The 541,153-nt window shown below is 45.0% G+C and overlaps 2 protein-coding genes and 1 long non-coding RNA gene across 16 annotated transcripts; 1 reads left to right on the top strand and 2 right to left on the bottom strand.

Moving 5' to 3' along the window:
• Window positions 1-15,145: 15,145 nt before the first annotated feature.
• On the bottom strand, window positions 15,146-23,896 carry LOC119707964. Its single transcript, XR_005258906.1, has 3 exons — window positions 23,539-23,896; window positions 17,260-17,506; window positions 15,146-16,182 (listed from the first exon to the last, which is right to left on the bottom strand). It is a non-coding gene; the product is annotated as an uncharacterized LOC119707964 (long non-coding RNA).
• A 146-nt stretch (window positions 23,897-24,042) lies between these two features.
• ETNK1 (ethanolamine kinase 1) lies at window positions 24,043-48,345 on the top strand. Its single transcript, XM_038153655.1, has 9 exons — window positions 24,043-24,059; window positions 24,566-24,804; window positions 34,864-35,123; window positions 35,843-35,983; window positions 36,686-36,828; window positions 42,881-42,964; window positions 44,359-44,519; window positions 46,469-46,542; window positions 47,966-48,345. Exons 2-9 carry the CDS (start codon window positions 24,649-24,651, stop codon window positions 48,036-48,038), a joined length of 1,092 nt encoding a protein of 363 aa, XP_038009583.1. The 5' UTR covers window positions 24,043-24,059; window positions 24,566-24,648; the 3' UTR covers window positions 48,039-48,345.
• Window positions 48,346-258,922: 210,577 nt separating this feature from the next.
• On the bottom strand, window positions 258,923-540,680 carry SOX5 (SRY-box transcription factor 5). Of its 14 annotated transcripts, none has more exons than XM_038155106.1 (16): window positions 539,458-539,824; window positions 536,981-537,150; window positions 502,815-503,046; window positions 471,512-471,722; window positions 414,474-414,560; window positions 400,388-400,560; window positions 397,967-398,035; window positions 354,685-354,808; window positions 342,901-342,986; window positions 313,904-314,050; window positions 292,173-292,350; window positions 287,343-287,488; window positions 273,164-273,272; window positions 272,124-272,297; window positions 265,798-266,014; window positions 258,923-262,408 (listed from the first exon to the last, which is right to left on the bottom strand). In XM_038155106.1, the coding sequence occupies exons 3-16, from the start codon at window positions 503,043-503,045 to the stop codon at window positions 262,105-262,107; spliced, it is 2,256 nt and encodes a 751-aa protein (XP_038011034.1). In that variant the 5' UTR covers window position 503,046; window positions 536,981-537,150; window positions 539,458-539,824; the 3' UTR covers window positions 258,923-262,104. The 14 variants fall into 14 exon arrangements, with proteins under 14 accessions (XP_038011034.1, XP_038011033.1, XP_038011029.1 ...); XM_038155105.1 differs by lacking the exon at window positions 536,981-537,150 and adding an exon at window positions 528,636-528,701; XM_038155101.1 differs by lacking the exons at window positions 536,981-537,150; window positions 539,458-539,824 and adding an exon at window positions 540,271-540,680 and having other exon boundaries at window positions 502,920-503,046.
• Window positions 540,681-541,153: the final 473 nt, after the last annotated feature.

Here is a 541,153-nt window from a genome sequence, read left to right as displayed (position 1 = left end):
TGGGCTTCACCTCATGGCTACTGCTGAGCTCCTTGTGCTTCACTCGCTTCATGGCCATTGCTGAGCTCCTTGGGCTTCACTCCATGGCCACTGCTCCTTGTTCTCTCCCTGGGCACCCCTGACAAGTCTGGCACCCATTGGCACCCATTTGAGATGGTGACATGCAGTGATGGGATCCCCTCTCCGTCTCCTCCGGAATAAACAGGCCCAGCTCCCGGTCCTTCCTCCTTAGTGATGCCCCAGACCCTCATCATTTCCGTGCTGCTCTCCAGCAGCTCCTGCAGCAGCCCCTGCTGTCCTGGGGAGCCCAGGCTGCACAGAGCCCTGCAGGGGAGCCCGAGCAGAGGGGCAGGATGGCTCCAGCCCTGCAGGGGAGCCAAGCAGAGGGGCAGGATGGCTCCAGCCCTGCAGGACTGCCCGAGCAGAGGGGCAGGATGGCTCCAGCCCTGCAGGACTGCCCGAGCAGAGGGGCAGGATGGCTCCAGCCCTGCAGGACTGCCCGAGCAGAGGGGCAGGATGGCTCCAGCCCTGCAGGACTGCCCGAGCAGAGGGGCAGGATGGCTCCAGCCCTGCAGGACTGCCCGAGCAGAGGGGCAGGATGGCTCCAGCCCTGCAGGACTGCCCGAGCAGAGGGGCAGGATGGCTCCAGCCCTGCAGGGGAGCCCGAGCAGAGGGGCAGGATGGCTCCAGCCCTGCAGGACTGCCCGAGCAGAGGGGCAGGATGGCTCCAGCCCTGCAGGACTGCCCGAGCAGAGGGGCAGGATGGCTCCAGCCCTGCAGGACTGCCCGAGCAGAGGGGCAGGATGGCTCCAGCCCTGCAGGGGAGCCGAGCAGAGGGGCAGGATGGCTCCAGCCCTGCAGGGGAGCCCGAGCAGAGGGGCAGGATGGCTCCAGCCCTGCAGGGGAGCCCGAGCAGAGGGGCAGGATGGCTCCAGCCCTGCAGGGGAGCCCGAGCAGAGGGGCAGGATGGCTCCAGCCCTGCAGGGGAGCCCGAGCAGAGGGGCAGGATGGCTCCAGCCCTGCAGGACTGCCCGAGCAGAGGGGCAGGATGGCTCCAGCCCTGCAGGACTGCCCGAGCAGAGGGGCAGGATGGCTCCAGCCCTGCAGGGGAGCCCGAGCAGAGGGGCAGGATGGCTCCAGCCCTGCAGGGGAGCCCGAGCAGAGGGGCAGGATGGCTCCAGCCCTGCAGGGGAGCCCGAGCAGAGGGGCAGGATTGCTCCAGCCCTGCAGGACTGCCCGAGCAGAGGGGCAGGATTGCTCCAGCCCTGCAGGACTGCCCGAGCAGAGGGGCAGGATTGCTCCAGCCCTGCAGGACTGCCCGAGCAGAGGGGCAGGATGGCTCCAGCCCTGCCTCCCACACTCCGGAGCCCCCGGGCACCCCCGGCGCTCCCGGCCAGCACACACCGATTGCCGTGCTCAGCTTGTGGAGCGGGGCACTCCCAGGCCCTGCCCCGCGGAGCCGCTCCCCAGCAGATGCCCCCGCCCGCCCCGTGCTGGTATTTGGGGCGGTCCCTCGCAGGAGCGGCCCTACCGAGCCCGGCTTTACCGAGCCCGGCCCCGCCGAGCCCCCGGGCCCGCCCCCGGCTCCAAGATGGTGCCCGCGGCCTCGGGGCGCGCCGAGCCATCGATGGGCCCGCGGCGGGCGCTGCCTGAGCGCCGAGCCATCGATGGCGGCGCGGAGCGCGCTCCGCCCGGACGGGGCCGCACCCCGCACCCCCGGCATGCATCCCCCATCCCGCACCCCGAAACCCGCACCCCGCACCCCCGGCATGCATCCCCCATCCCGCGCCCCGAAACCCGCACCCCACACCCCCGGCATGCATCCCCCATCCCGCACCCCGAAACCCGCACCCCGCACCCCCGGCATGCATCCCCCATCCCGCGCCCCGAAACCCGCACCCCGCACCCCCGGCATGCATCCCGCACCCCGAAACCCGCACCCGGCACCCCCGGCATGCATCCCCCATCCCGCACCCCGAAACCCGCACCCCGCACCCCCGGCATGCATCCCCCATCCCGCACCCCGCACCCCGCAAACCGCACCCCGCACCCCCGGCATGCATCCCCCATCCCGCGCCCCGAAACCCGCACCCCGCACCCCCGGCATGCATCCCCCATCCCGCGCCCCGAAACCCGCACCCCGCACCCCCGGCATGCATCCCCCATCCCGCGCCCCGAAACCCGCACCCTGCATCCCCCCATCCCCAGCCCGCACCCCCTGTCCTGCGTTCTGCACCCTGCATCCTCCTATCCCGCACCCAGCATTCTCCCATCCCGCATCCCCCCATCTGCATCCCGCATCCCGTCCCCCGCCTTGTGCCCGCTGCAGCAGCCTTCGCGTGCTGTGCCTGCCGGGGAAAGCAGCCGGTGCCCCCGGGATGCTCTGCCTGTCCCGGGATGCTCTGCCTGCCCCTGGAGGCAGCCGGTGCCCCCGGGATGCTCTGCCTGTCCCGGAAAGCAGCCGGTGCCGCCGGGATGCTCTGCCTGTCCCGGGATGCTCTGCCTGTCCCGGGAAGGAGCCGGTGCTCCCCGGGATGCTCTGCCTGTCCCGGGATGCTCTGCCTGCCCGGGAAAGCAGCCGGTGCCGCCGGGATGCTCTGCCTGCCCCATGAAGGAGTTGCTCCCATGAAGGAGCTGCTCCCATGAGCACCAGTTCAAAGGGAGCCGGGAGCACGCGTGCATCCCCGGACACTCGATGGGAGTCTCCTGTAAAGGCTTTAAAAACAGCATCCCGACCCCCCGGCCCGTGGGTTCGCTTTGTTTTCCTAATCAAAACACAAACATTTACAGTATTTGCAGGATTATGGATAGATTAAAGGGGGTTATCAGAAATAGGATTTGATAGGGCTCCTGCGGCCCGGCTGTAACTTTGTGATGCCTGAACAAGGTCTTTGTTGGGGCACTGGCCCTGTGGGAGCTGCAGGGAGCGGCAGCGGGGCCGGGGCTGGCTCGGTGTGCGGGGCTGGGGTCCGGGCTGCGAGACCCCGCGGGGCTGCACAAAGCAGCACAAAGAGCACAAAGCAGCCCTTGTGCTCTGCTTAAGCACCCCTGGGTGCTGGGCCAAAGAGCAGCTCTGCTGGGATTATTCCCCTTCTTTCTAATCTTACAAAAAGACTAAATAATGTTGTGGGCTGGAGTGTGATACAGCAAACACATCATGTGACGGGGCTGCAGCGGCGTGTGGCGCAGGGATGGAGTGTGGGGAGCTGGGGCCCTGCAGCCGGTGCCCAGCGCAGCACCTTGGCTCCTGGGCTCGTTCGGGAGCTGCCCTTGGAACAACCCCTGCTGTTGCTAACATTTGGGGGGGGGATAGAATATAAGAAAATAGTGTAGAAAGTAACCTCACCCCTAAGGAGTTGCAGCTGGGCCGGTTACCAGGAACAGGCCTGACTTTGCCAGGCACAGCTGTGACCAGTGAGAAGAAGAGTGCTGTGAGAGTGGGCTGGCTGGCTGAGGAGGCAACTGGAGTCAGTGGGCTGCCGTGTGAGGAGGAAAGAGTCAGTGCTCTGAGGAACGACCCACGAGCAAACACCGAGGCGGTATGAAGCTTTTGTGAGAAGGAGACCACAGTATGGAACTTTTGCATTAAAATGACAACAAATGTTCATCACATCCAAGTAAATTGTAAGCAGGCTAAACGCCTGTTTTTGACTCACGCATTCCTGTTTGCATGGAGTTCTGCAGTGAGGCAGCAGGAGGGGCCTGGGGGTGCTGGCTGGCAGCAGCTGAGCGTGGCCAGCTGTGCTGGGGGCACGGGGCCGTGCCATCCTCACTGGTCAGCGCTGTGTGGCCCGGAGCAGGGACTGTCCCCTGCGCCTGGCTGGCCAGGGCTCTCCAGAAACCTGGCTCTCCGCTCTGGGCCCCCCGGCACAAGGGAGGCCTGGGGGGCTGGAGTGTGTCACAGGAGGGAGCAGCTGGGGAGGGGCTGCAGCAGAGTCCCGAGAGGGGCAGCTGGGGGAGCTGGGGGTGCTCAGCCTGGGGAAAAGGAGGCTCAGGGGACCCTGTGGCTCTGCAGAGCTCCTGGCAGCAGGGACAGCCAGGGGGGTCAGGCTGTGCCCCAGGGAACAGGGACAGGACAGGGAATGGCCTCAGGCTGGGCCAGGGGAGGTTCAGGCTGGGCATTTCTTCATGGAAAGGGTTGTCAAGCACTGGAATGGGAAGTGATGGAGTCCCCGTCCCTGCAGGTGCTCAAGAGGTGCCTGGATGTGGCACTCAGTACTCTAGTCCAGTCGACAAGGTGGTGATGGGCCCAAGGTTTGACTCAGTCTTGGAGGTTTTTTTCAGCCTGAATGACTCTGTGATTCTGAAACTACTCCTAACGCAGGTTGGGAAGGCAGGAATGGAGAATGTGACCCCCTTCCCTCGGAATTATTACAGCTTTAAATTAGGGGCTTTGGGGGAGAGGCCGGGCTTTTTTGCCGGTGTGTGCAGGGTAGCAGGGCAGAGAAGCGGGGTGCACGGACGGGCAGGGCACGGCTCGGTTCGGCTCGGCTCAGCCCGGCTCAGCTCGGCCCAGCTCAGCCCGGCCCGGCCCGGCCCGGCCCGCCTGCAGCTCCGGCCGCCGCCGCCAGGGGCGCTGCGGGCTCGGCTGCGCTGCCTCCCCGCGCCGCCAGGCGGCGCTGTGCCGGGGGCTCCGCCGCGAGGGGACGGACGGACGGACGGACGGGCGGACGGACGGACGTGGCTGCAGCGGGACCCTCGGGGCGGCGGCCGGAGCGGCGGGCCGGGCTCACCGGGGCAGAAGGCAAGAGGCGGCAGAAGCTGGGCAGCTGTGGCAGGAGCTGCGGGGGGCCCGCGGGCAGCGGTGCGTGGGTACGGTGTAACAAAACCCGGACACCCGGGAGAGAAGCGGCGAGGCTGGGCAGCGGCAGCGGCTCCCGAGCACGGCCGGGAGAGGCTCCATAGAGGGGGAAAGGGCCCGGGGTTCTCCCTGAGCAGATGGTGAGGGGTCCTTCTTAGTGAGGCAGGTGTAAATCAGGTTCCAGGGCAGCAGCCGCTCCCGCAGGGAGAAGGCAGCAGGAGCCCAGCGGGGGCGGCAGCGTCTGCCCACGGCGGCCGCAGCCCAGCCCGCTTCCCCGGGCATGCCGAGAGAGGGGGAGAGCCGGAGCCGCTCCGAGCCCGGGATCCGCACCCAGCCCGAATTCCCAGTCCGAATTCCCAGTCCGAATCCCCAGCCCTGCTCCCGGCCAGGGAGCCGCGCCCAGCCCGAATCTCCAGCCCGGGGGCTGCGCCCAGCCCTGCTCCCCAGCCCGAAGCCCGCAGTCTGTCCGTCTGTCCCCCCCGCAGAATCCCCCAGCTAAGTTCACAGCCAGCCGCCCCCTCTCCCGTGGCGATTCTTTGGTCTCTCTGGACTGTCATCGATCGTTGTGGTTTCTTAGCGACGGATGGAACAAAATTCCGTGAGAGAAGGAAACGAAAGGACAAGTCCTAAACGCCGACATCAGGACAGCTGCGGAGAGCGAAGACCAGGAAGGGAATCAGGAGCGCAAGACGTGCTGCGGATGTTAAGGGTTTAGTTTAGACCAGAAATGAACTTTTGGAGTGGAATCTCCTGTCTCACCTGCTTAGATGGTGTTTGGCTTGCATAATCGGGCAGTTATGCAGCACATGGACTGAGAAGTGTGAGGCAGCAGTTTATCAAATACACAGAGTAGGTGTTTTAGGGCAGCAAATTCAGCCAGGATTAAATAATCCACCAGAACTGTGTGTGGTGTGGGTGGTGGGTCCTCAGCACTGCTTCACCCCAAAAATGGGGCCACTGATCCACCACACTACTTGCGAACACAACCATTCTTAACTTCCCTGTTACAGTAAAAAACTACCAGCAGATGGGACTGCAATAAACCCCAGCATTCCCTGTTCGTGTTAGGTACAGCATTGTTTGGCCGTTTTTCATTTCTGGTGCACTGTTGTGGAGCCCAAGAAAGAGGGAATGTAAAATAAATTCTGGACTTCAAACAAGTAAAAACAACATTAAAGTAAACTTTGTTATGTGTTCTTTCTTTCTGACAAAACTTGTGTTTATTTGCTGCTTTTGCTAACTGGCTTCTCGGATGTTGCCTAGCGAACACCTCCCGTTCTCCGGGATGATGAAATACAGGGATTAATGCAGTGCACATTTCTTTCTCGAAAGATTTCTGAGGATCCAGCTTTTTCAACAGGGGATTCTGTCAGTAGAAGGACTAGAAATCAGAAAACACCTATTTTGGAGAGCCAGTCCCAATCTGGTTTTCAGGTACTTGGAAAGATGCCTTCGGTATGATTTAATGCAGTGAGAAGCCTGCTGGTGAATGAGGCCTGCCTTGGGGCTGAGGAATTTCTGCACTGGCAGAATGAGACTGGCTTTCCATAAATTAGCATGTTGCTTCCCACCTTTCCTGCCCGTGGCATTCCAGTTCTCTAGGGCCAGCAGGGACTTGGGACAGGTAGCAGGGACACTACTGAAAGTATACTCAGAGCCCTAGGATTTATAACTGACTTGGGGCCTCCGAAACAGCATCGAACTCCCATTGGTTTTAGGCAAGCATGATGGATGTACTGGAAACTAAAGCTATAGGATGTACATGCTCAGTAATTGCATGCCAGGACTCCACAGAAAATACTAAAAGGTGTTTTTTCATGATAAGGAAAAAATGGGACGTGATACCTGACTTTGCATTTCAGTATCTAGATTGTTTCTTGCTGAGGCTTTTCCCTTCTGCTTAGAAGTGATGTTTTAGTAAGTCATGACAGTGGAAGTCCTGTTTCAGCTACTACATGCCTAAAGAACAGCATTGTCTTACTCGAGCAGGTATTGTTATGTATTACATGTTGCTGTAACTCAATTAAACGGGAGTTTACTGTTGCTGTAAAGTTTAAGTTGCTGTAACTTAATTAAACTCAATTAAATGTTGCTAATTACAACATTAAAGGTACCTTGTGTGGAACAGTGAGTGTCAGAAAAATAGAGTTCTTTGTGGGTGATTTTGCCACTTAAAGGCAAGATCCGTGTGTCCCTTCTTTTTCAGTTTCAAGTAAGAGAGGGAGTTTGTGATAGATATGCGTGTTGAACCCTTAGTTTGGAAACTGACACTTCAGAGATAAGGTTTTCCTTATCTCTGAAGGTAGCTTCAGTCTGCTGACCCACGCCATCAGGGCAGGTGTCAGTTATATTGGTTTACCACCCTTCAAGATGCAGATTAGAAGGTGGAGGTCTAGGTTTTCCTCAGCAGCACCTGGGGTGTGGTGTCTTTTCTGCACAGGGAAAAGTGTTTCTGGATTATATTGCCTTGAGATGATTTAAACAGGAACGAAGGAAAAACTTTTTGGAGGGGTTTTAGTTTGTTGAAACACAGAAAAAATGCCTTTTACCTCAGGCCCACAGAAGATACTGGCCCTGCCTCTGCTGCAGTTACTGTCATAAGTGCTCTCTGAAAGAGGAATCTCTCAGCTACCGTCAGCACAGGAAATTGCAGGGTCAGATTTTGGTTTCTGGAAAAATCCCTGTATTTCTCTGTAAAACTAACCACACATTTCAAATCAATCCAGCTTAAATCTGATGGACACCAATCCAAAAATATTTTTAATAATGCTCATAGAGGTTCTGTATCCAGAGTCACGGATCCTTAGCAAAGAACCTCTGCATCCCAGGAAAAATCCCAAACTTCCTTCTGCTCTGTGTCCACTGCAATGATTTGGGTGGGCAAATCCTGGGATAGGATTTGGGCAAAATCCCAGTCCCTTCTGCTTGTAATTACCTGTGAGCATGGGACACTGCAGCCCCAGTCCCTGTCACTAGAGTGAAAGTGTGAAATCCTCCCTCAGTGAAACCAGCGAGGTGAAAATGTCTCCCTGCAACGAGGAGATGGGGCTTATTGTGAGCCAGGCTTCTGATTCACCCTGCAGCAGCTCTCTGTAGTTAGGCTGTTCAAAAACAAGGGCGGAGCAATGTGGATGTGTGTTTCCATGCCCTGGAACAAAATCCTGCCACCGCAAGGCTCTCTGCTATAACAGTGGGGAGGGAAGCGTGGAAGCCTGAGCAGGACCGGTTCCTGCTGGGAATAAATATCTGCTTCATGGTGACTCTCAATTGCCATTACCCTCACACTGCCAACTCTGCCACTAAACTTCCTAGTTCCACGCCTATGTGTCCTTTGAATACCCCATAATATGTATGAAAAAAGCTTATCCAATGAACTCTAATTCCAGTAATATTCAAAGTAATATTCCCATGAAGATCTAGTGGATTAACTAAAACCTAGTTGTCCTTTAAGGAAAAAAAGAAGCCAAGAATTATTCTCAAGGCTTACATTCAAGAGGGTAAAAATAAAGCCCATATGTCATAGTCCTAAATTATATTTCTGGGTTTTTTTATGTACACTTGTTTCCTGTATATCAAAGGAAATGATTTCCTTTGGAAATGGGATCTCAGCACTTCGTATTCTTCTGAACGTGACACCTTTCCAGCATGCCAGTGTACTCATGTCAATCTTCTGTGGACCTCAGCAGGTGGGGTTTGGTCCATATCAAGCAGTTTGTGAAAATAGAGAGCCATTCAAATCATAACAATTATAATTCTGTTTGATGGTACTATTGCTGTCTGAGGGTCTCGATTTCCATCTAGCCTTGAAAGCAGTTGGATAAAATAAATATTCACTAACACAGGAATGAATGCACTTGCCTACAGGGGAATCAAGCCACCGGATCTGGTGCCATGCTCTCAGGCAGTGATCTGATCTCATTTCTCTTTCTCCCAGCTCTGTGAGGGAAATGGGATTGCACATGACCTGGTGCTTTTCCTGAGTGGCAATGGCACAGCTGGGATATCAGCTCCCAGAGACTGAATCAGAGCCATGTGCACGTGCTCAAGCACAGAGCTTGAGTTACACTGCAGTAATAATAGCCACTGAGTCCTTCCATGTACAGTGGCCTGGTTGATTAGCCAACACCTAGTAAATTATTTAATTGAATGCAGTTGTCAGCAGCAGCAGTTATAGCCTTAAAAAAATAAATAGTCCTTCAGTGATACTTTCAGGATTTCTGCCTTTTTTGCTTTTAGGAGTCGAGGCAATGAGATATTTAATTGTGCCAGTAATAGATATTACACTTCCACAGTTATTAAAACAGATGTATTTGCTGGTTATGGTACCTTCCATTATGTTATTTTATGTTGGTATTTTCCTTTTTCCTGCCTAAATGTAATAAATAGATCATTAATTCAGGTGCCACACCAAACCATGGGCATATTAATGAATGTCTGCATTTCTATACTGAAATTGCTGTCACGATCAGAGGTGACGATCCTGCAGTTTTGAGGTGGTGTAATGCTTGTTAAAGCCACTGTCCCTGTCATCAGCAGCTGTGGCACAGGCAGGAAGAGCTGCTCCTCAGGTGTGCTGCTCCTCAGGTCACTCTGTGCTGCCAAGGAGGTTATTTTAACTGTAGTAACTGCATAAACTGTCCTTAGAGCAGTCTTCAGGATACTTCACACGATATGCAAATTATTCTCTGGTGCATTAAAGATGTTAAATTGGAATATAATCAAAACAATAAATCTCTGAATTCTAAAACATGGAGTGAGTGCAGCTCCTAATAACCACGTGATGCTTTTGCTTCGTGTGTTCCATTTGAAATGGAATGGTGATGTGAGTTATTACATGTTCAAGTACTAAATACATCAAAAATAAACCCCATTAACCAGCAAACCGCTGAGTTTTGGTTTTGGAAGCCTCACATGGAATGCCTCACATCCATCCACAAAGGTGGAATTCAAGCTTGTGTCTGCACAGTGATACCTGTCTGTTGTCAAAACATGACACAGAGGGGTTTGTGTTGTGCCAAGCCAAAGGAGGCTGAAGAGGTTCAGGATCTGAATTCTGAGTCTTATCCATGGCTGACGGGTTAATGGAGCAAGAGGAATAATTCTAACAAAGCAAACATTCACTTTAGACCTGTCTTTGTTCCTGCATGCATTCCTACCCACTGGGTGGGATGTTTCCAGAAGGAAACAGCCATTCACAGACAAAGCAGAAAAGTTCAAGAACTGCAGGATAGCCCCACAAACCTTTTAAAAACTCTGAATTCGTATATTGCTGGGGATTCATGTAAGTGAATTATGTACAGTGGAAAGAAGATAGAAGGATTATTCCTTATTATCCAACAGGAATTATCCAGTTCAATTCTTGATTACTAGCCATTTGAACAAACTCTGTTTACCATCCTAATTCTCAAGCAGAAGCTCCTGCCCAGTGCAAGCTGGCCAAAGGAGAAACCCGTCATTGGTGCTGTTCGTTGGGTGCTGCCCTAATTCACTCCAGGCAGAGCTGTCTCCAGTGCTGCACCTGACCCTGCTAACAGAAATTTATGGGGCTTTTGAAATGCAAGGACAGTGTCTTCAGACTGCCTTCAAAGCACAGAAACTCTCATTTGTCAGGCCTGTGCTGCCTTTCTCTGCTTTTATGTATGGGAGAATTATGATCATCACCTTGGAATTATTTCTTGATGGCAGCTGAGGGAGATGCTGCTTTGATTTTCTTAGCCAAGATTATTATGAACAGCATGACTTGAGAAATACTTGCTAAATAAATTGCTTAATTATACAGAATTCTGCAAAATGACTGTGCATCCTCCTAGCACCAAAGCACCTGGCAGCTGGGAAAATTCTACCAAAATTAAAATTAAACTAATATTAAACCAAAATAAGGAGACACACTACTGTATTTTAAGAAATAACAAAAAAATCCCTCTCTACAGTGGCTACATGAGAATTTTCATGTACACAAGTATGTGACTGCCATTCTGTAAGAGCTGTACCCTACAATTTAGGCTCTTGGAGTAAGAAAGGTCTCCACTATCTTGCTGTTATTAATATCAGGACTAAGAACAGACCATCCTTTGCTAATTTTAGCAGTCTGAAGAAGGCAAGGAGGAATAAAAATATTCCAGTACATCCATCCTCAGTTTTGAACACGTTCACTATGCTTGTGCCATAATTTTACACTCCCAGTCTTGAGATATCTCACAGATGACTTTTCAGTAGTATGAAAACCTACTGGGCTTCCTGCTCGTATTGCTGTGGGTGCTGAACCCTCCAGTGAAGAAATGTATGTGATCAGTTTGCAAAGGACAACCATTCCAAGGATTTGTTACAAAGCATAGCAGTGATCTGTGGAGGCCGAATTCTAAACCCAACAAATTAACTGCTAGTACGTGGAGTTTCCTATTTTATCTGTGCCTTTCCTTTCCAGTGATTTTCCATTTATGCCAGAGATTATCTCAAAGCGCTATGCTAAGTTTCAGTGCCTCCAATCATAGATTAATCACTTCATCAGCCTTCACTTAATTTTGGAGGATTGTTTTGAAATTAAGTCAGATCTAATATTATTTTAACCTCGTTTTTGTTTGCATGTGTGGGGAAACAGCTTGATAGCACAGATCTGCAAGTTTAAAACAGCACAAACTGTCTCAGATAACATTTGAGACGTTTTTCTTGAATACCTGCCATGCACAATCTTGCTTAACAAACACGTGCCCGCAGGGCTTGGTTTGGTCCTTAGCAGTGTCTGAGGTCAGGAAGGTGTGAACTGTGCCGGCAGATGAGCTGTGCCGCAGACAGCCCTGAGTTCCTGCGTGCTCACGGATGTGGGCTGGCGGCTGGAGCAGTGGCGCTGCCGATGGCCCAAGAGCGGAGCTCAGGCCTGGGAAGCTGTGCGGGAAGTCTGCCTTGTTACCCGGGGAGAGCTCCCAGGGACACGCTGTGGAGGGCCGGACAGCACGCAGAGTCTGCGCACGGCCATCCCACTGCCGGGAATCCCTGCGCAGGTGGGAGCAGGGCAGAGAGCTGAAGGCACAGTGCCCTTGGCAGCCATGTACCAGGGCGGGGAACCAGCAGAGAGGTGTGCAAGGGATGATGACTCTCCCTGCCATTTGAGATACTTGCCCGTCCTTGGTAATGCACATCTTCCAAGGATTTTGCTCAGGGATTGTTAGATAAGCAGCATAAAAATGGTTTCCATGGACACTTTTTGTTATCTGCTTGCAGCAGAGGAGTAGCAGCTCAGTCTTTCAGAGGCAGGCTGTGCAGCTCTGATCTTTCCCAGCCTCTGGCTGAGGCTGTGCTATCAGAGCAGGCTGTTGGAGAAGCTGTATTTCAGTCTCTCTGCGATACTGAGTGGTTCGCAGAGGAAAGGGAGCCTTCCCCCCACAAGCCAGATATGTGTCACTTTCATTTTCTGTTCGTGCTGGTAGACATGCTTTTTTCACACAGCCACTGAAAATGACTTTGTTATGTACTAAAATGCAATCCTCACTCACAGCTTTGTTAACTGGCAGCATCTAAATCGTGATGAACAAAATCAGGTTGTTGACATTGGTGCAGCTAAAAAGTAATCTGGAAAAAGAATAATTCTGTCATAACCAGATGGTCAGATGCACAGAAGTATCAAAACTCTTGGCTGGGGGTGGGCTGGTTTCATGCTGGGTTATGCTTCTCTGCATAACTCTCCTCATTCCGAATTGCAATAACTGAAAATATTGGGATGCTGAATTTAAAGTACAGCTCTAGCATTCCTGGGAATGTCTGGTATTCCCTACAGACCTTACACCACCCAGCATGAAGAAGCCTGCTATTTTTGACTCAGTCTCAAAGAGGACAGAGTGATTAGGATTTAATTATGCTTGTTGTTTGGTTGGGGTTTTGGTTTTTTGTTTTGTTTTGTTGTTTTGGGGTTTTTTGTGTGTGTGTTTTTGTGGTGGTTGTTGTTGTTGCTGTTGTTGTTTTTTAATTGAGACATTTCTTGTCCCCACTGTTCATATTTGAAGTCTGTTTTAGGACCTCTGTGCCCAGTTAGAAATTTCCAGCAAGAACTGCAGTATCAGTTTATGCCTGATTTATTTCTTGCACGCCAATGTTGTTTTATAGCCCAAATGCACATTTTGCCTTCAGGACACATCTGTGCATTGTGATGAACGGTTCTGTCCATACAGCTCTGCTGGTACTGGGTGGAACTAGCCAAGCTCCTCTTCCAGGAGGATGGGGGTCTCCATTTACTTTAGTACGCTATTCCCCTTTATCCATACTTGTTTTCTATTTCTGGTTTGGTTTGTAATGTATGAGGTTTAGTTGGACTTGGTGTTTCATGTGAGGTCTCCACAGTGTTTGTGCTACAGTCCCCCTACTTCTTTACCTCTGGATTTGCAGGCAGTCCCTGCTGTGAGTACCTTTTCCAACACATCCTGGGATTCCCTCGGCCTGTTGGACAAGTGCACCACATAGTGAGACAGACAAGGCATGAAAGCAGAGCAATGCCCAGGCACAGTGCAGGTACAGAGGCACAGAGGCACAGGAATAACACCTGATCTGCAGGTACAGAGGCACAGGAATAACACCTGATCTGCAGTCACAGACACAGAGGCACAGGAATAACACCTGATCTGCAGTCACAGAGGCACAGGAATAACACCTGATCTGCAGCTCAGACACAGAGGCACAGGAATAACACCTGATCTGCAGTCACAGACACAGAGGCACAGGAATAACACCTGATCTGCAGTCACAGACACAGAGGCACAGGAATAACACCTGATCTGCAGTCACAGACACAGAGGCACAGGAATAACACCTGATCTGCAGGTACAGGCACAGAGGCACAGGAATAACACCTGATCTGCAGGTACAGGCACAAGAATAACACCTGATCTGCAGGTACAGGCACAGAGGCACAGGAATAACACCTGATCTGCAGCTCAGACACAGAGGCACAGGAATAACACCTGATCTGCAGTCACAGACACAGAGGCACAGGAATAACACCTGATCTGCGTGTGCTGCACACACGCAGTGCCAGCCGTGGCCAGCCCTGCCTGTGATGGAAAGCACAGGGAATTGGCCCTCGGGGCCCTGGGCTGGCCCAGCAGCCCCTGCAGGGCTGGGAGCTCATTAAGGCAGCAGACTGGCCTGGTGGCAGGACGCTTTCCCTCAGATCTCCACGCCAATGCTCAGCAGCACTTGCTCCGAATACTCAATGTAGGAAAAGCTTCCAATGCTTACACAACCCCAAACCAGGAAATTTCAAACGTACTGAAGATGGCTGAAGGAATACTTTAGCATTCTTTTGGATATATCCACAATGCAATATATGGCTGTCACTGCAAATTCCTGCAGAGTGTGCTTGCAGCCCTGGTGGCTTTGCACCACAGACACAAAAAGTAATCTAATGCCAATGATATCAGCAACCCGCTCTTCCATTTCCAGCTGTATCCAAGAGGCTTCCAGAAACAGGTGAACATATTTTAATATTCCCTAAAAATATACAGTGTGCAATAAAAAAGTTTGGAAGAAAATACTACCTCCTGACTTTTGACAATTTAATTTATACCATATGAGAATGACATTTAATCACTCTTATCTTAATTATCCTAAACTTGGTATGTGCAATAACTGCATGTATTACCATCCGCTCTAAAACTATTCAGCCACAAAATTTACCTAAAGTGCCTGAAGCACTATTTTCTATGCGCCTATCTCAGCTAAAAAATGCCTTTCTTGTATTTATTCCAAATTCATTTCACAGGAATTTTATTGCATGAATTCCCTGTTTTGCTGATAAGGGTCATAGAAGTAATGACTGGTTTTTGGAAAAGGTTTCCATAGACTATACCTGTGGAAACAGCTTATCTTATTTTTTAAATGCCTGCACTGCTTTCACTCACCCTGTGCTCCCATGGAACAGCTTTTCCCCATGTAAAACCAGGATTACCTTTGGGCTGTTGGAGAAGAGGGCCACACACATGAGAAGCGCTTCTCCATGGCTGCTTCTGTGCCTGTTTCAGCTGCTCCTTGACCTTCAAGCCCAAGGCTCTCTATCATTCAGCTTTTCTGTCACCCCCCCACACCACTAAGGTGTTTCCCAAAAAGGTATTCAAAAAACCCAAACTTGTACTAATTACATTTCATTTTGTAACCTTTTTCTGATCTTGGTTATGGTTTCAGCAACTGCATCACAAGTGCTTTGCTCTTGTATTTGTGTTCTACTCTGTGATCCTTCCCATACAAAATTCAGATCTTGCAATGCTCTTTTTACCACGTAAAACCTCTTATTTGTGATCTTTTCTATGCAAGAGAACAAGAGAAGACTCACTTTTTTCTTTTTTTTGTTATTTCTTTTTGTTTTGTTTTGTTTTTTTTTGGTTTTTTTTTTGTTTTTTTAATAAAAAAACATCCAGTGAATTATGAGGATCAAATGTGAAGAACTAACTGAGGAAAGAATGCTGAAAAACACCACAAAGATAAAAAGGGCAAATTAAAATACAACAGAGAGGAGCAGATGCCCAGAATATTTCTGGAAGCAGTTAAGGAGTTTGCTTTATAGAAGAGTAAGCAAGGGAGATGTTACTGTAGGGAAAATAGCTTTGGCCAGAGGTTCAGGCTTAGGCATCAACTTTGGAGGTAGAAAGGTTTTCCTTCTTGGCGGAGGAAACGTAAATCCCTGACTGGCACCAGGAGAACCACCAATAAGCTGTGACCTGAAATTCGTCAAGGGGATTTTAAAGGTGATTTTTTTTTTTTAAGTAGATTCTGAAGGTTCAGATATTTGGTTTGTTCTACTTCCTTCATCACACTGTGGTGCTGCCTTGTAATAAAGGTCTGATTGAGGTTATGTCAGAGCTGGTTTGGGGACACTTGAGGAAGCACACAGAAATTGACCTTGAACCAATGACTTTATGCAACCTAGCAAAGCAAAGGAAGACAAAGATTTACCGAACTGAAGTGATTGTCCCAGAGCTGCTCTCTCAGGAATTCCACTGGTCCACCACGGAGGGTCCATGAACAGCACTGCAGGTTTTTATGTAAACTCATAAATCTGGGCAATGAATCCATCAGATGACAGCATCGGTCAGTGAACCCTCCTAACATTCCTTCAGCACTCCTGCTGTTGGGTACCTGCGGGTTATTACCACTTGGAGCTTCCTGCTCCAAAGACGGGGGGAACAAACACTTGTAAAGGTAAGCAGGGAGTTCAGTGTTCACTGAGTGCTTTGGAAGCTCTTTTGTCACAGAGTCATCATAAAAAGATCAGGGGACAGCTTTCAGCCTTTCTCTTAGTAATTCATTTTGGTAACATGATCAATAACTGCATATTAATGGCTTCCCACTGTTGCTTTCCACTGTAAGTAGTTGCCGGTGGGGGCCAGAAAGATTATTTCCTGAAAAAAAAAAAAGGAGAAAAAGCGGAGGAAAGATGATTATCAGGAATGCTGTTAGAATGTAAAACACTTCTAGAGAAACTAAAAACAAATCTCTCAAGTTCCCTACTTTTTTGCATTATAATGACTTGTAGCAGACATTCAGAAAAGCTGCTGACTGGCTGCTTTGCTCCCTGTAAGCATTCCTTTAATGGTGAAGATTAAATAAATACATTGCTACAAAGCATGAGCAACTGATTTTTAAAAATTATTATTGCGAAGAAGAGGGAGCTGGATTAGAAAAAGTCATTCCTCTGCGGAGGAATACCTCCAAAATAATCTTTCAGTGAAAACCAAAAAGCACAAAACAACAAAAGAAAACCAAACAACGCAAAACCAGAGTCTTAATTAGCAGAGCTAGCTGATGTGCTGTTCTTTAAAAGTTAAATATGTACATCAGTTGGAGACAGGATATCAAATATCAGTAGGGAGAGCAGCAGGAAACTTTTTCCGCTGGATGAAAGGGATAAAAAGAAGAAAAACAAGTCTCAGTTGCAGGAACAGCTGACTAAGCGCCTGACATACTCGAAATACAGCCAATGGTAACAAATACCAGGGAAATCAGTATCTTCCAACCAAAAATCCTCCCCACTTAGAAACTTCAAATCTAGATAGAAATGGACTATCAGAATGACACCGGAGCCACAGACACGCAGATCACCAAAATGCTGCAGCTGCGACTGCTTGCACAAGATTTTCTGCGCTCTGGGTGCGCTCAGCCTTCAAGGAGTGCGGGCAGGGAGGCCCAGCTGACACAGAAATGCAAAATTCCAGAGAGCCAGAAAGCATCAGAGGCAGGCTCCACACCTCTGCTGCCTGGGGGAAGGGGGAGGGCTGGGGAGAGCCGGAATGAATATTCCTTGCTTTTCACATGTTAAAAGCTCGGTGGATTCACAAAACCACAAGCCTTGCTAGTGTGCCACATCCTCCAAGTGCAGACTGCAGAGTTGGATCTGCTACACAATCCAAAACATTTTAAGGGAAGAGGAGCAAGAACCAGAATCCAGGAAAGCCAGTAAAGATTCTGTGTTTGCTTACACTGCAGTGAGACTTCAGTTCTCTTTCGAGATGTTTTGAGAAAACTTAAACTCTGAGTTACACTAGCACTGGGAACTCCTAGTAAGACACAATGTTCTTGTGGCAATTCTTGTACACCTTTCTCCTTGATTACCCTCCTGATTGCTTCATGCTGGTGTCCAAGCTGCAGGAGCCAGGGAAGCAAATCTCCTCCCCAGCAGTACTCTGTGCTTCCTGTGGCTGTAGAACTCTGGAGAACTCTGGAGCCCTGTGGAAGGGAAGATAGAGAACGGGGCAAAATTTGGCCCTTTACCTTTGGTATAGTCACAATAATTTTGTTATATTTTATTTCTTTTTTTATCATAATATTGTTTTACTTTTCCAAGAGGAATACATAGCTTTATTGTCCTTAAACCTGAAATGCAATGTAACTAATGTTCCAAGATCTCCCTTAAGAAAAATATAAATGAAGCTGACTAATTTAGTAACTTTCTATGCTTAGTGACAGTTGCAAACAGACAAGTCTGTAAAAGATATTTACAACCTATGATTAAATATCAGGCTGTTCTGAGCTGTTCTTCTCTTGTGCCCACGATACTTCTTTTGCCAGCCCCTGAGAACCAATGCCTTGAGGTAAATAAAATCTCTAAGGTGAATAATGAAATAATCCTGGAAACAGTAATAATAATCTGTAGGGCTTTCAAAAGCAGCCGGAGATGATGACCTACAGATTGTAGGCTCCACTTGTTCAGTAATTCCCAATTATAGGATTTAAAACTATCCTTGGTATTTCATGACCTGGTGAAATTCTAAAGTTGCTCCTTCTTGAATCATTAATGAAGGGCAGACACAAAATCTGGTCACATTGGCCTTAGTTCTGTAGGAAATGGGCTTTGAACAAGGTTGGAAGCCAGACCTAGAGAGAAGGAGCACACAGGGGCACCGAAAGAGCATCCAGCTGGGAGTCTGCTGGACACATGGGCCTCAGCACGCGAGCTGGATGCTAATGAAAATGATATTGTGGTGCTGGCCCAGAGTCCTCCTGGTCATCTGTCAGTTTAATGGAAAGGAGCTGTTCATAAGCACAAGAATGCAGTGCAACTTTGCATCATTTCTGGTTTTTTAGTCCTTGACTTCTTGAAACTACCAAGAAAGTTGCTGGGAATGGTGTTTTTGTGAGGAAGACATATAAGCCAGTTTAGTAATTTCTTCTCTCATTAATACAGAATTGCTACAATTTCCTGCTCTTTCCCTTCTGTCTCTCATCTCCCCTCTTTGACACCATTTTTTTGCCTTTCACAGAATCACAAAATGGTTGGGGTTGGAAGGCACCTCTGGAGTTCCTCTGGTCCAACCTCTCTCCTCACCTGGGGCAGGTTGTAGAGGATCAAGCCCAGGTGAGTTTTGAGTATCTCCTCATAAGGACACCCCACGGTCTCTCTGGGCAGCCTGTCCAGTGCCCTGCCACCTTCAAAGACAAGTTTTCCCTTTTCTTCAGACAGATCTTCCCGTGTTTGTTTGTGCCCACTGCCCCTTTTCCTGTCACAGAGCACCAGACATTCTGCCCTTGAGAAGCACTGCCGGGGTCCCCTCGGAGCCATCCCTTCTCCAGGCTGAACTGGTCTGGCTCTCCCAGCCTTTCTTGGGAGCTCCAGACCCCAATGGTCTCCGCAGCCCTCCGCTGGGCTGTCCCAAGCATTTTCCAGCCTTTCTTCTCCTGGGGAGCCCAGAGCTGGTCACAGAGGTGGCCTCACCAAGGCTGAGGAAAGGAGGAGCCCCCTCGACCTGCTGGCACTGCTCCTCTCAACGCACCCCAGGATGCCAGTGGCCTTCTTGGCCACAGGGTCACAGTGCTGGCTGATGACAGCCTTCGGCCCACCAGGATTCCCTGGTGCTTCCCTGCAGAGCTGCCTTCCAGCAGGCCATCCCAGCCTGTGCTGGGGCTGGGGCTCTTCTCCCGCTGCAGGGATGGTGGAACTCTGCCCCTGTGGAACTCTGCTGTGCCCAGCTGTCCAAGTTTTACAGACAGGCAGCTCAGCTCAGGTGGACCAGCCACTCCTCCCAGCCTTGTATCACCAGCAGACGTGCCGATGGTTGTCGGAACCCAGCACACCTCTCTGGGTGCCCTGGATGGCCCGAGCCCCTGGCAGGGGGCTCTGAGACCCTGGCATGCAGCCAAAGACACCTGGGGTTTTGATCTTAGCCCATGGAGCAAGTTACCAACTTTGTATGAAGAATTACAAGTTGCAAAAGTTTAAGTAGCACAATAGTAGTTGTCACTGGGTGAAAAATGGAATTTTGGGGATTTTTAGAATGGAGGTTCGAGGTCCCAAGATGGAGGGAATTGGGCGTGCCCTGTCCTTCTTCTCTTCTTCTTCCTAGCCTCCATGATTTGGGTGATGTTGGCACTTTCAGATTGGTTCAGAATAGAAGCTGGCTGTCTAACATAGGTGATAGGTATTGGAACATAGTACAAATACAGTACACGTAGTTTTTAGTATAAAAGACAGCACCAGCCTCATGGGTGGGCAGTGTGCCCCTGGCTGACCGACCTGCTGAGCAGATCTCGGCAGGCCAGACAGAAAATGTTTTAGATAAGAAATAATAAACAACCTTGTGAACCAGAGCCGAAGAACTCCGGCTCTTCCTTCGACCATTGGGCTGGGAAAAAGGACTCTTGGGGTCACTCTGACCGCAGGGAACCCGAGAGATGGTCACCCAGGTCCCTGGGGAGGGAGTTGAACAGGCTGGCCCTTGGGGACACTAGCTACAGCTTCCAGCTGGACTCTGGTCACCAGCATCCCCGATCTGCCTCTCAGCCAGCGCCCTGCCCATGAGGTTTCTCTCTCCTTTCTCACTGACTCAGGCTGAATGTAAAGTGGCAGACATTTATGTGTGATAAACATGCTCTCGGTCCCTCAAGATAATTCCCTACGCCGTTTTTAATTGTTTTAATTTAGATCAGCTATCTCCTCTCTGCCCCCCTTTGTACTGTAAAATTGATTAGAGATTTCACTAGAGAATACACAGTGACATTCTGATAGTACCTTAGAAAGAGGAAGAAGTATTCTAGGCTTCCTTTACAGCTTGCATCACATTTAAATACATAGTTGGTACTGTCCTTTTCACAGACTGTTTTAAATTGCTGATGTTTGTAACTTTCCACTGTAGGAGGACGTTTGATTAGTCAATAAAATGTTAGAAAAGCATAAATTTGTAGAACAAAAGCCATTCAACTCCTCCTCCTGTATTGTTGCAGGAGATTCATTCTTGAATGCAAGAGATTTTAAATCTGCTGAAGTAGACTCTTTTGGGAACTTATGCAATATGTGTACTTGTTGCCCTTGAGAAAAACACCAGGATAGGGTAAATCATTGGACTCATGTAGAGTTCAAGTTTAGTCAAGGATCAGTCAGCTTGTAACTACCTTTCAAATACAGCTTAATCTATTAAAATGAATACAGGCATTGGCCTTAATTATGATTTTGTGTTGCTGTGTTTAATCCCTATTTTTGGTACAGGTATTTTTTGACTAGTGTAACTAAAATGAAGATTTTTTTCTTCTTTCCCATAAATCAGTGGCTCTATTGTTTTACAAATAGCCCTAAACAAACATACAGCACGGAGGAAATGGAGAAACTGCAGAATTCCTTTCTAAGCTGTTTGTTTTGATTCAGCACCTGCTGAGGTGCAGCATGTCTCTGTTCCTCCCGAGCTGGGCAGGTTTTATCAGGTTTGTCTCGCTGCTGTTGAGTTGAATGAGCAGGCCGGGTGCAGGGGCTTGTTTAGTTTGCTGAGGTGTCCAGCAGGGGTGCGGCTGGGTCACTGCTCACACACAGCTCACGACCGGGGACAGCACAGAGGGAAGGAACACTCACCTGGAGAGGCCCTGGAGGTAACCAAGGCCATTCACAGATGGCCAGGCTTCCTCCAGAAACTTCTGAGACTTGCCTGTGAAACCCTGAGCAGCTCAGCTGGAAACCTGTGCCCTGTAACCACACACACCACCCCCACGCTGGACAAAGGATGCTCAGGACCTAGGTTATCATGAGCAACCTGTCACATCAGTGCCAGCCTACCGGAAAATCAAGCTGTGAAACTGCAATGAGCCTTGAGGCTTTTTACTCTGTCTCATGTAGCTTTTGAAAAAGCTATAACCTATTATTGCGTCAAGCGACTTGCACCAGAGAGGACTTTTCACCATTTCAACAACATACCCAGCAGGATCCATCTTTAAGAAATTTCTAAACTGTGAAGATTTTTATAAAATCAACTATTTCAAGGTCATCTTCCCCGAGATTAAAAAAAAAAAAAAAGTGTTTACAGAGTACAATAAACATGACAGAATGATCAACTTTGTGTGTCAAGAGTTGTTGCTAGGATGCTGTTGGATGCTGCTGGATGGATGCTCGGCCACCAGGCACTTCAAAAATTAATAAAATAAATAAATAAATAAATATGTAAGAGCTGACTTACAGTTTTATCCCATGTGTACAGAGATGTGATTCATCCTGACACAAACAATACACGTGGGACACTGAACAGAAATGATATGCCTGAATGCACTGAAGAAACCCTGTGATCAAAGGACAGGACTGGAAGCCAGAAAATTCTGCCCAAGTCCACTGTCTGGTCTCATGGCACACTGAAACCTTCTGATGACTGAGTTTTTACTTGTGAGATTAGGACAATATCAAGCATTTTGAAACAGCAAAATGCTGTTAAAATTCACTGTGGCTAGAAGGGGTCCTGTTTCTAATCACTTTCATGCAGTGAGTCCTTCTGAAGCAATTACTGAATTACTGGCTCTGGAAAGCAGCCAGGTGAACTGCACCTGGGAAGTTAAAACTGGTTCTGATCCTGATGTTGCTCTTTATGCCTTTTTTTTTTTAAAAGCATTTATAAAGTGTCCAGCACTGACATAAAGGCAAGGTGAAAAGTGCAGGAATAAATTAAATGGCACAGCCACGTTCCTGAATAGCAGAAAAGGAAAGGAGAATGGCAGAACAAGGAGGATAAGCAGGTCAGACTGGTAGAGCACAGGCCTGGGAGAGAAGCAAAACATCCTGTTTTCTTCAGTTCCTTGTAGTGCACATCTCTGACCAGCCTTGCAATGAGTTTGGTTTGGTGTGGTGCACCTGCAAACATACCAAGCATTAAGAGAAAACACATTTCTTTGGGGTTTGCTCTGGACACAGCAGATATTTGTGGGAAACAAAAGGTTAAAAGGGGAGGAAACCAGGTGAGTGGCTAACTGTAACTTTTATAGATTAAAATAGCAGGGATTAAGAAAAACAGGATTTTTTAAAAAATAAAACCCCAGGAATTGAGAATTCCAAATGCACTATGAGGACAAACCAAAAGGATGTGTCTTCATACCATGACCAGAAAGATGAGAGTGCTACTGCCTAAGCGTTCAAGGTTCTTTCACGTCCTTTGTAAATACTTAGTAGACAGAAGTTCAGCTCTCATCATTCCCGAACAATCTAAGCACCATAACTGCTCCTGCTTCCCCCTGTTCTGTTAAAAATACACTCACAAACAACTTATGGAAATCTAATCAGGCTTGGGTAAATTCACAAGGCTTCTCAGAGTTAACAACTGAAACATTCTGGTGGGTGTATTTATTATTCTCAGCATTAGCAAGATGGAATCTCTGTTTAGACCAGTTCTTGTTGAAATTAACATTTGGAAGCTGGAGCATTCAACCTTTTTATTTCAACAAAATATCTATTTGGCCTTAATCTATAAATAAATCTTAGTTTATCATCTACCAAACTGCCTAAGCAGAAGCAGAGGCTGCTATGAATCACATGCTTGATCTGGTAGAGTGATATCATGCCTCTATGGCACTATTGACTTATAGGGCTAAACAGTGTATGAAGGTGAATGTGTTAAAGGAAACTATTTTTCTAAAGCATTTGAATTTCAAAATATCCTTACTTTCAAAGAAGAAAAAGTGAAATGGGCTAATGGAAGAAATAGGTGAAATTTTATGGCATTTGAAATTTGATTCAGACCCTGATGTTCTTTCCCCTTCAATGCTTGATAGAAAAATCCTATTAATGTAGAATAACATACACCCTTAAATATTAAATTTTAATTTAAAATACAGCAGAAGGAAAAAATTATTTATTGAGCTCTCCCAGACAGATTCCTGGCTGTGAAGACTTTGAGTACTTGGTCTGAATCAAAGTTTAGATGGAAAAGAATACAAAGATTAAAGATGCGCTGACCTGGGTCTGTTTCAGAGTAACAGCTCTTCAGGGCTCCTCAGAGCCCGACCATCTCTGCGCTTACCTGGTTCTTGTGCCTTCGTCCAGCTCAATTCACTTGTTCTTACAGAAGAACTTCTTAGTTGGTGTTTCCTCCGTGGGAAACTCACAGAATGTGAAAGGAGGCAGGTACTCGTAGGGCTATTAGGTGGAGCATCAAAATATTTCTAAAAAAGATGGGATTTTTTTAATCTTTTTTTTTCCCCACCACACAAGCTGTGGTGTAGTCTGAGGTCTTTTTTTAAATTATTATTATTATTTTTCAAGCCAAAAATAACTTCGAGGCAACAAGATTTCTAGCATAAAATCAATGAGGGGAAAAAAATGAAAGAACATAGCTGCCGTGTATGAGGAGCGGATCAAGGCGCTGAGCAGGTGCGCGCCCTGAGGGGAGACGCGGTGAGGGCTTCCGAATTCCAGGGGGACCAAATTAAAGACAAAAGATCTACCGCAGCAGGTGACTCCGAGCCCGTGAGGGTCAGCTCGCCAGGTAGCTGCCCGCGTTCCTTCACGGCCGCTGTCCCGCAGCAGCCCCGGGCACGTTCGGTAAATCCCTCCGGGGCCGGGTGATGCGAGGGGACGGCGGGGCTCCGGAGGGGACGGGCCGGTGCCTGAGGGGACGGCGGGGCTCCGGAGGGGACAGCGGGGCTCCGGAGGGGACGGCGGGACCCTGGAGAGGACGGCGGGACCCTGGAGGGGACGGGCCGGTGCCGGAGGGGACAGCGGGGCTCCGGAGGGGATAGCGGGGCTCCGGAGGGGACGGGCCGGTGCCTGAGGGGACGGCGGGACCCCGGAGGGGACGGGCCGGTGCCTGAGGGGACGGCGGAGCTCCGGAGGGGACGGGCCGGTGCCGGAGGGGACGGGCCGGTGCCGGAGGGGACAGCGGGGCTCCGGAGGGGACGGGCCGGTGCCTGAGGGGACGGCGGGACCCCGGAGGGGACGCGGGGGGCCAGGCTCCGCCCGGCTCCGCCCGCTCTCCCAGGCTGCTCCGCGCCGCAGCCGGGGAGGTGGAGCCGCTTTATCGGGAGCCCAAGTGGAAATTTCCCCGTCAGTTGCCGGCTCCGCTGCGGAGGGAGCACCAGCGAGGGCCGCCTACTCTCCTGTCCCCGTGTCGCGCCGCGTCCTGCCCGCTGTCATGTCCAACTACATCCACGTCCCGCCCGGCTCGCCGGAGGTGCCCAAGCTGGACATCACGGTCAGCGAGCGGGAGGGGCCCGGCTATCGCCAGGGCGCCCTGCAGCTCCTGCGCCGGCTGCGCCCGCACTGGAGACCCGAGGAGGTGACGCTGCAGGTACGGGGCTGCGCTGGGCGCGGGGCTGCGGCAGCCCGGGCCGGCTGGGAGGGGAGCAGCGGGCGAGGCAGGGGCGAGGGCGGGCGGCCATTGTGCGGGGGAGCTGCCGCCTTGTTTCCTCCCCTCCCTCCTTCCCCCGCTCGCCGCCGCAGCCCCCTGCGCGGAGCCCCATTTGCTGGGCGGCCCGGCGGCGGGGCGGGGCGGCGCGCAGCATCCCCGGCTCCCTCCTTCCCTCCCTTCTTCCGTCCGCCCCGCCGCCCGCTTGCGTCCTCCTCCTGCCGTGCCCTCCCCGCCGGAGCTCGGTTGCCGGGCAGAGCTCCGGAGCCGGGCCGAGGGAGGCAGCGGGAGCCGCTGCGGGGAGGGAGGGGAGCGGGAGCCGCCCCTGGCGTCACCCGCGCCGTGTGTGTGCCGGCTGGGCGTGCTGGTGAGCGGGGCCCGGGCCGCCGGAGCGGGCCACTCCGCCGCCCGCGGCGCTCCCACGGGCGGTGGAGCCTTGTCGGGTGCTCCCTGCAATAAAAAAACGTCGTAAGTGTCTGTCTTGTGCTCGCAGCCGGGCTGGGGTTCAGCTGCTGGCAGCAGCGCCGCTGAGGGCCGTGCTCGCTGCTCCTGGCAGAAGCACCGCTGCTGTCTCTGCTGCTCTCTGGGTGAGCAGGCACTGGGACTTATGACGAGTCATCTGCGGGAGGATTGGCTGCTTTTGTGCTTCTAGAATATACTTAACATGGCCCCTGGACTTAAAAACTCTAGCTAATTTGCCTGGCGGAAGTAGCGGTTCAGCCTGTGGTTAGCATTTTATTATGTGCTCAGCTGTGTTATTCTGCAGTGGTTATTACGTGGAGGTGTCTCATTTCAATGAAGTTCCTCTTTGGAGAGCTGCTGAACTAATTTGTATAGGAAAGCTGAGCACGTTGAGGTAATGGCATATAATTTGACTGAAATGTTCTGATGTCTTGAAAGAAAAATGGAACTTGACACATGACAGTCCCGTTAGCATGAAAATAAACCTGATGAGCTTTTTCTAAATAATCTGTTTGAGGTAGTGGCCATGAGTTATGCACAGTCCCCACATCTCGAGGTGCAATGAAAATAGCTTTTTACAACATGTACAGCTAAACGAGGCTGTTAAAGTTTACAGAATATCTTGAGTTGGAAGGGGTCCATATGCATAATCCAAATTGCTGCGCCTTGCACGGCTGCATAAAGTTATAAATAGTTTTATTTTTATGGTTCTCTGATGACTGCAGTTCTCAGCAAAAAAAAATTATGTCTTTCATTTGGGATTGTTGAAAAATGAAACCGAAACATTATCTTGTTAAGCAGGGATGACGATCCTTTGGGTAAAGGGGTAGTTGCTTTAAGAAAAAAAATGTTGCTTCCTTCTGCCACTGCCTTTGCAAGAAACAATTCAGAGAGTAAAAACCACCAGTACCATTGGTGTGGAATAGGCTCTCTGTTGGCTGGTCACACGGAGGTGAAGTAGGAGATCACTGTCTGTGGTTAGAGGTTTCTGTCTTAACAATGCCTTGAGTTTAGTCTTAACCAAGTCACTGTAAGAACACAGCTTCTCAGCTCGGTGTTTTCCTTTGAGCAGTGGAAGAGCATTCTGTTCCCGAAGCCCTTCGATGGCCTTTATTTTAGCTCTCCAGCTGCTGCTGGGGCCGCAGGGTGTGCGGGAGCAGGGGTGCCGTGCTTTGGAGCCGGCTCCAGCCGGGGCAGCTGCGTGGGGCCCGCGGAGCACGAAAGCGCTTGGCTCCTTCTGTCCTGCACAGAGGATGCCCTGGAGCCCTCCCTTTAGAGGATGTGTTTAGGCGGGGGATGAGGATGGGTGGGACTCCCGGGGTGCATGGGAAATGTGTCTGACTGATCTGAAACAGCAAAGTGGTTAATAGAATAGGTTAATGACAGCACAGTGAGAGGTTTAATGAAGTACTGCTTCTTCAGGTGAACTCTGCATTTGCTACCTTTGCTCTTAGTAATTCTTGGGTCGGAACACTTAGTAAGCAGTTGAAGAGTCCAGAGTTTGATGTGAAAAAGTTAATTAACTTCTCTTGCAAAAATTTACTGTTGTGTGTTAATTTGTTTAGTCAGCTAAACAACTTTGAAACTGTAGTTAGTATAGGTTAATGCTTAATCCTTGCTTTCCCTAAGATTTATAAGTACCTGAAATCAGGATTATATTTTAACATGTAAGGGTTTTTTTGCACCACAGCATAAAACACAAATGTAGGCTGGAAGATGAAAATGGAATAATTTAAGCACGGAAGATATGAATTTTTATTGTGTTGCTTATCAGCAAGGCTATGACGTCAGAAGCATCGCCTGTTACTTTTTGAAGTGGAAGCAGCTATACTGTAATGTATCTCCTTTATATGAAGTTATAGGTGAATTTTGTCCCTACAGGGCAGTACAAATGCTCAGGTTATCCCACATTGCTAGGGAGAAACAGAATTTTTCTGCCTGAACACTCATCTTCATGGATGTCGTGCAGTTGTCAGCTGAAAATGTCCTGGGAACTTTATGGAATTGGGTGCTTGATTTTCTGACTCCTGAACTTTGAGGTTTGCTTTCTCTGCTTTTTGCAGTAGACACTTTTGGTTCTGGAATGGCTGCTTTTTAGTAATAGCAATGTTGAGTAGTTCTGGTTGGAAGGAATCTTTGGAGGTCTCTCCCAGACTTCTGCTGAGAAACTCACTGCTTGCTAAATTCAGAAACCAGCTGTTGTGAACATGAGAAACAGGTTTTTCAAAAATTTTGCTTAAAAATGCTGTTCTAGCTCAAAACAGGCCTTCTGAGTTATTAAGCTGCCTGAATTTTGACATTCCAATTTTTATACTCTGCATGATTCTTGATGAAATATAAAAACTTAATTATTTGTACTCATTTAAAGAGGTTGTATTACCCTTCCTACATAAAAATACACTCACGGATTGGATTTTGTTGCCCACCTTACAAATTCCTTATTTTCTCTCTTCTGTGGAGATTCAAGGAAGATCAATGTTTGCTTACTGGATGGGAGAATTAGTTACCACTTCAGTAGGGCTGATTCAGCATTCTTTTATCCCATGACTGTCTGCTTGTAAGTCTGGTGGCAAAGCAGGATTCAGTAGGATAATACACGATTTCTTCTCTGCAGTGTAATGTTACAGTGCAGGAAAAACCTGCACTGTATCCGTGTTTCTTACCATTCTGAAATAATATTCAGTGTTGAGAATAAAGACTGCCTGTTTTTACTGGTGAAAGGGCTTAATACCAGTACTGTTAATTTATACCATTATTTGTGTAGACCACAATGATATATGTGGGAAGAAACGTGCTGAGGAATCATTCAAACATCTAAAATCATGAAAATGTTAGGCTGGCAACAGTGCTCCTGTCCTGGATGAAACCTGAGGAGAGGTGGAAAGAATTTGTTTTGCAAAAGGGATTAAATTTTTCATAAAGACACTCCATAACCTCCCCATGCAAATCCTGCAAGCAACTATCATCTCCAAATAAGTTGGATTAATTTGCTTCTTTTAATTCTCTGAAATATTTGAGCCTTCCTTGTTTTTTTGCTACTGTGGTTTTTTTGGTTTTGTTTTTTTTTTTCCTCCTAGATTTACATTTTTTTGCACTTATCAACACTTTGCATGATTTTGCTACTGCAACACTTTATAATTTGCAAAGATTTGTTCCTGCAGCTATGAAATATGAATGGGATGGACCCAAGGCTTACCAAAAAATTGTACTTTTGCCAGTGAAGCAACCACCCACCCACTTCTATGTTTACCAGCTTAGCTTTTGTCTTTTTTTCTTTGATTTTTCATCCTGACTTGCACTCAGTAGCTTTTCTTCAGGCAGTATTTTCTGGCTGCTGGTCTAATTTATTTGCTTGTGTTGATCTTGACATTCTTTTTATAACAAACTGTCATTTGGTTCAGATTTCTGAACTTGTTGGAATATTTTTTAGTTTATTTAAACAGACTGAGCGTGGGTTTAAAAGCATTGAAATAATTGACAATGTTAGTGTCTGGGAAACAAAGTAAACTCACTTTATTTTGTATCTCAGTGCTGTTAACATTTTTCAAGTGAAATGTTTATTTCTCGGCTGGTTTTGGCACATCACCCTCCTGAGCAGTTGAGAAAGAGTTGCCACATGAAGAGGAAGGACTGCATCCACAGAGAAGTGCTGATAGCTCCAAATGGAGAAGTGAAGAGTGAGGAGAAGAATAAGGAAAGTTGGAGCTGCAGACGGGGCTGCAGTACTGATGTTTTGTGGAAAAAGTGTAATCTGAGGTGTGCCTTGAGCGCAGTGTCGCAGGGGCAAGTGCCAGCAGGATTGGATGTCCTTGGAGGCTGGGCTGGTTTCTCCAGTCTGTGTCAGCTTCTGGTGAAGGTTGATAGTCTCAGGCCCCGTTTCTAAAGGTGTGTGTGCTGTCTGTGCGGGGCAGGAGCCGTGGTGGCGTTTTGTGTGAGTGACGTGGCATGTGTGCCTGAGCAATTCAGCGTGCGTGGTAGGGGGTGCTTAGTGATGACTGAGGCTGGGATTGTGGGGAAGCAGTGTTTGCTTAGGCACAGCTTGGAGGAGCCCATGTAAAGGGGGAATTTATGCTGCAGCCTTGTAACATTGGAAAGGAATGGTACAAGACAGTTTAGTTCCTGTCCCTCTGCCCCTCCCTCCCCAGCCCCCAGGCATTTCACCTCAAAATCTTCTGGGAGAGGAACAGCAAATTAATTCTTTGATTTATAATAAAGTCCTAGGTTCCTTTCCTATTAGCTTTTTTTTAACTATTATTATTATTTAAAAATCTGTAGCTGTTTTAGTCAGTATCACAAAATTTGCAAAGCAAATTCATCACTTTCAAAGTGTTAACTAGTTACCTGATGTTGACTGTTCTCAGGTAGAAGAATATTCTTCAGAAGCAAGGTGAAAAATAAGTAACTTAGTATTTTTTTCCCTGGCATTAAGAAACACCCAAAACAAACAAAAAAAAAAAAACAAAACAACCCAAACCAAACCAGTTCCCCCCCCAAAAAAACAAAACCAAAAACTTTCACATATGGTCATGCATTCCAGTCAAAAGCAGCCCTCAGCCCCGAAGAACCCTCCCCACCGTGCAGCTGCAGCGTGTGTGGTTTGTGGGCCAGAAGAGCTGTGAGGGTCCAGCAGCACGATCTGTGATGAGCGCTGCTGTCTCCCTGCTGCTGCCCTGCACAGCACCCCGGGAGCTCAGCCTCTGCTGAACTTGGCCCAGAGCAGTGCTGCAGACTTGCTCGCTTCCTGTGGTTTTGGTGTTCTTAACTCCTGATCATCTGACCCCCTAAATCCTGCAGACAGCCGCTTTCACCTGCTGAGAGAAATGACCTGGAGGATGTGGCTGCAGAGCACGGAGACCTCTGGATGAGGCTGCTCATGCGAGAACTTACCCAAGGCATTTTCCAGCAGTTGTACTTTGTCCTTCCTTTATGAACAGCTGCAGAAAGGCAGCTACAATAGCTACAGAGAGAGAAATAACGAGCCTTGTTCCAAGGAATTCAGTTCTTGACCTGTATACCTGTGGAAGTGCCTGTGTAGACTATACTTTTCCAGGAAAAAGATCAACTTAGATTTACAATACAAAGCTGAAGGTTTGTGAGCATTAAAGAAGCATGTTATTGAAGTCTGTTCCTTTCTGGGGATCTTAAAGTCAGTCTGGGGTTCAGCAGCAGAATCTGGGGAATTCCTGCTTCTTTGTGCTGCAGTTTCACATCACTGTTGTGTTTTCATGGCGCTGCAGTTCTGTTTCCTGTGTTCTCTTCCTGTGGATGTCATAACTCAGTCTAGAAGGGAAAAGTCAGCCCTTCTGAGTCATAAGTGCTTTCTACTTGGCCCCATGACACTTTTATTTCTGTCTATTTGTTCTCGTTACATGTGATTGCAGTTTCATTCTCATTCTTCTGAACACTTGGAACAAAGGGATTAGAGACAAGCTTTTCATGGAACACCTGCTTATTAGACGGAAGCAGATGCATCATATGCCCTTCCCAGGAATCTAATAACCTAATAACAGTGCTTTTAGGGTAAGCTGTCTCAAGGTGCTTCGTGTCTTGCTTGTACCATGTGCTGCTCCCTGAGACTTGAGTAGCTTAAGCTTATTTGTAGCTTTCTCACCTTCAGTCTGCATTTCATTAAACAGTTTTCTTTGTTTTTCTAGAAAGCCTTGGATTCAAGCTAGATCTGCTTGTGGGCAGTATAAATATAATTTCCAGAAGTGTTTCTAAGTTTAGTTTTACCTTTGTAGCACCTCATGTGAAAGTATGTATTAAGCTGTGATAAGCACATATCACAGTAATTAACTTTTTGTGGATTACAGGCGTGTCAGAATCTTGCTGCTGGAGGTTTTTTCTGTGTTGCATTGTGTTCTTAACCTCTGTTGTCTCTGTATTTTTTAATTGATTCCCAGAATCCTCTACGTTCATTGCATTCTGTGATTCTTCCATCTTCTTCCACGTGGCCTGGATACTTTACTGATTACCTTATCCACATCATCAGAGTCTGTTCTCTGCTTTTCATGCTCAACTGATGCTTTTGCTATAGAACTCCTGTGTTGCTCTTCTTCATTTCAGGTTATGTTTTGGGCGAGGCCTTCTAAGCTGATTCTTTAACTGATAAAGGCATTCTGAATAAAAGAGTAAAGTGACTATTATGCTCTTTTACTGGTGGTAGCAAACACTAGATGTTTTCTTATGATGGAATATGGAAATAGTCTACTTTGAATGATGTTATTAGAAAAGTAAGTGAACCCTTCTGCCTTTTTAAGAAGCAAGAGCTAAAGTGCTCCTGGGTGCATATAATTATTTGTAGCAGCATGTTACAAATAGATGCTAATCAGCAGAGTTCCTAAATTAACAGCTGAGGGAGTCCAATTTCCTTGTTGCAGATTTCTTTTTATTAGTGCTAATGAAACTTGTTTTAAGGGGATAATAGACCTGTGACAGAAGGTGTAATGTGCCTGTAGTTTCTGTTCAACAGCATAACAACTCTAATTCTTACTGTTTCTTTGCACCAGCACTACTAGCATATTTTTTTCTAGTATCACTATTTCTGATTACCTCAGAGCTGTGTCTTTTTCGTAGTACTTTTTTTTCTTTAAACTACATTTTGGAAGCTTTTATCTAAGAATGGCAGACAAGAGACTTTTTGATTTGAACAGCTCAACATGAATCACTTCTGCAAAGTGCTCTTCATACTTTTTAAACTGATTAATTTTGGGTTAATATTAAAAGGTGTAAGAATCAGTACTTGTATGTTGATTTGCCATCTTTAGGTGCTTGTGTCCTGCTCTTGGCTCCCCAGGAGAAGGAAGACACATGCTTTTTGGAGAAAGTCCAGCAAAGACTGGACTGGACATGAAGATTACAGAGGGCCCTGGAGAATCTTTCATATTTGGCCTGGAAAAAAGGAGCCTTGCAGGGATCTTAGATGTATGAAAACCTGGGGAGGGGGAATTGAATAGGCCTTCAGACTCCTCTCAGAGCCCAGTGACAGACAAGGCAGTGGGCACAAAATAAAATGTATGAAGTTTCATCTCAACAAAAGAAAACACTTTTTTACCATGAGGGTGGTCAAACACTGGAGTGTGCTGCCAGACAGGTTACAAAGTCTCCAGCATTCCTGGAGATTCCCTGGGCACAGTCCTGGGCAGCTGGCTCTGCCTGGCCCTGCTTGAGCAGGGAGGTTTGGAGGATCCCGGGAGGTCCCTTCCTCATGTGGGCAGTTCTGTGACAGTGTACATATGACTGTGAAGGTTATGAATGGGAGCATTTACAGTCTAAGGGTGTAATTTGTGATTGACAAGCGTCTGAAGTGCCCTGCAGTACTGCCTGTTCACTTCTGTGAAGCACTGCTCCAGCCCAGGATCTCTGGTGTCAGGCGGGACAGTTTTCTTAGTTGCAGTGCTTAATGTTGTAACAGTTCCTGTGAACACTGTTCAGGATTCTTCATTATTCATCTTCAGTTGTTAAAGTCATAGCCAATAGTAAGATGTGCCCATAAATTGTAAATTTGGAGTCAGTCAGAGAAGCCTTGGAAGCAGCTTTTTTTGGCTTTATGGTTACCCTGTCTAGATGGAAGTTATATAATTTGCTGTACCTACTTCTTCAAGATTGAGTGTTTGTAACTATTCAAGAAAATAGAGTACCTTTGTATCTTCTGCATCTTTCCTCAGGAGCTTGGAAAATTCCTCTAATTTGTGATGACAACTGAAACTTCCCCACTACTTTTCTGCATTTATTGGTGAATCTGTTGACCTCATCAAGTTAGGGGTGCTGGGGAAAGCAAGGCATGTGAGCTAAAACACATCTACTGTGAAAGTCTTGTCTTTTCCTAAACAGGGAGACTTGACCCAACTTCAGATTTTTTTTTTTCCTTTAGTAATTAAAAAAAAAAATTGCTCCTAATTCTCAATTTTTCTAAACCCCTGAGGTTTGGAAATAATCTGTCACTTGTGTTTGAGTGATACTACTTTGCAAAGTAAAGGCTATATCTTGAAGGGGGAGGGGGAATAGAAATCAAACTTCCTGAATTTTGTTTTACTGTTTTATAAAACAGACAAAAACTCCCTGATCACCTTTGTCCCCCCAGCCCATAACAAAAGCCCACCCAAACTGTCCAGGGTTGTAAAGAATGATGATCCCTGTAGGTATGTTTGCTGTTGCTGGTGTGTGTTTTTAGCAAAAGCAGTTTTTCATTAAATACCATGGCTTAGAATAATGTGTGGCACACAACAGATCACTGCATTTGTCAGTATTTTTGTTCTGGGCTTGAGGCAGAAGTCATATCAGAGGGTGCATGACTGGGCATGAGTGAATAAGGAAATCAAACTGTTGTTGTTGAACACTTAGTATTCTGGTCCTGATCAATAGGTTTCTTTTCTTCAGCTGGCTTTCTGACCTCATTGCTATTAAGAATTAAAAACTGTTTGTTATCCAACTTGAAGCTGCCTTTTGCTGCCTGCTTGTTTTACTGTGAGGATGTTTTGTGGGAGAGTTGAATTAAGAATTAGGGTTTTGAGGGCACAGAGTGGAAGAAGAGACATGACTGTAAATGCAAAAAAACTCCCACATTTATATTCAAGTGTTTTCTTCATGATATTCTTCTGTCCTTAAGATTTTATTTCCTAGTGCTCTAGTCTAGTAAACATGTGTGTTTTGGGAGCTAAGGGATAACTGAGCATTCCCTTCCTGCTGGTTGGGGTTGCAGAGCTGAGTTGCTCAGTGATGGGATCACCAGTAGCTCAGCATTCCCCTCCTGCCTGTTGGGGTTGCAGAGCTGAGTTGCTCAGTGATGGGATCACCAGTAGCTCAGCATTCCCCTCCTGCCTGTTGGGGTTGCAGAGCTGAGTTGCTCAGTGATGGGATCACCAGTAGCTCAGCATTCCCCTCCTGCCTGTTGGGGACACAGAGCCGAGTTGCTCAGTGATGGGATCACCAGTAGCTCAGCATTCCCCTCCTGCCTGTTGGGGACACAGAGCTGAGTTGCTCAGTGATGGGATCACCAGTAGCTCAGCATTCCCCTCCTGCTGGTTGGGGACACAGAGCCGAGCTGCTCAGTGATGGGATCACCAGTAGCTCAGCATTCCCCTCCTGCTGGTTGGGGATGCAGAGCTGAGTTGCTCAGTGATGGGATCACCAGTAGCTCAGCATTCCCCTCCTGCTGGTTGGGGATGCAGAGCTGAGTTGCTCAGTGATGGGATCACCAGTAGCTCAGCATTCCCCTCCTGCCTGTTGGGGACACAGAGCTGAGTTGCTCAGTGATGGGATCACCAGTAGCTCAGCATTCCCCTCCTGCCTGTTGGGGACACAGAGCTGAGTTGCTCAGTGATGGGATCACCAGTAGCTCAGCATTCCCCTCCTGCCTGTTGGGGATGCAGAGCTGAGTTGCTCAGTGATGGGATCACCAGTAGCTCAGCATTCCCCTCCTGCTGGTTGGGGATGCAGAGCTGAGTTGCTCACTGATGGGATCACCAGTAGCTCAGCATTCCCCTCCTGCCTGTTGGGGTTGCAGAGCTGAGTTGCTCAGTGCTCTGCTGTGCTTTGCAGCTGTTCACCGACGGGATCACCAATAAGTTGATTGGCTGCTACGTGGGTGACACGACGGACGACGTGGTGCTGGTGCGGATCTACGGGAACAAGACGGAGCTGCTGGTGGACCGGGACGAGGAGGTGAAGAGCTTCCGAGTGCTGCAGGCCCACGGCTGTGCCCCCCAGCTCTACTGCACCTTCAACAACGGCCTGTGCTACGAGTTCATGCAGGGAGAGGCCCTGGACCCAGAGCACGTCTGCAATCCTGACATCTTCAGGTAAGCTTTTAACACTCAGTAAAATCTCATTTCATTGTGCGTTTAGGAAGTTCTGCCTGGCCTGAAGGACTTTGAGTTTGGGCAGAAAATGTGTATTTCTGTAAGCCTGTGCTAAGCTGATGTTCACACTGCCTTAGTTCTGTATTTCAGTGCTGATCCCTGATGCCTCCACAGAACACTGTACCCATTAAAGGTCTGGTTACTGTGTTTAACACTTGCACATCGCCATTACGGAGGTCATTGAGTGCAGTGGAGCTGTAGGGGGCTGGACTTGGTTAAAGTACTTCCAACTGTTTCCAAGACATTCCTTTTGTGAATAGATACCAGAAAGTTCCACTGAGAATTAAACTGATTTTTAAAAATCCACTGATTTTTAAGTTGTTAGCAGTGAGCAGAAAGTGCTGATGTCGTAAGATTTTAGTTTTTCATGTGTGCACTGAAATGTATTTGCCTAAAAATAGCAGCTAATTTAAATCAATACTTGGAAAAATAAGCAAGAGTAGACTGTAAATATAGGTGAAGTTTGTGTGCTGTAACTGAACTCCAGTCCTTCCCCCTTCCCTTCACACAGGTGGCGATCCTAATGAACTTCTAAGTCTTGACATGTGCTGCCCTATGGCTGTGCTTTTCTTATTTAAACCCTCTTTGAATTCCTGAGCTGTATTTTTTAGAATTTTTCAGTTAAATCTAACATTAATTTAATTTTAATTTTTTTTTAGACTCATTGCTAGACAACTTGCTAAAATCCATACTATTCATGCACACAATGGATGGATCCCTAAATCAAATTTGTGGCTGAAAATGGGGAAATACTTCTCTCTCATACCCACAGAATTTGCAGATGAGGAAGTAAATAAAAGGTGGGTATTTCATCGTGTTCTTTCCAGGCTTCACATTCCTTCTGCTGGAATTTGTGTTTATACAGTATCATCAGACTTTGTGTTGCTCAGAAGGCAGACTCCAGCTTAAAAATACTCTTCGTGTGACTTTGGAATCGTGGAGGCCCTTCTTGCTGCAGAGTAATTAAAGAATGCTCTAGCAAAGTGGTTTTGCTTTTACAACATCAAATTCTTAAAAAACTGAGAAAACATGAATAGGTAGCTGAAAATGTAGAGGACAGAATGGCCATTTAAGTGTATACTGTGTCTAGACTAAAACTGAGAGCTGATTTCCTCAGTATAGATGCATATGGTACCTAACACTGTTGTGTATTCTTCTCGGAGGGAGTTCTGGAATGTGAATGAAAAGTGAATGAAATTCATGCAGTAATTCTTCCCATCTTTGCACCTTTAAAATGTGTGGGGGTGTATTCATGTTCTGCTCCTGATTCTTGCACTACTGTTGTGTTTACAGCACAGGTAATCTTCAGAACATTGTTTTCTGGGGAGGACAGAGAAAAACGATTGTCGTGATTTGACTGCTGTGGTGCCTAGGGAAAGAATGCCCTGATTTGGGAGAGGGTCTGTTGGCAGGAAGAATGTAGAGAAAAGTACTTCATTACAAATGCTTGCTGTGGAGCACAGAGTGCTAAATGTTAACTCTGTTTCCTTATACCTGGAAAGGTTCTTAAGGGACATTCCGAGTCCTCAAGTTCTTCAGGAAGAAATGGCCTGGATGAAGGAGAGACTGTCAAACTTAGGATCACCAGTGGTGCTCTGCCACAACGACCTGTTGTGTAAGAATATTATTTACAACAAGAAAAGAGGTAGGTGTGGGTGGTGAGGGGCTTTATCTGTGCTGTAATTGCTGTGCTGCATCATGGTGGTGGTTTAATCACTTGTTGAGGTGAGCTCAGTTTGAGCTGTTGAGACCCAGTGTAATGGCAGCGATACCTGTGCTTAATGAGCTAATTCTCATCTGTATGCTGCTGTACAGAGGAAGAAAATCAGTGTTCCTTGCTTTTCTTTAATGACCTCATGAATTTGTTAATCCCCAGCTTGCCTGTATGCCTGGCTTCAAAGTACAGAACTGAATGCTAATTGTATTCTGGTTGTATAAAGCTTTTAGGAAGAAAAGAAAATGATGCAAGTATAGAAAATAACATGAAAATTGTCTCCTGTAACATTTTGTTCTGGTTTGCGATTGTGGGGAACACCCTTTCATGATGAAATATCTTGGTGATACTGACTACTACATTCAGTAGCTCCGTTTGTTTTCTGCATGAGGTACACAGACATCTTGAAAGATTTCTTTTGTAAATGCTGCTTTGTTGAAACAGTTGTAGCAGCACACATCTTGGCAGAAATGAATTACAGTTTTGTTTCTATTGCTATACATTTAACTTGTAGTTCATGTTACTGAGATCTGTTAAAGCTTCCATATAAACACACAGCTTATTGATTTTAGTGTTGGGGCTCGCTTACTAAGTGGATCAATCAGGAATCAAACAAGGCAAACTTGTGACACTAAAATGGCCACTGGGCAGTAAAAATACACAGTTTTCCTCCCATTTCAAATACCTGAGCTCAGCTGAATGTGACTAATCAGATTACAAGGTTTTCTCTTGAAATAAGGATGATGCATTCCTTCTAGGTAGCTGCATATGTTTGTGCCAGTTGAGTAAGATTGTTGGTATGTAAGTTACGTGCCTTAACTCCTAATGAAAAAGAAGAGTGGTGCTGGTTCTAGTATGAAAGCTGGCTGTATATGCTAGCACATTTCTGCAGCAGGTGTGAATGCTGCATCATGTCTGCATCACCCTGTGAACTGAGGAAATCATCTCCTTTGGTGATTTGTGTACAGGCTTCCCTCTGAGTAATACCACCCTTGAAGGGAATTGCTCCAGGTTATATATGCCTGTATGTGTATATGCACCCTAACAATGCAATTAACATAAGCTTTAAATTCTGTGAATTCAGTACCAAGCTTGAGAGTTTTTACTGAGTTTCAGTGATGGACTATAGCTCTGCTTAAAAAGAGAAAGGGGGGAAAGCATGAAAGGTGTGCATAATACCAGACTTGTGGTCTTACACACTTGGAGTTGTGATACCGTAGTACCAAAACTAAATCTGTTTTTACCATGTGGGTTTTTTTAGTGCTGAAATTACCTTGGCTTTTAGCATTCCAGAGCAGACCCACTGAGATAAAAGTAATTTTTGTAGTCACTTTTCATAGCAGAACCATGCAACAAAAAGAAAAAGATCTGAGGAATTCCTTTAAAAGCTTCCCTGTTGTGGTCGATAGGCTGAAGCTCCCAGTTGAAAAAACAAATGCTTTTATTTTTTAAAGCAGAATGGGGAAAAAACAATGCCAGTAGTGCATCCCTTGTGAGCAATCCTACAGTAACAAGCGTGTGAGTGTTTAGAGTTTGGAGACTTGGTGGGGAGAGGGAGGTTTGTAAAGTACTTGGGCCTCAAGCAAGCTGTAAACAGCTGGGGGAAACACTTGGAAATGTGAAGTAAATATATTATTAAACTTATGTTTGAACACTGTACATGTACTGTGTTGTAAAACTTGTGCAATCTGGGTACAGCAGGGACCATTCTCATAGTAACCAAACCTCAATGCCATCTGTAGAAAGGATGGTTGTCATTTGGAAGCTGTTTTTTATAGCACACTTTTTACAGAGCATCAGCAGGAAGCTCAGCTTTAACTGTAAAGAAACATGTATAACTGAAGTTGTGTTTAGCAGAGCAAAAGCTTTTCTTGGTATAAGAAAAAGTTTGCAAGAGCACAAAATATAATCTTTTAAAAGATGAGCTTCACTAGGCATGGCATCAAATTGTCTGAAGGTAGTTAAGATTTTTGGTGACTGCAATACTCTGACTAAATTCACTCTTCCATCTAGAAAAGCCTCTGTGTGACCAAAAGACCTTGGTGACCCTAAACTGAAAACAAGAGAAAATTGATTTCTAGATTAACTACCTTATTTTTTTCTTTATTCCTCACTAAAATTTGTGCAAAACTGGTGATATTGTGTGGCTTTTCAGAAGCTGTCACAAAGGAAACCTAATTTATTTGTTTTAGTAATACTGTATTTATAATTTTGGTTTTGAATGCTTAATTTGCACATTTCCTAGTTGGGGGGATGTGTTAAGCTACAGACTATCAGGACATACTGGGGCTTGTGCCCCATGCAGTATGAATAATTATGGCTTGTTCATGAGCTTTGCCCTAGACTTGTCCTCTGCATTCAATTCACATGAAGTTTTCAGACTTGAAAGAAAAATCATAGTCATGCCACATACTGCTTCTAAGAAAAATCAGTCTCCTGTCCTAATTTATGAGCCTGGAAGAGCATGTTGAGTGTTAACTTCCTTTAATGGAGTCTCACTCGTCTGATTTGAATTTGTTCCTGCTGTGGCTGAGAGAACTCTGCCTCTTGCTGTTTTGTTAATGTCCATTCTCAGTCACTCAGGATATGGAAATCTGCAAGTGGTACTTTACATAACTGGTAATTATCACTGTCATCTACCCTTTGAATGATACAGTTCAGCACTTTGCATTACTTTTTATTGCAGTTTTGACATCAAGAATATTCAAAATATGCTTGCTTGAAGCTTGGTGCTGCTTATTTATAGACCTTGTGTTCTGATGCTCCTAAATTAGTTTGGTTTTTTTCTCCAGCATGACCTGGGAATTTCCGAAAATACCTGATATTTTAAGAGTATTCAAATACTTGCTATTCAACAAGATCCAGCACCAGAGTGTTTTTGTTTCCATATGTGCTCTTTTTGCATGTATGGAAATCAGCTGGCAGGGAGTTGTGTGTAGGTAGATGGATAGTTTTGTTCTGTTTATTCCCTCTGCCTACCCAATGTTTTCCATGATCCTTGGTAGGAGTGTGTGGGTGCTCAGTGCTTCTGAAGATGGAGGCATTTTTAAGGCTTCTGGTTTTGATCTAAAAACCTGTTTTGTTTTGCAGAGCTCTTTTGGGTGTTTGTAGCTAAAATTATCCTTTGGGTGGGTGAGCTGTTTGTGAATTTCCAGGCGTGTTCCTAGCACAGATCCTTGTCTCTGAAGCTGTTTTGCAGGGGCTCAGTGGGCAGGATGGGACAGAAGTCAGGGTACATCCTTCAGCTCTGGTAGCTACAGCCAAGACTTGGGCAGGGAAAGTGCTTTCCCTGTGAAACCATGGAAAAGGAAAAGCAGCTGGGAAGAGAGGTGTCCTCACCCTCGTACCTGCCAGACCCCTGAGGAGATCCAGCAGATGCTTTGTTGATTGATCTCGATCTGTGTAAAAGTGCTTTTCTGGGACATGGAGTACAGTGAATTCTGTTCTGGGTCTTCCTGTGGGTTTTGTGGGCTCTGTTGCATGTTGTCTGCCCTAGGAAATATCTGGAAAAAAGAAATCAGCTTGAAATGTTCCCCACTCTTGACATGCCTGTTTCTGTCAATAGCAGTAGCTTCTCCAGAGAGCTTCTTTTCAAATGTTCTCATTTCAATGAGAACAAATACACTTAGACAGTGTCTCTTGCTCTCAGGAGTATTGACGGGATATACAATTTGTATGTCATATAGAACCCTTGAAACAACAGCTCCCTGCTAAGCCAGTCATGTAAGCCAGAGCTTTTAGAAGTGGCTTTCTCGTATGAACTGCAGTAAATCTGAAAATACACTGATTATTAAACAATGACTGCAGACACTCTTCTGCTTTTTCTAAAGCGGGGTAGACGTGTGTCTGTGTGTGTGTATGCACTTACAAGTATGTCCATGTTGCACATTTTCGAAGCAAAAACTTCAAAGCTTTTGCTTTCAGTTCCACAGAAAGAACTGTGCCTATTTATTTTGAGCCATTGGGCAAAAATTAATTTGAAAGGTTGAGTTGCACAGTAGTAGGAGTCTGAAATAGATCAGTATGAATGCAAAGCTTTTTTGCTTTGAACTTTTGCCTTATCAAACAGGAGTTTGCCAGGTTTTCTCCATCTGCTACCCAAGGGCTGGATATGTCCTTGTTCCTGCTTTGTGGGGACAGTGCCTAGTAACAGCCCGACCCATATCTTGTTAGCTTCAATTTCTGCTTCTATGTAATGTTCTTTATGTCTGGAAGTAAGTTGTTTAAATGTAATTAAAAATTCATGATGGCATCTAGGGATGTTCTAGGTGCAATCTGCTAATGAAAAATTTAAAATAATTATGTCCATATTTTACGAGCAGATTTTCACCTGCTGTGTTTGGATTTTAGGTAAGGAAGGAAGAAAAAAACCTCTCAATACAAGTGATATTTAATATTTGGGGTACAGAAGGGGGTCAGGAGACCACTTGTGTTGCAGAACATTAGCCAGGGTTGGGATTTTAACTGGTGTGTGGCTTTAGAGGTGTCTGCTGTGAAAAGCAGCACTGGAGAGCCAGTGGGAAGAGCAAGGCTGGGAATCTGCCAGTCAGAGCAGAAGTGCAGCAGTGACAGTCAGATCTTGCCTGCAGCTGCTGTAAGATTTGCTGCTTCAAAGCTCTAGAGAGCTTCAATTCTTCCACTGCCAGCAGAGTTTCCTGGAAGGAGCTTGCCACTTTGCAGGGCTGTTGTTTTGTTAGAACCTAAAAGACTTCACACCATAGCCTTGGTAAGCAAGCCTCTCTTCCAGTGGAAGTAAGGGTGAGCTCAGACTTGGAGGATTTGTGACTAAGTGATTATATTTGTGTTGCAGAGTTCAATTTCCATTTTAAGCACCTAGACAAAAAGATTTGTCCATCTGGCAAACATACTTGTGTTAGGAGTTCAAGAATGGCAAAGATGAACTGCATAGCACAGAAGAAGTTTGTTAGAAGTGTTCTTTGCTAACTTGGTCAGGACATTGGTGAAACTATTTTACTTGAGATGTACAATATTCCTAAATCTTAAGGAGGCAGTGTAGTAGGCACTTAAAATCCTTAGTGTAGGAAATACATACATAATGTACTAATTTCAACATTGTTCTTGATTTTCTTTTTAGCCTGGAGTTTTAAGTCATGTTAAAAGATTTTTCTTATAATAGAATGTTTTTGTAAATTAAATGATGCAGGTAGTGATAAAAAAGAGTATAGAGAGGGAGAAGGGCGCAATGGTGAAAATGACTTATTTCAGTATAGCAGTGAGAAATGTAAGGTTTTACTTTTTAATGCTCTAGTGCAAACAGATCTTCTGTTAACCCATGGCTTAATTTTCTGGTTTTTTAGTAATTTTGCTGGCTTCCCTTAAAATACAAGAGCTCTAGTTTTACCTGCTCAGTCTCATTTAGATTTTGACTGTTCTGTGTGCTGTAGATGCTCTTGAGCAGCTCCAATGCATTTTCCCCAGCCTCAGTGCAGGTGGTTTCTTGAGGCTAGTTGAATCCAGCTAAAACAGCAACAGTTTAGAGTATTCGTGCTTTGTAAGAGTGGTAGAGGAAACAGGAAGTATCAGCATGTTGCAATGTGTCAGTCCTCTGGGGCTGCCCATTTGTGTGATAAATAAACAGGACTGTTATTTTTTAAGCAGGGAGAAATTGATCTGCTATTTGTGCATAAAGTTTAAAGAAAGAATGTCCTGCTGTACTTCTCATTTTGAGAGTAAGGGAGGCCCTCGTGTGGTAGAATTTAAAATTGAAATTCTCCTACTCAGACTTGAAGCAGAGGCAATTGTGAGATCTAAATTTAAGAGCTTTGCTGAATGAATATTTACCCTTAAATATCTCATGTTGTAGAAGTCACAGCCTTATCCTGGAATGTCTGAGTGCACACAACTAGGTACAGATGGGTTTGTGGGTTTTTTCCCCCCAAAATCTTCAAAGGACACCAAAGGATCAGGGCTGGTACTTGGTTTGATGTGGACTCTGATGTTGCTGCTGTTGTCTCTCACACAGGTGATGTGCAGTTCATAGACTATGAGTACTCGGGGTACAACTACCTGGCTTATGACATTGGAAATCACTTCAATGAATTTGCAGGTAAGAATTGGGTTTCTGAGGCAGGAGTTGGCTGGTTTCACTAAAAACCCCAACAAACTCAGTCTGGTTTTCGTGTGTGTATCTGGTTACATGCTTACAGCTGTCAGCTCAGGATGGGTTGCTGTCTCATTTTGCAGACCAGTTGTGCCCTTCCTTTGCAGGTCTTCTCACCCAGAGCTGGAAACATCATGTCCTAAATTCTGGTAGTTAGACAAGTTCAGAACACTCAGCTGTCACCCTGTCCTCCTGTGAGGTGGCACAGCAGGGTGGCACAGCCCGCTGTGGTGAAATACTGTGGATGTCACCCTGGAGGTGCATGTGCTGACAGTATTCTGTGGGATTCCACAGTGCCAAAAGGCAGGATTCTGTGTTTGCTGGTGGTTTTGAATGTGTGCACCGAGTACTTGGCCTGTCCTAAAATGAGAAGTAAAGGCCAAGATTATGTCAGAGGGAAAAGGTGGGATTTTAGGAATATGGTTGCTTTAGATTAATTTATTAAGTAGTTCAAATTTTTTACAGCAAACTCCCCTTCCTCCATAAGGGAGAAATGACCTCGAGTGTGTGCTGTACTATTTGAGAGCATGGGCCAGCAGGGAAAACCTGCATAATGATCAGAGCAGATGGAAAGCATGCTGTGGTGAAGAGAAGAGCCTTAATCTACCAGTTGCTTCAAAACAATGTTTAGATAACTTAAAAACAAAAAATCAGAATGTGTGCTTGGTAATTTGAGTTGTATAGTTGGTAATTTAGACATTAGGAAAGCAAGTTAAATTAATGAGAATTCCTGAATTCACTGGGAGTGATAATGGAAGTGAGCTGTGATCCAGGTTTGAGGCTCCTGGCAGACTCCCTATAGCCTGTGACTAAGCACCTCCAGTATAGGAAGAAAAATAGGATAAAAATGAGTTTTGGGCTCCTCATTCTAGCAGTGCCCTGTGGAGGAGAGAGGCAGCCTCACAGTAAGCTTTCTTCAGACATGGGCTCAGTGATAACTGGACGTGCACCTGGATTTGGCTTGGGATATTGTGGCATACAAGTCTCTTTTCCTACAAAATATGTAATATTTGATCTATTTGTGAGAGGTTTTGTTTCATAAAGCAAATGCTTTTTCTCAAAACCCAAGGTGTTGAATCCCAACATACAAGCAGACTGTCTGGCTGAAAACATAAGTTTGTAATGTGGAACACTCTGATTTGTATGTGGGAAATTCTTGGCAGCATGTAATTTAAGGTGAGGTCAAAGTAGAAATGTGTTTATTTGTTCACATCAATCTGTGCCTGTGTGTTGGGGTGGGAAGGGGCACAGTAATGGACTACTGGTGGTAGTACTAAAGGGTTTCTCGTGGTCTTTTTATGCAGCATAGGGTTCTGATAGTGTTCTTGTCTTTTCCCTAGGAGTAAATGAGGTAGACTACAGCCTTTACCCCAACAGAAAATTACAGGAGCAATGGCTGAGATCTTACCTTGAGGCCTACAAAGAATATAAGGGATTTGGCACAGAAGTCAGTGAAAAAGAAGTTGAAGTTCTGTATGTCCAAGTCAATCAGTTTGCACTGGTAAGTAACAAACACTTGATTAGAATATTTTAAAGGATGCAGAGAAACCTGACACTCTGTGGGCAAAGGTAGTTGCTATTTTCTTGAATTTGAGTGTAGTGGCATGTAAGGAAGACTTCCATGAGAAATAAAACTTTGCTGTTCTATGGAAACTTGCTTCTCTGTTGCCTATTCTCTGGGAATAGTCCTAGTGAAGGAGGCACTGCACATTCAGAAAACAAGGAGATGAGCTTTGAGTGAGGATTTCTGTTGGCTGTTTATCGGCCTGGCAAGTTTGAGTTGGCCACAGCTTTTGTGGGTCTTTGTTGAGCTTTGCTTGTCATGGTGAGAAGACAAAGAACAAGGTAGTGCTTCATGAAGACATACAGGCTTTAAAAGCCTTTTTTGAAATAAGATGATGACATTCTGTTAAACTGGAATATATGGATTTGATTTATTTTTTCTTTTGCAGATAAGTAGGTCACTCTAGCGTCTCTTGCTGATGTTGTTTTGCCTAGATGATATGGCAGGAAATGTTACAGCAGAAGTGCTTGTATGTTTTTTCTTTTGAAGAATAACATTCCCAGCTATTTGTAGGAGGAGTAAGGCTAAAGTAGCCACTTTGGCCTTATTTTAGTCCTCTGTCCTACTAATTCAAGCACACCTCTGTGGCTGTAATACCCTGAGTTTTCTGGCCAAAGCTACTGGCTGCAGCGAGGAAGTAGAGCTAACAGCAAGCTGATTATTAAACAAGCTTTAAAACCAACGGCTTGTGTGCTGCTATTCTTTTAAAATGTTAGTTGTTACTGTCAAATTCAGCTGGCCCATTCGTTTAGGATACTTAGAGCTGCAGTTTAGCAGGCTGGGGGTCTGTTTGAAAATAAACAGCACCCTTTTGTCAGTTTAAACAGTGGCCATAGTAATGTTTAGGAGGATGTAGTTGTGTTCACAGAACAGGCAGGGCTTGCCTGTGGAATACCTGTGATGCACAAACACCCTGTGGCTCTTGTGTCAGTTCACGTGGGGAGCTTAGGTAAGGGAAAACTTGACAGAAAGTTCATGGATGTTGATGTAGAGTGATGAACTGCAGCTCTCTGGCCAGGTTACCTGAACCAGAGGTACAGGATTCACATGGACACAGATCAGTTGCTGTTTTGAGGTGTTTTCAGCTGTGTCCATGGATGTCCACTAAATTCCTGGTCAAGTGTTCCATGCAAGCTTCAGGAAGCCATTTAGGTAATTAGTGTGAGCAGTCATTTACTGAAGTTCAAAGTCTGTCCAGAAGTGTCTTCCACAGGACACTGTCAAGCTTACAGCCATCACATGTTCATTTTGGGGTGTATTAACATCATGTCATTGATATGATCCATCCTTTCAATCTGAAAGTGAACAGAGGCCTCCAGACTACTTCTCTGGACTCCTAATGGAAGTAAGTCTGGACCAGATGAGAAATTTGTGTAAATGCTGATGAGGTAGAGCTTTTCTTAGAGCATTACATCTCTCTTTGTCCAAGCCAGCAGTGAAAGTGAGTGTAATTATACAGGTCCAAGGGTGTAATTGAAAATTCAAAAGGAATTTCCTGTTTGCACTGGAGTTCAATAGCAATTTACAGCAGTACAGGTGGTGGTTACACTTCTGTGCATTTTTTTAGCATGGTGTACATTGTGGTACAACGATCTACTTAATAGGTGACATAGTTTTGAAAAGGAACATTGTTTCTCTTGAAAAGCAGCAATCAGTTGCTGCTTTCACCATGGGGGAGGGAGTTAGACTCCAGTGGATTTCCTTGTTGCTTGTGAGTAATTTATTCTGTAATACTGCTTATAAATCTCTTTGGTAAAGAGAGATCAAATAACTACAAAAAGATTGGGGTTTGAGTGTTCTCTTATAGATGAAGTTTTGTCTCTGTGGCAATATGTTTATGTGCTAGTTTTAAGGTTAATTTTTTGCTGCTAATTTTTTTCTTTCAGGCCTCGCACTTCTTTTGGGGATTGTGGGCTCTAATTCAAGCCAAATATTCCACCATTGATTTTGATTTTCTAGGGTAAGTGTGCTTGCTGTGTACTGCCATGGAATACTAGAGGGTGGAAGGGACTTGTGGGGCTGTTTAGTCCAACACTCCAGGTGTCAGAAACTGAGATCTGAGCAACGCACCTGACCTCTGTGGTCACACAATAAAACTCCTTATTTTTAAGGGAAAACAAGGCGGTAAAAGCTGTCTGCCAGCGTTTTTTGTTGCTGAAAGTTCTGTAAATTATGTGCCCCTGGGCTAAACACATGATTTACAAGGCAAGGAACATAATGGTTTTGGGCATCAGGTGTTTTCTGCTGGGGAGACAAAGGCATAAAAGGCAAGGTGGTCAGTGAGGTGTGATATCTGTACATGCAAGACCTCCATTTCTAACAGTGAGAGTCAAGGATATAGTGCAAAAGAGCTTGATTACTACTGCATGGAATATTGATCCTGGAAGTTGCTATTCTTGTTTTAGAGAGTCTGCACCACCGATGAATGTTAAGTTCTGTTTCAGGTAGATGCCTTTGGCCCTTTTAAAATGGTCTTTCATGGACACAAGCAGAGGAATTAGTTTCTCCACTGGGGACCGAGTAAGGCTGTGGTCTTTGCAGGGCAGCCAGGACGAGGGAAGAGATGAGAATCTTGACTCCATGTTTCAGAAGGCTGATTTATTATATTATCATATATGTTTTATTAAAAATGCTAAACTAAAACTATGCTAAAAGAATAGAGAGAAAGGAATCATCAGAAGGCTGGACAAGAATAGAATGGAATGAATAACAACATCTTGTGACTCCCAGAGAGTCTGACACAGCTGCATCTTTGATTGGTTATTAAGTAGAAACACCTCCCATGGACCAATCCCAGGTGTGCCTGTTGCATTCCACAGCAGCAGAGAGTTACTGTTTTTCTTTCCTGAGGCCTCTCAGGAGAAAAAATCCTGGCAAAAGGATTTTTCCTGAAATGTGTGGGTGACATGAGGTGATAACGTTATTGACTTTCCCTGTCAGAAGGTGTCACCCGAGGATGTTTTGCAGCAAGCCAGCGTTCTGGGCTGTTGAGTGCCGTCTTTGCGGCCCGTGCCGCGGTCACCGCGGTCGCTGCTGGAGGGGCACAGTGCCGGTGATGGCCCCTGCCCCCTCAGCTCTGTGCCCTCAAACCCCCGGCACCTGCCGCGGCAGCGCGCTGCTCGGGCAGCCAGGGAACCTGACCCTCTGCGCTTCCCAGTCCTGCAGCAGCATCTCTTCTGCCAGCTGGGATGGGGGTGGCAGAGAAGAAGTTCTCTAATATCATTGCTCTGTTCCTAATTTCTTCCTCTGGCAGCTGCTAACAGTCAGTTTTGGAAACGGCGCTGGGGTCGGTGGAGTTTTGCCGAGTCCTACTTAGCGTGGCTGTTGTCATGTGAAGGGTTAGCTGTTCCTAACCTGCAATGTCTCTCTCTCCCTTTGACCAGGTATGCAATTGTTCGGTTTAACCAGTATTTCAAAATGAAACTGGAGGTCATGACGTTAACTCTTCCTGAGTAATGAAGAGGAGGACTCTTGCCAAGTGGATAGACAACCCCTGAATCTTTTCTGAGAACAGATACTGGAAAAAAAGCTAAACATTTGTTGAAGTGCTGTAATGCTCACTTGGTGGTTCTTGCTTTATAAATAATGCCTCTAGACAGTCCTTCAATGTTAAATTTATTATGAAGAACATACGTACTGCTGTTGATATAAAACGGATTAGAAACTTGCTAAATCTATAAAAAGTTGTAGAAATGGCAATTTAATCCTTCTTTGTAATTTAACATATGTTGTATGTGAATTATTTATTATACGTTTAACATGATTCCGTTGCTGCTTTCATCAATTTGTGTTAAAGTTGGGTGCAGACAGTGAAGTTGTTCCAAAGGATTCGTTTAACAACTTATTTTACTGAAGTTGCATTCACTGATGCTGAAGAAGACATGTCAGAGACAACTGTTCTTTTAGAGGCCTACGAGCAGGAGAAGTGACAGTAGACTTGTGAGATCTCTGGTGTGGTATAGCTAGGGAGAAGGGTTAGGATGATCTTTATTTCCCCCCCTTTTTTCAAAAGGTAGCTTTCCATACAATGGTACTTTTCTTTTGCACAGAATCAAGCAGCTTGTTGAAATGCTAAATAACATTTTGATTTTTTTTTTTGGTCTGGATTGGCTGTAGAAATGTTCAAGTTCTGAGGCCACAAGATTCTCTGAGGACATTGTACCAGCCGCTGGTGTTGGGCGGAGAGCCTGCCGTCCCCACCTTCCCTGGGAAAGCTGCTTCTTTATTACGTGTACTCTTAGAATCAAAACACCACTATTCCAATTCTCTCTTCCTTTTTGCAACTTGATTCTGGATTTGAGCTCTGCTGTCTGTATCTGTTGTGCTCCAGTGGCAGAACAGACTGTTGGACCCCAGACAGGAGAGCAGAGGTCCTGTGGCACTGGGAGCAAGACACAGGTTCACAGCTCCTCTATGATGACAACTTCCTGCTTTGTCCTCTTCTAACCTTGGACTCTTAAGTCTTAAATGCCTGGCCCTGTAGTTGTGCAAATTCTGGTATGTCTGGTGGTTCTTTTATTTTTTTTTTTTTTCTGTCAGCACATTGCTTTTCAAAGCCTCCAGTGTGAAGGACATTATGGGAAAGTGTATGACTTTGGCAGTGAGGCTTTGATCATCTCACACACTTTATTTCTTAAAGCTATTATACCAAGAATGGTCTGGATTACAAAATGTTAACTGAAAAGAAACTGTTTACCTAACGGAACAATGCATAAGTTTGTGTGGAAAAGAGGCTTTAACTGTGAAAGGGAGGGTGGGGCTGGGGGCAGGAGACGGGAAGGAACCCACAGCAGAAAGCTCCAGCCCAGCAGTGCGGTTTGGGGCTAGGCAGGCATGAGCTCGACTCTGATCATACTCTGAAAAACTTTGCACTTTGGTCACATAAGTGCCCACGTGTACAAAGTCTGTGCGTGTGCACGAGCACATGCAAACACAAACTTAGTGGGGAGTCTGTTGTACAGACTCCAGCAAAGATATTTATTCAAAATTGCTTTATGGCACATGGCAGTGTGTGTGTGTGTGTAGCAGGTACACACGTACATACACATGTGCTTCACAAAAGCTTGGAGTGATTCAGGACAAAGACAACTCATGTGAATGAAAAATCTTCACCAATAAAGACCATTTCCAATGGTATTCTGTTGTTTTACAAAAGCACCGTTTAGGATTTGCTTTTCCTCTTGTTTATATTAATCTATGAATGTTTTCATTTTATTTTTATTCAGTCAGAACCTTAAAAATCTTTATAAAAATGGGAGAGCTGGGATTTTTTTTGTAACTTGAAATGAGGTAACCTTTTTCATTAGCTGGAGGCTACTATACTGGACAAACTCTCTTTGATTTGAAACAAATAGCCTAAATAGACATTTATAATTTACTTTGTAGCAGTTATCAAGGATGTTGCTAGAGCTCATGAAAGCACTGAAGTCCTTAATCTTCTGTACTTTCTCCCTATGGACTTTACTGACATTTGATGAATAATACCCTGCTGTCTTGTATTTCCTTTAAGTTCAGCACGATGTCCTTGGAACTAAGATTGCTAAAGATTTTTGAACTCTTTGTTACTATTTTCTTCCAAGCAATGGCTTTATTTCTGACAATGTTGCTTTGTATTTATGAAATATTTTGAAAGAAGGCTGTGAAGTTCATTTGGTCTTGGGAAATCCAACAGCTGACAGATCCTAAGTTTCCCAATGGCTGGCAAAACACATTCCCTTTTCAGGTACCGGTACTACTTAGGTTTGGAGTTACTGTGATTTTTGTCGGTAGTGTTTTGTTTGTTTAGCTCAAGTAGCAATAACTGCAGGAGTGGAAGTTTGCTTCCGCAGAACCAAAGCTTTTCCTGAGTGCAGCTCAGTCTCATCCTTGTGGAGTGAACCCTGTGAAAGCACTTTGAGGCAGGTAGCAAACAGTCCCAGCTTTTCCTGAGCCACTTTGAAGGAGCACAAGGACTGTCACAGGTTACAGGGGTTGACTTTGCAGTACTGGTCAAGGCTTTAAGCTTGCACGTTGGAATTCACTTCAGCACTGCTCTGCATCAGCTCTCTCTCTCGAGAAGTGCAGGTTACATCCATTTGTGATCAGCTCTGAGCAAATACTGTGAAGCATCTCCCAAAATGAAATGCCGGTTGCCTTGAGCCTTGTTCCACATCCGTCTGAGCCAGTAGCACTCGGATATCCTTGTTTCCTGAGGAATATCTACAGATGCATTCAGTTGGAAGCAGTAATTTGCATTGCAGATGGTAAGGTAGCTTGAAACTGTGAATACAGGGCATTCTGAATGTAAGTTAGGTACTAGAACTTGTTTCACTTAATTTATCTTGGTCTCTGTAATAGCAACATGAAGATACTGGAAGGAGGACAAAAAAATGATTGAGCTCTAGAAACATCCTGTAGTAGTTTTGACTGTGACTTGCCAAGAAGATACTCTGTTGCCTTTGTTAAGCTAAGGGCACGAATGCCAAAATTAATAATTCTTGCTGTAGTTAAAGCTATATTGTAAATATAAAGAGGATCATTAATCTGGGCATTCTTGCAGAAATAGCATCAAGTCAATAGACTGTAGTGGCCTGGTTGCTTTTGTAAAGCAGAATAGTGTGATTTTTTTTCCTTCTCATTTCTGCAGTCAGATCTGGCTAATCCAGACCTAATTTCGTAGGTCACTCGAGCACTATAAAGGTTTCTGAATGGTCACTAGTCTCCCGTCACATAATTTCAAATACCTTCATTGACACTCGTTGATTTGCTTTTCACAAGGATGTGAAATTTGCATTAACCAGGTCTGACTGTACATGTATATACAACAGTGTAAATAACCATCTGTAAATTAGTGTGAATTGTACTCTATCTTGCATTTATGGACTTGTGTATTGCATTGTACTCTCTCCTATTTTGTAGAAATCTTGTTGTAAAGAAGAAATCTAACTCTGTGTGCGGACTTCTTTTGTTGAATTGATTTATAACGCAGCATAATGCTTTCATGTTAAGGTATCCATTTATAGCCTTGGACACCCAGTGTCTTTTTTCCCCCATTAGCTTTTTTGAAATCTTGCTCTTGGGAATGATTCTGGGAATGAAGAGATTTACACAGTACTTAAAAGAAGAGAGAATCTGTTCTAATAATAGGGCAAACCATGTGTCAGAGGTATCTGCAGTGCCAGTGGGATAGGGAAAGCTGTTAAAATTGTTTCTTTAAACTTCTAAACATTTCCTATACATTCTTGAATGCTGTTGACTTCTAAACTAAGGGTGTTGGATTGAAGCACTCCTGAAGTGTGTGCTCCCATGGGGACACTGATTGAGGCAGCTGTGATAGAGTGCCTCAAATGCTTTTGGTGGATATAGCCTTCTAACAGGATTAGTTGCTAACTTGTAAATGTTTATACTGAATGCCCAAATCACTCATAGAGTTCTGTGAATTAATTTACCTCAACACTAGAACTATTGGTACCCCTTTAGAGTATTTAAAACTTATAGCTGAGATATTTTCCCTGTGTGTTCCTTCTCCCTCCTCCTTGTGCCCACAGTCCTACTTCTTTTAGCATAAACATGAATCTAAAATCTTCCTTTCCATCTTATCACTGTTTCCTTTTGGACTAAAATTACATTCTGCTTTGTCAGTGCATGACTTCTCATCAGAATTTCTTTTGTGTAAGAAGTCCCTTTCTGAAGAGGCCTTTAACCTTGGAAACACAGACATAATGAAGGTTAGTTTTCCCTGACTGTGTTTCATCACTGTTGCCTTTCATTGTCTGTTATGAACTCCATGAACTTCAAGCTCTTAGGTTATTCTTCTCACTGGTGTGTTGAATACCTCAGCTGGAAAATTCTGGTTTGCAGATCTTGCTCTCCATCTGACAAATTGACCTTGATGCAGTTTGTACAACCTCTCAGCCTTACCTGTGGTGACACTTGAGGTTACAAAGGTCCTGGGAAGTGAGTTTATCCAAGAAGTGCTAGTCAAGAGGAGGGATGGGCTTGATAAATGTAAGTAAAAGGAAATCACTCACTTGGACTCTCAAGTTTTTGCTGTAGCAAGGTATTGAATATGCTTGTTTACTCTCATGGTTTAAGGACAAGAGCAAATTATAAAGGGTAAAGTTTGTTTCAGAATGAAGCTCAGATTTTTTAAAGCCTTTGGTAGGTAACTGAAGCTTCCAAATACTCTTTTGTTACTCATACCGAAAGAAATCTTAAAATTAGGTGACTTTTTGATTAAATAGAGCTTTGTTCCAAACCTCAGTGACGCTGTGATCCCTTGTTTGGGGCAGTCCCTGTTCTAGTTAGCAGAGCAGGCTGAGCGTGTCTCACGTGTCTGTTCCAGGTGCTTGTGTGTTCCTTGTTTTCATGGCTTTTTGTTATTTGTTGTGTGTTCAGATTGCTAAAGTGTTGCGCTTGGCAACCATCTGCTGTCATCTTCCCCACCCAGCAGGTTGCAATCATGGTAGTGGAGCAGAAAGCATTTTTTCAGACCTTAAAGGAAATGCAAGGCTGATGTGGAGCAGTCTTGCAGGTGATTTTTCCTCCCTCTTTATGACTGTGAGTGGCAAGCTGATTGTTTTCAATAGCTGTGAAAGACAGGAAAAACCAAGCCCTTTGAGCTTGTGCAGGGTAGATGTTCTGTTAGCCAGACACAGGATCTTTAGGAAAGGGGCTCTCAACAGGGAGAAATCACACCATTCCAGATGGAATGTCTTGGATTAAACCAGAGTTTGTGGCTTGGAGACCTTCGGTGGGAAGGAAAATGTGTGAAATGTTTGCACAGGCTGGTTGTAAGGAGGTGCTCCATCCAAGTGGTGTGCTGAGACGCTCGATAAGGCATTGTTTGATTTCTAAAATGTTTTTCTTTTTAAGTGACTTTTACAGTTGGTCTGATCTGTAGAGATTGTGTAGGAAACCAGTCAACCTGGGGAGAGGGAAGAGACTGTTCAAAAAGTCATTTATAAGAAAGGAAGCACCTTTGTAGCTGATTAGTTTGCAGTACATTGCGGTTTGGGCTTTCCTGTGTATTGAATAGTGTGGATGGTGCTCTGCACGGAATTCTTTCATCAAGGGTTTTATTACTGTTGGGAAATGTCAGAAAACTGACTGGCATGACCCTGAAGACCACTGGGACCTTAGATGGCCAGACTTGACCAGATGACCAAATTTTTGGTTCAAGGTTTCACTGTCTGTTTCTGAGCCTTCTGAAGTTGTCAGGCTGTTATCACAGTTCCCTGGGCTGTGGAATTTAGTTCATGGACGTCCCCAGTGTCTTTGATCTGGTGTTTGTTGAGAGATGACACAGAGGGAAACTTCATGGAAATCAGAAGGAAAGGAAAACAAATTACTTGAAATCTAGCAAACGAACTTGATACTAAATGCTGACATAGCTTCAGGTGCTGCACCAGCCTATTTTTGTGGCATTGCAACTGTGTTTTTCCTCTATTAAGTGGTTTTGGGTTTTTTCCCCACATAGAGACCCGTGCAAAATGCAAGATGAAAGAGACCCTGGAAGAGAAACGTAAAAAATATCGTATAAAATGGAGCATGAACTGGAGAAAAAGTATGTGTTTCTGAATTTTTGGTAGTAGTAATTCCTAAGTGTTATCAGAAAGTAAGTGTCCAGGCTTCAGTGTGTGCGAGAGTGTTTATTTTGTAGCAAGCTTCCATTTGCCGTTTTGTATCGCAGTGTGGTAGTGAATGCTGCTGTTTGTGCACAAGTGCTTTGGGTCTCTCAGCACGGAGGATGTACCCCATCTTGAGGTGTGGCTTCAAGTTAGAGCCGCTGGTTCTGAGCCTCTTCACTGAAACCCTCTGAACCCTTGCAGACACAGGGCCACAGCAAATGAGGAGTATGTTCCTTTTGGTGTCATTTTCTTTGTTACTGCGGATTTTTCAGTGTTCCTTTAAACACAAGTCCACTCGTGTCCTGTGAGTAAACTGAGCTCAGTTTATGAAAGAGCCTTTGTCATCCCCCAGAAGAGTCCCCATGCCTCTTGTATGTTGTGGTGTTTAGGTGCATCATTTATTCATTGGAGTGAATTGTATTTCTTTTGAGCTAAATGTGATTGAAACTATTCTAAGGCCTTCTACCACTGATTAAATGAAGTAATGTACCTTTCAAAGAGATTTATATTGTGTAAATAATTTCAAACTGCAACAATAAAGTTGGTTTCTAATGGCGCTGTTGGTATATATTGTGATGACTTTGCTTTCCCCAGGTTCGAGAACTCTTGGTACAGAACAGTCAGGAGTTCTTAAGGGGTTTGACTTGTGTCCAAATGCATACCTCTCCATGGGATTGACAATGCAGCTAAAAATAGACATTTTGAGCCAGAATTTGGCTTGCACCAAGTGAACTGTTAACAGTTTTTCATGTTAGATAGCTTGGTTGTTGTCTGCTGAAGTTTAACGTGGGAGACAGGAATTGGATCATGGCTGTCAGGAGGGATCGCTGCCACTGAGGAAAAGGAGGAAAGCATGCAAAGTCAGGGCTGCACTGGAGTTTAATTTGTGCCTCATAAGTGCAGATTTACCTCTGGGGTAGGTTTTTATAGGCTGATCCATGATGCTGGAAATAAGCTCTGCATCCAGTGCCAGTGGCACTGGGTGGATGCTTGCTTGTGGATCGGCTGGAATGTGCTCAAGGCCAGGCTGGATGGGGCTCTGAGCAGCCTGGGATGGTAGAAAGTGTTCCTGCCCATGGCGGGGTTGGAACTGGACGGTCTTCTGGGATTCCTTCAACCCCCCTTTGATTTCAGTTCAATAGGAAGTAGACTGTGGCTGGGTGTCCGGGGTTACCTCCCGCTGAATTGCTGCTGAGAGCGCGGGATGGGTGTTCCTCGGGCACCCCCTGCTCAACCCTCAGAGTGCCACAGCGAGGGCTAAGCTGTGGCTAACCTGTTCACTGTTGTGGTTGCAGTGGACAGGAGATCTGTGTTGGTGAATTAATCCAAGGCAACCTGCAATCTTTCTTTTCTTCTCTAAATAAAAATCCTTCATTCACAGTTTGGCCAGAGCACTCAGCGTAAGCGCAGACTGAGATGGAAGTTGTCCATGGGAAGTAATGAAGAGGATTTTTTGAGGCCAGCCCAGAAAATACGGTCCTGAGTAAGTTATTAATTCTTCCTTAGATAAAGAGCAAAGTACAGACATAAACAGGAGGGAAAACAATGCCATGTGTAGTGGACTCTGATGCCTAGCATACTTGAATGTCAGCTGTATAAAGTATGCACTCCCAGGAGTTTTCCTGGGTGAATTCAAAATAGCACATTTAACCCTAATAACAATACAAAGCAGATTTGGCCTATTTAGGATGTATATAGGATTATAGGTTAATATATTTGATGTGAATACATTGTTAATAGATACAGTAATTAGATGTATGTATGTTTCCTTCCCATTCCTTGTTAATATTCCCTACAACCAACTGGCAGTTTACCCTTACCCAGTCTCTTGCTGTGCTGTTTAGAATAAAGCTGCTCATATAGTTTTTAGATTTTTAGGAGTGTGAAAGGATCAATATATAAAATTTTTGAAGTAATGATAATTGCCTGAGAGGCCAAAGGTGATGTCTACTTGAAACTATTTTCTGGCTGACCAGGTGTTCTGCCAATTGATGGGGGTGATTTAAAGGACACAGACACCAATGGAAAGAATGGTCTTATTTTACTGTGAATTTTAAGGCAACACAAAAGTAAAATGATACGTCTAATAAAACTACATGCTTGGCTTTAGCAGCAAGCAAAAGTAAGAAAGGCGTAATGCACCTAATCATTACTGCACAAGAGAAAGGGTAGCGATTGAGAGAGACAGATACATCACCAATTGCCTAAACACTCCACCATCACGCAGAGCCCACGGTCCCTGGGGAGGACCTGCAGAACCCTTCCTGGCAATTGGGAAATTCCTACACAGTGCTTCCACCCAGAGGTGAGGCCTCCAAAGTCACCCCAAAAGTGGGTCCAGCGTTCATAGGCCCAATCAGCAAGTCCAAGTGGTCTGTGATAAATATTTTATCACAGAAACTCCTGGGTCTGATGGCACACTTCCCAACCAGCAGGGACCAGGGCTTGGCCAGGGCCCCGCCTTGGCTGGGAGGGTTTCCCATAAAATACCCTACAACCAAGTCTGTGTTCATGTCAGTTGGGAAAGGTTCTCGAAATGCTACGTTTCTTGCAGATAACTGCACAAGGTTATGTGAAAGTTTCCAAAGCAGTGGTTTGGTGTTAAACGGATAGCTTCGGCATCTCAGTCATGTATTTTTAGCTAAATAATACTGGTGGTGTCAGCCACATATTGCCCAGGGTCCATCTTGTCAGTCAGCTCTGGCTGAGGCTGCAGCTCGGGCCTCAGCACATCCCCAGGGCGAGATAGAAGCGTGGCTTTTACTGCTCACCCTTCTTTCCTTGGGTACTTTTTCCTTGTGCTGTGGGAAATAAAGCAGCGTGACAGACTCCAGCACTTACCCGCAGGTGGCAATGGAGCTGCAGGCTGTGTCTCATTGTTGGAGAAGCTTTTTGGAGACAGCTCTTTGCTGTAGTGCAGCATGTCATACATTGAGTTAAACAGGAAAAAGGGTCTTCTTTTATCTCTCAATGAGTTGCAGCCAAGATCTGTAATTGCCTTGCTCCTAATGTTGCATAACTGTTAGCAAGACTCAAGCCAAGCATTAATGAATTTCATCAGAACTTCATTTTTTAATGAGCATCATTAATCATTAGTCATGCATGCTACAACCTACACTTTTCTGAAGTGGGGCTTTGCCAATCCTGTTGCACTGTAACAACAGCAGCACGTCCTCCCCAGATTTTATCAGTGAAGTAACAAGAAAAGACTGCGGAGAGAGGGGGATGCACAAAGCTTTTATTTGACCTTTAAATACTTCAGCTACTCTCCGAAAGTTGTGCTGGAGCTTGAGCTTGTGAGCAGCTGCTGCTCCTCTTTTCTCTGGGCTGTGGGGACAGTGTGAGAGCTCGGAAGTTGCTCTGAGCTGCGGCATTGATCCGGCCTCTGCACGTGGATTCACTGGGCTCCCCTGGCCCCCAGCACAGAATTCAGTGAAGCTTTGATGGTAAAACTTGAAAATAAGTTTGGAAAAGTGATGTTTAGAGGTCTACTGGCTGGTCTTTACTCTGCTGGGTTGTGCAACAGGTTGTGTTGAGGAGCTGCAGCAGGAGCAGGGGGTTCCTGGCTGTCCCAGCACGCCTGTCCAGATTTAGCAATTCTGGTAATGAGCAAGTGGCAGTGTCTTATCTGCACCAGCTCTCCAGCTCCTTGATGCTTCTTCTGCATAAAGCAGAGCTGAGTGATTCACCCACCTCTGCAAGTTCAGCTGCCATGCAGGTGCCAGACTGGCAGAGCTGCACAGGAGACAAAAGCTTCTCCTTGGAGTGTGTCCTGGGCACTCGCAGCCCCTGCCAGGCACCACAGGACAGGAGCAAACGGCCCCAGTGAGCCAGGACAGGCTCAGCTTGGACTGCAGGAAGAGGTTCTTCACCAGAGGGTTGTCCAGCACTGGCATGGGCTGCCAAGGGAAATGCTCTGGAAGTGACTCCATGAGGCGCTTGTGGTTTATGGAGAAGGAGGAGCTCAGCCAAAAGGGAGCTCCGTGGTCTGGGAGGTTTTTTCCCACCCTGATGGTTCTGTGACTGTGTCTGACCCAAAAGGTGCAGTCTCTCACTGCAGTTGCTGACTAGAAGCAAGAGTTCAGAAACAGATTAAACCAAAGAAAGCTATTTTCTGTATCTTATGCACTAGACCAAGAAAATGTTTTACTCTGATCTTGACCTATGAGAATACCAATGTTTGTGGTTAAAACAGGGGTTGTCTGAGGTAGAGCTGTATCAGTAAGAAAGAGTAAAATCATGGAACCACAGAATCTCTGAGGCTGGAAAAGACCCCCAAGACTGATGAGTCCAAACTTTGACCAACCACCACCTTGTCAACCAAACTAGAGCACTGGGTGCCAAGCCATTTCTGAATACACCACAGATAACAATAGTACCAATAGTATCAAGGGATATTCATCTATTGAAACAGGGGATCTTCATTTGCAGGGATCAGAAAGAGGAATGTGTCTCCCTGATGGGAAGAGGAGCTACCGCCGTGGAGGAGAAGGGCAAGGAAAGATTTATGGGACAGGCAGTGGAAAAGAGGGATTAATGAAAAGATGCACTGCCATGGGAAACAGTGGAGGGTTTAAAAACAGGGACATGAACTGGAAGGGAGCAGCCAGGATGAGGGGGAGGAGATGCTGAAGAGGGTGGCAAGCACATGCCAGCTCTGGTTCCAGGAGCTGCTTTGTGCCTCGCTCTCAGCTGAGCCTTTCCCAGAGGGAGCAGGGCTTCTTGTCTCCCACTCTAACCAGTGCCCCTCATGGGTACCTTCAGTGGAGTTTAAGAAACCAGCTGGCTGCCAAATGCAATCTCCTTGCCACGGGAAACGATCTGAAATTGCAAAACGTTATCCCACTGTCACATTGTTCTGCAGAGAAACACAAGGCGTACAATAAATTAATGTCTTCAAATAATTCAATATTTTACTTAAATATATAATATTAAAGTCATGGATGGCAGATAAAATCTCTGTCTTGCATTTCCTAGCTGTTGGCTGTATTTTTTAAAAATAGAACTGTAGAAGGACAAGCATCATCTGTGTTACAAATGAGCTGATGTGCTTCTTACTTTGTGTGTAAGTATGCGCACAGGGAGAGAGAAAGTCTTCCACCCACGGATATAAAGGTAGAAGAAGCTCAGATTCCCATTTTGCATGTAGAGAAAAACATAATAGAAACACCAATTGCAAACCCAGTTCTGCACAATTAGTTTTGTAGCACGAGCAGGAATTAAACACTGATATTATATTGATCAGGTTTTAATTTCGTTCCTGATGAAATGGTGCTTGCCAAGAATGAAATGTTTCTGCAGAAATGTTCTGTTTGCTGACAATATCCTGAGGTCTTGGGCAGTGGAGGAGGGACCAGGGAAGCTCTGGATCAGGAATGAAAGCAGGTATCCCTCTTGCATCTCTGTCTCCCTGCCACCAGGGCAGTCATTCTAGATCTGCTCTTTTTCTACTCCTAAAACGAAGGTGAAAAGCTCAGTCTCATTAGATTTAGTACCAAAATTTTGAGTTAGAAAGAATTTTGTGAACCCATGTCCAGGACAGTGTTTTTAATCCAATCATCCACTTTCAACAACTGTTGACAGTGTTGATAATAAATTCCTGATTTTTGGCATAATTTGATTCAGTTAAAAAATCTTGGCTATCTTCAGATTACTCACCATGTTCAAATAATTGATGTGTGGACTCCCATAGATTGTAAATGTAGTGGATATTTCAAAAACACTTATTCTGTTCTTTTCTGTGACTCAGGTTAGATAATTTTCCCCTTCTTCTCCTGGGCACAAAGTAACTTGTGCCTTCAGTAAAGTTTTGATTTAAAGACATCCTGAAATTATGAGTTTATCGTGTTGATAATTACCATGTTTCTACTGTCACCAGTAAAAAGTTGATTCATTTTTCCTCTGAACTTGTCTGCTTTAAACTCCTTTTTTAAACCCTGTCTCTAAAGAACCCCCAGTAACTTTTATCCTCATTTTCCCTCATCACTTTTCAGTCTTTGACGGGCAAAACAACAGAGGGCTCTAGCTGACTTCTCCTTTCCTCAGTGTCTGTTCCCACTCTCCCAGTTCCAGGCAGGGCTGCCCCTTCCTGCACTCCTCTCTCTCATTTCTGGCTTGTTTCTCCCAGCTTTCCCTCGCTGCTCAGCTGTTCCTCCGTTAAATCCCCAGTCCTGTCCTGACGAGGCGGGGCTGTTAGTGGGGACAGGGTCTGGCTTTCCCTGTCTCCAGTCAGCTGATGTTTGAGTCACAGGTGCCCCAGAGAGAGCCCCGTCTCGCTGGGATGGCCCTGCTCACTCTGCTGCACTCCTCAGCACCTGGGAACCTTCCAGAAGTGTTTGTGCGTTTATTTCAGGGTCACAGGGCAGAGTATCAAGTAGCACTGGCCCATGAACTAATCCCTTTCACCATGTAGTTGACTCCCAGTGATAATTCACCACTGACACCTATTTTTGGAGATCTGTGAGTTAGCCAGCTCTTAATTAGAGCTCAGCAAAACAATTCTTCTGTAAAAAAGAATTCTGTTTGTCAAAGTCCAAATGTTTTGCAAGAACGTGTCAATTTTGACAAACATTTTTAACAAGGAAAAGTCAAAACATTTCATTTTTACTTTCTTGATTTATTTTAATAATATCAAAACATTTTTTTGATATAAGATAAAATTGTTTTGACTTTATCATGTTTTCATTTCATTTTCTTTCTATATTAAAGTATCTTTAACATGTTTCATATTAAATACACCAGCTAACAGATCATATTTCACGTAAGAGATGCTCAAATGAGATGGATAAACATTATCCAAATGAATTATTGGAAATATGTTCACTGTTCTAAATTAAACTGAAAGCAAATTTTAATCCATTACTGAATTTCGAAGTCACGAGATTTTGCTCTGATTTGGAAACCTTTTCAGCTCCTCTCCACAGCCCTGAATTTTCCACAAGGTAAGTTTGCAATGTTGATCTATTTAACACCCACTCTGTAAATGATAAGCAGTAACAGTGGTTTTGTTACAATAATAACATTGCTCCACCTACTAAAGCGAGCTCATTTTGTCTCTTCACTATTGGAATAATATAAATGTTAAAGTTTTGTTTGTTCTTTTTCTTAATTTCTAGCAATTCAAGTGGTGTTCTTGCAGCGCTCCACCTCGCAGGGTGTGGTTTAAGAGCTGGGGTGTCACAGTGCTGCGCTTGGGATGCGAGCAGGAGAGAGCAGCAGAGCCTGGGGGCTCGCCCTGCTCTCCCCTGCCAGGCCTGGCTCCTGTCCCAAACTGGCCGGGATCCGCACGCAGACAGCACGCCGGGCTCCTGGCAGCAGTTCAGGATAGATTGCTGGGCACCGTCCTGTCTCTCACTGCACTGGCCGGCTCTCTTACAGCTCCTTCATTCCAGCCTCGGCGTTCCCCCGTCCCTCCTGGTCCCCATTCCCTCCTCCTGCCCCTGGCAAAGCAGCAATCCCTCTGCTGAGCGCCTGGGGCTGAGCCGCCCCGCTCTGAACCAGGTGCCCCAGAGCCCCCGGTGCCCTTCCTGCTGCAGCCACAGGCACGGCTGGAAGAGCTCCCATGGAGCAGCTTCCTGCCCCGGGATCCTGCTGCTGGGGAGAAGCGCAGGGGGACAAGGGGCAGTCCAGAACTGCCGCTGGGAGCCGGTGGCATTGGAAATGACCGAGTGGAGTTGGGAGCTGGCTGAAGGTTTTGCCCTTGCAGAGCAGCTGAAGGCATCTGCTCACTAACAAATGTGTGAAGGGAACGCTCGTGTCAAGCTGTGGTGCCAGAGCGCCTGCTTTAAAACCAGTGAGGCACAAGCAAGCCCCAGGCGAAGCCTTTGGTGCTGAGCCAGGCTGGGGAATGGGCAGTGGGGCAGCCCTGGGAGGAGGAGCTGGGGGTGCTGCAGGGTGAGAGGAGCTGTGCCCTGGCTGTGCCCCGGTGCCCCAAACCCTGTGCTGGGCTGAGCCTGGGGGTTCTGCCCCTCGGTGAGCCCCCCTGCAGGGCTGGGCCAGCACTGGAGCTGCGGGAGGAGCCCAGAGGAGGCTCCAGGATGATGCCAGGGATGGAGCAGCTCTGCTGGGAGGAAAGGCTGGCACAGCTGGGGGTGCTCACCTGGGCAGGAGAAGCTTTGGGGTGACCTTGGTGGCCCTGCAGGGCCTGAGGGGAGCCTACAGGATGGGAGGGATTCTGTTCACAAGGGCCTGGAGAGACAGGACAAGGGGAATGGCTTCACACTGCCAGAGAGTGGGTTTGGATGGGATACTGGGATTAAATTCCTCCCTGTGAGGGTAGGCAGGCCCTGGCACAGGTGCCAGAGCAGCTGTGGCTGCCCCTGGATCCCTGGCAGTGCCCCAGGCCAGGCTGGATGGGCTCTGAGCAGCCTGGGGCAGTGGAAGGTGTCCCTGCCATGGCAGGGGTGGAACAGGATGACCTTTAAGATCCTTTCCAACACAAACCATTCCGTGACTCCCAGCAAGTGCCTAAACCTGATGGGGTGGGGGCAGCCAGCAGCTCTGTAACCCAACTAAAGGTGGGCAATGTAGGAAAAGTAAGAAATTATAGCAGAAGTAATGGAAAAAATGGTCATGCAAGTCCTCCCCCACCTTGTGTGTAGAAAAACAACAGTTTGGTCAAAGTGGAAAATTTGATGAAATGGACATTCCTAGGGAAAATGTCTGTTTTCAATTCTGTATCATGCACCAAGACTGAAATCTGTTACTGTTTTGGTTTTCTCAGCAAAAAAAAATTTTTTAGCAAGTGTTTTATTTGTTTTTTCTTTAAAAAGAAAAAATTTATTTCCAAAGTTCAGTTAAACTTTAAAACTCTTTAATAATAGCCACTAAGTATCCAGCCTGGTGAAATATTTGGCTAAAACATTGTGCATGCTATTTTCAGCTTCAGTATTTCAGCTTGCACGCATCCAAATCTTTATGGTTTGAAATTTTGGACAAAAGAATACTCAAGGAAAAGAATTTTGTTGCCTACCCTGTCAGTATTTTTTATTAAAAGTAACAAACTTTTGCCTCAGCTGTGGAACTGCTTTCCCTGTGCAGCAGTAACATTATACCCCAAAATATACTTTCTTTATTGTATAGTGGTGATGTTGCTGGCAGTGACTAATCTCTCTAGAACTCCAAGTCCTCTCTCCATCTGCAAAGCTGAGATGTCACCTCTGAAGGATAAATAATCTTAACCCAAGCTGCTTTTGAAATAAAAGGCTTACAGTGTTCCTAAAATTTTTGCAGGCTTAGATACTTAGATCTAAAGCACCATTTTAACTCATTAAGTGACTCCTTAATTAAATTAACAACTCCCCCCTTTCCTAATCAGTAGATTGTCTGTCTCTCACTCTGAGTCATGTTCCAAGTGACAAAAATTGCTGCATTTTCTGTCACTGGCACCGCAGAGCAGCAGCAGCAATGACTGACCTAGATGCCCTTTTGCTTCAGGAAGAGAAGTTTACTAAACTTTATTTATATCCCCCCTCCAAATTCAACAAATCACATTTCTGACAGAGAACCCAACTTTTCTTCAAGGACCTTTAATGCCAGTGGTGCATAAGGAAGATGCTTTGCTTACAGCACTCAGACAGTAAAGAGCACTGATAGAACAGGAAAAGAGATGGGATTTGGATTCAGGCGCTTCCAGACTCTGAGACAGGGGCTGAATTTTTGTGTTTAAGGCAGCATAGTCAGGGCTGGTAGCAGAACACATGACTTAGTGACAAACTGTGCAGTTTACAAATGCACAGTACCATTTCTCTGGCTCCTCTGTCTAGAGAGGACACAGGCTCTGCTTTTCAAACTACATTTCACAGAACTAGATAAAGAGATGCCTCACAAGATTTCCTGCTTACTTTGTGTCCCACAGCAATACCTAACAAATTCAAACAAAGCAAGGAGGGAAAGAGAATTAGGAAAACATTCAACCTAAGCAAAACCAGCAGCCATGTAGCGAGAGATACTGAAGAAATGTAAGCAGAGAAGTGCAAGCAGGAGCATTAAACATACAAACCTCTCTGTTGCTCAGTTTGTGCTTTATCTTCCCTGTAACATGACCAGGGATGTGCAATTTTCTTCTTTTATTCAGGACAAGCTCATCAGGAGAATGCTGTTCAACAGCAAGGCTTTCCCAGCACCGTTCTGTTCCCTGCTGCAGCAGAGAGGGCCCAGCAGGCAGCCCGTGGAGACCACAGGTACCTGTCAGTTGTAGTTCTAGAAACAGTGCTCCTGCTGCCTTCCAGCCTGTTGAACCTGTCCAAGGACAGCAAAAAATGTGTGAAACAGGAATACAGAATTAATTCCAAATAGAAAGTCTGCCCGGTGTTCCCTAAGGTGTCAGGGCAGTGTAGGAGCAGAACTGATATTTTCAGATGGACATTTTCAGAGGAGAGGAGTTACAAATCACAGAACCACAGAATGGTCTGGGCTGGCTGAGACCTTTGGGCTCATCTCATTCCAGCCCCCTGCCCTGGGCAGGGACACCTCCCACTAAACCAGGCTGCTCAGAGCCCCATCCAGCCTGGCCTTGAACACTCCCAGGGATGAGGCATCCACACCTGTCTGGGGAAACTCTTTCAATACCTCCCTACACTCTGAGTAAGGAATTTCTTCCTAACATCTAACATAAACCTCCCCTCTTTTTGTTCAAAACTCTTCCCCATGCCCTATCGCCACCTGCCCTCGTGAAAAGTTGCTCAGAGGACATTTTCAGCTCAGTCCATCCGAAATGTTGATGACAGCTGTATGTAAGACCCTGCACTTGTGGAATGTGATGGAGAGCAGGGTGGGCACAGCAGCTTGTGGCAGACAGGCTGCCCTTGCATACCCTGGGTGCTGTGCACAAGCACAGGGCTTTTCCAGCCTGGGCTCACTGTGCTGTCTCCTCAGTGAATGGATTTCCCACCCTTCAATGAGAAGACTGATTGCGTGTGCCTGAGGTAGTTGGAAACCTGGTTTCATCTGTAGCTTCCTTGGTTCATGTCTCTAACTTTCTCAGACTTTCACCATTTGGACTGGAATCTTCCATGCCAGCCGTGCACCCAAAGGTGATTGTATAAAGATCACTGTGATCAAAGAAAAGAGGAGGGTTTTATGTTTCCTTGTTTGTTTTTGAGAAAGCCCAGATTACTTCTGCATTTTTTCATGGGTAGCTCAGCTCTCTGGAGAAGAGCACTGCATTTTGCTTCTCTGGATTTAGCTTATTCACAGTTGCTCACTGCTGAAGCTTGTTCAGTGAGATGATGAGTTCAATGTGCTCTAGGAGAAAATAGGACTGAAACCTGAGGCAGACTGGTTGCCACCCCCAGCCGTCTGCAGGATTTGGACAGGAATCTTCCTTCTACTTAATTTAGGATGTGACCCTGATCAAGCTTTTCAAACTAGTATTTTATTCCACTCTATAATATAATCTTCCTCATGGAGTAGAAAAATCTGTATAGCTGAGCTATAAAAGGCACAGGGCACACCCAACCCAGGGGGAGAGTAGGTGCAGACAGGAAGTTTTCCCAACAGACCCTGCAGGGTACAGCCAGCCATCCAGCTGGCTCCAGGGACCCTCCAGTGACAGCAGGCTGGGCAGCTAATTTGGGAACACTGGGGTGGCAGCAGTGTGTCAGAGCAGACAACATTCTCTGCTTCCTATGAAAATCAAAAAAGGAGTGCAGGAAGGGGTCTAAATGTCATAAAACTTCCCCCTCCCCATTGCTCAGGGATTTTCTGAGCTGGAGACTTGTGCCTTTGTGTTCCACAGCCCATAATAGATTTTCCTCCATGAATTTGTCAAACTACATTTTCAACCATATTATACTTTTGGCTTGCAGAATTATCTGTGTTTGAGCTTAATTATGTGCCACATGGAAAAGTGCTTCCTCCACTCATTCCAGTTCTGTTGCAAGATAATTCATTTCATGTGCTTAGGACTTAGATACTGAGAAGGAGCCACAAATCTCCCCCTCCTGCCCTTCACTGCAGCCACCAGCACATGGAAGATCAAGTTCCCTCTCCTCCAGGCTGGAGGTGCCAGGGTGCCTCTGCTCCCCACACAAGTGTTGCTCTGAGCAGGGATCCAGCTGTTGCTGCATTATTTCTATAAACGCTGCGTCATTTTCACGGGTAACAACAGGGCCTCGAGGTAGACACAAGCACAGAGATTGTCCTTTCTGTCCTCTCTGCCCTTTCCCCCCATGGCTCCCTGTGCCTTATTTGCCTTTCCAGCCCTGCTGAAGCAGGGCTCGCTGTCCCGCTGGGGCTGTGCACGGAGACACCGAGCCCTTCCTGAGTGACAGCTGCTGACTCCCTGCCCGAGCGCAGCTCTTGCTTCTCGTGGTGTCCGTGTCTTTTCCTGGCTACCTTATCACCTCCTCACCCAATCATTTCTCCCAGGGGTGGACCTTTGGCTGCCTGACACGCTGCCCATGCCAAAAGGCTGCGCTGGCTCGTGTCACGGTCCCGGCCTGGGAGCTGCTCTGGGATGTTTGAGGCTCCACTTGGCTCCTGCTGCCTGTCAGAGGTTTCTGCTCTGTTTGCACTCTCAGCTTTGAAATGTGTCTCAGATGTTTCATAAACCCACTCAGTACCAGTGAGCTCTTCCTGATGCTGCCTCCCTCCCAGCTCTCCTCCTGCTCTGCTGAGAAGTTTCCCAGCTTTGTGTGTTGTCCCCTTTGGGAAGCACGGCTGTTTGTTTTGTGTGTGGTTAGGCTGGAGCCGTTTCCTCTTCAGAGGCACAAACCAGCAAGCCGACTTGCGCTCCTTGATTGGCTGGTTAAGCTTAGCCAAGGCTCAAAACTCAGTCCTGGACAGAACTGAAGGTGACATTTTCCTTTCCAGCTGCTTCCCTGAGTTTAAAATGCCACACGCTTGTGAAGGAGAGTCCCAAAATAGAGCTCCTTATTCTAACCCTGGGCAAGACACTTTACCAACACAGGGAAAAAATGCATTATTAACAAAACTCCCCTTTCCATCCTTCAGGGTAAACAGGGTGTGTGCCCTCAGGGTGCTCGGGCAGAGGGAACAAAAGCCCTTGAGCCACGTGTGAATGAAATGTTGTGTCTGAACTCCCTGTTTCTGTTAGTCTGCCCAAAGAAAGAATCATGGCACTGTAAATTCACAGTACCATGTACTCCAGTCATCTTAGCCCATGGCACGATGGCTCAGAGGAAGGCACTGGGGAAGTGCTGAAGATATCTCTTCCAGGATGTTTGTTGTTACTACTGCCATCACATCTCCTTGTGATAGGACAATGACTATTTTGTGCTGTGGTCTCCTTTCAGAACAAGAAAAAACCAGTACTCATGGAGTTGTTTTTATTTTGGGCAACAAAAGCTTGGACATTGTGCTACTTTTGCTGGAGGAACAGTGTACAAGTTACTGAGCCTCTTACAGTTCTTTAACCGGTGTGCAAAACCATACTCCCTGAAAAAAATAAAATATTGGTAACAATTAATTCACTGCAGCTGGCAACATTAAAAATCCTACTCCGTGTATTAAGTTGATGGTGTGCCGCTGCTATTGCTGGTTTCCCACATTCCAAAACAATATAACAATCTGTCTTCATGTTAAGCACAATAATGGTGTGAGGTTGCCATGACTAGGAGTGATTGTTAATCAGATCTCCTTATTATACATAATTACCTCACTGTCTAAGCTAACAGCCACACAAAGTAGCTTAATTTTTGTTATATTTAATTCAAATCTGACAATATTGCAAACTCTCAGAACACTGCAACAAAAGGACTTGGTATTCATAAAGTAATTTGTTGCTAATTTTGTCCAGTACCTTAAAAGGTTGCTGGAGCTAGGGGACCACAAAAGAATACACTGCTCTAACTGGGATTTTTATCACTTTCTAAATGACACAGTGAATGTTAGGGAAAAGCTTTGTGATAGTGCCTGAATGGGTATTGATGGTTGCTGTAGTGCTAAACGAAGCATTGGCACCAAAATAGAGCCAAAGAACAAATCGTCAGTGACTTTTTCAATTTTACTCTTTCAGGGAGAAACACTCACATCAAGACTTGCAGGACCTGAATTAGCTGAAGGAAGCCTGCAGCAGACAAGCCCAGTTGTGTGCCCATGTTCTCTCACCCATCGCTGCAGCAGCGCAATGAGCAGGGGGCTCTGCAAAAGCACAAGAACAATTTTATTCAGATCCCAGCTGCTCTTTTTACAAACCTGACAAGACCTGAAGGCTGGAAAACTGCTGGAAGGAGGAAAAAAAAAAACAAAACAAGAAAACAAAAAAAAACCCCAAAAAAACCCCACCAAAAACCCAGCTCAAAAAACTACATGGGAAGAGGGAACTGCACGGTCCTTGTGCCCACTTTTGTACACCCGACCCACTTTTGTACACCCAGCTCTGCTGCTGATATTAAAAAGCTGCTCTTCCTCATTGTGCATGCGGACAAGCTCTCCCAGCTGCTCATGCAGGTGGGACAAACAGCTCCCTCTGCTATCTGCTGTCCAAACCAGACCGAGTGCAGTGCATGTTAAACATTGTGTGCGATGCCTTGGCTGGTAGTAGGGGAGAGAACTGGGCGCCTCCCTGAATACTACATAATTTTTTTATTATTTCTCCATTTCAGGTTAGTACACTTTGGGTCGGAGAAATGTGACTGCTCTCTTTATTTGCCCTGTGGTTTAGGCACTCACAGACACCTAACACCTAGAATCTGGTGAAAACCAGATTTTATTGGTGCGTGCACCAGTGTTTGTGGGACAGATTCCCAGGCTGGCCAAGTTCAGCTCTGTGGAACATCAACAGCTCAGGAAGTGCAGAGAGTAGGTGGATCTAGATTCTCTTCAAGCAGAGAGGGTACAGGGACTTATAAATACCATCAGCTGGTGGGGGTGGACTGGACTGAGGAGCAGCCTGGAAATTCCTGACCCTCTACGCCCCTTGGCTGGCAGGGCTGAGCTCAGTTCCTGCTCAAACAGCAGCAGCTGTGCTCCAAAAATCTGGGGAGCGTGGGATCAGAGTGGAGATGAGCTCAGTGGTGGGATGTGGGCTCCACCCTGCTTTCTCCTTGCTGGCTGATAGCTGCCATGTGCATGATGCAAGGTCACTGCCCCTGCCGTCAGCTGAGCACCAGCACTGACCTCCTGGGATTATTAATTCTCCTTACTCCATTTGCTTTTTTTTTGCTTGAAGTTTTCCTATAGCCATCCAAAATTTTAATTCTCTCAGTATTTCTTAGGCTACCCTTGGGTCCTATTATCAGCCAAAAAAAAAAAAAAGGTAGCTAAGAATAATTTTGCTTACACTACTAGGGTAGAGATCAGTCATTGGCAGCAAAGATGTTTGTAGTTCTACTAATAAAAAATTACTTAAAAAAAAAAAAAAGAAGCAACCAGTCAGATCTCATACAAAATGAGAGTTCATCCTCTACATCCCCTGTCTATCCAGGATTGTTTCCTGGCAGACCTTCGAGGGGACATCACACCTCACTATGACATATTTAGAGGGCATATAGGGAAGGGAAGAGCCAAAAAATATCCAACAGTCCCTATACACTACACTTTCTCAGGAAAGAAGCAGCCCAGAGTGATGCATCTGAAGGAGTCCAAGGAAAACACTGATGCCATGCCTGCACTGTGACAGCAGCAGGCTGGGAGATGGAAATGATTACGCTCAAGCAGCAGAAGAGCTGCTGCCCCTGCTCTGTGCAACAGGACCTTTTGGAGAACCCTGGAACACACCCAGCAGGAATGCATGGAAATAATGTGTGGAGAGAAAGGGAAACACCTTCCTGGCACAGCTGTGACCAGGGAAAGGGGATTTAGAAATCTCTTGCTTTATGGGGTCACCTGTTTTAACTGGAGTCAGTTAACCAATGTTCTAAAAACAGGAATTAAGGGGATGCGTCAGTAAAAGTGAATGAGCAGTTTGGGCAGGCCGATGAAACTTCCATGATTAAACCACTAGAGTTGCTTCTGTAGCATGCAGCAGCTCAGAAGTGATGTGCCTCACTTTTAGGGGACGCACAGGCAATTGAAAACCTGTGTACATGATACCCCGTGTAAGGTAACCATGTACCTGTGTACACATGAACCGACCGTGTTAATGAAGAAACACTCAGCCTTGCTTACTGGGGTCAGCACAGGTCAGAGCACAGTGTCTGACCTGTCCTTTCACACCTCCCCCTGCGCTGTGAGGAAACCAGAGCACCTGGGGAGGCCCAGAGTGTGTGGAGATTGGGGTGGCTGTGCCCAGCTCATCCCTAACGGGCTCCAGCTGGGCAGCACAGGTGAGCAGCACTGAGGGGAACGAGCCATGGAGTGCCCAGGGCCCTGAGCAGAGGGCACACAGGTGCAGGGCATTGACAGCAGGGGAGAAAAGGCTGGGCTGCAGGACAGTTAATGAGCAGAGGGCACACAGGTGTGCTGCATTGACAGCAGGGGATAAAAGGCTGGGCTGCAGGACAGTTAATGAGCAGAGGGCACACAGGTGTGCTGCATTAACAGCAGGGGTATAAAAGGCTGGAGGACAATTAAGAGCAGATGCTGCAGCCTTCTGGAGTGGAGTGGAGTTACTGTGTGTGGAGAGGTGCCTGAAGCCTTCAGAAAAGGTAAAGTGTTACTGCGTGTGGGGTGAGGCCTTCTGAAGGGGTTTGGTGTTACTGCGTGTGGGGTGAGGCCTTCTGGAGAGGTTTGGTGTTACTGCGTGTGGGGTGAGGCCTTCTGGAGAGGTTTGGTGTTACTGCGTGTGGGGTGAGGCCTTCTGAAAAGGTAAAGTGTTACTGCGTGTGGGGTGAGGCCTTCTGAAGAGGTTTGGTTTTGCTGCGTGTGGGGTGAGGCCTTCTGAAGAGGTTTGGTGTTACTGGGTTTGGGTTGGAGCCTTCTGAAGGGGTTTGGTGTTACTGCGTGTGGGGTGAGCTTCCTGAAACTGTGTGGGGACACTCTGTGTATCGTGGCCATCTCAACTGTCACATGTGCTGTGACACAGCTGCACCTTGAATCGTGTCTTTCGTTTGGCTCCCTCACAGCAAGGAAGGCCTTGAGGCGCTGGGGTGTGTCCAGGGAATGGTGACGGAGACTGGGGCAGAGCTGGTTTTATGAGGAGAATCTGAGGGAGCTGGGGGTGCTTATTCTGGAGAAAAGGAGCCTCAGAAGGGGCCCTTGTGGGTCTCTACAACTCCTTGAAAGGAGGCTGTAAAAACAAGGAGAGCAGGGGAGGGGAATCAGTCTCTTCTGTGAAGTAACAGGTGGAAATGATGAGAGATAATGGCCTCAAATTGCACCAGGGGAGTTTTAGACTGGACATAAGGAAAAAAGTTCTGTACTGAAATTTTGGTGAATTATTGAAACCAGCTGCCCAGAGAAGTTTTCAGAAGACATTTGGATGTGGCACTTAGGATTGTGGTGTGGTGGCGAATGAGGGTGGTGCTGGGTTAGAGGTTGGTCGGTGACCTTAGAGGTCTTTCCAACATAAGTTACTCTGTGATTTCTGAGATCAGCCTGCCTGAGAAACAAGGTGTGCAGCCATAAGAAGTGTCTTTCTCTGGTTTTGCATTTTTAAATAACTTTCTACACAGTATTCTTTCTTGTTCAAGCAGTGAAAGGAGTCAGGGCTGTGAGGCAGAGGATGAGAGTGCAACATCCTGCCCACAGCCATGGAGTGGCACTGCAGGGAGGGGAAATGGAGCTCTGAGGAATGGTGGATGTTTGTCTTTTCTGGTTTCCTAGCGAGTTTGTCATTGCAGGAATCTGTAACCAGCAAGTTGATCCACTAAGTAAAACGAAAATGAGTCAAAGCTCTCTGAGGGAGCTGCTGGGTGCCTGTCCATGGTGCTGTGGCTGGTGGGGGGCTACCCCGGTGCTACCAGCCCTGTGCTGAAGGTGTGGGGAGCTGCACGCTGCTGGGGCGGGCACTGTGCCTGCTGAGGGCTGAGACAAGCCTCACCGAGGCAGGGAACGGCACCCTGGGTGTGCTGTGCCCAGCTGGGAGCTCTGCCTTCACCTGGGGCACAGCAGCTGCCGGGCAGAGTGCTGCTGGGGCTGAGGGGCTGGGCGCAGCTCCTGCTGCTGTGTGCTGGGCTCGGGGTGACCCCCCTGGTGGGCTTAGTGTGACCCCCCCCTGCTGCAGGCTGGGCTCACTGTGTCACACTCCTGCTGCTGTGTGCTGGGCTCAGTGTGGCACCCCTGGTGGGCTCAGTGTGGCACCCCTGGTGGGCTCAGTGTGGGACCCCTGCTGCAGGCTGGGCTCAGTGTGACACCCCTGCTGGGCTCAGTGTGGCCCCCCTGCTGCTGTGTGCTGGGCTCGGTGTGACACCCCTGGTGGGCTCAGTGTGGCACCCCTGCTGCAGGCTGGGCTCAGTGTGGCACCCCTGCTGCGGGCAGGAGTGCCATGGGGCGAGGCCGGGCTGGGCAGCCTTGGCACCAGCTCATGCCACGGCCTGTGCCCAGAGGAGCGTGTGTGGCAGGAGGCTCGGGGAGGTCTTTGCGCTCCACATTTACAGTGATTTACCATGTGGGGAGGGAGGGGACCTGCTGCTGCTGCTGCAGCACGCCAGGGCTCCTGTGCCACCAGCCCTGTCCCTCCCCGTGCCCATGGCTTGGTCCTGAGGCCGCTCTGCTCGCCTGCTGTGCTGCTTGCAGGCAGCAAACACATCCAACAGGTTGGTGGGGTGCTTTCTTAGCCGCTCATTCATGCTGTAAATTCAAAGTGCTCGGTGAAAATGTGGAGCTGCTGTTTGGCTGGAATAAATCCTGGTTACAAGGGAGTGCTTTGTCTGCTTGTAAGAGGTAAAAAAGGAAAGTCCCAGGTGCTAACTCCACTATAACATGTTGTGTCTCCACATCATTCAGGTGTCACTTTCCCAACCTCCTTCCCAGGTGAAATTGTGAGGTTGTGATGGGGCTGCTGGGATGTGGGACGTGAGGCTGCTCTGGGGCAAGGTACAAAAGGGCCACAGTCAGACACAGAGCAGTAAAGGACTCTTAATGGATTCACTCTGTAAAAGTGAAGCTGGGCAGTTGTGTAAGAAAAGGTGCTCGGATGAAATGAGAGCTGCCTAATGGAATCAATACAAAAATATCTGATCCTGATTTTCCAGCTACTATGACAGGAAACTGTGGGAGGAGGGAGGGATCCTCTTGCAGATGGGAAACCCTCTGACTCCCTCAGTTATCCCCCACTTAAAAGCTATCAATTTAGAGCTGTCCTGTGTACTGCCCCGTGAATTGAACAAGCCTTTTCAGTCTTTAATTAGGGTGACAAACTCTTTGAACATCACAGCATTCATCTGCTCATGTGTGGAAAGCCTGGTATAACAAAAGAATTTAATCAAACTACAAGCCTAATAAAGACTACATTGCCTGAACTAAATGATGTTATTGCTGCTGCAGCTCATAGTTTTACATTTAAAAAAGCAGGTCAGAGTGTTCATTCATCTTGATTAGCAATGCCAACCTAATTACTTCTGGAGGAAACAGTAATTAGCTGGAGTCTCACCTCATTAATCATGACATTCTTCTAGCAGACTATTTTTATCTCATAAATGGCTTGGATTGGAACAAGGTGTATATTTGAATTCTAGTTAATTGTACACAGCTTGCTGCATAACATTTCACATTTTTATCATTTAACTGCTTCCTTCCTGTAAACCTCTCAGCTCTTTCAGCAGGCTGCTCTTGTTGAATAAGAGGTGAATGGCCCACAGAAGATAAGTCAGCCTCAATTATGGGTGGAAGGAGATGAAGGTGTGCTCCAGCAGCGGGGGCAGTCCCTGCTTGCACAGGAGAGGAAAGGCGTCTCTTCTCAGGCAGAAATCAGGGCACAGCTTCTATTGCACTGGCACTTAGGAGAAGCCTGGGCCAAGATTTTCAATGGGAAAAATGATTAAATACATCCTCATTATTCAAGCCAAATTCCTGGGGAAGTCTCCATGTGGGCACCTTGAAGCCAGTGCACCTAAGCTCCCAATCCCTTCTGCGCTATTGATTGTTAAATGTTTAAAAATGTGTGTTTTAGGAACTTGGTTTTGCATTTATTGAAACCAGTGAGGAAGCAAGCACTTCTTTATGTTTTTTTTGTGTGTGGGAGGTTGGTTTTTGAAAAGTTGCTTTAAAAATCTTAATTTTACAAATCATGATTATTTTTCTGAACTTTAAGGATTGGGAAAGAGCTTGGAAGCCACAGTTCCAGATTCAGTTTACCAATAAAACTCTTAGAGCCTAATTTTCTAGGGAGGATGAGCGTGGGTGCGTTAGTCTGGGAACATCAGCTGTTTTAGAGGTATAATATAAATGATCTTTGTATATATGCCTGTAAGACATATGCCAGGTGTGTCCCTGTTACTGGTCTGCTGTGAAGAAAGCTCTCCTGCACGAGGCCATGTTTTATATGTGTTTTTTAAGGTTAAATGAAGGCCTTTTTTCCCTTACTTACAATCTATCTTTTTAAGCAAAGCAGTGTGTTAACCTGAAACAATGGGAGAAGATTTACTAGGAAACATAGGAATAACAAAAGTTATTCCTACATTTTTAACTAGCAAATATTGTCAAGTTTATACTTGGCATTGCTTGTACGCAATGTTTTACGTTTCCAAGGCACACAAGTGTTAGCATCATTTTTTATTTGCTTTGAGTGAGTGGTCAGCTGTATTTTAGGAGTTGATCTGTGCTCTGTGAGTAGCTTTCCTCTTCCAGAATCAGGTACACTTACATTACTACAAGTGGAAACTAGTAGCTATTTTTGAGTGCTTCCTGCAAGAATATTTAGTTAAAACTGCCCCATGGGTTAAGCTGTAACCCAGCAACCACTGGGGCACTTTTGGAACCTGCAAGAAGACAGCAAATATTCTTGTTGATTTTTGAGAAATTAATATTCTCATTTTAATAATTAAAGTACTCTGCATTTTTATGCAATTGTGTTTTAAAAAGTTTTCTTGAAGTCCTCTTTCCTCTCTTTCAATTACAAAAGAAAATGGAAAACACATGAGGAGAAAATCAAGTGTTCCTAAAATTGAGCAAACACCTCTCCCTCCATCCCTTGACCTTGAAAAAAGACATTTTTTCACAGGAAAGAATTTGATGTAAGAGAAAATTTTAATTCCAAAGAGATGTCAAATTACAATTGGGTCCACGGAGTGATAAAGCAAAAAGCTGCTTCACTTGTCTGGCAGAAGCAGCCCTGCTTTTTTGTGGATGTGAAGGCGCTGCAGAAAAAGGGCACATTTGACTCATGCATATGCTCCGTGTAAGTGACTTTTTGATATCCAAGTGACTAATTTACGAGTCTGTTTCAATAACTGGTATTGTTTCTGATGGTTAACTTTATTATTAGGATCCAATATGTTTGAGGCAGATATCTTTGATCACAGGTCCCAGTTACAGTGTTATGCTAGAGGCACTGCTTGTCAAGTGTTAGAAATGTAGGAGTTTTCCTAATGAGTATGTACTTGTAAATTAATAAAACCTTAATAAATATTTAATGGAAGTTGTAGGCTTGTTTGCCTGCCTATTAGTAGTGTAGATATCACTGATGTCTCATCATTTCAGTCATGGATCACTTCTAGAGGATTCCTCAAATCTGGAGAAAATTACTTTTCCACTTCTAATAGGCTAGAGGAAGCTCATACTAAGCTTTTGATATTTAAGTAGTACTTCTGACATCTCAAATGAATTTATGAAAAATTAATTAAGCCACTTTTGTACTTCTGATAGAGGCTGGCATTACCTGCCCAGCTTTGAGGAGGAACTGAAAGCTAAGTTATTTAAGGACAACTCTCTCAAAAAAATGGCGTTCATGTGTGCAGGGCTCAGAATAGCCAACCTTGTCTCTTGCTACAGGTCAAATGTCAGTATACCTTAAACTTGAGCCCTGTGAGCCAAGAGCAGGAGACCAAGGTTCTTGTTATCAGGGCTGGTTTTCCAGCCACGAGAAGCAGACTCAAACTTTACTCTTGCCCTCTCTACAGCAGAAATTTAACCAAGGACCCTTCAGTGCAAGGCTCAGGCTGATGTGGTACCAAGTGGAACACAATTTGTCATCCTGGCATCCCCAGTGGAGGGAGCTGAGCCTGCTGGGTGCCATTTCCCTGGGGAGTGAAGGGTGCCCAGGTGTTTGGCTCTTGGCCCTGCATGCTCTGTGGCTCAGGAAATGCCCTTTTGCTCTCTGCAGCCTGCAAAGTTGAATTTCTGTGCCTTTGTGGGGCCTGTGGGAAGGACACAGCCCTGGAGGGGTGGGATGGAGCAGGTGCTGCTCTGGTGGCTCTGACAGCTCCTGTTTGCCCCTTGCTGCTGCAGAGCTGCAAGGAGCCCTTGAGCAGCCTCCAGGTTCTTATTTCAGCTTCCTGTAATTGATATCCAGGTTCACTTCTGCAAGGCCTGCTGCACAAAACTCCCACCGTGCCAGAAATGTGCCAGTCACAGGTGCAGGGGCTGGTTTTGGGGGTGTTGGGTCACACATTACAAGCCTTGTGTCTGTCCAGTCCTGTCACTGCATTTAAACCCTGGGATCCCGGTCCCAGGGATTGCCAGGGTTTCATCCCGTGTTTGCCTTGAAAGGGGAAAAATGTTAAACACTAAAATTCAATTGCAAACTCCATAAAGTTATTCCAAATTGCTATTGCTTGGTAACCAAAAGACCAAAACCAGTTTCTGGACATTGAGAAAGACAGAATGAGCCTGCACTTTAAATATGAGTGAGGGACTTGAGCGGCATAACTTCTGTCGCTGTCTGTGCCCTTAGATAGCTCTGTCCTCTAGATAATCCTAAAACTGATTACACTGCCACTGAGATATTCCTGCAGGCCTTTGCTCTCACCCATTGCCATAGCTGAACAGAAACCAGAGCAAATTTCTGAGCAATTATATATATATTCATAACTATATTTTAGTTTTTCTAGTAGCATAAGGTGGATACAAATGGCACTGTGGGCCACTGGTTTGTGGGAAAAAGAAAAGAATAAACCCCAATGGAGAGGCATGGTGACCATGCATTACAAACATGGATGTCCTCCAGGGGTAGCCATGCACTGACATGAAGATGATCAGACTTTCAGTGGAAGGCACCCTTCTGGAAAAGACAAGTTGTGTGGTATTTCTGCTTGCTGAAGACTAACTCGTGTCTCCTAATTTTATATTGGTTTGAAGTTATCTAACACACATCAGAAAATACATGTAGTAAACCAGATATTTAAAAGTTTCTAACACATTTAAAAATAAAATCTAAGGTACAACCCTGTAACTGGAGGATTAAATCCTGCCCTAGCCAGTAAAAATAGATTAAAAGCATGGGAAACTATTTTAAGCACAGTGTTGGCTGTACTAGACAATTTTAGTTAGTTCTGTGTCTCGGTCTTCTCAGGGATTAGGATAGTCCAGAAGGCTGCAGTCAGTATGCCAAAAAATGGTTTTGGCAGGGGGAATAAAATATTAAAAAAAAATATAGAAAGCCAATGTTTATTTATAAAATGGGACAGTAAACCTGTACCTGAAGTCCGTTGTGTGATAAAGATAAGCCTTGGAAACTGGTCCCTGATAAAAAACAGAAGAGGCTGTCAGTGACAGCATGCAGTCCTGTTGTATGCAGTGGAAATTCTGCCACTTTCATCTTTTGGCCAGGATTTTTTCACGTGGAGTGGGCCCCCAGCTGGCACAGGCTGCTGCAGCTCCGTAGTTCCGTGGAACTGTAACGTGGTTTTAACAATGTGGGATGGACCCAGTCTGAGGCTTTGCACCTTGTGCAGTCCTTCATATCAATATGAGCAAGCTGGATCGTTCAGACTTTGCAGGACAAAGGAAATAATTCAATCCCCTTGTTGCTATAATCACTTTTACTTTCAATGGAAAAAATACCAGCCTAAGCTTCAAATGCCTGTTAGACTTATTTTTCCCTTTTCATCCTGTTGGATTGCTTACATGTGAGATTAAAGTCTCCTAATTAGTGAGGAATTTGCAGGTGATCTCTGGTCCATGCTGTTGCAGCAGCCTGGTCGGGAGAGGACCCTCACAGTGTGCGCTTTTAGGGACTGTGGTCTCATCACCATGGTCTTTAACAGAGGTGCAAAGAGTTTGTAAGGGCAGAAAAACCCATGGATGCTGAGTTCAGGTTTATCCTGCTGAGACATCAGCCACAAGTAACTGAATTTAACATAATTGCCTCCAGAACAAACAGCGGCCTGAAGAGAGGAATGTTTCAATTCAGATTTGTGGAGTCCCAAAGAACTATTGCCATCCCTTTCTGGTGGTGCACCTCTGTCCTGGCGACTGATGGAACTGCTTCATGTCAAGCAGAATATGTGGAGGGCGTGTTGTTACACCAAAAGCTGTCAGGGAAATTCCTGCTGACCTTTTCTCTTTCTAATAATATGTCTTGGCTCAGCTTTTCCTCTGTGGAGTCATGAATATTTTCAGTTTTTCCAGGAAATGCAAAAGGCTTCTGCTGCTCTTGTTCTGTCTCAGATGCAAAATTTTCAATATGTCTTCTCTTGTTCTGACCTAGGAGCACCTCGGAGCCTCTGCCATACATTTGAATTTTGTCTTGATTTGGTTATTCTCTTCATTTGTAGACAGTGTACTGTAATTATTCTTTGCCCCAGGGGTGTGTTTGTGCTCAGTCACTGAAGCTGAGTGGCCCTTCCTCAAGCGTATTTTCTGTGCAGACATAATTTGCTCACTTAAATTATTAGTGTGTTTATGCTCCTTGTGTTTGATCTTGATTATAAAAAAGTGCTCATTGTGGGCCTGGGTTGTAGATAATGCCTGGCATTGATTAAGCAGCTTAATTTAAAGAGTAATCTTAGACTGATGTGTTAAGGGGTGTGAGGGGGGTGTGGGTTGGAGCGCTGTAAGCGCACAGCTTTCCCCTGGGGTTTGGAGTGCCAAGGGATGCGCAGAGGTTGGGCACCCTCGAGCTGTGTGGTTCAGCTGCTGAACCAAACAGTGCTTCAGTTGTTCGGTGGTTGCTGCTGTGTGTGCCCACGTTTGCTCTGTGAAAGCACTTGGTGAGGAGTGAGTGGGACAGGGATCCGAAGGAAAACACCCTTGAATCAAGACCCTGGGCAGCCCTAAGGGGCCTTGAAATGTTCTGCAAGCTCTGCTGTGACCCCCGTGGTGGCTTCATGGCCAGCAGCTTTGCTTTCTGCTGCTGCAGGGAGGGCTGGCTGCTCCTGCCCTCTCCTGCTGCTGCCTCTGAAATAGCCTTTTATTCTGGCTGAGTTACTTTTGTGTCTGGTCAGCAATTCTCACTCCTAGGGGTCAGACAGCCTGCTGAGGGGAGATGGAAAATATCTGGGAGCAGGTGAGAGAGGCCAGCAGCACTTCTGGGTGGAACCTTCTCCTCCAGCACTGGTGTGAGCTCCAGGTAACTTCACCCCAAGCAGGGCTGGGCCAGGCCAGCAGGGGCTCACCTGCTCAGGGCTGGAGGTGCCTTGGGTTTGGGCACTGCCAAAGGAAGCTCGGGTCACCGAGGTCCTGCAGGAGAGTTTAAATTAACCTCAGACAGCTCTGCTGAGCTCAGAAACACGTGTGAGCCTGGCTCCTCTGTGCACGGTGCTGCCTCTCACAGCCTGGGCTCTTGGCAGGACTGCTGCAGCAGGAAACAGGAGGAGCAAAATGAGGGTGAGTCTTGGCAGGTACGGGTTCGTGCATCCTGGTGCACATCTGATACCACACAATGCTTGTGTGCAAGGCACGTGTGATTTTCAGGTTTCAATTTGAGTCTGGATGGCATTCAATAATCTCATTTTATTCCCATTTAAAATCCACCTTAATTAAAATGTACAGGGTATTCCCACAATGAGTATTGTTCCTAAACTGTGTCTCTTTCAAATTCCCAGTATAAACAATCCTGTAAATAGGTAATTAAAGCCATCTGCTTCTTGGTAGCCTAGTTACCTTTGCAGCATCATTTACATTTCTCTCCCCTTTAACTCAGGGAATTAAACTGCCATAAATTCTTACTTTAGTAGATAAACCACTACGAAATAATGCTTATGGCACACAGTTCTTCAAGGAAAGATACATTCTATTGAATTTCTCTTCCAAATAAACTGTCTTCCCAGCCACAAAAAATTGTGCTCTCAGATGGTGGACATACCCACAAACTGCAACCCAGCACAAGATATTTAAAATAATGTGGTTACAGCCTGTGCTCTTGTATTCCTTCTTTCTCTATGAACATGGTCCTTTCTATCAAGTCATCATTCTGGTGTTTATGAACCTTTTTTGAGCTAAAGATCTGGCTCTTGCTTTAGGCCAGAAGAGTAAACTGAAAGTCAAACTTTAGAATCCCTTTTGGAGGTAAGGACAGAGTTCTGCCTTGTGGCCCCCTCTTTGAGGTGACAGGAGAAGCTCTTGTGGCAGTGTCACTGGTGCTGCTGTGGCTGTGGAGAGAAGATTTGAGTGCACTGAGGTCACTGCAAAGGCCAGACTGCAGTGCCCAAGGTACCTGCTGGGATTCACAGCTTCTGAGAGAGCTGCAAATTACTTTTTCCCAGGAGCAGAGGAGGAAAGATGTCATCTGAGTCTTCTCCAAGTTATTCTGAGCTCTTGGGAGCTTGCGCGCATTATTTCTGTGAGAGGAGAAACACTCTTCACTTCTACTTTCTCCCTTCTAAAAACAGCAAGTTCACTGCTGATTTACTGACACTTGTAAGTTCTGAACTGACATTGTAAAGTCTGGGGCAAAATACTGCAATATTCCACCTGACTGGTATGTTTTAAAAGCAGAATCTGCTTAAAAGGGAGTAGAAGGCCTCCTGCCATCCCAAATGGCAACTGTAAAACCTGCTACATAGTTCTCATGGCATTGGTGGCACTTTCTGAAAGAACCCTTCACAATTTCCAAGCACAAAGTCAAGGTGTTTGAGCTCTTTAGCCCCTTGAATTCTTTTGGGCATCAAAGCAAGCAACGCTGTTGCAAAATTTCCTATTAAGAGGGTTTTCTCTGGATGTGGGACATAAAAAAAACAGACAAAAGAACCCACAAGAGAGTAGCCAGGTTGTGTCTGTGACCTTGGGTTTTAAAGAAATCTCAAGCTGGGGCTTGCTGGTGGAGGGAGCTGATTGTGCAGAGATCTAGCAAATACCTTACTGCCACTTGGACTTTATTCAGCAGCTCCTTAAGGCACCTAAAACTGTGTGAACACCTTTGGGACAAGAACCTAGTACTGCTGGTTATGGTGATTTTCTGAGCATGGTGACAGGACCAGGCAGGCTGGATATGTACAGTCTTAGTCCCACGTTATTAAAACATCCTCTTAAATGAACAGAAATTGGAAAAGTCAGCCTAATTATGGGATTGCTTATTTAATAGAAATAGCCTTTTAATGGGTTTATAAGCTTGCATCACTGGGAGCTGAGACACATGTAGAACATTATTGCATAACTGGACCATTAATCCAGCATTGTACACAAATACACTACATTTGTCTTTTTCAGTTGTGAACAGTTGAAGGTTGAATTGTATTTTGTTTGCTCTGCAGGTAACACAAAAGGGGCTTTTGGACTGGCATTTTAAGGGCTTGTTCAGAGATTCTGAGTGTGGCGGTGTTTCTGTCCCACACACAGTTTCTGCAATCATGTTCTGGCAGGTACATGGCGTTTGGTTTAAGGAAAGCTGGTTTCAGTTCCAGGGGCTGTGGTTCAGGTCAGGAATAGGTGCAGGAGGAAAAGCCCACCAAGCTGAAAAAATGGAAATGCTTTTGACCTTGAACCGTGGCAGAGGGAGTGACTTGAGAGGCTGGAGTGTGTCCCAGGAGAGCAGGCACATTGTGCCTTTGCACGGGCAGGAATTGCTGCTGGGGTGGAGCGAGAGGGGAGCTGGCCCTGGGCAGGAGCCCCCTGTGCAGGACGGCTGCTGGGGACAGGCAGCAGTCACCAAGGTACAGCCTGAGGAAAATCATCCTGGGGGTTTTCTCTCCCTGCAATGTTCGGATCCAAATCCTAGACCTGAAATCTGAGCAAGAGATGAAGTTCTTGCTGTCAGTGCAGATCAGGTGTTTGCAGGAGGGAGGGAGTCTGGGGCTCCCCTTGCTCCCAGTGCCTGAAGGGGCCAGGGAGCCACAGAGGGGCTCTGCATCGGAAACTGCAGCGACAGGACAGGGACTGATGGCTCCAAACGGAGAGAGGTTAGACACACAGAAGCAATCCTTTACTGCAGGCGTGCTGAGCCCTGGCACAGGCTGCCCAGCCCGGCTGCGGCTGCCCCTGCATCCCTGAGTGCCCAAGGCCGGGCTGGGTGGGGCTCTGAGCTGCCTGGCGTTGGAACCGGGTGGTCTTTGAGTCCCTTCCCACCCAAGCCATTCTGCAGTTCTGTGGTTTTTGCCAGGGAAGGTGGGACTCTAGGAAAGAGCAGGTAGTTTCAGCGGAGGACAGACGATGGACGTGTATTCCAGGAAATACTGCTCCTGATGAATAGGGAGGAATTAATGTGCATTCATACATACACTTATATATTTTAATTTTTGTCAGGGCTTGTAGCAACTTCTTGTCATATTTGAAGCTGAGATGCCACTGGAAATGCAACCGGAGTTTGGTTACCTCAGGGATATTGGCTGAAGTGAGGCCATTTGGGTTTTTGCCTTTTTTCTTTAATGTGTTCTTTGTGTTCTCCACACATACATTTGCAGCTCTATAGCCTATTGAGTTAGTGGCTAATTTCCCCAGTAATTTTCCATGCCTGTTCCCTGGGCATAAAGACAAACAAAATCCAGAGCTCCAAGGCCCCTGTGCGATCTTGGTTGTCCCTGGCTGGCAGGGCTGGGAACCACTCTTGGAGATGGATTTCATGGACAAAGTACAGCCAGTGCCAAGTGGGCTCCAGAGAAGGGGCTGGACTGGGGGGGAATGCCATCCCCACTCATCCTGCTCACTGGTGCTTTTTTTGTCAAATGTATTAATTTGCTAGATGTATAAAAACTGTATTCACCCGGTGTGGGTGAGTTTTGTGGACATCTTTCCATAACTGGCCCTGAAAGCCCTCAATGCAGATCCACTTTTATATCACCCAAAATAATAATAATTTCAGAAATAGAAATAATTTAACCTGAAATTATCTTGAGTTTCATTTCTGGGCTGGTAAAGGCAACAGAAGAAATTAGTTATTCAAACACCGTGAAGATGAAAATTCCTTTACAAATCCAGTCTGTTTCCTCCCCAAGAGCATTGCTGAGATGGCTAGTCAGCCTCCAACTGCCATGAATTAGCACAGCTCCATGCTTTCCAGTGAAGCCACTTTTAATTTGCATCTGCAGAAGATCTGGCTTCCTTGACTCGATGATGCTACTAACTTCCTTTGTGTGATGCTTATTTCAAGATTCTGTTGTTTTTATAGCTAGCCAAAGAATTTGTTTTCTTAATGATATCCACAAAAATACAGGAGCCAAGTTCTTTGTTACCTCACTGCAAACCACAGCCCTTGCATTGCTGTCAGTGAATTTTATCTGTTGTCCAGCTGTGCAGCTGAAAAGAATTTGATCCTATTTGTCTGTAGGGTTTCCAGGGTGCACTTCTGCAAATATTTTTGCTTTCTATCCAGTGAGCATTTCCACATCAGTTTAGTAACCTTGACTACAGTGGAGCTGTGCCTGTTTACACTCATTTGTACTAAATCTGTGCAAAGGTTCTTGGTATTGCTTTATAAAAATAAATTATTAGGGTTTTTTAAACTAGATAGGGGATAAATTGAGGTATTTTAAGTGGGAGCTCTGGCTTCTTTGAGGGAATTGTGTGATTAAACTCACTGGCATAATTGTATCATCTTCTGTAGGTAAGAGAAAGAGACACTTTTTCCAACAATATTCGACATAATTTTCCACCAAGGAGACTGTAGCAGTTTGCCAGGGTTGTCACATGCCTTGATGTCTTTGAATTTCTTCCTTGGAAGCTGCTGAAATCCTTCATGCAACTGCTCCACTTGGGCACAGTCCAGGAAGAGCTTTCTGCAGCTGCTTTGGTTTATGATGTATTGGCTCCCAGAATGTGAGCTCACAGGAGAGCACAAAGGCTAAATGCAGGTTCCCAGGGAGCAGCCTGGGCTCCAGGAGCCCTGTGCCCTGCTCCTGTGCTCGTGTCCCTCAGGTACCCCCAGAGCCCTGGTGACAGCAACACAAATGCCGTGCTGCATTTATGGGACCAAGGAGAAGCAAGCAGTAAAAGCCCTTCTTTTCTTCTGTATCTGTTGTAGGGGGGGAGAAGCCCATTCCACATATCCTCCCTCACAAGCTAGAAATGAAGTGCTAAAGCTAAAATCTTGGCACTTAGGAAAACAGGAAGGAGAGAGGCTGAGGTCCAACACAGTGAGATATAAATCTTTGATGCTGCAAGGCTACCCTTGCTATTGCTTTTGGTCATATTTGTATGCTTTGAATTTTACTCTCTTGAGCAAATTCAGAGCATTCAAACTTATCAATGTGTTCTTATGGGGGATAAGCTCCTTCCTTCATTTTGATAAGGAAAACAGTGTCTTATTCCTAAGGCAGAAGGGTCAGGTAAAGAAACATGATTGAGGTGAACGAGGTTTCTGTAGGTCGGAGTGGGCTCCCTGTTGCTGTAGCTGTGGTAGGGTGGCAAGATGCCTCCAGCACCCTACTGGCGAAGCAGCAGGAGTTTACCGCCGGCTCCAGCGTCCTCCACCCTTCAGGGGCTGCCCCCCAGCTCTGCCTCAGCTCTGCAGTGGATATTGGGGTGAGCCTGGGTGTTCTCCCTTTGCTCTCCGCCCTTCCCCTCCTCTGCAGTGCTGTGCCACCGCTGGCTAAAAAGCTCAGTGCTGCGAGATGTTTGTGCTTGCTCCTCACTGCGCCTTTTGTGCTCCCTGGTGTCACAATGGGATGGGCAGTGCTTGGCCCAGGGGCTGGATGGATTGCTTGGCACTGCCCACACCGCTGTTTCTGTGTGTGAGACATTGACAACTGTTTTGTTTCATTTTTTCTGATTAAAAAACCCAACCTGTCCATGCTGTGTTCTGGTAGTGTTGCAGCATTTCCTCCCATGTGTGGACATTCAGGAATGGGAGATGTCATGATCACAGAGTTCCAGGCTTCCAGCCCAGCCCGGCTAAGTGTTTAGGCGTTCCTTCTGCAGAAATGAATGATCCCTGTTAATTAAGAGGGTTCTTAAGTGCTTTCCTGAAATGTCTTGCAGGATCAAATACACTTTCTTCCCAGAGCTCTGTTAGGTTACTTTTTTTTTCATTTATTCTGTCATTTATGATTTAAGAACAGTGCTTGAAAAACAGCTGCTGTGAAGACTTAAAGATCTCTATAATTCACATGTTCTAAACTCAGCAATCCTAGCATGCTTATGTTCTTTTACAAAGCAGGGGGAGGAAGGGACATGCAAAATCTTTAGGATGTTATTTAAAAAAAAGACTTCAAAGAAGAGGGAAAGATTTATCCTTTCATAGCTCAAGCAAAGTATGCCAGAGTTATGCAGATAATCAAGCATCTTCTCCTCACTTTAGGAGTGCAGAATGGGATTTGCCTCTTTCAGTTACATCTAAACACTTTATAACTTGAGAAGCTGCAGTTGTGTTTTTAGATACATCTCAGGAATGCTTAGGAGAGCTAGCCTTAATTACTGTATACACATTCTGTGTGAGCTGTTGTGCTCTTTAGTTATAATAAAATGGTTTTTTCTGACTGAATGCAGGAGGATTTTGTATGGGATCTCTCTCTGGTTTAGTCTGGCTTCTTCACTCTGGCAGGGAAGAGCCCACAAACACGTTCCATGTCCTGCATTCCTGAGTGCCACCTGCAGCAGCCTGGCAAGGACTGGGCAGCTCAGGCTCAGAAAAAGGGTGTGACGGGAGGAGGAACAGAGTGGCTGGTGGCTGTGGCCAGGGAGAACAGCAGGGTTGAACAAGTCTTTTTTAACTATTCATCCTGAAACAGACAGCAGTAAAATGTACCATAATCCTAGTCTTGACTGCTGAAGTCAATGGGCATTTTGCCTTTTTTCTAAGGTCTAGTTTTTTCTCCTTTCTGTGTGCTTGTCAGACAATATTTTCTATGAGACAAATATAGCTGTGGTCCCAGTCTGAATATATAGCTTGTACAATGCTAAATACTTTAAGTTTCCTCAATTTTTGGTCACTGAAGTCTAGATATTGAAATTTGAACTTTGCTGAAGGTATTCTTCCTCATTTGCTGTACCTTGGATAGGCTTCATTTTTCTCTGCTTTATGGCTGTGACCAATGGACATTTGAATATAACAGGTGAAAGAACAGCAAAGCCATTTACCAGCTAAAGCATCCCCTACCCACACTGTGAACTTGTCCCAGTGAGAGGCAACCAGGGACAAGGAAAAAAGACATCTTGTTCCTGAAACTTCCATCCCTTTGGGTTTTAGTATTTGCACTCTTTATCTAAATAAAAGATTTTACTTTTTGGTAAAATCTCGCTGTGAATTTCTGATTCTAATTTGCAGTATTTGCAATATTTCTAATTTGCAATATTTCTTTTTTCTTCCTGACTGAAGCAGTTCAGCTCCTCTTGCCACAGTTATTTTTCTCTGTTTACAGGGTTGAATTCTTGTCTTGTAACTAATATCTCCCAAGCCCATATGGTAATAAATATGTGCTAGCTCTTCCTTTTCCCCCTATTTTTCTTTACAAGATAAGGCCATCCCTGTCATCTTTTTGCAAACTCTGCTCAAAGCACACTCTGTGCTCAAGTGTGATTATTAAAAAAAGCCCCAACATTTATGAGAAACAACACAAAGTATGGAGGACAAGCACAGGTTCTGAACATGTGAATTGGAGTCTTTTTCCCAGTTTCCATGCTGAGGCACTATTGCCTCTTAGACAGGTTAACTGTTTTTATCGTGACTTCACATTTGGTAGAAAGGCTTCAGACTTGTGAACTGCTCAGGGTCTTATACTGATTTGTATACTTATTTACACAAATATTTCAGTGTGTGGAGGCAGCATGCCCCACTCACAAAGTTTTACCTTCTTATGTACTTTCCTTACACTTAAAACCAATGCAGATTGTTACTGAACTTCATTGCTGCAGGATGAAAGCATTTTTTTCCTATGGTCTTTTAAATAATTTTAAGCCTAGATTATTTGAATTGGAGACCTGTTTTTTTAAATTTACTCAGTACTTATTCACATTATCAGTGCTCAGACCTTTTCTTGTTGAGTTAAGCCCAGCCCATTGGGTGGTTAATTTCAGCTGTTAGCTGTTAGCATTTTTTCCCCACTCACTTTTTGTTTTGCATGTTGCACCTTCAGCCTCCAGCTAAAGGATTCCAATACAAACCAAAAGCCATTTTTAAGATTGGATTGCTAATATTTCTCTGCACAGAGAGTCTTGGGAGCAGATATTTTGGACCTGATCTACATTTTCAATTAACTCGGAACAGTTCTGTGCCAGTTGTGCCGAAAGGACTCTAAATTACAAGGCTAAAAACCTGACCGGATACCTCTCCTTGGCACTTGGTAGCTTTATTTGCTGAAGTGATCAATTTTTGCTTTCACACCAACACTGCTTTTCTTCCCTGTGTTCAGAATAGCTCTGGAGCACTTGTGGGGCTGCTGTGACTGAGGGAGGCTGCTGTTTCCAGCCAGGTATTTGCAGTATTCCCTTGCCACAGTGCTTGCTGACAGGACTGCTTTGGGGCTGGAATTTCTGCCTTTCCTTGGTGTGACTGGTTGCCAGAAAATGAGCGCCATATGCTGTATTTAGTTTAATAAAGTCTTTGGTGTGCTATCCGTGTCATTATTCCTTCCGCAGCAGATTTGTAATGTACAATTATATTAGGAAAGAAATGGAGAGAACTGGAGAGTCCGTGGGGATGGCAGAGCTGCTGCTCAGGAGCAACCAGCAGAGAAAGCCCCTGGGGGAGGTTAGCACGCCCTGGCTTTTTGCCCTTTCAGCTTTCTTTAGGTGACAATAGAGAACAAATCTTGTGCATTCTGACTACTTGGAGACCCAGGAAAAAATCCATTAGCAAGGGATAGGACTGGAGCAGATAAAAAACTGATTTTAGCTGAAACTAGGTGTAGTCACTAGTGGGCTTTTTCTTCTTGGCCTGACTCTAGAGGTGGAGTCCTGTACATGACATTTGCTGGTGTTAAAGGTAAAACCCCCTTGTTTCTTGTTTGTCTTAATAATGGATAATGTTCAGTTCCCTGGCTTGCAAAAATGTTATGCAAAACATTTCCTGTTTTCTAACTAGCTCTAGTTCGGAGCTTGGAGAAAGCTTTTGGCACTCCTCACCAGAGGAATTCAAACAGCTTCCCAGCATGCTTTTATGACCTGTTTAATACACAGGGACTTGGAAGCAAAAGTGGATGTAAACCAGGTTTTAGGGAACAGGCTTTACATATTTTTTTTTTCTGCTTAGTTTGCCTGAATTTCAACAATTGATTTGCTTTCCAGAGTTTGTCACTGCCTAAGTCTTGCATTAACTACTGATGGTGGTAGCAAACTCTCCATTTGATTTCAAGCTATTATTTTCAGCTATCTTCAGTCTGATTTCAGAAAATTAGAGACATCCACTTCCAAGACTTTTCAAAAATAAGGCACTGAAGGAATTGGAGCTCTGCAATGTGTATATGTGATACCTTGTAAGCTCTTGAGTTTGTTCTCTATCACAATAAAGCTATTTTTGTGATAGGGTAATTGCAGTCCTGCTTGAACAAGAAGTACAGAAAATCTCAGCCTCATGAGGAACCAAGATTTGCAGTATTTCTGTGTTGATTTTTTGGAGGGAGTAGATGCTGGGCCCATGCTTTGTTAAACTTGTAGATGCATATTTAGGAATGAAGAAACCTTCATGCCTGGTCCTGGGCAGCAGTCCATTCCTCACTGGCTTGTACATGTCAGGGCAGGAATTTAGCAATTCCAGTGGCGTTTGCAGGAACTCCCAAAGAGCCAATTGTTGGGCAGTGCTGCCCATTACAGACTACATTTCTTCTTGCTAGCTTGCGAGTGATGGATGCAGAAACCACAGGGCTTTGCTTGCTCTGGTTTCAACATCTGTGTGTGTGTAGCACTCGTGGCTGTGCCCTCTGCAGAATAACAAGGTGTTTGCTTTTCCTTGCTTTGCTCTCTGGGTGCTTTGCCACACCAAGCCAGGCATGAGGTCCACCCCACGTAAGAGCTGTTGATGTGACTCACTGAGGTGCCTCCAGCTGTGGTGAACCAGAGGTGAGTAGTGAGGCTACACACATCGTTCACAAGGCCAGAGAAGGTAAGCTATTAAAAGCTTTCTAGGATAAGTATGGCTCCCAGGCAGAAATTAGGATGTGGAAACAGCCAGATCATTCTGGGCTGAGAATGAAGCCAAAGGTAGCATGAGCTGCAGCAGTGAGTGCAGAACAGGTTCTGCAGCTGTGCTCCAGCTGATCACAGGATTCCCTTTGTGTCATCTCCTAAATTTATAACGCGGCTGACCTGCCAAGCCCAAGTGACCAGCTGGAACTGATGCATGCATCCCGACAGTGGTTTACAAAAGAGAAGGCTCCCCAGCATTGTGGTGGGCCAGAGGGATGGGTGTGTAGTGGACAGGGGAACACTGCAGGGAGGGAAGGGCTGTGGCAGTGAGTCTCTTCCAGCTCCCTCCTGTGCCATCCCTTCTGCCACTGCAAGGGCCCTGGGCTTCATTTGCCTACCAGTCAGAGGTTAGGGACAGCTCAAAAGGGGCCTGGCATGTTCCACCTTACCCTTTACTGCTGCTGAATTTGGCCCCTTGGACCCTGCTGAAGAGTTTTGCTCTGTGGGATGTCTGCTGCTGCTCCAGTAGCCAGGTCCCCTGCGTGGCACGTGCTGTGTGACAGAGCTCTGTGCCCTGTGCTGGCTCAAACAGGGAGTGGAGGCACTGCCTCTCACCGCCTCTGCTAGATCAATGCTAAAATATGCGGTGGCAGCCCTTCCCAGGCTTGCGTGCACACCGAGGACACAGTCTTGTGACCTCTCTGGGGCAGGCTGCTGCCATTCCATCCCATTTTACTCTACATTAGCTTTGTTTGTGATTTTAGTGGTGTATTATTGGGCTGGGACTCTCATCAAACTGCCAGCTCCCGAATCAGCCTGTACTTTCACTCCAAGCCCAGCAAAGGCAGGGAACTGCTCCCAGGCCTTGAGAACACAGATGATTCCCCTGAGCCCTGCCAGCCTGGTGGCAGAGGTTCCCATGGACAGCCAGGGAGTGACCTCGGGCACCAGGCCAAATCCAGCTTTGAGAGGCTGGTGCTGAAGTGGCAAATGTGATTGTGGAGGATCAATGAAGCGAGCAGAGAGAACCAAAGTTCTTAGGACTGGTACGGGCTGAAGTTTTGAGCCAATTGCAAAAATAATTCATGAAAATGTGGCAAAGAGGGGTTGTCATTCTTGGCAATAACTTCCAGCGCTGTGTGGGCAGCTGTAAACAAATCTGGGAAGTTAGAGCAGATAGATGTTCTTTGAGAGCAATGTAGCCACGAGGGATGCACTAGAAATCTTAATCCATGTCAGAAATCATAATCCATGCCTTTGCCAGGTAAGGAATCTCTGGGATCTCTATGACTATGAATGCTGTATGAGAAAAATCATAAATCAGCTGTGTTGGTGTAAAAACACTGCATTACAGGTGATGAGAGCCTTTAAATTACAGAGCACAGACTTTTTTGCCCTTTGAACCTGAAGCAGTGGTATCCATAGCGCATTTAGTGTCTTCCTGTTGTAAAATTCTCACAGTGGAGTGCGAGGGGGGATTGCTTGGTTTTTTTTTTTGCCTTCCAGTAGCCCCCCTCAGTCCCTCCCCAAAAACTTTGCATTACTGAATGCTAAAAGACCTGGGGTTTACCATGAACAACGCTGTGTAAGATTTGTTATAAAGTTACAGGAACAGGCAATATTTCAAAGCCCTCTGGGATTTAAATATTAAAAGCTCTTACCTTGTGCAGATTCCTGCTAAGAATACTGGGATATGCCTCTATGCTGGAATATGCATTATGTTTTAATCTTTGATGGTGTATTTTTGGTTAGTAGAATGCTGATATTTTCAGAGGTCATTGTAAGTCTGCTGTGAAAGTGTTGTGCTGGAATTTAAATCTGGATTTGGGGACTGGTGGTCAAGTGACTGTCAGGCAGCTGCCTGACTTCAGGCCCCTTGGAAACCCCACTCTTTTTACCTTTTATTTTTCATACAGCTCCCTATATATGGGTAAGATTTACTTAATTTCAGCTTCCTAGCATCCCGTTGAAGGAGTCATCTGGGTTCTCTCTGTAGTTAATGGAAAGAGATGAGCACCTCCAGACAGTGCCTTATCTCAGGAAGGTGAGAGAAATCTGCTTTTGGAGATGTGTATCCATTCCTGTGGACAGCAGAGGGATCCTGGAGAGGTAGCTCAGACTAGGTGCCTATCTTTAGGTGCCTGAAGTTCGGCAGGAGGTTTGCTCCTTGTCCTGGGTGGTTTGAATCAGCCTTTGCAGCTGTGGACTGACAGCAAGGGAAGCAGTTCCTCTAACACAATGCCCTGTCATGCCAGGGAAGCTTTGGCTGTTTCCAAAGTGGCTGGAGGCCAAGAGCAGCAGCTCCCAGCAGGAGTGGAGGATGTTCCCATGGCTGGGCTCTGCTTTGTGGGGATGTCTGCTCTGTCCCACCGTGCAGCCCTGACCTGGGGCTCCTCCCCCTGCCCCACAGCATTGCCTGGCAATCCAAGTTCTGCCTCTCTGGAGGGAGGTTCTGGGGAGTGAGGAGAGGCTGTCAGAGACCCACAGAGGGGAACAGCACAAGCAGGAGTGCTCTGAGAGGGCAGGAGCTGCCTTGCCAGCCCAGACTTTCCAAAGCCTTCTGACTGCAGGGGCCACTTCTTGTGGGAACGAGAGCCTCCCCAGCCCACTGACAGCACTCTCCCTGCTCCAGGGAAAGGGAGAGATGACTTCATGGAGACTGGGATGGGAGACTGCTCTGACGGCAGGCTGGCAGTGGCACTCTGATCAGCTCTCCTTGGGCACACCCAGCCCTGGCTCTCAAGGGCTCCCCGATCCGAGCCCAGCTGTGCTGCGCATGCCATGGGTGAGCCTGCCAGCCTGAGAGCTGCTGCTCACACCATTCCTGCTCCAGCGCAGGAGTAAACACTGGCCTTTCTTAAGCATATAGTCAGACCAGCACACTTAGGAGGGTAAGTGTGTGGGAATGTAAGGACTGCTCCTCCATGTGCATCTGTTACCCTGCGCTCTGATGGCTGGGAAATTGTCATCTCTGTGTCCCACAATAACACCCTTCATCTTTTCATGTGCTCTCCTCATCATCAGGGCCTCTGTAAGCCAACAAAGCTCCTGGAAACAGATAGAGTTTCTCTAAAGCTTCCAGGTGTCATTTTGTAGTCACAGGAAATAGAAAAATAATTGAAAACCAGGAGTTTATAAAGAACTGCTCCTTCGTTTTTATTGACATGAAAGCAAGAGTAGCTGCCTTGCAGAACATGGAAACAACAGAGACCTTCCATCCTGCAGCATCCAATAATGCTTTTTTGCTCCTCTGTACGTGACTTTAGTAGATCCCAAAAAGAGAAATTTATGAGGTGTGGGTTTTGTGGGAGCATCTGAAAAAGGTAAAAGAATACTTTAAAGTGGAAGACTTTAGGAAGGCTAGGTCTCAGACCTTTAAAACCTGAATTTCCCAAACCAATATAACATGAAAGCCCATCTTCACACTAAATTAATGTTGATTATAAAGATACCAAAGTGTGCATTAGGAGATGAGTAAATTTGTCAGTAACTGTAACATCAGACCAATAAATATCCAACATGACTGGCAAAAGGAATATATAAAAATGTCTTCCTCTATTCAAAATTTCAGGATTACATTAGTGATAGCCTACTTGCCAAGATCACTTTTTTTTGTTATTACCTTATTGATGTTGATGTCGGCACGATGTGATGCATTTCTTTCCTGTACACGCTCTCTGTGCTTCGAGGAGATACCACAGCATTTACAGGAAAGCTGAAAGCAGTGGCAATGGGTGAAAGTACCACAAGATGTCACTGCTGACCTGGCAAAACGCTGCTGCTGCCAAGCTGCGAGACAGCATGCTATTAATTTATAATAAAAGGTATCTGACAGCTTTATTCTGATGAATTATGGGAATCCAAAGCACAATTCCAAGTCTTTGGTTTATAAATTGTCATTGATTTTAATGTTCTTTGTAAAGTTGTGGCACGCAACAAATTTTCCTGCCAAAAGCTGTTAAATAAATAGTCATCCTTTGCTCTGAACAGTACATTGAACTTGTTAGAGTGATGAGCAGAATGAATTGATGGTTGTCCATAAACCAGTTATGACAGAACGCAGAGCAGCAATTCCAGCAATTATTGAATGCATTTATTAGAGCTGTTTTTTTAAAAGTACTCCACTGAACAGAGAGGGACGGGCACAGGTAATGCAGGAGCAATTTTTGCTCTCTGCCTGAAACACATGGCTGGGGCTGCCCCAGCATTTCTGAGCAGCACGTTTGCCTCCCCCTGAAATGATTTGATTTCCCAGCATAGGAAATATGGGACTATGAGAATATATTTCACACCCTCTGGAAATAGTTATTATAAAGACAAGTTAATTTTCCTTTCTAAAAATTAACTATTAAGTTTTCTGTTTCCTTGAAAAATTTACAAAATGGTTTTAATAGTTGCAATTCATTTTAAACTCAATTTTTTATATTTTTGGTAGCATTATCTGTAGAGCCAAAGCTGTGAAAAATTTACTTTTTCTCATGTAGTGTCCTTTGTTAAACCTGACAACCACACATAATTACCTTTGAGAGGGAAAATAACCCAAACCAACAAATTGCAAACAAGCACATTTCCAAACCTTTGCCCTTTTTCTACATCTGAAGTGAGATCAAATCCCTCTAGCAATTTAAACAGGTAGCAAAGTGTTGGAGGAGTTTGGCCAGGGAAGGACTGAAAGACTAGTTTGAAAACAAGAATCAGGTTGCTTATATGATACTGTTAACCAAAAATAGAAAGTGGAGGTGCTAGAAATCTTACAAGTAAGCTTGGTAAAGTTTGCAGCACCATTTTGTAGAGGCAGGGACAGATCCACAGATTATATAAATTGATTTAGCTCAAAGTTTTGGGGGGGGGGGGGGGGGGGAATTTGTTTTACAGCAGCTGAACACGGGGAGCTGACTGTGTTTTGTCAGTTCACTGAAGCTGCGTGTATGCACAACTGCTATGCTTGATTAAAGGAATGGTACCCTTAAACTTTGGTATTTACATATCCCCATTTTCTAAAATCTTGGCAAGATTTCAGTTCATGTGAGTAAAATCAGAAGAAGCAAAGTTCTTGCCTGATATTTTTGCTTTTTGCAAAAGCATAACCGAACAAGGAATTTTCTGGATGGATTTTACTTATTTGTGGAACTGTCATTTCCAGATATGGTACATCAGCCTTAAATTTGAATATATTTTGTCCAAGGGGCTGCCACAATGTGAGTAATGTGTACTTTTTTTTTTTTTAAAGAAAGTTTTAAAAGAAAATGATGGAAAGTTGGGAACAGAAATAAAGAAACAATTAGAAAGTTTTTGCAAAGCTGGCTCCTACCGACAGCTTGTCTGGAAACATTACGGTCTGACATCTAAACACTGTGTTTACTAACATTTCAAAATGCAGCCTATAATCTGTGTGCACTTGTTATTTTATTAATGCTTTTTATTGCAAGTTACAGACAAACACAAATGTTTGAATACAGTGTGGCTTGTAGGTACGGACAGATGTTGACACACTTAAAGAGCTTTTAGCTGCATGGATTCAAAGAATATTTAGATTTTAGTTCTGCAAAGCTACAGCAGTGGGGGGCAAAGATTTGTCAGTGTACATTTCTGTGTGTTTTTAGCCCATGGGAGGTTTGGGTAAGTGTGGATGAAAACTGAAGGCTGGTGAGGGTGGTGTTAAAGAGTTGTTTGCCCTTTCCTGGGGGGATCCCAGTCCTGGCAGGCACTGGGCACTGGAAGGGGTGCAGGGCCAGGGAGCAGGAGATGCTTTGGGGAAAGAGGGGGTTTGCACTGGCACTGAGTGCCCTGCCAGCAATTCCAGGGTTTGACACTGAGGGAGGGATTGTGCAAACCCTCTCTGAGATCCCTGTAAGAAATCACAGCTGATCGTCCCCACTTAACGTCTGAAAACTACACAAACAGCACCTTACCTCCTCAGCCACCTCAATGAGGTTAGCAGAACAAACAAGCCCCACAAACAGGCAGGTTGAGAGTGATTCTGGAGTCTCTGAGGAGAGCTGGGGCGTGTTGGATCTCATTTCAGAGCGCAGCTTTGGGATGGAGCAGCCAGGGCACACCGGTGTAAACTGTTCTTGCTCCTTGCAAACTGCAGGAGCTGGGCTAATTCACCCCAGCCCGAGCTCTGGTTCCCCCAAACGTAGTCACAGCTCTCTGTGAGTCTTTCAAGCTCGGGAAAAAAGGAGATAGCAATCTTTCTGTACATGCTTTCCCCTTGCATTTGGAAAAAAAGCAAAGGGAAAGAAAAAGATATGAAAGGATCCCTTAGCTTCCCCAAATGCTCTGAAAAAAATGGTTCACACAATTTTTATGGGACCTCTGAGGACCTTGAATTTTTAAGTAATCTTTTTTGATGATTTTAGACAGACCATTAAGCTGAGGATAAAAGTCCCTCTGTTCAATATCTGGATACATTAAGCATTAGGCTTAAAATTTACAGCTTTCATTTTGACAAGAAAAATGGCATGTTTGGTCTCAAGTGCTACCTTGAACTGTTTTTCAACATTAAGACAGGTTGTCAGGCTGAGGGGAGGAGGTCTGGGCACCAGTGGCAGCAGCTCTTGCTGCGTGCACATGCAGGGATAGAGATGCAGCACTGCTGCCTGTCAAGAGCTGCAACCTGAGAACGCTTTGGCTTTTTAAAGTAAAAGGAAAATTATGCTGATCCAGGGGAAGGCAGAAAGCAAATGGGGTGTCATTTCTGACTGTAAAATAAGTGGTACATTCAAATATTTGAAAGAATCAAAACCAGGGGAGGATGGAAAATCAAGAATCATATTTCCAAGAAAGCTTTAGGGATTAGAGTAATGAGGAGTTTGACTTCCAGCTTCCCTGGTGCTGGTATTCCAGAATGACTTGCTCTTCTCAACATCTGAGCATCTTTTACCAAGCAGCAACCACTTTGAATTTTGTCCTATGTCTGAAAGAGATAGAAAAGCAGACATGTTTATTGGCAGTGTCCTCAGCTGGCACGATCCAGCAAGATGCCATGAGGAGCCTGATAGGGAGACTTTCGCTATGCTAATTCAAGGCACAGCCCCAAACAGCTGCTCTCTGTAGTGTTTTGTGCGGGGAGAAAACCAGCCCAGGCCATTCAGCAGACAGGCTGTCTGCAGGCATTTCTGCTTTTGGGATTTGCCAAGGTTAGCAGTTACTTTTGGTTTGGTGGATTATTAGGACCTTAAATAATCTAATTAGATGGAAGGGGCAGGGGGGCAGTGACCCCCACGTGCAGGATCATGTGCTGGTGTCTGGAAAGGTGTAGAACTGCCTCAGTCAAGGACAGTGCCCATCTCACCAACCAGGTTTGCTGGACAACATCACAGTTCTGTGACTCAGGCAAGCTTTGAAGAAATGTGCAAAAATTTGCTTAATGGTAGTGGGTGAAGAGAACTCTAGGAAGAGGTTAGCCTTTTGCTGCTTGACTGAAGTCAGTGAGTTTAAGAGAACAACAATTAATCCATTAATTGGTCATCTTCCAAATTAGAGTAGAGCTGGAAAATAAAACAACTGTAGAAAAATGCCTCTGGGCTTTTCCCATGCGAGCAGAGTCAGGAACTGCTGCCAGCATTTCTGTCCTGGTAATGGTCACAAATCTTAGGGCAAAAAAAGCTTTGATAACCAGTCAAAGGAAGATCTGAAGCACCTATAAAACTGCATCCTCTCCAGCTGCAGGAGGCAACACATGATCAGGCCCTGCAGAAGCAAGAGGCATGTGACTGGTTTGCTGGCATTAGTTTGCATTTATTGTCCCTGTTATTGGTAACTTCAGGCATCTTGTGATTTATCTGATACTTGAAAAGAAGGACAGCAAACAAAAGGAGTTGTTGTTGTTTATTTGTTTCTAGTTTTTTTCCTTGGAAGCAGTAAAATATTAACTCAGTGCAAGTACACTGGGCTGTTGTCTTCACACAGTCAAGAGAGAGATGACCTGCCACCACAAATACCGCTCACATGTTTTTCAGAGACATTAAATAGGAAAATATCATCTCTCAAGTCACAAGAGAGCTGAGAAAGTGAGCTGTAACAGGGTCAATTAAACAGGCTTAATTACGATGGATCTTGTGAGCACTTGCCACCCCTTGGGCTGAGGCTTCCAGCCTGATCCAGCATCACACATTGGGTCAGGAGTGCTCAGAAATACTCCCATGCAAAAGCTGCAGTTTGATGATCAATAATTCAAAGTGAAGAACACTCTTGCTGTCTCTCTCATTGCAAAAACATGACTGCAAATACCTAAATGATTTAGAGTCAGTGGTCTTGAGGAACTGCTGCCTGGGATGGATGAAGTTCTCTCAGAGCTGTCACTGGCTTGCTTTTGAGACACAAAAACTCCCAGGAAAAGGAACCAGGGTGTTTGGCCCTGTTGTCTTTCCTTTAAGGCCCGGAAAAATTATGGGGGAAGTAACCAACAAAATTCTTTGTAAGCAGAGAGAAGTTAACAAGATGAATAGCCACTAAATGGATTTGTCAAGAGAAAAGTCATGTCAAGGTGATCTAACTTCCTTTCATGAGAGGCTATCATACCCTGTGGAAAAAGGAAAAGCAGCAGAGGACACATTTTCACTTTCTTTAGGCTTTTGTCAGTGTCCTGTAACGTTTTGATAAATAACCTAATACTGGTGAAATTACTGTGGATGGGGCCCAATCTCAGTTAGGAACCTGAATGTGGAGAATTATCAGGGGTTTGCTGTCAAAGTGAAAGGGTGGGTTTAAGGTGTTCTGCAGGAGTCTGTCCTGGGCGCAGAGCTGGTCAGTACTTCAGATGCAATTTGGGTGACAAAAGAGAGCACACAGTGAATTCCCATGTGCCATGGTGCTAGGAGAGACTGAGAGCACACAGAAGACCTAGATTAGAGCAAAAAGTACCCCTTGTTAAGATAAATGCAACGTGATAGGAAGGCTTACAGGTGTCACACTCGGGCTCATATGCCCAGAAGCTCAAGCTGGGGGTAAAGCCTTTGACAGAAGCTCTGTGGAGCAGGACCTGAGAGAGACAGGAGAGCAAAAGCCAAATGTAAGAGAACAATGTCATGCTCTTGTGAAGAAGGCACATATCATTTTGGAAAGGATCAACAGCAGTATAACCTGCATGGCCCATGACACTGTTCTGCTTTTTTGGCATCTCTAATACCTCAGCTGTAAGGCTGTGTCTGCTGTTGTGTAGTGCAGGTCAAGAAAGATGTGGACTGGCTGGAGAAAACACAGAGAAGAACAGGGATAGTGACCAGAGGCCCAGGAAATGTGACCTGTGAAGGGAAAGTCAATTAATTTCCGACTGGGGAATATGTGGCAATGATGTGCAGCTACAGAAAAGCAGAGGGACAATGCAGGAGAGGCTGTGGGACTCCATCACTGGGTCTCAGAGAAAACATGACCATCAGCATTGATATAGGAAGATTTGAGAAACCAGCACATTCCCTGGCACAGGCTGGGACCACCGCGTTGGGTGGGAGCTTCCCACAGACTGGATCTCAGTCATGCCTTGTTTTTTTGAACGCTAATTTTTAGAAAACATTTGGATTGACTCATTTGAGGCTGGATGTCCTAGTTCACACAGGTAAAGCAGCAGTCATCACTGTGTAACACAGAAATTAAGGGAGAGTTTATTTAATATACACGTGTGCAGGGACTGACAATAATATTTCATTTCTAGAAAGAAATCTTTGGGTCTGACAGAAGTATAGCTGAAAGTTCAGTTTGGAAATTTGACTTCATATACCTAAAATTGTAGAGTGGAAAATAATGCTGAGCAGTGTTGATATTATTTGCTCTGCAATACCGACCACAGGTGTCTGACTTATGCTTTGACTATGAGCAAAGACAGAAAAATGAGGATCCCAAATCTAAAGAGGGTAATATTTTAAAAAATCCTTCTAAATTCTGTTTTCAAAAGTGATCCAGGCACTTAAGAATCTTCACTCCACTGAATTTCAACTCCCTTTTGAAAGCCTGATGGAGATGGGTTTTCATCTTTGGATGGATTTCAAGCAGTGGGAATAGCTCCTGCAGTCACTTTCACTGCAAGAGTTGTGGGAATGTTTGTATTTGCCATCCAATTCCAAACTCACATTTGCAGGAGAATAAACCCAGAGAGAGCGTGGGGCAGCACATGAGCCTGACTGAGGGCTCTAAATCACCAAAACCAGTGGTGTAAAACAAAAAGTCTGGGCAATCCATACTGTCCCTCTACCTGTGTTCTGCTGTTTGACAGTTTCACTCCAGCCGCTGCAGGAAAGTGGTCCTGGCACAGAGATGCAGGGGAGAGGCTGGGAGAGACACTCAGCTCCTCAGGGGTGTTTCACAGGGCAGGTGAGTCTGCAGAGGAAGCCAAGGAAACAGCAGCAGAAGTGGTAAACTCTGAAAAAAGTGAGGTAGGCAGGACATGAAAATGCTAAGAGCCAAAGGATCAGGATTTTTAACCGTGGATCTCCATCACAAAATCTTCTCCCCGCTGAAAAGGGCAGAGAAGGGCAAGTGGTTCTGAGTGAGATCAACATGGAAGGCAACAGCAGAAATACAGTGACTGGCAGCAAGGAAGTGGGAAGATGAGATTTTACCTAGAGTGGATGGTATTTACATGGAACAGAAATTCCAGCAATTTAAAAAGCAGGAACAGGGACCTTGGGAAAAGAAGGGGAGTTTTTGGGGAAGTCAGAAGAAGAGGAACTGGGGGCTGAAAAATTAGTATTAGAAATATGTAAATCAGAATGATTGACCCGATTCAGTGGATTGGTGAATTCCTATCTGCCTTCACTGGGATTTAAATGTCTTTGTGTGTGTTTGTAAGTGCCCTTCCTGCATGCTATCACTGTTGTGTCCGCATGTGAAGAACTGAACTGCTGTGAGTTTTCTAAAATCTGATCAGCACCAAATTACTGGAGCTAGAAAATAAACACCTGTCTCACTTCAGAGACATGCCAGCATGTCAGACTCTTGTTACAGCAAGCAGCACAGAGCCCTGCAGCTTTGTAGGAGATGTGTTTGCAGAATGGATCTTCAGAGCCCTGCACATCCTTCTGGAACTTGAGTTTGGGGTCTGAGCAGAGCATTGGCTTTTCTTCACAGCTTTATTTCTTTTTCCTGATTCCATTGAGTGCAACCTATTTGTGCTTTGGACAAAAAGCTGGGATTAGCTAGAGGAGTTTTAGTTGGCTGGCCATCAGTTCTAAATAGTAAAGAAAAACTGTCTTCAAAGCAAAGTGCATTTCAATAAAAAAAGATGAAGAAAGGGACACAAAGACTTGACTAAGGTCATGAACTAAGAGAGAGAGAGAGAAAAGTAGATGTGTCAACAATAATTTATTTTTAGTTTCTACCAAAATCCAAAGTATAGGAAAGTTAAGGATTTGTAAGCTATGCCCTTAATTATTCAGAAAGCATTGTTGCACTGGCTGTGCAGTTTAGAGCAGCATGAGATGATGCAGGTCTCCCTCTGAGTGATTGTCTTAACTGCAGGTGATTGTATGGAAAACACACAACCATACCTGTTGGAACTAAATAAGCCTTATGATGTACTTCTCAGGAAATGGGAAATAATGTTTGTTTTATCTGTGTGTGAGCTGAGGAAATGGTGTATTGCCCATGGTGGCCCAGCAATGGGGGCAAGAGTCCTGCATGGGAATGAATGATGGTGGTTGCTCTGCAATCCCCTTCCAGTCACTAGGCAGCTCTGCCGCTCACAAATGCTGTGCAGTGCCTTCAAACAAGTCCCACTTTTGAATATTTTAATGGGACTTTCAAAGAAATTTGCACGAGTTAAACATTCATAACCCAAAGAAATTAGGAGACTCTGGCAACTTTGAAATTCCAGCTCTCACTCCTGAAGATAGCAGCTGTGCCATTCTTTTAAAATGCTGAAGGACAGTTTGTGGGTCTGGGCACCACAGCAGGCTCTCAGAACCACATCTCTATTTCTGCCCACTAGAGGAGAATCAGGGCTCTTTGGCATCTTCGGAGGTGACCTTTCATTGACCCAACATGTTCCTAATTGCTTCAGTACTTGCACTGCAGCTTTGCTTTCCTTTTTTATTGGTCTTGCTCCTTTAGCATTGCCCGTCTCATTGCTGGAGTCACGTGGGAATCCCTCTGCTGCTGCAAACAGTGACAGGAAGATAACAGCTTGTACTGCAGGGGACACATTTGATGATTCAGAGTCTCTTCTAGGCCGGGCTTCAGTGGCTGCAGAGCAGACTGGCACAGCTGCGTTAATTCTGTGTACAGGGGCTCACGTTCATGTGATCAGAAGCTGGAGATCCCAGCTGCCCTGTCAGCACATGGATGTGTTTGTGCATATATCTATGTTTGCTTGGCTCAGTAAGGCTATCAGTGCTCCTTTTTGTCTTAGGTTCTGAGCAGCAGTAATAGAGAAAGCTCAGATAAGGCAGAGCCTTTCCTTGCTGGGCCAGCAGCCCTGCTCCTGGAAGGATGATTTGCCTGAAGAAAGGCACAGGAGAAAAGAAGTTGTTCCTGTAGCAGCAACAGAAGAGAGATGAGCAAAGGGGTGATAATCCTGCAATCCAGAAAAGGTTCCTGGGTAGCCTTTTTAAAGGAATTTTAAGGAATTAATCACTGGTAAGCTGGCACACGTGCTGGGTGAGGGCACATGCTGTCATAAACGTGTTCCTGGAAGAAAGCTCCACTGGGGAAATGGTGTGGAACAGGAGGGAGCCACAGCTATGGACAGCCCAAAGGAGGCACAAAGGCTGCGCTGGGGGAAGGAGCAGCAAGCCTACCTGCAGAAGCTCCACATTTGTGTGCTTCTCCTTTTCTGTGCGTGTGGCTGCTTTTTATGACACATTTATGACTCACCCTTCTTGGGCACTGGCGTCTCCAGTGATGCTCCAAAATCTTGTTTATGGGAAATGGCCTTCTAGGGTCTGTGTTCCACATTCATACCCTCCCTGCAGTAACTGTTGCTAAACCAGGCCTCCTGCCCAGGAGCTCCAACTCCAGACAGGGAGATAACAAGTTTTGCAGGTGGCTCACAGGTCAGCCCTGGCATCCTATTGCTTGTGTTTCATCTCTCCATTTGGCATAACTTCCTTTTCTGTTTTTCTTTTTCCTGTAAAATATTTAAGGGAGTTTCTCTCTTCAAGCAGGGTGAGCACTATAATGTCTTTTCTGTTCATGGACCAGTGAGCACTCCAGCTTGTCAGTATTCAAATTACCATCCAACTCTTTAGTACCTGTCTAATTAAAACAACTTACTTGCTGATCTCTTCATGCTAAAGCAAATGAAATCCTAATAGGAAAAGCAATATATCACTTAGATCAAAAGAAAATTAGTAACTATAACATAACCACCTCTCTTCTATTTTTTTTCCTTTTTTCCTGAAGTGGGGGAGGAGAATGGCAGGCGATTCCTGTTTTCAGATAAAAACATATGTTCTGTCACAACCTTCTTATTGATTCCCTGTACTAGCAAAATCCCTGCATTTTACTGTAGTGAGATGGAAATTTCCATAGCTGAGGAGAAGCCTAATTCCAGGGATGGAGCACGGGGAGGGGAGCAGAGATGGCAAATTGAGGGAAAGGAGCACAGTGGGGAAAGGGAAGGTACCCCCTGAAAGTTTTGGGCTGAACTTAGAGCTTTTGCAATTGCTTTGCTGACTAAAGGAGGATGCTCTGTGGAATTCCCCGGTCCTTTTGTTTGGTTCCATTAAACTGCCCAAGTGTCCTTGGGGAAGGGGCTGTCTCAGCCTCTCTGATGCTCTTGGGTTACTGATAAAAATAGAAGAGAGAATACCTCCTTGTTCCCAGCCTATTTGCATAGTTCTTCCTCAGCAGAATGGTCTGTTCTTCTTCCACCCACAAAGGCTCCGTTTGTCTTGGGGTACTGACTTGTTCTATGAGGCCTTCCAATCTTTTCCCTTCTTTTCCTTTTTGTTTCCCCTTTCCCTGACCCTTTCTCTCACTGAGCTGTAGCACACTTGCCTCTGGCTAGGAATATTAATGAGCATTTCTTTTCAAGAGCTTATGCAGATTCCACTCAGTGAATCAGCTGGCAGAGGTGCTGTCCAAGTAACTTACCCGGAATGGTGCCCAGGGGCAGCTCCTGTGAGTGCCTGGCATGTCTCATTCCCCAGCCTGAGAATAAAAGGTCAAGGAGCTGACTTTGTCTGGAGCGTCTTGCATGGCATGGAGGGCTCAGAGAGAGCCCTTCATACAACAAACGTTATTTAAATAACTCCAATGTCTCCAAAAAATGTAAATTTGCAAAAAAAAATGGGGAACTTAGCAGCTCAGGTGGTTCATTATTAACAGCGTGAGTCTTTTCCTTTTGTTGGTTCAATCTGCTCCCAGCCAGAAAAGACACGGAACATTGAAAGTGTCTGAGTGGGGTTCAGCAGCAGGCATGAAATTGATTTAGTTGGCTAAATGAGAGTGCACTTTTTGGTAGAAGACTCTTGACCACCCTGCACACTTTCATTGGAGATAAACAGACTTGGGCAATGAAAATGTAAAAATCCTGAGCAGAGTGGCCCACAAAGGTGTGCCACTCCTGCCTGCTGCAGAGGATGGGCCATTTGAGAGGCGTTCTGGGTGACAGAACAGGAGTGCACACTGCTTTTTGTTTGAATCCAAACTGCTCTTTAGTGACACAAAAACGTGTTTGCCCTCCTCTGCACCCTCCTGTAATCTTGGCCTTGGTGGTGGTGGCTCAGAACGTTGGTTTCTGTGCTGGATGGAGGCCTTTTTCCAGGTGGGTTTTGCCCACCACTCCCAGCCATGGCACTGGGCTACAGCAGTCAGCTTCTGGTTGACACAAAAAGTCTGAAAGAACAGATGCCCAATAACCTGCTGGGAAATCTTTTATAAATGGGGCTAAATCTGGTGCTAAGTGAAGGAGCAGTTTAAATTGCCTCAGGTAATCCTTCTCACTAGGGTTCTTAACCCTGGGAGGAGAGGTTGGCATAACTTAACTGCAAAAAGTGGGAAGAATTTTGCCTGTAGGTGTCCAAACCATCGTGACTTTACCTAAGAAATAGAGAAAAGATAGTTGTTAAAATCAATGTTCTTAAAGGATTTGTAGGGTTCCTTCCATCTTGTGTCCTGGACAGGATGATGACAAAAGGGGTCACCTTTTTTGCAATATTGTGGTATTTTTAACTATTTGTCCCACTGAAAACAGAAAAATAGATAATTTAATACAAGCATGGCTGAAGAAAAGTAAAACTGATCTGTAACTGCTGGAGTTTCTCTCTCACTCACATCCTTCCATCTGCCAGCACGGTCAATTCCTGTAGGAACCCTTGATGCACTCCTGGGCCTGGGGTACAGGGCTCATCAAATTCTGTCAGATTTCAGAGAGCCACAGATGAACCCTGCTCTGCACTGCGGTGACCCAAGGACTGGCGTGCTTGGCGGGCAGTGGAGAACCAGACTTCAGTCCTGTGTCCTGCTGCAGGGTTCCATCAGTGCTGGCCACTTCCCGAAGCATCTGCTGCGAAATCCAGGCTAATGGCACAAACAGGCATGCTCTGGGAACGTATAGAAACCTTCGGACAGGAATGGACCGACACTGGCAAGATTCAAGGTTGAATTTCAGGAAATGTCTATCAATGTGTCAGCTCACACCCTCCCCTGAAGCCAACAAAAATCAAACTTCTAGTGCTCGATGTGTTAATGAGCCCAAATCACCAGCAGGAATCACGGCCTAAGAGCTGAAGGGAGGAAAGGGAACTCTCCACACCTTTGTAGCCCAGTGCTGGAAGCTGTTGCCATCCATTTGGGTGACCACTCCCCAGGCACAGTCACACAAAATTACTTGACCTAAAGCTCTTTGAGCTTCTAGAGTTAACAGGCTTTCTCCTGTTCGTGGCACAAGTCCCCTGTTGCAGTGGTTTGACACTGGCCAAATGCCATGCATCCACGAAAAACTATTCACTCAATTTTTCTGCTACAGCTGAGCAGAGGAGGGGGAAAAAACCAAAAACGAGTCTTTATCATGAGTTGAGATGAAGATAAGGAGAAAACACTCCAAGGGCAAAACCGGCTTAAGCTTAAAGGTGTAAAGTAAATTTATTATTAGCAGAGTCAGAGGAGGATGATGAGGAATAAAATAAACCTTTAAAACACCTTTCCCCCCAGCCCCTCCCTCCTTCCCACCAACAGTGCAGGGACACAGGCTGTGGGAGCTGGGGTCAGTGCTGCACTCCAGATCTTTCTTCAGTTCCCCAGGGAGGGGAGGCTCCTCCGTCTGCTGTGCCCTGGGGTCCTTCCAGAGGTAAACTGACATAAAAACTGATCACACTTAGGAAAAAGATTGCACTATAGCTGTGGTAGAAGATACAAAGGAAAATGTAAGCAAAATGACCAAAAGCATGGTAGGAGCTCAGTGCAGAGTGAAACTTTAGATGTCTTCTGGAGAGAGGGAGATTTGAATACCAATAGTGAGAATATGGAATATCCCTAATGTAACTGCCCAGTTCCACAACTGATTTTTTTTTTCTTGTTTTACTTGAACACCTTAATCTTTTCCCTGTCTTCATGATGTAGTTCTCTCAGGAAAACAGTTTTTCACTCCCACCTCAGATTTTCAGATTGATTCAGTCACTCATTGTGGAGCACACACGGCATCTCAGCTGAGAGGCACTTTTGGAGGTGCTACAGATTTTATCTGTCATCATAACATATCAGAATGGCATCACTCTAAACATATTTCTTAGCATGACATAAATTTTCTGCAGATGATTGTGACACTCGGGTCTGTAAAGTTATTGTTACTTTTTTCCATTTTGCTGAAAAGCTGTGCCAGGAAGACTGATCACTGTGATGTCTGGTAAAATCTAGGGCTTGTATTTTAGTTTGATGTAGACTCTAATGCCAATTAATGTCAGGTGAATCACACAAGTTAGGGATGGAAAACCCCTATCAGATAATGGCAGGCCGTGACTTCCCCAGTGAACTCCCAGGGGCTTTGTCTCATCTAGTTTTAAATTACCTGCAGTAGAGGTGTCTCTGGGGGGCTATTCCACAGCCCAAGGTACCTTGCCATTAAGAAATATTTGCTCCTATTCAGACTAAAATTTTCTGTTGCTTTTTCTTTTTAAATGACCTCTACTCCACTGCTTGCTGTTGCTAAACTCTTGCCCTTCCTCTCCCATACTTACTCTTTCCAGACTTCAGCCCATAAATCAATATTGCCATCCTTGGTTACGATGTGCCCATATGCCCAGGATGTTTCTTTCCTGTTGTGCCCCCTCACCATGCAGGCTCTCCTCTTGCAGGGCCCATCCTGGTGCCAGCCCCCTGGAATGGTGGCTGGGAGCAGAGCCCTTCCCAGACACAGGCTCCCGTGGCTTGGGGGGAGATGCCACTCGGGCTGGCACTGGCGTTTCTTGTTCTCTCAGCCCTGCTCTGCCCCACCCACTGGGGGCCAAGGGCCTAAGGACCTTGGTGCTTCCTTAGAAATATGTGAGGAGGAAGAGGCATTACAGAGTTCCAGGGGTCAGGGCTGGGAGACTCAAGGTGTCCAGCTAGGTGAGAAGCAGGACAGGCACCGCCACACCTCCTCCCACTGAAAAAAGCCATTTTAAAGCATCCTTTGTGGAGGATTTCAAATGATCTTATGGGAGACTGGGGTGTTTATAGTTATTTGTAGTTGAAAAAATAATTGTGGAGAGCCCTCTGCCAGTGTTTGCTTTCTCCAGAGCACCTCAGGAGCCAGCCCTGAGGCCTACTGAGCTCTCCTGGTCCCCAGGTGCTAATGCACACCTTGAATTCTTTACTGTGAATTGTTTAAACACAGCCAACCTCCAGATTCAGGGCTGGAATCCTGAACCACTCATCTCTGTAATTAAGAGAGACTGTGGTCACCCTGGGGTGACAGGTAAAGCTGAACACCAGGTTAGGACTAATTCTTATCAATCTTCTCTTTTATGTTTTTGTTAATGAAGGATAAATGTTTGTGAGACTTATTTCCTGATGCCTCAGATACCAGGGAAGATTAGTACTTAGCCAACTTAAAAAAAAAAAATCCAGGATAAAAAGGGAAATTGTTTTTTCCAGCTTTTCTCCTGGTAAGGAGGAGCAGAAGCTGTCTTGTCCTATTTTCTTTCTTTGCATTTAGCCAAAGTTGCTATTGTTGCAAGTCATGGAAAAAACAAATTTGCTCTCCTTTCATAAAGTAAACTCTAGCCATGCCACCCTAGTTGTCACCTCTTGCTCTAAGTGCACTTTTCCAGACCATTTCCAAGGCTTAGTTAGAGAACAAAAAGGCAAAAATGTGCACGCAGGAGACTGCAAATGCACTCTGACTGTGAAAGAAGAGCAAATGATTGTTCATTAATATAAATCTCTATCGAAATGCAGGTACCTTTTCACAGAGCTTGAGAAACTCTTATGACAAATACAGTGCTTTGTTCATGCCTATGGTTAATTTAGGAAGCTTGTTCCATGACTGTCAACAATAGCAACTCCAGGGAAATGCAAAATTCATCAAGAACTGGAGGAAGCTCAAATAAAGTGAGTGAGTTTTGGATAAATAGCTCCACTTCTAGTCTGTGTCCTAAGCTGAAAGCCATCTCTAGCCCCTCTAGATTTGCTTGGTTTTAGCTGCTGTGTTTCAAATTTAAAGGGTCTTAAATGATGTTCACTGGCCTGGTTTAGATTCAGGCAGGTGTGCCTGTGTGCAGTGCTGTTACCTTCAATAATGTAGTGTAAATGGAGAGAGAATCCACCTCGCTGCCTGCTCCTGGTTTGCCTTTCCCCTGTTCCATGGGCTAAGTTCTGCATCGAGACCCTCTTGTTCCTGCAGCACCCTGGGGAATCCTGTGATAAAATGGGAATTCTGTGGCAGCTACAAATAAGTTCAGGTCCAGTTCCTTTGTACTGAATTAAATATGTACCTGAATAATACAATTGGTACAGTAAACTTTGCAGTTTACATTATCAAATAAAACTCTTAAAACGTGTTCCCTGCATTTCCAACATGCCACCAAACTTTGTTTCAATAATGTATGTCTGCACTGTAAAAGCTTCTGTAAAAACAGAAGAAAAAAAATAACAAGATGGACTTTAGTTTTGTTATAGTCTGTATGTGAAATAACTTGGCTCCTGGACACCTGGCACGTGTTATAAAATCAGTCCCAGGATGGCTTGGCTTGGTAGGAACCTCCAGGATCATCCTCTAGCTCCTTGTCATGGGCAGGGACACCTTCCACTGCCCCAGGCTGCTCAGAGCCCATCCAGCCTGGCCTTGGCACTGCCAGGGGTCCAGGGGCAGCCACAGCTGCTCTGGCACCTGTGCCAGGGCCTGCCCACCCTCACAGGGAGGAATTCCTTCCCAGTATCTCATCCAAACCCACTCTCTGGCAGTGTGAGGCCATTCCCCTGTCCTGTCACCCCAGGCCCTTGTGAACAGTCCCTCTCCACCTTTCCTGTAGGTTCTTCAGGCTCTGGAGGGCCCCGGTGAGGTCACCCTGAAGCCTTTTCTCCTGTTGGTTGAACAGCGCCAGTTCTCTCTCAATGCTGACTTTTGAAGAGCAGTATTTCACTTTGAGACTGAACTTTGCCTGTGTGCTGCAGCTGTTCCTGGGGCTGTCAGTGCCCTGTGACCCCTGGCACAGGTGGTGCCATTCAGAGCCCGAGTCAGGGCAGATTTGATCCCAGAGGTGAGCCATGCATGAGCTCCTGCCCAGCAGAAAGCTGCTGTGGAGAGGGGAGGCAGTGGCAAGGGCAGTGCTTTGTTCCCAGCTGCTGCCTGCTGGCCTCAGACCCTGTGTGCACAGGGTGACACAAGCCCTCCTGGATGGCTGTTCCCCCTCTGTTTTTAAGAATAGGTGTTGTATTTCACAATGACTTCCTTAGGGATAGTTCTAGAATACGTTTTAAATTGTGGTGTTAAATTGCAAAATTTCTAGGAATATGCTTAAAAGTAATCAAAGTATCTCTGTCCATTTCCTAGTGGTACAGATACTTAGTATGTACTGAACCTAGTGGGTGGCCACGCAATTAATGAAATCTTTCCAGGACTTGGTAATGGGCTCTATCCTTTTCTTCCTGGTTAATAAGAAAATGACTGGGCTTACAGAAAAATTCAGCTGGAGTTTTTCAGCTCTGGAGCTAAAAGCACAATTTTAAGTTCCCCTTTTATGTGACCATGAGTTTCAATGAAACACAAAAGCAGAAAATGTCACTCCAGCAATATGGTGTTTCACCTTTTTTAACATGAGACCAATGGTTATTCTGCTTCTAATTCTTGTGCCAGGGCTAATTACCCATTTAGGTTTTACTGCTCTGTGTTTTCCAGTATCATAGAAAGGCAGATATTTGGTCAGGTCAGATCCCCTTGTTCATCCTTCTTCATGTGAACAATGCTATTTATGTTGGACATGCTCCTCATGTACAGGAACTGGCCTCTTTTTCTATAATGCCATTTAAAATGTATCTTTTATAATTAAATTTAAATTTAGGCAATGAATACAGACAGAGTCTGGTACACTCAAACAGAGAGCAGGAAGGGAATGTTATTTGGGATGAGTATCAGGGTCAATGTATTACAGGATGCCTGGGCTCCTACCCTGTTTACCCCAAGTTGCTGGCTCTGTACAAATAATTAGTTTAAACAGCAGAAATCTTTTATTGCTGGGGCAAAACCATGCTTTGTCTCTGTGGGTGGAAATTGCTGCCCAGTGCCTCATGTGCTCCATGGAAGGGAGTTCTGGCCCAGTTTCACGAGTGGTGTTCAGCAGAGCCTTGTATAACGTTTGTCACTCACTCTGACATCAGAGATGACACCAGGCAGTGGCACTGGCAGGACCTGCTCCCACAGATGTTGGTGGTGCTTCAGATAAACAGTAACACCCAGGGTGCCAGATGTTGTGATTCATCCCTGGTGCTTGCCAAACTGTAATTCATATTCGTCAGGGGCTACTGGTTATTTATTTCTCAGCCCAACAGAAGTTTAATTGGCTATTTCTCCACCTATTTTCCTTTCCCCCTCTGCTCTTTCTTCCTCTCATTTACTTTTCTTCTACCTTCATTAATATTCATTTTGGCCTGAAACATGGAGAAATCCCATCAGCCACCCAGGGACCCCAGGCCAGAGTATCCTACTTAAGGCTCAGTGATAGTATCCAAATAATTTTGCATTTTCCAGCTGAGAGGTGGGTGAGGGGAGCAGATGGAAACCTCTGCCAAGGAGCTCTCTGTGGTGGGTAGCAGAAGAAGTCAGGTAGCAGATGCCCAGCCCAACCGTGGGTGTGTAATGAGCTGATTCAATATCCAAAAGAGCAGGTAGCTGTTGTGGGTTGTGAATCCTCTGCCAGGGCAGATAGTTTACAGCTCGCAGATATTTCTCTGCTGAGGGAGGATATTGTGAGCTCTGAGCAGTAAAACACTCTTTTCTTAGTATTCAAAAAGAATGGCTGTTTTTTTTCTTCAGGGATGTTCTTGGCATAGACCATCCCTGATCTTTTCTTTGCTATTTCTTGGAAGTATTGTGAAAACTATTGATACAGTATGCAAATTCAACACAGGAAATGTAATGTTATATAAGTGTAATTTTCCTTTTATTCAAAGATGTTTTTATTTGTCCCTGCATATTTTAGTCCTATAAAAATGATAAACACAATTGTGTACATTGTCAAAAGGAAAAAAAAGCAGAGGAGGATGGCATAAAGATCAGACAGTAAAAAGAAATTGAGGGATTAGAGAACCACTAATAAAAGAAAAAATGGAGATATCACTGGAAAGGCACAGAATGGGACCATCTCAGGAAGAAAAAAGTATGCCTGGCTGTTGCCATCCTAGGAGAAGTAGACATGGAAAGAAGAGAGTGGAAAATAAGATCAAAGCTGTAAAGCCATTTCTCCTCCCTTCTTTTCAGTGTCATTTCATAAAGAGTATGGGGTGAGGGGAAGGGGGCCAGGAATCCTAGCAACCAAAACACTGTGGGTGCAAACACCTTTAAATGTGCAACTGCCTGCAAAGCTGTGAGGGCCAGCTCACTCCTGCTGCTCCTGGGCAAGCAGCATGTGCTCACAGCAGCACCACGACTCTGTTTTCTTCACTGCCCAAGGTGGAAAGTCATTGTTTTTATGTCTGCAGCACTCTGATACACAAATATGCCTATAGAATGTTGGGGAATGAAAAAAAATTGCTTGGGTGCAGTTAGTTTGAAGAAGCAGCTGGAGAAGTACAGAAGAGAGGGAAACAGTGTTTTGTACAAGTTGTTAGGGTTCTTTTTTATACTCTATCAGGATTTCCCTTTTTTTTCTAAAATCTGTGTAATCTCTTCTATTTACCCTTTTTATTTTTTTTTGAGGAGAAGGAGGCAGACTGAAAGCAGATGAAACCCAGGTGTGGGCTGGGACTCAGCCACAGTTTTGTCTTGTAACATGCTCATGGATGAGAGGCTTTGCTTTTCATTTCTGCTCTGGATGGCTGGGACAGAGGTGTTGTTAATGAACGGCAGCACAATGGACAGCTTGAGGGCACAACTGATATCCTGAAGGCACAACGCCTCCCAAATCCTCCTCCTGGATTCACAATGCCTCCCTTTTGAGAAAACATGTAAAATTTTGGGTTCCTTTTTGATTTTCAGAATCAGGATATGCAGGGTAGGTATTTTCAGGGTATGCAGAATTAGCTGTTTAAACAGAAAGAGAGAAAAATAATTATTTGGGGAGTTTTGGGTTATTTTTCCTCAAAAATGAGTATTTTCATCCCTAGCTTTCTATGTGAAGAACAGATCTCAGGCTCTGGTGCACTGTGCACACTGAGGGTAGCAGCAGGACGTTGCTGCTCGAGAGCCAGCGCTACAGACCGTGCCAGTTTTGTATCTGGGGAAGGTGAGAGGAAAAGGGGACTGGGGGTCAATAAACCCTCTAGTGACAACCTGGGCCAGCACAATCCCAGAGTGCAGGGGAAAGCTGGAGCACTGACACTGGGAAAGAGCCCCTGCCCCCTGGCTTACCTGCGGAGGAAGAGGGGTGTTCTCCAAACAGCTTCCTTGGCTCTCTTGTCATAATTCACATCCAAACAGGCCTCAAAACAAGGAGGAGCTGTTCAAATGTAATTTACTTGGTTACAGGAATGGATTCTTGTCCGTTCAATTGCTTGTGTATCCATGATCAAGTCTTGGTGTGCTTTTAAACCACTGACAGTCTTCTTCATGCAGATCCAATCTCCCAAGCTGCAGTGCAGCTGATAGATATTTCCATGCACACAGTTGTTATGAGCATGATTAATGCTTGGATACACTGTTTGCATTTTCCAGTGCCATGTGTAGGATTTACAAAGCCCAGACTATCTCAAGTATAGCCAAAGTCCAAATAAACTTTGGTTTCTCTGTTCCTGAAGAAGAAACTTTGACAATAGAAGAAACAATTGCTTAGAAACAGTATACACTTTCTAAAAGATGTGCTGGCCTACAAAAGAATATGTTTTAAAAGTTTACACTGTTTTTACAATGCTTTTGGTGTTTTATGCAAGCTGTCATATAATGGAAATAATGACCTCAGGGACATGTGTTTATCTTGGGTTTAGCCCACTTAAAATACATTTAGCCTTTCACTGTTCCATAGGCCAAAACCACATCAAATGGGCCGAAGATGGAATAAACACACACACTCCTGAGGTCATTATCACTTCATTGTAGTTTTGCAGAAGAAAAGGAAAACAAGCACTGTCTCTTTGAGTTGCTTTTGGGACTCAGCATGCACAAGCAATGGTGTATACACTATTTTATAAATATTTTCTTTTTAGGGATGTGCTTTGCTACTTTTTACTTTTAAAATTTTTTGCCTCTGCCACTAATTAATTGTAAATTCTTCTCTGTTAATAATTTTATCTTGAAAACATTGGAAGGCTGGAATTGTAGAAATTAGAGCTGGAGTTGCCAGTGCAGTATTAATAGCTGGCATTCTCCACAAAGAGAGGCACAGATGGAAACATTTGAAGAAGAAGAAGAAGAATTAGCATGGAGAACCTACTCCTCTCATGAGCTGAGCCCTGGAAGACTGGATGGGGTTTTGTTTGTGAACAAGAAAATTAACGTTGCACCCCAATGCTGCAAGGCAGTTTCTGACCAGTACAATATATACAGATCAGTGCTGTTCCTATCACGCCAAAAAATGTAGTGGAAAACAAACTCTGCCACCTCACTGTTAGGAAAGGCTTACTTTTTCTGTTGACCCTATTTTTAACATGAATAGCATAGCTTACCCCATCATGTTCTGACAGAGTCACTGTGGACCACAAGTGATGAAATTTTACTCATCTTTTCAGAAGTTTGCTTCCTAACCTTTAGTCAGGAAGGGGGAGGAAAAAAGATTTCTCTGAAACATTCAACTTAAAAGCAAAATGCCAAATATTTGTTCTGCTGAAGTCATCAGCAATTTTAAAAATGTATTTAATATGGTGAGGATTTCACTCTACACCCAAACAGTACTTGGGCTCAATGCTGTAAAATAGAAGCTTGTGGAAAGCTGCAGATCTTGTCTCTGCAAAGCCACCCAGAACAAGCTGAACTTCCATGGAAAAGAATGTCAAAAGTCCAAGGCTTTTTACATTTTAGGCAAATTGTATGTTTGAGTGACTTTTGGGTGTTTAAAGATGGGAACAGCATGGTTGGACTTGTGGGTAGATGAGCTGACCCTGGCGCACAGGGGAAGGGAGGCGGTGTGTGTGTGACACTGTGACACTGTGTGTGTGACACTGTGTGGCACTGTGTGTGACACTGTGTGTGTGTGCTGAAGGGAGCTGCTGGCACTCCTGGCTCAGCACACCCAGAGTTCTGAGCAGCCCAGGAAGGTGCTGGTCCCCACAGAGAGTGCCCCGGGCCAGCAGCTGCGGGGAGCTGGGCACATCCACCAGGAGTGCCTGCAGGGCTGCACCTGCTGGTCCCAGGGACTCTGAGGGACACACACCAGTGGCAGCCTGCCGCTGGCTTCCCTTACTGGTACCTGCTCAACAGGGCATCCAGAGGGGCAGGGATTTGCTGACAGGCGACCCAAACAGCTGTCTGCTCTTGTCCATGAAAACACCTCCTTTAGAGCTGATACCCACCCCTGGTGCTGGCCCTGATTCCATCTGGAATCCTCATTTTCATCATAGAGGTGGTGTGGCAAGATGTGGTGTGTGTAGTACAGCCAGCCAAGGCTGTGTGCATGCACTGCTCCCCTGGGAGGGAAAAGACCTCCAAGAGGACTTCTCTCTTTCAAAAATCAGGCAACATCTGCTTTTGTAGTGGGTTTATATGGCAGTGCTTTGGCTGTGTTGCTAACACTTTGTGTTGGTATCACAACTTTAGCCTTAGAAGAGCTTCAAAGTCATGTAACATCTGAGAAATGACACCATTTGAGTTTGAAAAGCATCACAGCTTGGCATGTAGCAGAGCAAACATCATCTAACACCAGGTTTCCACCTGCACCCAGAAGGGTGACAGATGTGGAAGGGGAAGAAACTAGGGTGTCTGTGACTGGGAACAAATTAAAGTATGTGGGTAGGAATCTCTTACCCTTTCTGCCCTAGCAGTCTCAGAGCTGTGGGAATGGCTGTTTCACCTGGGGCCTGTTTGGGGCACCCCCTGCTCCCCAGCTGCACCCTGAGGTGCTCTGCAGTCTCTGCCTCCTGCCCCTGGCCTGACCAGGGAGCTTCATCTCGCTGTCTTGCATCTCCCTGTCCTGCATCTCCTCTCCTTGTCCTGCATCTCCCTGCCCTGCATCTCCTCTCCCTGTCCTGAATCTCCTCTCTCTGTCCTGCATCTCCTTGTCCTGCATCTCCTCTCCTTGTCCTGCATCTCCTCTCCTTGTCCTGCATCTCCCTGTCCTGCATCTCCTCTCCCTGTCCTGCATCTCCTTGTCCTGCATCTCCTCTCCCTGTCCTGCATCTCCCTGTCCTGCATCTCCTCTCTCTGTCCTGCATCTCCCTCTCCTGCACCTCCTCTCCCTGTCCTGCATCTCCCTGTGCAGGTTTGGAATGGGCAGGAGGAGGGCAGTGTCCAGGGGCTGGGGCAGGAGCAGAGCAGCTGGGGACTCCTGCAGAGCGGGCTGGAGCTGGGGGAGGCTTTGGAAATGTCTTTATGTGTTGGACTCATTTTCATTCCCAAAATTCAGTGTTTCTGGCAGCGCTTATTTTTAGTTTGAAGTTCTATTTAACAGTTTGAGATTGGGCAGTGTAGTAATTTAGCAGCCCTTATGTGAACGAGAGAAGGCTGCAGCTTCTGCACCACTTTAATATTTGTTTACCATTTCAATTTTGTAGCACGCCGACATTTAAGTGTTCTGTTTGCTGTTATTTTGACACCTTCCCTTTATTTGCGTATTTTTAATCTGCGAAAACATAAAAACTTGGTGCTTGCTATTTAGAATTTGGGGATTAGAGCTGACTTCTCTTTGAGAGTGGCCTGGGTGTACCTCGAACATGGGTAAAAAAACTGGGCTGGAGGTAACTGGAGAGTTTACCTTCCAGAGATCAATCAGTATTTTCTGACTTTAGCTAAAATATGTATCAAGAACTTTTCCTCTACTACTTTAAGTTTCTCTGGTCTAAAAGAGAAAGGAAAGTAAAAATTGTTATGCTGCAGTAATTAAAGATTTTCCAAAACCATAGAGAAGCCGATAAACAGTTTTGTTCTGAAATAATTGTTTTGGATTTGAGAACTCATCTGCCTTGTCTTGACTCTGATACAGGATCTGTACCATGGAATGTTTTCACAACAAAACATGAAACCATATAGCAATGCAGTCATGAATCTCAACTCAAATGGTTAAAAGTATTTGCAAGCTGTAGAGCTTGGCATGGTTTGGGTTCTGCAATTCCAAGTGAGACCAGGCAACTTCCAGAAGTGGAAAATGAGTTTCCATCATTACTCTTTAAAAACAACAATTCAAAGTCAAATTCCAAAGTATGAAATTCACTCAAAAAGGCACACTGAAGACAATATTTACAGAGTTACCTGGAATGATCTGAAAGCAGAATTATGTAGGACTGTGCTTGTGAAAACAAAATCACACAGGCTCTTAAGAGGCTACCGGACATATTCCCCTACGGGTGGTCAAAAACCCAGAAGATCATCTCTTTCATTGTCTTTTCTTTTCTTTTCTCTTGACGTGCCTGTTTCTGTGGAAATCATTACTGTGTTGCTGCTCTTTGATTTCTGTGCCGCTCACCTTTGGCCGGCTCTGCCTTCTCCCAAAGAGCCAATCTCCAGACTGCTCAGGGGTTATTACAAGCTGCACCTTCTGTGTTTGAACAGATGGGCGAGAAAGCGCAGCACGGCCGGGCAGGGCGGTGGTACGTCACTGTGGGCTCAGAGCAGTGCTCAGCCATGGTCTTGCATCCAGGATTTAGCCACAGCTGCGGCACCATTAGGTACAAACCCGGGTTTCAAATCCCACGTGGAGAGTTGGTCAGGGACAAAGCCACTCTCTGGTCTGTGGCCTGGGACTAAAAATACAATTTCCTCTTCTTCCCAGAGGAAGCCTCTCCTGGTGCACAGAAAGGAATGGCCCTCTGTGAAAGGAAAATGGGAGTTGCTTTAACGTTTGTGATTTTATGAAAATGAATGTGATTGCTATGTGGTTTTCCACAGGGCAGCCCACATCTTTACACCAGAATCAGCTGGCACCTTTGATCATCTCTGGGGACATGCTGCCAAAGATTCCCTGGGAATTCAGCTGTGTGGCCAGTGTAGGGTCAACAGGATCTGGATGGTTTATCAGTTTGCTGCTTTGAAAATTTACCCTGCTGTATTTTAAAATATGCTGTCTCATTACACAGAAATAGAGAGGATTTTTCTGATACCTTATTGAGATAGCAGATGTGGGGCTTTTTGTATTTTTGTTTTCACTGCATCTTCTTTTGATCAGCTGCCTATTTCTTGTTAAGCAATAATAGGAAAACATTTCTTCAGGGTTTTTTTCAGCTCCAGTCTTCTCTACGAAAGTAAAAGAGGGAGGATTTTCAAGACCTGTCCTGTGAAACTGTTATTTCTTTGATTAACATTCAAAATTCTGATGCTTGTTGTATCAAATTAATGTAACTTTGAAGAAAGGAAAAAGGCAATACTGATTTTTCATAATAGATTGTAATTAGGATGAGTGTTTGAGTCTTGGGAGTCTATCCCATGCATGTTTTCAGATCTCTCTCATCATCCCAGAATCAGAACTCTAATTACCACCCATACAGACCAACTTGTGTTCTGAAGCCATCAGACAACACGTAATGAAAGATTCTTCTTTTTAACGGCATCCTTGTGACCCGTGCTGTAGTTTCCAGTGTTTCCATTGCCATCAGTGCCTGCAGTGCTCCTGCTGTGCTTTCACTGCCTTGGTGAAGGTGAGCCTGTTGGGGTGCCCCTGGGAGAGGGTCTGTGCTCTGCTCTCCCTCAGCTTCTGGCAGAGCCTGTGTGGCTGGCAGGCCCTGGCACGTGTGGAACCGAGCTTTCCTTTCCAGATCAATACCCTTATGGGGCTGTCTTTTTTATTGGGGGTTTTCAGATCCAGCCTTTTGTGGATTTTTTTATTTTTCCTGGTTACCAGGGCATCCGGGCTCTGGAGTTTTGGTGCTGTGGTGAGGAGAGATCCCAGCTGTCCCAGCGAGCCCCTTGCAAGAAAACCACAGATTAACTTTTTCAGAAGGGCTTGCAGCCCTGAAGGGTTCAGCGTTTCCAGTGCTCCCTTGCAGCCCGCTAAGGACACAGAGGAGCAGGGAAGGAAATTGTCCATAGCAGTGAATTAGCAACAGCTCCTACTGAAAGGCCAGAATGGGTCAGGTGAAGTGACCCATCCTTCTGCTCTTCACAGAAAGAAAGAGGGCTTTAAAAACCCTGCTCTAAGGAACAGCAATGTAAGGACAGGAAATGGCACAAGATGTGAACCTTGAGATAAGGCTGTAAGAGGAGATTAAAAAAAAGGATAAAATGTCACAGGCAAAGACCAGCAATAAGAGTGTCTAATCTGCATTTTGGAGTTGGCAACTTTATATTGGTTGGCAGGAGAAATTAGTGTATTAAGGAGTTCATTTTTTTCATTTGAACTGATAACTAGAAGCAGGCAGTGACCATGTTGCTTTTCTTTTTAAATACTTTTTTCCCCCCTCCATATATGCTGAACTGCTTTATGGCAAGAAGGTGAAGTTACCGACGTGTGAACTTCTTACCATGTATTCTCATTCTGTATGGATTGTCTGGGGCTTTCTAGGGCTGCTGTGACAATATTGTCAGTGCCTGCACTTTGGCCAGTCTGTGGAATTACACGTCTGATGACTCTCTCATTCAGACTTCCACGTTTTGTTTGCAAGTGGATGCATTTCAGGAGTGTGGAACAATTCTGTATTGTACCAGCTTATCTCCAGTCTGCGTTTGGCACACAAAGGAATTATTCCATAGGCTTCAGTGGGCTTGGCATAATTTTGGACTGCCATGAGAACCATGGATAGACATGAAAATAGATAAACACAAGAATGTACATGCATACTTTTATATGACTTTTACATGTAACACTGACTTTCTACCTGAAGATGTTGTACAGATTCCCTTACTTGGCTTCCCCAGGGAAGCAGTGTTTCCCAAGCAGGGTTATCCAAGTCACTTACTGAACTGAGAATGCAGAATTGCCTGATATGATTGAAAAACTGGCAGCCTCTGAGGGCAGTGATCTATGTTCACCTCCAGCCAGTGTGGAAGAAATGGGCTTTAAATTCTTTTTAGAGGAAGTCCGAGGCTCTAGCTAGCAGAGAAATTTGCGTTCAGGAAATGTTAATTAAACTTCTCTAGATGAAAATTTCAAAAGGGACTTTGAAAGTGTTGATGGCACCTTGCTGTCCAAGCCAAACTTCATTCAATTGTCTCTGTTTTCAAGGGAAATTATTTCAGAACAGATTTGACTAGAGATTCACTAATATTCACTTCTTTTGGCACACTCCTGAAACCTTCACTACCTCTTCAGAAAGCTGATGTGTATGTCAAACTGCTGAATTAAAGAGGTATGCTGAATGCCAGATTAAATTTAATTTTCAATAATTTAAATTTAATAATAATTGCCTATGATAAGGCAATCTATATGATTCAGCAAGTATTTCAGGAATGAATGTGCTGCTGATACACACTGGACTTGGTTCCATTCATTTTTTCATTCTTCTGCTAGCAAAAAGCAAAAGGGTTGTTTTTTCTTATTTATGATTCCTCCTTTCAGAAGACTTTTCTGTCTCTTACAGCATTTCTTGGTAGTTTCTCATTTTTCATTGACTGGAACAGAAATAACTTGCTGCTTTTAACTTGGGGAGTCAAAACAAGCGTTGAGGTTGGCAGAACTATGGAGAAGATGCATTTTCCCCTAACATGTTCTTATTTTCTCTGGTAGCTGATTTAACAATCTTGATAGCACCCACTCATGGCTGTACTTGTTAGGCAAGAGGGTATCCATAATCTTGGAGGTGTTCCTTCAGTCTCCTTGTCACATTCCGTGCCTTTCCCCCAGTTTTTGGCAGAGCATGTCTGATATAATTGTTAATATCTCTTATGTCATGCCTAAGCTTTTACTTTGATTAGGTGTTTCATATTTAGAGGGTGTTATGTTTATCCAGTGGCTTTGCTTGGCAAATGCCCCTGCCAAGAAGATGACTATGTCCCTTCTTACCCACAGACCATTTACTTTTGCAGAGCACATCTGAAGGGCTTGGCTAAACTCAGTTTGCCAGGAGAGTGCCGTGAGACTCCGGCAGAACTGGAGCTCAGTGTTGGAAACAGCAGCTTTTGACTTCCAGTCTTTTAAAGAACTTGTTTCTAGATATTGTTGGTAGTTTCTGACTGCATTATGCTCTTGCTTCCTGGACTAATTAGTGAAGATAACTCAGAGCTTTGGAAGTCGGTTTTTGTTTGGCAAAGGGTTACCAACGGGCGACACGGAGTCACGTGTGTTCTTGGTGTAGTTGCCATGTCCTTCAGGTGCAGGGAACAGCCAGATCCTCTGAGCAGGAGCAGCGCCTTCAGCTCATGGGTTTTCTCTTTGCCAGAGGCTCAGGCTGGGCGCCCTCCCTCACCCTACCAGCCCTGCACTGCCTCTCTTGCCTGCCTTGCTCTGCGTGAGGCTGCGCCCAGAGCTGTGCATTGGTGATGTTCTCGAGGCAGTGCGTGCAGCTTGGGAAACCCAGCTGGGTCAGCAATCCCTCAGTCCCTGTGCCCGTTCCAGGACCAGGAATTTGATTTACCTTCCTCTTCAGAGAGACCCACCATTCCCTGTGCTGCCAGGGCAGCCTCAAAGGGCAGAAATGGTTTTGTATCAATATTCAGCCCCTGGAGAAAGAAAGGGGACAGTTGGCATATTCGAGAGCACTTGACATATTGCCAGCATTTTTGCCCATGTGGCTTTTTGACCAGTGAACCAACACAGCATTAGTTCTTCTGAAATAAAAACATCTCCATTCCAGAAAGCTTTTGGCATTGTATCTTGATTTTATTTATGTTTTTATACTAACTTGTATTTTTATACTAACTTTTACTCTTGTAACTTGGGAATTATTTTTCATTTCCTTGTAAAATATCGAAGATACTAGATAAGTGGCACATAAATATTATTGTTATAGATCTTTGTGTATTTCTGAGTGCAAACTTGAACTTGCATTTGACAAAGAACATTTTGTTCTACCCTTTTACACTGTTTGTTGGTCTTTGCCATTTATAGAATTTTGTAGGGCCAGTTAACTCCTGGTTATAATGCCAATATATGTACAGCTCAAAAGCGTTTCCTGCAGATGAGACACACACATAGGTGAGAGGAAAAGTTGGTAGAAATCTCATGAAGTCTCCAGGCTGGTTTTTGTCAGCCAGAGCATTAATTGCACCAGGGGATCCCCCCAAGCTGCTGCAGCCTGGGTGTCCCCAGCCCTTGTCCCCCTGTGGTGCCAGAGCCCCTCAGCTCAAGTGCCAGCTTTGCTTTGGGTGGGTTCAAGTGGAGTGTCATCAGAAGGCAGCGATTCCTTTGAGTTTCAGAGATCAACAAAACCCAAACCCAGCCTGGTTTTCACTTCCATTGATTTGAAAAAGTTTTCAAGGTTGAATTTGCTAAAAATAGTGACAGCTTATATTACCTGGAATTAATTCATGCAGTTCATTTTGCTGGTAACCAGGGGAGAGATACGGGCAAGTTAATGTCCCTCTGTTTCACAGTGATTCAGTGCAAGCAGAAAACCTGTTATTTAGGAGATAATTTCAGTTTGCTGTTGAGGCTACAGGGCAGTAAATGGCTCCTTGCTGCACCCTCAGAGTTTACCCGGCTCGTTTATGAGGCTGTTTATTGCCCAGTGTACTTAGAACCAAGCTAAATTATCACTACACTATCAAATCTGCATTAACTCCCCTCCCTTTTCATTCATCCCTTCCTTTATTTCTTTTCTATCTCTTTCCCCACCAGATACAGCAAAGTGCTTGCTTCCTCTGTATTGCTTTTTCAAATAGAATCAGAACAAACCAAATTAACATTTTACATGTTAATTGATGATGGTTTTTATTAGTTCCTTGATTTTAATTGGTTAAAATTTTGTAGGAATTTTTTTTCCTTGGGGGAAAAAATGTGCTCTTGGTACAATCAGTTTTGTTATAAGGATTATTAATTGCTCATATGCAAAGTGAAGTGCTTCACTTATTCTGTTTTGGATCACAACCAACTTGTAAAATCCTATTTGTATGAAAATTGTCCAAACTTAAGATTCCCTTCTGATAGTGGAAAATATTCTTGTAACAGTCCACATACCTTTGCTTTCTCTCAAGCTGGAGAAACACTGCCCAAGTGCTGCAGGGTTGTGACACTTTCTAAGTTTTACTGATACAAAAAGTTTCTTCTGTAGTCTGTAAGAATTTTTTCTAAACATTTTGTGCTGTGATATCACTTGGTAGAAATTGTCTGTGTACTTTTTCTTGTTTCCACTTGTAGACCATAGTTTTGGAAGTTCATCTCTGCTGGGGTCTCTCTTGGTACCCCGCAGATCTGCTCCTTATTTAAATGCCTTTTATGATGGGAGCCTGCCGTACACCTGACATGGCCAACAGATACCCAACTATAACCACTTTGACAGGGGCTCTGGGCAGCACTCACAGAGTGAAGTGGCAGCTCCGTGAAAAATCCATCTGGGATCAGCCCCAGCCCTGGGAGCGCTCAAGGCTGGGCTGGATGGGCTCTGAGCTACCTGGGACAGTGGAAGGTGTTCCTCCCACGGCAGGGGGCTGGGTTTAGTGTCCCTCCAAAGCTGAAGCACTCTGATCCTCTGCAAGGTGAGGGTTATTTCCACCACTGCTGACAAAGATTGTGTGTGGGCCACCCAAAGACTGAACCAAAGGTCTCCAGAGCTGCCTCTGGAGGGGAGGGCAGGGCAGCTGCTCCAGCTGCTCCAGCTCCTGTGTGCAGCTCCAAACATGGCTGTGATTGAGAGGCAGCACAAGTGCAAGAAGAGTTTCCATAGCCAGCTGTGCCTGGGGAGGCTGCATTCCAGAACACAGACATGGATTTTTTTGTCACGTCCCTGTAGTCTGTAATTAAATTTTCATTGAATGGCTGACTCTGACTATTATAATGTAATCACTTACAGCTCTTGCGTGTAATTCATTAGAACAATAATGAGTTTCAATGAACAGGCTCCCCACCAGTGGTGAACTCTGAATGATTCCTACAATAAGAATTAATTTGGGAGGGTGGCAGATGTAAGACAGATCATGGCATGCTCAAGATCTGTGCATACCTAAGTATAAATAATAAACACCTCTCAGGCAAATGTGAAATGTTGCAGCTTTTTGTGAAGGCATTGTCAGAGGAGCTTCTCTGCATTCTGGTACTTTAAAGCCAGAGCTGCCTCATCACTCAAGCTGTTGCATTTTTGCATTTATTATTCGATTCTCCGTACCACAATTTTTGATAGCAAGTTTTCCACCTGCCCTGCATCCCATCCAATGGTTTATCTCCAGATTTTCAGGCAGCAGATGTGTTGATGAATCCCACAGGTTACCAGGTGGGCTGCAGTTACACCCGAGTCACTCAAACCTCAGACTAAACCCAAGTTCTTTTGCTTGGGTAGATGCAAAGGAGAAAATTTCAACCAAATACTCTCAGGAGGTAAAAATACACAGAAGTTTACTGGCAGACTATGGAAAATCAAGTAACATGGGCAAAATAATAACTACAGCATAATGTCGCTTATCACTGCAAAGATTCAGCTCACTGAGCACAGAAACCCATTCAGTGTTCTGTGAGAAGAGGATTAGAAGAAGAGAGGAAAGAGAGGGAGAAAAACTGAAGGACAGGAAAATTATAAAAAAAACCAAAGCTGCCTGTTCTCCTTCCTCTGGACTACTGGTTTTCCCAGGAGCACTGCTCCCTGGGTTCTGCATTTCCCCAAAGGCAGAGAGCTGAGCAGCCTGCCAGCTGGGCAGGCAGGAGCCAAAAATCTGAGTAGCATGTTTATATTCAGACAGTTCTACCTTGGGAACAATTTGGAATTTTCAAACTAGAGCTGTCTTTGTGGGGGAAAAGGGAAAAAAAAAAAAGGGAAAAAATAAGCTTTTGGATTTTCAGCTTTTTTCATGTGTTGGGAGTTCCATTTTTATGCAATCTCTCTGGTTGAATTATTACTACCTTGGCAAAACAAGCTTAAGAAAAGACCAAGAATTACAACTAAATGAAGAGGCAAATTTCTTCATCTGGTTACCTTTGATTTTGCATGCAAAAATGGAAACAAAGTAGTTTTCAAAATAGGTTTTGTGGCAGAAAATTCTATTTGTAATGCATTTTTAAAGTCTCTCTGAAAAACCCCCAAAAGCTGAAAGATGCAGATTCCTACATATTTTGATTTTTTCTGTGGAAAATGGGAGTTTTATACTCTGCCTTGACTTGATTCCATTGAAGTATTACCCACACAGCTGCAGGCTTGCAATGCAGAGAGCTGCCCTTCCAATGGGTGAGGAAGCCTTGGGAGGAGACATGGGTTGAAATAATTCCTATTTCAGATGGTTTGTATTTTGGGAAGCAGACATGGGTTGAAATGATTCAGATTTCAGATAGTTTGTGTTTTGGGAAGCAGACATGGGTTGAAATGATTCAGACAGTTGAAATAATTCAGATTTCAGATAGTTTGTGTTTCATGATGGCAAGAAAACTTGCCATAGTGCTTCCCATATTTGGAGGCAAACTAAATGATGAATAAATCTGGCGTACTGGAGCCTGTGTATAGAGGCTGCACTGGATCCCTGTCCTAGGATCTGTCCCCAGGAGCTTCAGCTGCTGTCCTGAGCGCAGTTTCAGTTCGGGTGTCTCAGCATTATCCTGTTCATGTTCTCACGGCTGGGCACAGGACAGTGAACCATGAGGGTTGTGCTGATGATGCAATGACCTGTGTCACAGGCCGTGTGATGAAGGGAAATGAGTGTTTGAGGCAGCTTTTCAAAGTTGGCAGTTTGTCCTGCATAGATCTTCTGTCCTGGTTCGCTGCTGCTCCCAACAGGTTGGTTTAGAACCCAGTGGCTGGGACATTGCCAGTTCTGTGTTCTGACAGACAAAGATGATCTGACCACTGAAGCAGACGGTAGCCTAGGTGCAAGCAAGCATGAGTGATTGTGTTTGTTTTGTGCAAACAGAGTCGTGGTCTTTTGTTTTGGGCAATACAGCATTATATTCTTATATCAACTGTTCTAAAAACCCAGTTTCCCAAAGTGGAAACAATCGGGCAAAATTGAGGGAGAAGAATCCAAATGCAGGAATATGCATGATAATTAGGAGTTGCTTAGGAATGCTTTATTAGATACAACGACGCCCAGACAATCCCCAAACCCAGGTCTGCAATCAAGAAAGGTTTCTCTGGCTAAAAAATTCCCGCTAAAATAGAAGGAGAAATAAATCACAACCCCTTTATAAATATAAAAAAACCCCTCATAACAACAGTATATGGCAAGTAGAAAAAGGAGAAACCCATCACAGGGAACACAAACCAACATTTAGGAAAGAAAAAGCAACTGCTAGAAAAAACCTGAATGCATCAATAAAGACCCCTCTGCACTCAAGAGGATGCAAACATCAGGAAAGAATTCCCAAAGCACATGAAGAACAAATCAAATCTTAGTAGATATCTCAGTGTTGGATAAAGATGACAAAATTTTCTAGTAATCTACATCAAGATGTAATAAATAGATACTTTTTAATTGGAAAGAAGCAGGATTATATTTTAGCATGATACTGAAATGCCTTCAGCTAATATTTAGGGGATTAAACAGCAATAGCTAAAGCCAATTACTAAAAGAATTGGCCAAGGAGTGACTTGAAGTAAAATTGTGGACACTGAATTAATCTTTAAAGATGGGCAAAATGCCAGAGTACTGGAAGAAAGCAATGTGGTTAGAATAATTTAAAAAGGAATGAAATAAATTGAAATTGGCTGAGTAGGTTAGTTAGGATAGGGATCATGGAAAGAAAATATGGAAAACCTGAAGTGGACATTGCCCAATAAAGGGTGCAATGATGGGTGCCTTGTTACTGCCTGTCAGAATGATTGTATGTTTAAAAAAGGCTTTCTCAAGCATACCTGATGTTCTCTTTTTTTTTTGTTGTGTATTAAAACAACAAAGTTGCCTTGATTCAAAAGTTATCCTAAATATTTTACATAGTCCTGCAGGAAAAATATAGCACAACACTAAAATAAGTCACATTAATTTCATTAATTTAAATTAATTTCATCCATATTAAATTAATTAGGGTCTTATAAAATTGTCTCAAAAGGAAATAAGAATGGGCAATGCCACCCAGAGAAGGGATTTGTAAGGCTGGATTTGGTCCTTGGTGGCTTTGTCAGAAAACACAAACCAAGGGAAGGGAGGGGAGGGGCTGGGAGGGCAGCAGGCACCCCTGACCCTGAGAGCTGGCTGACAGAGCCAGCCTGGCTGGGCAAACATGCCTCTCCACACTGGGAAATCCAGCTTCTTCTGTGCCCAACCAACGCAAATCCTGTCTCCAGTTCCAAGGTCTGTCATGCAGCACACGAGGCAATAAGGATTCTTTAGGATAAACAAAACCTGGCTCATGTCAAACTTGAGTAAAAACCCCAAAGTTATCCTTGGCTCTGTATGCCCAAACTTTTCTGTATGAATAGGAAACTGAAATTGACACTGTATTCAGAATTAGTGAGATTATTTAAAAAAACCTGGGTGAGCTGGAAGACTAAAATCAGAAAAGAAATAAAAAAGTGGTCTGGAAAGGATGTTTCTTGGAAACTTCAGAAGCACAAATTATCAGGTTGTTTAAGACAAGGTTAAGGGAGATTGTTGGCCCTGAGCATCTGCATAAAGAAAAGAATATTAGGAGACAGGTGTTAATCTAATAAAATTAAGTAAGTGAACAAATGGCACTACAAAGTCTAGTAGGTAGAAAAATTAACCCAAATATTGATGAGGTTTGCACTGCAGAAGGTCAGCATTGCAACAACTTAGGTAAGGATGCCATGGTTCATCTCCTGAAGCTTTTCAGTCTAGGATATTGTTATACTTACAGGTTTTAAAGATATATAGGTGTATTTAAAGGATAATATTTATATAGGTATATTTAAAGTTAACTGAACAAGTTTCTGTGGAGTTCCAGGGTCATTCTATTATCTTCTCTCCATTAAAATGTAAAGGGATGGCATCTTGAAATGTCTGACTTTGTTGCATCTTTGTGAGTCTGCAGTGCATCTCCAAGAAACAGCAGTATTTACATCATTCCATCCATCCCTGTGGAGTCCTGATATGTTTATTTGGGGCTGGACAGATGTGATCTTCATTTCAGAAAAATACTGAAGCAGGTCCATGGGCCTGGGAGCTTCTGACCTATTTAGTGAAGAGAACACCATAACTTTTCTTAAAGAGTCAAGAAATAAGAAAAGTAACCAAAATCTTCTTGCACTTAATTCCCATAGATATTGTAAAGCAGTTGGGAACTAAAGCTCCATTTTAGGAATACCTTCTTTAATTTTTCTGTCAAATAGATCCTTTGATAATGTTCAGAGAGCTTTTAAACTACTTTATTTTCCATTCAGGTCAATGTGAGGTTTGCCTAGTGGTCAGCTTTCGAAGCTATTGCACTTCCCACTTAAAAGGGAACATAAAGATCATTACATTGCAATTGGCACACATCAGGGTTTGCTCCTATTTTACCACCAGTTGAGATTTTAGAGATTTTTGAGCTGCTCAGGGGTTGAAAAGAAGCCCAAAGAAATCATTTTATCTAGCTGAAGATAACTGATTTTTTTCACAGGAAAGGTAAATGGAACCAATGTATTTTGCATAATGAAACAGATGACAAACTGGGCAAGCTGATCTATTAATGAGCTTCCTGTAAAGCAAGAATGCAGGAAAATGAGCAAGGAGCAGTAGAAATCACTCTGATCTTCACATTTAACAACCATTTCTAATCAAAGACTATTCTAGGATGTGTGAATTTTCCAGCTCCCTCCAGTGGTCAGCACTATTTGAATTAAAAAAAGGTGTTGTAAGGTTAAAATGTAAACCTCATTACAAGCAACTTACTCAGGTGTGCAGTACCATTATTTGGAGGGGAATTTATCTGCTTATCTGTCAGGTGTTGAAGTGCTGTCAGTCAGAGATGGCAACTTGCAATGCTAGGGAAGAATCCCAGACATGGAGAGGTGGGGCTGATCTGGCCACACAAAATCTGGTTCCTTCTTCCTGAGCGCTCATGGTCTTTGTGACAGTTCTTCATCATCCACTTTGCCACAGGCCACCTCCAAAAACAGAGCTAAAGAGTTCTGAAATGAGGGGAGCCTTGCCCAGCGCTCAACTTTGCTTTGATCTAGGCTGTGTCAGTGTAATTTGTAATCCTGCTCTTTGCTGAGTGCTTTTATGGAAGCTCACCAAGTGCCGGGGCTGCACTCTTTGGGTGGCTGCATGGGGCCAATGCAGGGCATTTCCTCCTGCAAGGCAGGTGCCAGGGTACAGTAAAATCAGGGCAATGTCTGGGAGTGACTGGCATGTGACTCCATCGATTCAGAAGGCTGAACAACTGCTTTACTCAACTGCATTATATTACATTATACTATACTGCAGCTAAACTGCAAAGAACACTAAAGGAAACGTGTGACTGTCTCCTGATAACCAGGACAGCTTTTTCCAACTGGCCAAGGAAACAAAACAACCTCAGCAGAATCCAATTGACAAACCCCTTCAGGTAAACCATCTTCCTAACATATTCCACAGGTGCAAAACAACAGGAGCAAAAAGTAGAGATAAGAATTGTTTTTCTTTTATTCTCTCTGTGCTTTTCCAGGAAAAACCCCTGAGAGAGAGTTGTGTGTCTCTGTTCAGAGAATGTGAATGCCACACCAGGGTGTGCAGGTGTCCAGCCCTGCCCGAGAGCCCATGGAAGTTATTGATAACAGGACTGGTATTGCCAATCCTGTGCCAGTCCTGTGCCTGGGGAGCCCTGCTCCCAGAGCTCTGCTGGCCCTGGCTGCAGCCCACCCTGCATTCCCTGCACTGGCTGCAGCCCACCCTGCATTCCCTGCTGGGCTGCAGCCTCACCCTGCATTCCCTGCACTGGCTGCAGCCTCACCCTGCATTCCCTGCACTGGCTGCAGCCTCACCCTGCATTCCCCGCCCTGGCTGCAGCCCACCCTGCATTCCCTGCACTGGCTGCAGCCTCACCCTGCATTCCCTGCCCTGGCTGCAGCCTCACCCTGCATTCCCTGCTGGGCTGCAGCCTCACCCTGCATTCCCTGCACTGGCTGCAGCCTCACCCTGCATTCCCTGCTGGGCTGGGCTGCAGAGCTCTGCTGGCCCTGGCTGCAGCCCACCCTGCATTCCCTGCTGGGCTGCAGCCTCACCCTGCATTCCCTGCACTGGCTGCAGCCTCACCCTGCATTCCCTGCTGGGCTGCAGCCTCACCCTGCATTCCCTGCACTGGCTGCAGCCTCACCCTGCATTCCCTGCACTGGCTGCAGCCTCACCCTGCATTCCCCGCCCTGGCTGCAGCCCACCCTGCATTCCCTGCTGGGCTGCACTGCAGAGCTCTGCTGGCCCTGGCTGCAGCCCACCCTGCATTCCCTGCCCTGGCTGCAGCCCACCCTGCATTCCCTGCCCTGGCTGCAGCCCACCCTGCATTCCCTGCTGGGCTGGGCTGCAGAGCTCTGCTGGCAGACACACCCTGGGGCTCTCCTCTCGCCCCGGGCCTGCCTCTCTGTGCTCTGGCAGCCCCCTGTGCTCCCTGCTGCACAAATGTGCATTGTAAATGGCAATGTGAGATGTGAAAGCATTTAAATAGTCATCATCTTCCCATCCCAGCGGTGGCTAAGCCTCATCTAGAAAAGAAGGTTATCAAGCTAATAAATCTAATTCTCAGCTTCCCTCAGAGGAGCTGAGACTGGATATCAGGAAATTGTTGATACAGAAGTTAAATCCAAGCACTGTTCCTGAAGATACAGACAGTGCAGAAACTGCTCTTTTGAAATTATACAAGCCAAATAATCAAATAATGAAGGCTGTAACAAAGATCAATGATTTCAAAATACTTCCCAGTAAGCTGCTGCCTAACCAGCTATCAGTCTGCCTGAAGAAGCACTAAGTACAATGCAAGAATTCAGAAAAGGAGGAAGGCAGGCAATGCTGTTTCTTCCTTTCAGCCACATGCTGAAAGGGTTTGTTGGCTGCTGTTTTCACTCCAGATGTGGCCACAGGTATCCTTCAGAAATGAGCTGTGGATTTATTTGGGCTGATATCTGGTCTGTTTGTGAATGCTTCTGTCTCTGTTCCTTCTTTTAGCTTAGCCATCATCCTTCTTCTCAGGTACATCTAGACTTTGAATTTAAAGTGAAGCCATGGCTAGACAAAGAGAATGTGGCAGAATTTATTTCTGGTATGGGCTGACACCTTACTCCACAATATTCTGGAGTCCAGATCCTAGAAAAGCATGAAGAAAGAAAAATATTAGTCCTAGTTAGTATTCTAACAATTTAGTAGATGTTCTATTGGTTTTTGCAACGTGATAGATGGTGACTGGGGCAGGAGGGGCTCAGTATCCCATTAAAAGGAAAAAGCAGCTGCTTGGAAGGACATGATATTTCAGCTCATTTTTATTTACTGGTTCTGTTTAGAAGGCACAATAAGTTTTGCTTCTTGCTCCATTTTCCATTCAGAAAGAAAGAGGAGGTATATTAATAGTTTCTAGTATTTAGGTTAGAGGTGTGGTTTGTCTTTTTCTCTAAGGAATTGTGGTTTTCCTTGCTGAAGGATAAACAACAGCAGCAGCAACAATGAGAAATGTTGGTTCTGTTAATGACTCCCTTTGTAGTGCAGTGCTGGCTGGGACAAGAGGAGCCCCCCGGGCTGCAGAATATCCCAGCACCTTTACAGAACTCAGAGATGGCTGGTGTTGGGTGCAGCCCAGGGGTCACCCTGGCTCAGTGCAGGTCTGGGAAGGCTGCTCTGGTGGAAATGGCCATGGCTGCATGGGTTTTAATTAATTAATTAATTAAATTAATTTAATTAACTCATGGGCTGGAGTTAGGCTGTGTTAGCCAGCTTGTGGAACATGATCTTCCCATCCATGTAACGGCAGAGCCATGCTGGTGCTGTGTGTCCTGTCCTTCCTCAGAAGGGAATGCACTTCCTGCTTGGATGTCTTTTAGAGTTTTAGTGTTTACTTCAGAAAGCACACAGTCAACTAAGAATATTTCAAAAAAGGTCAGCTTTTGATTTTCTTTATGTTTTGGTGGTATGGATCTTTTGATGTTGTTATGTTTTTTGGTTTTCGACTTTCTTGGTTTCCTTTAAACTCCCCACAGAAAATCGGTTGTGCTTGTTTGGGTTTTTTTCCTGGAGTGAATTTCGTGTCTGCACAGTTACATGTACTCAAATATTCTCATTAGAGAATTATTATTTTTAGAATTATAATGCAAATTGGATCTCAGATTGGTCTGAGCCTCCAGCATAGCTGCATATTGAATGAAATGCCTCTACTCGCAGGACTGCATTTGAATGCATCTTATGCTTTGTATGTGTTTAATTCTACACAGGGAAGACCTCGTTGCTGGAGGGTGAAAGGAAATCAATTTTTACAGTGATTCCTGCATTAAAGACAGAGGTGTCAGAGTTCATTCTTGATCCATATGCTGTCATTGTTTATTCATGGGGGATAAGGAAGTTCCTAAGTTAGAAATTTTCCATTAGGATTTAATGCAACAGCTCAAGATATAAAAGCCTGATGTCTTGGTGCACTCTGGGAAAGTGGGGAATTTAAGTTATTACGGAATCACAGCAAGGTCTTGGGGGCCTCTGTCACAATGATTTGGTGTCATCTGAGGTAAAATGGAAAGCAATTGTCCAGAGGAAGAACAAAAGATCCAGCACAAATGGAAACTTGGAGATGAAGAACTCTGTAGCAGCTCATCCTTTGAACTTCAGCAGGAGTAATTATTTTTTTAAAGTCTGGATTTTTCTTTTTTTTTTCTCTCCCATTCTTTCTTTAGATCTTTTTGTTTTGTTTTTACACTTGAAGAAAAAAAGAATAAGAAAAAAAGCTATAACAATTCATTCCTGTCCACGGGGAATAGCACACAGGTCATAGACCAAGGAACTGTATTACTGCATTAGCGCTGAAACCCACCAAATGAATTAAATAAGGACTTGAAATGAAATGAATAAGGTACAACTTGCTACAAGGTTTCTAAAGAAGAAACCTTGCACCCAGCAGTGACTTTGAAGTTTTACTTTTTTTTTTTTTATTTGGTATTATTATTGCTGTTCTGTGCTGGTGCTGAGAGTCCATGACCTCTGCGCAGTCCCTTGAGGACGCCAGGGATCTGAGAGCCATTGTTGTGCATGTGTTCATTAGGTATAAAGGAAAAGGTACTGATCTAAATGCAGCACTATGTCAAAGCTCCCCAGATTTTGTTGTTGTTGCTGCTAAGGACAGAGAAAAATAACAATCCAGAGCTGGTAAATTTCTGTCCTCTGTTTTTGCATTTTGCAGATTAAATATCTCTGCTAAAGTACTTTCCTGAAAACTTTAGTAACCAGCTGGATTTTGGGGGGCTAATGACAGCAATGTTAAAAAAAAAAACCCATATAAATGAAAAGAGCCCTGCTAAGATATAATAGCTTTAATCCTGCTCTTACAAAATTCCATTTCAAAACGAAACCCATTTTAGGAAAACACAGACTGGACCCAATTGTTCTTGATGTTTGTAATGACACTCTCCAAAGTGCTTTGTGAATATTCAGTGTTGTGCAGTAACTTATCTGCAATAATCATGCAGGACGGTTAATGCCAGTTCTGCTGATTTTCTTGTAGTGCAATTGGCCTCACAACTCCCTTTGTGTTTGACATATCTTCACAAAAACCGTAGCCATCACGTACCTCAGAGGATTGAGAATGAAAGTGGTGTGACAAACAGAGGGAGTATGGTTATCCCAGATCTGTAAATGTGAGCTCCAGGGAGAGAGAGAGAGATTCTCCCCTGCACAGCAATGTGTGAGATCACCACCCACAGCCCTTGGGGGTGTTTAGGGATGTCTTCAGCTCACACTGAAATAGACTTAGGCAATTTTGGATTTAGGGACACAAAGAGGTCACTGTGCCCTGCATCCTGTCTTTGCCATGTGGGTTTGCTCAGAGCTCTGTTGGAGTGCCCTGCTTCCCAAACAAACCACAGCCCTTTGGTTTGCAGAGTTTTCTGCTAATTAAGGGAAATTTTCTTAAATTTTTGAACTGCGAGATGCATTATAAGCAGTGATATTTTTATATCTGTCTAGCTCACTGTCTCCTAATTCCTTTGGATGCACTTACTTCTTATGTTGCTCATTAAGAAAATAATCCCAATTACTCATTGTAAAGAGATGCAGAGGAAGTTGGGGTTTCAGTACCATTTACTTGAACAGAAGGTAGGAAACATTACTATCGATGCATTCCAGCACTTGCTAGCAAAGCACAACTAATTTTAGCAGCCAGAGATATTGATTTGATTAAAAATTGTTTTAAGACTTGTAAATGTCACTGGAACTTAGCAAAATGAACATTATTAAATCCTTCTGGTGATGGGGAAAACTAACAAAGGGATTTACAGTGGTTTCTGTAATTAATTGCTCTGTCATGATTTATATTAACTTACGGTACAACTCCATTAGCTCAGACCTGTCATCTCTGCTCAAGGAACCACCAAGTAATCACTACCACATTAAAGAATAAATTAGTTTTTGGCTTGGAGCCTAGTTGTAGAATGTTCCATTTGTGTCTGCTGTAGACATATGTACCTAATAAAGTTGGGAAGAATGAGTTAAACTATGTATATATCAATGTCAGCTGACTGTATTTTAGAGGAGATATGATCAGCATTGTTCATTAGGCCTAATGAATCATTTAATTTCTGTTGCTTGCCTCCTGTTTTGGTGAACACCTTTGGATGAACTATGAAGCAGGAGATGATTGAAAATAGGTGGGTCTCCTGAGATCCTCCTTCCTTCACATTCTGCGACCTGTGGTTGTGGTAATAACTTCATATGGTTTTTGTTAACACTTCATTACCCCAGACTTAGATAAATTATCCTCCTGCTTCTTCCCCAGTTGCAGACACATGGGTGAAGCCAAAGTCTTAGCTACTACTTACAGGAGATTATGGGATTTGTGAGGTTCTATCAAATTATCTCTGGCTTTGATAGTTTGAAGATGTTTTAAGTGGTTTTTCTGTTAGTGTGTTATGGCTTGCACAAGAAGCTGTTTTACATTTCCACATATGCTGTAATGTTCTTAGGAGCCTGCAAGCAAAGTTTTCAACCAATTTATCTTTTATTCTTCCCCCCTGGATAAATGCTGGGTAAATCCCCTTGAGGCATATCAGCACGTGGCCGGGAAGGCAGCAGTGGCACTTTGAACATGAGGCTGGCTGTTCCACTGACGTGTCATGTGCTTAAACAAGAGTTGTGGGCAGACTTCATGACTTGTGAACGTGCATCACGTGTAACACCTCAAAGGGTTTGTTGTGCATTTGAAGCTTTTAGTCCTTCGACAAGCTACTGAAATTAAAAATGTGTCATTTGTTAGCTCCGTTGTTCAAACCAGCGCATTATCCCCTCCCTTCAACCAACAATGGAAACCACACTGACAGCCTTGCTGGTTTTATTGTTTCCTGCTATTTATGGGGTGTTGCAAGGGTCTCAGTTCTCCTTCCTGACCTCAATGAGAATGTTGCCCTTGGAGCTGAAATAAGGACATGTGTGTCAAAACACTAATGAAAAATCCAGACAGGTCTCAGCTGATCTTGTAGGTAGGAAAAATTGGAACTGGGTTGCTCCAGAAGACCTAAGAGGCCTGCAAGCCAGCAAGAGCCAAGACAAAGGGGAACGGCTTTAAAGTGAAGGACAGAGGTTAGATCGGACTGGAGACCGGGAAGAAATTCTTCCTTGTGACGGTGATGAGGCCCTGGCACAGGTTTCCCAGGGAAGGTATGGATGCCCCATCCCTGGAAGTGTTCAAATGTTCCAGGCTGGATGAGGCTCTGAACAACATGGGCTAATGAAATGTATTCCTGCCCCTTGCCGGGGAACAGGATGGCTTTTAAAGTCCCTTCCAACACAAACCATGCTGTGATTTCATGAGTGTGCACAAGCTTAGGAGTGGGAGATGAGTCAGCGTGGCACCCCGAGCAGAGGGAATAATTTGGCCGTGCAGTAGAGAGGTGGGCAGTTAAATGGATGGTCTGATGAAGTGTCCTGGACACACAAGTGCTGGCTGGGGCTGATGTCACATTCCCCCTGTCAGCTGCAGCGTGAGATAGCTACAGCTGCAGCAGGGTCAGATGCAGAGCCCACAGTGCATTCTAAAATACGGTGTTTTTGCAGGTTCTACTGGACACTGATTACAGGTAATTTTAAACAATAACATATTTTATATTAATGGTAATTTCCTAATGTCCCAGAGAAAAAGTCAAAGCCATGCCTGGCATGTTCACAGAAGTGGCCAAGGCACAGATTTTTGTGAGCCCTCCATCTGTTGATGCCAACACAAGGACAGGAAGGAGTGTGAGTTTCAAACCTCCTTTCTCTGAAGGGCTCTGTGCCACTCCCCACTGTTTTCAGTAGAGAGCTACAGTAAAACTCAAACTTTTTTTTTTTAATCTGTGAGTTTACCAGATCTCTTGGCACGATGACTGCTGTGCCTTTCTTTGAATGCCACAGCACAAGCATTAGGTTCAGTGGCAAGAGACACTGTCATTTCTAGTGTCCCAGACTGCTAATCTTTAAATATTGTTGCATCAGCCAGCTCTTTTCTACACATGCCATCATGACTGGCACTGCCAATCTACTATTTATGTGGATTATGTTCAAACCATCTGTTTTAAAATAATAGTAACGATCTCTTGAATAGAAATATGCGTGCTGACGTAAAGGACAGGGCAGTGCTGGGGAAGCATTACAAAATGGATGGACATTAATTTGCAAATGTTCAGTGATGGAAGAGATATATATCCATTAAGTGGTCCCAGGAGGAAGAGAAAGCCAGGCCAATAACGCCCCCCTGTTATTTTGCAGGCCATAACTTGGGCCAGAGTTTGTTCCAGTGCTAGAGACAAGCCTAGTATTATTTTTCAGTTCAGACCTAGTGGGAATTATTCAAAATGGTGCAGTTGTGATTCTAATACTCCCCCCCAAACTTGCAGAAAGTACAGATCACTATCCAAACTTTGTGGTTTGGTCTCACATTTCTTAGGCAAGTTTTCAAAATTAGCCATGAAATGAGGTAGTGCTTTTGTACAAACTTGATGGAAAATGGGAGGTAGAAAATCTCAAGAGAATATCAGTTTTCAGGAGATTTCAGTATGTCTTGAATTCCGTGGGAATAGAAAATCTGTGACAATAGCTTTTCTTTTAAAGATCAATCTAAACCTCTAGCTTTAAATCTAGTCTTCTAGACTTCTGGCTCAGACCCATCACAAAATATTTTAGCGCTTCCCTTTCTTGTGCCAGGCAAAATCAGGCGCTGTTGTCTAATTTGCATTTCCAAAGAACCTATAACTGCAGTCTCTCCAGTGGGTGTTGAAGTGCAGAGACATACAAAACCATTTTTTTTTATATCTTATTTTACAAACCCCCGAGAATATAATGATCTGGTTTAGGTCAGTTCTTACTTTATGTGAACATGCTCATTTCTTAAGTCAACATGGTTCTTGGCTGTACTTTTTTTCTGCTGAAGCTCTGCTGTTCAAGTTTGAGAATGTATTTGCCAAGCCAGTGTCTAATGTGATCACAACAAGCCAAGGGGGCATATTCTCCTGTCAGATACCTTCCACTAACACCGGAGCACTTCCCACTTTACTGGAAGAGGGACTAAATAATGACCACGGGCTGTGTCTGGGGTAATTTATAATCGTTCAGGCTGCCTTACTAGCAAGAACAAAAAATCCCAGTGAATTATCAATACACACACCCATTTTACCTATTGCTCTTGAAACAAGAGATTTACTTTATTATCTGGGGTTCTGTTGCGTCACTTCATTGGTTTTCAGAGCTCTTGGTTGGATTCTCTCCCTCTGCAGCCTTGCTCCAGTTCCAGGTTGGTTATTGGTAGTGACTGAACACACTGTTGAATTCAGTGTATCCAGCAGTGAAATGTCACAGTGTGTGATATTTGCATTATCAGAAGTGCAGTTAGATGTGACTATAAAAGCTTTTGCCCCTTTCAGAAAGGGCAGGAGCCTTTGCAAGTCAGAAGAAAAAGAACATGTAATCTTACGGCTTTCACATTCATATTTTAGTGTATGCAGGAATTGTTCTTGCACGCAGAATAATTGATATTAATGTTGTTGTTATAGATTATTGTTCTGCAATCATTTCCTTTTAAGAACGGGCTGATGATTTATGCTTTCCATATAAGCACGGATTTCTTTAAATGGAAAACAGTCAAAGTCCATCAGGTTTTGAACATATAAATTTAATCACTCATCACACAGTAATTGATAATCTCATACATAAATATGTCATATTACCTATTCAAAGATGCAAACCACATATGCCAAAAGGAATAGAGTCCACACTTGGGGTCTAAAGGATTAATCAACATTTTAAATACATTCCTCAGTGATCCTGCAGACCAATAAAATCGTCGGCCATGACCTGGTACCAGGTCCTTCTCACTTTAGAGATTGATCAATAGCAGCTTAATGCTTTTGTTGCATGATACTAAAATATGTTATAGGTTTTGCAAATGCTTCTCCTCTACTGAGAGCAGCACTCTCACAGCTCAGAGACAAGGGTGCTGCCAATTGCCCAGTGCTCTGTCTTCTCTTTCAATGCCTTCATGAAATGACATTTGTCTCCACCTTGCTCATTTTGTTCATTAAAACAAGCTTTATTCCTGGGAATAAAATAAAATCCCTGTGTAATCTCAATGCATTCCCTTTGCCATCCCCTGTCCCCTCAACTGTTTCTCCTGTTCTAGTTAACAACCAGAGACAATTTACCTCCCCTAATTAACCCAATGGATCTATTAAGTGTCTAAACTTGACCTCAGGAGCTCAGCAGCTACAAAGCTTGGGGTCATGGTGCAAAATTTCAGGCTAGCCCTTGGCTCAGCGCAGAGCATTTCCAGCAGCAGTGTTATTTATCATCACACCACCCCACTGCAGTGCATCAGCTGCTCTCAGCTTGGCTCAGGCTCCTCTAAAACTTCCTGTAGCACAGCCTGGGTGACCTTGCTGCTTCATCTCCTCCAGCCAAGGGTCCATCTTTGTTAGCCCAGGTCTCTCTTCAGGAATTTAAATTACTTTAAATTACAGACTCAGACACTGCTGCCATGCTCTACCCTTCAGTATTTCTTTGTGCTGAGTAACCTGATTTCTGCAAGTGTCACTATCTGCCAATACCTCAGCTAGGCTAGTCCTCTGCACTGAGAAGGCAGCAACTCTCTGCCAAAAAGGGGCTGTGAATCAAATTAGCAAAAACAACTGGGATCAAATGCTCAGATCCCAGCGTTTCCAAACATTGAACCAAACAGGGAACAGAAGCTGTAAATCACGCAGCTGCTCCTGAGCTTTGTGAAGGTATTTCTGCAGTGTTCTACCACAGCCTGTCAGATCAGATACGTTTGGACTTGATCTTGGAAAAATGAACTTAAAAAAATATTATAGTAATCTAGGATAAAATAACTGGGAACACTGTGGCAAGGAGGCTTTTTAATGGTGTGTTTTAAATTGCTTTATTTGGATAGTCTTTGGCTGGTAGAGGACAAGGGGGAAACAGTTGATGCTAGAGGCTTGTATGGAACCAAATCACAGAACCTCTGCAGAGCAGCTCAGAAAAACAAAACAAAACAAAACAAAAAAAAGGTAGAAAAGGGGAAAAAAGCTACAAGTGGTCTGGCAAGTGAACTGGAAGTAAAATTGTGTCAAAATTACATAAGCTGAATTCTGGAATTGGAGAGAAATCAACAAGTGAAATCAAGCAGCAGCAAACACAGAGACAATGGTACAGGGAAGAGTCAAAATAAGTTTGAGAGTCTGTGACTGCTCCTGCTGCACGGGCAATGGGAGCTGTGAGCAAAGAGCAAAGGGTGATGTACAGCAGAGACAAAGTGACACTCATGGTGCTGTGGAAAGCACCAAACAGGCTGTGGCAGACCGGGAAATGGCTCTGTGATGGTCAGGAGTCAGAAAGAAATGGATAATTGGTTTAGGAGCTACACAACAGAGCTGTGTGTGTTACCTAGCAGGTCCTTGCTCTTGGGCTGCTCCTGTGGGAGAGGAGGAGTGTACTGCGAGTGTTCCAGGAGCTCATTTCTCCTCACTCAACGCTGATCTGCTGGAACCCCCAGACCCAGCTGGGTCCCCAAGGGACCAGGCAAGGTTCCCCTGTGGGGTGCAAGGTGTGCATGTGCCAGCACCCTGGGACTGGTGACGGGGCAGATGGGGCTGTCTGAGCAGAACGAACTTGCAGTAAAATGAATGAGAGCAGAGTAAACATGCAGTGCTGTGAAGTTACTCCCTCCATCAGGATGTGCAGTTCTTCCTTACTGCTGTTATTACAAGTGAACACATTTTTGACTGGCAGAGGAGTGAGTGCAGTACATGCTGCAGCTTTCTCTGAGGTGTTTCTGGTGTGTGATATCAGTGGCTAACCCACCTAAAAATTCAAGGCCAATTTAGAAGTCACGAGTGTTTACAGAATTGGTTAGCTTGGGATTTTTTGTGGATTTGTCTTTTTTTTGTGCATATCTTTCAAAATACTTGTAGGTTGAACATGCAAGCCTTTTGGTATTTTCAGAAACCCAGGTCTCAGGGCTTGAAGTCTTGCAGCATCAAAAGCATTGTCAGCAAGGTTTGTGCCATTCCTGGGTATGTTTCTGCCCGCCTCTGCCATCATTGCCTGGTCCAGGGCTCACAGAGGCTCGTGGTGGCCAGCTGAGCTTTGTCATGGCCATGGCAGAGGTGGCAGGCTCTGGTGGCAGCTCCACACCAACCCTGCTGGGCGCTGCAGCTGTGCCAGGCATCATCTCACTGACTGGTGTGCAGATCACCACTTTGCCCAGCTTCCTTGGGAAAATAATAATGCTACTTCTGAAACCAGCTCTTGGTCTTGTTCATTTTCCTCTGTGTTACAGGAAGAATGAGGGGACTCCAGTGGCTCATCTTGCCTGTCCCCTTTATTTGCAGCTGCAGTTCTGGCAGGGCGTTGTTCTCAGCCCCCCACAAACTGCTGTAGCATCAGGCCCTCTTTTCTCTCAAGCACCAGCAATGGCTTGTCCCTTTCTCTGTCTCCTGGCCAGCAAAGACACAGCTTTTGCTGTCTCCTGTCTCCTGCCAGATCAGTTTTTCCTGTCAGGGCTCCCTTGGCTTGGGCAGCTCTGGGCTCTCCCTCTGGCTGTCCCCCCTGGGTTTGGCTGTGCCCCAGATGTGGGCAGGGGGCTGCAGGAAAGGAGTCTGGGCACACACACCCTGTCTGTGTGTCTGTCTGTGTGCGTCTGTGTGTCCTCAGGGGGCTCCAGGAAAGGAGTCTGGGCACACAGCCCCCTGTCTGTGTGTCTGTCTGTGTGCGTCTGTGTGTCCTCAGGGGGCTCCAGGAAAGGAGTCTGGGCTCACAGCCCCTGTCTGTCTGTCTGTCGGTGTGTGTGAGCCCAGGCGCTGCGGGGCTCGCTGCTCTCTGGGCTACCCGTGTCCCCAGCGTGGGCAGGACGGGCAGCCAGAGGAGTGCCCGTGAGTCACCGTGTCCCCCGGGCTGCCGGGCCTGCCTCGGGCCGGGGCTGGGGCTGGGGCTGGGCCGGCCTCCTCCGCAGCCTGCCCTGCCCGCAGGGGCCGGGCTCTCCTGCCCCGCTCGGGCCGCCCCGGGGCCCAGCCGGCCTGGCCGGGCTCTGTGGGAGGGACGGGTCCCGCCTGGGTGCGCAGGGCCCCTCCGGGCCGGGCGGCGGGACTGGCCTCGGCCGCCTCGGTGCACCTCCTGCGTGTCGTGCTGCGAGCGGAGCTTGTCAGGAAACTCCTAGCGAGCCGGGGGAGAATTTGGCAATGGATGCTGGAGTGGAAAATATTAACAGTCTGCAGGAAAGGCTGGCTTGCGCTGCTGCAGGGGAATTGGCAGCTGCTGGGGGTGCATTAGTGCGGGAAGCTCCGGAGCCGCTGGGCCCGGGGCTGCGGTGGGAGTCACTGCAGCGCAACTCAACGTGCGAGCGCCCAGGGCCAAGCTGCAAAACCACACTGACTGCTCCCCTGGCCCAAAAATAGCCACATTAAAAAAGGAAATCAAAGCAAACCAGAGGGGAAAAAAAAAAAAAAAAAAACCAGGAAAAAAGTGAAAGCAAGCTCAGTTCTGTAAGGATGGCAACTTTAGGAAGCCGTGTTCTCAAACTGGCCCTGAATGGTCCCACTAAGTGTGAAGCGCTGCTCCTGTCCCACCCCGACCTGCTCAGCATGCTCAAAGGGTGCGTTTCCAGATGTCTTTGGCTCTGACCCGATCCTGCTTCTACTGAAGCCTCGGGGAATTTTTGGAGGAGCTTTTAAAGCGGATGTTACCCGACACAGCGCGTTTTTAAGGAACCCACTCAGAACCAATCACACCATGTAGCACCCACTAAGGCAGTGACAGTGGCAGTCACTGGGCTCAGTGACAGTGGCGCTGCTGCCTGTCCCTCTGTGTGTGGCACTGCCCTGCCCAGCCGTGTCCCTGCAGTCACCTGGCCCTGCAGAGGTGGGTCTGCCCCGTGCCCAGGCACAGCAGCCGGAGGAGAAGGTGGCATTTTCCAGAGTGCTGTGGCAGGGAGCACACGGCCTGCAGCTCCCGGTGCTGCTGCCCTGGGCAGGGGCAGGGAAGGGCTGGCGGCAGGGGCAGCAGCTTCGGCTCCAGCCTGGCCAAACCCAGCTGGGATGGTGCTTTCCCGTGGCACTGGGTGAGCAAGAGCTGCGTGCTGCTCTGCTCTGCCCTGAGCACCACCCGCACACTGCTCCTGGAGGGGACAGCCATGCACTCCAGACACTTCAACTTCTGAAAAACTGAGAATCCCATCAAAAATATCCAAGCTTGGCCTAATCTCTTCTCCCTCCAAGGCCAGATGCTTCCAGTATACACCAAATGTAGAAGTCAAATGTTTTACTTATTTGGCTCTTTTCATTTTGTTACACGTCTATTTCAGATACTAAAGCTTTTGCTGGTTGTGGGTGACTTTGTAAATATAAAATGTTAATTTATTGTTGATTCAAGGCAAGCAGAGTTTTTAAAGTCCTTGTGAGATCCGGTGGTTCATGAATGCTACAGAAACATCTTCAGAGCACATATTGCATAGGAATGCCTTTTTCTGCTGATGTGAAAACATTATTTTCATGTTACAAAATAGTCCAAATTAAGGACTTTTAAAAATTATCTTCAGGTTCTACACGGACTTTTCATGCATAATGACATTACAATGTCGCATTAGACACATAAATTGCTATTGAAAATTAGAAAATGTTTGTGCTAAAGTTAAAAGGCAACAACTCAGAACTAGTAACAGAAAAGTTGGGATATTGATTAAAAATAAATTGTCTGGTGAGGCTCATGTGATGTCCTGACATGAACTTTATCAGCCAGACTAAATTAATAGCTTTGCAAAAAAAAAATCACAGTTTTTTTCCTGGAGCCTGGTGGGATTGGCTGGAGCAGGGCAGTGCAGGGCAGCCTCCAGCAGCCTGGCAAAGGATGCCTGTCCCAGCCCCTTTTGAAGAAAAGGTTTTGTGTCTTTCCTGGCTGGCAGTCTTTGCTCTGAGGAAGCTCTTTTCTTCTCCTTTGGCCTTTTCTGGCTGTGTGAAAGATATTAGTGATCATGTAAAATTCACCACTTTGTCAGGCACCCCCTCTCGCCCTCCATACTGTGCCTAGGTGTGATTCAGTAGATGAGGCCTGGATGGTGAAATCCCTGCATTTTTTTGTTTGTTTTTTATTTAAGATGTAAGTATTTTAAGTAGCTGGTTTTGATTTATTTACATTTTTTAATTAAAAGAAAATTACAGATAAAAGATGCTATAGCAATCATCTTCCTACAAAAGCAAAATATTGCAATGTAATTAAAAGGACTCCTCAAATCGTAATTAGATTTGAAATTTAATTATGACAGGAATACTTCATCCTTGTGCACAACTGACACCTTATTGATACATACCCTTTATTGTAATTTTATTGCATTTTGGCTGAGATCTTAATCTATGGACTAAATGAGATCATCAGATTTCTCTGAAGGCTTAGATTTAGGTGAAGAGAGCAGTATTCTGTTTTCCTCTGCATATTATAGTGGAGTTTTGTATTTGTGCATTTCTTCACTTGGGCTCAGCTCCTCCTGACAAAGAGAGGTGGCTCTGGGTGCTCCATAACTGCAATGCTTTGCTTTCAGCTATAACCAAAATAACCAAAAAAAGAAAAAAGAAAAGAAAAGAAAAGGAACAGAAGCCAGCTGAGACAAAACTGGTTGAGGTCCTTTCCCATCCAGCTTGGCCCCATTTGGTGGGCTGCCTCCTGTGGCTAAATCTGATTGTCACAATATGTCTGTATCTGCTCCGCACACATTTTTCTCTCTCAAGTTCTGTCAAACCCACTCCTGTAAGCATCTCTGTGGATGAGATCCCAAGAGCAATGCACAGTGGTGAGTAGATGGCTCCCAGGTGTGCTTTTTTCCAGTTTTGCTCAGGATTTTATCCATGTTAAAGATCATTCTTCTGTTAGTGAGGGAAGTAGAAACGAGGGCCCTGGAAATCAGTCAGGTGTGCAGTTTGGGGAACTGAAAACACAACATGAAAGGATATCCCTGCTCATCAATGCAACAGCCAGATTGAGGATCCCTGGATCTCAGTAGCTCCAGGAGGAAAAAAAACCTGTTCAATAGAAGAGACTGAAGTCCTAGTGTATGTCTCCAGTTCTGTACTAAAAACTTACAATTTGTTTTAGCATTCTTTCTAATCAGCTTGTGAGTTGACATTTAGTCTACTTTTATAGAAGAGTTATGTTCATTTGAATAGAAAATACTGGAAGTGCCTATCAAAGAATATCAAGCTGCAAACTTTGGAGTAAATATCCGTGCATATTCATCAAGCAACCAACACCATCTAAACGTGTCTGCAAAACATGAAGGGAAAGGAGGCTGATTGATAGGCTGGAAATTATCAGCCTTTCTCCCCCAGCTGAGTTTGGTGCAGATTAAGAGAGTCTGGAGACAGAAAGCATGGCTGACCATCTGTTTAGGGCATGTCATGTTCATGGATGGTACCTGAGGCTTGCAGTCATGTAGGAGGGGACGCCTGTGCAGGGTCTGGAAGGGCAGCACAACCATGGAGACAGGGAAGCACGGACCTCAGTCCGGCTGAGAGAGCCGGGGTTGCTCAGCTTGGGAAGGAGAAGGACTTGGGGTCACCTCATTGCCCCCCAGTGCCTGAAGGGAGCCTGCAGGACAATGGAGAGGGACTCTTTACAGGAGTCTGGAGTGGCGGGAGAGGGGGAATGGCTGCACTGCCAGAGAGTGGCTTTGGATTGGCTGTTAGGAAAAAATTCCTTCCTGTGAGCGTGCTGAGACAAAGGAACAGGCTGCTCAGAGGATTTCAGCTGCTCCATCCCTAGAAGTGTTCAGTGCCGGGCTGGATGGGGCTCTGAGCACCCTGGGACAGTGGAAGGTGTCCCTGCCCAGGGCAGGGGTTGGGGTGAGATCATCTTTAGGGTCCCTCCCAACCCAGACCATTCTGTGGTTCAGTCTGGAGAAGGGCACCACGAGAGCTGTCCCCATCGTTGTGCAAAAGAGTGGTGATGCTGTCTCTACATTAGTCATTACCTAAATCACCTTTAGTGAGCAACAATTTCAGCTTGTCAAGTAGCAACTATTTGATTATAGCTTTCAATTTAAAGTTTAAGTTATCCACCAAGCTGTTATGTTGGTATTTCTTATGCCACAGACAACACTGACAACTCAATCAGCATAACACTTTCATTTATTAAATGAAACAGAAAATTGTTAATGTGATTAACAAGCTAATACCATAATAATGCAGAAATAATTTCATTATTGAACTTTAAATGCCTGTGGTTTTAACATTTTCTTCTTCAAATATATTACTTATGGAAGGTTCTAATAATTTGTATTTATTTCTATGTATCTCTCATATTCAGAGATATTGGAAGGTAACTTCTCCATCATATCTGGATAACATCCTAATGAGTTCCTCTTAGAGTACCCTAATTCCATGCTTCTACTTAGGCTAAACATTTAGTGACAAACACCAATTTTATTTCATTTTTTCCAGTGGTATTTGTGCAAGAATGAAATACAATTGTTGTCAGCAGTAGATCTGACAGCATTTTATGTGGATGGGTTATATTTTTGTTAACCATTTAGAAACTGGGAAAGGCTCAGCAAATATTGCCACCAAGTCCATGGTGACAGGAAGGAGTTCTGCAGAGTTCTAGACACAGCCTGGGTGCTCAGGAGCAGTGTTCTCTTGGGATATTGCTGCAATCTTCTGCTCAGGAGCATGGCCACAAGCACTCTGGTGGTGATAACAGCTCTATTTTGGTATAGCGGGGGAGATTACCACTTGGGGAACAAGGTAACAACCCAGCTTCATCTGTAGCCCGTCTGGAAACGGTAAGGGAAGCTACTAAGGCTGAGCAGTGAGAAATCACAGGTCAGCTGGCTGGAGAGACACTGTGTCTGGCACTGAACTCTCTTTGGGCACTTCAGAAAGATTCCCAGGAGTACACCTTCCATGACTGTGCCTTGCCCAGCACCAGGCAATGACCTTTTAAAACCTCTTCAGGTTTGCCTCACTGTCACAAAAAGTCACTGACATGGGAGAAATTTTGCCCTTCCTGTTCATCATTCTTGCCTGACGGTGTGTGGGCATCAGTGTGAGTCTGGGTGAGCTCCCATGCCTTCAGCTCTGCCTGTTTGTGTGCTCTGTGCTCCAGACCTCCATCTCCCTCTGCAAATAACCTGCCTCAAACATCAGGGCTGCCAGAAGGACCAGCTGGGGGTGATTTTAGGAGGAGCCTCATTTCAAGACTTGTCCCTCTGAGGTGGGTGTAAAAACGATGGACCTGAGATTTCATGCTGCAATTGAGAAGAACTGAGATTTAAAATCATAAAACCACACATAGTGCAGGTTATCTGCTGGAAAGGTGTCAAAAGGCAGTGTTGTTGCAAACTGACACAAATTATTTTCTCTGTTATATCAGATGAAGTAGGTTATTGGGTTATTGTTTTTAAAATAGCTTCCAGTGGTTTAAAATGTTCAACATGTCATTCCAGTTTAGATACTGATGTAAAAGGCCTTGTAAAGAGATGGTTACAGAATGTAATTCATGTCTGTGTATACTAATCTCTTCACACTTGCATTAGTTTGTCTGGCCATCTTGAATTCTCATTAATCTCTTTCTCTCAAGTTATCCAGAAAGGTGAAGAAATGCAAGTGTATTTGAGGTGAGCAATCACTATAAATATTGAATAACATACAGTAAAAGCAAGACACTCACCAAAATACAGGCTGAAATATTTTTTTACTCCTTTTCAACCCAGCCACTGTCACCCAGGCAATCTTGCATTCCCACCTTTCATATGAAAAGCTTTTTTTTTTTTTTTAATGCCTTAAAAAAGGCATTTTGCCTTCTGTCTGGTAGCACCTGGATACTTAGCCTTACCTTGCCTTACAAATTGCTCATGAAAATGTGCTTTCAGTCGTCTGTAATGCAGTAGAGAAACTAAGTCCATATAAAAGAAGTGGCTCCTTGCTCTCAGCCCACTTCTAGTCAGCGTGGTCACCACTGGGAGCCTTACCTGTGTTTCTTTAAATGCTTCCTGGAAGCTCTGCTCAAACCTGTTGCTGGATCTTTGTTACAATATCTTCTTTCTAATTTGAGATAATCAACCATTTGAAATGCTGCTTTAGTAACCCTTTTGTGCTGCCCTAATTATAAGCTATTCGTGCTTTCTGTTTGCTCACAGTTGCTCAAAAATTAACGAGTGCTCCTTTCAAAGAGAGTGTGTTGACCCTATTTTAGTCATGTTTCTGGCCTGCCACTTTGCTCTTTTCAAGGTAACCTTGATATTGTTACAGACACACATCATAATTTTTAATGTGGGAACTATCTATATTGATTTGACTGTGGCCTTTTGTTCCAGTAAATCACAACATATTGCTATCTGAGTTTGCCTCAATTTGGCTGAGTTTAACTACAGTGGAATGGTTCTCTGGCTGCATTAGAGAGCAAACACCAGTCATTTTGTTTAATGGTGCTGAATCTGGGGTGAAAATGTTACACACAAAGTTACCTCAGGAGCTAATTAGAGGGCTTTTACTTTCGCAGTTTTTATTAATGACCTGTCAACGCTGTATAGGTCATGAAATATTCTGGACTTCTACATGCTGATGATGTGACCTTATATACAGTAAGAGCACAGAGAAGGTATCAGCCCTTGACTGTTCTAACTCAGAATTTATGGAGTGGTTTTCACAATTTAAAGATACACTTTCCTGCAGGAATAAATTGGCTGAGAACCTTAGAAAATATAAAACACATAATTAGAGGGGTACTCTCTTGTACTACAAACAGACCTAAGTGACCTGCACTAGAAAATAAGATTCCCTCATCTCAGAAAACGCCTCAACCAGTGAAAAAGCCCAAGCTACCTTTTCTCCCTCCTCAAAGAAGTACTGATAAAGCTGGAAGGATCTAGATCTAGATATTTGTAATTGTAGCAGCAGTTGTGATCTAGAAAACAGCCAAACACATGAGTGCCAGGTTGTTTTCAAACCAGCCACATTCTAGGTTTTGGGATCTTTTGGTTTTGTTTGGGTTCTTGTTTTTTGTTTGTTTCTCTTGTTTTCTTTTTAACATAGAAATCCAGAGTGGCAATATTATCAGTGTTTGGCTAATCTGTTTGCAGGAAGGCAAATGATTTGACTTGTCTTTTTGTTATATCTGCTTTGGTATTTTTTTTAGACAGTGATCTTGGAAAGATATCCCCAATAACAAAACCAACAGACCTTGATTCTTTGCCTAACCCACGGGATCTGTGTAAAGAACCAATAAATAATTACAGGCACAGAAGGATCACACACTTGCTGTGTTTGAGAATCATCCTTGGAACTGCTAAATTCCTTCTTTGGAACTCAGAGGGACCTGGGCCATTCTTTAAGTCTGATGGTAGATCTTGTTCAAGAACAAATCATTTAACCATGCCAGGCTGATTCCTCTTCTCTGTCTTCCTCCCTGTCTTCCTTCCCCCTGATGGTGTAGTTTTTCACAGGGTTGTGTGCTTGCTTCACTAGATTGCAGAGAAGATTAATTATTTTTTCTCTGAATGCATCTGAAATTGAACACGTGCATATGCTTTCCTTTGCACATTCAGAACCTCTGGCTGCATTTTCTGGCTAAACAATTTAGGAGACAAGTTTTGATCACCCTTTTCAGTTAGACTTTGTTCCAGGGACACCCCTGGGGGGGTGGGCTCACGCAGAGATCAGATGTCAGTCCTGGTGCCCGTCCTGTGGTGCCCCAAGGACACTCTGTTCCTTTTGGATTGTTGTGCCAGTCCCACGTCAGGGGGAACTGGAGAGGTTTTAAACATTCAGACTGGGCTCTTCCCTGACTCCAGGACCAGAAGATGCAGAAGACTGGGCAGTTTGAGCAGGATCAGGTTTAGGCAGCAATGCTGACAAGCATCTCTTCCTAAAACTGGAATTAAAAATGTCAGAGTGACCAGGGCTGGAATTAATTTCAGCACAAACACTGAAGTGCCAAGCAACATTTAACACTACTGGAATTCTGTGTTAATATGAAATGTAAAAAGCACAACTAAATGAAGCAAAGATTTAGTTCTCTAGAATTTAATTGCTAAAAATGGAGGCCTAGAACTGCTTATCACGTTTGTGTGGATTACTCTCCATGAGTCAGACAAGCAGGATTTCAGCCCATGGGGGAGAAAAAGAAACTGTAATAACCATAAAACGGTGTAGGACTACTTATTTATAGACATGCATATTAGAAATGCAATAAAAAGTGCCAGTACAAACTCAGTAGACAGGCTTCAAACACAAAAAATATCCAGCTCTGAGTTGTTTCTGAATTATGGTGAGCTCTAAAGATGGTCTAAACCAATTAACTTTTTTTTTTGGGTACCTTTTTTATGTTTTAAAAATGACCAAAGAGATCCCTTTGAAAATATATATATATAAAAAAAAGCTTCTAGAGTTAAACCTTTTGTAAGGAGCTTCAGCCTGGAGCAAAATTTAATGGCTGAGCTATAAAGCACTGAAAACTTTCATAAAGGGGGTTCATAAAGAAACACCAAGTGACCCTAAACCCAAGGAGGTCCAGCAAGCTGCACTGCAATAAACACAGGCCCTGGTTAATTTGCACTTGAGGGCTGTGTGACATCTGAGTGAGAAGCATAGCTAGTTCATGCTCACTCTCAGCCCCTGTGTCCAGGAGATACAGATGACAGAGGGCACACTGCAGCTGGGGGGCTGCTGTGAGTTAGAGCTGAGACTACACGAGTTAACAGTTTGTGTGAGTTAGAGCTGAGACTACACGAGGTAACAGTGTGTGTGAGTTAGAGCTTAGACTACACGAGGTAACAGTGTGTGTGAGTTAGAGCTGAGACTACATGAGATTATTATTTTGCTCTAAATTAGAGCTGATACTACATGAGATTATCATTTTGCTCTAAGTTAGAGCAAATGCTACACGAGGTTACAGTTTGTGTGAGTTAGAGCTGATACTGCATGAGGCTATCAGCTGCTAGCCAGACTTTGGTTTTGTGTGGCTGTAAGGTGCCTTGGTTGTCTTTCTGGGATTTTTGTGCTTTTACTTTTGCCATTTCTGTGCTGTTTTTCTCCCCCATCTTCCTCCAAGTCGGGAATCCCAGACCTCCTAGGATCTGCAGCTCCTCACAGAGAAATACATGACCTCCCTTAGGTTTTGTTTCAAACCTGTGCAGCAAAGAAGCGTTGAGTTCTCAAATCCTTCACTAACCAGGTTTATTTTTCTCTGGACTTGAATTATTACTCTTGCTAGGTAGAACACACGTTTCTGACCGCTTTTGAACCAAAAGTTGGGGTACCCAGTGGTGAATCTGTGAATAGTACCAGTAGTGTGTGGCTGTATGACAATAACACCCAGAGGGTCAGCACTTCATTCTTCACCTTGGCACAGCCTGGGGGTGCATAGCTGCAGTCTCTCTCACAAGGGCTTTGCAGGAAAAGTTTAAGGCAAGAGTAAGGGACATACCTAAGGGAAGTGGACACAAATATTTTGGAATGACTGAGGATCAAACAAGATACAGAAAATACTTGTTACTGATCAAAGTCCACAGAATACCTTTTATTAATTGAATATTTATGTGGTCTGTGCTATGCAGTTTTCTTTGGCTGCTGGAAAAGTGAAAGTACCTCAGGACAATTCCTGTTTGTCAGCTCTTGTATCCATTTCCTCGCAAGGAGGGACAGATGGGAGGTTCCAGTGTGCAGAGTAACAAAGGATTGGAACAGAATGAGTGCAGTAGCCAAGACTTGCAGTTCATGGCTGTCACACCAAGTTGCACATCATTCAGGGATATTTCTGTGTGGCTTCCTGTCCAGCAGCCCAGGAGCACCTAAAGCACCTGCACTGTTGCCTGCTGGGTGCGAGCAAAGGGCAGAAAAGATGATGTTCCTTCCTGTAATAAACTCCTGAGCTCTGCTCTCTGAGAGCAAATGCAGATTTCTGTGCTGAGATTCACTGCATAGCACTGGGCTCTTGTCCTCGTGCACTTATCCTGAGTTCAGAATAAGTCCCAGAACAAGTTTTGTGATGGCCCATGGGGACAAGTGGCTGGTGTTTGATAACCCTTGGTAACACCTGACAACCTCAGGGACCATAAAGGATTTGTGTCTGCAATTCCCTTGTTCCACCAGAAAAGAGAAATCATCTTGTCTGGCAAACAATATATCAGAACCTGTCTCTGTGCTGGTTCTGTCATTCTTTTACTGTACTTTCACAAGGTTTTCCCTTTTATTTTTGTTTTGCTACCACTGAAAAATACACAGTCCCAGAGCTCTGGCAAAAAGAACCTGATGAAGGTGAACATATAAGAAAAATATTAGTAGCTGCACTCTTAGCAGAGGTAATGGCCATTGACATTAATGGGAATTATGCATGTGTGGAGAGGAGTATGGCCCCTTTACTTCCCAGAGCCCTTAAGATGTTTTAGTGAGCCATGGTGGTGTTCTAAATATCACGAAGCCCAAAGGAGATAGGGAAAACAGCCTCTGGCACTGATGAGCTGGATTCATTGCCCTAGTGTGGATGGCTTTGCAGGAATAGTTCTGTTTCTTCTCCCGTGGAAATAGTGGTGTGTGCTCTGTTCATTGACATGAAAGAGGGAAAGGTGAGGAGACTGCACAGAAAACTGGGACAGTGATCCAAGTTTTCAGATGTCAGACTGTCACATAGAAACATGGAAGTCCATAATTAAGCATTGTACTCACACACACGCACAACATATAATTTTACACATAAAATGTTTTTGTCTGCCTTTTATTCAAATTCTACTCTAGCTGTGCTTTGCACTGTGTTCTGTTTTATGAAAATAAAATGTGAAAATCTACTGATAAGCCAAAATAACAACAACTTTATGGCACGTCAGGGCTATTTTTTATTATTATTTTTTACCTTGATTGTGTTAAAATAGTGAACATATGTATCCTTGGCCTTAATCACCTTGTCAAGTTAAAGAGTATATTCACCTTCGTTTACATGACATATGATCTAATGCTGGAGAACAACAATACCATTGTAGTGCTAATTGAAAACTGAGCTGAGAGCCAGAAGAAACCACTGGTCTGATTGCTGAGGGTCCCAGGGAAAGGGATTTATTCCCTCACCTGCAGTTGGTCCATAACACTAACATTGTTACCAACATCTGGGTCTAATCAGCACAGAGGCCTTGATATGCTGCTCCTGTGGCATATAAATTAAGCATTATGTTCATTTTAAAGGCCCCCTCTTTCAGTTTTTTAGGGACAAGATAGATTCATGGCTCCTCAGAGTCTAACAAAGTAGCAGCCACAAACAGGGTAAGTTACTGCCAGGTTCCTTAGGCCATACCTCCCTAGTACACGCCACTTAAATAATGGGATTTTATGCTCAGCTCTAGTTCTCAAAAATGTATCTCCACAGAGCAGCAAAGTTCAGCTGAAAAACCATGTTTAGGGTAGAAAGCCCTCTTTGCCAATTCACAGGAATCAGTTTTATGGTGATGTCTGTGCCACAGGGATGGCCACAGGGCCAGGGACAGCCCCAGTGGCTCCCAGGGCTGGTGCCTGACCCCAGCCCCAGGGAGAGGCTTGTGCCACAGTCTGCTCTGAAGTTCAGACACCAAAGGTGCTGAAAGTATCCAGAGCGACTGGAAATTGTACAAAGAGAGGGAAAAACCCCACAGGAAAGCCAGGCTGCCCAGCCAAGGGGCAAAATTTAAATCTTGATTGGTTGAGGACAGGCAGCGCTTGTTGTGGCTAATGCATCCCTTGGCTGGCTCTGTAATTATCTGACTGGCTGCTTGCCTTTGTAGCTTCGTGTATTTTTCTGGGAACAATGGGACAGACACCCTTCCAGAAGGAGGGCTTTTCCTGACATTTTTCAATGTATATATATCTTTAATATCTGCAAATGGTGAATGTAATTCCATGGAGAAGTTTTGTTAGAAGATCCAGAACTTGGCTTCTGCTCCTACCTCTGGCTCTGATCTTTTGTGGCAGTAGCAGTTCATTTAGCTGTTGTCCCTCTTACCTACTGTGCCTTTTGGGGATGATTAATGATGTAGAGAGCTGTTTACCTCAGCTTTCAAGGTGGAACAGTGGCAGGGGCATTGTGGAGGTTCAGCATTTCACACTGTACAGGGCAATTGTGTGCATTGGTTGAAATCATGGAATGGTTTGGGTTGGAATGAAGATTCAAGTTCCAAGCCCTGCCCTGGAATATGGGACTCTATCTCAGTCACTACTGTCAGGAAGAGCGACCATTCCATGAGGAAACCTGCCCATTGCACAGGCACACAATGAGTGCTTTTGTGACCCCTGCAGCCTTCTCAACACCAGCAGGCTGCTGGAAGAGGGAGGAATTTCCTCTTCATTACTGAGAACTCCAGGCAGAATTTTTAAACTAAGGAGGCATAACTTCAGCCCAGAAATCATGACACAGATTCTCTCAACCCATGCTGATGCAGATTCTCTGCCCCTACAAATCCAGTCAGTGCCGTTAATTTCAGCAGGACCGCATTTCACCTCTCTTGAGGAAAAGGTGTATTATTTATGGCATGGCTGCAAAATCTGTCCCTTGATGTACCAGAGAAATGTGCTTTGGCACTGGCAGCTGGCTTGGGTGGCACGCCAGCTCGCTGCCTTTGAAGGGTTTCCAGCAGCCAGAGGGGAATTTTAGCACCCAGTGTCTCCCTGCCCTGCTCTCCATTCCCAGGGTGCTCAGAGGCTTTGTCCCTGTCCCCTGCAGCTGGCCCAGCCCCTGCCAGCTCACCGAGCTTCAGCAGGGCTTGTGAGCCAGGGGAGCACTCAGGGACGTTCAGGGGACATGGGGTGGCCTTGCCAGGGTGCTCTGTCTGTGCTGGGCTCCCCCTTGGCTCCCTGGCCTCCACAGGAGTGAGCACCTGCTGTGCTGCCTCTGCGCCTCTGGCCTGCCTGGAAATCTGAATTTCAGTACCTGGGGTTCAGCCGCAGCTTCCCTGGCAGGAAATCCTCCCGTGCTGCCCACGGGAGATGCATGCGCAGCAGAAATGAGACTGGGGCGTGTGATGGTGTTTGTGGGTCCCAGCACGAGGGAAGAGATGAGAGTCTTGACTCCATGTTTCAGAAGGCTGATTTATTATTTTATGATATTATATTATATTAAAAATGCTATACTAAAACTATACCGAAGAATAGAGACAGGATACATCAGAAAGCTAGAAAGGAGGGAATGAAATAGAATGATTAACAAAAACTCGTGACTGCTCGGAGCCGCCACACAGCGGGACTGGGGTTGGTCAGCAAGTGAAAACAATTCACAAGAGACCAATCAAAGGTGCACCTGCCACATTCCACGGCACCAGATAGTTAGTATTGACATTTATTTTCTGAGGCTTCTCAGCTGCCCCAGAGAAAAAATCCTGGCAAAGGGATTTTCACAAGATATGAGAGTGGCAGGGGTGCCCTGGTGTCTCTGGGGGTGGCTCTTTCTCCAGGGCTCTTTCTCTAGAGCTTTTTACCTTCTCTGCATTGCTGTGCTGTTGAGAGTGCCACTGGGGTAAATTAAATCCTCACTTTTGTAGTAATTGACTGGCCTGTTTCAAAGGTGCTCTCTCATTAGTTGATCTTGTAAGTGGGAGAAGTCTGGCAAAGTTAACAAAACCAGCAAGATCAGAGTGACTCAAGTTGTTGTTGTGGCCACACAGGAATCTCACATTTGTATTGAGTGCCGTAACAATAGTATAAGCAAAAAAAAATAAAATTGTGTAACTGTTGGCCACTGTGGGGAGGCCTCAGAGGCCAGGCTTGTATTTCCAGTCTGTGACAAGGGCATTGCTAAAACAGTCATGCCTGACTTCATGACAAACCCTTCGTGATGATGCGAGTAAAATACAACAGGTGCATTGGGGAAATGGAAAGAATAATCAGACTGAGGAGAGGGAATCTCACATCCCTTCCTGTTTTTCAATCAAAGTGCAAATGTCACTAGCAGAAAAAAATGAGTTAAACTTGTGCCATTGGAATGGCCAGATAATTTGATCATGTTTATTTTAATATATGAAATGCAAAAAATATTATCAAATACAGGTATGTTATTACTCTAATCATAATATCTTACTTCATTTTACACCGCTCCTGCTAATGTGGTACCAGCAGATCTAATGAGCTATTTAGGGTTTTTTGCATTTCAAAGCATGATCTCCTAAAAATTAGGAGATTTCTTTCATCCAGGATAATTTTGCTGAAAAACACCCAACTTTTCAAGCATTAGCATATATTTGATGTGGAAAGAGTGATTGGCCATATCACAACAAATGAAATGATTGCAAAATGCATCTATCAAATACAGAAAAAGTCACAAATACTGTTCCAATACTTTGTCAGAGCACTTGCAATGGCAATCTACAGCCAAGCCCCAGTTGTGCAGGTCCTAACAGGAGAGTCTGCTAGGCACACCGATGCACCCATGCGCTGTTGATTGCAGACCTACAGCCATTTTCCTGAGGTGTTTTCTAAAAATCGTCTTTCTTTCATCATAATTAAGCCATCCAGCCCGTTTTCCCCTCGTTGTGAATCACTGACAGGGCGAGGCTGTTTCCTGTGGTCCTGTGAGTGGGGTGCAAGTGGCACAGAGCAGTTCCTGGGCAGTGTCTGACTGTGTGCTGCTCACAGCCCCCACGTCTCAGCCCTGCCGTGGGGATGGAGGGACCTGCAGGCATTGCAGGAGTGTTGTGGTTTGCATTTATCCACCTGTGGATTGGGAACCTGCTGCTGGCACTGACTCACCCCTGAGGATCAGAGCCTGTGCTGTGCACACTGCAGTGGCCCAGGGAAAGCACAGGATGCAGCTTCTTCCCTCTCTGAGGATGACTGAAAGGTTTTAAGCATCAAAGTCAGGAACAGGAAAAGAAAAACAGTGAAGTTTCAATATCCATCTGAGGCACTCAGCTCTTGCTGAACACTGTGGTGCTCAGGCATCCTTCTCTAGAGGTTTGAAAATTCCAGTTATTCTCCTGATGACTGCAGTGAGCCATTTTTAGATTCCAGTGCAAAGAAATCTATGTTCTGCAGTGCAAAGAAAGCAAGTGAATGAGGATTTACAAGTAAATGTTGAGAGGTGTAAGCATGAGCTTCATTCATATATCCAAATACATATTCAGACAGAGTTTCTGCAGGTGTTTGACCTCTTCTGCAAGTTTCATACAGGTGATATTTCTGTCTGTGTTCCGTACAGATCAATGTGCATTCTATTTTAAATTATGGTAAATTCATCCATTTTTCACCCCTATTTTATTAACCACAGTGACACCTTTTTGGAGTGTTCCAACAGCTTGGTTTTTTTAAATACAGAAGATGACAAATTGTTTTAAGTTGTCTTCAAAAATTCTTGATTTGAAACCAAGCAGATGATTAGAAGCTGAAAGTCATAACACCGATCACTGCAGTGCTTTTGCATTCCTCCCTTAGAGAAGTGTCTGAAGTACAAAGGATGGCTGAGCTAATACAGTAAGAGCAGAAGAAAGCAAATGTTAGCATGTGATAATAATTCCTGAATGCTTTTTGCAGTCCCTCAAAAAGGCCATGCATCAGCCCATTACAGCAAATATTGCATGTTCTTCCTGCCGGTCTGTTACGCAGCACTTTCACTTGCATCCTGCACTTAATTGCCACATTAAATCATGCTTTCTAAACATCACTTCACAGCGGGATCCTCCTCTGAAATCTTCTTTTTTTCTTTGACAACGTAACCAATAGCGAAAATGTCTTTTCCCTTTGTAATCTGCATTCTGTTTTGTGTCCATAACACTGTTCCTGCCCGCTGCAGCAGCTCACTACTCACAGCAGTGCAGAAGGAAAAGTCCTTTTTTCCCTTGAATGTGCATATTCCTGGTGGAGCTTAGAAACTTCCATAAATCAATAAAGTAATTGCTGCATAATGACCTATTGTTGGTGAGCGTGCCCAGAATGATGTCATTGGGGGGTAATGGAGCTACTGAATCAAAAAAACGGCAGCTGTTCCCAATTTATTTGAGAGTCAGTTGGACAGAAAATTAAATAAACACATAGACAAGCAGGACAAGGGCAAGTCCTTGCACTGTTCTTACGATTGTTTTAATTCAATGGCAGGAGTCAGCAGGCAGCTGATATTGTGGCCCAGAGTTTCAGTAATTGCCTGTCTCCTCTCTCAGTCAGGCTGCACATGCTCATTTCATCATTTTAAGCATTTGTGACTCATATTAAAATAAAAGAAAAAGTACCAATGAAACAAAGATGTAACTTAGTTCCTTTTTCTCCCACTGCCCCCTCCCTTGCCAGCATAGCAGGCTATCCAGGAGATGTCTTAATAGATAGAAATGTTCATTTCTTCCTCCATCTGCCTCTACGGGTCTCTCCCCTTCTTCCCCTAGGTTACCAAGGACAGTTTCCCTTTTTTTAATCACTCCTGTGTCCTTTGGGAAGCCCCCTGAAGTTTCATATTCGCTGGGGAGAGGAGAAATGCCACCCTGCTTCTCAGTCTGCCGCGTGCTGTGAATCCCAGCTTTGATGTGCTCCTTTGAAGCTGCTGGCTCCGGGCTGCGCTGGGGAAGCAGCAGCAGCCGCAGCCGGAGCCCGTGTGTGCGCACTGAGCCGGGGCACCCCTGTGCCCGGGGGCAGGGCAGCGCAGGGAGCGCAGCAGGGCAGCCCTCCTCCTTCCCTGCTCCCATCTCCTGCTGCAGCAGCCCTGGTGTTTGCCAGCTCTTGCAGCTGCTCGAGGTGCCTCTGCGCCCTGCAGAAGCCCTGGTGTGGGTCAGAGCACTGGGACATCACTTCTGACTCCAGCAGGGTTTGCTTCTTTGGTACTGTGGCTTCAAATGCTGCTTCAAATGTTGTGGCATTGAAACAGTTTATTTTTATGTCACAAGGGGTTTTCATGGACACTGAAAGAAGTTTGGGTCAATGATCAGCTACCTGACTTGTACCGAGAGTCACAGTGTCCATTCCTTCAGAGCTGGATTCTTAAAATGACAGTTTCCACATTTCTAAACAAGTGTGGGTTTCTAACATCCCTCTTTTTTTTTTTAACTTTCAGATGGAATCTTTTGTCTGTGTATTTTCCGTGTCTGCATAACCAGACACAGTGAAGTTGATGTTTGTCTCCAAGATGGAGAAGTGCTTTTCCATATTTGTCACCACAGTTCTCTTCAGATCAGACATCTCTTTGATCATTTTAACTGTGTTTTATATGCTTCATAATTTCCTTGCTGAGCACCTTATGTTGCATGTTACTCTATAAATCAATAAATAATGGCAATAATTAAAAGGGTGTTCTGCAGTAGGGAGCTAGATGAAAAATAGGTTATTCCATTAACCTTTTACCTCTGGAGACAGGAATTTCAAATTTGTGCTAGGTCACAGGAGCAAATCAGTTGGTCTCTGGTGAGCTCCAGTCCACATCACAAAGCACTGCCTCACTTCTCCCAGTCCCTCCTGACTGACAGCTTTGGGCTGCAAGGATTACAGACAAACTTCTCTGTGTGTAAGATTTATTTATTACAGTCTATCTGTCAGCTCTCCTTTTTGCCATATTTGCTTATTCCCAGGTTAAAATGATGTACGTTTAAACCAAGGTTTCTGTTTAGTTTAAAACTGTAAATCCTGCATGTGAGATTTCCTGTTTGTTTGTCAGCCTTGCCAACACTTTGCTGAGGAACTTGTGAAAAGTAAGAGATGCAGTTTTGGATGAAGATGGGTCTGCTTGCAGGGGGTGTCTCCTCAGCCACACCTTCTCTGGAAACCCTTCAGCAGTGGCTTCATTTTCAGCTACTGAAACTGGAGAAAAGGCACCTCTTTGGGGAGGAATCTGGTGATGGGCAGCTCTGCAGTACTGTGGAGAAAAGGCATCTCGGTGTCAGCAATTCTGTGAGACAGCCAAGCCCTGGATCAAAGGCCCAGAGATGTTCTGACACTGCTGGTGCAGGGGATCTGGCTCTTCCTCACCCTCAGTCCTCCCTGGAGCTCCACTTAGGGCTCTGTCTGGCAGTCCTTGTCCTGTCCCTGGAGCAGAAGTGCTGCTGAGGTATTCGACCTTTTCCTGCTGCCCCAGCCACCCTGGGTTTGAGGTGTCCATGCAGCTGCACCAGTGCTGCCCAGGTTACTCTCCTGTGCCTGCAGGTGCCCTTTGCAGATGCAGCATCCAGGGTTCTGCTCTGCTCCAGCACGCTCAGGAGGAGAGGGAGCAGTGCTCCTGGGGAGAGGGTGAGGGGGAAGAGTTCCCCTTCTCTCTCCTCTGTGGTAAAGCAGCAAAGCTCTGCAAGTAGCACTGTCCCAGCTCCCGGGGTTCTCCTGCAGGGTGCAGCTGGCTTGCCAGGACCATGGCCAGCAGATTTGGAATATAGACAAGGATGGAGCCTCCCCAACCCTCCTGTGCAACCTGTGCCAGTGCTCAGGCACCCTCACAGCAACAAGGAGAAAAGGCATCTGGGATCATCTCTCCTTGTCTTGCCCCTGGGGACCCCAAAGGGCACAGCCAGGCACCACGGGGATATTGGGAGAGCCTGCTTTGGAAAAGGTGAGCTGGGCTCACATCTGTTGATGATGACAAGCAGCCAAGTGTTTAAAGATCTTATTAGAAGATCTTATAATTTTTTTAAAAGATCCTATTATAAGACCTCAGAATAAACACCAAGCTAGAGGCAGCCCTGGGGCCCTTATCCTGAGAGAAAGGCTCCGAAGCATGAGTTTGTGGCTCAGCCCCGGGCCAGGGGCAGCTCTCCTCCAGGTGTGCCCATCTGGGAAAACAGCTTCCCAATTGTTAGTGCAGATGGGGCTGGGGAGCCTGTCAGGAAAAGCCCCAGTGCAGGAGCTGCATGCAGCTAGAAAGGAGCTGGAATGGAATGGGAATGAGACCCCTTTGCTGGTTTCAGCAGATATTTCCTGGAGGTCTTCCGTTTGGGATTTTTCATTTCTTTTCCTGTTCTCTGTGGTTTTTGACTTCTTAAGATTACAGCATCTCTCCCATTACTGCAAGGACTATAAAATTTACTGTGCAAATAAACACCTCAATCAACATGTAGCCCAGAGAAGGAACGTTTCAAAAACTGATACCAAGTTATCTTTATGGTTAACTATGATGAACTCAAAATTACCCTTTAAAGTCTTAAGTTAAGTGTAAAAATAGTCAAATTTCCTTGAAAAAACATTTTAAGAGTAATACTGTGTGTAATCACCCCACATATGATACATCATCTTGAAGTTTCAGGAACGCTTCGGTTGAAATTTTAACAGCTCTCCTTAAGAAATGCTAAACAGCAAATACTCTTTCCAGAAATACCATCCACTGTCAGACTATTACTTAGCTATTAACCTTTCTTGATGAAATTGTAATAGTGCTGTTTAAAAGAATGCTGAATATCAGAAATATTTTACTAATACATAACAGATGGGTACCATATCCAGAAATATTTGTACTGTAAACCAAAGCGCTAAGCAGTTTTACACTGAGAGGTCAAAGATGGGCAGGAAACAGTTTTCCCATCCCACAAAAATTTTAGTTTTCATATTTTCCTACTCTCATGAATATATAGAATATGAAAGAACCTGGAGTTTCCCATAATAAACTTTTTCTGAGTTTTTATTTTTTGCTTTTTAATCCAAGTACTTATTCTCCACACAGGCTGCATATTTGTTATTTACCACATCTTTCTTGGGTACAGACATCCTATCCTGAGAAGGCTTCAGACTGAACAGTCAATAGGTTTTCCTTTGGATCTCCATCTCCTTGACTGAAAACCACTTTCTTAATAGGTTAAAGAGTAAAAGGAAGTGTTAGAGCAAAGCTGTGACCTAACTGAAATACAGATTCCGTATGCCACCCACCTTTTACAACTCTCCATATGTGAGGATAACTGATTTTTCCATCCTGTTTACATTGCTGATTTCACTGCTGGACTTGGGCCTGGGTGTAATCTTTATTTTTAAATAAATGAGGTTTGGGAAAAGTCAGAGTTGCTGTTTTCCAACAAGTTACAAGTATGGGGAGTGGGACACTTGCACTTGGAAAATTTTTGCGAAGATGTGCTTTTTATTAATCTGGTATAATAGTTATAGCTGCGGCTTTAGAAACATAAAGCTATAGCTATGGAAATAGGAAGAACATGTTTCTGTAAAAGGATGGATATGTTTCCAAACAATGTCTTAGTTCAGGTGGTTGTTTCATTGGGTTCTGCTGGGAGTTGTTTTCACTCCTTGGCCAACCAGAGCCAAGCTGTGTCAGGACTCTGGAAAGAGTCAGGAGTTTTCATTATTATCTTTTTAGCATTCTGTAAGTATCCTTTCTGTATTCTTTAGTATAGCATAGCATAGTATTCTTTAATATAACATACTATCATAAAGTAATAAATTAACCTTCTGAAAACATGGAGTCACATCTTCCTGCCTTCGGTGGGATATTCCCAGCAAACACAGTAGTGGGTCACACTTTCCCCCTCGCAGCACCAGTGTGCTCTGCTCTGACATCCCCAGATCTCTTCAGGATCTGATGCTCAGCCAGCCAGGCTGCTTGCCTCCCACCCCACTGCTGACACAGGCACAAGGACTCTCACTCTTACCCTGACCTTCCTGCTCTGGCCGCCTCTCAGAGCCTGTTAAGGCTCTCTGTCTCATTTTCCAGCACGGAAGCAGCTCAGGATGGTGGGATGAGAGGGGGAGGAAGGGCATGGCTGTGTGTGGTTGTGCCCTCAGTGTTCTTGTAGCAGGTTGCTTGTCTGTAGCTGGTGCTGCTGCTTCCCTCCTTGATTTTCTTTCTGTACAGGTACAAGTGTACAGTCCTGCAGGGAAGTTTTACAACTATTTTCCCTACCTCCCTAGCAAAATGTGAACAAAATGGTAGTGCAGCACAATCCATGAAACTGCCAGCACTTGCAGCCTTTTAATCTGCTGTTGTAACAGGTACAGGTCCTGCCAATTCCAGCTAATTTGCACTTTGCATGTTTCCAGCGTTGCTGAGGACAAGGAATGCTGTGCCATGCTTTTTGCTCTCAATGGGTAAGGCCCCACACTAAATCCATGCAGAAACACATGCCCATGCACTGAATCACCATCGAATTTCTGGCAGATTTGAGCTATTCCAGACCAGCCTTGTTACCTGTGTTAATCTGGATGGTAGCCCAAGAAGGTCTTACATTCTTGAATGTGGGTCAATTTTAAGGCAAATTTTCTTTGTGACTCAGGAATGAAGTGCACAGTCTTCCTGGAGCAGCATGGATTGTTAATTCCTTCTTTTTTCATGTACGTGTATGATTTCTCTCTTGTGCTTGGAAGAGCACACGTGTACAGGCACTGTAAGATTTTCAGAATTTATTAGGGCCCTTGCCATTTTTAAACCTTAGTCTGGACCAGATTATTTGTTTTATTCTGCTTTCCTTCTGTTGCAGTTTGGCAAGCTTTTGAATTTAAAGTGAAGTTCCTTGTGATCATTCTGCATGAAGGGCACCACAGAAGTAACACTGAATGGTTGAACTGATTGAGTGACTGCACTCCTCCCTGCTATGTTCTCCTCTGTTTAAAAGGAAGAGGGATGGAGAGCTTTGGAGATGCTCTTTAGACTGTATGTTTTTGCTGTGTGGTCTTTCTTATCATTTCTGTACTTACACCATCAAAATAATTAACCAGTGGAGTTAAACTCAGTGCCAGGATAACAGATTAAGCACATTTAACCAGACACAAAATCTTCAGGAAGTTAGAAGACAAAACAAAATCCTCAAACATGATATCATTGAAGTTTTGAGCAGCAACTCCTGGGATGCAGCAGGACTAAACCTGGAGCTGCTTGTAAAATGCAGTTAATTCTGGCTCTGCTGAGAGTGTGATGTGATTGTTAGTGATAGTTGGAGGGTTGTTTGGCCTTGGTGACTCAAGAGCTGCCTCCCAATCTTATGTTAATGGTCACATAAAAGAAATCTATTTCATGGCAAAATGGTCTCAGTTGGTGAATAGAACAAACAGAACGTGCACATTTATTGGTAAACCCTGCAGTTTATATCCATAAACTGTTGGACTGTTGGAGTTATGCTCTCAGTATTATTAACTCTGACTAAAATTTATGTTCAAAACATGACTAAGTGAGCACCTCTGGAATTCCTCTGGAATTCTTCTGGCATCTGCCCCACTGTTGCAGGTGGTTATCTCATCTGAACTTGTAAATGGAGCAATTCTCAGGGAGGGCTGAGGTTAGATAGTGCACACAGAGGATTGCCAAGGGAATCTTTGACCTGCCTTCTGAATCAGTAGTAGGCAAATATTTTGCTGAATGAATTATATCAATGGATCTGCAACTGCCAAGAAGGGACGTTTCCAAGTAAAACACAAAATGAACTTCTGGGTTTTTATGGTTATTAAAAACTGTGGGGTGTTTGGACATCCTACTAACCTGACCAAACTCTGTTATAGGAATTATTTTTCTGCTTCTGTTCCTCTAATTTCAACAAGGTTGTTCTCCTTGTTCTCCCAAGCCAGAGGCTCACAAGTTTTGTGGATTGGTGAGTCATTTTTAGGCCTTTGCATGCCTCTGGTGCTTGCCTGTGACAAACACATTTAGCAGGTTTGGAATCCCCCTGGGGCAGCTCTGGCTCTGTACATTGTGCACTGCCTACGTGGATTTAAGGACCAGTGCTAGAAAGTTCCTGCATTACTGGGACTGTTAAATCACTTTTGCAAGGCACCTGTAATTTGTGATCAGCTGTAGTAGTCAATGGTTTGATGTACTTAATTTCTGCTGTGTTTTGGTGTAAGGATACATATGATTTTTGTTGCTTATTCCGTATTTTTATAGACGTGATTTGCCATGGTTAGTCTGTATTATTGTGGCTGCTGCTACCCCATGAGTTAGGGGCCATTTTAGGAGGAGTCACAAGTGTGACCCGCTTCGCCTGTGGTGTTTCCTGCCTGTGATCAGGGCCATTTTCTGTGCATTGGTTCTGTTTGTGTTCTCCAGCAGGCTGAACGTGAGTGCACCAAGAGCTGTGAGGCCCAGCTTGGTGCTCCCATCTCAGGTGAGCTAAAAAAGGAGGATATGGGAAGTTCTGGGCATTAGTGCAGCAGCTCTGTGAGAGTGGCTAATGCTTAGTACCTGTTTTTGAATCATCCTGCTTGAATCAGACTTTTCCAAAGTCATCACTATTAGAAATATTGGGCTGTTGTTACACCAGAGGCCGTGTCAGGTGTAAAATGAATTTTCTCCTACCACATTCAGACACAGTAATTTCTTTTGATGCATGACTGTATTTCCACTGCCAAAAAGGGCCCAATCCTTGCCTGCAGCATTTAATTGCCTCAATTAGTTCCTGATGCCTCAGACTGCCACGTGCGTTTGATGGATTTCCTCATCTCTCCTTATTTCACACAGACCTTGCTGCAGGATGCTGAAGTGTGTGCAGGAACCCACTTTGTTCCTGCACAAACTCCAAGTTTGTTCTTGGAGATGGGTCTGTGCCTGGCCAGGCTCTGAGTAACGCGAACAGATCCCTCAGGATGAGGAATGTTGTGTAAATGCCAGGTGTTATTGCAGCAATAACATTTCTCAAATGAACAGATCAAGAGAGTGTCAATGACAGGATCAGGTAACAATTGCCAGGCTCTAAGACAGCAGTGATAGTAGCTTTAAAATGGAAGTGAGTGTTGTTTAATAAGCCTAACTCTTCCTGACCAGCACTGAAAATTGCATTGATTTGATGAACATTTATTTCTCAGCATTGTTTTTTAACTGAAGAGAAAACAATGCTGCCTGAGAACAGCCTGGCTCTAGAAAGATGATTGTGGACCACCCAGACAAAGCTTTTAGAAGGCCCAGTTTGCTGAGGAATGCCAGAATATTATCTGGGATTGCTGAAGATGAAATTAGTGTCTCTGCACTAGCAGTTGTTTGTTAACTTGAAATTAAAAAAAAAAACAAAAAAAGGGAAGGGAAGAAAGGGAGGATGCTAAATTGGTATTATTATATTTAAACTATGATTCTCCATTGCCTTTGCCAAAGTCTTCTATGGGAAGTGCAGTGTTACAAATAAAACTGCAGTCAGTAGAAACAGCCACAGCACCCTGAGTACCCCCAGATGGCACATTGCAGTATAGGCAAATATATTGCTTTTATGGGAAAAAAGGAACCCAGAGCACAGAAACTGAGTGAAATGAGGGGCAGAGCTTATTCTGCTGTGAGGAAATACAGAGAGAACCAGCTACCCAGAGTGAAGCTGCTGCAGATGCCTGTGAGGAAATTGCCAGTCGTGGTGCTCAAAGGGTGAGACGGGGCAGGGAGGGACGTGGCCCCTGGAGCTGGGCACTGGGGCAGGGAGGCAGCAGGGCAGGAGAAAAGGTGGCATTTCTCCCTCCTAATGCATTTACAGCACTGGCTTCTCTGGTGAAATGTTAGGAGCTTCCATGCTGCAATAATGCTGAGAAAGAGCCACAGAGGAGATTTCTTATTTTTGTTTGGAGATTATTTGGAGGGGGGTTTTGGTTATTTATAAATGAAAATTCCCTGCACTTATGAATACCCACCCTGCCCAGGCTGTCCTCAGTGGGCTGAGCTCAGCTGAGCCTGGTTTCAGGAAGTCACAGCCTCCCAATCCCATCAGCTATCCAACACTTTTCCCTGAAGCTGCTTTATTCCTGGGATCATAACATGATAGAATGGCTTGGGATAGAAGAGACCTTAAAGGTCACCCCTTTCCTGGGCAGGGACACTTCCACTGTCCCAGGGTGCTCCAGCCCCATCCAGCCTGGCACTGAACACTTCCAGGGACCCAGGGGCACTCGCAGCTGCTCTGGGCAGCCTGTGCCAGGGCCTCACACCCTCACAGGGAAGGATTTTCAACCCAAATTTCCCCTCTTTCAGTTTGAACCCATAACTCCTTCTCCTATCAATACAGTTCTGAAGCAAATCCCTGATTGCTTTGTTTCTTAATTATTCTCACGCATCAACAACTGGCCAGGCTTATTCCAAACATTTACCTTTGAGGTGTAAACATTTCCTGAGCAGCGTCCTGAGCCTCTTTCACACCTTGAAGGGGAGCTGTGGGAAGCACCCCAGCCATGAAAGATCCACTGCCACTGCTCCCCCAGGAGCAGCCCTAGGCACCTGTGCCCAGCTCCTCATTGGTGCCAGTGCTGGTGGTGTTAATAAATGCCTTATCTGGTACATTTCGCAAGGCACACATCCCAAAACCTCAATGCCAAAGGAAAGGATCATAATGCAAGCCACAAAACCCCAGCCCCCAAACCAAACTGCACCCCTTGAGCCAGCACCAGTCTGAAATATTGATTACAGAGAACATGGGCAGGACGTGCTGCTCCTGCCACAGCCCCCTCCTTGGCTTTATCACTGCTCTGTGCAGAGTTAACAAAAAAGGGAAAAATAGAAAGAAAAAATTCCACAGCACCAGACTTAGGGAATGTAGGAATCAGTGTCATTATGGAAGAAAGGAGAACTTGATGAAATATATTTACAGAAAAAGAAGGCGAGAGAAGGAAGAAAAGAGTACCATCCCAGCTCCACTAGGGAAATAAAAGAGACTACCACCCTTATACCAACAGAAAGAGGCCTAGAATTACTAGAAAAACAACTATAAAGACATCGTAAATCAAACAGCATAGAGTTTAGAACATCAAAAACGCAGAAATTTTCATCTATTATTAATTATGATAAAAAATTCTATCTCAGAATATTTTACACAGCAGCTGTTGCCAAGAAAATCTACATCTTCTTGAGCTGAGAAACTTTAAAATCAGAAGCAAATCTTTGTGTAGCCAGTGGAGATAGCATAGATATTAACACAGTATTTCAATGTCTTATTTCCATTTTCCAGTCAATTAAAAACACAAATATGAAATACAAAAACTATTTTAATTTTATTTTGATCTTATTTAAATATTTAACTGAGCCCAAATATCCTGATGTCTATTTCGTGTGTGTCTGCATGTGTTATGAAAATCCAGTCATCTCTCTAAAATTGAGTTATGGCTGTTAATCCATGTGGATTAGTAGTTCTAAAAAGCAATTTATTTGTTGTTTTAATTCTTTCCCTTGTAGTAATTTTGATGTGGCTGAGAAATGCTTTTGGACATTGGAGTTAGGATTCACCAGATTTGTCTCTCTTGAAGCCTGTTGGCACTAACTGTGGCAGCTAAACCACAGTGGCCAAATTGCTACCATTACCTTTCTATTGACCTGTGTTTTCTCAGAGCTGCTTCAGGACTTGGGTCCAGAAGTAGGGATGCATTTCATTTCCCACAGCAAGCACTGGCCAGGGAGCAGGGGCAGAGTTACACTTTGTACAGCCTGAGACTTTGTCTCTGCCACCCCCTGCATCTCTTCTCATGTTCTGTCAGGTGTTCTTTGGGCTGCACATCCCTCAGGTGGGGAGCTCATTGTGTCAGGTGTTCTTTGGGCTGCACATTCCTCAGGTGGGGAGCTCATTGTGTCAGGTGTTCTTTGGGCTGCACATTGCTCAGGTGGGGAGCTCATTGTGTCAGGTGTTCTTTGGGCTGCACATTCCTCAGGTGGGGAGCTCATTGTGTCAGGTGTTCTTTGGGCTGCACATTGCTCAGGTGGGGAGCTCATTGTGTCAGGTGTTCTTTGGGCTGCACATTGCTCAGGTGGGGAGCTCATTGTGTCAGGTGTTCTTTGGGCTGCACATCCCTCAGGTGGGGAGCTCATTGTGTCAGGTGTTCTTTGGGCTGCACATCCCTCAGGTGGGGAGCTCATTGTGTCAGGTGTTCTTTGGGCTGCACATTGCTCAGGTGGGGAGCTCATTGTGTCAGGTGTTCTTTGGGCTGCACATTGCTCAGGTGGGGAGCTCGATGGCTCCTTGGGCTCCAGCTGTTGGCAGTGCTAAAGGAAAGGAGTAGAACAGGCTGTTTCAGCTGGGATCATCTCTTCCAAGTGCCTGGCCTCGCCAGGGCTGCTCAGGTTAAAGCACATTACCAGCGTTGCCCCAGCACCGTGTGTCAAACTCTGCTGGGGCACCTGAAGCTCTCCCTGCTCCCTCTCTGAAATGAGGACGTGGGGTCACAGCTGAGCTGCCACGGCCCCCTGGCCCGGGTCTCAGTGAGCTTGAATGGCAGGAGATCTGCTGCTCTGCCGTGCGCTCAGTGCCTGGCCCTTCATCAGGGAGTAATGTGTACCCACTTGAGGCACAAACCGTGGCTCCTGTAAACAAATCACTCACCATTTCTCTAGATAAAAGATAAGGCACACACAAAAAAATTCTTAAACTCTAACTTGTTAAAACAGAATGCTCTGTGTGACGGGGTGGGGGGAGAGAATTTTCAGGGAAATACCAGCTACAGCAAACAGCTATAGCCAAGTCATCTCTCGTGGTTAGTATTTGTCAACAGTGTAACACATTTGCATCAGTCAGGAAAGTCATCGAAGCTGTTCACTTGGAAGAATTGCAGCCTCTTGTTCTTGAAGCAGCAGTGAAATGACAACCTATAAAATTGCAAAGATTTGAAAGGAAACATTTCAGGCACTGCCTGGAAAACGTGTGACTAAGGCTGTGAGAATAATTGTGATTTTTTTCAGCTAGAGTGCCGAAACTAAAAAAGAGGGAGGAAAAAAATAAGTTAGAGTCAAACCAAATGGAACTTCGTTTTTTTTGTTTTTCTTGCCAAAATGGAAATCTGAAAACATTTATTTAGTGTAAAATGCAAACATACATTCCATTTCATCCAAAACAAAAATGTTCATTTTAAAGCATGAGGAGGAAAAGGAGAGGCAATAAAGGACTGGGATCTGCCAGGTTTTCCGAGGTGACAGCTTTTTACCTCGCAGCTGGTGTGGGAAATGCTGTGTGTATGTGTGCACATGACTGTTACTTGGGAAGTGACCCCCAGCTTACTGTGTGCCTTGGCCCGGGGACAGAAATCCAGGGGTTTGCAGAGGGAAGGGCTCTTGCCAAGGGCAGCTCTGTGCCCTCACCACAGCAGCAGAGGCCAGGATTCCCTCCCCAGGTGCTGAGAGGCTCAGGATGCCGCAGGCACCCAGGGGTGCAGCTCAGGAGCGTGGCTGTCCCCTCTCCCAGCCACCTGCCCACAAAGCCTCCTCCTGCGTGGCTCCTGTTCCCCGGCACACGGGTGTTCCAGCACCTTGCGAGGCCACAGAGCAGCTGGCAGAAAGGATTTGGAGCTGCCTGCCTGGAGATGCTGCAGAGGGACGGAGGGCACAGGGGTACCCGGCAGGGCAGTCTGTCCCCGCTGTCCTGCTGAGGGTGGTTCTCCAGTGAGCTGTAACCAGTTGTGTATGTTGTCACACAGTCAATGTGCGTGCGGTGAAACCAGCTGAGTGAGGCTGAGTGTGCAGGTACACAGCACCCGCACTGCCAGTCCAACGTGACATTAATGAGGTCATTGAACACGTCCCGTCAGGCACCCACAGGATGACCCATTGCTCACGACCTTCTGAGCCTTGAGCAGCCATCCAATGTTTCGGCCAACAAGCTGTCCATCTTTCTAGCTGTGGGATTTCAGCTTGAATACAAGTGTACAAGTCTGGCTGAAGTCGAGGTAAATGGCATCTACTCCTCTGTACTTTTCCACAGTTCCAGCCACTTTATTGTAGGCAGCAGTCAAGCTGGTCAGACATGACTTACCTCACTGAGGGTTCTTTATCCAACTAGGCAAAAGGCAGCAAAAGCAGAGCAAAATAAGCCAGACAAAGAGAAGGTGTCTTGTCCTAGACCACACAAGAGGTCAGTTGTGCAACCAAAACTGCAGTCTTAATCTCAGTCTAGTCCCTGACCTAAATTACATGTCTCTATTTTTTAATTGAAAGTTAACTTTTAGAGAAGTATTTCACAGCTGAAAGAAAAAACCTCAAAACATGGAGCACATGGCAGATCCCCAGAGAGCACTAACAGCTAATAGAACATATTTTGCAACTGTTATATTGGACTAAATTCAACTAGGAATTGATTAGCTGTTCTCTTTAGAAATAAATGGCCAACACAATTTGGCCTTTACATTTCCTAGCCCATAAATGGCTTAGGAGCTTTGACAATTACCCTTGGGTTAGGATAACACTAAAGAATGGAAGGATCTCTCTGTGTGGTGGAAGGAGGAACGCAGTCTGTGTCACACCTAAGTGCCTGCACACACCTGACACAGAACTTGATCAGTGTAAGTAAATGCTGGCTTTAATTCTTTGAAGTTCAAGGTCACTGCTAGTGAGGCTGGAGGCTGAGAGATGGAGAGACAAAAGGGGGAATATTCTGCATGCACTGCAGTGCCAGGCTGCCCAGGGCTGATGCTCACAATTTTCATCAGAACTCTTCTGTCTCCAGCCCTTGTGGAACTTTTGTCCTTATTTGTGAGAAAACTTTGCACTGGTTCCTGGGCTGTGTTGAAACCCTGATAATTTTTTTGGTTGATTTGTGGATGGGTGCTCTCAAAAATCCATTCTAAGGAGGCAGCTGAAAGCTCTGACTCCTGACTGGTGTCAGGAGGATACAACATATTTTATACAGAAATGCAGTTTGCTCTGGGGAGCAGTGTGCTTTGCTCAGCAGCAGCACAGAACAGCCCTTCCTAGGTGGGTGTGAGCTCCTGGGTGAATGCAGCTTTAGGAGGAATTTCTGGGCTGCTGAGTGTCAGGCATGAGCTGTAAGGGCTGGCTCATTTAACCTCAGGGCCCATCCTGAGCCTCAGCCTGGGAGCCAGAGCAGTTGTGGCTGGGCTTTGTGAGTGAGCTGCATCACTTGAATGATGGATGTGCCAAAGTCCAGGAACAATTTCTGTTCCATTTAGAGTGTGAAGAAATCATCCATCCCATCTGCCTTTTAAACCTCTGTTGGTTTTTTTTGGTTTTTTTTCCGTTCACAGGTAGCTCAGAAAATTACTGCATACTTTGTCAGAGGAGTGGGGTCACGTTTTTGTCCTGTTATTCAGTGGCCATGGGAACCTCCATTAGGGACAAACATTTCCTGAAACTCCTCTAGAAACTCCCTGTGCCGTGGGCTGGTAGCATCATACTGCCTCAGACCATGGTGCTCCACATTGTTTCCCAAACTTTTGGAAACCAAGCCCTGCTGCATGAAGAAAGAAAAAATTTCTGCTAAATGACCACGTTGTTAAATACACACCCACTGTAAAGTATTCATCTTCTGTGACCCATTGGTAGCTCCTCATGCCCCACAAGGGGATAGTCTCAGACTTTAGGAAACAATGATCTCTTGTGACTCATCTGCTTAAACCTCTTTTCGTTATTTCCCATCATACACTTAACCACTTTCTATAAATTTTTGCTTGGCATTAAACAAAATTGAATAAATGGTAATTTTTGATTGGTTAATTGATGAAAACTTCAGTGGTTTGAGTGGTTGCAGGAGGCTTTGATCTGAAACCCACTGACTGGTCTAGGAAAGACTGGAAAATGGGTTCTGCTGATTTTGTGTATAAAACTAGAACAGTCCTGATTGCAGCAGGAATGGAAATTTAAAAAACTGTTTGCTAATCCCTCCCACCTACACAGTAATGCAAGTTTCTACATCCTTCTTTCTTTCTTACCTTCTTAGGAGTGAGGCAGAGGGTGAATGTATGGAAAAAGAAGGTAAGACAATCTGGAGAGGGGGAAAATTTGAGACAGAAATACAAAAAATACTACAAAAAAGGCTTTGGTATTTCAAATCTGGCCTGACCAGCAATCATTAGAAATGTCAGGCATCAGTCTGTTCATGCAAAAATTTCCCACTCAGTGTGAAGAGGAAGGAGCTTTGCGGGATTGAGGAGCCCTGGAACAGGTCCTGTCCCTCCTCACTGTGGAATTTGATCACTGCTGAGGCTGAAGGAGGCAGAGCTCCACCCAGAACCTGGCCCACCTTTCTGATGGAAAACCAAAACCTTTTATGACCTTACTGTTGTGCAAACAGGACAGTTTGGAGTGGGTTTCACACCACCTATGCAAAGTTTCAGTAAAATATGTGAGGGCCCAGTTAAATTATGAGTCTTTTAGCACAACAGCATTTCTACTGTGCAAAACAGCATTTTGTACCAAAGTCTGCATCTTCCTGCAAGTGGTGCTGATTTCATTCACCAGCTCTGCTTTACCCTTAGTGTTTGACACAGCTTTCAGTCATGTCTGCAGCCCAGGAGGGCAGGGATGGAGCCCCCCCTGTGCAGTTCTGTGCTAAGTCACCAAGCTTCCTGCAGCAGATCCACACAGCAGTTTGGGGTGGAATTCCAGAGCTCTTCCAGTCCAGTGTCCTGCCTCAAACACTTCTGTTTGGTGAAGGGGCTCAGGGCTGTGCCCACAAGAGTTCTGAACTTCTCAGAAGATGGAGATCCCACAGTTTGCCTGGCCAGTTGCTCCAGTGGCTGTTTGCTTTCATCTCGGGAAAGTTCTTCCTCAAATCTGCCTGAAATTTCCTAGGGTCTGCCTTGTGACCAGGGACTCTCTTCCTATCAAAGCTGGGAAAACCCTGGGTAATCTTTTAAATGTCTGGAACGATGAAAATGGCTGTAGCAAAAATAAGACAAGTACCTGTTACCTAATGAATCCTGCACACAAAATAAAGTGAAGATCTTTGCCATCCGCAGCAAAGCTTCTGCTGGACTCAGGAAAGTGGAAGTTTTGTTCAGTCCCACTTGAGGCAAACCTAGGTTTGTTTTCAGATTGTTTAATTCCTGAAGCATCATAGTTGAGATGAAAAATGTGCTCAATTCTAACTTTCTATTTTGACCCTATTTCTTCACCAGTGCAAGTATGGGAATGAGTGCAGAAAATGAGAAAGAAGATGTTGTGAGGTTCAATGCCCTGAGCAGATGCGAGCTGCTAGCAAATGCTGGGTGTCTAGGAAGAAGGATTCTTGTTATGAAGTCTGTGCCAGAGAATGGTTGTGTCTCTGTTGCCATCACAAAGGTACATTCCTTCACTGTAACCCCTTCTAGAGTAGCTCTTGTTTCATTATCATAAATGCCCTAGCTGTGCAGGAATAGTTTCATGCGCAGGGTGGGAGTCCCTAAATAATTGTTTGTGCTGTGGAAAATTGTCAAGAGAAAATCTGACTTGGTCAGATTGCTATTTTATCTATCAAAGAAACTGAACGTGGAAAAGACTTGTGAGATCATGGAGCCATCCCCACTGCAAAGGGATACAGCCCCCAGCAGAGACTGGCTCTGTTTTCAGACAGAAAACGTTTGCAGGGACAAGCACTGTGGCCTCTCTTTCCCTTGCCAGGCCTGGCAGCCCCACAGGGTTGTAGGAGAGGAGGCTCTGTGCTGGAAGGTGGAGAGGAGACTGGCAGCCACCAGGGAGCCCTTGGGCAGTTTAGTGAGGGTGTGCAAATAATTCCACATCTTTCCCCAAGTTCTCCAGCACTCCCCTCAAGCAAGGCAAGGCAATCCTGCCTTTGCACTGGAGCCCGTATAATTTTCATTTTCACCTTCCTCCCATGCTCATCCAGATTTTACTGAGTCTTTTCTTGGTTTTAATGCCTTTTTTTGCTGTAACCTTCTGCTATGCAGCTGCAGTCTCACTTGCTCCTCAAAACAAACCTGCCCCTCTTTGCCTGGTCCTAGTCACAAAACAAAGGGAGATGGGAGAAGCGGGCTTGCTGCTAAACCCACTCTCCTGTTGCAGGGGTCTGATGTCTGAGGTGTTAATCTCCATCTTCTTTTGATCTGATAAAGGATAATAGGTTGTTTTTCAATATTGTTTCTGGTTCATTAATATGTATGCTGTCTGCTCCTGTTTTTTATCCCCAGAAACCCTTTGAAGATACCTTTGTAGCCTCTCTTCTGCTGCAGGCCTGACTTTGACTGTTCCGCTGCTCATTGTTTTCCTGCCTGTTTCATGTTCTCACTCCTCTGCAGCCACTGCAGAGCTCAGGCACCCTCCTCCTGCTGCTGGCCAGGCCCTCTCCAGTGAGTGCTGCCCAAGCTGCCCTGGCTCCTGCACAGGGGAGGTGTCCCAGGGAAGATTTAAGTGGGGCCTCTGGGCACCCAAGTTTCTCCCACTGGACAAAGCCCACACATTTCCTGGGGTAAAGCCTGACTGGCCTTGTTTCCAGACACATTTCAGCAATGGTCACACTGCACCCATGGAAGGATGAGACTATCTAGTTTTAAAGGCTGCTTTGTGATGAAAAGAGCATTAGATCATTTGGTTGCTGTTTTTCTTTGGAATGCATCCTCCTACTCACCACCCTGTGGGCATCCATACTCTCTTTTGTTGGACTTGTTTCTGTTCATATGATTTCATGTGCTTTGGGGCATTTCAGTGTGCCTGCTGTTCTTTTTTTCCCCTGCCTTTTCTTCTTCTCTACTTCTCCATATTTTTGTGGTATATTTGGCAAAGCTGTGGGTTACACCCATGTTTCATCTTGTTGTTTTTGTCATTTATTCACCAGCTGAGCTCAGAGGAGGATTTGTTTTTCAGTAAAATCTGGGGACTTTATGTTTTTCTTTTTTGTCTTTTAATAATTTTATAGTTTTGTTGACTAAATCATAAGAAAATTGAACGATTTGTCCATGGTCGCGCAGTGAGTCATTGCTCCTGTCAAAATAAGATCTGCCTAGAGCTGCCATGGCTTGCACCTCCTCATTGCAGCCATTAGAGAAACTCTGCTCTTGTGTGAATTTGTCACAGATCTAAATGAGAGCTGTTTTTTTGCATCATCTGGTTCTGTGGCACCAGCTGAATTTCCTGGGCACATCCACTGACCCCACTGTGTGGCAGACAGTGGCAGTGCTGGGCTCTGAGATGAAGCAGGCGTTGGTTCCTGGCCTCTAACACGAGGCTGATAAAGACCTGCCCATCCTGGCCCTCTGGGTCCCCTTGGGAGGGAGTCTGGGACCATGGAGAAAGGGGCTCTGAGCGTCTCAGTGTTGTGCATTTGTTTTAAATTGTTGATGTTGGCACAAGCTGAGCCCAGGGTTTGCACGGGCGGTGTGCCAGAGCTGCTCTCCCTGCTCAGAGCCACGGACCATGCTGGGGAGGGCTGAGCCGGGCAGGAGAAGGAGCTCACCCCTTTCAGTGCTCCTCATCACAGCAGATAAAGGAGCCACATTGCCTGCAGAGACAGGAGAAACTCTGCAGAAGGAATCTGTGAGCCTATTGGTTTATGAAATAAGCAGAGGAGAAAAGGTGGGAGACATTCCCAGCATTCCCACTACATCTCTTTTCTGGCTGGGAATTCAGGTGCAGAGAAATTAAAGTTGTATTCAGGCATGGAAGGCTGTTCCACAGGAGGGTGTTTTCTTTTCTGGACAAGTGTCCTCTCACTGACCTGCCTGACAGTCTGTCTCTGGTCAGAGCAGTTGTCTGGTGGTGGCTCTGCTCTTGGTACAAGCTGACAGGATATTTGTCTTTGGGCCTCAAAGCACAATTGGTGCTGCCTGTTTCAGAGGGGCTGGGGCCCAGGAGGAGCAGCCACCTCCAGGAGCCCAGGCTGGCTCCTTGCTGCTGCCTCCTGAGGCTGTGACAGAGCTCAGAGCACAGCCCACCATCCCTGACTACCATTTCCAAGGGTAAACCTTAAAATACTTACATTTAGCCATGAAAGCTAACAACAATAACAAGAAAACCCCAAACCAACCAACTAAACCAAACCAAACCAAACCAAAACAAAACAAAAACAAAAACTCCCAAAAAAACCAAGTGGAGAAGAGTACCAATGTATGTCATAATTTTTTAGAGACTGAAGGACATTCCAAGTCTCCTCCAGCAGTCAAAATCACATCTCTTGGGAGTGGAGAGCCACAGAAAGGTGAGACAAAGACATTAGAATATGGCAGGATGTACAATAGAATTAGCACAGGCCAAATGAAAGACTAATTTAAGTCTTATTTATAGACTGTGGGTAACATTCCAGTTTCTCTTCATCTTCTTAGAGCCTTTCACTCACAAATTCTTTGGAAGGAAGAATAAATAAGAAAAGGATCCACTTGGCAATTCATTAGTTTAAAACCTTTCTTCTTTACAGATTTGGTCAACACTGCTTCCATAGTCTTTTGGAAAATTTTCTTCAGTTTATTGAAGAGACTTCAGTTGCCTCAAACCTTTTAATTTTAGCTCATTTAAATATATCAGCCAGTTTCAAGACTTGATAAAGATGAATGCAATTAATCTTAGAGTCCTCATAAATGTTAGGGAAAGAGCTTTTATTTTGAAAAGACAGCAGAGCCAAATTAAAATCCTATCTGGTAACCCTCTGAAAATAGGAATGTTGGAATTTCTGACTGTAATTAATTTAGTATGGGGATTATAATGACTTACATTTACATACAACAAGGATTGCTGAAGACCTGGTGCCACAGAACTTGTGTGTGAGTGTATGTTTGCGTGTGTATAGGATTTATACATATGGAATGCAGTAATACCATGTGGGAGTTAGGTTTTATCATTGGGGTTGATACTGAGGTTCCATCTTCGTGGTCCATCCCTCCACTAACACAAAAGAAATTAACAATTTATCACATAATCATGGATCTCTTGGTGTGACTCTTGAGGCTGTCCTGCCCAGGGCCAGGAGTTAGGCTTTGGTGATCCCTGTGAGTCCCTTCCAGCTCAGAATATTCTGTGGTCACTACCAACAAAATCAGTGGGCAATCTAGACCTGGTGAGCACTTTGGAGCTGAGTGTGAGGTTGTCTGGAATGGCAGATCCAAAAAGGGGAACTACCAAACACAGTAGATGGATACCATTTGATTGAGAGCTAAAATTTCTTTTTTATTATTTTTATTTTAAAGATATAATGCCAAAATCCCTTTGACTAGCACAAAACAGAATGACAGTGGTCTTATGTTTTGTTTTCCTTTAGAAAGAAAGGACGGTATTCTCAATAAAAATATACTTTTCTTTCAACATCATCTGACAAGAATTCACAATATAAAGTGATGGTTAGGAAGCCTCTGCCCCTTTAGAAGCCATAATAAGGTCAGGAAATCTCACCAGTCTGGGGTGGGAACATCCTTTCCCTTGACAAGCCCAAAGAGGACCATGGATACTTCCAAAATGTTTGTTTTCCCCTCCCTTGGGTGTTTCAAGCAGCAGATGATGCAGCCTTAGATTGTAAAGTGAAATGACTCCTTCCCCAGCCTAGGTGAGTGTGTGTGCATTTCTGGGCTCGGGGGCTGGGGCAGGGCATGGCACACCTTTCCAGCCCCTCTCTCTGGTCCATGCACGTAGTTCATCTTTTCAGAGAAGCACAGCAGCAGGACAAAGAATTAGGCTGTGTTTCTGCTTGCTTTAGCCCAGCTTCCCGCTCCAGCCGCTTGGTTTGCAGCTGGGATACGCGGGCCTGGGTGGGAGGTTACTGGGCCAGACTGCGGAGCAGCGCTGGCCTCGGGTGACACGTGCCAGCTCTGCTGAGAGCATACAAATGCGTGGCACTGTATAATGTGCACAAAGGTCCACGGGTCTCTCCCTCTCTTTAAGCATCAAAGATCAGATAATGTGTTTTCATCCTTCAACATGAAACATCCGTGGCAGCCTTGGCAAAGGCGGAGAGTCGACCCGGGATCCGCTGCCGCGGGAGGGCACGGAGTCAAACAGAGCCGGAATCTGGAAAGGGAGGGGAATAGTTTTGTGACCAGTAATAAAATGTGTAGCTGCAGACACTAAAATAATGGTGGGGCCGTAGCCTGCACGTGGAGAGAGTCAGAGAGGAATTCCCCTCTACGCCACATGGGGGATTTGTGGGGTGAAGAGGTGGGATCACCTTGTCTCGAGGTAGCAGATAAATCAGAATTGATTAACAAGACCAATTAGTTTCGGACTGTATTTTTCTCAAAGTACAAAAGTGCAAAGGAAGTTAAGAGATCCTGGTAAAGATCTGTTATGCAAATGTTCCTGGGGACACAAATTATTTCTGTAAAAGCAGGAACGTATTTCAGGGGATGGTTTGAAGGCTGGATTCATTTTTTGTGGGCCAGTAACAACTTTGAGATGCTTGCTATTGTTTCTGGATATCTTTTAGAAATCAGGAGGTGGAAGTGAAATCTTGGCTTTGCAATTCTATGAAGAGTTTTTGTGACTTAGATCATAGCCAAGAAAGAGAAACATGGCAGCGTGGATTTCCAGCAGGGGATGGGAAGGAGATGGAGATGGGGTAAACCGGGGACGTGGATGGGATGCTCTGGGAAAGGGGAGAACCAGCAGAAGCAGCTGCCGCTCAGTTTTGAGCTGTGTGGCCACACAGCAGCAGGTGCTGATGGCTCCACTGCTGGGGGCGGCCAGGGGGGTCTGCTGCTCCAGGCAGGTGGTGGCTGCGGGGTGGCAGCTGTTGGTGCTGATCTCTGGTTCCAAACCACACCCCAAACTAAACCTTCCTATTGTTTTCCTCCCAGACCTCTTGGCAGCAGCTCTGGCTGCTTCACGCCCTGACATAAGAGTGAGCACATCTTCTCCTGGTGCTGCACTCAGGTTTTCTCCTGTCCAGGGGGATTTGGCAGCAGACATTTTCTCAATGTGATAGTGTTGCCACGCATTTTCAGACCTAATTTCTTGGAGGGCTGCCTCCAAGAGCTGTAACATTCTGTAATTGTTCAGCACACCTGTTTCCAAATACCTCAGTGTAAAACTATTTGTTTTTTCCTGTGAGAAGACTATAGTACAAGTTCTGTTAAGTCTTTGACACCTAGCCAAAAACTACACCACTCATTTAACCTCAAGCATTAAAGGCTCTATTCACACACATAAAAAAAAGGATAGTTCACAATTTTCCAGTAGGATTTTAAATGGAAGTGAGAGTGCATGAAAATATCACCTAGTCCAGTGTTTAGTATAGGTAGGTATGGGATGATGTGTTGAAACTGAATGTACTGAAGCTGGAAGTAAATTAATAATAATAATAATAATATTGTATATAATATTCATTCTTTATAGCTCTAGAAAAACTGACAACTGCCTATACTCAGGAAGAACAAAGGAGAATAAAATAGCTTTTGATGACAACTCTGGTGACAACTAGTGGCTTATAAGCTGGGGGAGACCACACGGTGTGTCACCTCCCCATCAGAGCCTGTGTCCTGATGTGAGGTTGTGGAGCACCAAGGGTTGTCACTGCGTGCCGGGCTGGCTGCGTGTCTGATGGAGTCTTCCTTTCACACACTAGGGCTGCCTCACAGAAGTTCAGTGATAAGTGAAATTATCCTTATATGCATATTGGGAAGTTTTTAGATCCTCCCATGCAAAGTTTTCACTTACACATAAGGTGGCTATTAGTAGTAGCAATACCCATAAAGTTTTCCAGCCTTTTCAATATTCAATCATGCTGCTTCATTTTGTCACCTCCTAATATAACAGAAGAAAAACTGTGTCTGCGAGGATTTACAATTACAGTCTCCCACATGTTAGGCATGCTGATGGCCCAGGGGCACAAAAGGGGTTAAATACCTGCCTGTGTTTGCTCCTTCAGTATGAGAAGAAAGTGGATTAATTGGCTACCAGCACAGCTTAATTGCAGGAGTCGTTAGTGCAGCAGAAGCTAAACCAGGTTGCATATGAAATGTGCTTGTTAAACACAGGCATTTCTTCTGGCTGGGAGGATGACTACAGCATATATTGCATATTTATGTGTGCCCTGAAGCTCGTCCTCTTCCACAGAGGAGGTTCTTGTAAGCCATCCTAAAACCAGTTACTTCACCCTGGGCGAAGTGCTTTTTCCTCTGTGTTCAGTAAACATATTGATATTTCAGTCACTTCTTGAGAACATCAAAGGTAAGAGGAATGAGGGGGCTGTGGATCTTCTGTCTTCCTAGAGCACAGACACCCTCTTGTTAGGTGCATAAAGAGCAAAATGCATGCACGTAGCTTCACCTTTACCTGAAAAAAACTGTCTTTCAGGCTGAAAACAACAGGGAAAAAAAAAAAAAGAAAAGGAAAGAAGGGAAAAAAGAAAGGGAACAAATGTAAAATGTCTGTGGAAGAGTATTGATTGATCTCCTATTGCAGTCCATTTTGAGCACTGGGAATTAAATGGCTTCCTGGCTGATGAGTGGGCAATGCACAAACCAAAAGGTGTCAGGATCTGACAGCTGCATTCTCCTGCATAACCTGCTCGGGTTATGGTCCTGAAATGCTGAATAACTCACCCTGATTTAGAGTTTATACTGCTCAAATTTTTAGAATTAGCCTGAAAGCTATGTGCCTGGCAGACAAATTTCCTTCTCAGGTGTGAGCAACCCTCAAATATTGTAGCATAATGTTGGAATACCAGGCTCCCATAGCATAACCTCTCAAGAACTTCGCTGCACCACAAAATTTCAGCTTGTATTTTGTGCATCTCCACAAGTGGTGTAGTTGGCTCTGGTTGCAAAGAAAACCACATGGAATTTGAATTGAGTGCCACCAGTGTGGAGTTGGCCTTTAAGGGAGATAAGAATGCATTTTGCATTTCTCTCCATGAAGTTTTAACTCAGATGATCAGTGCTTTAAAAATATCTTCATTGATAACGAGGTCATATCTTTTATAAGAAATTAGAGGGATGATCACAGACTTGCATAACATATTGCGCCTGGAGTTATTTTATGATACAAGATGCTGGGGGAAGGGCAGGTTTGAGACATCCTGCAATTATTTTCTTGACTATCCAAGAAGGAGTCGAGCTACATGGAAAATGTACAGGACACTAAATTCAGGACTGAGGGCAAAGTTTCTAGGCAAGCCCAGCAGTGCCAGCTAACTGCACAGCCCGTTGTGAATGGGTCCACTGCATGTGGCCAAGGGATGAGCTTATTTGTCATAACTATCTCTTTCTACTTTTCCACCCAGGAGACACTCAGATACTGACAGAAAGTGCAGAGTTATTAGGCTGCCTGCACACGTTCACCTGGTTCTGTATTTTTTAACCTGTCTTAAAATATTGCGAAGGTAGAAAATACAAACTCATACCAGATAAAATGCACTTTGCATACAAATTATTATTTTCCTATTATTTCGTGTGTTTCTCAGCAGTGTTTTTCAGGACCAGTCCTTCTCAAACAAATCTCTAGTAGAATGGAAGCCATTTAGCACTATTAAAGCCAGGTTGCATTCTGTCAAAAACGTCCTTTGGCTGTCTCTACAGAGTCAGTGGGAGAGTAAGAGGAAAGCAGGAATCTTTTCGATGCACAATGGCTTCAAGCTCCAAATGCTGCTGGATATATTTTCTCATCCCTTGCACACCTTTGTTTTCCAAATAAGTGCAAAATCACAACTGGAATGTTTTCTTAACAAGCAATCAAAACTTTAGGTTGTTTATCCAAGAAAAAAGAAAAAGGGAGAGAGAATGAGAGAAGGAAAAAGTAAGGCTTGGAAAGTTTTGGCCTGAAGGTGGTGAAAGCTGAAGTAATTTGTTTAGCCCCAGAACAGGTACAGGGCTGCTCCAAGAAAGTTCCTCAGTGCTGAGCCCCAGGGCCACCTGTGGGGATGAAAGGGCTCCTCAGGAGCCAGGTCCAGCCAGGGCTGGGCTTCCCCACTGAGGGCTTCCAGCGGGTGCCAGGGAGTGCCAGCCGAGCTGGCAGCTCCTGGGATGTGGACAGGCATCCAGCAGGGAGCTGCCTGAGTTAATTTTGGTTTGATACAGCTCTTCTGGTGCATAAAACTCTGCTAAAACCTCACAGTGCTATGGAATCAGCACTTCGAATCCTGGTGTGTCTGTGGAGAAACTGGTGTCAGCACAATGGGAAAAAAGCTGCAATCTGCTGAAAATCTACCCAGCTTGAGATGAAAGTTTTTGCTCTATACTTTTATCAGATAAATCTTATGTAAATGTGATATAAATTTACACTAAGGCAGAGGATCTCTTGTATGAGAAGGGTAATTGAGTCATCCTGCCAGCAGCAGATGGCAATACTTTGTGATGCAGTAGAAGACAGGGCAAAAGGATGAAACAATGGAGGAGTTGAGAAGAAGGAGACATTCTTCCCAAACCCTAAAACAATCTACATGTTCCCTATGGGATGGACTTCACCTGACTCCCATAAAAATATGGGAGTTTGCTATGAATGTCTTCCTCCCCTGTAACACATAATTCAAAACCAATCCAGCATTCTTCTCAGTTAGATTAGCTTCTATGAATCATAAATAATGATACTCAGCATTTTTCATCTTCAACTAATTTAATAACAATTATTCCTTCATCCCAATGCAATGTGTGCATTGCTATGTCCTGTAGGGAAACTGAGGCATAACAGTTATTGTTCCAGAGGGAAAAAACATGGGTGAGAGTCAGAATTTAATGCTAATCCTTCTTGCCTAATTCTTGCTGAAAAGCAGCAATTAACACAACACAACAAGATTTAAGCATTCTGCTGTGATGACACTGAATTGATTTAAATTCCATTGTTCCAACAGGAACTGTACTGCTGCAGTCAGATCCCCAAATTTAGCCCTGCTGTGAGCTTGTGCAACTCCCACATAAGTCACTGGGAGTTATGGCTGCTTTATACCAGGCCTAGACTTGGCACTGAGCAAGCAGCCCTCATGATAATGAAGAGAACTGATTTCAAGTGAATGCTAAAAATTCCTGGCAAAGGAACGTTTCTCTCCTCCTGCCAAGTGTCATCAACATTATTTTTTGGGTGGATTCAGATCCCTGAGAGCAGAGTTTTCCATTACGTGTTCCTAATTGTTAAAGACTGGGCCTGCTGGAGTGCTGGGGAAGGAGTGTGTTTGGTTGTACTCGTTACCATAACAGCAGGGTGAGATAGTGCTTTTCTCTCAGCTGGTTAAGCCACAGAACACAGTAGCAGCCTTCCTAGCGATGTCAAGGCATTAGACAGAGGCAAAGCAACCCACAGTCAACAGAATGAATGGAACAATTCACACTGTTGTACATAGATCTAGAGGTTAAACCCAAACACATGAAAAAGTGATGCTGGAAGCACTTGGGAACAGCTGGGCCAGATGAATAACTCAATTGGATGCCATGAGGAACAAATTAAACAACTGACTGGAGACCAGGCTGCTCGTGTGACAGACACTTTAATCAGGAAGTCAAAAGCTGATTGACAAGATGAAAAGCTGGATGACATGAAAAATGGAAACAGAAGGAACAACACAAGAAAAGGGCACGCTGGGTCAGCATGCTGACAAAAATAATCAAGTACGACAGGCCATAATCCAGTCTTCGAATGTTTGGCATGGTGCTAGTTATGAAAGTCTGCAGCCAAGAGGAAAGAAAACTATTATTAAGTGAAGGAAATGATCTGCCTCCCTAGAACTCACTGCTGTGTGTGCATCAGAGATTCTCTCTCTACCCACAATGCATTATAGATATATACTAGAAATAGCTTATGTTGAATAACATGAAATAAAACTGAAATAAAATTAAAATAAATCATGTATGTAGAAATAAAGTGTTTCTATAGCAGTGTTAGAGTAAGTAATTGCTTTTTCAAAAACCTACAGCTAAACAGGTGTTGACATGGAATAGGTGTGAAAAGTGAGCTCTAGCACAGTACATGGGCCTTTTTCCCTACAGCTGAATGTAAATCTGTTGCTTTCAAGTTTTCCACAGGAACCTGTTCTGCCTAAACCTAGAGACGGGCTGCACCTGAAGCTAGCTGCAAAGTGTGAGAAAATTTGAAATTCCCCCGTAGTGCACATTTCAGATATTCTGCACATTTCAGTTAAATACCTCCACAAGACCAAGGGGCTGCAGTGTGGTAACTGCTGGTGAGTTCAGCAGATTTCACTGGCTCAAGGTCCAGAAGAGAGGCATCCTGAACCTAGTGTCTGAAATTCAGAATTCAATACTGAAACATGTAACTTTTTTTCTCTTTGTTTTCAGAAATTCTGAAGAGCTTTTGGCAAAGACTGATTTCAAGCTGGTACTCCTGGAAATCAGGTTACGTGGGGACCTTGCTTTGCACATAGCCCTCCCACCCCAGGCAGCAAAAGGTTTGTGTTAATAGTTTTGGGGAATAAATGAAGTCAGGTTCTGCTGCAAGTGCAGTAGATTTCAGTGAGCTTACACAGGCCTGAGAGGAGGATTTGGTGGCAAATTCAGCATGACTTTTTCCAAGCTTGAGATATTAATGAAGGAGTGTTGGAACTTGATCTCTAATCTTGAAAATGACCCTACCTGATGTAGGCTGAGGGGGCCTTGCAGAGAGCTCCTGTACATTGTGTCTATCATTGCACACAAGGGTTTGTGCTACTGGTAACTAAAGCAGAATTAACCACAGCAGGGCCTGCCTCTGCTTCAGCTTCCTGCCTTTTGTCCACAGGTGTGATATGCTGTCTCCTGACTGAGATAGTGACAGCTTTTGTTACTGAAGTGCTTTTTTCTGTTTTAGAGAGCAATATTAAAACAATACTCTGAAAGTCAGGCTTGATGTGGAGCACTCTCCACTGGAAAGAAAGCTACCAGCAAAAAAGCACCACCAAAGACTGGTGGAAGAAGAGGAAGATTCTGAATTTGAGATTAATTTATTTCTGAGACTTTTTGCTCCTGTCTGCTTATCCTTTTATTGCCAGTGTCTTTGGGATTATTGTTGCAGTTTTGTGGCTTTTTGTGTGTCTCTGTGCTTTCCTTTATTTCCCTCCCTTCAGCAGTGGTCTTCTGTTTCACTGACAGCACAGACCCAGGACCTGTTTCACCTCTTGCACATTTGTTTTTCTAAGCAGCAGCAACAGTCACTGGAACAACAAATCCTGGTACTGAGCTGTGCCCAGGCTGATGTTTACCACAAACAATGGCATTAAACTTCCTGGAAATCCCAAAACTGGTGTTTCAGAGGATGAATGATTGTGTGTTCTTCCTTTAGCTTTATCTGCTTTTGCCCTGGCATCTGCCTTTGTGATGTCTTTCTTTAGGGCTTTTAATTCCTGCGTGTCCTGTGATGTGTTGTAGAGGCAGGACATGTATGCTCTCCTCTAGGAACTTTGGATTTGTTCTTTTCTTGTTTTGCTGCTCTCCCACTCAAAGATAAAGGTCATCATGACAGGAAACACGGTGTATTCCTGCTGCTGCTGGTGGTAAAACTTACAATAAACGAGCTTTGTTCTTGATTTAAATTCTGGTAGACAGATGTTTCTGCATTCCAGAATCTTGCTGTACTTGAGACAAATGTTTTTGCTTTCTGCATGAAGAAATTAAAGTCTGTTCATACATGGCCACAGTGTAGGAGGAGGGGCTGTGAGATGTTGCCCTGTGTCAGTCCTGACTTTCAGAGCAGTGAGACAAAAGAAGACAGTGGGACGGTTCTTGAAAGCAGGATTTATCAGCCCCATGAGACAAACACAGCAAAGCCTTGAACAAAATGTACATACAATTACTATGGCTGAGAGTCTGGTAAAATTTTTCTGTAATAAAAAAATGCATAGGCTGGTCAGGGGGCAGAATGTCCAACTCCCATTTCTTAAAGTTTTAGGGTTCTGAATCCTGTAGCCTGAAGCAGCATCAAATGTCCATTTAAAAATAACCAAGTGTGGGGGCTATGTGTGTGTATATACGTGTGCATGCACACGTGTCTGAGAGGCCAGGAGGGAAGGTACTTGTGAAACCCCTCTCAAAGTCATCCAGGGTGCACTCCCGAAGAAAGAAAGAAAGGCTCCTGGCTGCAGTGACTTCAGGTTAGGTCTGCTTTCTACCCAATTAAAAAAGCTATTTAATATAGGTGCTACATTCCAGAACTTTTGCTTTATGAATAGATTGATTAGATGAAAGTGAATAACGTCTCAGTGTATGATATTTTAAAGCAATTTTCAAGGCAGAGAAGAGTTTGGTTCATGATACACTGGCCAGATACACCTTTCCCATAGCATTGGAAACAAACTGCCTGGAGGGATGCAGATCCAAGGACAATCCCTGCTCAGCCCAGAGCTGAGATCCCTGCAGGAGCAGGCTGAGCAGTGACCCAAGGGCAGAGAGCAAGCTCTGCTGGCTCAGTCTGTCCTGAGCTCAGCCCAGCTGCTGGCAGCAGCCACGAGCAGGTGAAAATGTGGCAGAGGGGAGGTGTCAGAGCCCTGCACCCCTTTCCTCTGATTTACAGGTGTCAGGGGCACCATCACCGAGTCTAACTCAGCCAATGTGTAATGAAAAGTGTTCTATAATCAGCATTTGCTTGGGTGAAAAAGAGTATTATCCTCTAAGCATGGAGATAGTTTGATATTTTAAGATCTTTTTTGCATTCTGATAGATAAGCAAGATGCAGCAGTCCATGATGAGCAATGGATGGAGATCTTCTCGTAGTGGATTTGTTAAGTTGAAGTTTTACGTAAAAATTTTCAATTTTTTTCATTTTTTTCCAAAGATGTCTCTGTATATCTGTGTGTCTCTATGTATAGGTTTTTATTGGCATTAGGCAGTTTTGTTAACATTAACCATGAGTGATGTAGGAAGACATATGTTTCCCCCCCAGTAAAACACAGACACCTCTTTGTTAGACTGTATCCATAGCAGGGCTGATTCATAGCTCTCACAAAGCCAAGAAAAGAAATAGAAAATGTGTGTATCAAAGCTGAGGGAAGCACAAGTAGCCCATGCCCTGCTTCCAGTTCATTCAAGATCTCACTTTCACAGTTTTTACAGAAGTTCTATTGCCTGTTTGAAGAATCCTGGTGGCCAGAGCCACAAAAGTTTTAAGTTTTCAGAAAATGACCAATATTCAGTCCCTGCTTCTGGTGTTGGGTCTCTGGGCCAGATCCTCCAGCAGCAGCATACTCCTCCCCTTTTCTCCTGAGAGCCTCCCAAAGGCAGCAGCCTGCTGTGGTAGACTCCCCGAACCAAAACCAAGGAGTAAGGAAGCAAAACCTGCAGATTTTGCAGAGCAGCCATGTGCATCACTTCAGTTTTAAACACACTTTATGTGTTTCCAGTAGCTCAAGAAATGCCCCCAAGCTGGTGTTTCACCACCTCCCTCCTGCTACACGACAAGGATGTGTTCTTTAGGCTGCAGTTCCTGCTGCTGCTGTGCCTTCGTTTTCTGTGCAGTGCCTTCCTCACCGGGGGAAGGACCTTGCTTTAGTCTTGCATTCTTGACGTGAAGGTCTGGCTTTACTCTGCTAACTTTTATGTCCATGGCCTTTGTGCTGTGAAGAATTTATTTTAGAGCCACACTCACTGCTTGATGTCTTTGTTCTGCTTTCAGTAAGTATGTCCAAAGGCCTCTCCCTGTTGGTATCCAGTTGTTCCTGGCTTACCCATCCATAAACATCCATGCCAGGGCAAAGACTGGGCAGTTTTCAGCCACAGCCTCATAATACCAGTCATGAATCATAAGCTGCATGATTACAAACACCCCTCCCTAAAACACTGCAAGCACTATGAAATAATTTTGAAACTCCTAGCAACATTATCACTTCAGTTTTCCTCTGAACTCGCCCATCTGCTTATTAGCTAGACACAGATCTGCTTATGTTGGGAAATCAAAGAAAAAGGAGGAAGTCTGCTCCAGAATTTAGGACTCTGCTTGGCTGAATGGACTGGTCTTTAGCAGGTGGCTTTGAGCTGGATGCAGAAAAGGGCTCAGGCTACACAGCAGCCAACACTTCTTCAATGCAAAGGCATCTGTAGTTCTGTGTTGGGCTCCCTGCTGGCCCCTGAGCTGCTGTCACACACCCGGGCAGGACAGGAGGCGTTTGAGGGGGGAACTGCCAAGGTCAGCTCAGGGAGCAGCAGGCACTGCTGAGGAGCCAGAGGGTTGGAAACACCTTCCCCTGGAGGCACTGAACCCATGGGGCTCTCACCACCAGGCTACAGCTGCACCCGAAATCCTCCTACCAGAAATGCTTCCTGTGGGCTGCAATAGTGAAATTGTCCAGAGAAAGAACACGGATGGCTTCACAGGCCAGTACTGATGGCACCCTGTGAGAAGGGTGTGAGAGAAGAAATCTGTGTCTGTCTCACTTAAATGGCTGTTTTCCATTTTATTTGAAATCAGATGTGTACATGTAATATGAAGAGCATTGGTACAGTATGATATAATCTAATGGTAGAGCATTAAATGACCATTAGAGCAGGAACAAAACTGAGGTCTCCTCCCTTTGGGAATGCCCTCATCACGAGGCAATGGAGTCATGCTTATTCTCTCACTTGTACTCTCTCTGGCCCCATGAATGCTCCATTAGTGCAAGCACACTGGAAGGGCTTCAAAGGAAGTCTGCAAGAGCCCTCCTTGAGCATGCAGCATGGTCCCCTGGCTAGAGAATTCACAGGGGAAGGTGTGGATTCAAACCTGCCCAAGCAGAGGGGAGAAATAAATCTGAACCTGCTAAAGCCTTGGTGGATATCCCTTACCACTGAGTATGGGGTATCTGGGGAAAAGCCAGAGTTCTCAGCTTTTCTGAGGATTGTTTGAGAAAGCTTGATCCAAGAGGAATGCTCCAAAATGCCATCTGAGCCCAAACCCCCTGCAGGGTGAGGAGGGCTCCTCCAGAGCTCCATCCCATGGAAGGCTTGGCTGTTTGTTGCTGTGAAAACTTGATTCCCAGGAAAGTCTAGAGCAGACTTTCAGATATGGAGCAGATTTGCTGGGGAAAACACAGTCAGCCTGTGTGCCTCTGAACTGCAAGGACTGACAGCCACCAGGAGATTTGTGGATAGAGACTCCATCATTCACAGAGGCAATGAGGCAAGATGCAAGTAGCTAAATCCTATCAGAAGTCTGCCATTATGCTACGGACAGATATTAATTTAGGGAACAACTGTGTACTGTAACAGATTGCCATCATTAGCCTGTTTGCTCTTTCTCTTTTTTGGTGTTACTGCTCTCATTAATTTCTGTGAGCACTTCTTAACTTGGAACAGGCAAATTTCAGCTTCCAGAGCTTGAAGAAGTGGTTTCAGATAGCGTGGCTGAACTCAAATGTCAGGGGTAACTTCTGGGTTTGGTGGGTTTGAGAGCACCCAAGGTATGCTGTTAAAACACAGCTGAATCAGGAAAAAAATGTTTGTCCAGAGCCTTGCTATATCTCTAAGTTCTTGGTTTGCAGAACAGGATAATAGATCTTCCTGATTTCTTTTACATTTGATAGGTGTTAGAATAAATACACCAAGAGTCTTTTAGCAACAAGAATGATTTGAGGGATAAAAATGAGCCATATAGTTCAAGGAAGGAGACATTTTTTTTGTTGGGAATGGCCTTGTGTTTTGTGGAGATTTGTGTTCTCTATGTTGAAAAGGTGCAATACAGGCATGACTGGGACAAGCTTTCCCCACCTAAATTGCCACTGTGTTCAAAAGTTTAGTCTGAGAATGCCTCCTGAGGCGCTAAAAACAGCTGAATGTGTGCCTGCCTCTCCCACACTGCCCGAGTGCTGCCAGTGAGCTGCACACCAGGCCCAGAGAGCAGAACAAAGGAGCTGCTTCTTCCCCGAGGGGTCGCAGAGCCACTGAGACCGGCAGCCACTCCCAACAGCTCTGGGCAATGTGCACACGGTGCCTGGCAGGCTGCTCAGAGGAGCTTCCCCTGGAAATGGGATAGGTCTGACTCTTCCAGGCTGTACCTGCTGAGCTAAATGGAGCAGAATAGAGGAGCCTTGTCTCAGCCCTGAAAAACTGAGGTCCTACATGAGAAGAAAAACCAAAAAACAACAACCAGTCACCCAACAACAACAACCAAACAAAACCCTCCCCCCAAAAAAACCCAGAAAACCAAACCAAAACAACAACAAAAAAAACCCCAAAAAACCCATCCTCTCTGAATATACTTTGAAAAGACACTTCCTCTCATTAAAATCTGGAAGCCTGTGGCCGTTGGTTTCAGTGCAGGATCTGGAGGTTTGCCTGTATGAAGGATTCACATCAGCAAGAATTCTGATGCAGAATGGTTACAGGGGATGCTACTGGCTGTAACACAAAGTCCTGCATTATTTTAAACGTTTGCTGTGATTGTTTTGTAGTCTTTCAATCTTAACAGGGACTGGCTGAACAAATGGCCTGAGGTGAGCTGAGGAATGTTCTGCAGGTGGTGGGAATGCTGACTTGGGTAAGTTGCCTGCCCAGGTAAGCTGCCTTGGTTCCTCTTGCTGCAAATTCTCTGTACAGAAGTGCCTCATTTGTGTTGTGCTCACCAAGCTTGACTGCGAAACTGGTGTCTGTTTAAGTAAAAGACTGCAGGAATTTTTTTCTGCTTTTTGAGCACCAACTTGAGGTGCTTTGGGCTGGATTTTGAAAGGAGCTGAGACACCATCAGTCCCTGCTAATGCATGCAAGCAGTGGGTGCAGGGACTCACAAGAGGCGATGGTTGTGTGAGCTCTTACCTCTCCTGAAAGTTCTCCAGTTGGCCTAAAGGTTATTTGGAGAGTTCAGGAACATTTCAGAACTTCAGCAGGTCTGCAGGGCATACCTAGTTTCCTTCTCTTTAGCCCAGATTTGGCAGCTGATTTGTTCATCTGCTAGCATGGTCTCATACAGGCGTTCTTCAACATTTTCTCAGCATGAACCACCCCACCAGACAAAAATGTGCAAGCCACTTCCTCCCACAGAAGTTGTTTATGTGGAAAAGGAACATTAGGAAAGTATTTAAGGTATTTTTAGCTGCCTTTTCATGGAAAGAAGGAGCACTGTGGTCTCGCTATATGGTGCTGGGAGCTGATGTATAGCCCTGCAGCTGCAAGTGGGTGGGGATGGCCAAAGCCTTGGCCAGGTCTCATCCCCAAAACTCCCAGGCGGAGCCTTTCCAAGGGCTGAGGCAGCTCAGCAGGAAGTGAGAGCACCCTGCAGCGGGGCCAGGGAATGGCCCAGACCCACAGCTGCCAGGGAATGGCCCCCCAGCTCCCAGGAAATGGCTCCTGGCCCCACAGCTGCCAGGGAATGACCCCCCAGCTCCCAGGGAATGGCTCCTGGCCCCCACAGCTCCCAGGGAATGCCCCACAGCTCCCAGGGAATGGCTCCTGGCCCCACAGCTCCCAGGAATGCCCCCCAGCTGCCAGGGAATGGCTCCTGGCCCGTCCCAGCCCCCTGAGGGTCAGCCTGGCCTGGGGGTGCCTGGCTCTGCAGAGCCCAGCCCTGGCAGCAGGGCCAGGAGGTGAGCAGTGTCCTGGGAGGCAAGAGTGGCAGTGGCACCATCAGAGCCTCTGAGAAAGGGCAGAGGGCTGAAGCAAGCGAGCCAGGCATTGTTTTCCAGCTGTGATCGCTCATCTGCATGTAATTTGCATTGCTGAAGGTTAGCTGCAGCAAAACCATCAGGAGTTCTCAGTAAATCTAAGTGATCTGTATAGATGGAGAAGAAAGGTAGACAAGAAATCCTTGCATGATTTCCAAAGCTAAGAAACTGATTTATGCATTTATCTGAATGCAATTTTCCACCTCCACAGCTTCCCCAACACTGTGACCCCTCTGCAGTAAAGCAGTAGAAGGTCCTAGAAGGGAAAAATGGCACAACAGAAACTGAAAATGGGCATTACATTGACAAATGCAGTCACCCATCCTGGAACTCACTTCTAAAACTCATAAAGTAGTTTTCCCAGTTCTCCCCAGAGACATTCCCTTTACAAGGGGCCAAGCCCTGGCTGCATTGTCTCACATCCCAGCACATTGTTGGAGGCAGACAGAATTTTTAAGTTAGTTTTTGATGACTGGGAGAGAAGTGCAAAGTGGTGGTGGAGTAATCCCAACAGCTCTCCCAACACGCATTACTGCTTTTTATTGTTATAACTCTTAGGAATTTTTACATCAACTCTTAGAGCTGGGGAAGGCTGAGCTTGTCTTTTTTCATACATGGCAATGCTTGTGGCAGATTGAGTGCCTTTGGTTTTCTGTTCTTCCCAAAGGCAGTAGCTGCAGCAGCCTGACATTGCCCCCATAAGCGTGAGATGCTACTGAGGGCATTGCCATGATGCCATTTAGGCTTCCCAGCACACTTCAGTGGAAGGACTTTGATTCAGAGAAAGCTCACAGGAAATGCTCCCAGTTGCTGAATTGCCGCCTCCTCTGGCAGTGACACCAGGGGTACCCAGGGTGTCCTACCCAGGGTCACTTTCCAGCTCTGCCACCACAGCAGAAAAAGGGCTTTAATATGGGGAAATATACCTGCCTTATTGCCCAGCAACAACATGAGGGTACCACTGGGAAACAGCAAAGCTTCAGTCCCAAAAGATGCCTTCCATGGGAAGTGGGAAGTGAAACCATCCAAATTCTGCATCTGTGGAATATTTTCAGTCTTCTGTTGTTTGCAAACTTTTATTTTGCTGCTTTTAAAAGGAACAGGTTTCTCTTTCAAAAGGGATGAAGGCTGAGAGCACGTGAAGGACCTGCTACCAGGCACATGTAAAGAGACATTTCCTGGGGTTTTCCCTCACAACATCCCTGTAGAAGGGAAGCAGAGTCTAGCAGCAGCTTTTTGGCTAGAACAACTATTTTGTTATTGTGAACTCTGGGGAGAAGTTATAGGAGTTGATGGATCAACAGCTTTTATCAGGCTGCAACAGCTCTTTCCATGGCTGTCTGAAAATGCAATCAGCATAAATTGGACAGGGAGGGTGGGATCACATATTCCTACAAGTTAAATTTGTCAGCCTGTAATGCACATAAATGACATAAAATATAATTGCTTTTGAATTCGGGCCCCTTCAGGTTTCATGTTGATTGCAGAAAAAAAGAACCAGATGTTTCTTCAGCAGGAATCACAGAGGCAAGATAAATAGTCTCTGGTCCATGACGTTTTATAGGGTTTCCAAAAGAAGCCAATTAATTATTTAATTGTTGGGTGTGTTGATCATGTAAAATATAATTGGCCTAGGGCAAATGGCAGCACAACCCTGGGAGCTGGCTGACTGAGCTTACATAATGCACTTTTTGCCAACTCTTTTTTCTGCTATGAAAACATTGTAAGATGAATTAATGCTACTTCATCTTTCTTCCATTCTCTTTCATAAATAGAAGAGTCTCAAAACATAGACTTTTCCTCCTTCCTGATCACCACCTTTCACTAGCAAGTAACTTGGAGAGAGAAGAGCCAGTAGCAAGCATAAATATTGTGATAGGAAAAGATAGCTTTGTTTAACTAACATCAATTTGAAGAGAAGGCAATCTGTTTGAAAGAGCCACATTTAATCCTCAGCCCTGTGAGGAATTCCTCATGGTGAGGACAGCAAAGAAGCATTTCTTCCCTTGTCAGCACCAGTGGGGTGGGTCTGGAAACAGGAATGTGCTGCAGGATTTACTGGGGCACATGCAAATCTAGGAAATTGAGCTGATTACCCTGGGTTGAATTAGCAAGCTGACAGAGAATTTTCCTTTATGATGTTCTACAAGCAAATATACAAGAAATAATATGTAAGTTCTTTAGATCACCAGATGCTTCTTAAATAATATTTGTGGTCTCCCAAGCTTTCTCTGTGTCCATGGATGTTCCTGCATCTGCTCTGTGGTAGCTATTTTCCTGTTAAGGGGCAGGAGGTAATTGGAAGGAGGACTGAAAGGAATTAGTGACTCATGTCCTCATGACTCTTCCATGCTAGCTTTCTTTTGTGCTGGTTCAGCAACATCTGGCATCTGGGAGTGATGTGCTGCTTCCACTGTGCTTGCTGTGATGCATCTTTGGGCAGCCTGTGGGGTGCAAGTCCATTTGTCCAGTCATTGGGAAAAGAAAACAGAGACACATAAACTCTGACCCGTGCCAAAAGCAGTTCCAGGTTCTTGAGATCTTCTCTTCCTTGCCATTCCTGCCAGAAACAGCCTGAAATATTTCTTTTCCAGGTTTGAGGTGAAATCATTCCCTCACCTTTCTTCCAGTGTCCTCTGCAGATCCAGTGGTTCTTGCTGGATTCGATTTGTCAAATAGCAAAGAAATGTGCACAGCCACAAGCCCTTGGGAATGTCACGGCAGCCCTGCTGAGGACAGGATTGCCCTCTGAGCTTCCCAAAGGGAGATGGAATGTGTTATCTGCCTGCCTTTGCCCCCTTGTGCCCACTGCCTTGTGGCTGAGCTCAGCAGTCCTCACTGAGCACAGGGCTCCCTCCTGTTCATTGTGCCCACAGCAAACTGGGAGCTGCTCCAGAGGATCCAGCCAGGAGGGCTTGAAGACAAGGGGTTTTTAGCCTGTTTTAGCTGTGAGCCTACATGACCAGCCACAGGCTGAGAGCCACAGCTGACACCCTCAGAGCTGGCATTTCACCCTGCAATATTCACAGTGCCTTTTCTCCAGCACCCAGAGTCGCTGCAGGATGGCAGAAGCCCAAGGCCGCGTTCTTCACTGGCTGATTTAGAGCTGCTGTTTGCTGTCAGACCTCACTGAAGACACCTTGCTCCCCCTGCTCTGCCATCATGGGGCTGAGCCCCCCAGGACCAGGGCACCCTCAGGTCAGAGGGACTAATTTGAGTTTGAGTCCTATTGTGAGTGACCCCGGTGTGGCACCTGGTCTCACCTGTGCTGCTTCCACCCTTGTCCCTGTCACACAGGAGCCCCTTGACAGTGGAATTTTCAGTGTAAGATCTCTTTCAGGATGCATCAAAAAATAAAACTCTGCCTTCCACAAGACTTAAATGCATTTAAACTAGCTTTCATTGGCCATGCACACAAAATGTGTCAGTCCAGGAGGTACAAACAAGGTGGGAGCTGCCTTCCAGATGCTGAATTTTATTTTCCACCTAAAGGCCTATCACTGACCACATCATCTGCAGCTCTACTGAGGAGGGAGCTGCTCTCCACTTCACCCTGTACATCATCTTACAGTGACGTTTTCTTAGCTGGGAATTGCTTGGTGATTTGCCAACAGACAAATCAGGGCAGGAAAGGGATAAATTGATCACATCCATCCAGCTCTGAAGGTAAAACTGGGATCCCAGCCAGGGCCCTGCTCCCATTACAAACCTGCCTGTCCACCTGCTAAAAAGGGTGTCTGAGGAGCAAAGGATATTAGAGTGGGGTGGAGGCAAAATATAATTCATATTGCTACAGCTAACCTTCCTCTTTAAATTATAGGTGCTGGTGAAGATATTATTTATGAGTTTTGAGCAGTAATTCATGGCACTGGGACATTTTTCTTCTTTTGTACATATCCCTCTTCAGAAACCTCACAGAAATGGCACTGAGTTTACTAAAAATGTCTCTCTGTACAACGGGACAGTAGGCATAGGGCCAGGTAGAAATATATCTCTCTGGAGTCATTTAGCTGAAAATGAAAGTCAGTCAAACAGGCATGGATAAAAGAGAGGTGTCAGGTTTAAAAACCATAGGTGGTTTTACCATTCACAGGTAACAGTTTTTCAGTCAGGTTTGGGTCACTAAAATTCATTTAAGTTAAGAAATTTGGCTGCAAATTGATTGAGAATTGGTACCTTGAATTTTAGCTGCACGTGGTCAACTTTCTGGCTCTTTGAATGATCACTTTCAGTGCTTAACACCTCCAAAGGACTTGGAAAATATAATTTGTGGTTACTAGTCCTCTGCACAGTGGGTACAAGGTGTGTCCAACTGGCAGGAGATTGCACTGGGGACCAGCAAAGTTCACTGACTGTGCACAGACATCTGGTGATCCAACAGCTGAGAGATTTCTAGAAGGCACTGGTTTCACTAGAAATGCTACAATTTGCTCCTGTTAGCAGATCTCCAGCCATCTGACACAGTCACATCATCTCCAGTGTCTGAGTGTGCAAACTGAGGCAGCATGCAGGGAAAGGACAGCTCTGGAGCTGCTGTGGTCCAGGGACAGAGCCAGGCCAGGGGCTGAGCATGGGCACCCCAAATCTCTGCTCAGCTGAACGTGGGCACCCCAAATCTCTGCTCAGCACCTTGTCAGCATTCCTTTCTGCAGCTCCTTTAGCTGACAGACTAATGTGCTTTTCTGGGAAAGTTCAGCATACAAGATCTGCATGGGCTTAGCAAAACTTTAAATCTTGTGCTTTCACAGTGATTTTCCAGCAGTTAAAATGTTTATTTCCAAAGCAGCCCGCTGGGAATAATGGTTCTGCTTCGTGGCTTGCTGCTGGGCAGGCTCCCTGTGCCCCTGCTGGAATGTTGCTGGAGTGCCCTCGGTGATGCAGCCCGGATCAGGCCCTGGTGAGCCCAGGAACACAAACCCATAGCAGCCCCAAATGACACGGCTTCACTTGGGCAAACCAAGCAGGAATCTATTTGAGCTGGGAATTAAAAGGAGCTATTAAAACATTCCCTCTGGTACTTTTATTTTGTTTACTCATGAGACCTGGCTTATGCCCCTCTGACTTGCACAGAGTCCATATTTGGAAAACTCTGAACTCTTTTGCATACTTACACTCAGGCAAATTTTAGAGATTTTTTTTTTTTGTATACACAGTGCACTTTTCTTACTATTTCTCTTTTTTCTTAAACAATTTAAATCAGGAGGCTGCCTCTTTCATTTCACTTTCAAAACATGACCAAAGAGGGATCTAAGTGCTTTCTTCAATTTCTTCCAGCTAACATTTCTCACGCAGTTGTTATTGCTGCCTGGCCACCCTGCTCCACCCTGCATCTCCTTTTGGAAGAAGGAAGAAGCCCACATTGCCCTCAGGCTGCAGCAGGATGAGGAAACCCCAGAAGTGTAAAGATGGGTCACTATCTTTAGTGGGTGCTCCAGTGAGATGCATCCTGTGGGGCTGGTGCTGTACCCAGCTGTGTTCTGCTGTGCTCGTGGGCAGCCTGGCCTCTCACCTCCTTGGGAAGTGTCCCAGGCACTGCTCAAAGCAGAATTTCACCTCCAGATTTTTCACTATTGGTCAGCTTAACATTTTTTTTTGTCTGTAGGGAAGAAGGGTGAGCACAACTGTCAGAAGAAAACCTTTAAAAGGATTATTTGGCTATGGAGGGAAATAAGGGGAGCTGTTCACTGACTGATGTCTTCAATGGCAGGTGGATGTGCACTCCATCCATTTGTGAGCACAAAGCAGCACTGCACTTCGTCCAAGGCAAGGCTGTGCATATTGAATTCTCCAATATGCTTTAACAGGCTTCAGAGGTAAGACTGTCACACCCAGACCAGTCATTTAATGTGGTACTTCTATGTCTGCATCACAGTAGTTTCCTCTTGCCTCACAGTTCTGAGTACATTTTTAATCATGGTGTTCTTTTTGTCCTGCAGAAAGTGTCTATGATTTCTTCTAAGGCTCACAAGGTTTCCCTTAACCCAGAACTTAACTGCAGCAAGAAGGGAAATGTTCAAATGTTCACAGCATTCCTGCCCTGCAGTCTGGGAGCAGAGATGGAGAGGGGCTATAGTCCATCCAATGTCAAAAATGAAGTTTCTGACAGAGCAGGGCATGAATTCAGCTCTTTTGAGTTTATAGTTGTCTGCCGGGGTGAACTGATTTCCTTTTTTCCCTTACAGCTTTTTTTTACTGTGATTTATAGAAAATCTGATTATTATTCTCTAACAGAAAGTTCTAAATAGCTTGGTAGTTATTGTTTGTACAGAATCTAAAAGAATGTAAATTACTTGGAAGAAAAGGAGTGCCAAAAGAGCATGAAAATACAGATGTAGCTCCAAAACATGCCACCCTGGCTGTCTCTGGAGTGCGTGAAAAACTGGCAACAGGAAGATGGGTTTTGTTTCTTTTTTTTTTTTTTTTTTTCACAGCCTGGCATCTGAATTTCATCCAAGGAGAAAAGTAAGAAAGCAGAGACAGAGATAAGCTCTCATTGCCACATTCATCCTTTTTGTTCCCTTCTTGTTGGAAACAGGGCTGGATGCAAGTGAAAAGATCATGATGAAGGTGGGAAAACAGTTAAAAGCACAGCAAACTGCCTCCTTGACTGTTCACTCCGTCTTCCCCCACCTTTACCCTGTTTTCTCTCCCAGACCTTTAGCACAGAACCCTGGAGTGGGAGTTAGAAAAGTTTATGATATCACACGCTGAATCCGTGCAGGACTCAGCCTGTTTATTGCCTCATGCTTTTGCCAGGGAAATTTGAAATTACTTATGTCATGGAGGCTCCCACTCCTCCTCTGAAATGATACTTGGGATGAAGTCAGTTATTATTCTTAGCTGTTCTTGCCATTACAGCCAGATTTCATCCAGGTTTGGCTGCCACTGTCCTGACCCCACAACTCAGTCAAATCCCTCGTGGATTTAAAACTGAGGCCAGGAAGGAGCATGAGGAATTCTGACCCAAAAGAGGTGAAATGAATTCTTGCAGGACGTGGGATGGGCTGTGCTGATCAGAGAGGTGCAGGCAGGTTTGGTGCAAGAGGTGCCCCATGGAAATGAGGCTGAGCACATTCCCCATGATTTCCTGAGGAACTCAGGCATCCTCTGCACTGATTCTTTCCACAAATCTGACTAGACTGTAATTTGCACTTTTAGATATACATGATATGTAAATGTTTTTAATATAAATTTGTGTGAGAAAGTGATAGGGAAAAAATCACATCCCTAATAAGATCGTTTACAGAGCTTCAGCAGAGGAGAAAACAGTGATTTCCAAACAAAGCCTCAATTAAGGATAAAAATAATTCTGCAAATAATACTGTATTTGCATGGGAAATATGCAAAGTACCATAATGCAATTCTTAATCAACTAGAGAGCTGTCAGACATACAAAAATAAGTTAATTCTGCTGTTAATATTGCTGCATGTTATAAATATTAATTGAATGCTATTCAACATTAGTTTCATTATTGTTTAGCAAGTGTTTTAACTCCCCCCACCTCTTAAGTTGTCAGATAATTGGCTTTCTTCTGCTCAAGTCTGTTCTCACAAAGTGGATTCATGTGGCAAAGAAGGAAAATCTCAGCTGAAAGCACCAAAAAAAGGTGTTTCCAAAGACTCTGGAAGTTTGGCCTTTTTTCCTAAGCTTGATAAAGTGTGAAGCAGAGCGTTGCCCTGGTGGCCAGCCTTGGTCTGGCTCTGGGCATCCTCCTGTGGCGGGAGAGGCTCTGCCACGCTGTGCCCCTGCTGTCCCAGGGCTGCCCTGACCAAGGGGCTGCAGTGCCTGGGGAGAGCCGACAGACTGCCTGTGGGAGAAGCTGTCTGCTTTTCTCATTAGCAGCAGCTAAAGGGGCTCCATCAGGGCTTTCATGTGGTAAAGAGAGCTCATTAATTGCTTAATTCTGTGCTTGCTATTTATGTCATTATTTATGAATATTCCAGAATCTGACACCGGGGCAAATTCCAGTCTTAGTTAAATTAGTAAGTTAATAGTGAATTTTCAAAGTGGCTTGATTCACCATTGTTCTTTTGGATTTCTTCTAATTAAAATAAACCCCTAACCCATTACAGGGCCATTCCCCATCATCACAAGTGCATGCACTACACTGCACTGCTGCTGTGCAAATTCCTCCACAGATATTAAAGGTTTTGTATTGAAACAGGATGTGAGGTGGATAAATACAACTCCATTTTACAGACATGAAAGTGAAGGTACCTCGGTGTGCCAGAGGGCACCCTAGGGAGTCCCTGAGAAACCTGGGAGAGAAACCAGAATGGCAGCCCTTGCTGCAACCACCAACACGTTCTCTTCATCAGTTCCTCAGCAGATAAATTGTCATCAGGTTGTGCAGCCATGAACTCGGCCCTTTTTTCAAGCACAGAAAATGCCATGTTCCAGGTCACGTGCATTTTCATGGCATGGAGAAATCCAGTCATCCCTGGGTGACTTTTGGGTTACTTTTGCACACCAGTTTGGTCTGTAGAGATCTGAGCCAAAGCACTGGAAACAGAGCCAGTGTGGGATGGTGCAAGGGCTGATCTCCATCCCAGGTCCCAGGCAGGTTTAGCCAAACATCACTGAGCACAAGAGTAGTTAGAGGAAAATATGGCAAAAAAGCTCTCAGTGCTCCTTTCCCCCTTCAAAACTGTGACAGGATTTTGCCTTTGCTTTATGAGTCTGAGAAAGAAGAATGATCCATATTCACACGTATAAAAATATGCAGTGCTTTTGTCCTTTGTTTTTTCTATCTTAGCTATCTCACAATTATAATAAGGGATATACATAACAGAGGGACAAAGCTGAGGGCGCTCAGGCTCAGGTACTGGCTGCTCTGAAAGGGCAGGCCTTCAGCTCCATGAACAGCCTCAAAAACCTGCCCAGGGTGAGAGTTCATCAGCTCTGAGAGCTCCTACTCCCCTCTCAGCCTCAGCCCAACATTGTCCAGGCCAGACTAAAGCAGCTTCTCACTGCATCAGTTTTATCATTTTATCATTTTAACAGCCCTGAGAAGTACTGGAACAATATGGGAGGAAATTGAGGAAACACAGAGAACCCACAAAGAGTGGGTTTGAGCACATACAACCCACAAAGAGTGGGTTTGAGCACAGAGAACCCACAAAGAGTGGGTTTGAGCACACACAACCCACAAAGAGTGGGTTTGAGCACAGAGAACCCACAAAGAGTGGGTTTGAGCACACAGAACCCACAAAGTGTGGGTTTCACCACACAGAACCCACAAAGAGTGGGTTTGAGCACACACAACCCACAAAGAGTGGGTTTGAGCACACAGAACGCACAAAGTGTGGGTTTGAGCACACAGAACCCACAAAGAGTGGGTTTGAGCACACAGAACCCACAAAGAGTGGGTTTGAGCACACAGAACCCACAAAGTGTGGGGTTGAGCACAATAAAAAGTTCTCTCCCGAGGTTCTTCATTGTCTTTGGGCTTCTGTACTTACACAGTTGAGACACAAACATAATTTGCTCCTTCTTACTTTGCAAAAGAATATATTGAGTAGATGTTTACGACATAGAAAACCCCAGACAATCAGGAAAAAATAAATTAATAATAAAATACAATTAGTTGCCTATTTAAACCCAGTGTGCTAATTCTTGTGGAATCAGATTTTACTTAGATTTGGGGTACTGTGGCTTTGGTTTTGCTTCTGTTGGCTCACAGTGATGTGCAGGAACAAATGGAAAACCTGTTGATGTACTGGGCAACTCTTCTTTCAGCTCCCAGTTAAGGACAATGAAATGTTATTTTGCTTTCTCTGTCTTTATTTCTTCCCATCTCATACTTTTTAGCCATGTTTGCAGAAACTTTGAGGCAATATTGCCACAAATACATATTTAAGATTTGATTACTCATTCTCATCCACTATCATGTGCCAGACATGCAGCCTACTCTAACAGATTACTGTTCTTAAAGTTGTTACAGGAAGGTTAAATAAAATGTTGCTTTTATGACACTGAATATCTTTATGATGTTTTAGCTAAATTATAGGCTGTTTGGGGATGCCACAGATGTGGCAGGTATTAAAATCAAACTGGCAGAATGTCACCAGTCCCTCGCCCAATTATCATGCTCCTGATTCTCGAGCACCTGCCATTTGCTGTCCAACACCTCAGGACCTGTCCCTGCCACGCTTCCTTCTGCACGCTTAGGGACACAAAGCAAAATCAAAACATGCCAAAACTGCTCCAACAGTAAAATCAAAGTCTGAACTGGAGCCACCAAAAATCCTGATTTTCCAAATTTCTGTCTGCTGCGGTCGTTAACTATCCTCTTTTAGGAGCCCCCCTCACTCATTTATTTTGCTCTCAGACTCTCGGAAAAGACATGTACCATTTCAAAGTGGCAGCTAGGAGTGTGTGTGTGTATGTATATATTTACATTTATAAAAATATCTATATCTATGAAAAAATAATTAAAAATCAAATATGTACCTTCCACGGCAGAAGTAGTACCACAAAATCAATGAATGACTGATGCTGCAATCTTCATGGGAGATAACCTCTGAAAACAGAGCTTAAAGAAGAGAAGGAAAGCTGAAAATCTGATTCTTTAAAATAGAGCCAGAGCTGGGCAGTGATGCTGAATGGGGCATTTTGACAAGTTCTTGGTGAATATTTCAAATTTAAGTAAGACGAATAGCAGTCTGAAATGTTTGCAGGTGTTTTTATTCTAATTTCTGCCTGCTCTAGTTCCTTCTGTTAAAATATGTAAATAAATGTTTACTTGACACACTTTAAGTGAAAGTGGGATTTCTTTTGAAAGTATATAAGCAAGAAATTACAATGCAAGTACTTTAAGGAGTTTTAAGTCTCAGGTTTTGCAGAGTAATTCAAGCAAAAAGAAGATGAACTTATTTTAAATATTTTTAAGTCTTTACTTTTTTAGTGCTGCAATCTATTTTTCAGCATGTTTGAAATGTTTCAGGAGATGAAAGCATCTGATTCTTAAATCATTCACATTTTTCTACCAACCTCTTTTTTGTTTTTTAGGTATTCAAGGAAAACCTGTGCTGAAGCTGCTAGGTTTTAAAAGAGCTCTGTTGTGAAGGTGCTGACAATAAATAGTAAGATATGTTTAGATATACATTATTCTGAGGGTATGAGAGCAGATTAAAAATTATCAATGGGTGCATAGACTGTAAAGTTCTCTGCACCCACTTGCAAACCTTTACCTTGCTGTAAATTGGTCCCAGTATGGACTGAAACCAGGTCAAACAGATTTAATTTAGGTATTGTGCTGCCTTCAAATATTTGTGAATGCCCTAGAATATGTACCTCCCTTGGCCAAGAAATACAGAAAAGTGCTTGGATTAAGAAGCTGGAACAAGAGAAACCTTTTTTGCCCACTGAGCTGAAGTCAGACCCAAACCCCCCGTGAATGCCAGCTGCACCTGGTGACTGCAAATCTGCTCTCAAGCTTCCAGGGGAGATAAAGGATAACTCCACTTTTCTAGAGCACCTGCCAAATCCAGAGCATGGCAGCACAGCAAGGATAATCACTCCGTGTTTCAGAGCAGAAGAAAGTTGGTTTGTGGCCTGGAGATGCTGCTTTTTCCCCTCGGCCGTCACATTTTGGGCTGGGATGTTACAAATTCCCCTCTCTGAAGTTCTAAGGGCTTGAGCACTGGACACCATGAAAACTGCCAGGGGAGTTGTCAGACCCCACATCTTTGGAGTGTTTGATGGTTGCTTTTCCCTTGGTCTGCACAGGGAAATAACCCAAAAAGCGTTTTGGCCAGCTCTCCTGAGTCACCCCACTCCTGCATCGACTACGGCAGGTGAAGAAATCCTGAGGGTTGTGTGCCAGCTGAGCTCCCTATCCCTCTGTGGAGCTGAAACAACCCTTCTAGGCAATATTCCATTTGCTCCTCCCAGCCAGTAAGAGGCTGGACCCCGCTTTCTCTCCTAAACCAGGACGAATATTTCAGCCGGGTACAGTCAAAGGGGGAGTGAGTGCTGAGAGCTCCATCACTTTTGGGAGCTTTCTTGAGTTAATTCCACCCGTCACATGCAGATTATTTCTGTTGAATAATGGCTGATCTATTTCCCCATTCTGTGATCAAACCAGTGCTCATTTTGCTAGCAGCTGTGAGGAAATCAGATACCTGTTTGCACAGAGGATCTTTACTTTTAAATACAGTTAAGAGAGAGGGGGATCCAGCAACAAGGTGTTGACATTCAGCTGGAAACGGAGTGGATTTAACAACCTGGGACTTTTAAGATGCACAGGAGATTCTATCTGAGCATTAGGAAATGCTTTTTATGCTGTGTGTTTGACTGAGCACAGGAACAGTTTGTCCAGAGGGGTAATGGGGTCTCTATCCTTAAACATCTTCCCTCCAGACAAGAATGGGGATACTGGAGCAGATGACCTCTGGCACTTCATTCCAACCCCCCTTCTGTGATTCTGTGTGTCCCAGCACTGCTTTTATTTTATTATTTTATTTTATTTTATTTTATTTTATTTTATTTTATTTTATTTTATTTTATTTTATTTTATTTTATTTTATTTTATTTTATTTTATTTTTGGCATTGTACTACCTTTCAACCAGCAGATCTCTGTATATAGAGTAGGCCTTCCTGATTTGATCTTCTCTTTACTATTTGCCATTTGAAATATCTTTTGCTTTTACTTTGCTGTAGAAATCTGTGTTAAAACAACTAAAATGTAGGAACATTGATGAGGGGTTCCAGCTCATGGGAGAGAGCTCTGTCTCCTCTGGTCTTATTTGTGCTGCTCCCTCACTGAATCTCCTGTCTGCAGACCCTGAAAGTTTATGTTCAATCTCACACTTTCGCCAAGCTGACTTTAAAAAAGGAGAACATGAGGGGGAAAACATATGCCATCCTCAGTTAACTTTGAAGAATAATCGATTGCTTTTTGGAGAGGGCAAGGAACTCTTGCTCTACTGCAGCAAAGATGCATATTCCTACCTACCCTTAGAAAGGCAAAGAGCAAGATGAGCAGAGGTAGGGCTGCTGAGGCAAATACCCTTTATTACTCGCAAGCAAATGTTCTCAATTTCCAGCAGCTCACACTGCATTATCAGCTAGCAAAGACTTAGGGCAGCACAGCTATGAGAGCTGGAACTGTAATAATACCCTGGACTTAGAGCCTTTCCTCCAGGAGTGTGGAAACCCTTCGGGAAGGCAGCCTGTGTCACTGGCAGAGCCCAGAGGAGGAAAGAGGGGCACACACTTTGTGTGCCTCAATCTCCAGTGGCATGGAAACTCAGCCACAAATTGAAGAAACTTTGGGGTTTTGGTTTCCAGTGCCCTCACCTTGCCTGGGAGCTGGATTTACAAACTGACACTGTGCAGATGACTGTGCTTGCTGAATGTCTGTCCCAGCTCATAATGAATAGGAAATTATCTGTGGGATTACAAACGCTGGGTACAATAACAAATGATAGCTAATTATGTTTAATGGATCTGATCATTTATTGCTACAGGATGTCAGTGATAAAAGTAATTTCAAAAAAGCTGATCAACTTCGTAATCTTACAAAACAAAACATATTAGCTACCGATTACCTTCCTTTCCTGGCTTGTTATTAATTTCCTATTGTTACCCGAGTGCAGGACACAGCATAACACAGAAACCACTCTTTTCTAATTAGGAAAGGTCCTTGTGTTTCAAGTAGGTACAGGATTATTGACTCATACTAAACACAGTGAATTTCCGGGATATAAGGAAACACTGAAATAATGAAAAAGGGAGAAAAGCAAGGAAAAAAAAAAAAAAAAAGCAAAGCTCCCCAATAAGTAAATAAAAATAAGAAGATAACCATGTGATATTTAACATTTCACTGCCTTCCAAAGAACCTTTTGTGCTGCAAGTCCAGCACTTAGATTTGCATTTTGATTTCAACCCTTTAAACTTTTTGGGTTAAAATTATGCTTAGTTGAGGACAACCTTACACGGTCAGGCCATAGAAACCCTAAGTGAGAAATCATGTCTTTACAATTCTGCAGCTTCTTCAGGTCTCTATCTATCAAGCAGTAGACATTTTTGATTAAATTCAGTGACATTAATCTAAGAGAGTTTTTTCTCCTCTCTCTCTATTTTTTTTAACTAATGTCTGACAGCTTTTGTAACAAAGTTTTTCAGACAGGACTTCAAATTAGCTGTAATTTATAGCTGATATGAATAACGAAGTATTTACACAAATTTGCACAAAGAGCTGCCATTTCATGTTGAACATCTCTGCTTGTCCATAAACACTTGGAAAGGAATTTAACGGGGACTTCTGAATGAGACAGAAGCTCATAGTGCAGGCTGGTCTGGTTTGGCTTTAGTTACCTGATTAACTGTCTTTTTACTCCAGAGCATTTCGAGTGAAAAATGTATTGGTAACAAAATTTGGACAGTTTTCCCATTTATGGTAGAAATCCTATTAAAATTAATCAGCCTTTCAATTTGAAACAGCCTGATAAAAATTTAAATCATGAAAATGCCGTTCCACGTTTAGACTATCGTTCACTTAGCTCGTTAATGAGATCAAAAGTAACCCCTTTTTGTGCCACTTGATCATTTGAAAGCATGTCAAGAACTTCAGTCAAAGGCCTTTCAAATTCAGAACATTTCTATGGAACTAGTTCTACCTGAGCCAAATTTAATTCCTTTGCTCTCAAACCTGTGCATTTGAAAAATGACGTCGTGAATGGGAGGGGAACCAGCTCTGCACCCCAGAGCTGCTGAGCACAGAGTGCCTGAGCTGAACCTGACACAGCCCAACACCTGCACAGCTGGGCTGCAGCTCCTGCTCCACCTGCTGCAGCGCAGAGCCTGCGCTGCTGCTCTTGCACGGCACATTTGCTGTGACTATTGCAGCACTCCTGGGCAGTGGCATCATTGCAGGGGCATTTTATGGCTTCCCAGCTCGTGAGGAGCAAACAAAAATACAAACCTTCCCAATCAAGTGCCAGTAATAACTTTGTCTTTCATTGTCAAACACCTTATTTCTGCTCCCAGTCCTCTATTTTGTCACATCCCTGTGAAAGTTTCACCCCCTTTCCCATTTAAAATGCATTCAGCACTGTGGAGACATTTCTATTCCTCTCCAAAAAGTTCTCTATTTTTTGACTAAGCAGCAGTTAACATGTGTCACTTGGGACAGGCGTGCAGGCTGTGGCCCAGGTGAGTGTTGGTGTTGAACGCTGTGAGTGCCTTTCAGTGAAGGGATGCACCTGAGGCTGTTCTTGGGCAACGTGTGCTGGTTTGCAGCTTATTCCTTGGCTGGGGACAATGACAGTTGGGTCCCTGGGCAATATTCCGGGGCAGGAGCAGGTTTCCTGGCAGCAGGGCCCCCACTCCTGAGGAGTGCTGCTCAGGAGGTGCTGTTTGCTCAGGGGAGCCACCAGCCTGGCCTCCACATTCCCTCTGCAGTAAGAGGCAGGAGAGCCCCAGAGGAGGAAAGAGGAGCCCGTGGGAAAGCAGAGGGGCTGTGGAAGGCCAGGGCTGGCCAGCGGGGAGGAGGAAGGGGCTGTGAGGACACAGTGACCTGCAGGGCAGCTCCCCGGCGGGCTGAGCATCTGCTCACCACCTGGATGGGAGCCTGCCTCCTGTCCCCTCCCTTGGGTGGCACTGCGGGGACAGGCCAGCTTCCTGGGATCACCAGCAGCAAGACCAGCATTTCAGGGAGGAGCAGCCTGTGGGGAGGGTCCTCAGGGCATCGCGGAGCTCCTGGGGTGAAAAGAGGGAGGTGTGAAAATCAATATCATGCACCAACATCTGGGATTTTCAATCTGTAGATGAATCTGTACTGCTTTCTGTCATAAATTTGCAGTGACAAATTATTATTCATTGTCTGCAGGGTACCCTGGGATTCTTCAAAGTAATGCAAAGTACCATATCTGGGAAGAATCACAGAGTGCATGGCTGGAAAAAACACATCTGAAGAAACAGTTCACGTCCTAAAAAATAAGCCTCACAAGCTACAAAATGTGCCATAACTTTGATGAGCATTCACTAAAACCATGTATTTGCCTCAGTTTCCCTCTGGAACACCTTGCAAAAGCCTTTCAGCTGGCTCCAAAAAGGCAGGCACGTACCAGAGCCGTGTTGTTCAGAAGGTTTGTTTGTTTTAGGTTCAGTTGATTTGTTGCAGAAATATGCTAGACCCTTAATCCCAGTAGGAAACTGAAACTGTGAGAAAGACAAAGTCTGGCTGACCCCCTGCAAGAAGAGGCAGCAAATCCTGCTGAGAAATAGCAGCAGCAAAAACAGAGGGAATTACCACAGAGTTTTGTCTTGGAGGATGACAACTGTTTAAGAAATGCAAGGACTGAAGGAGTAATCCTTGCCCAGCCTCCCACTTTGCCTGCATGCAGCGTGTGACAAATGGTGAAAGCCACTCTGGTGGTGGTGGCAGTGAGGGAGCAGGGTCAGACAGACCCAGATCAGGCACTCCCCTGGGCTGGCCCGGTGGGCAGTGGAGCCGGGAGGGGCAGGGGCAGCTCCCACCACCCTCAGCAGGGCACAGCCAGGGGCTGGGGTGCTCCCCCTGCCCCCCAGTGCCAAATGCCCTGCAATTCCCTGTCCTGCCCCCGGTGCTTTCCCAAGGAGCACCCCACGGGGAAGGGGCCCTGATGCTGATGGATGCACAAGTTTATACTCTGAGAGAACATTGACAGTGCTGTGAGGAAAGCACCAGGCGTGATTCTTTGCATCCAGCTCCTCTCTCTTCGAGCTGTTCCCACTCACCTGGGTTCACCAGAGGCAAAGTTCTGCTGGCACGTGAGTTACATGGATGGATTTGTCTTACCTGAGCTTAAACTTTAAAAATGGCTAAAGAAGTGTTTTAAAAGATGGGTTTGTATTTTTGGGTTCATGTGGGATCCAGATGTAATTTCTATAGCTTGTCTGCCACACCTTGGCACATGAGCCAAAACCAGCCTCAGAACGTGGCCAAGGCATTCTCAGAAAACGTATATTCCTTCCTGGCTTATCCTGTGCTCTAAACTATATCAACAACAAGTTAGAAAGCAAAGGATTGAGATTGAAGAGAAAGGAATTTTTATCTGCATTCTCAGGATTTTTGGGAGCACCAGAACTTGAAGCTGGTAAGTGTTAAAATGAGTCAGAGGAGAAAAAAGACCTAAAAGAACAGATGCATGATTAAGGCTACCAGTAGGCATCTTGTAGGAGAAAGAAAGTGGTAAGCTTTTTCTTCTTTATCTGTTGAGAAGGCAAAGAGCAAGACTGCTATGAAACCCACTCTGGAGCAATGAAAACCAACCAAAAAAATGAAATCCCCTTTCACTGGCACAGAACCCAAAACAAAAGGGGGAAAAAAAATTTGAATGTATATGATCAGCTGATACACAAAAAAATCTGTGCTCAGATTGGTCCACAGGATGCTTGTAGGACATGTAAAAACCTCTTTTTCATCTGATTTTCAATACTCATAACCTTGCTTTCACTTTTTGTCCCAACCAAGACAATCTTGGTCTATCTGCAGCTGGGCTATGCCTTCAAAGTCGAAACTGCAAAAAGGTAATTAAAAGCCCTCCAACTAAACTCAGGAAATGTAGAGAGTGAAAAATCTTTGTGGCAGTAGAATCATCATTCAGAGCCAGTCCTTCAAGCAGCAAGAATAGCATTAAATGTATATCTATATATCTTTTTAACCTTTACACAGACAGCAGGAGCACTGCAAGCTACATTTGCATTTCATAGCAGGAAACAAAACCATCCCACAAAGATTTGATAAATCATCAGAGGAACAACGAAGTGCCCTCACACATGCACATGTTTTTCCAAAATCACAGAGAATGAAGATAAGAGACGCACAACCCAATCTCCATCTCAAAGGTTGATTAACTGTACCCAAGCCTGACTACCTCAAGAGCAGTATAACTGAAATTTGAAATATGGATTTGTTTCCAACAATTCTTTTCTCTTTCTTTTATATTATTATTTTTGGACAATTGACTGACCTAGTTTTCAAATCATAAGAATTTTTAAGACAATGCTTGCTATAGAGGTACTGTGGTGATGCAGATTCACTTCCAGTGACATTTTGATTCCAGAGAGGAAGAAAAGTCTGTCATTCCTGCAAAGCATGTTGAGTAAGATGATTGTTCATTCTGGTTCAATTTTGTTGACCTCTGTGAAAGTATAGCAGACACAGGTTTGGACAAGTCAGGTTTTTAAACTGAAACCAAATGAAACATTTCTATAGAAACCTTATTTTGACAGAAGAACCACTTTTACAAGAGACAATTACACCAAAAATTTCCCATATTAAAATTTTAAAAGTCTATTTTTTTCCTATAGGAATCCAAAATAAAACATTTCTTTCTTTCTTATTTTCTTATTTTCTTTCTTCTTATTATTTTACTTTGTTTGACCAAGATGACTGGGGGGAAATGGGTTTGAAAACCAAGCCAGATTGTTTTGAATCAACTGACTTGGCGTAAAGCTGCATTTCTTCCCAATGTATTTCCCTTGCCAATCATAGCTTCAGTCCCCCACTTCCTGTGGGCCAGCCTTCCTCAAAGACCACACACTCCATGCAGCAACAACGGGTTTCCCTGGCACACGGCTCGCCTGCAGGATAATTAATTCTGTGAGAGGAGCTCTGCATTTCCAGCGCACAGCTCCGCTGCCCTGACTCTCCATATGGACACCCTAATTGCACCCTGCCTTCCTCCTCTGGGGCAGCTCAGGGTGCAGCTGCACAGCCTCCCACCAGGAGGAAGGTGGGGATGAGGGTGTGCTGCTCTCCTGGGGCACTGGCTGCTGCTCTGGGCTGCCTTGGCTCTGTGCTCCTGCAGGGATGTGAGACCCCTGAGCTGGGCTCACTGAGCTGGGCTCATGGAGCTGGGCTCTGTGCTCCTGCAGGGATGTGAGACCCCTGAGCTGGGCTCACTGAGCTGGGCTCATGGAGCTGGGCTCTGTGCTCCTGCAGGGATGTGAGACCCCTGAGCTGGGCTCACTGAGCTGGGCTCATGGAGCTGGGCTCTGTGCTCCTGCAGGGATGTGAGACCCCTGAGCTGGGCTCACTGAGCTGGGCTCATGGAGCTGGGCTCTGTGCTCCTGCAGGGATGTGAGACCCCTGAGCTGGGCTCACTGAGCTGGGCTCATGGAGCTGGGCTCTGTGCTCCTGCAGGGATGTGAGACCCCTGAGCTGGGCTCACTGAGCTGGGCTCATGGAGCTGGGCTCTGTGCTCCTGCAGGGATGTGAGACCCCTGAGCTGGGCTCACGGAGCTGGGCTCACGGAGCTGGCTCTGAGCTCCTGCAGGGATGTGAGACCCCTGGGCTGGGCTCACTGAGCTGGGCTCACTGAGCTGGGCTCTGTGCTCCTGCAGGGATGTGAGACCCCTGAGCTGGGCTCACGGAGCTGGCTCTGTGCTCCTGCAGGGATGTGAGACCCCTGGGCTGGGCTCACGGAGCTGGCTCTGTGCTCCTGCAGGGATGTGAGACCCCTGAGCTGGCTCACGGAGCTGGCTCTGTGCTCCTGCAGGGATGTGAGACCCCTGGGCTGGGATCACAGAGCTGGCTCTGTGCTCCTGCAGGGATGTGAGACCCCTGGGCTGGGCTCTCCTCCCCCTCCAGGCACTGCTTTTGCTGCTCTGCACTGCTGCAGCCACCCTGCTCTGGGGAGGGGCTGCAGGGCCATCCCACGGGTGATTCCAGCTCACCTGCACAGTCAGAAATGTCACATTTGCAGTGCTGAACTGGTTTAGGTTCTCCACATCTGCTGTACCAGTTGGAAGGATTTCTTGTGGGGCTCCCAGAGGTGCTGCTTCCCAGGCAGTGCCATGCTGAGGCAGGCTTCTGCTGTAGCTGCAGAGTTTGGAGGGTTAGAAGGGGGAGCCTCTCTCCTGCCTCTCTCCTCCCTTCGGGCAAATACTGCGAGCTCAGTAATAGCACAGCCAGTTTTATAAAGGTCTGTGCACATCTCCTGCATTCCTCCCCCAAAGCCTGGAGTCTTCCCTTCTCTGCAGAAACTGTCCCAACTGTCACTGTAGGACACGAAATGACGGCACGCTCACTGCTGCTCTCAAGGTGAACACAAAAGGGAACGTTTATGTTCTGACTCCAACATTACAGATTTCCAAAAGTGACAGTGGATTGGAGGGTGACAGTGCCACCTCTCCAATGCCACTGACCAACAGTCCATCAAATGTCTCCTCCTCCATAAAGGAATGCAAAACAATAAGTTATTTATAGAATTCTGTGAGAAAGTGCATTACAAGAATGTAAACATCAGAAGGCTTATAAAAATCTTAAAAAAATCAGGGCGACACCCAACACCTGCAGGCTTCCTGGAATCCCTCGTGCTCTGTGCCGCGAGGACCCTTCTGCTCTCCCACGCCACAGGAGCGCTCCCTTTCTGTCCCTGGGCACGAGTAATGTCCATGGTTACCTCCAGGTGTTTTCCCCTGTCCCCAGAGGGACGCTGGCGTTTGGATCAGGTTGGGGCTCACTTGGCCTGCCTGTGTGCTACCCTTTGAGTCCCCAGCTCTGCCATTCTCAGCTTGTAACAGGAGCTCTCACTGGACCTGCCAGGCAGTGCTGGCTCCTTCCCTGCTGATTTCCCTCCTCACATCTTTCAGACCCGAGCAGATCAGGCTGGCAGCAGGACACGTGTTCACACCTTATTGGGGAGGGACGCGGGGGTGGTGACAGACAGACAACTCAACAGATCCCTGTGTGGGACACGGAGAGAAGCCCCATTTCCTCAGAAAATGAGACCAAAATTCCCAAGATTTTGCTCACAATATCGGAGTTTCTTTGTACATGCTAGGGGCTTTGTGAAGTTTGTGATGGTGCTGATGGTATTTTTGTTTTCAGCCAGGAATTGATGCACACCTTCAGTGCAAGGAAAGTGAATCAATTCCACAACAAAGCATGTTTACAGCGACTGGCCATCGTACACATGCAGTTAGACCCAAACAATTAGGAATTTGTAAGGTGCTTCCAATGTAAAATTAGATCTCAAGTTTATATATCCATAAATGTCTGCATGTACATGTCCACATATGTAAGATCTACTGGGAGTTCATGAATAAACCAACAATTCCAAACTTTGGGACAGCAGCCTGTTATTGCAAAAAAAAAAAAAAAAAAAAAAAAAAAAAAAAAAACTCAAAAAAAAAAAACAAACACCAAACCAAAAAACAACCAAAAAACAACCAAAAAACCCACAACCAAACAACAACCCAAGGAAAAAACCAAAAACTAAAACCAAACCGAAACTGCAGGCAAATTCCTTAGCACAATTCTTTCCCAGCTTTAGACCAGTGAAAGCGTGCAGCACAGCACTGAGGAGACTTGATCAGATGGAGTCATTTGATACAGCAAAAACTTGCTATCAAATATGAATTTTTTTCCTTTAAGTAGATGCTTTTAGTTGAAATAGATTGCAATGTTATGTTGTTTTATTGGAATAATCTACATAGTGAATATTGCAGTTAGAAATTAGGGTTGAAGCAAGAGATTCTCAAATAAATTAAAACGCCTTTTCCCCCCCCCCAAATAAATTAAAACGCCTTCCCCCCCCCCCCCATTACAAAATTTGGGTATTCAGTTTTCCAGCCTGAGGAGAAAAAAAGAGTCTCCAGGAATTAATTTCTAATGCACTTGAAGAAATTTCGGTTCATGATTCATTCATAGAGAAGGAAACAGTGAAAAGCCTTTTCCACATCCACTCGCAGCTCCATTCATATTTATCAGCAGCTCCTAATCCCTTTAATCCAGGCGGAGTGCCTGTGAAAGGGAGAGGTAGGGTGTGAAATGTGACAGCCACCCGAGCAGCAGGACCAGTCTGCTCCTGCACAGCCACCCTTCCTGCGGCGGGAGCTCTGCAGCACTCCCAGCCTGCCTGCCTGTCTGTCCGTCTGTCTGTCTGTGTGCAGCTGCACCTCAGCAGCTCCCCCTGGCACTGCCCAGAGCCTGGGGCAGGTGGAGGGGGGCTTGGGAGTGGGAAACCTTTGCTTTCATTATATATATACATATATATATAGAGAGAGAGAGAGAGAGAGAGAGAGAGAGAGATAGATAAAAAACATAAAACAAAAAAATAAAATTAAAATAAAACCATAAAATATAAAAAATAAAAAAAATTACAATAAAAACATAAAATATAAAAAATAAAAAATAAAAAATAAAATTACAATAAAAACCTAAAATATAAGAAATAAAATATAAAATATAAAATATAATAGAGAATAGAGAATAGAGAATAGAGAATAGAGAATATAGAATAGAAAATAAATTATAGATAATAGATAATATGTATCTTATATTTATATATGTAAAATAATTATGTATATTATAATTTTATATAATTTATATATTATATATTATATATTATATAAATTAATATTACTGTATATAATTTATAAATATAAAATATAAATAAATTATAAATATAGAAATAGTAATATATAATATTTCTATTTATATGCATTATGTATTATTTTAACTCAAGGCTGCTACTTCCCTTCACTTTGGGCGTTGGAGGTCTGGTGGAGTGGCTTTGTCCCTGTGCCTGACCCCTGGGTCCCTGCTCAGGGAGGGCGAGCCAGCACTTTGTCCTTCCCCAGCCTCTGCCTGCCAGTGGGCTCGTGGAGAGGAAAAGGACAGGAAAGGGAGCCAAGGACAGAAAAGGGAGTAAAGCAGAGGAGGGGAGGGCAGAGCAGGGTCTGGTAGGGAAATGTGCCTTTCCTCTCCCCCCGGTGACAATGGCCCTGAAGTGTGCAGAAGGAAAACGAAAACTGGGGCTTTTTCACGTGGGTGTGCAACGTCTGAAGCTGCTGTGCCAGGATCATCTGTGAGCCCCACACAAATTTGCCTTCAGGCTTTTCTGTGGCCTCACACACAGCTCCTCCCTCCTCCTTTTAATGCTTTGCTGCTTGCATTTTACCAAATTGTACAGACAAAGAATTAGTTCATCCTCACTCACTGCCAGCTGATTCCAGTGCCCAGGTAAATTTCCTTTGCAGGGAAGCAAACAGTCCAGGGTGCTTGGAGATGTTCACCTGGGCTGCTCTTGCAGGGAAGCAAACAGTCCAGGGTGCTTGGAGATGTTCACCTGGGCTGCTCTCCTGCCCTGCCAGGGGCTGAATTTCCTTTGCAGGGAAGCAAACAGTTCAGGTGCTTGGAGATGTTCACCTGGGCTGCCCTCCTGCCCTGCCAGGGGCTGAATGCAAACCCCAGGTGCAGCAGGGACAGGCTGCTCCTTGCCTTGCCTCAATTAGCCCAATCCAGTCCCTCATGGAACATTTCTCATCTTCAAGGTGTTGCATTCACAAGAAAGGGAGAGGAGGTATCTTTGCTCGCCAGATAAAAGAAACTAATTAGATTAAGGATTTTTTGTCAGTTCTCTAAAAAACAAGAAGTGGGTGTTAGTTCCATGTCATGCTACAAAGCATCAACACTGTGACCTCATTTAATTATTCCCCTCGTTCACAAAGCTCCTAAATCCACAAGATTTCTTGTATTTCACAGGGACATTGTAATACTCCAAAGACAAAAGATGATATTTAAAAAGAAAATAACTAATTAGATGTCAAAGCTTTCTTTAAAAGATGATCAGCAGAAAATTAGTAGATGATTTTTCTCAGATGCAAACAGGAAGTGTATCTTGTTAACTCTGTGCTTCCAATCCACTTGGAATACAAGAATTTCATCCACAAGCTGGTTACATTTAGGAGGGGCTGAAGCCTGACCGAGGGATGTGTGTTTGTGTGGTTTGCCATACCTTTTTCTTCATGTGTGGGAACTTTTCTGCACGAGCAGCTTTCCCAGAATGAATGCTGAAATGAAATTTGGGTGCCCCAATATCAATTACTCTGTATGCCTGCTACCTGTGCTCCTACTTCCATAAAGCCGCTGAATTTTTTGTTCATAAAGCACAAATTTCTGCAGTTTTCATTGCAGCTCTGAAGCAGAGGCAGAGAGAACTGGAAAACAAGGTGGTGCCAGCCAGCACATTCCCAAGCACATGCACAGTGTGGGTTTCAAAAACTTAGACCAACGAGCCAATATAACATTTTAAGACATAAAATCATGGAATCAATTTCCTCAACATTCAAGGTGTGGTTATGGCAGAAACTTGCATGCTGGTGAAATATCACCTATGTTGTCAACAATTCTGCAGCATAGTTACAAGAAAAGTCTTTTGTGCATTATTACATCAAAAGAGCAAAAAAAACCCCAGGTCTCTGTTCCAGGAGACCCTGCTAGGAAGGCACCAAGAAAAGCTCCAAGTGGAGGAAGCAGCATATAATGTGAATACTGTCTTTTCCAGGAAAAAAAACCCAACCAAAACCAAGTGCTTGAGAGTGAGGACTTGTGAAGGGCTGGTAATACACTACATGCAGATACAAAAGTGCAAAATGCTGCTAGATAGGAGATGATGACAGATCTTTGCTCTTGTCAGCAGAGAGACAGTGACTGCAGCAAGTCATTATCACCCAAGTTGTTACTGTGAAGTGTAAATAAAACAAAAATAGCAATGCAGAAGATTGTAAGATTGTTGATCCAGATTCTGGGTGTTTGGAAATCAGCAGCATGGGATTCAAGCGAGAAGCACCTTCATCACAAACTGGAAGCAGAGTTTAGGAGAATGCTATGTTTTACCATGAAAAGAAAAATCATCCTGCATCCAGACAGCTTGTGTTAAACCTGACACAGATAATCTAGCACTAAAGACAGTCTAAAGCAGCCAATTCAAAAGAAAAATACCTTCAAGTGGTTCTGAGTAGAACAGCTTTACAGATGAGAGATGACATCAAAGTGGAAACTGTGAAAGAGTTGTTGTCTTCTTGATGCTGAGAATTCAATCACGGTTTACTAATTATACCTATTTCAGTCACAATCTTTCCTGCACAGCATTAGCAGAAGAAAGGCTTAAGCCCATCAGCCATAATACTTCATTCACTTGAAGTTCTGCTGCCAAGATTTAGTTGATGCAGCTACCTGCTGAAAGGAATCCATCCAGCAGAGCACATTCCCCTGCTATTTATTTTTCAGTCTTTAAGAGGCAATGTGGAGCTTATTTGACTTGGAGATGGCAAATTTCAAAGTAAAGAGGCCAATCCAGCCCTGTTTATTGCCAGGCTGGAATCAGGCTCAGAGAAGGAAGGAAGGAGGGAAGGGGCTGGTGCCTTGTGTGCCAGGTGTGTGAGAGCTGCCTTGCAGTGGCGCTCTCCAGGAGACACTGCCCTGCTCCTCCTCTCAAGGCAGCAGCAGGAAACCCTCTGGGAGAGCTCTGAAGGGCAGCATGGGGCAACAAGAGTCAGGAGTGTCAGCTGCAGGACACAGGATTGCAGAGCCTGGGGAGCCTGGGCTGGGTGCTTCCTTGCTCACACACTGAAACAACCTTTGAATGCTTCGACACCACCTCGAAATGCTGATTGTGCTCATGGAGCTGTTCCTTTCCTTGTGTACAAATGAACTTTCTGGGTATTGGCTACTTGTTTACCCATCTCTGCCCTAAATGTGGAGAAGCCTTGGTGTAGACAGATTCCCTAAAAATACCTGGGGAAATAAATCCCCAGCGTATTAAATCCTTGAGGAGACAAAAAATAAAGGTACCCAGATTCAAAGGTGTGAAATCAGGGCAGCCTGTAAGCACCACAGGGGAGAAACTGAATAAAACTTGCTCATGTCAATTAAACTGAAGCACACTCTGAGGCACCCAGTGCTCCCTGAGCCTGAGCAGACAGGGAATGGCACTTGCTGCTCCTGGGGAGAGCTGGGCATACCAGGCAGTGCTGACTGGACAGGTCTGTCTGTCTGGCACTGCCTCGCAGGGCAGTGCACCTATTGCCAGCTGCTGATAGCACATTTTGGAGCAAGCAGGCACTGACCTCCACAAGACACTGCATTCATTATGACCTGTCCTCGTAGAAACACGTCCAAGCACCGACCTGGAATACTTCAGGCATCAGTGGCCAGACAGGTATTGCTAAGAGCTCAGGAGAGGCAGATACCCTCTGAACAGACAGGAGCTCACCTGGAAAGCTGGCTGTTGCTCAAAGCAGAGAACTGGGGACGGGAGAGGCACTGGCTTGCCCATGTAGATCCTGCTCCTGAGAGCTGGCTGTATGAAAAAACTATCAAAAAACAAGCACGGCAACTTTAGGTACAGGAAAAAAATAATAAAATTGGGACCCTGCTGAAAGGATTCTCAGGCCATCTGTCTGCATTTCTGTGAAATGAATGGTTAATAAGACACTTGCAGAGTGTGTCCTGTAATTAGCCTGCCCTGGCAGTGTGGAAAGCTGCAGAATGGATGCACTTTTCATTACATCCTAGGAAATTCCACAAAAGATCTGAGAGAAACAGTGGAGGATCCAGCACAGGAATTATTGTTAAGGATGTAAAGCTGGGCACAACATTCAACAGGAGGAAATGTTTGGGTAGGGGGCATCACCGGCCAAGCCCTATTGAATTCTTTGCTAAGAAATGTTGGAAAAGGGGTAGCAGAAATAAGCTGTGCACCAAATGTTCTCCATTTCCCATGAGACCTGCGCAGGTTTCAGCTGGTGAGGACAAATAAGACATAATCAATGGCAAAGACCAATTTCTGCACAGCATCACTGCCACAGACAGCTTCCTCTTGTGCTGTGTGTGCAGATTGGGCCATGGATGGCAACGAGCCCCACTGCAATTAGCCAGGCACGGTGCAACGCTGAGACAAGCACGCAAAGCTGTGCAGAGTCTGGGTGCCTTTACATGCTCTTAGCAGCAGAGGAAAAGCTGAGAGCCTTGAGCCACGAGGAGAGCAGAGTTAGTAACAAACCCTCTCGAAGCTCGGACAAACAGGACAAACAGGTTCATTCTGCATTTCAGAAAGCATTCGTGTGCTATCTGTCTGTCCCCAAAAGCGCAGCAAGCAGCACCAGTGAGTGCCGTTTCCAACATTTTGGTGCCAGCTGGGGTAGAGCATTTGCAATCAGCTTCCCCAAGTAGATTCCCGTTTCCAAAGGCACTGTGTGCCTGCTCCCAGGAGGAGCTGGAGGAGAATCCTGCCTCCACTGACCCTCGAGCTGAGCTCTGCAGCCTGGGCAGCTGATGCCAAAGGCACTCGGAGCCAGCCAGAGCTGTCCTGAGCTCCGGGGGGTGGATATCCCTCCTGTCCATGTCCCAGCCAGCATGCATGAACCATGAGAGTGCCTGGGCTGTGTGCTTAGCAGAGCTGTGCTCAAGAAGATGAGGAACAGCTCTACAAAGCTGTTTAAATGAAGATTTAAACCAGGAAAGAGGTACTGCCTTGTGTACTCCTTACAGTACACCTTGTATCCTTAGCCAAGGGTGAAAAGACTCTTTCTTCATTACTTTTTTCCCCACATTTTTCTTAAAAATATTTCTGAATAATAAGTTCATGCAAAATGTAAATAAATACATGTATAATTGCTGGATAGCCCTTAGGAACAAAAGTACAACTAGTGAACTACCAGCCACAGAAGAGTTAAATAAAAGTAAATGGATCTAGACTCCTTCAAAAAGGATTTTTGGAATTCACATGGCGATAGGAGCATGGCAAGCACAGAACCAGCCTTGTTCATGGACTTATTTAGCAGAGATTTCTTAAAGACATTTGCATACAGAGTGTAATTAAGAGACAGTGATGTTTCTAGTTCAGGAAAAAGTTATGTTGGCTTTGTTTAAGTTCTTTTTTAATTTAAAATGAACCTGTATTTACAAGATGCTGCCACAGCTCCTACTGGCAACACTTCTGAGGGCTGAGCTTGAGCCTTGGCGTCGTGTGTTGCTGGATATATCCCTCCCACAGCTGGCACAGCCACTGCTGTCAGCAAGCGTTTGGGGTTTTTTCCCTTCCCTCTGCCTGTCCTCTCCTTTTTCAGATCCCGCACCAAGGAGAACTCCTCCAATTCATTGGCAATACCACCAATTTAAATGTTAAAAATGTCTGCGGGAGGAGAATGGGAAAGGAACGTTCTAAATTCATTCCTAACCTGCACTAACATTGCTATGAATTAATTTTTAAACCTCTGGAAACTTGTCTCACCATTAATAATGGAAATGCTGTGAAAACCAATTTTCTCACTGGGGGTGGTCTACAGGCAAAATTATTCTAAAGGTAGGATTATACTAGTATAACTAGTCAGATACTGAAACCAGGATTTAAAAGTCATGTTTAACCTATATCAAGACTTCTTAAGTTTCCTCTAGATAACCCTGTGAACTGCTGCAAAGTGTGTCTAATTGGAATTTCTTCCAATTTTGTTGTGCCTGAAACCCAGGGAATTTGAAATTTTGGGTGTTTATTTTGCATTTCATTCAAAGTGAACTGTCTCACAGCCTAATGTATCATCAATGAAATGGCGTGGCAAAGAAAAACAGCTTTTGAATGCTCCTCTCCTCTAATTGCTTTCTCCAGCAGGTGGTGAGATTATTGTCTGCTGTAACATTATCTACTGTAAACTGCAAATAGCACAGCTGTAACTTAATATGACATGAACTCGTAACACTCTCCTGATGTTTTGACTTCTTTTTTTTTAATAATTGTGTGAGTAGGGGACACTAGATTTATGAGAGTAAAATTTAATTTAACAGCTACGTAAGTGAGATATTTTACTGCATGCATCATAGGTATGCACCTCATTACCACATAGCAGAGCATTAACAGTGTGTGCTGTGCTCTTGTACTAAAGGGTCAAGAGCTGAATGGCAGTGCTGGGGTCTCAAATTAGGGTCCCTTGATGTGATTTCTAAATATTCCATCTAGAGTGACTTTCCTTTAGAAACCTTGAGGTCACCAGGATGACTTTTGTGTCCACAGTCACAGAAAGACCCACACTCCTTCTGAACAGGCCTACCCTGAAATCCCTGTTACTTCTTGTGCTTTGAAGATGGGGCACGAGCTTTTTGTTAAAATGATCATTATTCATAAGAACAGCACAGGTTTTAAACTGAATCTGAGCTCAGCATTTCAGCCCTGGGTATGGTGCAAGAAACCATCAAACAGCAGTGACAATAAAAAGAGATAAAAGTGTGCCTAGGCAGATTAAGTGTCTGAAAAAAAGAAAAGAGTCAAGTTCATGAAGGGCTTATTCCATCTTTGGTCCTCCCAGAATAGTTACCCAGCTCTCATTCTGAGTGATGCAGCTTGTTACGGAAGCACAGTGAAGGAATTGCAGTGACAGAGCTGTCCCAAGCTATCAGAACTCTACAAAATCTTGATGAAAACTCAGCAGCTTAAACATGCAGACAGGCAAATTTCTATCCTCATTGTTTATGAAGGACACAGCTGTGAAATTCTCCATGAGACAGCAATGGAAAGTTGTAATCATTGCATCCAAATGATTCATTAGTTGCATTAGCTACCACTGCAAGCTTCATTCAAAGGCCACCAGAAAGGATGCAAAGTCAAACACCAAAAAGCTGGGAAGTGCCAGAATTAAGGCTGTCTGTGTAACTTCAGTTTAGCCCTCTTAATGAATATACCATATAGTGCAGTCTGCAATTACGTGATCATTATATATTATGTGCATTGTTATCATTATTAACATTATTTTCTGTAAGTTCATTGCCTTGTTCAGTTCACAGCAAGGATTTAGTACAGGAATAGCCAAAAGGAAGAGGATTGGAGGGCTTTCAGAGCTTGGACTGCTGCAGTTGAACTCAGTGACAGAAGTTTTCTACATCACCACAGAAAGGTTCTTTAACAGGACTGTTAACTTTGTTGTGCAAGCGTGGCTGGCAATAATTTGCAAAAAAAAAATGATGACACTGAAGGGGGAAACCCCTTGTCCTTGCTGCCCTTGCTGCTTTCCTGCCCCTCTCTGGAGTTGTGTGCCTCCTTAATTAAGACAGGCCACTGAAACTGTTTTAAAAGAGGAGGCATCAACTTTCTGCTTTAATAATCAGGACTCTAATTGCCATTTCCCCACTGCTGCTTTCAGCACCCCAGCTTTCAGAAAGGCAAGTTCAGAATGGCAAACATCACTGCCATGCTGCACTTTGAGGAGGGCACCAAGAAACGTGGCAATCCCTGCAGTGCCCCAGTGCAGGTGGGATGTGAGATCTGGGCACTAAAATGAGTCTTGTAAGGGGGAACCTTGACTAAAAGAAGCCATGTGGCATTTTGGAAAGGAGATAATGCTGTGAGCAGATAGAGGTGAAGTTCTGAGCATAATCTGCTTGGATTATGAAGATTAAATGGCATTTGACATACTTGTGCATATTACACTGGCACATAAGGTCAGGAAGTGCAGGACAGAAAGCTTCGTCCTTTTCTGCTTTCAAAACTGGCCAGAGGCAGGTTTTCCTGACTAGGAGCTGTGAGCCTGGAGAGAGACAGGGAGGGGAATGGCACACACACAGACATATTCTGGCTGTTAAATCTTACAGGTGCCTCTTTGCCAGGGTGGGCTGGAGACAGCTCTGCCTCCCAGCCTTTTGTTCCAGCCTTTTCCTTTCTCTCCAGACACAGGGAAAGCTGCAGGGCACATGGCTGAGGCTAGTGACTTTCTTAGCATTCATGAGAGGGGAAAATCACCCCAGAGAAAGGAACTAAATGCTGAAAGGCCCAAGCAACAAAGTCATAACAGTCATAGGTCTCACTGCCTCCATGGAAGTGGGAAATTGTGTGGTTGGGAAGGGGGTCTGAAAGGCAGGCACTGGTTCTGCTGTACACTTCAAAGAGAGCTCCAGAAACTTGAGAGAAGAAAGAGGAAAACCAGTGGGAAATCCAGGAGAACTAAAGGAAAACTTGAGGATATCAGACAATCAAAACTTTGCTAGGAAGGGTGTCCCCATTTCCCCATGGACACTCTGTGCAGCACCCTGCAATCTCCCCGGGCTGATGGACCATGGGAAAAGCTGGGACAAACATCTTCCAGGTGGAGTCTTTAACTTGGATTTCTCATCACAGAGCAGCACACAGAGCAAGCAGCAGCAGGACTATGGGCACACAGCTGTGCAGGGAGCACAAGAGCCCTGCAGGTTTTCGCAGCTCCCTGCTCCCCAGAGCACCCTGGAAGCTGACAGAGCTCTTGTGAGAAGCCAGGCTGCTTCTTACAAGTGTAACAAGCTGATTTGAAGTGTCCATTTTTAGAAGATTGGCCTTAGTTTCTCCGCCAGCTTTTAATTTCCCTGCACATCTCTAACAGCAAAATATGTTTAGCAGCAAGGGAAAATAAATAACTCTTAGCATTAGATGGGGATTTTTCCAGGATCATTCCAGTGACAGCTGTGTATAGTCCTAAAGAGTATGAGGGCATGATTCAGTGATCCAAACAAACTTTTGGGTTGAGACCAGCTGTTATGAATACTTTCTTGCTCTTTTTAGGAATAAAAAGAATCAATGTGTATATTAGACTGAGGCTGAGACTTGGGCTGCTTTTGTTTGCTTTTCATCATGTCCATGCTTATTCTCATTGTTATTGTATTGCTTTCAGCTTCAATAAACAGTTCTTTTTTTTACAAAAAGCCCAATGCCTCTCGTGTCCTTTGCAAGCCCAAATTCCTTGTGACTTGGCATAGCTCAAAGAGCTGGAGCCTGCATTGCTGACCTAACTGAGACCTGCTGGTTTTCTGCTTGCATTTTCAGTGGTAGGGAAGGGACAGTAATTTCTCTATAACCTGAGCTACCATGTGGCTTTTTCATTCTGCTCTGAGAGCTCAGCTACCAAACGGCGAGTGGCAGAAACCAAACTGGGATAACTGAGAAAAGGAAAAGAATATTTAAAAAAAGGAGGCATGGAACAAAGTAACAAGAAATGAAAAAAGTATGGAATTCAGGAAAGAATAATAAAAGCAAATCCTAAAATAAATGGCAGGGTTTGATTTTGCGGTGCTGGCTTACAGCCAGGTAACTGTCTGAAAAGTAAAACAAGTGAAGCAGATACACCTAAGGTAAAAATAATGAGCATACTCTTTTGAGGAAAAGATGAACTAGAAGAGAAGAAAAAGACCCATCAAGAATGACAGAACTGTGGGACTTTAACCCCCTCAGTGCCACACTGTTTAGGTTCTATTTCCCTGTGCTGCTTCTGGAGGAGAGAAGTCAGTGACAGCCCGAGAGCAGTGCAGGCAGGGGCTGGGAATGTTTGAGGACTCCAGGTTTGCTCCAGCTGTGACTCCCTGTGTCAGCAGCCCTTGTGCAACCACTCAGGAGGACTGAAAACATCTTCTCCTCCACAGTTCAGGTGCTTCCCTTCTTGTTCCAGAAAGCCCCACAAGGCTGCTCTCAGTTACCTGGGTGCAAACAGACTCGCCCATGGCAGGAGGAGCCACCTCACAGGAAAATGTGCTTTTTCCTTTTTCACCCACCAGCTTTTGGTAGTAGCTTGTTTGGCTTTTGCCACAAATGTTCCAAGAGAATTTTAATCTTAATTCCTTCTGTCCTACAGGGATTTTATATTTCCACAACTGTTCTCCTTGAAATTTTTTAAACCGTTTTCAAAATTAAATGGTCCTCATGTTTGGGTTTTTTGGTTGTTTTTTTTTTGGTTTTTTTTTTTGTTTTTTTTTTTTTTTTTTTTTTTTTTTTTGTTTTTTTTTTTTGTTTTTGTTTTTGTTTTTTTAAGCAGAAGTCAATCCTAACATGATAGCCAAATCTAAAGCAACTTTTCTAAGGCTGGAAGAATTCCATGGAGGATGTAAATGTTACTGCTGCTACTGCCAGCTGATAGGAGCAGACTGGCGAGGAAGAAGCAGGCAAAGAAAAATGAAGGTATTCTTCAGTCATAAACTTACCCTTTCCACACAGGTCAATGAAAACAGGAATCATTCTTCTCACACAGGACTTAGTTCCCATTTTCTGGGCGCTGACTGGCCACAGTTTTGGTACAAAGGGACCCAATTCCACACAAAGTCCCTCCCTGAAGGAGCCTGCACAAAGACTCTTCGGCAGGGAACTCTGCCTGCTGTTATTCTCCACAGGGATAAAAGAGGCCAAAAGAACTCCTACAGTCCTGCTAGGAAGTAAAAGCAACTCATGTGCCTCTGGAACCACTCTGTAGTGAAGATGGGTAAACTCTGCCTCTTCTATGGCTACTGCTGTATATTTCCCCCTCATCTTGCTGCAGAGTCTTGGCATATCAGAGTATAAATAAAGGCAACCTATCCATTTCCCCTTCAGATTTCCAAGGGAAGTTACAAGGCAATTAGCTTTGTATCATAAGCTTTGTTGGCAGCAGAAAGGCAGAATCACAGGAACATTTGGTTCCCAGGAATCTGCCTCTCGTCAGGGGGGCAGTGCCAGCACCAAGCAGGGTGCGTGCCAGTGGTTGTTCTCCTTCCCAGCCACAGCTGGCTGCCCCTGCCAGCAGTGCTGGGGTTAAACCCCAGCCCCTGACAGGTGACAGGGTGACAGCAGGGCTGGGGGTGAGGACAGAGCTGACCCATCACTCTCAGCCCCAGGAGGACTCAAGTGAAGGAGGGGAGAGCAGAGCTCCAGCCCTGCAGGGAGAGCTGAGTCTGAAGGCAGGCTGGCACTGTCCCTGGCAGAGGAATGAGATCTGTGACCTGCACATCACGAGAGGATATCAGTCCTTGGGAAACCACGTCTTGTAGCTCTCAGTAATGAATCCTGCCCAATTTGCCATCTTCTATTGTGATCTCAGGATCCCCCCCCTGCAGTCTTATTTTCTCACAATGAGGGTGACATTTCTGAGGCTGTCATAGCTCCTGAAATATGTCAGAACATTATTGTTGTAATGACTGCATCTCAATATTCTTCCTGTGTGGTCTCCTGGGATATAGAAAATACTGCCTAGGAATTCTTATTGATTGTCTCCACGCAGCAGGGCAAGGCTGCAGCTCAGATATATGAAGTCCCCATCTTTTGCCTTCAGTGTCCCCAGCAATTGCCTCAGCAGAGGGGCAGAGTAAAACATCAAAGAAATAAAAACGGCCTTGTTCTTGTTTAACTCCTGGGTCACTTTTTGTAACATCATTATATTCAGGACACCCCCATTCATCTGTGGCCCCCTCACCCCTACTGCCTGAGTAATTGGTGCTTCTGATCCCTGAAAAGGGGCAGACACACTTCACTCGTGGCAGGGAAGGTTCTTGGCTGTGTGCAGCACACTCCAACCCAGCAATCCTCGTGCAGGCGCCACTGCCATCGGGGGCTGCTGCTGCTTCTCTTCCGTGACGCAGCAGTGAGCCAAAAGGAGGCATTTTTGGGTAGACACAGCTCAGACAGTCCAGCCAAATGGCGCTTGAGCTGAGCAGTTCAGTGCAGGTTTTGGGCCCCAAAGTGCCTGGAGCTGGGTTTGCTCAGGGATTTCCAGGGCTCCCCCTGAGCAGCCAGCAGCAGGAGCAGGAGCAGCGTGCCATTTCCCACACCAGTAATTGATTTAGCAGCAGTTTAAAGCAGTGTTGAGCATTGCCAAGGATGCTCCTTTGTGGCATTAAATCGAGTTCCTTGGGATGGATGACACGCTAACCACCTCCTACCTCAGGATCCCGAGGGCCACTCGTTGTTCAGCAATTAGCTTTGTATCATAAGCTCCTATCTTTATGGCAGCCTCCTTGGAGCCCTGCCCCTCAGGAGCAGGGAAGAAGCAGAGGCAAGCAGCACACAAGCTGTACTGAGCAATTCATGGCACCATTCTGTGCCAGCCTGAGCACAGCGTGCAGATAACCCCTTTATGAGTGCTGCCTTATTGAACAATGATCACCGGAATGCTTCAGATATTTAAATCATATTTATAATCACACATTTTAACACAACATCCCTCGTAAAGTTCTCAAGGCGTTTTACAGGATGCATAAAGCATGGAAAAGCACAAAATTTAAAAATGCAGATGCACCTACCACAGGTGCTGGAGGTAGGCTAATGAGGTAGATATACCAAAGTCTGAGCTGACAGTTTAACAGTTTAAGTAGTGTCTCTAATAATTCAAACACGTTTTAAGGTGTCCTTAGTTATAAACCTGTTCTTTAACTAAATATTTGGGCTAGGTTGTATAAGTGCTTATTTTCAGTTTACAATTATGGTGAGAAAGAGCAACATTTTCTGGTTCCTTATTTAGAATCTGGTGCTTAAAAGCTTTCCTGGGCCCCAGGCTGAAGGATGAATTACCAGGGAGGTTTGCAGTGCTTGTTGAGCAGGGTTGTGAGTAACAGCACCTCTCCAAAGAGGCTGAAACCTTTCCTGGCTGCACATTCCCCCAGACCATGAGCCACATCCTCTCTGGTTCTGTGTGTGCATCTGTGCACATTAATTAATTAATAATTGGCAGCATTCCATATTCGTGGCCATTGGTGCTACCCAGCCAAGGCTCAATTCCTCTGATTCTGAAACAGCCCCCAGGGATGTTCCTGAGCTGGTGGCTGGCACAGCTGTGAAATGGGCAGTGAAATTGGGCTCCTCTAGCACTTTGCATGCAGGATAATGTGGACCTGCTTTGCCCAACGGTATCTTAATTCTGATTATATTTGTGCTGCTCTTCCTACCAGAGCAGGCAGCAGTAAGCTAATTCCATCTCTTTGATTTGCGTTCTTTTTGGTAGACCACAGCATCTGAAAATCAAGGTTAAGTTACTGAACTGTCGTGGAAGTTTTTCTGAGGAAAAAGCGCTTTTAATTCTGTGCCTGTTACTGTAGAAAATTCTGGAGGTACTTGCAACTTTCTAGTTTTTTTTAATTTTAACATATTTCACTATGTCCAGAAATAATTTTTAATATGTTGTAATGTGTAAAAAGTGTGGGAGGGTTGGGATCTTTTTCTTGATGGCACTATGTGCATGTGTCTATATTCTCGTGGCATATTTGTGGCTTGGATTCAAACTATAGATCAATTCTCATTTCTCTGCTTCGAGACATTTCCCTCTTGTTTGAAGTTAGAACTTAAAAATTGGGATAAAGTGTCAGGGAACTTTAAATGAAAATATATGGTATTTTGATGTTTAAGGACCTCAAAAACAGTACTTGAGAGTTTGATGGGATATAATTGAGGAAACAAACAAAAAAAACCCAAACAGAAGCCAAAAACCTTATGGAAGGAATAGAACGGAGAGAGTTCCTGTGGTGGGAAAAGAACTGGCTAATCAGCATGTCTGTGGATTGGAGCCTATTTGGGGCATTCGTGATTCTCCGTGATTTTTTCTTTTTTTAAAGACCATAATTCTATTTTTGCAAACCCCTCATGTCCTGGGGGATGCCTAAGGAAACCCAGCAAGGTCTGGGATGTCTGCTTTTGGCAGGTGACCGCAGGGCAGCCCCTTGCCCTGGCTCTTTGTGAGCAGCAGCTGAGGAGACCTTTCAGAGGCCAGGACCTTTCAAAAGCTCAGAGCTTTCCCTGGATTGCTGGCTGCTCCTGAGTCAGGCACAGAGAGCATCCCCCTGCAGAGCCTCTGGATCCAGGAGAGCCTGCAGCTGCTGCCTGAGCCAGGAGGGGAAGCTCAGCCCACAGGGCCTTTGGCTGGCACAGCCTGGGCTTGCCCATGCTCAAGAATCCCCTTTGGAGAGGCAGAAGTGATGCTACAGGCACCAGAAGGGGCTGGAAAGCTGTTCCTGTGGCCATCAGGGTGCAGCTGGGGCGAAACCACAGAGCATCAGCCCCCAGCAGGGTCACAGGGCACAGCCACAGACTGGGGACCCCGCACACCCCTGTGCCCACACCCCTGCGCCCTGCCCAGCCAGAACCTCTGCTCTGCTGGAGGCAAACCTACCCCGGGCTTTCTCTCACAGGGCTCCTTTTCTGCCCAGTCACAGTTTTCACCAACACCAGCACGTGGGGATGGCTGTTGGCGAGTGGCTTGGGCACACAGCAGGGTACAGAGCTGAGAGCAGCCCGAGCTGCCAGCTCACCTAATGGAACAACAGAGAGAGGGCAGGAACAAGAGCTGCCGTGCCTGCTGCTCTGTTCATAGAGGAGGCATCAGTACTGCAAAGTGACTGGCAATGAGAATATTTCAAGGAATATTCTTATTCCAGAATATTCAAGAATATTCCAAGGTGAACCTTGGAAATAAATGAACTTTCATTGCTAGCAGGATTGCTGCAGCATAAATTAAATGCTTTTAGGAATTGTTTGTTTCATTACTGGGCAGAAATGTGGTATCAAATGTTGGTTATTGTTGTTATTTTGTATTATTCTGCTTTTTAAAATGTTTAGTCATTCTTTTTCCCTTTAACATCCGTGTCCAAAAACCACATAGAACTTCTGACCTAGGAATATATTTATACAACATCACAAATCTTTTCCATGGCAACAGGCCCTGTCAAGCTGTCACAAACACCATAATGACAGATTTCCAAGCAGTTCCCAAACAAATATGATCTTAGCATGTTACTGGATAAAAACGCTTTCCCAAGTGATGGGTGGCTCAAAACACCTGGCCCAGAGTGCAGGTGGAAGAGTTAGGAGCCAGTCCTCCACCATGACAACTTGTAGGGGGTTCAAAATTCAGTTAAATCTGAAACCTTTCTATTTGGAAAACAAAGGAAAATAAAGGCTGGTTCTTCACACCTTTTGTCACAAAATTGGACACGACTGACCTCAATCAAAAGGACTTTTTGAATGAATAAAGACCATTTCTCCAGAGCTGCAGGATATAGCCATACTATACAGGACATAGATATAGTATTCCCACAGACAAGGAGAACCAACAGAAACACACATGTGGCTCTGAGTGATACTCTGGTGATGCTGTGTAAAACCTTATGACCACTAGAATCAAACCATGATTAGACAGAAAAGAAAAACTAGAACTGTGAATTAAACTCATTAAACTCAACTGGACTCTTCCAAGTCAAGAAATATTTAGAGTGGCAGCTGGCATGGACTCTGCAGCGCACGGATCTTCAAAAGGGCCCAAAGAAATGAAGGAATTCAGAACTGGGCACTGGGATCTAAAAAACAATCTCAAAGTCAGATTCTGCCTTTGAGATATTTTCTGCTTCTTGCTGCATTCCACTGGAGTCAGCAGCTAGTAGGAAAAAGGACCTTGGGAAGTATTTTATTTAGAAGTGAGCAGCAGCAATGCCTTATGAGAAGTGGGCTCAGGCTGTCCCTCCCCTCGGTATTTACGAGCAGCTAGATTTAAACAGGATATCTCTTAGGGAGGAGCAGTTTCATCCTGGTTCCTGGTTCTGTTCTGGTACCACAAGGGACCAGAGAATACCAAGCTGAGCCAGATGCTGTTCCATGTAATTTTTGTCAATGATCATAACAGTAGAACTCTGATTTTTGGTACTATTTATTTTTTCGGTACTATTGCACATTTTGTCTTCCATGTGCCCTCTCAGAACCCCCTCCAACAGCCTTATCTTGCTCTTTCCCCCTTGCTCACTCTCAGCTTCATGCCTTCACTCCTGGTGCCTCCTGACACATTAAACAGTCTCCATGACCTCATCTGCCAAACGTCCTTTCATTCACATCCAAAAATCTCTAAAACCCACCTCTTCCAGTAAGCAAGCTTTCTCCTATTATAATTTATAATTTGTAATTTATAATTTTGTCTGTCTTTTTTTTTTTCTTGTCTCTCTTTATTTTCTCATGGTAATAGACAGAGCTGTTAGTACCATCAGAACCCAAAATTGCCTGACATTTCCCATTACAAGACTTTGTTTTCAGTTGCTTATAATTTTGCAGCTTTAAATTACTTCGACTGAATTTTTCCATGCCAGGTGTCTCAAGCAAAATTTTTCTGGAAAGTTTCAGCTAGACTGCTTTAGACAGTTCTGAAAATGCCATTAAGGAGAAGCACCATGGTTTAGCCAGTTGGGAGAATTCTTACTAGCACTTTGCTCAAAAGCACTTGGGTTTGGAGCAGAGATCTCGAGGATCCAGTGAACCCTTTGGCCTGTCTGTACCCTCAGAAAAATGTCAGCCGGTGCCCACCCCCAAAATCTCACTTAAAACTAAAGCCTAAGGGAGAATTGTGACTCTGGCAGCTAAAGCTCTAAGGCAGTAGGGACTGGAGTGGAAAAAATTAGGAAATTGCAGAATTAAGGTTGCTTATGTAGCCTTAACTAGACCCCCACCTTGAGGGTGAGCTGCTGTCCCATTCTGTATGTAACTGTGTGATCCCACAGAGGCTTCTGTGATCCCACAGAGGTCTCTGTGCCCCCTGGCTCTGGCCCCATGCAGGGCACAGCCAGACCTGTGCAGGCTGTGGGGGAGAAGGGCTCCTGTGTGTGGATCTGGGAGGCACCAGCTCCAGAGCAGCAGGCATGGGAATGAAGGAGGGGGGAAATTGTGATTTCCAGAGTCAAACACTTGCTGGAGATTTGGGTGCTGCTTCTGGCCCTGCCATAGGAGAGATTTGGAGAGGCACCTAGCTGGGCAGCTCCATGGGAAACGTTCAGCACCTACAGTGGAGCGCAAGAGCCGCGGGTTTCAGAAAAATAGGAACTGATTGTATATGTGTAAGGGCAATGTGCATGTATACACTTGAGAGAGGTCTGAATTACAACTTCAGAGACTTTTACGTTTTTGTGTTGTGCTCTGTAGCTTTTAGCTTCTTTTCAACTAGAAAAATGGTGTATTAAACTGTTAAGCCCCCTCAGCTTGTTAGACTGGCACCCCACCTCTCTAATCCCTGTCGAGATAAATCGGGTTAAAACCTGCATTTCTGAATGGCAGCTCTCACATCCAGTAGGTGCCCCAAAACACTGATTTTCAGGATCTGGACCTTGTTTAGGACACAGTGCCCAGCTGGTGCTCAGAGAGCAGCTCCTCCCAGGCTGATGGCTGCAGCGTCCTCACGCAGCGTGCAGCAGGGGCTGGGGCAGGTTTCAGAGTGCCACAAGGACGGGGAGGAAAGCCTCCCTGTGCTCTGCAAATCCAGCACTGGCAGTGGCCAGGGATGACAGGACAGGATGCACATGGTGTTGCAGGGATGGGGCCTTCTTGTGGAAATAGGAATCTGCTCTGAGGGCACACAGAATGCTCATTTGAACAAAACACTTGGGGGAAAAAAAAAAAAAGGAATATACTTGGCACTCTGGCGGAATTTTATCAGTCTGCAAAGTTTTCAATGAAGCCCTGGACGTGCTGCATACAGAGTAAAGCAAAATAACTACTACTGGTGTTTGGTCAGAGCAATGTCTGTATCTCAGTAGATAGCAATTAGTTGCCAAAAACTCCTGTGTACACATGACAGAGGTTAAAATCGCTCAGAAGGTTTTATTTCTGAAGCTGTTATCTTTTTAACACCATTTATTAGTCATATCCAGTTAGCACTTCTCTAGAAGTGAAATCAACATCATCACATTAAGAGCTGGGAGTAAAAAGGAAATTAACCAAACAACTAAACTGCTTCCTACAATTATTATTCAAATTCTTAGTAAAGCATTTATGTTTCTTAAAACATAATCTGAGCATTCTGTCTTGAAGTAATTTATTTTTATGGAAAAGTAGCACGGAAATCTCCTAAATGGGTCAGACTGCCCTTGCACTGAAGGCAGCTCCTTATTTTAGGGAGGTGTGTGGATTGATGTGTCCCTCACAGTCACATTCTGCACACAGGAAGGCATAAGAGCTCACTCTGAATTAAGAGAAGGTAAGCCTCATCCAGGAAGGCAGGAGTTTTATGAACCTTTGAATTTATTTCATATTTGCCTTATTTTCAAAACTTAATTACAAAAACAGCCTAAAAGAATCCCCTGAAACTCCACCATCAAATTAACTCAGGGCTGCACGTCTCTGCTGCAGAACAAATCTCCCTGGTAAGTGTCAGACGTTCTGAGGGGGGTGGATCTTTTTAAAGAGATGATTTTGCTGTGTTTAATATGACCTTTTCCTGACGGGCAATTTTCCTTGTCTCTCAGGCTTGTTTTCGTTTTCCTGGATGTCTCCTGAGCAGGCTGAGAGCTCCGTGCAGGCTGAGCAGTGCCTCAGACTCTGCAGCCTTCACGGAGCTCCTAAGTGGGTTAAACACGCTCACCCAGCCTGCTCTGAAAGCCACATGCCTGCAGCTCTGAGCGGGGATGGATGGAGCTGGGAGAGGCATTTCACACTGACTCCTGCCTCTCCTGCCCCATTTCACTCAGACTCCTGCCTCTCCTGCCCCATCATTTCACAAAACTCCTGCCCAGCTCCTGCCTGTCCTGCTCAGCCCCTTCCCCATCATTTCACAGAGACTCCTGCCCATCTCCTGCCCCCCCACGACTGACCTGTTCACCCACACTGCTCTCCTGCAGCTATTGGAAGTTTTCATCAGCTTTGCCTGATCTTTGCAGTTGTTGAGGAGTTTTGATTGGCTGTGCTGAGATTCCTGGAATTTTTTGCTCACTCTCCCCAGAGACAGGAGAAGAGAAGTAAAGAATTTGTTAACAGTGCTTTGCAGATGGCAAGACTGAGGAACAAGCAAACCAAAGAGGCTTGTGCAGAGTCATGCAGTGAAGCACTTTCAGCACCAGAATCTCCAAGATTCCTGATTCTGGAGCAGCATGACAGCTCCATGATTGCACACCACAGCCTGGGCTGTGCTTTGATCAAGGTAAATTTTGGCAAGCACAGGTTTTGCTCCTGCGCTCCTCCTCCCCAAAGATGGCACAGGACCTCCAGCTGTGACAAACAGGACCCAGGGTCACAGTGATTAACCCAAAGCACCCTTTCCCAGGGGATTATCTCAGATGATTTCTGAAAAATCACTCCACATCACACATGGACCAGAGGTCACACAGCTCTCCCTCTGGACCCTTCCCTCTGTCACTGCCTTTGGTGATTCCACAAGTTTGGTGTCTGGGGAGAGCCGGGAAAGCTACAGGAGCACATCAGGGACTGTGACACAGCTCGTGCCTCTTCATCTGAGGTGCCTTGTGCGCTGCCATCTCTTCACCTAAGGGTGGAATATTTTTTCTGCCTGACACAGTCTTCAACAGATTTCAACAGATTTCCAGACAGGAGAAGCCACATTTGTGCTATGAGCTAGAAGTGCCAGGCTTTTGCCTGGGTAGACACTTCCTGGGAGATTTTTGTGATCCAGACACAATTTCTGTCTTGTCTGGAACACCAAGAGTCTGGAGGTGCCACGTTGCCATGAAGCAGAACAAATAGGATTTTAGGGGCTTGCCTCACATGAGCCATGCAGAAAAGACTTTGACTTTAATGAATCAAGGCAAAGGATGAATAACTGCAGGTCTGAGTCTCTGGGTGACCTACCCTCTCATATTTTTGCTTCAGCTTGCAGGAGCCCAAGTCCTGATCCAGCACATTATGGAGCAGGGTCTGGAGAGCATGTCCTGGGAGGAGCAGCTGAGGGAGCTGGGGGTGTTTAGCCTGGGGAAGAGGAGGCTCAGGGGAACCTTCTCACTCTGCACAGCTGCCTGCAAGAAGAGCCAGGTGAGGGCTGGGCTCTGCTCCCGGGTGACAAGCGACAAGTTGAGAGTAAATGGCCTCAAGCTGCACCAGGTGGGGTTTGGACTGGACATCAGAAGGAATTTCTCCACAGAAAGGGTGATCAGACAGTGGAATGGGCTGTCCAGGGAGCTGGGGAGTCACCCTCCCTGCAGCTGGTTTAGGAAAGAGGGGATGTGGCACTCAGTGTATGGTCTGGGTGACATGGTGACGGGTCACAGGTTGGGTTTGATAACCTGAGGCCTTTTCCAATCTGATTCCATGATTCTGTATACTTCTGTGATTTTAAAAAGATGTTTTTAACTGAATTTTTAAATATATATTTTTAAGAGGACCTTTCTGCACGCCTCTGCAGCCCCCAGAGGACAGGCTGGTCCTGTGTGAGGGAAAAGCCCCTTTCCCTGGCGCTCCCCCTGAGCAGACACAGGCCTCCTGCTGCCCAGCTCAAGATGCTCTGTGGTCTGTTTCCCAAACCATTTCAGTGTGAAAAAAACCCACATTTTCTCATATTTCCAAGACTTCACCAGGAGAGGAAATCCCATGCTAAATTTAAGCATCAGATACAAGTGGGCACTGGCAGAAGATGTAAAGATGATCATAGCACAAATGGAGCTCTCAAACTGCCAAGATGATGTCCACTCCTTATTTCTGTGAGTCTGGCAAACACAGACCACACTCACCTTACAAATATCCACGTGCATGATATATTTTAAAGACTTAAATTTTAAATCTTGGTTTCTGGATAATTCTGGAGCATCATTGCAGATGGGCACTACATTACTAAAAAGCCAACTGGAGGCTCCATGCAGAAGAACCACATATTCAATGTATATGTGATTTACTGTAGAATTTTCCCTATTAATGCACATTACATTGACATTTACTGTGAGAAATTCATGCTTCATAAACATGGAATAGTTCTGTTTTCTCAATTTGTGCCAGTTTCCTATAAATACAGAAATTAGGTAGCTATCACCAAAGCTATCTGATAGAATTCAAAAATAGATAAACAAAGAATAGCAATGCAATTTGGTCATTAAAATTCTAAAAAAACCAAACAAAAATATATCTGCCCATTATCCTTTTGATGAATCTGGCCTTTTGCCTCAAAGCCACCACTAATTTTGGCTGGCATAAGAGGAGCATTTTATGAATCCTACCCAATGTTTGCAGCACTGAACTAGAAATGCCAGTCAATAACAGCTCATTATCATTATCCAGATGAGAGGCAAATTAAACATGGGAACACTGTGCTGCTGCAATGTAAAGGTTGAAATTCAAAACAGCACAAGCGAGGAAAACCTGGGCTAAGATTGTCTACACAAACACTTAAGGATTATCACAGCTGGATCTGAATTTGTATTTTTCCTCAACAGGCTGGAGCATCCTTGCAAAGATACAGGTGGAGCAGTACACAGTCCTACAGAATCCATCTTTTCCAGAGAATCCTGCTGACCAAAATAAAAGCTTTTTGCAGGAAAGACAGAATAGAGCCAAGGCTCTGTCTAAAACCAGCCTTCTTCCTTGGTAACTTGTGTTCCCACCACTTTGGCAGCCCGCTTGAAGGGCCAAGTTCCCAAGGCTGTTTCAGCCCCTCCTGGCACTTTTTCCTGGGATGCTGTCAGCTTTGCACCTGAGTGACTCCACAGAAACCAACTGCCATACCAGCCAAGACTTTAAACCCCTAATTCTTCTTTAAAACCTAAACTCTTCAGCATTCTGGGCGGGAGGAGCAGCGTGGAGCTCCCCAGAGCTTTGCTCTCCTGCTGCTCTGGGGAGTTTGTGCCTCCAAGAGGCTGTCCCCAAATATCAGCGTCCAGGCCCCCAACCTCAGCACACCAGGAGAGCCTGAACTTTGTGACAATTTAGAAATCTTTCTTTGGAAAGATTTTGAAAGATTCCTAACGTGGCTGCTTAGGAAACCTTTGAGATGGAGGCTGCACCTCCATTGGGAACAGGGCACAAATACCCAGGATACGTTTCATTTCCCCTGGCAGCTGCAGCATCCCTGCCCTGACAGAAATTACCTGGCAGCTCAGGACATGAAGGTTTCACTGACAGCGTAAGGACCCCAGAGAAAACCAGAAATTACTTGGAGCCAGACTTTAATAATCTTATACCTAAGAAAAATAACGAATTTTATACCAATTAAAATCATTTGGGTATGAGATGACATTTTACAGAAGTGTGAATCATGCAAGGTTATGACTGGAGCTTTTTGGGCACAAATACCATACATTTATTAAAAAATATTAATCTGTTTTCCCCTCAGCAACTTTACTTGCCCTGATCATAGGTGGTTAGAATTCTGTCTGGGTACACATGTGTGTGCATGTAGCCATGTATTTCACAGGCAAGTTTGTTTAATTTCCTCAATCCACTTCTTGGGCCTGCTAAATCTAGTGTGGATATAGCTGGGTTGGTTTTTTTAGTCGAGGTTTTGGATAAAATCCATTTTTCTTTTGAATAACATAATCCAGAGGTTAAAAAGTCAGTGGTAGTGGGCTTGCTTATGGCAAGGAAGGGAAGTGTTAATGTGAACAACCCCTCAGATTAGGCTATAGGGTAAATCTAAATAAAAAAGACAGTCAGTGTAGGAAATGACAACACATCACTGGGGAAGATGAGAATCAATGCAGCTCTTTTACATGACAGATTTTCTATTCAGACTAAATATATTCTGTCTTGAGCATATTGTGTATTGCCCTGACATCATTTTGCCTTTATTCACATGCTGTGGTAATGCTATCTACAGCATATAGACTCCCATTGACAGCATTTTGCCTCTCCTCAAATCATAACATTGTCTCTGCAGACATCCAGTGACATTGTTTTGCCTGTGTTTCCCACTCTGACTCGCAGTGACACTGGCTGGCATCTCGTGATGCTCCATCTCAGCAGGGCTCTGCAACAATTATTAAAAGTTGCAGCCAGGCTGCAGGATGCTCTGAAAACACAACTTGGCTTCCAGGTCAAGGAAGGATCACAAAATGGGGCTCTCTTGGCATCTATAGGTTTCTTAATTAGGGAATGCTTTAAGAGCATAATCAGTGGGACAATCAGAATTTTACTGGTTTAGATGGAATTAGTTTAGTGCCTGGAATTTTAATACATCTATAACTGTATAAAAATCATCTATAAAATCTATGTATAAAATCTATAACTTTCTCTTATTTAATGACTGTCAAGTCTTGCTGGCATGCTTGGGCATAAAGAAGAAGTTGTCAGCATGAAGCTACACCAGGGCATCCAGTGAGTGGCAGTGTCATCAGCCACTCCAGGGATCCAGTGAGTAGCAGTGTCATCAGCCACTCCAGGGATCCAGTGAGTGGCAGTGCCATCAGCCACTCCAGGGATCCAGTGAGTGGCAGTGCCATCAGCCACTCCAGGAATCCAGTGAGTAGCAGTGTCATCAGCCACTCCAGGGATCCAGTGAGTGGCAGTGCTATCAGCCACTCCAGGGATCCAGTGAGTGGCAGTGTCATCAGCCACTCCAGGAATCCAGTGAGTGGCAGTGTCATCAGCCACTCCAGGAATCCAGTGAGTGGCAGTGTCATCAGCCACTCCAGGGATCCAGTGAGTGGCAGTGTCATCAGCCACTCCAGGAATCCAGTGAGTGGCAGTGCCATCAGCCACTCCAGGGATCCAGTGAGTAGCAGTGTCATCAGCCACTCCAGGGATCTGGCATCAGTGTCACCAGCCAGCCCAGGGAAGCTGTGATCAGTGCTGCTGTGTGCACTGCAGGGTGGAATCTCTTCTCCCAGCTGTCCTGGCACATCTGTCCATGCAAATGGATGGAGCATAAGCCTGGCTTTGCTCTGCAACAGGTGTGCAAAATGCTTGGTTTAAAACAGGGTTTAAGGTTAGTTCTGTAGCATCTCACTGGGCCTGGATATTTCTGACAGCACTGGAACCCCTTGTGATGTGCTGAGTGCAAGTGCAGAGGTGGAAAATGGGAATTCAGCGGATGCAATGCTGTACTGTGATTTTCTAACACGTGTGAAGTACTATCCCAGCTCAGGGATGTGTGCATCCACGGGTTAAAGAAAAGCTCACGTAATCTTGTTTTGAAAAGGCTTCTGGGTTTTATAATGCATTGCCTCTATCTGGTAAACAGAAAGCTGGTGTTACTTCTTTTTATTTTCTCTAAGCAAGGAAGCCTTTTCAAGGCATAGAAACCATTTATCTGTCTTAGTCAAGGTGATTTCCATACCAAGGCCATTGTCCCTGCAGTGAGACTGTGATTGTGTGGAGAGTAATTGTGTGTGTGCATATCTGTATACCTTTACATTGTTTCCAGATAAAATTAATGAAAAAAGCCCACAGTGAATACAAGGCAATGTGCTTTTGCTGCCTTTCAGAGAGGTATTAGTGCCTGGTTCATATTTTAAAGGCCGTGCTGGTAAAAGCTGTGCCTGCCCATGCTCTGCCGAGCCAGAGTGCTCCTCATCACGTGCAGACAGTTTGCTCCTGTGAAACGCAGCACAGACTGAGGCCCCACCATCATCAGGAGCAAAAGGAAAACTTGTCATACACAATTCTGACAGCAAGACGGAAATGCTTGGAAAAGATGATTATCTATTGAAATATATATAGTCCAGAGGGCGAATGTTCATTCAACATATTGACAACAAACACGCAGCATCTTTCATGAGTGCTGTCTTTCCAGTTCCCTCCGTGGCTTTGGATGTCTCAGCAGATGTGCAGGGCATTATTTCTCCTATCAGCCCAAATCCTGAGACAGTGTCAAGTGCCATTGCTCTCAGAGCTTGCAGATGAAGACATCTCACTGTGGGTGACAGCAGCGCCTGGAATTTGTGCTGTGCACGACGCTTTGCTAAACTTACAGTTCAAATGAAATTTGTTTTGTTGTTATGTTGGGTTTTGTTTGATTGTTTGAGGTTTGTTTTTTTTCCTTTCCCTAAAACAGTTCCATTAGCAAGATGGTGCTCTTTTAGTTCTTTTTCTAAGACAGTCTGGAAAGTTTTTGAATTAACTTTTCCATACAAAAGCCTGAAGCCCAGATGAAACAACATTGCACAGTAGTCACTTTTTCTTTTGCTGCAGCCACATGTAAGTGTGGCAGAAAATGATTAAAACAAAGTGAGACTCCCTGACTTTAAAGTGGGTTTAATTTCTTTATGAGCTTTTTCTATCATTTGATTCATAATTATTTTATTTCGTGCTCTCATCTTATGGGAACTTGTCAAAAAGCTTTTGAAATCTTAATAAGTAGGTTCACAGGGTCTTTGGCCACAGCTTTCCTAACCTTTTCAAAGAAGACAGAAAGCCTTTAAATTAAGCTGATCTGCAGACAGCTAATTTTTGTAGCTTCAGAAAATAACTGACTTCTGTAGTTTGGGCTATTCTTTCAAATATAAACATTTAAAAAATAAAAATGGAACAGCTTTTAATGCAATCTGTGTTTACTTATACAAGTCAATAAAATCACATAATATAACTCAGTATTGTGTCGATGGGTATTGCTTCCTGCTATATGCAAGCCATACTAATTGAAGTTTTACATTGCTGTAGCACTTGCTGTGCAGCCCGGAGGAAGAACAATTCTTGATCTTGCTAACACAGTATTTACCAGAGCCATAAAAACCCCTTTGGAGACAGGAAAATATGAAAGGTTATTGAGGAGGATCATTTGCTTTGGCTGGTGTTGAGGTGGGTGAATTTGGACTCAGGGTGCCATGTGAGAGAGGAGTGTGCTGCCTGTCTGGGAGCGCCCAGATCTGTTTTCCTGCAGCTCTGGGAGGGACATCTCACCTCAGTGCAGCTGCTCCTGACACCACAGTAAAGACAGGGGAGCAAAGCTGATGTTTGTCCTCTTCAGATATCACAGAAAAAAATCAATACATTAACCAAGAACTTTTAAAATGTAAAAAATCCTAAATTAACAAGCCAAAACCACTAGAGAGCCTAAAGATGATCTTGCTCCCACCTCCCTGCCATGGGCTGGGATGCCTGCCCGGAGACCAGGCTCTGACCTGGTCTTGAATGGGGCAGCCACAGCTGCTCTGGGCAGGCTGCATCAGGACCTCACCACCCTCCCAGGGAGGAATTCCCCCAACACCCAACCCAGACCCCCCATCTGTCAGTGTGGAGCCATCTCCCGTGCTGTCCTGCAGGCCCCTGAGAACAGTCAGGCGCTGCAGGGAGGAAGGAGCAACTGCAGGAGCACGGAGTGCAGAATGATCCCAGCTGAGCAGTTACCCCGGTGGGTCCCAGTCTCCAGCAGGGCAGGTAAAACCGCAGCACTGCAGCAATTGTCTCTGCACTGAGGCTCAGAGCACAGCTCTGAAACGCGTTCAGAGCTGAACAGGAGAGTGACACCATCCCATTAGGGCCACATGCTGGGGAGGCAGCCAGGGGCCAGCAGGGAAAGGTGGGACTTGGGTGTCACCCTATGCTCTGGTGCAGAGCAGAGAAGCTGGGGAGGGCCAGGGGCAAACTTCAAAATGTCAGACCTGTGGGGAATCTCAATTTATCATTGCAAGGATCATTTAAAAAGAAAGAAGCAACAAACCTCTTTCTGAAGTAAAAATGAATAATAATTTAAAAAATCCCAAACCCAGCTGCAGCACAGCAAAATAACAATAGTTACTTCAGAATGGACCAAAATCCAGCTCACAGGAGCAAAGGGCAGGGAAACTTTGCACACCAACCCCCTGAAGAGTGTGGGGGTCACCTAAACCAGTTTTAAATTGCCTGTTCAATTTGATGCCATTTTCTGCACTGTGGATTTTGAACCAGCAAGAGTTAAGTAGGCTTCTCTGAAATCCAGTGTGAGCCTCATTTAAATGCACACTTCTGCTGAGCAGGGCTTGAGAGCTCCTGGAAACCTCTGGTGGCAATGATGCAGCCTGACCTATTACCTTCACAATTTGATGTTAACACCATGCAATTCATGTGTGGAACCACTGGCAACAATTACAGGAGCACTGGGTGAGATATAAAACCACGCAATGTGACGGCTAAATGGTGGTTTTATTTGTTTGCTTTCTTGAAGAGTCCTCCTTTAAGAGGCACTCTGCACTTTCTTTCTGCATGGAGCAGTTGTCACACTCAGCATCTGCCTGGACCTGTGCTGGGGCTGGGATCTTCAGCTGGGCAGGGGCTGCCTGGCATGTTTGGCTGTTTCAGTTCTCAGAACAGAAGGGTAAAACCAGGGCCCTTTTAAAGCACAACACTGCCCTGCAAAGACACCAGAGCACCTCATGGATAGTGCTGTTGGGCAGCTTCCCTCCAAATGCTTGTTGTTACATCTGGAGCACGCAATCAAACACATGGGTGCACTGATCATTGACTGCTGCTCAGTATTCTCCTGCCACCCCATCCAAACAGTTCAGGAAAAGGAACAGCCCAAAACCATGGCACCTGACACACCTTCAATTGACTGACTTCAAGAGCATTTGAGCAAGATCTGTGTTTCACCAGCTAGACCTCAGAACAGCCAGCAGTGCAGTGGGAGCCATGGCTGTGCTCCAGGTGAGGGACAGCCCTGTGAAACCCTCTAATTTCAACAGCAAAATAGCCAGAGTGTGCCCAGGAAACCCATCTGTGACAGCTCTGGCTGGATGGCACAGTCCTTCCACAAGCTAAAACCCATCCATCTACATTTTGGGTTACCAGAATGTTCTGGGTACCTTGAGCAAGCACAAATTCCTATGCCACAGAGTACCATTATTCAAAAGATAAGTACACCCAGAAATCTCCAGCTATCCACTATTATGTGTAAAGTGCTGGTGGTTTTCCTCCCCTTTTGTCCAGAGCTCTGTGGTGCAGTGTTAGCAGATAAGGATTTGGCACCTCCAGAGATAAGACACAGACCTTTTCTAATTCTGCCCAGCTCTATGTTAGATGGTGAGGAGTAAATGAATTTTGCAGCTCCAGATCAGACATCAGGTGAGTGGCAGCAAGACAAACACAGAATTTTTAGATCAAGGGATTCTTGTTCTTTAAATATGCACTCCATGAAAAAGACAAGTGTTGCCTTCAGAGCAGTGATTCGTGCTCGCCCAGATGTCCTTGTCTGCATCAGGAAGCGTGCCTGTCCCCCAAACCCTGCTGTTAGGTATTTACTGTGTGCTTCATGGCCTGGGACTGCAGCTCATGGGCAAGCACTCTGATTAATTTGCATTAAAGCACAGGATGGAGCCTGAACTTCTGCAGGCACATCAGAGTGCATCAATCAGCCCTGTTTGTGTGCCTGGTGTGAATGTGTGTGAGTGTTCAAGCTGAACACTTGAAACTCCTCAGCACTGGCAATACTCCTTCTTGCAAGTAAGCCTCCACAGGAAATAAAAAGTCCTTTGCTGTTTCAGACCTCAGGGTTGCCTTCCTGGGTCATGACAGAAAGAAAGAAAAAGAAATGCAGCCAGGACATGAGCAAGTAACACTGAGAAAAACGCCCAATCAGTATGGACAGACAGAGGGGTTTACAGAGAGCTGCTGGGCACACACAGCTCCTGGAAGCCCTGAGGGAGCTCCCCAGCCCTGGCACCTCCCAGACTGCTGACACAAATGTCTGCCTCTCCAAAAGACACGTTTGCTTTAGCTCTCTCAGTCTTAAGCTCAGGACACACATTGCTCAGTCTCCCTTCCAGAAGATATTGGTTCCAAAGTGGTGGGGTTTTGTATTTTTTGGTTAGTTTTTGGGTGGGGGTTTTTTGTGTGGTTTTGTTTGGGTTTTTTTTGGAAAGAGGAGACAATTTTTTTGGCTGTGGGGCAATGAGAGACAGCGAGCTAAATTAATTTGAGAAACAAATTGTGTTAGGGGCAGGGGGGAGCTGATAGATAAGCAGCCATGGGAAATCCATCTAGAGGGAGGACAAACGAGCACAACTTGACTCTCCTGTAACCCCTAATCTATTTATAGGGGGAAGAGTTGGGAAATGAAGTACCTTTCAACAGCAGTTAAAGTCAACAACTCAAATTAATGGCCTTCACTTTCAAACTGCAGCACTTGTGCAGGCAGCCCACGAACAGCCAATTTCACACTGCCAGGCTCTGGCAAAACCTTGACAGAACAACTTCCCCCTGGAAAAGGAGACAAAGGCAGCCCTGCCTTAACAAGGCTCCTGTTTGCCAGGGAGAGCAGGAAGGGATCTGGGGCTGCAGGGCAGGGGCAGCACCCAGGAGCAGCCAGCTCTGCCCCTGCAGCTGCAGCCCTTATTGAGGGCCAACATCTACCTGTAGTCACCTCCAGGCAGGGTCTGCTGGCCCTGGGGACACGGTCTCTGCTGCCCCACACCTGGGGAGCCCAGCCAGGCTGGGGGTGGGCACGGAGCTGGGACCTGCCCCTGGGGAGAACGGGAGATGGAGCCCCAGCCATGAGGGGTCACAGCCCCTGGGCTCCTGCCAGCCCTCAGCTCTGGGCTGTGGGGCAAACCAGGGAATGGAAGAAGCCACTTGGTTCCTCTGCCTTCAGTGGTCTCATTTAATAAAGCCAGAATGGCATTTCAAACCCCTTCTTCCTACGGTTTAACTCTTCTTTTGGACTGAGGGTCAGGAAAGCCGTCAGCTCGTTGGATTTTTGTCCCTTTGCAGAGCTTGGTGGCATGCCTGCTCTCTGAATGCTGTCCTGCGGGCACTTTCTCATTCACCAAGACCTTTATCTCCCTCCCATGCTCTGGATAACAAAGAGATGGGCTGCAAGCCCAGCAGCCAGGACGTGGGAGCTCGCCCTCACCTGCAGCCCAGCTCTGAGCTTCATTTACCCACGAGAAGGCTGAGCCCTGCTCATGCCAGCACTGTCTCCAGCCCAGCTTTTACACTTCCTGTGCTTATTTCTGCAGGCTGAGGAAACACTAGCTGGACACAAAGTAAGGTCATTTTCATTTGGCTGTTAACTGAGACCTCTTTTGATTTTCCCTCAATCTGCAGTGGGAAGGAAGAGATTGTCTGTCAGCCTAAGCCTACCTCAGAACTACCAAGGAGCCCTTAAAATAAATGCTAGTAAACATGGGGTATGTATGGGCTTGTTTGTATGCTGTGTTTGTGAGAAGTTTTGAATTCCATCCCATTGTTTGTAAATATTCTATATAACTCATCTGTTTTTATGTATTAATTTGTATGTGTTCATGTATTTCTGGTAACAACCTGTTTTATGGAAATATTTTAATAAAAATCTGTGAACATGAGGAAAAGTAGAGCACAATACAGATGCACAAACACTCTCTGCATGACTCTGAGGAAAAAAAGTGTACAAGGAATTCACACATCATCTGAAAGGAGAGCTGTAGAAATCAGAAATGCTGCAGGAGCCCGGAGTGTAAGCCCAGGCTGAGCAGGAGCACTGCCAGCCCTGCTCTCCTGTCCCCAGGGTGTCCCTCTCAGAGGGTGAGGAGGGAGTGCCTGGTGCTCCAGGGGACCAGGGGCAGGACCAAGGGCAGCTGGCCCAGCAGCCAGGGCGTCTGGAGAGCAGTGCTGGGCACAGGGAGCCTTTCCCAGGGCTGCTGGCAGGGCCAGTGCAGGGGACAGCCCAGCAGGGTCACCCCAGGGAGACAGCCCTGCTGCTGCACCCATGCCTTGGTTTCTCCCTTGGGTTTAATCTGGCTGTCACAGGATTTCCAGGCTCACAGGGCTTCGTGAGTGTGTATTAAAGTTCGCTGAGCATGTTGAGCCCCTTCGATGAGCTGTGCTAGCTGCCGGGTGTGGTTTTCCCCTCTCTGCAGGTGTGTTTAACGCAGCTCTCTGCTGCCTTGCTGCTGCTGCTCACTCGGAGGGGCTCAGCCGGGAGCTGGCCAGCAGCTCAGGAGCTCAAAACCCCTTGGGCTGCCCCTGGGGGCTCCGGGGCTGGCAGGCAGCACAGGGCCCGGCACTGAGGGGCTCTGCCACTCCTCACGCCACCCCTGGGTGTGCCGCAGCCCCGGCATCCAGCAGGACTGTCCCTGGCATGCCTCGCCCACCCCTGGGTGTGCCCCAGCCCGGGCATCCAGCAGGACTGTCCCTGCCGTGCCTCGCCCACCCCTGGGTGTGTCGCAGCCCCGGCATCCAGCAGGACTGTCCCTGCCGTGCCTCGCCCACCCCTCTGCCCCAGCCCGGGCATCCAGCAGGACTGTCCCTGGCATGCCTCGCCCACCCCTGGGTGTGCCCCAGCCCGGGCATCCAGCAGGACTGTCCCCGGCACTCCTCATGCCACCCCTGGGTGTGCCCCAGCCCGGGCATCCAGCAGGACTGTCCCTGCCATGCCTCGCCCACCCCGGGCATCCAGCAGGACTGTCCCTGCCGTGCCTCGCCCTGGCTGGGGCGCCAGCAGTGCCCCTGTCCTTGCTCCTGCCCAGCAGGGCGATGTGGAACGCCACAGCCCCCAGGGAAAGCCCCGCTGCCAAGGGCCAGAGCTGGGGAGGCTCCTGAGGAGCTGGCTGCTGCGCTTCCCACCTCTCCTTCTCCACCCGAAACACACCCAGGGCAAGGGGGGAGCGACCCTGAGGTTTGTACCGAGGAGTGCTTTGGGACACAATGGCAAATTCTGTAACAAAATGCCAGAGATGGTGACACTTCACAGAAGATTTTGGACACAGTTCCACATCCAAAGTTAATAATAATGTTTTGGGTGCAGGAGTCATGGAATAAGTGAAAAGTTGGCTCAGAAATTAATGATGAGGAATGGGGAAACAAAGAAAATAAGATGAATTATAGCAGGAGGGACTGTAAACTGACCAGAAACTATTGCATGAAGACAGAGAAGATTGCAATCACATCAAGGCTAAGAGATAAATACGAGTCCCCCAGCATGCTTGTTTTACATTAATCTGTGTGTGCCACAAAACACTGGAGTGAAAAAAGAAAAAAAAAAGAAAAAAGGGAAGGCTAAGCCTTTAGTCAGTATAAGGATGTATCTGCTTGAAGAAAAACTATTTGAACTTCTGCCCAGAGCTCAGAATGAAACCATCTGCAGCATTTACGAGCTTCATGCAGTTAGGTGATACTGTGGTTTGGTTTTCAGTTCCTGGGTGATCACAGAGGCGATACATGAAGGGGTCCTCATCCCCTTGTACCACAGCACACACCACAGCACGTGTCACAGCTGGGACAGCCACAATACTCAGAGTGTGCCCACACCATTTCAGAAGGCTCCAACTCTAACCCAGTAACACCAGCCCTCTTCAGAAGGCCTCAGGGACCTCTCCACACACAGTAACACCAAACCTCTCCAGAAGGCTCCAACCCAAACCCAGTAACACCAAACCTCTCCAGAAGGCTCACCCCACACGCAGTAACAACAAACCCCCCTCAGAAGGCCTCGCTCCACACGCAGTAACACCAAACCTCTCCAGAAGGCCTCACCCCACACACAGTAACACCAAACCCCTTTAGAAGGCTTCACCCCACACACAGTAACACTTTACCTTCTCAGAAGGCCTCACCCCACACGCAGTAACACTTTACCTTTCAGAAGGCTTCAGGCACCTCTCCACACACAGTGACTCCACTCCAGAAGACTGCAGAATCTGCTCTTAATTGTCCTGCAGCCTTTTATACCCGGCTGTTAATGCCCTGCACCTGTGTGCCCTCTGCTCATTAACTGTCCTGCAGCCCAGCCTTTTCTCCCCTGCTGTCAATGCCCTGCACCTGTGTGCCCTCTGCTCATTAACTGTCCTGCAGCCCAGCCTTTTCTCCCCTGCTGTCAATGCCCTGCACCTGTGTGCCCTCTGCTCAGGGCCCTGGGCACTCCATGGCTCGTTCCCCTCAGTGCTGCTCACCTGTGCTGCCCAGCTGGAGCCCGTTAGGGATGAGCTGGGCACAGCCACCCCAATCACCATGAACTGGGTGCACCTGTGCTCTCAGTGCTGGCATTAGAGGAGCAGAGCTGGAAGAGAAGAGGGGTTGTCCAGCAGTGTTTGTGGTGCTCACACAGCTTCTCCTCCAGGTGTACATGATGCCAGCTAAGCTGAGGGGTTTTGCTTCCACTGAAACCTGTGGACATTTACACACCTTCTCACATCAGGTCATTGGTGGCCCCCTCACTATATTTCAAGTCCCATCATCAAAATAACACAGGGTTTGTGAAAAACTGTTTTTTCAAGTCCCATCATCAAAATAACACAGGGTTTGTGAAAAACTGTTTTAAAAAATGCTAGCTTTAAAAGGTAGAATAGGTAGATGATTGAAAAGCAGACACCTCCCACTCCCCCCACCAATCCACCTAAAACATTAACTAAGATGCTTTTGGGAAAAAAAAAGTAGCTGAGAATGTAAAAAACTTTGTTTCCTTGTTTGCCGTCCCACAGAACGTCATTTTGTGGAGGGAGTTACTCAGTCTCTGCAGGCCCGGGCACAAGCTCTGTGGTCTGTAAGTGCACGGGTGCATTCCAGGGGGTACTGCAGCCTCAAGCACCGACCATGAAGGCATGAAAGGGTTAACAGAGAGAAAGCCAGCGCTGCCTTCCTGCGGGATGCTCAGGACAGTGACTGAAGCCACTCCTGCACAGTCATAGTAACTTCTGGACAAGCAGGAGCTCTTGGTGCAGTGAAAGCCCTGCAGAGAGGTTTCTTTGTGACCCCTTCGGAAGGTGTCTGCTGGAGGGGCAGGGATCTGAGACACAGGGAAATGTCCCTTCTCAAACCTGCCTGCTGTTTTTCTTGGTTTTGTCCTTTTCTTTCCCCCAGCAGAGTGCCTTACAGCACACAGGTACCTTCAGGCAGCTCTCTCCTGGGAGGGGAGATGGAGTGGCCCCCAGCAGGTGTCCCTTAGAGCAGCGTTAATCAGGAGTTACTCCAGGGGCACTCACACTCACAGCAGTGTAAACCCCATCCAGGTGAGGCCAGGGCGATTTCAGGGTAACAAAGAAGGTGACAACAGCAGCTTTCATCCAGGGGCTGCCGGTGGCCCCTGCCACATGGGTTCTCAAAGCCCAGTGTGTCTGAGCCCATGTGGACTCAGACAGTGAAAGAAAGCAGCCTTTCTAGGCTGCTTCTCAGCATGGTAACTCTACTACAGCATTACTCCAAGGTCCTCTGAGGAGCTGCATTTAATAATGCTTTACAGTAAGGTTCCATTTATAAACACTTCATTATTAATAAAGCATGGCAATTTGTAGCGTGCATAAAAATTATTTATATTCATGTGCTAAGCAAGCCCATAGATTTAATAATATTGACGTCTTGTACCACGCGTTGTAACAGCTTGTCACAGCATCATCTGTTCAGCATTTCTTACTAATGCCTTTCATACCATGCCTCAGAATCATTTGTTAAAGGATGCAGCTGCATCTATTAAGCCTTTCATAAATATGAATAGCACATTTTCTAAAATGGCACCATATATTAAATTATTACTGGGTATTCTAACTGGAAACAGAATTTCTCCTTCTCACTTCTACCACTTTCCCCTCTCCTTTTCTCTGCCTGTCTCTCTGACCTCTGCTCCTTGTTCCTGGTGAAACACCTCTGAGTGTACAGTGTGCTGTACAGTGCTGTGCCCCCTGTCCAAAATACACAGGTTCTGTGTGCTCAGTTCACTTTTCCACTTTATTCCTATTCAGGCAATGCTTCTTTTTGGTTTTTTTCCCCTCCTTTCCTTCTTCTGCCAAGTAAGGTAAAATTGTAGTGCACTGAAATGTTACTAGAGATTAAATTCCTAATTGTGAATTTCCTTGCTTTTGTAAGTTTGCCTCAGATCCTTAACATTTTTGATGCACTTTTTTTAATGTGAATTTCCATGCTATTTTAACTCATTAGTCATGGGCTATCATTTTTCGATGTAATTACTGTAATTTCATCAAGTGACATAATTACAGTAAATACTTTGAGTAATTACTATTCACATGGAAAAAGATATCTGGAGGTGTAATAATGTCATATAATAAAATATTTATGATGTGTAAAGACAAATTATGATGACACATTTACATCACATAGTGGCGTGACAACATTCCATATTTACCTTGGGTGAGCACAACGACACAAAAATCAGTTTCAGTGACGTCATCTCCTGGTAACAATTACAAGGAGCCGTTCAGCATCGAGGAACAGCAAATTCAATAACTTTGGAAGGTAAATAATGTTCCCCCAATGCCACTAAAGCAGTGGGGCTGATCTGCTGCCTGCTGAGGGGTGAAAGAAGGATTTGTGCCTGCCTTGGCAGAGCGTGGTCACAGTGGGTGTGGGAGGAGAAGGTTTCCAGCAGGTGGAAGAACCAGGAATCAAGAAAGCGGACTCTGGATGCCTGACCCACCTGAGCTGTTCTTGACAGAAGAGGCAGGATTTGCTCTGGCTCACAGCCCCCATTTCTGCCCTGGGTCTTCCCCTGCCTGCTGAAAGGCTTCCTGCTGGGGCAGCAGCTGGCAGACCTGAACTGCTCTAACCGGCAGGCAGCTCTGGGGCTTACCCACCTGTGTGCCTGAAAGTGGCCAAAATTGTTACCTTTCATTGCCTGTGAATTCACAGCAAAATGGTGCTCACCCTGCCTCTGACCTCCCAGAGACCTGAGGACAGCAAACAGCCGAGAAGAGTGCAAGCTACCCAGCCAGGAGCTGAGAAGAGTGCAAGCTACCCAGCAAACAGCAGAGAAGAGTGCAAGTTCCACAGCCAGGAGCTGAGGAGAATTTGAGTTACCCAGCCAGGCGTGGCAGGGGGAGGCAGCCCCTGTGCCCAAGGAAGGGGTGGTACAGTGCCAGGGTGGTGGGGCTGTCACCGTGGGTCCCAGTAGAGCCACGAGACGGGCTTGCAGCCACAAGGGGAATGCTGGCCTCAGATTTGTGTGGAAGTCACACATCTGTGTCTCTGTGCTGAGCCAGGGCCACAGGAAGGAAGAACAGCACAAAACATGTAGTTGGACACGAAGTATAAATAGGGCACGAGGAGAAGCCCAGTTGGCACAGACAATCCTGTTTGGGGAGCTTTGCTGCTGCCAGCGTGCCCCAGGCTCGCAGCAGCCTGTCTGGGGACAGCACACACACCTGACCCGCTCCCAGCACTGGGATAGTTCATTTTGCAGCTCTGTGTGGGCTGTGTGTGTGCTGCCCTTGGCCTGTCCCTGCCACGGGCACGGTGGAGGTGACTCCTGGCACAGCAGCGCCGTGGTGTGTCACCCGCCCCACTGACACCCTGGCCCCAGCAGCCCACACAAATATTTCATGCTGAGGATCATGAAAGCATCGTGGTGGCTGGAGGCACACTAAAAATAGAACATTTACTGATTTCTGGTGAACTGCAGCAGCATTCATTTCCCTCTGAGGGTCCCAGTGGCTGTCCCTGCTCTGCTGGGAAGAGGTGGCTCAGTGGGGCCGTGCCCTTTCCTCAAACCCAGAAGAAACTCTGTAAAATTTGTGTTATTCTCTGTACATCTGTGAATCCTAACACAGTCATCTAGGGCAGAGAGAAAAAGTAGGAGAACTGGGTTTGGGAGCAGAGAAACTCTTCAGGGGAATCCCAGGGAAATGATGCCAAATGCTGTGTGTAGATATTTGGGATTTGCCTCGTGTTAGCATCAGGTGTCAGCAGTGCCATTTCTTTGTGCAGCAGGGAAGCAGAAGACCTGGCTGCTAAGGTCAAAAGCAAAACAGCTCACTTTTTTCGTTAAAAAGAAGAAATCTGAGGATCTGATAGGATTTTAGATCAATATTGTCTTTCTCTGGCTTTAGCTTAATGTGTCAATGCCATCATTATGACACAAAGCAAAGAGCTAATGCCACTTAAATGTAAGTATATCATACACACACAAATGTCATAAATGCCTGTCATTTCTGCTTGCATAAATCCACAAATTGTTGTTTCTGTAGAACAAACTACTGCTTAGTTACAAACTTGCAGAGGTTCTGGATGGTGTCAGCAAGCCCCAGTGCACAGTGGCCACTGTTCCATTGCTTGCCAGAGCCCCAGGCTGAGCTGGTCTTGTAAATCTTCAACCAGATCCTTGGAACTTGCAGACAAATCCAAAGACCAAGACCAAAAACCAAGAAAAAAAAAAAAAGATAAAAAATTAGAAATCAGATGCTCAAGAGAGAATATTCTTGCCAGTAACATGACAGAGTCAAGTTAATTCAAAGTGATTCAAACAAGAGAGATGATTTCTTTTTTTTTTTAGGATATTGCTGGCCAGTTCTGCATCCTGAATCTGATTGACATATGATACTACTAGGCTGAATGAAGACATTTTGCACATGTTTTTGCTTTAAAGAGCAATTGCTAGGGGTAACACTGGTTACTTACAATGTGGAGACGTGCCAAACTATTTGGAATTATTCTGAATGAGAGTAGATTGCTGGCTATCTCACGCTCCAAGGTTTGTAGGACTGGGTGCATAATTCAGCATTCCTGACACCACCATGTGATCACATAAACTCCGGGGGTTGGAGAAATAAATGGGAGGCTCAGGTTCCTCCCAGGTGTGCCAGTCACTCTGTGAATGGGCACTTCCACTACAAGGACTTCAATGAGCTCCTCAGCAGACTTCACGGGAAGATCTTTGACTTTCACAATAATTTCACTGCAAAAAGGAATGTTTTGACATACATTTTTGACAGGGGTTTTTGGACTTCTTTTTTTTTCCTAATACCCATCTCTTTCCACTGCTGCTTTTAAACATTTTCCACACAGCTTTATTATTTTTTTAACAATCCATACCTTTCAGAATACACTTTCCACATTTGGAGATTTTGGAAAGATTTTTCTGAATGGAAGCTCCTCTGTCCCATGGGGTGTTGATGCAATGTTGAGGACAATTGCAAATTAGTCCATTAATTCTTAACAGCAGCCTGAATCAGTGGAGTCAAGCTTGGGTGGGAAAGTCCTTAAATCTGAGTCAGGATTTAGTCCCTCATTTTGTTTGTTTGCTTGGTTTTCAGGCAGCACAGCTGATCCTCCTGCTACAGCCTGTTCACACTTCGGAGCAGCTTCAGTTTCCCTCAGCCTTTGCATCAGAGAGCTGAGCAACAAAATACTTCCCAGGCTCTGCTAAAAAAACCAAAACAAACCAACAAAACACAAATCAAACCCAGACCAGCTCTGTTGGAACTACCGGCCTATCCATTAGTGCACATGAGCAGTTTCCCCCAGCCGGGAAAGGGGAATCTGAGTTCCCGAGCCAGCCCCGTGTTCCCTGGCATTGGCACAGGGAGCAGCGGGAGAAACCCCCACAAACTGAGCCAGCTGGATCAAAGCTCACCTGGCAAACCCCCTGACATCTGAGGCTGGCCACTCCGGGCTTCCCCACGCTCAGAGTGAAGGTATTCCGGCCTTTTCCAGGCACTGCTTTGAGCTTGGATTGGGCAGCTCAGGCTCTCAGAGTCTCAGTGTGCATTTCCAGCAGTCCTGAGCGGTCACCTCCTCGCGGCTCGTGTTCGATCGCTCTGTGCCCCGTGCAGGGCAGTGCTTCCTTTGGGGCGCTTTCTGTCGCGCTCTTTGTCACCCAGGGCCAGCTGAGAGAGCCCTGCTCTGACTCTGAGCAGCTCAGGGCCCAGCATGTCCCAGGGAGGCTTTTCCGTGCCAGAGCACCTGCCTGAGCCTGCCCGGTGTCGTGTGTGACAGGGCACATCAGCTGCTGAACTGCCTCGGCACTGAGCACAGCAGGGAAAACGGGGGGATGCAGGAAAAGCAGGAGTGGGGAAATGGAAATACCCTGCACCAACCCGGAGACTGGGGAATAAATCCGGATCCTGGCAGCAGACAGGGCCCACCAGGCCAGGAGCGCTTGCTTCCAGTCCTTTCCCAACTGCGGTTTGTTAGCTAGCTAGTAAAAGTTTAAGAAAGCCTAAATGCCTGTAGCTGAAACAAGGCAGAACTCTGTTTCAATAAACTTCAAAGTGGCATTGAGGGTTTTTTATGCATTGTATTTTGTGAAGGCATTTGCTTCCAAATTGTGCTAACAAAAATATGTTGTTTGACAGATATCATCTCAGCAGACAGGTTGCCTAATCTGTTTTATTGACAAATTGACTTATTATTTGATCAACTTGAATATAGTCTTCAAGATATACTTCCATTATAAAAAAGTACATGGAACAGAGAATAATGTGTTTAGTCCATCATCTGCTTTCAGCTGTCATTTAAACATTGGTGTGTCTGTAAGAAAAGAAAAAAGTTATCCAGTTGTTTTGATCATGCTGTCAGAACCATCTTTATTGTCTGGGGGGAATGCCCATGTAATTTCTTCTTCCTTGATACGATAATATCTTGACCCTCCTCATTCAGTCAGAAGAAAGCAGGTTACCATGGCTCTACCCACCACCTACATGAAGTTTCAGATTCTATCAGAAGAGAAACAAAGCATCTCTGGGAGCCAGAATCACTTATACTTCACTTCCTCTGTCTTCTCTTTCAATGGGACCAGAAACAAAGTGAAGTTTAAAGGTTTCCCTCACTGCAGTCAGAAATGCTTTAAAAAAAAATAAAATTCTGAGCTGTTGTGCTGCTGTCTTTTCATTAAGGGGGGGCGAGGGTGGGCTGTTGGTTATATTTATTTTTAAGCCAATAAGTTCCACTTGAAAAGTTTCGAAAGTATAAAGAATAAGAAAGAAGTAAGATCCGTATGAATTCAGGTAACAAGGCAGATGTGACAGCTCTGAGCGTTCCTCAGCACATTGTTTGGGAACCTTTCTTGTATCCTCACCCTTGCTGCCTGGGTTTGATGGGAGAAACCCTGCAGATCCCTGCCCTGGGGGACTGATGCACAGGCACCAGAGAATGGGATCAGACGAGATTTAAACCTGGACCTGCAGAAACAACCTGCTACCTTTGGCTGTTTGCTCTTGAAACTTCACATCAGAAATAAATTCATACTTGGGAGCAAGGCAGTCACTAAAAGAAATTCCTCCATTTAGTCCATTTCTGGGTGTCAGTCCCAATTTGTCTGTTTGCAATTACACTCACAGTAGGTGGATCAGCTCCACTAGAGATAATTAAAAAGACCCCGTTTTGTGATAAAAAAATCCCTCTGGGTTCCAGATAATTACCAGTATTGAAAATCTTAGCCCTTTAAAATCAAATGGAATAGACTTTTCATTGGGAAAGTGAATGCACAAACTGAATTAAAAAAAACCCTTAAGTTGTCAATACAAAGGAAAATTATTTTCTACTTCTTGTTTAACTCAGTGGGTAAATATATCCTTAGAGGGAAGTTGAATAGGCTTTTGATGCACAAAAGCTGGATTTTGATAAAATGAAGCCCCTGAAAGAAGCCCCAAATCCAAACAGTTGTGTTAAAAATATGGGAGCTCGAGAAGCGACAAGGAAATCAGACCCTGAGCTGTACCATCCCTGTCTGGTACAGCAAAGCACAGATCTGACTAATGGAAACCTGGCCACAGAGAAAAAAACAAACCCAAACCACCCACAATTTGCTCATCTTTGGGTTTTTTTTTCTTCCTATTTTTTTAAACTGCAGACACTTAATGCCATGCTTGTCTGAGAGCTTTTCCTGTAGCTAATAATACTTTGCACTGTAGTGCCTTTAATCCAAAGATCTCAAAGTGCTTTGCAGGCATTAATGAATTAAACCTCATAACACCCCTTTGAAGTAGGCATTATTATAGCAGTCTTAGAGATGGGCTGAGTAATTTTCCTGAAGTTCTGGAGCAAGTCCCTGACAGAGTCAGGAATAGCTGCTGAAGTCCTGCATCTCAGCCGCTTCTGTAACCAGCCTGCCATGCTCCCAGATTAACTCCCTTAAATCATTTTAATTTTAAATAATTACTTTGATTTACTCACTGTATTTAAGTCATATCTCTGTTAAATACAAGGGGAGGCATTGATTTATCCGTGCTGGGTGAGGCATTCAGCGCCTGTGGAGGCTGTGCTGATAGTGTGAAGTTAAAGTGACACAAATCCCCGTGGGGGGATGCTCTGGGGGGCAGAGGAGGGGCTGTGCAGGGCTTAGCTTGAGCCCCGTCCTCAGGCAGCCCCTCTGAGCTCTGCACAGCTCCTTCAGCTGGGCTGGCACCCACCCAGCCCTGACACCCACCCAGCCCGGAGCACCAGGACTGCCTGAAGTGACCAGCAGGGCTGTCCAGGGTGACCATTGCCCTCTGCACAGCTCCATCTCACACCCACCCAGCCCTGCAGCACTTGTCACTGCCTGAAGTGACCAGCAGCACTGTCCAGGGTGACCATTGCACTGAAAAGGGTCCTTATGGTACAGCTGTGCCCCTGCCAGCAGTCACACACATCTGGGGACACAGCAGCCCCCCTCCCTCCCTCCTGCCAGGGCAAACTAAGACTGAACTCACAGTGGGGATTCAAACCAAGGCTAACTTCTCTCAAAAGCCATTCAAATTTGAATTGCCACACAGGGCTGGCAGAGTGTGTGCTGATTCCTGCTCTTAATTAGGTTTTCAAGGATGTGTGTACCATTCTAGTGTCCTTTAGGCCCAGCTCTACTGGAAGGCTCCCTGCTTGAAGCATTTCAGGTTTTTGTGGAGAGGTGCATTTTGGTGTGGCTTTAACCTCTCCTAAAGACCTGGCCTCCACAAGGAAGGGGTGAAGGGTATGCCTGATTTTGGTCGAAGTATGCTGCCTCTGACAGCAAGTTTAGAAGCGTCCTGAAAGGTAAATGCTTGCAAATCTGCAAATAACCAACCTCAAAATCCCAGGGCTGGATTGCCAAGTGGCCAGGCCAGATGTGGGGTGAGGAGAGGTGGGAGCTCCACGGCTGTGAATGGGCACTGGGAACTGTGACCCCCTGAGCAGTGCCACTGCAGTGATAAATGCAATATTTGCATGACTGAAGGCTGGACAGCAGCAGCTCCAAATCACACCTGGGAAGCTGCAGGATTTCTCCTGCATGGACTTAGATCACGTTTACTCACTAGAGAGGAGCGCTCAGGAGCTGCTGCAGAGCCCTGCCAACCCATCCCAGAGCAGGAGGGCAGGCTGCCACCCTGCACAGCTGCTGCAGCAGGGATGTGCTGCAGCTGGGGCACAGCTGATGCTCTCGGGGCTGCCCACACCAGCAGCCTTCCTGAGTTCGGCCAAGGATGCTGCAGTGCTCCTTTCTTTTTCCTGTATTTGTGATTCCCTTGCAAGGATCTCTGACTGCAGGGCCGAAGTGCCACTGGAACACCAGCAGAGCATCCCGGGGACTGCAATGAGCTGCTCCCAGTCTCTCGCTGGTCTCAGGCAGCAGATTCCTCAGATAAATGTGTTCGAAGGATTGTCTGTACCTCTGCAGAACTGCTCTCCACTGGCTGGCCCGACAGACGCTGCCTGCTCCTCTCCCACGTCGCTTTCCCCGAGCATTGCTGAATATTTATTAACCGGGAGCGTACTGACAGGCTCCCCTGCCCCTGTTCTCAGCGCTGCCAGAGCCCCAGTGCTGAGCTCCTCGTGAGGCACATACGCTTCCCATAACCTTTCCTGCCTCCTGCGGGGGGTCTTTTCACTCTCCTACACACACAGAGCCTGCTTGTTCCCTTCTTGGGAGGAATGCGCTAATTGTCACACGTCTTTCTTTTTAAAATAGTCTAATGTCATAATTATCCTCATTTTCTTCCTTCCTGCTACAGGCAATTGCTGGAATGGTTTAGAAGTTTTTGAAAAAAAAATTAAAAAAAAAAAACCCAACAAGCAAAACCCCCTCACAACTTGTCTAGGGAGAGAACTTGTACCGCTCCCAAGGCTGGGCAGTATCACTTAAGGACACTAGAAACTTTTCTCACTTCAGCTGCATACTTAGGGTTTAACTAGTTGTCATTCCTGGTTTTGCAAAGCCCAGCCTTATCCAGACATATTGCGGTTTAGATGTATCTTCAGCTTAGATTGTCTCAGGTTCTCCTTGACATTTTTCCACCACGGGTTTAGGGAACACTGTTGCTTCTGTCAGGTGCCAGCCCCACCAAAAAGGAAAACAAAAAAGGAAAAAAAAAAAAGAAAGAAAAAAGAGAAAAGTTCTGAGTCACTCCACCTCTGTGTAGGGTGGTGGGAAGAGCTCACCTGCTGATCCAGGCGGGCAGTGTGTGCCATGGCACCAGAGAGGGGCTCCCTTCCTCACGCCACTGCCAGTGCCAGAAAAAGGGATTCTGAGGAGTGAAACCATTCTGACCTTTGCTGGCCTGAGCCTCCCTCGCACGGCTCCTCTCGAGCCCGTTTCCACCCCACTGGCCAGGCGCTCTGCAGGTGCTCTTGGCTGCATCGGGGAGCTGCCAGAGCAGGTCTCTGCTTGGTGTGGGGAAGTTCCAGGTGCCACCTCACTCCCAGGAGGAGCACAGAGCACAGCCTGGCAAACCAAAGCGGTGGGGACGGGTTCACAGGATCTCCACCAGCTACCTCCTGCTTCCCCAAATATTGCCTTTTCCCTTCAGGAAATCTGGAACCACAGAGTGGCATCTGTCAAGCCGTAGGCACTTGAGAGTAAGCACCCATCAGAATAACTTACTGTCAAAACCAGGTACAAATTCATTTCATCCCACTTGGTGCCATATGCTGCTGTCAAAACTCCATGAACTGTTTAGGCAGCATGTTGGGACATTTTGACTAGCTCTGAGCAGAGCTATTTTTTCCCCAGCTCGGTGTCACTGGTGTTTATAATTGGGTATTCCCTGAGCACAGCAGGCTCAGGGAGACCCCAGCCTGGGCAGGGGGCACGGCCAAACCTCTGCCCCTGCCCATCGAGCTGCCCTGGCCGCTCCGCTCAGGAGCAGCTCCTCCCGCTGCTCTAGCACCAGGGTCTGAGAGCTGGGCTGGCCGCTCTGGCCCGTGGTTTGAGAGATTCCTGAACCCTGGAGCAGGCCGAGTGTAAACCTCATTTTCTGCCGCCGGAGCCCAGCTGCTCTGCTCTCTCGGCAGGCAGGTTGGCCAGCACGCCCTTGCTGTAAGAAGTGGGACAGACCACAGGGTAGGTAAAGAACACATTTGCTGTTTTATTGGTGCCTTGCAGGGCAGTAATACTGAAAAAGGGGAATGCAAAAGAAACAAAAAACCCAAAACCCAAAACCAAAAACCCAGGATGGTGGCGATCCACATCGTGTTTTTTTTAAAGAGTACATCAACTCCTGGTTTTTTTCATTTATTGTGGCATGAATGATAACATAAAACCAAAACATGAAAATATACAACTTATATTACACTATGTGTTATGAACAAAATATAAATCTATAACTCTATGTTATATTTACATAATTATTTCTTTTATTAAATTTCAAGTGAGATGGTAGGTTGCACATACTTTGTTTTAAGCTCCAGGCATTTGATTGTCTCTATTTCTTTTCTATTTTCATTTCACTTGTAAAATCCAAAACGTTAGAAGGAGTAAGAGCTTTAGAGCCAATGGAGCTATATAAATACTGTTTCAGCAAACCAGTGACAAAAAACACTGGGGAGTAGAGAAATCAGTCAGTAGAAAAAACGAACTTGACACGTTCTTCAATCTGGGAAACTGACAAGTTAAGATAAAGTCGAAAAAATGTAAATATAAACCAAGCTAAACAGACAGCCCATGCCCTGTGAATTGAGGATACACTTGAATCCACATCTAGTGAATTACACAGTTATTTGCAAAATGGAAGGGACGGTTCTACCGAGAAGTGGTCAGACAAAGAAACTTCCTATGCCACACGTCGTGCCCTGATGGCACACAGCTGCCTCTCCTCGCAGCAGATGAATTCTTGCTCAGGAAGACCTACATTTCCACGGAGTAGAATTATTTCTGATGTTACAAATGTGATGTCAGAGGCTTCTTCGGGGACAATAACAGCTCATCTCTTTGGATTAAAAAGAAAAAGCTCTGAAAATGTGCTGTAAAAAGGTTAAAGACAATTTACTTTCTAAAAAATGATTTAATTAAAGACAGTCTACTGCAGTAACCAAATCTTTGAAATAATGTCTTCGAAGAAAGAATTTCTTCCATATGCATTCATAATAAGAGGATTTGGTTACAAAACTAATTAAATGCTATAATAATAGCTAGTGTTCTTTTCTGGGGGCCTGATTAATATAGCGGAACGGTTAGATAAAGATGTTAAATGCACTTAAAAATCCTATTTTACTAATATAAGGCATGAATAAATGGAAAAAAGGATATACTCTGTGTTATTTAATTGAGCTTAGAAGCAAGTGCCTCAGTTTTTTCCCTTTCTTTCCCCCTTTTCCCCACTGCTGGAGCTGCTCTTTCTCAAGCTCCCAGGGTGCTGGTGGCTGCCCCCACTGAGGAGGAGCTGGCCTTCCACCCCCGGGCAGCTCCCCAGGACCTCCTGCCTCGCCAGCTTCCCAGGGAAGAGGGGAACAGAGCCCACCCTGGCAGCAGGGCCCCGGTGAGCTGCGAGGTTAACAAACCCTATCTCTTCTAACCTGGTTTTCCTACGTGCTCCAGGGCACAGAGCCCAGGGGGAAAAAAAAGAAACAAGGAAAGAAGATTATTTTTATAAATGCATATTTTGATTTTTTGTTTTTTAGTTTTTTTTTTTCCCCAGAAAATTCAAGAGGGACAAACAGTACCCTATTTTCAAATCTGGTCTTCTGCTGCTGAAGGATTTGTGGGTGCTCATCCTTGGACCTAAGAAAACATCAGCATGGGCACTAAGCATTTTGCTGGTTTGGAACCCCAGAGCCATTTTTAACAAAATTACGTCTTCATCTTTTGGCCTCTGTTTATTATTTTTTTCCTTTTTAAGATTTCTGCATGGCAAAGGTGGAGGAGGGGGGGCAGTCTGCTACAGCAGCCCGTTCCCACAGCCCCAGGGGAGGACACAGCCTCTCCAAGGGAACGTGCACAGAGCACAGCCAGCCCTGGCTGGGGCAGGGGGGACAGCTGGGGGCTCCGGGGAGGGCTTTGAGTGACCCCACTGTGCCAGGGACAGCGGGCTGGGGACAGCAGGCACTGCCCATCCCCAGTGCCCAGGGACACCAGGCTGGGGACACCAGGCTGGGGACAGCAGGATGGGCACAGCAGGCACTGGCCATCCCTGGAGCCCAGGGACACCAGGCTGGGGACACCAGGCACTGCGTCACCCCTGGTGCCCATGGACACAGGCTGGGGACAGCAGGATGGGCACAGCTGGCACTGCCCATCCCTGGAGCCCATGGACACAGGCTGGGCACAGCTGGCACTGCCCCACTGTGCCCAGGGACACCAGGCTGGGCACAGCAGGCACTGTCCCACCCCTGGAGCCCATGGACACAGGCTGGGGACACCAGGATGGGGACAGCAGGATGGGCACAGCTGGCACTGCCCATCCCTGGAGCCCAGGGACAGCAGGCACTGCCCATCCCTGGAGCCCAGGGACAGCAGGCACTGCCCATCCCTGGTGCCCCCGGCTGCCCCCAGCAGCCTCTCCCAGGGAATTCCGGGCTGGAGCCTGGTCCCACTGGAGCCCAAGGGCCCCTTCCCACGGAGCCCTGCCAGCCCAAGGCTCGCTCCTACCTGGCGGCGTGGCACCTACCTGGAGCTAAAACAAAGTATCCTGGTGGCCCAAAGTGACACAATTAAACCAGAGAGTCTCGACTGCGGTGGAAACCAAGCATCCAGCAAATGTGAGGCGAACCCACAAGAGTCAGAAGTAATTTGTTCACAAAGACAGGGAACAAATTTAAAAGTTTAAAAAAAATAAAATAAAAAGGAGCAAATATCTGTTTTCACATTGTACATAATAATGATATAAAAACAATTGTCTATTTTTTTTTCCTTCTTATCCAAACAGAGTGCTTCAAAAAAATTGGCTCTAGATGACTGGTGTAATTAAATAACTAAAATGAGTGATGAGAGAGCAGAAGTTAATTAAGATTGAAAACAACACTCCCATTAATTCACTCCATCATAATAAACATCAGAAGTTGACATGGCTGGGGCCAAAATTAAAATAAAAGAAAGAGAAATGGTGTGAGCAGAAGAAGAAGCGATTTGTTTTCATATGTATATATATATATATTTATATATATATAAAAAGGTAAGGTGGGGAGGGGTATCCATTTTAAATAGCCTAACAGCTTCATTTGCTGCACTGCCAAATTAGAACAGAATAAAATAAAGTTAAAAAAGGGGGGGGTGTAAATAAATTATACATAATTTACTAATCTGGGAACAGCTGACCATTATTATTATTATTATAATTACCATTCAACACTAGCAAGAAGAGGCAGTTCAACTGAAGAAAAAAACCCAACACAGTCATAAAATACAAACAAAAAAGAACCCTCTCTGACATGGAGGATATGATCAGCTACTCCAAGCATGATTTCAGAGCAAATCTTCTGAGAGAGAGAAAACAGAAAAGAAGTTTCCAAAGCAGAGGTGGAAATCAAAACGGGGAAAACAGAAAAAAGAAAAGAGATGTAGCAGGGTAGAACTGTCACATGCCCAAACACGGGAGTATTGTCCTAAGTGTCCAATGCATTTGCTTTTTGCTTTGCACGAGGTCTGCAGAGGTCAAGTTCCACTTCAAGTGGGATTTCAAGAGGCAAAGAAAGGCATTCCCCCCCTCCTACCTGTCCTGTTCATCGTCCTGCACCGGCACCAAGGGTCGAATCTGCCTGATGGAGGGACTGCCTGCAAACCAGGGCTGCCAGCCAGCGCTGAGCAGGGCTCTGGGGCGTGCTTGGGCCGGGGTCTCGCTGCCACTAAGGTGTGTGGGGCCAGCTGTACAAGTCAGAGCTGATAACGGCAGCAGTGCAGCTCCCTCTGGGAGCAGGAATGTACCAGGAAGCAACACGAAGTTGGCTTCCTCAGCTGAAGAAACAGTTCAGAGGAAGGGTTTTGCCTCAGCGCGATGCCAAGACCTTCCTTTGCAGGGCACAGAGCAGCCCCCAGACACCTTCCTCACGCTGCGGCTGCCCGGGGCAGGCAGAGCTGCCCAAGCAAGGCAGTGCTCTGCAGCAGGGCTGCAAACAGTTTAGCAAGGAGAATGGTTCTTCAGCTGCGAGAGAGCAGCAAGGGAAACTCAGCGCTGCACTGGTCTGAGCTCTCGTAACCCCACGTGGAATACAGGAATCTCCTCACAGCTATCAGCCTGCCTTCCCACACAAACATCCCACTGATAAAAGAAGAATTTCTGCCAGTGCGCAGGAGAAAAAGAAGTCAGTGAAAAAAAAAAATTGCCTTTTGAATCAGAAATCAGTACTCAGCCACCCTGAAGGGACGAGTTCATCAGAACTGGGCCCGGTTGGTGGTAACTTAATTACGCTCAGCACTTGGTAACATTTCCATTGCTGTGTCCTGTGCAGAACAAACCACATTTTGGACAAGCCTTTTATGTTGTTTATGCTGCCACTTGAAGTGCAAACCAAAAGTAAAGGTTTCTTACAGACCAAGTCACTTGGAGGGTGCAGGACTTCATTCTGGAACATGCTTTTTGCTCATGATAGTCCAAGATTATTCTTATTAGTACCATAAACACGCACACATGAAAATCCAAGACCATAAAATATTTTTTCTCTAAATTTCTTATGTCTCTCTCTCTCTTTTTTTTTTTTTCACCTGAGAACAGCACCTACAGTTTCCTTTAAAAAGCAAAAGCAAAAGCAAAAATATATGTCTAATCTCACCAGCTGCTGGTATATCAGGTTCTTCAAGGGATTGTCTAAGATATAACACTGTCCTAACTTGAGACAGAGCAAGAAGCAAATGAAAAGCCGAAGAAAAACAAAAGGAGAAGAGACCAACCTAAAAAAAGCAAATTGGACTAGTTCAGCGCTTTAGTACAAATTTGGCACTTGCTCAAAGACTCAGTATGGTGTGCAACTGATGAAGAGAAGTCCTCTCTTGAAAGGAAATGCTTGTTGGGGTTAACAGAAAAACTCCCCACTTCCTTCCTTGCCAGCCACGCGCACAGGCACGCACACACACACACTTCTGACCCAGATTTGACAGGGAGGAGGAGGAAGAGGAAGAGGAAGAAGAGGAGGAGGAGGAGACAGAGGGGGTTAAAAGGAATTTTATCTTTTTTTTTCCTGTCAGGTGCATTACCAAAAAAAAAAAAAATTATTTCTCTTTAAACTGTAGCACAAAACAACAAAACACATTCACAAGCCACTTGTTGGCACTGTGTACCTGAGTGAGAATTTCTAGAACATTGTAGAACAAACAGCCATAAAGTTTATTTGAAAAAAAAATAATAATAATAAAAGGTCAACGGGTAAGACTTCAGTGCTTGGGTATAGCAGCTGAATTACTGGCATTATTTTACCCATAGCTTATATCATTCTGTTGTTGTTGTCGTTGTCTTTGTTTCCTTTCTTCTGAGCCTTTTTCCTTCTGATGCAGGCTGATGTCTATTAGTCAGCTGATGTCCCAACTAGTTAAGACTAACAGTTAAAGTAACAGTCAGTGTATGAGAAAGTTAATGTGCTTGGCCACTGGCAAGGATAAACCAGACGGGGCTTTATTTATTGATTTGCTTTCCTTTCCTCCTTGGAGTCCCGCGGGGCGCGCCGCGGCCCCATCAGTTGGCCTGGCCCGCCATGTGGTTTTCACTGTCACTGCCATAGTCTGCATCGGGGTCCTCCTCCTCCTCGTCGTAGTCGTCGTAGACGTCGCCGTTGGCCTCGTCGGGCTGCAGCTCCTCCTTGACGTGGGGCTCGTCGCCCTTGGGCCCGTAGGCGCTCTGGATGACGGGCAGGCCGGGCTCGGGGCTGCTGGACACGCTCGAGTGCTCCGAGGGCAGGTGCGGCGAGGGCATGCCCGCCATGGCGATGGCTCCCGGGTACACCACGCCCGCCGTGGCCAGCGGCAGCTGCGCCTGTTGCCTGCCAGAGAGAGGAGAGCGTTGGAAAGCGGCGCGCAGCACCAGGAGGGAGAGCTCAGCAGCAGATGGGTACTCTCGGGCACGCACGGGGGTTCCTGCACCAGCACTCGAAACTCCCCGAGCCGTGCTCCACAAACCAACCCCAATCAACTCCACGGGTAAGAAAACCCCACCTCTGTGAGCATCTGTGGCTGAGCTCCACAAACCAACCCCAATCAACTCCACTGGTAAGAAAACCCCACCTCTGTGAGCATCTGCACCTGAGCTCCACGAACCAACCCCAATCAACTCCACCTCTGTGAGCATCTGCACCTGAGCTCCACAAACCAACCCCAATCAACTCCACGGGTAAGAAAACCCCACCTCTGTGAGCATCTCTAGCTGTACCTGAGCTACACAGCTTCAGCTCGCCTGCTTGTGGGGGAAACTTCTGCATCAGCTTGGTGCCACCCAAAAATAAACACGCTTGCCAGCTGTGGTCCAACTTAAAACCTGTGTATTTTGAAAAGCTTCCTTTGAAAAAATCCAGCCTGCTGTCAGGGCTGGACATTAGAGTCACAGTAACCAGACATGAACTGCCAGCAGGAGAGAGGCAGCAAGGTCTAGGCAGAGTGCACAGGAATGGGAAGGCACTGCAGGAAAATGCCTCTGGATGAGGAGGAGAAAGCAGAAACAATGCTTACTCCACATTCCTTCAGGGACCTGCTCATTACCAGGGAGAGGAACAGTGGGCTTTCTGGAAACAAGATGAGTTTGCAGGATGGGTCACTAGAGGCCTCCCACTGGAAGGTGAGAGCTTCCACTGGGAGCAGCCCTGGTGAAAAGCAGATTCTCTGAAGGAAGGTGGGTAAAATTGGAAAAAGGCAGACTTAAAAACAGAAGCGGGCATTATTGAAAAATAAATAAAAAGCAAGGAAACAACATGAGCATGTGAGAAAATTTCCTACAGGATGCCTTTACACAGGATCTAAGCCTTGGAAACCTGTCTGCAGGAATGAAAGGAGAATTATTCCAGGCCACAGAAATTCCCTTTGCACCAAGAACACTAGCTGTGTTATACCAGTGTTTGTTTCCCTGAGAAGCTTCGGAGCCCAGACAAGCCCAGAGGTTTAAAATTCATGCTGCTTTTGTTGCCTTCCTGCATGAAGTAATTCCATTGCAGTAATTCTGTTCAGTACACGCTGCACATTGTAATGTCATCAGCGGTGTGTCCATCTGCACTGAAAAGCCTTGCCACAGGAGACAGGGCAGAGTCTCTCGAGATGAACACTCTTAATGAAGAATGAAACCCTTCCCTGTTCCCCTGCCTGCCTGTGCCCTGGCTGCACAGTAAGCCTCACACAGTACAGTGATCCTGAAAGACTCTCCTCTGCCAAGCAGCTTTACACTTGTTTGGAATTGCTTGCTGCATTTTCAGATACTTCCTGCCTGCCATCCAAGCAAGGCCTCCCTCCACAGAGCCCCTGTTTCCACGTTTCTGAAACAACCCAAGTCGTCTCAGCTGAAGATACAGCTCTTAAAGAAGGGAGCAGATCTAATTTGCATTTTATTCTTAATTCAGGAGGAAGGCTTTTGTTTTCTGGAGTCAGCACCTCTGCAACAAGATTCAGCACACTTAAATTGGTTTTAATATTTAACAATAGGAACACTTTGCACTTAAATGGTGCTTTTCAGAGTGCTTTTCAAATAGTAAATAATTGAAGAATAGTATTTTTCCACCTCTGTGGGATGTCCAGCCTAGAGGATCTTGCAGCAGTCCTCAGATACTACAGTATTAGGGCTCTCAGCAGGCCATGCCTGACACGCTACCACGGAAGATGAGGACACTGAAATGGGGAACATTAAAAAATTCCCAATCCATCCCACTGGGATGCCTCCAGCACAGCCACAGCTCCTGTTCAACCAAGCACTTCCTGTGGTGCCCAGGCAGGAGCTGGGCTGGTCGTTGGGATTCAGCCCTAAATGACCTGTACTGGTGGGTGCAACAGATGGGGAACCTAAACCAGGAATGCAGTGCAGCGCTGTGCCTGGTGCCTGCAGCCACGGGCCACTCTGTCAGCTGCTTCCAGAAAGATCTCACCCTGGCTTCTGCCCCAGGGCAAATTACCTCCAGAAATGTCTCGAATTCAATGTCAGCCCTGTTTGGAAAGCTGAATTTCTGCAGGCAGAATGCTACAAGGTTAATTTTTTCCCCCTGATGAGGCATGCATGTTAACCAGATAAGCGGCGTTTTGGGGGCTCTGTTGCCACCTATTCTTTTTCCATAAGGCCCCCTCCTCTTTTTTAATCTCTTGATGCCAAATGTTGGCTGACTTCCCCGTGTTTGTTTCAGTGCTTACCACTGGGATCACTGGACCTGCCAGCACCACAGGGTTAAGCAGCTCAAATTTCTCTGCTGAGCGGCTTATTCTAACAATGCACACTGTAGCTGTTTAAAACACAGTCTGCTGACACTTAACAGCCACTGGATAGATGCTCTCTCCTTTATTGCTGCTTCCAGCCATTAACTGAAGAGATGTGCAACCCAGTTAATACCAAAAGGATTCCAAACTCAGATGAAACAGAACAAAAATTCCATTATTTCAGAGGGTTGCTCTTGTTGCTGGTTTTGATTTTTTTTTTTGTAGGATTCCTGTGTGGCTTTTAATTTTCTCATGTGAGTACAGAAATATTGTGGAATATTTGATTACTTCGGATTCTTTTTGATCTGCTGTAACCAATACCAAGGAATATCTGCAGAAGGAAAATATATGCTAGTCTTCTTGGCATATTTCATTCTAATCATATCAAACTGATCTATTAGCTGTTTATCAGAACTGGTCTTAAAATTTCTGCTCATCAGAAAGCATTTAACTCCCTGGAAGGACAAATGAACAACGCAGACATGATGGGAATACAGCTTGGCATCAATCAACTGAGCCACGTCCATAGCCCAGCTCAAGTTCAGTGTGCTCAGCAGTCCTTTTGCAGACCACTTGCCACAGATCCTACTGAATGCAAACTTCTTTTTTTGGCTTTTGGACCCAGAGGCACTACCACAGATTCCTTCAGATACTCTCTCTGAGGCCTCGCAATAGTTACAAAGGCTTTACTAGAAGCCCTCTTTCATTAGAAATAAGTTTGATTAGAAAATCTGAAAGCCTTTTTTTTCATGATCAGAGTGGAAATGAGACAGCTGGCTGAGGTGTTAAGATGAGTGTGAAACAGAGCCAGCAGTGAGGTTCCTAAAACTGCCCAACCTCCTCCTGGCACGCTCTGCTACGAAGCACAACTCTCATTTTCTGTTAGCAACACCTAACGCTCTCTCCAGTAAGCTGCGGTTAAGAACTAAGAATCCCCCCTGGTTTTTGTTATTTTTTGGATGGAATGAGCGTGGGGAAGGGGCCATACCCAACGCTGAAGTACTGCCTCATCTCCTGGCGTCGGTTGCGCATGATGGCCTTGTACTCGCCGATGCGCAGCTTCTTGCCGTCCACGAGGCACGTGCGCTTCGGCCGGGGCTTGTACTTGTAGTCTGGGTACTTCTCCAGGTGCTGCTTGCTGAGCCGGGCCTGCTCCTCGTAGTATGGCTGCTTCTCTAGGTTTGTCATAGCTTTCCAGCGAGATCCTGCCACCAAAACACAGAAACAAAGAGGAAAAACAGAGATCAGATGCCACTCATCCCCAAACGCTGCAAGGCAGGGAAACAAGTAGGTCACCCAGAAGACACCTCAGGCCGTTTGGCTTTGGGCTGGGAATCTGTCAGAGCTTCTACACAGGGTTCTGCTCTTGTTTGTATTTGACTCATAAACCTCCTGGGTATGGCCAAGATGCAGAGAGAGGTGGCACTGGAAATCCTGACCCAATATTTTACTGAAATTTATCTACCTTACAAAGCCTTTCAGGTGGGCAGCAAAACCACGATCCTGACAACGGGCAACCCCTGACACTTTGTTCCAGGAAACAAGGCAGGGCATTGTGGAAGGATGGGCACACAGAGTCTGCTCTGCTGTGGCCCCCCATTTCCCCTGGCCACGTGCCTGTGAACACACAGCTCCTGCTCATGGAAGGCTCCACTCCATGGGCTGCTGTCTGTGACCCACGGCTGGATCAAGGCATCAGAGCTGGATATGCACAAGTCCACAGCTAATCCTTCCTGACAAGCACTGGGTCTTTCTGGCTCCCAGGCTGGTGGTCAGCAGAGGAACTGGCTGTAAATGCTCTGCAGTCAGGTACAGGAGCCTGCAAAGACCCTGAAGCAATGCCTCTAGAGCTATAAACTACCCCATATGTGTCAGTGGGGTTTTAACTCCAAGACCAAGTGCTGGGAAACCCTGCCAGCCCCAACGTAAAGAACTGACTGTGTCATGAAGGGAAAAGCACTGGGCTACTGGCACTTGTCTCCCAGGAGCTGCACTAGGGCTTCACTGCTGGCAGCCCTGTTTTCTGACTCTGCTAACGTGGATATTCGAGATAGGGATACAGCAAAGACTTCAAAATTGTTTTCAACTGCCTGCTGAAAGTTATAAACTAGTATTTCTTAAAGGATATAGCACGGGAGCAGAAAGTAAAAGTTCTTGAATCTGTTACCCCATTTTATTTTTCCATTAAATACAGAAGTGCTTCAGGGTAAGATACATTTCAAATAACAGGAATAGTTCAAGCTGTGAAACCTGTGGCCTAGAAAGAAAACTTTATTGGAAAATAGTCAAGTTTCCCACTGGAAAAATGTTTGACTAGTTTCTCAATTTAATGGGTTCATAATGCCATATGTCATACTTGACTTCCTCTTGTTCCTCATTTTTTATGGTCAGTTCATACTACTCCTCAGGCTGGTCTTATCCCCCTCGCAGTAGAGGGAGCACAGTTATCCTTTCCCCAGGAAAGAAAACAGTTTCATTCCCTCTGGAAAGGCCCCTTCTGATTATTGACACCATTTTCCCCATTACTCTTCGGATCTTTAAGCCATGCTGCAGTCTGGACTTCCAGAGAGAAGAGCTGGTACCAGCTGACCTCACATCCAGAGATAAGCACTGCATAAACACTGATGTCTTTGTCCTGAGGAGGGCAGTGGGCATGCCTTTCTCAGCAAACACTGCTTTGAACTCAAAACCATCGTTTACAGCATGCAGAGATCCCCCAGCTGGTCCTGGAATGGGAAGGCATTGTTACTAGCTTAGGCCCAGCACCATTACTGCTTGGCTAGATGGCTTCTAGGGCCCAGACTGTAACTCCTGCACGTCCCCTCCAATGCCACACAGAGGTAGTGTCTGTGCCTGGGGACTGGTGCCAGGGCTCTGTGCCACACAGGGCAGCACCCCTGGGACCAGCATCCTGCTCGGCAGCTTGGCTCCTGCACAGAAACGATTCCCAGCTTTTCCTGGCAAAGACAGTGGCTGGAAAAATGACACTGACTCTCCTCCTGGACTTGGGGAGGAATGACACAGTGACTGTCACAGCACTGCACAGCAACTAATGCTGCCTAAGAGGGAAATACAGGCTGGAACTCAGAGTGAAGCAGATGAGCTCTGGAAGATGCCCAGATGTGGGTGTGCCTTCAAATTCTGCATGTAGGCACTGACACGCTGGTGTTTCAGCAAAGAAAATCCTAAGGGTGAGCCTAAATCCAGAGCTGTGCAATCACAGACCTGCTGAAGTCCTAACGGCCTGGGGAAACAGCCCAGCCCCTGCTCCTGATGCTGCATCGGGTGCTTCGTATGAACAGAGGAGTTCAGCAGCTCTGTCCTTAAACAAGTCTTGACATTTGCTCTATAGGCTGTGAAGGGATCTGCAGTGTAGGGACTCACATATTTTGAGACAGACAGATGCACAGAAAGGTAGAAATTAAGTTCAGCTCTCACAAAATTACCACGAAACTGCTCTATTCCAGCACAGTTTCCCCTCTGCTGTGCCATTTCCCTTGCTGCAAACCTACAGTCAGACCTGGGCAGGCAGACTCCTACCCCCTCAGGTGACAAGAAGTCGTGGGGAAAGGCAGGCAAACAGCACAAGCCTCGGCAGGATCAGGGCCATAAAACAAGAAATTTTGATGCATAATATCGGTACATACAGTTACACATACAATATTTACACATAAATTTCATTCATTATATTTTTTCTTCCTGAGCCTGCACACTTAAATACAACAAAAATCCTGGCAGTTTCACCTCTCTTCCTAGCAAATTTTTAACAGCTGCCTCCTGCAGTGATACCTCCTTTCACTACAACTTCACTGTTTTTACAAAATATACTAAATATAATTTACTAGTATGTTTTGAAGTATCATACATAATTAAACAAACAATGCTGTCAAAATAAACTTTAAAAAAGGGCACATTTTCTGAAGATAAACCATTGCTCTTTACATTTGATCATTTTCATTTATTTTCTTAGTAATTTACAGAATCCAATCAATTATCTGAACCATCTTCATCTGAAATTCTGAAGGATATGTAACTCTGATCTTGGAATTTCCCCCCACAGGGTAAGCTATGAATGAGTACCACCAATCAACATATTGAAACTTTTTAAAAATACCTTATATTTGGACAAAATATGCTTGTAATAGCTTTATTTGTCATTCTTTTATGTGTCTACAAACACACGCAGGCAGGCATGGGCACCTGTGCACAGTGCCAAACTCAAGCCCAAACAAGGTGTGATTGCAGAAACGTGAAAAACCTTTATTTTTATGGGAAGATTTGCAGTCTTGAGTGAGCTTCCTGCTCACCATCCCTGTTGGAAAGCTTTGAGTGGGTCAGGCATGCAGGGCTTTTCTCCTGGACTGTGAAGCCAGAGCCCACTCCCCTCCCTGGATGCATGCAACACCACAAGCAGGATTCTAGCACGACTCTCCCTGACGTGGTGGCTGAAGTATTTAGGGAAAAAAAACCAAATTCAAAGGCTTTGCAGCACCAAGCACGGCTCCTGCCCCCCAGCTGAGCTCGGGCAGTCAGAGCTGTGCCCACACAGCTGTGTGTGACTGGGGGCACGTCTGGAGAGGGCAAATCTTTGAGCCCAGGGCAGAAGAGAGATGCCCTCACCCCTGCCCAGACACTTGTGCTCCAGGCACACACGTGCAAGGTTCAGAGCTCTGCTCACTGCTGATTTTAAGCCAAGTTTCTCTGACAAGAATTTTCAGCTGTTTGCAATATTCTCTAACTTTCAGCGCATTAGACGGACATTTTTCAATCTGAGTACCTGAATCAGGCTGATTTTATGTTTGGAAAACATTCTCACATAGACAAACCCTTGCATAATGTATAGGTATGTGTACACCTTCATATAAACACACGTATACGTTCCAAGAGAATTTCTGAAGCTAGTACTGAACTTCCTTTTTCCCTAAAATCTTTACGTAGGTTTCTCAGTGAAATTAATTAAAATATTTACCGAAATATCTAAACAATGCATTATTAAACTGACAGGGTCCACCAGTCCCATTTTAGCACTTTTTTAACAATTTACTAAAAAAACCATTATCCACAAGTTTAAGTTGCAATGAACAGATGGATGACAAACGTATGCACAGATGAATTTAGTGACAAATCCGTGTATCTCATTTTTATGCTCAAAACATAATACCACAGTGTCAAACATAATCCCTAGAGAATTCTAGTGCTGGGAAGGGCACCTCCTCTCATTTTACTATAAAAATGACCCTGGATTGGTGAGAACTCTATTTAAGTTACTCTGCGTGACAACAAGCTCTGTGACCTCAACGTGTAGCGGTGCTGCTGGAAAAATGGGAAGGAAAAATCGTGGCTTTCTAATAAGGACACCCTAATACCTGGCTGAACTGTGAGATTTAATTGGTCACCCTGTGCCAGTTAACAGACAGCTCCCTGCTGGCTTCAAAAGCCTGGCCTTTTGCAGCTGAAGGAAGAACTTTGTAATGTTTCTGTCAAGAAGGAAGATGCCAGGACATCCCTCTCTATTGCACACGTCGAATGAAAAAAGTAAAAATCAAATGTGATGCTGTAAAGAAATAGAAACATCATCTTTCACTGTCTCAGACCTTGCTTTTCCCCATATCTGGCAGCAAAACAGAGAGTTTGGAGTCAGCTATACTGTCTGTCACCTCAACAGGATCTGTAATGAATTTGCACATTTTACTCCAACTACTGTATATCTAATCAGAAAAAGATGTCTCCATATCTCCCTGATCTAGCGCCAAATAGTAAAAGGTGATTCCTTATGTTAACAATTTCAGCAGAATGGCTTATTAAAACCAGATTTTAGGGTATTATAAAATGCTTAGAAGCCCTTTAAAATGTCAACCAGGATCCCCAGAGACTGCGTAAAATGTCAGCCCAGCTCAAGCGCCTGTTTTAAGCAGAATGAATTAGCAGCGTGCTGTCGGAGGTTGTTATCCAAAACAATCAGTTAAGAGGGAAAACATCAAGCTCTCTTTGTACTTTCTATATGAAAAGGGCCATTCAGAATGATCTTGTAGATTTCTGAGGCTGATTACTTAAAAACAGGTTTAACCAGGTCTACTCTCAATTTAGAAACAGACCAAAACTATTACTGCCCTGTCCTCCGGCTAATCACATCGTACACCTCTGACCAGTATAATCGCTCCTAACCAGTACAAGGCTCTACTGCCATCAACATAACCAATTTAGCCTTCTAATCCTGTTCCCATAACTAATCTAATCATCTCCTACCACCCTTTAAATCACGGGGTAATATCATCACATCTGCCATCCGTGGCAATACGTTTTGCTTCTCCAACCAATTTATCCGTTTCCACTTGCCCCCTGCTAATACCACTCTATTTCATAATACCACTCTATTCAAGGTAAGCCTCAAACCTCTGACCAGCCTAAACCTGGCATATTTACCAGCCCTGCAGCTGGTTAATGCTGCCATTAGAACTGCACTGCACCTCTTGAGCAGCCTGCAAATCCAGTGAGATCTGCAGCACAGGTAAACACCTTCCCTGCTTAGCCACTGGCCTGAGGGATGCTTAGGTCCTGTAGCTGTTTTTACTGGTAAAAATACAATATTCTCTAATTTGGTCACAGACATATTACTTTTCTGCTGAGAAGTAATTCACTGGCCTCAGTGAGCCTCACTAGTCACCCACTGCATCATCCAGCACAACACAGAGGAGTAACTTTGGACAGAACATGGTCCTGAGAGTCTGATCAAATACTCACCAGTTGGAAGAATCTGGCATGAGATTCAGTAGATGGTGCTCATGACAAATACTGATTGGGACGTGAAGAGCAGGCAATATGGAAATCAGGGTTTTTAAAAATTCCTTTCAATATATGGAAGAATGAAGAACCACTGAGTGTAGGAGAAGATCAGGTTTGAGAACCTGAAGGTGCACATATCTGTGGGGCCTGCTGAGATGCATCTGCAGGACCTGAGGGAACTGACAGATGAACTGGCTAAGCCACTGTCCATCCTATTGGAGAAGTTGTGGCAGTCTGGTGATGTTACTGCCCTCTGGAAAAGGAGAAACGTAACCCCCGTGTCTAAAAAGGAAATAGTGGGAACTGCAGGCCACTCCATCTCTCCTCTGTGCAGGGCAAAATGGCCACCACAATCTCAATAATTACACAGAATATTTCAGGCTGTGGTTAATACACACTGCTGGGCAGCACAGGGGAAACTGCAATCGCTGTTCCTGGTGCAGTGACTACAGAGCAAGAGAGACAGAAGCAATTCTGTTCTGTCAGGCGCTCGGCTAAACTGGGTCAGAATCTTCTGCAGCTCACTCTTACCTAGAATCTTGCTGATGTTGGAGTTGTGCATGTCAGGGAAGGCCTGCAGGATCTTCCTGCGCTCGTCCTTGGCCCACACCATGAAGGCGTTCATGGGGCGCTTGATGTGCGGCTCGTTGCTGCCGCGCCCGCGCGACTCCCGGTAGATCCGCGACTCCGAAACCCCCGCGCTCCCTGCAAGGCAACACAGAACGGTTCCACTCGCGCTGCAGCCTGCAGCTTCCTCTGCCAGCAGCAGCCAGGCCAGGGCTGCCCGCGCCGCGACTCGGCACTCACAGTGGTTAATGGTTAACGCATTGTGCGTGGCCCGGTTTAGTTATCCCGTTAATTCAGCATCACACAGCACACAGCCGAGAAAAAGTTTTGATTGCTTTTAAATACAAAGTGCTGCACAGCTTTTCTAAGCCATCTTTTACTGCTTAATTACATAAACCAAAAATACACTTATCAAGCAGGTTTACTTTTTATTTTCATCCCTTCTTGCTTAGAGAATCCTGGTCATATTATATCACCTTTCTTCTACTTTTCTATGACAGAAAGGGTGTGATAGATGGCAATACTGGGCATTTCTTCTTAAGCAATTCTCTAACTAGCAAATGAATATTTACATAATTGCCTGTTTTTGTGCTTACCTCTCCTTAACAATATATGCAATAGCAGAGAAACAAAGAAACATTGTGCTCGCTTCATCAAGCCAATGAGGCCTCCACAGATGCAGAGCACACAGCACTTATGGAGCAGGTCTACACTTCATGGCTTCCCCGTGTGATCTCACTTACCCCACATACATTTGCCTCCTTTAGTCCCTTTTATTATCAGAGATGCATTTTTGATCCCATCTTGAGACAGAGGGAAGGTTAAAAATCATCTCCAGACTTAAAACACCCCACGATGAATCACTTCCTCCTGCCTTGTTTCATAGCCACTTATTGCTAACAGCTCATATTCCTCATGGGCCTCCAAAGCACTTGGATTCTCCCTCAGATCCCGTTGAAACACACACACAAACCTGGAAGTCAGGAAAAGCCATTTGCACTGACCGTCAGAATCTCCACTCATGTTGAAATCCATCATTGCGTGGCTGAACTTCCCATCTTCATTTTGCTTTACTGCCAGCTGCTGAGTCAGGGTCTCCAGTGTTGTTTTGTCCTATATGGGCAGGATGACAGGATTTGGATCAGGAAAATAATTAAACATTGCAACTCCGAAGTTTGTACGTTATTTAAGAGGTTTACAGGGAAGCTAGATAACACAAGAGTTTACTGAGCCATGTTTGAAGAATAAATAACAATACTTTTCCTGGAAGAGACAGGGTTACAGACTCTACCATAAAGACCTTTTCAAAACTTGCTCATTAGCTAGCGATAAGCAAACTCCCTAGTGTTGAAAAGATTGGCTTAGCTAGGCATGATGAAACTGGCTGCACATCTGAAGAATACTTCAACTCTCTGTGTTCCTGGGACTGCAAAGCTGGCCTGAAGTTTAGGTGACACATGCTCTTTTGCAATGCATTTACTGTAGCACTCTATTTCTAGCCTGCAATCCAAGAGCAGAGACATGGATGGCTTCGCTCTGTTTCTTTTTTAAAAGGCAGTATTTTAGGAAGCAGCCCATAGGGCAAGAAAAAACACCCTACAGTTCAAACTGACTCAGGCCTTGGGAAAGGTTCAGCCTGAATTTAGCATGATCCTTGGGCAGCAGTTTGTGTTCTTGTCCAGACTGTTTTGTCCAACCTTACTAACACCCCGTCCATCACTCATCTGGGCAGAACTAACTGTGAACCCTGGATTGCAACAGGCTGCTGTGTGCTGCCAATTAATCTGTCAGGCTGCAGCAGTGTCCAGAGCCTGCCAGAACAACATGCTGGGGCAATTAATTCCAATGTCCTCTTCAAAACACCTCGCTTCCCCCCGAATTGTTTGACTTTACAAACACAAAGGTGTTCCATTTTCCAACTGTTTTTGTTTTCCCAATGACTTCTGCTCATGAGCACTCTTTCTTCCTGACAATCATATGTTTAAAAATAAATCTTTCAGGGAAGCAATACTAACATTTCAAAATCTCAGGCACTGTGCCTTTTGCAAAGCTAAGAAAATGAAATGATGTGGCATGATAATGAAGTGGATCCAGTCAAAAAAATTCTTTTGAGCTTCTTCCTGAAAGAAAAGATTTCTGTTTCCTTGCTCTGTTCTACTCCTGTTGGCTGTAAAAGATCAATAAACTAAAAAAACTTTCAGTTTCCACATGGCAACTGTTTCATGTAGCCTAATAATGTCACTGGGATGCGTTACATAGGAAAACAGAAAAGAGAACAATGTGAATACAGAAATGCTTCCTGCAAAGTGATGGCCCTGCATCTGCAATTCAAAGAATGGTTCAAATTCATGTAAGGCACTGCACAAAGATTTTCTCAGGAAGAGTTAGAAACAAGGCTGATCTGCTCAACTTTGTATTTTCACAGAGTTTAGGGAACATGAGGTTAACTTTCCTATTCCTCACATTCATTTTCACTCCGAATCTCTTTCACACTCCTGGTGCTTTGTCTGCACCCTGACACTTCAGCATGCAAGAGGAGTTATCCTCCTGGGTTTTGCAGGAGAAGCTCATGCAGCAGACTCAGCCTATCCCAAGCAAGAGGGTTTCCATAACACTACCAGGCACAGCAGATCCAGAGAGCTTGGAGAACCCTCAAATAAGCACCTGAACTAGTCAGGCATTTAGCTTCACCAAACTCTTTGATCCAGCATTTTAAACTCGGCTCTCATTTCCAAAGTAGCCTGTCAGAAGTCAAAAAGCCAGGACTAAGTTGACTTTGTATTTCTTCCAAATTGATTGCAGATATATAATGGAAGTCAACGGTTTTTCCTCAGGAAAAAAAAAAATCTATTTACTGTCAACTTCATAATGCTAGAGTTCAAAAAATTTTATGTCAGGAATCATTTTAAAACACTGGCACCAAGCTAGAATAAAAGAACACTTTCTCTTGTTGCTATATTATGGGGGAGGGGAGTTACCCTGCTGCAGACTTTTTTCAAAGCACCTTTTGGAAAAACAGAGCTGAGAGCACACAGGGCATGGGCTGAACAGCTTCTTCTTCAGGCTGGAAATGCAGCTCTTGGAGGCAGAGGCAGTTCCACTCCCCAGCACACTCTGGGGACACAATCTGACAGTCCCCAGGTCAGGGGACACTCTGGAATGCTGCCTGCAAAGCACAGCCCAGGGTGTGCTCCTGGGTCAGAGCCTGACCTAGCCAGGCATGGCTCCTGGGTCAGAGCCTGACCTAGCCTAGGTCATGCCTTTTCTAGAATCTTTCCATTTATGGACAAGTATTTACGGAACCTCCAAAGAAACAAAGGAGAAGATTTTTTCTTCTCTGACCCCAAATAAACTGGCAACTTGCTGATATTGCTATCCCAGCCTGCCCTCACAGAATGACAGAATGGCTTGGGTTGGAAGGGACCTTAAAGATCAACCAACTTTAAGGCTGGAAGGGACCTTAAAGATCAACCAACTGCCCCCCCCAACCCACAACAGACAAGGACATCTACATCATAACTCCAGACAAGAAATCCACAATGATTTGAAGTTTATACAAAACCACGATCTGTTTATCATAATTCAAACCCAAATTACACGTTCCCAAAACTGCCACCACTCTGCTGTGCTGGACTAGCTGTTCAAACAGCAGCAAGGTAAGGCCCCAGCCAGTGCCTCAGGTGGGTTTGAGTACGTTGGGCCCAGCAGAGGATCCCTTTGTTTCAGGTAGGAAATGCTATTCACCCTATGGAAAATGCCAGGTGGCCTCTACTGCAGCCTAGAACTAATATTGCCAGGAACAACAGGCAAGGTTGGCCCAAACCCAGGAAAGAGGTGTGAGGAATTGCTTGTGAGACAAGCAATTCTAAAAAATAGACAGCACAAAGCAGCAAAAACAAACAGCAAGGAGCACTCCTGTCCTTCCAGGAGAAGAAACACAGGCATCTCTTGCTAAACATGAAGAGATTCCAAGTTTCTCAATTTTGTATCAGACCTCAGAAGGCTGAAAGACATTTTATAAGTATTTTATTTCCTTATGATGGGCTTCCTAATCATCATTTCTATTGGATTGTAGAAGAGGCACTCTGGAGGGGCAGCAAGAGCTCTGTTGACTGGATCATTTAAAATTCTAATGGGTAAACCAGAGAAGATAACACTGTGAGACCATTCAATCTCAAAATAGCCCAGTTGTTCAAGGTATAACCAGAGAGATTTCGTCAACAGCCACCATGTGATGAAAAGTTTCTAAAACTTTATTAATCAAAGAAATTAACCTGCCACAGAAGACTGACTTGTACCACAACTTCTGGAAATGCTCTAATTATATTTAAAAGAACAAAAACACATACACACATGGAGTATGTCATGTAAAAAAAAATATAAGAAATGACTAAGCACCACAAGTCAGACTCAGTTTTGTGGTCAGCTGCAAAAGTTAGTTGGCTCTCTGTCACGGATAGCTGTCGTAGTTTAACAAAACATTGATCTAAAAATGACAAGAACTTGGTTGCAGTCTCTTTCATAGAAGAAACATAAAACAAGAAGAGTCAAAACATATGTAGAACAGCCTGATCCTGTTTGCCAGAACTCCTCCCACTACTACATGAAAGTGAAGCAAGCCCTTGGAACGTCTGAGAAATAAAAACATCCTGCTGGGTTTGCCTCCTGCCCTCCCTGATCCCCCGGCACTGCTCACGGCACCAGGGCTCAGGGGGCACTGGGACCATCCCACAGCCACATCCCAGAGGACTGCAGGCTCCTGGCAGAGCTCAGGGGGCACTGGGACCATCCCACAGCCACATCCCAAAGGACTGCAGGCTCCTGGCAGAGCCCTGTGCATGGTGGCTCCCTGCTCCCCACAGGTACACCCCAAAAGGACTGCAGGCTCCTGGTAGGGCCCCTTGCAGGCTGGGCACCTGGCTGGCTCCCCACTCCCCACACATACACCCCAAAAGGACTGCAGGCTCCTGGCAGGGCCCTGTGAAGGCTGGGCACATGGCTGGCTCCCTGCTCCCCTCTGGAGCCATCCTCCTGGCTGGGCTGCCTGGCAAGCCCTACAGTGCTCTGGCAAGAGCCATTTCCCCATGGCATAATCCAGGTTTGCAGTGCCACTGGAGCAGGCCTCTCCCCACTGCTGCTCCCCTCACCCCAACTCTGTTTTCCCTGACAGGAATTCTCCTCTCTGCTCTGATGCCTGCAGGGAAACAGCCAGCTCCACAAGAGTGGTCCATAACTTCATGTTCCATAACAGGACCATAACTTCACATTCCTGCTTTTCATATCCCAAGGGGACTGAAGGGCCAGGCAAAAAGAGAGGTGGAGAGAGCCCACACAGTTACCTGTGTGTTTCTCCTGCAAGGAGGAGCTTGCTGATCATCCCTGGCACCTAGGAATCCCACGCACACAGACGGACACAGCCTGCCACCTTTGCTCGGTGTCAATGAACTAAAAAGAAACAGAGGGTTGCCTGCTACTGTCCTTTCGTGCGTCTCATTTCTTCCCTTCCCCTCCAACTGCAGTTTGTCCAGCTATTTCCCATATTTAAATGCTAACGGTGGTGTGTTCAAATAGATTTGAGTTTTGAGGGGGTAGTTTTTATCTCAGATTGATGAGCAGGAGCTGTGACAGCACCTGATGGGGTTTGTGCTACTGAGGCACATCTCCTTGCCCAGCAAAGGCCTGTGAACACCAACCCTTCCAACACATACCCTGCTCAATATGCACCACACCTTAGAGTTTTGGGCAGAATAATTGCTATGATTGCACAGTAAAAGTTCACTTTATGACAGAACAACATACTGAATTATCAGACAAGCTGGTGGCACCAGGCGTTATCCATTCAACCCTGTGGTCCTTTCCTCAGCTCTCCAAGAAGGTGAAGAGCCCTCTGCTCCATCTGACACGAGTGAAGACTTTGTAAAGCTAATCTTTCTATGCAATCCCCCTGCCTCTTGTGATAACAAACACCAGAGCAGGCTGAGCTCTAAAACTTTCACCCAGAGCCTCTCCAGGTGTGGAAAGCATGAGGGAGGCAGGCAGGCACGATGGAGAGCTGGGAGAACTCAGGGGAACAAGTGGCAGCAGTGAGAGCTGTGCCCAGGGGTTTGCACATGATGGATTATTCGCATTGCAGGCTCTGCTCCTGCACATGAATGCCATGGGGCTCCAAAACAGATCCTGTGCCCACTGTCTGTGTCCCAGCCCAAGCCTTGCTGGGGCCCAGATCCTGTTACACCTCTCACTGCTGGAAGAGAATTTCCAGCTGTTTTCAGAGGGATCTTTGACTTGGATTTGGGTTTTTCTGTGTCACCAAGTGTTCTTCACTCATCACTGAATTACCCACAACATTTCACAAAGAAAGGCAGGATTATTAACTGCTTACCAGAAGGGAAACTGAGTCACACGTTATGGGACTTGCCAAAGGTTCCTTAGTAAGGCTGATAAACATTTTAGTAACTGAAATTAGCGCTCCTGAATCTTCCTCAAAAATTACCATCTCAAGCTTGTAATTTCTTTATGAGTGTGGAATTGTGACTCTTGCTGATGGCACATGGTACCAAGGAAAGCAAAATAAAAAAGAAGCAGTTATAGGTGCACCACTGCAATGGACCTTGCTTAAGCAACGCCTGCAGGGCTGTAAAACTCATAAAAAGCACATGCATAAATGATAAAATAGAGTGAGACTTTCAGATGTTGACTCAGTAATTGTTAAACCCCTTCTGGCTGCACAATTTTATAGTCTTCTACTGTACTAATGAAAACGCAAGAAACAACAAAGAAGGGGTTTAGCCTTCCAATTATATAAACTCTGTGGACCACCAAAGAAGATGAAAGATTATTTGTAATGTCACAGCAAGTTATCATTTGGGAGGTTATTTTGTTGTTGCATCAAAGTTGAGTATGAAGAAACAATGCATTCACCACCCCCTCAGCTCTTTCAATCTTGCTTATCCAAGATCTCTGTTTTTCATGGAATAATCCACCCACAGAATCTAAAAGCAGCATTAGGAACAAGAAAATAAAAGAACACTATTTGTGGCTCTTCCTGATTTTATGGTACTTCTTTCAAAATTATGACATGCAGTCTAAGCTGAAGCTACATCAGTTGGTAGAGGCACCATCTCTTTTGGTTTATAGCACTTATTAAAACCCATATTGCTTCAATACTGCCTAGAAATCACTGCACCTGATTTGCAATCTACATGAAGTGTCACACCGACTCAGCAGAGAGGTTCCTTATGAGGAGCTACAGGGAAAAGGTCAGAATGACCACGAAGACCGAGACATTTAATAACTCTTCTCTCAGGAACAGACTCCAATTCACAGAGAGAATTTGCTGAAACTTACACTGCCATTTCTCTTTGTTGTGTATTGTGGACACAGGGCTTCAGTTTCTAAGGGTTCTCAAGTCAGCATCTTTAAAAGCACTAAAGGCATGACAGAGCCCACAGAAATGAAAAGAGGAAAATCCTCAATAACCTGGCAAGGGCCAGGCCCCTAAGGTGTGGTTTTTTGTGTTTTGTTTATTGTTTTTTATTTCTTTGATTAATTCTTTGTTTGAGAAAGAATGAAAGAATGACTTCATTCATAAAGTGTATTATTTGGCTTGGAAACAAACGGATGGGAAGCAGCAATTCTAGAGGACACTGAGGTCCTGCTTTTCCCTCGTTATGCTCTCTGAGAGAAGAGCAAGTCAGGACTTTCACATGAAAATGCACATAGCACTGGCCCAGCCCATTATTTTGAAGATGGAATAAAAAGGAAAGGGAAATCAAAGCAGCACGATGAGATGCTGTTTCCTTCTCAGCAAAGTTGTTAGAGCTCGGGCTGAGGCACTGACCTCAAGCAGATCCAGCTGTAATCTGCTGACTGCAAATAGGTTAAGAGTTCCATGACCCAGTTTCTCATCCAGACTGCTCCTTGGGCTGACATGGCCTGTAACTCTCTGTGAATTGTTCAGTCACTGCACCTTAATTTCCTGAACTCCACAGGATGGAGACAGTGATGCTTTCCCACCACTGTGAGGAGTTCTGAGGTCTCTGGATGAAATGTGCCATGGAAATTTTAATCAGGGACTTCCCAGCGAGTCAGAAAGCTGGTACAGCTGATCAGCCTGGAAAGGAACATCAGCTGGGAGAGAGGGGTGGCACACCAAAAATGCAACCAGAGGAAAGTCACAACCCACGCAGGATTTCCTGGGAAGGAGGGTCTGCATGCATGCAAAGAGAAAGCAAGAACACAGTCTCTGCTTTCCTGGCGATTGTTTAAGAAACAATGGGTGACTCAACTGCACAGCAGCAATACAGCCGTTGCAGAATACTTTTTTCCCATTTTTCCCTGGAAGGAATTCAAATTATGAAGGTATTCACATGATGAAGGCTGCTGTACCTTTGCTTACACTTCTTCCAGCCCTGCTGCACAGGTCAGGCTGACCCCTCAGGAGCCCCAATGGACACAACTCACAGAAGAATCAGGCCCAGCCTCTGTTACATTGGAGAGAGGTACTGCGCTGATGCTGAGTCCACAAATGAGCTGAAGGCCCCAGTGACTTGAGACATGGGATCACATAAAAATAATAAAAAAAATCTCAGGAAGTAATAAGATCTCATGGCTGTGGGGCACAGCTTAGAACTTAAACCCAAGGACTCCAGAAGCTCCAAAGCCGTAACAAGAACTCCACATCACTTGTATGGTTTTACTTTCAGGAGGAAGCTGATCCATCTTTATTGGGCTTCATAAAACTCCCACAAGAGCATAAACAGCTGCAGTCCTCCCTGACCCACACTGGGCTGTGAATGTTCCCAGTCTCTGCCCCTTGGAGGGAACCCAGTCTGAATTCCCGTTTGGACTTCAGCACCTCCCTGGGCCTCGGGTTCTCCCCCTGCGTCTCTGCCTGCTGCCCTCCTTAACCTCTGCTGGACTTTCACACACACACGTCTGTGGGCAGAGCCCACCCCTCCCTCTGCAGGCTTTGTTTTTATTAGCTAACCCTGCCCATGCGTCCCTGCCACCACAAGGCACTAAGGACACCCATAAATATCCACAGCTTGTCTGAAAAATGGATCTGGGCATTTAATAAATGATGGTCAATCAGGAGGGAAAAAAAAACCACCCCAATGTTTTAAAATGAAGAGCTAAAATCTTTGGGGGAATAAAAGAAGTCCTCCCTGCAGAATCTCTCCCTCTTATGCGTAGGCACTTGCTAACTGAGAGTAGTGGCACTGTGACAAAAGCAGCCAAACCAAAGGCAGGCTCTACTAAAGGAAAAGGGGGAGGGGAGTTCTTCCACTGGCCATCTGTGAAAACAAGGCATGTGGCCATTAAATGCAGAGGCTGTAAATATAAATATACACAAGCTCCACAAAGCAAATGGCAAAAAAAAAAAAAAAAAAAAAGAAAAAAAAGGTGGGGGGGGAGAAGGAGGGAACAGATAATAAGAGGATAAACTTTCAGCTCAAGTAAATAAAAATGTTTATTGCTTTGTGTTGGGAAAAACCATTTTTGATCTTTGCAGCATGCAAGCCTGACCTGTGTTTTTTAAATTAAATTTGTGGAAAGTTCCAGGAGAAATGGCAGTGGGTACAGCAGCCCTGTTGGACACGGGCTGGACCAGGCACCACCCTGCTGAGGCTGCTGGCTGCGAGTCTGACACCTGGGTGATGGAGGGGTGATGACATGATACCTGCTTGACTTGTGACACACTTTGAAAACTTTGTGCTGTGTGCTGATAGCATGAACAAAGAGGACTGCAATCCCCACACCAGAATTTCTGCTGGCAAAGACCCTCAGTGAAACAAACCTAGGCAGAGAGTAGGGAGAGGGGTACTGAGAGGGGCGTGTGCAGTTGGGAGGGTAGCACGGTGACTTTTGTGCTGTGCCAGGTCACTGTCTGCAGGACACAGCCTGGTCCCACGCTGTGCAAAGGGATCCCTGCTCACCCTGCAGGAAGAGAACAAGAACACCACTGCACTGACCAGCCCTGCTGCAGTTTGACAGGCCAGGCAGGAACAGAGCGGGCTGCAGGGTGTATCCATCACGTCTGCTGGGCTTGCAGGGAGAAGAGTGCACGTGTGTAGTACCTGTGCCTGACACAGCCTCTGCTAGCCCCTGAGGATGCTGAAGTACAATTTTCCAGTAAAATACGACAGAGATTATGAACCTGGGCAGGTTTCAACTCCTGCAAAATGATTTGGCTTATGATGTTAGTACTGTGCCTCTGGGGTAATTTTCAGTGGGTTTCTCCTGCTTGCACCAGGCCCCAGTTTTGATCATCACAACTTCCTCAGCCTGGCCTGACCCACGGCCTCTCAGTGTCTGCAGCAAGCCCAGGGTTCATCTGTTGTGCCAATCCTTCTCTTTTGTTCTCCTGTCTGCCCTTCTGTCCTGCAATTTTCTCTTGACTTTCTGGTTCAAATCTAACCATCAGGGGAAGGAAAAAAGTTATTGAAGCAAAATTCTCTACTGCAAGAAAAATTTAAATGTCATGTGTTAAACCAGCTACTCCATGTGTGTCTAGTAAAGTGAGCTCCAGTGTTTTATTTCTCAAAGGCAGCAGGAGCTGCTGGTTTGAGATTCTTAATATTTCCCTTCTTCCCAAGGGGAGAGCAGGGCCAAAATCCCTTTCAGCTCAGCAGATCACACTGGTTTCCTAAGAGTTAACTGCGCTCTCCCCATCCATCAGGCAGCCAGCGAGGCATCCGAGGCAATGATGGATGTAAAATTATTACAGGGCTGCCACCCGATCCACTTCCTGCCATTTGTAACTCACGCTGGAACCGACACACTTTTTTCATTATTAAACATCCACATTAAGTCAACATTGGTCACTGTCATTCCACGTTTGGCACTTTCTTAAGGGGAAAAGGGAGAGCTGGGGGTGGGAGTGGGAAGGATGGAGGGAGGAGGGGGCATTGGGAACGGGAGGAAAGGCATCCCGAACCCCGTGCTCCATAAGCATGAGTAATGGGCTCCGGCTCGCAATGCTGCAATAAATATTGTTACAAACAGCTATTTAGTCACTACCCAGCAGACAGGCACATGTCAGAGCCTTTTAAAAGGACAAGCAGTAACGGGGAGAACCTGCAGCACAGGTTCAGCCCCAGCCCCAGCAAGGGAAGGGGGGTGTGCTGGGATGCGCTCAGCTGGGAGCGCAGCTCCATCCCTGCACACCAGAGAGGCTCCTGGGGCTGCGCGCCCTCACCCAGCTGTCCAGCACTCGGGAGGCAGGGACAAGGAGGAAGAGGGGCTGCCTGTGTGCCCAGGGAACACCCCTGGGCCCGGAGCAGTGGGGCTCTCTGGCTGGCAGTGTGCGTGTTTGTGCTGCTGCCGCTGCAGAGGGCTCGGCAGGCTGGGTGCGTGCACACACTGCTGGCTCTCTGGGCTTGTGTACACCTCCCTTGCTGTTGTGGGGCTGAACAGAGAGCCAGAGCTCCCTGGCTGGCACTGCCTGTTGTGCTGTTTACCCCAGGTAACACTGTTTATGCATGGCACCTATCAAGCTATAATTAACTGTAGATGACAATTACAAATAAAGCTATGCTCTCGGGTTTCCAAGAAACCACAAAAACACACTCTTCTCATTTATACAAGGAAATGTTTCCAAGAAAAGCAGTGTAAAAATATGTTTTACTGCATTTGCAATTAAAATAGGTTTTAGTAAAATCCGTGTTCATAGTGATGCTCAAAGTTTTTACTGTAATCCTCTGAAAATCAAATCTGTCAAGATGGTCCAAGTTGGATGCCCAAAAAGTGACTCACCCAAATCATCTTAGCCATTTTTAAAAATCTTTTCTTATGTATGACTCCCTTTATACAGTTTGTCTCTACTTCCACAAAATTCCTGTCTGACTCCTGCCTTAGCTGGCATGTCTGGCTGTCCACAGGGATCAACCCATCTGGGAGCATGAGCAAGAAAACAGGACACGTCTGAGGAGCCCAAAGAGCTTCAGCAGAGACTCCCAAAGATGATTTCCAGCCCCAAGCCTGCCCAGCTACCCCTGGCAGACAAATCCCCACCAAGAGTCTCCCATAAAGGCTGGGAATGGTGCAGAGCCCCCCTCCACTGGAAGGCTGCAGAAGCAATTCTTGCAACAAAAAGCTCAACAGGGAATCACAGGCCCCCAAAAGCACACTACCCACTGCAGCAAAGAGGGGAGAAAAATCTGGGATTGCCCCAGCAAGTGTTTGTTACCTACAAATACTGATGTGCATTTCTAAGTACTAATATGCCCAGGGATACATAGATATACATTAGGATAAAATAGAATCATTGCATCTTAATTCCACCCCCATCTCTAAGTCTCTGGTCAGGAAGCCAAAGTGATAGACACGAAGTCTCCAAAGTTCAGGGACTGCCACTAGGGTCTGTGGTGGGACCTGGAGCTGCTGAAAAGGGAAACTCTGTAAAAAAACTGTAGCACTTTTTCTTGCTAACCAAATTCCCTAACTAACTAATTCACTGCCTCTGAAAACAGAGAGAACAGAATAAAGTTTAATTTAAAATGGCAATACTCGCTTTCCTCTCAAATCTTGCTCTTAGTGAGAAAACCTTAATGCCCTAGAGCAAAAAGACAAAAACTTTAGAGAAGATGGATTGTTTGTCTGGACATGAAGTTCACATATTAAGATAAATCACAGAATCAATTAGGTTGGAAAACACTTCTGAGATCATCGAGTTCAAATCAGTGAGCCCCAATAAAGTTCTGGCATTAATTGTATCAAAAATCCCAAAGCCTACAGTTGCTTTAGAAAAATTCTCTATTGAGCAATCCATTTTTTCTTCCTTGTAAAAGAACTCCTGTCTGCCCTCCACGAGCCTACCAGGAGGTATGAATTAGAGAGGAAAATAAACTTCAACTGAGGTTGAGGGTGTGAAGTGAAAACAGAAGGAATAAGGAGAATCCCAAGAATAGGAAAGTAACAGAATAAAGTGAATGCAGATGGTTCCACTCCTGTTACTTAATCAAAAGGCTGTGCAGAGTCACTAGAGCCAGCATAAAGTCATGTGTTAGAACAACAGCTGATCTGTATTAAAGAAGATTAACTGGCAATGCCATGGTGGAGGGCCTGGGATTATTTTATGTGCTTCCATTGCCGAACAAGCCGTCAGCACAATTACTGCCCTCCGATGTGAATGACTGATCTGTAACCACAGCTAAACAGCATGCTGCTTAGGGGCCTGGGTGCTTCATGAAGATGAATTTCCATACCATCAAAGTGCTTTTAATGGGCTTCCTGATCCAACCACAAGGCCTGCTTTGCAAGTATATAGAACTCAGGATGAAGGCTTCCTGTCCAAAAGGATTTGGTCGGTTGTCACTTGACAATTCCCAGCCAGCACAAGGGAGGAGAGGGGGGAGATAGGTAGAGTTGTCTCTGCTTTGGAGGATTTAAAAAAAAAAAAAAAAAGGAAAAAGAAAAAAAGGGTACAGATGCTTTCTGAATGCAACCAACTGCTGTATCCACAGCTGAATTCAATGCGCTTAACAAATAAGGGCAATTTAGCTATGCTTGCGAGGAATAGCTTGAGTCACTTTGCATTAGCATCTGCCTGAGTGTTAAAGTCATTTCTACATGGGGAGCACAGAAAAGGAATTTCTGCTCCGAGCATCCTTTCAAGAATGCTTAAATATTTGAATATAAATTCCTTTGTGCTTGTGATCACTTCTTCTTATATCTGACACTCTGCTTTTCCCTTTTCCCTTCTGGTGCTCTCCTCTGTGAAACGCCATAAACACGCTCTAGCCCTCTCTCTCTCTCTCCCCACAGCAGCACCCTTGCTCTCCTGAGACAGAGTGTAGGTACTGCCAGACACCCCCTACCCTGACCTCTTTTCTCCTTCCCCCTCCTCTCCAGAAAGTGATGGAATTGGAGTCATTTCTACATCACTGACAGCCGGGACAGGCCGATGGAAACAGTGCAGCGGTGAGAGACTCACAAGTACACTTAACATTCATTACACAGGCTGCTGGCTTCTCACAGCTTATTGATCAAACTCCATCTAAAACCAGGCACAATGGAAAGCCATCCAAATCAGCAATCTGCTCGTTCTGGACAATACCGTTTGACTCGCAAGCTTCCCAGGATGACTGGGTTTCAAGTTTCTGCTAAATAGCTGATCATTTTTATTCAATCTATTTATCTGCCTGTCTCAGGGCACTGCACAAGACCTTACAGCACAAGTGGTCTCAGTTAAATGCAGCTGACACCAAATGCGACAATGGGAACCGTGTTCTGTACAATGATGGCTGTGTCACCCCAGAAAATACAGCAGGGAAGGAGAGGAGCAGGGGGAAGTCTTGCTAAGCACACGATGCTGGGACATGCCAGAGCTGAGATGTGTATCTGGGGTGGCAGCATTGCAAGGACAGCTCACAGGGAACGTGGCAGCAAGCACTGGCAGGTCTATTTATCCTCCATAAGGCAAGGCAGTGCACACAGAGACATCAGGCACTTACTGAGGAAAGAAGAAAACCACGACCTCCCTGACAGGCACGGCAGAGAGAGCACACACAAATTTCACTGGAGAATACCCACTCTGTTGGTATTTTGTTATAGCACGGCTTCACAGGCCAGTCCAAGAGCAGAAGGTGGTAAGGCCCAGACGTTCTGCTGCCTCTAAGTTTCAGTGCAAATATTTGGTGCAGTTTGTGTTGTCAATTCTGTGCTTTTCAATTTTGTTCAGTCATCTAACGTGACATGACAGTGCTACATTGCAATGGTCACAAAATATCATATATGACGGCCTCACGAGGCTAAATACCCAGAAGCTGAGCCTGAGCCTCAGCAAAGCTTATGTTCCTAAAGAAGCTTCAATATTTTCAAATCCAGCTCATCTCACAAACACGTGTAAGCATTTCCATAAAGCAAGATTTCCACTTAGACCCAGAGATTTCCAAGATCACCTTCTCTTAATACACGTTGACAGGCTGGAACAGAGAATTAGTGGTCTCCAAAGTTCTCGTGAGGGCTTTAACTATCTCTGCCTCCTCCCCACTCTCCCCCAGGGGTCTCCAGGTCTCTCTGTCATGTCATCTTTTGGCTTTTCACTGTTTTTGAACTATTCTCTTTCAAAAATGGGGAAGGAAAAATAGAAGAAGAAGAAGGAGGAAGAGAATGTGTGTATCTGTAGGGAGAGGCAAAAGAACACTCTGGCCCTTTGCAGAAGGAGTCTGGGACACTCACTTTTTCTGTCCTGCAGTTATTGAGACCCAGGCTGTTGACCACAGCCACCTTCCCATCCAGCACCTGCTGCTCCCTCCGTAGCTGCTCCTTCATCTGCCGGGCCTCCTGGATGGCCTTGGTGACAGCATCGTGGTCATTTAAATAACCTGGCACGGGACAGAAGAAAGGATGTCTTAAAAACCAGAGAGTCACAGGAAAACACTTCAGCTCCCATCAGCGGATTGCAGTTTATCATTATTAATGAGAACGAGTTGAACGGCAATGCCCACAAACCTGTCTGTGCTCTGTAATTCCGCTGCTGTTATGATAGAGCCACCTGGACACAGAGCCTGAGAAACCTCGGTGCCAAAATCCTCACTGCTGCTATTGGATCCCATTAGTTTCAATATTTCCCTGACACTGCAGAGGCTGGCCCTGTGGTTTGCATGCGGCAGGATGGAACTGGGTACGAGTTAGGGGAAGCTTTGATCACGCCAGCAATCCCAAACTCCTAAAATAGACCGCTTCATTCTTCCCCTTCTTCCAACTTGTGAATACATTAAAATAAACCACAGGTGGCGGTGGTTTGCTATACATATGAAATGCATAATGGCTGAGAAGAAAAACCTCATCCACTGAACACTCCCCACCACCACCTGTCATTCATAAATGTACAAGAAACCACAGCTACACGGACCTACATTCCCACTCCTATTCATGCTGCTAATAGTAGGTCAAATGTCCACTGTTTTGCTGCAAATTCACAGCCTAGGGCTTAGCCTTAGTAGTCACTGAATTATTTCCTTTTAAAATGTTACAAGCATCGCCGGCACAGCTAATACTATTTAATTTTCAATGTGACACTTTGTCATTTTTTTCCTTTAGCGTACCGTAGATTATACTTATTATGATCTGCATGTGATTTGTGGGGTAGAATACTGATGGGAGACTCCAAGCCCCAGTCTATTTTTCAGATATTAAAGTAGAGGCTAATATCTATCAACCTCCCTCTCCCCCTCCACATCCCCACACGTGTGCACACACGCACACACACACACGCACACACACACACTTCTTTCTGTCTTTTAACTAGGGCATAAAAACGGCATAAAATGAATCTGTAATATGAAATTGCCCAGAAAAGGGACTTCTGTTTGTGACATGAGGCTAAATCTAACCAGATCCATTGGTGAATTGTGACAGATGGAGGGACTGTGAGACAGAAGGCAGGCACTAATCACACACAAAATGACCGGCTTGCCTCAACATGTTCCATGGATTCCAGCAAACTTTACACCCTAATCCATTTTTAGAACAAAAAACATCTGGGCCATAAATCCTCTAATCTGCCAAAACACGCTATTAAATCCCATGATTTGTTGAAAAACACTAAGATTAAAGAAAGGAAATATAAAATGGCTAACTGCCGTGTTAGGAAAGTGTTATTAATACTCTTTCTTTGTCTCAATTATGAATGTTCTGTTCCTAAAGAGCCTTGTCTAATCATGTCAGATTACACATCCCTGTTGTATTGCTAGACTCTTCTATCTGATCTGCTGATTGCCAAAAAATGCAGGACATTGTCTTGCTGCTCGAAACATTTCTGGGGAAGAAGCTGATGTCAGATTAGTTCAGTGCTGCGCTGCTGTCAGGATTTTAGCTTGGTTTGGGGTTTTGTTGTTGGTTTTTCTTGACTGTGGATAGAGTGGGACTGACATTCCCATCTTCCTTGGAGAACAACAGCTAGAAAGGAAAGTTCCTGTGCAGTTTGACTGTTGGTAATTGTACTAACAGCTAGATTTTGGCTAAAACCCTGGGAACACTGAGAGTTTTCTATGAAATAACTTGATCTACATTGCTTTCATTAAATGACCCAGTTCAGTAATTCCCAGCCAATGGAATTCCAGTAATTCCAGTTTTCCCAGCATAAGGAAGAATATAGCCTGCACCAGCACAGCTGATTTTCCTTTTTTTTTTTTTAATCTCCATTTTACCAACTTGCCTGATTTCTTCCCCAGTTTGCATCTGTTAACCTTTGCATCTGATCAACCTTGCATGTAGTCAGAATAAATTAAAAAGGAAGCAAATAAACAAACAAACAGCAGTATTAGTGCTGCTTTTGCTGTTGTCTAGGTATAATGCTTTCAGTCTGTAACAGAGCCAAATTTGCCTAGGAGCTGGAATTCATGCCCTTCTCCAGACTATTTGGCTTTTCCTGAATACTGCTATCTTTGAGACAGTTTGGCACATGACAGTGAATAAAAGCAAGCACTCCTTATGTTTTTCAGTAGCTGCCAAGATGCTGGTGTGCAGGGAAATGATTAATATAGAAGCGAGTTGAATGTAAATTATTGTTGTTTAGGGTAGGTGGTGAATTATTGACAGAGAGGGGAACTGCATTACATAAAATGAACTTAGTTCCAAGGATTGCCAAACTAGCACGGAGATGTTGCAGATAATGGCAAAGAGCAGAGAGAAGTTGTTTCTGTTTTTAGTACACGGACATATGCCTGTTCCCAAAAAGAAATGCTTGGATTTAGAGTCCTACATGAAGCCATGACATTTGTGACTGCTCAGTCTGTGGCGCAGTTTCCGTGCTGTGGGGATGGCTCGGGAAAGGGCTGTGGAGCTGTTTGCCTGAGTGCAGCCCTGCTGATAATCCCTGTGGCTCTGAGCTCGTGTCCCCACGGAAAGCTGAGCAATACTTAGGCATTTCCATGCCCGGGGAGCCGAGGAGCCTGAAGGGCTGAGCAGAGAAGGGTTTAATTTGCAGTCGTGGTGGCCAGAAGGGACAGCCCTGCTGCGCACAGGCAAGGTGGGCTGTGCACACCTAGGGCAGGCAGCTTGTGACAGCTCCAGTCACTCCAGAGGTGGAGGTGTCTGACAAGTGGCTGAGTGCATCCCAGGGGCTCTTTGTGGAGGGATTTATCACTCGGGAGGAGAAAGTGATCCAGCTTCCCCACCACGACAGGGACCTTTGTAGCTTTGCTGAAAACACTGCCCAAGTTTCTCCTGGCGCAGCTCCTGCTGGAGGCTGACACGGGATTTCACTCCAGCTCACCAGTTTCACCAGGGCCATGAGTCCTGCTTGCTGTGATCAGGGTGGATCTGACCTAGCAGTGAGCAGGAGACTGTGCAGGGAGTTGGGGAGCTTTTCCTTCTTGCAGTCCTCCATTAAAGGATAAACCTTTGCTGGAAGTGTCCATCCAGCTCCTGCACCAGCTAAAGACAGCTTATCTTACACATACAGCATGCACAGAGATACTGCTCAGCAACCTCAAAAAGTCACTTTCTATATTTGTAGCAGAGAGATATCAGCAGTGAACTCTATGTCATTAACAATAACTTAAATATGTTATCTTTTGCTCCACAGTTTTCCATGGTTTATTAATGGTATAACACATTAATTCTTCTTACAAGAGTGACCTTTAAAGCTCTGTTCATCCTCACAGCTTTTATCCAATTACATTATCACTCATTAAAGGTACAGCGTTTCAAAACCTGCACCTTGTTAAAAGAAGTAAATTGCAGGGTCTCAAACCTACGGAAAATACCCGGTGTGCAGGGAAAGAGGATTGGAAAGGGGAGAACAAGAGATGCCTTGCCACTGAAATGCGAGTCAGATGCTTAACTTCCCATGGAAATACAATGTTCTCTCCACTGAAGGACCAAAAATCCAATGTGAAAAAAATGAAATTCAACGCATTGTGCATGGAGAGCAGCAGGGTCAAGCAAATTGAAGATAAAATGCATTACTGTGCATCATAGTTAGAGAGCGCAGGGTAAATGACAATACAGACATTAACACTTAGTAATGTGATATTTTAGAAATATTTATATGATTGTAATGTGTCATACCAAAGAAATATGACTGCATAGCACGGCTGTATCACAGACAGAGCTTCTGATAGGTTTGACCTGTGGCTTCTTTTGGGGTTTTCTGTGCTACCCCTGAAAGTGGCCAGGCAGGAGATGCTTTAGGAGACAGCAGAAAAAGTACATCTGCCTCAGTCAATTCCCAAAACAGAGCTTGGTTTACATAATGGAACCGTGATCCAGGTTATATTTAATCACTTCATGGAATGTGTACACATTTTCCTTACACACACAAAGGACAGTCCCTGTACCACATCAGATTTATGGAATTAGCAGTAAGACTGTTACTATTTAAATGGTCCTTAGGCAAAGACATAATTTTGGCTGGAGGAGGAACTATCACTATATTTCTGAAATGATGTTAAAAACAGCCAGTCAAGACTTTTTGCAACATAGAACAACAAAACTGGGATTTTCTTGAATGAATCTGGTGATTGTTTTGCTTATTACAGCAAGGTAAAATAATATTCCATTCAGCACTTGGATGGACTGAGGATTAAACTTGTAATTTTGGAAAGATGTAGACTTTTAACTGTAAGGGATGTTTCTGAAAGCTCCTGCATCACTTTTAGGTGACATGGTCCAACACCATGGGTCTCCAGTGCCCACCATGAGCAGGTGTCTGTCGCATGTGCCATTTAAACCAGCAGCCATCAGAAGTCAAAGCAGCCTCTGAAATGACACAGGCCTTTGCTTCCTGACTCTGTAGGACAGCCTCTGAGCTTCTGCACCCACACCAGGCCAGGGAGCATGATGGCCAGCTCTGGGAACACTGCCTGGCACCGGCTGATCAAAACCCCTTCCCAGCAGGACCTGCCCCTTGCTCTGAGGGGGACACATGGGGCTGGGGGGACACACAGGATAGAAGGGGACACACAGAGCACCCAGTGGGACACACAGAGCACCCAGTGGGACACACAGAGCACTGAGTGGGACACACAGAGCACCCAGTGGGACACACAGGGCTGAGCTCACCTATTGTGTTGGCTCTGGCCGAAGGACTCGCTAGTGTTGCTGGCACGGAGGACTTTAGCGAGCTGGCCCCACTGTTTATTCTCAGAGCTGGCATGTGAGGAGACGTGGGGGATGTGGGAGATTTGCCATCAGATGTCTTGGGTTTGGCTGAAAGGTTCAGAGGCTGGGCCACTTCATCCTGTGAAAGCAGAGGAGGGAAGAGCGTTATCACCCAAGTGCTGCTGGCACAGCTCTGCCCCAGCCACGGCAGCGGCTGCGGCTCTCATGGGCTCCCCAAGCTGAGAGCTCCTATCACACACACGAAGATCAGATGTGATACCATCTTGTCACTCCAGCTCGGAACTGCAGTGACTGATACACTGGAAAATTAGTGTGACATGATCAGAGAACATCATCCCTTTGCACTGTCTCCCAAGAAATTATTCCCATCAGCAAGACATTCGCTTCCATTGTGAAAATAAAGAGCACTTTCACAGTTGTACTTTATTTTGAATCTTATATTCATTAATGAAGTAAAAACTGAAGACCATCTTCACTAACACTCAACCACCACTAGCCAAACTGGGCAAACAAGTGAATGAGGGTTCACTTGGGTTTTTTAATGGTCTTTTTTTTTTTGTGCACCTTTTCTTTGGGTTTTTCTTTTGTTTTAACTTGTATTTTCCCCTAAACTTCCCAGACCTAGAATTCCAAGCACAAAAACACGATAGGAAATAAATACTTCTCTTCCACCTTAACAAAACCTGACACAATAACCTGGCTAGTTCTGAACACACCCCTAGATGTTTTTATCTGGTGCAAAGCTGAACTTCTAGATTTAAGCAATTATTATTATTATGTGAAAACAGAAAAATTGGTGACATTTTTTTGCAGGGTAATGGAATTACTCCTAAACCTGGCTTGATTACAGACAAGAGTGACAGACAGTGCTATAAAAAACATTAAAATGCCAAGTAATGTACTTTTGTTTCACAGAAGTAAAATACAGTAAGAAAAAGAAAACCCGACAGAGAAGGGAGAAAAGGATTTTCAACAAGGGGAACATTTTAGAAGTGATTTTAACTGACTTTTAAATAAGCAGAACTAACGGATGTGATATTAGATCAAATCATCACATAATAGCTTGGCTCCTGTCTGACACTGTGACTCAGGAAAGCCATCCTTTAGCCACGAGAAGGGCTTCCTCAGACAACTGGGCTCCAGCCCCGGGCACCGAAGAAGCTGATTCTGGTCCCCCTAAATTGTAACTACGCCTAGTTTTATAGAATTATTCCTGACTGACTTACAATGATGCAAAGCTGAGTGAGATCAGACTCAGCTTTTGGTTTTTGTGGGGTTTTTTTGGTGTTTGAGTGTTTTACTGCAACCACCGAAGTCTCTGTATCTGTCATGTCACAGTGATTCTCTTGCACACAGGGGGGTGTGCTGCAGGAAAGAGGGAATTTTACAGCTGCTACTGCTCGTGGAAGTACGATGGAGATGTCTCCAAACATGAAGACAACTCTGCAAAGCTCTGTCATGCAACTTTTCCATTGCCTCTGAGCAAAGCACCTTTGTTCTATTTGATTATATTTCTACATTTGCTTATATTTCTACACAGTTTTGAGACAGTCATAGCAGATAAACGTTATCAGAGGCATAGTGGACAAAGCTGTCATCCTTAAAGTGATGCTGAAGCCATCCCAGAGGCAACTTGTGCATAAAATAAATGGGAAAAAAATCAGTGCATAGAATTGCCTTAGGAGCCTACATACTGTACTCCCAGAAGTGAATTAGGTACCTAGATGGCAGAGTTCTGTTGATCTTCCAGGAGATTCAGGCTGCAGGGTTAAAAATGTCACCAGTAAAACTGGCATTCGACATTTTTAGAAGGGATTTGTTACTTTACAGAAATACAAATCCATTGTAGTAGAATACAACAGATAAAGATAAAATAAAATACCAGCCAAATGGAAGGGGACTTGCTTTGCTAGTCCCCTGATTTCAATTAAAAAATAAAGAAGTCTCACAACAGTCCAACTATAATGCTGTGAAATTGGTACTGAGTCAGTTGCATGAAAGTTTTGAGTACAAACGAGCCAACAAACCAACCAGAGACAGCGACCCTGTGCCAGAGCAGGATCCCTGAACAGCAAAGCCATGCATTTATCTGGAATTCAGCCTGAGAAGCAAAGCAAACCTGCCCACAGACTGGTTTCAGCTCAGCCCAAGAGGGTTTGGCTTCCATGCACGTTGGATTCTCGACCTCTGCTGAAAGCCTCACCAACAGGGGCTGATCCATGTCAGATGTGGAGCAGAAAGCTGCAAGGTGCTCCCTGCCCAGCAGAAACCTGACAGAGCAGCAGCAGCTCAGCAGCAAGTCCTGATGGGGATGGCTCTCACCCCTGGCAAAAGCAGCATGGCTCCCAACCCACACCCCATTGAGGAAGGCTTTTTCAATCTCATCCTCAGTCCCTCAGCTGTCCAATCCCTATAAAGCTTCCTTCCTTCCCTCCTCTTGCTCCCTCTCCCTTTTCTCAGCTCTTCTGTTCCCTTCTCTTTAACCTGGTGTGAAGGCAAGGTCCTGTCCAGCCCCACTACACAAGGGTGGCTCTGATCTCCTTTAATGCAAGTGTTTTCTTCCCACTGTAGGCATCCAGCAATGAGGCTGTTTGTGTTGCGGCTGTTCTCGGTAGCAAGAATGCTCCTCTTCATTCCAGTCAGCACAGCCTTCTCTGAAGCCAAGAAATGTAAGGCCTTGTGGAAATAATAGAAGTCGACAGCTCCAGAGCTGATAAATGTCATCCCAAATTGCCCCTTCATTCACTTTCATTGTGTGCTCAGGCTAATGGTAAATTAATCGGAGGTCACAGAAGCTTGGTTCTCATAAAGGAGGATAAGTAAACAATTTTCAGCTATTATATATATTTACAAAATGATACTACTTCACTGTTTGGTCTTCATAACATTTCTACTTCTGTTATTTCCAAGAGCATTCTCAAATCCTCGCTGGAAGTCAAACGCATTAAAAATCCTGCCTTGCATCACGATTTGGTAATGACTTCAGCCATTTCCTTTACAATATGGAACTACACTGATTTATTCCAAAGGACTAAAAAATATCTGGAGGACAAGTAATAACATACAATTGTGTTAAGTGTGAAGATGGCTGTTAGGATCTTCGCTCCAGTCAGTGAAACATCTCACTCTTTTCCCTTTCTGCAGCCATAAACTCAGAATCCTCTGCTCTTCCAGCTTAAATCAAGAACTGCACTGTCTTCATCATTGATCTGAGCCTGTGTAACCCCAATCAGAATTAGATGCTAGTCTGCCTTTATTTTTTAACTACAGAATCTCCCAGCTAACATTGTGCCACATGACAGATTAGCAGAATTTTCCCAATTATGCCAGACTGCTCAGGCAAGTAAGAGACGTAAAAGATAAAGCCCAGATGTAGCATCTTCACTTCAGGTAGATGGTATCTTTCAACAGCCAGGAGATTTGATTTTACGCAGTGGATCACAGAATCTAGAATTACTCCCTGCACTCAGTTTTTATTAGAGAAAGCATTGATTGGTCCCTGCCTTTTTTTGAAATGCAGCTATTCTAAGATGACATTGATAAGGTGGGTTTTTTCCCCAAGCCAGGATGTTTTAAAGAGTTAAAGTCAAACTTTTTTTTTATGTATCAGCCAAAACATTAATGCTGAGACTACAAGACGTTAAGACCCAAAAGGCTTGTAATAATATAAACACAGATGTGATGAAAATAAAATATGACCTTGATTAAAGGTTATGAAATGCCTCTTTAAAAGTAGCACATTTGTCTTACAAAACAAAATACACACACGCACAAAATAAGTGTAGAGAATAAAGCATAAGCAAAAACACAGGAAGAGGGGCTAATGAAATGTACCCACAAAAAGCAAAGCACTGGCAAAGAGATTCCCATCCCCTGCATCACAGCTGGGTCACAACAGCTGCTGCTTCAGGGAGAACTGATTTGCTTCCCAGGACTGGAAGACTCATTAACCAAAACTTGAATTCAGGGAACTTTAAATCCTTGATTTCCTCTAGTTTTTTCCCCAGCTTGTATCTAGGTATTTGAGGAAAGAAAGAACCCTCCACCTACACCAGGATTTGGGGGGTAAGTGAAATATTCAAGAGCTGTATTTTGTAGCTTCACTCAGCCTGGATTAGTGAAACTCTGAGCTGTCACACTTCAAACTTCAGACACAGAAAATGTCCAAGTGCCTGACATGCCACACAAACAGACATGCTGCTGGCAAGCTGAGTGTGGATCACGCTGCTGTTAGAAGGTTTGCTTGGTCCTTCGGGAAGGTAAAATGCTATAGGTTAACACAAAGTGCTTATTGACATGGAGGAAAAGTGAGAGAGGGGGAAAAGGAAGGGATTTGGCCACAGCCAGGCAGGGACAGCAGCAGAGCTTCAGACAGACCCAGGAATTGTGACTCTCAGTCACCAGCCTTGGAATAGCTGGCTGAAATGTGTCTCTGCTAATCTTGCCATCATGCTGTCTCTATTTACTTCCTCCTAGGATAAAAGGTTAATTCAACTCCACGGAGAATAGATATGGGAAAAGAAGGGGATAAAATCTGATTTGGAGAAACTCTCTAAACCATTTATTAAAAATGGCACTATTTCAACACCAAGAGCTGAATAAAAGACTGATAGCCCACATGAATGAACCAGCCTCAGAGAATGAAAAAGGGGGGGTAGGGCTGGTGGTGAAGAACCCAGACAATCCATTAGGGTTTGATAATCTCACTCCTTTTCACACATTTTAGAGTTAGTGCACTATTAAAACACAGTTCCTGAATTGCTGTCCTGCCATCCAAACCCGAGTGCTGGATCCCACGGCGGCACACGCCGCAAGCCCAGGTCGCAGGGTTTATTACAAAACCATGGACTGCTCTGCCTATCATCTGACTGGCAACACAAATGTGCTTAAATGACCTGGCTTAAGCACAGCCCAGCCTGCTCTGCTAAAGAGGCTTTTCATGACCTCTGGGAACACATTCACCACATCTTGCTGCCTATTTAAATGACCTTGACAGTACAAATTACAGCCAAATGAGTTAGAAATAAGAAGCCAGGGAGGGGGGCTTCTACAAGATTGCCTCTGCCACCTCAACAGAAACAAAGCCTCACTCCCCCACCCTGGTTCTGTTTCCTGGAGATCTTAATTTCAATAGAAATGCAAAATATGGAGCACTCACTGGCATGTCTGGGGCAGAAGACAATGATGCCATTGTTGCCCACGGAACAATGCAGCCACTCAGTGGCTTATCCAGACTCCTGCTTATCCAAAAACGTCTAACCAAAATAAGGAACAACAGCAGAGATGCAAAGAAAATCCTCTGGAATCAGTGTCCCTCAAGACTACAGCTGTCCACACGCTCACACAAAGACAATGGCAGCTTCCTTCACATCCCCTCCCCTTCTCCTGAAGCCACTCGTGGTGGAACTATCCGGAGTGATAACAAGAAGCCAAGAGGTAAAGGCAGTTGTGAAACATGTATAAATGAATCATGCTGCTGATATTATCCTCACTGATGAAATAATTGTATTAAATTAAGCAGGGATGTTCACATGACAGGATGGGTGAATTAGATAATGCTCATCTGCAGCTGTACCTCCTCCTGCCACTTCTCAAGTTTTGATTAAGAATAATGCGTCCCTTCCTGCAAAGGTGGAAATTTCTCTAACTACGTAGAAAAACACCTACGAGACATAAAACCAGGTACCTTGGTTAGGATACTGTAATAAACACAACAGAGTAATTCTTCAGGTTCAGAGGAGTCACTTCATCGTATTCTTGCCCACAAGTTTCAGCACCGGGAGCAGAAGGCACGACCAGGCTCTGCTTAGAAGGGAAAAGGCACTGAAGAGAAGGATGAGGGCAGGCATGAGGAGCAGTCGTGTTCTTTCCTTCTGGTTCTGCACAGACATTTACTTCTGGGATGGTGCAGAAGGATCTCTGCCTGGATTTTTTTTTTCTATACCCAGAACAGCTTTTTTCATTTTGCCTTTTTTTTTTTTTTTTAATTTCTTTTTATTTTTTCCTTTTTTTAATGGTGTTCCTTTGCTGAGTCTCTTCCCCTGCATGAGTTTCTCTCGGGAGGCAGGTACTTTCTGGACTCAGAGCATGTTATCCAACCCAAGTTAGTACTTTACTGACACTGCCCAAATACTCCAATACCTATTCGTGGGACTCAAAGGGGGAAGCTGAGCTGCCTTGCACTAGTGCCAGATCCTCCTTCTGTTCTCTGCTCTGCATGTAGGGAACTACTCAGGGAATAAATTACTCCCAGAGGCTGATTTACACCCTGGGAGGATTACTGCACAGCCCCCATCCTTGTTCATGGAGAAAAGGGGTTCAGGAACACAGGAGGTGAATCTGTCCTGTAGCACCTGGGGCAGAGAGGGCTTCTCCCCCAGTCTTCTTCTGCAACCCTAGGGACACTCAGTGAGGATATCCTGGGTTTTCCTCTCAGAGAGATCCCTACCATCCTCCCCTTTCCTTTTTCTCACAGGAAGTGGAGCTGCAGGAAAGAAGTCAGCCACCATAAAGATGGATTTGCTGCCCTGCAAAGCCCAGGCTCTGATTTTGTCTGCTCTGCACACTGTCACAGTAAAAACCAGAGGGCTGCTGGGTGGTTTTCACTTTGTATTTAGCAGTCCTGCTTCCCAGAGCTGGATGCACAATTCCCCCACAGACACAGAAGGACAAAAGAGGAACATGCAGAATGACCTGTTCATGAGATGGCAGACTCCTTCCCCTCACACCTTCGTGTGTGACACACAGCACTCACTCACAGCACCCATCCTGTCAGGCACAGAGCACAGGGGCTGAAATAACAGAGGAGAAACCACAACATTCTGGGATCACCTTAGCCCTCCTGCTAGCCCAGCCACGAAGGGTGGGATGTCTGAGCTGCAGGGCAGCCCAAAAGCAGTGCCTAGGGAGAGAACTACAGCTCTGCTCTCCAGAGTGTGTGCCCAGGGATGGCCTGGGACAAAGGCCTCCCTTCTGCGCAGCATCTGCTCACACCGCTGAACACAGAAACTCTTCAAAGGTCTGCAGGGACCCCTGCACTGGGACCTTGCCCTCTGGGGCCCTGTGGAGCACAAGGCAGGCTGCTTGGCCAAGAGAACACAGCAGGACATGCAGCTGAGCAGAATGAACAGCCTGCTCCGTGTTTACCGAAAACTCATCTGTTTAGTTTCACAGATCTTCAGAGACAAATCCTCCAAAGCACACTTGCAGCTTCTGGCTGGCTTTGGACTGCCAAAATGCCCAACCATCCTTGTGAACTCTGCTCGTAATCTCCACAGACAAACAGCACAATGTGTCTGAGGAAAGCAGCCAGTATGAGATTTCTAGGCTCATTTCCCTTCACCATGAGTTTTCAGTCCCACCAACCTCTAGAGAAACCAGATGAGTTATGGATGCTTATCCCAATGCAGATCCTAACTTTAGGCATTTGTTTTCATCCACACAGAAGTAAATTGCTTAGTTCTATCACCGTTATTCTTCTAACTGGGCATTTGCTCTTCTGTTTGACTGGAACCAGCAGAAGTGAGAGCTGCTCACACCTTGCTGAGAGGACCCAGTAAGAGGATTTTCAGTACAGCATGAAAATAAACTGCAGGGACAAAGAGCTTTTAGCCTTTACTTGCACCTAATAGTGAAAAACCTCCTTCCCCTTCTGCATCTGTAAGTGAGGGAAAATTTAACTCAGCAGCCTCAAATACAGAAAAGCCCCAGTGAAGCTGCTTGGAGCAAATCTTGCCAGGCTCATCCTGAAATGGGAAGGGTCCATGTTGAGGAAGGATAAAACAGGAGCCAGGGCAGCAAGACTATTCACTTGGGATTCTCCTTGTCTGGCTTCATGCCAAACCCGGGTCCTGCTGATGGCTTTTTGCATCTATTGTTCAGCTGAATTTCCCACATCACTGCTCCACCTGTTTATTTGGTATAACGTTATTTATTGATAAATAGCCTCAGGTCAGAGGCTAAGCAGGGGGAGTGATTCAGGCACAGCTCAGCAGCGACTGATGCAGACACTGCAAATCTGCAGGGGAAGATGACAAATGATTTTTCACAATTTTCACCATGAAAATCACATCACATGCTGTAAAAATCATTAGAAAGTATCACAAAATTGTGGGGCAAAGGAAGGGAAAGGATTCTTCCTATGAAGACTGCTTGTCCCAAACTGCCCCCACTGAAATACATGGCAACCAGTAAAGTACAGGAGGGGAAAAACATCACTTCTCCAGTGTACCGTAGGAAATATTAATTAATTAGAGCTCATAATTACTCTGACAGCTTTTGCCTTATTTTACAGCTGGGAAGAATAAGGCACAAAGTGGCTAAATGATTTGCCTAATCTCACAGAGTGAGTAAGCAGCTGAGTCACGAGGAAGAGCAGAGCCACTCTTCCTCAGAGCAGCATCTGGGAGCTCCTTTGATACTGCACTAGCCTCCTAAAATGTCCAGCTGCTTCAAAACAAGTTGCAAGAAAAGCAGACAGAGGTCAGACAGCTTGATCCGTGGTTATCTAGTCCTGAAACTGTGCTGGGTAGAAACTGTAGGGGTCTGTGCCCCAGTTAATTTTGTTTTTTTAAATCCTTTCTGCATCATTCTGTCCCAATAAGACCCAGAAGGCAGAAGATGTGGAGTTGTGTCCTTATGAATGCCCTCTTCCACCCATAACAATGCTGTTGAAAAAATGGAAATAGACATTGCAGGGGATTTTGTTCCTGCCTAAACTGAACCTCGAGTTCCACCTTCCAAGGAATAATCCCCAGCAAATGTTATGCAGAATGAACAGCAATAAAAACAACAAACCTGCAAGGATGGGGAGAGACTTGGAAGGAAATAAAACAAGGACCTGCAAAGCCAAACAGCATTACAAACTGGTACATTTTAAATGAACAACAAGAAAACAGAAGCCACAGTGATCAAAGCCTCCCACCTCCTCTCTGTGGTGGATGACACCTTCGCTGGGAGCACACCACCACCTCTAACCCCACACCTGCAAAAGGAATTAATTTCAAAAAGAATACAGACCAAAGAGAACCATATCAAAACAAATTAGCAACAGACCCCTCATCCTGCTGTGGTCAGGCAGGAGAGGCAGGGATGCTCACAGTTGCTAAGATTCAGGGGGAAAAAAGACAAAACAAAACCAATCCTCCCCCCACCCCTCAAAAAAAAACCAAAACCAAAACCAACCAACCAAAAAAAAAAAAAAAAACCAAAACAAAACAAAACCAAAAAAAAACAACCCAAAAAACCCCCAAAAAACCAGCTGTTGAAAACTTTAGAAGAAACAAGTCCAAAGACCTTGAAATAAAAGGGATTTCAAACAGCTTGGACAACTGGCAGGGGGCTAAGAAATTCCTCTTCAAAAAACACCTGTGCTTTGTCTGACTTTGGATATCTCTCTGCAGCCTAGGTAGATTTCTCACTGGGACAGGCAGCAAGCACAGCCCTAGGAATATGTAGTGCAAAGATAATTTACACTGCATTTGCCTACAGATACACACAACTGCAACCCAAGTGGCAAAATGTGGTCTGCAACTGTAGCCATGACCTGCTTGACAATTTGTTTTTCCAACTAATAGCTTGTCAAAGGAAAACTATCAATACAAAGCTCATCTGTCTCTAATGTTTGCATGCTGTTAAAAGCATCCCAGACCACTAAAATCAAAATGATTTTTGTGTGAAACTTGGTCTTGCTGGAAATCTTTACGTTTCACCTCCCTTGAGCAGAAAGATGAAATCTGATCAGCAGCTGCAGGAACTGGAGGCAGTTTAAGGTACTGCAGGGAATGCTGAGAGCCAACACACAATTCAGAAACTCTGCACTCACAGAAGGATTGTTCAATCCTTGTAGCCCATCCATGGTCCCACACGTGGGGTGACTGACTCGGGAGAATGCCTGTTGGGAATGGCTGGGATGGCTGCAGCCAGGCCTCTGCTCCACTGCGGATCCCTTCGCTCACGCCGAGAGAGCCGGGCTCAGCCCTGACCCTACACCAACTTTCTCTGGGAGCTTGAGCGAGCCACTCCCCACCTCACCTTCTGTGCATGGCCACTAACAGCTTTGTGAAGCTACCATAAAATGTCACCCAATATAAATTCTAGTGCTCTGCACAGGAGCACACGGCTAAGAAAGCAAATGTCACCCCTTGGCCTCAACCCTGTCACAAAACTGGGGACAAGACAACCTTTCACCTGTGAAAAGGAATTATTCCATGGAAGCTGGGCACACATCAGACATGTTTGTGAAACTGCATGGCAACACCAACATCTGCAGCCCTTTAAGTTTAGGAACTACTATCGATGCTATATATTTAATTTTCTCTCTATATATCTATATGTATATATATATTGACCCTACCTATGTTTATTACTTTTTGCTGCTGAATGCAGAAGAGTGCTGAAGAAGTATTCAGCCCCCCTTGGTGCACAGGCTTCAGATCCTATTCCTGCCTCACACCAGCAGAAATGAAATCACCATCAGGACCAGTGCTGGGGCCAAATTGCTGGCAGGCACAATGAACCACTAATTGCTGGATTCATTAGTAAGACTCATAGTTTGTCCCCATGAGATGCTGAATACTTTCAGCTCCTTTTAAAACCTTGCATCTTAGAAATTAAAATTAACAACAGCAAACTAGTATTTTTGTTACACTGTAGAAACTCAGCAGGAATTTGAAGTCAGATCACAGGAAAGCTAAAATTCCATTATGTAAAATTAGGCAGATTTTTATCTCCCCCTTCCCTGTTAATTCTGGAGAACATGCATGCAACCACACACAATAGCTACTCCATGCTGCTCCTCAAGCCTAAACAATTGGTTAAAATAGTTTTTGTAATGCTGACAACTGCCTCACAAAGTACCCTTAAAATCCCCCAGCACCACACTATTAAGACCAACCTATTCTTTTCAGGCAAAAAACAAATGTCTATTTAAGAACACATCCAAATGCATTCCCATCACTCAGCCAGAACACTTTTACCTCCCAGAAGCTGACACTGTCAGAGATGGGAAGAGAGACAGGGAGAGAGAAGAGACCTCCAGTCCACCTCCTGGCTTCCCTGAAGGCAGCGAATCCAGCTCTGGCTCATTTCCAGTGGGTTCAACTGTGTCAAAGGTTACCCACGAGCTATTTCTTGATGATTTATGGCTGATGTCTACAGATCTCCTTTTATTTTAATGATGCCTTCAATACAGATGTTAAGACATTCTTTGTCCACACAGAAGTGTATGAGAGGGAAGCTGACATCTTAAAAAAAGAACTCTAAGAGACTGATTTGCTTTTTCTGAACAGGGCCAGCTCTGGGCAGTTTTCATATCTTATCCAGAAGAAGAAAAAAAAATAAAAAGGGGGGAAAAAAGCCCCCTTCACCCTCTTCTCCTGTGCTAAAGCTGCTATGTTTCTGTGACTTATTCTGGGCACAAATCCTAGAGCACTGACTCAATGTGTATGTCACCAGTTAATTATCATCAAGACAAGACACTGGGGCACTTGGAAAGCACAAGATAATTTTATCTCTTCACCAGTAATAACACGTATTTACACAGCATTACTCGCTGCGCTGGAGCCCAGAGGGGCTGACAAAGCCAGGCCCAAAGATAGCACCACGGGAATCCTGCCAGCCAGCACTGGGGTGAGAACAGCAGCACAGCACAGGCAGGAGCAGCACAGCACAGGCAGGAGCAGCACAGGACAGGCAGGAGCAGCACAGGAGAGGCAGGAAAGCACACAGCACATCCACAGCAGCACAGCACAGGCAGGAGCAGCACACACCACATGCACAGCAGCACAGCACAGGCAGGAGCAGCACACAGCACATCCACAGCAGCACAGGACAGGCAGGAGCAGCACAGGAGAGGCAGGAGCAGCACACACCACATGCACAGCAGCACAGGACAGGCAGGAGCAGCACAGGACAGGCAGGAGCAGCACACAGCACATCCACAGCAGCACAGGACAGGCAGGAGCAGCACAGGACAGGCAGGAGCAGCACACAGCACATCCACAGCAGCACAGGACAGGCAGGAGCAGCACACAGCACATCCACAGCAGCACAGGACAGGCAGGAGCAGCACAGGACAGGCAGGAGCAGCACACAGCACATCCACAGCAGCACAGGACAGGCAGGAGCAGCACACAGCACATCCACAGCAGCACAGGACAGGCAGGAGCAGCACACACCACATCCACAGCAGCACAGGACAGGCAGGAGCAGCACAGGAGGGGCAGGAGCAGCACACAGCACATCCACCTGGGATTTCACATGTCCCACGGCTGAGGCTGCTGGCAGCTGTGCAGATGTGGGATGGTTTTAACCCCAGCATTCATCTGTGTGTGCGAGTGTGCACAAGGTCTGTGTGTATGCACGTGTCGAATTTTCCTGACCCCAAATCTGGTCTGTGCCTTTACAGAAAAGGTTAAAGGTACAGACTGTCCACTCAGTCGTGACAAATAATAAGCAAACTGTGATAAATTAATTAATTTCAGAGTTTTAACTGCAGGCTCTATTTTCTGTGGACATTTGAAACTAGGAGGAGAGTACCCAGAAAAGGAAAGAAGACCATTTCAGAGAAGACTAAGAGTATTGGAAATAAGCACAAAAAGGGTCATTCTGATCTGCAAGCAAAGCAGAAAAAAGCCAAGAGTTTAGATTAGCAGAGCTCAAGATTGACTGAGGCAACCAACAAGCTAAATTCAAAATATATTAACTTACAGCTGTAACCTGAAGCCTATACAGCTCTTAGCATGGCTAAAGATAAAAATAACCAGTGACCTGGAATGACTGCTCTCCCTGAGAGAGCCACCTTTGGAAAGAAAGACATTCACAAGAACCCTCACAACAAAAACGCTCTCCAGGAATGCTGCACACATATGTTTTCTCCCCAGCTGTACACTGAATTAAAGCTGCTTTACTAACCCTGTCACTGCATTGCTGCCTTCATGGTGCTCTGCTTTCTCTGGAGCACTCTGGAGAGCATAAATGCACCTGGAAACTGCCCTTTGGAGAGCCCTTGGTGGCGTCAGGCTGGGCTGTGCTTGGGCTGAGCAGCTCCTGCTGGGCTCTGGTGGCTGCACTCACAGCTCAGGGTGGCTGATCCTGGCTGAGATGTCACTGCCTGCCACGGCAGCTGGAGAGCCTGGACAGACCTGGGCTCCATCCACACACACACAGGCCCCCAGCACAGCAGCAGGGCTGGCACAGCCACAGGAAAGCTGGAGCAACACCAATAACTCATGAAATAGCTCAAAAGCCAAAATACTTCTGTAACATCTCTGAATTGAAAAACTTTCTCTGCTGCTCCTGTCAGAGACACGGTCTTCCCCTCCAAGACACTCAGAAATCTTTTAGCAAACGCTTTTTTCCTAATATCCTCTTTCTTTTACCAGTTCTGGCAATAGCTTATCTTTCCTTTAAAAGCAGCAAGGAAAAATGTAGCAACTTGAAATGAAACAAACAGAAACCGAACTCATTCATCAGCACGAAACGTACCCACTGGAACCCACAGTGTGACAGCACTAACGGATGAGGACACGTGACCGAGAGTGAAATTTTAAACCAGTTTCATATGGAAGAACCTGTTTCATCCGCTTGTCTGCCTCTGATGTTCTTCAGATGCTCCTGAATTTTCTCTCTGGACACTACTGAAACACTGTTACTGGGAGATTCTGCACTGGAAAGTCTAGCTCTGCTGTGAGGTATTTACGTCTTAGCAGAATTGTCAAGATGAAATCTTCCATCATTTGAGACTGAAAATTAATCCCACTTTAATAAGAAAGTAACTCATAGATTAATTTTCTTAGCTGCTTTCTAAGCCTTTGAGATACATTTATACCAATCTCTAAGTAAGTTTCAGGCATGACAACATGAAGATTTTTCTTTAAATGAGATTCTTACATACTCACAAGACTTCAGGACCTTGGACCTTAAGGAGGCTCCATTATAAAATCAAAACACGTAGCCACACTGTTTTGGAAAATATGTGTACTCTAAAGTGATGCTTTCCACATAATGTCCCTGAATCCCTCTTTTGCAACAGCTCCTTTTACACGGCACAATCCAAACTGCATTCTGTACAACAAATGTGTAGTTCTGAGAAACCTGAGTGAAACAGCTGCCAAGCACTTCAATAAATCTGAAGTTAACACTAATCTAAAAGAAACTGTCTTGTTGAATTTGAAAATAAAACAGATTTTTCCACTCTGCTGCTAAATTTTGCTTCTCTTCAGATATCCACAGCTACCAGGGATTAGAGATTAAAATGTTTCAGATTAAAATATTTCTGGAGCTCCCTTGTTAGGTGATTATCATTCAGCTGGGTTCAGGAACCCTTACTGCACAACGCATTTCTCTGCTGCTTACTTTGAGCTGCATTCTGTCAGAGCATGTCAAGAGGAGCTAATTTCAAATCCAGCATGCAGCGTGGATACAAACCACCCTTCTGCAGACAAAACAAGCAGCTCCTGGGAGCTGTCAGACTGATCACACTCCATTCCACCACCTCAGACATTCCCTTCCTGTGGTGAAAAGGAGCTGTACCTCTGGTAAGGGGTGGCTCTGCTGCTGCCCACTACACACCTGCCAACACAGCCTCTGCACGTTCTTTTGGCTACTGGCACACACACTGAAATGCCCAAACACTCGATCGGGAGCTGCAAAAGGGAAGATTTAATCCTGACAGGAAGTACCTGGTTCCTCTCTGGAATTATCTGGGAGAGTTCTCTGCTTGGTTTCCGTCTCCCTCCTCATCCCTGGGACAGGTTCATTGCTACCCTGCCGTCACCTGCACAAGCCTGTGCTCCTGGAACAAACACATCCCTTGGTTTAGAGACTCTCCACAGCCCAGAGTCTGAAAAACAAATCTCTGGAATAAAGGATGACCTTTAACAAGAATTCCACATGCTGAAGGAAACGATACATTAATCTGATATTGACATAGCTCTCTGGTTTGTCATCCATATTTAACTTAGAGCTAATATTGGTTCCCCATCTTTTCAGGGCTGCTGCACTCAGCAGCCCACGGTGAAGAAAGAACTTCATTGAAACTTGTGTTTCTCCTCATGGCTGGTTCCCCTTCTTCAGCATGAAGACCTTCTGCTAAATATTTTTTAACTCTCCCCAGAGACCAAGGCCACCCAAATGCGAGGAGTATCAGCAAAAACCACTGCAACCAGAGAAATCAAATTTTTTCTCTGTTGCATTATGCAGCTCCAGATTGCACGCTCTCCTAAAGCCCTTTAATGCTATTTTTGGGACTTTGTGGACAACTGGCACCATCAGCTCAACAGCTCTCAGTGGCATTACAAAACCCTTGACCGTGACACTGTTTTCTTATTTGGGACTAATCCAGTCTCCTCTTGCTCTTTCTCATCCCAGCTCTTCGTCCCACCTGACAGAAGAAGGGCAGCTCTGTCCAGAAAGCTTCTGAGAAGTTCATGCTCAGGAATTCCTGAGGAACAGGGCAAGACCCAGTGCCAGACCCCAGCCCCCCTGAACACTGAGGGGCTCTGGAAACACCTCCTGGAGGCCACAGGGCCTGCTGCAATAAACACCTTGGTGCTCAGTATGAGTGGGGATCATCTTCACAAAACTGACGAGAACTGCTGCTGCCCTCCCACCAATTTAATTTATTATACCAGGTTCAAAAGGCATTAACAGCAAAGAACAGCAGAAAGGACACAGTGCCTGTTTTTTACCACGTGCTTTACACCTCTGCTGCTCCCTGTCTGGCTTCTGAGGACCTCTCTCTCAGGAATAAAGCAGTCTTGCTTGATAATTGCGCATCTCACTTCTGTTTTGCCATCAGAGATTTTGGAGGGCTCTTCCCCCCTTTTTGTTGTATTTCCCTCTGAGTTTTCACTGTGAGAAGTGCCAGCTGGGCCTGACAAGGGTTAACTGCCTGGCAGCTCTGCTGGTGAGGCACACTGTGCCAGAGAGATAGGGGATCAGGGCAGAGGAGCTGTGGACAGCTCATCCTAGGAGCCCTCCACATATCTCATTTATTTTTAGGCAAGTAAGGAGGGCTGTTAGGCAGCAGAGTGCTGGGCAAGGCCCTGCTGCTGTTTAGATGCTGCTATTAACATTGCTTTTATTGTCTGGAGCCCATTTGCTATTTTAGAAAAGCACCTTAAGAAGTTCCATTAATACTCATCCTTTCACTGGGCTCCAGCAAATGGTTTAAAAAGGCATTGTTTATGAGCCTGCATGTCAGACACGGGCAGAAGAGCAAGGAAGAGGAAAACAACTTCAAAGATTGTGCCACCAGCTCCCCATTTTCCTGTTTAGGATCAAAAGCATGGGCAGCAAACGAGAGAGGCTCCCAGGTAAAGAGATTATTAACTACAGGGTGGGCGGGGAGACTGCAGAGAGAGCACAGCACAGATGGGGTCCCAGTTTACAGCTCCCTGCTCATCACTGCATCTGTAAACTTTCCCTTGATTACCTTACAGCTATTTCTGACCTGTCTGAGGCTCTGGCAAGGGGATTGGGAAATGCAATCACTGAAGATTGTTTTGGATGTACTGATGTATAATATTCCAGTGCTAATTGTTATTCCGGTGCTGAAAAGATTAATAGATTAATTTAGCAAGGTTTTTTTTTAAATATGAAGAATTGTGTCCAGCTTGGAAACTCTCAAAAATAGAAGAGCTTGCAAACGTTGGAGATAAAAGTTCTGTAAATACAGCCCAGTGTTTTACCAGGGACGCTGTGTCTTGCATCACTTTAGTGAGAACTGCTGTCCTTCATTCTGAAATACCTCAGCACTCTACTGAAAATAGGGGTGCCTTCATTTCCTGTTGCTTGGCCAGGCATTCAGCAGCTGCTGAGCTCTCCAACCACTAGACAGGACAAGACTGCCATCAGTACCTGGGCTCTAATTGTGCTGTGGGTTAGTTTCAGACAGGTTCCTGTTCTCTGCTCTTCAGGGATAAGAATTTGTTCCCCTCCAACACAATCATGCCTTTTGATCACCTGCACACGCCATTTTATCAATTTAAATTAGATGCTTTCCATTAGCATGTTCACAAATAGCAGCTCTGAGGGTACAAGGAGTCTGAATGTCCACTTTTCAGCCAGGCTTCTCCTCACTCACAGCCATGTGGCAAGTGAGTGATGCAGCTGAGCACATAATGGGCACTAATGTTTGCCCCAAGATCTCCCCAGGATAAAATTCCACATTCTGCACCATCGTATGAAAGGGAGAGATGAGAGAAAGGGAGACAAATGCACCCAACTTAACAGGGCTGCTTAGGGTAGTCATTGAAAATGAAGCTCAAGTCAACAATTTGCCTGAAGTAGAATCAGAAACATCATAGAGATGAGTTTTATGGGCCTTTTACTGCTTTAGGGCCTTTTACTGCTTTAGGGCCTTTTTCTTCTTTCCTTCAGACAAGGAAATAGGGAAAAGGAATTTCCTTTTCTTTTTTCCACTATATTTTTATAAAGAAAGCTTTCCTACCAAAACCAGGCAGTCCCATCATCAGTTTTGCCTGGGACAGAAAATCCACAACCAGCTCCCCACAGCCCCCTCACCTTTCCTAGCAATACAGCCCGTGCTGTGTCTGAATTAAACGCCCATTTCCAAAGGCTCTGAGTCTCTGCTTTTCCCCTGGTCTCACATGGACTTGGAAAGAGCAGTGGCTGTGTGGCTCCCTGGCCTTCCCTGGGGGAGAATGGAGCAGGCACCCTTGCTCTGTCTGCCCCTCGCACTCCCAGGCAGGGCGCAGGCAGAGCCGGGGCTGCTGGCAGCAGCACCACCAGCAGACACCCCTCACAAACAGAACAAGCTCTTCTGCAGAGACTCTGGCCACCCCAAGGCCCACCTGCACAAGCACTAAAACTTCCAAAGGCCGTTTAATCGCTGCCCATAGGTGACACGGAGAGAACTCCATCAGAAGTTCTCACTGTGGTGATCAGACAGCGTGAAACTAAAGCACCCTCTTCAGTTAAAGACTCAGATCGATATTTCTCTGAATATTGCAGCTGAGGAGGAAGTGACTGTGTATATCCAGCTGCTTGGTGCTGCTCCTCCTTGTCTGCAACACGTTTCCTCTGCTTGTCACAACTCCCAGGTGCTACTGCGGAGCATCACTGCCAGAAGTGTTTGAATAGAACAAAAAGGAAAATTGATTTGGACAATCTGTGTGCTCTTGTCATTGATGGGGACACAACTGTGAGCAGGGTTAGGGCTGAGGCCACAGCAAGGTTAAAAGAAAAGTGCCCAGGAATCCTCTGCTGTCACATTTGACACTGAATTGCTCCTGTTTTACAGCAGATGCTGCAGACAATACACTCTGCTCCATTTAAGGGGGGAACGTTTAGCTACACTCACAAGCTGCACTGGAAACTCACTCCAGAGTTACTGCACTCGAAAGGTTACAGGGAAAGGGCCAGACTATTGCAGCATGCAGGCACTGGATGCTATATTTATCCATGCCACACAAAAAGCTAGACACAAAGCCCTGAGCATTTCCAAGTGAGGGTGAAGCTGCTGTCCCCATGCAGGGCACAAAGCCCCTGATCTGGAGCGATCAGGTGGGAGCCCTGCTAGCACGGCACAGGTCACAGCTCAGACAAACACAGTGCCTACAACACTGCTTCATTTTATCTTGTGCCTGGCCCTGTACAAGCAAGGCTTGACATGAACCACGAGAGGGGCTGGGAAGTTGTTCTGCCTAGTCCTTATCTGCACCTCTGCCTGCTCTCTGCACTTGGGAGCCTGCAAGCACCTCTGTTGGATTTGCAGGGATCCCAGGACGAGGGAAGATACAAGACTTTTGACTCCATGTTTTAGAAGGTTGATTTATTATGTTAGGATATATATTGTATTAAAAATGCTATGTTAAAATTATACTAAAAGAATAGAGAGAAAGGATTCATCAGAAGGCTGGACAGGAACAGAAAGGAATGAATGACAAAGGCTGTGACTGAGCAGAGTCTGAGCCAGCTGCATCCTTGATTGGTCATTAATTAGAAACACCTCCCACGGACCAACCAAGGCAGCACCTGTTGCACTCCACAGCAGCAGAGAGTTATTGTTCACATTTCCTTCCTGAGGCTCCTCAGCTTCTCAGGAGAAGAAAATCCCAGCAAAGGATTTTCATACGAGTGTCGTGGCGACGCACCTCCAGCAGCAGCAGCAGGGCACAGGGAGGCACTGAGACGATCAAAGGCTGGAGCCAGAGCTTGGAAGTGCAGCCAGTGTGGCAGAGCTCGGGGTGGCTGCCTTTCAGGGCTGTGCAGGGGCCCGGTGCGTGTGAACGGTGTGATTAGCATACCAGCTGTTGCACAGCGCTCCAGAAGAAGCTGCGCTCGGATCCATTTCCGCAAGACACGCGCGCCTCTCTCTTGGACAGCCTCCACCAGCTCTGCCTCTCAAATCAGCTCTGCTGGCACGGCTCTCTCCTTGGAAGGAGGCACCGAGCGAGCCCTGACAGCACGCGTGCAGCACGGCAGAATGGCAGCTCCATCCGCGGCCCCCCGAGCGGCAGGGCTGGGACGGGAGCGCGGCTCTCCCTGCCGCGAGAGAGCAGGGGGCACGAGGTGCCAGGCCAGCCTGGCCAGCACGGGGCTCAGACACTGCTGAGGCCACCGATAAAGGCCTTGCCAGAACAGGAGCTGCCAAGGTCTTAGAGGAGTTTCAGGGATGTTTTCAAGTCTTACTAGATTTAAAGGATGATCCTTGGCAAACTCCCCCTGATGCTTCTCAGCATTTCTAGAGCCAACAGTTGTTCCATCTGCTGCTGAGGCTGACTTTGAAGAATCCTTGCAAAGAGCAGCACGCTAACTTTAACACTACACAAGAGAAGAAAATGCCACAGCTTTTCAGAAGTGACCTAGATGTTTGCCAGTAGCTTGACACACTCTCAGGTAAGGCTGTCTCCTTGTCTCCAAACACTCGAGGGTATTACCAAAGCTGTGCCAGTGTAAACTGTGGGCTGAGAACAGAGATTCAGTAAACAGCATCTACTGAAAGCTACTCTAAGGCTTTAACTATTCATCTGTGGAGGTCTGATGCACAGTAAGAGTGAGAAAGATCACCACAAACTAACTTCAGGAACCAAACTGCTTATGGGGATTTAAAAAAAAATAAATTAAAAAAGGTCTGTGAAACTCAAGACATATTCCCTGATGATGTTGGAAAAAAACTAAATATAAAAATAATCAGCAAAGAAAATAAACTTTTGAAGCTGTTGAGCACAAACAAGCTTTGAAAAAGCAAAGAAAGGTCCACACAGACACCAAGGAAGGTGTTTAGCTCCCACACATAAGCTTCAGTTTCTGCCATTGTGATGGATTTGCCAGCGTGTTTTCTGAGCCAGGCCACTGCGCTACGGTGTAACCCTTATTCTAACTGCTGTGGGCTCTAGAAAGGTTTCTTCACCGTTCAGTATTATAAATAACCGTGCTCCCAGGCTGGGCTCACAGCTCAGAGCAGCCCTGGCACAGCAGCCCGGGCAGGTCAGGTGCCCTGTGTGCAGCTCCCACCTGGCTGCTGCTGAGGACAGACAGAGGGACGTGTCTGTCACACGCCATTACCATTAGAACAGAGCCTTGTTCTTTCATCCCAGCTGAACTCCGTGGCTCTCTCAGCAGGAATGCTAAGTGAAATCAATGTCTTGGGTTTCCAGGCTGAGCTTGGAGGTCACAGCCACTCTATCATTTCTCAGCATTATCCCTTCCCTTTCCTCGCTCTCTCCGAGCCTCCAGCTGGCACACAGCAGATTGAAAACAGCATGCAGCACAGGACTTACTCTGCACAATTTTACAGCCTTTTGGAGTCCCCTTCCTTTCCTTTTGGCCCACTTTTTTTAGCTTATCCCCCCCCCCCCTTTGAAAAATAAGTTCTGTTTGTCCCCTACGGAGCTGCAAGCCAAAGGCACTGGAACACCTAAAAATATGAAAAAGCAATACAACAAAGGAGAGAACAGAGCTGATCTCGACAGCTGCCAGTAAAAATGGTTATGCTCCATGTTCCCAGCAGATACGGCAGGCCTTGGAATCCTGCAGTTGCCACAAAATCCACACTGTACCCCTCAGACCTCCTGAGAGTCTCCTGCTGCACAGCAGAAGCAAAATCAACCCGGGGACTTTAGGTGTAGATCTACAGGCTGCCAGCCACACACAAGACCCCCACCTTGTAAAATGCACAAACTGGGTAACCAAACACTTTTTAGAAAACCCAAAAATGCACAATGAAGTATTGCACAGGTTTGTGATTTCTTGCTCCAAGAGGCCAAGCCAAGGAAAAGCCACAGGAAGTCAGAAACTACAGTAAGGAGAGAGATGACCTAGAGCCTGATTCACCAACACAGCAGCTCCTGATTTCAAGCATGTCTCTCATTCCCTGAACATGTATCTCACTGGGCTGACAATGCTATTATTTCTTTGTCTGGTTATTTTTAATCTGTGCTGCTTTACTGTCAGGGTAAGAACAAGACACCACTGTCAATTCAGGGAATCTCTCCTGACGTGATAAAGGACATGGACAGCGTGCTAGAGGGCACTGACAAAAAGGAAGGACACACTTTTCACCCAGCTCCTGCTGTCACCCACGCAGGACTGCTTTGTCCCTGCATTCCTCAGCTGAATTCCTCCCAGATGTTTTAACAACGCCCTCCCATGCAGGGGACATCCTGGAATGAAGCTCTGCAGAAGAGAGGCCCAGGGTACAGTACCTTGCTTTTGGGAGGAGGGCTGGTTGTGCTCTTGTCTGTGTGGATGCTGGTGGGGGACACGGCAGCACCAAGGCTCCCCTGGGCAATGCCAGGGATCTTGCCTCCAGGAGACACCTGCATGGCAGCAAGCTGGGCAGCATACAACTGCTGGAGAAACAGAGCAAAAAAACACAGATGAGAAAAAACGGGGCTGGGGAGGCAGACAGCACAGAAACCATCAATAAATAAATAAATCATCTTCCCAAAACTTCTCCTACGGCAGATGAGACGTTTTCCTTCCAGTGGGCATTTTTTATTTAGCACATGTGTGTTTGAAGACATGAATTGTTATCTTCACTTCTGTGACTCATTCCTCCAGGGACGGACGAGAGACGTCACCATGAGAAGTGTCCCAGCTTCCCTGTGTGTCCAGGGACTCAGAACAGGCCACAGGGCTGATCCCCATGGCTTGCCTGAGCTGCTGGACCATCCCTCCTCTCCTGAGATGACACAGGCATTACAGCATTCCCACCAGGAACATGCACCAGCCCCTGGGAAGCTGCTGGATGTGATGGTCTCTGTGCTTCCATTTTACGTTTCTTTATTTTACTTGCTGTGTTTTCCCTGCTTTCCCCCAGGCTGTAAGGTGTCTGGGACAGGGAATGCCACAATTTTATTCAGTAATTACTGTGGGAGTCCACTCTCAGCTGAGTTGTGGGGAACCACTAGAGTCAATATAAATACACACACAGCAATGGTAAAGCGCTGTCCATTAACTGTTATTAGAGGCCCCAGCTGATTCTAAGAAACCTTTCTGTGATAGATGAAATACAGACACAGAGTGGAAATGTTTTTCTCTTCAAAATTAAACCAGTAAGGCACTTTAAATACATATTTTATTATTAACATGTGAACACCTATAATCACAGTCATCTGTTCAAAGCTGAGCACTACTCTAAGAGTTTAAGGGACAGAGGTCAAAAGCAGCTGGAAAGTAGGCAAACCAGAAGTGCCTGGAAGCTCCCCTCACCCCCTAATAAAACATAAAAAGAAAGAGAGAATAAACGTGGTGGGCAGGAGAAGCAGCAATTGCTGCTGCTTTGTGCACGGGGAGGAACTCCCCAGGCAGGAGCCTAGGAGAGCAGGAATGGACTAACAAAGATCCTCCCTGCTCAGCCCCAGCACCCTGCCCCAGGACCCAGCCTAGAGCTCAGTGCTGGGTGTGAAACACTGAACAAGGAGCTGCCTGCCTGCAGGCTGGCACCTACAGAGCTCCTGAGCTGCCCATGACAGGGGACAACACGCAGAAATAGGGAACTGGATGTGAAAAACCAGGGTGGCCTCAATACAGCTGAGTCTAGGAGTCTGGCTGGCAGTGCTTAGCCGTTCTGCTGTTGTTTCTCAGGTAATTTTATGTGATGAAGGAGGGAAGATGGGAGGGCACAAAGAAAAGCCAACCCAAACCAGCAAGGCTGAAAGAGGACCATGAGAATTCACTGCACGATTATTCTGTCTGGATCTGTGCAAAAGGTGCAGAGACATTGCAAATATGGTTCACAGCAAAAAAGCCCTTGATTGAAGGGCTCGGAATCTTGGGCAGCCCTGTGCATCCCCCCAAATTCCCTGCACATCCCCCCAAATTCCCTGCACAAGCCTTTCCCTCTGCTGCTGCCCAGCCCCAGCCCTTCACACAGCTGAAAGTACCCACTGCTCCTTCAAGTGCAATCAGTCACCAACTTCTTACTTCTGTTTCACTCTACTCTTTTCAGACTCTCTGTTATTTTCAGTTTTGAATCCTTTTTGTTTATTTTCTCTACTTGGATCACTGCTTGGCCCTTATTTTTCCATAGTACAATAATCTATCCAATAATAATAAATAATACAACCAATAATCCATCCCATTCTGCCTAGTCTCCCTCTCCTGCCCCATCAACCGTTCATTCATCTGCTCTCCCTTTGCTTGCCCTCAAATTTATTTATGAATTTACCCCCATCTGAGCCAAAGAGATGCAAATCAATGACAGATAGAGTCATCAAACACAGCCCAGCCCCAAGCGAGTCAGACTCCAATGCCTGTACTATCAGCTGAAGCTCACTGCCATTCATGCTTCCCAAAGAAGCCCAAACTGTGCAGGGAGGAAGGAGCAAGGTCTCTGTGGGCCAGGGAAGAACCACAGCAGGCAGCTCCAAGGAGCCGAGGCAGCACATGTTTGAATTAATGCACCAGAGGGGCAATGGGTGAAGAAACGGCATCCGTGACGAGGGAACAGCCCCAGCAGCACGGGACTCTGGGGGTGACAGAGCACACCTGGCACAGCTGTGCCTTTCCTTCTGCTCCCTGACAAAACAAACCTGGGCAACCACGGGGAAAAGACAAAAGAAAGCCAAATGGCCATTAGGCAGCAAAGGTTCAGCTTGCTGCACATCTGATCTATAGATTAGATATCAGAGAACATGTCCAGCCCACATAAAAAATAACACTCAGGTTGGACAACTGGGGATTCCTGACAGGCCATATCTGAGCTTTGCAGAAATTTTTTGGGGGGAAAGACTTTCCCAAGTGAATCTTTATCCAAAGCTGGAATCTTTGAAGTAAACGACATGAAACACACTCCCAACAGCATGGCCAAGGATCTGCACACCTCACACCCTCCAGTGCTCCACGAGCAATGGCTGGAGCCAGCTCCTCCTCACAGTTCTGTCGCCAGCCACCGTTCTGACAATGCAAGCAAAGACCAAACAAGCACTGGGAAGGAATTTTTCCATGCAACAGCCCAGAAGAAAGCCTTATTTTCAGGTGAAAAAGTGGAGTATATGAAATTCCAAATGCATGCTTTGCTCTCACTTCGGGGATGGACACACCTGAAGAGAATGAAACACACAGTGCGGTGTGGAGGAACCTGGAAGGAGGGGTGGAACAAAATCTATAAAGCCTGCATTCATGCTTTTGAAAACCTCCTGTCCTCCTGTTATCAGATTCAACATCTCGCCTCAATTTGATTTATTTTGAGAATTAAAACCAAACATTCAATAAAATTTTATAAAAGGTCCCTTGTAAGAGTCCTCTCTTAAAAGTCTCTGTCTGCAACACAAACCAACCATTCTACAGAAAAAGCAGTGTCAGGCCCAGCCCCCAAAGGAAAAGCATGTGTTTATGAAATTGCAAGGGTCTGAAACCTAGTTAACCAGGGAGATTGTTCCCATATCACGCTCCTATTTAAAAAAAAATGGAAAGAAATACACAACACGCAGCACATTTCTTAAACTTTCACTATTTTTGAGCTTTTGCATTATTGAACTTGTCTATTCATATTTTAATGTATTGGGACATCCCAGCTTACACCCAAGGAAAGGGCAGTGGTGTGACCAAGTGCTGTGGAACAAGATGGCTAAATGACAATAATTTGTGCCTTCATTTAATAGAAAAACTGAGCTTCAACAAAAGAACATTTCTACCCCTGCTTCTCCAATGGCATCAGATTTCAGAGCAATCAATAAATCCCTGCAGAAATATTCAACTATCATCTAAAATACATCTAACAACATGCAATATTGCACATAGGCAGGGGAGAGGAAAGATAATCATTTAGCTGTAAACAAACAATAGATGGTACTTTTTAACTGCTATTTCAGAAGCCCAATTCTGCCCTCTTGAAGAAGCATTATGTATCTTTTAAATTCAGAATATTACCCTTGTTATGTGTAGCAAAAATAAACCTGCCCAAAGCTGTAGTGCTCCACTGACTGCAAGTGAATGCTCTGGCCACAGTAAAGCAGTCAGGACCCTACGGATAAAAAGTCCTTATACCCTACACAGTAATGACACCAAGACCTCAAAAAGCGCAAGGAAAACAGTGTTATTCTGTATCACTGCTGTAATACACTGGGTTTGAGCCTCTTAATGTTTACCCTGTGTAGGGTATAAGGACTTTACCCTGTGTAGGGTATAAGGACTTTTATCCGTAGGGTCCTGACTGCTTTATTGTGGCCAAAGCATTCACTTGCAATCAGTGGAGCACTACAGCTTTGGGCAGGTTTACTTTTGCTACACATAAAAAAATAAGGGTAATATTCAGAATTTAAAAGATACATAATGCTTCTTCAAGAAGGCCCAATTGGGCTTCTGAAATAGCAATTAAAAAGTACCATCTATTGTTTGTTTATAGCTAAATGGTTATGCTTCCTCTCCCCTGCCCATGTGCAATATTGCATGTTTAGTTAATCTTCTCTCATTAACCTCTTCTGAAAAATCTGCAAGGAAGCAAAGTCATCAGAACAAAAGCACAATTTGATACACTTTAAAAAAAGCAGGAGGTAGCGCTCATTTTTTAATGCTGCCCCTCTATTCTTAAGGCATTGAACAATAAATCCCTTTCTCCCTAGGTCACCAGCTAAACCATTTCTAATTCCTCCAACACACTGAGCAGAAACATTCAGCTGAAGCCTCTGAGAGGACTGCTCTAAGAGCTCTTGGCCGGGCGACTCTGTCGCACACCAGCAGCAGAGCCTCGAGGTCAGGCCAGCTCTGCAAACCTTCCCCTTGGGCATTGTTGTTGCACGTTAACAATGCTCATTACTGCTCCGAGGGTACACTAAAAATGAGTTCTTGTTCTATTAATACGGAAAATGAGAATGAGATTTAATAGCAATTTTCAGAAGGGTTGAACAAAGTGCTAGCAATTACACAGGCAGAAATAGTTGATTCAAGCACCTATAGGCATTTGGATTACAGTATTATCTCTTATTAAAATATTTTTATTAGTGAACAGTGGAGATTAAGAGCTGTTCATAAAAAAACCACAGAGAGAGACAGGTGCTAGTGGGAACTGAATCAGTTACTGCAATAAATTTGTTTCTGATGAAGTGGTTTTTCAGAGAAGACACCACAGTGATGAATTTACAAACCACTGTGCCTGAGTGTCTGAACTGTTGACTGATCCACCACTTCCATTTCTTTGTCATTCCCAGACCCATCATTAAAAATATACACATGAATGGCCTTGCTCTTTTTGGATTTTTTTTTTGGTTTTTTGCATAATCAGGGGTGGGAGGGGGAACGGTATAAGATGAGACTCACTCAGAATACATGAATTTCATTTTTCTTTACCTTAAATTTATGCTTACATAAGGCATGAAAACCTAGATTAAGGCAAAAAGAATTTTGCAATTTTGTCTAATTTTGAATCTGTTCAGGTGGTTTTTCAGTTGAAAAGGAAAAAAAAAACTCACTGAAAACAAACATTCGATGTACATCATACTGTGAGACAGGTTTTTAAATTACTGGCAACATAGAGAAAAGCTACAGAAATTAGAATTAAAGCTGCACTCATTAGTGATTGGTAGCAATGCTTGCTACATAGTCTACTAAAAAAAAGTTCTTTATTTACATATTTGAAATGCCAGATTTTATTTTTGTCTGAGTTTCCTTCAAAGACTGTTAGTCAAACATTTCAAAGGGACACAGTAATTGTACATCCAAACTTCAGCAAAGGCTTCTAAGTGCCCCTTGCTTGCATCAAATGGGAGATTTTCAGAAAACAAAGATAATATTTGAACACAAGGACAGCAGGCTCCTTTAAAAACTCGCCCAAAGAACACACTGCAAGGTGAATTTGCTAGCTTTCACTTTGGGGTAATTCCAGATAATAACAACAGAGCTCAGGATCCTGAGGTGCACTTAACAGTATTTCGGTTTATTTGGGGATTCATTTTAGTTTGGTTTGCTCCACAGAGCTCTGAACACAGTTATTCCTGCTCCACCTCACACCTGCCTTTAGCAATTCCCACAGGGAGCTGCCCTCTCCCAGGGCTGAGGTGTGCAGACTCTCTGGGGCACAGGACCCTGGCTGCACCAATGTCTCCTTTATCCACCAAGCAAAACCCAGCAGGCTGCATCAATTCACCCCAAAATGTCAACCAGAGACTAGAGAAAACAGGCTAAATATTGGAACACTGCACTGCTCCTCGCCATGGCCTCAAGAGCCAGCTGACTTCCTTTTAAACTCCCACCCTGGCTATTCTCTGCATTCAGCCAAAGAGAAGAAGACAGGTAAGTAAATCACGTATCAGGGAACAGCAATAATTGTGAGAAATTTAGGACTGGGCTAGTTAATAGATAATTAATATACTGCTTCTGATGAGAGAGCACTGGTGGCACGTGGAGGAGCTACCTAGAGAAATTCTGACTCAGTGTGTTTCAGTCAAGATCAGATGTGCTCCACGAAGGTGAGCTTTAAACAAGATTCATGGTGCTCAGTAATATTTTACATCTCGTTTTGTCAGACTAGACAACATAATAGTCTCTCTAGCCTCAAAGAAGCCCTGAGACTTAGAAGGAGACGTTGAGGAAAACAAGTTCTCATTAGGAAAACTGTGAAGCATTCACAGAGAGAACAAGGCCTCATTTATGCAGCGCAGCCTCGGTGACCACCATCTCTCTGACATTAGAAAAACAGCACTTGTAGAGTCACTGACCACAAGTCTCCACACAACAGGATTCTGGTAGCTGATCTGCAGGGCTGCAGGCCTGCAGCCTGAGAATATTCCTGAGAATAATCCCCCTGCAGGCACCAGCCCAAACAATGCTTGCTTTGACAGAAGAACAGCGACAGGGAACAAAGGCAAACATGCGTGTGCAATTTATGGCAGCTCGGAGTCTTCCTGGAAACTGGTGTCATTTTGATGGTAGGACACACATTTTAACTGAAGTACAACTCTGCTTGTATCTGCAGGAGCTTCTATGGGAAAGACACTAACTACAACACCCTGAAACGTGGAGAAACACAGCTCTCACTGAAAAGCAGTCTTTAATTCTGCCAGGGGATAAATTCTGTTCAACCATTAGCAAGGTGAGAACCAGCACCACGACACAACTGACAGCTCCTGGAGACACAGGAAGACTGTAGGAAACTCCTGATTAGAGCCTAGACCTCGTGGCTCCTTTGTCCCAGCCTTAACAAGAAGAGAATCCTTCTACAGGATGTAACTGCAGGAACTTATCAATAGACACTTCCTATCAGAGACCAACAAGATCTGTTAGTCTCTGTGATAAAACATCACTGCAAACTGCGTATTTGAGATTGTCTGCTCCTTACAAGTAAAGAGATTTGAACTGGAAAACTGCCCAAGTGGCCTACATGTTCATACATACCATGTTCACACCATGTGACACTAATTGAAATAGAGTGACTATACAGAATGCCATTGCAGAGGAAATTTGATAATGTCTTCTGGAAAAAGCCTGTTGGATGAAATGCTGCAGATAAAGTGTCCCCTTCGAGGAAAGTAATTAATATTGTACACATTCTAAAACACTAAAAAAAATTAAGCTGGCAACAATTTATTCCTTTAGTGTGCTGTGCTGCACCAGAATGTAATGTATTCTTGCTGCCTCTATTATTAATTATTTTCATGCCAATGGACCTTCTTATGTTAGAAAGAATGGCCAAAGAATGTCTTTAAAGAAAGGACACGCTTTTGACAGCATATTCCTCCCGGGGGATACAGCGAAACGGGCAGAGGTGGAGTGGAGCAGCGACAAACAACAGGCACGTGCAGCTCCAGAAGGGGCATTTGTTCTGCGACCTGCACTGCCTTTATCACCAGCTATTCCACAATGCAGAGCAGAGCTGACTGCTCTGTAATGAAGATGAAGTGTCTGAACGAGGGCTCCACATGGACACTGCTGCTCCAGCACAGCTCTGGCAAATCAGAAGCTCCAAGTCACTAAGGTGGCCCAGACGTTTTACTCCACAGCAAGAAACTCCCTACTGCCTATTTGTTTACCACAGCTATGCTTCCCAGGAGCTTTGGTTTTTTATACCTATATCCAGATTTTTGGCAACTGGCTCAGAGCACCTGACTTCAGCAAGCATAATTTTTCATTCGAGAGACCAAAATCGTGTGAGTGGCCGTTTGACGAAACACTCATTTCACATTGCATTGCTCTACTTGACTGGTACTGTACAAAATCATTCACTGTTATCCATCAAGTGACCAGAGTAGTTAACAAGCAAGCACTGCCAGCAGAATTACTGTAAATAAGGTTCTATATATTTCAGATTGCCGAGCTATAATTAAGGCATTTCACTATTTTACACACATTTCCTTAAGCAACTCTTTCTCCGGTTTTTATTTATAGATTTTCTGTTTGCATTTTAAGTTGTTGTATTCAACAGGGAATTAAGTCAGGGAAAATCTGTGCCTGCTTTAGGACTGATACTGAATTAATTACTCCAAATCTGAATACTCCGTGTCTCCTGAAGTTAAGTGCAGAGCTTGTAGTAGAAAGATTAAGGTCAACTGCATTTCTTATTTTGAGAACACGGATTTGCTGACTTGAATGCTGATATGGTATCAGGTTCTCATATATTGATGATATTCGAAAATTCCTTGGTGACTTCTTCTTCAGGCTTGAAGCAGTGACACAGGTATCTGCACCCAGCCTGCTCTAGAAACTGGTTCTTGAAAAGCTGTGGTAAGAGTCCTAAAATACTGAAGTCTCTCTTTAAAGCAGTAAAGAGATGATAATCACCTACCAGAAGCAGCAATGCCAAATTAGTTTGGAGGGGAAAAGAAACAGATGTAAAAACTCACACTTGGATATGGTTTGCCCCCCTATAGTTGTATCTTCATCTGTTAACTATGGATTCAAACAGTCCAAAGAGAAACATCTTCCTTCCTGTCTGCTTCCATTTCAACACTAAGAGCATTTCTGAACCTTATGTATCCTACAGTTGTCCTTGGAGGGATAAATTAACGTTGTTCCTCATTTATCTGGCACATGCAGGAGTTCAGTGACACGTACCCAGCTCACTGGGGAACTTAATTTGCTCTTTGACCGGAGCTGTACCGTGTGGTCACAGGGTCTGCGCAGCAGCGCAGGAGGCAGAGAGTGACGGATGCTCAGACCATCACAAACAAGGCTGCTCTCCCCGGCTTGGCAGAGAGGAAGGAATGTGATGCTCGTGCCCTGAAGGGGAGCTAAGGACTGTGTCTGAGCTGCTTCCAGGGTGCCAAGGCTCCCTGCAAAGAACCCAGAGAGGAGGAAGCACGGGTAGAAGAATACTGAAAGGCAGAGGCCCGTGATGGACAGACCATCCAAGCTGCAGAAGAAAATGGACTTGCTCTGAGAGCTAAACTAAACCAAATTGATTTCTAGAATAGTTCTGAGGAGATTTTTTTTTTTGTTTCCCATTTTCCTTAGCAAGAAACACTAATAGAATGTGACACGGCATCTTTATTCAGCTGTGTAAGTTATTTTATTTTATTTCATTTTATTTTTGGAGGTGGAGAAAGTAGAGCAAGGTTATTATTTAGGGGGAGAAGAATGTCACTCCTACAGTGTAACCTTTCCAGTTTATGAGCTTCTGTGCCACAGAAAATTTTCAAATACATTCAACTAAATTTACCTCTCATGTAATTTTTTTTTCATGTTCATTACTTTAAAATCTCCTTCCCCAAGTCCTCAAGAAAGCCAAGAAATCCCACCTGATCCTGTGAGATCCTGCTGTGAAGGTGAGGGGTCAGTGCAGGGCAGCAGCTGTCCTCCCCAGCAGCACACTGCCATCCCTTTCCACTGAAGCAGAACGTTGTACAAGGACTAGGGAAAGCTCCAGCTCACACCCACCTTTCCTTGGGCCTTAGCCCCCATGGAATCCCCTCTTCTCAACAGAGTTCTTTTGTCCTAGGCACTGTTAAAGACAAGGCTTGCAGAAAAAGCCCATCAAACTCGCTAGACCTGTGGGAAACTGTAATTCCAGTCACTGGGAAAGAGATTGCCCCAGTTTTCAACCAGAATACTTTGAGCCTCACAGTGTCAGAGCAAATCTGTGCTCCAAACCAGAAAGCAGCTGAGTTCCACCCTGGTCAGACTTGAGATGTTCTCAACAGGGAGTCCTATCAACCTGAAACTCATGGGAGTGCCCAACTTCAAATCAGCTCCCTGCTGGAAGCTGGCTAACCTGGATGCTTAAAAACACAAATGTGTGTTAGTTTGATTGGGGTGCTGGAGCTTGGGAGGGGACAGGCTGCACAGAGAGGATGTTAGAGCATGGGAGTGCCATTATTTCAACTCAGAATTGCTGAGAGAGCAGAAAGCTCTCAATTAATGTAATTACTTTGGAGTTTGCTTCATTATAGGAAACTCCTTTAACAAAATGAAGTAACAGAAGCAATAGCTGTTCGATTTTTTATTCTTTGATTTTATGATAAAATGGGTGTGCTCTGTAAAACTCCCCCTCCAATGGAGCCCATAAAACTCCAGAGAGCCTGAAACCTCTGTGAAGCTTTGGCAAACTTCTCAGGAAATAACATAAGAAGATGTTTTCTGCTTCATCTCACTATTTCCATGCTTACACTGATGTAATGGGAAAAGCGACACTTTGCATACTCCATTAGGACACGTACAGAAGTTCAGTCTTTAGTTCTTAGAGAATTTGTTCCCTCAGAGTGGTCTCTGCAAACACCTGAAACCCCTCAGGATTCCGTTTCTGACTCCCAGTGCCAGACCCTGCAGACAGTAAGGTCCAGCCTCACTGGAGGCCAGATTGGGACCACGCACAGCAAGCCTGGATCCCCCTGCAACATTCCTCCTTGGCACATCCTGCTGAAGGAGCAGTAGGCACAACAACGTGACTGAAAGCCAAAGGGATTTTATCTTGAACTTTCATGTCCCTCTCGTGCTGTGCAAGCACAAGAAGAGCCACGAGAGGAACTCTGGAACTCTGCTCCCATTTACCTCTCAGAGAATTCCACACAGCCACATATTCCACAGTAACAACATTAATGCTGATTAGCTGGCAACCAGCTCTATAAACCACCAGTACATCTGATCCATCCCTCATTATTTATTAAATTTGTTTTCCACAACTTTTTTTGAGGCACTGAGTAAACTGGGAAAAAAAAAAAAAAAAGAAGAAATTAGACTCCTGAGTGGAAACAGTGCTCTTTGAAAACTGCCCTCCATCCCAATTTCCAGTATGGAACTTTTTGTAACAGAAAGATGGATCTGCTTGTACAAAACCATGAAATACTGAAATTATCTTAGGAGACATTTTTCAATTGTTAATAATACAGCTAGGTTATAAAAAGAGCTAATCCGTATCTTTAAATTGTTCATCTGGAAATTTGGATTAGGAGGAAAAAACCCGAGCAATTTTCATGTTTTATAATAAAGTATCAAAACACGAAACTCTTTTCAATCCAAAAAAATGAGTCAAAATTGATGTAAAAGCACATTTTAAATTGCTTCTGGCTGAGTAGCTGTCTGCAAAGCAGAAGGGGTGGGAGCACCAAAGAGTTTGCAATGGAAACACCAAGAAGCTTTTACTGCAGTCACACCAACAAGAGCTGCTATCATGAAGCAATAACATTCTCCAGAAATCTTTGTTTATTGCCTCATTCCCAAAGCCATCTCGTTTCACTTGAGTTTCTTGAGGATGGGGTTAACGACAGAGGAGGCGTTTGAGTGGGTGAGAATTAGGGGCACTGCTCAAATAGAAACTATTTTAACAGTTCTGTGTTTAATTTAGTCTGGAACTCAGTAATGGTTTTGTTTCTTTTTTTTCAGGTGAAATACTCACACATTCCAAATCTTTGGCAGAGCACAGACAATACCTAGACTCACTCACATTATTATTATTATTATGGAGTATTACAGAGGAACTCATGCTTCTTTCTCCTTTTCCACCTCCAGCATTCTGCCCACAAGTCTAACAGACATGGAATGCTCACGCTTTCGTTTCCCGAGCTCAGAGGCTCTCCTCAGAACCTGGACATTTCCAGTGACTGCGGCAGAAAGCGCCACTGATGGCTGCTCTCCCCCAGCCCTGCCCGCCCCAAGCCATGCCCACAGCAGCCCGCTGCACATGTTCTGACATCTGCCTCCGCAGGTGGGCTAGGACCTGTCAGACTGGCCCTCTCTGGGCTGCTCAGGATGGCTGCTCCCTGCAGAGGGAGGGGGAACAGCACCCACTGCTCCCCCAGACTGGCCAGCTTATCCCCATTCCACACCGGGATGGTGAGCAGGGATCCTCCTTGCTTCCCTCCACAGAGCAATAATGCCCTCCACACAGTGCCTCCCTTTAGAAAGATCAGGGACAGGGAACCCAGAACAGCCCAGAGGAGGGGAGGTCTCTGGGCCCTGCCTTCCATTGTTTCCACCTGGAACATTCTGCTAAGGAGCCTTTCTGTGACAAACTCCAGCGCTGCCCAGGGCCCGCGGCTGCAGCGTGGGAGGAGGAATGAGGCAGGGAGCCGCAGCCCTCCGTTACGCAGGGATACTCCTTGTTTGTGCCAAAGTCAGCGACTGCAAAACACCTCTCAGCTCCTCCAGCCCACAGCATGGCACAGGCCAGGCTCTGCTCGGGGATCACATCCACCCCAGGACAAGCCAGGGCTAAAGCAGCCAGAAGCGCTTGCCAGTATCACAGCCAGGAGACACAACCCTCACCACCTACATCTGTGCAGCGTGTTTGACAGCACTAACATCAGCACCACTGACCACTGCCCAAAGCCACCTGGCATGCACTGGGAGGAACGTGGCTGCGAGAACACAGGCAAGCCATGCCCCGAGAGCAGCACCCGGGATAGCCACCCTTCCCACAGTGGGAAACTCCAGTGGCACAGGGAGGTGGAAGTCCACACTGACTCCTACTCCGTGGCTGTGCCAAGTTCCAGCTGCTCCAGAACTACAGAGGCAGCTGGTCTTGCTGCTCCATGGCCCAGCAGCCACCACAGAAATATTCTGACTTTATGGCCCACCTTACTAACTGGAATTACCTAGGGAAGAGAAAAAGGAGCCTGAGCCACAGTAGAAAAGGGACATAAAGTGGGAATGGCCTGAGCTAATCATCCTCATCTCGCTTTATAAAAACTGGAATGGAACTTGCAATGTTATGCCAGATGATTTATACATCTTAGGCACCCATGGCTAAAGGTTATTCTCATCCCACCATCCTGAATTTAAAAAAAGGGAAAAAGTAGCTACACTGTGCTCAGCACATCTGTGTGATTTTTAAAAACTTTGTGTCAGCAGCTGAATTTAAAGTGAACATAATCTGTCCTCTCTGTATCTCCTGAAAAACACACATTTCCTTTTTTCTTGTTCTACAAGTCAGATGGAGAGTGGCTTTCTCTCCCTCCCAGCCACCCAACGGGCAAGGCACAGAGCTGCCTTTTCAGGACAGAACATGTGGGGAAGGGCACAGAACTCCCCCAAAGCTGCTTGCAAATTACTTTGGCTTTGTGTGGAGAACATATACGTTAACATAAAGAGGAGTGTGAACCCAAGGAAGATGAAGACAAACACTGACAGCTGGCCAATCTTGCCCTTCTTTACTGTGTTTGCCTCAAATATAGTATGTTTGTAAGAATGTGTGAAACTCTTCTGAAAATAACGGTTCTACTCCGTTCAGTTCTAACAAGCAAGGGAACATACAATTTACAACCCTCCTCAGAAGGACCTGATCTACTGAAATTCATGGCCAGACATCAGCAAACTTCCAGGAGGAGTTACAAACCTAACTTAGCCAATATCCCGGGAATTCTGGAACCTGTGTACTTCACTTGATGGTTTTTCTCGCATGGCCAAGGTTACAGAGATTTTATTTAATAATTCACTTTTCATTTTTCTCTTCAGCTTCATGTCTCCCAAAGAATCAGACTGGTGCTTGCACCACACACAGTAGCTTTCTTTTAACAGTGGGGTGTTCCCACACCGCAGGAGGACACTGAACAATTTTCTTTTCCCATGCAGACAGGCTGTGGGAGAGGGAGTCCTTGCCTCCTGCAGCCCAGCAGTGACTGGCAGTCTGTCTCTCTCATCCTCCTCCCAGGGAAGTTTGAGAAGGAGACTCACACCTCCAGGATGCAAGGGACATATGCTGCAGGGCTCATCCCCAATTAAGGAAGACCAATTATGGCAAGTTAGATCTTTGTCCTTCAAACACACACTTCTGTTATGCAACTGCAAGCCCTGAGCTCAATATTTAATATACTGCGAGCACAGGGAGGGTGCACTGGAGCTTTCAGCTGCAGGAGGAGAAACTTTGACTGAAAGACAGCAGTCATCCTGAAGGGCCTTTTGCCTTTATTTATGGTGAGAGAGGATTATACTGATTTTATGAGCTTAGGACAAGCAACATCCTAGAGGATGTACATCGCAGATTTTCTCATGAGATTGGAAACACCTTACCAAATTATTGTTTATAATTAGTGCTCCCATTGTTCTTACAGGTGACACCTACCAGTGCTATCACTGACAGTTTTTAGATTTCTGACCCTCCCTGGGAGCAAGGCACTGCGCTGAACTGCTCTGCCTAACCAGACTGGCAGCAAGCAGGACATGCTCAGGGCCAGCAGGATGTGTCCTGGCAGGATCCCAGGGCACTGCAGCCTGGGGGGACTGCCCTGCCTCAGACCCCATGGCCAGGGTAACCCCAGCACACTGGGGCACAGTGAAACCAGCAGCCCCACAGATGGTCTCAGGTCCCACTGGCCCAGAAACCTGGCCCAGGAAATCGGAGACGCTGCCAGCAGAACGATCCTCCCCTCCTGCCTCTGCCCCTGCCTGTCTTCCACATTCTGATGGCTGTTTATGAGCTCAGCTGTCATTCTTTGCACCAGGGAGAGATAGATGGGACACACCAAGCCCAACCTAAGTGACCTTTGGATGTGACAAGATTTTTAGGTCAGTCCTGCTAAATGGAAGCCTTGGTGTATGGAGGCTCGCCTCAGGGTGAAATTTCCAGTGAATTTATTATCTCCCAATGCCCTTTGGACTGCTTCCCACCATCAAACACCATGGCAGCATTCAGAACAGGAAGAAATACATTAACTGGAATCTGATCGTTTTAAAAGGTTACAGCTGCCCAAATATAATTTAATTTCATACTTGCCCTTTGAGGGTTTGGTGTATATTTTCATTTTATGACTGCAAATGATAAAGCTCTTAAGATTCCAGGCAATAAAAAGGAAAAGGGGGGAGAAAGTATTTTAAGGGTTAGACGCCTATTCAGCTCATAGTCAATGAGTGGAGTGACAAATCAGCTTTTCTAAAAAAATGGAACATTTCCTCAGTTTTTAGTAGTCATTTCTCTCCACACTTGCTGGGGAACAATACCTTTTAGTGAAAACAAACCTGTAATGCCACCCAGTGTGATACAAAAGAAGCATTTGCTGTGCAAGCATCTACCTGTCCTACATCCCTTAAGGACTTGCTTCAGAGGAGCAATTAATGGGAAGTGAAATCAAGTAATCTGAGTGAACTCTTGCAAAAAAAAAAGTGAAAGCAATCAGACTTGAGAAACGCTTAAATCTAACCAGAGTTTGAGTTTTAGCTGGGTAGGCCAAGGTTTTTTTCTAGAATCTCTCCTAACTTCTTTCTGGGCTCAGGTTATGCACACAGGCCCATCTCCCCTTGCCCACAGAGCAGGGCAAAATCAGGATAAAACCACTGGTTTTGGGGCAGGGGCCAGTTTGGCTGGAGTCCACACCTGGGTAATAACAGCATTGTACAGAACAAGTGTGCAGGACAGGACACCCCAGCGCACAACAGTGCTGGGAAATGCTGCTACTCTCTCTTTTTCCCCACTCCAGAGAAAGAAGCTCTGAAACTCAAGCTGCCACACAAGTGTGACCTGGACCAGAGGCAGGAAAGGCTAAGCAGGTGTGTCTTTCAGTGTATCCCACGAAAACTGTGTCACCAAATGAACACCAGCTCACCATCACACAGCCTGATAGAATTTTGACAATTTTTCCCTTTCCCCACAACAAAACATGGGAAAAAATAAAATAGCTGTGGAAAGGAGCAAGGATGAAGTACAGTGCTGCACATCCCATTTTCAAAGCCACCGTAGGAAATGAATTCTTGCTGGGCTCCCAGATCCCTTCAGGGCTCTTTAAAAATCCTTTAAAAAGTCTTTAAAAAGCAAAGCTGCCATGGCAATGGGATCAGCAGGGATGGCAGCCCAGAGAGAACCCTGCTCCTGGGCAGCCACTGGCACTGCAGGAGAGGGAGTTAAAGCAAATTGAGGGATTCTGCCCTGCTCTGGACACACCTGAGCTGCAGAGCTGCCTCCTGAAGCCCAGCACAGCAGGGACTGGGAGCTGCTGTGGGCAGGGGCACCTCTCCCACAAGGAAAGGCTGAGAGAACTGGGATTGTTCAGCCTGGAAAAGAAGGCTTTGGAGTGAGCCAAACGTGGCCTCCAGGGCCTGGAGGAAAGGTGGAGCAGCGTGTGGATGCAGGACAAGGGGAGAATGGCTTCAAACTGACACAGAGGGTGCAAATCAAGCATTGGGAAGAAATCTTCCAGTGGTGAGGCCCTGGCACAGGTTGCTCTGAGAAGCTGCGGCTGCCCCACCCCTGGAGGTGTTCCAGGCCAGGTTGGATGGGGCTCTGAGCAGCCTGGGCTGGTGGAAGGTGTCCCTGCCCGAGCAGGGGGCTGGAAATAGGTGATGTGTAAGGCGTTTCCCAACACAGGCCCTGCTGGGATTCTATCATGCTGAGAATCGCTCACCCTCAACACCAAGAAGCCCCAGTTTGTAAAGGAAAAACTGGAATACTGAACAAATATTAATGCAGAACTAGTGTGGAGAAAGTGAGAGATTTTTAAGGACAGCTTCACCTACTATAATGTGGGGGCTGGAATGGAGGAGGACAGAGATAGTGCAGAAGGCAATGTCACCCCTGAGGAGCTGCTGCTGTACTAATTACCAAGGACTAAGAACAGGCCCCAGCTGTGTCCAGGGAGGATGGGAGGTACAAAAGAGTGGGCTGGCTGGTCTAGGAGAGAGCTGGACTTTGTTGGCTGTGCTGTGAAGAGGAAAGAGTCACTGCTGTGAGGAGCTGCCCACGAGAAATCACTGAGAAGCTGTGGAGCTTGGGCAATAAGATGACAACACCATAGAACACCTATCAGTTTCCTGATGTGAATGTTTCAATCTGCAGAAGTTCAGGGTTTAATGGTAAAATCTACATGAGAGATGAACTAGGACTTCAGCCACGTTCTTGTGCCAAATTCAGCTAGAACCATTTGGTTCCCTTAAGGAAATCAACTGCTGCTGTATTCTAGAGGAACGGCCTAAACCACTTTGATAGCACTACCACAAGCTGAACAGTTTTGGTGTACTCATGGAGAACACACTGTTTTAATTTACAAAGACTGTCTGGAGCCACGGAAGGGGAAAGGGAGAGAGAAGGGTTTGCTGCCAGGTGCAATTCTCCCCCTCCAGCACGGGGAGAGGAGCCACCTGCAGGGCTGGCAGTCCCCTCCAGAAGGGCAGAGAGCCCCTGGTGCTGCTGCCCAGGTGTGCTGAGGGACAGCAGCCTTGCCCAGCCCTGCCCCACAGGGAGGCCCAGGGGAACAATGCTCTCCTGGAGCCCTGAGCACACCAGGCAGGGCTCCCAGCCCTCTGAAGGACTGACCTCGTCCCCTTGAGCACAAACCGGCAGCCCCAGGCCCCCCTGGCAGGGACACAGCCTGTGCCCATGGGAAGGAGCTGGGAAAAGCCACTCCACAGCAGTCCCCAGAGACAATCTGAGTGCCTCAATATGCCACAAACAGATTGCCCCTGTCAGTGGCTGCTGGTGCAGGATGTGGCACAGCTGTGGCTCCCAAAGCACAGTACAGCTTGCAATACAGACAGAAGCCTCTGCTGCAATGCAGGCTTTAAAGAGAGAGAAATACAAACACCTCTCAACAGCAGGACACAGAGGTGCAGATCTAGGCAGAAAATGCTTTTGAAATCTCACCTTCCACTGCCATGACAGCATTTTAAACTTCCTTACTGCTTTCCTGCTGTACTGATAATCACAGGATACTGATTTCTAAGCTTCCCTCAGCTTAGAAACACACACTTTTTAAAAGCCATTTTTCTTCCTTGCATACATGCATTTTCTTTTGCTTTTTCTTATTTTCATTTTGTCCCATTTGTATGTTTGCCCATTAAGGAAAGACAGCTCACCCAGCAGCTTGTGAGAGCCCAGCTCCCTGCAGTTCCAGAGTCTGCCAGCCTCCAAGACAGGTGACTTAACAGATCTGCAGCACATTTCCAGGCAGGTAACCCATCTGTGATGTGAGCAGTCCTGTGGCTAAGGGGAAAGGATGTAAATCCAGCAGTCTGCAGAGCTTTTCTCCTCGGATAGCCAATGAAGGGACCAGAAACAGGCCACTGGTGAAAATGGCAAACAAATAGGGCAGCTACACAAAGTCAAAGGGCTGCTCAGACTAGACATTCCCCTCTAGGAATCAGACTCCAGTGAGCAGAGCTCATGCAGATGGCAAAGTTTAAAAGCTGGTTACTAGGAGCTACAGGTACTGCTGCCTCCAAATTTTCTTGCTCGGATTGATCTTACAAAACTCACCAGAGCTGAAAGCAGCAAGAACCTCTGAAAGGAGAAAAGGAATTTGGGGAAACTGAGCCTAGGTATTGGGGAAAAAGCTGCACTTTGACTTAACTTCAGGAACAAGCTGAGGCTATGCAGGCACAACAGAATAATTAAGTTTGACACTGTGAAAGCTACATCTCCAGATACCTGGTATCTTCTATTGAGAAAAGTTCAGTTGATGACTTTGGAAAGCAAAACAGAACAAGCCTCCTGGCCTCAGTGTTTGTTGTCTAACACTTTGATCTACAGTCTAGAGTAATTAGGTATTTCATAGTTTCAAACTGTGCCTAATATTAGCCCCCATTCATAGAAGGGTGATTAAATACCCTGGCTGCTAACAGCCAAGCCTGGCAAGAAATCAGGCTTAATAAAAGAAAGGGTAAGAGTTCAGAAACTTCTGAAGGCTTGCACTGTTCCTGCCATATGCAGCTGATGTCCCAGGGCAGTGATGCACCTCCTGCACACATTGACTGTTCTGTTTGTTTACTCCTTCCCCCTCTGCCTTGTCTACTGAAAGTGACCTAAGCTTTGGACAACAAAGGATGGCCATGAAACAGACTGCAGTGAGAAATAAGACATAAATCAAAATCCTTATGCATTCAGGTATTACACCAACCTGCATCTACCAGCAAACCACGTCATCTCATCTGGGTACAACAGAGAGCATCGCCCCCAGAGGAATTTGCTGTGCTGTGCTTCAGGATGAATAACTGCAGCAACAGGACTGGTGGCCCAAAGCAGAGGGGATGGATCAGTGGGTGTTAGTGCAGGTTTGTCAGGGTTTCCCCTGCTGTTATCAGCAGCACTGTCCCACAGGCACTGGACAGCGAGCACATCACTGATTTGCAGCTTTCCTGTGAGCTGGTCTGTCCTGCTGCTCTGCTGGGGACTGTAAATACACACTGCTGGCACAGCTCAGCACGGACACAGGGAACTCCAGAAATAGTCACACAATTCCCCAGGCTGACTGCAGCTTCCACGTTTCACAGGAGCCCCAAAAGGGCCTGGTTTGTGATTTCAGTGAGCTCCCCCCAGCCTGCCAAGCCCCACTCACACTCAGCGTGGTTTCCCCTCCTCTCCCTCCTCTGGACAGTTTGCTCAGGATTATACAATCTGATTTGCATGATTATATAATCTTCTTTTCAGCAACATCCCTCTGAAAAGAGCAAACAACATAATAGGAAAACCAGTAGCATAAGCCAACTTTTTCAAAGCCCAGTGTCTGGAATGTGCAAAGGACACAAAGTAAAGGGGGGAAAAAAAGAAAGTTTTTTTGGTTCTGTTACCAGATTTTTCATAGAGACCTTTGCCAGGAGCATCAATTCCCAATGAATGTAAGCCAAGAAACAATGTGAAACACAAACAACTCACAGAGCTGCACTGCTGCCAGGATAGGAAGGGAAGCACCTCGAGGTGTGTACAAGGGTTGTTATTTACCTCTTTTCCAACAGAAGTGACTTTGAGGCAGTGTAAGAACTCTCAGAAGGCTTTTCCCCACCCTGGCAGGCAGGTGCTGCCACTGCTGCTGATTTGACACTGGTTTTGTCTTGCAGCTGGCTGAACTCAGCTCTAGCACCACAATGCCTGATCTGGAGCCTGGGTTCTATGGCACAGACACACAGACAGAGCTGACACAGGTGCCTCCACTCCTTGTCTCTTCCCTCAAACATTCAGACTTTGTCTTAGGACACTGAGTAAGTGAAGCCTGTCATATTCCAATCTGCAAACGGGCTCTTCTGCTGGCTGCTAAAACTACTTATGATGTCAGTTACTTCAGCAATATTCATCTAAAATTAATGCCTTATAAATAATCAAGGAGTAATCTGCTTCCGTCTGTCAGGCTAACCCCAAAAAGAAACAAGTGTAACATTTTTGCAAGAGAAAAGGAATTAAGGATGGCCTGACCTCCCAAGCACACTTGCCAGACAGTCACACACCCCTCCCTGCATGACCTATTTTATTTTCCTGCTCACACCACGGATGGAGATGTCTCAAACAAATATCCAGTAATTCACAGAGGGCTGCCACCCAAGGCAGCTGGGCATCTTAATGCCTTTGTCAGGTTCCCCAAAGTTTTTAGTGACTTGGTATCTCCCCTCCAGGTGAAACAGAGCTCTGTTCAACTAGTCCATGAAGGTCAGTGCTAAATTTCTCGTGTTCCCTAAAACTGGGATAGTGGGTATGGATCATGGCCCAACACCTTGTAGCACCTTGCAGTGTGTGAATGGCCTGTGTGAAAAGCACACTGAGAACAGAGATGGTTTTTAGTTAAACACCAAGTTAGGGAGTAACTTACAGCTAAAGAACTTCACTTACAGCTAAAGTGCTCCTGCAGCACAAGCTCCAATGCTGCAGGACTTCCACGCTGCTTCTGAAAGCTGCTCTAACCTACTGCTAATAAATTCCTGCAAGGCTCACAGAACATCTGTTTCTGTCACTAGAATCAGATTCTGTACCACTTGTCAAGCTCCCCATCAGCTGCAGGATGAACCACTGAGCACCTGGGGGTTTTCATCTTTTCCATTTGAGAACTCCACAACTTCCTTAGCAGAGACAAAGACCAGTGTATCGTGATAGAACAGCCCATCTAAAACAGGCCAACTTCCCTGAGACACCTTTTAGACCCATTAAAAGGATTAATGCTCCCCTAGCAGAAAATCACAGAATTATCCTGTGATCAGATACACACAAGAAAAAGGCACAGAAATGGTTGTTTTGTGCTAATTCAGGGGAGGAGAACTCTTGTGGCAGAGAAGGACAAAGCCAAATGGAAACAACACAAGGGATGAGGTGAAAGAAAAACAGGATAAATGTGTGCACATGGAAGACAAGCCAAAGATTTGCTGTCTTTATGCTGGGGCTCATATCAAAGAGACAGCAACATGGAGCTGAAGGCTGGTCAATAGGAAATAACTCAGAAAAGACGGGCTATTTCCACTGTCCAAATGTCTTCTGGGAAGCCAGGGGTGGGGCAGGAGGAGCAGCAGCTGCATGAGCATCTCCTAACAGGTTTTCCTCCTCCTTGAAAACTGCTGAGCCCATGTGGGCTCAAGAGAGAAGGCTGGCTGGCCATTTGCATGTGTTCCTTAGTATGCAGAATGGCTCTGGATGTAATTGAATTGTTGTTTTTGCCTCTATTAATACATATGCAAATGAGTCACTCCTGCAGCTGTGCTGTATTAATCATATGTGTGCCTCTGTCTGTCTGCCCTGCAGACTCGGGGCTGGGGGGGGGACAGGGAATGCAGTCTGTGACCTGGAGGAAAACTCACTCATGCAGACAGAGGTCTGCTAGCAAACAGCAGGCCGGAGCTGCCACTGGAAGGCACGCAGGCTGGTCATTTCCCAGCCTTTCTTCATTTCTCATAGATATGGATGCAGTCTGAAAGCTGGGCAGAAAGCACTGTTAATCTAGATGAAATGAATATGCTAGCCCTGCTAATTCTTCCCCCTGGAGGGGGAGGGAGTTCTAATGTGACAAGGCACAGAGTAGCCATGGTATTGTTTCACCACGTGCATTTACTGCCTGCCAGTGTCCACTGTGGTGTGTTCTCAGGTATCCTATTGCTCAACAAACACAAAGCATTTCCATGCAGTCTTCTGTAATCACTGTCTTCCCTAAATTGACTGGATTCTGATAAAATGATGTGATCAAGCTTTTCATCCAAATCTATTTTAATAGAATATATTGGGTTCAACCATAAGGTTGTGTAAGATTCTATCAAAGGCAAGAATGAGCTAGTTAAATGCCAACTCCAAAGCACACTTACCCACCATGAACAAGATTTATTTCAGCTGTGCTCTGTGGCTCATGCTTTTACACACTCTACCACAACCTCCAGCTCCCGGCAGGTACCCAGAAAGCGAGGAGCAGCTGCACCCTGGAGTGGCAAGGCTTGCTCTGGAGTTAATTCAGATGAACCTTTTCCATTTAAAAAGTAGGGATTTTTCAGAGATGCTCTTGGCAATCCACGGCCTCTCACCCCACACCTTACTTTCATGGTTTGAAGAGTATCTTAAAACCATCACTAAGACTTCATGAAAAACCCAAGAAACCTTGGAAAGATAAAATTTTTAGAAGACAACTTACTCCACAACAACACAGAGATCTTCACCTGGTGAGATGGCTGCAGCTTCTTTTACATGGAGAGCTCGGGGCCCCACATTTTCCTAGCTGAAGGACCTTGGTCCTCACTGACCCCTTTGGAAAAAGCCATCTTGGCTACCCGTGGGCAGTACAGGGGGCAAACACCTACTGGCCAACACATCCACTTACAAAGCCAGAAAGAAGTGGTGCACAGAGGCAGGGAATATAGAACCTGCATAACGCAACAATTCAAAAAAAGCTATTTAAAAGGGCATCCAACAAAAAATGTTATTACTGCTCTTATTATTGTTATTTGTGATGGCCATAGGAAACAGCACTGAGCTAGAGGCAGGTGGACAACTGCCATCTCTTGGGTATGCTCATGAGAAATGCCACTTTTCCTGCACTTGGTTGGTTTTTTCCCAGATGTGTGTGCTCACAGTGAAAAATTAATTTTATTTTTTAAAAAATACTTAAGTGGATTGCATGAGTGTTATAATATTGTAATTAAACTGTGCACTAATGATTCAATCCCTACAAATGAAGTCAGAGTCCAATTAACAGGGACAGGTAAAGTAAAAACACAAACAGGGACAGGATACTCTGGCTGCTGAAAAGCCAGCTTAGATGGGATTTAAAGGAAGACACTGCCCAGCAAACAGAAGAAATAACCCTGCACTGCTAACAGTTTGCTTCCCTGTAAGCAAAGAACTGGTTCCAGCACTATCCCAAAGAGGTCACCAGTAAATGAATAATGGATGAAGCATTGCATCTCTTGGCTACATTCACTGGGGACAATAACAGGGTGCCAGACTTCCCTTCCCCAGAAATAACTCAGATGTCTTTGCAGCTCTGACTCCCCAAAACAAGGAAAGAATGAAGTTTCCAACGTTCAGATGCACCACTACAGTGTCTGTACAGCTTTTTCAGAGTCCTCCCTCACAGATTTGAGGTGCTGTGACACTGGAAGGTCAACTGCCTAATCTGGCAAAACTGCTTATAAATAGAGATTATAGCAAGAAATCAGAGAGAGGCCTGCAAAAAACCCCAGTTATTACATGTGCTTGCCAATTAATGCGTGCCAATATTGTAATATCTCTCTAAGAGCAAGGGGAAGCTCTGTCCTCAGCAACACTTCAAATGAAACTCAAGGAGATACTCCAGAGAAACAGCCTGAGCTGGTGAGTGCAGATCTGCAGCTCATCCCTGCAATGGTGAAGAAGCCAAAAGGAAGCTGGTGTGTAAGAAAGAAAAAAAAAAAGTTTCTGGCTCAGAAGGCTTTAATTTTACTTTTACTCATGCTTTACTTTGTTTCATAGTAACAGATGTTTCATGGAGCACTTGTATGACCACTGGAACACTGTGCCTCCTGATCAGCAGCTGCACTCTGTTAGAGTGCTCTGTCCTTCCCAGGACTGTGGATCCTTGGGATACCTACAAGCAAGGCTTTCCAAAGGAAAATTTCTACTGAGCTGACACCTAAATAACAGCAGGATGAACAACTCTGCAAAGCCCTCCAACTCCAAGCAGGCTTAATTTTTCCAAAATCTAATCTCTAACATCAGTGCCTGGTTTCCAAAATCGTGGTCCAGTTTTTAAAATTCCATTTAAATTCAGCCCTTGGTATGCATCTTACCACACAACTAAGAGAACAGGTCCGTAGTGAGAAAAAATTAATTGAGTACTTAATACACTTAATATTAAGTACTTAATATAGGAAGTAGAGATTAAAAACTTGGCCAGACTGTTCAAGGTCTAAATGTGCTCCTCATCTTTCTAGAAAGAGAATCCAGGAGTGTCCTAAGGACTGGTGTCCAGAGCTGAGAGGCAGCTCAAATGCTTCCACACTCAGACACCGACGGGAGCTTCTCTTGGATCACACACTGACAGACTGGGACACGATGCTGAACACAACCACAAGTAATTGTGAAGCCCTGCTTCATGCTCAGATGAAGAGGGAAGAAAGTTTGAATGCTGGCACTCCCAACTTTCTGGGGTGTTTTTTTCCAAGAGCAGATGTTTGCAGGAAGTCTGTCTTACATCAGACTGCTCTGGTGTTTTGACAGGACACAAAATGTCCACGCAGTAAGACTACACAGGCAGCTGTCATTATTCATCCAGCATTATCTCTCAGTGGAGTTATGGGTATATACAGCATTTGTGCTACTGCCAATTAATCAGTTGTTGTCACTATCTGGTTATCAAACAAGCAATCTGGGAAATCTGACCCATTCCCACTCCCAATGGTGCAGATTCCTCTCAGTTTTCAGTCGTGTGATTAGTTCCCCTGTTTCCTAATGCTCAGACACTACTCACAAAACACTTCTTATCAGAAAAGAAACTTTTTATAAATTTTATAAAGAATTTGCTCAGACTTAGGGAAGCATCTATTTCATACTTAGCTGTGCCCACGAGGACTGGCACCAGAACAAACCCTGCAGTTTAGTTTGTGCAAAACTTGTTACAGCACATCTATGTTTACAGCTTTGAATGCTGATCTTCAGGATGGAGGAACTGAATTCCCTCATCTGCTGAACCACACAGGAAAACATCACGTAAGGCATACAGCAGTGCTGCTGAGTCACTGCCTTATTCAGTACAGCACAGCGACAATTTGTGTTCAGCTTTCCTCTCATGTGAAGCAGAACTGCCATCCTGCACCGCTCTTGAGGAACAAGACCAGATGATGCTTGTGAGGGGGAAAAGTTGATTAAGAAACCCATGTGCTTACCCAGAGGGATTGTACCACAGTAATGCTCAGGACTGGCTTTTCTCAGTAGCAGAGGAAAGCTAAAACCACTTTTTCTCCCCCCAAATGGCTTTTTTGTCATTGGAAGTGGCAATGTCAGTGGGGCTGACAGACAGAGGTTTATCAGAGGACAGGTTCAGGCACGCACCGAGGCAGCTCCAGCTTCTCCAGCACAGCCCCATCCCTCTACTGCCCCTACAGCACCTAACAGGGCTGGCTTGGCTTCCACCCTCACTGAGCCATTAGTGTCTCTGTGACCCTGGGAGCCAAGGCAATCCACGTGGCAAATATCACAGGGCAGAGCCTGCACACCCCAGAGGGGACTCAGAGGTGGGGAGAGGAACCGGGGCTTGGGATTACAAATCCATCACTGTGAGCCCACAGGGGCCCTCAAAACGAGGGACTGCATTTTCACTGACAAACAGCTTCTTTGCCACAGGAAAGCAATCAGGTGCTAGCTCTTCTTCTATAAACAAAGAAATTAAATAAATAAATAAATAAATACCACGTGCATTTCATTTACAAAACCAAAAATTCGATTTTGACAGCCAGGGATAAAAAAAGTACTTCCTGTTGATCTCAGAGTACACTACTAAAGCCATGACCCGACTTAAAATTCTCTAGTGAAATAACAAAGACTTGTTTATTGTCCCATAAACAAACAAGAAACATTCCTTGGCTTTGTCTTCACTGAGATAAGGTTGTGTATCGAATTTTGCTGGGAGCAACAAACTGAGCATTGTGTCAGGTCCTTTGATCTCCCCTGCTCTGAGTACACAAAGTCTGAAAGATGAGTGATAGGGAGGACAGAGAAAGAAGAAAAGAGGGAACATGCCACTCCTCTGACCTTTTACTGTCTGATGACCACATGACAGAGGGTGTGCAGGGAACACCAGAATTCTAAGTTAAGCAGGGGAATGTCTGAAGTGAGAAAAGCTCCTCCTTGAAAGAGACTGCAGGGCCCTTTAAAGGTGGGTTTGGACCAAAAACATCATGAATCTTTCTTTATGACTCAACAAAGTCATCACTGAGCTGAACTGGATTTGAACAGAGTTTGGAAGGCACAGTCTTTCTGGTCTAGCAACTAAGCTGAGCTCCATTCATGTGAGCATAGGTGGGCATCTGTTCTGAATCCCGGATGATAAAACCTTTCCAGAAGCACAGCTAGCCTGACTCTTTCAAATGGCACCAGAAGTTAACAGGCGTGTCCAATTTCCATCAGAGAGACTGCAATGATAGCTGAAAACCACTGGTAAGATGTGAAGAAAAATCAGCTTCAGTTTATTTCTAGCATATACATGCCCTTGGAGATCAGATCTGAAGAATTTGAGAGAGTCTGCTAAGTCAGTAACCTGAGCCTCTCCCACTGACTGCTGCCAAGCTCTAACTCCAGACATGCAGCAAAACAACACAGGTCAGTTTGGTCAATACTTTCATTTTAATGTCCTCTGCACAGAAACAAGAGGCCTCTGAGGTTCTCAACTTTCCCATAACCTAAACTCATCCTGAGATACTTGTGACTGCAGTCACTCTTGCACAAAGCCCACCTTTTAACAGGACAACTGTCCTTGTGATAAAGCCTATCTTAACCAGGATACCTCAGCCCACAGCACGCACAGACACGGCCCAAAGCTGGTCCTGAAATGAAAGCAAACCATCCTACCATCTCACTGGAGCACTGAGGCATTATTTTAGGACTAGCTTGAATGACTGAAAAGATAAGAATTAGAATCAGAGTGTTGCTTTTGCATTGCTAGCTAGCTCCATGTTTGCTTTTCCTTTTTCCCTCCCTCTTGCTTCCATATGTCTGTTCATGTGTGTTTGGCTATTAAAAGCACTTTATCAATACTGAAACTCCTCAAAATTCGTTTCAGAGGGATGACTTCTGTGGCTCCCATGATCCCTAAGCCGCCCACAGTATTTGTAACTCAGAGAATCAGAAACTAACACACAGACAATGTTGCTTTTCATACAAAGGCACAATAGGAATGAATGTATTAACCTCTGTGGTGTATGGAATGTGTCAGCTTACACACTGGCAGCTATTTCTGTGAAACTCAGCTAACTTCCGTTGGCTGTGTTAAAATAAAATAAAATAAAGCAAAAAAAAAGAAGAAAAAAAAAAAAAAAGAAAAAACTTCCCCAGAACTGTGTCCCACGCTCTAGCAGGCTGGCCAAACAACTGAAATATCTGATGTGTGCTCCACAGTGCTGTGGGCCAAGCTGAGCTGGAGAATGCATCTCACAGAGCCCAGGCAGAAAGGCTGGGCCTGCCCAAGCAGGTAAAAAGCTCTGCTGCTCCATGCACTTGGCAAACTACAATGAGCAGGGAGATGCATTCGCAGCGCAGAGCTTGGGGCCGTTTACGTTTCTAGGAAAGAATGGCAATCCAGACCTTGCAGAACTGGAGAGGATTTGGATCTTGACTTCCTCTCAGTCCCAAATATTACTTGGCCTCCTCCCACCAGCCCAGCACACACGGCAGGTAGCAAAATTCACACTGTGGCAATGGACACCACATTTGCTTCATTCCAATGGCTTGACAAGGGTTGTGTGGCTGATCAGGAATATCCAAAGGCTTGCTAGCCTTGTCCATTACCATGGACAGCCTAATGCCTCCAAAATTCACAACACTGCCAGTCTCAATCACATACATCTGGCTACCAGGTCAACCCTTTATTGTAGCTGAAAAAACCTCAAACCCTTCAGTGTCTTTCCACCTGTTCTCTCATTGTCCATGTTCAATTAGAATAATCACTAATTATCTGCAATACAGCAGTGCCTAAAATGCTCTGGGTACCATAAAACACAGTAGGAGGGGCCAGTTATTGCTCTGAAGAGCTTATGGCCTAAAAGGACATAATCATGTTAACGACTTTAAGCAGTTTAAAAGTGCTTGTCAGGACAGAGCTCCTCTGCCCGACAATCCATTTCAGCATTCTGGTATTTTACAGCCTGCAGGAGAACAATGTAATGGAAAAGTGTCCTGGTTTCAGCTGGGATAGCACTGCCCCTCTCCTCAGCAGCTGGTACAGTGCTGTGCTCTGGATTTAGGCTGGGAATAACCTTTGGTAACACGTCGATGTTCTGGCTGTTGCTAAGTAGTCCTTACCCTAAACCAAGGATTTCTCAAGTTCGAGAAGCTGCACGAGAACACTGGGAGGCAGCGAGGCTGGGACAGCTGACCTGAGGTGGCCAAAGGAATATTATTCCACAGCAGAGAATGTCACGTGCAGCGAATGGACTGGGGACACTCGCTCAGGAGGGGCCCACCACTGCCTGGGGACAGGCCGGGCACTGGCAGCAGGCGGAGAGCAGTTGTTCTCTTGGGTTTTATTCTTCTCTCTTTCCCATTACAATCATTGCTATTACTACTGTTGTCTTTTACTCGACATCAGTTACGGAACTGCTCTTATCTCAACCCTCCTTGTATTTCCCAAGTCTCCGAGCCACCCCGCTTTTGGGAAGGCAGAGAGCGGCTGTGCAGTGCTGAGTTCTTGTCTGGGGTTAAACCATGTCAGCAGAAAGGCAAACGTACTGCCATGAGGAAATTCAAAGCACAAACCTAAAAGCAGTTGACTCGACAACAGGGACACAAAAAAGTAACAAAAACTTCCAGCAAGGTGAAAGGAAAACGTGCAATCATTTGAGGACTCCTTTGCTTCAGATGCAAATTCCACGCCAAGAGAACAGCCCCGAGACCCCTGTTAATTGCATTGTGTTCCAAAGGAAGAGAAAACTGGTTTTGATATTTACTTAACCTTTGCCTCCCCTGCATTGTGCTGGGACTTACCTGCAGTTGGAGAGGGCCTAAGCCCGGTGTTGCTGCGGCAGCAGCTGCCATGGTAGTTGGGATCAGCTGAACGGGGTAGGGGTCACCTAAGTAAGAGAATAATAGAGGCGTCAGCACCTTTTATCTACTCTCCACCTGCAAATTAAAGTCCTGCATTCACTCTTTCCAAAAGCCTTCCTTTGTGTGCCTTGTTGAGGCCTAATGAAAAGCTCTATTGTGCAGCCTTTTACTAACACTCTTTTCACAATTCTGGCTGAGAGAGGAATGTGAATAAAAGGCACAAGCAATTAAGGCGGAAACCTCATCCTTTTTCATGATGTATTTAGGGAAATGGAAAAAAAAAAGTGCACATTGATCAGAAGGCTGCACTTCAAAAAAAAAAAAAAAAGGAAAGAAAGAAGATGGGGGTGGAGGAGAAGAAAAGGAAAACAGTACAACCTTGATAAGATCACAGCATTAAAGGGAACAAATTTACAAGCTTGTCCAAAATATGAAGTTAACTAAACTCCGCTCGCTGTTAGCAAACTGAGCCTCACGCAGAGCAGAAATGGCACTCAATTGACTACTGTTTTCTTTCAGGAGAGGAAAAAAAATCTCACTTTAGTGGCAGGGTTTGATCCTGCACCAGCAAAAAGCATGTGAAGCTAAGGAAATCAGATACAAGCCTTTGAAATCCCTGCACCAACTCCACTTCATGGCTTGAGAGTCAATCTTGCTTCTGAAGGAAAACTGCCTCAAGTTTTAATAAGAACTGCATTGTGCTTAATGAGATAAAGGGAGCCAGTAAAGGTTTTAAGAAAAATTGCAGGCATTTATGAAGGAAAATTACCTGAAATGGCAAAAATTGAGATGGAGACCGGCACGTGTGAATGATATGGAGAGCTCACTCTTGCTCAATTCTAACAATTCTGATTTGTTAAAATAAACTCCTACTACCCCATCCACAAAACTATGAAGAAAACTAGCAAAAAATAATAAGAAATGTTACACACATTATATTGCTTCTTCAGGTGATAAAAGGTTTTAAAAATTTCCTCCAAAAAAGGCTCACTAGAGCATTTCTGTATGTCCCTCTGTTCTGGTGGCATGCCTGATTTCTGTAGCACAAAAGCAGCCACTGGAAATAAGACTATGGAAAAAGCAGAACACTCTATCAGGAAAATCTACCTACATGTTGCTGTACATGTCATTAAAAAGACAGATTAAAAGTTTTTCCCTTTATTGTGCTTTTTTAAATGACTGGGCAAAGAAATAGAAAAGACAATGAAGGAGGTAATGCAGGGGGCCCTGTACAATCTTTAATAATTAGTATTGAATTCAAGTTTCAAACGTTATCAAGCCTTAGTTACAGGAAACAGAAAACAAAGGGAAATAAATGTATGTAATTTTTTTAATGTTAGAAATAAGCTGTGTTGGTGTACGCACATTCAGGTAAGTGGCTAATGTTTGTTTTCACTTTGTATAATACAACCTTCTTCAGTTAGACCTTGTCATTCAAGGATTTTGATCTCAGTAATTAAATACCACAACTTCTAGTAACAGAGGACCAACAGCAACTGGGCTGGCAAAGCGTCTTAACAGACATTTAACTTTAATAACTGTGCCTGTTTATATTTAAGAACATCTTAGGTAAGGCTTTGCTGACTGAGGCCTCACAGCCATTCAGGGCTGACCAGCCAAGCAATGCAAACCAAAATGCCCACCAGGCATCCCCATTCCCAAGGGTCTCTGCACCAGCCTCAGGCCACAACAATTCCATTTATTTATTTGTCAATGGGCAGCAGATTTCCTGACATGCTTGGCTTTCTTTCTCTTCCCCAGAGAAAGCCGTTGTTGTACATTTTCCAATCTTATTTTGCTTTCTGAGGCACCCACCTTCCTTTTCCTACCAGGGACTGAACCAAAAATCTTTCTGACTTGCTGTTTTCTGCAGAGCTATCTTGTGACCTAAGCAGTGGGCCCCAGACACAGAGGAAAGGAAACAGTGGTCAGGGAGCCAGGGACAAAGGTGTCCAGCTGCTTCCACAGCACCAGAGAGTGAGCTCAGCATCATTCCAAAACTCTCTCCCAAAGAAGACATTCTGATTCATCAAAGAAGATAAATTTTTTATTTTTCAACTGAAAAAAAAAAAATGAGGGAAATTTTCTCAGTAGGATGCTGATTGTCACAGCCCATTAAATTTCTAGTTTTGAATGATTTGTATTAAAACACATATATTAAAAGATCTTGATTAAAAGTGCTTCCATGCACTCTCCCACACTTTTCTCCACACACAGCCTCAGTCCATCATGCTAATTCGTGAATCCCTCTATTCCCACCAACAGCCCAGTGGAAGAGCCAAGATTTAAACCCACAGCCAGCTCTCCAGACCCAGGGAAGGTTCTGGGACCCTATCCATGAAACAGATACTGACACCACACAGGGCAGGAGCAACTGCCAGCCCTCAAACTATCCATGAACATCTCAGGTCTTTTCTGATAAATACACATTTTCTGCTGTTGCTCTAGAACATACTACATCTTTCCTTGTATCCTTAAATTTATTCCCACATCAGAATGAACTTACTGACTGAACAGTTTTAGCTAATTCTGAAATCTGGGAAATGCATGTCTCAACTATTACATTACATCTTATTTTTAGATGTAAGAAGTAGCTACATTTTTTCCCAAGCTCTAGGAGCATTTCAGGAATGTGAGACAAGACAGACAGTTCTCAGAAATAGGTATTTCCCAAGCCACTCAAAGTCTGTACCTCTGAAAACACCAATAAAATCTCAAACCACCACAATACATTTCCATTTACAGAATTCATTATTCATGGAACACATGCAGGCAGGAGCACCTTTCAGCTACCCAAAATTAACATTTTGTGCAGTCATTTCATGTTCCAAACTCCCTCTCTTGTTATGTGAACTCTTGTTGTGTGGACTTTTCGTACAAACAAAGCAGCAGAGAGAAGTTTTATTGTTGTTTTTCTTTAGTAGGCCATATGGTAAAACATGGAGCAGATCAAAGGCTGAGATTTTTATGGTGACAACAAGGTAAAGATCATTTCATTAGCTGGTGTATTATTGCCTAATACATAATTACTTCCCAGCTAGCTGGTGACATGGCTTTGAAGAACAGAATTCTTCCAGGCTGGCTACATGAAGAGAACCCAGGATTTATGCACTGGTGATGCAGCAGCTAAAGAAGGGAGGGGGAAATGTCAGCCTGGGGGAGCTGAGGGGGAATACCAGAGTACAGAGGGATTTTATTGGTGCCCACTGTGGGCAGTGCCAGTGGATCAGGGCAGAGCACAAGGCTGAGCCCTCAATTCTGTGCCAATACTTTATTTCTCTCTCTATCCTTCTTCTGGTCCATCTTCCACAAACATACCCAGAACCTCTTTCCTGATAATTTATGCACTGCAACTTCTTTCAATTTCAAATCACACCTTCATCCTTGCCCAAAATAATCTTCCAAGATCTTGCTTACAAGAGGATTTTTCAGGAAGCACGTTCACTTTCAAACCACTCTTTCTATGAACTCTCCTGTGATCCTCCACTGAAAACTCTTTTCTGCAGAAGTTAAGCTGTGGTTCAGAGCCAAGTGGGCATCCTGTCCCACCTCACAAAATAACAGCCCTGTGTTTAGGAACTTGATTTTCCACTGACTGGCTACCAGCTCACGGGCATGAAATGATTCTGCACTTGTGGAAACACAACAATGCCTCTTAAACCATTTATATGTTTTGCAAAATTTTATCAAAGGAGTTTTTTTAAGTTAAAAAACATTAGGAATTTTTTAAAGTGAAAATAAAGCATAAGAGTTAACATTATGTCTGTTGCACCATTCACCAAAACCCTTAAGATGTTTTTTGTGTTCCTTTTTCTGTCACTCATCTCATTTATTCTCCTTCATGGTGTAATCCCCCCCAGTGTCTTGTCTTGTCTCCTGACAGGCTGCAAGCTCTTCAGAGCAGGCACAATTGTCTTTCTTGCTATATAAATCAAGTTACATGCTAATGTTAAATTATAATGTTTTGACAGGATTTTAAAGTTGAACCTGATTATATGAAACAATAGAACACTGATTTTTTTTCCCCTGAAATTTTCTTCTCTTAAAAAAAAAGGATACCAGAAGAGGAGAAGTAGGGCATTTATTCCCTGTGATTTTTTGAAAACTCATTGTTTTTCTCCTACCTATCTTTCAGGGACAGCGAATGAAAAAAAAAGTTGGAGATCATGGAAGAAGAGAGAAGAAAACAGTGTAAAGAATATGAAGAGCATGAAACAAACCCTAACTCTCAAATTATACTTTCCAAAACCACTATGCTAAACTAAATTCCATGAAAAATACCAAAATAACCATTTTCTTATAGTACATTCTATACACTATGAATGAAAAGGAATTCTACATTCTCTTTCCTCCATTTTTGACAAATTCTAGAAAAAGCCACAATAAATTTACACTCAATTTATCACTTAAGTGTATTTATAATGAATGTCATGCCAGCTGATGGCCAGCTGACAGGTAAGACACTGCGCCTCTTCTCCCCTCTCATTTATTCTCAGCCTCATCTTCCTCTCATTCTCTTGGTGTGAGGTGGACATGCAGAAAAAGGAATGGGAGGCTGTGAGGGACACGAGCAGTGTTCCCTGACTCCTGCCTCTGGGGATTATGGATTTAAATTAGTAAGAAAAAAAGCATGGAGAAGACACCACCAGTGGCTTCCAAAAGGCAATCCAAACTGGTTCAGATCTTCCCCACAAGGACAGCCAGATGTTGAGAGCTGCCCAAGCAGCTGCACTGTGTGTCCTTGGAGCTTGGCAAGCCCCAGCTGAAGAAAGCCCTGAGCAATCTGATCCTATCTTTGATGACCCTGCCTGAAGCAAGAGGTTGCACTGCAAGCCTTCAGACATCCCTGCCAACCAGAGTAACCCATGATTTCAGGATACACATTTTTTTAATGCTTTTTCTATACCTGTTGAATCAATTGTGCTTATTCAGAAACTCCAGCTTCCAAGGAAAGCCTTCCATGGAGGTTTGTACATGCTCATGAACCTAAATAACCAGGACTTTATTCTCTTGCCCTGCTATGGATGATGGTGGAGTAACACCAGACATTGTTCATGGCCCAGCACCTGAGCTGAAACTGCCAGCCTGTTTTTACAGGCCCCCACTGGCTTGCCTGCCTGCTTTGCTGTCACTGGAATTAGGAGGAGAAGCCACACAGAGATGGGGTTGAGGAGCTCTCTCATTTCCTTCAGCTGTGTGGCTCTGTTCTGCAGCCCTGTCTCCTTCCAGCGCTTCCCAGAAGCATCACACTCCCACGGACGCTGAGAGGCAAAGCTGCCACCAGAACTCCTCCTTCCTGCTGTGTCTCTCCACAATGCCACCACTCTTCCCCAGTCCTGGGGCAATATGAGGCGTTGCTCACATGCTCATTCCTGTCCCAGGAAGGGCAGCCCTGGAAGATCAGCACCGTCTCCACACAGAAGCTGCGGCATGTGGTCTCCACAACACACAGCTTCTGTTTGTGCCATCCTGATAAAAACACAGCAATGCCAATATTTTTTTTTCTTGTGATCTGGTGATTGTCAGTGACCTGCATGTCAGCTGACACAGTGAAATCAGAAATTAGCACTCGAGTCTCCTTAGAAGACAGAAACATGGACACGGAGCACAAGTGAAATTGTAAGACAATCCACATGATACTCCATTAAACATGAAACATGTGACTGACTGAAAAACAGAGACACATCAGCAATTTTCCCTGAGGAACTTTATGGTATTTAACTCCTAAACATTAATTTTATTGTATTATGTGAGGAGCCAATTAACTGAGAGCTCCACTTTTATCAGACATCAGAATTATTGTTTAGAACATAGATGAACGATAAATTCAGCATATTTCAGTTTTATTAGGCTTAACTTAATCATCTCTCCTATTCTGCCAATTTTAAGATGTAATCAGATATTTAATCAATAAAATTCTGTGAATTATTTAGAACACTTCCAGCAGCAACAAGCTGATACTTATGACATATCAAATGTACCTACTGTATATTCAGATCCCCCCCTCAAAGTGGATATGGTTGAAATAGTGATTGAAGTGCTTTCAAAAAAACCTCGTGTTGATGACATCTCACTGCAAACACAATATGACTTGTTACAACAAATTATCCACAGGGCACAGGACAAATGGGCAAAGAAAAACAAATCTTGTTTCCAAAATTTGCCATATTACCATAAAAATAACACAGGTATCAGTGAAAAAAGAGTATCTGTTCCTGAGAATTTGCCAATAACCTGGGGAAAATCCCATTGGGGAAATACAGACTCGGCAACTATTGCTTCCCAAGAAAGGAAAACAAATCCTAAAAACCTCCAAAGAACTCAATTTCTTGCACACCTTAGTTCAGAAAACAAGGCGAGTTGTTCTTCATCTTCTACAGAACGAACAAGGTGGAATTCAGCACCTCGGTCACGCTGAAAAGCCTCAGGACTGACAGAACACGCCACACCGCTCTGGGCTCACGCCAACATTTCCTTCCCTTTCAGCACGGTGACCAAATGCTTCAAGAAGTGCTGGAGTGCAGTTTCCTAAATTAATCCTACTTAGCATCACTAATTAGGGAAGACCCACCAGAACTGGGACTACTCTGTGCAGCTGGCTCGGAACCACCGGCACACAGAGCTTCTGACCCAGAACCTTCTGACCATGCTGACCCAGAGAACTCTGCTCTCATCCCAACTCCTCCTGCCTTTTTTGTATCTCAGCCCCAGCAGCACTCACCTGTGCTTCCCCAAGTCTTTATTTCACGCCCTTCAGTATCTCTTATATAGGAGATACAGCCATGCCTTGATACTCCAATATTCCACATGCAGATCCATCCACATGTGCAGTAACAAAAGGACCATACTACCCACAAGTGACAAGCAGCTTGCTCAGAGGCAGAACTAGGCAGCTCTTAAAGGGCACAATACAAAACTCCTTCTCTTCTATCACTTGCACCATTTTTATGCTTTCAAAGCACTTCTCAAATATTAATTAGCTCTAAATAAATTCTAATTATTTCCAAGAGTGGCCCTAGCAGATCTGTATCATCTGGTGTGAAATCTGACTTCAGTGAAGTCAGCAGCAACAGCTCCTCAGACCTCGGCAGAGCTGACATTTCCCTTGCCACTGCTGAAATCCTGGGAGCTGTGTCTATTGTCTGTAAGTACCACGGGCAGGGCTGAACCAGCAGCAGCAGGAGTGACACGTGATGGATTATGGAATGAGGAGAAATTCCAGTCAGGTTAAATGTCCTGAGCCAGTCTGGGGAGCCCAAATGTGCGAGAAGCTCTGGGAAATGCAGCAATCAGCCTCTGCTTGATTTCAGCATCAGCTGAAATGGAAGGTGCTCTCCTGCTGCTAAAACCAGTTTAAACAGTTGGGACGCTGGGTCAGCCCCTCAGAGCTGCTCATGCTGCCAGTCACTAACTCAGTTAACAACTAACCTTGGAACATCAGCCCTTTGTAACAACATTTGCATTATATATCTACCTAAAAATTACATAGTACGTGTATAATAGAATACATATAAAGAGGTTTGCATGAAAAAATCAAAAAGCTTGTATTTCAAATAGCACACATTGCATGAATAACTAAGTACAGGACAAGTAAGTATGTAATCAGCATTTACCTTGCTAATTGGGGACTGTATAGCCCATCACATGCTGCCAGCTTTTTTTTTCTCATAAGAAAAACTACTTCAGTTGTAAATAATAATATTAAAAATTTTATACATGCTATTATATCTAGGTATGGAGGTTAAAAATTAACTGGAACCAGGGATTATGAATCTTTTTCTCAAACAGAAATGTAATCCTAATAGAAGTTCCTCCCTTCATCTCTGCCAACTTTACCACCACACAATATGCCATAGAGAAAAAAGGGGAAGTGTCAACTTGTGTAAATTGTCCCTTATGTAATGCAAACCATCTGTTTGAAAAAACAAAACAAAATGAAAACCCAAGCCACTCCCAAGCATGATCTGCTATGGAGAAAAAGAAAGAAAAGGAAATGTAGTACATCAAATTGGAAGCCAAAGACCATGACCTGCCATGTAACCACGGAGAAAATATTTACCCCTCTCCTCCCTTTATTTACCCAATTTTGAAAAATATTTGGAAAAGCATAATTGAATCATTTGCTCTGCTCATAATAGAGACTGATATTGCTGGATTTTTTTGAGCATTTCATCTCTCTGGAATGTTTTCCACCAGGCTGGAACCAAGCAGAGAAACACTCTTTGTTTTCAACACCACATCTCACAATGATGCCACCACTGGGCTAGAAGGTCCCCGAGTCCTCAGTCTCTGCAACCTGGCAAAGGATGGGGATGAAGTATCAGTGCACTTCTGCCCTGCTCTTCCATGGGTATCTGCCATGAAAGGAGTCTAATGGACCACTGCTGTCAACTGTTACAATTATTTCTGTGTTCTCCTCAGTCTAAATGCTCAGCAAACAAAGTATGTGTAGAGAAAGCAGCGCTCATCTTTGCCTGCCTCTGGCTGGTGAGTGGCGAGTCCTTCGGTAGCACTGCCGGAGGAACCCTCCCACTTACTCACTCTGAAACCCCTGGGGACTCACGTTTCACCCTCTCTGGGCAGGCACAGGTGGGCCAGGAAGCACTGAGTAGGTTAAATGAGGTTTTATCATCTAAGCTGAATGAAAATTAAGCAGCAGTACAGCTATTCATTATTTCTTCTCTTCTGCACCCCCTGAGCCTTGATCACACATTCTAGCTGGGCTGAAGAGGCCAACAGCTCCAGCCACAGCCCCCTGCAAAGGTTACCACTGCGACCAGGCTGCTCTTTAATCCCCTCCCAACACATTTCCAAAGAACCATCTCAGTTTAAGAAATTTCAACAGAGAGTCCTTGCTGTCCCACCTGGACAGAAGCAAGTTTGAGACTGCTTAACCAGGAAGCTTGGCCCATACATCTCCTGGAGAGCTGACTTCTCACAGGGGCAGGGTGCAGAGCAGCATAAATGTCCCTTTCAGAGTGTCTCCAAAGTCAAGGAGCTCTGCATCGCTAGATAGTCATGAAAATATTGGCTGTTGCAATAATTCTCTCTTTCTTCTCCCCCAGATTTTCAAATCTCACTTTTTGGAGGAATAGTACATGAAAACTTTCATAGTTTTTTGTTCTCTGTGACTGAAACTGAATAGTCACATGGATTTTTTTATCATTCCTATCTGCAGGTTATTAATGCTAATAAATAACAGAATCATCACTAGAGAATTTCCATCACTCAGCCACAGAAAACAATTCTGAAAAATACAATCAGTCCAGAAAGAAGGACAGGTTTCCAAGAGGACTGGGAAGATGTGGAAGTGAGACTCCATTTTTGTCAGGCACATACCCTGATTTTAAAACACAGAATGGCAGTCATGTACAGATGATGCTGGTGGAGTGTCTGGAAGTTCCTAGGAGGGCTTTGCTCCCAAAAGCAAACTCAGTGAAAGCCAGGCATTTAACCCATTCAGAAGCTGAGCAAGTTAATCTGCTGGACATTCTCTAGATCCTAGTGCCCTTGTCACTCTTAAGAGGAAGGTTTAGTCTCCTAAATCACTCAGGTGCTTAATAAAATTCTATCCGAAGCTCTCTGGTTTACAGACTTTGCCAAGTGGACTGATACACAGCAGGGCAAGCAAAAATATGGAAGAAATACGTTTTAGTGGTCTGTCAAAAACATGACTTGATGTGGACATACTGAAGGCAGCCAGGTGAAGCTTTCCAGGTGTGGCTAAATGCGTGTGTGAGTTTTTGTTTACTCTAGGTGCTGAGGGAAAGGAAGAAACCCTTTGGACTACTTATCACTTCTCCTCAGCTTCTCAGTCAAGCTCAGCCAAACATGCCAGGCAACCACCAAACACTGACAGAGCTGTCTTTTTCCACTGGCTCCTGCTCAGCCCTACATCTTGGCACGCTGTTAATTCCAAGCCTCACTGCCAGGAGCTGCAGAAACTTTGCTCTTTTTGCCTTTCAATTTTCAGGGTTACAAAAACACGTGATGTCACATCTATTTTACAGATGTGAGGAATGACAGGAGTATCATAGAGTTGATTTATAGATGTGAGGAACTACAGGAGTAATATGGAGTTAATACTTCATAGATGTGTGGAACTACAGGACCATCATGGAGTTAATTCACAGATGTGAGGAACTACAGGACCATCATGGAGTTAATATTTCATAAATGTGAGGAACTACAGGACCATCATGGAGTTAATCCATAGATGTGAGGAACTACAGGACCATCATGGAGTTAATTCATAGATGTGAGGAACTACAGGACCATCATGGAGTTAATTCATAGATGTGAGGAACTACAGGACCATCATGGAGTTCATGTGCACGCAGTAGAAAGAAGGGAAAAAACCACCTCAGCTCCTTCTAGCCAAACTGGACTTGACTAACATGGAAACAATCCCATCTGCCAGATCTGTCTAACGGGGTGCTTTGCTGACCTTTTCCAGCCCCACAGTGATGGTAGCGTTCACATTCAGCGTGGCTCACAGCTACAGCTCTGCAATGTGAATCACGGCTTCTCCCGGCCGAGAGAGAGAGAGACTGAGTGTGTGAAATCACTGGAAGAACTGAATGAGACCATGTTTTGGCACTGCAGCTGCTGAGGGATGGGAAGTGTTTGGAACAGTATTTGCAATAGTGGTCCCAGTCTGTAAAATATCAGGAAAAGGTGTTAGTGGCCAAAGAAACTGAGCTAGCGCTCAAGAACTGCGTCTGTGATGTTCAGAAGCTGAGAGAAATCTGAAATTGTGGGCTAAGCCAGCTTAACTAAAGAAATCTTGTTATGTTCTAAGTTTACAAAAATGCAGCAGTGGCAAGTGCTGAGTAACTCAAACCAACTGATGAATTAAAGAGTTAGCCAAGGATACAGATGGATACAGTGACACGGACACAACAAACACCAAACCAGAGACGGAGAAGGGTAGAACAAGCAGGTCCTGGATAACTCAGTAGAAAACCGATGGCAGAAGAGTTCTACAAGTGCATGAACACAAGTCTATGAAATTCCTGCTCTAGCTAAGTTTATTCACAGAAATAAAGTTCCTTCATTATTTCTCAACTTGTATTTTTTCTCATCATGTTGACAGGAAGATGAAATCCTATAGAAGGCTTAAATAAAATATATTAAAAAAAATCTGCGGAATGTAGAGAACAATACAAATCTTTCAAAGATTAAAAAAGTAGATGCTATATTTTTAAGTGTTAGGCTCTCACAAATATCCTCAGAGTTTGTGTTAGTCCATCAAACTGAAAGGCATATGCTATCTTTGATCTCTGTGCAGAACCTCCGTTGAGATTAATGTGAGCTCTGTGTGAAGAAAGAGACTAGAATAGGCCCTCAGTTCACAAATAGCAAGCAGTCTGCTTCAGGAAAAAACATGTTTTCTTACAACAGTGTTGAAATTTATTGGGAAGTTTCAAATAGCTTCTCTTCAGATGCAAGTTTGTGGTCATGAGCATGTTCACTTGTCAGAAAGGCCTGTCAGAGAGAAGGTGCACAAATGTACCTCTTGTGTCAGATGTTTGGCTCTTATTAGGAGCACATCCTTCATCTCTGACAAGCTTTTCTCATGCTGTAACAGCTAATGCCCTGTTTCACACTCATCTCTGCAAGTCAATGGCTTTGTCCATCGACAGGGTGCTATTTTTATACAGACTGGCATGAAGCTGTGCCCTGCAATACCCACTTCCAGCTAAAAAAATCTCCAGGACTTACTGCATCCCGCCTTGTAGCTGAAGCCAGGAGGAAGGAGGAATCCTTGCTGTGCAGCTGCTGCTAGGGTTCGCTGGTCTGGAGGGAACACGGGGATCATCAATGGAGGCAGCTGACCCTGGACCTGCTGAACAGGAGAGGGAAAATCAAACACAGAATTTTCTGGGGGGGACAATGCTTTCTTTCTCTGCTGATCTGAGAGGTTTGGGGTGAAGACACCTCTTCATATTGGGCTGTTCCAGCGGCATCAACTGTGGAGCTTCCTCTTCATCACCAAACACTTCATGTGAATGACATGAATCCAAAATGAACTGAAAGATTTCACTAAGGCATATCTATATCCCACTTAATGATTCCCCCCACAGCTCATGATGACTCCCTTATCTCTGGCTGTAGGGGGGCACTTCCTTCTCTTTTACTGAGCTGTGTGGCAGCATCTGTCTCAGACGGTAGCTTTCACCCTGACCAAGCCCAAACACAAAGACACCTCCTCAGAAAGCAAAAATAAGTGCCCGAGTAGCACACAGCACAGCCAGTGCTGTTTTTCTGCTCATACACGTGCACTTACTTGTACGTGTGAAAAGATGAAGCCTCAGAAAAAAGGCTGAGACCCTTTATTCACAAATAAAACAGCCGTGCCTGAAGTGCTAGGCGTTCAGCTTTGCACAGCAACTCTACACAACCATGCAAGTCAGGAAGTGGAAAATATTATATTGTAAGTGGATACTGCAGGGGACTAAAGCCATGCAGAAATTAGTCATCAAAGCTGGAAGTGGGCCATGGCACAACGTCTACTGCTGCTGCTTTTCCCCAGTTCCGTCAATAGCTTTTATAATTGATAGAAATGGAAGCTGTCTCTGTATTCCACGCAGATGAGAAACACCAAGTTTGCTGGATTAAAATGCTGAATGACTAGTTTGATTTAAATCCCCCACTGCACTGACCAGATCAGCCAGTCAAGAAGGACTGGCTCTGTTTTTAAGAGAGCTCATCTAGATTTTAATGGCACTGTAAGGCAGAGGCATTGGAGATGGAAACGTCTTTGAGAACTACAATTTATTTTGTGGCTGAAGTAACTCAGAAAATCAGAGTATCAACAGACAACCTTCTGTGCTGAGGGGCACACGAAGGTGTCACTCCCTTCACTGCTGCCTGACACAGAACTGGCAAAGAGAGCCTGCCCCAGTCCTGGGCTGCCTCTGCTCAGAATGCACCATTTGCACTTCATTCTACTTTCATTTATTCTCCTTAAAATCCAGGCCACGTCTTGGCTCACCCAACACCGTTACCAGGCAGGATAGTGATACAAAATTCGGGATTACCATCCCAGTAAATTTATGCCTGGAGCTGGCAACACCCCTGTGTGTGCTGACTGTGTCTGTATGGTCTGAAACAATTTTCAGGGATAGAGTTCAAGAGCACTGTTGACAGAAATTCTTGCAGTGAGAGATTGAGGCTGAAAGATAGAGTAGATGTAGCTCCACTCACTGAACCAGCTTGATCCATTTTTTGTTACTTCAATATTTGTCTTTCTATTCTGATCCTGTTAATTAGAAGGCATACATATTTTCAACTAAATTACGGGAGAAGAACCATATAAAATGTGATTTGTTCTCTATCTGCACGCAGTTATCCTAGAGCTGTCCAATACCTGCCTTTTCTCCACATGTTTATTTTTTGTTTGTTTGGTTTGAGGTTTTGCGGTTTGCTTTTTTTTTTTAAGACAAAGACAAAGTAACTGTATTCTTTTAGAACAAAAATGAACAGCCATGCGGAATTTTTGCATCGTACTCTTCTTCGGCAGAAAGCCACAGAACTTTTTTTTTTTTAAATGGTTTCCAAGGATGAAAGTGACTTTGCCAAGCGAAGAAGCTTCAAAACAGGACTCAAAAACACTAATAGAAAGACAGATGGTTCTACTAAGTGCTTTGCTGCCAAAAAAAATGTTAAAAAAAAGTGAAAAAAATGGAGTGATGTTATTGAAGCTGACTGCAAAGTTCTCTGATGACTGCAAATACTCTTGTCCCACTGCAAGTGTTAACTCTGCCTCCAGGGCTAATATAACTAAAGCACCACACACACACAAATTGTCATTGCCAAGCCCACAATGTAGCTCAAGTCTGCACTTGATTCCAAGTGACTGCCAAACACACGAGCAAAACACCACACTGAAAAATTCCCATTTAGGAAAACATTTACCAGGAAAATGCCCTTTCTTCCTAAATCTGATTGCTGCTTTTCATTTTTTTTTTCCAAACTGCTGCTCCTCTTTAACTCTCCAAGGGGCCTTACAGCCCCTCATTTCAAATGACACAACCCTATTTGCATGAGGGAGGTAAAAACTATGGAGTGATGAGGATGGTTTGCATGGATATAGAAATAACACAGTCAAAACAATGTGATTTTCATTCCAGGATGGAATGTATGTAGCAGCACTCAGCTACACTTCATTTTCTCCTAAATACAAATAAATGCAAATGTCAGTTTATTTTAATCCGATTACCTGACACAGTATCGTACAAATTATGGACTCTTCATTTTTATGGCTCATTTAACTACTACATTTTAACTCATTATGTTTATTATTATTATTATTATTATTATTAACTGGAATTGCTGGGATACAACTGCTTCAAGTGGCATTGAATACAGGCCCTCCTTCTGAGTTTTACATCTAAGGTGTTTCCCTGTTTTTTTTTTCTTTTCAAGGTATTACTACATCAGTTAAATCTCCCAAATGTTTTTTTATTATCAGTTAAATCTCTCAAATCTATTTTATTTTTATTGGAAGCTTCCATACCTTCCAATATTTTCTGGATTGTAACTTCTTGATACTGCATTTCTAATTTGAATATAATGGACTGCAAATCAGGGCTGTTTTCCAGGCCCTTCAATTTGTTCTGCTAATGGGCATATGTCCATAAAAAGAAACACCTCTTCAACAATCTAATAATTCACACAGCTGTCAAGATTCTCCACTGGCCAGCCTCTCTACGTGATGACCTCTTCTCAGCTGCAATATCCCAAAGGAGACATCTGTGTTTTAAATCCTCACAAATTTCCCAATGAATTTGATGAGCTACAAATTCACCTTGTAACTTCTTACCTACTTTCTGCTGTTGGTCTGGAGGACACAGACACAATCCTCCAAGGCCTGGTTTTCCACCCTGCTGCCACTCACTGTGTCAGCTGAGCACACCCTGAACCCTTCATTAATTTCCTTCTCTCTGCCCAGCTGTAGCAGGGGAGGGTGAGTGAGTGGCTGCTGTGGGTGCCTGGTGTTTGGCCAGGAAACCTTCATAGCTGCCACTGAAAATCCAAAAAACAGCCCACCCCTAAAGAATTTATCAATGCAAAAACCAGTGTGAGCACATGGCAGGCAACCCAGAGAAAATCTGCCGTCCAAGTGGGAGACACCCACAGCTGCCTGCAGAGATTCCTGATTTTGCAAAGTGCCTCAAAGTATCTTATTTATTTGTTTCACTGCCTTTGAAAAGTCTGGCCCTAAATGGCTTACCATATCAAAGGGAATTTGCTGGCAAACTGGGAGCCAACTCAAGCAGTTGAAGCCTGGGCCAGCACCTTCACCAATCTGTGGATGTCCTTTAGGACTGGACCATGACAAATCCAAGCACACAAAGACACTGCATTCAACACAGCCACAGCTAATATCTCCAGGATTCTCTGCTTCTGGAGATTCACTTCTCTGGAAATTGTAGTATTTCCACCTAAACTCTGCTCTCCTATCTCCTTTGAGGAACATACTATGGTTACCACAGCTACCTAAGCACCAGGCAGTATGTTTTTAACAGTCACCCCCACTGTTTGTTACTAGCTCCTGCTGTGACTTCCACAAATTTAGATTGCAAACACTTGACAACTATAGTTCTATTTTCTGTACGAAGTCATGTGTGCTTTGGGTCACTATGTAAATAGCTACACAGGGAAAACGGTTTAAAGGAACGTTAAGATGGCAAAGTTAGACATCCATGGCTTAGAGAATGCCAGGATCAGGGAAGCATGCATGACCTTATTTTGGTCCTTTATGCCCCTGCATCCAGACAGAATCCTTAAAGTTCAGAGTTTCCCCTCCACATGACTCTTGCTTAATCTAGAAGGCTTATACCATTTCTCAAGTAACATAAATCCATACTCCAGCAAACCTAAGCCCCGAAAATAGCAGCTGCTATTAGTTCTGTTTTCTCCTCATACACTTCCCCCAATTTCATTTCTGCAGCTGTTCATTACACATTTATTAGCATCAACTTTTACACAAGTTTTCCTTTCTCCAAGGTAAATGTCTCAGTGCATTTCCCAGCACCTATATCTATATATATGTATAACATTTTCCACTGAGGGGCAAATACTGCTTAAGCACCCACCTCTAGCTCTTCAGAAGCAATTCTATAATTCTATTCCTTTTGCTGAGACTGGTGATGGATAATGAATTACTGAGTGTGGGTAAGAGCAGCTGCTAAAATCAACACTCCCTTCTCTACCCCCTGACCAAACTCTGCACAGGACTTTACTCCTGAGCTGTTCAGAAGATGCCCTTCAGGAGCTGCATCAGCATCTCTGCAGAAATGGACTCTTACATGGTTCCTTCATGTAGAAGTGTGGCTAATTTTTTGTTTTCATTGGAGTTCTTCTCAGCTGCCTCAAATAAGTTCAGGTTTTTCATTCTAGAACGGTGGATGCACATGAATGATTTGATGAACTTCAAAGTGCTGTATGAATATCTTCTTGGTTGTGGCTTGTCTGTAAGTTAAGCATCTCTCCTACTGTTCAGGGAAGAATGCAATTTCACATGCAGCAACACAAATCTGTCCTTCAGAAATGACATGTTTAGTTGCATTTGTCCCTCTTCCTCCAGAAACACTTGGCTCTCAGTGACACACTCTCTGCTGAAGGACTGCATTCTTTAATTAGCACATGTGTTGGCCCTCTTTACCTCACCCCCCTCCCCGTGTCTATCTTAAGGGAAATAAAAATATATGTCCCCATATAACTACAATCTGCTATTTTCCCTTTCAGTGATGTTTAAAATAAGACAAGAATATGTTTTTCTCTTCTCTGTATCAGTTCCCTAAGTTGACATAAGCATGTCCTGAGCCTACAGAGCAGGAAGCTGGCCTGTCCAGGTTAGGGGATGATCCCTCCTCCTCCTCCTGCTGAGTTTGAGTTGTTTTTATGGGGTGCTTACTGAGTGACCAGGATGCAAAGCACAATTTGGATGGCATCAATAGAGTTTCATTTCTTCCTCCTAATCACCAGCTGCAAGCTCTTCTGCAGTGGATGCTGTGGGCCCCAAATATTATTCTTCCCTTAGCTGTGTATGAGGCTTGGACAATTCCCACCAGAGCTTAGCAAAATCTACCTGTCCGAACAGCTGAGCTCCCTCAGCAGCTCTCACTGCTCCCAGAGCTGCAGGCAGCGACAGGGCTGGCACAAAGCATGCTCCCACAGCGGGGATCTGCAGGGAGAATGAACTGGGGGTTCAGGGAGACAGCCACCACCCACAGCTAACACAGATCTGCTAACCCCATCCCACTCTGCTGGCCCAGGACAGCTCCATTCTGAGTGCTGGTGGGGAAAATGGTTAGCGTGGAATATGGACACAATCCCCGACAGGTGTGCTACCTGGCACAAGGGAAACGCGAGGAACAAACTTTCAGAATGCATCTCGGGGAAATACATCAGCATTTTCCATTTTAAAAAAGCAAGGCTGTTCAGGCTGGAAAGTTTCCACCTTTGCTCAGTCCTGCAAGAGAGCCCAGGTGTCACTAGCGGCATCCATCCCCAGCTCATCCCATCATAAACCCTGCGAATTAACACACACAGCTTTTGAACTCAAGTGCAGCAAAGTGCCTGGAACTGCCAAGTAATGCAGGCAGGAGCTGTTTCCATGTTGATAACTTCCTTCCAAGGCTTCCCTCCTCCACTGAACAAAACGCAATGCTGACAGACAAACCTCCAGCAGCACTTGGCAGGACTGAGGCCAAAAGGACCTTTCACACTAAGGAACAACCCTTGGACACTTCCAAAGGAAAAAGGCAGTTCATTTGTTGTGCATTTCTGTAACTAAAATAAAGAACTTCAAAACGTTTTTTTAATGTTTGATTTAGTATGGAAGAAACAGAGAGAGGAGAGAAAAGCAGTAAGATGGCTTTTTTTGCACAGGGATGAGGTTTAACAAGTATTCTTTTTTGTGCAACTTGGCATGTAAGTTACCTACAGGGCAGCTCTGCCACAAAGGTACTGGAACAAACAGCCCAGCTGAAATAAAAAGTACATGAACTAGAATTCATTCCAGCTGTTTTAAGACAAAAGCCTAAGAGCTCACACAGGGAGAGCTGCTCCAGACTGCACAACAGCCCAGTGAGAGGGGTTCTCTGGCCAAACCAGGACCTTCAGAGCGAGTGACAGTAATTCAGGTAACAGCCCCACTGCAAGACTGAAGTGCACTCTCAGAAGAGCCCCTCCCAACCCCAGCTCAAGAGCAACATTAAAAATCATTTGCCCTTCCATTTCTGTAAGAGAAGAAGATCCATTGCTTGGTGGATTGAGCTGCTGGTTTCATGAAGAGGCTGAAGTTAGCAAATGGGCTTTTGAGGCACGATGATCACAGCTTTGGGCAAATCATCGTATTTCACCTTCCCTAATATTCACACAAACACTGAGCTTCTCATGGCACAGCTTCCAAGCACCTTGTTTAAATGTTAGTGCTCTTCCTAGAAGGATAAAGCAGGACTGTAAGGGAAATCTGCCAGACTCCTGGCTGTCAGAACTGCTGATTTAGATGCTCTATTGTTCTTTATTTGTGTTTTTGTTGGCTACCAGCCAGTTGCTCCTAAGTGGAACCGTTGTGATCAAGAGTTAACCCACAAAGTCACTTCCTCCAAAGTGGAAAATCTCTGAACTTCCAGGAGTGCCTGGTGCTACCTGCAGCACACAAGAAATCTCTGAATTTCCATGAATGCCTGGTGCTACCTGCAGCACATGAGAAATCTCTGAACTTCCAGGAGTGCCTGGTGCTACCTGCAGCACACGAGACATCTCTGAATTTCCAGGAGTGCCTGGTGCTACCTGCAGCACACGAGAAATCTCTGAATTTCCAGGAGTGTCTGGTGCTACCTGCAGCACACGAGACATCTCTGAATTTCCAGGAGTGCCTGGTGCTACCTGCAGCACACGAGAAATCTCTGAATTTCCAGGAGTGTCTGGTGCTACCTGCAGCACACGAGACATCTCTGAATTTCCAGGAGTGCCTGGTGCTACCTGCAGCATATGACAGAGCACAGTTCCCATATGCCTGCCTAATGCTCTCCCCAGTGAGCCCTGGGCCAGGGCTGATGGCTCCAGCAGAAAGCTATCCAGTGAAACATTTGTCAGGGAAAAGAAAACAGGTGTGAGGCTTCCTGATGTGATTTAGAAGACAGCACGCAGGATAATTCCTTGAGCAGCACGTGCACTCTTCTCTGCAGTTAGCTCATCTATGATAGATGGGTCCAGTTATTCAGAATATAATGAACTGTGGGCTTATTTGTACATGCCAGAAAGAATCAGGGACACGAAGCAGTGCACCTCCCTTGTCACTGCTGACAGCAGCCTTTCAGAAGTCATCTGTGTAACTTTCCTTCTGATTTCCCACACCCTGCTTAAAAGAGCTGAGGTGGCTGAGTTTTGCCATGTGTGTGCCAGCCCAGCTCTCTTTCCTTTCAGAGTCCCAGCTTTGGTGACTCAGGGCTCTCCCTTTACCAGAGCCACGGTTTTTGTGTAAGAGCTGTCAAAGCAGCTCTGGAGCAGGACGGGCAGGGAGCAGCTCTGGGAGCAGGGCTGGCAGGGAGCAGCTCTGGGAGCAGGACGGGCAGGGAGCTCTGCTGCAGAGGGAGCAGGGAGAGCACACAGGGCAGTTTTGCTAACCGGGGATGCTTCTATTTGAGCATGTCTGAGGGCTCCACAGAGGAGTGTGGAATCAAGAGGGTTTTTCCTGTAGGAGCACAGGGTTTTTTCAAGCCTGACTCTGCAAATCTTAATGTTATAAATCAATGGCTAGCCTACAAAAACAAGTAGGAATGGGTGGGAAGGCTCAGAACTGGCATGGGGTTTAAAGAGGGGGAGAAGAGGAAGAGGAATAATCCAAAAATGACTTTTCAAGAACTTCCATGCATGCTGGAAGTCAACAGACTTAGTTGAGGACAAGGAAATGAGTAAGTAAATGAACAGGAAATAAACTCCAGTGTCACACACCACCACAGGCTGTTTTCTGACAGTACGTTCTGTGACCTGGGAGAAATGCCCCACCTTGCCATCCTTCCAGTGCTTCCAAGGCACCTTTGGGCTCATCCTGACACCAAAGTATTGTTGTGAATGTTTTTGTGCAGAGGGTGCAAACAGGACCATAAAATGCTGCGCTACAAAACTGCCCAAAATGGTTTTCGGTTTGAGAATGCAGCTTAAGTAATTCATTCTAAGTAATTTTCTAAAATAATATCCAAATGGTTTCTAAATATTTTCTAAATTTATTCTAACCATGGTTCTTACTCCTGTGTAGACTGAAGTAATGCAGCTTTTGGGGAGTGAGCCTATTCACAAAAGATTCTTTAGTGCATTTTCCTGAAAAATCAAGGAATGGGTGCCAAGAGCATGGCTGATGGCATTACACTTTAAAAAGTGGTATTTTTTGTCATTTGAAGTTATTCAGAGGCATCTGTCTAAAGGCCAGCTGCTAATCCTCTCCCTTTACCCCTTGTTGATTTTTCCACAACATATTCAAGCACCAGTAACTAATCATTTTGATGCAGAAATTGCAGCAGTATTTTTCCCGTTCCAAACCCCCAGATTCTTACACTGAAACAGGGAGAACGGTTCCAGTTAGGAAACCACTGCACTTCAGAGATGATGGCCAGCTCCACGGGCTCACTTTTGACACAGTGCTAAGGGTATCCTTTCAAACAAACTCCTAACTTTCAAGATGTATCTTTCACTCAGTATCTCTTTGACAAATGGAATATCATTAATTTAAAAAAAAAAAAACACAAAAAACCCAGCAATTTCAGTGTGTAGGCGACGGGGAAGAAAAAGGGGTTATTTAATATCATGTAGTGGGCAGAAATTCAAAACCCATTCAGCTGCTGAATAGTGCAATGCTATAAACAAACAAGAAAGTCTTATCAAAGTCATCCACTTAAAATCATACCATCCAGAAAAAGAGAGAAAAAATAGACTCAGAGGACTAAAAAAAAGTGTCTGCACTGAAAGCCATTACCTCCTCTTGCCTTCTTTAAACAGGGACATAGTTAATAAAACTGCACACAAACTAATGAACTACAGGGGGAAAACATCCTTCATGGTTTGATCAGGCTCTTGCAGAACTGGGTCTGCTCATAAAACCTCAGACTAAAATCCACTGGCTAAACCCTCTGAATGACCCCTCTTCTTCCCCCACTTTTATTGTTACTATTATTATTACTATTATTATTATTATTATTATTATTATTATTATTATTATTATTATTATTATTAAATCAGGTACATGTTTCAGGGTAAGTGGGCTCTCCAGTGGCATCAGTTTCAGAGCAGAAGTAGTTACCACAACTCAGTGGCATTCTTTTCTGAAGACAATGTATTACCATGACTATATCACCCTCTCTGTCACTGCTGCCAATTCAGTTTCATTGCTCTCTGCGAGGTCCCAGAAATCCCTGCTCCAGGAACAAACGGCCAGGACAACTCTGCCCACGTGTCATCAGGAATCCCTGCAGCAAACACAGCTTTAGTGCCGGCCAGCCCCCGATCAGTGCCCAGGGAATGCACACAGAGCCCCCTGTTCAATCCCCCAGCTGCTCAGCCTTGCTCCTGACTGTCTCCTGTGCCAGAGGAACTGCTCCTCAGCACAGCTCACCAGCAGAAGTTGGGTTTCAAAAGCAAAGCAGACTCAAGTTGCAGAACAAACACAATTTCAGCAGAAACGTCACCACTCTTCCATTCACCTCCTGATGCTTTTTGTACCCTTGTTACCAAAATCCTCATAAAAATGTTATTCACAGGGATCGTGTTTGGGAACATTTTCTGAATGGGGCTGAAGACAGTCTCTAATTTTGTGCCTACAATCCAGTGACAGCAATACAGCAAAAGCACAATTAGCTGTAGATAGAGTGATAAAATTGACACATCTCATAATCTGATTTCTGTGCACAGCCAGGTAAGCAGCTAGCCAAATTCTGCAGCTTTTTACTCCACTAAATCGCAGCTACAAATGTTTTGATTGCCCAAAGCATTGTATCTTTTTCTCCTTTACTGTCACCTTCACTTCTCCCTTGTCTTCCTCCACGTCTTTTATTATTAAAAACAGGAGGAAAGCCACAAAAAGGAAGAAAAAAGACAAAAAGGAGACTATATACCATTGTTTTCTGGGCACTTGCAGACACAGATCATGTGATGGAGAAGAAAATTGCCCACCTCCAAGGGCACCAATGACCATGCATCGGTTTTTCATTGTCCTGGTGGCTCGATGGTGGCTAACTGTCCATTGTCATTCCATTGTCCTGCTGGACCAACACTTGCTGCTCGCATGGGCGTGGCCCAAGGTGTGGCTGGGCGTGGCAGCCCCACCCCTGCCAGGTGTGCAGGAGGCAGAGCAGCCCTCACAAGCCCAGCACATGCACAGTGCATGAAAAGCAGGCTCTCAGCACAGGGGGAAAGCACAGCATAATGAACATGAATAATCTCTGGGCATTTTCTTCCTAGTCTGAAGTAGTTCCTGAATATACAATCTTTTTTTTTCTGGCTTGACTGCCTTTAAATATACCCATACCATACTCCTAGATCAATTTTTAAGCCACTATAGGTATTAGAGGACAATTTACATGTGATTTGCATTTTTTTCCCTCTGACTGTGGTTTTGGTAAGTCTTCCAAACCTAATGACTGTTCTTTTGGCCAGCAACATAAATGCTGTAATCACACAATTATTGTGCTGGGAACAGTTTAATTCAGCATTTTGTTCTCAACCACAGAACAATTACTCAACAATTTTGGTTAACCATACTAGCTGGCTGCCTGGAGAGGAAGCAGAATATTCACAAAATCCATTGTCCTCCACAAAGGCAGGAGCAGATTCTTGTCTATTACAAGTGTCCAGCTTCTCCCTGCCCTTTGGGGCGCTCCACGTGCTCCCCAGCAATGCAGATAAACCATTAGCAGCTCGCTCTGGCAGCACACTCACCTTTACCTGCCCAGTGCCTTCAGCTGTGCCCCTGCACACAGAGGGAAGGTGGATGGGATGTGTCTGGGGCAGGAGCGTGCCAGGGAGCACTGGGAAAGCTGAGCCTGCCACAGGGACACCAGCCGTCTCTCCCTTGGGAACTCAGGCCGTGTTCAAGGTCTGCCCTTCAGCCATCCACTCCTCTTTAGCAATAAAAGGAATTTTCTGGTAATTGATTTGTTCCTAGTCCTGTTTCCATGGCAGGACCAACACTTCCCAGGCTGAGTGTGCTGGACCTGACTCCCAGTACAGTGAGCAGAAGTTCTGGGAGCTCGGCAGGAATGGGTTGAAGTGAGCAAGCCAAGTCATCAGGATCCTTACACACTTTCTGCTCCAGATTTCAATTCTGGAAGCATTTTACCCAAGCAAATAACAATATTTTAGTAATTCCATTTCCACTTTTGTTTTTTGTTTTGTCTTGCCAGTCACTGGGAATATTTTCATTCAGAGCTGTGAATCTAAAAAGTACAACTCTGGCAGTGCTGCTGAACCAGTAAAATTAAACCAATTAAACAAAAGTGACTCAATAAACTTAATTTGACAGCTAGATCAGAAAGGAAACCATCAGTAAACACAAAGAAAACATCAAGTAAGAAATGATTTTTAAATGCCTTTAGCTTTTAAGAAGTATTCAGCTCAGAAAAAAGGCTTTGTAATAATTACAATCTTTTTAGGGCAAATTTGATCTGTAGGAACTTTGTGTTGAGTCCTTGCTCTGCTGAAGTCAATACAAATTGATCCCGATGGCACTCAGCAGAAACAATGAAAAAAATAGTTTATTTTAATATACATATAATAATTTAATGTAATTTAATTTTTTCAGAAAAAGGACAAGGCATTTATGGAGCAGAACACAGGTTCAAATGTCCTCACCAGCAGGACACTGAGTTATTATTATTATTATTATTATTATTATTATTATTATTATTATTATTAATTTATTTATTATTATTATTATTGACACCTATTCTTTTCCTCCATTTATGACATGAGCAGTACATCTTGTTTTACAGCCCAGTTTCAGCAGATGAGGAGACTGGCCTTGTCTCTCATGAGGTGGGGGAGCACGTGGGAATTGCCATAGGGACACAGAAGTCCCAATCCAGTTCCCTCAATTTCTTAATCTTTCACCAGTATACTTCATTAAAATAAAATAAAATAAAATAAAATAAAATAAAATAAAATAAAATAAAATAAAATAAAATAAAATAAAATAAAATAAAATAAAATAAAATAAAATAAAATAAAATAAAATAAAATAAAATAAAATAGACTGTCCCCATTTTTTAAGTGGTGTGTGTGGGACAGGAAGGCACTACCCTTCACAACCCTGCTGCTGTGCCCCAGGCACCTTTGGGGCACTGCCAAAGCTGCTCTGCCCCATCTCTGGTCTGCAGGGACCCCTGGGAGGAGCTCAGCACTCAGGTGTTCAACCCAGGGCACAACCAGGGCATAAGAGGAGAAACAGAAAGTCCTCAGCTCACACCAGCAGCTGCTGCACAGGTTCAGATCCATCACAGCTCCAGATCAAGGCTCTTGAAGGGTCTGGCTAAAGGGAATCTGCACAAGACATGCATGGGAGATCCAGAAGGGCTTCTGGGTCGCTCCACTTGGATGCTCCCAAATGCTGAGTACTGTCAGCAGAGAGAAGATTCTCTTTTCTGATGTTACCCTAAACCATGCAGGTAAGAATTCTACAGAAAAATACCTTTCCAAAAGAGCTGCAACTATGTTAGGGTTCCTAATGATGCCTTGGGAAGGCTGACCTGGAACACAGGCTGGGCAGAGCTAAAGAATACAGCAGGGATTTAATTAAAGGATCTCCTCCATGGATCCACCTTGGGCAGCACAAGAGCCCAGCCAAGGCTGCAGCCAAGAGGGACCAGAATGGTCCCAAAATGAACCCAAGATGGACCAGAATGGTCCCAAAATGAACCCAAGATGAACCCAAATGGTCCCCAAATGAACCCAAGAGGGACCAGAATGGTCCCAAAATGCACCCAAGATGGACCAGAATGGTCCCAAGATGCACGAGCGCTCCCGGGGTCTCTCCCTTGGCTCAGCTCTGCTCCATTTGCCCCTTGCAGTTCATTGTCCCGTTCCAGCTTTAGCCCAGGCACTCCCACCCTGCTTGTTTGTCTCTCTCCAGCCCACGCTGTTTGTGCTCCTGGGCTGAGCTTTGGATCATTTGTCCTTGGTGCCCAGCTGGAGCAGGAATTGTTTTGTCTCCCTGCTCTGTGCAGAGAGCTCAGCATCCCCTGATGTGAACCCAGACCCACACACTAGAGCAGCACAGAATGTGAAAATAGAAAAGCTAAACCTGAGGCATCACTAACACTGTTGCCACACCTTGCAGGAAAGGCAATAAAAGGACAGTGATGCAATGCAACACCACGTTTGTATCTGTGCATGGACGTCATCCACAAAACACCAGCTGCCTTCCTGCAGCCAAATGCTTTTTAGAAAAACAATCATGGAGCTCCTTGGCACCTAAAGGAATGGTTCAGGACATAAACTCCTGGCTCACCCACTGGCCTTGAAACCTGTAATGTTTATACAAGCACATTAGCAACACTTCAGTATCTCACAAAAAATCAGTAACTAAAGATACATCTAAGCTGTGGTAAGGCAAATGAAGAACTATCCAAAGTCTTTGGGTTCAATACCTCTCTCCAAAAAGAAAAGGATTATTTTAGCAGTTCGAGCCTAAAATATTTTGCCAGCAGCGAGTTTGTTCATTAAAATGTGACCCATTCTGAACACACTGGGTCCCTTTAAGACTAGAAGTCAGAGCCGTGTGCTCTGAGCCTTTTCATCAGGATGACTCACTCATTCAGGGGCAGCCTGGATTGTATGGCTGGCTTATGGCAGCACTCTAAATTAGTGCTCACACAATGGAGAGCTTATACAATTGCACTAGTCCATATCCAGTAAAACTGCCTTGCTGCCTTGAATAATGGGCCCTGCTAAGTCTCTAACAGTTCTGTAAGAAGCCCCAAACAGCTGCACACAACACATGACCTGTGCCATCCTTACAATGCCTGCTAACCATGAAAGCAAGCTTTGGGAACTATTTCCTCCTCACCCTCCCCATTGGACAGCATCAATCCCTTTGCTTTTGTGAGAACAAGGGGATTTTATCTTCCCCCTCCTCTTTTTTCTTATTTTGTGGGGTTTTTTTCCCTTTTCCTTTCCAATCAGCTCTCTGCTGATCATCCTTCACACTTTAGCCTCTGCCCCAGCACACTTTGGACAATAGTGCTGATTCCATCTGTGCTGCCCATTAAAGCCCTGCTAATCCTCCTCAGAACAGCTGGGGCTGTGCACACACACCCTCCTTCTCTGGGACCCCTTGGCTGCAGTTCTGCTGAGCCCGTGCTTATTCCAAGGTCCTGCCTGCAAATGCCTTTCCTGGGGTCCCCCAGGGCTGCAGGGCACACCGTCCTGATGCAGCAAATCGAGACACAGGGGCCAGGGTGGAAACATGCTGCTGGCTCCCCTCTGCGCCCAGCAGCACCTGCAAGGCACTGCACAGACACACGACAGCATTGGTGACAAGCTTCAAACTCCCACCACGCCATTAAGGACCCGTGAAGAAGCATCTTCAGTTAATCAAATGGTTTCAATACCTATTTTACAGCCAGAAGGGCTGCACTGCCTTAAGTTTAGCTTAGAAGCCTTTTTTCAAGAGCTGCAGGGATTTGGCTCTGTCCTGGAACAGCATCTGGTCAGGAGAATGATCTGACAATGTCTGTCCTGCAGCGACTGAATGTTGAGCACACCCACAGGCTGGCCTAGCTGTGTACCTTGATTTGCCCAGGGATTTAACCTGCCTTGATTCAGCCCCTGGGTTAAGCCACCAGGACGTTTCAATATGCTCCATATGCAGTCAGAAAAACGCGAGAATAACCAAGTTAATGATCTCCACAAGAAGTCTCTGCTGATATTCTGGTGAAAGCTCACAGTGAGCCCTACAGATTGGAGCGCACCTAATGCACTGCAGCGTGATGTGTGTTTGCCTGCTTCTGTACCCACACATGCATCATCTGTGCCCACCCAGAACATAAACACACACGTTTCTGCAGGAGACGTGTGTGCACACGTCTCACACATCACAGGAGAACGAGAGGAGCTATCTCTGAACCTCCTTCCTGCTATTTATCTCCAAATGTGAATGTGTGTGTACGTGCACGTGCACTGGTATTTACACATCTATTTATCCACGCCGTTCCCAGAAGCAGATGCCCCGTGCACAGGAGTCCACAGGCACACGCAGAGCAGGCAGGCATGCAGCAGAGCAGAGATGGTGCTGCCCAGGGGAGAGTCCAGCTCAGAGCACAAGCAGCACTCAGCACGTCCATCCGACAGCTGCACTCACACAGCACGCCTCCCCTGAGCGGGGATGCAGCCCTGCAGCCCCACATCTCCTAGAAATGCATTTTCTCTGCAGCCCATGGACAGACACACGCATTTTCCTTCCCAACTTCTCAGTAATAACACCCACACCCAGTCCTAGGCTGAAGCTCTTTGGAGCTTTTCTGTTTTGCAACGCACAAGAGGGGAAATGGAAGCGTTTCTATGAAGTGCCCTGCCAGAAAGATGGAGACGGCTATTCCCAAGAGCATGCAGTGACAGGACAGGGGGAACAGCTTCACACTGACAGAGAGGAGGTTCAGATTGGATAGCAGAAAGAAATTGTTCCCTGTGAGGCTGGTGAGGCCCTGGCACAGGTGCCAGAGCAGCTGTGGCTGCCCCTGGATCCCTGGCAGTGCCCCAGGCCAGGCTGGATGGGCTCTGAGCACCCTGGGATGGTGGAAGGTGCCATGGCAGGAAGCTGGAGCCAGATGATCTTTAAGGTCACTTCCAACCCAGACTAGTCCGTGATTCTATGATTATTAAAAGAAATAGACTTTTCAGAGCTTCCTAATGTGGCGCACAGCAGGTGCACGTAGCTTTGAGGCAGCTCCTCACATCACACTCCATCAAAACATTATTTACAGAAAAGCTGGTCCATGTAAGCTAAGTTAATTTGACTATGGTACAAAAAATTTAATGGTAGAAGAACTCAAAATGTACCCCAAGAACTCTCCTAAGCCACTCCAAAACCTATTTAAACATGTTTAAATTAAGCTCTTTTCATACAATAGAAGGCAGCATAGAGGTTTCATTGCTATCAGTTGAAGATATCAGGCAAAGCACACCAGTGGCAAGTAACCCATCCCTCCTAAGCCAGTCCCTAAACCCTCCCTGGTGCCCCAGGGCAGAGTGCTGCTCTCCCCCAGAACACAGGCAGGCTGCCCGCAGCTACAGGCAAGACTGGCTTCTTGCTGTAAAGCCAGGAATTCAGAGGGCACGGTTCAGAGCACAGATAAATGCCTAGATTAGATACTTTCTGACTAGTTCCTCCTGTCTCTGGAGAGGCCATTCATCCTCCAAAGTCTTCACAGGTGGTCAGCTGTCAGAGAACATACCTGCACCTGAGTTACAGGCAATGTGGCCAAGATCTTTTTGTGATACGGGACTTAGAAAGAGGTGCTAATCATATTTTGAAAATTCTTCTAGGGCTCCTTCATGCCACGTTACTGTGTCCCAGAAGCTTCAAGTGAGGTTTATACAAAAGATCTTGGCAAGATCCAGCATAAGGAAAGGCATGTTTGGGAAGTAACTCTCAGGTGCATTAGGAACACCAGAACAGTCCGTCAGGCTCCAGCAGATTTTAAGGAGTGCCAAGTATCTGAGGAGGAACTAAGATTTTATTAAAAAAGAAAAAAAGGAAAAACAAGAAAAATAAGAAAAGTAAGGAAAAAAAAAAGAAAAATAAAGAAAAAATAACCAAAAATTGTTCTCTCTCAGTTTTCCTCAAGGAAACACCTTTAAAACATACAAGTTCCTAAGCGCTCTGTCACAGCATTTTTGCTGGACGTCTTTTCTCAATTGCTATTACTTACCACTGCTGAAATACCATGTCTAATCTGGCAAAACTAACTTGAAGAGCAGTCCAGCTGCCCACAGAGACTCTCCAGGCTCCTGTTCCCATTGTTGTTAAAACCAGGATTCCCAGTCACAGCCCTGTCATACTCCAGCAGCTTCCCAGTACAGGTTCTTCAGCCACAACCCGCCTCAGTTCCTGGGATAAAGCAGCAATATTTTGCTGCTACAAAACAAAATAGAGCTATATTTTGTATCACTCTAGACCTTCATGACGTTTTAGGTCTATCAAGAAAGCAGAAGGCCACCAAGGTGGAAATTCAGCAGTTGCCTGAGCAGTGATACCAGGCTCTTTTAACACTCCTCTAAGGCACAAAGCTCCAGGTCTCAATCCAGATCTCCACAGTGAAATCAGATCTGGCATTTAGGCTTGGCCTCCCATAAAAGGTCAGCTCCTGAGAAAGCTGTATTCCAGCTTGAAGGGCTTGGTTCAAACCTTCTCTAAACATAATGAGTCGTTTCTTTCATGTCAGTAGGATCTGTAAGGGTCATCTATTATGGCTCAACTAAGAGTCTGTTTACTTCAGCTTCATTAAGAACTGTATTCAGAGTCTTTATTGCTAATACTGGAATTGCACTGAAGCAGAATCCAATCTAGCACTCAGAAAATGGGATGTTGCAGGAAACAGTGGCTTTATTTCAATTAAATCTCCTATATCAGTTTTGGTTGCCCTGCTTTTTCTCTCCTGTTTTGTGGCCAAATTCTGCACTGAGGTGCACAAAACCTGATCCCACTCACAGGGGAGGGAAGTACACATGGGTACAGAAAAGGAGAGATTTCACCTTTCCTGTTTAGGAATTAATCTCACTTAATTCCTCCACGTTCTCTTTGATACTGCAACCAGCATGGAGAGAAACCCTAATGTGTGCAGTGTGCACACCAGGAAGATAAGATGGCCAAATGACAGCTTTCTGCACACTTTTTTTCCTAATAAATTAGCGAGACCACAGCTTAAAACAACCCTTTTAGTTCTGATGTCAGGGTAGCTCAACAGTTTACAGAATATAAAGCCCTTGGCTCACAGGGAGCCAGATATATGTAATTTTTTCCTCCATGGACTGAATTCTTACATAGGGAAGATTTCAGTCTCCCCCCTCTCCTGATCTAAGATGAATGGGATGTCACATATGTTCCCCTTCTCTTGGATAAAAACAGTTTTTTAAAGAACTTCACCAAATGACCAGCTCAGCAGGCAGTGGAAAAGCAGTAGATGATGATGTGACACAGGACTCCCCAAGAGCCCCAGCTGAAGCAGCCTTTTCTTAACATCCCATATTCCATACACAACATTAACCAGGATCAGCCTTCAATTGTCTTTGATTCCCCTGTAGATGTTCAGTTGGTATTCATAAAATTCTTCATGCAAATCAAGGACAGTATTTTATCTTTAGAAGGCACCACATTTCTCTGGGTTTTATGAAAATATGCTCTATTCTAGGGTGTGAAAAAGGATCATTGAGAACTCTGGAAAGATGGAATAGACCAAATCCCATGAAAATTGTCTGGTTTAGGCTGCAAATCTGAATGATCTGATTTGCTGTACTTAGGTTGATCCCAGGGCAAATCAGTGAATCCATCCATATAAAGCTCATTGATGTTTCAGGCCCTTGGACACCAAAAGCACAGAGAAACAAAACCAAAATCACCAGGCCCTGAGGAGCCTCGGGACTTCCAGGGGAAAAATGTAACCAGGCATGGGGACAGAACTGGGTGAGGGAAGGAACAAAATTAATGGTAAATTAAAATTTGGTAAATGTTCGTAGTTCCAATTGCAAACGAATTTACAACCCACTTAACAGAAAAGACCCCACTGCAGGCTCTGAGAAATAGTTAAAGAAAACCAGGAGCTCCTTATAAATTTGGAATTGTCCATGAGTAACCAACTACGTGCCCGAATTCCTGAATGGCTGAATCTCGTAAAGAGAACAAGATAGGCCCATATTAAAACTTTTAACGACTTTAGTTTAAAAAAAAAAAAAGAAAGGGGAAAAAAAAAAGGAAAAAAAAAGGTGGAACTTTGCAGCCAGCTGGCTCCATACCGAAAGCCAGGCTGCACAGCTTGAACTTAAAGCTATCTTAACATAATGAATAAGTGCCAATAATTAGCATATGTAGTGTGAACAGGTTTGCTGGCACAAGCAAGTGAAAAACTCCAAGGTAAAGTTATTATTAGGGAGTAATTAGCTCTGTGAAGTAAATGAGTGAAACAATAGCTGCCAGCACTGACAATATGGCTAACATCTGACTATGTGGAAGATAACATTGTAAAGTATTGCTCCCTGAGCTAGAATCTGTTAATAACCATATGTTAGTGTAATTAATGCAGAGTCTTTCTGACCTGTTGTCACATAAGAACAATACTTTCTGGGAAATATTCAAACAGGCAGCTCTAAACTTGTGGATGGCAGAAAATAATTTGGGAAGTTGCTTACAAACACCTTTTCTTCTGCAATTCTTTAAAAAGAACTAAAAACCAGTAAATGGGGGAGGAGAGCAGAAAAAAAAGCCCCCACACTTATGAACCAACACTTATGAACCAACTTCTTTTAAGGCTGATGACAAAGAGGTCAAACCTTGGATTGAGGCTTTCCAGAGCATCTAAATAAAACACTAAAAAACACTATTGCGTTTTAGGGGTGCTTGTAATCCACGCCCAGACTAAATTCTGCAATTTGATTCATCATATGGACTGGCTTAAACACTTTATGCAAAAAAAAATAAAAATCCTTGAACTCAGGAGTGTTCAAATCTGAGACTGGGCTCTGAATTTTTTGGCTTGAGCCCATTTCTAAATTGAATAGATCCCTCCAGGTGTCTGACATTCATCAGACATTCTGCCAAGGTCTTAATATCTGCTAGAGAGGGAGGGTCTCTGCTTGTCCCCACACAGGACATTCACACCTCCAAATGAGTGGATTCTGTCACTACAAAGGGCAAGGCTACAGATAATTTCTCTTGAGAAGGTACTAAAAATCATGCCCAGAACTTCTGAATTTTTGTTATAAATGGCACCGACGCAATATTTGCCTCCCGTCATATCAACATCTCAGACTGTTTAGAGAGGTCCAGTAACTACAGTTTGCTCAACACGCCTTGCAAATCACTGCATTTTCAAGCCTTTGTGCTGACGCAGAGAACACATCTCCCATGGAAAGCCATTGTCTCTGGAGCTCCCTGGTAAAGAGACCTTTGTAATTTAATTTAATATATCTCTGCTCCAGCTGAGCATCTCACATGCACCTTGGCCATCAGAGCATTCGCAGGCACTGGCTCACTGCAACAGTTTCCTACAGAGGGCAAAGTGGGGTCACACATCCCAAAAGAACAGCCTTATTTCTAAAAGAAGAAGTTAAACAGCTTCAAGGACCTGGCCATACTTAATTTCAATTTAAAAAATTACAAAATTTAGTGCAAGCTGGTTAGTAGGATCTCTTTTCCCTTTTTAGCAGGGCAGCTAAAAAAAACAAACCCAAAAAACCCCCACATTTTTTAATGCCTCACAGCCTATTATGGCCAGGGAAAGGAGTCCTGCATGTCTGAGATCTCACACATTCATCTTCGTGCTAAACATCTGTTTAAGGCTCGTGTGATCTACCTGTCAGCACCAGTGATCCATAAAGTGTTTGAACCTCCTGTCACAAGCCCCAGAGCTGGTTTGATCAGAGCCTTTGTGCACACTAATCACGCCCTTTATCTTTTCTAATGCTAGGAGAAAAAAACCACAGCAAGGCTGTCTTCCAAACCTGAATGTAATTAATCTTTCCAAGGGGGAACCTGCCTGGTTTGAAAAAGCAAGATCTGATGGGCTGCTGCTCTTTTTCTGCAAGGGCCTTATTTTTCCTACCAGGCGTCTTTCCACTTGAGTGGTACCCTTTAGAAAACACTTTAACTGTATCCCAGTGACACTGAAACAGCCTTCCAGATCATCTCATCAATGGAGCTGCTGGTGACTTTGCTGAGAGAAAGAGGCCACTGAAAGGAGCCTGACAGAAGCACGTTGAAACGATTCTCTCTTTTTAACTGCATGGGAAAAAAGGGAATGAGAATAAGAACTGGTCCCCTTTTCATGTTCCTCCTAAGCTGCTTTCTTCACTAATAACCCCAGCGCTACCTTTCTTTGGCTCAGCTGCACACAAATGCTCTGAAAGCTGCAGGGGCTCCAGAAAGGGAACAGGTAACATCAGGTGGGTTTGGGGTTTTTTACGGCTTGCCTTTTGCCACCATTTGCTTTCTGTGGCACAAGGGGAATGAGTGCTGCGTGTGACAGAGGCCATGACGATTCAAAGTGCACTTGCCCTGAATGGGAATGGGACAAGTGAGTTTAAATTTGGTTCCATCCTCTCTGGAAAGAACAGCTCCTCAGCATTCCTGAGCCCAGGCATTAGCAGCAACATGAATCCTAGTGAGCAGATGGTGGGAAGCAGTGAGAAACTGATGCTGCAAGACCAAATCTGAGTACAGATTTCACAGCAATCCCCAACCTAAATCAGGTCAGAAGCCTCGAACATCCATGGATCCATTGATCCATGCCTATGGAGATGGAGCTCATTTAGATAATTAACCCACCAGAAGAAAAGCTTCAGGAATTTGTGCAGTAAAGTAGGAGGTAATTGGTGGGATGTGACTGTCACCTTCACACGGCTCTCCTGTGTTGCACACAGAAACACTCTCAGAATCCAGCTGGATTTGGACAGGAAAGTAAGTGAAGTTAAATTAACCTTTCTATTACTGCCACCATATATTATTGGGATTGTGAGGAAGTTCAAAGGACTCCAGAGGTCCAACCTCTGACTGTGCATGATCAAAGAGAGTCCTGCATGTTCTATATCTTCTTTAAGATAAGATACCACAAGTGGAAAACATGATATAAAACAAGATATTACGTCTACTAGATCTATTATAATAATATTTAGGGTTCTGTGCTTGGATCTAGTTTAGATTTCATGAGCTTGATAATTGTCTGTAGGCAACAGCAGCAGTAAAACTTGATAAATAATTTGATAATAATAATAATAATAGTAATAATTTGATAAATAATTTGGGCAATATGGAAGGTTGGACCCTTCTGGAAAGGTTATTCAACAGACTTGAGGTGCTTTGGAATAACGTGTAGGACAGCACAGGAAAAGTGAACAAACAACACAATGAGGTGTGGGGGTGTGTGTGTGTCACCAAGAGAGCAGAGCAGAATTGGCATGAACCACGGAGAGGAGAAATGGAAGTGAAAGACCTGTGAAGAACCTTGGAGGAACAACACCAAATGTAATTTCATGCTATGGAAAACAGGGAGTAATGCCTGAAGGAAAGAGCTGGGCCCAGCAATATCAACAGCAGTGAAGAGATGATGGTGCTTGGGGAATGTCCTGCCAAGAGAACAGGGAGATAATGGAATGTCAGAATGACACAGAGTGACAACAGAGTGACAACAGAAGACTCAGCAATCAAGTTGTAAGATTGACAAAAAAGTGGCTGAAATTTTTAGGCAGCAGAAAAAGCTGGATTTTAGAGAAGATGATTTGAGAAAGCAGTCAAGATGGTTTCTTGGAATATGGATCTGCTTGAGAGGGAGGAAGATGATGGTGCTGCAAGTTAATGAACAGAGAAGTAACAGGAGCTTTGGGAGGAGATCTAATGACTTCATTTGAGGCTGGTGACTCTGCCCAAGATTTATGTTCCCTCTAGCTGGAGATTAAGGCACTTGAATCACAACTAATTTATCACTTTTCTGATTTGCTGGCCATGAAAAAACACCTGGTTCTCCAGACTGGTGCCTAATATTGAACCTTGACAGCTCATTGTCTACAGAGTGCATCTGAATTTGATAAAAGACACGGGTCAGCTTCCAGATAAACTCTGTCCCATATAAACCTGGATTATAGAGTGAGGACAGGACCAAACTGGTATCTTATCCAGTACACAATCCAACTGCTTTAAGTCTGTATCTCATTGAATAATTAAGAGTTCAGAAGTCTGAGGCTCTACAGAGGCACTGCAAGCAGCAGTGTGGATCAGCTTATAATGTTATTAAAGAACATTCTGTGTATTTCAAGGAAGAAAGGGAAAATATATCAACACTTTACAACGCCATTAAAAAGCAGCGATGTAACCAAAGGAAAGATTTTTCTTATAAATTTTGCTGCCTTATGATTTCTAACCCCTATCCCATCGCACCATGGTATGACCACGTTGCTTGACAAAAAGGAATGATGGTAGAAGAGCTCCTTCAGAGATCATCTGGATCAACCCCACCTGAGCAACAACATGGGCTTGCCTTGCTTAGCTGTAAGAATCAGGTCTGTGTGTCTTATCTTAAAATCATTAACTCCTCCAAACTTCACCTTTCCTTATGTGTGAGTACAACGCTCATGCTCACTGATGTCTGGGAGGTTAAAAATGGTTTTGCCTTTCCAGATTTCTGTGCAAACACACCTGAGGACAAGGGGCTCTCTTGCTCAGGACCCTGTGAAATCCATTCTCCTGAGGTCTACTGGCTCTGCAGATGTGCCTGCAAACACTGACCCAAACCAGCCAGGTTTGCAGTGCTCAACTGAGAGATGGCATTCCTGAGGAGAGCTGCTGGGAGAGCTGCTGCAGCCTGTCTGCAGAGGCACAGTGCTCAGCCAGGCTGGACCATCCAGCAGCACAGCACAGAAGGCTGTGCTGAATTCGTGCAGAATGCAGCAGACAAAGAAGCTACAGCCCCGTGAACAAAACCCACTACAGTTTTACTGGGATGCAATCTATGGGAAAACTAAGTCAGCACCACTTGATACACTCTGGAAACTATTGGAACCAAACCCATTTCTGTCCTAGGGCCCTGCTGGATTGTCAGCGCTGACTTACACGTGCACACACACAAAATTTTCAGTGGAGAGATATTAGCCCAGCTGAAAAAAAAAATGCATTATTCTTTTGGTGACATTTGGTACTTTTTTTCCAGAGGCAGTGATGAACAAAGCACTCACAACTGAATTCCACAAGGCTGGGAATTTCAGTAAACATCTAAGCCTCCTCCAAAATCAAACAGGCAGTCTAAGAAGATTCCCATTTCTTTCATATGTCTAGCTGCTTCTGACACCAACTGAACAAGAAATTAATTCTCATTCTGTTTTCCCTCTGAAGTCCAAGAGCACCCCCCTCCTAGAGGATGTGAGGCTGCTAAATAAAATCATCGGATGTTGTAAAGCAATCAGTGAATTCCAGAAAAGCAGAAAAGCATGTTTGCATGTGAACACAAAAAGGAGCTTAAAGAAAGTGATAATCTTTAACAAACACCCAGAGACTCCTGCCTTGACCACCTGGCCTAGAGAAACTTATTCTCCTGAAACAACATAAAGACAAAAGATTGTATTAATTCTTTTATAAGGGCTGCTGTAACAATTCCCTGCTTTCTAAGACTTCATGCTTAAAACACTCATGGGTAAAAATCCCAGTCTTTCACTAAAAAATGAGAAGTTTACCAAAGCAACAAGGTTTTATGCCTTAGATTATCTCCCCATTTTAGAACAAACACTGAATCCCTCAATTAGCTGCACAACCTCAGTGAGTTGTATTTTTACCCATGAAAACCCAATACAAGACAGGCACAGGTGTCTTGTGCAGAGAGCTGCCTGCCCTGTGAACACCCATTCCCCATGGCAGCAGCAGACTGGAACAACCACGGAAAATGGAAACAAATGAGGAATAAAAGCAGAGCCCACTGTGTTCTTCCATTCCAGAGGTGCCACAGTTACAGTGAACTGTTTGGGCCAGATCTACAGCTGCCTTTTCTGATTGATATTTTCAGCTGGAGTTGGTAGAGATGAAATTGCGCTGTTCTTACAAAGAAGGATGCTTTTTTCTACTGGGAAAGTGTCTAACTTTGACCAGGAGTACCAGCGTTATTTCTGCACCCGTGCTTTCTGAACCAGCAGCCAGCACTGCCTTTGCTCAAGGTAGTTTGTCTGTCAAATATTGCGCCCCTTCCTAAAGAAGCAGCACATGGAGCAAGTAGGGAGACTGAGAAGCAGAAAGGAACAAAGCAGAAAATGTAGTGTCAACCTCAATAACCATTTCACAGGGCTAGAAGAACCATTTTATTTTATTTGCCATTCAACAGCTTAACTTGAAATAGGTGTTTAATTAACTCAGAGTGGCAGTCTAAACGTTTAGCCTGAAGCTGCCTGGCAAAGGGAAAGTATCTACTGCACTTGCAGATTTAGAGCATCAGGCTCCAGAAGAAACTGTTAATTGCATAATGCAGAGAATTCATGTGACACACACACAGAAGTGTAAAGATCAAACTCCCACCATAGCGAAGTTTCTTCTATGCAAAAACTTCATGCAAGTCTAAAGAAAAATGAGGGCACTTATGGCTAAAACCTGCTTTCACAAAATAAAATTCTACTGGTCGTGGGGTAACAGATTTATTAAAAAAAAAACAAACAGGAAAGACAAATCTAGGAAAGCATTTTTATAAAAAAACAAGCACAATATGTTCAGAGGAGGATGAACAGGATTAAGAATTTTTCAAACTTAATCCAAAACACTGTAATATTGGTTTAAGAAAGCACAAGGGCTCACAACTGCCTAACAGAAGCTGGGCATCTTACTATGGAGATGGGAGAAACAAGGAAGGCACCATGTACCTTGCCTCCACTACCTGACATCCTCTTCAGTGGCAGAAGCACAGCTTTAAGCAGCCCTCCCCCTGGTTTCTTGGGGTCTTTACAAGAGACCAAGCCCAATTAGAAGGAAATGAATGCCCTGGCAGCTGACTGATCATTTTGAGTATTTGACTTCTTGCCCACCACCCTGCCAGACAGGCATATTCCCAGCATGCAGTGATAGATGGTGTCCCTTAAAATGAGACGGCCCTCAAATATTTTCTGTTCAAGCGGCCCCGATGCCTTGGGGATGCAACAATCCTCCTCCCTCTTTAGTTCATTATACCAAAAGATGTCCCACTGGGACTGTTTTAATCAGCAAATAAACCAAGTGCCCAGCACCTGCCTTGGCTTTTATTGCCATCATAATCCTGTTTTGTTTTTTAGTTCTCCAGTATCAGCGGCTCAGCCGTAGGTGAGCGCGTGTTTACGCCGCCCCTACCGTCGCCTCTGTGGCTTCGTTATTAGCAAGGCACTAAATGAAAAGCAGGGGAGGAAGGGGAGAGATGGGAAAGGCAGGCCTGGGGCACAGCCATTGGTGCCTGTTGGACACTCCGAGCTGGCCTCAGGTAGTGGCATGAGGACAGGGGAAGCACGAGAAAGGGAGGGAGAAGAAAGCCAGGCAGAGATCAAAGCACCGGGAGCTGCAGCAGACCAGCCCGGGGGGAAAGACACACAGGCAGGCATCCCAGGGGCATTTAGCACAGCCAGCACGGAACACAAACCCGGCAGAGCTCCAGGGCAGTGCACAGTGACTGCTAAGGGCCTTACACTCTGATTTGCTCGGGCAGTTCTCAGGGAATCGAGGGGTGCTCCAAAAGGGAAGGCATGTGCTGACAGAGCCTTGGCTCTGCTACAATGAATGGATCTGGAAAAACTGAAACAGCAAACGCTAAAAATGCAAGGAAAATTGTTTTCTTACCTTGAAGAGGACAGAAACAGACCCTCATAAACTTTTTACCACTTACTCACTTGCATTTTACTGATGGAGCAGATCAGTTTTTCTGCATTAAACTCTACCGATGTGATTCAGTGGAATGGCACCAACATAAATCTGACTCTGGGAATGAGAGAGTCTTTTCTGCCTGCTTCCCTGCCTCATTCTCCCAAACACTGCAGTCTGCATTCAATTTCTTCCAGTGAAATGGGAAATGCTATAGAAAATTAGCCAAAGTGGAGCCAGAAGATAAAAACCTAGACTGCCTGAATCTTTGATAACTCTGCACTTCAGCTCCCATTCTGCACCGTGGCCCAATGGGAGACGCCTGACAATCTGGGTTCTGTTCCTGGTTCTGGCAATGAGCTGCAGCCTAACAATGTGCAAGCTGCTTCCCCTCTGTCCTCAATTCCCCTGGTCTGAAAAACAGGATGCTTTAAAAAGAAAGAAAGAAAAAAAAAAGAAAAAAAAAAAAGAAAGAAAAATATTCCAAGATCCAGTGATGACGGTGCTACATAAGATCTGGATCATGCACAAATATCCGTGCAAACAGACTCTGAAATGCAAGTAAAACGTGGTGATTTAATGTTATTTTGTAGAGCTATAAGTAACTACAAGGGATGAAAAGGCAGAGAAGAATCATACCTGGCAGTTATGAAATAAGGGCTGATGCTTCCAGAGCAAAGTTTCCATGCACAAGGAGGAACATTTGAATTTCAAGTCACTGGAGTATTCTGACATCTCTTTCTGCTATGTAATAGGAAGTAACAACTATTTATCACAGTTCCTCTAGGAGGTGTAAAACAAAAATAGCCAAGCATTGTGGGAAATCTACATTGCCAAAGCTTATGAAATAATCTGAGCGAAGACAAATCACAAGTTCAAGAAAGTGTCCTTCATGTAAGTATTTCAGTTTCCTTCTGAAGCAGTAAGAACCTTAGAGATAAGGACCAAACTTCCTACCCTAATCTTTATTTCTAAAAAAAGGGATTGGGCAAATAGGCTCAACATCTTAAGGCCCACTTTTCCCAGGGACTGGATAGAATTAGATCTGAGTAGGTTTATCTCAATCGAACTAGGATAGTTTCTATGAAAAAAAAATAAAAATCCATATTTTAACCAGCAAAGTTTAATCCCTTCTTTTCCTGCGAAAACTCAGATAAGTTTGATTTTGCGCCTCTCGCTGTCTCTGTACTCCAGGTATTATGTCACTGCACATTAGACTGTGTCAACACACCGTGACTTCGCCACCGCTAATGCAAAACCTCGGAAAACACGGAGCCGGGAGATAATTCCAGAGCGCTGCCTTCCCTCTGGTTAATGGAACTCGCCGCTCATCCCCCCGTGTTTCTGACACCTCCGCTGAGTGATGGTCCCAAAACGGAGCAAATCAGCCTCTGGCATGCAAAGCCATCTTAGGCAGGCTGGAGAGCAGCGATCTGCCCGGGCAGGTGAGCTTCACACGCGTCTCAGGGAGCATCCCTGCCCTGGGAATGCAGGAGCAGCGGGGACAGGCTCCCAGGGAAGCCTCCTCAAGTCCCCCCTAGGTGCAAAGAAGGCTTAACCTCCCCCAAAAGGGCACCTGCTGAAGGAGCAGGGAGATGATGTCTCACCAAAACCCACGGGCGTGAGGCTCTCAGAACATGTGCCCACACTCTGTCACTGACATTTTCATGAAAATCCTATCCCAGGATTTTTTCTCCTGAGAAGCTGAGGAGCCTCAGGAAAGAAAGAAAAACAGTAACTCTCTGCTGCTGTGGAATGCAACAGGCACATCTGGGATTGGTCCATGGGAGGTGTTTCTACTTAATAACCAATCAAAGATGCAGCTGTGTTGGACTCTCTAGGAGTCACAAGATGTTGTTATTCATTCCATTCTATTCTTGTCCAGCCTTCTAATGATTCCTTTCTCTCTATTCTTTTAGCATAGTTTTCATGTAGCATTTTTAATATAATATATATGATAATATAATAAATCAGCCTTCTGAAACATGGAGTCAAGATTCTCATCTCTTCCCTCATCCTGGCTGCCCTGCAAAGACCATGACACTCAAACTGGGAGGGAAGTCTGCATGCCTGAACTTGAGAAATGGCTGCTTCCAGAGCAGCCTGCTTTTTAAAAACAATCCATCTTCCCTTGTATTTAATTGCTAAAACAGTGGCTCGTGTTCCTTCAACATTAAGGAAAATAATACAGAGAAAAAGCCATGTGGCACTCGATAAAACTGTAGCATCGTGTCAGGCTTGTCCTCATCTTGGTCATTTATTTCAGCACAAAGTGTCTCTAAAGGCTCATGTTTGGATTTTATGCTGTTTTGTAGAAGAGGAGGGAATTCCAGGCTCCTTCAATCAACATGTAAACATTTTACCATAGTAAAATCAAGTAAAACTTCACGGGTTTTGAGTCAAGCACCAAAAGCAGACCCCATATTTCACGAGAAAGAAGCCTTTTAGGAAGCAGTATTATATAGCATTATTAAAGTCCCATCTTCCCCTGTTAACTACTGCATGCTAAAGCAAATGTCAGCCTGGGGGGGCTTAATGTTTCTAAATTAAACACCCTTCAAACACGCTTCCTGACAGTTATCTTCAGATCGTCCACAGATGCTGCCACTGCCAGTGCCACGGAGGGAAGCACTAAAATAGATGCAATGCTGGTGTCAGTGCAGGCTGTGCTGACACCCCTGCCCCTGCAGGAGCAGAACCACACTGTGCAGAGGGCAGCTGGTGGCACTGTGGGTGGCATTTTGGAAGCCTGGACCACTGATCAAAGCAGCAGCAAGCCACCAGCAGAAGGTACTGTCCCAGAGTGAAAGCAAGAGCCCAGCTCTGCTCGTTCCCTAGATGTGCACTGCCTCTTGAACACTGACGTGGTGGAAGTTACTCCACTTCTGCAGCTGCCCAGGGCAGCCTGTACAGATGCAACACTCTCTGGAGGTTTTGCTTACCCTGTAAATCATCATGCCTATATTCTTAATTGTTTGGCACAGCTCCCAGGACATCCATTACATCTCCAGTGACTAACACAGCTTTGTATCTGCTCACCCCTGGGGCTTCCAACCAATAAATGTCTGGGCACGGAGAGAAGGGCATGAAAATAATGCATTATGGGTCAGCAATATTCTGTCAGGACACCTGAACAATATGAGCCAATGAACCAGCCAAAAACACAGTACAAGGCTCTTGCCCCTCTTTGGTTTTCCCTTCTCTAACATCTAGAGAGTCAGTCACTAGGATTGCACTGGAGTGTGCACGTCCTGCTCTAAACAAAAAGCTGAAAGAACATGAAATGCACACCAGAGCAGGTGGCATCAGGCACTGATCTGTGAGGGCACTGTGCCTACTGCACCCCTCAGCTCCTGCCACAGCTCCAGACCTCCCCAAAGCACTCCCACAACTAAGGCACAGACAGATGAACAGCAGCGGCTCCCACCCAGCTCCAGGGGAGGTTGTGAGAAAGAAAAAAGCAAGGCAGGCAGAAAAGCACCTGTGGTACCTGTCACCCACCAGAGCACGGCCGGATCAGGGGATGCAGCACAGCGCTCAGCCTCTGCCCATGGCTCCCACGGAGGAAGCTTCTCTGAGGATGATGGCATCTGTGGGGGCAGTGACAGGGACACTGGGAGGAAAGCGAGCTCTTTTTGCAGGAACAGTGTGCTCTTTTTAAACCTTTCCCGTGGCTGCATCCAGAGGGGAGCACAGCACTGGGAAGGTAAAAAGGAATCGGTTCTTTGGCCAACAGGAGAAAGGCAAACCCACCCACACCGGAAGAGAGCCAGAGAAGCAGGGAGGGCAGAGGGATGGAGGGCATTTGTAAAAATACACATTTCATTTAAGGGCACTAGCATTTTTATGACAAAGAAGAGTTTCATCAAAGTCTCGAGAGATCTGCCATAAAGGAAGCCCTTGCCTTGCTGCCTGGGCTGCCTGAAAGAAACACCTGCTATGCACAACAAAAAAGACAAAACAAACAATAGGTATGGAAGGGAGGCCACGGTGCAAACAATGGGAATTGGAGAACACAGATTTCTCTAAATGCAGGACTAGAATCCTATCAAATGAACAGCTGGGGAAAGCACAACCCTTTCTATTTGCAGGGAAGTTGCACAGATTATATGATGGCCACAAATACAATATATGTATCTGAGCTCTGCTTCCCAGGCACCAGAAAGGACAGGAACCTCCTAAGATATCTCTGAGTGGAAGAATAAACTCGCCTGAGCCCAGCTCCAGGAAGAAAGATAGCCAGATCTCAGAGGAACACAATGGACAATTTTCCTCCCACGGGATCTCTGCAAGAGTTTCTGCTAGGAGGACAGCGAGCTCAACCAACCCTCTCAAAAGGTGCAGAAAGCAAACCTGAGATTGCACAAATCCACCCAAGTACACAGAGGGGATGTGAGCAATTCCCAAAATGGATGGTCTGTTTTAATTAAGAAGCGCAAATATTCCTAACAGAGGATACAGAATTCTGTGTCAGTATATTGATTGCAATTCAAGTTTCTTTATTCTGGTTGTACCAAAAGGACAGGAATTCTAAACTGTGCACTAAGAAATCATGCAAGGGAAGTAGACTTAAAAAACACCCTGAAACTCATGGCACAGAAAACTAAAATTCTTTAAAAATATAATTTGAAGCTTGCCTTTCATTTCAAATAAAGAATAAATGCAAGAAATATAGCATACTTCTAATTCTGGTCACTAGAATATATCAGCTCTGCAAAACTTTGCTTACCAATACAATGACAAAGAAATTCCTGGATCTATCATGAATCTGCTGAGCTATCCCACCCAGGGGAACCTCCTGCTGCCAGAAACAGGTTTTATGAAAAAACAGAAACAACATTTGCAGGGTGTCTACAGCCATGGAGACATTCAGAGAATCACAAAAGGGGAAAAGAAGAAGTCTGCAGGTTTTATTTCTGGAATTTTTTCTAATTTGAAGTAATTAAGAGTCCATTTCTGCTTATATTGCATCTTGTTTTATATGCATCAGTCTGTTTGCACCCCTGGGAAATTCTGTGATCACCAATGCCTTGCCCTAAATTCAGAGTTCTCTTTATTTGCCATGATCTCAGAGGGACTGAAGAGTTCACAAAGCCCTGAAAAATTCACAGCTACCATCAGCTGCCATTTAGTCCCTACTCATAATCTGCAGCCCCCACTTGGAAAAACAGCCTTCCTTCCTCCTAAAACTATGAAATGTTTCATTTACTCCTCTTGAAGAGCTGCCTGCCACTTTAATTGGCACATTGCAGTTCAGCAGCAGGTGAGTGACAGCAAGAGGACAGCTAAATCCAAACTGCTCCCCTTGGCCTCCTGCGTGGTCTTGCCATGGCCCCTTGCCTCCTACGGCTTGCAGGGTGAGGCATCATCAGCCTTTGGACACCAGGAAAAGCCAGGGTGGTGAGGACCACGGCACGGATTCAGGAGGCGGAACCAGCTTTTCCCTCTGAATCTTGAACCGTTATCCAGGGGAGAGTTTGAAGGGCTCTGTTTGGAATGAGCCCTCAGAACAGAGCTGAGACCGCTCAACGAGGCAAGTGTGAATCAGGAAAGCAAGTCATGGCAACAGGAGCTAAATGATCCTCAGATCTCTGCCTCTTGACACAGGTGTCGGTGCTGGTGGCAGCCTGGAATGCCAAACGTAATTCCTATCTCAAATATAGCCTTTTTGGCTAGAAAAGCAACCACTTCAGATGGAATCAGCTGGGCAGAATGAGACGCCCAGTGCTTGGAATCACGACAAAGGATAATGGTCCCTATACACCAACACCCCCAGTGGTGTTGGAGTAAGAGTTGTGAACCTGGCAGCAGATTTTTTTGTTTGAGTAGTGCTAATGGATGCAGATCAACACTATGTTCTGTCCAAATTCCAGTGCAGGATATGACACACCACTTGCTTGTCCTCCCACTGGAGATTCCCATCCCATCCTCTGTGTTTGCACATCTAACAGGGTGAAACATCATCACACCAGTGGACCAGCCCAAAGCCTGCACTGGGGACACCACTGCTATCACAGCCAGGACAAGAAAATGTACCCTCATACTCCTGCAGGTCAGAATCTCCCACTATGCACATCACTGAAAAGTAACATTAACAAACATCTGCATCCTCAGTTCACGCTGTGCATCACTACAAAACAGGGTAAACGCCTAAAGAAACCCTAAGAACCATTTTCTGAGTAAGAGCCATGCAATCCCAAGCACATTCCATAATATTGAAGAGGAAATAAATAGATCTGAATTTAGCTCAGAGTGTCATTCTCTTTGGGATCCTTCAGGATCTCCTGTGCCACATAAACTAAATATTACGTGGCCAACAGGGGCAAAACCCCCCAATTTAGAGAAATCACCAGAATAAGATGCAGTTGGGAATTTTCAAAATTTGTTTTGTTCTGGGGGGGTGAGACCCTGCAACAAATGCTCTCCAACCATGCAGCCACGTGAGCCATTCTGCAACTGGTGACCCTCATAAGGATGCTCCTGTTTCCAGAGTCAGTGTGATGCCACGCAGCGATTTGTCTGTTAAATTGAATTCTTGCCTCTAGATAGATAGCTAGATAGATATAAAGTTTATTTTGAAATGTCTCCTAGTGCTTCTGAGCCTGACTGATGTGAGATGTTATTTTGAACATGCCAAAGCATCTGAACGGCTCCAGTCCTTTCTTTTCAGCGTGCATTCCTTGATAAGTGGCAAAGCTTCCCACTTATCAGTCACTCAAAGTGACTGTGGCTGTCAGTTGTGTACAAAGCAGCAATCAGCTTGGAAGGAGAGACACCAGCATTTTTCTTCTCAGTTTGAAGCAAACACGTTTTGACTGCTAGTCATTCAATTTTAAAGCATCTTCAATTAGGGGCGGATGAAGATATAAAGAAAACACATCCTAAACACCTCTGCCAGCCAGCAGTAAAAAATTTATTGTTATCTCCTGCTTCACCTCACTGCGGAGGCAGCAGCGGCAGCCTTTTTCTGGCTGCACAGCAGCAGCGCCCAGGATCACACACACTGCACACAGACAGACCACGGGCACGGAGAGCTGGTGCTCAGCTTCTGCAGCCACTTCCAGGCGGCACCTTGCGCCCCTGCTGCGCCAACACCTGCACAGGTACAGCTCACACGGTGCCCGCCCTGAACACTGGCAGCCCCAGAAGGACAGTGCTGCCCTGCAGGCAGCAAAACGCCAAAGCAAACCACGAGTCAGGCCCTGGAAACACAGACAAGGAGGGCTGGCACAGAGGAGAAGCTGCTGCAGCAAAGGGTGGGCAGCTGCTTAACCAAGGTTTCTCAGCACCAGGGAGCTGAAAGTGGAAGAAAATGGTCAAAGGTGATGATGAGAGATGCAGAAATTGGAGAGGGGATCTGAAAACAAAACAAAAATACAGGGGCCTGAAATGCCTGCTGAGGAGAGAGAGACCAAGATGGGGCTGTGGAGCACAATGCTGCCAGCTGTGATGACTGGATTTGACCACTGGCCTTTTCCTCACAGTCTAAGATGCTGGATTATTTTGGGTGTTTCAGTGCTCTGGTTTTTAACAACAAAAAAAAAGTTTCTGGCCTTCCCTTGTGATTGTGTGAGAGAACTGGAAAATGGGAACACTGAAAGCTCAGTAACAGAAAGCAAATTAAGAAAAGATGCTAAGATGGCAAGGAAAAAAAGTCATGAAGTTCAAAACAGTGTTATAATTTGAGAACATTTGGACCAGTAACACTGGAGAAAACAAGTGCTATTGCCATCAAGTAGCTCAGCATAGGCAAAAAAGCTGATTTACCTCAATCAAACATGCCCTTGCATTTCCAATAAACTCAAGTTCACAGAACATTCTGAGCTGGAAGGGACCCACCCACAAGGGTTCAACTCTTCAGGGAATGGCATACATGAGGATCAAACCCCAACCTTGGCAGAGCTGACCAACTGAGCTCATGCCAGTTTGAGGCAGATACTCCTGCTCTGCACTGGCACACCACCAGCAGTGCACAAATTTGGATGGCAGAAGGGTATGGAAAGGGCCTGAGCTCAAACCACCCACAGAAACGTGCTAAGGGTTACCTTGGAGTTCAAACCACGGTGCAAAATGATCCTCTGCACTCAAAGAAATGCACATAAGGACCCCAGCAACCTTTTACATAACCTGACTTTCCTGGTAAGGGAAGGAAGCGAAGGCCCACAGGTTACTCAGAGGTCCAGTCTACCACAATTGCTACTAGCTGAAGCTGAGAGGACAGAAAGCAATTAGCTCATTCTGACTGACTTTTCCTTCTTTTCCCTATTTCCTCCCCCAGCCCCAAGGGGCTTTTTTTGGGGGTTGTTGTTCTCTTTGGGTTTGTTTGTTTGTTTTTGGTTTTGTGCATGCATGTGTGTGGTTTTGAGTCACTTCTTTCCCAGGGGACTTTTCCTGCTCACGGGACAGGCGAGTCCTTGTGATAAGTGATAGGAGATCAGCTGCAGAGCTCTGTGAGGAGCAATTGTTCTGCCTCTCTGCTGGCTGGCAGGGCTTTGGGAAGAGGTTGCAGAGTCATGGGAAAGGCTGCAGTGTGACTCCTGCTGGGGTCTCAGCGAGTGCAGCATGCCCTGTTTGTGAGCTGCAGGGAAACAGCTGCTCCTGACACACGATGGGTTTGGACAAAATGTCCCCACGTCCACCAGGACTCAAACACGCTCAGCCTGGCTGCGCAGTCACAGCCTGTCACATCCACGCTGGCAAAAACCAACAAAAACAAAAGCAAAAACAAACCACTCCAGCGGACAGAGCCTGCTCTAAAAATATTTTGGAGAGTGAGGAGGAAGATACTTTCTCACAGTTTCCTACCAAAGAAAGGTCCCATCCAACTCCCACTAATATGAACAAGAGCCTTTTCTCCATGTTGGGAGCTGGAACAGACCCTCACGTCAACAGTTTATTGTCTTACCGAGGAAACCTTTTGTCCTCACCTCTCTCTAACATAAAGAGGACTCCACTTGTGGAAAAACTAATTCTGTTCTGCCTTGCAAGGGCTTGCACAGTGACTGCAGCAGCACAGAGCACTGCTCTGCTGCCACGGCCTTCTCAGACCAGCAGAATTCCCAGGGAAACAGGAACCCAGGAGCAACAGGCATTACTGAATCTGTAACCCAGAGCAGAATTCCCAGGGAAAACAGGAACCCAGGAGCAACAGGCATTACTGAACCTGTACCCAAGAGCAGAATTCCCAGGGAAAACGGGAACCCAGGAGCAACAGGCATTACTGAATCTGTAACCCAGAGCAGAATTCCCAGGGAAAACGGGAACCCAGGAGCAACAGGCATTACTGAATCTGTAACCCAGAGCAGAATTTCCAGGGAAAACAGGAACCCAGGAGCAACAGGCATTACTGAATCTGTAACCCAGAGCAGAATTCCCAGGGAAAACAGGAACCCAGGAGCAACAGGCATTACTGAATCTGTAACCCAGAGCAGAATTCCCAGGGAAAACAGGAACCCAGGAGCAACAGGCATTACTGAATCTGTAACCCAGAGCAGAATTCCCAGGGAAAACGGGAACCCAGGAGCAACAGGCATTACTGAATCTGTAACCCAGAGCAGAATTCCCAGGGAAAACGGGAACCCAGGAGCAACAGGCATTACTGAATCTGTAACCCAGAGCAGAATTCCCAGGGAAAACGGGAACCCAGGAGCAACAGGCATTACTGAATCTGTAACCCAGAGCAGAATTCCCAGGGAAAACGGGAACCCAGGAGCAACAGGCATTACTGAATCTGTAACCCAGAGCAGAATTCCCAGGGAAAACAGGAACCCAGGAGCAACAGGCATTACTGAATCTGTAACCCAGAGCAGAATTCCCAGGGAAAACAGGAACCCAGGAGCAACAGGCATTACTGAACCTGTACCCAAGAGCAGAATTCCCAGGGAAAACGGGAACCCAGGAACAACAGGCATCACTGAATCTGTAACCCAGAGCAGAATTCCCAGGGAAAACGGGAACCCAGGAGCAACAGGCATTACTGAATCTGTAACCCAGAGCAGAATTCCCAGGGAAAACGGGAACCCAGGAGCAACAGGCATTACTGAATCCGTACTCAGGCCCTTGTGCAGCAGCTGCTCATTCTCCTGTCTCCAGGAAGGACTCATCACCTCCAGCCCTTTAAAACCCCTGGAGAACTCTGGTTACAGACACGTGAGAGGTTGGGAACCAGGAAAGAAACGCCCCAAGACCTTGTGGCTGCACTGAGGAGAAAGACAGGGCAAAGATAAGGAGTAAGGATCTCTGCCCTCCTTATTAAGAACCCAAAGTTCTCCAAGTACTTAGCTCATATAGTGGCCTGCTGGAGTTTTGTTGGTTTTTTTTTTAAGCAGCAGGCAGAAAATGAATGGCTTAGCCATGTTGGAAATATAATTTAAGACTGAAAACTTGTTGGGGCAGGGAAAAAAAATCTTCACATTTCTTCTTGTACAGTCAATTAATCTGTGTCTTCTCTCAACAAGAGGGAGAAGCCAGTACCTTCTACAAAAAACCAAAAAAGAACACAAGTGGGCCTAGATATCACACAACCAGCTCCGGGTAACAGACGATTGCTCACCTGAGGAGAACAAAGCAAACAACAAATCTAAACAACAAAAGTTACTGCCAGAACTGGTGGGTAAGTGATGGTATCTAAAGCACTCTGGAAGCAGGTCTCCACCACTGTTTTGGAAGACTGGAATCAACCCAGAACCTCTTGCTGTTTGGAAAGTTTTGACAAAAACAACTGTGTCGTTTCAAAACTTTGCATGTTAAGCTTAAGAAATATTTTGCTGAATTTCTGTGTAACTCAGAAACCCAATCCCTCTTTCCTCCCCAAAAATATAGCTACATTTTGAAAAACAGATCTGGCTGAAAAACGGACTAGCCATCCTGCAGGAAATTCTCACTTCAGGATTCTTACTGCATTCCAAATTGGAACATCTCAAACCTCAGAAGGCAGTGACAATGGGAATATTCTGGTTTGGGAACACAGCAGCACAGCCAGGCCTCTTCATCCACCCACTGAAGTGATGGGGAAAGGGACAGAGCCAGCCAGGGGTGGGAGGATGGAGACCTGGACCCCCAGAGGAAAGCAAGCCTTCTGTGGCTGGCAGGACCTGCAGGGCAGTGAGAGAGCCAGCACAGCCAGGAGGCTGCAGCCCAAGGCTCACCATGCCCACACTCCCCTCTGGACAAGCTGCTGAGGGTCTGCAAGGCTTGAGGCCACTGCAGTGTCCCCATCCCACCTGGCAGGGGTGACACTGAAGGGGTCAACTCCATTTCACTGTGCCTGTGAGACTTGCAGCACAGCAGTAAGGCCTGCAAAAGCTGCTTTCAGCAAGGAGAGCTGGGAGGAGAGAAGAAGATGTGGCCTAGGAGTGCAGGGATAGACAAAAGAACTGGGAGCAGGAAACTTAGGCTGGGGTTTATGGTATGGGGTAACTGTTCCATGCACAGAGAGACTGCACATGAGGGACCCCCCTGCACAATCTCCTGAGTGCACCTTCAGGCCTGGATAAAATGATTCCCTCTGTAACACAACTGCTGGAGAGATTAATTCTGATATTTCAGGCATTTAACAGGTACCAGGTAGAGCAGGCCACAGGCACTGGCTCCAGCTTGGCATCAGAATGTAGCTGGGATCCCCTCATTCTCAGGGGTACAAACTTCCTCACAAAAAAAGGGTCCTATTAAAACATCTGCTCTAGCTCTGAAGGAAAATGAAAACCCTCTCCTAAAACACAGATTGCTGTGTGGCAGGAGCTAGCCTCAAGTTTCAGAAAGCACTTGGTTCTTGGGCTGAGTATGTCACTCAGAAAAGAATACAAATTAGTAACCAATTACTGACAGTATTAAACCAAAAAAGTCAAACAAAACCGTGGCCTCAATGTTAGAAACTCTGTAAAGCAGCGTTTTTGCTGCCTGCTGCTTTGAGATTTTGAGTTTTACATTGTTGGCAACCTGAAGTGTTCCAAGATCTTGAGCTGGGCTCTCCAAAAAAAATTTTGACTAAAAATCAGAACAGATTAGAAAACAGCATTTGGCCTCTGTTTTGTTTGCCTTCTAATTTTGGAACTTGTAGTGCTCATGGTTTCAGATTTTGCCTGGAAATATGAGAGTTGGAAGTTTACATTTGGGAGAAATGAAAGCTGGCATTTTTGTCATCACATGACTCCAAGAGCTGGGGCTTGAGGGAAAAACATAAAACATTGTCAGGTTTTCCACAAAATTGTGAGATTAGCAGTATCAGTTTTATCACAATTTAGGCTGCAAGGTTGACCTATTTTATCAACAGTGCCCTACTGAATATGAATTGCTTTATGAATTTTAACAACCATATTTCGTTTCAAATACAGTTCAATGGAAGTGACATTCCTCAGGGAGCTTCAAAGCAAACCCTTCCCTCACCACCCCGGCCAGGCTTTGTCTCTGGACTGCAGGACCCCTCCCAGGTCTGTGTCTCAGGGAGATCCTTTGAAGGAGGACAGCTCTGGGGTGCCCAGCTCAGCACCAGGAGCAGCTCTGGGAGCCCAGCTCAGCACCAGGAGCAGCTCTGGGGTGCCCGGGGAGCCCAGCTCAGCACCAGGAGCAGCTCTGGGGTGCCCAGCTCAGCACCAGGAGCAGCTCTGGGGAGCCTGGGGAGCCCAGCTCAGCACCAGGAGCAGCTCTGGGAGCCCAGCTCAGCACCAGGAGCAGCTCTGGGAGCCCAGCTCAGCACCAGGAGCAGCTCTGGGAGCCCAGCTCAGCACCAGGAGCAGCTCTGGGAGCCCAGCTCAGCACCAGGAGCAGCTCTGGGAGCCCAGCTCAGCACCAGGAGCAGCTCTGGGAGCCCAGCTCAGCACCAGGAGCAGCTCTGGAGTGCCCGGGGAGCCCAGCTCAGCACCAGGAGCAGCTCTGGGGTGCCCTGGCAGCCCAGCTCAGCACCAGGAGCAGCTCTGGGGTGCCCAGCTCAGCACCAGGAGCAGCTCTGGGAGCCCAGCTCAGCACCAGGAGCAGCTCTGGGAGCCCAGCTCAGCACCAGGAGCAGCTCTGGGAGCCCAGCTCAGCACCAGGAGCAGCTCTGGAGTGCCCGGGGAGCCCAGCTCAGCACCAGGAGCAGCTCTGGGGTGCCCAGCTCAGCACCAGGAGCAGCTCCCAGGCTTCTGCCACTCTGTGCCCAGCTGAGGTGAGAGCTGCAGAGCCCCAGACTGCCCCAGGCTCCAGAGCAAGGGCACCAGGGAGAGACTGTGGCCCCACAGAAGAGGAGTGGCTAACTGGGAGAGTTCCTGGGGGACAAAACTGAGCTGGACCCAGGAACTTGCTGAGCTGGACCAGGTGTCAGCCAGCTCTGCAGCTGCAGATCACTGCCAGCCTAAAATACAGCCTGAAGCTTTTAGGGTGCTGATGCACAAGGGCTGTGAGAACATTCCGGCTCCATTTAGGGTAGAGCAGCAGGACTAAGGGCGCAGGGGAGAAGAGCACCAACACAGCAGGCAGAAACCCGACAGGGAAAACCTTACACACAAAGATTAGGCAGAGCAGAAAGCAGGATGCACCCCAAAGTGGCACAAAAACAAACGGGAAGGGTTAGGTAATTATTCAGAGAAACTCAAGCCTCTTCACAAACTAGGTCTAGAACATCCTGAAAAGTAGAAAAAAAAATTATAAACCTTTGCCAAAACACAAAATCCCATCTAGATCTCATTTTAGCCTTTTGAGGTTGTACAGATTCTCAAATTTAATCTGCAACTTTCCTGCTGTTTACTTAACTCTACACAAACCCCTTGTTTTCTGTTTCAGTGACACCACCTTCCATTAATAGTGACATTAATAGCGACACAATTAATTCAGCAGAGATGGGCTTGGAAAAGACGTGTCACTTAGAGACTCACGTGCCAGGCACATCTTCCTAAGCTCAGGGAGCTAAAGCATCTTTCTGCAGCGTCCCAGAAGTGCTGGTTTAACTGGGCTGCAGTTCCACTGAGCATCTGCCTCCCTGAGGAGGAGAGGGACTCACAGTCCCTCCCTGGTCATGCATTGTGTGATGGGCTCAGGAGAAAGGGAACTGTTTCCAAGCTAGCACACTGAGAGAAAGGACCCATAAATCATGGGGTCAGCCAGGTTATGCTTTTTTCTAACCTTAGGGTATTATGCTTTCAATACAATATTTCAATGGCTTTTTTCTGGGCAATAATTTATATGGAATTATGGCAACTCTTACAAGCTTAGAAAAAAATTGGCTGAAGCGAAACGATTCCTTTGTCATAAATAAGTTGAGTTCATAGCTACAGCACAATCATTCAACTGCACCTAAGTCAAACAGTTATCCACTCTTTGCAGGAATATTTCCCTGTCAATAAATCTAATGCTATTTCAAAACTTCAGGCCAGTGTGACAGAAGCCTGTTAGATTAATTAGGGCAAGGTCAGAAAAGCTGAACTCACAGCTACATTCTTGTCACACTTTTCTTCCACCTACCATAGCCCACAGGCTGACTGTAAACTCACTGACCATTTTAAACACAGGCAGGCTGGGGGGACTTCACTGCCTTAATTCATATCCAAAGCATGCTTTCTTTAAGAATTGTTTCTTCTCTGACAGTCAGTAACTGAGGAGAAATGTCTTGCTTTGTGTTCACTGTCAATAAGGATTATTTTTAATTTTTAAATGTTTTTCCCTTCAGATTTATGGGCTTCAGCCAGGGCTCATGAGACTTCAGGATCATAGAGGCTGGAACTGCACAGACTGCCTGTGCAGCATCACCCAAATTTCACTGCAAGCAGATCAGCTCTGTGGGAATGGGGGAACAGTCCTGTCTCCCTGCCTGCTCCATTCCTGACCTCTCTTGCCTGACCATCTGAAAGGAGGGTGCCCAAATCTGATGGGGTCTGTGTGAAGTGGACCCTGGAGGTGAAGTTCTGACCCCAGCAGGGTCAATATTTCATCTGCAATCCCCTGAGACAGACCCCCAAATCATCTCTGAGCACTGCAGCTTCCATCAGATGGTACTTGGCTGACTTTCATTTACTACTGACTTAGGTCAAACTTGGACCAGGGATCAAGAGATGAAAGGCTCTATATCTCATTATCAATAACCAGGGTTTTCTTCACTACCCTAAAAACAACATACTTCATTCTTATCTACAAGGCATTAAAACTTAAAAGGGTTGGGGTCAAATTACATTACTTCAATTTATTTTTATTCACTGCTTATAAAACAACTTCCTCTCTCGCTGCCATAGCTAATGCTAAAAATACAAATATTTTCCTTGATATTGTACAGGTTTTGCTATTGTTTTTTCTTTTAAAGTCTTATTAAAAATGCAGCAATAAAGAAAAATCCCTCCCACACACAAATTAGGAAGCAGAAAAGATTACAGAGGTCGAGGCCAAATCAAGCCTTACCAATCTCAAAATTATTTTCAGCAAAGCACATTTTGTATAGAGGTTGCCCTGCAACAGAGGGATGGACCTTCCCAGGAGTTTTTCATCCATGCCCAAGTCCAGATACGGACAGAATGACCTCTGGAATATACAGGCAAGTTTTCTTCCAGTATGAAGCCATACAGCTCCTCTGATGTGGCTGGAATTAGGTTTTCTTAAATGGTTACAATTGTGATTGATAATTTCAGGCAACTCCCTCTGAAATACTGACAAAAAGCTTTGGAAGGAGAATCCTGCTGCTACTGAACAAACAGAACACATTCCACAGCAACTCACGATGCTCTGTACAAAACTGCACGTTAAACAAGCAGAGAGCTCACCCTGGTCCCAGGGATCTGTGAGAAGCCAAACCTCTCCTTTGTTATTCCATGCACTGTTCCCAAAACAGGGACACGCACATGGAAGAACAGCAGTGAAATACAGTCAGTGCATGGAAAGAAGCTTCTGCATACAGTATGGCAGAAAGAGGTTAATAAAGTTTACTGGGTGTGCTGGTTTAACAACCTCTGCTCCTGGGAATAAAGCTGCAGGTACCTGGAACTCACTCAGCTGCTCTCCTGAACCCCACCTATCTCCTGAACCTTTTGGCCAGCTTCTCACTCACACAATACTTCTCCACAAACAAAGATTTCCAGACTCCCAACACCTAAGGCAGAGGGAAGAAGGTGCACTTGATTATCAACCACTGCCTCAGCAAAGCCTCAAAACCAGAGCTGTAGGACACTGGTTCCAAACCAACTCTTCCTGGCAATGCTTTTGTCACTCCTGAGGAAAGAGGACTGGTCCCGCAAATGCCTGCTGGCATGACCAGCTCCTCTAACAGCTTCTTCCTGGCCCTACAGGAACCAGGTTAATCACATAAGGCCTTCCAGAAACTGACCTTTGTTTTGCTAAATGCCAGGTAAAATCCTCTTGTGTTTCCATAAACAAGATGTCAGCCAACTGTGGAGATTCTTAAAGAAACTGTGGCAACAATGGCTGAGGGAAAGAGTGGGGAAAGGGAAAGGAAGAATAACAGGGTGTGGGAGGAGATGTGTCTCTGACCTGGATCTGTTGCTGAAGAAGGTTAATTTTGTGCTGCTGCTGCAGAAGCTGCTGCTGTTGTCTTGCAATCTGTGAAGAAATTGCACAGAAGAAACATGAGATATGGATCACCATTCCCGGAGTCCATCCACAGGAAGCTTTGACCCTGCTTAGCCCTTTAAACCTCTCCTGTGAGCTAAGAAACCCCGAGGGCAGGGGCAGCAGCCTGGAATCTGCTGCTGAAGCAAGGGGCACGGGACTGTTCAGGAACAATTCCTTGCTAACACCAGTGAGAAAGGGACTCTTATGGAAAATGCCGTGCTGCACACAAGACAAGGACCTGTGCAAAAATCTTACTGAAATGGCACTGCCAAAATTCCCCAGGAGAGAGAACAACACCAGCAGAGAAACCAAAAAACAGTGGAGGAAGGGAGAAAAAGCAAAAAAGTAGGATGGCCAGAAATACTCTTCTGTTTGGCATTAGCTGCTCAAAATTTTTTTTAAAAATGGCCATCTGACACCACGGAGCAAGGCTCTTAGTGTACTGGTTTAATGCAGAAACAGGCACAAAGAGACTGGAACTGAGCTTGGAAAAACCCCTGGCTCTCCAATGTGTGTATGAGCTGCAGGGAGCTGAGGGGGCAGGCGAGGCTCAGCAGGAGCCTGGTTTCTGGAGGTGCACACAGTCCCAGCGCTGCTCGCCAGGAGGACTTCCACCCCAAAAGGCTGCAAGTGCTGCTGGGGACACATCTGGCACCCCGGGAAGGGAAAAAGCAGACATTCCAGAATGGAGTTAAGAGTTCCAAAGGCTGAAGGGAGATAAACCATTCTTGAACTTGAACAGCAAATCTGAAAAACTTTCATTGGAGTTGTCACAAAAGCCCTGCTGCCATGAGCAGCCAGTGCAGCAGTACAACATTACCAAGAGCTCTGCCCTTCCCCTGTGTCGTGTGTACACATCTCAGGCTCAGCTGGAACTTACACACACTAACTGGGGGAAATGTGCTGCTTTCTCCCCCTTAGGTAGCTGCTTTTCTTTCTATTATTGGACTGTTTGCATGAGAAACACTCACTCATAGTTAGCTCCGCATCTAACAGATGACATTAATGTTTTCCTTCCGGAGCCTTTCTTTAAGAAAGGAAAATAATTTATTTCACTACATTTTTTTCAGAGTTTGGATATTTTCATTTCTGCAGAATGCAGAAGTATACACAATTTCTTCAATTAAAAGAAATCCTAGTTATCCTAATATCTTACTGCCTTTTTCTACTGTCTTCATTTCCTTTTTCACTTTCAAAGTCCTGTGGCACCAGTGACCTCAGGAAGCAGGGTAAAGGGAAGAGCTCCTACAGGATGCCTCCTTGTGAAAGAATCTTGCCAATTCCACCTTCACTCCTTCCTGTCCCTTTGCTGTTCTAACAGCAGCAGGATACAAACTCTGCAGCTCAGGGTAAGTCATTTCTGTTCTCCCCATGTGGGATTTCAGGTCCCAAACTCCCTTTGTTTGAGATAAGGTTTTGAAATAATTAAAACCAGGGAAAACTAAGGCTTAAACATCTGAAGGTAGCAGCAATGGCTTAGAAATCTTAAGACTTGCTTAAGTACAATAGCAACACTGAATTTGACAACTATGACAGATTTCAAAGAATTTTGTGAGTTTAAAACTCACAGAGCTGCAATTTTGTGATAAAATTTTAAACTAGATATCTAAATATTCTCTGCTCGTGTTCAAGTACAAGAGCAGACATTAATTTCTGTTAAAATCTGCAGAGTGAAATCTGTGAGAGAAGTTATATTTTTGCCTAAAATGTTGAGTGTCCATGTGTGCTCACTGGGAGCGATCACGTGTGAAAACCATGCCTGCATTTCCAGTGAAGGGCACACTTGCAAGAACTAAAAATCAAGACTCTCAAGTGTAGAAGAAAAAAAGCCACACTTGTTCACTGACTTTATGTTCATCTCTGCTTTTTCCCACAGCTGGCAAAACCCAACCTCTCCATTTCTCACATTACAATCCAAGAGGTGCATTTTGCTCTTTTTGTACCTGTTCAGTGTTTGTGAATTAAAGCTGTTTTGGGGGATTATTCAGGAGGGCTGGATTTGCCTGTTTATTTACAGACAATTAAAAAACCTTAACAGTATTGAAGAACTGCAGCATATTCTGAGTTGCAAGGGGGAGCCATCCAGTCCAGCTCCTGAACGAAGAGCTGAACCCACAGCTTGGCACTGCTGGCAGCAGGCTCTGAACAGCTCCAAGATGGATATATCACAAATTAAATCATTCTCCTGATATATTTTCATTCAAACTTTTTCACCTTGGAGAGCAAACAGAAAAGATTCTGGGTGGAGAGCAACTTTTAGGGTGGGAAGGGTCAAAGCTGAACTGCTGGAAATCCCTTCCAGCGAGTGCCTGAGGCTGAGGCACTGTGACAGCCACTCACCTGCTCCTGCTGCTGCTTGGCCAGCTCCATTTGCTGGCGTTGCTTCTCGATCTGAGAGGCAGCCAGCTTCTTCTGCTCGTCGTGAGCTGCCAGCAGCTGCTCCCTCAGGCTGGTCAGCTGGTTGATCATGCCCATGAGCTGCCTCTCCTTCTCAGCCAGGCTTTCTGGAGTCCCTGGGCATCACACGGTGGGGGAGAAAGGGAAAAAAGGGGGGGAGGAGAAGAGAGAACATTTAGAGGGATGCAGCTCTTTATTCTGCAGCTCTGCTGTAAGCAAAGTTTCAGGAGAAGCAAAGAGCAGCAGCATATTGCAATGTGCTGCTCCCCTGCAGGAAAATGAGCCGTGCAGGGTAAATCTGTGCACAGGCTCTCATCTGGTGTCCCCCTTCAGTGCCTCTTTGCCCTTTCATCTGTTTTCCACCCCCTCTCTGTCACGTTAACAAAGTGAAATAATACTGCCTATTTTGAGGAAGTTTTAAGTTTTACACACTGGGGAGCAAACAATCAACCCTTCCAGGTTTGTGAGACAACAACAGTTATGGCAGAACCTCAGGAAGAAGAGGCAGCTTCTGTAGGGTCAAAGCACTGATGGAGGGTAAGCATTAACATCCCTCAATAACCCGTTATATCATCTGCACCCCTGATTAGGATTCAATTATACAGAACTTAAATATCAGTACTCCTATTGCTGTTGCTGCCACCAAGGTGCAATTTAAAAGGAAAAAGTCTTTTATAAACATATCCAAAATGGGAGCTGAACACAACCCAGCATCCCTCTCATCTGTACTGCTGTTAGATGGTTTTTTATAGTGGAGTTCAGCAGACACTGACAGAGGAACTCACTACCTCACTTCCACAGCCGTGCTGAAGAAAGTATTTTTCTACCCAGAAGGACAGTGGTTATAAGGGAAGGGAAGAAAAAATTCCAAGAAAAATCAAAAGCTATGACTCATACACAACAAAAAGAAAAAAAAAGAAAAAAAGAAAAAGCACTTTTAATATACATAGGATCATTTGACTGTGAATTTAAGACCTGAAAATATGTGTAGCAGCTAATCCACAGATATCCCCAATACCACCACACCCTCTCACATGAGTCACAGCCTATGAAAACCGTTCTAAAAAGCCTTTAGGAAAGGATTAAGGCTATCAGTGTCAATGCCTCCTCTGAAAATAGCCTGCTTTTGGGACTACCCTGCCATACAAACCCCTTTCAAACACAGGAAGCATTCTTCTGCCAATGTCACCAGTGCTCTCCAAGTGAAAAAAAAAAAAAAAAGAGGAAAAAAAAAAGGAAAAAGAAAAAAAATTGGCGACTACAGCAAGCATGTTTCTAGCCAACTATCAGTCAGACATGGAAAAGAGCTACTGGTAATAGCTCATTTAGCCTACCCCCCTGCCAGTGCAGGAATGTGCCCTGCAATATTTAATACAGCTTGCTAGATTGGATTGAAATGTCTGCAATGGTGAATCAGCTGCTCTTGCTCTGACAGGCGGTGCCACAGCCTTTGAGGGGGCACTGCAAGGGCTCTTTGCTTCATAGTTAGCTTAATTTACTATTTTTTTTTTGGTTACTTACACCTAATTTCAATGATGTGATCCCAAGCAACATCCCATTAGCCACATTAGACAAGCACAAGCACTTAAATCCATTTGTAGACAGCCATGTGCAAGTGGAAAACCACGAAGAACCACCAGGAAAAATATGACAGAAGAAATGTAACTGAATTGTTTTTCATTAGGGTTCCAGAAACTTCTGTGAAAATATTCTCACCACAGAACAAACAACTACAGCAGAATATTCTCAGACAGAGCCTCCAGAAAAACTGTGGTACAAGCTGGAAACTTGAGAAACACACTGAAACAGAAAGCACAGGACTTCAAACCTGCTCTGCTACAAGCTGTGAGAGAGAATGGAAGCCAGCGCTAAAACACGATCACGGCTGGAGAAAACACTTCTGACTCTGAGGTTTCCTTCCAACACTGCACACAGAGAGCTGCCACAAGTCATGCATTTGCCACCTGGCCGTGGAATGCATCACAAGTGTCTATTGCCACTCTAGCACTCTCTATTTGTTTTCCCCCAGGAGGAAGGTGCAGTGTTCCCAACACAGAGGAACTGTTCTAGGAGCTGCCCTGCCCTCCCTGTCCTCGTGGGTTTACCATGAAGCTCCTCTGAAGAAGACTGCCATGCACTGCTACTGCCACTGAAACTCCTGAACACAAGATACTCTGTGTTTATTAATTTATTCAGCTGATATTTTATTCCTAACTTTTACTCAGGGGTGGACGCAAGCACGAGAGGGAGGGGAAGAAGGTCCTAGAGAGAGAGGGAACACACAGGATTGCCTCAGCAATATTTTCAGCAGATATTTTATTCCTAACTTTATCCAGCAGATATTTTACTCCTAATTTTTACTGCGGGGTGGATGCAAGCACAAGAGAGGGGAAGAAGGTCCCACAGAGAGAAGGAACACACAGGATTGCCTCAGCCCTCGAGTGAGGGTAAGCAGAAAGAAATCACTGTCAAACACACCAACACACAGCACAGCTCCTCAGCACTCCTGCTTCATCCTGGATTTTCAGCTCCTACAGCAGCTTTCAGCTGGGAATCAAAAAGCCCTTTGTAAAGTTAAATTAATCCCCATCTTTAAGTTAATCTGAAAGGTGGAAAAATGTTTCCACATGTGCAAACTGACAGGCAGAGAGCTCACGGCTCCCAAGAGAGGCACAACAGCCGTGCGGCTCTCCAGCCCCGTGTGCCCAGGCTCGGGCTGGGCTCCCGGGCAGGGAGAGAGCTCCAGGAGCCACTGACCTGAGCAGGGACAGGACATCCCCACCAGCCTGGCTGGCACAGAGCAGCAAAACCCCTCCCCAGCAGGGACAGGGATATCCCCACTAACCTGCCTGGCTGGCACAGAGCAGCAAAACCCCTCCCCAGCAGGGACAGGGACAAGACATCCCCACCAGCCTGGCTGGCACAGAGCAGCAAAACCCCTCCCCAGCAGGGACAGGGCAGCCTCAGCTGAGCCCCAAGAACAAAGAGCAGCCTGCAGCTCCTGAGCCAGAGGGACAGGGATGTGCTGGAAGAGGGGCAGGGGAGGCCACAGGCACCAGCAGAGAGAGGGCTGGAGCACCCCTCTTGGCAGAAAGGCTCAGCCTGGAGAAAAGAAAGCTCCAGAGACACCTTCCAGCACCTGAAAGGGGCTGATAAAGGTGGGGACAAACCTTTTAGTAGGGCCTGCTGTGACAGGGCAGGAGGCAAAGGTTTTAGACTAAAAGAGGGTCAGTTTAGCTCGGATTTAAGGAAGCAATTGCTTACAGTGAAGGTGGTGAAGCACTGAAATGGGTTGCCCAGAGAGGTGGTGGATACCCCATCCTCAGAAATTTTCAATTTTCAGGGCTTTGAACAGCCTGGTGCAGTGAAAGGTGCCCCTGCCCACTGCAGGGAGACCTTCCAACCCAAAGCATGACTCTGTGAGCTCAGAGCAAGCTGCCAGTGCAGACACCAAAACACACTGCAGCCACGCAGCCAGGGACAAATTGACTCAGCCTCTTCATTATTATTCCATTTTTAAAGACAATCTGAAATGCCCACAAGGGGTGTTTTATATCCTACTTACTAAGTACAATGCATAATTCCTGGGGTTTATACAGCTGGAGTGAAAGTAGTCTGACAAAAGGCAGACTTCTTGCATTACATTTCTCGAGCTATTTCAGTTTGCTAATAAACCAAAAGGGAAAATTTATCAGCATCAGCTTTATAAAAATCTTCTCCTGGAGAATACTTCCTGGAAAACATGGCTTAGTAGGTGCTTTTTTATTCACAGGACTAAGCCATCCTTCCAGTAACTGGAATAGTACTTAATGATAATTTCAATTCTTTGAGGTAATAACTCCTTGCAAAGTAAGTACTTGGACAGCCGTACTCTCAAGTGAGCTGCAGAAAACCAGAGGCAAGAAGAAAGATCAGCTCTGTGGCTGTAATGAGAGATGGTGAGCTCTGGGCAGCTTCCCCTTGTCTTACTCACACCTCCGTGGAAGCTGCACTGATGATGAATCAGAGTTTGGACGTATCTTGCAGGTAACTGGTGGATTGCAAATGTGTGAAAATGAAAATAAAAAAGGGAAGTACTTGAATCTTGAGGTCTTGATAATAATGTGAATTGTTTGCATTTAGTTTAAGTTTGGTATTTTTATGTTAGCCTTACTACCCAGCACACCTTTTCTGTAATTACCTCCCTTGCAATGGTCAACTGAAGTGCCATTTCACAGCTGCCCTGGCCAAGCATGTACTGCTCTGCAGAGCACACAAAGGCCAAAGCATGGACAGTGTCATTTATCTAATGGTGAGGTGAGGCCATCAGTGGGCTCACTCCACAAGTACATCCAGCTCCAGGAGTTTTTCCTGGTATATCAAAACCACTGCAGAGTTAAGAGCTCCAGTTGGTTTTGTACCTTTTCTAGATGCTGTGGGCTGGGGGTAAACAAGGACAGTGGCTTCTTTTTGTCCTACCCTCACTATTTTCTCTGTGTTAACCTGCAGGATCTAAACCTGTATCATGGGGTGCAGTGTCTTGGCAGCCAAGGGATTTCCAATAAAGGACTCTGTAGCTCACAGGGCAGAACATGTCAGTGTTTTAATCAACTAAGCCAACAAATGAAGACAGTTGCTCAAGTCAGGAGTTAATGAACTATCCACACGGCTGCTGACCCTGCTAGAGCTTGGGAGGGGCTGCAAAGCCCTGTCCCCACCTGCAGCTGCTTGCTTGCTGAACGGCCTGGGGGCTGCTCCAAGCAGCACGGGGCTGGGAATGGGGCTGGGAAGGGCTCCGGAGGGGCTGGGAATGGTGCTGGGGCTGGGAAGGGCTCCGGAGGGGCTGGGAATGGTGCTGGGGCTGGGAAGGGCTCTGGAGGGGCTGGGAATGGTGCTGGAGGTGGCCCTGACACCTCACAGTGCTCCCACCCCAGCCAGGCAGCAGAGCTGACAGAAAACCCCAAGTGTCCCTCACTGCAGGGCACAGCCTGACAGCAAGCCAGAGCACTCCAGAAATTCTGAGTGAGAGCCTGGAAACAATGCCTGCCTCGAGAACGGCTCTGGATTACCCTCAGAGCCACGACAAGCAGATATGGCACATTTCACGTCTAACAAAGCCTTTAGGGCCACCTGCCCTTCAGGAGATTGCTGTGGGCGCTCTCTGTGCTCCATCACTGCAAGGGCAGAACGTGGATTTTCCTCAGCTGAGGGAAACAACTCGGGCAAAGGACCATCAAGGCGCACACTGCAGGCTGGTAGCTGCATAAAGAACCGAGAAAAGATGCTTTCCAGATGTGCCAGCCTGTCCTCTATCTCCATGAACAGGCACTCAGGAAAAGCCCTGTGTTTGTGGGTGCGACACCCACAGCAGATGGCAATAAAAGAAGGCTCAAATTAGTGGCATTCTGTATCACCAAAGCAAAACTTCATCTCAGATCAACACCACCCATAATAGTGTTTCAGTAGTAGAAGAAATTTGCTCAAATGTGAAATAAACTATTACACATTCTTAGTTCTGATTCACAGTCTCAGACTGGCAGTGACAGTAACATTTTAATAAACATTAGAATGAAGACACCAATATGACCAAATGACACACTCAAAGTGAGAAAACGAACAGGAGAAACCTTGGCACACCCACCCAAAACACAACCAAAGCAAAGAAAAAAGGCAGAGAAACTGCTTTTGCCATCAAAACAGTAAATACTTTATAATAATTTATTAGGCAGAATGAGAATGTAAATGAGGAGTTGGGAAAGCCAATATTTTCTTTAACAGGCATTTTAAGCTTTTGCTGCAAACGTGCAGGCAGTGAGAGTGTGTGCTCCCAGCCAGCCTGGGGATGTGCATGCCACAGGGGCAGGGTGTCCCCAAGCCCTCTGTCCCCTCCCCACAAACTGCTGGGGATGGCCCCAGCCAGGGATGCTCTGAGCCCCCTCACCCACCCAGGCAGGGAAATCTACCTGCCCAGGCAGGTTACTAGCACAGAGCCTGCCTCAGCAGCTTTTGAACTGTCAGGATCTGTCTTTCAAAGGGAAATCAAAGAAAACAATGCGCAAGCACAAAGCCTGGAAGACATAATAATATTGTATTATGTTCCTATCATTAACTGTGCTCACAAAAGGGAAAAAAAGCCTCCTGTATCTACAAAGTTTTCTACGGGGGAAAAACTCATTAAATGGAAATAAGAATATTTTGAAGCGCTCTGTAGTCGAATAATGCTAAGATGTATAATAATAATTAGAGCATGCAGTATAAAGCCTTTTTTAATTTCAAAGCACTACCTAATTGATCTTCTTAAAGACTGTTTGCAGGTAGAAGGGTGATGGCATGCATTATGTTTTTCAAGAGCAAACTAAGGCACGAAGTTTTTAGCAACTCACTGAAAGTCATTCTGCACTTTATGTGGTGTAGGAGGTTTTATTGCTGGCCTCGATGAAGTCACCAGCAGAACTATTTCAGCAAGGCCAAGAATTTCCCCACTGACTTTTAACAGTAATACACGTTAAATAGATAATTAAGTCTGTGTTTGACCCAGTTGGAGACTAGGTAGGGTTTCAGCCGAGGGGACCCTTCTGAATGAAGCAATTCTTGATGTCATCCAGCTCACAGAGCCCTGCCACAGCACAGCCTCCGTGTGACTTTGATGTAGCAGCCTGAGACAAGGTCCGAGCTGCAGCCCATCCATCAGCTAAAGACTGAGTCACCTCCGAGCACTTCCTGCTACGCTGTGCTTTCTCTGTAGGCTTTTTCAGCCAGCAAAGGTCACAGTTTTGATACAGAAGTGAAGGTTTTTCTGACTGAACAGTCTATTAACCAAGCCATCCTCAGAAGAGTAACATCCCACTAGTCCTAACTGTGACAAATCCAAAGAGTAAATAAAATTATCAGCAGTTTATGAAATAACTATCTTTTCTAGAGGGTTTTCTGAGAGTACATTTCCTCCAGAGTATCATTCTCATCCCAACTATTTCTCCCCCACTCCTCACCCCAGTTTTAACCTTGGCATTTTAGAAATCTAAACCAAACAATACTTTGCTTAGTAAGGAAACCAGGAAAGTAAAACAGACAGGCCACCCAGTCTACTTTAAAGCAAACTAATCTGTGTCATGCTCTCCCAAAATATAAACCTAAAATTCTGTGTACAACATGAATGCACAGGGGAGTACTCCCATTGGTGCTGCTGCCATCTCCTGCAGTCACACTTGAGCAATGGGAGCTGATGCTTCCTTCAGCAAAAGCAGGCTGAACAGATCTGCCTGGCTGAGGTGAGCTCAGAGGTTGACATCCTGTTCCCCCGTTTCTGAACAGCAGTGTGAAATGCTTGTGGCCAAGCAGTGCACTGCACTGTAAACTGTAAACTGTGCACTTGCTGGGGTGCGTGGGTGTGGGTCTGTGCTGGGAGCTCGTGCTGACTGCCCTGAAGCTCCCCTAGCCAGTGCTGCAGAGAGTTTACTGTGGACTAGAGCAGAGCTTCTCAGGCCACCACGTCCTGGGGCTGGCAGGACAAAACCATCTGAAAGCTGGCATTTCTTATTAAGTATTTAAGCCACCTTTGGTACACAGTGACTGCCATCTTACAGCTACCCACCCTGCAAAATTCAATTATTTCACCATATTGCTAGGGCGAGTCAGTGCAATGAAAGAAAACTGACTGCTTTTTACTTGGCAAGCCACAGGCACCAGAAACAGAAACAAGGAGAGAAAAAGTGCTCAATTCAAACTGATTTGCCTGTACCTACAGATTTATGTAATGAATCTTCTCTGACAAGTCAAAGTCCATTTTAGGACAGCGAGATACAAGGAAGGTATTTATTTCAGCAGACAGACATTCCTAATCTTTTCTGATTTTAGAGCAAGGTGAAGAATGAGTAAAACCAAATGATGAGCAATTACCCTCTTTTGCCATTACTAGCCTCAAGAACTCATACTCTGTGGGGAAATGAAGCTCAGCAGCCTGCTCTGTCCCAAACCAGCCCTTTGGTGCTTGGCAAGGCTGGAAAGAGGCTGTCTCTGAGCACTCCTTATTTGCTCTCAGGAAAAAGTTCTGGTCCAGCAGAGCACAAACAAAGCTCGGTATTCAGCCAGGTTAGCAACTCATTGTCCAGGTTACAAAAGGAATAGTCAACTTTGCTGGTTCTGAGACTGTTTCTCAGAGGCTACTCATTGTTTTACTGTCTGGACAACAAGCTAGAACTAGGCTAGGAAAATAGCATTTGCTGCTGGAAATTTATGCAGCAGCAGGAAAAAAGAGTAAAAAGTGTGTGTGTATTTGCTTTGTTTTGACAAACTGGCAGCTGTAGCTCAGTGACATTCAGCTCTATCAGCACAACTTTCAGGTAATTTTAGAACCATGAAGCACAGCTTTAGGACTCTTTTGTCAACCAACTCTCTGAACAATTTTTAAATAAAGTGCTTTGGCCCCCATATGTTCAAACAAAGTCATCAGCATTTACTACCTCAACTAGCTCAATTTTATTCTATTCTCTCTGTCAATAATCACATATTAAAATTAAAACTGACTTTTTGAGACCAAATTAAGTACCTTTATGTACAACAATCCGGAACAACCTGAATTACTTGCTTTGCCATAAAATAACATTTTTAGATGCTTTAAAAAAGATTCCTCCACACACACAACCCTCAACTAACCTCCCATTCTAGGTCAAACAGGAGCAGCTCCACGCAGTCCCAGCCTCTCCCTCAGGCTTTCTTCTGGCCTGAAGAAGTTCTGTGTTGGTGAGGCTCAGCCAGCCCTGGCTGCTCCCCTGCAGCCTGAGGGCACCACGCTGCCTTGTCACCAACCTGCCACATTTCCTCCAGAAACCTGGGATTCCCTGGGCAGGATCCCACGCACCCAGCACTTCTGGAATGTTAACAAAGGACTTCAGCTCTATTTGCAATTTGCTGCTATTCAACCCCTCAAAAAAGTGAACACAGAGAAGAAGACACCAAGTAGGTTGCAACAAATACTGAATTTATCGCGGTTAAAAGCTGACAATCCAACGTACCTCCTTCACTTATGACTCTCACCCTCCTTGTCTTGCCACTCCACTTACAGTACTACTCACAGAAAAAATAATGCAGAACATCCAGAGCTGACACAAGTTTGCAAACATTTCTGAACCATTAATTTGCAAATGCAAAATTCACGCATCTCCTGGGGATCTGTGCTGTATTAGTCAAAGGTTTAAACCCAGCGCGTTCCCCATGAATAATCTTTCTCCCTTTCCCCCTCCTTCTTCCTGTCCACATGTAAATGCAGAATTTCTTGTCTTTAGTTTACAGATTATGTGATCCCAAGTGTCACTCACTGGATTACTGCACATAACCTGAGCACCACCCGAAGCTTACTTGTCTTCAACTTGTGCAGCATTACTTAAATGGAATTATCCCTCACAATCCATACACGAATCTGCACAGCTCACTTATCTCAAGATTCTGTGTGTCACCTAGCAGATTATCCCTTTTAATCCATACATTGAATCTACATAACATATGTCTTTAATTCAGGGGCTCTGATGAGCTATAGTATCGCTGACTGGATTATTTCTCTTTAGCCATTATTGGCAGCCCTAAAAGCGTTCTCTGCCTACTCTCCCGTGCCCCATCTCCCGAGCAGAAGCACAGTCTGCAGCAAACCCAGCTCCACGTCACATCAAAGCCAGGCTGACAGCACCTGCACTGACACTGCCTGGGATCTGGAACCAGCCTCCCACGCGAACCGACGTCCGAGCTATCGCGAGCTGCACGGCAGGGCTGCTCGGCTGATCTCGCTTCCCATTACTTCCACAAATCTGTGCTTGCTCCAGCACAGCCTCCAGAGGCACCCAGACTGCAGTGGGCACAGTGAAGAGCTGATTTCAGCCCAAGGACAATCCCTTTCACAGGGAGTGCAGAGGATGCTGCACCTGAGCTGTTTACAAACCGACCTGCACAACACAAAAGGACTTTCAAACCACAACAAAAATACATCAGACTCAGACCTGCCCCGTCTCTCTTGAGAGATCTGGGCACAATCACTGTTAACAATGCCTTCCACAGCAAACCAGCTCACAAAGATTGGAAACAGAAGCCTGTTTAACCTTTTGTTCCACACACCTATTCAAAATTAGCTAAGTGGGGAACATAAAAAATATGCCTTACTGTGCCTTGCCAAGTTTCAGCAGAGAGATGGACAAGATTAGCAGCAAGGCTTTGTGCACAACAAGGAAGTTTTAAGAAGAGTTCTCATCGTGGGTAAGGCTGCCTCACTCACCCCAGTGTGAGCAAGGCTGGACAACCCACGATGCACCTGAGGCCCAGCACCAGTGAAAGAGAAGCTTCATTTTATAATTTAATCAATAAGATAATTTTATATACAGGAATGATCACTGATAATTAAGGAATAGATCTGTTTTTGATACCTTTTCCCGGTAACGCTGGGTACAGCACCTACTTTCCCCCTGCAATGCACAGCTCACAAGGCAGTTACGCTGACAGCAGGAAAGGGGATGATTTTCCTTCCTGTGCACCATCAGTGTGAGACCTGAAGATCTCTCTGCTCCACTGAATCCAATAAAATGCATTATCCAAGAATAATCCAGAGGCCTTTTGAGGCCTGGTTTTGAATAGGATGGATATAAGTAAGTTTGAACAGGCTTTAACCAAGTCAACGCACAGTTCTACAGCTTCACTTTAAAATACTTCTATTAAACAGCACGTTTTGTAGGTTTTGTTACGTAGCAACTTGTTTTGAGCAGAGTAAAAATTCCATGGATATCAAAACAGAATTTCTTAAGAAATCTCTAGCGTTCAACCTGTAATTTAGCCCCAGACTATCTCTCTGAACAAAGACAGATATTTGAGTTACAATTTCTACGGACATGAAAGGTTCTAGGCTTTGCCCTGTTTTCAGAGCATTCCCTTGCAGTACCTTTGGGTCCAGCTGTGGAATAAAACAATCCATTTCCCTTCCAATTAGTCACTGGATAGATATAGACCCTTCTAAGTGCGATCTTCACGTCTGCAGCTGCCTCTCTGCAGATACTCAGCGATGGCTCTTCTGTTTTATGGGTGTGCAGATGAAAAGAGGGGCTTTAAACAGCAGCCAAAGGTGACAAAGCAAGCAAGAGAAACAACTGAGTACAGAACACGGGAGCCTGGTCACTGCCAACCATTCACCAATTTCCCTGTCTTCAATAAAATATCACTGCTTTCTAGCTTAAAAGAAATCACGCTAATGGGAAATCAAGTCTTCCTCTTCATCTCCCTTTCTTTAATCTCTCCCAGGTAATAAAACTCAGTGGTAATGACACAGACTTGGGCATTAACAATATGTAGCCTGGTGCTGAGGCTTTTTGCACATGATGTACTAAAACTCCCCCAGACCTAATGAAAAACACAATGAAATTTTGAACAGTTAAATGGAAAAAACTACTCAGCGTGCAAGACAGTTGGGCAGCACAGCTCCTAGTGCTGTCCACGGTCCAGGGTGTATTAAACACAAGACAGTGCTTAAATGGGGGTTTCCAAATATCACTAACAGAGAAATGAGGGGAGGAAAAAACGCAGCTGCCGGGCCAAGTACAGAGAAAGAAGTTAATTAAAAAATCACTGGAACTGGAAAACTTTGTAACTACAGAATGACAAAACCATTTTGCAGCACGATATATGTGTGTTTGTACACGTGTGTGCGGGTACAGAGCAGCTCAACTTGCACACCTTTCCTGCTGCCTCCCTAAATATAGCTGCAATACAGCTGAGCCATTGTTTGTTGGCTGCTCAGGGCTGATGGTGCCATGAAAACCACATTCCTGGGCACTAAATAATCAGCCTGCCTGACCCCCCAAGAATCTGTAAGTCAAATTCATTTACCCCCAGAGGGCAATGCTCTATTGTATCCTCCCTCCTTTCCAGCCACCTAGGAACAATGGACAATAATTGCAACTGTCACGGCAGTCAGTAGGAAAAATAAACCAGTGCCTGTTTTCACAGCTTACTGCCAAACTTGATCCAAACACCTAATAACCATGCCCCCAACCACAGAACCACAGTCGCACTAAAAAGCCTCAGATGTGAGCCTTTTGAACAGAGCTACAGAACAATAACTCGACTTGTGTTCAAAATATAAAGCTAAAAACCAAAAATTAAAGCAAAGAAAAGTCTTCTTTGAGGCTGTGCTGTTGCTCCCCATCCTTTCCCCCAGGCATGACTGAAAGGACTGTTGAATTTCTCTGGTGGTAGCATATAGCTGGCTGCTGCTGCTTTCAAGTTTAGCCTGTGAAAGGGAAAAAGAGGAAGGCAGAAAAAAGATTGCCCTCCAAATGAAAAAGATCACAGGCAGTGGGAACAGACCACCTTCTCAGCGCACAGCACTCCTCAGAGCAGCTCTACAGAGTGCAAAGGCACTGCAGAATCACTGGGAGTCCTCCTAAAGGTTCCAGTGTGTCAAGAATTAAAGAGGCTCCACACACTGTGCAAGACCTGCTGAAATGCACACCCAAAAGTGGCTATCAAAGATGTCTCCTCATACTCTGCCCCTGAAATATCTTAAAGATGCATCAGCTCATGGCAAAGGGTGATGCCACTTTGAAACAAAGTGCTTTTAAACCCCAGAACCCCCAGGTGAGCCCAGGGGCTGCCCTTCCTCTTTAAGACCTGTTGCTTTACACACGTGGAGCAGGAAGGAAGAAGGCAGGGTTTGGCCCTCTGGAGCCATAATAATCACCATCAGCATCATCATCATCATCATCACAGGCACATCTCAGCCTGCTGGGGGCTGGAGCACTACACTCTGTTATGAAGTTATTCTACATGTGCAATGAATATATATCTTTGAATTACAGCCTCCCAGGAAGAAGCCTGGGACAACAAGGGGAATATTTTCCTGCTGGAGTAAGCCAATGGAATAGCACAGGCTAATGCTGGTGGCTTACCAGTGACAGGCTGGCAGGCCCATGGAATTAAAACATCACTTTCTTTGCATCTGCACCAGCCCACAGAGCTGTGAGAGCATCTCGCAGCGCGTGCCTTAGTGAGTATTGCACACCCCTCGTGCACAGGGCCTTCAACCTGCCAGGCACAAGGTCTGGGAGCCCGCCTGAGTGAGCATCCCTAGGTCAGGGACAACATTAGCAAGTAAATATTCCAAAAGTAACGGACAGAAACTAAACCCTGTTTATAAACGCAGGAGGAGAAGGGCTTAATTTTAATTCCATTCTACTTTCACATTTCCAAAACAACGTTGGCTTGGGTTTTGCTGCTCCAGATGTACACTGCTATAAACAGGAGAAGAATCAGAGTCACTGCTTCTTTTCAGAGTGATAATGGCTGCTCTGAAAACTTACAACTTTTGACATGTGTGTTTTGAGCGAGTTCCTCATCATAAGCACTGCAGAGGAATTATAAAAATATTAAATTACATGAAAACAAACAACCACAGGTTCCCTAAAATGACCTCAGATATATAAAACGGGGAAATATCTTGGCAAAGCAGAAACTACTGCTGCTGGAGAGTGGTCAAATTTTGTCATTTTCCTTCTGGAGTAGGGCTTTAAAAGAACATGCTCTAGTGCACAGATGTTGCACGCTGTCTTTTAAAATCTGCACTGGCTCATTTCAGTACCTAGAGGTATCATTACACAAACTTTGCTCTTTTTATTCTTCCCTACATGCAAAAAAAAAAAAGAAAAAAAAATCTACATCATTGAAATCTGTCCAAAAATAAACAAGGAAATCAGATCACCCTCAGATTTCAGAAGCTGAGGTCTGCTGTACTCTGACACCACACATGTCTGACACTGAGTTCTTTTCCCCTATCCAGCAATAGGATGTGCTCGTTTATAACAGAGAAGGATAGATGCAACAAAAGCTTAATGTAAATTCATTCACTGAGGGCAATACACCATTTCATTGATTTATATTATCACAGATGGGAGTGCACACATTTCATTTAAACCCCAAATTACCATGTTGGAAGGGGAGGGGAAGAGGAGCAGACAAAGTTCCATAAAGCCAGCGGTATCTGTATATTCATTCTTAATTTCCTTTAGCAGAGAAACAGCATTACCTTTTATTTCTCCAAAGTTCCCTGATCCCATGGCAAGAAGCTTGTCTTTCCAGTCCTTTGATAGTAGCTTTTCAATACTGGGAGTTTCTGAGTGAAGGGGGGGAAAAAAAAGTAAGCAAATCAACATGACTGTCTCCACAATAGAACTCATTAAAAGTCTATCTGCTAAAAATAAGGCCAACCCTATTCTGGGCCCCAGTTCGTAATGACTTCATCAACAAACTGATAAGAGGGGAGGGAAGAGAGGGGGAAAAAAAAAAAAAGGGAACAAAAAATAAAAAAACTGAATGTGTTTTGTCACCTGCTGTTTCAAAACCATTAGCTTTTTCCTCTAGTGGAACAAAGCTCCGGTAATTCTGTACTACAATGGGCACACATAAACCTGCAGTTCATTGTTTTTCAATTTGGTGAACAAGTTGCTGCCTATAATGGATGCCTGTCAGTTTCTGGGTGTTAGTCTGCAGTCAAAAAATAATTATGTTGATAAAATGCGGAGTAAAGAGAGAGAGAGAGAAAGAGAGAGAGAGAGAAGCAAAGAATTAGCTCCTAAATCTGCTACATGTAATTATATCCCTCTGAGTCTTTACAATTACATCCACTTTATAATGTGTGTTTAAACATCGTGTGGTGGTAAGCACACTGTGGAAAGATTTTCCGGTAACACGCGCATTATAAATAATAATAAAAAGTTGGGTATGGAAAAAAGCTTTAAAAGACTGCAAAATCCAGAGGGAGAAAAGGCATTGCTTAGAATGGAAACCCATTATTTGCTCATTTCAGATTCTATCACTTCCTTTAAAAATAAAATAAAATATATTTGTTCAGTATTTTCAGGGAAAATGCAGCGAGGGTGTGGATGGGTCTGATATTTATGTCTGCAACTCTTGTGTTCTGACCTCTTTTTGTGTAGAATTTTAATGCATAAGTAAATATAAATGCTAATAAAATTCAGAGAACATTAAACTCAATTCCAAACAATGTAATTGTATATTCTTGTCAGCATTTAGATGGGTACACAATTACAATAGCTTTCAATCCCACGATTAGCACTGCATTCAGTCAGAAAATGGAGTGTACTAAAAGATAAGTGTCCCAGTATGTGCCATCTAAATAACAATACCCACACTTATTATCTGGATCTAAGACATATACTGCAATTCTCCACATTGGTGTTTATGTGTATTTGTATTTGCTCAGGCATTTGTTTACCCCCTACCAGGAGCATAAAGGGAGTACACGTTAACTTATCAAAGGGACCGTCTGGCCTAGAGACCGCGCAATTATTAGCAACTGGTTAACTTTCCCCACAGTAAAAACCATTACGAGCAACCTTCATTATCTCGTTTGGCTAATTGCAGCTCCTCGCCCCGGCTCGGAGGCGCTGCGCTCCCGGGGCGGCTCTGCCGGCGGCGCTCCCCGCGGAGCCCGCGACCTGCCCGGGACCAGCGCTGGTGCCCGGGGAGCACCGCGCAGGGATGCTCTCCGCATCCCCCGTCAGCCTGGGCACTCGCGGGCAGAGGGACGGACGGACACACAGCCGGGAGAGCAGCGACAGCCTCCGGACGGCGCGGGAGGCGCTCGGCTGCGCTCCGGGTTCGCGCACCTGGCAGCGCCCCGAGCTGCCCGGGCCGAGCCCCGGGTGCCCCAGCGGGGCTCCTCCGCGGCTGGAGATCGGGACCCCCGAGCGCGGCTCCAGCCCCCGAACCGCGGGATGCCGGCGGCTCCGAGCCGGGGCCGAGCCGCGCTCCGGCCGCTGCTGAACTGCGTCCGTCCCCTCGAAGAAACCATTCCCCACAGCGAGAATAGGTCAGACAAACGCCGCCCCTTTTCCTCGTTTCTTTTTTTTTGATATGTTTTTTTAATCGCTATCCCTCCGTGCTTTTCGGGAAGCTGCGGAGCGGCGTGGAAACAGGCCGGAGCAAATGCGGCACTCGCGGCGCAGAGCCGTCACTCTTTAAAAGCCAACAAACCTTTGCAAAGGAGGAATGCGGCAACAGGGATCCATTGTGAGCTGACAATGGGCTCCAGAGCCTCCAGGCACCAAAAGCAGCCCGCCTTACTTTCAACTCCATTGTCAGCAAAGTCCACGACACAGCTTTTCCCCCGCGGCAGGACAAAACACTCGCCGCGGTACGCTCGAGAACAGGCACAAGTCCTCTGCCTAACTTGCTGCCTTAAAGCTGCAGGAGCCGCTCAGGAGCCGGGCTGCCAGAGCCCCGCTGCGCTGGCCGCTGCCTGCCGGCATCCCTGCCTGCCCGAACCCCTATTTGCTTGGACCCCTGCCTGCCCGAATCCTTTCTCGCCCGACCCCCTGTTTGCCGGCATCCCTCCTTGCCCGAATCCTTATTTGCCAGCATCCCTCCTTGCCCGAATCCCTGCCGGCCCGATCCCCAGTTTGCCATCATCCCTCCCTGCCCGATCCCCAGTTTGCCAGCATCCCTGCCGGCCCGATCGCCGCCTGCCCCGCTGCCGTGCCCGCCGCCCCGCAGCCGCCCGGGCCGGTGGCGGTGCCTGTGCCCGGGGCAGCCGGAGCTGTGCCCGGAGCTGTGCCCGGGGCAGCCGGAGCTGTGCCCGCCGCAGGGCTCCCGCTCCAGCCCAGCAAGGCCGGCAGAGCCGCTCGAATACGGGGGCAGCAGTGAACGCGGCGGACGGCCGTGTATCAATGACTGAATTTCTGCGAGAACGGTAAAGATCGCAGCAGGAAACCGCGATTAGAGATGTGAAAGGCCAAATGGCAAAATCCCAATAGTAACAATGCATCTGTTCATTAATGTGTGAATATGAGTAATATGAAAATTTAACACAATTATAAGCCCCCTCAGCAATCCTGATGGCATAAAATAGATTGTGGTGATCTAATCAGTGCTGCCCCTGTTGAAACACTGTATGTTAACTATTCAAAATAATATTATATAGATTTTTTTTTCCTTTAAAAACCCCCAAGCAATCACATCAAATTGATGTCGTAACTTAGTCTCAAACCTCTCTTGGTTTGAACTGCCATTTTTACGTAAGACACTTCAACTCAATTTTGACACAGAATCAGCAAATAATCATCCTTGTGCTAATACTTAAAAAGAACTTTAATTCCAAAAGACAATAGCTTCCCCACCCCTATAACTTTACGGAGCCAAAGACCCAGATTAGATTACAGCTTGTTTAATTCTATTATATACCATGTTAACATCTTGTACTTACATAAAATATGCTATTCATAAACTCAGCCTATCACATTTCAGTAACTGCTTGTGAAATACCTTATGCACCATGTCTTGGAAAGAAACATTTATTATGTCATTAAAAATGACATTAAAAAAAGATTTGAAATTTACACATCTTAAATAAAAATAGCTGTTTAAAAGGTTACGACAGTAGAGATTCCACGAGTTACACAGAAACAAAGTCATCCTTTGTTCAGCTTTTTTTAGACTTGATTGGGAAGATGATGCTCTCAAATTAAGAAATAAACACTGTCTCTTGTTTGCAAGGCAGGCATTCTCTGGATTCACTGGAAAGTCAGTAAAACTTTTAATGCTTGCACGTATAATGTGCAGCTTGAATCAGGGAAAGGTGGCCTGCCCACAGGAACTGCCATTCCTGATCCCTACTCCAGCCGTTCCTCTCCTCTCAGATTTCCCAAAATCACATTTTCTATGTGCAAAATCTGAGCTATATCGTGACAGACTCTGGATGTGCATCAGGACAGCTATGCATCACAATGCTGTGTATTTCCAAAAGGCTACGCATGGTGCTCTGAGTATTCACAACACCTAATTCACCCTCTGCGAAGAACCCAGAACTGCCCCTTTCCTTCTTCCAAGCCCCCCTGAGCCGAGAGTGCTCCCCAGTACCCATCTGCAGGGAGGGTCCTGTGGCACACAGCAAACCAATCCCACGTACAGCACAGGACGAATTGCCCTGCAAGCCTTGTTCCTAGACTGCTTGTGAACAGTAATCCCTTGATCTCTGGCATGTTTGCTCCAGACACACCGTGAGGAGAGTTACGGGGAGGGCCCCAAAGAGAAGGACTGAGATGGAAAGAAGAACAGGAACCATCAACTAAACACTGGCCAAGAGGCGCCCAACTGAGTCAACAGAGATACAAAACACTCCACAAAAATCATTTCTGCTGTGTCCATTCAACACATTCATCGCCATTAGCTCTTTCTAGAGATGTTTACAGCACCTTTGGTTTTCCTCCTTTCCCCCTGCTTTGTACACTTGTCTGCATCACTGGTGAATTGTGCCAGCAGCTCCCGGTGCTCCTGCCCCACTGGTGAGTGTCCCAGTGCCCGTGCCAGCAGCTCTCAGTGCCCCTGCCCCACTGGTGAGTGCCCCAGTGCCTGTGCAGCAGCTCCTGGGTGCCCCTGCCCCACTGGTGAGTGCCCCAGTGCCTGTGCCAGCAGCTCTCAGTGCCCCTGCCCCACTGGTGAGTGCCCCAGTGCCTGTGCAGCAGCTCCTGGGTGCCCCTGCCCCACTGGTGAGTGCCCCAGTGCCTGTGCCAGCAGCTCTCAGTGCCCCTGCCCCACTGGTGAGTGCCCCAGTGCCTGTGCAGCAGCTCCTGGGTGCCCCTGCCCCACTGGTGAGTGCCCCAGTGCCTGTGCCAGCAGCTCTCAGTGCCCCTGCCCCACTGGTGAGTGCCCCAGTGCCTTTTAAATCTGATTTTTGGTATGCTAACAAGCATGTCACTGTCCCTCTACTCCTGCATTTGATACTTAAATGCAGCTCCACTGACTTCCTTGCTTAACAGCCCTGAAGTTCTCGCACTGGGAAAGGAGTGGTTTGTTTCCAGGAAATGGACGAGGCTACAGAGCCATAGTAAGAGAGAGGCACAATTTTTATCACTGCTGGACTTCTGTTGAATTTAGTCTTCTTCCTGAAGTTGATTTTTTTTTTGAGCATTGTAGCTCCCCTTTGGGACTGGACCTAACCCTGCTCTCACTTCAGTGGCAGCACAGATGCCCACGCACCTGGACCTGCCTCAGCAGCCTTCCGAAAGCCAGCCCAACAGCTCAGCATTCCCGCCAGGCCCTGCCTCTCCAGCAGCTCCCTCCAATCCCCGCTCCAGGGTCACAGCCCCAGAAATCCACTTACACCAGCTCAGAATGGTGCTTGGTGCCAAATCTCTATCACCCCTCCGTGCTCCTGCTGATCATTTACTGAAAGCAAACTTTGGCCTCCTGCTTCCAGGGAAAGGCACACAATCCCAGCGCGCTGTGACAGGGCAGGAACAGGAGCTCTCCACCCCAGGCATGCCCCAAAGAGCCGCGTTTGAAGAAGGCATGGGGGAGAAAGCTCTGCTGCTACAGAGGCAGCAATGACTGAAGGGCAGGAGGCTGGTGTAAGCTGACCACGAGTCAAGAGAAGGGTGAGCCCCCCACGTGCAGGGCATCTGGATGCCCAAGGAAATGCCCAAAGGGTTCCCTCCTCTGTAACCGCAGTGAGCAGAACTTGCCCTGGGCTGAGAGAGAGATACCTCTTGGAAAAAAGTAAAAGATTGGCACTGTTGAGTCAGGGATGGAATGGATGACTCCAGTCATCAGAAGGAGAAGTAGAATAATAATTTATTAGCAGGAAGTTGTGAGCTTTGTAGTCTCACTCACTGGGACCTGACTGGTATCAAAGTGAAAACCTCTCACCTTACTGGAGAGCCATGAACAGCACACTCTAGAGACCCAGAGCTATAAACAATGGTTACGGAAAGAGAGATAATAATTGTTTTAATTCTTTTCCTCTGAGATTCCCAGGCTCAGCCTGGGAGAAACTGTCACTGTTCTTTCTTTGAACTGAAAATATCCACAGAAGATGCATGGCCTTGGCAAGGATGAAGACACAAAGTGCAGCAAGAACAGAGAGAAGCCAAGGGTTGCTCAATGCCCAGCCAGACCACCAAACATTTCCTGCCAACAGCAGTTATTCCTAGAGGAAGGAGTATTTGGTTGGCACAAATTACCATGAATGAACATCAGCATTGCCTGATACACCTCCCACTTCTGGCAAGCACCTTCCTTTGTATCAAGAGAGCACTGGCAAACACTGAGCTGGCACCCATTACTCACCTTGTTCTTCTGCTGAGTCATAAATACGTTCCACCTGTCAGCCACAGTCCCACCCAGTGCTCCTGCAACCCTCACCTACCAACATGCCGCCCCGCTGGCATCCTTTTCTCTGCTCAGGCACCACAGCAAACCCCCTCTGCTCTAAATCAGGAATTGAGAGTGAGGGCAGATTTCCACTCTGCTTTTATCAGAGCAGAGAAACATGCAGACAGAAGAAATTTCTCTGTTTTTATTAACAGGCTCTTACCTATACAAAATCAGAAACGATTTTCATGGCAAGGAAAATAAAGCAACTATTATGAAGAAATGGTTGGTATCAGCAGGTTACATAGACATGCAGCATCTGCATACACATATGGTTCTCCATCAACAGAATCATGCTTTTAGGGAACTACTTGCAGCTAGGCAAGACACTATGAATCACGAGCAGGCACAACACAGAATGTATTTAAATTTGGAAATCAAAGACCACAAAACATACATTTTTCTCTTGCCTTCCAGGAAGCACTGCAATTTTTCACCAGTCTAAAAGCAGTTTAAACTTTTGGAGCAGACACTAGGAAACACCTCTATCAATGTAAATATTGTTCAAATGTGGGACATGGCTGCTCGGGCGTGAGAAGCAAAAATGTGGTGCTGAGCACAATGCTACCTGGGGCTTCTCAGACTGGCCAGAAAGTGGTGTGCTGTTGGGTTCTGGGGGTTTGGGGTTTTTTTTAACGCACAAAATGTTTTTTGGTCTTCGGGCACAAACTGACAGAGCTGAAGCAAACATCCCACGTACAATATCAGGGAGCTGTGGTGCTCTGGCCAGCACACCACAGTATGACTCTTTCTGCACCACTCCATCACAACCACTGTGCAGCAAACAGCTGGGCTGCATATGTCCATGGGCAGCTTCCAAACAGCCTAAAAACGTGGGGATGTTTATGAGGAGGAAAAGTTAGATCAGCCTTCAGATACCAGTTGTTAAAATAATTATTGTCACAGCACATTGTGCAGCTGAGATGGCCACTATGCACAGAGTGCCCCCACACAATTTCAGAAGGCTTCAACCTGAACACAGCAACCCCAAACCTCTCCAGAAGGCTTCACCCCACACATAGTAACACCAAACCTCTTCAGCAAGGCTCCAACCCAAACCCAGTAACACCAAACCTCTCCAGAAGGCTTCAGGCACCTCTCCACACACAGTAACACCACTCCACTCCAGAAGGCTGCAGCATCTGCCCTTCTTGTCCAGCAGCCCAGCCTTTTCTCCCCTGCTGTCAATGCCCTGCACCTGTGTGCCCTCTGCTCAGGGCCCTGGGCACTCCATGGCTCGTTCCCCTCAGTGCTGCTCACCTGTGCTGCCCAGCTGGAGCCCGTTAGGGATGAGCTGGGCACAGCCACCCCAATCTCCACACACTCTGGGCCTCCAAGTTATCTATTGGGCAAAGACCAGCACAAGGCAGCTAGGCAGGACAGGGAAGAGCAAAGGGACTTCTTAAGCTAGATTTGAGACCCAAAGCAGCATCTCAATCAATGGCACCCTCAGGAATAGCCAGGCTGTTGTCTGAAATTTGGGTACTCCCCATCAGCTGAGTGCCCTGGCCGTTGCTCCATTGCCTGTGTGCTTTTCAGGCTGTGCTGTCTCACTGAGCAGTCACCCACTGCAGCAGCAGTGTCACACAGGAGATGTGCAATGCCAGGGCAGCACAGCAGCCCTTCAGCCTCCCAGCAGAAGTGCCCATGTTCATTTGGGACTTACACAGGCCACAGCCAAGATTTTCTCAGCTTCCATCCTCTGCTGGTGTTCAGCCTCAGCACAGAGCCTGCTTCCAGGTGCGAAAAATTCAGGCTTTTCTCAAACTCTCTCTGTCCAACACTCCTCTGGACTGACACTGAGATGCCCAAAAAGCCCTAGGGGCTTTCTGAGACCCAAATAGCTGAGAAAACCACCTCTTCCATGAGCACATTGGGGAGCCAGCTGAGAAGCCTGCACTCCTGCTCACCTCAGCACAGGGAATTCCAGCTCTATCTCTGTTACGTGTAACGTGCTAACTTGTAGAGAATATCCTCCATTGCCTTACCTCCCTGAGAGACAGCAGACCCCACCAAGGCTACAAAGTGAATGCCAGTAACCCCCCAGAGCCCAGGGCTGTAAGCTGCTGGGTGATCACTGCCACCCCTTCCGCTGCCGAGGGCGTGGAAATCACATTCGTGTGCCAGGGCATGCTCCACTCACACTCATTGACCTGCCCTTCCACACCAAGCCTGGAGCACTGCTGGCTGCCTCAGATGGATATGGAGCTGGGGCAGGCCAGCCTCAAATGATTCTGAAACAACCCCAGAACAGTGCAGGATTTGGTCACTGCTCAGTTACCCTCCATTTAAATACTTGCCCTGAAAATACACAGTAGGATGTGGCTGGCTCAGATGCAGTCTGCCCTTCCCATTTCTGCAGCAGTGATGCCTCAGGTTTAGCTTTTATATTTTTCAGATTCTGCACTGCTTTAGAGTGTGGGTCTGAGCTTCACATCAGGGGATGGTGAGCTCTCTGCACAGAGCAGGGAGACAAAACAATTCCTGCTCCAGCTGGGCACCAAGGACAAATGATCCAAATCTCAGCCCAGGAGCACAAACAGCGTGGGCTGGAGAGAGGAAAACAAGCAGGGTGGGAGTGCCTGGGCTAAAGCTGGAACGGGACAATGAACTGCAAGGTGCAAATGGAGCAGAGCTGAGCCAAGGCAGAGACCCCGGGAGCGCTCGTGCATTTTGGGACCATTCTGGTCCATCTTGGGTTCATTTTGGGACCATTCTGCCCCATCTGCCCCATCAGGTGCAGCCCTGGCTGGGCTCTTGTGCTGTCCAAGGTGGATCCATGGAGGAGATGCTTTCAATAAATCCCTGCTTTATTCTTTAGCTCTGCCCAGCCTGTGTTCCAGCTCAGCCTCTCAAGGCATCAGGAGCAGCGGTGTCCCCCAAGAAGGGCTCTGGGAACAGCACAGGACATCACACAAAGCACAGCACATCTTCTGTCACTGAAATCTGCTGGGACTGGGTGCTCTGGATCCCCAAAGGCACTCAGGAGCACAAATCCCATTCTGGGAAGGAACTCGGGTCTGGCTGCCTTTGGAGACCCAGGCCATGGAGTTGCCCAAAGAACACATCCTGCCAAATGAGGAGTTTCACTGGCACAGGCCTTGCTGGAACATCATTTTCTGCACACACAATATTCAGGATGATTCCAGCTCCCTGCTAGCACTATCTTCTTCACCCCTAATTAATTTAACACGCAAGAATGAAGTAAGTTTTTGAACCTTATAAAACTTTAAATAAAACAAAAGTGAAAAGTTTAGATGTGCCCAGTTCTTTCCTGATGAACAAAAAATAAATACATGAAACAGAGTAACTCGCTTTCAAACACCTGAGCAGCAACCCCTTCCTTTTTAATTGAAGTTCCACCAGTAGGAATCCTTATGAAAAGAAGGGTAACAGTGAAATTAAAAAAACCCTCTCCTACACATGAAAAAAGAAGAATTCTGTCTTATTCTGTGTTCTTCAGCTTTCTAATGCCCCTTTAATTCCTGGCATCTCTAAATGAAAGAAGGAATTGATTTTCTCAGGAGTGGTCCACCCAGCAATAAAAGTGTGTCAGATGACAGAAGGGGGTAGTATTCTGAGCTCCACTGAAATCCTGCAACCACAAAGATATTTTAATATTTCCAGAGACTATTTCAAGAGTAACAGCATAAAAACAAAGATGTCTATAATTAAACAACATTAAATTTCACTTCAGTTTTGTTTTTCTGTCTCAGTTGGACAGAGATACTCCACCAGAATACATATTGCCCTGAAATACATTTTTGTACTAGTGCTACCAGCTGAGCCAGTCTCTAATTAAAGGGCCATAAGATCTTGTTAATATTAACAGAGGGCCACGGCTTTGGGCTGCTAATTTTTCACATCTTCAGCACATCCTTGATAAGAGAGAGGGATTTAAAAAGGCATTCAATGAGATGACTATACACTAACTTTTTATAGGTATTGACACACCATTAAGGATGTTCTAGGGAGATTCCACGGTTTACCCTTTGACCAACAAGATCTTTATGCTGATCTGTCACTTTTAAAGTAATTAAATGCATTCTTGAACAAACCCTAAAACAAAGCACCCAGGAGCCCCCAAAAGTATGTAATCTGAATAACCATAAAACATAAACTGAGAGCTACAGTGTTTGGCTGGAATGCCAGGGAAATCCTTGCAAAGCTCAACCACTCCACTTCTGAAATCCTAAATTCAACAGCAGCAAAGTAACCCTTCACATACAGTTACCACAGCGTTCTTACCCGAAAATCTCAGAGCAACTTACTTAAAAATGGGAAAAAAAAATTGAGTCCTGAAGTGCTGGTAATTTCCCCCAAAATGAAAAAGGTGAGGATTAGGTGTGATGAAGCTGAGGAGACAATTTTCTAAATAGCCCATCTTGCAGCCCCGGGCACTGCTGTCCCTTGCCAGCAGCAGCAAGCAGGCAGCTCTGGCCTCTGGGCTGCCAGGGGAGCTCCTCACCCCTCTGCCCCACACAGTCTGACGTGGCAGTGCCGGAGCAAGGACGAGACAGAAAGGGGAAAAAGCCAGCAAAACAAGCACCCTCGTCAGCAAGCTGCAGCTCGCACCACTGAGGGCTTTGGGGTTACTGTGGGACAGCTCTCCTTGGGGGACAGAGCCACCCTGCTCCCGCCCCAGAGAGCAGCAGGGTGAGCTGCTTCCCCATGGGAGCCAGGAAATGTCCTGCTGCAGCTGTGCTGCTTACTGGCAGAATCATCAGCTCCCACCCTCCTCCCCTACCCTGTTTTTTCCCTTTTTTTTTTTTTTTTTTTGACAGCTGTCTTCCTATCTTCCCAACAGGTGCTATTAGGCCCTGAACAATGGCGAAGGCTTTTAAGGCACTGCTGTTGACAAGTGAAAGGGAACAACAAATGGCTCAGTAGTGCTCTTCTCCCAGGGTCACTCAACCAATGGTAATAGTTATTATTTTTATTTATTAGCTCTGTGGCACTGTCCTCCATTGTCCCTCCTCCAAGCTCCCCTTTCCGTGACAGCAAGGAGCTTTTTAACTTTTAATAGAAATGGGCGAGCGCCGCGCTCCCGAGCTGGCTCTGCCTGCAAAGTGCACAGCTAATGAACGCTGGCCATTTGGAGCTGGATAATTTATGATGCCAGCGAGCAGAGGTGGGAGGGCTGCACCCAGATACGGCCATTTCTTACTCTGCCAGGAGTGACAACCAGAGCACGGGGAGCTGCGGGTCTGACGGAACAGAGAGGGGCTCTCACCCTGAATTTGGGGCTGTTTCCAGGATAGTCACAAGATCAGCAGATAAATGACATCCCCTCTCTTCAAGTTGATATCATTTTTCTTTTCCCTCCTTAGCGTTTTGCTGACTGCACCATAATCCTCTTCAGAGAACAATGGCAGGTGGAAGAAAAGTTAATTTTCCCTTAAATGAAAATGACTGCACCCATTTAAACAATGCACTCAGAAGCGTTACTGCCAGGAGAAAAAACTGTGCCAAAATGTTTTCTGATCCTAATATATTTCTGATCCACATATATTTACTAGATGAGGTTACTCAATTAATAAATGGTATGCAACAGACAAACCCTATCAAATGCAAGCCCTGTCTTGCCACTGTCCTGGCAAACCAGGTAAATATGAAGGAAACATCAGGAAATTCCACGTCCAAACGAAATCAGTAAACCAGCAAGTGACCCAGAAGCACAAATACACTTGAAAGTTGAAAATGTAAAGCTAAAACCCATCAAAGTATTGACACATTGTGGAACTGGCTGGTTTGGAGTCATGTGTTATCTATCAAATTGAGGTAATCGTGTACTATCAAAATGAGGTAATGTACATCTTTTGATCATCTGGACCTATTTATTTCAATCACAAATTGACACAATTGGGTAGTGAAAGGGCTACAGATACCAGGCTGTGGATGTGCTTCCCAGAGAAATGTGTACTATTATAATTTGAACCTAATATAGCATTGAAAGAACCAGAAAACACTCATTTGGGATGTTAATAAAGCCATTGAAGGAATTTTAAAAGTGGAAAACAGAAAGCTGGAAAGCATATCCCCCTGAAACAACAAAAACCCCACACATTAGGCCCAGACTTCTATTCTTCTTCAAAGCATGACAGACTGTTTTACCCCGGACGTGAGAATTAAAGCACATGCGCCTGATGCTAAACAACTACACACCCCGAGTGCCTCTTGCACAACATATGTGAGCACAAAACCTCAACCATCCTTTGCCAGGTGCCAAAGACAGGGACAACAATATTATTACTATTATTAATAAAGGTACACTGTAAATCAAAGTTCCTGAGGTGCAGGTAGTTTCAGAGTAAATCACACTGCCAGCGGGGGTGCAAATGGTATTTGCATGAAATCATTATGTCAAAGTAGGTAGAAATTATTAAGGCTAATCCCATCCTTGGACTTGCCTAAAATAATCTCCCAGGACTGGCACACAGGTTTCTCCACTGAAGTGCAGCGTTCCATCTGCCTTGACAACTTGTTCTGTTTGTTCTCACTTGTCTCCATTCACGGGTTTTTTGGACTCTGTTATCTTCAGCATAAACAGGGTGAGGAAATACACTGGGCTTCCTTTTGATCAGGCATTTTTCTTTCTGAGGTAGGGAATAACACCCAGATACACGGGCGGTTCAGCCATGTAGCAGCTGTGACAGGTAATCCCCAAATACCCAGAGAGAAATCAGAGAAAGTCTATCATGCACAGCTCTTTAACGTAATAGTTCTAGACAAGGGGAAAGGAAAGTCAGAGAGTAAGGGCAGGAAAGTCAAAGAGGAAAAAAGAGAAGGGAGACCAAGAAACAATGCTGAGAACAAGGAAAGAGCCAGACTAAGAAAGGGGCCAGATCCAAAATGTACTTTATTACACAGTGCACTGAAGGGGAGGAGAGCCAGGGCAACTGCAGCCACTCCCTGGCCACTGAAAACTGTCCCCAACATGGAGCCACTCCCCAGCCAGCAAACAGATTCAGACTGAAGCATCAACTGTGCCTTCACATCACTGCCAGCATGACAAAGAGAAAAAACATCTTTTTATCATAGAGGAGCCTCACTCATACCCTGCAGCTGAACTTCTTCAGAATACTTCAGAAAACTCAGGGCTTCCTTCATACACCTCAGGATGATGAAACTTCCTCTGTGGATTGTCCAGAGCCACAAGAAGGCTCATCTGCATTTAGGATGGCTTCAGGAATCACCAAGGACCAGGAAGGTGAGCGCAGGGGAGGAACAGAACACCTTCCCCAGAGCTGGGGGCATTCACTGGGCAGCTCTTTACACCACGAGGACAATCAAGAGGCACTACACTCCCCCGATAAAGAGAACACAGACCCCAGGCAGACAGAGAATGCCAGCGTTTCCTCTGATGAAGTCTGAAACAAGAAGCAATTCTCTCATTCCTGCACTGCCAGGCTCATCAATGGCCAGCTAGAATCAGCCTTCTCCCTCTCCATCCAGCAAGCCTGTCCCCGTCACTGTGGGACCTGTTTCCTTGAAAACAAGACAGGACTAGGTGTACTCATCCTCAGAGTCCTCAGCTGCCCATCTGAGAGGGCCTGCTCTAGTGCCTGGTCCCTAGACCTTAAATTAGGAATCATCTCCTTCCTGCAGCTCCAAAGCATCCACCTGTGCAGCCCTAACATCAGTGAAGGGGAAGCTAAACCAAACTGAAGCAGGATGAACAGGTTTAGATGCAGAAAGAACCACTTAGAAGAGACCATACAACAGACCTGCAACATCTGGAGCTCAGGATCATACTCATTCCTCACCTGTGTGTGGTGGTAAAGACATCTGGGCTCTGCTGTGAATGGGCAGGAGCTGCACTTTGCTCTGTCAGACAAAGCTGGTACCTGTGATCTCTGCATTTGTGCTCTCATCTTCAGCATTTCCACCTTTCGTGCCACAAAAGAAAAAGGGCATCTTCTGAAACAGCTCTGTTAAAACAAGGTGTCTCTCCTAAGAGCCTGGCCTCAAATTCAAGATGCTCAGGGGGACATCCACCTCCTGACAAAACAGGCAAACCCAGACCTCCTGCATGATGGTGATCTCAAGCACTGGCTGGGCTGCAGCTGACTCAAGGGCTGGGACACACAGAATAATGTCTAGCTGGCTAGACAAACCTCCACCAGGAGCTGTTCCTGCCGCTCAGGAATGCAACCTTGCAGGACCTGACAGTAAAAGTGGGTGCTTTTTGGGAGTGGCAACTCCTTCAAATAAAGGTCAAACCTGTAAACACAGAGCATACTGCACAAAAAAAAAAAAAATCCATGAAAGGACCCAGAGAGCAGATCTAGCTGTGCAGGGATGTGTGCAGCTCTGCTGCTGGGATTTCTGGCTCCAGCTCTTTGTGGGGTAACTCTGAACACTGACTCAAACCACCTCCTAGTGCCTAAGAAACTCAGCTAAATCTTCGTGTTTGCATGGCAATCACTTCAGTCAGGTAACTGTTGGTGCAGCTGTGAAAAAAACCAATCCAAGTCCAGAATCAGCTGCACCTCAGTCTTAACAGTGAAACAGCTCATGCTGATGGACTCTGAACAGTAATACCATTATCAAACTGTTGTATGGAACCACATCTTTTGTGATTTAATTCTGTGGCTAACACTGATATCTCAGTAGGGTACCTACCTTTTTTTCAGCCACAATGCTCAACAATATGCAGTTTACACAGAGATTTATTTCACATCTAGCAAGAGATGCTTGGAAAAAGAACCACATGCAATTCAGCTTTTCTTTTTCAATGCTGAGATAAACCTAGGGCTGAGACTGAAATATCTTCTCTTAAACCCACCTCTGAGTAAGATAGAGAGGTCTTTGAATAAATGTATCTAAATGTTCTTCTGGCATGCAGATATGAAGCAGAGCCACACCAGACACATGTCAGCATGTCAGTATGCCAGAAAAGGACCCAGAGTCAGGACCAGAAGTGCTGGAGTGAAGCAGAGGGATGTGTGGCTCCTGTGGAGTAAGGCAAAGGCCAAGGGTAAATTCCCAGATTGCATGAGAACAGGGTGCCTGGGAAGGTGAGGTGTGCAGTAATTGCAGAATGGAGTAACAGGGAATTTAATAGATCAGAAAAGGCTGAATAGGGTAACAGGCCCATTGTTCAGAAAGTTCTCTTTTGTGGCCAGGCTTTAAGAGAATGCCAGAGAAACAAATGACTTAATCCTGGGGGGATGCTGAGGCATAAATGGAAGTAGTCTATTCCACCTTGAAAGCCAGTGGAGTAAATTTCTGTATCACATAGCCACGCTGAGGACTGCAGCTTCCAGCAGAGCCTCCAGACTTTGCAATTGGCAGCACCCCGACACTCATGCCCTCCCATGTGCCCCTTGTCTCTCCAGCAGCATTTTTCCGTGTCCTCTGTGGGCAGACAGTCTCACAAACGTGGTCAGATGCCATGTAAAACACTTGGCTACAGGGCAGAGCAGAGCGAAGGAATTCTTCAGGGCTGGCTCACCTTCCCTCCCCTGTTCTAAGCACTGAGCTCCTCCTGGGGCTCTGTGAGCACTGCAGCACCAAGTGACACAGCCCCCTTGCCAGAGGCATGGCAGTGCTGCACGGGACACTGCAGAATGCTGGCCAGCCTCCCAGCCTCTGCTGAGCTCCACCTATCCCTGGGGACTGCCCGTTCCCCAAGCCCTGCTAAAGCACATGATGGAGCTGGAGGGCCCTGGGACATCAAAGACAGCATTTTCCCAGCTACCTTAACACAAGCTGAATCAAGAATACAGAAAGGACAGCCCAATTAAAAAAGGTCACGCTCTATAATACTGAATATGTCACACCTTTCCAGAACCTGTCACACCCTTCCAGAACCTCAGAACCTATCACACTTTTCCAGAACCTGTCACACCTTTCCTTGCAGGGATGGCAGAGTTAAAAGTGACACCATCATCTTTGGCTGTATAAATAACAGAAGAGCCGGGATATTGTGCATTATATGGTTCAAGGATTAAGGAGAATATAAAACAACTGGGTTTTTTCCATAGGAAAAAAGGTAGAAATACACATTTCTCAGTCGCCCATAATTTCTTAATGCAAGTAACAGATTCTTAATTAAGAAAAAAAAAATAATCTCAAGCTCATTCTAACTCAGGCAGAAAAGTGAAATGTAGAAATGAAATGCAACAATCCCCAAACCAAACTTTTTCCAGATCTTTATGAAACTCAGTCTCTAGTGCTCAAATTCCTACTACAGCTAGATGAAATCTATCAGTTGGCTCTAAATTTGGCTACAGAAATTCCACAATTCTCTATGAGTCTTTTGAATGAAATTCCATTCTAAAACAATTAGCAGAGAAAAATTAATTTGCCTTCCAAGAATTCAGGGTTAGAGATGTGCAGCTCAGCTGTGACTGATGGTTTACTTGGTAGGCAGGGTGTTGTACTTTTTATTCTTTTTCCCTTTCCTTTTGCCAGAGGAAAAAAAAAAACAGATCACCACGGGTACACATTTCTTGAGAGCTCTGCACAAAAGAGCTCTCAAAAAGAGCTCCTGCAAAGCCCTGATCTGACTTTATTGAAACACTTGTTTCTACACTTATTACAGATACTTTTTTTGTGAGAGTTTAAAACATATAAAAGCAGCTTTGAACATTTCTAACTCAGGAAAAAAAAAAATCAAGGCACGAGAAGTTTCCTCCATCCTATTTAAATTACTTTTGGGTAGCTCTCTGTGGGGCTACTACAAATTCCTTTAACCCCACCAGTCTCTTGGCTCCATTAATGATGCATCTGAAGCACTCACCCTTCTGCAGGAGAGTGTGGGATCCCCAGGCAGACACCCACACCCCCCTAAACTGGGAACAGTGACCTCAGGGAGACATCAGAGCCTCACCCCTGCAGCCAGGGTGACGCTGGGATGCAGAACACAGACAGTATTTGGAGGAGTCGAGAAGATGAGGGGCTGGGTGAGTGGATTTCTCACTGTCAGTGGGGAGAGGCTTCCCATCACTTCAGAGCAGTTCTCCTGAGGACTAAACCACTCTGGGCTCGCCAGCACTGCTGCATCCCTCTGTCTGAACACCCCCCACAGCCAGACTGCTCAGCAGCCCCTGCCACCACGTGCTCCTGCCACTCTGCACAACGCTTCAGCCAGGGCTGAGCGACATTAACTATGATTATCAACAAAAAATGTATTTCCACAATGGCCTTTTCTGGCCACTGCTGTAGCGCTCTGCTCCCGGAGCTGTGTTTATAAAGAAACGTGTGGTGTATTTTCCATTAAAGGCCTTGGCAGGAGTTTCTGTAGTTTTTCTCATGTATCGCAAGTTCAATACTCTTTCTGCATTTGCTTCACAATAACCAGTCCATTTCCAAGTGATTAATTTTCTATTCTAAAACAATGCATTCCTTTCCCCTCTCATTTTGCTGGTGTGGGTTTTTGTCATGGTTTTTTTTTTTTTTCCCCTTTTCTTACCAAGAGAAAAAAAAATTCTTTTTCAATGACATCATGGTATAAAATTTTCAAAGCAGGTTTTAGCGGGAGATATGCAGATTGCTTTGAAAAGTTACCCTCATAAATAACAACAAAGTACTGAATTATCAAGGCTGTAACTCAGTCAAGAGGTGCTGTAACTATTTAAATGATATGACCTCAGCAGAACCTCTTGATTGAATTGCAGCCTTTCATTAAACTGGGCACTCTGTATTATTTTCTCTGAACTAGAGTAAATCAGGATGGTAAAGAGATTAGCCCCCAAGCCCATCTCTTTGTGATCTAGAGGCATATAATTTTTAACCATTACCTCAATTTTGTAACTTAAAAAGCCCAAGCATAATCTACTGTGTCAATAATTCCCTTCCTTGTACAGGGAATGACGACACCACAAAATGCTACTGTGTAACCCAGGTACACTGAGAAACTGAAGGGCTCCTACAGGAGCAAGATTCCACTACTGAAATCTAGAGAAAAGTGGGGAAAAAAAAAAAAGGAGGGAGAAGAGAAAACTGTAGATTCACAGCACTGCTGCTTCATTCACAAAAAGCTGCAAACCAGAAGGGACCATTAGCTCATAGAGGCTCATCTTCTATATATATTACTGAATATTCATTATTTCATCAACCAAAATCAAACCTTCCTCTGATTTATTCCTAACTACCATTTTACTAGAAGAGAAACAGCTGGCCTCTGAGTCAGGACATTCCATAAATATCTCCTTGCTTTTACTGGAAAGCTGTGTGTGTAGGGATGAGGGTGGAGGGAACCAGGGTACTCACAACACTCTCCCTGTTCATCTCCAGCTGGCTGATATGATGCTGCCTCCATATTTGGAGAGAGACAACCTCCACACCAGTGGTTCCCAAACAAACCCACAACAACAACATCCACGTTTGGGAACTTTTTACGGAGCGGGTCCACGCAGGAGCTGCCCAGCTCGTGCAAGAGGCCACTGCAGCGGGCAGGCAGGGGTCCCTTGTCCAAAGAGAGCTTCCCAGGCTGCTCAGCAGGGCCTGGGGCATGATTTGGGAGGAACAAGCTCGCCCACAGCTCCTACCATAGCCTGGAAGACGATGGTGCTTTCCTCACCCGGCCATAGAGCGCTTCAGTTTTCCTCACTGCTCGGACTCTGCCTCCTTTTCAAAGCCCCTACATTTAACTCGGTGAGAGAAAAGCTACAGTAAGTCCCTTTTCCCTATTTTCTTATATTTGTGTAGCTGTGAGACGTTTTGCAAAGGAGGGGAGCAGCAGCCAGCCCCTGACAACAAAAGGGCCACTGTGGCTGCGCCAGTCCCAGACGCGGTGGAAGGCAGCCCACAGGAAAAGGGCTGGCTCCAGCGCGGGGCTCCGGCCGAGCACAGGCTCTGCATTCACTCAAATTGGCAACAGGTCCCTCTGTTCCTGGCTTTGAGCTGTGAACAAGGCTTGGGATTGAATAACCAATTATACAACCGCTGACTGAGTTTATCCAAGGTTTGCAAACTGCTATAATGGCCCAGTATTCACGGACTGTTTTATCCTTTTCCAGATATAGTGTCATATCTCCCCTTGTGCTCCATTTACATGTCACTTTATTACATACATCCATTAAAAAGGTTAATACAATGTCACAGTCAATGCCTAAATGTTGCCATTCAGTATCCTCGCCTTGCTCCCCGCTACATTTCACATTCACACGTTTCTTTCTGTGCCCCTCTCCTGCGGGCTGCGCTCGCTCACACTCGCACACTCCTTCCTGCTGCAAGTTAAATCAATTTGCTGTCGAGAATACAGAGCAGAGCACCAACAAAACGGTAGCCAGGAGTCAATAGAGTAAAAACTGCATGCTCCCTCAAGTTGCCAGTCATGGTGAGTGCTCTGTGCCGCCAGTGACGGGAATAACCTTTCCATCTCCCAAAGTTCAGGGAATCGCTTCAACCTGCAGGCGCTGCTCCCGAATCACCTGGGTCTCTTAAATTATCAGCGAAGTTCACTTGCTAAGAAAGTCTAAGTGGCTCTTCTTACTTTTAGATAAACTTTAAACATACCACTAACTGTTCTCCTCTAATTTTTAACACTTCCCAACTCGACCCCACCTACAGCCCAGACGCGTAGGAGGCTGGAAAAGACTGAAAAAAAAAATAGAGCCAAAATTTTCAACATCTTCCTGTGAGTTACTGATAGAGATCTGGCTTAAATTTGTTTGCTGTTTTCCTCTTTTGCAAAATATTATCTTCTCCGATCAAACTGATCATCTCTGCACAGAATTTTCTCAAAACAGTAAGAAAAGAAAATTTTAAACAATTCAAATCTTCTACAGGTTCACTTTTTGAGGTAAAGGGATTCATGTCACTTATTAAATTTTTATTTCCTACTGCCCTATTGATAAAAAAATAGGGCAAGAAATCAAAAGACAAAATTTTACATTTTGATTTTATGCAATACAACTGACTGCTGTTTGCAGGTATCACTGGCAGGAAAGTACAACTTTTGAGTAAGGTGCAGCTTCTGAGATGATCAGTTCAACAGGAGATCTCCAGTGGAAACACAGCAAAGCTATATTCATTTAACAAAGCAATGGTTATTTATTCCAGTTTCTGGAATAAATAAACACTGATTTTCACTTAACTTTATGGCTTTTTGCAGTTAGGAGTAGGGCAGTTTGGAAAAAAGAATTTGATCTTGACAACTAAAGAACCTGTGGATATCTTCCATTCTCCCTCAATTTCCTGGGGTTTGAGACTTCATCTTTTTGGTGTCTGACCATGAAAGTCATGGACACAGAACAAATGTTCTTAAAAGGACTACTTTTGTAGAACCTAATTGTTTATTTACTGATTATCAGTCCAGAAAGTGCACAAATATTTGAAAGTCATCTAAGCCAAAGGCATTATCAACTCATCATCAGTAAGTGAAGCTTGACTGCAATAATAGAGCATTTTTTACCAGTAACACAAAATACACTGCTCATGTGAACTGTACACTGCTCCCACTCAGTCAAGACAGAGTCATTCACTGGGCTAAGACTGACAGAGGATATTCTGGTTTACTTTTAAAAACCCTTCACACAGGTTTTGGATAATTTCTATTTCCCCTCTGAGGAGTGCTCAGGCTTCATACACCAACCCTTGATGCTCCCAGAGACCACCTCATGTGATGGCTCCAAACTGCTGCAGGGAGCCCAAACCATCTCATCTGCTCACCCTTTAGCCTGGGAAAAGGAAGGGATCCGTGGAGCATCGGGATGCAGTGTTAGAGGAGCTCAGCAGTCCTGACACACAAATGGGAGACACCCAAACTTCACAACATTTCTTTGACTCTCAATAAAACAACCAAATCCTTCAACAAGTCCCATCACTCAGTTTAGGATTCCAAACAACAAAATTACAGCAAAAATCTATTTCCAGTGAATCACTTTCCTATCTAAGGGGCTGTATGGAAAGTCCTTTCTTTTATTCTTTTTTTCATATAATGCCTTTTGAGGGATTCACAATGCAACTGGCCACTTTTGCATCATAAAGGATCTGTAGGCACCACATTGTTCAGCTATCAGTAATAGACTCCTGATTGAGCTGGACTCTCAATGACACAGGCTGCAGCAAGTGATAAAAAGACTGGGGAGAAGCCCTCCCCTCAATTTACTCCTACACCAATTATCTGCAAGCTTTGTGCACCATGAAATTCTATTAGAAACAAATTATATCAGCACTGTTTATGAATGCTATGGCAAGTTGTTGTCCAAAAATGGGAACTACCTCTGACAGAAGAGAGGAAGGTGATAATTCTTTTCGCAAGTGGAGAGGCTTCTGTTTCCTTCTCTTGTCTAATTGTACTAAAGAAAAAAATTGACACTTAATTTTGTTACCACAGTTTCTTACGACTTCTTAAACTTTGATGACCTGACTTGATGCTAATCTAACCAAGCCTGAAGCAAGGAGCTTCAGAATTGTTTAAGGAAGAAATACTCGTCTGAGTTCCTTTGGAAAAGGATATTCTCCAACTCTTTGACTTCTTTTTCCTGCTCATTCAAGCACAAAAAGGAGAAAGTGGGGCTGGAATTCCTACGGCCAGAACCAAAACAAAAAAAAACCCCAAAAGCCCAAAAAACCCCAAACCAGGACATGAAACACCTTGGCAAGTTTACAGGCTCTCAGGCAGAGAAGGATGCAAAGCTGCATCGTATTTTGGACAACACAACAAAGAAAGGCCTTACTTGAAAATATATAGTTAAAAAAGTGGTTTTTTTTTTTTTCTGTGAGGAAATTCTGAAAGGGAAAATTCCTCCCTATGCCCCCTTGTGATGCACAGCTTAGCACCCTGCAGGTGTCTGCAGCGCTGGTCTCCACTCAGGCCACTGCCAGGCAGATGCAGGGCTCTGCAGGAGGATCCCCTGCCCTGTGCCACCCCAGCGCTGCTCCGGCAGCACCGGCATCTCTCCTACATCACAAGACGGTGTTCCAGAGCCCTGCAGTGCACCTGAAACAGTCTGTGCTTCCCTCTCTGGAGGAAACTGATATTCCCTGAACGATGCTGCACCTCCCAAGCAAACCATCACATGACTGATTCGTGGAGTGGTGCTTTCATCCCACTTTTTGGTGGCTTTTTGCAAACACTTCTGTTATGCATAACCTAGAAACAGAGCACAGTACAATACTTACTGATTGCTAACTAGTACTCCTGTCTCAGACCTCAAGCTCTCCTGAGCAATGAACTACCACAATTGAGAACTCATAAATTTGAACACTAATCCACAAGTGTGACAAGCCCTGTCTGCCCCACAGGTCACTGGCAAACACTCCAGCGAGTGATCAAACTGTTTTGTTATGCTACTTTAAAAAAACAAAATATAAAAACAACAGCTTTACTTCCTTCTAAGTTTAAGGACAAAATCTGACTGGTTAGTGTCAGTTTCCAACCTTCTCATCTCTTTTCCTTCCAAGACCTCCTTATTATTTATATTAATATTCTAAGTGAAACAGTAATTAATACCTAGCTATTCCATCCTTGACAGAAAAGAAGAAGAGAGCAGTTTGATTCACCGACTCCTTGAAACAGATTCTTCGGGGAACTGAAGACATTCAGAGAGTAGAACAAATTATATCTTGTGGAACTCATTCTTATGGTCACTCTGGAACTACCCTTATTTATAATCGTATCTTCTGGTATTCCTGCTACATCCCTGCCCTCATCAAAAGAGAAGGACAAAGGAGGAAATGTGAGGGCAGATGTTTTTTCTTCCATCAATTCTAGTGGCTAGATGCCGTGACAAGGCACACTTTTATTTCTGTTGCAGTTCACTTCTTAGCCTGGTGCTAGCAATAGCCAGCTTTAAGGCAGGTACTGTAATTGCAGCTTGCTAATTGGTTGTTTCAGAATCGTATTATTACTGTACTCAAGAAGCAGAAAGCTACTGCTTTCATCAAGCTTTGTTTAAAAAAAACAAAGATATGAATTCCCACCTCTTCAATTTTGTGACTGCAGCGCAGCGCTGGATTGCCAGTGGTTGGTAGATAGCTTCCATTTCAAACACATATTTATCTGTGTTAGCTGCTAAATGATAGGGCTGTGCAGAAGGAACAATCCACTTGTTTCACGTTCCTAATCTTCTGCTGAATACCCCTTCATAACTTCACTAGAAAGGGATGGATTTATTTGAATTTCATTTGTGACGTCACGTGGATTTAAGAGCGTTCCTAAATATACGCAAAGTCCAAAAAAAACTTTGCAAACTTTTCTCTCTGAGCATGCCATAGAGAAATGTAGCTTAAAATATGTCAGGCTATTAACATTTTAACCACCCTGAAGTCATATTCATGTTGCTACATTTTCAAATTATTTTCCACTTTACAAGAAACATAAACATGAGTTGCTTTGATATTTTAAACCCTGACTTAGAGACTGTTTCAGCCTCCCTGTGTCCAAGTGTTAACTGACTAATAGCTCCGCAGCTGTGCAAGAAAACATCTCTCATCTCCCCCATGGTCCGGCACCTTCCATTTACGGCTGGAATGATTTCATTATGTTTTACCACTGCTGGCTCCCATTTTTCCCCTCCAGCTCTCTCCCCGGCCCTCTGCTAACTGTTCGGAGCCTTGGCAAGGATTTGGGAAGCTATCACTCAAAGCACCACTGAGCAGGAGCCAATCACCAAGGCAAGGCGAGCCTTCTTACCTAAACAAACCATTATCGGCTCATCTCGCGTCTTTGTGCTCCTTTTTTGCTATTACCTCACGGGATTAACTTTTATCTCTAATCTCTGCTCCGGCCAACTGTCAGGGAGCCTAAAAGCTGCCTGTCTTTTAATCTGTGTGTAATAATACTGCTGTTACTAACAGATAACTGTGAAACAACACGGAGGGCACGGAAACACACAAACACACAAGGGCTGATTGTCAAAAACTGCTGGGCTCGTTCCTACCTGAAAGGAGGGCAAGATCATGCCTGATGCCCATATTGCACCTCCTTCTTGTCCTCTTCCATGTTCTTCTTTTCAATCCAGGGCCACCGAAGCGTTTTAATTTGGGGGATCTGTTCCTATTGACCAGTTTATCTCCTGTTCAACCTGAAATGGCCAGGTTTCTAGGAGTTTCTCAGCTACTTGTAACTTTCCCTTAAACAAAAAACCAGGATGGGGAACACAACAGAAAAAAAAAAAATGAAAAGAAAACGAATGATCCTAATATAAAGGGAAACAGCCAAAGCTTCAAAACAGTCAACATTTTAAAGCTTGCCATGACATAAGTAAGTCTCTTACTGGGTGGCACATTTACCAGGCAGTCAGGCTTTCCTTCCCTTTAATACTTTTATAAGCTCTCCCCAATAGTACATTACACCATGTTTTGTAAAACAAGAGTAAGACTGAAAGAAAAACAAAGCCCACTTAATTATGGCCAGGTGTGTAGGGCAGCAGCTCTTTCAGAATATGGGCTCTTGAGGGGTTGGAGTTGGGAGGCAAACCCTCGTTAAAACTGCTCCTCCAGGGGTGTCGGTGGCATTTTTTGCCAGGTTTTATTAAAAGTTTATTAAAGTCAAAGACATGCCCTTTCATTTCAATCTAGTCCTTTGAGTATGAAAATCAACAGGGGAGGGGAATAAAGGAGCCCTATCCAAAAAAATATCAGCAGGAGAGCTGTGGCCACAGGATTTCAAGGAAGTAGAGGTAACAGGACAGAGAGGATCCCAGTCTCACACGGAACAGCAGCAGCAATGACACCAAGAGGGTTAGTGATAACTACATTTGAACCAGGAAACTTCTAGGATTCTGGCTCAGTGTGTACTATCCCTCTCAAATCCTATAAAGCAAACTGATATGCTCCAAGCTCTCTCCAGACATGAAAACTTAGGGATTAGGCTCCATGCCTCCAAGAAGCAGCACATTTAGGGAAGCTGGAGCTGTACAGCAGCACAGGACAAAACCCTCTCCTGGCAGGTCCAAGACAATTCCTTTGAATCTCTGATGATTTTGGACATCTTCACAGTTGTAAAAATTTCCACCTTTAGCTGAAAAGGCATCATTATTCCCAAGTGGGAAAAATAAGGCAGGAAAATAAATGCCTGGCTCAAAGCCACCCAGGAGGGCCCAGAGGCAGAGGCAAGGTCACACACAGAGTCAGTCAGGTTGGAAAAGCCCCTGGGATCATCAAGTCCAACCTCTGACCAACCACCCCCTTGCCAACCAGACCCCCACACCCAGGGGCATGTCCAGCTGTGTCCTGAGCATCCCAGGGAGGGGGACTCCACCAGCCCCCCGGGCAGCCTGTTCCATGCTCAACAGTGCTGCTGGGGATAAATCCCTCCCAAAAGCAGGTGCACCTGCAGCCTGCAGGGAGAATCCTGGCTGCTTTAGGAGAGGGGTGGCCAGGACACCACCCCCTGGTCCCCAGATGCCCGCCCTGGTGGGGACAGACACAGCTGCAGGTGCTCTCCCCAAGGCCTCTCTCCTCTTCACGGCTTCCCAAAGCCCTTCCCTGCCAGACGCATCCTGACTCCTGCCTGCAGAGCTCTGCCCAACCAGGCCAAGGCAGGGGCACTGAGAAGCCAGTGGTGTCACAAGGAGGCGTCCAAAGGAGGGCCAGGGTGCCCCCTGTGGCTGATGCCACCCCCAAAGCAGGGCCAGGGTGTCCCCCGTGGCTGATGCCACCCCCAAAGGAGGGCCAGGGTGTCCCCCGTGGCTGATGCCACCCCCAAAGGAGGGCCAGGGTGTCCCCTGTGGCTGATGCCATCCATAAGGAATCCAAAACACACTCAAACACTGCAGAGCCCAAACCTCACCCCTCTGCACGTTGTGCTGTAATGATTTCTGTCACCTGTCACAGTGACACAGGTTACAGGTGTAGGGTCCCATACAAAAGGCAAGGCTGCAATCCTTCAGCCAAAAAAGCAAAGGAAGCTTTTGACCAAAGCCATCTGAAACTCCAGAAAGAGACAATGGACCAGAGACATCTCAAGGATGAACTTGTTGGCCAAGGAGAGAAAAAGGCCAAGAATGAGGAAGGGAGATGGGAACCATCCTTCACCCCTCAGCGAGGAAGGTGAGGGTGACTGTGGGTGTGTGAGGCACAGGCTGCCCAGAGAAGCTGCGGATGCCCAGTCCCTGCAAGTGTCCCTACCCATGGCAGGGAGGCTGGAATGAGGTGATCTGTAAGGTGCCTTCCAGCCCAAACCGTTCTGTGATTGTGTGATTCACCAAACCCAAATCCTTTCCCCTACTGATGTCCCATCAGAGCCGGTTTTGGGGCTTGTTCTTAGCTCCATGCACTCCTGGACCACAGGCAAAGATGGCCTGGCAGCCAGAGCTGGACATCCTTGCACTGGAACTCAAACTCTCTCTGACACAAGCCATCATTCCTGACAACAGCTTGAACCCCAATGGAGAAAAACAAGAGAAACATAATGAATTCTACTGTCCACCAGTATATAATGCATGTAATATATAATACATATAATACACATTATATATACTGTACATAATAACTGATAGTCTGCATACTGTGGTTTTTATCATCTCCTATCTATCTCCAAATGGCTTTCCAGGAATTCTGAGTAGATACCAGTAAGGACATTCAAGACACCTCTTGCCAAATGAACATATGACCACAACTGTCTGGGATTATTCAGAACCCAGAAATAAGAAAGCACCCAGAAGCAATACCAGCCACTCTGGACAGGGATTACTGATGGTTTAACACTGTTGGCTGTTCAAGTATCTAAGGCTGCTGCTACATTTAAACATGGACTGTGCTGGTAAAAAGATATCCAAAGAGCAAAGCAGCAGTGTTTCCTCTCATTACGATTTTGACACTGAACTAAAAGGGACAAAAAAGAGTCAGGAAACCGAATTGTTCAAAACTTTGTCTCTCCCACCTGTTTCACCTGACAACATGAAGTCTTCAGACTCACCCATTTCACCCTAAGACGCTTATTCTCAGCCCCAAAATATCTTTGCAAACATTACAGCATTTATTGCTCAGCTCAGGTCTGAAAATGAAAACAAAACCCTCGATCGTCTCACTGTCACCTCTGAAATCCTTCCTCATACCACTGTCAGTGCTGGTCCCTCATTTCATTCCATCAGAGTAAAAACCTACATCTGCTCCACATTTGAGACAACATTCACAGTTTTTCAGACTGCCAGCACCAAAAGCTAACAACCAAGTTCCAATCAGTGACAGGGCTGCGCCCACACGGGCAGCCCACTCCCACCCAAGCAGGGAATCGGGGACACGAGCACCAGCCTTGACCCCGGAGCCCAGATTAGCAGCCTCCCACCCGCCCCCCCTCAGAAATCAATACATTGCTGCAGTCAAAAATGCTCTCCTGAAAACTCAGCAGCAGCCTGGTGAGGGTGATTATCCGAGGCTCTGGAGTGAGGCTTTAATAAGGTTCTACTGTATACAGTACATCTAAAAAAAAGCCCACTAAAAATAACGAGGAGGGAAGATGATTGTAGAGGATCTCACTCTCTCAGCATCATCCCTAGCCTGTGCCCACAACACTCCAGAGAAATATCTTGTCAGGCCAGGAGGGCTCGACAGGCCTAATCAATAGCTGTTATTTTCTCACAAGTGCCAACAAAGGAAAAACTTAATTTATGCCACACAAGATGCTGAAAATAATTCATACTAATTGGACTGCCGAAAATTCCCCTTCTGTCCTTCTGTTTTTGATTGCTTTTAACTTCTCAAACTTCGACTGTCCACACTGAAATGCTTAGCTCTGAGCTAGGGAAGAAACAAAAACACAGGAGTAACAAGGGCAACATTACTTTCTTGCTATCTGACAGTTTAAGCTGCCATTTTTAAGCAAAATTAGCACGGGATTTTAGTGTCTAACTTCCTTCAACTGCTTTGCAAAAGACAGCTACACTGCTTGAGAATGCCAGATTTTGTCAAGTGAAGATGAGATGAGTACAGACTCGTTCAGTATTGTCTTCAGAGGAAGTCAGGAGACTGCAGACAGCTTTGATACTTGCAATACATATTCTAATATTCTGTATTGCTATTGATCCCTGGGACTTGTGTACAAGCTCTTTGGAAGCACACAGAGTAAATATTAAAACTTGTGGGGTTTTTTCTCTTCATGAGCACACACGAACATGGGGCCATCAGGTCATTATCCCTAACACTGGTAACACCTGAAAAAAGCTAACACAGCCAGTGAAAGTTATTCATAGGGACTGGGAAGATTCTGGTAAGCAATGAAGTATTTCAGAAAAAAGCCATCCGCTGCTATTTGTCCACAAAGCTACAAGAAGCACTTGCATGAACTGTGTATTTCAACAAAAAAAAAAAAAAAATCAAAACAGAAATCATTACTACTAGCTGTCATTCATGCTATCAAGGAAAAGGTTTCCAGCCTCTGTCCTGTCTGGAGAAGTGAGGATCTGGAGCATTGCTATCTAACAAAGTATGGGCAACAGTGCTGAGTGCTTGGTTCTCCTATTTTTAACTGTGGCAGCACAAAGAAAAGGCTGGATGCTCTCCCCAAACAAATGGAGATGCATTCCCAACCCTAAACCACAAGGTGCAAGCTCCCAAAGAAACCCACCAGGCTGCCAGGGCAGGGCTGCCCCCAGGGACACAGACAGTGTGAGGAATTGCAGGGGAAGGGGAGCCAAGCAGTGAAATGTTCTGCACAGGAGGGAGGAGAAGCACAACTAGGGAGCAGTGAACTGCACATGGAAGAAAGGTGGGTTTTTATGGAAGTTCCCTATTTCTTTAGCATTTTTCCACAATTCCACAGCAACCAGGCAGAAATATGACCAGTAAATATTGCAGCATCTGAGACTTTCTTCAATAATCCAGTCTGATTCAGGTCTTACAGTTTTAGACACAGCTGATGTGACTTCCCAAAAGAAACAGTATTTGCTCTATCCTTGACACATCTGGATAGAAAATCAGCCTGCTCCAAAGTAGAATGAAATGGAAAAACACCATCAGTTAATACAGAGAACTGCAGAGTTTGGCTCCAGTGCTATTGAGCTAACCTGACAGGACACATGCACATCAGAATCTGAATTTAACTAGACCAAATGTCTGGTGGCCAACCTGTGAGTGCATAGCAGGGCTCAACTCTCACATGCATGGGGAGACACCTGAGGGGCAGAAATAAATGCTCACATAGGAAATATTAAATTTTTGCTTCACTCTGACATGTGGCTGCACTGTTGGAACAGAAGCAGCACAAAGCAATGCATGGTGCAATGCAGAAGCCTTTTTACCACTCACTCCTAACTTTATTAACTTTCAAAAAGGTTCGTGCTGTTATTCTGTCCAAAACTTGCATACACAATTCCAACAGATTATTAATATTTACCACCAAGAATAAGGGAAGTGTAAGTAGGATAGATAAAGCTAATATGTACTCTGTTCCAACATGAAGGGTTTAGTGACTATGACACACCCTGCCCTTGCACTGCAGTAATAACCATCCCATGTGAACAAGAGGGGAAAATGTGGGGTTTTTTTTTGTAAGAGAAACATGTTTTACATGGATTTTTTTTACACATTGAGACTTTCAAGTGCATCACTACGTCTACGTGTTTGTACATGGAAAAAACTTTCTGCTCTTAGGAACTTCAGGAACCAAGCAGGGCAATACTGCTCCTTACTTTGAACAAGGAAACACTTTAACAAAAAATTATCACTGAAAATATTCTTTTGTGGCATTGGAATTACTCTACCTGACTTTGTACCTGAGCAAAAACCTCTAGGGACAGACAGGCAGGTGATCATTAAACTAGTATCATCAGGACTGAGTTAGTGCTCACTCAGTGTCCACCCAAACACTGGCTCCTCTGTCAGAATCTCCCCCAGCAAGCAAAGCTTGCTCTTTGTCAGCTCCACCAGCAGACCCATGCATGGGAACAGAAGGGAATTATTGCTGCAGAGGCTGGAAGAGCCCTTAAATCCATACCCCACTGGGTGGACTCTGCCACAGTCACTGTTAGAATCACAGAGTAATTTACCTGTGGAGAAAACCAACTTTGAAAAGATCCAAGGAAGAAGATCATATCTACATATGCGCCAGCTTAGATTTCAAGGTCTACAAGATTGCAGGAAAATAAAATAAAAACAGAGGATCAGTTTTGCTATTCTTTCAACTTATGCAGCAAATCAAATCTTCCAGATCCTGACTCCAAAGCTCAGATATGGATGAGAGTGAAAATAAGAAAGATAACCAGATACTGAAGAACAGATAAGAATCACCAGAGTTTTGAACGATGACAAAAATGGCACAATCTCACTTAATTGAGATATTACCCTGCAGCTTCATCACGCTCAATGACACATCTAATGCCAGACTAAAATTTGTAGGGCATTAAAGCAAACAAAACCATGTTCAAAGCAATGCCAATGTTATTTTGGTGTTGACTCCAAATGGGACTACCAGAGTAAAGAAGAGCAGAACTGATCCGTGCTGTTTCTCACAGGGTCACTGTAACATCCTATTACTGGCTAAACAATGAAGTGACAGAGCCACGTTTCTAGAATGGTACTGATTTAAAAACAGGTTTTTTTCTAAATTGATATTTAACAGTATTAGTTTAGTTTCTTTTTCTAACATAAGCTAAATACAAAGTTGCACTTTGCTTGAAAGAAATACTGATGAACTGTTAGAATGAAACTTTAGAATATTTAAATAATGTGGGGAACCAAGCCCAGTTTTAAGGTAAAGTAGAGGACTCCTGGTCCTGAGCTGCACTGAAAGTTGAAATTGCTTCCATAAGCCCATGAGCCTCACCTGAAAACTGGACACAGACTTTTGAATCATTACCTCCTTTGAAGAAACCTAACAAACATCACCATACACAGGTTCTAGGTGGGTTTTTCCCTTCAGTTTCTCTTCTCTGAGGGTGAAAACAAGTTATCTGCACTACACCCTCTGTGCTCTGAGGTGGAAATGTGCTGCCAAGGGCTGGTGAGTGCTTCTGTGCCTGCAGCAGGAGCAGTGCGGCAGCTCAGCCCCAGCACGAGGAGAAGGGGGCTCTGGAAGTGTGACCTGGAGAGAACAGCCCCACAGGAAACCAGCGCTGCCCAGTTCTGCTCCCCAGGACTGCAAAAGGAGCCTTTCAGCCTGGGGTCGCTGCTTGCAGCACGAAGGGGATCAGATCTGCATGTGAGATTCAGCATCTGCACACCCACAACATCCCGCACTGCACGCACGGACAGAGACCAAACAGAACAAAAATGCTCAGGGAAAAACCAAAGTGGAACACTGATCTATCACTGGACTGAATTCTCCTTCTCCCAGAATCATTCTGGAAGAAGGTTCGTGTTGGCTTCTGAACTGCTGAGATGGTGCTTAACTAATACACAAACAGAAAGGAAAATATTCTAAAAGCTGAGAAGTGAGTGCTAGCAAGGAGAGTGTAATTTAATAGCCTGAAGCTGTCTGATATACAGTCTGAGCATAACCACATTAAAAGAAACCTTGTAAAGCTTCAAACTGCTAGCTATCAGTTCCGAATGGCACACTAAATCCTTCTAACTACAACTTATTCTGGCTGAATTCTGTCAAGGCAAAGTTAGCCCGAGTTGTCTTCAACTGAAATGATACACTGCCATTTCCATCCAAAGCAAGACTCAAGGTCTTGCCTCCCTCATTATTTGCATTTGAAGTCATCCAGGAATTTCCTCCGCTGGGTCAGATTTGAAGATTTATGCACAGAATTGTTTTTAAGACAGAGCACTGTGTCCTAGCAGCACCCTCAGGTCTGTCCATGTCAGCTCACAAGAGCTTTTCCACAGCAGGCTCTGCACAGGTGTAACACAAACATCCCAGGAGTCAGGCACTGGCTGAAGGCTCCAGCCCTGCCACAGAGAAAACAGAGAAATCACTTCCAAAGAGGGGAAAAAGCCTCACAGCTTGCATGATACTGCAGCCCTGCATGCAACACAAGAGAATTCCAGCAGGAGACCCTCTGGGCTTCTGATCCAAAGTTCACTGACATCCACTGGCTTTGTCAGGCTGAGACAACCACTGAATATCACTGCTACAAATCTGGGGTTGGCTGGATTCTTCAAAGTGTTAAAAGAAAGAAACTCTCCATTCTGTCCTTGCAGAAAAACCAGTCTAACACCAGCGTAATGCTGGGCAGCAAGCATCTTTGAAGTACAGCAACCAAGGGGAGGACACACCACAGCAGCTCTGGGTCACCTTCTTCCCTTTTTTCACGGACTTTGCCAACAAGTGTGCCAAACAGGCTGGATTGTTAATGTTTTATTTATTTACTTAGTGCCACAAGGCAGCATCATGCTGCCGTTCCATGCAATACAGTTAATCTGTGGTTTCTCTGTTTCTTTGTCACCAATGACTGCATGAAAAATAAAAAAAAAACCAAAACAACAACAAAAAAACCAAAAAACAAACCGCAAAACCCCCAAAAAAACCAAAACACAAAACCCCCTCCTGAAGTATTCACTGTTGAAAAAAATTTAGATGATCCAGAGAATGTAAACACAACCAACTTCCTGTGCCCTCTGGTAACTCACAAACTTAATCTTCTGTAGTTCTTTCAATGCAGAATAGTCAGAAATCACCTATTACAGAAGATAAATGACAGTAAAGCTCATGTTCAAACACTGAAATCAAAGATGTTCGGATTCTGAAGCAGCATTTTTCTACCACACAGTCTCAACACATCCCTCAAACATCGAGTTCCCATCACCATTTCCATGGAGAGCTTTGGCTGGGACAGGAGAAAGCCCAGGAGATGCTGCAGCACTGCCTCTGCCTGATGTGAGCATCAGCATGCAGGGAAAGTCAAAGTTCAGAATCACAGTTACCATTCGTGATGGTCAGATGAAGGGGGAGGTGTGCTGCTCACTGCAGCCTCCTTTGTGCCCCTCAGCTGGAACCCAGGCATTTCCACCTGCGTGTTTAAGGGCTAAACCCCACATGGACTTCATGGATTAAGGGCTAAACCCCACATGGACTTCACCAAGCAGTTGTCAGAATCTGACTTAGCCCCCTTCTCAAAACATGGGAGAGAAATATGGGACAAAATGCCAGAGTTTTTCCCATGAAGTACCTTCCTCTTGCCATACAGGTGTTTATGCTTGATGGAAAGGGTTAAATGGCTTCTCCTAAAGCACAGAAACCATTTCCAAGACTTTGGTCCAGAGCAATGGAAGCAAGGAGAAAGAGAGAAGAACAGGGCAGGGGCAGCTCTGCAGGAAGGGCTGAGGTCTAGAAAGGGGCTTGTAATTGACTTTTTTATTTACCATTAAATTTCTTTCAGCTAAGTCCAAAAAAGCAGTGAGAGGGTTCTGACCAGGCAGTCTGCAAACTGTTATGCAGCCATGGGAAAAGGATCAAAGGAAAACTCCTACATTTTACTGTTTGTATTTCCTGTATTTCACAGTTTCACATCAACCTTCTTGTTTGCATGAGCCTTCCTTCCACTGACGCTCAAGAGCCCTGCTGCAGATCCCTTATCAGGGCAACCAAAAAACTGCTCCAGCCACTCTCCCTGCAGCTGTAAGGATATCAAAATGCTCCCAGAATGTCCAACAAGCATGTCCCTCAAAACCAACACTGCCAATTGTAAAATGTACCAATGAAAGGAAATATTGTACACAACAGGACTAAACTGACCGACGGGTTCTCCAGCAGGAAAAAAAAAATGAAAAGAGTGTATTAAAGAAGAGCAGCATTACCTCTGAAAGGTTCATACGGCTGGCTAGCCAGGATAACAGCTCGACTTAACATCTCACAGCCACCTCAGATGGAAAGACCCCTGAAGCAGCCATGGATGCTGTCCAAATGAGAAACACCTGAAGTTCTCCTCAGAAGAGAGTTTGCAGTGCAGAACACAGCCACCCCTCACCAGTGACTGTGAGCCGAGAGGAGACAGCACTCCAGCAGCTCACAGGTACAGGCAAACCATGCAGGGAACATCAGAGAGAGCTGACAAGCTGCACTTTTTTGTATTGACTTGATCTCACGGTTACTTCCTCGTAACCATACCCTGAAACTGAAAAAAAATGCAAAAATACACTGAACTTGTTCTAAAGGGATTTCTGTCATCAGGGAAAAAGAAAAGCTGCACTTACTCTCTTATCTTAGCAAGAAACTGTCTGCTCTAACTAGCTTGAGGTGAAATATTTATAAGCATTTCTCTTATTGAAAATATTTTATGGATAAGTCCAAAGTTTGTGGCCGTGGAAAGAGGTAGACAGAAATGGACTGGGAGAAAAATCACTTGGATTTATGTCTTTTGTGGCTTCTTTGCAATTTGAAAATAAAATCCACTTAGAAAATATTCAAGGTAAAATTCCAGCACTTCTTTGTCACAGCAACTGTTCAGAAAATGCTATGATTTTGAAAATTTTAAAGCTAAATTTTGAAGGAAACCATAGTGAAACATTACCTTTACTGGGGCCCAGTATGTGAGGTAAGCTAATTTTTTAACTAACATTATAGTTACTGGTAAAGGAAACACAAAGTAAGCATCACCTCTGCCTCAATGAGTTTGTAACATAACACATTTTTTAAAAATAATGAAAATGTGGGGCTTTGTCTTTCCTGTCCTCCACAGAAAAGCAGAAATAGGCATCTGTTTCCATCAGCTTCTCAGAGGAACATAAACACACACACATGTGCAGGCACACAGAAAAATCCAGGGTCCCAATCTCAACTCTGCTGACTTTGTCTGGGACAGCCCACCAGTGCCACGTAAACGTGCTCATCTCCTGTGTTCTTCCAGAAGTGCTGAGAAATGTCATCTTCCCTGGCAGAGATGGAATCAGAAAAACCACACACACGCCCACAGACAAGCAGTCTGTCCCCTGTGGAGGACAAAGCCACTAAACTGTATTGTCAGGAACACGCAACAGCGGCACGGAAAGGAAGTTTTGTTCAAAGGTACCCAAACTGCTCCATCATGCAAACTGAAAAACCTCCCCTTTTCCCGTGCTGGAAGCAAATCCAACCAAGAAGTTATTCCAAGTGAAAACATGGGGTTACTTTGAGGAATATCTACCAAAATTGATGGCAATAGTTAGCAGGACAGAGAATTTCCTGCTTGTTTACCTGGGAAAGTTTAATCAACTTGAGCAATACATTTACCATTACAGCCTTGAATGTAAAAGAGGATTTCTTCAGCTTAACTTACAGTCGCTGCTAGACAACAAGCTGAATTGAAAATGTCACTGTTTCTCCGAAATAAGAACAACCACACAATGGGTCATGGCAAAATACTGATAATTTATATACTGATAAATTTAAATTTGCTCTCCTGGCTTTATGAACACAGCTTATTGTATACTGGGGTTAGAGATCTCTAAGAACAGACAGGAACTGCATTTAGTATCTCATCTAACAGAAATCACTGCTTAATTAAAAGCCTATCAATATTCTACACTGTATTGACATTGCAGGGCACTTCACACAGTCATGTCCTGTTGATATCAAATTTCCACTATCATTTTTGCTATTTCTGTTGCTTTCCTTGCCTGCTCATGCTCATCAAATCTAGTTAAGAGATGCTAATGAGCTCCTTCAATAATACAAGTGGAAAGACTGGACAAGTTAGCAGGAAGAAAGGAAAAAAAGATATGGAACTGAAAGAGGAAGACAAACAGAAAGGAATAAATAAACAGAGTCTGGTTCTCCTCGTGTCATGTATTTTTCAGTTGATGGTGAAAAGCAATGGAGCAATCTTCCCTCTCCTCTCAAACACCACACTCCAGGTAAATCCTCCCCTCCTCAGTGCAACTGCACAGGAAAGGGACAAAGGGATGAAAAGCATGGCAGGTCCCTGGGGCTCTGGCCCATGGAAGGGCTCCCCTGGTCCCCAGGGATGGGAAGAGGTTCTCTGAACCCAGCAGCACCAGCATCTGTGCGCCTGCAGCCCCCTCCTGAGCCAGGCAGGGATTCCAGAGCCCCCACCCTCTGCATGTGTGCTCTGCCTATCTTCTGGGAGATTATGGCTCCTGTAGGTATCTCCTACACCTTTGGATCGTCAAACACAAAGCAGCTGGCCAAAACCGCGTCACGCAAAGCCACGGAAATTTAAATATTGACTTGAGTTGCAAAATTCAGATTCTGAATACCCCTAAATTTAGAGCTGTCGGGTCAAGAGTTTAGGTTCAGTCCCTCACCCACGGGAAAGCCAGCTGAAAAATGTGCTTACCTGTCAACTCCCAGAATCATTAGTGTGAATTGACAAGGTTTTACTGCAGACAGATAAGATTAATGGAATCTTCCACATTGCACAAAGCCCCAAAGGTTTGGAAGGACCATTTAATTTGAGCAAGCAAAGCAGACACACATTTTGGATGCCGAGGATACTGGTTCAGTGTCACTTTAATTTTACACGCAGGTAATTTCACTGATGTCACTGGAGTTACCTGACTTTCACAATGCTGCCATGCCAAAGGAGGGGGAAGCCAGGTGTCTGCAAGGAAAGAAAGGTGCAGAAGAGGCAAGATGACAAGGAAAACATGTGCGAATTATACTTTGCAGCACTAAGTTGACACCACCTAATCCTAAAAAATGCTGCACCTTTAACAGTATTTGGCTCTGAGGAGATGGCCCCAGCTTGCTGCAGAAGCCAGGAGTCCAACACACCTGAGCCTGGTGGGGCTGAGACTGGAGGTGGAAGCAGCTCCACCTCAGAGACCCTGAGTGTGTCTGGCTTCAAAATTCAGCTGCTTGCCACACAGCTGGGAGCTTCCTGCAAAGCAGGAACTAAACCTGTACTGGTAAATCCTTGTCAGCAGGGACACCTGGCAATGCATCCTCCAGAAGGGCTCGGTGCAGGTCTAAACAAAGTGCTCCACACTGTAAGTGAAACTGCATCACGGCCTGAACTCTTCATCTTCCCTGAAACAAAATGCTTCTAATTCTGGGGAGAAGTCCATCATAGTCTATCTTTCCTTTATTTGAATTTTCAGCCATTCCAGCCTGTTTTTCAAAAAAGCAGTATTTTTTTACAGGAACTACTTGTTTTGATCTAACAACACTCTTGCCCAGCAGCAGCTTCTGTGAAACCAGAACTTTAGATTAATATAGCACTGATCAAATTCTTGCATTAAGGAAATGTTAAACCCTACAGAAAAAGGTTTGGTGCACCACTGCAGCTCCAGGATTTAGCCATGTAAAATTATCAGATTCAAGACAAGCAACCCCAGCTCCTGCTAACAGTAGCAATGGCAATTGCATGATGTCTGTCTGTCATTTGGTCCTACCTATCCACACTGTGCACTCCACAGCTGGCCTCCCAGATTTTAGTACTAAGAGGGACACAACATTTCACTGAAAAATTTACACTTGTTCAATAAGAAATGGAAAATCTGAGGAAGTTGCTTCATGTTCTACTGAAATGGCACCACAGTATGAGAAAAACAACAATGATGGCCCACCCAAAGACTGGTGCATGTGACTCCAGTTATTTCATAAAGAATTCAATTTTTCCAGGAAGGTGATGGTCTTCAGAACTGTGCTGGAATTGGAGATGTTGCTCAGACAGCTGCAATTCTGCATTACAGAACATGCCAAAAAGCAGAGATACATTTTAAGGTGTGAATTAAATCAACACCTGCCCTGCTGAATTAGATGGTACTTCAGAATATTTTTCTTTTTATTGTTCACATTATTGGTAAAGTTTTTGGTTGCTTTTTTTTTCTTTTTCTTCCTTAAATAAATTTTTTTTTTTGTCTAAGGACAAGAATAAAAAGTGAAAGAAAAATAATTATTCTGGTAATATTTGGGGAGTGTTTCCTCTTTTAGCAGAATTTTCGTGAAGAAATTCAAAACAAAAGATAATGAAAACTATAAGAAAAGGAGGTTTTAAATAGCAACTCCTTATTTCACTAAAAGATATTGAAGCACTGCCTTAATTTACATAGGAGCCTATATAAAACATGGGGTTTTTTTAAAGATTCCCTTTTATTTGGCTACTTGGTCTGCTGAGAAAAAGATTCCCTATAGCCACTTCTAAAGTACATCCTTTTCTTAGGAATTGGTAAAAAAACACCTGAATATTCCTTCCCAGTGTTTTAAGGACAGCTTGCAACCTTACTCCAGGGAGCAGCCTCAGTTCTGCACCAGCTGAAAACGTGGCCAGACAAGGGCAAGGAGAGGAAAGCTTAAAGGCACAGAGAGCCCTCCTGGCAGGGCTCGGGCCAGGGGAATCCACAAGTGCTCCTGAGCCTGCAGCCCTGCCAGTGAACCCCAGATCCTGCCCACACAGGAGTCAGGCACTCCAGAGAGTGCCTACTGAAATCAATAACACGTATCCCATGTTATACTTCTTTTCTCCTGCAGTTTTTACACAGACCATGTGTACATCATAAATCTAACAACTGCAAGGTGTTTAAAGTGTTTTCAGTTCAAGGCACCTCCTGTAAATTCAGTCATGAAAATTAAATGCACGCTAAGACAAAAGGGAGAAGAGACCAGCGCTTCTAAAATGAAAGCTCTATTTTTGGCAATAAAAATTTAGAGCCCCTTCTCTTCCTCCCTCCCCGACTCAGGTTGATTCATCTCTCATTCAAATTTAAAATGCGCAGAGAGGCTGCAACAAACCCACAGAAGATTGATATGCGCCGCACTCCACACGTGCTTTCGCTCTTTATTCCAAAGCCTGGCACGGTGATGCTGGGTTTTGTGACGCTATCATTTCAATATGTAATAAACAGGGTTCTCTGTAAAAACAGTGCAGTGCGAGTCCCCTTTAAAAGAACTCCAAATTGTTACTCTGGCGCTGGGAGAGAAAGGGAGCGAGAGATTCACAATGCAGGCTCAGAACTTGGCAACCTGCAAAAGTGCCCAGTCGAAAATTACTAACAGCTGGAGATGACAGTTGTTTTAACAGCTGAGCTGACAGGATTAATTTAAATGCACTGAAATCAAAAGTAGATAACACCTGTTTAGTCTTCCAGGGCCGTGCAGAAAGGTAGGCCAGAGGAGAGCAGCAGAGCCAGGGCTGTCTGTGCGGGCACTGTGCATGTGTGCAGCACGTATGTGTGCATGTGGGAGCCTCTCCCTCCCCGAGCAGGGGGCACAGGGGCTCCAGAGAACAATGACACACTTCTGAGCGCAGGGGACATTCGTGCCCGGTCACACAACAGCACAGAGGCCAGACCCCCGCCAGCCTGGAACATCTGGTTCCCATTGTGCCCACCCTCCTGCTCAGCCCTCTTCCCCCGGCTCCTGCCCAAGGTCTGTGACCCAAACCCAGCCATGGACAAAGATCACGGGGTTTAAAGCTGCAGCTCCTCACTCCTGCATCCCAGGGATCCCCCTGGGTTAATTAATGCATTCTCTTTGAGCTCCCAGGCGCTGGAGCTCCCACACGCTGCCTCCCACCCGCTCCTTCCCCAAACTAAAAACAAAACAGAGAATTCCTCACCTTCCTGCCGTGCCACAGCTCATAACTCGCATGTCCACAAAACAAATAAATTAATTCTGCAAGGCCTGTCAGGAGAAGCATGAGAGGCAGTAAGAAATGTTTTATGTGGCAGGCAAGGGGGGCTGATTTTTAGCCTGACTTTTCAGGCTTCCACCCTGCACAGTGCCCTGCACCAGGAGAGCTGCACAGCCCCAGCACCACAGCTGCATGGCCCAGCACTGACCTTGCCATGGACACGAGCTCCAAGAGATCCAGCAAGGAGAACTGTCTGCTCCAAGAAAGGAGAATCCAGGACAATCTATGGAAACCACATCTTCTCCACCACAGAAAGCCACTGTGCCAACCTGTTCCAGGCACAAGAACCCTGCGGGCCTGACTCTGCAGCTGCTCCGCTGAGGCAAAAGTGAGCTCTGCTACTGAACCTGGCTCCCAAACTCAACCTGCAGGCTCATTTCTGGCTATGCAAATGGGGCTGAGTTGTGAAAGGCAGGCATCTCCAGGGAGCTTGCTTCCTCAGATCTCTGTCTGCTCCCTTCCTGTAAAGCAGGGCCTCTATCAGGCTGCGCCTCCTGAGCAGCAATTAAAGTTCACCCCTGCGAAGAGGCACACAGCTACTGTCACTGCCAACCAGACTTTAAATCCACAGAAACTGGACACACAGAGTGAGGTTCACGTGGGAAACCTGTGAGAAAACACCACACAGAAAAAAGCCCTAGAGAAATTGTGTTTCCTGAGCCTGCTCTGAGCTTTTTGCCACGGGACCGATCTTTTCTGCCTGTATTCCTCCAGGGGTGAAAGAACCCCAGCCCTACAGCTGGTACAGTGCTGCTGTAGCTGCACACATCTTGCAAAGCCTTCAGCTCCTCCTTCGTGGCCCAGAGCCCTCCAGCAGGGCGAAAGTGAAGCGCACAGTGCTCCCTGAGCTCACTGCACCCCAAGCACCAAAGCACGGGCAGCACCTTCTGTCTGTGCAGCTCAAGAAAAAAAGGGTTCAACAGAATGGTTCAGAATATATTTGATTCATTGATATCAAAAGTTGGAGATACCTCCAGTTACAGCATGAACCACTAAAAAAGGAAAACCGCCCGTGGTAGCTGTCCCTTGGCTGCAGGTTTCAGCGTACTCAGCCTGGATTCTCTTCACTTTTCCAGCCACCAAAGCTCCCACACGCTCCCTCCCACCTTCCTCTTCCCCAAACAGCACAAAGCCTCATATAGGCTAAATCACTGTGCCAAGAAAAACAGAACAGCCTTTCACTAAGCTGCATTTATTTACTTATTTCAGAGTTTCAAGTCCTTTTTTAGCATTTCTTGTCCAGGCAAAACTACTTACCTGGACAAATGTAAATATTAATAGCAATTCTGAGAGAAGAAATAAGACCCAAACTCACCTCTGGTGCGTGAGCCCTGCATGCAACAAGCTGCAGTAAAACCACAATAAACACCAATTTACATAGAGAAGTTTCAAGTCTGGGTGCAAAACTGCCTTAATTCTATTTCACAAGGAAGTACCAGGACACCTTTAAACTCAAGCCACATGAACCTTTCTCTGGAGGGTATACTCTGGCCGCTGAATTAATTTTCATGAAGCTGGGGGGTGCCAGGTGACGGGCTGTACCTGAGTTTTTCTCCTGCACCTCAGTCTGTGGGAGAGGATTCAATGCACAGGGCCACACTGCCCACCCTGCCAGCTCTGTACCTCTGTTGAAGGGCAGATACCAACACCAGCACTCAGCCACTCCTGGGTAAGAAAGGCAAAAACTTCAGTTTAATGAGATATAAAACTTCCTTACTTGCTGAAGCACTGAACTTTTCCAGCAAATGAACCCAGGGATTCCCAATATGTTCCTAAAATACTGGGCTAATACCAGAGGGCACTTTCCCTGTTATTTTTCACGTCCGTGAACCTCTGCATGTCTGGACTCTGCCCAAATCTGGAAGCAGAAGTGCCAAGGAACATGTGAGAGGCTGTTCTCCTGACAATTCCGATTTGGCTGGCTGCTGGAAACAACAGAAATCCCCAGAGAAAACCAGCAATACTCATCTCCTGATATGCAGCACGAGATCCCTACAGCCTAACACAAATAGACCAGGAAACGTTACAGAAATGGGGGGGAAATTGAATAATATTGAGAGAGCAGATATTTAAAAAATTTTTAAAAAATAAATAAACCCTCTACTCCCCATAAACACCCATCAAAGTAGCAGCAGTGGTAGTGTTACCAACAGTAATAATGATGATGTCAGGAAGGTCTGACTGCCCTTGCTTACACCCATACTTTATTCTCACAAATTTTATAAAGTCTATCTGCACATCTAAATCATTAACTCCCATTAATATTTCCAGAGAGAAAGAAAAAAATCTGGCTTTTTAAAGGGCTTTTTCAAAGTTTTCAGTCTGCTGGGCATGCGATGATAATTGCTGCTCTGTTCTGCTTAATGACAGAGTCCTTTCCCTGCACAAAACAAGAAGCAGTTTCTTCCCCACTTTTTATTCCTTTACCCAACTCAGAGGCTCAAAGAATAATTACAAACAATGCCTGAAGAATGGTTCAGTTAATGTTAATTTATACAACAAACTAATTACTACCAAATGGTAAGAAATCACATGTGGAAGTTCCTGTCTCCCACGCACGCAGCTAAAGCAGCAGCCATCTGTCTCAGCCTGGGAGCTCTCAGAGACAGAGGAGGGAAGCAAGGCTCAGGATGGATCCAGACACTCGGAGCTGCTCCCTCTGACACCAGCCATGGCACTCAAGCACCATTGTTTCTGCATGGTGAGCTCAAAAGCTGCAGATTTCACCCCTCTGTTTATAAAACAAACAAATAACTTGCACCAGTAACAGCCTCGCTGTCTAAATTCTACCTTGACCCCAAGAATTTAGGATGAGGGCTAAAATATCTCCATCTATCAGCTGCAATCCTTCCTCCCTGCAACACTCTTTGCAACACCCCTAACTATCAGACAGCAAGATGTGAGATAGTCTTTGAATCTGCTTACACTCTGATGAGAAAATGTGCTTTTTTTGTTTCAACCTTTTTTTTTTTTCCTCAACCTGAGAAAGCAATTTTCTCCCAAACCTTGAAAAATCAAAGTCAGTACAATTGTTAAACACTTTTATGGGATGCTCATTAAAAACTGACAGGGACAAAAAAAGCTGGGGACAAATCCTGAAGCATTTGTTCAGTTTAAAGTCTCACTGAATTCAATGTGAGTGTTACTTTATTGAGGACTTCAATACCAGATCCTCCACATGAACGAGGACCTTGGCATTTTGACTGTTAATTATTCCCTGATTAGCTTGCATCTAGTGAAACAAACTGAACACAATATTATCCCCTAAGCTCTGCTCAGGAAATCTCAACTCCAATATTCTCTGCTCTCTGTGAGATCAGAACTCCAGCAGTCATCAAAGAAAGTGCTGCACATGAATAGGAGCAAAATATCAGAGTTTAGATTCACAGTACGGATTTCAGAGGAGAAGTGTTTTCCCCCTAACATTAAAAACTTACAAATCTTTCTTTGTTTGAATATAAGGCAAAACGTTCATATTGCAGAATTATCTCTACGTATCTCATTTGGATCCGGCCCCCCTCATGTTGCTGTGAACCCCACACAAGTGCCAAAGTGCACCTTCATTTCATTAGAAAGAGACAAGCCAGTGCAAGGCAAAGACTGAAGGCGTTTTAGTAAACATGAAATGGCTGTGAACTTGTGCTTCTGAGCGTTTCTCTACTCAAAAAGAAAGAATATGTTTTGGATAGCCTGCAATAATCACAGAGGAGGAACGAGTGGCACAGCAATCTCAAGCAAGGTCCCTGTAATCTGATATTCATGAGGTAACACAGTCATTATTCCTGCACGGCCAGAACAGCACCGACAGTTTGAGCAAAGTAAACAAGAAAGAATCACAAGAGAATCCACATAACCAAACAATAATGCCTAATTAGCCTTCATTCAGAGTCCTTAACAGAATTATGATATATAAAAGAAATTACAGGGAAATGATTCTCATAAAATTTTACATAACAAAACACATCCAGTGAAGTGGAGGAGGAATAAACTATTCTTCTGTAGCTCAGCCCTATTTTGCCTCTTTTTTTTTTTTTTTTCATCATCAGGAGCTGCTTTCCACGAATGAAAACTTAGAATCCTTCACAAGAATTTCACTTTGTTTCACATTTCACAATGTTTTTACTTTTTTAAGGTGCATTTTAGAGAAGATGGGCTACTATTTAAGGGGGGAGGTGGGAAGAGGGGGGGAATTACAATCCCAGTTGAGCAAAGTGCAGTTGTTGGTGTAACAAGTGAACTAAGACAGGTTTCACCGTGGATTTGGAGTGTGAAATGAACCACTGAGTGCCATATCAGCGAGTGGGATAAACAGAAAGAGGAAGGGCCATTCACCACAGGCTGCGCTGCAGAAAAACCTGCGGAAAAAAACTGCTTTTGGGGGTGCTTTGGACCCCTCACAGCCCCTGGACTGGGACTGACACCAGGTCTCTTCCCTCCTCTTTCACCCCAAGCAGCCTCAAGCAGCTCTCACAGCCAAAAGTCTGCCTCTAATTTTAGTTCCCACTCCTGGCACATGTTGTGTCCTAGATCACTGAAAGCCTTGAATTAATACATTAAGACCCAGTATTAAGCTACAGAAGTGACAGCTTTATGGACTGCATTCAGCCTGGGAGGAAAGCTACCTAGCACTGCTTAAACAGTCCCACTGCCCTCTCCAAGTAGGAACAAGATTTAAAAAAATAAATTTAAAAAAACCTCAACCCCAAATCTCCACTGGTATTTTGCCCATCCCAAGATTAATCAGATTGCAAAGGTGTATTTTCTAAGGGAGAAGGGAAGGTCTGAAGAACGTTAAAGCACAACTTCTAACCTCCTTATACTGAAAAGCTTGGGAGAATTGTCCCCCTATTCCATTTTCCCCAATGTTGCCTGATTATGCAAACACAGCAAGCATCTCCACTCCTCTCCTGATGCTTTTTCACCTGCCTGAATGTCCACAGGGACGTGTCTGCTGACACAGCTGAGGCAGGGGAGCTCAAAACAGGCACACTGCACCTCGTGTGCCCCTGAGAACACTCGGGAGCGCTGTGCTGGTACCTGCAGCCTCATTTCTGGGGACATTTAGTGTCCAGCACAAGCAGATCAGCTGTCAGCACCAACCTGCGAGACCCCAAGGATGAAATGGAACTGGCAGCTGAACTCTCCCAGCATTTCCATGGCACTTTGCTCCATGCTTATGGCAGGAGGCCACAACAAAAGCAACAGCCAACAAAAGGAGCTCCCAGAGAACTATCAGGAACATTTTGCAGTCTGGCAATGTAAGAAAGCCCCTCTCATTGTTTTGTCTTTGGGAGCCACATTACTTTAAAATACTGGGTCACGCATGCTGTGCGGCACCCACCGGGTTCTGTGTTCTCCCATCCAGTAACCTACCTACAACAAAACAAAACAAACAACAAAACAAACAACAACAAAATAACAATAACAAAAAGCCCCCTTACTGTCACAAAAAGTCTTTTTTTTTTTTTAGCAGAAAGAACAAGGTCCTAAACTGCTATATCATGTACACTATTAATATAATAATGTTATGTTTAGTTATAGAATGAGTAGCAGTGAAAGCTCCCTAACTCATCTGAACTCAGACAGGACTGACTTGGCCAAACCAGTAAAAGAATGCATTTTGCTTGGAGAGGCATCCCAGACATCCCATACCCAAAAGCTTCATGGGAGCTGGAATCAAACAGATGACACAGCAAGAGGAAATGCACAAAAGACTTAAAATAAAATAATCTTCAGTGAAATGTCTCCATATTTAGTTAAACACCACTGCTGATTCAAGCTGTACATGAGATCAGTGTGGAATCCAGCATTTTTGCAGCTGACAATCATTAGCAAGAGCCTGCTGTCCTCTAGTTTCATCTTCCTATATTAATTTCATAGACATAGAAATATAACTGTTTGGAAATACATGGCTTTATTTAGGTCTTGTATATAGATATCTCAACAGAAATGCACTAACATGCTTTACACTTTGCAAGAAGCCAGCAAGCCTACAGGATCAAATGAATACACAGTAATCACTATAGCTGAAACCATTTTTCTGGTTCATTGTCGACTTTTTTGCTTTTTCTTTTTTTTTCCCCTGATGCCTGACTCCGTGGGAGATAAGATGCTCAGTTACTGAAGTGGAGAACGTGTTGTGGGCAAAACAGAAAAGGAAAAGAAGTTCAGCATAAAAACATCAGGGCTCATAAAAAAACCAAGAGGCTTTCTTCTCCCATGTGATCCTTGTCTCTAGACTATTTACCTTAAGATTGTGTGGGCTAATCTACAGGGCAAGACTGATGCCACATTCCAAACTGCACTGCAAAAACAGGACACTAGGATAACCTCTTCCAAGGCAGGAGAGCCACTTTCCTTTCTGATAAAGCCCTTGGACACTGCTCCTCACTTTGAGGCTTTTGTGTCTTTGGCTTTATCATTCTTGTTTACTGGCAGTGCAGTACAATAATTATTTGGTTTTTTGCTTGAGATGGAAATCATATTTTCCTTTGGGCATATGGGCTGGCCTTTGCAACTGCAATTCCTGGATATTTAGGAAAACAATGATAATTAGTAGCCAAGTAGCATGTCCCATACACAACCACCAGCCCCTGCTGGACTCCACATCCACAGAGCTCATCTCCTGTGTGTCTACGATTTATCTGCAGATTCATAAATTTAATAAATTACAGCTAAAAGGCTCAGATGAACAATGGAGGTTCCCTGCACATTGCAGTGTAGGAAATTGCTTTTTCTCCCTGACAGGAAGAATCTGGCTCCCTGTGTCACACATCTGTGCTTCTCCTGCCTAAGCCAGTACTTTCTGTACCCCAAAAGGCAATTCATCCTGCCCTGCTGAGCTTAGATACAAGAGTCTTACCAGCTAGGCAATAAAATTTTCCACCAATTAGTGACCCCACGGACCTGGCTGTTGTTGTTACCTTTCAGTTCTTTTAATCCTGCTCCTTCTAGGAACAGGCCTAATCCCTGTCTGTAGAGGGATAGAAAAAGAAGTCACGTTGGGTTCTTTACCAGCCCTGGAGTAGGTCAAATGTTGCTTTCCTAAAGCTCTTGCATATTCAGTGGGAGTGGTGGACTCACATCTGAGAGCAGAACTTGGCCCACGTCCCCTGAAGTGTCCATTAACTCTCCCACACTCAAATAAATCAAGACAAGATTCCTCTCAAGCACAATGAGCCTAAAACATAAACCCTGCTGCTCACAACAGGGAGGCCAGGAATGCAGCTTCAGTCAGGTGGCTTTCTCCTCCTCCCTCCAACCTGCAGCACTGAGAAGAGGGCAGGATGCTCCTTCAGTCCCAGGATGTGCCCTGCAAGGGCTCCTCCAGAGCACAAGCCAGCAGGACCCACCAAAGGTGCACATGTTCCATCACACCAAACTTCTGTGATGCCTCAGGTTGTAGCTTTTCTATTTTCACATTCTGTGCTGCTCTAGTGTGTGGGTCTGGGTTCACACAGGGGATGCTGAGCTCTGCACAGAGCAGGGAGACAAAACAATTCCTGCTCCAGCTGGGCACCAAGGACAAATGATCCAAAGCTCAGCCCAGGAGCACAAACAGCGTGGGCTGGAGAGAGAAAAACAAGCAGGGTGGGAGTGCCTGGGCTAAAGCTGGAACGGGACAATGAACTGCAAGGTGCAAATGGAGCAGAGCTGAGCCAAGGGAGAGACCCCGGGAGCGCTCGTGCATTTTGGGACCATTCTGGCCCATCTTGGGTTCATTTTGGGACCATTCTGGTCCATCTTGGGTGCATTTTGGGACCATTCTGGCCCATCCTGGGTGCATTTTGGGACCATTCTGGCCCATCCTGGGTGCATTTTGGGACCATTCTGGCCCATCCTGGGTGCATTTTGGGACCATTCTGGCCCATCCTGGGTGCATTTTGGGACCATTCTGGCCCATCCTGGGTGCATTTTGGGACCATTCTGGCCCATCCTGGGTGCATTTTGGGACCATTCTGGCCCATCCTGGGTGCATTTTGGGACCATTCTGGCCCATCTTGGGTGCAGCCCTGGCTGGGCTCTTGTGCTGCCCAAGGTGGATCCATGGGGGAGATCCTTTCAGTAAATCCCTGTTCTTTAGCTCTGCCCAGCCTGTGTTCCAGGTCAGCCTTCCCAAGGCATCACCCAGACGGAGATGCGCAGGGCACAGCTCGTTCCCCTCTGCTCACTCTGAAGCAATCCTTGCTCCCCCCAGCCCCAGAATTCCTTGGAAAACCTTGAAGCCACCACTCCTATTCACATCTTTACCCCACAGCACAGCCCCATGTTGCCAGCTGCCAGTCACTGCTGCATTGGTCTCCAGGAGGGTGAATCAGGAGGAGGAGGAAGGAAGAACGTGGGAGGACCTCTACGTTGATTAGAAATGTTCGGGGTGGGAAGGAGGGGGGGAAAGGAGGGAGAGAGAGATGGAGATAGATTAGAGGGCAACAAAACTGGAGAGGAAGATAAACAGAGCCAAAAAGAAAAATGTCCTTTGTTCATGTAAATGGCTCTGTGCTCCCAAGCCCTCTGCATGACTAATGCCACGCTGTGGTGTGTAAACCTCTTGGGCACACAACACAAACAAAGCATAACTCGGCCTGAACAAACAAAGGCCTAAGCAACAGTGATTGAATTCATCTTAAAACAACAAATCAATTCTTCCCTATTAATGCCCTAAATACCAGCGTAGGAGCACTGTCCTGTTGTAATAAACAGCCATGTGTTCAATTACCGTCTGTTTCCCCAACCACTGCTCTCTCCAGTAATTACACCATGCAATGCATTCTGCATTGACATTATATTAATGCGCTGGGAGGAGAAATCTTAAATACGAATTAAATCAAGGCTAAACATCTCAGAAAGCCTTACCCAGCCACACTAGTGCTATCAGGGCATTCTTCAGCAGAAAGCAGAGCCTGATTTTTCTCTTCATTCACTTCTCACTTTCCTCCTCTGGAGCTCTTTCCTCCTCCAATAGAGCACTTTCAAGCTTTCATTTTAATGTATTTATTTATATGAATAAATACAGCTTGAAAGAGCTCTGTGGCCCCAAAGACCAGAGCAGCAAATCTCTCCTAAGCTCCCTCAAGCCCACTTCACCTGTACAAGAATGCTCCCAAGCAGGAGCATGACGTGAGTATCAGCTTACCTCACATCAGCCAAACAGCAGCAACCAAACCCCTTCAACAACAGACAGGTGACAACAAAAAGCGGCAAGAAAAACAAAAGCAGAGAACTTCAGGGACCGAGACAAAAGCGGGAGAATAAAAGTTTGGAAAAGGTTTCCTACCCCTTTGCAGAACCGTCAAACAACTTCTATTGACTGCTGAATAGCACACAGCAAACAGACCAAACAAAAGATATGATGAAAGACATATTTACTCGTGCAGGGCTCCTTCCCCCCACCTCAACCTTTCTTTCCTTTTCACACACACCCACACTGCACCGTTTGCATTGTGTTGCTAAATAACCAATGGCAACCCAGAGGAAACACTGGAAGGGTTTCTATGATGCTGTCAAGCACCAGACAGATGCTTGGCAGTGTCAATATGTTCTTTACGTTTGGGTTCTGCCAAGGTTTGAAATTAAAAATGAAATAGGAATAATAATACTGGGAGAGGAAGAGAAAGACGGCAGTGAGTTAGTGCATGGATGTACAATGAACTTTTAAACCAGTGGAGTACCATCCTGCCTACCTGCTGGGTTATACTCCAGCAATTTCAACTGTTATGGAAATAAATGAATAAATAGAGCTTTCCTTTTTACTGTGTACTGGCTGAAAGAATTTCTATAGAAAGCAAAGTAAAATTCTGGGGTGTACCAACTGCAGCTTCCCAGGTCCTCTAGAACAGACTCGGAGGTTTTGGCTGCAGAGACAGCCCAAGCACATCTAATTCTGCGTGTTCCAAAGCCTGCTCCAAATTAAAATGCCCTAGGTGCTCCAAAACTTTGCTGACTTGAGGCTTCAGAAGGCACAGAAATCTGCATGTTTGGAGAAAACTGAATTTTGAAATATTTTCTGACTAATATTACAGACTGCCCTCAAAACCACAGTGTGTAACATTCAGATATATTTAAGTGCCTGTAAAACAACTGTTCATTTGTCCTTCTCAGGTCATTAGATACAAAAACACCCCCAAAACCTCACCAGGTTTTGCAACTCATTTTTGTTTGACTAGTTTGCATTTTTTCATTTCAGCTGCCAAACCAAGTCAGGGGAAAAGCTGTTTCCACCTGACCCAAAGTGTTTTATTTAATCCTAATTGAAATGTTTTCATTTCTCTTTCAGATTAATCATCTTAAACATTTAAAAACAAAAAATATCATTTCCAAAGAAACATTTTGTCTAAAAATGTTGACTGTTCCAAATTTTCTACTAGTTTTTGGCTAAAATTAACTTGTTGAATTGCTAAATGCTATCAGTCCTTAATTACTGTGTAACAGGTTTTAGGGTGCTTAGGGCAGAGAGTTCCCCCCAACTCTCCTTTTATTTGGTTTTTGAGTGCTTTTTGAATCACTGCATCATAGAAATCATATATATATAGGCAGAAAGCACAGCACAACTGAACTGCACGAGAAGGGAAGGTGCTGAAAGGAGTTCTGCCTCCCCAGCACAGCCTGTGTGCAACGCAGGAGATGTGTACAGCTGCATCAATCTGGCAACCCTCAAGCCACCTTAAAAATATCAATGCTAAGCAGACACGTATCTAATAAAACTCAGCAGCAGCTCCAAACTTAGGAGTGTTTTTACAAGGCTACTTCATTAGCTAAACAAGCAAGTGGGAGTTGCTGCAAATGTTGCTCCTTGCCGTACTAGAGGCTTTCCCTTGCTTCTGGTAAACAGAAGACACAAGACAGCCTTGTGAATAGCTCATGGCACAGACTGAGAGCTAAAGCTAATCAGACAGGATGACAGGTCATCTTAATCAGCTCCAAAAGCCAATGCACATGCTCATGCAGCTCCTCACCTCCCCTTCCCTCAGCTCTCTCTCTCATTTGGCTGAATTTCCCCCTTCCCACAAATGGTGCTGTTAAGAAAGAAGGCAGGGAGCCCTTCAGGGTTCAGCATCCAGGGCGCAGGTGGCGAGGAAAACTTTGAAGTGAGCTCTCCACCAACTCCAGAGCCGGCCGTGCCTCCTCCGCCAGCAGCTCTTATTAAAAAAAAGACCAAGCATCCACTAGAACAAAACCAAGCAGGCCTATTTAATTAGGGCAAATACTTGATATCCACTTCTTCACGTTAAACCACACAGTCACACAAGCCTGGGAGGTCTGATTAATTTTAAAATGCACGGTCGTGACAAGCGCCTCAGGGGTAAGAGAAAGGGGGAAAAAATCTCTCAAATCCTGCTAGCTCGACAAGTAGGTTCCAGCTAAATGGTGTGCATGCTGCCCAGATTAAGATGTTACTATTCAGCAAGGGCTTGAACCTTTAATATGAGGGACAAGAGGCCTGAGGAACAGGTGGCTTGCTCTTCACTCCTGAATAAATGACATCCCCGAGAGCCGCAGCACACGGCGCTGGCAGCTCCCCACGTACAGCTGGGTTTGAGCAGGGGCACAGCTCCTCCAGCACTCACCCGAGGACCAAAACCAGGGTCAGAAAGCTAATGGTGTTCCAGGGGAGGGGGAAATGAAAATAAAATAATAATGATAAAAAAAAAACCCCAAAGGCTGAACGCAAGCTGATCTAGGCGGAATACAGCAGGGCAAGCGCACGGCAAAATGATGTGGGGTCAAAAGTGACAGCAAATTTTGGAAAACCCTACTAAAATAAATCACAGCTGGTGAGGAGTCTGGGGGATAAAGGGCAGACAGGAGCCCAAATAATTATTTTTGCCTTGCTGAACCACTTGTATGCTGGGCTGTTAAAGATGAGAAGTGAAAAGAGAAGGCATTCTGCTTTGGCTGCTGCTTGCTCAGTCTTATGGAGTGAACACAACCCAGAAAGAGATTTTAATTGTAGAGATTCATCAGAGGAGACTTTCATTCTGAACCAGGGAGGGGGACAGAGGGACTGCATCTTCTCTCCAAAAGCACTAGCTTCCTGTATCTCACTTGACCATAATGCTTTCTTCTATGTTCAAGATGCTGTATCAGCACCTCAGATGCCTTTATCAAAAGGAAGAAGAAAAATCCAAAAGCTAAAAACCTTTGAGGATGTAAGAAGAGAGAGTTGGAAGGGAATCTAAGCAAATTTTGAAAACATCCATTGAAATAAACCGTGACTATCAGGCTAAACTGTTGGGAAGGAAAACACTTAAAAACTGAAGGCAACAAATGAATAAACTTCACTTAAAGCAAGTCAGAGCTGGCAAGGCTTCAAACTAGGCTACCTCTGTTCTAGAGTTAAAGCACTTGTTAATAAAAATTTAAGCTACAGTATTTAACAGGACCTTCTCTTCACATAGGCCTATTTCACAAATAAACTTTCAAATGTTGTAATTATTTTTTATTTGTATCAGCAGTATGTGAAGGCACATTTCCATATGGCAGGGTCTTTGAAAGAAGCAATGGGAGTTTGATGCTGGCCTGCTGTACAAGAAAAAACACATTTTCTGGTGACAGACTGCAGAGATGAGCATGGAACCACAAGGCACCTGAAGCATCCTTCCACAGCAGCAGCAGAGCCCGAGCACAACTTGAAAGTACTCAACTGCAAAGTACCCTTGTTTGTCCTTCAGTGGAAAAGCATTACAAAGCCTCTCCAACACGTACTCTGTCAAAGGGGCAGTGAGGAACCAAATAAAAGAACTTTAAACCTCAACCAATTACAGTATCCTTAGGCCTTTCCCGAATCTGTGCACTTTATTTCCACCCCTTCTCATCAGATGTGATTTAAAAACAAGAGTCTGCATTTCAAAGGCCACCCTTCTTGTGCCCATGCTTTGGAATCTGTGGCTTAAAAAGAGGGACACATCTTGATTTTTTACAAGATTTGTCCATTAAAAGTTTGATAATGTTAGGAGATACCCCAGCTAGAGGGTCTGAATTCAGCATGGCTCACTTTTGCAGACTACAGAACTGCTTAAACAACAGCCATTTAAATTACCACATTAGCAGGTGTTGTGATTTATAATGTAAACTTAAACATCAAATACAAATAGCCTTTGGGGGACGTTCAGAAGACAAAAACCATGCCCAAGAGGCTCTTCTCATCCCTTTTTTCATCACAAGTAATTACTTACAGTACTGCTGCCTGCTATAATACATGAGGCTCTAGTACCCACACTGCTGTTAAAGCCCTGCAAACACACATACTCCCTTCTTCCCAAACAGCTGACATTAACTGCTACGCCTCTCAAGACCTAGGAACTCTAAGATCAAAATTTTGGAGCAGGAAAAATATGAAAAACAGGAAACAAATGAATAGTTTGTGTGTGTGTTCATATATATTTATGCCTAAATACATATAATACATTATATATATACTGTGTGTGCATGTGTCTTTATGGAGAATTCAAAGTATTCACTTAAACAGCCTGACTGAATTGAGTTTCAGAGGTCCTGACCAAGGAGGAAAGAGCTGTGCAGATGAATGACTGCACCCACACCAGCTCATCAGGAAGATGCTCATATGATCCTTCTCTGTACAGAATTCCTACAAATCCCATAGAACAATGCGGGTCTGGCCCCAGAAGCCCCACCATGAAGGTTTTAAAGATGAACAGACACATAACCTGCTAAAACTGCCAAAATGGAAAAAAGAGGATTGATTCCTAATGAAAAGTTAGGAGATGTAAAGAGCCAAAGAATAGCCCAGCTTATTCTAAAAATAGGAAGGAATTTACTTGTTTGCCTCTTTCCTTTCCAGAAGCCAAGCCATATGTATAGGGGAAAGGCTACAGAGATTTCAGAGATTTAATTTTCCACGAGCACAGGCCATAAATTAAAATACAGCAATCCAATCACATTAATAGTGCAAGGAAAAGCTAAGTGGCTGCTTTGGTCTTTTCTTTCACAAACTTGTGTCAAGCTCAGTGACTTCAAAGAGATTTCCATTTCATTTCTACAAATGAGGAGAGCAGACAGACAGAGAGCCTCTGCCATCCTCTGATGCCTGAAGAAAACAGAAGAAAAACATGCCTGTATCTCATTCTCCTAATGATTTTAGCTGCAAAAGGAATCCCATGGTCGGCAGACGACCCTCAGGGCAAGGGCTTGGGGTCTGTCACAGTGTGTAAGGCTTCTCCAAACCCACTCCATTATCTTCATTATTGTGCACCAGGAATAAAAGGGGACTGACTCCTCTTCTGAAGCCCAAGTTAGAAAGGACAGAATGTTTCATGTAAAATAACATTGTGTGACTTCAGTAATAGGTTTATGCCTTTGGGGGCCTAATACTAAAGCTGCATATAAGGATTTTCCACAGAATTTGAGAGAAGAAAAATGAGCACTGTATTAGTAATGAGTAAAACTCGGCGCGTTTCAGATCCACTGGAACACTTCTGCCTCTGTGGCAGCACGACTCACTGTCAATCACACACTTCCATCCAGCAGCAGGAACACGGCAAAATTAGGGGGAAAAGGAAAGGAGCAAGGAGCTTTGGAGCCAAGTATAAACCCCTATAAAAACACCCCCCCAGTCCCCCCAAACTCATATGCAAAAGGCAGTGCTGAGCTTTTGGAAAAGCAGGCAGCACGGGCTCCTGCAGGGCACATTAACCAAGGGTACACATACAACAAACCTACATGAAAACCACTGATGTGAGGAGTGATGCTTCCCTCATCAGCTCAGTGTGGCTACAGGGAAGTGTTCACATACGAGCATTGCTGCACTCCGAGCACTGTGTTTAAAATGTAGAAATTACTGTCCTGCACCGACAGAACTTACTGATTCTTACTTTTATTTTCTAACAAACCTAACTGTAGAAAACCGTTTCCCTTGTATCAATGAAGTTTCCTAGAAAGAGTCAAACCAAAAAAAAAAAAATCAATATTTTGGAATATCTCCCTTGTCCTTAAAGCCCATTTCAGAAAAGAAAAGCCCTTTCCCTGACTGATACGGGGTTTGAATTGAGACCTGAAGTTGTCCATGAGCCCTTCTCTTTCTTCTGATTTTGAGGAAAACAGGCCATTTGAGAGAATGCTTGAAAAGCACGTTTCCCACAGCAATTCAGAGGACTATTTCAAACAATAAAAAGAGAACAAACACAGCCCATTGTACAAGTTAAATAATATATAAACTTTTGAGTACATAGAGAAATGGGAATCTGGCTCGTATCTGGTCTTTGAAAGATTCACAGGAAATTGATTTAATTAAACCTCAACTACTGGTGCAAATGTTTCCCTTTCTTCCCAGAGGGAAATAAAGTATTATATTATTCTTGTTGACATAATGCAGCAAAGCTTAACCAAGATTCTTGATCTTCGTCCCACAAAGCTTTACAAACTAGCAAGACTAAAAATCATTACTGAAATATGCATTTATCACAAATTGCTGCATTTTTACCTACATGTACTATCAAAGATTCCCACTTGTAACACCTCATTCACAGGGAAATTCATTAATATGCTAATTACCTGACTAGCAACCAGTGATGACTGACAATTTTACTTTAGCACTACATGAAGACGACATGGCAATAATTTTCTGCGGAGTTCAAACAGAGAAGACACTGTGTTGTATCGGTACATATCTCATTTAGGGAAAAAGACTCATATTTGCAGAGGACCTCTAAGAACAGTCTGGCCATCTGCACCCAGAAATATATATTTTTTAATTAGCCACTCTAAAAACAACCATGTTGGCTGAAGGGAAGGGGGAGGGAGGCTTGTCAAAATGATGTATTTGTCCCTCACCACCTTTCAATGCTCTTATGCAAGTCTAATTTTCTTCCTAGCCACCTCACCTCTCTGGCCTCCTTTTGTTTCATGTCCCATTTCCCATTCTCTTCTAACTTCTGAACTTTTGTTAGTTCGCTTTTAAGGAGAAAGGGAAAAAAAGCTCAACTCTTTCCTATTCATTTTTTCCTGGATGGGGAGTAAGCAGAGACATGAATATGGCACCCTCATAATGATTTAACTAGGGCTTAATGAAATTTTCATCACAACCTGCTGTTCAATTTAATGGCCTTTGAAAGACAATAGAACAATGGCTAGAGGGAAGAAAAGATTTTTTGTTGCACGCATTTGCAAAGCCCAACATTCAGTTGCTCCCCCTCCTCTCTCTCCCAATCTCTTCACAAAGCTGTAGATCTTTTGTTTGTACTGTATATTTTCATTTTAGTAGAGCTGAGATAATGCACAAGCTCTGTAACCATTCTCATGTCTATCTGTGGCCTTTGCTTAATGGACTCTGTGCAGCTTGTACAAGCTCATACCCAGAGTATTTATACTCTGCCCAGAGCTCCTTGTTCTCTCCTCTCTCAGATAAAAGCCTGCTCTCCTTCCCACCCATTCCCCCTGCAATCTCTTCCATCCAAAGGCACGAGGTATGCTGTGGCACTGACCATTACATCAACCTAAATGCAGAACAAATCTTGTAACTAACATTTAAAAAATGCTCAGACAAAGAGTTTGTTTTCCAGCAGACCCTTACTGCATGCTCCAGTCCAGAAAAGCCCAATTTACACTCCTGCCATGCTCCTGCATGTGCCAGCATGTTTGTGTCCATGCTTCCATTCCAGTACACAGGTTGTCCTGGATTTTTCTTGCAGGTGCTGTCAGCTCATGCTTTAGCCCTGAGAGCCCTGCTTTGAAACATCTGGAGTAGATTTCTGTAACAGGAGAGGTGAGTGTAAACCAGAACAGAGTCTCCTTACTGTGCCCTAGGAAACAAGGCTCAGAATGCTCTCACAGTGGCTCACAGTGCCCAAAAGGCAGCTGTAAGTACATGTGGAGATACCTACAGAGAGCACAACGAGAGCTTCATCTTCCAGTCAGCACCTGGACTCTGCCCCAAACAGGTAAAAATTAAAAATCCTCATCTCTGGTCTTAGTCCCAGCCCACAGAGCACAAGCCCTGTCACCACCAGCTGGAGAGAGGGTCTCAAAAAGACACCTGTGCTCCAGAAGTGACACCTAGGTGCCACAGGTGAGACCTGCTGGCCACACATAATGCAGGAACACCTGCATTCCCTGCCCGTGCAGCACCTGCACCACACATACACAAACCATGATGAGTCCCACACAAAAGCTGTCACTAACTCCCAATTTACCTTTCAAACAATGACCTGCACACTAGAGCATTTCAGAAAAACACTGACATTGATGATAAATAATGCTTCTTTTAGTTCTAGAAACGGGGAGAGGGGAGCAGTGCTGTAACAGCCCCCAGGTGATTACAGTTAGCTTACTGCAGGCACACTGAGGAGGCTGCCACTGCAACAAAAAGACCACTAGACTCTTCTTTTTGGGAAAAGCTAAAAACATTAACTGTGATGGGACACTGATAAAATTTACCTCTAATGCAGAAAAGAACCATAAGATCTTTAATTCTGCTGGCAAGGAAGAGCAAGCAGAGCAGAAAACGGCACGATTAAAAACTATATGCATCCAAAGGATCTGGAGAAAAGAAAAGAACACAGAAAATTTTGGCCAGCTTCCCAGGCCTTACCTTCTGGCTCGTTTTTGATGAGCTCTTCCATTTTCCTCTGCTTCAGGGTGTCCACGACATCTGCCAGGCTGCCCTTGCGCCGCTCCGGGGTGCCCAGGGCCGTGCTGGACAAGGACTCTCCACCCTGGCGCCCACCTTCTTCTGCCTTCAGGGGTGAGGTAGATGAGTTGTGCGGGGCAAATGAAGACATCACTTTATTGCCATCAACTTCCTGAAAGGGGAGGAAAAACAAGATGAAACGTTCCTTGCTTTTCTTGAAGAACGGGGGGGGGAAAAAAAAATCAACGGAAAGAAAGGAAGAACAATCCTTTGTTCTTTGAGTTCATTGCTATTTGTTCTTCTGTTGAAACCTTTAAAAAAGGCAAGCAATGTTTCAAAAACACCCAGAACAAAGCCCATCCATAAAGCATAAACCAAGATTACAGGCTGGAGTGAACAAAGATCAGCTTGCAAGAGAGAAACATAAAATACAGTTTTTCCCTAATTGAGAAGAAGTGGTGTTCTCACAGGTTTCCTAATAACAATGGTATTGATTACCTGTAATTGTTTGTTCTTTTACAGCTCTTTCTGAAAAAACCTTCAATTTTTACAAGGACCATTAATTTCCTGACTTTATAAAGTACCTAATGCCTTGATTGGCTGGTTGTTTTAAGAAATAAAATAGCAACTAAACATTAAATGTCCTTCACCATATTCCATATTTTTACTCACAGTTCAAGCAGTTCTCCCATCTACAAAGGATAAAGCAATTGCTTTCTGTTTTCTAATTCTCTTCTGTCTAAAACCTCCATTTCTTGTAGAAACAGTATTTTTCACAAAGGTGAAAGTCCTAATGACTTTCCCTGGCAGCACAATGGCAAAACTCTGAGACTTGCTGGGACGTGCACACAAACCCTCCTCACGTGAGAGTCCACGCAGGTCTACTCATCAATTTTAACAGAAAGCAAAACTGGCTCCAGCATCTCCAAACCTGCCTTCATCAACACAAGAGCCTTCTCCTCCACATCTCCTCCAACCTGAAGCAAGATTCCCTGCACAGTTCCTCCTCCTTTCACGCCTGTTGTGCCCTACCCTTCTGCACACACCTCCCAAACCCATTTCTCCCTCTGCTGATACGTGCCACTTTACCTGAAAAACTGGGGTCAACGTCTCCAAACAAACACTGCAGCAGAGCAATACACTGCACAACACAGAATGCTGTAAACATCTATAGTTTTTATTCTGATGTGATTTCCCAGGGGTTTTTTGTCACTATCCTATTTCTGTACTCTAGCTGTTTAATGAATATTGTTTTTTAAATACACCATTGGATCATCTTGTTATATGAGTTTCAGACTTGGTTGAAAATTGTCTCAATTTTTTAATTGTTTCCATTTTTGCACTTCATTTCAGAGGGTATGAAGGTGATACATATGTCTATAAATACATACACACACTGTGTTTAGTGAGTTTTGTTATGATTTTATATTTAATTTTGATGTCTCTGCTCCAATAAATCAGAGTATTTCAGAAAAAAAACCCCCACTTTTATAAAAGAACATAAATTGCTACAAATTATTTTAATAAAATCTGAGTAAAGCTGTATGGAAAACACACAATAAAGAAAATATATTTATTTTCACAGGCTACTTTGTTGTGGCAAAAAGATTACCTATGGTTAAGAAAACTTTTAATGCAAACAGTTTTGAGCAGCTTGAAAGTGTTACACTAGTGCATAAATTCCCTCTCAGAATCGGATTTAACTGAGATTACAATCTGGGCCATCATATGCCCCAAAAACCAAACCCAGTGATGTTAATGAGAGACTTTCTACTGACGTCAATGAGCTTTTGACCAAGCCCTAAAAAATTTTCCAACTCCAATCAACAGAAATGCTCCTTTTTCTTTCCTTCCAACTCCCTCCATTTTTGTTCTGCACTTGAAAAATTCCTAGTTGCTAACACCGGACTCCAAAATTTAGTTGAAGCCAAATGCAATTTTTTTCACCTATAGACTTATGTAAACTGATTTTTTAACACCAATCTAAACAAGCAAAATGGTTAACTTCAGCATCACTTCAGACGTTATCTAAAATTCAAACCCATTATCACCAAGTGGCAATTTTTTTCCCCCTACACACAAGGCTGAAAGAGGAAATATCTTGAAAGCTGCTTTCTTATTCACACTTTGAGACAGATAAGCCAAATATCATCATCCTTAGTTACAGTTCTTAAATCTACCTATGCCACCAGGCATGTACAGAACAGCGTGTTTCTTCCTTTTACCAGGAACAGCTTCTTGTTTTAATCCAAAGCAGGTCCCAAAGACTTTCACTCCTGTTTGTGTGTGCCACACATTGGTCACAAAGTATTTGTACAAGTTGCCTACAAGTTGGTATCACCACTGCTGTTCCCATGCACATCTGGGGTACGTGCAAGGGGGGCTTTATATCTACAAATATATTCTCAGTATAAAACCAGTTTGTTAGAAGAGAAGAAGCACAAGGACTGAATGATTATATAAAGTAATAGAAGATGGTTTTCAGAATCACAAATTGCTCGGCTTTCAGATGAAATTCACAAGTATTTTTAAAACTGCCTCGCTTTCTGGGGAAAAGGAATTGTGAGGGGGACAATGCAGTAGTCTGGGAACAAAGCATCATGAAGGACTCTGAATACTCATTTCCTAGCTCTTTCAAATGCACTTTCAAATGAACCATAGAAAATAAAACTTTTTCTCCCTGCATTTCAGCTTCCTACCTGTAAAACAGGCACAAGTAATCTCTTATATTATAAAGGTCTTGGAATGATAAATCCATTAATAACAGAGATACCCTCCTACTACAATGTTGGCTAAAAGCATTTGTAATACCACAGTTAGACTTCATAGCTGGCTAAGAAAGGAAAGGGAAGTGCTCTACACAGATTTTGTTTAAAAGGTAAATTAGATACTGCAATATACAATCAAGAAACCATCCCCCTGCAGAAAGTTTCATTGGAGCTCTTGGTTAGGTGTGCACGTATGCAGTGTTTGCATATCACACACATGGCTATTTATACACTTGTGGGATTTAAGCCCCAATCAAAACACATATACAAGTAGGGGAACAGCTGCAATCACATCTCAGTGGGCTAAATTGCACTACACCAGTGAATTATTCATTCAGAAAGATCTGTAGCAATCACACATCCACTGCGTGATTTGCACTCCAAGAGGAATCCTCTCCTCTCTGTGCTGCTGGAGGAGAGCTCACCCCGGCTCCTGCTGCTGAGGACACTTCAGCGTGGATCCTCCAGCACACCAGCTCCAGAACCTGCTTCCCCACGAGGCCAGGATCCTTTTATTCTGCCATTCACAAAAAAACAACAAGAAACCTGCGACAGTTACCTTGGCTTTCACTTCATGTCCCTCTCTTTTATTTTCTTCTTTTTTATGCCATTACTTGGAGACATGGAAAAGCTCTCAGTGGGTCTGGATTTTTACTTCTGGCACATAAAAAGAAAGGACACTTCCACCACATAAAACCTGCTTGTGTCAATGGCTGCGTAAAGCCAAAAAACTTTGTCTAAAGAAAACCCTCTGATATTGCATACAGAAGTTTAACTGTCCCCCTGAAAACACTCAGAGAAATCCTTACTGGCAAGAAAGATATATCAGTAACAGTTTAAAATCAATCCCTTAAAGAAGTTCCCTCCCAACAAGTGAGATTTAGCAGGTTGTTTTTCTAAATGGCCAAATCGACATCACTTTCTTCAGTTTCACTGAGAGAAAAGCAACAGCACTTTACAGGGGTATTAAAAACCATCAATATCTACTACTGACACTGTACAATCAAGTCCATCAAGCCACACACAGGACCCATCTGTGAGCCAGCAGAGCAGTGGACAAACGCTGCTCCTGGAGAACAGCCTCTCCCAGCTGTGTAACCATTTCACCTGCTCAAGTTTGATTACATTCCAGCCTCTGGCACTGCTAATCCTGGGAGCAGTTCTGTGCAGGCAGCAGCTGCCTGGGGGACAGGGCTCTGCTGCTCACCTGCACTGCCAACTGCTCTGCTGATGTGTGCTGGCCCAAGGTCTCCTCCAGCTCTGGGCTGGGGTGGTACTCACCAAACACCTGAGGCTGCTGCGTCTGGACTTCCCCCGCAGAAAGGCAGACAAGGACCTGCACAGATCTTGCTGAAGCAAACACTCCAGCCCCTTCTTCCCCTCCCAAGCAACAGCAACACCAAAGGGACCAGCCCACGTTCCGTGTCTTCTGCTTCTGTTCCAAGCTAGAATCCACAGGAAGACCTGCTCATTTACAAGAAAGGTGCCTGGGTGTTGCCAAACAGCTTTCCACCTATGGAGGAAATACCTCTTCCAAGGTTTAATGATAAAACAGGCTTCTGCCCTTTCAGGATGAGGTCAATAATCTTCCTTTGTTAATCTTGGGCAAGCTTTACTTAATCTAGCCCCCTTGTCACCTTTGTGATTGACAGGAAAAGTCATGTCACTGGACAATGGACTTGTCCTCACTGAGCAATAGCTTTTTTAAAGATTACACAATGTTACCCTTGCTCTCATAAAAAGTGCAAATATTGTGCTGTTAAAAGAAACTCTTCATTCCAGCTGTATCTTTCAAATTGTCTCCCTCTGTTTCCAGGGTCCAAGGGAGGCATATTTCAGTTCTACAGAGGAACATTTAAAGGCTTAATGAAAAGAAACAGGTTGTACTCGGTGAGATTTCCAAAATATCTCTTAGTGCTCTAAATAGATCTCATCTTCTCCTTCCTCATCTAGAGATGCACATTATTCCTGTCTGCAATTAAACTCAGACACTCTGCTTCTGTGACATTAAAATTTTGTCCCAAACCAACCAAGAATCGAAGCAGAAGAAAACTGAGAACTAAGTCTGAAACTGTTAATTACCACCATATGGTATGCATGAAGTCTGCATCTGCAGGGAAAAAAAAAACATCTATCATGAGAATCAAGCTGCTGGTTTTGCAGCCAAAAACACCTGGAATTAAATACTTGTGCCTTTAAAACAAGCACAGATATTGTCTGATTTTAAGAAGCCTGTGATCCTAAAAGCAACCAAAAAGGTTCTTTTTTCAAAGCTGGAATTTTGCCCATGCCTCAGTCTTTCAGAATGTGTAAAGAAGACCAAATGCAGGGTTTTTTCTCTGCTTTCTACATTAGACATGTAGGCCTATCTATTTTATAGTCTCCATAGTGACCAGGAAGCTGATAACAGTATGACATAAGAGATAATCAGAAAGCAGAATACTTCACTCTTCCGAAGACAAACGATTCTCCAGCAATTTAGTACTGTTTCCTACTTTTTAAAATTTATTTTCCCCAACAATATTTTAGCAAATGAGTATCTATGTGTAAGATTCAAGTGAATCTTGAATCACTTCAAGTGAAAATCTGGAAGCTGTAGAAGTACTTCCATTGCCCACAGGAGGCCCACCAGCAATTACAAGAAAACTCAACTTGACATTTCCAGTATTTGTTAATGTTTAAAAGAAACAAAACAGACACACAATATTCAGAAAGCAAGAACGATCTCCAATTTCTGCTTAACCTTCCATTCACAATCTTTGCCTCAATTAATGCAATTAACTTACTTCAGGAGTTTGAGTGCCATCACCTTTCAATGGGAATCATATTTTCAAACGACTTCAGTGGTTTGGAAAACTGTCCCCTCCTACGTGCTGTGTCACAGGGGTGCAGAGCAGGCATCACCACACCCCCTGGTTTATGGGGGCTGTCAACCTGGCACCTTCAGGAACGGAAACCCAGATTCCACACGGCTTCCCCGTGGACACTGTGCCTTTCACATGACAGAACTTCCTCCCTTCTACCTCGTATTTAAACAGCTCTTTGGGCTGTAAGCCTCCTCCGTGTAGTAAAGTTGCTCCTCAGTGGTGGAGAGGAATGATCCCAAGGAGATGGAAAAGGAAACAGGGGAGGACACCATAAGCAAACAGGAGACTACAGGAGGTCATAAAACAGGTGGAAGAGGATAAATACACTGTTAGGAGTAAGAACTGACACACAGCCCAAAGAGGGATAGAAGGGTTAAGGGCATCACATAAAGATCCAAAGGTTATGGGTCTGCAGTCAGACCCACGAGAAGCAACCACTGTCCTTATTCTGATTATTGCTTACCCTAGGACTCTGGTTTTAATGATGACAAGGCAATCAAACCCAGTAGAGACTGAGGAAGGAAGGGAATGGATCAGAAGAGTCAGCTGAAGAGGCCATGGTGGCACAGAACTTTTACCTGAGTTAGGTGAACTAAACAGCAAAGAGAGATGCACTTTTTGTTTTCTTTCTACTGTGACCGTGCCACTACCATCAAGAGAAATATTTCCAAGTCAAAAACAGATTTGGCTTTACTGACACAACGTATTTGGAACTCCACGATCCATGCCTTGGAGGTACTACCAAGACTTATACAATCCTGATGACATCTTGTGCTCCCTCTAAAATGTTAAAATTTCACGTTGTAATGGAATATTACTTATTTTTAGCAATCATTACTAGTTCTTGTCCTTCAGTCTGCATTTAGTTGACACGAAGTGCTGTATCTAATTAACAACCTCATCTTGATGAAGCAGAAGATGCACTGGCAGAGGGTTCAGTGGGAAGACTAACAGGTATTTCCAGTGCGTGGTGTCCATGAACCTGGCTGAAAATGGTTCAAAGCTCAAAAAGACAACCATCTGCCACAGGAACTGCTGCATCAGACACTTGCCTTTCTTTTACCTTTTTCTTCCACATATAAACTGAAATATTAATGAATAGCTCCTGCAGCTTGAGGCATTTTATATAATTGATATAAAAAGCCCAGAGATTATTGGCTAAAAGCCTCACAGTGGTTGTGTTTTCATTTTTATTGATGCAATAAATACTCAGCCCTTATATTACTCTTACATTACTGCGTGGGGCACCGCAGCCCGATCACCTGAAACCGGAAATTGGGAATTCTCTCGTATATCAAGTGCCACCCCACAATATCTGACAGCAACACTGAAATGCACCTTGATTTTTTCCAAACACCACAACGCTCAGACTGCTGCCACAGCTGCACCAGCAAGAGAAAATCCCAAACATTTACAAGGTTTAGAGATGAGCTGCAAGAAACTGTTTGGTCGCATTGACACAAAAGGAATAACTCATAATCCGTTTTGCACTGATTTCTAACTTTATCCCCTGAGATTTAGAGAGCATGGGAACAGATTTTTCAAGGATTTAAGTATCTACAGATAGAAGGAGGTGCCTGGTGGGATTTCTGAAAATGCACAATAATACTCATACTCAGTTAATTCCCACTGACTTCATTGTAAGTGTCTGGAAATAAAGAGGAGGAACCAGCACGGGTGGCTGGGTGACTCCAGTGCCTCCTCAGCAGAGCATTATCAGCCTATCTCCAGCACAGAGCACAATCTGATAACCCATGCTTTAAAACAAACATTTCTCCTCTGGCTGTTCTGCATTCCAGCCCATCCCCAAACATCCAGCACAAGTTCAGTATTTCTTACTGTTTATCCCATCATTTCTACTCGATTTATTGAAAATCAAGGAATTATATGCAAACTGTGGATCTGTTTGCAGTAAAAATATATGAGAAAATGTTGTGAGTGAAATTTTACAACTTTTTTATATTGAATGCCAAGCATGGGCTTTGTAAATTATTTTCTTCTGTGGTCCATACTTTGGTTTTATTTTTAGCCCACCTCTTTGTCGCATGTCTTGCAATGAGGTGTTCCCCCTATATAAAAGTAATTTGCAGATCTTTAGATATTAAATACAATAAAATTGCAAGAACTACCTCGTAATGAGTAAATGGGGTTATTAGTGACATGATTCCTGACACCCATACTCAGACCAGATCTCTCCTACTGCTTCTCTCTCTGGCTCAACTCATGTCAAGAAAATAGCGCAATACAGGATTACATCTATTTGCTCTCAAAACACTTAACAAACAAAACTGGCATTCTGAGAACTCCTAATATGTTAGCTATAACCTGCAAAAACAAAGAACATGTTGTACTACAAGAGCCTTGTTATCTTTGTGCTAGTAATCTTCATGCTTAAAAATAATAAATAAAGCTCTGCAAAAGCACTTTTAAGACTTTTATGAGCTCTTCCCTGAGGGACTAAAGATCGCCCGTAAGACCTTGCTAAACAAAAAATAAGACTGCTTATCAAAACAGCTTGGTAGAGGCTTCAGCATACATTAAATCCTTCTAATAGTTTGGAAATCATGCAGTATAAAACGATTATCTTTGTAAAAATACAAGCTTACTAACCAGATACAACAACTCTGGCTTGTGAGTGTAATAAAACCTATGTTGAGTGTCAAAGCCAGTTTGATCACCAGCTTTGTTACTGTGAAACAAACCCATTGTCTGTGCTAATTCCTTGGAAGGAGGGGAGAGGACTATCTGAACAGAACCCAGGATAAAAGGAATGCCATGGGCCAGCAGTGGCTCCTGGACTGCTCCCAGCTTTCACACTTCAGTTCCCTGCAGCTTTCAGATGGAAAGGGATGGCAGATTACTTCATCTGCTCTCTGGGAGCCTACAAAAACTTGTACCAGGCAGATTATTTCACTTCATTCCTTTGGCTGGGTGGCTGAGAGGAAAGTAAAGAAAAGCCACACATGAAATAGTTATGATGCCTCAGGTTTAGCTTTTATATTTTCACATTCTGTGCTGCTCTAGTGTGCAGGTCTGAGCTTCACATGAGGGGATGCTGAGCTCTGCACAGAGCAGGGACACAAAACAATTCCTGCTCCAGCTGGGGACCCAGGACAAATGATCCAAATCTCAGCCCAGGAGCACAAACAGCGTGGGCTGGAGAGAGGAAAACAAGCAGGGTGGGAGTGCCTGGGCTAAAGCTGGAACGGGACAATGAACTGCAAGGTGCAAATGGAGCAGAGCTGAGCCAAGGGAGAGACCCCAGGAGCGCTTGTGCATCTTGGGACCATTCTGGTTCATCTTGGGACCAGCCCTGGCTGGGCTCTTGTGCTCCCCAAGGTGGATCCATGGAGGAGATGCTTTCAATAAATCCCTGCTTTATCTTTAGATCTGCCCAGCCTGTGTTCCAGGGCAGCTTTCCCAAGGCCTCAATTCTGTGAAAGGTATGTGGCTACATCCACTGCACTTAAACATCATGTCCTGCTTCATACACATTGTGTATTTTTCATGAGCCTTCTCAATTCCCATCTATTTATCTGCTTTTACCTTGCATTTGTTCTTTTGCTTTTCAGAAGATTATAACAAGACTTACACGATGATAACCATCAAATAGTCTTTGCCTCCACAGAGATTAACATCACACTATTTCTTTCTTCTGAAAGCAATCTTCTGGAAGTTTTCATTTTCAAGAAGGGCCAGAAAACATAACTTCATTAAAATGGAATAGCAACTTGAGAAACAGCCTCTCTGAGTCCACTGGAGTTTACTACAGCATAAGAACAGGAATTAAAAAAAAGAAACTCTTTTGGTTCAGAATGTTCATCTCATTTATTTTTGCAGTGAATATCATCCAGCCCAAGGGACTCCCAGATCTGCTTTTACCTGAGTTCTTTATTCTGCTACCCACTTTTCACAGACTTCCATTACTTTATTTACAACTAACTCTCTTATATTTCTTAAGCAATGTTACAGGACTTGGCCAAGCAGCAATTGGTTAAATCTTCTTTAACAGTTATTAACAAACTTGCTTTCTCTCCAATATTTATTTCCCCTATTCTGCTCTTTTATAATTTGATTTTCTTCTTACCTACAACTGTTACACAACTTTAGTGAAACAGAATTTGGAATTCTGGCATAAACCAAAGTAGTCTTCTCACCTTAGGAAGAAGAATTGCACAGGATATAAAAATAAAAGGAATACACACATTCTGTGCTTATAAACAGAGCATAAATCCTTTCACAGAAAGACAGTTCCACAGAACACGCTTATGGAGCAGGAACCAAACTTATTTGGATCTTGCACACTTCAAAGGGCAGTATTTGATCAAAAAGGCCAAATAGATCCGGATAATTATTAAAAATTAATACAGGAATCAATCAACGAATGTAACACTGATGCATAACCATAATACGGGTTAGAGCTTATTCAGAATTCAGTCAATCCCCACAAAACACCTCTGTGGTATTGCACATAGGACAGGCCAGGACGTGGCATGAGCTGCCCTGGCAGGTCCCAAAGCACAGCAAAGGCAGAGCACATTCAGCACCCAAGGGCTACCAAGAGCCACTTCCCTGCTCACTCTTGTGGCTCTTACTGCACCTCAAATGGTGACATTATGTTCTACTCCAGGGAGCAGCATGATCTCATTTTACCACTTAAACCCCATTCTAAAGCTCACCCAAGCAGAGCTTAAATGAGATTTAAAATGTACACAGACCTCACCAGTTCAGACTGTGGTTGAGTGATGCAAAATACCCTAATAAATTCTAATTTATGGCAGATTCACACTTGCTCTCACTCTGCAGATGAGTTATTCTTTCTTATGTTTCTGTAAACTGCAGTCAGCAGCATACATTGCCTACTATGAAGAGACCTTTGTGATAAGATGATATCAAGAGATGTTGTGACATTCCTGATTAAGAATTACACAGTAAGCAAACTGCACAGAAATGCTAATTTCCCTCCCCTTTCTCACCACTTACCTAAATTATTCTGAGTAATACAAATGATCTTTATTAGCTTTAAAGCAGTTCATTCTGATTCTCTTATATCATTTCATTAAAGAAATCAAATTCTGTATATGACTAAGAGCACAACGTATTTTCCTCAACAATTAATTTCGTGCACCGATGTACGTCATGTTCACAAACAAACCAAAAAAACCCCAAGGAACATCAATTCCTCTACAGTCACAGCCAACTACCCACCATCAGCAGAGAATGAATAACTTTTGCTGGAAATAGCCCTTCTTCTCCAAATTCCTCTTTGAATCACTGATTTCTGAGTATTCCCTGTAGTTTTCAGTCATCGTGAAGTGATGCTGAAAAACCCACAGAATTGCCCAACCCAAATGAGAAAGGCACAATTTTCTCCACTTGGACTGGAAAGAATGTAAGGCTGCTTTATGGTGAGGAAGCACTGCTTGGCTAACAGAGCATGGCTTCACAAAATCCCTCTTTCTGCTCTTAAATTTATTAAAATTGGGTCTCAGGATGTGATCCACCCAGGTGCCACTGTGCCTACCAGCACTGAGCTAATGTACAGAAGGCTTCTAACAAAAAGTTCTCTGCAATGCATTCATTACGCCCAGCAAAATCAAACAGGGAAAAATAATTAAAAAGCTCCTATTGAGCACCTAGAGACCTTGAGCACAGAGAGGGGGTGATCAGAGACAGGCTATTTGGTTTTGAGTCACACTTCATATAAATATATATAAATACACATATGTATGTGCATATACATATATATGTATTTATATACATTAGAAGACATTATGGTGCATTTTGAAGGGTTTTCTTATTTTCCTCTTCCCTTCTATTCTGGTCTATGAGTGTCTACCCTTACAGCATGACATATGTAAGCATACTCAAAAGAGTTCCATAAATTTTTTTATTTCAGTTTTTTTTTTTTTTAAACTTCAGATGCACATTTATGTGGGGATGACTTATTTGAAAAATAACTTGGCTGGACAGATTCAATAACATGAAATACAAGTGAAAATCACATGCACATGACATATAAAGGGGAACTAGGCTGAGAGCTTGTTTGTAGGTTACAAGGGGGCAAAAGCGAGACATGTCAGACTGATCCCTCTGACAGGCACCCAGCCCTCCCCACAGCCCCTCTGGCACTACTGCAGGCTGCACTCTCACATTTCCATAAAGCTCTTCTCAACATACTTGGATTTATCCGATTTGGGGTTCAAACACTGCAGTGTCTCGTCATTTCAGGTTCAGAGAAACTTTCAAAAACAGAGGGCCAAAAGATGCTACAATGACACAGCTTCTGAGCTAAACTGGATCCAACCAGTTCAGACTGGTCCAAACAGGTTTGAACAAGTCAGAACCAGTCAGATCCAGCTGGATCCAGTCTGAACCCAGCCCCATGCTCAGCCAGACTGGTGATACAGAAACCAAAGTTACCCAAATCAGCCAAAACATCCCCTTCGAGGGAGAACACCTGGCATTAGGAAGGCCCGTGGAATCAAACAGCAATACCTAAACTGTATTTCCAGTGACTGAATGGAGAACTTCTGAGGACTGCCTAAAACCCCCAATCTTTTTGTAAACTGTTTTCCATTAAGATCTTGATTATCAACACACTTTTCCAGATTTCAGCACATTTGTTTTCTTCAGGAGCTGGCCAGAACACTGAACAACTCAGCAAGAGTTTCAGGAGATGCCCATGAGCTAACTGCATTTAACTCCACAGGTTACTGTCAGTGAACAATGGGATCACATTTTCAGAAGACTAAACTGTTCCAGAAATCTCACTTCCTGAACACATTTGATTTCAAGCCTTTGTGTTTATTTATTTTCATGTCAGCTATTATTCACTTCAACACAAAGTAAAACTTTCTTCCTTGGAAGTAACAGAGTAAATTAAGAGCTTAGATGATGCACAGTGATAAACAAAATACAGTCAGAACTAGCTGCTGAAATGCCTCAGATCTTGGTAGTTAATCTTAAATTTTACTTTAGGGCTTAAGCACTGCTGAAAAGAAACACAATATCCAGTGAAGACACCGAAGAGAACAAACTGGAAAGCAGAGAGCAACAAACACCTTTGGAAATCGCTGGTCATTCTTCTGACTGCAGGGCTGAATTCGTTTGACACAGACTAGCAGAAGCTGAGATGAAAGTATCTGTGTTCTGCTACTGAAACAGGAAAACATCCAACTACATCAGGGGATAAACAGGACAGTGCCTTTAAAATACCACCTATATCCAACATAGTTGTTCCCCGTGTATTTTCTGAGTCGTGTCTATCTGCTTGCTTTATTGACCATTTCTTTGTCACTGCCCTCAGCACTGAAGAGTCAATACAGCTACAAAAGAAGAACTGGACTCTGCTGTGCAGACATATCATCAAAAAAATAGTTAAGTACCATTTGCAAAGTGTTTATTACTAGGGATGATGTGAAGCAAAAAGAGACATGGCGTATTTTCAAACCCTGGGTTAAGTTATAGCATTATAGGCAATTAATAGAAATATCATATTTTTATGCAACTAAATTTGACCTCAAAAGCCACAGCAAGACAGAAAACATAGGACCCTTTAATGTCATTTTTACAGTCATTTATCTGACTATAACCACACTTTAAAGCACTAAGGTCAGCTGGTCATGAAGCATGACCTACACTTCTGACTAGCATGCACTACATCTGACTTGAGAGTAAATAAGGGACTGACACTCCATTAACCTTCACAAGTACAATTATTTATCAAAACAGTTCAAAAGACTACCCGACAGAGAACTGATAAGTCTGGAAGCAAAAAGGGAAACTGTAACAGTACAAACTGATCTTCTGCTGATGATGAAGAGCTATTTCCTACCACAACTCCTGTGGCAAGTCCTCCAGGCAGTTTTAACACAGCCATCCATTTTAAAGGGCTGCACCTTCAATCACACTGGCTTTGACAAAAATCTAAAAGCTTTTTTTTGTGGTTTTTTTAATTCCCATCTTTTTTCTCAGAAATAATACATGCTAATATCCTCTATTGACAAGAGTCTCCAAAGACTTCCCTCAGAAATGCATGCAGAAAATTCAGAAGAGTTCTGAAGAGTTGGCCCTACCTGCCACAACACACGTCACAGTTGAGATGGCCACGCTGCACGGAGTGTGCCCACACAATTTCAGAAGCCTTCACCCCACACACAGTAACACCAAACCCCTTCAGAAGGCCTCACCCCACACGCAGCCACCCCAAACCTCTCCAGAAGGCCTCACCCCACACACAGCAAAACCAAACCCCTTCAGGAGGCCTCACCCCACACGCAGTAACACTTTACCTTTTCTGAAGGCTTCAGGCACCTCTCCACACACAGTGACACCACTCCACTCCAGAAGACTGCAGCATCTGCTCTTAATTGTCCTCCAGCCTTTTCTCCCCTGCTGTTAATGCAGCACACCTGTGTGCCCTCTGCTCATTAACTGTCCTGCAGCCCAGCCTTTTCTCCCCTGCTGTCAATGCCCTGCACCTGTGTGCCCTCTGCTCAGGGCCCTGGGCACTCCATGGCTCGTTCCCCTCAGTGCTGCTCACCTGTGCTGCCCAGCTGGAGCCCGTTAGGGATGAGCTGGGCACAGCCACCCCAATCTCCACACACTCTGGGCCTACACCACCCACCTACTCTTTTGCACTTTTTTTGCACCAAGGATGACACCTGCTCCCAATATTCCTGCCTGCTGATGTGACCATCATTTTCCCACCACCACGTGAACTTTATTTCTTTTATTACAACGTGTGCTGGTTGTCAACTCTGCAAAATTTCTGTACCATCTTTCTGCAGTGACATTCTACCCAAATCCTGCACTGAAGCAGGGGGCTGAGCTGCTCATCAGCAGCTGTCATCTACCATCAACTACTTTAAATTTCTGACTGCAGAAGCACTTTGCACTTCCACAGATCGGGAAGTTTTGTTCAAAACCCTGCACCAGACAGGGTCAGGAGGGAGAGTGAAGAGAAAGCAGCCCCACCACATGAGGATTCTGCCATGATCTGCTGGAAATGCTGTCCATCGCTGCCATCTTGTCTTGCAGACTGGTTTTCCTCTGGCAGTACAGCACAGCCCTCCAGTGCACTACACCCTGGACTCATCTCCGGCCTCTCTCAGATGCACAGGTGGGAAAAATCACCAGGTGTGGAGAAAAAACCACCAGGTGGGAAAAATCACCACTGGAGCTGCAGTTATTACAGCAGAGCTCCAGAAAAAGCAGTGTGCAGCAAATGAACCACCTCCCTTGTCTTTGCTCTCCCCTTTGGATTATTTCCCTACTCTGTAAGAACGCACCCAGTCCATGAACACAACCAGCTCACCCAGCTGCCTCAGACCTCCTTTCTGGTGGTCACAAGGCAAGAACCCCAAAATGCAAAAACCAAGAGATAAGGGAGAAAAAAATCATTTAGACAAGGGAAGAAAAATCATCTGAAGGGGAAGAGGCTTTTCTCTTATCAAGTAGCCCAAAACACAGCAGAAGGAACAGGAAGTGCTGACTGACATCAAGGTCAACTTCTACCAAATGTCATCTAATAAAGGGGAAAGATTGACTTGATAATGCCTTTTTAACAGAGGATTTATTACATTCATAACATACAGAAAAGCATAATCCTCATTATATTAGTTACCTTATTTCAGCTAGCGCAAACAGTTTATTCCTTAAAGATAATAAAAGGAAATGGATAATGATTTTAAACTTTCTGCACACCTTACCTTATACATATTAAAATAATCATGTTTAGAGGACTGAATACTTTTTAAACCCGACTCAAAATTGATATCCTGAGGTCTAATGTTTATTTTTTCCCATTGACTTCCAGATTAAATGCCTTAAATTGCAAATACTTCCCCCTTGCCAACTCCTTGTCTGTCTCAACGTTTCTTTTTCCTCCTGCCACTAAGAAAAGATTCTGCAGTCAGACTTTACTGACCATTCTTGGGATGTGCAGGAGGCACTATGATCCACTGAGCTATTTGAGAACTCTGCACTCGGAGCTCAGCAAAGCTAAGCAGCCCCAAAACTTGTCCTGTGGCAGGTACCTGAGCAAAAGAGCAGCACACAAAGCCTTCCTTCCACCAGAAAATGCAGCAGAGAGGACTGAACTGCGAGTTAATGGAACAAATCTCCACAGCATCATTGATGGAATGGTGCCTGAGCCACCCAGAGTATGTTTCCACTTGGGATCAGAGCTTTTCAGCAGCATCCCAGATGCACCTGCTGCAGACACCACTGTCCTTAATGGAAAAACATCTGGTTTTAAGCAGGAAGCATAGCTGTTAAAATGTGAATGATTCTACTCTAAGAAGTTCCAGAGAAGCAACAAAACAGCAAAAAGTTTTTAGAAAAACATGGTGGAGACAAGAGTCCCCTATACCGAGAGGAAAAGTTCGAGACAAGGGAATGTGATATCACACTTCAAACACAAAAACATTTACTGCAGCAAAGAGCATACCTCCTTCTGCTGCAGTGGCTAGGACCAGAATTAGTGAGAGAAAACTGATGCAGGAAAGATTACACGGGAGTTATTTTCTAAAGGCAGAGACAGCAATACCCTGGGCCAGACAGACTGGGAGGTTCTGAGCCTCCTGTCTTGAGACAGAACTTCAAGAAGTCAGGCTATTATCTGAAGGAAATTACATGGGTACAGCTGATCCCTGGATTGAAGCTGGGACTGGGTGACCTCTCCCAATCCCTCTCAGCCCTGCAGTTCCATCAAGTGCAAGGCTGACAAACGGTGAGAAATGGATGTGCTCATTCAGTAGGAGCTCTATAGATCTGCAAGGGACTTACTCACTAAGCTGGATCAGGGTTTTTTAGTTGTGTTTTGCTCTGGATTTTTTTTCTTTTCAGATAAATCAATAGGCTTGGGCCATTTTCCAAAGATGTGATTTGGTAAGTTTCAAGCCAAACCTCTCAAGCTTTACTCATGAGATAAGTGCTAAACAATGAGCCAGATTCATCAAAGCTTTATAGACTTACTTAAAAGAAAAAGAAACTGATTCAGCCAACTCATTTCAAGCCAAATCAGGCAGTTGAAAATCTATTCCTGAGATTCGGAAAATCTGTCTTTTTTAAAAATATTTTAAAAATATGTTTTGAGAGTCCCTCTTTTGCAAGAGCCTCAGGCAACTCTGTCAAGAAACTGTTTTTTTTGGGATTTTTCAGTCTGATTAGGAGTGGTGTATTCCTCATGTCTAAGGGAGATAGCTGAAATACATGTGTTTGCACATACACACCTAAATATTTTTACATATATACTTACATATACGAGCAACACAAGGATTCAAGAACATTTATCAGAAGTTTGGTAATTAAAACAGTGGGTATACCTTTCAAAAAGACTAAAAATGAATTTGCTTCTTTACCACAAGAAAAAAAACAAACAGTAGTGCTGGACACCAGGATACTCTACTAATGCACAAAGCTAAAACCAGTTCCCTGCTCTCAGGCATGTTCATTAGCATTAGCACATAAAATCTACCAAACCTCTCAGTACTGAGCATTTCCTGGAAGAAAGTTCATCCCGTGTTCTTTCAGTGCTTGGTATCTCTACCAAGAAGGACAACAACTCAGCTGAACAGGCCAGTTTTTGTGCACACCCACAAAAAAACCTCCCAGAAGCACCAAAGCACTTCAAACAAGGCATCAAATGTTACCAGGAGAGGGGAAGACACAGGCCTGGTGTTATCTAACCAGGATGGGTCAGTGTTGGCTGGGAATGGAGGAAAGGACACCCTGCCTGTTGGCCAGCATCCCACACACGGCTTCTGAGCTGGAGGAAGTCTGGACTGAAAAAGCTGCGCTGGTGATGCAGAGATTTCTGTGCAGAGACACAGGAAAGGCCTGTACCCTCTTCTTCCCATGCACACTGAATTCCCCAGTACACTCCATTCCAGAGGCAGAGCGTTGGTGTCCCTCCAGCCATGGAGACAGCCACTGGATGGCTGCCCCTCCAGCCCAGCATTTACTGTAAACATTTAAGTCAAAGCGACGAGAAAACGTTCAAAACCTCGCCACGCTTTCTTTCTCTGCTTCTGTTCTTTGCAAGGAGACTGCTCCTTGCGAGGACACGGAAAAAGCATGTGACTTTGAACTGGAAAGCCTGGAAGATCAGTGAGCCTACCTGCTAATGAGCAGCTTGCTATTGAAACGAGCTCGTTAGCTTTCATTTTTTGCTGGCTGCTGATCGATTCATGAGCCACTTACGTGGCCTCTGTAAGCTGTACATAAATTATCAAACACATTGATTTCTCCAAATAATAAATCAGGAAGTCAGTCCTTTCCATATCTCTAGTACAACTGCTTAGCTCAATGGCCTTCAAAATTCAACCAAAGGAAACAACGATAACATCAGTGTTCACAGACACACTGCATCTGAAATGGCAAATATTCTGCTGCAAAAATAAGCTGTGCTGGCATCCCAGGGATGCGAATAAAAACTTGCCTCTGAAAATGTTACATACAAAACGCACAGAATTTTGCATCAATCTTTGTGTAGGTGGCAGCTCAAGAAATTCACAGTGAGGAACAATTGTCTCCAGCAGGGAAAAATCCAAGATAGATCATCACCATCTTTTTCCATCTCACATAATTAAATTCCTACAGCCATCTTCATAGGACTGAAGAGGTCAGAGTCCTATGGCTTCCCAGGGTCAGCGCTGAGTTTTGGAAGTGAAAGCATTTTCTCTTGTCCACTGGCAACCCCAAGAACACAGGAAGAGAACCTGTTAAACACTCATCAGCCAGCACAGGAAGAGGCAGGGAAAGCCCCCTTAGCCCAGACTTGTACCCATAACACTTCCATTTTCAGCACATGTGGATAACTCCAAGGCCAACCTGGCCGATCTGATTTCACCTGGCCTCCCAACTGTTTCTTGAAGTATATCAAAAAGTGAAGCTTTGGACACGTATGCTTGCAGATTTCCAAGCACTTCATAACACTGATTTGCAATAATTTGCCTAAGGTCATGTGGGCCTTGATCCAAAGCCTATTAAAGACAAAGCAGTCTTTATAGTGACTTCAAAGAGCTTTGGATTGGACCCACGGTGAAGCGCTGCATAGTAAATAGAAAAACCAAGAAAGGAAAACCTGGTCTAAAGGAGAAATGTCACCCTCTCCTTAACTGACTCAGTTTACTGAAAAAGATGGGAACGTGGGATTTAATTCTCCTGCTCTTCTGCACCACGCTGCCAGCCCAATGAAATGGCTGTTTCCCTTTTCCCACACTTCCCGGAGCACTATTCAATTCCAAAACACAGCCCAGCACAGGAGCTGGGCCACGCTGCGGAGGGATTTCCATCACCTTGACCCTCGAAAGCAGCAGCCCCAGAGCAGCTCCCTGGAGTGCCCCTGGAGAGAGCTGCGGCATTCCATGCCAGCCGGGGATGGTGCCAGGCGCGCCGGATGGAACGCTCGCTCCAAAGGAGCAGCGAGCTTAGGACTAAATGCAATAACAATAAGGAGTTAAAATGTGCAGACCAGAGAACATCGCTTAATCCCAGTTTACTGAAAGGACATGTCATTTTTAGAAAGTTGTCCAAACAACTGTCTTAATATTCTACACCAAAGTGGCTATTAATCAAACAACAAAGGCCCAATTAACACATAGCTGTTGTCACCTTGATGTTAAAAGCCTCTCCCTTCCCCCTTCCTTCTTTCTTTTTGTCTTTAATGTTACAACCTAACCCAAAAATGCCTCAGGGCCCTACAGAAAAAAAAACAAAAAAAAAGAAAAAAAAAAAGAAAAAAAAGACAAGATACAGAGAGGGAGACAGGGAGGAAGGGAAGAGGATGGAGAAAAGTGGGGAGGGGAGAAAAGGAGAGAGAGGGAGAGAGAGAGAGAGAGAGTCTTAAATACCATCTCTCCTCTAGGCAGCAATTTCCACAGATGAAGAGGTCACCACTGTTTAACAGTGTGCTGCCACGTTAATTTAGTATGACAAGATAAAGCAGTAATCTCTGCTTGAAGAGGCTGTAAACCGCCTGCTATCCAGGGACATGCTCGAGTCGATTTGCACTGTATATCACTTTATACAATTGCCGTGACAAAGCCCCCTGAGTTCCCTCATGTAAATCTCTCTCTCTCCCTCTCAACTTCGCTGCCAGTCAGGCAGCAGCGGATCTGTGGTAAGCCATGCAAACTTGGTGTTTTACGCATGCCAGCGGACCCCAAAGCTCCCCTCCTCCCCCCGCGCAGGAAAAGATGTTTAGGACTTTGATAATCCATTGATCCCACTTCCATATCGGCTTGTATTTTTCAATCTGTCGTGTTAAGTTGTCAGGGAGGGCGATTAAACCGATGTTTCATGTTCCGAGATTTGCGTTCCTGGGAATGATAGTTTTCAAAGCCTTTCTTGCTAGGTTCTGCTTAAAGATTATCCCTAAGAAAGCTGATGTGAATATTATTACTGGCATAAACCTGGTAATAAAACCATAAAGTGTTTTAGGTAAAGACATTTTAGAGATATTCAGGGTTATAAACATAAGAGTTTAAAGCTGGATAGAATTTGGAGTGCTTAAAAAAAAAAAAAAAAAAAAAAAAAGGGAAAGAAAAAAAGCGCCCTGTCAGGCTGTGGAGTTTTCTCAGCACGAAGGAAAACAACATATGTAAAAGGGAAAAGGGAACCCGCGTGTCTGTGTAAAGCAAATATAATTGCAGAGCCACAGAGGAGGGCACAGAGAACAGGACCCGAGCAGTCAGACAGGAGCAAGGAGGACACAGAGCGTGTGTGGCAGTGGCCATGCCAGAGCCCCGGGAAACGCAGCCACAGCTCCTGCCAGCCAAGCCCAGGATGCTGCCCGTGCCTGCACAGCTGAAAACACCGCCTTCTTGTTGGGGAAATAGCGGGGATTTCTTGCAATATGTTGCAACTCTCAGATGCCATACTGCATCTCCGGAAGATGCAAGTTTTAAATCACGTCTCCCTCTCTTTCACGTTTAATTTGTGTCGCTTTCCTATGGCCTGCAGGCACGATACAAGTCACAGCACACAGCAGAGCAAACGCGGTGCCAAAACGTGAAGCTGTGCACATGTACATATTCCCATTTTCTGGATTAAACACAGGGGAGGACATAAGCAGAATTAAAGCACGCAGCAGACAGGTTTCTACAGAGTAAGGCTGGAATTCTACTACAGTTTCCTAACCAATACATTGCTACGCCTGTGCATCGCATTTGGGCTCACAAAAATGACCGAGCAAGGCTAAATCAAACCTTTAACGGGTTACATACGTTCTCTGTAATCAACTAAACTGAACAATAAAATCTGATCTTCACTGCAGCTGATACTAAGACAGAAAAATGCTTTATCAAGCATTTGAATTCCTAACAGCATTTGATAATTTCCTACATTTGGAAGGGGAAACCCACCAGAATTAATGCCATTTTTCAATACTAAGAGAACCTTCCCAAAATAACCTTTTTAAGGTGTTCTGTATTTCTTTATTCTCCAATACATGCTGCTAACCAACACATTATTTATTATCTGAACTCAACACTACTTAATACCACAAAAGGTTTGCTTTTGGGGAGTATCCAATTCTTAAAACCCCACTAAACACATCAGTACTGGTTAAAAAAGAATTCTGATGGAACATTCACACACAACATCCCCTCCCCCCAAAAAAGGATGACCTAGAACATGGCTACTTCTCCAGAAAAACGAGGGAAATTTTGCACAGTACCATGTGTTACCTCTTTAACACCACGTACTGTGAATGGGATTGCTCTCACCTAATTTTAGCCCCAAATTTGACACCCAGTCTAAAGCAGTCAGCAAGGCTCCCTCCAGAGTCAATAGACGAGCCCTTTCAGAGCATAATTTATCTTCCTTGTCCTGGGTGCTTATTTTAAGACTGGAAATGTTGTTCTAGGCGGGTGGTTATCTTTTCACACAAACTGAGAGGACAGCCCTAACTTTTACGTGCCTAAACTTTGGTGAACTGAACCCCAACCTGACTGTATGGCATCAATAATCTCCACGAGTGTGGAAACGCTGATAAACCACAGACCATCACGGGTGAAGGGCAGCTACAATTTCCACTGTACTGGCACAGCCATGGAGGACAGAAGTGAATTGCCCATGATAAATCAACCACCTGGAAGCTGGAAATAACCTCTAATTTCACCCAGTAAACCAAAAACTTGCCATCTTTGTTAATATTTATCAAATTACAAGTCCAACAACTCCGTGATATTTTACTGAGCAATATAAAGATACGGGTCCTAAACATAAAAGTAAGTATTTCAGTCCAATCAGTTTATTCACAAGGAAAGCTCAGGAATTCACTGTGGCCCTGTGTCAATATATTACCCAACACTCATGTTGACAGCCTCAAAACTGAAGCTATGGTCACTGCCCAAAAGCTAAGTTTACACTGGCCACAAGCAAACAGGAAAAGTACATCATCTGCCACAGATGAATTCTTTGCAGGACTGAATGGCACTGTTTGCAGCTCTGCTTGGAGATCTGTGACATTCTGAAAACTGTATTCCAGTGGAGCTTATCACTAGGTTTAAAGAGAATTTAAACAAGGCTCACACACGTAACTATTGTGACTGATGAATCTGCTCTCCCCCCACTCTGCTACTGTCTCTGTCAAGACAATATGAATTTAAGAATTTGGGGGAAAAAAAAAAGTGGGGGGATTGCAGATTTAATATTTATAAAAGTAAAGAATACACCATGTACTGACTCTCTATCATTACTCAGATGCAAACTCAAGTGAGTAGAGAGGTCTGAACTGTGAGATGCAGAATGTTTTCTATTCCCAACAGAGCTAAGCACTATACAGCAAACCTTTACTTATGAACAACGAATTATTAAATGCCCTGGCCAGGCAATTACCTCTCACTCAAAGCTTTTTTGGTTGAAGTTATCTACCCACAGATTTATAAACTACAGGGATCAACAGCTGAACTTAACACCCTAAGCTCCAGCTGTAACCTATGAAGAAAAATAGGCACTTCCAGGGTGTGAGTTCCCTGACCTACTTACAAGATCTGTTAGGACAAAATGAATCACGCTCCACTATTCCCTATTTACTTCCATTAACTGTAAAGCTAAAGCTGAATTTACTAGCTCACTTCTGAGCATCCACTTTTAAAACATACAGTCTGAGGAGACTTCACCCATGAATCTTCACCCCCAAAGTGACAGTCAGATCTACATGGCTTTGTATGATGGGTTAGTGGTCAGCTCCATTCTGTGAGAGGAAATAGCTTCTTTCCTCCATGAGAAAAGCCAAAATGTCCCCATGCTGCGCCAAGGCCCCAATAATCACCAGAAATTTATCACTGAGACTCCATAAATTCAAGTGAAAACCGAACAAGAAAATATCTTGCTCCTAGCAGGGCCCTAAATCCTCAATCTAAGCTCGGCACTCGTGTCTGGGTGTTTTCTGGAACCCTGCAGATCCCCAGCACACACTGCTGACCACAGAGGGATCCAAAGCTGAGCAGGTCTCCTGATTACAACTGCAGCAGCCCAAAGTGAAAGGAACGGGGAGGAGGAAGGTTTCACTTACAGCTCCAGAGATGAAAGACACACTTTAAAGTCAATCTGAAAATCAGCACAGAGTCTGAAGCACGGATGTTTTGCATTATTTCTGGCTAGCAGTATCAACAAGCAATGCAAGCTTCCACTTCTGACATGACTTAGTGGAGAGAGACACATACAATCTACCCCAGTAATTCAGACTTGAGATGTCAGAAGGATTGTACCTTTTTGCTACAATATTTCTTATTTTCTGTCATCAAAATCCAATCCCACAGAAATCTATGTGCAGAAGGAGTTATAGTCAGTGACCTCTCCTTCCCTCCCTCTTGCTACCATCAGCATTAGGTTCCAATCAACCAGATTATTTTGCAGGAACAGGGTCATAAGCTAAGCATTCTGGGGCAGGAATGTTTCTTTTTTCTGTCTCTATAAAAATAAATCATGCTCTTGGTACAATATAAATAAAGATAATAACAGTCTGATATTAGATTTTACTGGCCTATGCTTTAGACAATCTATGTAATTTGCTTGCTGCCTGTACAAACCACAGAAAGTTAATCTTTAGAGCTCTTATTTTTTCCTTGGGGGGAATTCATTTTAAAAGCATAAAAAAAGGATGCTGAAGCAGACTATTTCCATGTATAATTACAGTCTTGTTTGCAGTGCCCTGGCAAAAGCTACCCCGAGTTAAACTGGGCACAACTCCGCTCAGTGGCTTTTGCTGGTTTATCTGGTGATGCTGAACTGATGGGATTCACCAAGTCTGCATCTCCCTTGCAAAGAGCAAAAATGCCTTATCTGATCACACAACCGCACCTGAACTGGAAAAAGAAACACAGAACTTGAGGGTGTCACAGAGAACCTGGAAATGAGGCCGGCCAAGCCATTCAGACACGCTCGCCACCCCAGGCATAAAGGACTCTTTTCACTTCAGAAAGTTGGTTTCCTCCGTTTCGTTGTCTTTTAAACACTTTGGAACACTGGCTGGTTCGGAGACGCTGCAGCACATCAATCTCCCTTTGTGGGGAGGTCTCTGAACACATCTTAGGAGCTGACCCCCCAGTGGAGATGCCCATTCCTGAGTAAACACGTAATGAAATCTGCAGTTACTTGCCAAAGGTCCTTCTTCAGCCATGAATTCCTAGAGAAAATGAAAAACCCCTTTAATTACAGCAGAGACGGAGGTGGTATTTCACTGATGTGCTGAAGACAAGAGGATGCAGCCAGCTCCATGAAAGGGAAAAAACATCACTGGATGACATGACACTGTAAATGCCATTTCCATTCCCACTACAGCCACCATTACTTTTGGTGAATCTGAAAAACCATTAGCAGTGGGAAGAAAAATCAGAGAAAGCAAGCTGGCCTTGGCACGGCCTAATCCAACCGAGTTTTGCACGACCTGAAAAATCCCACTTAAAGAGACAGTGCAAAAACCATGAGCACGTCCCTCGTCCACTGAAAGGACAGAAAAGAAAGAAATGCTTCAAATTCCAGCTGCAGTGGGTAACTTCCCATGGACACAAACCTCAGACAGCGAGAGCAGAGACTGTGCAGCACAACTGTGAGCACGGAGTGCGGCAGAAGCTTCTGGCACTGCTGAGAGCCAGAGTTTGTAACCACAGGGATTCCTTGCAACCCTGAAATTCAAGAAACCACCACCAGCACTTCCCAATGCCTCTTGGGTTTGGTGTATCTGTACTAAGGAGAGCTGCATCTCACAGACCAACCATCTCCTACTTTATTGACATTCTGTCCCAGCAAATAGCTCAACACTCATTCTGACTGTGCAACATCTTCATATGAGCTATTCACCAAAAGGCTTTGAATGGATTAAACAATAAAAATGACTAAGCTAAATACGACCTCAAGCAGAGGAAGAAAACGGGCAAAGCAGAAAAAGGTTCTCAGAGGACAACTGCAAGCAGACAGGAACTGATAGAGTAAAGCTGGCTCTTGTAAGGCTGGAAACAGAGACATCTGCACCTGCAGTGAAAAGAAAGGGAGAAAGCCACACCAGCTGCTCAGAAGAAGAACCATGGGTATGAAAAGTGTGTGGAGCAAACACAAAGCACATGGGGAAACTGTTCTGGAAGTTCTAAAATGGATTAACAACTACGGAACAAAAATGAGTCAAGGTGGTGTGCAAAAGGAGGGGTTTGTGCTATGCAGGGGCAAAACATAATCAACTCAGGATTCCCACATGCCTTGCCTTGGGGAATATGATAAGAGTATGGAAGCCTGGCATGCTGCTCTCCACTCTGATAATAGTTACACTGAGCCAAAAGCTTCTCAGGAGTGCAGCAGCGTGGCCAAAGGACACACAGACACTGAAAGGAAAGGCACAAAAAAATTAAAACCACATTTCTGTGGACTTCTGTTTTCAGAACCATGGAGAACTGGCTGCTTAACTGGCAGCAGAGTTTGTGTCTCACTGCAACGCCAGAAAGACTCACTGTCACCAAAAAAGGCGGAGCTTGAGAATAAATTTGGGCAGAGTGCCACAGGGGATGGATCTGGACTGCAGAAACTACACAAAGTCCAGAGCTATTGTTTGACTTCCAGCAGGATGGAGAAAACCCCACAGACCCTACACAGACGCTACCTGTGTCGTGTCACACACAGGGAGTGTCTTTTGGAAGCAAAAGATGCATCAAGAAGCAGGAACATTTAAATGTAGTCTCTGGATTGCTGCTACAAACTGGTCTTGCAGCCCTAGTGGGGCTTTCTCCATATCCTAGACCCCAGCAGCTCTCCTCAAATTGATAGCACAGATTTGAAACAAAATTTTGAAGTTGTCTCTGTTGCTTAGAAAGATGACCAAGTTTTTTGCTTACACGGTTTTTTGATAGGGCATTTAATAGTTCTTTTTCTCATATGGGAGAGCATCTGGTTTGAATATTCCCACCAAATGTGGGCTTTACAGTTCTACCTATCTCTTTTGTCTGCAGAATTTTTCAGCCACTCACTTGAACTAGATTTTACAGGTATTTATGCAGTAAGTTTAAATGAAGACATTTTCCAGTATGAAGTCAATGAATTGATGCCTAGGCACATAATCACTTGCAAACAATGGACACATACAGTTCCCAGCACTTCCATAAAACAAAGGTGTTTACTTTTCTGTTGATTATTTTCTGCTTAACTGAATTCAAATGAATCCATTAAAAACACGACTGCTTCACAGTAAGATGGTCTTCAGCAAAAACAAACAACTGCTGTTTCCACTTCTCTTCATGGCCTTTAAAAACCACAGTCATCTGCTGCCTGTATTCCAGGCAGTATATATTCTAAGTCTGGTCTTGATTTGTCAAGTTATTGGTTTAAATGTGGTTTTAACCCTCCTGCTTGGGGATGGAAAAAAAAAAATCTTACTTCATTACTTATTTAATGTCCCTTTGGACCTTTCAAAGTCTGATCAAAACGCCAATGGGTCGCCTCAAACTTCAGCAGGTGTTTCTGCTGGGAATAATGCACCCACCCTGGTTTTCCACGGCTACAAGAATGCAAAAGTCACTGTGTGAAAAGGGATCTTCCACAAAAGCACACTGCTCCTGAGCTGCACCATGGCTTTGGTCCCTGACTCCCCTGAAGAATGCAGCTGAGTGCTTTCATGTGCCCTAGGCAGGAGCTGCACTTCAGGCAGGGAATGTCAGCAGGACTCCCAGGGATGGGACAGGAGGGAGAACACGGATCAGGACAGGCAGGACAAGCACGTCAGCCTGGCCTGAATGCAAGATGCTTGTCAGGCAGACAGGAGAGTTACCAAAGCTGTTCCTGGCTCCAGCACAGCTGATTCTCACGGACTGCAGAGAGTTTTCCAGGGTCTGGACTAAGCAGTGCAGTAGCAACTTCTACAGCTCTTTTTGATGGCTCCTGACTTGATTCCTTTTCATTTGTTCCCCTTCCTCACAGCCCACATGGTGACTCCCTGAAATGCTGCAAGGGCAAGGACTGAACTCTGGTAAAAGCCTAAAACTGCATCTGCAGAAACTGCTTCCACGAGCCACTTTTGTGATGACATTTATAATGCAGTGTTTGCAACAATGCAATTTCATCATCTTATAAATATCAATTTGCCACTAAGAGAGGAGGGAAAGAACAGCAGACAAAGGCAAACCTACCACTGTTTCTGGTTTATTTTAATTGAGCTAGTCCTGTTCAGCTAGGCCTATCTCTTACAAAAACAACAGTTTCTAGTTTAAACTGTGAAATCGTGTGCGTGTGTGTGTTGTAATTATGGTGCCTGCTAACAATTTCATACTGCCACACTGCACATATGGCTTCCAAGCTAGCTTTATCTGAATCTTTGTGAATCTATTCTCCATGCTATTAAACTGAGCACATTCCACATCGTTCAAAAGTAATTACACTTTTGTCTAGAGTGTAGGAGACTGCTCTCCCCAAACAATGAAATTCTCATTATGAGAGCTGGCACAGTAAAGGCACTGGTGTTCACAACACTGTGCATTGTATCATCACAATAACTTATCCTAAGCTTGATGCTCAAAGGTACACTGGAAATTAAAATTTCTCTAAAACCACTGTGAAGTTTGGTTGTTTTTTTTTTTTTTAAATATGCATTCTTTAGCTCAGTATAATTAGAGTCCTATTTGACTTTTTAAAAAGCTATATGCATTCAGATTTCCATTCTCCTCGGAAGGTCTGAATAATAGCTGAGTGCTCCAGCGCTTGTTGTTCTGATCCACCACCATTCATATGCTGACAAGTCCAGACCAACAGGTGAAGCCCAGGCCAGGAGAGATGCGATAAGAGAATCCAAATGAAGCATTAAACAACCTTTCACTTGGAACCAGTGGAGGAAAAGCACAAAGCAATGTGCTGCCAAGCTCTTTGACCAGCACTACTGCTGTTTTTAATATTATTCCCAAGGTACACAGGAGTAACTTCATTCACCACAGAAACACAACTTCTTGTAGTGTGAAGCAACAAAGTTATGAGCAGTGCACCATAACATTTCCTATCCATTCAAAGCACTACTGAAAATGAATTCTAAATCCCACTGAAAGTGCAGGACAAATGTGGGCTACCAGTACAGTCACAGTCATCAGTCATCATTTGGAACAACCAGGGAGTGGCAAAATTATGGCTGACCAGTTTGACCTTTGCTTCCGTACTTCTTTTATTTCATATTTTAATCCCATCCTGCACTTCACTGGTATTCTGTCGCTGAAAAGGATGGTCTGATTCAAACACACCATGCCTGTGGTATACTTTAATCAGTGCTTTTAGCCTTGACATTTCTCATTTTCCAGAATTTAGCACACAGACACCATCAGTGGTCTTGAGAGTTGCAAAAGCAGACAAATAGAACATAAAGGCAGGCAAATAGAAACAAGTAAAACAAACCTTTGTAACTTAGATGAGCTAACAACTATCTGTGCTATCCAAATACTGTAGCCTTAATAGGTTTCTTCAGAAGGGCTGCTGGCTGATACTGTAATCCTCAAGTGCTTCGCTGCAAAGCTCATGGCCTGCCATGAACGTCCTCGGGGGACTCTCAGATATACCCTAGGTCAAACCATTTGTCTTTTATTGTCTACTCAGCAGTTGCTTTAAATCTGATAAATTATTGCTTCTTTTCTTATCAGGAGAAGATACTTAAAATAAGTACACGGTTCCTTCTATCAAAAGAAAGTCTGAGGCAGAGTCACCCCTGCCTTGGCTGAGGCTGGCAGAGATCTCCAGAGGAGACCTGGCCCGATCCCCCTGCTCAGGCACGGCCACTGAGAGCCAATTTTTGCCAATTCTGATTAGGTTTGGAGATGCCCTTATAGGAATTTTGCCCTCCTCTTATAAAAATCTACCCAGAGTTTTGAGCTGTCTCACTAAGTCATTACAACTTGGTCAAGTGCAACAGGGCAAATGTTCAGAAGTGGAAGTTGGGAAGTGTGAAGCTCCTGGAGCTTTAGCAATAAAACTCCACCAGAGCACACTCTGTGTGCACACCTGGATCTGCTTCCCAGAGATGATAAAACAGCAGAATGTCAACTCAAACAGAACAGAAGTGTCCCCTGCAATGTTAGAAAGTGAATGCCCTGGGGGAATGATTTTTGTCACTGCTGAGCACACAAACAGAAGTCATCCAAATGTTACCCAGTGATTTCCTTCTGGTTACTACACACCCCAGCAGCAGAGGGAGTGGTTATGCCTGTTTCACTCACTTAGACTGATCCCTTCCTTCCTTCTGGAGACACACAGGCTACATCCTTTCTGAACTACCTGAGTGATGACTTTCACAACACAGTGCTCACTAAAAGAGAGAGATTACCAAAATGTCACATTCACACAGGCTGGCAATCTTCTTAAATACATATGAAGAAAAAACCAGACCCTTGCAAGCCCCAAAGAGTGCCTCAGGTGAGCCTGCAGTGTGCCACTGCTGCAGCAAAACCACCTACAACACCCCATGATTCAGAATCTTGTGCTGTAAAAAGACAGAAAACACTGTTTTGACATCACATTAAATACAGCCTTTGTAGCAGGAAGCTACACTAGACGATCACCTAAACCTCCTGTTCTTAAAAATTATAACTAACTCCTTTGCTTCTTTGCTCATTAAAATCAGTTAAAGAGCAGTTAAATGTTCCAGTGAGGTGCAGCTGAAATACTCCTGCTGGGCTCCTCAGAAAACACTATGTTTTTATTTCATTAGGGTCTGATTCCACACTCCTGGTGCCATCACAAGTTTATCTATTGACTTAAATGCTGTCAGAAGCGATTCCTTATCTTCAGAACACTCTCTTAAAACAGGCCACAGTACAGCAAAGCCCATACATTAGTTACATACCCTAACATCCCACTGGCTGGAACTGTTACATTAATGAATTTCATCTCCATAAAACATAAGATAAAGGATGGGAAATAAACAAGCTCAAAAAAGATAATGACATTGTCTGCCCATGAGTAATTTCTCCAGTGAAGTTCTTTCTCCATGTAAAGTTGCAACAACACAAACTAAAATTATGTATTCCAAAGCACTGTCTGAGCTTAAGCATTAGCCCAAAAAAGGAAGGAAAATGGATCAGGATCAATGAGTTATTCTGTCTAGGAGAGCAGCTTCAGTGAATATCCAGTGCCTTGGTCCTATGAGAAATAATAATCCCTAAGGCTTTTTACTTAGGGCTTGTTACATATGCATAATGAGCTGTAAGGGCTTAAATACCACTGTGGAGCTCTTGCAGGCTTTTATGAGAATACACTATCACCTATTTTGCAATGTCTTTTTAAAAGCCTTCAAATACGCAGGTCCACTTATTATCTTCCCTTCCAGTGAAATTACCAGTGCCCTCGTGGAAGTGGGGGACTGACAGGAAACTCACAGCCAATTTGTAAACAGGCAAGAGCTGTGCGAGCTCTGTGCTCCCAGCAGAGCTTTGTCCTTTGCCTCGGTGCTGGGGGGCCTTCCCTGCACCTTCCAACCTTCCTGAAAATGGATCAGCACTCCATGGGAAGGGCCCAAGCACGGAACAGTGACACTACAATACCAGCAAGGAACAGGGCATTGCTTTGTCTTCTTTAAGACACAGCCAGTTCTGGGCTTCCCCTGGACTGCTGCCTGCCATGAATTAAGGGCTCAGCCTCAGTTGTGGAGTGGAAACTCACGAGCCAAAAAGCAGTGAGTTAATTTGATTTCATGAGCACGGTACATTTTATTGTGGGCATCTGTGACGTGAATTCCACATCAGGTGTAAGTTTTTAAGTCATCAGAATTCAGTTTCTTTTTTTTTTTTTTTACCCTTTATACAGTCTTTCGAGCTTTACTGTTGCACAAACTTGGCATCAGGGTGATGTTCCAGACTCCGTGCCAAACGTGACTCTCACTTGGAGCGCTCCAAACCCATTTGCTGTTTGCTGAACACACACACACACGCACAACTTCCAGCTCACACCAGTGCAGTAACCAGTTTCCAGCACCCTGAATGCCACCAGGCCGAGGTGAGGAGAGGCCTGCAGCGTGAGGGACTCCGTGCAGGGCAGGGGCAGAGGTGCCACACGCTGAGGGGCTGCGCCCTGCACACCCCACCAAGGGCAGAGCCGGGTGCCAGCCCGCCGCAGGGGCGCAATTCAGAGCACGGATGGAAGCACAATAGAGCAAAGCAAACCTACCATTGTGTTGTGCTGGGAAGTGGGAGTCCTATGGCCACAGCTCTCCTGCGTCAGCAGAGAAACTGGCTGAAATTCCTCAGAGTGAGGCTTGTTGGGAAAACTCACATGCAAGGGAAGGTGAAAGGCTGGGAGCCCGTCACTCTCCTCTTCTCCCACTTTCTGTCTGCTTGTCACCATGGCTACCTCTCCATCTGCTTCCCCATACGGAGAGGCTGGTCGCTTGGAAGACATCCTGGAAGGAACAAAAGAGGAGAAAATAATGAAACCTCCAAATAAATCCTTAATGCCGTCATTGTGTGGTTAGGGGCCATTGTAACAGAAATGCCTTTTTTGTGCTGGCAGAGAGCAGGAAACCATCCAAATACCACTGCAAAGCACACACAGTTGGGAACAATGGCCAAGCAGGTAGCAGCAGAACAGTGCCTTGTTTGTTGTGAGAATAATACACTAATATAGCACTCTCTTGTATTCTGGCTTCTTAAACATGAAAATTCACCTAAGACTGCATAATGAAATGCAATTCCTTTTAAAAAATACCCGTCTAGTTTTGCATTTGCAAGGGACTCTATGAAGATAGAATGTCTCCCGATACAAGCTATTGTCAACCTAGCTTTTAAGGAATAATCATCTGCATCTCATTATCGACCACAACTGATAAAAAAAAATAAAGTAAAATAAAACACAATACAACAAAGGAACTTGCTAGCAGGCCAAAATGTCTGTGTTTACAAAATTTCACCCATGTGAGCAACTGAGTGTTACAGTCATGTTGCAAGGATCTTTCCAGGTTTGCAGATCTGGTATAGTTAAGCAATTAAACAGTTGGACATTAATGATCTAAGCTTTTTGACAACATAAAGTCAGGGGCTTTGAATGAAGGTCAGGACTGAATGAAGATCTGCTATCAACTCTTTCTAGCTAAATATCAAATTCCTCCTATCTGTCTACAGCCAGATCAGAAAAAAAACCCTCATGAAAATGTAATTTATATCTGTACCTACATAAAAAAGGATACACAAGGAAGATACCTAGAGCACACGTTGTAAAAACCACACAGAAATACTGACTTGAAAATCGGGCCTACATTGGGAAGTTTTTGATAATGTCTGATAGAATATGTTTATCTTCAACTTTCAGAAACACTGAAAGGAACCTAAATCATGGGCAAATTCAAGTGTCATTCAAGACAAGCACTGCTGAAAATCTTACAGAACCCGGAATGCTTCCAGCTTGGTCTCCAAAACTGAGCGGGGTACAGGGAAGTCTTAAAATGCAGACAAATTCTGGGGCTAATTACAGCAGCCCTGTTCATGAAAATCAGGGTATGTCCATGGATGGCTAACCAGGGAGCAGAATGAGGAGAAATCCTCCAGGCACAGCCAAAACAAGACATGAAAAACAGGGAAATATTTCCCAGTGGAAAAAAAAAAAAAAAAAGTTATAAATGAGGAAACTGAAGACTATTTGTATGCAAAAGTTAAAAAAAGGGGCTGAAGCAATATTGCTCCTCCTGAAAAATCTCGTATTTATGATTCTCATTACCCCATTTTTTATTCTGCACTCTGCAGTTAAAGGGCTGCATTTGGAGAGCCCAGCAGCCTCCTGAACCACGTGTGGGGCTGCTGTGAGGTGGAGCATGTCCACAGGATTTGGCATATTGAGCACGGAATGGTTCTTAGCAGCAGTCAACTGGGTCTGAAAACAAACACTGACTTTAAACAGCCCTTTGTTAAGACTTATTTTGCTTCTAATGATCTCATTTTGAGCCTTGCCTCCTGAGCCAAGTTAGATTATATTTAAAAAAAAAAAAAGGGAAAAAAACCCAGAAAAACCAACAACAAAAACTCAGACAAAAAAACCCCTACCAGAACCTACATGCAGCTGCACACTGCCTGTTCTGAACAGCACCTATTGCCAGCGCTCAGAGAAGCAATCTGTATTTTCTATTAATGTCTGACTTAGTCCAACAGACTAACACTTCATACATCCTACCTGAATTCTGTCTTCTAGGCTTTCCCACCTACGTGTCTGCAGCAAAGCATATGCACAAAGACAGAGATCACCAGAGAGACTCTTACTGGCAGTTTGCTACTAGCCCACTGAATTCAGCACTTTACAGCTATGCTTGATGTGACAGATCTCAAACCCTTCTGCAGAAACCACACAACTCCCTCCTGAAGTTAATGTGAATTATTCATATTTTGCATTGTACTGCACCAAGATCGGCGTTTGCTACTGAATTTAAGTTTTCTGGTTACTCATTTTAACACTCCTTTAATAGGAGCCCGAGCATTTAGAGAATCTCGCTGCAAATCAGCACTAAGCAGTTGTCTCAGTTCTGGCAAACAAAAAGGACGGACACAAGATCATTACCCAATTATTCCACAGTAATTTTCTATACTTTAGAACATTTATATTTGATAAAATGACTGAAAATAGTGTAAGCCATGCACAAAAGTCCCCACTGCAATTCACTCCGACAACAAATTACAGAGAGAGAGGAAGCCTTTGGTATTGATGATTTGGATTATATATTACACACTGAAACTGTGTCAAGAACTCCTACTGCTGTTAACCTAGAATAACACAGATTCTGTCACACTGCCTCACAAGGAAAGTTGGAATATCACGCTGAAATAAAGCTCTTCTGTTAACTTCAGATGCGAATATAGAGTTTCAGATCTTCTTCCTCTGCTTGTCACTGTTCCCAACAGGGATGAAATAATTTTCTGCAGGGAATTTATATAAACAGACAAGGAAGATAATAGAGGGCTCCACCTCCACGCACTTGCAATAACAGAGATTATTTTGCTTTTGATCTAAAATGAAAACCTACAGCTTGGATTGCAGACCAAGCTAAAAGGAAAGCAGGAAGGGCAGAAGAAACTCTTCCTTTTGTCTCTAAAACATCCAGTTTAAACTACAAGCCATGTGCCCATCACCATCCTAGAAGACTAACAAATGGCTAAGGCAGCAAAGCTGAGGCTTTAATCTGAGTTAGTCTTCTGAGAACACCCAAAGAAATGGACACACAAACCTGGAGATCAAATGCAATTTGTGTCCAGGCAGCTCTGCCCACAGCCAGCCTGAGTCAGACAAAAATCAGTTTCACTGACATTTCTTACTCCTTATGAGCATCTAGGAAATTTCCACAAGAAAATGGAAGATTTAAATAAGTAAGTGTATAGATCCACATCTACTTTTGGAAATGTCTTCCCAAAGGATAATAACTATCAAAGTCTATAGTAGCAAATAAATCTCTGAGAGGTTCCCAAGTAGAAAACATGAAACAAGAAAAAGTCATCTACAAATGTCTTTCATCATTTCTACAGCTTGACAGGTCCATTTCCCAAATTTGATATGCCCCCACACCATGCATCCCCTGACACTCTTCTTTCCATAAATCTTGTTTATCCCACTGAGCTAACACCAGGTCTTACCAGATTCCACATCTAAGATGCAAGCAGAGTTCCCACCACACACAGAAAGGAAAGGAAACAGCTAAATTCTGAGCTGCAACATGATCTGAAACTGAGCTCTCTAAACAGATCTAGATCTAATGAAGAGCTGGAATTATCCCATCCTAACAAAGGACTGCAAACATCCTGGATCTGCCCTCAGTGACAACACAACAGCTCACAGCCCACAGGACTTCAAGATCTTCTCCTCAAATTTAAACTCGGAACAGTTTTCAATTACATCACTCTGAAAGAAAATGTACAGTGGAACAGGAAGCATCAGTTTATGGACAGGATTCAAAAAAACCTCCAAAACCCTGAGATGTAACTCAGAAAGGTACAAAAGGAATACAGCACACCAGATTCCAAATGTAAAAGGAGTCACTGCAGACGAAATCTGTTGCAACTTCATTGTTTCAAGAAGAACTGCATTTTGAAATGCCATTGATCACTTTGAATAAAAACAGGTAACTTTTTAGAGAATCTAAATCTGCACAGTTCTGATGCACAGGGACACAGGCTGTACCCAGGCCATTCCACAGACACACTGGAATTGTGAGCTGCATCTCCATATTTGATTTTATCAGTGGCTCGGATGGAACTGAAGATTTCATTCTGGTGATGAATTCAAATTTGATACTGTTCCCTGTAAAGAGACCTCCTTTCAGAAAGGCTTCTTACTACGCAGAAACTGCAGTTAAAAAACCCAAACATGCTTTTTTTGTTCAATTTTCATTAAATAAATGCTTTTCCTGGTCAGAAGAACATTTTTTCAGGGAAGTAAAAACCTCATTGTTCTAACTCACTCTTACCCAACAAATATTTTATGTGATTCATATTACAACAGTTTCTCCAAATATTTCTTTATGCCCTTCAATTTGTAACAGACTCTTTGTAGGCTTAAATTGATACCCTGTGTCTGTTGATCTCAGGGTTTTGCATTGACTTCAGCATGGCTGGATTTTCCCACTGGAGCAAGTAAGAGCTGCACTACATCCACATGAATTGTTTCCTACATTATTGGTTCCATCCAAATAATTTCAGGCTGCTAAATACGACTATTTTTCTTGCTTGCTTTTTCCCTTGGATTCAGCGTCTCACAAAAGTGATCTTTCCATAGCTATATTTTTTTTTATTATTACTATTTTTAACAGAACCTCTCCTAAGTGTCCCCCACTACATCTCCATTTGTTCATTGGTTTCGGTTCATTTCACCCATGATTGTACTCCCAAAATAAATCTGAAGTGGTATTCAGTACTCAAGGAGATAGTGCCCTCTAGCACACAACCTGCATCCCTTCCAATTCGATTGTTCGTGCCATAAAATTTAATAAATTTTGTGTCATAAAACTCTAATCTTGTTACATTAAGCAAAATACCTCAGAAACATTTCAGATACCTACAAAAGCTCTTGGAGAAGGGGCTTATCCATGTCTTCAAAAGTGTCAAACACAGATGTGTCAGGAGGAAAAGATATGAGGCCATAAATCTTAACTTGTTGGGAGTTAATTAAGGGATTCATCAATCATTACCCAGCTCACCCCATACACACACACAGAGGCAAAATCCCGTCACAGCAATCACACAACCCACAGCACTCCACAGGTTAAAAACTCCCCAAGCCCCTCTGTTCTGCCTATTTATAAATGACTTTCTATAATCTAGCATTAAGACCTGTAATTATAAACCAGCATTAAAACAGGCCTGCAAAGTTATGGATAATTACAGCTGGTGCACTTTTTAAAGAAATAAAAAGCTTTTCCATTCAAACACAGGCTTTGCCTCTCTGACAGCTCCAAGTCCACAGGATGCAGAGAGATGATTTAAAGTGTATGTCAAAACTCTGACTGTGCAAGACTCTCTTTTTTCCCCCCTTATCAAGAGAGGCATTGTTGTTTTCTCACCATAACCAGGCGTGACAGCGCCTGGCTGCAGCGGCTCAGCCAGCTCCCAACCAGCAGGGAAACATCACCTCTGAGCTCCTCTGGCAGCCACAAACCCTTCTGGGGCTTCCTCGTGGCCAGAGTTTAAACCCCCCAGCCCTGGGGGTCAGGGATGGGAGCAGAGGATGAGGAGCAGAGCAGCAGCAGCCGGGAGCACCAGCAGCACCAGGAATCTGCTCCTGAACACGGCCCGAGTCCAAACCAAATACTGAGTGCTGAACAGGTCCAAAAACTTCACTGGGATTCAATCTGACTCTCTGCAGGGACATTTACCTCTAATTACAGCGCTTGCTGGAGAGCTGCAGACTGCCTTTCCGCAGGAAATAATTATCATCACAGGCAGCAGCACTGCTGCATCTATCTAATGTGTAACCCTACACACACGTGTAGATGCACAAACACAAGCTCACACAAAACGCCAGCAACGCATCTGCCTCATCCCTGACCACATTCAGTGCTAACAGAACAGTTCTGCCCAGGTTCACTGAAACTATGGTCTCTCCTTACACACAGCCCTGAGAGGTGCCAGTTAACACCAACAACCCTTTCCATTCTGTTCTGGCCCCAAAGTAATTCATTATTTATGTACACTGAACAACTAGTACCTCTAAAAAAACCAACTCTATTCATTTTGACAAGATTACTTGTGTAATAAGGTATTACTCAACATGAGTAAGGGTGGCAGACTCCCACACACTGTCCCACTGGGAACTGCAAGCCTGACTTGTTTCTACACATACCACTAAAAACAGACTTCATTTGGCAATATCTTTGAGTCATTTACAGCCTGGTTTGGAATTCTTCACTGAAGTAATTCCACAATTTAAAAAAAAAAAGGAAAAAGAAGCAAAAGTCTGTAATCTGCTAATCAGTAAAAAACTGTGCATGAAACATGCTCTAATCTGTCACTCACACTGAGGTGGGATAATCTGTTAATTATTACTTTCTAAGATCATATCAATCAGTTATCTTTTGAAGTACACCTATGCTACAAATACCTTGTGCTATTGAAAGGGGTTTTGGTGAACAAGTCAGCTCTGTTAGCACACACCAAGATCACTGAGCATGACCTGAGCAATATTTCTGTGCAGCTGCCTATTGTTAGAGCTGCCACAAGTAATCCCATGCTCAGGGGCACCCCATAATTTCCATTTCACCCAGCCCACCTTCTCCCTTTGGCTTTCCAGATTTCCTCTCTGTATGGGGTAACTTGAACCATTTTGGACAGTCCTCCAGTTCAGAGGACTCTGAATATAAAAATGGGAAGGGAGTATGTTATTCCCAATCCATTTTAAATTTTGGTGTAATATCAGCAGCCCAGCTCCTAAACCTGATATTCCACATACTGAGGAAACTGTTTTTTGAGAAAAGCTACTGCTCCGAGTTCCAGTGGTAAATAAATGGTTTCAATTTGACAAGATTTGAAACACTCAAATACTGAAGTTGTTGTAAGTGTTCTTCAAGAAAACATTAACCAAACCTTTTCTTAATTAGAAAAATTAAACAAAAAATCAAAAACCGCTTTCAAAAATTATATGCCATGAAATGTAATTTTACATCTCCATTTTCACAAGAAAACACTGTAAAACCAAGTCAAAAAAAGTGAAAATCCCTTGTTAAAAAAAGTTCATGCTGAACATTCCCACCACGTGCTACACGAAGCTTTTCAGGGACTTTTTGAAGCAGGTAACAGGGAAAGACTGTGCATGAGCAAGTTTTTAGTGAAATACTGCGGCCTGAAAGAAAGCAGCCTTCAACCAAAACAGAATTTGGACGGTAATGAATGCACTTCTATCTACTATATTCTATTACTGTAAGGAATATTACCTGATTCACAGCTCTCACAGAGACTTTGCATCTCACTGGTGTGTGCAAAGCAGGAACACTCAGCAATTCACCCCGAGTCACACCTTCAAAACCAGCTTCAGCAGCAGAACCTGCGTCCTCATGATTTTTGTTTGCCACCTTCATCACCCCTTTGTCCTTCACTTGCAATACCAGCTAAAAGAGCCAAAAATCCAGAAAGACCTTAACAAACCAGGAACCACAGGATGAGATTTTAGTTCCTGGAAAGCACGTTCCTAGGAGATCAAACTTCAAAGCTGTGAGTTTGGAGCAGTTCTCGGGGCAGGAGAGGCACGTGCTGGCGGCGTTACGCCCCGCGCGCGCAGCGGCCGAGCCGCCGTGTCAAGGACGATCAGCATCTACCAGCACAAGCTCTGAAACAGCAGGATGCAGTCATTGTTGATGTTTCAAGCAAACTGAGCCCGATCACTGGCTTCTTTCATGCAAAAGACTCTGCTTGGATGATTTTGAATTAAATCCACAAGCTCATTTATTTTCCAGTGCATCCTCAAATTAACTCTGGCTTCCTTTCCTTCCAGCCCCCAACCTTTCAGAAATGTACCCTGACTCTTCGGCTCCTCGTACGTCTTGCTTTTTTATTATTTATTTATCTAGTATACTCTTTAATTATTATGTAAAATTTGTCATCGTGCCGCCACAAAAATAGCAGAGCTTTGCTTTTATTTTCACGTAAAGTTTCAGGAACTGCTCGCTGCTGAAAGCACTACCTCCACCACTGTGACATTAGGCAATCGCCACTCCTCTGCCTGCTGAACCACAAAGAGGATCTAGTCAAATAATTAGAAATTCCAAGCCTTGAGATTTCACTGTACAAACTAATACCTGAAAATGACAGGAAAGTCATCAGTGCTGCTGCAGACACCGAGAGGGAGAGCACCAGGAATCCACACATCACACACACGCCTGATTCCCTCTGAGAGAAATGAAGGCAAGGGCTTGAAACAGCTTTAAAATGATGACAATTATGACTGACCTATTACAAAGAAATTTGAGGAAGATGGGCTCATTTTGGAAAGTTAGCAAATATTAAAACTTTTGCAGTTTTGGGAGCTTATTCTTGGTCATTCCCAGCACTTGTCTAATCAAGCCAACACAAATTTTTCTTCAAGCATTGTTAAATGATTAATTACTTTCAGAAGAATCAAGATTGATAACAAGAATTGTCTCCCAGAAGAAGCCAGATTTCAGTGTGAGGAGCCATTATTTTGACCGAGACCTTGGCAGAATATGACACAGCTTTTCCCACTCCTCCACCACGCCACTGCCTGATGTGAGTGCCAAACCCACAGCCACTGAGCTTCAACCCCCCTCTCCTTTCCCCTTCCTTTATTTAAATTTTAAACTCAACAAATGGTATTTGAACTATTTTCTAAGCAACACTTCCTCTGCAGAGTTGGTGTCATCACAAACCAGAAACACCGAAATTCTTACAAGTTTCTTTTTTTCCCCACTTCACTCTCAGTTTCCCTACTGGTAAGTTCAGAATAATAACTTTATATTGCATGTGTGCTTCCTTCCAGGAAATCTACATATAATTACACTTATAAAATTATTTTCAAGGTACCCACTGGTGTTCACTCATCTGAATTTGCACTATCATTCTACCTTATCACCTAACTCCTGCTGCAGCCATCACCTGCATCCCCATTTGCACCATGTCAGCGCTTTGCAAAAAAACAAAAAAGCAAAACCCCACAAGCACACATGAACACACCCACCCACAGGAGGCCTGTATGTTTCCTGGCTAAAAAAGCAGATACCCACTGACAGCATGAACTTGCATCCCTGAAATATTGGGCCTTTAATAAAGTTTAGTGGGAGCAGAGCTGAGGCCTCAGCGTACCTTTAGGAACTACGCACAGTGCAATCAGTTCTGCATCTGTGTGTGTGTGTGGTGAATGGGGGATGAAAAAAAAAAAAATGAACTTAAGCAGAGCAATGTCTCTAATGGATGCAAACCTTTTCTTCCCAACAGGTTAATTCCAGCTGCCCAGAATTTTTATTGTTCTTTTTTGTTCACATCCGTGTGTGTGCTCCTCCCTTTCTGGAGGGTTTGTACATGACAGGTGCATTCTTGGCCCAGGAACAAATAATCCTGGAGACCCCAAGAAAGAAAAATCAAACTGAACTTGAAGATAAAATCACAGGGAATAAATACATCATTGCCTTTCCATTATGCTAAAAAAACACCCCAAAAAAAAAAAAAAGAACATTTATAATGTACAAGCAATTTGAGGTAGGATTTTCAAAGCTGAAAAGGGATTGTTCCAAAGCCCAGATGTTGCCTTTCAGAAACTAGTGAAAATTGCTGCCTCGGAAAATTACTCTGAAATACCAATAGAGTAAAACAAAAATTGTTTAAATAAAAATAATTCTACTCAGACGTTCTGCTGTTCCAAGAGAGAAAATGAACTTTTTTCAAGTGCTCAGGCGGTTTTGCATTCCTATCTCCTACTTCAGATGATCCACGCTCATGGATCACCTCTGGCCCAACAAATGGGGGACAGAACAGGAATTGATGGCATGATGTGAGGGCTCCTGCCTCACTGACTGTGCACACTGTGAAGGCAGCTTCAGCTCTCCCATGGCTGCTGTACTGCCTTCCAGTTTTTATTCAGAAGAACGTCAGAATTAAAGATCTGCATTAAGAACAGGGGTGGTGCAATCACCCATCTGCTCAGGCACAGCTGCAATTTTCTGATTTCTGAGCATACACTCCCAGCACTACTGCACACTTTTCCAGAGCCTGCTTGCACATGCTAACACACTTCCTCACGCAGGTACACGGACCGACTCGAAAGCTGCTTTTTGCTTTGTCTGATTCTAAGAGATACCTGTAAAATTGCAGGAGAAAAGAACAGTCCTAACCAGCTGATAATTACCCAGCTTAACAAACCAACTCTAGACACTGCTGGAGCTGCTAGGTAAGAAAAACACAGCTCTGAGTCATGTAACACACGTTTATCCCTGCACAAAACAAATGCATATTGGCAGGCAGGGCAAAAACAAATCAACAAATAGGAAAGTGGGACATCATTCTGAACAGGCAACCCTAACAATCATAGGGGAACTCCAACATTCCTTCAGAAAGGCTGCAGAGGCAGGCACAGCAGCACCACTGCAAGAAGTGGTCAGCTTAAAAAAAAGCTCTGGAAGATGTGGAGTGGGGTAGAGAAGAGAAAAAGGCTGAAGGGGACATCCTGCCCTCCAAGGAAACTCTCAGGCACATCCCTCCCTCCAAGGAAACTCTCAGGCACATCCCTCCCTCCAAGGAAATTCTCAGGCACATCCCTCCCTCCAAGGAAACTCAGGGGATGCTGCTCCCTTTTGGAGGCTTTCTCCCAAATGTGCCCTAAGCCAGGACAGCTGGCTAACATGCTGACCACTGACTGAGCCTGCAAGGATAAAGAAGCCTTGACGGGGAGAAGTAATCATCCATTGTGTTTGTTTATTTTACCTCCTCCACCACACACTGGAACCTTTTTTGTTTTTTCCATTACCAAAACCATCCCCCACTGAGAGGCCTTTGTGATCTGGAAGGGGCAGAGCCCCCCCTTTCTTAACACTGGCAAATTTATGTAGGAAGATTCATTCAAACACCTCTTCAAATAAACATTTGACTCTTCCCCTCCATCACGCTCTCCACACACTGCCTTCAAACAGACTTAAAAATCACCATTAAAATGCTCTTGCCTGCAAGTGCTTTTACGGAGATGTTTTAGAACCATTTAGCAGGCTAAGGCACATATTGCCATGAAGTCCAACTTCAGATGACAGCAACAGTCTTCTGAAAAGAATAAACACACATTACAGTAAAGTAAACCTGGCTCCTATTGCCATAACAAGTGGTGTAACAGCTTTCTTGAAAAGACTTCTACCAAAAACCCTCTCCCTGCTGGGAATACACTCAATTGTACTCAGTGAATCTGAATCCAGATGTTCAGACCTGACACCTAAGTCAGAAGGCTCATGAGGAAAGCGACCACTGCATGGGAAATGAGGCCTTCCAGAGGCACCACGGGCCCCCAAGAGAGGGAGGATTCTGGATTCCTTCAGGCAGAGGGTGCTCAGCATCTCAGAAAATGAACTTATTTCTTGACCAAAAAGGAACAACAAACTTCCTCACTTCCCACTTTTTCTCTCTCCCTTCTCCACTCCCCACTCACACATCAATTTTCGTTCTTCCTACATGAGCTACGTGGATTTGGCAGTGAGAGCAATTCAGGTGTGTGAAAATGCAGACCATTTTTCCATTCCTGAATTGTATGTAAAAAGGGCAACAGAAAGCCTTTTGATCTATCTGAAGGCAGCACCAGAAAGAAAACTTCTCTACTGGAGGATGCCTACAGTCACTCTGTGACACAGCTGCTGCAGGAATTGGTCAGGAATAATTACAGCCACAATAAACTGGGCATGGAGAAAATTCAGGGATTTATTATCATCACATATTAACAAACACCCCAGTACCACGGGCTAATGATAATCCACATTTTCAAGGTGAGCAGCCACAACTGGCTATGAAACACAACAGGAAAGGCCCACTATCCTGTTTGTTATTTGAAAAAGGTAGTAAATAGCTTTTGATTTGGGTGAGTGGTCACCTGGCAAGTTCTAGAGCTGCTGAATGAAACCTAGGAGAAAGGACTGACTGCAGTACATCAGAGGAGTTTATTTCTGAGGTACAGCAATGGCCTTTGGCATGGGTGGTTGCCAAAGAAGCACAAACACTGGAGCTCTGACCAGACCGATGACTCCTGACTGCCTCTCTGCCTCAGGATGGACCATGGAACCAGGACTCAGCACTGAGAATTCAGAAGACAGCAACATCCCTGTGATCCCACATCATTTATTGAACCTTTCTGGCTCCCAGTTTTTCTGTTTTTGCATAAGAGATAAGAATGTTTAACTGCCTTTATAAAATGCCCCGCCAGCTCGGATTCTCCTTCTTGAAAAGGAAACATTCTATTGGTGATTGCTGTTTGCATTACTTACTCGTATCATGGATTTACCCACTGGGTTTCTGTGCTCTGACACTGCAGCGATGACAAAAATTAAGTTCTCTCATCAGCTACTGCATTTTGAAGCTGCAGAACAAGTTTCACAGAATCACAGAATATTCTGAGTGGGAAGGGACCCACAAGGTTCATTGAGTCCGACTCTCAAGGAAGTTCCTACGTGGAGTCCTGCCAACAGACTGTAATAATGTTTTGTTTCAATCTAATGACTATATTTACATTAAAATCTATTCAACCCTCTTTTCTGGGCAGTGGTAATTGAAACAAAACAACCCAACCAAAAACAAACAAACAAAACCCCCAAAAAACTCCAAACAAACAAACAAAAAAGAACAACAAAACAACCGAAACCCCAAAAACAAAACCCCAACCAACCAACATAAAAAAACCCCAAAAACAAAACCCCTAAACAAACAAAAAATCCCAGAACCCGGCATTCAGCAGGAGAATGTCACTGCATCCTTTCACTCGTGCCCGGTTCCAGTGGCTGGCATTTTCAGCAGTCTGTGAACCCCTCCCCTGTAAAACAGCTCATCCGATGTGCAAAGGTTTTTACCTTTCTCCTCCCTCGCCCTCCATCTCCGGGCTTGCTTCACAGGGGATGATCAGAAAGTGCAGCTGTGACCAAGCTGCTGGCCTCACTCTACCTCCTGCCCATCCCACAGGACAGGAACATAAAGCACAAGCCAGATTTTAAAAGACATTAAAGTGCCAAAACCATAGTTTGCCTTGCTGCTAAGAGAATTTCAAACACGCTTCAAATATTGAGATAGCTATAGATTTCTGAAAATCTGCCTGGGAGCCCATCTATGGCTCCGAGCACCTGCACAGATCTATAAAATCATCTCACTCTTCTTTCTTGTACCCAATTCATTAGCAAACATTCCATACCCTTTTCATCATCCTTAAAAGCACTTACAAATACTAATTACTCTTCACATATCCCTTCTCCTGTGAAGTAAATAAGGATTATTATCCCCTCTGAAGTAAATACAGATTACTAACTCCTTTTTGCAGGCTGAGGATATACAGAAGGGGGCCTTAAGAGTAGAGAGGAACTACTGAAGCACAGAGTAAGACACAGAAGTTCTCCATCCTGTGCCCAGGCTGTGACAGTCTAAATCTCACCCATCTATTTGCAAACGATACTCTCAGCCCAATTGTTCCTCTCTGCTGGCTGATGATCAAATACTTAATGCATGCCATAAAATGAAAATATGAACTCACCCGCAGTGCCTCTGATTTGTCATGGCCCATTACTTGGACAGGGTGGTAACGTGCCCACGTGACAGATTTCAATTTTATTATAGTCTCTATTTGCTCACTCACTTAAGATGTTTAAAGAAGAGTTGTATGGATTATCAGGCAGTCTGGAAAGTTCAGTTCAGAGCTCTTCAAACATATTCATTTTCATCTTATTAGCACAAGTAAAGTAAAAGCCTTAGGCAGGTAATTTACCATCCAGTTTATCCAAAGGGACTTCTAAAGGAAAAGTCAACCTTTGTAAATTGTTGGTGATAATCTCCAAATTGATCATTAATTATCAGCTGCTGCTGAGCGTTTCTTCCATCAGCAGCACTGTGAAAATAATAGATTTCTCAGAAAATCCACCATTGTTGTCACTGCCACCTGTGCAATCAGCCCTTATTAAAGCCAGCCAAGTTCCAGGGCAGGCAGCTGCCTTGCTAAGGGAATTCTGTCCAGCCACTGCATTTTCCAGGCAGCTTAAAAATTAGTTATCCACCAAAAGGAAAGCATTTCTTATTAATGTTATATTTTCCATTCTTTACCTCCCCATGTATAGTAGCAGCCACAATTAATTTAAAGCCATTCAACTGTGCTTAACGCAGAGCACATTGTTTTGTACTGCCAAAGCCAAGCTGACACACACAAACTCCATCCTTCCCTCTGCAGCTCTGTGATTTTCTTCTGCTGCAAGTCAATGCTTACAATCTAACAGTAAAGATTTGGAAAGACCATTCCAGACCTTGTCTGTGAAAATGAACTCTGAGCAGACCAAGGGTGCACCATCTCAGGTCCCCATCACACAGGATCAGAGCAGGACCCTTCTGTGCAAGAGCCTGCATGTCAAAATCCAATGCAGCCTTGCTGCAAATATTCCGACAACTGCTCTCCAGAACTGTGAGTATACACACTAAACAGAGTTTCCAGGATTTTGGGAAATCCCGTGACACCTGACGTTGCACAGCTCCTGCTTTAATCCCCTGCCATGGACAGTCCCAGCTGACTTGGCTGCAGCTGCCATGGATGTCACACACCTCTCACCTTAGCGTGACCAAACCTGGCACACACACTCTAAAAAACAACCAGGATCCCAAACAGGAGCACAATAAACTGAGCCTGACAACCATTTAATGGTGTACTGTCAAATCACAGTGAAAAGGAAGCAAAGAATTGATATTAGAGGGAAGATATAGGCAGCTAATGACATTTTTTAGAACTACAGTATCTGGAAACAGTATCCAGAAAAGGCTGCGTGGTCACAAGGCACATCAGTTTACTCCAGCCTGAAGATGGGCTACAGGTAAAAAGGCCCCGAGCCAGGTGATCTGCCAGCACCACGGGCTGCAGGTGTAACACAGCAGCAGCTGCAGTCCCAGCAGCACTGCAGCTCACGGCTCTGGTTTTGCACAAACCGAAATGCAGGCTGGTTCCACAGCTGGGCATCCACAGCACCTTGACAACGCACACAGGCACAGAGCAAAAGAGTTTTGCTCACACTTAAAAGAGTGACTGCTCACTGGGTTAATGGCCTCTGTCCACTGGCAGCAGCTCCACACTGAGTCCCGACAATTCCAAATGCAGGGGGACTACAGTCACACAGGTGGAAAAACACAACAGCACCACAGCTGAAAGAAGAACCATCCCTTAAAGACAGTTTTGCTCAGATACTCTCAAATTCACATAATTTAGGTTTACAGTTGCAGCCCAGGAGCTTTTAAATAATAGATATGGAATTTCTAGTTCAAAGGGCAGGAAGCCTGGAATGGAACAGAGCCTTACAGAGAGATGAGACACAAACCTGGCAAAAAAGAAGGGAACAGGCTTGTATTTTTACCAGTGAGAGGGTGCCAGGGAATGGGCTGCTGCTCTTACAGGAGCTTGAGCCATAAATACTTTAATCTTGAGTAAAGAAAACAAAGGAATCCATCCAAACTGTTAAGGTGTGCTTCTGCTCTGGACAGGGGGAATGTCAAATGGCACCACCTCACTGGACAGTCCTGGCACTGAGAGCCAGACAACTGCCTCTCATGCCCTGGGTTAAACTTCCAGGACTGAAAACAAAAACCAAAAAACAAACCCACACTCACGAGTGCAAGTAAAACACAGTTCAGGGAGAGAAAATAAATGCTGTGATGTGATTTACAGGTAATTCTTTTCAGGAGAACAACACCAAGACTCTCAATGTATGTTTAATATTGGAAACAAGATTTGTCATCAGCAAACAATTCAATAATCCAGTTACATGAGCAGGAACAATTCCTGGGCTGGTAATGAACACCATGATATCAAAGTTGTCATCTCTTAAACAGCATCTTGGTTGATTTTCTGAACATGAGCAGTCCTGATTAATTCAATTGTGCCCTCAGTGTGTTTAGTGCCTGCCTAGGTACGGGAGAAGAGAGCCTTGCAAAGGTCTCTCTGAGGATTGAGTGAGCTTTGAAATTCTAACTTGGGCCACGTTATATGAAACAGAATCCAGCTCACTTGCCAGGAAGCAATAAAAGAGAACTCAGTGAGCCTGCTCATGTGAATACATCTTAGCAGAATCAGGGCCCACTCGAGCCACAAGGGAGGAGAAACTCAAATAAAGCATTTCAGTATAACCATTCTTTCAGCAGCTCTTAGTCTGTATTAGCAGCTAACATCTGAGGAAAGGAAAGGTTTGCTGCTTGGCAGTGGTGTGGTGTTAATGTAACACAATCTGTTAAATGAAAAAGCAAAATTAATTCCAATTTGGTGTCTTCACATTTCACACTCCAGAGACTCTCATGGACTGAATGAAAGACAAGAAGGGGAAGAGAAAATTTAGTGATTTTTAAAAAAATTAATTGTCTATTTCTTTGCATTTCACCCAATTGAATCAAGAGGCAATCTGAGGAGAAAATAAGAAAGGTCTCTTATTTTTATAGGTATTTCTCCCCCCGTGGCCTAAGAAATGTCTGCCTGTGTCCATCTTTCACTGCCCACTCCCCCTCTTCCCCTTGTCCTCTCCACAATTCACATGTTTAGCTTTACTTCATCCTCACAGCAAGCAATGGATTAAGCAGAATTACTCACTGCCATGCCAATTAGGGATGAATTAATTACAATTTTGCCTCCCGTCCCTCGAAGGCTGCAAGTTTTTCTACCAAGCCCAAGATGAACTCGGTGAAGGGAAGAGTCAAACACTCCAGAGTCTGCAGACACCAACTCTTCCTCCTGACCCATTCAAGCCCCTCTGCCCTGGGGGGACTTGATGTGAGCTCTTCTCTCCAGGCAAAGCACAGCTGAGCTGCTGGGCTCCCTGGACATCAGCTCCCAGGACTGTAAGGGGGCAGCAGTAACACCTATTTTCCAGGGGCATTCTGCAAGTCAACCCCTGAATATTTGCAAAGCACCTCGGGGCCAAAGCACGTGGGGCGCAACAGAAGGACAAAAGTTAGCATCACCAAAATAAAAACAAACTGGGCATGTTCCAACCAGACTGCTCCTAGTGAAGTCTCCCTGGACCTCCACTCAGGACATTTTTGGTTTCCAGAGTTACTTGCACCCACTGTCCAAACCAAAAAGCTGCAAAGCCACACAAGACTTTTCTTCCTCAGCGGCCCATTTTTTCCTTATTTATTTTTTTCTGAAAAAAAATAATTTGCCATACCACCCACCACCCACATTCACTCCCAGGCTAATTATACATGGAAGGACAACCAGCATCAGGATGATGATAGCTTACAGAGTCAAGGGAAGGCCTAGGCAAATAAACAGGATAATTCCCCCTGGTCTCACTTTTTTTCCACTTGCTGATGAATCTCAAAACCTGTACAGCCATATGCCTTAAAAAGGCTAAAACAATCTTTGTTTCCCTTTTCTCTCTTTTTTGCTACCCCCATATGCTTCCGGCAGCATCCTCCCCGACCTACAAATTGCCAGCCAAACCTTCCCCTTCACCCTGGTTACGGAACCAAAGGAAGCAATTCTGAGGCACCTACTGCCTCCACTTAAAAAACCCCAAAAGAATTAAAAATAATCCAGCAGCAAGAGCCAAGGGCCCAGTATCATGTCATTTAAAACTCTATATCCATTAAAAATTCAGAAGTGGGACAGAAAGCAGGCAGCCATCTCTCACACAAGCTGACCCAGGCAAGCAGTGCCCCCATCCCTCCTGTGTCAATTCCTTCTTCCACTCCCTTTTCACTGCCCAGCAGGAGCATGGATGCTCCAAGGAGAAGCTCTGCACAGCTCTGGGCCAGGCTGGATGCAGCCCTGAGCCACCAGACCCAGTGGTGCCACCCCTGTCTTTCAGAGGGGGAAATTTTTAGGTCCCTTCCAGCCCAAACCATTCTGGGATTCTGCGAGGCCAAATGACCCCCAGGAGATAAAAACTCCTTTAGACTTGAGCAGGATGCCTGACCCTGCAAAACCTCAGCACTTCCAGCTGCCACTGATTCCAACAGAAACTCCAGGCACTTAATTTTGAGCTTTGCAACATAAATTACAAATACCTCCTCTGTGATTGATCTGTGGTGATTTTCTAGAGACACACACCTTGTCAGTCTAGCTGCTCTGCTGAGCCAGCCTGGTGTGGCCTATGACATTATCAAAGGACATTCCTGTGCAAACAGAACCTGAACCCAAATACCAATTTCTCCACAGAATAAATGCAATGCTGCACATTTGGTCAAATCACTTTATAAAGTGGTGAAGGAGGCACCCAGAAAAAGTATCCCATGGATTTGATTATAACACATTTAGAGATTTTTTTTTTGTTATAATTGTTCTGAAATTGTGGTTTTTTAACACACCAAAAAGTGCCTCCATTTACCTGAAGGAAAATATTTTCGTTCAGTTCTCTGCCATTATTTGTTCTGGTCTGTTTTTCACATCTATATAGCTTGTTTCATTATTGACACAGCCACATGAGTAATAACATGTATCATGCCTCTCTCTGAACACAACTCATCCAAAGAAGAATAGGGTAGTTCAGCCAAATGGCTAATTATTAAGGGTATATTTTCAAAAAACAGAAATCAATTGCACATCACAGTCACTGACTGGGGTCATTCATTAATCTCTGCTGTAGATCCTGCTCTGCTTTATAGGAGACATGTCATTAGCAAGAGGCAGTAAGAAAATACTGCAGAAGTTTCAGCTCTCTGAATGACAAATCTGTTTCACAGTGTACACAAAAAAGACACCCAAAAAAAGGAAGATGGAGCAAGTAACAGTGCTGGTTTGCTGGTCCAGTGACAATCTGCTCCAATGCAGCTCTTTTCACCCACTCCTCACACAAACACTCCTAAACACAGAGAGATTCTGACTTGGTTATCTGAACACCACGGAACACCCCAAATGCAGACGGAGCAGAGTTTTAGAACTGGAATACTCACACACTTAGCAGGCATAGAACATTTTCAAGGTAGGATAACAAGACATTTTATATACCTAGGATGTTCAAGTGCCCTGCCCATAGAGGGCTGCTTTAATTGTATACCCTTAGTAAACTGAAAAAAAAAAAAAAATCCATGAAAGGTCCAAGCTTTTGGACTTAGTAATGTCCACTGCCTAAAATCAAGTAAGAAACAAAAATAGGTTGTGTAAACAAAGAGGAAACAAAAAAAAAAACCAAAAACCAACAAAACAAAAAAAATCAAAAATTATTTCAAACCTTTTGTTCAGCACAGCAGTCCAGCCTGTCCAGGTGGAGTGTGTGAAGTGACAGTATTAACCTCCTCTTGTTTACTTATCTGAGTGCCTTACCCAAAGACTAGATGTTGAGAGGAATCAATCTGTGGTCCTCTTGCCTCTCTCTACCTGCTTGGCCACCCTTCAGTGACTACAGTGCATAACTTGTTGGGTGTTGACCACGTCCCATTCCTGACTCTGCAGCAGCAGCAGATGCCTTTTTTATCTTTCAGGTAATAATGCCTACATTTCACAGGACAAAATAATGACATGCCTTCTAATTTGGATCATTAGCCCCGTGAAAGTGCATCCTGCTACTCACTGAATTAACAAGTAATAGGGATAGTAAAAAAACCTGAACAACCCCACTCCAAACAGTAACAAAAAAAACTAAACTACACTCAAATGGCCCAAAATCTATTCTTTAACTGGTGTCATGTACACCCACTTCAGTGTTTCACAATTGCTTCTTCATTCCCCAAACATGAAATCATTCCAAGGGGACTCCAAGCTACGCTGTATTTTCCATGTTTCACTTCAATAAAATATTACAAATACGTTACCATGTAGCTGGGATTTTTTCTGCAATCATCATAACAAAGCAATGTTTTCATAATACCACCACAAACCACGTCTATTACCTCATGCAAGAGCACAGTGTTTTGGCCATGCAGTGCAAATAGTAGGAACAAGCTCACCATCATCTTCCAAAATAGTTCTTTGAACACATTTCCAAAAAACAGTAGCGACAAAAGCCCTGCCACTTCATTCCTTCCCTCCACCCCCACGCTGGATGGGAGCAAAGCTCTGAAACAAGCACTGCCCTCTCCCATCTCTGTGTCAGCAACAGGCTCTGCATCACAGCCATCACAGCCAAAGCACTCTGGAGTCAACAGGAAACGCTCCAAAACCTGCGGAAACGGCATCCATCACTGCACCTTCAGCACTCCAGAGTGAGCCTTCAGAAAAGCAGACAGTTTAATCTTCCTGTCTCACATACCTTAGCCAAGCCATGGTGAGGGCTGGGGAAACACCTAAATTATACCAGAAACGTAAGCAGTGCCCCGTTTTAATGTGAAAATGACGCTGAAAATTACAGCAGGAAAAACTGAGGATGAGGTGAAAATTCCTTTGCTCGTGGCCTGATGCTTTTAGCAAGTCCAAAACCTACAGAACTTCAAAGGAATCAAAGTCACTCAAAGCCTAACAGAGCTGGCCTTTATTTATGTGCTCAATCTACTATATTCCTTCCCAGACTTTACCCAAAATGGTTTCAAGCAACTTACTGTTAATAAGGATTAAACCTACTTAACTGAAGTATTTCCAGAGATCACATCACTATCAGGCCTGATTAACAGGTCTTGAAGTCTACAGCAGCGAGGCTGCCCTCCTCACATATTCTAAATATGACTGTATATTTGTATTCTGGATTCCTTCTCAGTGAGAACCAGTGCATGCAAAATAAATTCCACGATCCCACATCTTGTACACAAAGGGCATCACACATATCCTGCGACTTAAGCTATTCTCCCGAAATTATCTTAGTCTCACACAATCACACTTCAAATACCCCATATGTCCACTTCGGTTATCCCTCCTTTGAAAAGCTAATAAATGTAATACTTAGATGCAACTGCATTTCATCTAGAAACAATTATCTGCAGTACTTTGTGCCAGGAAAAGCATCAATAGGCATGGCTAACAACACTTCCACTTTATTTTCTCCCCGTCTGATGGGCCCAATCCAACAGCCAGGCGGAGTCAATGAGAGGCTGGCAATTGTCTGCAGTGGGAGCTGGACAGAGCCCCACGGTGGCACATCAATGTGAGGTTTGTGCAAGGAGGCCAGTGACAAGCACAGCCTCTGTTCATTCACACCACCACGCTGCAGAGGGAGAGGAAGAACAAACTTCCCGGGATGTTCCCACTACCCACGAGCCAGCAATGCCAGCTCTGGAGGTGGAAGCAAACACTGCTCTCTGCACTTACTCAGCCCTTGTTCTCCCTTCTAAAGCTGTCCTTGAGAGCTGACACAGGCACCTGGTGAAATCAAACACTTACCTGTTACTCTCCCCAGGTGTTTCTAAAATTAAAAAGCACAATACAGGACCCACCCTTGGTGGGTTACACACCAAGGGCTGCTCTCATCTCAAAGGAAAAACAGGCACTCTGCACAACAGTCCTCGGTGACAATGCACCTGTCTTGCTTTACTGAACTCTACCTGACACAGGGTTTAAAAACGGCAAACAGTTTATTTCAGGCACTCACTTGGATGTTTCACACAGATTAATAAAAGGAGAGGGAAAAATGAGCTCTCATTTTCCCCTAAAATACCCATGGAAAGGGTGTATTTCCAAAGAGACTGCATGAGCCAAACAATAAAAAACACTCACAAGTGCCCCCTAATTCCAAAAGGACTCCCAAGTGCTTTGTACTTGCTGGCTCACATGCAATGATTTCCCAAACAATTTTTCATTTCATTATTTTATTATCTTTTATTATTTTATATATTTTTCATATTATTTATATATATTTCATTATTTTATTATATTTTATTTATGAAAATCACGCACTCTTCCTACACTCACACTCCTGCCCCCCTCCTGCTTTCAGTGTTACATTTAACAGCAGAATCTTTGGAAGTACAGATGTAATGTTGTGGGAGATAAGAAACCCTGCTCATTCTGGTGAGCACGCTGGGAAAGGCTCAGCTGGCAGGTACAAGACAGGGCACACAGCCAGAGAAGGGCTTGCATGGCTGGCCTGTGCTCCCCTCGTGCACGGGGCACTGATTGTCCGGGGACACGGGGGGACACCAGGTGATCCAAAGGGTGATCCACAAATCCACACCTCCTTTTACTCAATCTTTTACCCAAGACTGGGTAAAGGATGGGTGAACAGTGACACTGCAGTGGCAGGCAGGCAGAGAGGGCTTGCTTTGGGTTGAGTTTAGAACACAAAAAGGCTTGGTTTGTTGCAATAAGTGATATTCTTCAAAGAACAAAGTCTGTGTGTCCCCATTGCTACATCATGCAGCCTTTCAAAGCTAGGAGACAATTCTGGAGACTTTTAAATCTGTATGTGTCCGGGACTTCCTGGAAGGCGCAGGATGCACTCAATGCTCCAAGGGATTCCCAAAGCCCTGCCTCCATGTGCCTGACCTCACCTCCCCTCTCCCTCTGGAGCTACACAGTCCAAGGCTGGCAGGCTGACACGCCATTGCCATGGGGCACCTGCATACTGCAAAGCCCACTCGTGTCTGGGGCTGTGGAAAGACAGGCCACAAGCAGGGCTGAAGTCCAGCCATTAGGCCTGGTCATTTGCACCCAGGTTTAACGCAGATGCAGCTGCAACCTGACGGCAACACCAAACTCGCTGAAAATCACAAGAGCATCCTCCTCTGAAAACCAGCATCTCAAAATTTCCACAGGTCAGAGGGCTAAACTTAGTGGGGAGGGGGATGGAATGCAGCAGTTTCCTTAAAACCATCACAAAGAGACCAGAAACCAGAATTTCGGTGGTGGAAAGAAGGAAGAAATGAAAACCATCACAAAGAGAAAGAAACCAGAATTTCAGTGGTGGGAACGAAAGAAGAAATGAAAAAGAGAAGAAAAAAAAAGAAGGGAGAGGCCAAGATATTTGCTCATCTCGTATTTAGAGCATAGGAGAAACTCAGCCTTAAAAGTGTAAACCAAATTAAACATTTCAGGGGTCTGGCTTTAAAAGCTGCCATTTTAATAAAAAGGGGGACAATTGGGAGGTTGTTTAAAAACTGTAGCTGCATTCTCCTACCCTCTGCCTCCTCCTTCTCCCAACCCTTCCTCCCACACCACCAACTGCCATCTCTAATTTACCTTGCCATGCAGTCACTCCAGAAATCCCTCCCAACCACAGAGGACTGGAGGAATCTACAGAAAATAAACTGACAATAAATACGACTATATTACCTAAAGGGAGGAGGGGCAGCAATGAAAATTACCAAACTGTTGACATTGGTCAAGAAAACTTTCCCCTCTAAGATTTCAAAGAGCACGAAGGCTGAGCAGCAAAGGTCTCATTATGAATTCACTCAAAACTGGTTTTTTGTTTTTTTTTACAGAGTTCCTTCTCCCCCATCCCTGAATACAGGAGCCCATTCTTGTGCAATCATTGGTGCCCAAGAGGCTGCTATTTCCCACTCCTGAAGAAACCCATTTTATGGCACACAACGTGAAGAGCTGCTTCGTCAATCAGATGGTTAAACAGCTCCAGGGGAGCTGCTACAGGGAGGCATGGTGACACTGCGGTGGGAGAACTGGCTTTCTTTCCATCTGGGTCACCACTGGAAGGGCCCCAGAGCTTCCTTAAACTTAACAGGTTTATGGTTTTAATCCCTACCTGGGAGAATAACAGGACTCCTCATAAAAACGTGGAAAGCAAGTGTGACTGCAAGTGGGGAGAAGGTGAAAGGGAAGCAGCTGAGGAGGAGAAAGGATGGGTATAACATAGAGAGAGGGCTGCAAGTCCATCCTCTTGCTGGGACTGAAAACATTAACACTGTTAAGGCTTATTTCACACATATTTTTTAAAAGAGTTGTATTTTTGCTGTCCACACATCACGATTCAACTAAAACTATGCAGAGGCCTTTACGTTTCCAGGAATATTATCATAATTCCATCCACAGAAATCCAACTTTATCTGCCTTTCAGTATCTCGGACCTTCTCCACAAAAAGCCAGGCTCAGGCTAATAAAATGTAACAGTTTAAAGCAGCACTTTCTGGAGACCACGTAACACACAGAAAAGGAGATTTTTATTAAAATGAGAACATAAATATCAATCAGTCCTTTTATTCACCCTCCTGACATCTTGGAAGCAAACAACCCAGCCCTACTTATGTATCAGCAGTACATTTACTGAGGAGAGCATCCTGCAACACGATGAACTGACCCAGGCAGCTCTCCAGACACAGCAGCGAGGCCTGTCCAAAGGTGTTACCAATGCAGGACTAACGTGACACGGCACCAAAGGGATGGCCAGCACAGAGCCTTGGTCACACGCAGGAGGCTGCATTTTTGCCCTCTTTTTCCACACATGCACCTAAGGGAAAATACTACCAAGCCCTTTCAAAGAAGGACTTTCAAGGAAGAAAAGGAAAGGAGAAACTGTTTTGCCCTGCATATTTTATGGACAATTGCTAACAAAGAGTGAAAGCTCCACAGATTACTTATTCTTCTCTTATGGTGGATTTTCCTCTGCTTAACTTAAGGGTAAAACATGAACTGGTCAGAGTACCAAATTCCCACATACCCACATCTCCCAACTTTCAAACTTTATTTTATATAGCTGTATATTTCATAAATAGGGTTTTACCAAAGGTTTTAGTCAGTCTCATTCATTCTCAACCTTAAAACAGATGAATTGGATCAAAATGATTGTATTACACTCCTGTAAATTATGGTATCAACTTCACTTTCCACCACTGCACCACCAAAGGAAGAGCGCGGTCCTGATTTAGAGCTGTAAATTCCCATCAAATGGGAAAGTGTTAAATTCAGAAGAGCTTTTGGTCCATTAACTTCCATGCTGATTTGACACGCTCTGCAGTGCTTGGGCAACAGACTCTGCCATACCACGTATTCCTAAGCAAACAGTGCTTTGTGTCATAAACCATCTGGGGTGTCAGCTCCACGGGCCACTCATCCAGGCTCCTCTGATACACTTGGAAATGCTGAGGTGCAGAACAGAAACTTTTCCTCCCCACAAAATATCTTTTGCAAGGGTAAGGGGGATGCTGCCATCAGAGAAACGGCGGCAGACACAAAATTTTGGCTGTTTTCATTATTCCACCAAAGAAAACCACTGGACAAACAAGCTTTCTAAAACACTGGGATTTTTCTAAGGTGCCAGCGAAAGTGATACCCCTCATAATCTGGACAGTGCTCCCTTTCATATCAGAGCCTATGGCTGCAAAGCTGAGTGCCAAGCAGATGGTTGAAATCTGTTTTGTATAAGAAGTGTGCGCGCACACGCGTTTTTTTCAGATGGAGTTCTTTGTATTCATATTCAGGCCTAGGGTCTAGCCATCAAAACACTGGCACCGAAGCAATCATTAGCTGCACTTTAGACAACTGGCAACGAAGGTATTCACAGTTCTCCACAAAATGTTCAGCTAATACCTCCCAGATGTATAACTAAGGGAAAAGATCATCTTCTTAAATTGGTATCAGTGCTTTGGATGGCCTTTCAATAGACTGCACATGTATGTAAAAAGCTATTGTATTTATCTCCTCCTTAAAATAATTCTCTGTTATGCTCTAAGTGTTTATAGCACCTTTTAAAAATACAGGCTTCCACATCAAATTCTACCCAAATACAACAGCAGAAAACTCCATTCATCTTGTTTTCATCTTTCCAAGAAGCACCTAGCAGGAAATTCTGTAGATAATTTTAAGACAAAGACTTTGTCCTTCTTATCTGATAAACATTTAGCTTATTTAAAAAGTAACTGTAAGATAGGCTCAGCTGCTCTAGAGGAGTCAGTTCCAGACAAGATGAGCCTGTTCCTGCTACCCTGGACAACTCAAGCACGTCACCTCAGTCAGTTTCTAAGTGGGTTGCTTATTACCACAAACAGCAAAACCAGAAACGCTTACCAGCATGGGGCTCTGCTGTCTGCCTGGGCTTCTCATGGAATCAGTGAACAGGGGACAATAATTTGCCTGGTGACAAATTAACAGAGGTCACACTTTGGAAAACTGGGGTTATCAAACAAATGTATATTTGGAAGAAGGCATTTTTGTGCAGCAGTCTCTCTGCAGGCCTTGGTGGCCGCAGCTGGGAATTAGTACCTTAGGAAACACACAGTTTCAAAACCAAGATTGATTTTCTGTGCAGTGCCAAGTCCACTAAGGGCCAGATGTTAGCTCTGGCATAATTCAGGTAAATTTTCACCATGGCCATTCAGATCATTCTAATGTGCCAGGCATACTTGTGGTTTAGGAGAAGACAGTTAAGCTGTCACCAAAGCACAGCAACACAGAACTCCCGAAATCCCCAGTTTGCTGAAGCCTGCAGAAATCCCTCCTGATGCTTCAGAAACTCTGGTGACATTGCAACCCGGGGATGTACGCTGCAGGATAAGGAAAGTCAGGACTCTGCTCAGGGATCTCCACACCAGCCACATTTCCACGCCATCCTGGAGGACTGGGGTGAAGAAGACCAGCCCTTTTCACGGAGTTCAGCAGGACACTAATTAATTAATTAGGCCCACGTTTTTGGGACCTGACACTGAACTCCAGTGCTGCTGAGCCCAAACGCTCAGAATGAATGGGCACTTTTTTAAAGGATGCCTTGGCCGGCCCTATCACAAAACAGGTCTTTGTGAACACGCTGCTGAAGAAGTACCACTGAAGCACCGTGGAACTGGCCTGATCATAATCCATTATCTTGAAAGTAATGCCACTCTCAAAAAGCTCATCAAAGAGCATAACTTAACAGCTTAGTCATGACTTTCAAAGGCAACAGAGATCAAATCCACCCAGGACTACCTCGGTTTATACCCATTTTCTCGACAGTGTGTAGAAAAGGATGCGGCACACAGCCTAGATGTAAAGCTACCTGCAGACCTCAGCATTTCAGCCCTACCCTTACAGAGCATGCACTTGGAAACAAGGGAAAAAACCCACTAAAACACATTAGAAGAACTTTAACATGAATAAGAAAATAATTCCTCCCTTTTAATGACCCCGTATCATTTCCTTCATTTCAGATCTCATTTAAAAAGCGGATGTCAAACGTTTGGGGAAGAATCCCAGTGCAATTTGGGTTCTGCAGCGGGGATTCTTGCTTTTAGGCTGGTTGGTTGGTGTGCTCACTCTGGCTGCCTGCACTGCAACTTCCAGTGGAGTCTGTTCCTCACATCAATGCTCTCCACGTGAACAGTTTTTCCCCGGGCTCACCTCATGCCTGGTCCTTAGGTTATCAAACATATGACAGCTCTGAAGATGTTAACTGTTCCCCAGGACCAAAGTTTACCTGTTTGCAGCACACACAGCTTCCCAAATTACTGCTTAAACCCAGCAGGTGCTGCTGCCCAACTCCAGCTATCCAAACTTGCCTCCAGCTAAGGAGCTGGTTCAGAAGCAACTCAGATAACTGGAGGGGCTACAAACAGCATTCCCTCCCAGCCCTCCACGATACAACTGTGGCTGCAAACATTCCTTTAATTTATTTTATTAATTATACTCCACAGCCCCTACTTTACATACTTAAGCGATTTGAATACTATAGTTCATCTTGCTAGAATGAGACCTTTAGAAATTATAATTGGACAGAGAGAAGTCTGTAATTTGCAGTTCTTAGGATCTCAAGAAGGGAAAAGGAGGGTGTCTCGAGGTTAAAAAACAGGACTGCCAGGCAGCATCGCTACTTTTTAAACTCACACATGCAAAAGATTTTGTGACAGCGTTCCTCAGTTTACTCATCTATAGGTTGAGGCTAATCTCGCTGCTCAATCTAAAAAGCACAGAAATCTTCATGATTTGTATATCAATGCTTGCCAAATGCTCTGAATTCCTAATCAAAAGCCTTTACAGGAAGTATGAATCTATTATTAATAATATCAGTACTTCTAACAGTAAAGCAACTTCTCCATACGTGCATCTGGAAAAAAAAAAAAAACAAAACAGAAAGAGAATACCCATGCACATACATTGCTCGATTTATAAATTGTTAAGCATGGCTTCAGGACTGAAATCTCATTCATGAACCATGCTAGGGATCTCTTACCTACTCCCTGTTTCTGAATTTTCCCCATACAAAGACACATTTATATTACTCTAAGCTCTAAGCACAAAGGCTGCTCTGTGGAATGGAAAGAAACCTTCTTTTTTTGTGTTTGTACAGTGACATGCATAATGGGGTCCTGATTCAGGATGCTTGCACTCTACGAAAACACACTAAATCAGTGACACTAATACACATGAAGACTATCTACAGAAGAGATGCATGGCATACTGCAGTGGCACAGCATCTTCCCCATCATTCGCCTGGCGTTCCATGCAAACGCCTAATGTGCACTCCCGAGTCACACGATTCATTTCAGACTTTAGGCAGGAACAGAAAAAGTGAGCAGAACTTACAAGACATAAGCAAAGGAGGAGAGCCTTCCACTGAGAAATTCTGCCAAATTCTAATCTCAGCCGTAAAACCAGAATCAGCCCGATGTTCGTGGGGTTTTGACAAAGATGAGAACCAGTAGCCCTCTTTAAAACACACCATAAATTTCTACTTCAGTGTCCAAAACCCAGGAGCAAAAAACAAATCAAAGCCTGAACCCGAAGAGAGAAATGTATTTTCCGTGTCCCTGTTACATTCAAATTCAAAAGCCTAGATATTTTTAACAGACATGGAAAAAAAGAACTATTTGGCTTTACTCAGCAACTGCAGAAGGAAACTGTACCAAAAGAATAATGTTGCATGTTCTGTTTTCAGTTGATTTCATTTAGCCTTTCAGTTCTATTTCAGTTATGTTTCATTTAGCCTATTTTTATTTTTTTTTTAAATAATCATCATGTTTTGGTGATTCACATTTCACACCATCCCAGGAACAAGTCATGTAAATACAACACAGCAAAATGACCCAGTTTGTTAATAGACATGCAAAACGGGTAAGAACATCCTTCCCTCCGCCCTTACCCACCATCACCTTCCCACACATCTCATGTCTATCCAAAAAAGCCTCTGCCCCGGTGAGGCCATGGTATCAAAATTTAGGGATAAAGCCCTAGGAACTGAAACCTGACTTGGCTTCCAGTTGGGAGAGATGTTTCCAGCCTTGATCTACAAAGTGAATGCAATGAGGACGCTAAGGGAATTTATCTGGAAGCAGAAGACTTCTCTGCAGTCTGATGCAGCACTCAGAACCTCAGCTCCCTCCCAGCTCAAAGCTCAGCTCAAGGGCTTTAGTCCTAACCCAGGCAGGCCAGCCCTAAAGGTCAGAGGACACCACACGCTTCCTGCCCTTCGTTAAGCATTCTCTCTTAAACCAAGGAACACTTCCAAATTTATAAAACTGGCGTGCAGAGAGGCACTCTGGGCTTCCAGACTGTGATGAGTTTTACTTCATCACACTCTGCTGCAGTGCAGTCCCTTCGTGCCCCCCAGCAGACACTCCAAACCACGGAGGACAAACAGAAACCTGCGCGGACGGGTGCACACGCCCCCGACGTTCCGGGCGGCTCGCTGCTTCAAGCGGCAAAAAAATTCAGGTGAAATATGTAACATAATATTTCCATGCAACTACGGTGAAAAAAGAGCAATAAAAGCATTAAAAACTGTTTAGAACCATTAATACTTTCTTTAGTTTTGGTCTTCTTCACTGGCAATGGCGAGTAAGTCCAGCTCGCCGTCAGACACGGTAACTTTGGCCATGCCCAACCTCTGAGACGGATCAATGGAACTTGGGCCAGCGTTTTCATTCCCAAATTCCTAAAACAATTAAGCCCAGCACCAAAGAAACCAAGAGGATGACAAACTGAATGGGTTTCTCTTTCCACAAACTACGTTCCTAGGGCTTCTTCCTCTAGAGCCACAAAGGTCCATGAAGAACACTAGATGCACACAATGCTCTTAACTACAAAAACAGAACATATCTCTCCCACAAGTTCCTCACCATTAAAAAGATTTCTGAGTGTTCACACAAGAAAATTAAATATCAATTCACTCTGCTCATATTTTTGCCCCCAAATGTAACAGAATTATGTTATGACAGAAACAAATGAGCAGTAATAAAACTATAATAAAATCACAAAGAAAATTAGCACTAAATCAACATTTTTATGGCATATTTAGGGAAAAAACCACACCCCAAAAAAACTTAAAGACAGTCTATATGAACTTGAGAAAACACAAAACCAGAACTGCATGGCAAAACAAAATAAAATTATTATAGATCTCAAAAAGCATATGCCCAAATCAATTTCAATACTTGATCTTTAAAAAAATGGAAGTATGAAAATGAAATCTGGAATACTAAATATAAATTTAAAAAATAGCAAAATATAAATACAGTTTGAGAATTGAGAAATGCTACCTGATTAATCCCACAGTACTTTTAAGGGAAACAAGGTCAACATCATTTCAAACTTCCAAAGCGAGCCCCACAAGCTTTTCCTCATTTTCACTTCGCCTCTGAGTCCCACAAGTCAAAAATAATATCATCGTGTAGGAATTTTTTTTTCTTTAAACGAGGTGACAAAAGGACAAGTTCAAGAGAAGTGCCAAGCCAGATCAAAACCAGGACACTGGGAAATGTTTGCCAATTTCTTTCAAAACAAACAGCTCCCCCAATACCATGGGAAGCACCTGAACTTCATATCAACATCTGATAATTCTAGCTAATGGAAGTCAACGTTTCTTTCTCGGTCTGTTTAAAACAATTGAATAAATAAATTTCGCACCTATCCTGAAAAAAGACAGGCAGCTTCTCTGGATTACTACCGTACACCTCACAATTTCCATCCACTTCTCACATTCTTTTCAAACCCACGGCCCCTGCAAGCAGCGCTGGCTCACTAAAATTCTTCCAGAACCTCGTCTAAATTCGCCGCCTCCCAAGAACTACCGTCAGGGAACTCCACGCTGTCCCAAGGACACGTGGGCTCAGGAACAACTTCTGGGGACTCCTGCCTTCCCAGCTGGCACGGAAGGGGTGACCAGGGCTGGGCATGGAGTGACGAGCGGCGTCTCTCCAGCGGAGGCTACGGCGCGCTGGGCTCGCCGCGGCACCCCCGGGGCCCAGCCCGGGCAAGGCCACCTGGAGCAGGGCAGCCCCTCGGGAGGGTGTGGGAGAGCTGAGACAACACCATCGCCCGTGGGTGAGGACTTCATGGTGGTGGTGGTGTTTTGGCAACGGGGCCGTGGGAGGCGATGGTAACGGGACAAACGCCGCCAGTAAATCCTGCGACTGCCGGCCCGCAGCCGCTGGCCAGAGCCACCCGGAGCTCCAGAGAAAAACAGCCCATTCCCATTCCAAAAAGTTCCAGAAGTTCTGGTTTGGGTAATTCAGCAATGTGACGAGGATCTGCTTACTTTGCAGCCTTGTGGGTTTTAACATACTCGTGTACAACGTAATTTTACGTTTTGTAGGAAGAAGACTTCACAAGTTTTCCACATTTGATAAAAATCCATAGAAACTCTAAGAGGGAAATAGTCTTTGCTTTTAAGGATGCTACTTGTTAAACAACAAACTCTTTGCCATCATCAGAGAGGCACTACAGCTATTGATTAATTGCTGTGAGCACTTCTTTTCTCTTGACTACAGTAGCAGAATTCACAGGCACTGAATATTTCCAGTCTGGTAAAGCACGACAGCATTTTTCCCCTTCCACTTCTGAGTTAATTACGCTACAACCAGGCCTGAGCAAGAAATTAACAAAATAAAATAAAACGGAAAGTCAAGAGGATGCCAGACTGACTTCTGCAACAGTTGTGAGGCATCTCACACAAACATAAAGTTACCCTATATTTCAAGTCCAGTATGAAAAGCATGTGAAGAAACTGTAACTGTACCTTGGGAGGAGACACTCTCGTTCCGGTGTAAATATTGTTTAAAGCGTATTTTATACACCTACAGATATATCACGCTGCACAGACACACATTCCCATCCTATCAGGCAGCTTCACATTTAAGTAACTCAAGCAGATACTCTGTGCCTCCTAAATGATAAAGCCATAAATGCTCGTTAAAGCTCCCCGAGAGGCAGTAAATATTTTGTAAACTAGTTATATATTTAAGATCTCTGGACAGAAAGAGAAGGAAAAAACAATTCCTCGCCCGTGTAAAGGTACCAATCAAACACACTACGCACATAAACACCGCAAGATGCTTGGTGGGAGACTGTGTATGTGTTTGTGTGTGTTTTAATTAACTCCTTGAATGCATATGATGAGCCAGCCACCCAGAATTAGTAATGCCAAACTCCCAATTTGATTCAAATGCAATGAATACAACAGTTGAATTGTGCAGGCTGGTGTGTCACTCATCAGCTCTCTCATTTGGGCTTTTGCCTTCCAAGGCTAGTTCACAATTTCAGCAACTGGTAAATTATTGAGATGTTCATTAAAATCTGTAATCTGTAACAGTCAACTTCTTCCTAGCCAAGCATAAGCACAACAAATTAAATTAGTGCATGCAGGACATTAATGAATAGTCTGCAAGCGCATTAATTCCTTCAGCCTTATCTCAGGGAAATAAAACTGTTCATTTTTGTCACTGCGAAAAACGAGTATCTGCAACTTCACACTGGCACTCTGTCTATTCTTCCAATCCCAGATCCCTAGAACCATAAACTTGAGCAATCAAATCCTTTTCCCAAAACGTCTCAATGAAGTTAAAAGATATTCAGCTCGATAGTAACCTTTTAAATGAAAGAATCTGCTTCTACAGGTAGATTTTAGGAGAGTGGGACAGCATTCTGAGCGAGCTGAGTAACGGAAAGGTGTTATTCTTTCTCCAAAATTCTCAGCAAATGCAGCAGAATAAAGCTTTTAGGGTAACTTTAGCTAAGAAAAGCACTCAGGAATACGCAAAGTTTCCTTTTAAGAAAATGACTTCTCCATTTGACAGTGTTGGTACAACCCCAAAATAAATTCAGTGGGAGTCTGAAATGACTCGTGCAGTGCAGCAGTAAGGCAGCTAAGTATATTTTTTTCCTCCCAGCAGAGGCTTGCTTTACATCCTTGAGCCTTTCCCTTCCCCAAGCTATTCACTGGAACGGGGAGCGTTCCGAGAGCAGCCACCGGTGACTGCCAACGCTGAACTTGTTCCACTGTCCCCATCCCCACTGCTCCCATCCACGCCTTTTGTCTTTTCCAGCTCTGCCTTTTTTCCCTACAGAGGCTCTAACCCACCCGTCCTCCTTCTACGAGCGCTGCGTGCCACTTCACCTTCCCCTGGCACGCTGAAAATAAAGACGGAAAAAAGCGAAGGAAATAATGAAGAAGAGAAAGGATGTCACTCTGTCTGGGTGCCCAGCAGAGCCTCTCTCCCAGCCTACAGAGAAATGTAAATACGCAGTCATTAACTGGGGTTTAGGAGCATTCTGTACACTAGGGGTATTGTTAAGCAGTCACTTTATCTATTTTTCATTAATCAGATTTTATTAAGACATTAAAACTTTATGTCGGGCATTTCTGAGTTTTCATCATTCTGTAAATTTCCCAGCTGTCCGCGGTGGTTCCGGCTGCATTGCCTCTACCTTACCCTCAGTCAAATAAACTTTCTTTCTATTCTAGTGGCCAGACTTGTTATATTTAAGTATAATGACCCAACTTTAAAAAAAGGAAAAAAACCAAAAAAAAAAGAAAAAGAGAGAGACAGAGAAAAAAAAAATCAGACAACAAAAGACTTATTCTTTTCAAGACCTTCAGAGCCAATGCAGGGTGCCACAGGCGCTCGCACAGCACATCCCAGAAGTTCCCCTTTCCCCATGACACACACGGAGTGCATCCCAGTTCTAATATCTCCCCACAATGTTGCTGCAAACATCATCCCCCTCACCGTACGCATTCTGATGCTCCTCTCAATCAGGCAGCTGAGCAACCACAAACAGAAATAAAGGCGTGCGAGCAACTTCTCAGGCAAGGACGAAAATCCCCACAATTTTGGCACGGTAATTAATTATACATGTTAATTCACAAAACCTACTGCAATTTACCAGTGATGCTGAATGAATTAATGAGTGTTTATTTGTCTGATACCGAGGATCATTTTCATTCCGAGTGCGTGCCGCAAATTCCCCCTGCTAATGGCCACAGACACAGAAGAGGAGCCCCCTGAATTGAGCTCTCTTCAGCTGGGGTGCCTGAAAGTTTCTCAAGTGTTTGCAGCTCGCTGAGACACACCAAAACCTCGCAGGAAAGCCAGCAGGGAAAGAGGAGAGACGCGCAGATGCTCTGGGATCTGAGCTGCAAACAACTTTGCCTGACAAATCTTTACCTCCTTGCCACTTGCCGTTCAAGTTTAAAAAGGAGCAGTGGGAGACGGGCAATGGTAACAGAACCGAAGTGGGACACGCTGGAACGACAAGCTGGACGCCAGCGACTGCAGAAATGCGCTCCAAGAACCGTGCTGACTGAGAATGCAGGAGGAGAACCTGCCCCAAACACCTGGAAAACAATGATCCGTGCATCGTGCACACACACACACACACACACTCTGAGATCCCTGTGCAGGAGAAGCGTGTCCTCGTGGCTGCTCCCTGACAAACACACCCTATGGCATGGACAGTGCCTGGGTCTGTGGATGTTTGTGTGTGACTATAGTCAAACACACGCAGTGTAAACACATGGTAATGATTAACAAAGATACTGTCTCTATCCCCAATTTCAACTGCGGATGGAAAACTGCTCAAAAAAAAAATTTTTTTAAAAAAATTGCATGTCCTGAGGTTCATTTTCATCGCTTCCCATTTCTGCTGCTTGCTATTATCTGCATGGCAAAAGGAGAGCAGCATATTGATTATTTAACTAGAATGTTTACAAGAGCAAAGCTGGGATCTCTGAAAATGAAACGTATGCCTAGGGGCAAAAAAAAAAGAAAAATAAAAAAAAAAACCTAAGAGAGTAGAGAAGCTCATTCTAAGGATGATGGTTGCCCCAAATGACTTGTTTATATATAAAATTTATATAAATATCTATGTTTACAATGCAGAGAGACTTCAGCTAAAAAAAAGTCCCCCAGCAGGAAAATGAAAGGACTTCTTTCTGCTTCAGAGAGTTTACAAGCATTGTGTTCATCACAAAGTTCAAAGAATAATCAAAATCGCTTGCTTATAAATTTCTATGTGTAAACTTAGTGAGGCACACGAAATACTTGAATCTATCGATTGCATGAAAAAGACAAATACAAGATCATGATGCCAGATCAAACCTGACATCAGGAACAGTAACAGTTTCCTCAGGTAGTTGAACTAAGTTAATGCAGTGCACGTGAACAAAACCAGTTTTGTCCTATTATTGCAATGCCAACAAACCGAAGGAAAATGACAAGTATTCCAAGTCTGGAAAATTAACTGCATTAAAGACAACCTTGGAGTAGAGCAACCTAGCCAATTTCACTTTCTAGTAAGAAAGCGTTCTAGTTTCAGAACAAGGATAGAAAGTGTTAAAACAGTTCTTTTCCGCATTTCCAAATTTTAATTTTCTCCGATCTTTTAATTCAAGCGTTCTTTCCTGTCCTTCCTTTGCATGCGTGTTCCTCAGCCCACTTAAAATGTTTTTATCTTGCCTTCTTCCCTATGCCTTTACTATCGAATTCAGTAGGTTTGAACGATGAACAGCTTGACTTAGCATATTTTTAACCAGCTGGTCTAGCACCTAGCTTGTATTGCATAGTCAGATACAACCAAATGTTTATACAGGAGGTAGCTTTCACGAAGAGGAGAAAAACCTCAGTGAGGCGCATCCTGGCATTCTCTCATTTACTGCTTGGAAATGAAAGTTTGGGTTGTTTACTGCAGCCGCACAAGGGGCTATTAATAACCTCTACAGGAGAAGCCGGAGGGGAGGATGCGGGACCATCAACGCACGGGCGCACGAGAGCCTGAGAAAACGCTCCAGACATCTCAGGAGAACAGCTCGTAGGAAACAGGGACCGAACTCCCGGAGGTCGCAAGCCACCAGCAGTGACAGCAGCAACTCGGCTGCGAGCAGGGAAGGCTCCTGTTTCGGGCAGGGAATCGGGCACATCTACGTCACACCCCGAGCCCGCTCGTCACAGCCAGACCCGGCTCCTGACACCGCGCGACACAGGCGACGGCCAAAACTTGGAGGCAAGAGTTTCACTTTTTCCCTTTGCTGCTTTCTTCCCCCCCGCCTCTCTCCTCAGGCAGAAAGATGTTCTCCTGACGGAGGGCTGCGATGTTAACTCGCCTAAAAATAATAGCTCCGGCTAGATCAACAAAAGGTCATGCGCTCGGCGCAGCGCCTTCCCAAGTTTGACGGGAGCCCGAGGCTGGGAGTTGGAGGATGCCCGGCAGCCCGGCCGCCACCGGGCATCCTCGGAGCGCCCTGCGGGGAGCGGCGGGCAGGCTGCGCCCGGGAAGGGCGAGCGGCGGCGGGGCACGGCGGCCCCGAACAAAGCTCTGCGCCGCCCGGGGCCGGGGCTCGGCGGTGCCCGGCAGCCCGGGCAGTGACACGGCGCCGGGGGAGCGGGGGGACGCGATGGCAGCGGGGGCAGCGGCTCGGAGCCCGGCCTGCTGCCGGAGTTGCGCGTCCGTGTGCCCGCTGCCCATCCGCGCACACGCGCGCCAACAGGCGTGCTCCGAGAAATTAAAAAAAAAATAATAAAAAAATAGAAATAATAGTGCAATAACAAACAAAGCGCGAAACAGAATAGGGGAAAAAAAAAAAAAAAAAAGGGAAGAGACACCCCCACACGCATCCACACACCCCCGCCCCAACAACTCGACTCACCTTTCAAACTCCTGAGGTAAATCAGGGTCAGTTAGCATGCTGGAAAAGCACAATTTCCCTTTGTCACAGCAGCCACCTATGGTCGCCTCCAACTGAACCTGTCAAGTGAGTCCAAACCTTCTAAAGCGATTGATTTTCTCTCTCTCTCGCTCGCTGTGTGCCTCCCTCCCTCTCGCTCGCTCCCTCCCTCCCGGCTCGCTCGCTCTGAGCGAGGGCTCCTTGACCAGTCTCTTAAAGGGGCAGCGCGCTCGCAGCGCCGCGACCTCCGGGGGCCTGTCCTTCCCTTCTCATTCCGCTCGCCCGCCGCCGCCGAACGCGAAAAGTCAGCTCCTCCAATGTCCTGGAAAAACGTGCAGGGGTGGAGGGGAGAGAGGGGGGTGTGGGGGAGGAGGGGAGAAAAAAAAAAAAAACAAAAAGCGGTCCGGCAATCCACCTAAAGCGGCAAGCCAGGAGCAAATCCCCTACGCTGAGGAAGATCAGTGGAGAAAGAAGATAAAACAAGAGCAGACTGATTAAATTGAAACAGTTATCAACTCTCGGAGTTGAAATAGGGGAGAAGAGATTAAACACATAAAAATGTTACCAAAGGCATTTGTGTGCCGAAGAATTTTCATTCCTTTCCCCCCACCCTTCCCGGTCTCTCGCTTTCTCTCTCCTTCTCTCTCTCTCTCTCTCTTTGGGTAGAGGGAAAAAAAAAAAAAAAATCACCCGCACAACAATCAGGCATTGTTCTGAGGGAAGAAAAGCAACTTTGACAGATTGAAATATAGCAGAGGCCCCTTCAAGGAAACCTGTAAACAACTTGTCACTCACTCTGTCGGTCTCACTGTTAGCTCTTGCTTTCCACAAAGTGCTGCGAACCGTCCTGGCAACAAACCCAAAGTTTCCTCAGCTCCAAACTCCATCAAACAGCCCCGTTGTGTGCGAGGGAAAAGGTAGCCGCATGCCAAAACAGCGGGCGCGCACACGATCGCACACACGCGGATGTTCGAACAACAACAAAAATAAACTTTCCCTTCGTCTGTTGGGGCTTTTCTCGTTTTCTGTTCAATCGCACCCCCCTTTTTTCCCCCCGCACTCTCCGGGCGAGCAGCAAAGCCCCCGCGTCCGGCTGCCTCTCGCTCCCTGCGCAGACAATCGCTGATAAGGAGGTGGACGCGGCGCGGCCGCAGAGCCCCCGGGCCGCCTGCCGCAGTCCCGATCAGCCCGATAACCATCTGCCGAGGGCAGGCAGGTACCGGGCCCGGCAGCCCCGAGTGCTCCGGGCGCGGGGGAGCGCCGCGGGGACCGGCCCGGGGTGAGCCGTGCCAGCGCAGCGCTCGGTGCCGCGATGCCCTGCGATGCCCTGCGATGCCCTGCGCGGCCCGGGCACCGAGCTCGCACCAAGGGGCGGGAGGGGAAAGGATAAAACAGAGAAAAAAGCCGGGCGCCCTGCTTTGCGCACACACGTGCGCGCACACCCACGCCGGAGCGCGTATCTATCCCCCGTTCTTTCCAGTTCCCCTGCCCTGAGTCTTTTCTCTCTTCCCCCTGCTTTTATCTGCAGCTGGACAACATTAAGGGCCTTTAAACCCACGTGGTTCTGAGCCCACGACAGTGCGAGGAGGTCCACTGCCACCCCTCTCATCCCTGCCTCCCAGTGGCGCGGAGATGGCAAGGTTACTTTTAGGAATATGTGCACGCATTTGCGCGGAGC

The sequence above is a fragment of the Motacilla alba genome, chromosome 1A, assembly GCF_015832195.1.
Source record: "Motacilla alba alba isolate MOTALB_02 chromosome 1A, Motacilla_alba_V1.0_pri, whole genome shotgun sequence".
Taxonomy (NCBI): Eukaryota; Metazoa; Chordata; class Aves; order Passeriformes; family Motacillidae; genus Motacilla; species Motacilla alba.
This window is presented reverse-complemented; position numbering and strand designations above follow the sequence as displayed.

Bases quoted from the DNA above. Each gene is read 5' to 3' on its own strand.
- ETNK1 (XM_038153655.1), top strand. From the start codon at position 24,649: ATGTCCAACTACATCCACGTCCCGCCCGGCTCGCCGGAGGTGCCCAAG. The intron at 35,124-35,842 runs GTAAGCTTTTAA...ATTTTTTTTTAG, and splicing joins TGCAATCCTGACATCTTCAG to ACTCATTGCTAGACAACTTG. The intron at 42,965-44,358 runs GTAAGAATTGGG...TCTTTTCCCTAG, and splicing joins TCACTTCAATGAATTTGCAG to GAGTAAATGAGGTAGACTAC.
- SOX5 (XM_038155100.1), bottom strand. From the start codon at position 540,674: ATGGTTATCGGGCTGATCGGGACTGCGGCAGGCGGCCCGGGGGCTCTG. The intron at 342,987-354,684 runs GTAAGTCCTGGA...TCTCTTACTTAG, and splicing joins CAGCTACAAGGCGGGATGCA to GTGACCCCTACCCCGTTCAG. The intron at 272,298-273,163 runs GTCAGTGCAAAT...GTTGCCTTGCAG, and splicing joins CATGAGTGGAGATTCTGACG to GGAGCGCGGGGGTTTCGGAG.